This window comes from Gopherus flavomarginatus, chromosome 4, assembly GCF_025201925.1.
Source record: "Gopherus flavomarginatus isolate rGopFla2 chromosome 4, rGopFla2.mat.asm, whole genome shotgun sequence".
In the NCBI taxonomy this organism is placed as follows: Eukaryota; Metazoa; Chordata; order Testudines; family Testudinidae; genus Gopherus; species Gopherus flavomarginatus.
In genome coordinates, this window is record NC_066620.1 from 185736800 (window position 1) to 186313515 (window position 576716).

The 576716-nt window shown below is 42.6% G+C and overlaps 4 protein-coding genes and 1 long non-coding RNA gene across 11 annotated transcripts; 2 read left to right on the plus strand and 3 right to left on the minus strand.

Annotated features, from left to right (window-relative positions):
* The first annotated feature begins 14629 nt into the window (after positions 1 to 14629).
* ID2 (inhibitor of DNA binding 2) lies at positions 14630 to 17069 on the plus strand. Its single transcript, XM_050951076.1, has 3 exons — positions 14630 to 15139; positions 15641 to 15705; positions 16439 to 17069. Exons 1-2 carry the CDS (start codon positions 14792 to 14794, stop codon positions 15695 to 15697), a joined length of 405 nt encoding a protein of 134 aa, XP_050807033.1. The 5' UTR covers positions 14630 to 14791; the 3' UTR covers positions 15698 to 15705; positions 16439 to 17069.
* Positions 17070 to 50134: 33065 nt separating this feature from the next.
* KIDINS220 (kinase D interacting substrate 220) lies at positions 50135 to 226551 on the minus strand. Of its 4 annotated transcripts, XM_050950540.1 has the most exons (31): positions 226336 to 226551; positions 207240 to 207387; positions 203651 to 203749; positions 201959 to 202057; positions 199862 to 199960; positions 198602 to 198703; positions 195078 to 195176; positions 192691 to 192888; positions 189107 to 189205; positions 186113 to 186211; positions 185255 to 185353; positions 183813 to 183990; positions 182980 to 183144; positions 181479 to 181658; positions 179508 to 179673; positions 178073 to 178224; positions 169203 to 169492; positions 166615 to 166755; positions 165850 to 166093; positions 165575 to 165663; positions 157649 to 157793; positions 151618 to 151780; positions 94958 to 95136; positions 87483 to 87709; positions 81328 to 81438; positions 80286 to 80342; positions 74544 to 74576; positions 67187 to 67333; positions 56063 to 56161; positions 54947 to 55195; positions 50135 to 52682 (listed from the first exon to the last, which is right to left on the minus strand). In XM_050950540.1, the coding sequence occupies exons 2-31, from the start codon at positions 207345 to 207347 to the stop codon at positions 51411 to 51413; spliced, it is 5388 nt and encodes a 1795-aa protein (XP_050806497.1). In that variant the 5' UTR covers positions 207348 to 207387; positions 226336 to 226551; the 3' UTR covers positions 50135 to 51410. The 4 variants fall into 4 exon arrangements, with proteins under 4 accessions (XP_050806497.1, XP_050806498.1, XP_050806499.1 ...); XM_050950541.1 differs by lacking the exon at positions 80286 to 80342; XM_050950542.1 differs by lacking the exons at positions 74544 to 74576; positions 80286 to 80342 and having other exon boundaries at positions 226336 to 226549.
* LOC127049744 (uncharacterized) lies at positions 171596 to 178047 on the minus strand. 2 transcript variants are annotated; one of them, XM_050950996.1, is made up of 3 exons: positions 173181 to 178047; positions 172941 to 173049; positions 171596 to 172152 (listed from the first exon to the last, which is right to left on the minus strand). In XM_050950996.1, exons 1-3 carry the CDS (start codon positions 173362 to 173364, stop codon positions 171708 to 171710), a joined length of 738 nt encoding a protein of 245 aa, XP_050806953.1. In that variant the 5' UTR covers positions 173365 to 178047; the 3' UTR covers positions 171596 to 171707. The 2 variants fall into 2 exon arrangements, 1 of the variants encoding a protein (XP_050806953.1); XR_007774040.1 differs by lacking the exon at positions 172941 to 173049.
* Positions 226552 to 226691: 140 nt separating the features above from the next.
* On the plus strand, positions 226692 to 300929 carry LOC127049812 (uncharacterized). Its single transcript, XR_007774069.1, has 3 exons — positions 226692 to 226841; positions 298102 to 298189; positions 299285 to 300929. It is a non-coding gene; the product is annotated as an uncharacterized LOC127049812 (long non-coding RNA).
* MBOAT2 (membrane bound O-acyltransferase domain containing 2) lies at positions 248634 to 468630 on the minus strand. 3 transcript variants are annotated; one of them, XM_050950800.1, is made up of 13 exons: positions 468432 to 468630; positions 430598 to 430743; positions 422367 to 422444; positions 324361 to 324456; positions 319837 to 319892; positions 304261 to 304315; positions 295643 to 295826; positions 279543 to 279735; positions 272689 to 272792; positions 272217 to 272281; positions 269948 to 270080; positions 252496 to 252647; positions 248634 to 250257 (listed from the first exon to the last, which is right to left on the minus strand). In XM_050950800.1, exons 1-13 carry the CDS (start codon positions 468501 to 468503, stop codon positions 250038 to 250040), a joined length of 1554 nt encoding a protein of 517 aa, XP_050806757.1. In that variant the 5' UTR covers positions 468504 to 468630; the 3' UTR covers positions 248634 to 250037. The 3 variants fall into 3 exon arrangements, with proteins under 3 accessions (XP_050806757.1, XP_050806758.1, XP_050806759.1); XM_050950801.1 differs by lacking the exons at positions 319837 to 319892; positions 430598 to 430743; positions 468432 to 468630 and having other exon boundaries at positions 422367 to 422443; XM_050950802.1 differs by lacking the exons at positions 319837 to 319892; positions 324361 to 324456; positions 430598 to 430743; positions 468432 to 468630 and having other exon boundaries at positions 422367 to 422400.
* Positions 468631 to 576716: the final 108086 nt, after the last annotated feature.

Sequence of the window (576716 nt, forward strand, 5' to 3'; positions counted from 1 at the left end):
CTCTCCCCCACACCGCTGAATGTCCTGCCTGGACTGTCATAGCACCGGGAGGCTGCCTCCCCCTCATTTTATCTCACTAACAAGTCACTGTTTGTTATTCCTGCATTCTTTATAACTTCATGACACAAATGGGGGGGACACTGCCACGGTAGCCCAGGAAGGTTGAGGGAGAAGGGAAGCAATGGGTAGGGTTGTTGCAGGGGCACCCCCCGTGAATGGCATGTAGCTCATCATTTCTGCGGGATCTGACACGGAGCGGCTGTGCTCTCTAATACACTGGTTCTCTAGTACACTTGCCCCATATTCTAGGCAGGACTGACTCTATTTTTAGAAACCATAAAGGAGGGATTGACTCGGGGAGTCATTCCCAGTTTTGTTTTTGCGACCCTGGCCGATCTCAGCTAGGGGCACCCATGATCGCAGCAGACAGCACAGAAGGACAGATAACTGTCATCTCATTGCCAGATTACACTGGCAGCAGACAGTACAGAACAACTGGTAACCCTCTCTGCTATCATGCAAAAGCAAATGAATGCTGCTGTGTAGCGCTGGAGTATTGCCTCTGTCCGCGGCATCCAGTACACATACGGTGACTGTAAAAAAAAAGGCTGAACGGGCTCCATGGTTGCCATGCTATGGCGTCTGCCAGGGCAATCCAGGGAAAAAGGGCGTGAAATGATTGTCTGCCGTTGCTTTCCCGGAGGAAGGAATGACTGATGACATTTACCCAGAACCACCCGCGACAATGATTTTTGCCCCATCAGCCATTGGGCTCTCAACCCAGAATTCTAAGGGGCGGGGGAGACTGCGGGAACTATGGGATAGCTACGGAATAGCTACCCACAGTGCAACGCTCCGGAAATCGACGCTAGCCTCGGACCATGGACGCACACCACCGAATTAATGTGCTTAGTGTGGCCGCATGCACTTGACTTTACACAATCTGTTTTATAAAACCGGTTTATGTAAAATCGGAATAATCCCGTAGTGTAGACGTACCCTAAGGCAGTAAAGGCTGGCATTGCGGGCAGGGGGAGGGGAGCAAAGGGAGTGCTCAACAATGTGACTAAGTAATAGTGCTATTAGGGACGGCTCAATCATGAATGGTCTTAAAAGTAAGGACAAGAAGCTTCTATTTGGATAGAGCAGAGAAGAGAAAGCTAGTGCAGGGATTTAAAGCAAGGGTGGTAATATTGCTTGCCAAGTTGCTTCAAAGCATCCCTATGAATAAAATTCTTATGAATCTGTTAATTTTAGACTCAAAGTAAATTAGCAATGAGTCAAAAAATAAAAATGCTTATTCTGCTCTATTTACAGTCTAAAGGTAGAATGCACATATAGCATAAGTATTTCATCTCTGTTCCAGGGGAGTCTGGAGGGGTTTGAGTGGTGTAACCTACCCGCCAACCTGGGAGCATTGAGAAGAGCTTCTGCATAATTCCTCCCATCCACAGCTATTATTTTATTAATAATAATAATTTGTATTATCATCAAACCCAGGGGCCAGCAGCTACAACCCCTCCACACCTATGGCCTGATCCAAAACCCTTTGAAATTAATGGAAAAAATCTCTAACTTAACTGGCTTTCGATCAGGCCCCAGATGTGCCAGATGCTGGGGCCAATGGAGCTCTGTAAATGCAGTTCCCATGCCTCATCCCCTGATCTATCCACAGCCCCTCCCATAATGGCCCTTCCATAGAGAGGTGGATGAAGGGCCATTGTGCAAGCTGTGCAATAGGGTTTATTAAACCCAAAGATTTAGCACATCACTCTAAGAATTATGGTGGGTAACTAGGATACTGTAGACTCCCTTTTCCAGACTAAAATTTAAGACAGGGAGTTGCAGGAAACGGAAAGATGCTAGAGGCACTAAGCATTACATCACGCTTACATGGTTTAAAATAGGAAACCCGGCATTACTGCAAAACCAGACCTGTCAGAGGAATTTGGTTTTGCTGCCCAGCACTTGTAGTGATCATTTGATAACTTGCTTTATGCAAATAAAATAAATAAATAAATACATAAAGGTTTTCCCAAACAGATCCTGTCCTTAACAGAATTCCATTGTCTGTATCAAGACCCCTGAAATAGAGCCTAACCTGTGGAGAAACATATGAAACTACAATAAAATCAAAGTAGACCAAGACCAATCTACATACTGTGTAATTTGAACAAAAGACAATCTCTGCAAATACTTATTAGATTAAACTTTATAGAGAAGCTACATGGTACTAAAAATTCTACAAATATACCTGTCATGAAGTACACTCCCTGCTAGGGCATCTCCTCCTGGCTGCTCTGGGGAATAGCTGATGCCTCAATCCCTTGTCCTCTCTCTTGCTCTGCAGCCCTTCTCTGGCTCCGGGAGTTGCAGTTTCCTCTTTGTAACTCAGCCCTCCAGCCAGGTTACCATGTGGTTTCCCTCCCGGCATATAAAGTCTCACTGTCTGGGCAATGCCACACCATCACTGGCTGACAGGGAACCCAGGCCTGCCCACTACTAATGCCCACTACCCAGCCCAGGGATCCTACAATATGCAGCTAACGTCTGCTCAGTCCCCACCTTTGCTGCTCTCTCCCTGAGCTGCATCCTATTCCACCTCCCACAGGCTTTCTTCTCCACCCTTCTCTCTTCTGGGTACACTCTTCCCTGAGGGCCAGGTTCCCAGGGTCCTGGTCCTACTCCTTTCTTGTTCCCTCCTTCCCACTCTAAGGGGTTGTCTACATTACCCGCTGAATTGACGGGCAGCGATCGATCCAGTGAGGGTCGATTTATTGTCTAGATCTGATAAATCGACCGCCAAGTGCTCTCCTGTCGACTCCGGTACTCTACTAGGGAGAGAGGCGTGGGCGGAGTTGATGGGAGAGCATCAGCTGTCGACTTACCACAATCAAAACACCGCGGTAAGTAGATTTAAGTACGTTAAGTTATTCACGTAGCTGAAGTTGTGTAACATAGATCAATCCTCCCCCGCACCAGTGTAGACCAGGCCTAATTCATAAAGAGTTGTTGCAGACTTCATCACTACAGCCATTTCTGTTGCCAGCTTCCTGGCTTTATACTAGCCCAGCCCCCACCTGCTCAGCAGAGCTTCACCAATCTGGGGTTGTTTCTCCAGACTAATCCCCTCATGTGGGGTCTATCACACTAATTGGCCATTTCTCAGCTTCCTTAACCCTTTCAGGGCTGGCATGGGGTGAACACGCCATCATATACACACATTATACTTAGGGCTTATTTACATGTATGCATTATGATACAGTTTTTAATTACATTATCACATGCTATTTTTTCACAGGATCCCTGCTTTATTCAGTACACAGAATAGATAGCTATTAAATATTTTATTTTATCTTCAACATTCAGTTGGTGACTTATCTAAAAAATTGTAGCCTGAACTGTTGAAGTTTAGCAGTTGAATACAGAATTATTATTTTTCATGTCAGCTTTCCAATGGCTTTCATCATTGTAGCATCTGACGGCTTCACAACACTAGTGAATTTAACTTCCCAACACACCTTACTGGAAGGTAAGGTGATATACATTATGCCCATTTTACAGATGGGGTAGAGAGGCACTGAAAAATTAAGGAAAAAATTACCAAAAGTATCCACTACTTTTGGGTACCCAACTTCAGACACCTGAGGCCTGATTTTTCAGAGACCTTAGCATTTTATAGCACTTAAGATGTTCAAGCATGGCTCTCAATGCGCAATTAGTGGTCATCTGTAAATAGTTTGGTTTGAAGTGACTTACCCAGCATCACCGAGGAACTCTGTGACAGAGGCAGGGTTAAAATTCAATTTTTCACAGTATCATTCAATTGCCTAAGCCACAATATCATCCTTTCTTTTCCTTTCCTTTCTTTTCTTGCAGTCCCCCCCAATCCCTGCTCCTTACCTCTCTGCTGTCACCTCGAGCTGCATTCTCTTCCTCACACTGCCTCAGGGCCAACCGGGGAGCACCGAGAGCACAACAGAGAGAGTCCCCTCTCTCAATTCCATTGCCCAGTACCACTGAACATCCAGCAGCTGGGATGAGCAATTGCAGAGAAAGTCCCCCTCGTTCCCTGTAGCCTGGGGCTACAGCAGGCGCAGTGCAGGTAGAATCTTCAGAGACTTTAGTTGCTGACTTCTAACAAGTCTCTACTGAGCATGTGCAAACAGCCATTTCCAGATGCTTAAAACTCAGCTAGGTTTGGGAAGATTTTCATGGAGAAGGCAAAAGGCACCTCTCTTCCTGGAAAAAAACTCTCTCTAAAACACAGCTTCACCACTGTAAACAGCAAAACATACCAAACACAAATAGCCCCAGCAGTGCTGTCAAAAAACTAAAAACATATACATGACAGGGCAAAAGTCTAAAAATATGGGGGGGGGCAGCATCAGTGTCCCCTCCAAAAGGCACAAGTATAAACACTGACAATCAGCCCTTCTTTCCTCACTCTAAGCCCTGAAGGCTCTTTCCCTAGGTCTCCCCACGAACCCTGAAGGGCCGTCTTCCTCTGTCCCTCCTCAGAGCCCTGATTCTCGCTCTTTTTCATCCGCTTTCCAAGCCCTGGGGCCATTCCTCCTCCTCCTGTGCCTCCATTTAGCATGTTACTCTGTTTGCTGCTGTGGATTGGTGGTGCTCCTCTCTGTCATGTCCCCAGATGGATAGCTGAGAGCAGCAAGCACAGACACGAATTCCTGCACATGTTCAGATTAACATGCCCGTTTCAGTCATATGCAGGCTGGGCTGCATATGACTCAGATCCTCCTCCCTCAGTTCAGAACAAAGGGATGACTCTTAAGTGTGACTCAGAGCAGGGCATGAACTATGACTTGAGGCCGAATCGTCTTCTTTCATGACTAGCTGATACAAGAGACTAAGGGCTTGGCTACACTGGCGCTTTACAGCACCGCAACTTTCGCGCTCAGGGGTGTGAAAAAACACCCCCCTGAGCGCTGCAAGATACAGCGCTGTAAAGCCTCAGTGTAATCAGTGCCGCAGCGCTGGAAGCGCGGCTCCCAGCGCTGCAAGCTACACCCGTAGAGGATGTGGTTTACGTGCAGCGCTGGGAGAGCTCTCTCCCAGCGCTGGCGCTGTGACCACACTCACACTTCAAAGCGCTGCCGTGCTTTGAAGTTTCAAGTGTAGCCATACCATGAGCAACTCCACTGGGCTGGCAGGCAGTGGGAGTCCGTCCTGCTCTTCTCTCTTGTATGGACAGATTACAGAGCTTAACAACATATCTACAACCCAACTGCTAAGAGTGGCCAAGGCCAGAGTCAGCAAATGGAAGAAGTTATAAAGTCCAAGAAAAACCCATGTAGTTGTCATTTCCTTGCAATGCTTCTCCCTGCTCTCTCTGGCAGTGGGCCCCCGCCATATATCCAAACTTTGTGGATCCTTGCTTTTCCATTCTGGGGCCTAGATTTATCGATCCTTGGATCCTGCCTTAATTTACTCAGCAAATCATGGGAATTTATTACCAGAAAAACAGTTTGTTTTCTTCACACAACTTGCCTGATATGGTTTACGTATGAAAGCCATAAACATTAGATCATGTTTAACAGGTGCAGTCTCTTCTGTTTAGTCCCTCATTACATTTTCACCTTTTGGTGGAAACAGGTGGAATTTTAATTTTCTCACAGTTACTCTGCACCAAGAACAATTCTGCTATCAGCACTGAAGAGGTGGAAGAACAACCACAGAAATACAAATGAGATGGACATGGAAAGTAGTTTTGCCAACTCCAACCACTCAGCCTGAGTTGGGGTCCAAAAACTCATGAGACTGGTTTGAAAATCACAAGAGTCTAAAATAAAATAAATGTTGGGCTCTTTTTCTTTGCCTTATGATATTTGTGCCTTTAGGTTACCCTTGGGTCACATTTTCCAGCTTTTCTCCACAACTGCAAGGGCTAGAAACTTACCTATTTTTTAAATTAATTAAAACTTAGATTCTCATGACTCCAGGAGCTGGGGCTTTACAAAAAAAAACCTAAACATCACAAGACCTGCAATAAAATCTTGAGAGTTACCAACACTGTGCTAGGTAGAATGGGCCCATGATCTGGGCATGCATAGAGGTTACAGAGGGAAAAGGAAGAAGGTGAAAGGAAAGCAGAGGACTATAAAAGGCAGGAGGCAGACAATAAACAGTTGCAAAAGGGTTTAGTTTCTGATCATCATGAGTCACAGCCTCAGCTGCTATAAATCAGCTCTTATGACTTTTGGCCCAGAATATTCTAAAGAAGTTCTTGGATCTCTTTAAATTTCTCTCACTGCCATCTCTGCTTGAAACAGTTCAAGCCTGAAATAATTCAATTTTGAGTTCAATTTCACTAGCTGTAGTGGCATGACATGCTACACAGGTGTCACCAAATTTCACACATTGAGTATGTGTGTTTACTTTCACAGTTTCATTAATAGGGGTAGATGGGGTTCTACAAGGTATGTGCGCAGCATTCCACCCTTTGGAGCTATTGACATCAGTCTCTTTAGCAGACTCACTCGCCAACAATATAGTTAGCTGAAACGGGTGACCTCAGATTACTTTAATTTCTCCCAGTTGGAAGTCTACTGCCTACCTACAAAGAGTGTAACAATTTTTGAAAATTACTAGATTGATCACTGTCTGGTGATCAGTGACAGAAATAGTAAATTATAAAAATACATATAAAATGTGGTCAGTTTGATTTTTCTATAACCCATGGCTCATAATAAACAAACTTAAAACTAGCTCTAAAAGGAACTTGAATAGTTGAGCTCTGGTAAGAAGGACCAATGACCTTTTGTTGGTCTCTAATGGAAAGGTCAGAGTACGTATCTGGAATTTCTCCTGTACAGCACACAGCACCTTAGAATGAACATGTTACCAACGTTCAATACTGTAGCTTGCTGAAACATGAGAATTACCTAGTCATCTCTTAGAGGCTGGGACCATGATCACAATTTGTAGAGACCTAAATCCCATTTTCAAAAGTGGAGACAGGTTTTACAGGTATTTAGGCACCTACAGAAAGATGCCTAGAGGGATTTTTAAAAGTGCCTAATCAGCTAATGTGCATTGATTTCAATGAGCATTAGAATTCTTTAGGCTCCTAACTACCTTGAAAATCTATCTTCATTTTTGAAAATGGAACTTAGACTCCTAAATCACTTGGGCAATTTTGAAAATGTTACACTCTGCTTTAGTACACATTTGGAAAACACCCAGAATGCTGTGGGTGATGCTCTAATAATCATTTCAGTGTCACACTTGTGGAAGTGTCTGGTTTATATTAGATTGCTCTCCATTACTGAGTTGATAGATTCCAGTCAAAAAGGAGAGCTACAATTCCAGCAAAGTGAGTTACCCAACAATTATGTCACAGATCCACTCTGAGACCATTATGTCACAGATCCACTGTTCTCCTTAACCTCTGAAGATAGGACAAGAAACAATGTGTTTAAACTGCAGCAAGGGAGGTTTAGGCTGGACATTAGGAAAAACTTCCTAACTGTCAGGGTGTTCAAGCAATGGAATAAATTGCCTAGGGAGAGTGGGAATTTTCATCACTGGACATCGTTAAGAGCAAGTTACACCTATCAGGGATGATCTAGATAATACTTAGTCCTGCACGAGTGCAGGGGACTGGACTAGACAACCTCTCAGGGTCCCTTCCAGTCCTTCGCTTCTATGATGGCACAGATCTTGCTCCTCCGCTATGTGGTTGAAATCTTCATGGCGCTTTATGCAAATACACCTTACCCCTAAAATGAATGAAGGTTGACATTTTTGCAAAGAAGCATCTGGAGCAGATTTTCAAGGGCTTCTTGCAATAATCCAATTTCCCAACCCTTCAAGAGAAATTAAAATTGGAATTTTGTGGCCCTTCTTCACTAGGGATCTAACCCGGAAAATACCTACACAAACAGTCAGATGGGATTGCACTCAAGCAGCTCCCACGAGCCACTCCTCCTGAGTCACTGTGGCCATACTGCTATTTTTAGGGCTAGTTTGAGCAGAGCTAGCATGTGGAAATTACATCTCCCAGCTGCTGTATACATACACCCTCAGAAAGAGCCTGTAGCTTTCTTTTCTCCTTGGCATATCTCTGTTTCATACCATGGATTGTAAGTAATTTTATGCTACACTCCCTTGATTTATTTTCTTGAGAGCTGCTATGGGTGCAAAATTAGGGAGATTTTAAGAATCTAAATGAATAGCTAAGTATGACATATGTGATATTCAGCTGTAAATATGTTCTGATCCATAAGATAATATTATTCCTGCGACAGTAGGGGATCTGACTGGTCCCAGATTTCAGCACAATCATAATAGTTATGGGGTCATTTAATTGGGTCAGTATAATCACATGCAACTAAACTTTTACTTGGCAAAGATGTGACTTAATCTAATAAAAATGTCAAATTACCTCAGCAGGACTGAACACACAGAGAGACCAGGATTCAAAAAGAAAGAGATGTGTTTACTTTCAAGTCACTAGATAAGCAAGAGCCTATACAGGACACCTTGAACAATTAACGTTTACTATTTCAAGCAGAACTAGCACGTAAAAGGATTTTGCAGCATCACCCTTCAAGTACCATCAACATAACAACAGCCCTTTGCAGATGGCACAGTTCTATGTCAAAGAAGCCCATCCCCAGGCACATAGGTCTGGGGTTTGGATTCAAATGTCCCTGGAGTGAGTGAGGATGGAGCAGGTTGCAACTGAGGTTCCAGGTTGCACAGGGAAGAGGGTTGGACGTGGCGTTCAGGCACAAACATCTCTGGAGGCGATGGCAACCAGGGCTCAAGCCTGAACATCCTTAGGGGTACACAGGGATGGTAGGAACCACGGATCAGGCACAAATGTCCCTTAGAGTGCTGGGACCCAGGGTTTAAGCATGAAAATTCCTGAGGGTTTACAGGGGTGTTGGGAACCAGGATTTGAGCACAAACATTCCTGGGGGTGTACAGGGGCACTGGGAACTGGGATTCAGGCACCGACATCTCCCCTGAATGTCCCCAGGAGGCAGATAGGAGCATTGGAAATGGGGTGTTTGATCACGAACATCCCTGGGAGTGCGTGAGGACACCAGGGCTGGGGATTTTAGTCCCAAATGTGCCCGGGATGCGCAGGATGTTTGGGGCCAGGCCAGAGTTTAGGCGCAAAAGTCCTCGGGGCACTGGGGTGATTGATGGGCCCAAACCCTGGATCCCTTGTCAAGACAGCGGCTGGAGAAATGGATGAAGGGGATCTTTGCAGTCTGTTGCTGGCCCTCCCCATGCAGCAGCCTCCTCTTCCTGCTGATTCAACCCACAACTGCAGCTATTCCACCATGCTCTGTAGCCAGCTCCCCACACCCACCTCCCTGCTGTTATTCTCCGCCCCTGCTCCCTCCCCTCCTGGGGCCCTTGCTGGAAGTGGAGTCATGTGAGCCACCAGTGAGGTTTACACATAGCAGCACATGACAGGCGTGTGGCAAAGAGCTTGCAGGAGCAGCAGTTGGTGTCCCGGCAATCTGGGACTGAGGCGATGGATAGGAAGGAGACGGGGGCGGGGGACTGTTTGCTGTTCAGTGATTGCATGGCCTAGATCTGATCATCGAGCAGTGGAAAGTATGTGGGGGTGGGTGGGGGCCAATCCCAACACCCACAGCAGTTGCAGTTTGCGTTGAACGGCCCCCTCTAGACAGAATCAGCCCTGAACATCTCGGGCAGGCCCGGGATAAGGTGGGTGCAACGTGCAAGGGGAGGAAATGTGTCAGCAGCAGCATCTCAGAGTAGCAGAGCAAACTCAGACGGGAAATGAGCTTGTATGTGCACCCAGCAAAATGATTGAGGGGATAAGTTGCTTCTATGGAAACTGCAGGCTGATTAACCAAAAAACAATCACTTTGATGGCAAAGTTTTAGCAGGAGTCGGCTTATGCTTGGTTTCAGCTACATTCCCCACTCTGTAAGCACAATGTGTTTCTTGTTATAGCCAACAACACAAAATGGGACACAGGTTTTTTTCCTGTATGGGCTACATCATAATATTAAGCTGTAAGTTTGGTTCTGGACAAACAATCTCTTGTTGCATCTCTGAGATGGAGGTTAATGAATTCCCACAAATGATGTTGGCTAAACAGTGGTCAGCTTGTGACTTGATTTCCAACATCATGATGTGAGGGGATCAGTATAGAAAAGCACTTTGAAGGGAAGAGGCTGCCTACAGCAGGATTGTTTCTACAAGCTAATTGTACTAAGTGCAGCTGCACAAAGCTGGATCAACAGTAATAGAAGGCGGCGCAGACTTCCTGACGCCAGCCCTGCAGAGCTCCCACCAACAGACTGGCAATTCCAGATTGTTTTCCAGACCTTATCTCTCCCAAGTTAAGTTTTTTGTTTTTTTTTTTTAAATTTTGCGACCGGAACAAAGTAACAGGAAAATCCTCTGTAAAAGCAGAAAATGCTGTTAAAGATCAGTGCGCTTCACAGAATATGTAAGTGAATATTTGCATGCAGGCTGTCGGACCCCCCTCCCCCGGCCCCCAAAGTCCAAAACTACATTCTTTGAATGGATCTAAAAGGTGAGACGAACAGGATCAGGCAGTTGAAAGCAATTGGGTTTGGGAGGTATTTCACCAGGTACACTGAAATCCTCTATGTCAAAACATATTGAGCCAACATACTCTTTTTGGTATTTTGGATTGTGGCAATAAGGTGGAGAAGGAACAGGATTAACGACAGATTTTAGCAGAGTCTGATGGCGTAAATATGCAGCAGTTAAAGGCATTTATACTATTTCTAGTTGCTTTTTAGATACATTTTGTTACAGGGTCTTGGGTGTGAAAACTTTCAAGCTCCTTAATCATAAGGACAATAAGTGACTGATAGCCAAGAGCCGATAGGCGGGCTCTGCTTCCGACACCGCACTCCATTTTCCCAAGACTTGTGAGCGTCAAACCCACGAGGCAACAACCTGAATTCTTATGTAACCCAGAGGCTGTTTCCTAGAAAACCACAACAATCTGCATGGTGAGAGAACAGGGTCGGGAACCTTGCAAACATCGCTGCACAGAGAAGGAGCAGCGGTTTCTTGCCTTTCTCATTATGAGCTCATGACAGTTTCACACGCAGGACCAACGGGGCAGGGGCTGCGGTTCTCCGCTGATAAGGACCAGCCCGGCTAATGCTAATGACCGTGGGCGCTTTGGAGGGCAGCAGCACGCCGGATGCAATGCGGCGGTGGCCTCTGGTTTCCAGCAGGACCCTGCCTCGGCCAGCTGGAGCCGCGGCGGCAGGGCGCGGGGGGGACGCGCGGCACGGAACGAGCCCCCCCGCGGGAATGTCCTGCGGGGCCGGGGGCTGGCGCCCCGCCTAGGGCCCCCGTTCAGAGTCAGCTCCCTGGGGCTGCAGGGCCCCACGCAGCGGCCGGGGGGAGCGAGGGGGGCTCAGCTGGGGGTGTCCGCGGTGCCCCCGCTGCAGGTGCGCCCGGGCGGGAGCCTCCCACAGCCCAGGGTTCAGCCCCGGTCTCCATGGCAGCCGCCTGAGCGGCGCCGCCGGGCCCGGCCGGGGAGGAGGGGGGAGGCAGCGAGGGGTGATGTCACGGGGCTGGCGCCGCACAGTCCGGCCCGGCCCCCGGCGCTGGAGCTGCGGGGGCGGGGCGGGGCTGCGCCGCCTGGTCCCCGCTGCCTGGGGAGCCCGCTCGGGAGAGCCTGGCGAGCTGGGGCTCTCAAGGCGGGGAATTCCCTTACGGGCCCTAGTGCGGCTCGCTATGGGGACCAAGGCGCCGGGGCAGGGAGCTCCAGCCTCCTCCGCGCCCCCGAGGCTGGGGGTCCGGAGCCCCGCTCGCTACAGGGCGGACCCTCTCTCGGGGCACTGGAAAGAGGGGCGCCCCCGGTGTTAGTGACGGGGGGGCTCATGCGCTAGGGAAGATTCTTTCCCTCGGTGCAGGGTTGTGGGCGGTTGGGGAGAGAAGTAGAGCACCGCTTTGGGTGACAGGCGCTCGCTTACTTTTCTTCCAGATGTTAACAGCAGCAGTTTGAGGTTGGAAATAGAGACACAGATACACGCTTGGGTCTGACATCTATTCCTAAGGGAGTCTCACGTGGAGTGTCATGCAATCCTGTTTGCAACGTTCTTTGAGATCCTTAGGGGAAATGCTGCAGCAGTTCCAAGGGGTCCAGTTTTCTGAGAATTCCTGCACAAAATCCATTCACCTTTGCACAATATGAAAATAAACAAAATCCAGGGCTATGTGTAAAACTGCTGGGACAATTTGGACTACAACGATTAGCCAGGAGGGGTAGGGAGAGTTTCAATGTTTTAGTGATCTATCTATTGTAAAATCTTTCAAGAGTGAAGGACTTTCAAAACAGGGCTTAATATCAGTCCAAAAAATGACAGAGTGTAAACACAAATCAAGAGTCCCCAGGCAGAAGTGGAGTTGGTGTACTCTGAACACCACTTTTCATGCAGAAAGTACACATGGCATAGCAATGATTTGATCACAGAATCAATCTGGTTAGTCCCTCTTCATATAACTCTGCTCCATAAAACAAAATTTTTAAAAATGTGAAGTGTTAAGTATTCAATATGAAAGAATGAAACCAGCTATGAATGAACCAGTCCTTTGCAAAAGCCTAGGAGGACGTTTCTGTAACATTGTTTAATTATCCAGGGATGATAAATAATGAGAGAAACATGAAGATATTTGTTGATATTGGCTATTATTGGACCAATAATAGTGTCAAAACAAAACCTGTTCCACTGGGGCACATGTGGAACAGAAATACAAGCAAGTCAGTATGGTAAAATCTGTGATAGTAAATCACCAGATTTAATATAAATGAGATTTTGTTAATTTAGTGTTTTAGAAGGATTGGAGTTGCAGTCAGTATTTGTTTATTTTAATTAAGCTGTTGATTATTTGCCACACAGGTTTTTATTGACTGTGCCTTCTAATTGTACGTAAACAATGTACTTGTCTTCCTGTAAGATTGAATGGAGAGATTCACTTTCACCCTTCACATTTCAAAATGATTGAATTGTGTTCCTGTCAGGCTCAGCACCGCCTACACCCCCTAGATAAAAGACCTGGGGCAAATAAGCTTGTGTTGCAGTCAGCAAAATGTCCTGTAAGAGACCTCCCCAAACACCAGCTAAGGAATGCAACATTAATTGGAGGAAAATATTGATTGATCCCTATAGAGCTCTGCCTCCAGTTCCCAATAACGATCCCTTTTTTCCCCCTCAAATGGAGTATGATGTAGCTATGCAACAAGGACCCAATAATACGGATAAATCAAATACTTGTGTGTCTTCTTAAATACAATTTTCGAATACCCACACTGACTTTACATCTATTTATGAATGTAGTGTAAGTGGTTTTTGTGCAACACAGAACAGTGTGTGTTGGAAAATTTAACAATTTACAATACAATAATTGTATATCGTATATAATTTCCATATCTATAAGTTTACAGTTTCATAGCTTTAGTCTTCTTTGAGTAGTCTGTGACACTGTGGGAATTAGTTCTGATAATCAGCAGTTGAGTGCAAGACAAAATGCGGAAATGCGATTGGGCAAAAGGAAAATTTCAAAGACTGTTTCTCTCATCAAAATAATCACTGTATGTTTGTAATGTTTCTGGAAGATGTGTTTCATTGGCTTCAGCAAAACCAAAGATGCAAAAGTACAGTACAGTATATATTCTCATTTGTCACCAGAATCAATCTATGCAGAATTAATTACAGTCACGTCACATGCACTTGTGGGTTACAGGTCAGCAGCCTTTCAGAGGTAATATGTGTAAATGAACTTTGAATATTTGCCTAATGATCACCAATTAATAGCAAGATTTAAAATAGTCCTTTCCTATTTATGAGCCAGCAAGCTAACAGTGCAGTGACTTCTCAGTCCTTTAAAGCCCTGATCTATTAGCTCTGTAGCTGAGTTTTCTGTCATTACAGGAAAAAGTTCCAGTTGATCTTGTTCTTTTATTTACTTAACTTTTTTATGCTTATACCTCCTGCAGTGCTTCAGTTTACAATGCTTATTAGTGAAGCTGACCGCTGATGTACGCAACCATATTAAAAAAAGAAAGACCTGTTTGTTACAGTATCAGGCTTCACTGACACCATGTAACAACTGCAGACTTTATCTGGTCATGGTGTATTCTGTACTTAGCATGCTTTATAGTGTGTCCACTCCTACCCCACCACACATAAAAATGCTCATAATGTGCTTATGCTCCCAAAGCCTAGTTCATTTTCAGATCCTAAATTTGCAACAGTTTTCATTCCAACTTTATCCAAGCTAGCTCTTTAAAATGAAGAAGAAAATATTAGGGGAGCATCTGTTGTACTGGAGAGGGCTGAGAGCTCTGTGATCAGACCTGGCTCTTTGCAACCACAATGCAAAATGCCCATTTCATTCCTTTCTCAGTGCCTTTGTAAAATGAGTCAGGAGGGCTCAGCAGTTACTGTATAGTATTTACTATCCTCAGCTGTGCCTAGAATAGCCACACCCCCTTCCCTATGATTGGCTCAGAACGCGGAAGGCCTGAACTGTCTTTTAGTTTTTTTCGTACCAGTGAGAATGTTTCCCCGCCTGATGGACACATTGGGTGCCTCCAATGGCAGCAAGCACTAGCTGGATTTGGCAGCTCCTGAGCCTGCAGTATAAAAGCAAGTAGAGGTAGCTTGCTGCTTCATTCCGAGCTCAGGCAGCTGCTTAGAGAAAGGAAAGGAAAGGAGACAGTCGAGCAGGCAGAGAGATCCTAGTGTGTGTTTTCGGCACCCTGGAAGTCGGGCTGTCTCCCAGCATGAAAGCTTTCAGTCCTGTGAGATCCGTCAGGAAAAACAGCTTCTCTGAACACACCCTGGGAATATCCCGGAGCAAAACCCCCATGGATGATCCTATGAGTTTGCTATACAACATGAACGACTGCTACTCCAAATTGAAAGAGCTAGTGCCCAGCATCCCTCAGAACAAGAAAGTGAGCAAAATGGAAATCCTGCAGCACGTTATTGACTACATCCTGGACCTGCAAATTGCTTTAGACTCACACCCCAGTATTGTCAGCCTCCATCACCAGAGATCAGGACCAAATCCTTCCTCCAGAACTCCCCTGACTACCTTAAACACAGACATCAGCATCTTGTCATTACAGGTAAATGTCTTAGCCCTGGCTGTACGCAGTGTTGTTGTAGCTGTGTTGGCCTGAAGAAGAGCTCTGTGTAAGCTTGAAAGCTTGTATCTCTCAGTAACAGAAGTTGGTCGAATAAAAGATATTACCTCACCTACTTTGTCTCGTTAGCCCTGGCTGGCTATCTTAATGGCCTATATGCAGTGTCTGAGGTTGGACCTTAATAATGATAATGGCCATTACTGTTAGGAAGCCAGTATTAGTGATGTATCTTTTATGATAGGGAGCGACTGGCATGAGAAACAGTTGCATGGATTTTTGTAACTAAAACTAATCATTTTAGATTGAAATAGATGAAAATGCCCCAATTGCTAGGCAGCCCTAGTAATGTTGGTTGCCATTGTGAATCTAAATCGTGACATGTCATATGGAATGAGCTTCATGCTTCAGAGTATTTTGTATTTTTTGTTGTGCTGTTAAGATATTTAACATTGTGCTGTTTTGTTTTATTTTTCTTCTTTACAGGCATCTGAATTCCCTTCAGAATTAATGTCAAATGACAGCAAAGCACTTTGTGGCTAAATTCAATGGTGAGTGTTTGTGGCTCTTGATTTTCAACGAATAAATATAATGCAAAATACAATTTATTTTGGGGAGGAAAATGTGTGTATGGGCTTGGATTTAAGACACATTTTAATTTCTAATAAAAGTAACAGGTTTATCAGAGGATGCCTTTATAACCAGTAATCAAGCCATAACAATTGCACTAATAATTCTTTTGGGGGTAGTCCAACTGAAAGTGTAGTTTCACCTTTGCAAATAAATAGTATAGACTGTTTGCTCTGATACTATCCCTTTGTACTTAAATATATTACCATATAATGTAAATTCTGTGATTATCTGTTCCTAAAACCCTAACCTTCAGATGAAATGACTGATTTAGTTGAGGATTTTAGCATAATCCATTAAATTTTGTGATGTGGGGTTGTCTGCACTATCAGTTAAATAAGTGTCTGCTTTTAATCAAATAATTGCTGTAAGAGGCAGACTGGCGCCTCTGAGCAGTGCAGTTACAGAGATCCAAATAGAGATTGGACTGAGAATCCTCTTTCGTCTTCTCCTGCTGAACGTGTGTTATTTTAATGTTTAATTTGTGCTTTTGAGGGGTGTGTGTGTGTGTTTTGCATCTGGACGCCAGGGTTTGCCCAATCTTTGAGTGTTTGGTTAAATGTTCAAACTGTGGCTTCCTCTCTGGCGCCAGTCTGTCCGGATCTCTGCCCTGTTAGCATTCTCCTAAATACTCCTCTTTTCAATCTTTTGCAGGTGTTTGCTGACTTTTTCCCCCCACAAGAAAATGTCTACAGGATTTTCTTTTCTTTTCTTTTCTTTTTTTTTGAGGTGCTGAACTTATTTTTCAGCTGTATCTGGAGGGGGAATCTACATCTAATTAAATGGACCTTTTAAAACTAAGAAGAAAGAAACCGAGATCTCTCTCCATCCCCTCAACTTGGACTGATCGTAGCTATTTATGAAGAGACTTCTAAATGCCCTTTCCCTAGTTGGAAGGTGTCCTTTATATACTATTCCCAGCATGGGGAGTGAAACAAACTCACAAGGAATTGCCCGTTTTCAAGCAGACTTTGCCTTTTTTTCCAAAGGTGGAGCGTGAGTACCAGAAGGATCCAGTGTTCAGTTTCTTAGGGAAGTCCATGGTCAGAAATGACCTTTTGACGCAAGCCTAGGATTGAATGCTGTGTATATATTTATATATAAATATATACATATGAGAGTGAAACCTTGTGAACTCTTTAATCAGAGTTTTCTTGTATAGTGGCAGAAATGTACATTTCTGCAAAAAGTGTAATGATGTACTTAATCATGCTAAACTTTTTATAAAAGTTTAGTTGTAAACTTAACCTTTTTTATACAAAATAAATCAAGTGTGTTTATTGAATTGATTTCCTGCTTTATTCTTGGGGACCAACAGTTTGTTGGGGACAGAGGTATTATAATATTACAAAGTAAGAGTTCAAATGCATGTAGAACATAAATAATAAAATTACTATGTTACTATTTTTAATTCTTGTAACTTGACTAAATCTTATTTAAATGTATGTTCCAAACTTCTAGCAAATCACCTTATAAACAGTGTATAAGGAATTGCCAGAGTTGTGGATTATTACAGAGCGGACGCCATTGAGGAACAGTTTGGAAATACACACAAAAGTAGTTAGTCCTAAGAAATTCCCTTGGTGGTTGATTTTTTTTCTTTTCCCCGCATCCCCCTTGTTGATGACTCACTTTCAGTTCTCCAATAGTGCTGCCCCAGATCTGGTAACCTGCTTTTAGAATAATTACACAGAATTAAGGGTTGCGGCTGGCTATTAGTCTCCCAACCACTTAATTTCTGCAAAAGGCTTTGAATGCAAAAGTTGGTGATGCGTTAACATGTGATTTGGAATAATGAAGTGACTGTTGCCTTTCCACCATGGAATTTACATGCTTCCATGCAATAGCTCAATGAAATGGATTTTCTAATCAGTTGCAGCAGCTTCTCCATATGACTATTGAGAATTGAACTAAATCACTGCTGTGTTACTGATTAAACTTTGGCTGGTCCTAGTATTAACACTTTCTTCATCAGAAAGAAATTAAGCCTGTAATGAGACTCAGCATTTTTAAAAGCAGAGTGTGATTTGGTATTTCTTATGTATACACTCTAGTACTACTCAAGGGCATTTGTTGTACTGTACTTGTCCACTGTAAATTACCTGTCTTCATTTGATTTATTTTGTTGCCATAACATCTGAGGGAGGGTGGAGATGCATTTACTTGAACCTCCTGGTATTGCATTCTAGTTTAAACTAGCTATAAAGTTTCCTAAACTAGGAACACTAAATAAGTAGACTACAAAGTCCTATAACTAAATGGAGTTATTTGCAGTGGAATGAGGGGAACTCTGATAATGGTCTGGGTAAGGACTGTTCTGCAGAGGAATTACCTTAGGCCTGGTGGGTGGGGATGAGATTTGTGCATGCTAAGAACTCTTCCAGGGAAAGGCACCGCACCTGAGGCCAGTAACACTTTCTGCAGAGTGAACAGATGCGTGGGTGGTGGCATCACACGGTCTGCATCAGCTGCCTTTCCTTGCCCTTGACACCAAATCCATCCTCGGAAGCTGGGGAGAAAGCCAGCTCTGATCTCTTAATACAGAAGCTGCTCTGACCAGTATTGCGACCCTTTGTGAGGGATCAATGCAGTAAGAACACAAGCATTGCATTGAAAGTCTGGATTCCGAATAGGGTGCGGTGGGGGAGGAGAGCTAATCTACTGCTTCTCAAACTACACCCACCTCTCTGTCAAACCAGTGATTAAAAGTCTCCAGAACTGTAGCAGTTCAATGCCTCCTATGGACAAACACTGTTACTGGCTCAGCAACAGTAGGGCTGCATGCAGTTTTGTCTAACTTTGCACAGTGAATGGTTAACCCCAGGGGAAAGTATTTAAACAAAAAAAACCCTTTAACTTCATTACACAAGTCAGTGAATCTTAATGCCCCTAAAATCATTCCTGCAGATGAATTTTCTCTAACCCAAATCAAGCCACAGGATTTTAATCTGTTTTGAGGTCTTCAGTCTCTTTCCCACAGTAACAAGCTAACACACTCAACCACTGGCAGGCTCCCCCCTCCTTCTCAAAGCTGATTTTCCACCTAAAGCTTGAGTCAGGCTGAGGCTGTAAACAGGCAGCAATGTGTGTTGCTGTATGGCCACTTTTCCTCTTTTTTTGGGGGGTGGGGAGGCTTATGAAGTTAAGAAAAAAAACTGGCAGGAGCATTAAGGATTACAGCATAACCCCTTAGAAAGCAGGGCACTGTGTTTCTTGGACACTTTTCAATTATGGGGTGACAAATACATTAGTAGACCCAAACTAATGTTTCTCACTCATGTACTGTCAAAACAGGAGCTTTTCCATTGCCAAGGATGTGGGGGTGTTTCTTGTAGCGTGGCAGGGGAAAGGGAGAAGAAGAATAGAAAACCACACCTGCTTTTAAAAAATGCAAATTAAATTGTTTCCTTCTTCAAGGATTAACTACCTGTGATTTAATTTGGCATTTCCACCACACATTTCCTCTGACCAGTGCTTGGGGCTTATTAGTCACCTAGTTCTAAGTTTTACTAGAGATTCATGCTCATTGGGTTCATACTGAATTTTGTATAGTTCAAAAAGATCAACTGCAAAGCTAAAGCTTGGTCCCTGGAACTTTCGCATCGATGCTCATATGAAGAATTGGACCACCCTTTTTTATATAATATTGGCCTCATAAGCCAAGCGTACATTAAAAGTTTCTGCATGAATAGGGAATCCTAGATCAATTACTTTTCACCCTCTTTCTGGGGCCTGCTGTAGGCTATAAGATTATACTGTATCCAAATACAGCAGCTGCCAACAGCCATGTTACATGACTTGATGCTGAATATGGTAGATCAGGACAAATCATGGTCAACAAAAAGTTAGTTAAGATGTGTTAGCAAACATGTTTATTAGCTGTAAAATGATGTGGCATAGTCCAGGCCTAAAAGTTGCAAATGCAGCCAGAGATTTAAGTGTAAAGGCCCCACTGGCAAATAAGACAACCCAACAAGGGATTTAAGAAGATTCTCACTCCAGAAGATTTGAGGTGGTAAAGAGTTCTTCAAACCCTTTCACCAGGTTACAGACAACACAAAAAGCCCCTTTGTTTTTGCTGACTATTGCCAAAGTAGATGAAAAGGTTTCAAATGCATTGAAATATTTATCACAAGTCATTTAAAGAATCAGTGCAAATATTTTGACAAAACTGCTACAAAGAGTCTTGACTCCAGATTAAAATTAGCACCTCTGAGTCACATTCCATTCATGTTGGTCTCTTTATAATTCTTTACTCATGTAACATGCACTAGCCATGGAGAGTGAGCACCACCTTCTGGTCTAGGTAAAGAAGGCAGATTCCCCCTTGTTTTAAAATGCCTGCTTTCTCTTTTTAACTTATGCCTATACTGTGCACAAATCATCTTTAAGAAAGAAATCAGTTGATGCTTGAAATTTTAGTGAATAAGGGAAAAGTGCAATCTTTTATGGATTATTTTAAATTTTATAATTTCATCCTGACAGTTCAGATGAAAATGTATAAATTGGGTGAAAATCCGGTACATTACTTCTGTCGCCTGTGCTGATGCAACTTTGAAGCCTGAAGTTCTTAAAAATTTGGTACCTGAAGTCTGAAAGAAAGGTTTAAATGAAAATTAATCTTTTTTAAATGTATTTTGTTCTTGTGAAGAGTAGAGCCATGTTCATACGCCATACCGATTGTTTTTATTTGTTTTGGGGAAAATAAAACAGGTTTTTCCACATAATTTTGTGTGTGTAGAAACTGGGGAAAAGTTATTTGTCCCATCAAAGGAAATAATTTGCGGAAGAACACACCCTCGCATAATCCATGCCATGTAGGAAACATGTCAAGTATTAATTAAGAAGAACGACGACACTTATGTGTAAATCTCTCTCCCTTAGCAAGCACATCAGTACACTTAAAACCGGGAGAGCAGCTGGAGAGAATAACATTTTCCCTTTCCATTGCTATAATTTCATCTCTTGCTGCATCATATTACATTTTATACAGCCTAGATCAGGCCTGCACAACTCGTAAAGGGCAAGGGCCACATTACTCCAAAGCAAACAGCTGAGGGCCGAAACCTCCCGGCCCCGCAGAAACACCCCGTCCCAGGGCCGCCCAGCCCTGCGGAAACAAACCCTCCTTCCCCAGCACTGTCCCACCAAAACATCTGTGGGCCAAAAAGGAAGGTTGGGGGTGGGGAGGTGATACTTTATTTTAAATCAACTGGGGGCTCCCAGCTGAAGAGGTGGCTGGGAGCCTTCAGGATCATATTAAAGGGCCCAGGGCTTCAGCAGCTGGGGGAACCCGGCAGGCTCTAGGTTTTTTGCTGCCCCAAGCAAAAAAAATTTTGACTGCCCCTCCGTCCCAGTCCTGGGCTGCCCCATGTACCCCCCTGCTGCCCCAGTTCTGGGCTCTCCCCTCACCGACCCACACCCCTGCCGCCCCAGCGCTGGGCTTCCCCCTTTCCTCCCTCCACCCCACTGCTGCCCCAGCCCTGGGCTCCCCCCTACTAGTGCCCCCCACACACACACCTCCTGCCGCCCCAGCTCTGGGTCACTGGTAACGCTCCCAGGCCGGGTCATTCAGCAGGATGTGCACAAAACACAGGCAGGATTGGTTCCCATATGGTTACAGAGCTGCAGGGAAGTGGAACAATTTTCAGCTTGTGTGATTGGAGAATATCTGGATGCATATTATAATACTGTCCTCCATAAATGAGGAAAACTTGAGGTGCCTTTATTATTCTTTTGTTCCACTCTTTCTTTCTGTGGGGAATTTGCCAATGCAATATCAGTGTCTTCCTTTTAAACAAACAAAAAGGCAATGGCTGTTGAAAATAGCAATTCCAGTCCTAATAAGCATTTCTTGCTCAATTTTATCCTACTTTTTCTACAGCAAGTTATAGTGGATCTGTAATGGATTTGGGAGAAATGAAGTAAGAGCTGCCCAAACTGAGCATGAGCACTCCTGAATTTTGAGGTGTTCAAATCTGAAAGGCAGGTGCTGGGGGGGCTGTGGGCTCCACGGGGGAGCATGGCAGCAACGTGTCTGGAGCTGCATGGAGCCAGACACGCTGGTCTGAGTGGCACGGTAAGGGGGTTGGAGAAGGGGTAGGGGGTTCCGGGGGGCAGTCAAGGGACAGGAAGCAGGTGGGGTTGGATGGGGTGGAGGTTCAGGGGGACAAGGAGAAGTGAAGCTTAGATAGGGGCTGGGATCCCAAGGGGCAGTGGTCTCGGGAGGGGGCAATTGGGGGACAAGGAGCAGAGGCATTTAGATAGGGGGTAGGGTCCTGGGGGGCAGTTAGGGGCAGGGGTCCCAGGAGAGGGGTATCAGGAGACAAGGACCAACGGTGTTAAATAGGTGGTGGGGGTCCTGGGGGGCAGTTGGGGCAGGGGTCCGGGAGGGGGCAACCAGCGGCCATGGGCCGGGATTCAAAGGGCTCTGGGCTGCCCGCAGCCGCGAGGAGCCCTGAGCTCCTTAAATCCCAGCTGCGACTGGGAATGTCTGCAGGCAGCCCAGAGCCCTTTGATTCCCTGCCACGGCTGGGATTCAAAGGGCTCTGGGCTGCTCACAGAGCATCGTTTGCGGGGGATTTAGAATCCCCCTGCAGCTCACACAGTGAGGCTTTGCGTATGTTGTGCAGGCCTGGCCTAGACTGTAAATTGTATGGGCTGGGGGATTGTATTATATACCTGTAAAATGACACTAACAGCTAAGAGGAAACTAGCAGTACTGAAGGCCTTATTCATGACATCAATGGAACGACTCTTAGTATAGAAGAAGAATAAAGGAAAACATGGGCAGAACATTTTCAGGCTATTTGAAATAGACCAAACACAAGCAAACTACTAGAAATACACGACGAAGACTTATCACCAGAGCATGATACTGATTTAGAAGGTATTACAATAAAAGAAGTTAGCAAGCACATCAGTAAACTTAAAACTGGGAGAGCAGCTGGAGAGAACAACATTCCTGGAGAGATACTTAAAGCAAGTGACAAAATAACCCTTCAGACTTCCCTTGTGATTTTGGTTCCAGCCTGGGGAGAAGAGGCCGTACCAGCAAAATTGCCAAAGAAGGCTGACCTTACCAACTGCAAAAACTGAAGAGAACTGCATTACTCTCAGTGCCTGGGAAAATCACTTGCAACATCATCCTGGAATGCATTAAGAAACTAATAGATCTTGTACTTAGAGAGACAGAAGAAAGTTTTAGACAGGAGCGTTTCAGAGAGACCCACACCAGAATATTCTGTATTCTAGTGGCTAGAGCACTCACCTGAGAGCTGAGAGACTGAATTAATTTCAACGCACTATATAACCCTTGTTCTTGTTCCCTTTAGCTGGAGAGAATTTTACTTGACTGTCTTTTAGAGGTAACTGTTCTTTTTAGGGAAAAGGGAAGGGCTGGAGCTGGAGCTGTTAAAACCAAATCCTATTTCTTAGAAGACAAAACAAGACAAATGCACACAAGAAGGGAGAGAAAGGACCAGTGAAGAGAGAAAATGCAGTGTCTGTTTCTGGTGTTGACTCTTGCTTGCAACCCCACTGCTGGAGAAACAAGCATGGCACGGTATCTTATTAGCAAGGCTACATTTTAGTCATGGGTATTTTTAGTAAAAGTCATGGACAGGTCATTGGCAGTAAACAAAAATTCATGGCCCGTGACCTGTCCATGACTTGTACTATATACCCCTGACTAAATCTTGGGGGGAGGGAGAAGTGGCCCAGTGGCACCATGGGTGCTGGGGGTGGGGATGAGGAGGGGAAGCAATGGCACACAGCCCAGGAACCCCACTGGTGCTGGGAGTGAGGGGGGAGGTTGGTGGGGCTGGCAGGTTTCCTACCTGGCTCTGCATCTTCCTGGAAGCAGCAACCTCCCCCTCCTTCAGCTCCTAGGTGGAGGCATGGCCAGGCAGCTCTGCGTGCTGCCTCCACCAAGAGCACCAGCTGAGCAGCTCCCATTGGCCAGTGATAGGCCTTTTTATTTGTACTAATTTAGCTTTTCTGTTTTCCTTTTTCACCTTTTGCCAGCAACATTTGTTGTTTTGAGATATTGTGACCACTTATGGACTTTCACTTACTTTTCACAGTTGAATTTACAAATTAGGATAAATTTGTAGGCCCAAATATTATAAACAAGACCCACTTTCATATCCCTTCTCCGCATCAGGCAGAGGCGGGACGTGAACCAGAAGCTCCCTCATTCCCGGTAAGTGCCTTAACAACTGAGCTAAAGGTTATAAGGGACTCATCCCCCCTCCTTCTCCCTGCCCCCAAGTCATCTTATGGGGAGTTAGCATCCTCTGAGCACATTTACTGGATTGGGCTCTGCAGGCAAGATATGCCTAATTTGAGGGTCCCACAAGGGCCTGGGTATAATTAAGCCCCTTCGTTTTCAGTTTAAACTGATTTCACAGAAAATTCCTGTGTTTTACAAAAAGTATTTTTCAGGTTTTTTCTGCTTTTTGCTCTACTTTTGTATCATTCAAATATATAAAAATAACTTGTTTTATTAAGAAAATACAATATATTGCATGAGCTATAAGTATTATGATAATACATTAGTCTGTGTGTATATGCAAAGCTGCCTGTTGAAGTAAGGCTATGTATTAGTCTAGAAAATACACACAAACAAACAGGCACAAGTGCATGCGCATCTGAACGTACTGATGAATCTCACGCCTACCACATACACATTTCAAGCTCTTAGCAGATAACAGTTTAAAGATTTGAGACACTAAAATGAGAAGAAAATGAAAATCTGTATCAGAATACATTTCAGAACACAAGTATTTAAAAGTTTAAAAAAAAAAGGAGAAAAGGATGAAGTTGAGTGTATGAGCTGCAAATGGCGTGGCCCAGTTATTAAATGTAAATATTTTTAGGCTAATAGTTCTAAGTCTACAACAGTAAACTGTTTATTCAAATGAAAAGTTTTATTTGGGGATTAGATATGTATTGTTTTCTTAAACTCAGAGGTGGCATTGTGTTTTGAGTTCTGTTTTAGTTTTACAGCAAATCACATTGATGAATGGAATTCAAAGCATTAATCTACTTCCGGGATTCTCAAACTTCATAGCAACGCAACCTCCTTCTGACAACAAAAATTACTACATAACCCCAGGAAGGGGGACTGGAGCCCGCCAGAGCCCTGCTGCCCTAGGAGGGGGGGTGTGTGTGTCAAAGTCCAAGCCCAAGGGCTTCAGCCTCAGGTGGGGGCCTGTAACTTAAGTCCTGCCAACCAGGGCTGAAGCCCAAACCCAAGCCCCACTCCCCAGGGCTGAAGTCTTTGGGTTTTGGCCCTGGGGGATGCGGCTCGGCCTTTGGCCCCAGGTGGCAGGGCTCAGGCTTTGGACCCAGGCCCCAGCAAGTCTAAACACTAGCCCTGGCAACCCCATTAAAATGGAGTCACAACCCACTTTGGGGTCCTGACCCCCAGTTTGAGAACCACTGATCTACTGAATACTTTTCCCCATCTTTCCATCCACCAAAACAAACCCCAATGTTGACCTAGAAAATATATTAATAGTTTTTTGCACTGATTCTCATCTGTTTTTGTTGTTGTGGCAATAAACACTGATAAATTCCTGGGAAAAATTAAAATAAAATAAAAACTGAAAACGAAGGGCCCCAGATATAATACAGGCACAAGCTGCTGGGTGGGGTCAGGACTGAGTTGACTGTATTCATGCCCATCTGCCAAAACATAGGTATCTAGAGAACTTTAACGGCAGAACGTTAGGCATCTGCAGGGTTAGGCAGCACATGAGTAGAGTTTTTGTGAATGCCAACATTGACTAAATATTGGAGTGAGGTGCCTGTCACTTTAAGGACATAAATCTCTTTGTGAATCCAGCTCTCCCTGTCTTTTGCTTTAACCACAAGAGCATCCTTCCTCTCTAGATAATCAGTTGAATTGCAAGACAGACTATACTGCAGCACCCAGCATTTACAAAGGCCATATGCTAGCAACACTGTTAGTTAAGAAAGACACAAAAGAAGAAATTGAAGCAAATACAAATAGCTTAGTCAAGTCAACCACAGCTGCGACAATGAGAAGCCCATATGCCACCTTGATCCATTCCTTAAAAAAACCCATAGACAGCATGCGCTGTTCCCCTAGGGCGGACAGGGGGGCTCCAGCTGTGAACCCTGCATGGCTGTCAGTGCCCCATAATGCTCTGCTTTGGTCAGTGCAAGCGCTCCTAGTGAGGACATGCACCACCAGCAGAAGGAGGGCAATGTGGATACCAACAGTCAACTGAATTACTGTAGTGGCGGTAGGTCGACCTAAACTAAGTCGACCCAATTTTGTAGAGTAGACAAGCCCTGAGAGAGCGTGTATTTTTGTGTCCCATCTACCTAACCTGACACAGTTCTCTGTCTTACATTGTTGCAATTGTTGGAAGCTACCCTAGAGAACAATCCCTATCTCCTGTGCAGTCTCACAAAGATATTGATGCATAAATAACATAGCATTGTATGAGATTAGAAAAATTATTCAGATTTTAGGTAACTAAGCTAATTATATTAATTGCCAAAATGTCATTATAAGGTGTGTTTTTTTCAATTAATATTTCCATACAAGCATACCATGATCTTGGCACCCAGTCCTTAGACCAGATCAATAGAAATTTCTGCTCAAAGGTTGATAGTATGATCTAGCTCTAGGTTTTTACTAGTGATGGTGAAACCTCAAAAGGTTACTCAACATTATCATATGAACCTCCTGGGTCTACATAGATGGGCTACAAATCAATTAAGTCTCCCTTTTACTTGCAGGATAGCAAGCTTTTTTGTGGGAGGTCTGCCTTTGGTTGGGACAGAAATCTCATAAAAACAGTTTTTGGATATTTTGACACACTTAGGCAGGTTCTCATATTGCTCATATGCATAGTATCTGAGTGCCTTCAAGAAGTGAATTAAGCGACATCTGTCACATGTAGTTTGTTTTCTCTTTCATCTTCTCTCATGGGGAAACTTGTACCTGAAGTGGAGCTAACAAAACACAGGTGTGAGATGTCTGCATCAAACGTTGTTGCTTATACGCCTGCTGCTACAAGCTGCAACAACTTCAGGCTCTTTGCCGCTCTTGGATTCAAACCCAGGAGACAGTCCAAGCTGGAGGGGATGCAACTGTGAATTGATGTAGCTAGGTCTTCATCTGTGAGAAAATGGTGCATCTTCCTGGCTAGGCAAAGGTGTTGAAAACTGAACACTCCACCCCCTTCAGCTAACATGAGACACAATACTACTAGTTCCTGTAGCAACTTGCACATCCAAGAGTAATGAGGAATTTAGCATGGCCACCAGGCATTGTACCAAAGAAGAACAGCAGTGTGTGTGGTGGTGTCTGATTTTGGGATGTGGCAAACTCCGTTTTCTTGGGCAAGCAGGTTTGATTTCCATTTCCTCTCTCAAACACTACTACAATATCTCTGAATCCACATGTAAATCACCTGCTTGGCCCTCACAGAGCAACTCTCCTCTTCTGTTGCATCTGATTTATACATAGATAGCTGTGTCCCAGCCAAAATTAGCATCCTTTCTCTCAGAGTATCTATGTTACTTTGCATAATTCTCTTAACAATTATGTAATCATAGCCTTAATGTTCCCATATTTTAAATAATTTAGTATTTCTCACCAATAAGCTCATCCATATCAAATATGATTTACTGACAGATAAGTATCTCATCCGTCCCATGGAAGCATGTGGCTCATATTTAAAATCGTGTGGTGATTTCATCAACTTTCTTAACAGGAAGGGTCTGTTCACATAGATGAGGACCTGCAAAGAGTTTTGCACCTATAGTAGCCTTTTAAATAACATACGGTATCTTTTACTTAGCAGGCATTTATAGAAATTCAATACATTTCTCTCTCAAAATTCGATCAAAACTTTATAAGTAAAGCAATTTGGGGTATACTTTGCCAAAAAATGGCTCTGAAGAATAACTTGAACTGTTTTTAGTGCCTTTGAGAGTCTCTGACCAGTGAATCAGATACATTGAGGCTTCTTGATCTGTTCACCCTGGTGATGACTGCTACATATTTCTTAAGCGCTTATTTGCAAGTAAAAAAATGATAAAAGTTCATTCCATTAAAGGTACCTATGAACAAGCTTGAAGTTGTCCATGAAAATGTTTGAGAGTTGCAAGCAAAGGCCTCCCTTTCCCTTCAAGTTTTGTATTTAAGTACCTGAAAGGAGAGGTTACTTCATAGAATATCAGGGTTGGAAGGGACCTCAGGAGATCATCTAGTCCAACCCCCTGCTCAAAGCAGGGCCAATCCCCAACTAAATCATCCCAGCCAGGGCTTTGTCATGCCTGACTTTAAAAACCATTAAGGAAGGAGATTCCACCACCTCCCTAGGTAACCCATTCCAGTGCTTCACCACCCTCCTAGTGAAAAAGTTTTTCCTAATATCCAACCTAAACCTCCCCCACTGCAACTTGAGACCATTACTCCTTGTTCTATCATCTGCCATCACTGAGAACAGATGAGCTCCATCCTCTTTGGAACCCCCTTTCAGGTAGTTGAAAGCAGCTTTCACCCCCCACCCCCCCATTCTTCTCTTCTTCAGACTAAACAATCCCAGTTCCCTCAGCCTCTCCTCAGTCATGTGCTTCAGCCCCCTAATCATTTTTGTTGCCCTCCGCTAGACTCTTCCCAATTTTCCACATCCTTCTTGTAGTGCGGGGCCCAAAACTGGACACAGGACTCCAGATGAGGCCTCACCACCTATCAAATAGAGGGGAATGATCACGCCCCTACTTATACAGCCCAAAATGCCGTTAGCCTTCTTGGCAACAAGGGCACACTGTTGACTCATATCCAGCTTCTCATCCACTGTAACCCCTAGGTCCTTTTCTGCAGAACTGCTGCCTAGCCATTCAGTCCCTAGTCTGTAGCAGTGCATGGGATTCTTCTGTCCTAAGTGCAGGACTTTGCACTTGTCCTTGTTGAACCTCATCATATTTCTTTTGGCCCAATCCTCTAATTTGTCTAGGCCCCTCTGTATGCTATCCCTACCCTCCAACATATCTATCACTTCTCCCAGTTTAGTGTCATCTGCAAACTTACTGAGGGTGCAATCCACGCCATCCTCCAGATCACTAATAATCTTGTTACTTACCTTTCAGTAACAAGTTCTTTGAGATGTTTTGTCCCTCTTGCACACCCACGTGCTCGCAGTTAGAAACTGCAAAATAGAGCCGGTGGGCCCACGCCTGCACAGAGCAATGCTTTATGCTTCTAATGAGAGAATATAGGGGAGGTGCGAGCCACTCCATTCCTTCTCATCTGTGAAGCCAGAGACTCCACAGGAAAGAAGAGGGCAGGAGGTAGCACACCCATACGGACAAAACATCTTGAAGAACTCAAGTTAATATAAGGTAAGTAACCTCTTCTCCTTCTTTAAGTATATGTTTGTAGGGATGTGCCAACTTAAGAGACTCTCAAGCAGTAACTCAATGAGGAGGTGGGTGCTGAGGAGATAGGTCCAGAACAGTTCAGAGGACTGAATCACCAAAGGTGGTGTCATGTTTGGAAGCAGTTATGGGGTAATGCTTGACAAAAGTACAGAGAGAAGACCAGGTTGCAGTCCTGCAGATTTCTGTTATGGGAACATTCTTCAGTAGAGCTATAGATGTGGATGACAGAGACTCAAAGTCTTGGTCCTGTCGAGATAGAAGGCAAGGGCCCTTTTAATATCCAATAAATGAAGACTTGATTCTTCTCTGGAGGCATGAGGTTTTGATAGAACACTGGCAGGCAAATCTTCTGGTTAATGTGATATTCTGAGGAGACCTTTGGGACAAAATGAGGATGGGGACATAATATAACTTTGTCTGGTAAAAGGTGGTATATGGTGGATCAGCCACGAGTGCTCCCAGCTCTCCCATTCATCTTGCTGAAGTAATGGTGATTAGGAAGTTGAGGGAGAGGTGGAGGAGAGACCTTGTAGCCATCAGTTGGAAAGGGAGTTTTCTCAAGGCATTAAAAATTAGGTTGAGAGGTCCCACTGTGTGGGCTGGGTTCTGAATAAGAGAAAATAAGTTGCATAGGCCCTTGAGGAATCTGGCTGTGAAAGAGTGGGCGAAGACTGAAAAGCCATGAATGGGAGAATGGGAAGTAGTGACGATGGCCCAAATGTACTCTGATAAGAGTTCATTGATCAATTCTGTGTCTTTAATTGCAGTAGGTAATCCAGTGTCTTGGGATGTGGGACTTCCAAGGTTTGGGAGGAAGAGAGCACCAGGAGTGAGAACATTTCCACTTTTGGAATAGATCTTGCAGATACTGAGCTTTCCCTTGGATAAATGGACCAACTGACCCGCTTCTGAACAGGCTGACTCTATGCTGAAGAGCTATGCTCTGAGATTGAGGGGGGAGAGGTTAGGATGGATGAGAGTCATTGAGTTCTGTGTCAAGAGATCCTTTGGGATAGGAAGTCATAGGTCACAGCTTCAGGAGGGTCTTGAGTATCAGCATTAGAGTTGAATAAGCATAAATCAGGGTGTGGGGCACAGGGGGTGACTTTCCAAAGTGCGAGGGGGTGCTCGACCTCCAGCTCTGCCCCAAACCCTGCCCCTACTCCACTCCTTCCCTCAAGGCCTCACCCTGCTCTGCCTTTTCCTGGCCCTGTCTCACCTATGCCTCACCTTTTCCCTCTCCTGCTCCACTCACTGCCCTGCCTCTTCCTGCCCAGTTCCGCCCCCCTCCCCCAAGCGCCAGGTTCTCACTCCTCCCAGCCTCCTGCACGCCGTGAAACAGCTGCTTGTGGCAGGCGGGAGGCGCAGGGAGGGAGGATGAGGTGCTGATTTGCAGGGCCTGCCGGTAGGCAGGCAGCGCTGTGGGGTGCAGGGGAGTGGATAGAGGGGCTGCTGGTGGTTGCTCAGCACCCACCGTTTTTTCCCCATGGGTGCTCCAGCCCTGGAGAAACCACAGAGTCAGCGCCTATAGTGCGGGGATATGATGTTATCAGAGCATCCCCAACAGAACTGGGTCCATAACCGTCCCTGGAACAGAACACACAACATTTTGCATTAAGAACATAAGAATGGCCATACTGGGTCAGACCAAATGTCCAGCCAGCCCAGTATCCTGTCTACCAACAGTCGTCAATTCCAGGTGCCCAAGAGGGAGTGAACCTAACAGGTAATGATCTCTCTCCTGCCATCCATCTCTACCCTCTGACAAACAGAGGCTAGGGACACCATTCCTACTCATCCTGGCTAATAGCCATTAATGAATTTATCTAGTTCTCTTTTAAACCTTGTTATAGTCCTAGCCTTCACAACCTCCTCAGGCAAGGAGTTTCACAGGTTGACTGTGCACTGTGTGAAGAACTTTTTATTTGTTTTAAACCTGCTGCCCATTAATTTCATTTGGTGACCCCTAGTTCTTATATTACGAATTGTTCTAGGTGGCAAATAGGTCTACCTGTGGTAGATCCCAGGTCTGGCAGATACATTGGAAGACAGTGTCTTTGAGCTCCCATCTGTGATCTTGCCAGAAGTGTCTACTCAGGTACTCTGCAACTGTATTCTGGAGGCCTGGAAGACAGATAGCTGATACCTTTATTTTATGGGAAATACACGAGTTCCAGGGCCTTAGTGGCTCTGTGCAAAAGGATTGTGATCTTGCTCTCCTCTGGAGGTTGATGTAATACATTGCTGCCTTGCTAACTCAAGATATTAAGTCCAAAGCAGATTGAAGAATTACAAAGGGATCTCTCAAAACTGGGTGACTGGGCAGGAGAAATTCAGTGTAGATAAATGTAAAGTAATGCACATTGGAAAACATAATTCCAGCTATACACACAAAATGAAGGGGTCTAAATTAGCTGTTACCACTCAAGAAAGAGATCTTTGAGTCATTGTGGATAGTTCTCTGAAAACATCCACTTAATATACAGCAGTTAAAAAAAGCTAACAGAATGTTAGGAACCATTAGTAAAGAGAGATATAACAAAATAATGCCTCTATATAAATCCATGATACACCCACATCTTGAATACTGCATGCAGATCTGGTCACCCCATCTCAACAAAGATATATTAGGATTGGAAAAGGTACAAAAATGATTTAGGGGTATGGAAAAGCTTCTGTATGAGGAGAGATTAAAAGGACTAGGACTTTTCAGCTTAGAAAAAAAACCAAGAGGGGGATATGATAGAAGTCTATAAAATTTTGACTGGTGTGGAGAAAGTGAATAAGGAAATGTTATTTACTCCTTCATGTAACACAAGAACTAGTGATCACCCAATGAAATTAATAGGCAGCAGGTTTAAAACAAACAAAAGGAAGTACTTCTTCACACAATGCACAGTCAATCTGTAGAACTCATTGCCAAGGGATGTTGTGAATGCCAAAACTATAACAGGGTTCAAAAACAAACTAGATACGTTCATGGAGGATAGGTCCATCAATGGCTATTAGCCAGAATGGTCAGGGATGCAACACCATGCTCTGAGTGTCCCTAGATTCTGTTTGCCAGGAGATGGAGCACTCGATAATTGCCTGTTTTGTTCATTTCTTCTGAAGCATCTGGCACTCGCCACTGTTAGAAGGAAGGATACTGGGCTAGGTGAACCTTTGGTCTGACCCAGTATGTCTGTTCTTATGTTGTACAGCATTACCTTGAGTGACCCTGTATATCTTGGAGGATATATCTGTCACGCATATTATACCACTCTTAGCTCCAGAATGTTGATATAGAGTGCTGATTCCTGTGGAGACCATTTGCCTTGGACCCTGTATGTGACTGTCCCATCCTAACAGAGAGCCATCTGTTCTGTGGATCTTTGATGATGTGGGATGAGAAAATATATTTCCTATGCAGGACCTCTTTGTGTCCTTTCACCACATAAGAGTCCAACATTTTTTGAGTTAGTGACATGTTTGGATAGATTGTGCGTCTTTCGAGCATACAGTTCTTAGCCACATTTGGAGACATATGAGGTGCAGTCTTGTGAGAAGAGTCACAAATGTGGAGGTGGGCATATGACCCAAGAGCTACAGGCAGACTTTTACAGTTATTTGTGGGCTGAACTGTAGTGTTGAGATTAGACTGAACAAGGTGGAAAATCTCTCCTTGGGTAGATAGGCTTTTGCTGATGCAGGGCCTATAAAGTCTAAAGTGGCTCCTATAAAGTCTATCTTCTGATCTGAAGTCAGTGTGGATTTTCTGTGGTTGATGTGAAGGCCCAGATATTGGAATAACGTTAACACCCTCTGTGTATTGCCAGCTGGACCTCTTGAGGTGACCAGCTTCTGAGCAGCCAGTCAGCAAAGTATGGGAATACTGAGATTCCCCACTGATAGAGGCAAGCCATTACCACTGAGAGGACCTTTGTAAACACCTTCGGAGTTGTGGAGAACTCAAAGGAGAGAACTCAATATTGAGAGTGATCTGTTCTTAATACAAAGCAGAGATAATGTTTGTGGGAAGGGTGATGGCCACATGAAAGTAGGCATCCTGTAAATTGAGGGCTACAAACCACTTTCCCAGATCTAGAGATGGAATGATGGTAGCTAGTGTAACCATTCCTGAATTGTTGTGCTAGGGCATAACTGTTCAAGTTCCTGAGGTTGGAGATTAGTCTACACCCTCTGTCTCTTGTCAAAAGTAGTTGAAATAGAACCCTCTTCCGATGAACTCTGATGGAACCAGCTCTAATGCCTCCAGGAGGAGGAGGGATTGAACCTTTTGCCTAAGATTCTTCATAAGAGGGTAGGGTGACCAGACAGCAAATGTGAAAAATTGGGAGAGGGATGGGAGGTAATAGGATCCTATATAAGAAAAAGGCTGAAAAATCAGGACTGACCCTATAAAATCGGGACATCTTGTCACCCTATAAGAGGGGTCCCTGAAGAGGGACACGGAGGGATGGATGGCAAGGAGGGATAAAGTGGAAGTGGATAGAGTAACCCACTTTGACAATCTCCAGTATCCATTTGTCTGAGGTACATTGCTCCCAGGCAACTAAGTAGTGGGACAGTCGGTCTTCAAAAGTCGAGTAATTGCACAACCAAGGATCTGATGGAATGGACTGCTTGATGGTCTCTACAACTTGGTGTCAAAACTGCCTCTCAGAAGGAAGGCAGATTGAGTAGAAGTAGGGGAAAGTAGTTCCTTTTTTTGTTGTTTGGATCTCCTTCTGAAGGGTTTCTGAGGCCTAGAGAAGGTGTGCTGATGGTACTGGAATGGCCTGGACCTTTGGGGTCTAAATGCCTTTTTGTTGCATAAATCGCCAGTGATCACAACATTGCCTTGGAATCATTAAGTGTGTGGAGAAAGGAGTCCATATTCTCACTAAAGAGCTGGGTAATTCCACAGTGTTTTGCACCTCCCTTGGAAGACCCGAGGACTGGAACCAGGCTGTCCTCATGACCGCAGCTGTGGCCATGAGCCTAGAAGGTGCATCAGTGGAGTCTTGGACAGATTGAAGGGAAGCTTTTTTGACTGGTCTTCCGAGATGATGGACTGAAATCAATCTCTCTGGTTTTGTAGCAGGTGTTCAATAAAATGTATAAATTGTGATAAAAGTTGTATTTTGCTATGAAGACCTTATATTGACAATATGAAATTGATGAGCAGCTGATGAGTAGTTCTGCCTATCCAGTAAATCCAGGTGCTCGAATTCTTTGTCCGTTGGAGAAAGTCCGAATCTAGCTTGACGTCTCCTTCTGTTGGCTGCATCCAGCACTAGGAATTTAGCACAGGGTTCGGAAAAGAAATATTCTATTCCCTTTGGTGGAATATAGTTCTTATCTGCCCTTTTACAGATGAGTGGAATTGTAGCAGGTGTTTGCCACAGGGTATGTATGGGATATAGCAATGCCTCATTAAAAGGCAGGCCAATCTTTCCTTGTGGATTAATATTCAAAATATCCGCCTAGGAATGTTGTGACTCTTGGACTTCCACTTGAGGAATCTGGAGCGAGCCTGCCAGCCTCTTCATGAGGTCTGGGAAGTTCTTGAAATCACCCACATGAGAAGGCAGTGATGGCATTACTGCCTCATCCAGAGATGAAGAGGACTTGAATGAAGGAGGCAAGATCTCCTCATTCTGCAGTTCATACTCCTCCTGAGTATCATCCAGTAATGAAGAAAACCAAGGGATGGTCGATTGGTAACTGAGTGCTGGTACACTTTTGTTGGTATCCTATAGAACTGGTTGCCGAAATGGTCCCATGGGTCCCTGTAATCCCACTGGGGAGGAAGATGGGGAAGCGTCCCCAATGATAGTTGTACTATCGGAGATTACGGTGTCTGGTAGGTTCCCCAGGATCCTCTTCCCCAGGAGTTTGGTGGTATGGTGCCAGGATGGATTCCTGGACTGAGATCTCTGAGTCTGATTAATCTTCTCCTGAGCTAAGAGAGGGAACATCAGGTATCAGGGCCAGTAGCAAAGGCTGCAGACTTAGGTGGGTCTCACTGGTACTGGCGAAGGGGCTCTGATAGATCTCGGTAACAGTGGAGATTCAGGCTGATCAGAAATTACAAGAATCTCCGAAGCCAGACCTCCTTCATGAGGCAGAGGGCTCTGGGAGCCTATAGTCAAGGCTTGGGTCAGTACCTGAGGTGGGAAGATCAGCCTGTAGAATGGAGACTGCTGCATTACTGAGGAGGTTGCAAGGTCCTCCCCTTCCTCAGAACTGTGGTAAGAGACCAGTACTGGGGCACTTATGACAGTCCTCTGGAATATCGCAGTGCTGCAAGGGACCTGCCCCATTTTTTGTTTTCCCTGTTTGAGAAGATGTACTTCTTTTTCTTCAAAGTCTTTGCCTCCAGGGCCACAAACGGAGCTGTGACTATAACCAGAGTCCTACGATACTGAAGCTGATGAACAGGGGGAGCAGACCCCTGTCAAGGTATAGCACATTCCAGTAGTAGGAGCTTTAGTCTAGTCTCTGTCTTCTTGGACCTGCCTTTGAATCCCCGACAGATTTTACCCTTTGAGGAGATATGGGAGTCCCCCAAACACTGCATGAAACTCAAGGGTCCATCAGTGAAGGGAAAGGACCTGTAGCAGGTCTGGCAGAGTTTAAACCCTGTGGTTTTAGGCATAACAGATTGTGCTCCAGCACAAATGAAAGGTCCAAAAATTGGATGGTCGGGGGGGGGGGGGGGAGGGAGGCTCCCACAGGAGCTCCTCTCAGGAGCACAAAAGAGCTAAACAAAAGTAGAAGTAAATAACTCAAACAAATAGGGTAAAAGGATTTTCACACGGTGGGAAACTGAATACAGCACACAGCTGAGCCACAGATGCTTGAAAGGAACTCACTGGTGGACGACTTGCACCTCCCTATACCCCCTTGTTCAAAGCACAAGGCATTGCTCTGTGCAGGGACGGACCTATGGGCATTACTTTGCATTTGCTGATTGAAAGAGCATGGGCATGCACGTATCCTATGATGGGGCACTCATAGGGATATATACGTGAAGAAGAAATAAAGGTTACGTACCTTGTACGGTGACTGGAGTTCTTTGAGCTGTGTAGTCCCTATCTGTATTCCACCGTGGGGCGCACGTGTCCATGTGCCCAAGAGTGAATGATTCTTGCTAGCAGTGTCTGTTGCACCCTCTCCTTGTTCTCCAAACTGAGGGTACAGGGATGGTGAGGCACAATCGCCTCTCCAATTACCTTAGTACCACAAATAACCTTAGGAAAAGGCTCCAGAGCAGAGGGTAAGAAGGTGAGTAGTGGAATATAGATACAGGCCACACATCTCAAAGAACTGCAGTTACTGAACAAGGACCTCTCTTTCTTCTTCAGCTGGCGCATCCTATGTGTTTTGCACTGTGTGTGACTCACAAATGGTATTCATTGAGGAGAAAGGTGCGAAGGCCTCTGCTGTACCAACAACTGGAGGACTGTTCTGCTGAAGAATGCATCAGCTGAAGAAGCTTGCATCAGGGCATAGTATCTCATAAAAGCACAGAGAGTCCCACACTGCCGCCATTAGAGATTTTCATGAGAGGGACATCTCAAAGTGAGATTACCGCTGCAGCCTGAGCTCTAGTCAAGTGACGGAGGAGGAGTCAATGTTAACATGTAACAAAGCAGATATAAGGGACATAAATAGTCCAAGTGATTTCCAAATGGCCTTTATCCTCAGAGATCACTTGGGGGTGAATTTTGGGTGTAATCTCAGGGAGACTCAACCATGAGGGCCCCCAGTTCACCTACTCTTCTGGCTGATGTGATGATAACCAGAAAGACAGATTTCACTAACAGGGCTCAGGAACATGAAGCTAAGCCCTGGGCTACACTACGACTTTAGGTCGCATTTAACAGTGTTAGGTTAATTTAACCCTGCACCCGTCCATACGGCCAAGCCTGTTTTGTCAACTTAAAGGGCTCTTAAAATTGATTTCTGTACTCCTCCTCAGCGAGGGGTTTAGCGCTAAAATCGACCTTGCTGGGTCGAATTTGGGGTAGTGTGGATGCAATTTGACGGTATTGGCCTCCGGGAGCTATCCCAGTGTGTTCCATTGTGACCGCTCTAGACAGCGCTCTCAACTCAGATGCACTAACCAGATAGACAGGAAAAGCCCTGGGAACTTTTGAATTTCATTTCCTGTTTGGCCAGCGTGGCAAGCTGATCAGCACAGGTGACCATGCAGGTGTCCTGCCACCAGCTATAGTGACGGCTCCTTCTATGAGGGTGCAAGCTTCCTCAGCAGTGTTCCTGGCCCAATCCAGGACATCTGCAAAGTGGCGACTTGGTCATTGGTACATACATTTTCATCCCATGGTACCATCCCCCAGCAAGCTAAAGAGGACGCTGGGTTTGGTTGAGCTGTGTTGCAGTCAGCATGTCCATGATCTCTGATATCACCTCCTATGGTACTGCTTGGGAGTCACTTAATGTGGAATGACATGTTCAAGTATTCGAAGAAGAAAAAATTATTACTAGTCGTTCCGTAATACTGGTTCTTCGAGATATGTTGTCCATGTCCATTCCACTAGCCACCCTCTTACCCCTCCGTCGGAGTTGGCTGGAAAGAAGGAACTAAGAGGGTGCAGGGTCGGTTGGATCCCTTATACTGATCGCATACCACCAGAGGGTGCTAGAGACAACCTGATGGATACTATTGAGGGGAAAAATTTCCAGTGATTGCATGCGGCACACGCGCACCTAACATGGAATGGATATGTGTAACACATCCCAAAGAACACCAGTTACAGAAAGGTTAATCATCATTTTTTCTGCAACAAGAATATGCAGGCAAAGACAGGAAAGTTAAAAGATCAGCCAGAAAAGAGACAAGACAATGGATACAAAAATAAAGCAAGAGAAGGAAATCAGAATTCTCGAACCATTGTGGCAAAGTAAAGGCTCAAGATCGTACAGTTTTAACCAGAGGGACAGAGACAGAGACAGAGACAGAGACCCCATTGGATAGAACATTTCCAGGCTGTACTTAACCACCCTGAACCACTAATACACATTGAAGATGCAAAGAAATAGCAGATTTACCAATATCATTAAAAGTAATTGTCTTTGAGGAAGTAAATGAGGCCATAGCCAGCTGAAGAGTGTGTTGTGTGCTTAAATTTAATAACAATACGAGATATCACATGACAGGCTCAAGTGGAATTAGTCAAAGATTATTAGTCACAGATTAATACAGCACAATACAGAATACCGAAAGGCTATACATACCAATCTGGAGACTGGAGAAGTGACATTGCAGCTTGATCCACTCCTGACTAACTCCCAAAACTCTTCCCTTTATATACTGTTCAGACCAAATAAATTGCTCGCCCATGTTTGTTCTAACTATGAGTTCTATCCAGATATCTCAGCTTACCAAATCAACAAGCTGAAGACATCTGTGACCAATTATTACCAAAACCATCTGTGACTATAAGTGGTTCTAATTGGCCCAAACATCAATCAATGGACCATTATTTCATCAATCACAGAACACATCTGATAACAAATGTCCCTTGTCAATCACCAGTGTCTCATCAATCACAGAACATGTGTAATAACAAACATCTTGTCAATTACCAGTGGTCTTCCCTGGACATCTGGACACAATTCTCAACAGGTCAATGGGGTTAGAATAAAATATTATATACTTTCCACTATTGATGATATACATTCCTTTATTTGATCACCCACTAAGGTTCACCAAAATACAAAGAACTTTTCAGTCTGTTAGCTTCAAGTCACTAGATCTGTAGATACAAAACACTTTGGTTTATACACAAAAAGGATTTTGGCTAATACATAACAGAACTGTAGGGCTTTCAATATCTACTAATCAGTGATAAAACACCGGTGATAAGACAGACACTGAAATGTTAATAGCTTGAGGGAAAGTGATGGTGAATTGTATGTGCTGGTTATACAGAATGGCTTAAGAAAAGGAGATAGTTTTTAAAGATTGGAGAAGAGGTGTCATACGTAAAATTCCTAAAAGAAGGAAACATCTTATTTGTAATAACTGGAGAGGGGTCACTCTCATATCTGTATCTGGAAAAGTGCTTTTTTGTGTTATCATTTTGAAATGGAGAAAAAATGCTGTTGAAAAAAGTACTCAGAGAAGCTGGATTTTGATCTGGTAGGTTGATTTCGGATCAGGTTTTCACCTTGAAAAGACTTATTGAAAAACGTTTAGAATATCAACAGAGAAGAACTTTTTGTAAAACTTCCTTGATTTTATTGAAGTGTTTGATAGTGTCCATAGAGAAGCTCCCTGGAAGATCCTGACACACTATAGAATTCCTGCAAAGATTGTTACTTTGATTAGAAGTTGTATGATGAATCTGTGTGCTGAGTCAAGACAGAGAGCAGAGACATGAAATGGTTTAAGATTGGTGCTGGTGTATGGCAAAGTTGCATACTATCTCCACTTCTCTTCTGCACTGTCACAGAAGTTGTGATGAGAAGAGCAACAGCTGCTGCCAAGGACAGAGGTATTGTTTGGGAAAGACATAAGCTCCGAGACTTAGATTTTGCAGATGACACAGTCATACTGGATGCCAACTTGGATGAAATTAAAAGACGCTTTATAAGCATAAAACTGGAAGCTGCTAAAGTGGGACTTCATATCAGTACGTTAAAGACCAAGACCATGGAGAGAGGAGAGAATGCTGTCAATATGAGTGGATGTGTGATTGATTGAGTACAACAGATTTGACTTTGTTTATCTTGGACGTACATCTGCTAACGGCCGGATCACTACAGAAGTGAAGGCAAGAATTCATAAAGACAGTGGATAATTTTCTGGTTTGTCAAACATCTGGAAAAGTAAGATACATCTACACTCTAACATGAGATTGCATAACACTATTGCCCTTCTAACACTATCATAGCCTCAATGACATGCTAGGTGGTGGAAGTACACATTAGGAACTGAATGCATTCCACCAGTGTTGTTTAAGAAGAATCTTGAGAATTCATTGGAGAAATGATGTAACCAGTGTGGAAGTGCTGCATTGCATGGATCAGCAGATTAAGGACTCAATAATTAGACAGAGACGGCTACAGTGGTTTGGCCATATCATTAGTCTATCCCATGGCAGAAGTGCAAGGTATTTCTTAGTTTGGATTCCAATCTGGAAGGAAAAGAAGGCATGAAGGACAAAGCATGCCTTATCATAGGACAATCAAAAAGGATGCTGCCATAGACTCAGATTTACAGACTTTAGGGCCAGAAGGCACCATCGTGATCATCTAGTCCAGGGGTAGGCAACTTATGGCACACGTGCCAAAGGCGGCATGCAAGCTGATTTTCAGTGGCACTCACACTGCCCGGGTCCGGGGCACTGTTCCAGGGGGTTCTGCATTTTAATTTAATTGTAAATGAAGCTTCTTAAACATTTAAAAAACCTTATTTACTTTACATACAACAATAGTTTAGTTATATATTATAGACTTATACAAAGAGACCTTCTAAAAATGTATTACTGGCACGCGAAACCTTAAATTAGAGTGAATAAATTAAGACTCGTCACACCACTTCTGAAAGGTTGCCGACTCCTGATCTAGTCTGACCTCCTGCACACCACAGGCCTTAGAACCTCCCCCACCACCCACACCTGTAATAGACTCCATTTTCTCTGGCTGAGTTACTGATGTCCTCAAATCATGATTTAAAAGACATCAAGTTACAGAGAATCCATCATTTACTCTAGTTCAAACCAGCAAGTGACCCAGGCCCCATGCTGAAGAGGAAGGCAACCCCTCTCCAGTCTGACTTACAGAAAATTCCTTCACAACCCCAAATATGGCAATCAGTTAGACCCTGAGCATGTTAGTGAGACCCACCAAGCAGGCACTAAGAAAGAATTCATTGTGGTAACTCAGAGCCCTCCCCATCTGGTGTCCTATCTCCAGCCTTTGGACTGGTTTGCTACTAGCAGTTGTGGATGGACCACACGGCATTATGGGCAATCTCAGCATACCGTCCCTTTCATATCAAGCTCAGTCTTGAAACCAGTTAGGGTTCTTTGCCCCCACTGCTCCCCTTGGAAGGCTACTCCAGAACTTCACTCCTCTGATGGTTAGAAACCTTCATTTAATTTCAAGCCTAAACTTGTTGATGGCCAGTTTATATCCATTTTTCTTGTGCCAACACTGGTCCTTAACTTTAATAACTTCTCTCTATAAAGCCATCAGAGGAATAAACAACAGGGAGGGAGAAATATCTCCCCTCTGGCTTTGTTTGGTTAGGCCAAACAAGCCAATCTTCTTGTATGTTATTCCGGTCCTCCTCCATATTGCCAATATCTCCCAACTTTGTGTCATGCACAAATTTTATTAGTACACTCCCACTTTTTGTGCCTAGGTCATTAATGAGAATGTTAAATAAAATTGGTCCTAAGCCAATCCCTGAGGAACTCAACTAGTAACCTCCCTCCACCCTGACAGTTCACCTTTCAGTATGATACACTGTAGTCTTCCCTTTAACCAGTTCCTTACCCACCTTTAATTCTTGTATTAATCCTCATCTCCAATTTAATTTATAACTTCCCATATGGAACTATTAAATACCTTACTGAGATCAAGATAGATTTGATCGATTGCATTTCCTTTGTCTAGAAAATCAGTTATCTTCTCAAAGAAAGAAATCAGGTTGGTCTGGCATGATCTACCTTTTATAAAACCATGTTGTATTTTATCCCAATTACTGTTTACCTCTATGGCCTTAGTTGAAGCATAGCAGATGAATAGGCTTTTTGTCCAAATAAGTCCTATCATTTCCAGTCTCTGTCATGAGGGGTGGATTGAGGTTGGTATTGGCATCCCTTTTTGTGCATGGCATTGACAACTAAGGAATTTTGGGGTGGGGTGAGAAAACAAAAATTCCATGTCCTTTGCAGGAATATAATGTTTATCTGCGCGCTTGCAGGTCAGTAAGATGGATGCTGGGGTCTGCCAGAGGGGATTGAGAAGGGCCTTATTGACAGGGAAAACTATTTTAGAGAATGAGGATATGTGCAGGATGTCATGCAGTTTATGTTGTTGTTCATCCTTCACTTCCTCCAAAGGGATCTGGAGGGAATCTGCAATCCTGTGAAACAAGTCCTGGAAGTGTTTGAAGTAGCAGGTGGAGGTATGGTATCCATATTAGGGGAAGAGGAGGAGAAATGGAGTGGTGGTGGAACTTCTTCCCACTGTTCTTCCTCATCATCTACTAATACATCTTCCTCTGGTGGTTGAGAGACCAATGGAAATGGTGAGCCTGAGGGCCTCCAGATTTATTGTATGGGAGGCTTCCCAAATTGTGCTCTGTACTTGTCCCAAGGATCCCAGTATGGCCAATGTGGAGGGAATGGCACATGGGGTTGCAGCCGGGGGGGTCATACCAGGACCCTGGTCTGGTTGGAGTTTGAGGATAGTGAGGATGCATAGAGAACATCATTTGTGCCTGTCCTGAGTATGAGGGAAGGATGAAGTACTCTTCCTCCTCTGCCTTGCTAGGGAAAGGGGTGCCATCCTTGGAGGAGAAAGAGAAGGCTGGTGTGATTCCAGAGAGGAGAATGGAAGTGGAGGGAGGTCATATCTGGGTAGTGGTGACTCAGGCATATCAAATACAAAGAGATCTTTAATGTATCTGAACTCTTCGGGAGGAGGGAGGATCATTATCAGCACTAGCGCATATATCAGTGCCAAGGGAAAGGTATAGTCTCTTGAGTGCCAGTAGATGGAGTTGAAGACTTGCTCAGTGTGGAGGATTTAGTCAGTGCCGAGAGCTTTGACAGTGCTAAAATGAATGTCGGTGGTGGTTTTGTCAGTGCCGTAGTGCCCGAAGTTGGTCTGGTCTGGACAGTGGGCACTGGTCAAGGTCTCGTGTCTTGGTTTCCAGTGTTGAGAGATGGAGCCAATGGCTGTAGGTCTGCCCGGTTATGGTCTTTAGATGTTTGCTTAGCTCTGGTACCAGATGTACTAGGATAGTCCCTGGAGCTATATCCCATCTCTGAGAACGTTGAGGCAACTGACCTTGCAGGGGATGGTGTCCTGGCTGGTGATGTCTCAGAGGGAAAGAAGTTTTTCTTTTAGAAGGACGTGGCAAATAAGGGTTCGTGGACAACTTAGTAGAGCGTGAGAGCTGCTCAGGGAAAGTATTCAGCCAGGGTCCAATGCTGGATGCAGTGATTTCTCCATCAGAAGTCTTACTTAAATGTCCCGGTCTTTTCTGGCCCTGGCAGTCAGATTGTGACAATGAGTACACTTTTGCAGGACATGTCCCTCTCCCAAGCAGCGAATGCACTGCGTGTGGCTGTCAGTTACCGGGAAGGCATCCTGGCAGGAAACATCTCTCTTAAACCCTTAAGATCCAAGCATAAAGGTGAGGGGAAAAGCTTCCTGGTCAGGAAGAGTGGGAAATGGGAAAATGGAAACCTTTGCTACAAACTAATGGAGAACAAGGAGACGAAAAGGTAATTTTTTTAAGGGCGATGACAAAAAGAATGAAGTAACTATTAACTACACTAAAACTAACAGGTAAGGCACTATCTAACTAGTCAAAAAAGGAGGAGCAGGTTTTGCTGCAGATTCCATCCTAGATCAAAGGTGGTAAAGAAGGACTGGGGGGCAGTCAGACTGCACTGTGCGCTATATATATGTCCTGCTCATGGCACGAGATGGAGAAAGTGTGCATGTGCGGTCCGACAGGCGCTGCTGCTGAAGATCTCCAATCCCAGGCACAGGAGGCGCTGCCGCATCTACAAGGGAGCACCCACAGGGAGATTAGTTGAAGAAGAACTGTGAGCTGCCTGTAACATCTATTAGTGTGAAAAACTGTTTGATTCAAATTTTGCTTAGTCTGTAGAATCTTGATTGCGATTTTTTTCCTTATGTAACCAAGTTTGATCTCTATGCCTGCCACTTATAATTACTTAAAATCTGTCTTTCCATAGTTAATAAATCTGTTTCATATTTTACCCAAAACAGTGTGGTTTTGGTTGAAGTGCTTGGGGAATCTCAGCTCAGCTTAACAAGGGCTGTTGCACGTCCACTACCGTTTGCTGGAGTGGCAAACTAATTAATAAGCTTGTACTGTCCAAGGGAGGCTTGAGCAGTGTAAGACAGTGTAGTTCTGGGGTGCAGGGCTGGGTTCATTGAATGGTGCCTCTCTCTCTGTATGATTCGTGAGTGTCTTGGACAGCCTTCATGCAATTTAGCTGGGTATGGGTCTTCACATGCTTATGGCAGAGTGATCACAGCACCTTGAGGGGTCTGCTGTTTGTCACTGGCATAGCTTTGTGAGAGACAGACCAGGCTGGACTGTTAAGGAGGCACAGTGGGGCCACAATTTCTGGTTTACCCCAGGGGGTCCCATCACAACCCAAATGGCTGACAAAACTGCTTTCAGCTCCTGGAAACTTTCTCCAGCTATCTTGTGGTGTTCCCAAGAAATGCCAAGTCAAAACCAAGGGGCTAATATGCTGCAAAGGAGTCTGGAAATACTCTTTGGGCCAGTTCCATCTATTAATGTGTATAGCGAGTGCAGGGTAGCTTTTGCATGAGTTTTTGATTAACAACAATGTAGAACATGAACCTGAGACCTTAAATTAGTATACAATACCACCTAAACTAGCATAATTTGAAGCATTTTTATAGATTGCATGCAATTTTAAAGACTGTAGGGGCTTTACATTTTTAGCTATAGGCAAGACGGATCCCAAGTCTTCTGAGCTGTACAGCCAAATCATTATATTTCACTGAAACAGAAATAAAACCTCTGACCAGCAAATATATACAAAACAGAGATGATGACATTTCTAAATGAGGGTGCTAGATTCTTTTTTATATGTTTTACTGTCATCAGGATATGGGCACCATAATTGACATTATCCAACCAATCACACGTCACCATGTTCCCATTCAAGTTAGCGTTGTGTAAGAAAATAAAGAGAAGATTAGTACTCCCTTAGTTGCTAAAGGGACAATACTCATTTAGAAGGCCATTCAGCAGTGCTGTTAAGAAACACAGCAACATCATTTCAATCGACTATCTGATAAAACACATTACACCTCCAGCATCCATCAGAACCCATTCCACTAGATCTGTATCTACCTCTGTAGCCTTCTTACGTAAAGTCCCATTGACTGACATTTGTAAAGCAGCCACTTGGTCCTCCAAACACACTTGTTTAACACTATGCCCTTACTCAGGGCCCTCTCTCTGACACATGATTAGGCAGAGCAGTATTATCTACTGCATTCCTACCAGATCCAAAGTCCCTATCTCCTTGAGATATACTGCTTTTAAGTCACCTGGAGTGGAGCACCCACAGGGACATCTCTCTTGAAGAAGAGGAGGTTACTCACCTTGTGCAGTAACTGATGTTCTTCGAGATGAGCGTTCCTGTGGGTGCTCCACTACCCACCCTCCTCCCTTCTACTTCAGAGTTGAGGTAGCCTCCGTTGTAGAGAAGGAACTGAGGGAACCAGCCGCGCATACTCACTAAGAGATATACTCAGAGCAGGGGGCAGGCTCTGTGCATCCATGGCCGGTACGAGTACTGCTGCAGAAATCTCCGATCAAAGGTGCAGGAGCACACCGACACCTGGAGTGGAGCACCCACAGGGACATCTCTCTCGAAGAACTTCCGCTCTCCTTCTTCCTGCTTTTGCGCCCACACACACAGCCTGCTGGCTGTTTCTTTTTATTCAGTTTCTGGCCTTCTGATTGGTTGCTGTCTCAAGTTCAGTAATTAGCACCCTTGCGTGGGTGGCAACAATTCAACCAATCAGCTCTGCCTATCATTTGATCTGATCCTCCTCCTAACCTCTCCCTTCAGGTATTTTGGAGTGAGCTGAGTCATCCCCGTTTGAACTTTATTTCACCCGTTTCTTATCTGCTATGGGTCAATTTAGTCTGTGTCCTCCATTTTTGATGTTTTAATACAAAAACAGTGTGGCTGCCATTTTGAATTTTTAGCTATAAACTATCATTATATTATACCTTATTTACCATAAAATGTCAAATCTAAAACAAACTACTATTTTATGCAAAGTTAAGCATTATGCTATTGTCACTACCTTTGTTATGTTAATCGGGAGGGCTGAATTGTTCACGATCTCTCTCATCCTCCGTCTTTCTCCTTGTCAGTATCTCTATACCTGTCTCTGACCTGCGTGCTGCAATCTTTATACAGGATCAAGGCAGGTAAAAATTTCCTTTATCACACTTACTATTCAGTATATTTGTACAACAACTATTGACCTCAGACACCTAGGAACATTTAAATGTGTATTGAAGGTGTGATTTTATGCAAGCAACTCAAAATAGCCATATATTATTTTTCTCAGAAATACCACAGTAACATCTAGAACCCTTAATAAGAACCTCTGCTACAGAGCTTAATCCCCAAACTGACTGATGATAAAAATGGACAAGCATAAGAGTATTTTAAAAAAAAGCCTCTTCAGGTCTTCAATAACTGAGCTGACAAAACAAAACAAAAAATCACACTTTGCCTGTATTGGATAAATATGCAAACTAAGAATATGGGTATGTCTACACTGCAATTTCAAACCCATGGTTGGCCCATGTTAGTTGATTTAGGGACCTGAGGCTTGTGTTAAAGGGCTGTTTAATTGTGGTATAGACATTCAGGCTTGAGCTGGAGCCTAAGCTACAGGACCCTGTGAGCGGGGAGCATCTCAGAGCTTGGATCCTGCCAGAGCATTTACACCAGAGTTAAATAATCCCTTAACACAAGTTAAGGGTGCTTGAGTCAGCTGACATGGGTCAACCATGGGTTTTTAATTGCATTGCAGACACACTCATAGGGGCTTGGATGCCTTCTGAAGATGCCAGTCTAAGGGGCCACATATGGTATAGAAATTACCCACATAATAATGATGTTATAGAAAGACCTGTATACAGCAATAATCTTGCTCTCATAGTTTTCATTTACTTTTTTTTTTTTTAATTCATTTTGAGCATTCATTGCCCTATTCTTCATGGAACTCTTGGATTTCCACCAATGCTGATTTCCAAAGTCACAGAGCTCACATTTTAACACTGGAGAATACTTATGGCCTCCTGTATCCATGATTGTTCAATCAACTGAGCTAGCTAGTAGCCCTAGAAATGAAGTCATACAAAAATAAAAAGTTTCAGGAATAGGCAATTGTTTTATTTTTAGATTTTTGCAGCGTTTTCATACATGTGACAGATTATGTATAACAGCAACTATATACACCCATTATGTCCTAGGCGGACTTTGCTTTTACTACTCTCCTGTATCTTTGAAATCTCACTCTCTCCTCCTTCCTTCCCTTTCCTTCTCTTTTTTCCTTTTCCTCCTATGGAGGCAGTTCTCCCCTCTCTGTTTTAAATTCAACCTGTAAAAATCAATAAGATACTTTGATTTAAAAAATTGCATTCTTTTGAGCTACAGGCATTTTGCACACAGCATCATCTTATAGGTGAATCAGGAATCCAAGGAGAATCAGGAATATTTGTTGTTTTATTAAACACACAACATTTATAAGCAAGTTCTTCTTGCAGATGACATGTTCATATTCTGCTAGTTCCAGGAGCTACATTGGGAACCCATATATAACCAGCTCAGGATTACAATAATTATCTAAGCTTACATTAATAGTTATATTGCTTAGGAATGAAGGTGTGCTTCCAAATCAATTTATTTGATATAACCTATTATCTATTCATTCACCATAAACTTTATCATATTTTATATCTTGCCTTCCTTGCATTCGTTATACATATAAAGAACCCTCAACTGAACCATTATGGTGTATACATGTCTGAAGGTAGCAACTGTATTATCGTATTGCTGTAACCCACATCCTCTTTCACTCCATTCCCTCCTTTCTTCTGACCAGCCCAACTTGCTGACTCCCCAATTAATATTTACGTTATGAACTCTTTAGAGCATGGGAATCATGCCTTTGTTTTTTGTTAAGCATCTATTATGTTTTTGGACACTATAAAATAAATACAATGGTCCGTCTTGGCTGCTGAGTGGCATTTTGAAGTACATAAGAATGCACCTGTGATGTCAATATGCAGTAAATCAGATTTTTTTTAAAAAAGATACATAAAATATTACATAATTTTAGTTAAACAAATCTGTGTGGGAGATTATAATTGCATTTTGGAAAATGTATGCGATTCTCATTTGCATTAGTGAAGCCTCATTTAGAAGGATGAAGAAATGGAACAGACCTACAAATAGTGAAGGGCCTGATGTTCACAACACCTCCAGCTCCTTAGGACTTCAACTGGAGTTGCAGATATTCAATAAATCTGAAAACTGGGACCAGAGATTTTATGTAGGGCTCAGATAATCCAGTTCTGAGTAAAGATTTATGCTGTTTTACATTCTGCAGGAATACTGGATAAAGTTTCATATACATAGGTACAGCTGTCACCATTAAAAAACCAATACAGTCAACAGATTTCACACTTTTGTTTCCTACATTAAGATCTTGGGCTATTTTATATTTATTCCACTTCCTCTCCTCCCCCCACCCCAAAGGAAGTGATCTCTTTCCTCACTTAAACAGCTTCAACAATGTAAGATGGCTTAACATTTCTGAACTTTAAGCATTTCTGAATTGATCCAGTTACTAAACTGGTTCTGCTAGTTTTTAGCATAGTGCAAGATTAAGAACTAAGGACTGCACATGGCTATCTATTGAAACTCACCTTGCTAGCCACTTAGCTCCTACTGTTTCAATTGTCAGTTATCAAACAATTGCCTTTAGTAGTGTTGGCCAATGAAAGCTAGAAAATATTGTGCAAAAGTCTTTTTTTTTTTTAAACATGGCATCTCATATTTCATTCAAAATAGAAAGACCCAGCTTTCCATGAGGACCGGCAGATGAGACTTTCTTATAGAGTATTAAAGGTTTAAAATTATGTGAAGACCATCTGGCATTTGCTCCAATTAGATTATCTGACGAGTTACAGAGATAACAAGGCTTGTGAGATAGACAGTAGCTTTCTGTAATACTGCCAAGTTGTCTTCAAGGAGGAGGATGTACCTCTCTTCCTTCTCTCTCAAACATTTTTTGTAGCTGTCTTTCCAAAAAAAGCTTTTACATTCAGAGACTCTACGTTGTTGCACAAGACAATCAGTGATGTACAGTCACAGATATGTAAAATATAGGGAAGGGTCCTGAAGCAGAAAATATTTCAAAAAGTTTAGCAAAGATTATGAAACTGTGTTTTCTGTAAAGTAGTTGAAAATAGAGCATTTCTCAAAATCTTTACAATAGACATCATAAAAATAGCGTGTACAAAGAATTTCAACAATATGGTAATATTTTGGGAAATATACAATTCAAATGATACAGTCTTATGTACAAGTTTAACAGAATTCTATGGTGTTAACATACCAAGTGTTTAGTATTGTTAGTGTTGGGGACATGTGGGGAATGGAAAACTAAAGAAACAGATACAGCCAACCTCCTCTTTCTATTGACTCTGGCACAGAAATGCATACTCTCAATATGGATAAAAGAGACCATTACCACATGGTCCAGCTGGATGACTCTGACTGCAACACATTACAAAAAACTTCTAGCTAAAGCAAAGTGACTTATGAAAAACATGACTACGACTTTGGAATATTTTCAAGCAGAGGGAGGTTAACCTCCCTCATGCATGTACCAATTACTAAAAAATGATCCAAGTTTGCCTATTCCATGGATCAAATATTTTTCTTTGTACCTTGATGTTTATTTAGGGGATCTATTAATGAAAAATATTACTTTGTTTGTAAAGCATTAATCATTATTAAATTCATAAATTGCTTTAATCACATCATGCTCTCAAGTGCATTTGATTTTTCTGTCAAATGAGGAAACAATCACTGTAATAAACAAACTCAGACAAAAAAGCAATATGCCAATTTATTTATTATTCCCTCTATACTACTGGAGTACATTTGATTGAACAAGTTTCCAAAACCATGCAAATTTCACGTACAGTACAAAGTATTTGCTACAATGACAGATACATTATTTAGCTGACAAACACAAACGATTAAATACTCTCTCTCTAACATAAGAAAGCTGATACACTATATTATCACTGAACTGATTTTTTAATGTTACTTTTAAAATGGCAATCAATTACTTTTTCCTTTCTATAACCAAGTGAAAAACAATATATTAGTGGAAGGGCATACAGAACAATACTTCATAAATTCAGACAATACTTGCAAACACTGTCCTGATATAACAGGAGTTACAACTATTTCGTGCAATGATTGTGAAATTACATACCAACAATAAATAGAGCACTCACTAAATCAATGAGAGAACATTACATACTAAATATCTGTTAATTCTAACACTATATCCAGACAAAGCAGCAAAGAATCCTGTGGCACCTTATAGACTAACAGACGTTTTGGAGCATGAGCTTTTGTGGGTGAATACCCACTTCGTGAGATGCATGTACATCCAGACAATGTCCTCTACAAATCAGCACAATGCACAAATAAAATTGCCAGAAACAAAAGTAATTACAGAACAGGTGATAAAGATGTACAGTTAGCCAATCATGTACCTTAATACTTAAGCAACATATTCTATTTCATATGTCGCACATACTTTTGGAGATCAACTAATTAATGAAAAGTACGAAATTTCATGTTACCAAGGGCCTGATGGATTTTAATATTGTGTCTTCTGGCTTCTGTAAATTCAGATGGCAACACATGGTACAATGTTTTTCTAAAAGTAATCTGTTTAATTGGAATTTTTAGAAGGGATAACAAAAGGTGAGTTTGTGCATTGCAGCAGACATTTAATGTCTATGTTTTACTTTTATATGAAATACTCCTGACCTACTTAATCCTAAAACATCTTTTCCCCAAAAATTCTCTGGCACGAAATTTGATTCCCATGCAGAAAGACACGAACTGCTTTCATTTGTGGAAAGGAGCATTATATTTACTAACAGTATAAATTAGGGGGAGGGGTAATGAAATATTTTATAGAGTAGGTTATTTTTTCTTTTAAAAAAATGCCTGGAAAAAAATCCAGGTTTGTTAGTGGAGGCTACTGAAAGAGATAAAAAGTGTCTAGCATGATCATGAACTGACAAACTAGGGATTTTAAGAAAATTCTGACATACAAACATGCTCTGTTTTAATTTTGTTTGTTCCTTTCACAGAATACTCTCTCTCTCTTCTCCAAAACCTGCAGCGTCTGAGGCTGTAACACCATGGAGCTCTGAAGAATCTTTTGAAAGCCTGGTATAACTTGAACACTGGCTTCGCTTGAGAGCCACGCTTTTTAGGTTCTCATTCTGAACTGCAGTTGAGTTGGAGCTGGAGCCAGGGCGCAGGATGATTGGAGAAGAATCTCTGATATCTTCAATTTCTTCAAAATTTTGATTAGCTCGATTGGCTGGAGCACTGTTATTATTTAGGGTGACTGTACTAGGTGTTCTGTTTAGATTATAGACTTTCTGGCAAGCAAGCCAGTTCTCTTCAGGACTGCTTGCTATTAAGCTGCTCTCTGAAGGGCTCTTCTTGTCTTCTGAGCAAATTGACATGCGTGCCACAGCTGGATCTTGAAGGCCACTCAGACTGTGTGGAATTCCTCTCTTTCCACTGTGGCTGTCATCTTCAAGCTCAATGAGATTTGCTTTTTCAAGTTGTGAATCATCCGCTCCATCATTGTGGAGGGAGTGGTTTGGAGAACTTTCACTGGACCTCACACCAGAATCAGAGGAATCCTTTTTGTCTAAAAGGGCGTCTGTCAAGTACTCCTTTGCTTTGATGAAGGTTCTAATAGGCTCAGATCCGTGTTCTGGGGATTTTGGTTGCTTGTCCACTTTCCCATCCATTTTCTTATCCTTTCCTTCCTTGAGAAGTGGAGTGTTATCAGATTCTTCTGTTCCAGATTCATCTTCATCACTTGGCAGTTTCTGATAGCGCAAAGTAACTCCTTTTAGTTTTAAATCTGCTGCCTGGAAAATGCTTGTTCTTTCTGAAGCTTTCTTTCCTGGAAGAAGCTTGGAACCAGACTGATCAGATTTTTCATCTTCTTCAGTGATAGGGTCCAAAGGAGATGCATCATTAATGGAAACACCTGAAGTACTGTAATCTACAACATCACCCCTCTTCATCAGAAAGGACTTTCGTCCATCATCTTGTTTCTGTTCACCATCCTTTCCTTTGTCTTGTTCTATACTGGAATGGAGGGAGCCCCCTGATGTGCTCTGCCCCATATAGAAAGCTGATGTGCTATGTGGGGAAGATCTGCCACTTACAGTGGTAGAACTTGCACCTCCTTCTAGCTGTGACATTTGAGCAATATATTCTCTATATGCATCTCTGTATTCTGCCTGCACCTTATCAGTAAGCTTTGAGATTTCTACACTAGAATCTTGAGAATTGAGACTTGAAAGACTTGGAGTTCTGCGAGTTTGTGACTGGAAAAAAAGAAAAAAATAATGGAACAAAACTATTTATTATTATCCTTGTTATTTTAATATAACCAGAAGCAATAGCATATATGAATGAATGAAAAAACTTTTGTCTGTAATACATTATGGCAGTTAAATTCTTAAATAACCATTTAAAAGATCTGGATAAATGCTTAATAGTCATATTTGTATTCACATTCATTCATCAACTCCAGAAAACCCTGCCACTTCTGTTCCGTTGCAAAAAGAAATTACATACAAATCTGTATTTAATCAAAACATTTTAAGTTTATCCTTTTTGAAGAGACTTTATAATTATTAAATTTATTTGGTGTATTGAGTTTAGGCTTTTCTCTCATACACACACATCTATTTATATATGTATATATAATTTTCTAATTTAAATTTCAAGGACAATTCATTGCCAACAAATATTCGTGAGGGAGAATTTTGAAAATAATTAAAAGCATTAGCACTGAATATATACTACTGAAACTTTCGTTGTATTTAGCTGGTTTCAGAAAAATCAGACTCTCAGATTAGGAATATGAACTCTGTTCCTCACCTCTTCTCTCTTTCTCTTTCACTTATCCTTACTCTTCCGCCTTGCTCTTGGTCCTACATGCATTCTTTTTTCCTGATTCTTTCCTTTTTTCCTCAAAAACTGTTCTTTAGCAAGCAATTATGTGCAAGAAGCCATAGGAAGGATCCTACCTGTGGGCTGTAGTTTTTTTATCCCCTCTGTACTACTACTAAGGTCTTGTGATTTATTAAATATTACTAACAGCTCTCCACAAGATTCTTTTCTATGTACTAGGATTTTGTGAAGTTGCCAAACATGATTAATGCTGAATAAAACAATGTCTAAAAATAAGCATCTTATATATTCAATGAAAGACAACAAGTTGCTAGAGCAATTCAGTGCCCATAATGAAACACTGCAGTCTCAAAGATGGATATGGTCAGTTATGTATGCATATTCCCTATTAAATAGAGCTAAATTAATTCACAAAGGAGTATTTAATTTGGCAATCCATTTCCAAAAGGTGCCTTTTCCCCTTTAGATGAGCCAGTTTTTGTTTATTTATTGATGCAAACTTGCTATATATTCTCTGAATGGTGGATTCCAATGCTTCCCAAAAGTAGACAGTCAAACTGACTAACTTCTTACTTTTCTGAATTAATGTTTCTCTCTCTATTGTGGTCCTAAAGTTTTGATTTTTTTTTTTTAATGTTTGTCTTTCAAAATCGTTGTTTCCATTATTCCTGGGCTCTTGACATATAATGAAGAACTACAAATAAAAGACAGTGAGCCACACCATACTGGTATTGAAAAGGACATATTGAGACTGGATTTTACCTGAAGTGTTCATAAGAAACACTCATTTATGTTCTAAATCATTTTGTGTACATTTCAGTTATAACTATGATGATTAAAAAGATTGGCCAAGAGTTGTAATTAGTGATTTTGGGTGCCTCAGTTTCTGGGTGCTCAACTTGAAATACCTGATTTTTCAAGAAGTGCTGAGGATTGACCCTCTGAAAATCAGGCCTCAATTTTTTGGGTGCCCAGAATTTGAGGCACTGAAAATCACAAGCTACTTTTTTAAAATCTTCACCATTGCCTTAAAAACATTTATTCATTTATTAATTGTATAAACTCTGTAAAGGCCCCATATACCTAAAAATGCTCATACTTAGTGTGATTTTGGAAATTATAAGCCAAAAATTTTATGCACAAAACTTGTGGGAGAATGAGAGGAGGGTCCCAAATCCAGAGTTTAATGCTGGATCACTTGTCAACACAGGACCCAGGCTCTGACATCCAACAGTACTGTGCATGTTAGAATTAATAAAATAAAATTAAAAAGTCAAATCTATTTCTCAATCTTTGAGTGGTGCATGCTGGTAGCAAGTTATTAAAATAGTTACCATTTGTGAGGATTGAACAGTATGATTAATAGAATTTATCTAATGAAATATCTAGTATTTACCATGCTTATGCAAGGTGAACTAAGTACGTTAGTCATACTCTCCCCCGGAGGGGAATTACGAGGGAGGAGAAACAGTTATGGGGGAGTGAGAGAAAATGAGGATGAGGCAGTGGAAATCGTTTATTTGGAGTTGTTCCCTACTCTCTCTCCAAAGTATGGTCTTGGGGCAAGACAGGGATCTGGATAGACAGAGTGGACTTGCAGTCTGCCCTGTCATCTAACAGAGAATAATTTCCCACATATTAGGTAAAGAAAATACATCTCTTTAGTAAATACCTGCCAGCTCAAATTACTGTGATGTGGAGGAGCTTCATCGAGACCAATTGTGTTCAGTTCTTCAAAGCTGAAGTTGAGAGCGTAGGGAACCTGAGCAGAAATTCCTGTAAGCTCAGTGTGAGGTAATTCACTATTATGCACAGGACGATGAGCAAGCTCATTGTGAGGAATCACATTGGTAACATGTTCACTCACTGCACGAGAATCTTCATGAACAACCTGATTTTCTGTATTTCTCATTTCGAGTACCTTAATATATAAAAAAAAAACAGTACAAATGTCATTACATAGCAAAGCAAGATAAAATGGTTTGAGCAAGTAATCTCTTTCTTAAATTGTAACAATTATATTCCAAACAAAAGGAAACAGGAAAATGTAACTTGCTTTTTTTAAATTGTAAGATTACATGCATGTTTCTGAATGATTCATTAAAAAAGACTACTTGGGAGAGATCTCTTTATGGAACTGTCCTCATTATCTGCAATGAAAATCATTCTTAATATATAGTTACTGTACGTAGCCTTTTTAAAGCATTAACATGCCAAAGACTCTCAATTTTCAAGTATGCAAGTCCTGTAAAACAAAATACTAATTACATGTTTAAGAGTGAAAAAACAAATACCACATTTAATAGCTTTAATAAACGTCAGTATCACAATAAAACGCTGTCTAGTAACCATCAATATTTACAAGTCTGTGAATTTGCAGCACAAACATATTCTGCAGTATAGGAGTAGAGAATCAACAGTACTCAAACATCTTTGTGGAGAATTTAACAGTCTGATGCCTGTCCCCAGCTCCCATTAACTATGTTGTTATTTACCCTCAAGCTAAGGGAAGAACAGATCTTTTAGTATACACGTATGGCTTAACAGTATCAGAGATACAGCTGCCCCTCATTGTATGGATTGTGTAAGTCCAATACTACCAATACTTTAATAGTTTGAGTTTTAAGATGCAGCCAACGTAATGATACATGCTTGCACATTTACCATGAGAAATGACTTATAGTACCAAGGAAAAAGCAAAATAAATGAGGAGTTCTAGATCAAATTTAAAACAACATCAGCTATCTCGATAAGGTAAACTTATGAAAAGCTCAAAATGTTATCTTACTGTGCTTCTGAACAGGTGCCAGTCACCAAAATTCATGTTCATCTCTCGCTTCAGTTCATCGATGTTACATTGAGCCAAGACACGACCATTTATGTTTGCCTAAATAAAATATGTAAAACTGTGTAAAAAGTACTTGGTGCCTTAAAAAAAACCTCCTGTAAACATTTCATAATAAAATTCATTTTATCCAGAAATCATCTTGGACTCATACAAGGATTTTATATTTCTAATTTATCATTTACTTGAAGCAATATTTCTTTTTAGTAATCTTGCCTTTGCTTTTCAAACCTTAAGGTTCTTTTAAACAATAGAGGTTACCTTGGAAGCCTTGAAGTATATGCCATGGACTACCAAATGGCAATTTCAAGGTTAAATACCAATTCCTTGGCTGGGTAAAGGAGAACTGTGGTGATGACAAACTCTCTGCCCAAAGATGAAGAGTCATGTGTTACTCTAAAGAACAACTGATTGATCAGGAACAAATTTATTAGAACTCTAGTCACACCTGAACAGTTGTGAAGACATGAGAACAACATACAGAAATAAGAGGTAACAGAAAGGTCAAAAGCATGGGTCAGGAAAGATTCTACCCAAACCCTAACTGCCTCCAGCAGTCCAGAACTTCTAATCAGACCAGGATTTTCATGCTTTAAGAGGCACTTGTGTGTGGATGGATTGTACTACACTATGTAGCACCAGAGAGAAGTTGTATGGAATAAGGGATAATCTGGTATTGGTGAGTATGACAGAATACACTCCTGTATTCATACCCTACATATTATTGTAATAATCTTTGTACAAAGTATGACGTGTGAAGTATTTGAAAACTCGTAATTTGCTGGTCAGTATTGCCCTGATAAAATATGTGTGGCAACACTTTAGGTGATGTGATAAGATTCCACTGTACACTGTTGCTCACATATGTTCCAAACTCCACAGCCCTGCCCAAAGTGAGGTTGACAAACAGGTTTGTCCTAAACAAAGGAATGTGTGCTCTGCTTAATTTGCATTTAAGCAGTAAACAGAGTCATCAAGCAGGGAGGGAAACTAAGAAAGCTCAAACAGGAGAGAAAAAAGCAGCAGGGAACATCCTTCCACATTGACTCATTGTCTCATAGTGCCCAGCTAGAAATGTTTTTAAAGAGGAGAACTGAAACTATAAAAAGGAGGAACAAACACACCAAGGCTCTCCCTGCCCATCACATTAACTGTACCTGAAGCAACAAAGGCAGTGTTTGTTGGACTCCCAGAGAAGGGGTCCTGACCTACAGGGTTTGGTCAGTAAGACTGCTGAAAGCATGCAGAGAGAAATTTTGCTTGAATCTGATGTAGTTTGTTACGACATTTATTAATACCTAACTTATCTTTAATTTTCTTGTAAAAAAAATTTCTGACTTTTATGCCTCGTTACTTGTACTTACTTAAAATCTAGTTCTTTGAAGTTAATAAACTCATTTTATTATCTAATCCAGCATATTTAAATTGAAGTGTCTGGGTAATTCCATTTGGGATGACAAGCTGTGTGCATATTATTTTCTTAAAAGAATAACAGACATAATTTGTAGTGTTCTGGAGAGGGCTGGGCAGTACAGGACATACATTTCTGGACGGAAATGTGCGAAAGGGTGTGTGTTGGAGTCATCTTGCAGTATAACCACAACTGGTGAGAGCCACAGTGTAATCCATCCATGTGTGGCTGGCAGGTTGCAACTACACACAGACACCAAGGGTGTGGTTTGCATTCTGGCAGGCTGTTTTTTAGTGGTCCAGGTGGGGGCTACTTTAGCAAGCAATTGTAAAGCACCAAATGTTGCACAGCAGGGGTAACACAGCTGATCATTAATCTAGATTGTACTCTGGTAAAGAACAGCAAGGAAAGGGCAATACAGAGAGGATAGGAAGAATAAAGAGAAGGGACAAAAAAAATTAAGTTTATAAAGCATCCATCTAAGTATCAGTGACAACACAAAGTGAGAGATATAAGTGGAATGTGTTGCAGGATAAGAAGCTAATTTAGGCAGGACAGATTAAACAGATGAGGACTGTAGGATGAGATACCTTATTTACCAACATATGAAAAAGGACATTTTACTCTTTAAAAAAAAAGTTACAGATATTCAGGGATATATGGGAATTTATATGAAATATTTCCTGTTAATTTGAGATCTCTATTTCAGGACAAGGATTTGGGACTGAGGGTTTTTACAATTGTGCTTCACAACTGTGACAAGCAGCAGAGTCAGTTCATGAGCCACAATTATTTGCAGAATGAATTGGCTTCCCCCTTTTATTTTCTCCTAAACTGATCTACTCAATAGTGGAAACCTCTTTTCTTACAATCCAATCCCGAAAGAACTGGGTCCCAAAAAGAGAAGGGAGTGGGGCAGAAAAATCTCCAGTTTGTCACCAACCCTCATAAATTAGAACAAAAAATATAAATAAACACATAGTATGTTATTTTTGCATCTTTGGAGAGTGATTTGGAATCTTTGGTATTTAATCCAGACAGAATGAGTACTATGACAGTACATCCCAGGTGAGAGTTGAATAAATATGATTAAGGAGTAGCACAAAGAGCTTTTCATCTAAAGGCAGTGTCTGAAGCTTACATGCCAGCTCGAATGAGAGAAGAAATCATATAGGGATGACCAGAGAAGGTTCTTGAATAGAAGTGTTCCTTATATGATACAGCTAGAGTTGTAGATTAACACTAAGGAACAAATTAGTCCTTATAAGAGGACTGACAGACATCCCTAAAATACCTTGCATCAGAGAAATGCTCTGGGTTACAGGTTATCTTTAGCAATACATTATGAAGTTTTCCCAAGCTGTTAGGGAGGAGTGAAGCAGCATTGCAGCGTAGGAGTGCTGCTAATACACTTCAGACTTCCCTTATGAAAGGGGGACGCCGCTCTTATGAAACTGACAAGATTAAAGGGCTGGGGTAGAGGACTGATTCCACTTCTGGGTCACTAATAGACTCAATACGAACTAGGCAATGGCTATAAAAGCATTTTTGAGTATGCAGAGAGGCTAGTGTGAGATCATTATGAGTATAATTTCCATAAACTACTTCATGGCTCTGAACCTAAAAAGCTGTAAGACTACTCAAAGAGAAGCCTGGATATGAACCAAGAACTAATGGCTGGAACCTGAAGCCAGGCAAACTCAGATTAGAAATAAGGCACACATTTGCAAAGGTTATTAATCATTACTACAAACTATGAAGGAAAGTGGTGGATCCTTTATCTCTTGCTGTCTTCAAAACAAGACTGAATGCCTTTCTGGAAGATATGCTCTAGTCAAAGACATGTTATCAGGCTGAATACAGTGGTAACCGCGTGAAATTCTCTTGCCTGTGTTATATAGGAGGCCATACTAAATAATCTAATGGTCTCTTCTGGAATCTTAAAATGTATGTGGAAAATCAGGGAAATGTATTTCAGCACATACCCAGGGGTTTTGGCTGATAATTATAAAAAGTGTCAATACAGATTCTGGGATACTAAAATTTTTTATTATTATTATTATTATTATTACTGAACATGTTGTGGATCTGGCTCTGTTTTATGTTTAATCAGTGGCACTAGTAAAAAAACATCATGACTACTATTTTACTGTCTGGTTTGTGGGTATGCCTGGAACATCTCTACCAGCACAAAATGCTCTCCTCCCAGTAAGAGTCCCCTCTGTACAGCCCTTACGGACAGGGTGACCATGTGTCTCTGATTTTTGCATCCTTCCGGACTAGCCAGTTGAGCCAAGAGAAGTGAAAGCAAGCCAGCTAACTGCACATACACTACAAGGATGACCTCCCACCAACCCTATTACTAGCTGAAATACTACCCTTCCCTCTAACAAGCACCCATGAAACTTCAAATGAGCACCTATTACATGAGCCCTTGAACCACCATTCCCCTGTATTTACTCTGACATACACATGGGAAAAGACAGTGACCTTTTCCGTAACTGGTGTTATTCGAAATGTGTTGCTCATGTGCATTCCATATTAGGGGGTACGTGCTCATCACATTCACCGATGCCACAAGTTTTTCTCTCAGCAGTATCCATAGGGTACCGGCTCTGGTGCTTGCTGGAGTGGCGCCCACGTGGCATGGTAATAAGGGGCACGGCCAACTCCCCCCATCCTCAGTTCCTTCTTGCCAGAAACTCTGACAGTGGGGAAGGACGGCAGGTTGCAGAATGGACATGAGAAACACATATCAAAGAACACCAGTTACGGAAAAGGTAACTGTCTTTTCTTCTTCGAGTGCTTGCTCATGTCCATTCCATATTGGGTGACTCCCAAGCAGAACCCCTAGAGGTGGGTAGGAATTCACGGATATGTAGGTTACACAGCTCTGCCGAACCCGTGTTGTCTCTGGCCTGCTAAGTGATGGCATAATGAGTGGTAAACATGTGAACAGGGGACCACGCTGCGGCATTACAGGTGTCCTGAATAGGGATGCGTGCCAGGAAATCCACCGAAGACGCTTGCACTCTCGTTGAGTGGGCTCTGACAATCTGCAGCGGCGGAACCGTCATAACAGGTCCTTATGCACAATTAATCCTATCTGCTTGGTACATTCTAAGTAGAAAGCCAAGGCCCTCCAGATGCCCAGGGCATGAAGACGCATCTCCTCACTGGTCTCGTGCGATTTGGGACAGAACAGTGGGAGGAAGATGTCATGGTTCATATGGAAGTTGGAGACCAACTTTGGCAAGAAGGCCGGGTGGTGCTGCAGCTGAACCTTATCTTTGTAGAAGACCATGTACGGAGGTTCTGAGGTCAGGGCTTTAATTTCAGAGACCTGTGTTGCCGACGTCACAGCCACCAGGAATGCAACCTTCCATAAAAGGTGGGAAAGAGATCAGGAACCCAGCGTCTCAAAGGGTAGCCCACGAGCCTGATGAGGACCAAATGAAGATCCCACTGTGGGATAGGGGTCGGTACCTGGGGGGAAGAATCTCTCAAGCCCTATCAAGAATCTGACTGCATGTCGAGATGGCCACTAGATGCACTCTAATGGATGAGTGTGCCAGGTCCTGGATCCTCAAATGGAGCAGGTAGTCCAGAACAGCCTGTATGGAAGAATGCGAGGGAGAGATGCCACGCTTGGACACCCAGTAGGAAAACCACATCCACTTGGCCAAGTCAGTCAGTCTAGTTGAGGGCTTCCTGCTATCCAAGAGGACCTGTTGGACTCCTTCCGAACAGGTCGGGCAGGGGCCAGGGAGGGGCTGCGGACAAGCTCATAAGTGTACCGAACCAATGTTGGCGAGGCCACGCCAGGGTGATCACAACCATCTATGCTTTGCCTCTTGATCTTTGCTAGGACCCTGCTGATGAGTGGAATTGGAGGGAATGCGTACATTAAGCTTCCTGACCACAACAGGAGGAAGGCTTCAGAGAGGGAGCACTTGCTCAGAGCTTGCAGAGCGCAAAACCAGTGGCATTTCCTGTTCTGTCTGGCAGCGAACAGGTCCACTTGGGGAGCTCCCCACCTTTGGAAAATTATGCAGGCAATCTCTGGATGGAGCGACCACTCGCGGTGAGAGAAGTCCTTGCTGAGCTGGTCCGCCAGTGTATTCTCAACACTGGGAAGGTGAAAAGCTTCCAAGTGGATTTCGTGGCTGATCCAGAAGTCCCATAGATGGAGTGCTTCTTGACAGAGTCAACGAGCGCGCTCCCCCTTGCCGGTTGATGTAGAATATTGAGACTGTGTTGCCTGTCAGGACTCTACCACCTTGCCCGACAGGTGGGGCAAGAAGACTTTGCACGTCAGCCGGGCTGCTTGGAACTCTGACCTTTATGTGCAATTTCTCCTCCTCTGGGGACCACATCCAGTGTCTGGAGGTTGCCGAGATGTGCACCCTCGCTGAGGTCCGAGGCATCCAACACCAACCCAATGGAGTGACAGGGGGGTTTTTGAGCAGAACTCCCTCCAGAACTGTTCTGCGGTTGGTCCATCGTTGCAGTGAGGTAAGTATTGCCTGGGGAATGACAACAATCTTTTCCAAGAGGTCTCTGGACTGGGAATAGACCATCTTCAGCCATTGTTGCAGGGGCCACATTTGGAGTCTGGCATGGCAGACAATGTATGTGCATGCTGCCATGGGACCCAGGAGGTGCAGACAGACCCTGGCTGTAGTTAGAGGGAATGCGGAGGCTTCTGTGATGAGGTTCGTCAACGCGTAGAACTTTTCCAGTGGCAGGAATGCCCTGACGCAGATCGAGTTGAGGACTGCTCCGGGGAACTCTATCCTCTGCACCAGCACTAATTTCTATTTTTTATCATTTACCAGTAGGTCCAGAGAGTGGCACGTGGCCTGAAGCACCGCAACATCCCTTTGGACTTAAGACATGGAGCTGCCCTTGACGACCAGTCATCAAGGTGCGGGTAGATCTGGATACCCCGAAATCTGAGGTAAGCTGCTACCACTGACATGCACTTGGTAAAAAACCTCTCGGTGCTGTCACTAGGCCGAACGAGAGGACGGCAAACTGGTAGTGGGGGGGCCCCACCGTAAACTGGAGGAAGCGTCTCTGTCCTTGAAAGATCACTATGTGGAAGTATGCATCCTTCTAGTCGAAGGTGGCACACCAGTCTCCCGGATCCAGGGAGGGGATAATAGAAGCCAGGGAAACCATGAGGAATTTTATCTTCTTTAGGTACTTGTTGAGGTCTCACAGGTCCAGGATGGGCCGTAGACGGCCCTTGGCCTTTGGGATTAAGAAGTACTGAGAATAGAACCTCCTGTTCCTGTACTCAAGAGGAACCTCTTCCACTGCAACCAGCTGTAGTAACCCTTTACCTCCTGTGCAAGGAGAGTCTTGGGATAGGGGTCCCTGAAGAGGGATGGGGAAGGTGGGTGGGAATGGGGGGGGTTTAAAAAGGAACCGGAGGGTACAATCCTGTTCTACTGTGCTGAGAACCCATCAGTCCGAAGTTACAGCTGTCCAGCTAGGGAGTAAGTGGGAGAGATGGTTGGAAAATACAGGGAAGGATGGATCCTTCTGGAATAGTCTGGGCGCACCCTCAAAACGACCATTTGGCCCCCTGCTTATTACAGGTCAAGCCTGACTGGGCAGAGGATGGAGGCGGGTGGCTCAGACAGCGCTTGTAGCCCTTGGCTTGTTTATAGGGCTACTCCTGCCAAGGCTGACTCCTCTGGCCCTGCAGCTGCTGCGGTCTGAACTGCTTACGCGCTAGAATTGGAATGTAAAGACCCTGGGCTTTTAGCGTGATGAGGTAGTCCTTGAGGCCATGCAATTTGCTGTCTGTTTGGTCTGCCAATAGAGCCCTGATGTTGAAGGGTAGGTCCTGTATTGACTGCTGAGTTTCGGTGGACAACCCAGAGAGGAGCAGCCAGAAGACTCGCTGCATCGAGATAGCAGAAGCCATGGTGCGGGCAGTAGCGTCTGCAGTGTCTGATGCCACCTGGAGGGCCGCCCTAGCTGCGGTCCTGCCCCCATCAAGGATCGCTCGGAACTCCTTCTTGGAAGCCTCGGGAAGCGACTCTTCGAACTTGGCCATGGCTTGCCACATATTGAAGTCATATCGGTGAAGGAGGGATGGTGGTTGGCCGTTCTCAGCTGAAGGTGAGATGAATAAACCTAACATCAGAAAAGATCCAGCCTCTTTGAGTCTTTATTTTTGGGGGTGGCCTCGGGTTGTCCCTGCTTCTACTTGTGATAACCACTTCAACTACAAGGAAATTGGGGGCTGGGTGGGAGTATAAGTATTCTTGCCCTTTGGCTGGCATGAAGTACTTATGTTTGGCCCTTTTAGAGATGGGGTCAGGGAAGAGGGGTTCTGCCACAGGGCATTAGTGATCTTAGAAATCCCTTTATAAAAGGGTAGAGCCACCCTGGCAAGCGCCAAGGAACAGAGGATGTGAAACAGAGAGACTGAGGGCTCTTCCAGTTGCTCTGCCTGAAGCCTGAGGTTAGAAGTGACCCTCTTCAAAAGTTCCTAGTTTGCCTTGGCATCATCCTGAGGAACTGGATGAGTGGGCCCCGTGACAGCCTCATCTGGTGATGAGGAGGACAATGTTGGTGCCACAGGAACCTCCATGTCCATTTGTGGTCCAGCATCTTGCTCTCCTGGTCCTCTTGGACCTGTGGGGTCTTACCCCCTGAAGTCTTCTGAGGGAGGTGGGATATCAAGGCTGCTGGCCTCTCTGAGTCTCCCAACACTAATCAGAAGGCCTGGGAAGGCTGGGTGAACCCCAAGGGTTCCACGGTATCCATGGCAACGGCCACTGGTCTTGGGGCCATGGGACAGGTTTTGGTACTGATAATGTCGTTGGCACTGTCAGTACCAGGGCTTGTCCCGCAGACAAGGAACCTCGCTCCGAGCCCCCAGCAGAGCGATCGGTCCCGGGAGACCGGGATCAGACTGAGCAGTGGCTCTTGCTGAGTGGGGCGACCTTCCTTTTGGGTGACAGCCGAACGATTGGTGGTCTCTGGTGCCCAATTGGTCCCGAGATTGGTCCTAGGCCCTTGAATATGGTTGGGGTTGGTCCCGGAGTTCTTGCTAGGTGGTGCATGCCTCAGAGGGTCTGCCCCAATCTACTGGCGAGGTACACCTCAAGTCCCTCAATCGGTGCCCCAGGTGAGGGGACTGAAGTGGGCCTGCCTCTCCTACCCTGAGACATGACGGCTGCAGGCAAGCGAATGCTGGCAGGACGTCCCTCTCGATGGGGAACAGTACCACTGAGGCGGGAACACACGCATAGGTCCCAACACGGGTTTTCCCTGAGACCAGGGTTCTGCAGAAGCCAGTGAGGGTGCCACCAGGAGTGTCAGGATCTCCTGAGCTGCTTGAAGAGCTTCGGGCATCGACGGTACCTGAAGCTCGCCGGGGCCTGCACCACTACCTGGAGTCACAGGCAAGACATGAGATGGTCTGCACCACTCGACTTGAGCTGGGAACCGACTTCCCGAAGGGAATGTTGAGCTGCCTGACATGGGCCTTGGCTCACCCCCTGCCCTCTCCTTTCCCTTGCAGGAGGGTAGGAGATTTCCCTCCCCAGTCTTTTTCGGCTTCTTGACCGGAGCTGTGAAGGGAGACTGGTGCCGGCTTGTGGATGGTGCTGGGGGAAACACTGCACACGGAGGCCACAGTGCTCGGTGCAGAGTCGGACACCTGCTCCGGCACCAAAGTGAGCGAAGACTCCATTAGGAATGCTCTTTGATGGATGTTGCATTCCTTCTTCGTCCTAGGTTTGAAGGACTTGCAGATACAGCACTTGTCACTCATGTGCCCTTCGCCTAAGCACGTTAAGCAGCTGGTATGGGGACCGCTGAGGGGCATAGGCCATCTGCAGCGATCACAGGGCTTAAAGCCTGGGGACCAGGGCATACCTTGACCAGGTCCCGTTTGGGACTAATGGAGAGTGTGAGAACTACTACTTAGGGTAACTAATAAAACTACTAACTATGTATAGCTATTTTACAGGATTTCAAAGTTCGCAAGAACAGAGAAGGAATCAATGCTAGCCAAAGCATCAGATGTTCCAGCACTGTCACTGGCAGCAAGAAGGAACTGAGGGAGAGGGGAGGCGAAGGCGCTCCTTATACCGTGCCATGTGGGTGCCACTCCAGAGGGCACCAGAGCTGGTCTGCTACGGATACTGCTGAGGGGAAAACTTCCAGCACCTGTGCATGTGGCGAGGACACACACATAATATGGAACGGACATGAACAAGCACTCAAAGAAGAATCAAAACTTACAGAAAGCTCAGCACAACACCCTAATACAAAAATGGCTACTGACCCAGCCTCAATGTTGCTCTCCACTTTCCTGGCATCAGTGAGGAGCACTGGATTGTGAAAAAGCAGGGGAGACACAAGGGAGTTATATTAGCATATAGGAGGAAAGACAATAAATGAGAGAGTGAGTAAGTGTGGCAGAGAAAGTGAGGGAGATATGGAAGGGTGAGAGGTAAAGAGGGAGGAAGAAAGGGTGAATTGACTAAATGAAGGTGAGAGAGGATGAAGTGAGGAAAAACAAAAGGTATAGAAAAAAAAACAGAAAACAGGAGGGGAGAAGTATATAAAAATTAAATGAGAAGACTAAGTGATAGGGGATTCTTGGGGCATGGTGGAATTCCATAAAATAGTTGCAGGGCCTGCAGATACACGAGTAGAAAATAGAGTCACAGGGCTGGGACTTGTAGAAAACAATGAAGGGTAAACAGATGCCCGTACTTCATTATAATATGTTCCAACTTTTATACTGAAAAGCTATAGGAGGGAGGAAAGGGGATCTTTTCTCCCCTTTTGACTCCCTGCAGATACTATATCTGCCAAAATCCTCCTTTACACACTTTCTTGACAAAATACTTGTCTGTAACACCCATCTGGGACAGGGATCCTATTTTTAGTCTTTGAAAAAAATGTAGTTACTCTACCAGGGGCAAAAGAATACCTTTTGAGATCAGACTTTTGTAATACATTGCATGATTCATGTAGAGATGACAGTTTTAGAAGTAGTTGTCCGGTGTTAACTCTCACACAGAGCACCCAATTTGACAGTACTAGGCCTTTCAGTAGGCTATGTAGAATTTTAGTATTCCAGAACACTCCATATATAACATTTATATATCTGTCAGGATAAGGGAATAAACTGGGAAAGAACTATCTCCTAATTTATCAGAAAACATAACAGGACTTTGGAAAGGAAAGAGGAAGAGTCTTCAGACAAATTTTTACCTTGATCTAAAATAAGGTAAAAGACTATACATTCTCATCTGAGAGTAAAAAAATAAATTAAATGCAGGCTTTAAGAAAATTACCATGGCAAATTGAACATGGTAAATTAATTACAATAATGTAAAATATTCTTTTTGCAAGAAAAAACATAATTTTGACATTTCACTTTAGTGACTATGGCCCTTACTTCAGTTTTAAATACAAGATGATAAAGTACTCAGGATATTTTCCTTGCATTAAAGAAGCTGCATTACTTTGAACATACATAGATAAAAAATATTATTTTGACATTCAGTATGATTCAGTAGATTTTTCATGTAATAAGTCAGTCAAATAATTTTTTCTACACATGCATTCCTGTGTTTCAACGCTATGTAAATGACTGAAGTGTAATAATGGATCACCTTTCTTATAGTTGCAGAATACTGAGGTAGCATACTCTGATCCAGCCCTTCTGTCTGCTTCAGCTTCTCACATACGGCTTCCACATTCATTGAGCTCAAAGGCACATGTGATCCTCCAGTGGCTGATCCTGTGACTGTTCCTGTTCCCTATGCAAGCGGAAAAATGTACACAAACAACATATTCAAATGCTCAGCATGTCTGATGCAAATCAAATGGTCTTCAATTATATGCATTTTTGGATATGGACCTAAAAGGTAAGATTATGATGATTAGTGCCAAATTATCTAAATATAATACTGGAAAATACTAACATATGATGGTAGTAATAACAATAATAATTAGAAGAAAATGGCTGAGACACTGTCCATCCTAGAAAAAAGTGTTCTAGTTTAACCAAATTAAAAAATCAATATAAGATATAACAAATTAATATATCAATATAAGCAAGGGTTAAAACTACAGTGTCACTATTAGGGGTTTGCATAGATTTAATTAGGTCAAATTTTAAAAGCAAGACAAGACCTTATTAAACAATCTGGATTCCAGTGTATTACCCAAACTCTTCATGCTAACTTCAGACTAAGATGATGTAGGGTGACACTCTCAGCTTCTGGGAGCAACACCAAAGAGGGTGTGGGGAGTGAAAATGAAAGCATCTGCAGGTGCCCAGTACAACAAGGCTCTAAATTCTCAGAAAAGTTGTGGGGTCTCTGTGCCACGACACAGAGGTGGCTAAAGCAAGGTGAAGGGGAAGAAATGTATGTCTACGTTTATGCAATTTCACAATCCTGTTAAAATATATCCAGAAACTGTCCATCTAGATTCTTATACCACACCCATCAGCAATATATTCGAGCATCTATATTAGTGATATGTTTCAAACGGTAAATTGGGTCTAATTATTAATTGATGTAAGGCAATCTATAGAATATGGCTTTCTTTGAAAGTTTTACACAGTGTCCATGAAAAACACTCATTACTCAATAACGATATCTACATTGGAAAAAAAATATTTTTCAAAGTAAACACCTGTTGTTTATGCTAGAGGGTCAGATACTTCGTTGCTTCTGTAGGTCAAGCTCATTGCACACACCAGAGGCTCCTACCACTCTTCATTTACCCCTCCTCAATCACAAGCTCCCTGTCTGCCATCTTCCAATCCTTCTTTATTTCAGAGACTCCCTCCAACCTCCCTCCCACCATCATCTCCCTGTATGCCAAGGTCTCACATTGTCCCCTCAAGTCACGAACTGTGTGCCACCTCATTCCTCCCTTCCCTCTTTTCCACCATGACAGGGGCTCTGTGTGCCCTCCATTCACCCTTCCAGCACATGGCTGGGGCTCAAGTGTCCTCCATACCATTGTGCCTCATTCTTCCCGGAATACCAGGGGTCCTGTGTACTTCTCAGTTCCTCTCTGCAAGAGTCTGAGTGGCCCACCATCCCCCTCCGACCATCACCCAACCCACCCATGACAGGGGCCGTATGTGCTTCCTTTTTCCCTCAACTGTTCTTATTTCTTTTCTGTCTATCTGGGCGATACATCATTCAGGATGTCAAAATTTTAAACTCTACTGGGACATGGGCAGAGAGATGAGGGGTATTGTTATGCTGGAAAGTGTTAACAGCTGTAATTGTCTATAAATCAAAGCAAAGACGACTGATGCTGCTGGATCTGTGAACCAGATGCAACGGTCTCTGTCTCCCTCCCACCATTTCTCTCTTCTGATTTCACAAAAAGCAAAGGGGTTCTGCCCACTGACACCGAAAACATTCCCTGAAATTTTGGAACTCGTTAGATGTGGTGATCAAAAGTTATCACGTTACATAGAGACAAACAGAAACTACATCAAGACCTCTTTTGCCTGTACTATTCTGTGTATCAATTATATATCAATTTCCCACTCAGAGCTAACAGATTACTACAACTGTGTCATCTTTTAAAACCACTAACTACCTCATTTGTGTATATAAGTTTGCTTGCTTTAATCTTGTAATAACTCTTTCATTTCTTTTCTTAGTCAATAAAATCTTTAGTTTATTACAGGATTGGCTACAAGCATTGTCTTTGGAGAGAGATCTAAAGTACAAAATGACCCAAGGTAAGTGACTGCTCTCTTGGGACTCGGAGCAACCTGAATATTTTGTGATCTTTGGTGTATAGCAACCACCTATCACTAAGTCCAGCTTGACTGGCCAGCAAGATATACTGGAATATCAAGGGGACTGCCTCTGACTCTGTTTTAAGGCTATTATAGTGCTTTAGAGTTCATATTCCTTACTGGGTTGGTGAAATCTAATTATAGAAATACAACACAGTTTGGAGTTTCTGCCCTGCTTCTTGACAGTCTGCCCTGAAATTGGCATTAATGCTCATGAATCACTCCAGAAACTGTGACACAATGGTTTACAGAAAAACACAAGAGACAAAGAGCACACACTGAAGCAAATAAGTATAGTTCTCTATAACAGAATCATAAAAGTCTAAGGCTGGAAAGCACCTTCAGAGGTCATCAAGTCCAGTACCCTATGCTGAGGCACGACCAAGTAAACCTAAACCATCCCTGAGAGGCATTTGTCTAAACTGTTCTTAAAAATCTCCAGTGATGGGGATTCCATAATAGCTACTCTCCTAATAGCTAAACTAAATCTCCCTCGCTTCATATTCAGACGATTATTTCTTGCCCTACCTTTGGTGGACATGGAGAACAACTGATCACAGTCCTCCTTTTAAACAGCCCTTAATATATTTGAAGTCTTAACAAATACCCCTTCAATCTTAGTTTCTCGAGACTAAACATGGAAAGTTTTTTTAACTTTTCCTCACAGGCCAGGTTTTCTAAACCTTAGATCCTTCTTGTTGCTCTTTTCTGGACTCGCCAATTTGTCCACATCTTAAAGCGTGATGCCAAGAACAGGACACATTACTCCAACTGGGGCCTCAACAGTGCTGAGTAAAGAGGGACAATTAAGTCCCATGTCTTACATGCAACACTCCCGTTAATACACTCCAGAATATTAGCCTTTTTCACAACCGCATCACATTGTTGACTCATATTCAATTTATGATCCACTATAACCCACACATTCTTTTCAGCAGTACTGCTGTTTAGCCAGTTATTTCCCATTTTGTAGCTGTGCATTTGATTTTTCCTTTTTAAGTGTAGTACTTTGCACTTGTCTTTACTGAATTTCATCTTCTTGATTTCAGACCAATTCTTCAATTTGTCAAGGTAATCTGAAATTCTAATCCTGTCTTCCAAAGTGTTAGTAACCCTTCTCAGCCTGGTATTATCTGCAAATACTATATGTACACTTTCTACTCAATTATCCAAGTAATGAATGAAAATATTGGATACTACTGGACCTAAGACAGACCCCTGCTGAAATAGATTTAAACATTAAATGTATTTCTAGATATTTAAAAGGAATAAGAGAGGTTTCAAAATATTGTAACATTTATTTAGTGGTAATAAAAATGTAAAAATATCAGTATAACTGGGAAAGTACAGAAAGAGTTAATTCTATTCACAAAAGAACATAGTTATTGAAAAGTGCCGTCTAAGAGTGAATGCTATACAGTACAACTTTAATTATCAAATGTAATGGAACTCAAATACTTTTGAATAGTTGGCGTTTTGGATAATGAACACAGTTAACAGTTCTTAGTACTGTGACCTTGTTTTAGCTAACAGGGAGTTTCGGATAACTGAAGTTTAACTGTATATCTAGGTTTTATCTTCTTGTCCATGTGCAAATATTTGGATCAAGCATGATTAACAACTTTGGTTGCATCAGTTCCATATGAGACTGTGGTAAAATATTTCCTTTCCAAAGACACCCTTAAACATTCCATATATAGTAAACTATAAACATCTAAATAGTTAAAGGTACCACTACATCAAGTAATCTCCAACCTTTTTAAACACAAGATCACTTTTTGAATTTAAGTGCAAGCCAGGATCTACCCTGCTCCTTCCCCAAGGCCCTGCCCCTTTCCTGAAGCCCCACCCTGCTCATTCCATTCCCCCCTCCTTCCGTCTCTCACTCTCCCCCACCCTCACTCACTTTCACAGGGCTGGGGCAGGAGGTTGGGGTTCGGGAGGGGGTGCAAGCTCTGGGAGGGACTTTGGGTGCCGGAGAGGGCTCTGGACTGAGGCAGAGTGTTGGGATGCAGGAGGGGGTATGAGGTGCTGGCTCTGGGAGGGGGCTCAAGGCTGGGTTGTGGGCTCCCACTGGGTGGCACTTACCTCAGGCAGCGACACAGTGGGGCTAAGGCAGGCTCCCTGCATGCCGTGGCCCCAAGCCACTCCCGGAAGCACCCAACATGCCCCTGTGGCGGGGCACATGGCTCCACACGCTGCTCCTGCCTGCAAGCACTACACACACAGCTCCCATTGGCCACAGTTCCCCGTTCCCAGCCAATGGGAGCTGCGAGGGCGGTGCTTGTGGGCAGGAGCCGTGCACAGAGACTCCTCCCTTCCCCTCCCCTCCCAGGGGCCGTGGAGGCATGCTGGCCGCTTCCAAGAGTGGCATGGGGCTGAGGCAGGCAAGGTGCCTGCCTTAGTCCCACTGCACCACCAGACTTTTAGCAGCCGGAGATTGCAATTGACTGGCAGAGGCTCCAGGATGAACCAAACGATTGTGATCTACAAGTTGGTGACCACTGCACTATATCATCTGGAATTTCAGAGCTGGCCATAGAATGCTACCCTACTTTTATCATTACACATTCTGCTGTGACACTTCAGGTTTTCAATCCCTCCTCTTCGTTTTCTAGAAAACTAGTGTCTGCCTTTGGCATCATAACCCAACACACATAAACCCATTATTATTCAGAGGTCTCAGAGGACATCCAAAACCTCTGTATAATCATAGGATTACTTAACCAAAGGGCTCAGCCCTGTGGAACTCTTGAAATTCTGCAGAAACCATGTCAAGTATCAGAGGGGTAGCTGTGTTAGTCTGGCTCTGTAAAAGCAGCAAAGAATCCTGTGGCACCTTATAGACTAACAGATGTTTTGGAGCATGAGCTTTTGTGGGTGAATACCCACTTTGTCATGCATCTGACTAAGTGGGTATTCACCCACAAAAGCTCATGCAGAAATGATGTTAATCGCCAAAAGCCCCTAAATTTTGCAGGAACAGAGCGCAGTCTTGCAAAGCTTAGCTCTGAGCACAGAAATCTAAGATCTGTGTGCAAGACAGAACAGAGTGCTGGGGACGGAGAGTGCAGAGCAGGCAGAGACATTTCTGAAAGATGGTACAAGCAGAGCCCTCAATCTGTAATCTGGTTACTCCAGATGTCCCCAGAGTCATCAGAAATGCTAGTTCTATTAGCAGTGCACCCACCTAGCCTTCACAGTTCCTGCTTATGGAATTTTGGTTTCAGCACTGTGGAACATCTAGGCCCCACAGAACTGAAGCTAAACTCCTGTGGAGGTCCATCACTTCTTCAAAGCTTAGAAGCTCAACATCACACAGGTAAACTCTGAGATGCAAAACTGTGCTTTGGTTAACTACAGTTCAGTTAATCAGCGTTTACCTGTAATTCTTTGTAAACAATGATGAATGTATTTATGTTCTGTATAACGTTTCTCTCTTTTCTCTTTATTTAAGTACTTCACTTTCAAAGGTGAGCTGAAGAGACCTTTAAGAGAGCTTAAGACATTCAAGGAAAGAATCACATTTACTCATGATAATGAGAACACCTACAGCTACACTAGACAATATTCAATTCACTTTTGTTTAAAAGGATATAAATCCTCATATACTTCAAGGTATAAGCCAATCACTAACTGATTAATGTTGGGAAGCAGCTTTCCCTCTGAACTATGTAACTGCCCACACTATAGGCTTTCTTCCACCTTCTTCTGAAGCATCTGGCACTGCACACTGCTGGAAATAAACTACTGGATTAGATGGACTAGTGGTCAGATCTGGTACGGCTATTCTTATGATTTCAAACAATAGAGAGGCTATTAGGTATACAAGAAGAGAGACTGTTTAAGGCACATTGGGCAATACTTGAGCATTATTTGTATTTCCTTCTTATGTAATCTTTATGTTTTCCAGTACTTAACTTTTATAATCACTTTTACATTCTTAGCCCTCTTAGTCTCCTATTTACCAAATAGTTTTGGCTAATATTTCTCCACCCACACACTCACTTTTGATATTTACAATTATCTAATAATTATTTCAAGGGCTGTAAATAGTAAAAGATATTCCAGTTTCTTTTATGAATAAAACTAAATAGTTTTAAATAGAGCATTTAAATACTAACAAAACTACAGATTATGGGTTTTTTTAAACTAATACATTTCTGTTCTAAAGGGTAACTGCAATCTAACATGAAGGCAAACAACAAAAATAATTTTTTGATTCTCTTAGTTAAAACTTATACTTACACAAGTTTGTTTGACTTGATTGCTTGAGAAACTTGTCCAAAAAGGCAACAAAAAATCATAACATTTTTAAACATTCTGATATTTAAATTTTTATCCAAGTAGTCAGCACAATTCAGAAATTTTTAGAGATATTTGGATGTATCATTCCAATCTTCTTCCTATTCCAATGTGATTTCTCAACAATATTCTTACAAAGAATGTAGTGAATAAGAAATGCTGAAAAGCATGAACTAGGTTAATCCACCCATAATCACAATTTACTGGTTAGTTCAAATTATACTTTAGTGGAAAAATCTATTATAATTTGAAAAATGGCAGCCATAAACTATGACCAAAACTATTTTATAATGGTGTTGCTAACATAAATACTCTAAGAACAATGTGAAGAGTTTCAACAGTTTGTGAACTGTGAATCTATCAAATATAGTATCTGTAGATTACCACAAAGAAATAGAGAAGGAAATTTCACACAGTGTTAAGATGGAATAGGCATTCTTGCATTAAATCAAAATATTTTAGCAGTGAAGAGCAAGTCATTATTTCTGCATGCATTAAGAGTTAGTTTAGAAAAAAGCATTTTTCTCTATCAAAAATTATATGGGAAAATGCTGAAATATTTAGATTTTTGTTAAAGTATAAACTATTTGAAATAAATACACATTAATCCAAATCACTCTTTATAAAAACACTGCCTGAAGAATAAATAATGTAATTGCTTTAGGGATAATGTCATCATGTAAGTGAATTAAAACTGTACTTAAACTGACATTTTTCATCTTAGAGAACATTACACTGAAAAATATTTGCCATGCAAAAGCTAAAAGCAGCTTGTCAAAGCAAACCTAACGGCTAGTAATGAGCATTAATTTATAGACAGTCTAGCATGAAGAGCTTTTGCAATGATTCCATCAAATAAGTGAATGACAATTCATAGAAAGTTGCTGTACCTGTTTCTGTTTGTTTAACCCAGATTTACACAGCTTCAAGAAAGGGACAAAAACAGAATGAAAAAAGACAGAAGCTTAAAGTGAACATCAAAAATGTCTAAAGATGTAATTGACATTCATATTAATCTAAAAACAGTGAATGTAAAACTAGCTTTATGATACAAAGTTAGTATACTGAGATTTTTTTATACTGCAATAAAACATTTAAGATAGATATTTCTGATAAGTGACTTGCTCCTTTTGTACTCATAAAAAAGCAGATGAATACTTGTTGAAGTTTAATATCCTAGGACAGAGGGAAGATCTGCATCATTTTTACTGTGAATAACATTGGTTTGCAGCCTAAAATTCCTTTGTCATTTCAAAATTAGGTTACACCATTATTTGTTGAATAATTTTAAAGTCCTCATAGCTAAGCAAGGAAAACAGAGATGAAAAGGTAGATTTTGAGAATAAATAGTAATAGGGTTTATAGTTCGCATTCTAAGGGGATTAATTCCACATTAACAACATTTGCAAGAATAAGTGACACACTTCCCAGGCTACATCCTTTGACCATACCAAGAACTATCCATTAAAAAAAAACACTTCATTATTTTTAAAGGATAGGCAGGGTTTATGCATAATTATATGATTTGCACAGGTCCATTTTAGGGCCACTTCAATGAAAGTACATTATATGCCTCAAGGCATTGATTTCATGCAACAGGGAAAACATCTTTAAAACAATACAATTATGTTGAGGCATGCTCCATCCTAACAAGTGCAATTAGTAATGCTAACTTGATTCATGATATATGTGGGTAGATATGTAGTAGTAGGATTTTATGTTTGTATTTTGGATAATTTAGAATGAAGGATATAATAATGCAGCATGTATTGATGTATGATTTAACCATAGCCTACCAGTACCCTTTTTGAACAGCAGAAAGGAATGGCCTAAGGGGTCACTGGTAGAAACACATCAGACAGGCTGCCTGTGTCTGAACTGATGTTAAGGCAGGAACAGACCAGAACAGTTCTTATGGCCGATTATGGTCACCTTTTGTTTTAGGGTAAGTTTTCATTTCCTTCCCTGACGGACCGAGGGACGCACCCCACCCATGTACTTATCCGCTCCACTGATATTGACTTGGACTCCTTATTCATTCCATGGGTGGCGTTCCCGAGCCCACTTATCCACTGACACTTTAAAAACTCTTACAACCCAATCTGGGTCTATGCCGGTTATGCGATATGTATGTATCTTTTCATCCTTGCAAATGATATCTGTAACCCTCCATAACCCAAGCCTGACCCCAGATGTACAGTACCTTCCCTCTCAACCTGTGTATATTTCATTTCAAACATTTACTTTAATAAAATTTGCTATAACGTCTTGTTTCTTATTTGCATTGTAAACAAAGTTGTGTAAGGTTCCTTTGTAATCCCTTTAGTAACCATATAACCCTTTCTAAAATGTAACCCAGTCTGAAATTCTCTGTAAAACTGTTTAGTGTGAGTAAAGGATGTGTGCATGGTTAAGGATGAGTGTGAAAGCCATCACAAAGGTCCAGATGGTCAAGAAGAAGTGAGAGAGTTGGAGAGACAGCAGGAAACAATCAGAAAACATCCATTTTATCTGATGCTAAATAAGTTAGCAGCATTAACAACCTCAGAGGTGAGGCAAACACCCCCGCTCCACAAGGCGAGACAACAAATAAGAGCTAACTGCTGAAAACCCCAAGATTAACACCACTTAAGGACTAATGATTACAAAATGACATTGCAAAATCCATAGATTAAAGTGGGAATTTACAAGTATAAAGCTGGGGGTTTTGCCATAGAACTCTGGGTTCCATCCTGCAAAGCCTCGGAGCATCAGATCGTGACCAACAGAGCCCAGCTCCTCACTTGTGCTCTATCTAACTGGCCATTAGATTTGACTTGTGCTATGACAGACTGGTAACTTTAAGACCAGTGTGTGTGTGTGTGTGATTGAATGCATACGCTGTTATATTTTCAAAAAACACAGCATATTGCCTTTTCCCCTGAAAAGATCCCATGTGATTCTTATAAGCATAACAGATAACACAGATCTTGTTCATATTACAATCCGGTGACAAACTGTTTAGACTAGGCAGAGATTATGCCTTCTTTGCTGTCAGAAGAGTGCCTAGAAAATCATGAGTGCTACTGGAAAACAAAAGTTAAGACTGTTTCATTAAAAATACCACAATATACTCTACTGGCACAACAAACTGCTTACCTGTCTACTTGGATTTTGGAAGACTAAAGAATACTAAATTTGTTGTGAAAAAGATATTTTGGAGACTCCAAGACAAAAGTACAGCTAGTGTCAGTATTATAATACCCTGTAAGTTAGTGGCAAAGCTTCCATTCTGTTTCAATGGCACATGATCAGGCCCCAAATCAGTTAATTTACTAAAGAGAACCAGCATTAAACCTGCAGGGAATTTTAACAGTATTCTTTACCCACTACTCCAGAAAACCATGAAAATTATGGACTAGATAGGGCTGGAACACAAAATACAAGTTTGAAATATATATATACACAAGTGCCTACAACGTACTCTGCACAACATAATGCACAAAAAAGACTAAACACATGAGTTTTACACTACCATCAGTCCACTAATTTCCATGATGTTGCTTCAGATTTACACAGGTGTAGGAAAGACCAGAATCAGGCTCTAAGATTTTAAGATTTTGGGTTAAAAAACTGATTAACTTTATTGACATACTGACATCAATGGCAGGAGCCACAAAACATGAAGAGGTATTGTGCAACTGTAGAATCACAGAAATGTAGGGCTGGAAGGGACCTTGAAAAGTCATTAACTCCAGCCCCCTGCACTGAGACAAGACTTTCTCCACACAGCTCTGCCAATTCACAGAATTTTTGACCCATATGAAAAAACAGGTCTTCCAGAGATACCAGCTCCTTGCATTGGCCAAAAAAGCTTACTAAAAAGCAAGTCAAGGGAGCGTCTCTTCTCTACTCAGGGCTAGATAAATCAACGCTTCTAGGCCATGTCAAAATCAGGAATCAAGACTGAGCTTTAATCCTCCATGCGGTATTCCTATTAGATCACCAAACCATTCACAGTAGTTGGTATTCATTAAAAAATTCATAAGGATTGTTAGTACACCGAATTATTTTGCATGCATGGATCCGTGCATTAAAGAATAAGTAAAAGCTATCATCATATATAGTGGCAAAGATGCATGGATTAAGGACTCCCTAAATACTCGGACAGAATTATTATAGTCTATTGTATCCATCATTTGTGGATAATTGAAGTGCCTCAAACACCTCTATTGAGCCTGTAACAACTCTGAAGAATTCATCTTGTACTCAAAGGAAGCATGAAAACAGTTCAATTTTTCCATCATGGTTAAATCAATGGAAAACGAAGACATTGAGTAATATTGTTTCTGTTTTCCACAGAAATTCAACCAGAAAGCCAGGAAGGTCAGTATTACCTTGACTGACAGAGCCTACTTGTGGAAGGGCTTTCAGAGGATTAGGGAAGGTAGGGAAGCATAACAGGGCCCTTCCAGCCTCCTTCACACAGAACAGAGGAGAAGACAATCAAGTATTAAAACAAAATAATACACAAGCACTACAAAATTCAGAATCAGGGTTTTAACTACTCCATTAATGTTACACTTTGATCAAAATATTACAGGGTTTCAGAACAATATATGATCTTGAATGCTGCTATATGTAGGTTCAATAGCATTAGTTAAAGAATGAGAAACATTCCATGCTTATAAAATCCTTAATTCATGTTATTTTAATCCAGGCTTGGTGTTTGTTGCCATAATTATGCTGGAATTCTTGTTTTTCCTATTGTTGCATAATTAAAAAAAAAGACATTTATGCAAACCTTTTCTTGCATCAGTGAAAAACAAAAAATACCTTAAGTAACACATTTAGGCTGTTGCAGATAACAGGATAAAGCAATTAAGATAATGGTTAAAACTATGTTAACCCTTTTGTGTTGGCAGTCACCAGAGCTTGATGGCCAGGAATGGTTTTCTATTGTCTTCCATAATTAAGGGTTAAAAACAGGCACATATAAAGGAAGATATCTTTGTATGAATATTTATAATGAAATAAAGACTAAAGTTGTGGAACATAAAATTCTAAGATTAACTTATTCATGAGTAAACGGTAGACCTTAACATGCTAGCTCATGAATATGATTATGATACAGTAACTCCTCACTTAACGTTGTAGTTATGTTCCTGAAAAATGCAACTTTAAGAGAAATGATGTTAAGCAAATCCAATTTCCCTATAAGAATGAATGTAAATGGGGGAAGTGGGGGTTTAGGTTCCAGGGAAATTTTTTTTTGGCCACACAGTATAGTACAGTACTATAATTGAGAGGTGCCTTGCCTTACCCCACACAGGCACCACCCACTGGCACTGGAGACAATGAGGCAGGCAAGGAGGCTGAAGGTGCTGTAGGCTAGGAGAAGCACATTGCGCAGCAACAGCTTCCCCTACTCTGCAAGCACCAGAGGCGGGGGGCTCAACCCTTGGCTCACCCACACCACCCCTTCCCCCAAGCCCCCACCCTTAACCTGCCTCTTCTTTCCCCTCCCCCCATTTACTCCGCATGCCATGTCCTCGCTCCTCCCCGCTCCCTCTTGCCCACTGCAGTCAGCTGGCTTGCAGCATTCAGGAGGGAGAGGGGAGGAGCAAGGACACAGCTTGCAGACTCCCCCTCCCTCCTGAACACCACAAGCCAGCTGGTCGCTGGGGGGAGATAGGAGGGGGGGAGGACTTGTTCCTCCCCCTCCCTCCCCTGCCTCCTGGCCACGGCAATCAGCTGGCTTGTGACGTTCAGGGGGCAGGAGGGATGGAGGAGGAGTGAGGACTCGGTGTGCAGGCTCCCCCCCTCTCCCCTGTCTTCTGCCTGCAGCATTCGGAAGGCAGGGGAGAGAGGGGGAGCCTGCGCACCATGCCCTTGCTCCTGCCCCCTCCCTCCTGAACACTGCAAGCCATCTGACTGCCGTGGCCGGGGCGGGGAGGGGCGTGGAGGGGGAAGGCACTGATCCACATCGTCTGCCGGCGGACAGGAGGCGTTGGGGGGGGGGCGTAGGGGAGCTGATAAGGGGGCTGCCAACTGTGGACAAAGCAGGCAGCCAAACAATGTTATAGTGAAGGATTGCACAACTTTAAATGGAGCATGTTCTGTAACTGAGCAGGGACGTAAGATCGAAACAACATTAAGCGAGAGGACATTAAGTGGGGAGTTACTGTATACAGCAGATTTTTGTTATTTTCATATAAAGTTGCTTCATGCTGTAACAACTGCAGCAGCTTTATGCTGGGATAATGGAACAAAAGAGAAGAGGATAGGATTCAGCCATTCAGTTCTAAAAACTAAGTAATGAATGGCCAACTGCCATTCCCCACTCCTTTTAACCATCCTGGAACTGCTTTTGAAGACTGAAGACAGTGTACTCGTAGCTGAAGACTCTCTACTTCATAGCTACTGAGAAGGTCAGGGGAGACTAAGGGGAAAATAATACAGTAGGTCTTATAAGTAAAATATTAGCTCTTGAATTCATTCACAAACTACATTTATTAGTGTTCAACTACTCTATTTGCCCACCAAGCCACTGATGCAGTGTTAGTGAACTGCAGTTAGAATCAATGCAGACTCATTACTGCTAACAAAGCAATGAGATGCTACATTTCCACACCACATGACTACTCATTTACCATTGAGGGGTCTGTGGGTGAAGAAAGCCCCTCATCAGCATCCTCCTTGATAATATCCTAACAACAACAAAATATTATGGTTTGGGTAAAATGATTAAGGGCTCAAAAATATGAAGTAAACAATGAATGGAAATGAGTCTAACAATAATACATTATTTCACAGAAACATTTGTTTTACTGAAATGATTAAAAAAGATTTAAAAATATTTTAAAGCTATGCTCAAAGGCATCAATATTCTAGTATTAAAGTGATTGTCAAACGAGGCTTTTATTTTCTTAGGCTTTCTCAGTTCTAAATTCTCTTTTGAACACCAATCTATTTCAGTAAAATATGAAAATCTTTAAAAAGGGATTTTATTTTTACTTCTATATGCACCTAGAAAAAAGCTTAGAACTTATTTTTGCTTTTGAAATGTAAATGTAAGATATAAACCATATGTACTTTAAACATAAAACTATAACTGATGTATATTGAACATAAAATGTATTTTGTTTTAGTTTGAATTAAAACAATTTAAAATAAGCGGTCCTTTTAATTAATAATTATTTTATTTTGACCTTTTGATATCCCACATTCTATGAAAAGCAATAGAATGCAACTATATTTTCTCCTAGTCTTTCGTTATATATTATACAGATATATTATCTATATAGAAGTGTTTTACAATATTTTGCAAAGTGAGATATAAAGTTACAAGTACAGATGTTTGTGTCATACTACTAAGTCACATCATGTTATTTACGGTAGCAGGAAATAAGTGTTTTCACTAAAAAGTTATCCCTGCCAATCTCATGTGTCAGTAAAAACTACTCTAATCTTGGTTTGTGGATGTTAGAATTAATTTCCACTCTCTATATGGTATTTACTAAAAGTAAAAACAAAATACATTTTACATTTCATGTTAGCAATACCTTAATTTCTTAAATCTATTTATAAAAATATAACGTGTATTACTATATTGCAGTTAACAACCTTATTGCTGTATTACTCAGTATTCTTATTTTTTAGGTTAGTATTTTAATTGTCCTTCAAAATACTTACTAGGCCATTGTTCTGATCTCTGGACAAACCCGTTTTTAGTGATGGACGTGAGATGTGATGAGAACTGCCAGGGTAGTACCCTGGCATGTAAATATATGGGGCAAAGAATGGCTATGGAAAGAAACATGTAACAAAAAAAGGACAAAATTACACAAAATCAAAATGTAATAAAAATCAAAAGAAAAGTTATTTCAACAAAATACAACTTCTGCTTAAGAATGCTACATTTAATAAAATTATAAATTACAAATACTAAAAGCTTTATTTATCTTTTACTTAATCAAAAGCTCTAGAGTTAGCTTTTCAAAGTTGCTCAGTATTGACCTCTCTGCACCCACTAATGCCAATAAGAGTTTTAGCATTGACTTCAAAGGGGAACAGCTTAAGGTGAATGCTGAACGCTTTTGAAAGTCCCATTGCAATGTCTGGGGGAGGGGGAAGAGGGCAGGAGGAGTGGACAGAGCAATAAAAAAAAACCGCTTCGTCCTTCTATTAATTTCACCATCACAAAGCTCTTCAACTTACAATTACAGGGAACAAGAGATCACTACAGTTTGCAAAACTTCAGACTATTCATCACACTTGGATATCTATAGAACTATACAGAAAATGGAGTGCATGGCACATAACAGTGGAAGTTATGTTGCTTGTTGCATCCAATTTTTTTTTGTTTTAATAAATAAGAGACCAGACATTAAAGCTACCAGTTTTTTAATTTGTTTTATTTTTAAAGTATTTTAATACAATCACGTTCAATTTTTAGTTTAGATTTTTGCATTTTTAAAGCACATTATGATGCTATAAAGCTACAAGTATGCAAAATGTAAGTTCTTAATACAAAAATATTTTAAATCAATGTAAATTTTGACAACAATAAAACAAAGTTTTATTAAAATTATTTTTAAATGTTTCTTGCTTTGAAAAATATAAGGTGGAGAACAATCTTGTGGATCAGGCAAGTATCTCTCTCTTTTTCCTTAAAAAAACAAACAGATAGGATTTAAGGAGACAAATGTTAAGTAACTTGCAAAACATATAAAGCACGCCAGTGGCTGAGTCAGAATTAGAACTCAGGAGCGCCTGGCTTCCAGATCTGTGCTTAGTCTTCCAGATGACTGCCTCATACATTGGTAATCAAAAGTAGATAAAGACCTCAAAATTACGAATACATTTCCCGTTTTAAAACAAAGTATTCAAAAACAGTTTCCCCTTTATTTACATACCATGACCAAATTTAGGATTCTGTATTTGATCTGTGACTGTCAGACAATACCACCAACTACACCAGCACCCCAATTATGTTTGGATTGTTATCCATCAGTGTGTTATGCAAATACAGCAACTGTAGACGTACAAAATATGGAATCCTGCAATTGACGATGCAGATAGGATAGGTAGAAACTGCTTTTCAAACATTGCAACATACTTGGTTTTGACCTGTAAATACATTTGTAATTTTAAAGTTTACACATTTAATGTGCTGTCTGATCCCAATTTTTAATATTTTTATAAAAGTGCTGCAGTGTGCCTTTAAAATTATTTTTTCACTACTTTCCTTCTCAGTTTTCTTATAGAGCCATGCAATTTAAGACTGACGTGTTTAAATAAAATAAAAAGATAAAAAATAATCTATCTTAGTTTCCAGGAACCAACACTCTTTTGAAACCATTCCATAATTTTTCAGAATATGTTTATACTTTGTACATATGCTCATTTTGAAAATTCCTATTTTATATTATTAAGAGAAACATGGTAGGTGAGGAAATATCTTTTATTGGACCAACTTCTATTGGCATGAGACACAAGCTTTTGAGCCACAGAGCTCTTGAGCCAGAAGCTTTATGTGGCTCAAAAGCTTCTCCTCTCTCCCTAACAGAAGTTGGTCCAATGAAAAGATACGAGCTCACCCAGCTTGTCTCTCTAATATCCTGGGAACAACATGACTATAGCTACACTGCATACATATTTTATATTTAAACATTTTAAAAAAATTATTTACCATCTTACAGCTGTTCTCTGACAGTGCTGTAGCATCTATATAGATCCACACTATTGGGCCTGTATTCCTGCACATGACAAAATTCAAAGAACAGTACACCACTTTATCACTAGGTGGCAGGCACTCATCTACTGCTAGCAATTGTTATGCCTCTGCATTTTACACTTGGATCTAATCACTAAGGATTTAAAAGGATCATAGACTAGAACTGGTTGAAACTCCAAATTTTCTATACCATGGGAAATGCCAACATGTCAAAGGAATTACTGTTCAAATTCAAAACAAGAAGTTTAGAAATTTCTCATAGGAAGGAAATTCTGGAATGTTCTCATTCTGGAAAAATCAAAACTGTTTTGGTTCAATTTTTCCTAAATGAAGTGGAGCAGCTGGTTTCCCTGACTCCCAAAGACTCCTCATGCCCCCAGGACCCTGGGGACAGTCCAGGGAGTCCCACTGGAGAGTCAGGGAAGTCCTCCACAATAGATCAGGGATCCCTGAGAGTCTTGGCTCCAGTGGAGGCTTGCAGGCCTCCCAGAGCTGCCACAGTCCCTGCTGCGGAGCCAGAAGCCTAACTCCTGAGAGCCTCTGCTAAAGTCATAGCACCGAACTTGCCTTCCAGGCTCCAAGCACAGCATCCGGGGACTCGACTCTACTCCTGCCCAGAGCCATGGACCCTGGAAGCCATGGGGTCCTTGCCCAGACAGTCTGCATGGTTGAGCTGCCCCGGAGCCATGGAGTGTGGAAGAGTGGGCTCCCCAGCAGCCAACCAGGTTAACTGGCAGAAAACCAGGCAAGTTACGATGGAATCAGGCCTATGGTTCTACAGAAGCTCACCAAAACCAAAATGCTGGAAAATTCCCCAAAACCTCACCTAAGAACTAAGAAACTGGTGCGCTTTATACAGGTTCCAAGGAAGCTGTAAATGAAGTGAAACAAAAACTAAAGAACTGATAACTCCAATGTATTTCAGCTATTTAGCTGGGACAAGCTATGGGGTAGTTTATGAAAAACTCAAATGGCTCCACTGTCCTAGTGGCAAGATGAACTGATTTTTGGACTCTCTCTCATGTTTACCAGCTAGAGAGTCTCACACACTTCCAATGTGTGACAGTACCTATCCTTTGGTATTGATGCTAGACAGAAGACAGCAATTCAAACTGAAAATGCTTGTTTCCTCTCACTGCGAGTTACTCTCTTTGACTTGAATATTTTGCAATATGCCTGAGGTCCCGAGAACAATAATCTTCCTGTTACAATTGTGGAAAATGCTCCCAGAAACAACATTTAAATTTTTTCCCTTCTTAAAATGGTTTAAGACTAAGTATCAATCTAGGCCTTAAACCTCCTAACTATTACCAAATTATATCATAAAGTACCTTGAATAAAGTCTATTTACCACGTGCTACGGATTCTACAGCAATCTATTCCTGGAAGAGAAGGAATTTTATTTCAGAGTTTATATGTTACTTCTTGAATTATATGAATTTACTTCTTGAACTATGTGAAGTTTTGAATTTAAAATGATTATTCCCTCTCAAAAAATCTTCTAGCTACCTCAAACTATGGGAAGAACTTGCTTGTGTGAGATGGCGAATGATCATCTTGGGCAGAAGGGCCCGATTCTCCTCCCTCTACAGAAGGTCATCTCAAATAGCAGAGGCTGATTCAATCACTATTTTTTATTCTTTTTGGTCCACAACCTAGAAATTGGTCAAAAATTATTCCATGGCCCACTATTTCCTATCGCCCTCGGGGGAGTTTACTGCTTGCAATTATGCTTTTTACTGCCTGGGAATAGCCTGGGCTCAAGTATTCCATGATTCCACAACTGTGGAATTAGCTCTCCATTGTAGACTCTCGCTCCACAGTTTCAGCTTCCATTTAAAAAATAGGATGCTTCTAGCCCTTATGGTCGCAGGAATAACATTGAAAACATGAGATGACCATAAATATATACTGAGTGGAACCAGAGGAACTTTGGCTTCCCAAGTTTGCAGACAGCCTGTAAACCATACATCAGAGATGTGATGAGGGTCTTCTCCCAACCATCTTAATACAGGCCCAGTAGGCTGCATGATTCCACAGCCATGAAATTTTTCTTTCTGGCCCTGTAATGCCATCCTGCTGCAGCTTGAGTTCCGACATTATATTTTCTGTTTTCCTGACCTGCTGAGACCAGTCCAGAGGTACCTCTTGCTCTCCAGCTTTCCCGATAAGAGGAAGTTAATTGGATCACGGTGCATGCTCTGTCCACTGTTCAACGAAGATGAACCAAGAACCAGACCTGGAGTCCAGCTTGTAGGTAGGGAACTGGGGGACTAGATGTGTACATTGGTAAGCTGCAAAGCCTGGAGCACAGCACAGCCCTAGTAGATAGCTTTCTACTACCTACCAGAGAGCTACTACCAGGACTCCCTCTCCTGTGGATTCAGCCATGCTCTGAGGTGTAGGCCTGCAAGTTTGAATAGAGGCACCTCCCTTGATCCTGTGAGATTAAGTCCAGTCAGAGGGAGAATCCATTGGGCTGTGACTGCTAGGTCTAGGGGCATGACAAACCAATGCTGGTGAGGCCGTGCCGGAGCGATCAGGAGCACCTTGTGAACCAGAGAGATTGCTGGAAAAGCACATAGCAGGCTGCTTGACCATAGATGGAGGAAGGCATCGATTACAGTGCCCCTGTTCCAGCCGAGCAAAAAAGAGGTGACACTTCTTGTTCTGCGCTGTGGTGAACAAATCCACCTGGGGAGTCCTCCACCTCTGGAAAATGGAACTGATTACCTCTGTGTGGAGAGACACTCGTGGTGAGAGGAGAAGAACCTGCTGAGGCGATCTGCTAGCATGTTCCTTTCCATTGGGAGGTGCATGGCCTCTGTGTGGATGGACTGTCATGCAGAAGTTCCATAGCGAAGGGCTTCCTGACAAAGGATCTTGGAATGGGGCCTTCCTTGCTTACTGACATAGAACATCACTGCTATATTTTCCGCCAACACTTGCACCGTCTTGCTCACAAGCTGTGGGAGTAACACCTCGCTTGCCAAGCACATTGCCCTGAGTTCCTTCACACTTATGTGAGGGGGTAGCTCGTCTGTGGCTTTATGCAGCTATGCAGAAATCAATATGTTCAACTTTACTTTCTGTTTCCATGTGCCTGTTTATTACAGAATCATGGAAGGGACCTCCAAAGGTCATCTAGTCCAGCCCCTGCACGGAGGCAGGACCAAGTAAACCTAAAGCATAATTGATCAGTGTTTGTCTAACCTGTTCTTAAAAATCTCCAGTGATTAGGAAGCTGACTTCTTCTCATTCTACACCTTCAGTGGACATGGAGAACAACTGATCACCATCCTCTTTATAACAGCACTTATTATATTTGAAGACCATTATCAAGTCCTTCCCCACCCCAGTCTTCTTTTCTGAAAACTATACAAGCCCGCGTTGTTAACCTTTCCTCACAGGTCAGGTTTCCTAAACCTTTTATCATTTTTGCTGCTCTCCTCTGGACTCTTTCCACCTTGGCCACATCTTTCTCAAAGGGCGGTATCCAGAACTGGACACAATACTTCAGCTGGGGCCTCAACAGTGCATACAGCACTCCTGTTAATATTCCCCAGAATATGTTGACTCTCATTCAATTTGTGACCCTTTTCAGCAGAACTAATGCCTAGCCAGTTATTCCCCATTTTGTAGTTTTGCATTTGATTTTTTCTTCCTAATTGAGAAATAATTTGCACTTGTCTCTATTGAACTTCATTTTCTGATTTCAGACCAATTTGTCAGTGCCATACTGAGACAGCACCCAAGTAAATTAACTGTATTAGTAATTGTGTATTGAAAAATAAAAAGCCAACCCTGATACACCCACTATTAAAAAATTTCTGCTGTGTCCCACTATTTAATAGTGTCTCAAACTAAAAGGACATTTTCCCTAAAGTTTGCCCTTTTGTTTCAATTTTCCATACGCTTTTCCATTAGATTGCAGTAGATGGGTGACCATCCCTGCAAGTTTTACCATTTTTTCCTGCAATTATCTCTTTTTATTGGGTATTTTTTTTAGGTGGTGGGGGGGGGTTTCCTTTAAGCATTTACAGGACTAGCTATGCAATATTACAAGATTAAATCATGCTAAGTGTGATTTAATAGTTAATTGGTTACTTACTCGATTATAGAATGGATGCTGAGGTCCTGTCATGCCACTGTAGTAGCTGCTATGAGGTTGTGGCGATACAACTCCACCATTGAAAGGCCCATTGAAGGAAGTGGATGAAGAGCAGACTGATGAAGGCTGACTGAACACGGATGATGCTCTGGCTGGTGCCTCAGGTAAGGGCATTGTGGAATATGGTAATCCTCCAATATTCATTTGATCTCTTGCAGCACGAACATCTGAAACATTAAATATGTATACAAGATGAGGAAAGGAGAGGGACTCAATGAAGTGCTTAGTTTTAAGTTCCTTTTATTATTTGTCAATTCACTGGACTTAAGTATGCTAAACAAACAAACAAACAAACAGTGGACTTAGGGTAGTCCCAAAGGCTTTTGATTGTCATGTATGAGAAACCAGCTGAAGAAATGGGCAAGCCAATCAAGAAAACATCAGAACAACAAGATAGTAAACAAGTATCATCATGATAATACCAGGATACAAAATATCTAGGAATGACAGAATAGGTTGTGCTGGTGGGGGAGTGGCACTATATGTGAAGCATAGAGCCAAATAGAGTAAAAAATCTTAAAATGAATCAAACTATACTATAGAATCTCTATGAAGGGAAATTCCATGCTTGAACAACAGGAGTATAGCAGTAGGAATATACTACCAACTACCTGATCAGGATGATTACTGTGACTGTGAAATGCTGAGATATTAGAGAGGCTACAAAAACTGAAAACCCAACAACAGGGGATTTCAACCATCCCCATATTGACTGGGTATATATAACCTCTGGACAGAATGCAAAGATAAAATTTCTAGACACCATTAATGAATGCTCCTTGGAACAGCTAGTCCTGGAATCCAAAGGGGAGGGACAATTCCTAATTTAGTTCCAAATGATGCACAGGATCTGGTTCAAGATGTGAATACAACTGAACCAGTGACAGCAACCTTAACATAATTAAACTTAATATCCTAATGGGGCGGGAAATACCAAAAAATCCCACCACAGTAGCATTTGACCTCAAAAAGGGAAAGTATGCTAAAATAAGGAGGCTAGTTAGGTGGAAATTGTAAGGAGCTGTCAAAAGAGTGAAATGCCTACAAGCTGCATGGAAACTTAAAAAAAAACACAATAGAGGCTCAAACTATATGTATACCCTAAATAAAAACAGCAAAAGAGTCAAACAGAGTAAAATGTGATTGGATACCCTTTAAAAATTGGAAGTCAAATCCAAATGAGGAAAACAGAAAGGATCATTAACTCTGACAAGTCAAGTGTAAAAGTATAGTTAGAGAGGCCAAAAAAGAATCTGAAGAGCAACTAGCAAAACACGCAAAAACTAATAGCATTTTTTTTTTTAAGGATATCAAAAGCAGGAAGCCTGACAAACAATCATTGAGGCCACTGGATGATCGAGATGCTAAAGGAGCACTCAGCAAAGACAAAGACACCGTGGAGAAACTAAATGAGTTCTTTGCATCAGTCTCCACTGCAGAGGATGAGAGAAAGATTCCCACACCTGAGCCATTCTTTTTAAGTGACAAATCTGAGGAACTGTCTCAGACTGAGGTGTTAATAGAGGTGGTTTTGGAACAAACTGATAAACTAAACAGTAATAAGTCACTAGGACCAAATGATATTCACTCAAGAGTTCTGAAAGAACTCAGATATGGAATTTCAGAACTACTAAATCAGCCTCTGTACCAGATGATGGCGGGTAGCTAACATCTATTTTTAAAAAATGCTTCAGAGGCGATCCTGGTAATTACAGGCCAGTACTAACTTCAGTACCAGGCAAATTGGTTGAAACCATAGTAAAGAACAGAATTATCAAAGACTCATAGATGAACACAATATGTCAGGGAAGAATCAACATGGTTTTTGTAAAGAGAAATCATGCCTCACCAATCTATTAGAATTCTTTGTGAGTGTCTACAATATGTGGAAAGGGTGATCCAGTGGATATAGCAGAACTTATTTTCCAGAAAGCCTTTCACAAGGTCCCTCACAAAAGGCTCTTAAGCAAGCTAAGCAATTATGGGATAAGAGGAAAGGTCCTCTCACGGATCAGTAATTGGTTAAAAGATAGGAAACAAAAGGTAGGAATGGTCAGTTTTCACAGAGAGAGGTAAATAGCTGAGTCATAAACTGATCTGGGAAAACAGGTAAACATTGAGGTGGCAAAGTTTGCAGATGACACAAAATTAATCAAGATAGTTAAGGTCAAAGCTGACTGCGAAGAGTTACAAAGGCATCTCACAAAACTGGGAGATTGGGCAACAAAACGACAAGTGAAATTCAGTATTAATAAATGCAAAGTAATAAGCATTGGAAAACAATGCCAACTATCCACACAGAATGATGGGGTCTAAACTAGCTGTTATCACTCAAGGAAGAGATCTTGGAATCACTGTGAATACTTCTCTGAAAACATCTACTCAAAGTACAGTGGCAGTCAAAAAAGCTATCAGAGTGTTAGGAAAGGGATAGATAATAAGACAGAATATCATAATGCCATTATATAAAGGCATGGTACGCCCACACATTGAGTATTGTTTGCAATTTTGCTTGCCCCATCTCAAAAAAGATATTAGAATTGGAAAAAGTACAGAAAAGGGCAATATTATTATTAGCAGTATGGAACAGTTTCCATACAAGTAAAGATTAAAAAGACTGAGACTGTTCAATTTAGAAAAGAGACAACTGGGGGGGGAGGGGAGGGCAGCTATGACAGAAGTCTATAAAATCACAAATGGTATGAAGAAAGTGAGTAAGGAAGTGTTATTTACCCCTTCACAAAACACAATAACCAGGGTGATCCAATGAAATTAATAGGCAACAGGTTTAAAACAAACAAAAGGAAGTACTTCTTCATAGAGTGCACAGTCAAATTCTGGAACTCGTTGCTAGGGAATGCTGTAAAGGCCAAAAGTGTAACCGTGCTCAAAAAAGAATTAGATAAGTTTATGGTGGGTAGGTGAATCAATGGATATTAGACAAGATGCTCATGGACACTGCCCCGTGCTCTGGGTGTCCCTAAACCTCCGAATGCCAGAAAATGGGACTGGACAACAAGGAATGGATCACTTGTTAAATTGCCCTGTTCCATTCATTTTCTCTGAAGCATCTGGAACCAGCCACTGTTGGAAGACAAGATACTGGGCTAGACGGACCATTGATCTGACCCAGTATGACCATTCGTACTTATTTGGTAGGAGCCTTGCCTAATCTTCTATCCCCAATATATTTTGAATACTCGGATACATCATTTGTTCTGGTCTCTGAGAAGGAAAGAAAGAAGTCAACCTATTTCCTGAAAAACACTGTATTCTACATTCAAAGGCAAGAAAGCTCAATACTTCTGATAATCAAACACTAGAAAAAGTGGATTATTAATTTCCGTTGTTTCTCTCATCGGAAATGATAATGAAAAACCATAAAGGATTTCATTACCATTTTTGTAGGATTCTGAACAAGGGAGGGTTGCTACCCCACTGCCATGGGGTAGGAGGCCTACTCTTCTGTCCACAGCCATAGATTCTTCTTAATCAGTGTCTGGCATGGATTCTTTATGTCAGCTATAACAGGCCAGGATAACTTAACATCAAAGCTCACTAATACATTTTCCTTCAGATATATTAACAGCATCTACCAGTACGTTTTAAAAACATGACTTTCCATTTTTTTCAGTCACAAGCAAAATGTGGCAGTTATATACTGTTGATCAGTGAACACATTCTTTTCCTGAGTAAATGAAGCTTAGTAGACTCTGGAAAAGGAGTAGAGCAGTGCTCCCCATCACCCCCTCTCCCTTACCCCGTCTGCTCCCGCCAGTCAAGGCTGAGAGTGGGGCCCCGGCTCGGGATGGGGGACGCACAGCTTGGGGTAAGGGGACTAAGGCTGGGGGTGGGTCTGGGTCCAGGTCCAGGAACAGAGCCATGGCCAGGGGCTGAGGATGGAGCTGGAAGTGGAGGCAGGACTAGGACTAGGGTCTGGAGCCGAGGCGAGGAGGTGGAGGGGAGCTGTGGTCGAGGGCCAAAGTTGTGGCTGTGAATGAACCCGCAGCCGGGAGCCAGAGCCATCGCAGAGCTCAGAGTGGGGGGGGGCACTCCCTCCCTGCCCCCAAGCCTTGGCCCAGGCCCCCCGTACCTGCTCCAAACATTCCTTTGCATCCCCATAAAGGGGGCTCACCCCACAGTTTGGGGTCCTCTGGAGTAGAGCAACTTTTCTAACACAAACGGTATTGTACCAAACACAAAATAACTATTTTGGACCTCATTATGATGGATAAATATGAATTAATCACTGGCCTGCAAGTTGATGGCCTTCTAAGAACCAGTAATCATGACCTGATTTCGTCCAATATGGAGAAACAGAGGACAGTCCCAACCAGTAACATACATACTTGATGCTTCAAAACGGCTAGTTTCCCAAAGCCAAGGAATATTATGAGAAATTGATTAAGAGTAAATATTTAGACAGAAAAATGTGAAAGAAAGTTGGGAGTTCTTCAAGAAGGGTTCATCAGATGGCCAAAATACCACAATCACAAAAAAGGATAGCTGCCAATAGTGATTCAGGGGTGAAGTGAAGACAGCAATTAGAAATAAAACAAAAACTAATACACGTCTACCTCAATATAACACGACCCGATATAATACTAATTTGGATATAACGCGGTAAAGCAGTGCTCCGGGGCAGGAGGTGTGTGTGCACACTCCGGTAGATCAAAGCAAGTTCGATATAACGTGGTTTCACCTATGATCCGGTAAGATTTTTTGGCTCCAAGGACAGCGTTATATCGAGGTAGAGCTGTATATGACAAACGGAAAAAGGGGAAAATAGATAGCAAACAATATAAATTAGAAATTAGGAAGTGTAGAAAATTGATACGGGAAACTGAAGACATCTGGAAAAATCTACGCCCTAGGTTCCCTCAAGTCTCCTAATTGCACCTGGATTTCTTCTCCTGGGAGCTGTGTTGCAGAGAGGTCCTTTGGTCCCCTTACCTCTGCTAAGGAGTTTGGGCTGTCTGTCTCCCTCCTTCCTTACATCCCTGGGGACATTTCTTGTCCTCCTGACTCAGGCTTTGTTGTCTAGGGGTCTTTTGTGTTTCCTTTTTTGGGGTTCCTTTCCTGTCTCCCCCCTGGTTTTCTTCTTCTTAACATGAGATTGCTCCCACCACCTCGCTTCCCAGTGGGGAAGGGACTCCAGTCTGTGCCCAAGACAACTAGATAAGGCAGCCACTCCATTACCCCACCCTGTTTCCACCAAAATCTCCCCGGGACCTCCAGGGGCACCTGAGCTATAAGGCAATGCTGTTCATCCACATGGACACACACTATGTCCACAGTTGCTCCTCAAGTTATCCAGTGAGGCTTCACCAGCTCCCTCCGGACCAGAGAGCAAACTGAGGCTGTATCCACAAGGCCTCTCTGGGGTTTCCTCCCCACCATCACTGAAATGGTAGACAGTTTTTGTCCCTTTTTCTTCCCTCCAGCCCTGGCCTAGCCATAATCCATGAATTGGCAGTTCCATTTTTGTGCCCAGATCGCTCACAATGGTAGCAAATAAGGGGCCGAGCCACAGCTGGAACTCTTCAGGGTTCTTCCTTCTTCCTATCTATGCCCCTTCCTGCTGTGGATTCTCTAGCCATCCTCCCCTGCTCTGGACCCTTATATATTCGTCCATCTTTCCTGGGAAAGTCTCTCTCTGCATACTCCTCTGTTAGTTTCACAGCAGCATTCACTGTGCCTGGCGGAGGTCACCTGACCCACACTCACATGGTCTCAGGGAGGCGCTGAAAGAACTGCTCTAATACCAGAGCATCCATTATTTCTGCTAGCGTTTGGGTATCAGGCCTCAACCAGTGGGTGGCCCAGTCCATCAACATTTGAGCAAAGGCCCAGGGCCATGAACCTCCTGTCTCCCTTGCTGATCTGAACTTTTGGTGGTACTTGTTAGTAGACAGCCCCATCTGATCCAGGATTGCTGCTATCACCATCTCATATTTTCTGACCTGTTCTTCATTCAGGGCTATAGAGGCTACTTGGGCTTCTCCCGACCAACAGGAAGCCAACCGCAGGGCTTAGGTTGCTCTATCCCATCCAGCACCCATGACTACCCTCTGAAAAGTGCCAAGGAATGCATGTGGGTCATCTGCAGGGCCCATTTTACATAGCACCTTCTGTAGGAGCAGCTGCTGGATGTTGGCTTGTTCCCTTACAAAATCTTGCAAGTTTATCTGCTGCTTTGCCTGCCAGGCAAGCAAAGCCTCTCTCTCCAGGTGGTAGAATTGTTGAAAACCTTGTAGGGCCTTCTGCATCTCCTCGTGTTGTTTTACCAACCATTGAAGGGTCTCCTCCATTGCCCAGGCTGCCAAATCTTTGCGTTGGCTCAGGCCCCAGACAAGCCCCCATGTGTTACAGCGTCACCTTGGTCCTGCCTCTGTCTCAGTCCACAAATGATGCGGACATACTTTTGCTGGTTCAACACCCTGTGCAGTTTATTTACATTTGCATCCCAATACTTTCACAGCATACCTAAGACCTTTCCCAAGCAGAGAGAGAGTAAACTCTCTCTCCCTCTTACTGCTTGTTTCCCACCTGTGCTCTTCCTTCCTGTGCCTATTTGTGAGCTCTTGGCTAATGGTTTAATTGGCCTTTTTGTCCAGCACCGCTCACAAATTAGAGGCATCGACTTGCATAGTCAGTTCCAATCTGCTTTGCCTGCTTGGGGCTGCTCTGAAGAGTGTTGACTCAAGCCTTTTAACCTAGCACTCTATCACAATTAGAAACAAGAGACCCTACAAAATAGCATAAGGCCTATTACAAGATGGAGCCAGTAAAACTTTTAATACTGATATAGAAAAGGTAGATATGTTCAATACATATATTTCTGTTCTGTATTTGGACAGAAGCAGGATGACATGCTTGTTTCACATGAGACTAATGAAGTGCCTTCCAGACCATTAGTAACTAACAAGGATGTTAAACATCTGCTAGGGATAAACATTTAGCAGGCCTAGATAACTTTCATCCAAAAGTCTTAAAAGAGTTGGCTGAGGAGATCTCTGGCCCAATTAATACTAATTTTCAATAAATCTTGGAATACCAGGGAAATTCCAGAAGACTTAAAGAGAGCTATTGTTGTGCCAATATTCAAAAAAGAACAACCAAGAGAGCCCGTAACTACAGGTTGGTTAGTCTAACATCAATCCTATGCAATATAATGGAAAAACTGATAGGGAATATATGCTTTAGTCAAACACAACTCACTGGTCTCAATGCTGAGATCACTGGGTGAAACCTAATGGCGTATGACCGTCAGACAAGATGAGCTAATAATCCCTCTGGGCACAAATGGTACAAACCTACTAACTCAGAGGTACTGATTGTTCCAAGCAGTAACATCTATAATGAAGAAAATTATAATACAATTTTCCACTTTCATTTTATCTGAAAACATTCACCTGAAATGATTTCTCGTAGCTTTGGATCTAAGTTTACAGTACACGGCAAAAAAGTTTTTACATCACGTGCTATAAGAACTGGTGTCCGTGAAGATAAAAATACTTCAAAATTCCGTATGTCCCCATCAATTTCAAGCAGAGGTTCAACATCTTTAGTTGTTGGAATATTCTTTGAAATTCTAAAGAAAATAAATACCAGACAGTTAGGTAAACTTCAAATAAGTCAAATTTATCAGAAAGTAGTATTTCCATTTCAAATGCTACCCCAATACATACTATCACATCCACGGGCAGCTCCAGGCCTCAGCACGCCAAGTGCGTGCTTGGGGCAGCAAGCCGTGGGGGGCGCTCTGCCGGCACCATGAGGGCGGCAGGCAGGCTGCCTTCAGCAGCTTGCCTGCAGAGGGTCTGCTGGTCCCGTGGCTTCAGTGGACCCTCCGAAGGCAGCCTGCCTGCCATGCTTGGGGCGGCAAAATACCTAGAGCCACTCCTGATCACATCCATGACACCAAACCTTTGGGGCACAGAACTGACATACAGCAGTTAGGGTATGTCTGCATTTTCTGCACACACTTTGACTTGGTATTACTTTTTAAGAAAAATCCAGTGTTTCACCAGAAAAGAGATTCATCTGACCTATATAAGCTAGTTCCATACTTCAGATAGTTCTCCACTGTGATAGGACAAGCACTACATGTAGAATGCAATAACCTTCATATGGATAATGTCATACTACATACATTGGATGAGGAAATTATCTGGAAGCATTAAACTTAAACATCCATTCTAATCTTGGTAACCAACTGTGAAGTTTTACGATTAAGGGTTCTCTCTCCATCCTTAATTCACACAGTCTCCAAAAAAACAGCACAGTCTCACTCAGTCTATACCCATTATGCATGACACAGCTAGCTAACTGGTGGCTCCGCCCAAAAATATACTAATAGTCTCTTGTGTTTCACATACACTGCTATATGTCTGAAGGAAAAATATTTAATATCTAAATTCAAGTCATTTTAACTATATCCAATGAGTTTCGGGTTATATCATTAGCTTAAAGATATCTTTTATTTTTATGATTCACTTTAGAATCTTGTACCAAAGTTTTATTCCACAGGCGACTTTTACAGCTAATTATACTTGAAAAGGCTTTATTACAGAAATGCTGTCAGAATCTTAACCATAATAACATCACTATTATTGGAATATATACATGCATAACAAGAAAGGCAAAAATTTAATACACATTTCAATACAACATACTTTTTTTTTTTTCCCCAGAGAACTGCAATGGACATAATACATTTTTAAAAATACTTTAAAAGGAGCATAATAAAGCTTCTAAAATGTTCGTATTTATGTTAAGGCCTCAATCCTGTAAAGCCTTACTCAGGTGCTTAACTTTACACTAAGCACTTTAGTTTTGCTGCTTAACTATGAGAACTCTATTGACTCCAGCAGGACCACTCACTGTGCATAAAGTTCAGCGTGTATTTCACTCCATTTAATAACATATCTAGAAATGACATATTATCGCTGTTGTAATAATGCTCACTATGTAACATGGTAATATCCTGTTAAACAGAAAGATCTGATCATATTCCTGTATGATGTCTCTACACATAAAAGTTAACTCTTGTAACAGTTGTTTTGTATCTGATATTTACAGGCAAGGATTTGTTAACTTGTTAAAACTTCCTGAATAAATAAGCAAAAAGTTCAGCATGTGTATACGTCTTTCCAAGATCATGACCTCAGTAGATAAATCACAGTGTTAAGTTTTTAGGAGTGATGCAGACTCAATTAACTGAGCTGCAATATTGGAGATTGGAAATTTCACTGGACAAGCCAGGTACAACCACTCGCTTCTCACTCAGGTTCAAGAAATAATAAATAATAATAATAATAATAATAAAAATCATGGTTGAGGTGACTGTTAGCTACAGAGACTGTGTGCTAGAAAAAGGAGGAAAAAATTAGAAAGTCAGAGGCAGCATCAAAATAAAGCTAGGGTTTATGCTCATGCTTCAATCTCCACAGAGGCATCTGACAACAAATATAAAGTATAAACTCTCTAATATAATAAAAATTATTTAGTTCCTCAATGCACAGAGCTTCTATTTACTCTTACACACAATTGCCACTCAAACTAAAATTAAAAGACTGGTTAGATGCATCTAATCAAATATATTCAGAAACATAAAACAAAAGTGACCTCTTTTAAAGAAGCACAAAAATATAAAACTAATGGGACATTTTAACATATTGTGACAACTGACAAAACATAAAATGGTCAGATTGATCAGGTAAGATATAGCCTAATCATTTCAATGCTTTTTAAAATTACAAAACAAAAATGCCAAAAGAAAAGGCGATTTAAATAAAACATACAGCTGACAAGTCACATGAAACAAATTAGATGAATTTTAATGCCAGCTCTGCTTAAGCCTGAATGTGAACAGTGTTCTGAATACGATGAACAATGCTACTGTTCAGAAGCCAATAACCCACTGCTGGGCTACAGACTGAAGTCTATCTTCTAACCTTCTGAGCTCAATACATTAAACTATTCTGTATTGTATCTGAAAGGGATATTTATGTAAATGATAATCTTTTGGCAAAGGGCCACAAAAATCATATGTGCCTGTATTTCTCAGATAAAAAATGTAAAAGGTTAGCATACAAAGCACTTTAAAAGTGATTTATACTTAAAATATAAGTGAATAGATTTAAAATCCAAGTACTATGACCAAGCCTACATTATTCTTGTTTAGCAGATGGATTTTCTCAGAAAAAGTAATTAATTTTTTTAAAATCAAAGGCATCAAAGAGTTAATGAAAACTTTCAACCCTCTGAATATTAACTGTTTCAATGGCTTACAACTTGTTTCTAAGAGATGCTGAGCACCCAGATACTCTCACTGAAAATCAGTGGGAATTGTGGATACTGAGCTCCTCTCAGGAACAGACCCCAATACAGCAAGCACTCTGTAGTGCCAGTATAATACAATAATAGAAATGTAATAATTTATTTGGTTTTTCTCATTACATGCCTTTTTTATGACGTTAAATTATTTTTTTTTTAAATTAACAAATTACTGATTTTAAAGCTAGCTAAAGAAATATATCAGGTGTGTTGGATTATTTTTGGCTCTTTCCTCATTTAAAAGTGATCTATAGCTAAAACCCAACAGTTCCAGCCCTTAAATCAGTGGACCCCAAACTGTGTGTGTGTGGGGAAGGGCATGGAGGAATGTTCCAGGGGGCTCATGAGAGGTAGGGAGGGACTGCCCCCATCCCAGCTACAGCCCCGCTCCGCCCCCATTCCATCTTCTCCCCCAGGCCAGTTCCGCCTCTAGCCCCAGCTTCCTCCCCTATTCCCAGTTCAGCCTCCAGCTCTCCTTCAGCCCAAGCTGCTCTGCTGAGCCAACTGTGCAGTAATGGAGGGCGGGCGCGTACAGATTCCGTTCCTGGTAAGGGGTGGCGCAACAGCAAAAGTTTGGGCACCACAGCCTTAAACTCACAGTCGGCTGGGCAATTCTAATATTTTTCAAATGTTATCTTAAAAACAGTTGCTGTGTGTACAAAGTAGCTATTTTTCATATTTAGAAATTATATAGCATGTCCTCTATATCTATTATAAACATGTAATGTACAGTAATTATTACTGTGAATGTCACTCTGTCTATCAGCAGACTCTGTTAGACTTGCTCCAGTGTTTTTTAGTTTGTAATCGTCTTACTCTTTAGTGGCCGGCCTTAAAAAAAGGGCCTAAAATTTATGACAGCCAAAGGAAAGTCTCACAAGAATCCTACAAACACTTATTTTGATTATGGGTTCTAAACACATTGACTAAATGGTTCTGAATAGCTCAGAAGATAGTGATCTGAATTACATGACAGGTGAATATTAAATATTCTGATCATTTAAAAAAAAAAAAATCTAGTAGTAGTCATATTTATTACAGTGCCACAGGGGTACATGATGCTTTTCAGAATAAAGGATACCGAATGAGGTAATCACAGTAATAGAGGGAGGCCAAGAAAAAAATGCAAAAACACAGTGCATGGTGAGGCCAAGATGAACACTATTTAGAGAAGCAAGCAGATGCTATAGAAAATACAGCCCCCTAACACTCCCCCTTCCCCTCAAAAAAACATGTAGGAACAACTGGAGTTCCTAGGATTTCCAGTAGCTTTCTTCAAAAGATGAATACTCATTAGAAAAACTGTGTGATGCTCAATACAATGCATATAACATTCACTCCAATGCCTCAAGTGAGGGAGCATCCCTGATCTACAGTTGCTTGTTCTCACAATTATGGGTCCTAGCAAGTAGTTCTAGAAGAAAAGCCAGGAAGCACTTTATAATCAAAATGAAGCAATGTCTCTTCAGGGATTTTCTACCAAATTGCAAAACAAGAGAGCAGAGCTGAACAGCACAAGCCAATTCCCAACGGATAGTGGGGTATGATACAGGATGACCTTACTACGTTTAAAACTGTTTTGGGAAAATTCAGTTACAGTGCGTGCTATTAAACCCCAGGATTTTCGGCTCAGAATATCTGCAGTAACTGAAGTATTTTCCTATACATAGAATAGGAAATATCACAGTCCATAATCACTAGTGAGTAGCAAATCCCAGGGTGAAATCCTGGTTCTATTAAAGTCAATGGCAAAATTCCCACCAACTTTAATTGTGATAGGATTTCTCCCTCTGACCTTAATAGTGCTTGCTGTAAATTCTACACAGTCGAAAAACCTCAAGTTTGGCAGTAAGCTACAGTGCAACTAGTGCACAACTTGGGAAGTCAATCAGATGACCAAAAAACAAAAACAAAAATCCATGTATTTACATACACTACATTTGGGAACAGAAAAACACATGATCTGAAGAACATCTAAGATAATGGAGTTCTGAATATAAGTGAGCTGTTTCAGGAGATAATTTGTGAAAGGTACAGGATTTACAGGAGTGACCTTTTAAATACAGCAATATGTTTAACAGATGTGGTAAGGATGGGCAAGTTTGACTCAGCATTAGTTTATCTATATCAGAAAAAAAATGAACCTTTTAAGTTTTCTGTGATTGTTTGTTTTGGTTGCTTAGGGTTTAATACTCTACATGAGGTATCTAAAATGGAAACAAAGCACAACAGAACAAAACAGCACAACAGATTGTGCAAATAAAGGAAAAACACCTAGACACAAAAGTCAATTTCAACTGAATTCTCTAGCTAAAAATGGAAATCAGTAATATGGAACAAGAGATGAGGGTGTGTGCAATCCTATTAACAATTACATATCTGAAAAACAATGACGAACGAGAGAAAAATAGTATTTAAACTAGTCGTCAAATTAAGCAGTAAGCTGAATTAGCTAATTAGATTTTTTTTTAATGATTTGAGAGAGCAAAAGAATTTACGAACAAGAAAAATGTACATTTAAACAATATCAGAGTTGCAATAGTGGATTTAAAAAAAAAAAAAAAAAAGGACAGTTACTCACCTTTGTAACTGTTGTTCTTCGAGATGTGTTGCTCATATCCATTCCAGGTAGGTGTGCGTTCACCACATGCTCGTTCGTCGGAAGATTTTTACCCTAGCAACACTCGGTGGATAGGCTGGGTCGCTCCCTGGAGTGGTGCTGCCATGGTGCCAGATATATACCCCTGCCAACCCAACGGCCCCTCAGTTCCTTCTTGCCGGCTACTCCAACAGAGGGGAAGGAGGGCGGGTCTGGAATGGATATGAGCAACACATCTCGAAGAACAACAGTTACAAAGGTGAGTAACAGTCTTTTCTTCAAGTGCTTACTCATATCGATTACAGTTAGATGACTCCCAAGCCTTATCTAGGCGGTGGGTTCGTAGTGAGATGTTGCAGAATGTAAAACTGCTGAGCCAAATGTTGCATCATCTCTGGACTGTTGTATCAATGCGTAATGTGACGCAAAGGTGTGAATCGATGACCAAGTAGCTGCCCGACATATCTCCTGGATGGGAACATGGGCCAGGAAGGCGGCAGATGAAGCTTGAGCCCGAGTAGAATTGGCAGTGAGGTGGCTAGCCGGAACGTGAGCCAAATCATAGCAGGCGCGGATGCAAGACGTCACCCAAGATGAAATTCGCTGGGAGGAGACCAGCAGACCCTTCATCCAGTCTGCCACCGCTACAAAAAGCTGAGGGGACTTTCGAAAGGGTTTTGTTCTTTCGATATAAAAGGCGAGAGCCCTGCGGATGTCAAGGGAGTGTAGCTGCTGTTCCCAACGTGATGAGTGTGGCTTCGGGAACAAGACCGGAAGGAAGATGTCTTGATTGACATGAAAGGCAGACCGCACCTTAGGGAGGAAGGCGGGGTGTGGTCGCAGCTGTACCTTGTCCTTATGAACACCGTATACAGGGGGTCCGCTGTCAGGGCCTGAAGCTCGGATACTCGCCTTGCCGAAGTAATAGCGACGAGGAAGGCTGTCTTCCAGGAGAGGTACAGCAGCGAGCAGGTGGCTAGCAGTTCGAAAGGAGCACCCATAAGCTTGGCTAGAACCAGACTGAGGTCCTAGGTAGGGGTAGGGTGTCTAACTTGTGGGTACAAACGTTCCAAGCCTTTGAGGAACCTTGAAACATGGGGTGAGAGAAGATTGATCGGCCATTCTCCCCTGGGTAGAAGGCAGAGATGGCTGCCAGATGCACTTTTATCGAAGAGACCGCTAGGCCGTGTTCTTTCAGGGACCAGAGGTAGTCCAGGACAGTAGGAACTGGTACCCGCGTGGGGACAGTGTTACGTTGAGCGCACCAGCAGGAGAAACGCTTCCTCTTGGCCAGATATATCAACCTAGTGGAAGGCTTCCTACTGCCCAAGAGTACCTGTTGGACCGAGGCAGAGCAGCGTAACTCGGACCGGCTTAACCACACAGCAACCATGCTGTGAGGTGAAGAGACTGTAGGTCTGGATGGTGAAGTCTGCCCAAGTCCTGAGTTATGAGATCCAGCCAGAGTGGTAGGGGAATTGGGTCTGCCACTGAGAGGTCAAACAACATGGTGTATCAGTGCTGCCTGGGCCACGCTGGGGCGATCATGATCAGGTGGGCACTGTCCCTGCGGAGCTTGAGGAGGACCCTGTGGAACAGCGGGAACGGTGGAAAGGCATAAAGTAAACGGTTCATCCACGATATCAGAAATGCAGCTGAGAGGGAGCCCGGGGAGCGTCCCTGGAAGGAGCAGAACACTTGGCATTTCCTGTTCTCGCGGGAGGCGAAGAGGTCTATGTGGGGAAAACCCCACTTCCAGAAAACAGAATGGATAATATCCAGATGAATCGACCACTCGTGAGATAGGAAGGATCTGCTGAGGTGATCCACCAGTGTTCTGAACTCCTGGGAGAAATGGAGCTACCAGATCGATCGAGTGGGCTATGCAAAAGTCCCAGACCTGGACGGCTTCCTGACAAAGGAGGGAGGAGAGTGCTCCTCCCTGCTTGTTTATGTAAAACATGGCCGCTGTGTTGTCTGTGAACACTGAAACACAACGGCCTCAGAGATGCTCTTGAAACACCTGGCACGCTAGACGAATTGCCCTCAGCTCCCACATATTTATGTGTAAGGTTAGTTCTTCAGCTGACCAGAGGCCTTGAGTGCGGAGGCCCTCGAGGTAGGCACGCCAAACCAGAGATGACATGTCTGTGGTTAGGGCCATCAAAGGTTGCGGTGGGTGAAATGGCATCCCTGCACAGACTAGAGTGGGAGTTAGCCACCAGGTTAGGGAGCCTAGAACATTCGGGGGAACAGTGAGTATCGAATCTAGGCTGTCCCGGCCCAGTCGATATACTGAGGCAAGCCAGGTTTGAAATGGATGGAGACGTAGCCTGGCGTGTTTGGTCACGAAGGTGCAGGCGGCCATGTGACCTACTAGGCTGAGACAAGTGCAAGCTGACGTTGTCGAGAAGGTTTGGAGGCCTTGAATAATTGTAGCCATCACTTGAAAACGAGGCTGCAGCAGGCAGGCTCTGACCAGATTGGAGTCCAGAATCACCCCCAATTAAATCTATTCTCTGCGTGGATATCAGAGTAGACTCTCTACGTTGATCATCAGGCCTAGGCTCCTGAAGAGGTCTTTGACGATGTACAGGTGATGTCTCACTTGTGACTTGGAAGTCCCTCGAATGAGCCAATCGTTGAGATACGGGTAGACGTGCACCCAACGACACCGGAGGGAGACGGCGACTATGGTCATGCATTTTGTGAATACTTGCGGAGCCGCAGAAAGGCCAAATGGAAGGACCGTGAACTGAAAATGTTGGTGGTTGACCACAAAACGGAGGTACCGTCTGTGTGGTGGGTAAACTGCAATGTGGAAATACGTATCCTTCATATCGAGGGCGGCATACCAGTCTCCAGGATCCAAACACGGGATAACGGTCCCCAGGGATACCATGCGGGAACATCACCTTTATCATGAATTTGTTGAGTCTTCGCAGGTCTAGGATTGGTCGCAGATCTCCCTTTGCCTTGAGGATTAGGAAGTAGCCGGAATAAAACCCCCTGCCCCTCAGGTCTTTTGGCATCTCCTCTATGGCTCCAATGGTTAGGAGCGACTGGACCTCTTGTAAGAGGAATTGCTCGTGAGAGGGGTCCCTGAAGAGGGACGAGGAAGGACGGTGGGAAGGTGGGGTTGAAACAAACTGAAGGTGGTATCCCCAACTCCACCATGCGCAGGACCCAACGATCTGAAGTTAGCTGGGACCACGCAGGGAGGAAATGGGAGAGGCAGTTGTAAAAGGGAGGGAAAGGATGCGGGAAAACATCTGGTGGGCCGTCCTCAGGCGTTCCATCAGAAGTTCTGTTTGGGCCCCACCAGTGGTTTAGGGGGGACCTGATTTTGACTCCCCTGGGGGCCAGACTGCCTCTGTCAATTCCCTCCGACACACCTTCTGCTGAAGTCCTGTCATGGCCTAGGCAGGGGGTAAGTACGGTGAGGTTGGGGTCGCATTGGGTCACTGGTGTGTGCATCCCCAGCGAGCACATTAGTACGTGATTGTCCTTCAGATTTTGTAATCTGGGATCAGTCTTGTTTGAGAAGAGCCCCTGGCCTTCAAAAGGCAAGTACTGAATGGTTTGTTGTAATTCAGGAGGAAGGCCTGATACCTGGAGCCAGGAGATACGCGTAATCATCACTCCTGACGCCAGAGTCCTGGCAGCAGAGTCCGCTGCATTCAGAGAGGCTTGGAGGAAGGTTCTCACCACCTTCTTATCCTCCTCAAGCAGGGCTGCAAATTCTTGTCGGGACTCCTGGGGAAGAAGCTCCGTAAACTTCCCCAAGGACGTCCACGTGTTATAGTTATACCTACTTAGGAGGGCTTGCTGGTTTGCCACTCTAGGTTGAAGGCCCCCAGCCAAATATATTTTGCGGCCTAGAAGGTCCATGCGCCTAGCCTCCTTAGGCTTGGGAACAGGAGCTTGCTGGCCATGACGCTCCCTCTCGTTCACCGATTGAACTACTAGGGACCAAGGAGATGGGTTTATGTAGAGATACTCGTACCCCTTGGAGGGTACCATGTATTTTCTCTCTACTCCCCTGGCTGTGGGGGGGACTGAGGCTGGGGATTGCCAAATGGTGTCTGCATTTGCCTGTATAGCGCGGATAAACGGCAGAGCCACTCTAGTAAGTGCGTCTGCAGATAGGATGTCCACTACAGGGTCCTCTATTTCAGGGACCTCCTCCGCCTGCAGATTCATATTCTGCGCCAGTTGTCTCAAGAGATCTTGATGGGCCCTTAGATCAATTGGGGGAGGGCCAGAGGAGGATGTTCCTGCCACAGCCTCGTCTGGCGAGGAGGAAGAGGAGAGGCCAGGGACAAAAGGGTCCTGTGGGGGCTCCTGTTCTTGAGGAGTGGCGTCAGACTCAGGTGGGACCTGGGTGTCTGCAGGGGTACCGAAGCCTCATCCGTAGTCCGGGGGGGGGGGGCGCGGCTTACGGCTGCCTCTGGTGCCCAGTGTTGAGAAGGGGCAGACCGTGGTGCAACTGAGGGAGCACTTTGGGCTTGGTGGTACGCCCACGCTGTCCAGAAAGACCACTGATGGGGTCCTTGTCGTGGCCCTGGCTCTCAGGCAATATATGGCTGGGGACATCCAAGTCACGATCCTGTGGATAGGAAACTCTACCAGCCTGTGATGAACCGAGGTGTCTCTCAACGGCCAAGGCAGTGCTGATAGACCCTGAGAGGGAGCCAAGTCTCGGGTTGGTCTTTCCCGGGACGGCACCGGGGAGCGGTACCGGGAACTGTAACGGTACTGCAAGCGAGACCGGGACCTGCGTCTGTAGCGGTGCCAGGAGGTCGACCGAGATCTCGGGTCCCTTCGCCTGGACTGGCTGCGAGATGCGTGGTGCCGTGGATGGTGCCAGAAGTCGGATCAGTACCGGGAGTATCTGGCAGGTGAACGGGAGGCTGAGCGGTGCCGCGAGTGCGACTGGTACTGCAATGGAGAGCGGTGCCGGGACTGCAAGTGGTGCCGGGAGCAGGATTGGCATGATCGAGAGCGTCAGAGAGACAGTGATCTTGAACGACATCTCTCCGGGGTCCGACGGAGGGCGGCCTCATCAAGGCAGGTTTCCCAATGGATTGGATGACCTGCACCAGCGGTGCCAGGGGTTGAGGCCGTGCAGTCTCCGTCATGGCTATCAGCTCTCTTGCCATAGAGAAGGTCTTCAGCGTAGATGGGAGAGCAAGCTCAACCACAGCGTGAGCCGGGGAGCTTTCAGGCACAGGACTCAACGGCCCTTGTGGGACCGGAATTAATTTAGAGAGTCTTTGGGCATCCTCTTGGCGATGGAGACAAATAATCAGAGACTTTCAAAAGGGCTTTGTGCTGCGCAAAGAGAAGGCAAGAACTCTGTGCACATCTAGGGAGTACAGCTTCCTGTCCTTCCTGTTATCATGAGGCTCTGGGTAAAAGATGGAACAGGGGAACTGTTTGGTTCAAGTGAAATTCAGAAGGTGCTTTTGTGATGAACTTGGGATGCAATCTCAAGCATACTTATCCCTGTGAAACACCATGTAGGGAGGGCCACCTTCAAGGCCCTGAGCTCACCCACTCTCCTAAAAGCAGTAGGAAGGCCTTGTCCTCTCTGATATCGTGTAGAACCCTGTGAATCAGTGGAATTGATGGAAAAGCGTACATAAAGGAGATGTTCCAAGGAACGAGGAATGCGTCCCCTAGAGATGTGTGTCTGAGCCCCGCTCTGGAGTAAAATAGATGGTATTTGTGGTTTTGAGGAGTGGCAAACAGGTCTATCGACGGAGTGCCCCAGTGGGAGAAGAGCTGTCGGAGTATCGTGGGATGTAATTCCCATTCTTGTTCCTTGGAGAAGTGTCTGCTGAGTGTGTTGGCAGTAGGGTTGTGACACCCAGGCAGGTAGGAAGCGGTGATTTCTATGTGATGTTGTATGCACCAATTCCATAGTCAGATGGCAGACTGTGCTCCTCCCTGCCTGTTGATGTAAAACATGCATGCTATATTGGCCGTCAGAGCTTGGATGGACTTGTTCTTTATGGTGGGAAAAAAGTGAAGGCAAGCATACCTGACAGCTCTGAGTTTTAGAAGATTGACGTGCAGACGCATCTCTGAGAGGGACCAACGGCCCTGTACCTTGTGGTTGCCTAGGTGCGCTCCCCAACCTATCTGGGAAGCGTCCACGGTGAGCATGAGTACTGGGGTGTGTGGATAGAAGGAAACACCCGTGCATAGGTTCTCTGATTTTGTCCACCAATGTAGGGAGGCCAATACGTTCAGTGGCGGAGTCAGTGTTATGCAGAAACTGTGTCTGCTGGGTTTGTAGTTGGAACTGAGCCAGCCCTGAAGGCATCTCATGTGCAGCCTGGCGTATTTGACCACGAAGGTGGTGGCTGCCATGTGACCAAGAAGCTGTAGGCTGGTCCGTGCCTGTATGCTGAGGTGAACAGAGATTGTGCTCATGAGATGCATAATAGTGAGGAATCTGTTGTGTGGAAGATAGGCTCTGCTTCAAACAGAGTGCAGGTGAGCTCGTATGAACTCTATCTGCTGTGTAGGTATCAGGGTGGATTTTTGGAAATTTATTTGCAAGCCGGAAAAGAGATGGTAAAGTTTGTTACTTTTAACATCTTCTCGTAGGAGCTGGCTTTGATAAGGCAGTCGTCTAAGCAGGGTAAGAGTATAATCCTGTGTTTGCAGATGTGGACTATAACTACAGCTAGGGTCTCGGAGAACACTCGTGGTGCTGTAAAGAGATCGAATGGAAGCACTCTGTATTGAAAGTGGTCATGTCTGCGTGTGAATCGCAGGAAGCATCTTTGTGCCGGATGAATGGATATATGGAAATAGGTGTCTTGTAGGTCGAGGGCTGTGAACCAGTCCCCTTGTTCCAGCACAGGTATTATTGTGCCCAATGTGACCATCTTGAATTTTTGTACATGTACAAACTTGTTCAGTCAGTGTAGGTCTAATATAGGTCTCCACCCCGCACCTTTCTTTTGGATCAGAAAGTAGCGGGAGTAGAATCCTTTTCCTCGATGTTACGTCGATACATGTTCCACTGCACCTAGGTGGAGAAGATGCTCGTGAGAAGGGTCCCTGAAGAGGGACGGGGAAGGGGAAAGGGTGGGCGGGGAACATAAGAAAGGGATGGAGTAACCTGACTGAACTATCGCCAGGACCCAGTGGTCCTGCGTGATCTGTTGCCAGACATGGTGGAAAGCCTGGAGGCAGCAGCCAAATGGGACACTAGGTGGAGGAGTCAAGGGGTGGTTGCACAGACCCTCAACCAGCACTTCAAAATTGTTGTTTCTTACCTGATGGCTGGGAAGTAGTTGGTTGCACACGGTTTTGCCGGTATTTAGGAGGTCCATTGCCATTTCTCTCAGTGTCATATGGTTTGGACTGGGGTTGGTGATATTGTTGGGTACAGGGTCTCTGATAATTGTGATATCGTTGTCATCTAGAGATGGATGGGTATATGCCCAATGTGCGCAAAGTGGCTCTACAGTCTTTCATAGTGTGAAGGACTTCATCAGTTTTTTTGGAAAAGAAATAGTTTCTCTTTGTCAAAGGGAAGGTCCTCCACTTTGGTCTGCAAATCCTTGTGGATACCGGATGCAGACAGCCAGGAAGACCAGCACATCACCACTGCAGTGAAATCAGTGGTGTCATGGAGATAGCTGAGAGTGCTAGTGGCATAGGGTTTGAGTACAGAATGCCACCAGCACTCCCAGCTATCTCCGTGACACCATTGATTTCCTGAGGAAACTACAATGCATTGGTGACCTTCCAGAAAACACCATCCTAGCCACCATGGATGTAGAGGCTCTCTACACAAACATCCCACACACAGATGGAATACAAGTTGTCAGGAACAGTATCCCTGATGATGCCACAGCAAACTGGTTGCTGAGCTCCGTGCCTTTATCCTCACATACAACTACTTCAAATTTGATGACAATATATATCTGCAGATCAGTGATACCGCTACGAGCACCTGCATGGCCCCACAATATGCCAACATTTTTATGGCTGACCTGGAAGAACACTTCCTCAGCTCTCGTCCACTCACGCCCCTTCTCTACCTACGTTACATTGGTGACATCTTCATCATGTGGACCCATGGGAAGGAGACTCTGGAAAAATTCCACCACGATTTCAACAGCTTCCACCTCACCATCAACCTCAGCCTGGACCAATCTACATGGGAGATCCACTTCCTAGACACCACGGTGCAAATAAGTGACAGTCACATTATTATAACCTTAGTCCCAGATTTGGACCTTAGCGTCCAAAATATGGGGGTTAGCATGAAAACCTCCAAGCTTAGCTACCAGCTTGGACCTGGTACCTGCTGCCACCACCCAAAAAATTAGAGTGTTTTGGGGCACTTTGGTCCCCCTGAAAAAGCCTTCCCTGGGGACCCCAAGACCCAAATCCCTTGAGTCTTACAACAAAGGGAAATAATTTTTTTTCCTTCCCCCCTCCAGGTGCTTTTGGAGAGATACACAGACACAAGCTCTATGAATCCAAACAGAGTGACTCCCCCTCTCCGTTCCCAGTCCTGGAAACAAAAAGCACTTTCCTCTTCACCCAGAGGGAATGCAAAATTAGGCTAACAAATTTAACACACACAGATTTTCCCCTAATTTTTTTCTTCCACCAATTTCCTGGTGAGTACAGACTTAATTTCCCTGAAGTAAATAAAAACTTCAACAGGTCTTTAAAGAAAGCTTTATATAAAAAGAAAGAAAAATACATACAAATGGTCTTTCTGTATTAAGGTGACAAAATAAAGGGTTAATTGCTTAAAAGAATATTGAATAAACAGCCTTATTTAAAAAGAATACAAATTAAAGCACTCCAGCACTTATATTTATGCAAATACCAAAGAAAAGAAAACATATAACTTACTATCTGATCTTTTTGTCCTTACACTTAGAAACAGAAGATTAGAAAGCAGAACTACTTCTCCAAAGCTCAGAGAAAGCAGGCAGGCAGACAAAGACTTAGACACAACTTCCCTCCACCCAGAGTTGAAAAAATCCGGTTTCCTGATTGGTCCTCTGGTCAGGTGCTTCAGGTGAAAGAGACATTAACCCTTAGCTATCTGTTTATGACACGCCCCCCAAATTGAACACCATCCAAGAACTGCTCCATTTGTATGAGGAGGTGCAGTTCTTCCAAGGTTTTAACATTGTGTCCTGATATCCAGGCCTCATAATTTTTTGCAACGTAGTAGGCGTGTTTGGGAAATGGCACATCTGGTTTCCACTTTTGCGTTCTGAAGCGCCGACGGGCATGATCTGGGGTTATCCCCATTCTGTATCTGGCCTTGGTTTGAAAAAGTTTATAGTCATTCATTTGCTGCTTAGGCATTTTAGCTGCCACCTCTGCTAAAGGTCCACTCAGCTGTGACCTTAATTCTACCATGTACTGGTCTTCGGGGATGCTGTACCCAAGACAGGCTCTTTCAAAATTTTCCAAGAAGGCCTCAGTGTCATCACCTGCCTTGTAGGTGGGAAATTTCCTGTGCTGTGGAGCAATAATTGGCGCCGGGTTGTTAGGGTTGGCTGGCACATGCAGCCCAGCTTTTGCCAAGTCCAGTTCATGTTTTCTCTGTTTTTCCCTCTCTTCATTCTTTTTTTGTTGTTTTTCCATTTCTTTTTGGTGTTTTTCCATGTCTCGGCGGTGGGCCGCCTCTTCTTCTGCTTGTTTCCTTCGGTAGGCCACCTCTTCTTCTTCTAGTTTTCTTTTGTGTGCTGCCTCTTTGATTTGTTCTTCTCTTTCTTTCATCTCCATTTGTCGCCTGTGTTCAGCTTCTTTGAATTACTCTTCGGCCTCAATTTTTGCCTTAGAAGTCATGATTCCTGTTTTCTTGTGTTGGGGTGCCCTCCGGTGTTTATCTTCTGAACTGCAGGTTCTCTGTTGCCTCCTGAAGTCTGCCTAGCAACAGTGCCTTTAGCTAATCTTCAATGTTAAGTAAACCTGAAAAACCACTTTATTTGCATATATATAGTGCTGGTAATGACTCTCAATGGGAGTGCTATTGTCACAAAAGATTCTTTGTCACAGCTTAATGGTCTCTTGCTTATTATGCAAGCCACAAACTGCCAGAGAGAGCAGAAAAAAAAATCCTCTTTTAAACCCAAACTGTTTCTCTCTGCTAAAAAGCCCTTAGCAGAGAAGAGAAAAAAATAATATTCCTACTGGCTTCTGGATTCTGTCTATCTCCCAACCGCTGCTACTCATATCATAACCTTAGTCCCAGATTTGGACCTTAGCGTCCAAAATATGGGGGTTAGCATGAAAACCTCCAAGCTTAGCTACCAGCTTGGACCTGGTACCTGCTGCCACCACCCAAAAAATTAGAGTGTTTTGGGGCACTCTGGTCCCCCTGAAAAAGCCTTCCCTGGGGACCCCAAGACCCAAATCCCTTGAGTCTCACAACAAAGGGAAATAATCCTTTTTCCCTTCCCCCCTCCAGGTGCTCCTGGAGAGATACACAGACACAAGCTCTGTGAATCCAAACAGAGTGACTCCCCCTCTCCGTTCCCAGTCCTGGAAACAAAAAGCACTTTCCTCTTCACCCAGAGGGAATGCAAAATCAGGCTAACAAATCCAACACACACAGATCTCCCCCTAATTTTTTCCTCCCACCAATTCCCTGGTGAGTACAGACTCAATTTCCCTGAAGTAAAGAAAAACTCCAACAGGTCTTAAAAGAAAGCTTTATATAAAAAGAAAGAAAAATACATACAAATGGTCTCTCTGTATTAAGGTGACAAAATACAGGGTTAATTGCTTAAAAGAATATTGAATAAACAGCCTTATTCAAAAAGAATACAAATCAAAGCACTCCAGCACTTATATTCATGCAAATACCAAAGAAAAGAAAACATATAACTTACTATCTGATCTCTTTGTCCTTACACTTAGAAACAGAAGATTAGAAAGCAGAACTACTTCTCCAAAGCTCAGAGAAAGCAGGCAGACAGACAAAGACTCAGACACAACTTCCCTCCACCCAGAGTTGAAAAAATCCGGTTTCCTGATTGGTCCTCTGGTCAGGTGCTTCAGGTGAAAGAGACATTAACCCTTAGCTATCTGTTTATGACACACATTAACACCACCCTATACCGAAAACCTACCGACCGCTATGCCTACCTTCATGCCTCCAGCTTCCATTCCGGGCACACCACACGATCCATTGTCTACAACCAAGCACTGAGGTACAACCGCATCTGCTCTAACCCCTCAGACAGAGACCAACACCTACAAAATCTCCACCAAGCATTCTCAAAACTACAATACCTGCAGGAGGAAATAAGGAAACAGATCAACAGAGCCAGACGTGTACCCAGAAGCCTCCTACTGCAAGACAAACCCAAGAAAGAAACCAACAGGACTCCACTGGCCATCACATACAGTCCCCAGCTAAAACTCCTCCAACGCATCATCAGGGATCTACAACCCATCCTGGACAATGATCCCACACTTTCACAGGCCTTGGGTGGCAGGCCAGTCCTTGTCCACAGACAACCTGCCAACTTGAAGCATATTCTCACCAGTAACTGCACACTGCACATAGTAACTAACTTACGAACCAATCCATGCGACAAACCTTGATGCCAACTCTGCCCACATATCTACACCAGCGACACCATCACAGGACCTAACCAGATCAGCCACATCGGTTCATTCACCTGCACGTCCACCAATGTAATACATGCCATCATATGCCAGCAATGCCCCTCTGCTATGTACATCGGCCAAACTGGACAGTCTCTACGGAAAAGGATAAATGGACATAAATCAGATATAAGGAATGGCAATATACAAAAACCTGTAGGAGAACACTTCAATCTCCCTGGACACACAATAGCAGATCTTAAGGTGGCCATCCTGCAGCAAAAAAACTTCAGGACCAGACTTCAAAGAGAAACTGCTGAGCTTCAGTTCATCTGCAAATTTGACACCATCAGCTCAGGATTAAACAAAGACTGTGAATGGCTTGCCAACTACAAAACCAGTTTCTCCTCCCTTGCAAAGCTCATGCTCCAAAACATCTGTTAATCTATAAGGTGCCACAGGACTCTTTGCTGCAGTAACCAGAAAGAACTGGGGACAGGCCAGGCAGGGCTTGAAACCTAGAATCTTGAGCATACTAGGTGTCCCAAAGAGTGGGGGAACCCTCGCAACCCCAAACTATCTAATTAAGACTAATTAGAGCTATCTAAGGTAAATGATTTACAAAGGCAAAGTTTGAGTAGGAGTACTGAAAAGGCTATAGACGCAGAAGCGTTCAGTTCCAGACCACGAGCAATAGAAAGAAACAGGAAAAGCAATCAGTCTGTGCAGCACTTCATACCCTTGATTTAGAACACAAGGAGATTTAGGGTGGCGGTACGGACCAACAGACGCTGCTATAGACGAATCTGCTGGTCTCAGGCACATGAAGCACATGTGAACCTACAGTGAATATCCAGAAGGATCAGCGCTCGTAGAAGAACCTGGCCAATTGTTTGGTCTGCCTTTGGCTCAAATTCCAAATCCAAGTTCTACCAACTGGAGTGTAAGACAACAACATTTATACCCTGATATTAAGAATTGGTCTCTAACACAATTAAATTTTCCTCTGCATTCTGAGCAGAATAAGTACAAATAGTCTGTTTTAATACATAAAGATTCTATTTTATCCTGATTAAAAACTCCTGTACAATATTGCAGAGAAATTACAATACTATCACTATTTCAAAAGTTCTTCTGAGAATATATAATTGAGTTTTTCAAACATGTTTGCAACAAGCAGCTTCAGAGCACTATTTGTTCAGGGAAAATTTGCATGAAAACAGGAAAATAAGATGCCATTATACACTCCATATTAAAAAAGATAAGGAATCAATGTTTTATTTAAATAAGACAAAAAAAGAAGCTATATTTTCATAATGCTATATGGACAAAAATTATAGCCATTTGATGTGCATTAAGTGGTACAAAGATTTCACTGAACAGATACACCAGCTGTTTAAATACTCCTATTACACTATGTATTCTGGAAAGCTTTCTATGCAAGACCTGCTACAGCTACCAGATCCAACTAGCAGTAAATAAGGTGCCTACTTTCAGTACTGCATACTGTTTTGCTTGTTTTGGAAAGAGATAGTAATTTATCCCACTGAAAGTTAATTTCACTGAAGTGGTTTCTAACGTCCACTGGATAAATACGTACCCCATCCTAATGGTAGTCTCAGGAAAGAGTGGGAGATACACACAATATTAAAGTGAAAAGTACTTTATAAAAGGTGTTTTGATTCCATTTGAATAATTTAATACATTCCGATTTTATTATCTATAATTACTTAGCATTATCGTTTAACTTTTTATATTGCAGCAGTGCAGAGATCCCAGTCAGGATCAGAGCCTTACTATATTGGTACTGTACAAAAACAGTAAGACAGTCTCTGCCCCAAGGAGCTTACAATCTAAGATGAAAACTGCCATACAAAATTATAAGGAAAAGAGAAACAGTGAAACACATGCACATATACTCATACATACATACATATAATTTGTGGTACTAAAATTATATAGGGTTGCTGCGTTAATGTGCAAACAATACCTATATGTAACCACAGAAGCGGCATCACTACAAACAGGGAGTAATGGAATTCCTATTTTATCTGTAGTTTGTACAGTATTTACAAAGATCTTTTGGGGTCCATTTGAATGAGGTGTGCTATATAAAAAAGCTTCATTATCAAATATTGGTATTTTTAGTTATTGTATACTGTAGATTCTATCCACCATTTTCAAAGCATTTTACAAACATTAATAATTAATCCTTGCAATGCTGCTGTGTGGTATTATCTCCTAATATATAAAGAAACTAAAGAACAGAATTATGTAGAACAGTGATTCTCAACCTTTCCAGACCACTATAGCCCTTTCAGGAGTCTGATTCTTCTGGCGTACCCCGAAGTTTCACCTCATTCAAAAACTACTTGCTTACAAAATCAGACAAAAATGTCACAGCATACTATTACTGAAAAATTGCTTATTTTCTCATTTTTATATCATTATAAAGTAAATCAATTAGAATATAAATATTGTTCTTAAATTTCAGTGTATAGTATACAGAGCAGTATAAACAAGTCATTGTCTTTATGAAATTTGACTGGTAAAACTGGGATACTTTCCCTGAAAAGGATGATGGGAAGCTTTATTTATTAACTTTTTTTTATATTTTGAGATTCTAAACAAACAAAAATGTGTTACATTATTTAGCTGTATTCCAGTAGTGCCTAGAAGCCCCAACTGAGACAGTAAACATACATTCACACACTAAAACGGTTCCCATCCTGAAGAGCTCACAATCTGAACAGACAAGATAAAGGAAAAGAGATGAGACAGAGATGAAGAGCAGTAAAGTGACTTGCCAAGGTCAGTAGCAAAGCCTAGAACAGAGCCCTGATTCCCCGTCTCCTGATTCCCCGTCTGGTGCTCTGTCCACAGGACCATGCTGCCTCATATTAAGCACAGAAAATAGCAGTAAAAGACATATGCACATCCCCTGTTCCAATATTCTTTATTATAGGGAAGTTAAATCTTAGTAGCTCCTTTAATACTATACCGCAAAGAATTATGTTCACTGACCAGTACTACAAGGTTATTTGAATTTGAGAAGGCAAATTATTGTGAATTAGCAGGCCTAGTAAGCATTATACAGTGGGAAAAAGTAAAATCCAGGAGTGTGGAAGAATCCTGACACTGCTGTAAGATGGACTATAAACAAAGCGTAATTATGCGCTGCATAGAGGATACCCAAGCAAGGATACTGAAACAGGTAGATTAAGGCTGAAGATAGTAAAACTATGGCTAACAAATTTACTAATATCTGACTGAATTCTTTCTGTGTTGTCAAACCATTACTTAGGGCATGAACATGCCTCAATCATCCTTGTCTATTCTGGGCTATTCTTTTCAAGTCCTCTATATTGCTAAATCCCTCTTTAAATACTGTTTGACGGTGGGATTTTTTCGGTCACCACTTTTTAGGTGTTCCTCCTGCTGGAGGCAGCAAATCCTTACAAAGTCCTGTACTATTAGCTAGAGATTGCTGGAGTCCTGTTTTGATTCCCAGGATGAGATTCCTCTCAGGCTTACAACTCTCATGAATATAAATACATCAGTAGACCAAATCTTATGGTGAAAAATATAGCTCTCCTATAGGCAACAACCCTCTGCCACCATCAGTTCACAGCACCAGGTTTGTTTTTTAACCCTACAAAAGTATGTGAATACCCATATCCCACGGTGACAGAGGCTATAGAATCATGGAATATTCAAAGACTACTAACTTTATGAATATATATCTTTACGGCTTGTTAGTGATTGAATTCCTGGCTAAATGTACAAGAAAGCATGCTTCCCGCAGGAATTAACTACAATGGAGGGAGTAACTAATGCAAATCCCGAATAATGAAACAATGCAGGTAACACCTTTTTTGAAGTTTCAACCTCCTGGAGGAAAAAAAACCACACAGATGGGCTTGATTTGGTTCAAAGGCTTTAGCAGACAAGATCTTGAAACTGTTTAAAAATAATAAGTCCTGACCTGGGGAGAGTAACACTATCCAAGAACTGAAAGACATAAGACTGTGATGAACAGAAAGAGATCCAGTGAGAGGAGCTGAAGTCTTTTCAACCTACCAGGATTGCCATGTGAAGAAGGTTGACCACCTGGTAAGCTAGGGATGGATATAAACCTCTTATAGTTTTAAATTATGTTTTCTCTAAATGCTTTTGTTCTGAATTAGTAGTACTTTCCTTTAAGAAAGCTGGCTGGCCACTAGATAACTTTCTGATTGCCTGAGAGAACAGAACTGAAGTCAGACCTGCAGAGATGACAAAAGCAGGGGTGAAAGTAACTGATGACACTTACCAGTACAGGGGGTGGCCCTGGCCCTTGTAAGGGGCAGGGCCTCAGGCAGAAGGGGCAGGGCTGGGGGTTAGCATCCCCCAGCCAGTTCTTGGACCGCGCTGCCCGCGGCTCCCGCCTTGATTTAAAGGGCCCGGAGCTCCCGACGCTGCTGCTGCAGTAGGGACAGCAGCATCTTTGTGCCCCTCCCCGCCCCCCCAGCCACTGACCCGGGGGGGGGGAGAGGGCAGGGATGTTAAAGCACTGCAGGGACCTTTGCTGCAGCAGCGCTTTAACGATGCTGCCCCTCTTCCCGTCGGTGGCCCTGCCAATGAGGATCCTTAAAGCGTTGCCGCAGCAAAGGATCGTCCTTAAAGAGCTGCTCAAGCAGTGCTTTACCATTGCTGCCTCTTCCCTCTGTCAGTGGCCCTGCTGGAAGGGTCCTTACAGGCAAAGCTGCCGAAAGGGGAGGCAAAAGGGGCAGGGACAGGGACATTAAATCGCTGATGCAGCAGTGCTTTAATGTGGGCTGGGTATGGGCCGGTGTGGATTCTTACCAGTACAGAGTACTGGCCCGTACCAGCTCACTTTCATCCCTGGATAAGAGTGAACTGCCTGGATCTGTAGTCTAGGAACCTGGCTAGAAGGGAGACAATCATGGGATTCCACTCCAAGAAAGCTGGAGGCCTGAGACCTAAGTGGGATACCCTCGAGGAGACCATGAGGCGGTCAGAGATGCAGTAAACTCAGAAACTGTGACATCCATATGGATCCAGAATGAGAAATAAGCTTTCCACCTCTAATCTGTTATTTAAACATAGGCCAATTTGCCAACCCTCTTGCAAAGACTATTCTGAAAAAGAAAGCCAAAGAAGTGTGATGCTTACCCTAACCATTTTTGGTTGGTCCTTACGCACTAACATAGTAAACACAATTAATAACATTGTTTAGGATGGTCCAACAGTATGACTTGAGGTAATAGAATGAAATGGAACACAGAAAATTTAGGTTAAATATTCAGAAACAATAGCCCATCTGTGAGATCTATTAATTTCTGTAACCACCACCAACTAATGCATTTTAAAAATACTACACTTCTTAAATCAATACATCAGAATAAAGTCAATGTTGCCCACAAATCTCTCAAAAAATGTGTTTAACTTATTTTTTTTTGATTAAGGATTGTTTAAACAGTGTCAAAACAGGAATTAGGAACATAATAATTTTACAGAAAAGTAACATTTTAAAATGATCTTGTTTAATTTTTATCATTGTTAAAAGGTTTGCCGAAAACGTGAAATACAGTTTTTAAAAGGAGTAATTTAATAGATACTTGTCTAAAATATTGTAACGAAAAGGAAACAGATAATGCTTATCTTCAGTTTTTATTTTACTCCCTTTCTTCTCACTTATGTCTGTTAACAAAAACTCCTCAAATGATTTAGACAAAAGCTTTTAGCTCAACACATAATTGCAACAAAATTACAATAATTGTACCAATTAAAATAATCCTGAATGAACAGTTTGTCATCTTAATGTTCCAATGGTTTATAGAAGGATCTACTTAATTAGCTGAAATTGCTTTCCAGTGTTAGTATCAAATGTCATTTGTTAAAAGTTGAACGATTTAGAAAATAATTTAACAAAGCAATTTTACAAAACACCAAGAACCAACATTTTCTTTTTCAGCTGAATAAAGCAAGCAGATGTGTCATCAAATTGCTATAAAAATAAATGAGGCTTTTTATGGAAAAAATAAATTTTACTACTAGTGCTAAAGAATACTATTTTCTGATCGTTTCAAGAAATCAGATTTCCTTAATAAAATAACACATACCTTTTATACTCTGATACTATTAATATGCTTTAAATACAACATTTTCATATTTAGATGGGAAACAATGAGATAGAAGAAATCACCTTGGAGGGCTTTTTTTTTTTTGTTTTTGTTTTTTTTAAATATGTGTATAGTATTTCCTTGTCTTGATTCAGGTTAATCCACTATGTGCTGGGCTTTCATATATATGACACAAACAGACCATAGTACCAGTGAAGCTGCTCAACTTTCTAACACAAATCTACGTCCCACCCCAAACCAATAGCTTATGCCACTGCATTTATAAGCAAATTAGTCTTAAATAATTTAACCAAAAATAAGAGAGAGAGAGAGAAGAGAGAAGAAAGGCAGCATATAGGGTGCAATGGCAGCAGGATCAGCCATGTAAGATTAACTGTATTTGGTAACAGAGAAAAGACTTCAACTCTAAAAAAGAAAAAGTAATTGGGTTTGGTAATAAGATTGAAAAATAATACATATCCTTAAAGCAATCAGAAAGCAATATGCTAACTCAAAGAGCTGGAAAGGTAACATATTAAACTTCAGAAATCAAGAAATATATCAGCACTTTCACATGAGGATGAATCATGCCAACTGACCTGACAAAAGAAAAATATGTTCCTTACATATACATTTCTTTACTCTGAAGCAATACAGTATGTCTACTATTCTGTACATATGGGTGGGCCCTCTTCCTTGCAAGGTTGGAGGTATATTAGAGCTGAGACACAACAGGACTTACCCACAAATTACTCCTCAAAATGACTTACCCAAATAGCAGTAAAAATAGCACTACAAGAAGTAGTTAGTAGTCTATGGCCAAATCGTGACCTTAGGATCTGCACACAGAAGGGAATCAGAATAGAATGAAACAAATAACTTCGAGTTTTCTAAGCTGATCTGTTCCGCTTAGGTATATTTTAATTGGTCTTCTGACATCCAGAAGATAATCTGCTTTTTGTTTCAGTTTTGAATTCAGGCAAAATAAAGGAAAAACAATTCCTATAAGATATGGAATGTTCATTACTCATGACTTTGGGGATAAAACTACTATTTTGCAATACTTAAGTGCCAAAGATTTCTGAGATTTCTTGGTCCCATTACTGTGACCAGAAAGCAGATATTTACAGAAAGATAGTACAGTGATATGCTACTGATTTGAATGGATTGATCATGGCAGCTTTTAGCAGTATGGACAGAGCCCATGTGGGAAAAATAGTTCTAATTATTTTGGACAGATGTGATGCCATACAGAACCTCGATACAATAGCATCATTAATGTATTTAGATTTAGATAAACATGCATTTATGACACTGTTTAACATTGATGAATGAGATGCAATGGTAGATGGTCTTAAGCTTAAGTCTAGGCCATCTTGTAAGAAATCCAGAAAAGTCAGGCTGCCTGGTTTGCTGTGGTTGATATTTCTACTTGGAGGATTTTATTCAAATTCTGGCAAATGCACATGGCCTGCATAAGAGGTAGGCCAGTCTCTACTATTTTAAAAGAAAAGCCTCTCTCTTATTTGGAGCTTGCAACTCAATAACCAAACTGTCAGGCTCAGATATTTTTACCACAATGCAGGAACAGGTCTCTTATAGAAGATATGGGGAATTATGGACTTATCCCGAGGAGAGTCTTTGGACAGTCTAATTTGCTAGAGTCCCAAGAGCTGAAGACAAATGACCCAGCCTTCCAGAGGCATCTCTGGATGTGTCTCAGCTTGGCGAATGCAGAGCAAAGGTCCTGCAGCTAGGAGACATTAAGTGAAAGATCCAAATCTATGGATTCTAGGAGGGTTCCTGCACAGTTGGAGCACATCTAGACCTTGCTCAGTGCCCTGACCTGCAATGATAGAGAATAGGGAGCAGAGAGAGAGATGGAGCTCTCCAGATTATCTTTTACTGAACAAAATCGGTGAAATTCTAAATGATCCAGTGGCTCCTGCTGGCCTTAAACTGTCATTAGAAGCATGTGATTTGAGAAAGACGGTAGGTAAATGTCTGGGTTGCTTGAGGTGGAACTGGGAAACCACTTCTGGTAGAAATTTGGGATACAGTCGCAGTGAAACCTTGTTTTTATGGAATGTGGTGAAAGGGGGGTTTGCCATCATGGCCCCCAGAAGTTCGCCAACCCTTCTCGCTGAGATAATGGCAATGAGGAAAGCAACCTTCATGGAGAGGAGAGAAAGGGGGTAGGAGGCCAGAGGTTCAAAAGGAGAGTTTGTCAATGAGATAAGACCTAGGTTGAGCTCCCACTGAGATGTAATAGGCCAAATGGGTAGATATTTACATACAAGGCCTTTCCAGAATCAGGCAATAACGGGATGGGTAAAATTCAAATGCCCCTCCACTGTAGGGTGGAAGGTGCTAATGGCCACTGCATACACCTTGATGGAACTGAGTCTTCAGATAGAGGAAATAGTTTAAGAGCATTGGGATGCCCACAGCTTCGGGGACAAGGCCTTGTTGTTGTGCCCAGGAAGTGAAACATGCCCAATTAGCGTGATAGGAACATCCTGTAAAGTCCTTCCAACTACTGGAGAGGACATCTTGTACTAGCAATAAGGATTCTCATACTAACCGAGATGTCCATCCCCAAACCAAGCAGTAAGGTGCCTGAGTCTGATGTTGTGTTGCGTTAGCAGTTCCAGAAACATCTGGAATGGGATTGGAGGATGTTTCGACATACAAAGAAGGGGAAACCAGAATTAGCAAGGCCAGAATGGAGCAAGCTGAATGACTGTCACTCTCCCCTATCAGAGTCTGTGGAGGGCAAGTGGCAGAAGGGTGCATGTGCGGGGGGAGGCATAATTTGGCTGGTCTGATCAATTGACGATCAGAGCATCATCCTGTGAGCGGTCTCCATCCACCCTCTTCTTCTTCTTGGGTACCAGGAAACAATTGCAATAGAACCCTGTGCCCTGAAAGGCTGCAGGGACTGGCTCCACTGTTCCACTCTGCAGAACGAAGTCCACCTCTAGGGTCAGAATATTGTCATGAGAGAGATCCCTGAAAAGGGACTGGAATGGGGAATGTGCAAGAAGCATCATCATAAACTCAATGGTATAGTCATGTTGAACAATGTCCAAGATCCACTTGTCTGTTATTATTGCTCCCCATGCTGGCAGAAAGAGTGTGAGAGACCCCCAAAAGGAGTGGTTAGTAGGCGCATTGGTGCATGGAGTGGTTGACGGCTCTTTAGTTGCACTCAGAAATATCGTTTTCTCGATGACTGAGTGTGTTGTACAGAGGTTGCACTGCCAAACAGATGGACGGGCTCTGTAGACCTTAGGGCATTTCTGAAGAGGCTTGTAGGCTCATTGGCAGAAGAAGTGTGGAGGTCTGTTGAGGGCAATAAAATTTTCGCATTGGCACCAGTGTAACAATACCCAAGGGTGGCTCTAGAGTCTTTCAGCGAGTATACGGAATCATCTGTCTTCTGGCTGAAGAGGTGTGAGTCATCAAACGGTCTTCAATTGCGTTCTGTCTCTCCAGGGAAACATGAGGAGTGCAACCAGGATTCTCTCCTCAGGACAATTCTGATGCCGTGAGGACGTGTCCGCTGAATCAACTGCGGTCTGATGTATGGACCCTGTCAACTTGCCTTCCTGTAAAATGTCTTGGAATTGGGAATGATCTAGCTGAGGCAATTTAACTGCCAACTCTGCCATCTGTCCATAGTTCATAAAATCATACTTGGCCATCAGTGACAAGTAGTTAGAGATCCAGAACTGAAGTCCAGCTGAGGAGAAGACCTTTCGACCCATAAAGTTCAGTCTCTTGCCCTCCCTGCTTGTCAGGTGGAGCATGTGTGTTGCTACTTGGTCTGCTCCAACACAGCCTGGATCACCAGGGAGTTAGGCAGAGTGTGTGAAAATAAAACCTTGGATCCTTTCAGGGTGACATAGTACCTTTTCTCAGCCCACATGGAGGCACATGTGGCCGGGGTATGCCACACAGTGTGTGCCAGCTGAAGAATAGCATCACTGAAGATGTACCAAGTGAAGAATAGCATCGGCCAACTTTGCCGGTACCGATGAGTGCAGAATATCTAGTAACTGGTGCTGACTGTCCTGCATCTCTTATAGTGGGATCTCAAGAGCACTGTCTATCCTCTGTGTGATGCCGCATCCCATAATGCTTTATGGGAATATGCTTATGAATGTATATATGACATAACTGGGATATTTTTATGCTACATATGCCATGTTACATATCTCTGTAAATGTTATGATCTACTGAACATATTAATCCTATTTGTATGCATGTATCATTTTTGTATTCAAAGTTATGAATATTGGCTGTGTACTTGTTTGAGTTTAAGTAGCCTTAGTAAAACATTTGGTCAGCTTCTTGAGAAAGGAATGTGCAAATTAAGTGCCCAGTCAAGAAACATTTAACTGACAATGGATCTTGGAAGACTAATCCACATAAGAAGTCTTCCTGGAGACATTTAAGATAGCATGTGGGCAATGGCTACTGCCTGTAAAAAAGAGTCATGCATGGACATGTGACTTGCCCATGTGACTCCAAAACTCCATCCTGGAGCTGGATTTTGCATAGGAGAGGGGAGGGGTCTCCACCCACAAGAGAAAGTCTATTTAAGTCCCTGGGAGACCCCTCTATTTTATCTTCAGCTGGCTCAAGAGATATCCCTCGGAGGTGGAGAGGCTACCTGAAAGAAACTGAAACAAAGGACAGTAACCATCAGGGCCAGCTCCAGGCACCAGCTGACCAAGCACGTGCTTGGGGAGGCACCTTGGGGTGCGGCGGCGCTCAGTTTTTTTTTATTTTTGGTTCGGCGGGGCAGCGCTGGAAGATTTTTTGTTTGTTTTTGTTTTCGCCAAGTAACACTCGGGGGGGGGGCATGTTTCGGTGGCGCGGCGCTCAGGGGGGAGCGGGGGCTTCAGGTGCCGCAGCGCTCGGGGGAGGGGTTCAGCAACACGGCGCTCATGGAGGGGGGTTATGGCGGGACTGCGCTCTTTTTTTTTTGCTTGGGGCGGCAAAAAAGTTAGAGCCAGCCCTGGTAACCACAGGGATGCACGAAATTCCTGGACTCACACTAGAAGGAGGCTAGTCTGTAAAAGCAGATTATTGGAACATCTCTGGGGGTGAGATTTAATCCGTAATCATTTTCTTATTGTATTAGGTTTACACTTGCATGTTTTATTTTATTTTATTTTGTTTGGTAATTTACATTGTTCTGTTTGTTATTACTTGGAACCACTTAAATCCTACTTTTTGCAGTTAATAAAATCACTTTTTACTTATTAATTAACCCAGAGTATGTATACCAATGATGAATGGCTTGTACACTGTAGTCTGCTCCAGGGAGCAGGGGCTAGATGGTGACTGGCAGTAGCCATAGACTGAGGCATGGTGGGGATAGAGGGTTGGGGGTTCCCCAGGGAGGGGAGACCCAGATCTGTGAGGGTACTGACAGGGGCAGCACCCAAGGTAAACGGGCACTGGGGTCTGGGAGGGACACGGGGCTAGCGACAAGCGTGACATAGGCCGGCAGAGGGCACTCCAAGGCTGGAAAAGCTAATTTCCTGGACAGCCAGCAGGAGGTGCCGCGCCAATGAGTCGCTGCATTGCTACACCACCTTATAATCCATTCATCCAATCCATACTTTAACTTGCTCGCAAGAATCCTAATCCCAAGATCCTCTGCCTAGAGAGCTTTTGCACTCTCTTTCCCTTGCCTGCTCAGGGTCCCTCCTGCATTAGCAGGTTACTCCCAACTCTTCCTGGCTGTAGTGTTAGTCCCAGATCCCAGGACCCTGCTGGAGCCTACTCACTCCTAGCAGTTTCCCTCTCCTTGAGCAATACACTCACCTGCAGCTTCCAGCTGCTCTTTATAGGAGAATCACCTGATCCCTCTCAAGTGGGGCTCATCTGGTACTCTGAGCTGGATTACTCTTCAGCCCAAGGACCCTGTTACAAAAGGATATTACCCCCTCTCTCTATGGAGCTATTCTGAAATCCAGCAGGAGGACCAGTCTACAATGCAGATATTCAAGAAAGCTTACACTCTCAGTATACTGCACTGTCTCTCTCAGCCCATCCCCTGTTCTAGTCTCTGTTCACACCTCCCCTGGCCAGCAGCCAGCACTTCGTATCTTTAGACTACAGGGACCCTCAAAATTCTGACCTAAATCCCCTCAGCGTACCAGGACTGTGTGTGTGTGTTGGGATGGGGGAAATTGCTTGGACCCCATAGGGAGCTGGCATCTGAGTGTTAGAGACAGGAACACTTCTTAAGCTGTTTTCAGTTAAGCCTGCAGCTCATGGGGGACGTGGTTCAGACCTGAGTCTGGGTTTGTAACAGGTTAGCATGTCTGGCTCAAACTGGCAAGGTTCTGGAGTCCCAAGCTGGCAGGGAAAATGGGTTAGAAGTAGTCTCAGCACATCAGCTGGCAGTTCCCAAGGGGTTTTCTGTGATCCACCCTGTCACTCTCTGTAGTAGCTCTTTAAACAGATGATAGTCTTCAGGTGGGGAGGAGGGCTATAGGGGATTCGACCCCCGGAGGGGTGGTGGGGCACCACACCACCTCGCTACGCCCTCTTTGCTGGGTTGGGGAATACCCAGTCTATGGCCCAGACCTTCAGACAGGGACTGGCAAGCAATACAAGATAAGCCTAGGTCCTGGATCAGGGCAAGGCAGACAGACAGACAGTGAGGAGCTCAGGTCCTCAAGCAGGGACTGAGCAAATAGTTCAGTATAAGCCTAGGCCCTGGCTCAGAGTGACCCGGAGAAGGGGGAGATAGCCACTCGCGAGTTGGTTGGCAGGGGGGACGCAGGACCACTCACTCCAATGCATCCCAGCTCGGGGCCCTAGCAGCAGCAGAAGACCCGCTGCTGCGTCAGTGGGGATCCTGGCCGCAACACATTGACATTGGCTCTGGCAGTGCTGCAGCCAGACTAGGGTCAGCTGCCCCCAGGCTACTTCCAGACTCCCCCTCATATGGTACCTGGGTCTGGGTGGTGTCCTCAGACGGTTCCAGCACCATGGGTTCCTCCGGGTAGCTAGCGAGTGGTAGGCTTGGCAGCTCCTCTGGGTAGCTGGCAATGGATAAGCTTGGCGGCTCCTCCAGGCACCAGCTGGCACTAGGCACTGGCCGGTCCGGCCAGTCCTCAGGTCGGCAGCGGATTGCTGGGGTCTCCCAAGTCGGAGCCAGGCCATAGGCATCTGGCCTCTCTGGTGGCTGCTGCCTAACTGGGCTCTGCGTTTGGGCTTTTATACTTCCTGTTCTGCACCTTGACCTCTGGGGGGCGGGCATGGGATCCACTGGCTCCGCCCACTTTGGTGTCTGGTGAGGTTCTTTCCTTGGTAGGGTGGGTGGGGCACCACACCGCCTTACTGCAGAGGTGTTGATGACACACCACGTCTGGGGACGACAAAGGGAATCTCTCCAGAACCACTGGAACCGGGCTGATCGGTGCATTGTCTAACCCCAGTTTCAAGTGTCTACTCGACGAAGGGCAGAGTGGAGAAACAGGGCAGCCCTCCCATGCTGAATGAGATGGTTCCAAAAGCGGATATTGAATCCACGACCTATAATATGGCCAACCTGGTTGATCCTGCTGTTATTGTGTCAGTGCCCAAAGAGCTGGATACCAGTCGCTCCTTGGCTGCAATAAAGGAGGGAATTGCCACAGTGCCGCCGGAACCCTGTGGTAGTCATGTCTCTGGAACAGAAGCAGTGGACCATGTCAACTATCCAAATCCTCAGACTCAGAGGAACCAGAGTCCTGCACAAATAGCAGTGCCAATGGAACCGTTGGAATGGGATGTGTTAAAAGGAATACAGGCTGTAGGGGTAGATCTAAAGTGGGAGACGAGGCTCTCCAAGCAGATGAGTGCACTGGAAGACACGGAGACTTCACTCTTTCCAGGGCGAACAGTTCATTAGGTGCAGGAGCACTTCCAAGTCTCCCCGGAGTCAATGGACAGAACCCAAACTGGTGCAGAGACCTGTCTTGAGACCAATGAGTCACGGAATGCTGGAGGAGCCAGAGCAGGATGGGTGCGCAGTTCCAGAACTGGGACCAGTGGATCCAGCAAGCAGTGTGGCCTTTCGTCTTGTGAGCCTTGGAATGTACCACTCCTCTGTGGCCAGAACTCACAGATGATGCAGAATCCTTCTTGGATTTGGAAGACGACTTACTGCCCGGCCTATGTGCATACTTCCGTGGCTCACGGCTAGTCACTGGCACGAGGTCCATAGCACTGGTACCAATGGAGCCAGATGGAGGCTCCACAGTAGAGGGAGCACTCTTAGATTGTTCAGACTGATGTACGGGGATGGGGAGGTTCCCCAGACAGAATCGAAGTGCGGCCCCATGGCAACCTCCATGAGGTGCTTTTTGAAGCTGAGAGCTCGGCCTTCTCGTATGCGGGCAGGGAAGAAAAGGCAGATACTGCACCTGGATGTGGTGTGGGGAAGAATGGGGGTAGTGGGACCGGCTGAAAAAATAGTCTGGGAGCCAGTGGGGAACGGTGCAGGAAGACATGACTGACACTGGATGAAGAGCTGAGATAAGAAGACCAGGACTGGAAGCTGGGGAATTATGGAGGGGGGATACTCAGACAAGGAACTCCTGATCAGAGGAGAGTCATATTGAATGAGGAGATGGGGTAGGAGATAGGGACATGATGGGCAAGAAAACTGGGATGAGGATTCCCACTGGGTAGAGACTAGGACTTAGAAGGCAAAAAGACAAGAGTGCAATGAGAAGTTGGAGCAGGGATGGGAGAGACAGGCTGAAGGGAACAGGCTTGAAGGAGTCCTGCTTGGGGGAGGTGGAGAACAGGAGTAGAAGAGTCTGTGACCACTACAGAAAACTCCCCTCCAGAACCTGGAATTGAAGCCAATATTCCCTAGTCTCAACATTCTTCCACTGTCAGCAAATATTTGTGAACCATCTGGCAAAGTGTGCACCTCGTTCTTCTCAAGTGTTGATCCACAAAAGGATGACTGATATGTCTGCCATCAGTTACTCACTTAGCTCAAGTGGCAGACATTTGGCTCCAACACCGTGGATGACCTATGTGGATGTCAATGTGATGCATGATGAAATTTCAGTTTTTTCGGTTAGCTTTTTTAAAAACCTAAGAAATCACACACAAAATACTACATTAAAAGAACTTTACGTTTACAAAGTCAAGCACTCAAAAGTTAGGAAATGCTGGCATTAAGACTGACCACGTAATCTTAATTCAGATCCCTTATGCCTAGGCATTATGATACAGTATTTAATTACATGATCACACACCATTTTTTCCACAGGATCATTCCTGTGCACATGATTTATAGTGTCCAATTAATGAGCAGCTATTCAATATTTTATTTTATGCTCATTGGTCAGTTTGGTCCAATGCCTTGTCACTATACTCTATTCAGTCCCTGCTCCGATCACAGAATTATTAACTTCCTCATGGACTTTATGTAACTCAACACTTCAGTATCTGACTGCTTCAAAAACACTAAAATTTATTTTCACTTCACCCTATGAGATTAGGTGGTATTATCCCTATTTTACAGAATACTTGAGGCACAGATAGATTCAGATCAGACGTCTCCACTACTTTTGGGTGCCTAGTTTAAGAAACCTAGGACCTGAATTTTCAGAGTTCTTAGGTTTCATAAAACACTTAAAATGCACAAAGCACAGTTCTATTGACTTCAGCTGTAGCTGTGAATGCTCAGCACTTCTGCAAATCAGATCCTATGGTATCAAATTGGGCACCCAGAAAATGATGCACACACACTAGCCATCTGTGAAAAGTTTAGTTAAAAGTGACTTGGCCAGCATCACACAGGAACCCTGTGGCAGGGACCAGGATAAAATTAATTCTTCAAGCTGGGCAGTATTCAACTGTTTTAGGCATAGGAGCATCCTTTCTCTTCCTGCAATCCCCTGCTTTATTCACTGCACACCTTCCAACTTCTGCAACAATTCAGACAGGCATCTCACAGACAACTACCTCCTTCGCTACACAACTCTGATTTATCCTCTGAGCATAAGCTATTTGGTAACAGGAATGACTCTGTGTGCATGTCTTTGCAATCTTTATACTCTTAACATAGCTTTTTGTTTGCAGTTAACTACACAAGTTGTGAAAGTGAGATTTATCTTTTGTAATAAAACTTAAAATCAAAATACGTTCTGAGGAAAATAAATCAAAGAGATTATATTTTGCAGAAAGGAGTGCATCCTAAACCATGCATAACAGAGCAATTTCATTGTGTATTAGCGCCATATAAAGTACTTTCCTAAGATAATTAATGTATTAGTGCCATCTGCTGGTATACCAAAGTACAGTGCATAATGCAAAGTTGGCATTAGAAGAAGAGTGGTTCAGTTTGATGCAGTTAAATAGTGCTCTTAGTTCATTTTTACAGTTAAACTATTGATCCTCATATACTAGATACAGCCTATCCCTAAGAAAGAAATTACAACAGTTTTTCAGGTCTAATACAGGTTTTACCACAATTATAACAGAATCATGTACAATAAACTGTTTACCTGTAATTCTTGAAATGAAGCACTATAGTCATAGCAGATCTAGCCAAACTCTTGACTCTGTGCCTCATGCATGTGACTAGCAGGTATAAATATAATGCCACGAACTAATAGGAGAGCAGTGCACACCTGTCCTTTTATGGTGGCTCATACATTCCCTAACAGACTGTACTTTTCCAAAGGTAAAAGATAAGTATATGATTTAGGGTACATCCAGACTACCCGCTGTATCGGCGGGTAGCGATCGATTTTTCGGGGATCAATATATCACATTTCATCTAGACACGATATATCGATCCCTGAATGCACTCCCGTCGACTCTGGAACTCCACTGGAGCGAGCGGTGGTAGCGGAGTTGACACAGGGAGCTGCAGACGTCGATCCCGCGCAGTGAGGATGGGAGGTAAGTCGGAATAAGATACTTATACGCATCTTCAGCTACGGGAATACCGTAGCTGAAGTTGTGTCTTACATCGATACCCCGACACCCCCGCTCAGTGTAGACCAGGCCTTAGTCACAGGGGTCACTGATTCTGTGACTTTAATGAACCTCCATGACTTCAGTCAGTCAGTCTCCCTCCCCCTCCCCTTCCCCCTCTCCTTCTCCCACTCTCTCTCTCACACACACACACACACACACACACACACACACACACACACGGTTATTTTGTCACAGACAGGCTGCAAGCTTACGTGAATGTTTGTTTATTGCCCGCGACCTGTCCATGACTTTTTCTAAAAACAGACAAAATCTTAATGTTAGTCATACATGAAAAATGACTGAAATAACAAACATTCTATGTTGGGAATATATCTGCAATCCCTGTACCTAAACACATTTAGAATAATAATTAAGCAACTTAAATTAAAGCTACTTTTTCTTTGATAATAATCAAAATTTACATATAGACAAAGGGAGAAAAGAATTTTTTGATAATATATTAGGGTTTGATTTAAGAATTTTTACTTTGCATACAGTGACGTGATGCTGACAATTTGTTTTTCAAATGGTTATAAAACAGGGGTCGGCAACTTGCGGCACGCGTGCCAAACATGGCATGCATGCCGATTTTGAGTGGCATGCAGCCGCCTGCCGCAGTCCTGGCCCCCAGCCCCACTCAGCCTCCCCCGCCCACTGTTCTCCCCTGCGGGGGCAGGAGGCAGAAGCTTGGTTCTGCGGCAACCAAGCTTCCCTCTCCCCCACTTCTTCCCCCAGAATGGTGCTTGCCTGCCCCGCCCCCTCTCCTTCCCTGCGCCAATCAGCTGATGGTCCTAGCAAGGGAGAGGGGGGGAAGAGCAACAGTGTGCCGGCAGTTCCCTGGAGGAGACAGAGAGGGGTAGGGACGGAGTCCTGGGGAAAGGGGTGGAACAGGGCATATCCCTTCCAGCCCGCTGCCCTGAGCCCTACGAGCCGAGCACTCTAGCCCTCTGCCCTAATCCCCTCCCACTCAGTCTTCTGTCCTACACCCCCCACATCCCCAGCCTTCTGCCCTGACCCCCCACACACTCAGCTTTCTGCCCTGCAGTCCCCTAGCCCTCTGCCCTGACCCTTGAACCCCCCTACACCCCGAGCCTTCTGCCCTGCAGCCCCCATGCCCCCAGCCTTCTGCCCTGTAGCCCCCCACCCCAACACACACCTAGCCTTCTGCCCTGCATCCTCACAGCCCCATCCCTCTTCCCTGAACCCCCCCTACACACCCAGCTCTCTGCCCTGCACCCCCACAGCCCCATCCCTCTGCCCTGACCCCCCCGACACTCAGCCTTCTGACGTGCACCCCCACACACTGAGCCCTTTGCCCTGACCCTTGAACCACCCCCTCAGCCCTCATCCCTGAACCCCTCTCCACCCTAGCCTTCTGCCTGAACCCCCTTCCCCAGCCCTCTGCCCTGACCCCTGAAACCTCCCCACTGAGGTCTGGGGTACCGGCCACAGGCCCTGCTCAGCCCGCTGCCAGCCTAGGTGAACAGAACCCCAGGCTGGCAGCAAGCTGAGCAGGCTAGCAGTGTAAGATCAGTATTTTAATTTAATTTTAAATGATGCTTCTTAAACATTTTGAAAACCTTGTTTACTTTACATACAAATAGTTTAGTTATATAATATAGACTTATAGAAAGAGACCTTATAAAAACGTTAAAATGTATTACCGGCACGCAAAACCTTAAATTAGAGTGAATAAATGAAGACTCGGCACACCACTTCTGAAAAGTTGCCGACCCCTGTTACAAAATTAACTTCTTGAATCTCAGTGTCTACTGTCATTAAATTGTGGCCTGACCAGCCCTACCTTTTTTGACTCCCAAAAATTTTCCATAAACGAACATTTTAAAAGATAAAAATCAAAAGCAGTGTTTAAAACCCATAATTTTGCACAACTGTGAAAATTTAAATTGATAAAAATTAAAAATGTTTAAACAATATTAACTATCAAAATTATAAAAAAAAATAATAATAATTCTGCCAAGCTGAAACATGAGGAAATAAAATATTCTTGCTTTTTTTTTTTTTTTTTTTTTTTTTTTTAGGTATCAAAACAAAGACATCTTTACAAAAGTAAAATAATAAGGGAAAGAGTGCTGAGTGCACTCAGCTAAGGAACAGATTCTATAATATTGATGAACCAAACCTGAAATTCATACATTCATAGATTCCAAGCTCACTGTGATCAGTCTCATCTCCTGCATAACACCAGCCACAAAACTTCCCCAAAATAATTCCTACTGCATATCTTTTAGAAAAACATCTAATCTTGATTTAAAAATTGCCAGCAATGGAGAATCCACAAGAACCCTTAGTAAGCTGTTCCAATGGTTAATTACCCTCACTGTCAAAAATTTACACTATTTGCAGTTTGACTTTGTCCATCTTCAACTTCCAGCCACTGGACTGTGTTCTACCTTTCTCTGCTAGATTAGAAGAGCTCATTATTAAATATTTGTTCACCATGTAGATTCTTAGAGACTCTGACTAGGACATCTTTAACCATCTCTGTGTTAAACTAAATAGACCGAGCTCTGGGCCTATCACTGTACAGCATTTTTTCTAATCCTTTAATTATTCTCATGGCTCTTCTGTGAACCTTCTCCAATCTATCAACATCTTTCTTGAACTGTAGATAATAGAACTGCACATAGTATTCCAGCAGCGGTCACCACAGTGCCAAACAAAGAGGTAACATAATCTCTTTATTACTACTTGAGAGTCCCCTATTTATGCATCCCAGCATTACATTAGCTTTTTTTGGCCACAGCATCACACTGCGAGCTTATGTTCAGCTGATTTTCCACCATGACCCCAAATTTTTTTTTTCAGAGTCACTTCTTTCCACAACAGAGTCCCCATCCTTTAAGCATGGCCTACATTTTTTGTTTCTAGATATATACATTTAACCAAATTAGAAGGCATATTGTTTGCTTGTAACCTGAGACTCAGTCCAGGCAATGATATTCTGTAAACTAGAACTACCTGTGACAACCTTACCAATCTCCCAAACAGAAACTGATCTAAAACTTAGATACAGATTAAAATCTTGACTTAAGACAACTGCAGGGCCGCCCAGAGGATTCAGGGGGCCTGGGGTCTTCAGCGGCGGAGGTCCTTCTGCTCCAGGACCTGCTGCCGAAGTGCCCCAAAGACCTGCGGCGGGGGCCTGCCGCTGTCGAATTGCCGCCAAAGACCTGGCCCTTCAGCGACAGGTCCCGGAGCGGAAGGACTCTCCCACTGCCGAAGACCCGGAGTGCAAGAAGCTCCGGGGGCCCGAGCCTCGCAAGAGTTTTCCGGGGCCCCCGGAGCAAGTGAAGAACCCTGCTCCAGGGCCCCTGAAAAAACTCTCGTGGGGGCCCCTACCGGGCCTGGGGCAAATTGCCTCACTTGCCCCCCCACCCCCGGGCAGCCCTGGACAACTGTGAAAGGAGAGGCTACTTTCCTGTACAGCACTTTGAGTTCTTGGAGATGTTTTGCCCCTGTGGGTGCTCCACATTAGGTGGAACGCTTTACTGCGCACTTTCAAATCAGAGATTTCTAGCAGCAGTGTCTGAGAGTGCATTCCTGCACCCTGTATAACCTTGTGCTCCAATCTAGGGAGGGGAGGACTTCCATTGCTTCAGTTCCTTCTCAGCTATGAAATCTGGCAAGGCAAGAACTCTGAAGCAGAGAGAAATGAGAATGAGTACTGGAGCACACACAGAGACCAAACATCTTAAAGAACTCCAGTTACTGTACAAGTAAATAATTTTTCCTCCTTCAAGTAGTCACCCCTATGGGTGCTCCCTTTAGATGACTCCCGAGCAGTGGTCCAGTAACAGAAGTGGGTGCTGAGGAGACTGATCTAGTTCAGGTCTGAGAACAACCACATCAAAGGCTTCATTTACCCTGGATGAGTGAAGAATAGCACAGTGCCAGGAAAAACTGCACAGATGATCAGGTGGCAACTCTGCAAGTGTCCTTAAGCAGGGCAGAGATTAATTGTGTCCTACTGGAATGGGCAGTTACCCTAGGTGTGCGTGGGGGGGTGCACTCCAGAACTTTCATAACATGCTAAAATGCATCATGAGACCCATTTTGATAGTCTTCGGGTGGAAAGAGGAGCTCCTTTCATCCTGGCTGTGAAAGGGACAGAGTGTCTAGGAAAGGCTTTAAAGGTTGCCACTCCCACTGTCATCTGGTACCCCAAGCCTTCATCATCCTGATCCTGAGAGGGGTCCTGACCAGACCAGGCGAGAAAGAAGGACTCAAATGACATTGCCAGCTCTACTGGCTTCAGCTGAATCACAACCACCACCTAGGATTAAACAGGTTTGGACTTAAACATCAACAATAACAGCTCTAGCCCATTCAGCTAACCCCTTTTCTTTTCCCCAAAAGGACAACCACCACCATCTTTGATACCATTTGAGAGACTGCCAAACAGTTAAAGGCAAAGGAAACAAGGGATGTTGTTCAAATAAAGTCTTATTTAATATTTTACATTTCACATGCTTTAACTATTTTTCCTGTTTTTATCTTTAATAAAAAAGTCTGAAAGAATTTTTACTGGTGTGTTTGCCAGGGTACTAAGCAGGCTGAAGTCTCTGTATACCAACCCAAAACCTCGTTTAAAAGTGTTAAATGTTAGACAGTAACTAAGTTAACATCTTTACATGCCTATATAAGCAAGTAAACTTTTATGTAGCTAACGGACACTGCAATGCTCCCTTCTCTAGCCACAGATGGTTAAGAAGGAACTAGCGCAGTGGTGGATCCACTCTTCCATATACAGTAACTCCTCACTTAAAGTCGTCCATTTTTGTTGTTACGCTGCTGATCAATTAGAGAACATGCTCGTTTAAAGTTGTGCAATGCTCCCTTATAAGGTTGTTTGGCAGCCCCCTGCTTTGTCCACTGCTTGCAGAAAGAGCAGCCCGTTCTAGTGGTGGCTTGGAACAAGGGTGCACTGGCAGTCCTCCTATCAGCTCCCCGCTCCCTTAAGTTCCCTGTGCGGCAGCCGCCCAGCAGGCCACCAATTGCCTGGCAGTTCAGCTGCCCCTCTCTCCACTGCCGTGTGCTGCTCCTGCCTTCTGCCTTGGAGCTACTCCCTGGAGCCTCCTGCTTGCTGTGCAAAGGGTGGGGAGTGGAAGAGAGTGCTAATGTCAGGGTGTGTCCTCTCCCCACTCCTTTACCTTATTTCCATAGAGCGGGGCAGGTGGGGGGAGAGAGACATGGTAAGGCTCTGGATGGAGGGAGCTTGCTGGCAGCAGCTGCTGTCTCAACTTGCTGATTTAGCAATGTATTCAGAGTGGGGTCAGCATACTTAAAGGGGCAATGCGCATCTCTCTCTCACACACACACACACACACACACACACACACACACACACAGTGTGTGTGTCTCTGTCTCTCTCTGCCATGCTGTCTCCCCTCCCTCCATTCATGCTGCACAAAATTAGAAATTTAAGATGTAAATTGGCAAATACTTTTTTTAAAAAAACCAGTAACAAATTTGCTCAATAAATATTAATTTAAATTATTATAGAATCATAGAAACAGATCATTTAGTCCTGTCCCCTGCAATGAGGCAGGAGTAAGTACTATCTAGACCATCTCTGACAAGTATTTGTCAAACCTGTTGTAAAACCTCCAATGACACAGATTTCACATCACTAGATAATTTGTTCCAGTGCTTAATCATCCTTACGGTTAGGAAGTTTTTCTTAATGTCTAACCTAAATCTCCGTTCCTCTAATTAAACCCCATTACTTCTTGTCCTTTCCTCACTGGATAAGGAGAACAATTTATCACCTTGCTCTTTATAGCAACCCTTTACATACTTGAAGACTGTTAACATGTTCCCAGTCTTCTTTTCTCCACACTAACAAACCAATTTTTCAATCTTTCCTTATAGTCATGTTTTCTAGAACTTTAATCATTTTTGCTGCTCTCCTCCGGACTTTCTCCAATTTGTCCACATCTTTCCTGAAGTGTAGTGCCCAAAACGGGACATAGTACTCCAACTGAGGCTTTATCAGTACTGAAAAGAGTGGGAGATTTACTTCTGGTGTCTTGCTTACAACACCCCTGCTAATATAGCCCAGAATGAAATTTGCTTTTTTGTTTTGCAACAGTATTATACTGTTGACACTCATTTAGTTTGTAATGCACTAGAACCCCCAGATCCTTTTCTGCCCATTCCCTAGGCAGTTATTTCTCATTTTGTAGTTGTGGAAATGATTATTCCTTCCTAAGCAGAGTACTTCACATTTGTCCTTATTGAATTTCATCCTATTCATTTCAGACAATTTCTCCAGTTTATCAAGGTCATTTTGAATTCTAATCTAGACTTCCAAGAGCTTGCAACCCTTCCCAGCTTGGTATTGTACTTGGTCTCCTACTTATTTTCAGTGAATTACTGTTAAAAATCACACTGCAACTTACTTTAACAAGAATATTAACCAAGAAAATTTAAGCTTAAATTAGCAAAGTATACCACACAGTCTTATTTCTGAGCAGATGATGACAAGGTCTACTAATAGAATCTAGCAACAGAGAATGGTTAGCTCACGTTGATATGAAGTATTAGAGTATACAAAACGGTGCTGGGGGAAAAAAAAAGGTTACTCACGTTCTCATAACTGTTGTTCTTCAAGATCTGTTTCACATATCCATTACACTATAGGTGTGTGCGTGTCTCATGCACCAGCATTGGAGATTTTCCCTAGTGATACTCACTGGATTGCCTTCACTCACCTGGTCTTCTCGTGCTCTGTATCAAGGGCGTAAAGGGTGGAGTTGCCCTGTATCTCCTTCAGTTCGTTTACATCAAAAAGGGATGGTAGATACTGATACATGAGGAAAGAAAGGTGGGTCATGTAATGGACATATGTAACACAGCTTGAAGAACAATAGTTATGAGGTAAGTTACTGTTTTTCTTCTTGGAGTGCCTGCATAAGTCCATTATACTGTCAGTGACTCCCGAGCTATTATCAAGGGCATTGGGGCTCTGAGGATCATCAGAAAAGGGAGTGCAAGACTGCTTTTCCCACCTTCACGTCATCTCTTCATAAGAGCATAATGACTAGTAAACATGTGGATCAAGACCATGTTGCTGCTCCACAAATGTCCAGAATACGGATGTGCCTCACAAATGCAGCTGAGGTTCCACATGCTCTGGTACAGTGTGCTGTTAACTCCTCTTTCCTGCATTCTGCACAGGAAACAAATAACTGGGCAGAGATCCTGAAAGTTTTTTTTCTGCCCAGGTAAAAAGAGAAAGCTCAATGCACATGCAGCTTTTGCTCACCTTTGTGAGGATGTGGCTTTGTGGGGAAAAAATGGCAAATATATAGGTTGATTAAGGTGGAAATTGGAAACCAGCCTTTGACAGAAACTTAGGATGAGGTTAGTTGAATTTTGTCCTTAAAACAAATGTGTGTTGCAGATCCATGACAAGCCCTGTAATTCTCTCTCTCTCTCAGGCTAAGGTGATAGCCACTACAAAGGCTACCTTCACTGAGAGATGCAGAAATGAACAAGATGCCAACGGCTCGAGTAGAAGACTCATAAGAACAGACAATACTAAATTTAAGTCATGAACAGAAGGAAATAATCTATTTACACCTTTAAGGAATTGGGTTAGTGAACACAGTTTTATCATTGATTTTAGAATGAAATGCTGAAACTGCGTCCAAATGAATTGTATGAGGGTTTAGGGGTAGACCATATTACTTAATATGAGAGAGAGAGAGAGAGATAGAGAGAGAGACTAAAATTTCTTGAATCGACGTGTGTGAAGGTTACAGGTTGTGGAAAGTTGCTCAGAAAAAGAAACATTTCCACTTAGTCACGTAACTAGTCCTTGTAGACAGTCTTCCTACTACTAAGGAGGACATGCCACTGAGCAACATGCCTCTTCTACATTTAGCTACTTATGAACCATTTGTCAGGTGCAGCTTCTGAAGATTCAGATGCAGCACATGCCCTTGATACTGTGTGATCATAAGATTACTTATTCAATGGCAGAAGCAGAGGCTCCCTGGCAGATAGCTGATGGAGCTCAGAATATCAAATTTATCCCAATGATCCTGGAGCTATCAGGATCATTATTTGTCAATCTTGCTTCAGTTTGAGGATGACCCTGGGAATCAGGGTCACTAACAAGTAAGCATATCATCAGACCTTGCTCCAGGAAAGGCATCCTAGACTGACCTGAGGCTGTGACCTGCCTTAGAGCAAAATTCGGGACATTACCTGTCCTGTCAGGTTGCAAACAAGTCCCCACTTTTGGAAACTCCCCTATATGAAACACCACAGCCAGGATATTAAAGTGGCCACTCATACTTTGAGGTGAATGACATGCTCAAATGTTCTGGCAGAGTATTCTGAATTCCTGGAAAGTGATGTCCTGAGAGTATGGAGTTCTGTATGCAGAAATTCCTCAAACTGATTGCCTGCTTTCAGTCTGTTTGACTTTATGGCCCCTTGCTTGTTGATGCAAAACAACACTGTGGTGCTGTCGATGTGTACTTTGAGAATTTTGCCTCATTTATGAGGTGGAAAGCTTTGGCATGCACAGAAAATTGCCCTTAGCTTGAAGACATGTATGTGTAATTTTGCTTCTTGAGGAGACCAAAGCCCATAAGCTTGGAAGATGCCCAAATGCACTCCTCACCCATGACTGAAGGGTTCGTTACTAAAATCATATAAGATTTCAGAGTCATCTTACAAATCATGAGAGTAGGCAGAGCAAATGGGACTCCACAACATACATTGTCCTGGTTCATCCACCAATCCAGTGAGGACAGTACCTTCAGCAGAATGCTTATGAGTAGGTCCAAATAGTGAATCTGGGGGTGAGAGACTGAGTTGAGCCAAGCCTGGATTACTCTGAGGTGCAGTCTAGCACGAGGGGTCACATATGGAGACCTCCAAGGCTGAGGCAGCTATCCAGTTAGAGAAGACTGCTGTCACACCACAGGGGAGGAAGCTATGGCTCTGTCACAGGGAGGACATTGGCTTCTGGTTACTTGGGGTGGCAGGCAATGCTCAACCCCTGCTCCCACCTCACTGACCACAGAGAAGAAGAATCATTATGCTGCCCTGACAACAAGGGATGAGTAATCATCCTCAAAGGTGGAGGAGGAGAAGCTCTGTAGTCCCAAGCCTTGAATGCAGCCACCACTCCCAAGAGGAAATGCAGGGTAGTGGTGTTCGGTGATTCTCTTCTAAGAGGGACAGAGGCATCCATCTGTTTGTCTGACATGGCACTTGAGAAGTGTGCTGCCTCCCAAGGGACTCTATAGAGAATTACTGAGGGACTGTCAAGGATCATCCAGCCCTAACTACTAGCTCATGCTACCTGCCCATATGGACAATAATGTTGTGAGACATGACCCTGAGCAGATCAGAAATGACTACTGGGTTCTGGGAGCAAGAGTGAAGGAATTGGTGACACAAGTGGTGTTCTCTTCAATCCTTCTGGTCAAGGGTAAGGGCACAGGCAGATGAATTCTGGAGGTAAATGCCTGGCTGAACTGATGCTGTCACCAGGAGGGCTTTGGCTTCCTTGACCATAGGATGCTGTTCCAGGAAGAAAGACAGCTGAGCGGAGATGGGGTCCAGCAATCTTTGGATACAGTCTGGCTAACCTAGTGAGGAGGGCTTTGAACTAGATTCAATGGGGGAAGGAAACAAAAGCCCACAGGTAAGTCAAAAAGATGGAGACTTGGGAGAAGGGTAAGAATGTGTGTGGAGAATGGGCAATTACAGTAGGGACAAAAGAGTGATAAGAGGGAACACAGAAAGAAAATCAAATCAATATTTTAGATGTCTGTATACTAGTGCAAGAAATATGGAGAATAAACAGGAAGAACTAGAAATACTAGTGAATAATCACATCTATGACAGGTGGCATCACAGAGACTTGGTGGGATAATACACATGACTAGAATATTGGTTTAGAAGGATATACCTTGTTTAGGAAAGACAGGCAGGGGAAAAAAAGGAGGAGGTGTTGCCTTGTATATCAAAGTTGTATACACCTGCACTGAGGTTGAGATGGAATAGGAGACATTTGTTAACAGTCTCTGGTTAAGGATAAAAGGGGTAAAAAACAAGGGTGATATCATGGAAGGGGTGTACTATAGACCACTTAACCAGAAAGAAGAGGTGAAGGAGGCTATTTTAAAACAACCAACAAAATTGGAAATTGGTGGTGATGGGACACTTCAACTACCCAGATATCTGCTGGGAATAATACAGCAGAGCACAGATTATCTAACAAGTTCTTAGAATGCACTGGAGACAACTTTTTATTTCAGAAGGTGAAGAAAGCAACTAGGGGAGACGCTGTTCTAGATTTAATTTTGGCAAATAGGAAGGAACTGATTGAGAATTTGAATGCAGCTTGGGTGAAAATGATCAGGAAATGATCGAATTCATGATTCTAAAGAAAGGTAGAAGGGAAAGCAGAACTATAAAGAATGTATTTCATGAAGGCAAACTTTAGCAAACTATAGACCACAACACAGTAAGAAGGAACAGAAGGAGGGGCAGGTTAACTCCACCCTTTACACCATTGGTACGGAACACAAGGAAACAAGAAGGGAAGAGCCTCCACTTTGGGTACTGCTAGAGTAAGCTCTCTGACACTAACGCACAAGATCTACAGTATAATGGCTATATGGAAGCACCCAAAGAAGAATGTATATTTAAGGACTGGTTTCAGAGTAGCAACTGTGTTAGTCTGTATTCACAAAAAGAACAGGAGTACTTGTGGCACCTTAGAGACTAACAAATTTATTTGATCATAAACTTTCGTGGGTTACAGCCCACTTCATCAAATGCATAGAATGGAACATATAGTAAGAAGATACATATCTATATACATATACAGATATATATATAGATATATATACAGATATATCACATACTGCAAACTTTGAATGATGATAACATTAAAGACAAAATAAAGATTTGTTAGCAACTGATGACTTCTGACTGTATACAAAACTTGTTGTGACTATATATTATTACAGAAAAAGGTCTGTAAAAAGAAGATTATTAAGGTTACGGCAAAGCTGGTAAATACCAGAATTAAGGTTCTCTGTGAAACTTAAATCAGGCCCCTCTGTGTGTATGCACGATGATACAGTATGTAATTATGTGACCTCTTACTATTTTTCCACAGCACCTCTGCCTCATTCAGTGCACAGTATAGCTGGTGCTCACTTAAGGAGCAGCTTATTCAAGTATAGTATCTGACTGCTTCATAAACATTTAAAAAAAAATTCACACAACGCCTGTGAGATTAGGGTATATTATCCCTGTTTTACACATGGGAAACACTTGGGCACAGAGATATTAAAGTCAAAAATGTCCATTAAGTTTAGGTGCTCAATCTTAGATACCTAGGATCTGACTTTTCGGAGTACTTAGCATCTAGCACTTCACATGCTCCCACTGATTTCAGTTGCAGCTGTGAGTGCTCAGCACTTCTGTATGTCAGACCCTAGGACAGAGGTGAGCAAACTATGGCCCGCAGGCCACATCTAGCCCACGGGACTGTCCTGCCCAGGCCTCTCCCCTGCTGCTCCCCCTCCCCCACACCTTGCACTCGTGCACCTCCTAGGCTTTCCAATAAGCCAGTCCTGCCTCTCTGAACGGTATGGTAAGGGGTAGGGGGTAGATAAGGCGCAGAGAGTCCCAGGAAGCAGTCAGGGGATGGGGAGCAACGAGCAGTTGGATGGTGTGGAGGTTTGGGGGCTGTCATAACCTTAGTCCCAGATTTGGACCTTAGCGTCCAAAATATGGGGTTTAGCATGAAAACCTCCAAGCTTAGTTACCAACTTGGACCTGGTACCTGCTGCCACCACCCAAAAAATTAGAGTGTTTTGGGGCACTCTGGTCCCCCTGAAAAACCTTCCCTGGGGACCCCAAGACCCAAATCCCTTGAGTCTCACAACCAAGGGAAATAATCCTTTTTCCCTTCCCCCCCTCCAGGTGCTCCTGGAGAGATACACAGACACAAGCTCTGTGAATCCAAACAGAGTGACTCCCCCTCTCCGTTCCCAGTCCTGGAAACCAAAAGCACTTTCCTATTCCCCAGAGGGAATGCAAAATCAGGCTAGCAAATCCAACACACAGATCTCCCCGATTTCTTCCTCCACCAATTCCCTGGTGAGTACAGACTTAATTTCCCTGAAATTTCCCAGTAAAGAAAACTTCAACAGGTCTTAAAAGAAAGCTTTATATAAAAAAGAAAGGAAAAATACATACAAATGGTCTCTCTGTATTAAGGTGATAAAATACAGGGTCGATTGCTTAAAAGAATATTGAATAAACAGCCTTATTCAAAAAGAATACAATTAAAGCACTCCAGCACTTATATTCATGCAAATACCAAAGAAAAGAAACCATATAACTTTCTATCTGATCTCTTTTCCTTACACTTAGAAACAGAAGATTAGAAAACAGAACTACTTCTCCAAAGCTCAGAGAAAGCAGGCAGACAGAAAACAAAGACTTAGACACAAACTTCCCTCCACCCAGAGTTGAAAAAAATCCGGTTTTCTGATTGGTCCTCTGGTCAGGTGCTTCAGGTGAAAGAGACATTAACCCTTAGCTATCTGTTTATGACACGCCCCCCAAATTGCAGACAGTGGGGAAGCTCACTGGCGGCAATTTCCTTCTAGAACTTTAAAATAAACAGATTACTACAACACATGCACCTTTACATATACTACTAAGTATATAACTAACAGACTCCTACATTTTAAGAACACTTTTTAACTACTGAATTCTGGGAAACTCTCACGGGAGAGTGCATCAGCAACTTTATTAGAAGCTCCTGTGATGTGTTGAATTTCAAAATCAAAATCTTGGAGAGCTAAACTCCAACGAAGAAGTTTCTTGTTGTTCCCCTTGGCAGTATGAAGCCACATTAGTGCAGCATGGTCAGTTTGTAGTTGGAACCGCCGTCCCCAAACATAGGGGCGTAGCTTTTCCAGGGCGTACACAATGGCATAGCATTCCTTTTCACTGACTGACCAGTGACTTTCCCTCTCAGACAGTTTCTTGCTGAGAAACACGACAGGATGGAAGTTGTGATCTGTTGCTTCCTGCATGAGCACTGCTCCTATACCACGCTCAGATGCATCCGTGGTTACTAGGAATGGCTTATCAAAGTCAGGGGCCCTGAGCACAGGGTCAGACATGAGCATCGCCTTAAGCTGGGTAAAGGCCTTTTGACACTCATCAGTCCACTTAACGGCATTTGGCTGGGTCTTTTTGGTCAGGTCGGTCAATGGGGCAGCGATTTGGCTGTAGTGTGGTACAAATCGCCTGTAGTATCCGGCCAAGCCTAAGAAGGATTGGACCTGCTTCTTGGACCGTGGCACAGGCCACTTTTGGATAGCATCCACCTTGGCCTGTAGGGGGTTTATGGTTCCTCGACCCACCTGGTGCCCCAGGTAAGTCACTCTGTTTTGGCCTATTTGACACTTTTTGGCCTTAACAGTTAGTCCTGCCTGCCTGATGCGCTCAAAGACCTTTTCCAGGTGTAGTAGGTGTTCGGGCCAGGAGTCCGAAAAAATGGCCACATCATCGAGGTAGGCAACTGCAAACTCTCCCAGTCCAGCTACTAGACCATCTACCAGCCTCTGGAAGGTGGCGGGTGCATTTCGAAGGCCGAAAGGAAGGACATTGAATTCATACACCCCCGCATGGGTGACGAATGCTGACCTCTCCTTGGCAGGTTCATCTAGCGGTACTTGCCAGTACCCCTTGGTTAAGTCTATTTTAGAGATGAACTGGGCACGTCCCAACTTCTCCAATAGCTCATCGGTGCGTGGCATTGGATAGTTCTCCGGACGAGTTACAGCATTTAGCTTACGGTAGTCCACGCAAAAGCGTATTTCCCCATCTGGTTTGGGTACCAGAACCACTGGAGATGCCCATGCACTGGTAGATGGGCGGATTATACCCATCTGTAGCATGTTCTGGATCTCCCGTTCTATAGCAGCTTGGGCATGAGGAGACACCCGGTAGGGTGGGGTTCTGATTGGGTGAGCATTACCTGTATCAATGGAGTGGTATGCCCGTTCAGTCCGTCCTGGGGTGGCTGAGAACAATGGGGCGAAGCTAGTGCACAGCTCCTTGATTTGTCGCCGCTGCAGACGTTCCAGGGTGGTTGAGAGGTTCACCTCTTCCACGCCACCATCTTTTTTCCCGTCGTAGTAGACACCGTCAGGCCACTCAGCATCATCTCCCTGGACTGTAAACTGACAAACCTGTAAGTCTCTGGAATAGAAAGGCTTGAGAGAATTAACATGGTACACTTTAGGCTTTAGTGAGGAATTGGGAAATGCTATGAGGTAGTTTACAGCTCCCAGGCGCTCTTGGATCGTGAATGGCCCTTCCCATGATGCTTCCATCTTATGGGCCTGTTGCGCCTTCAAGACCATAACCTGGTCTCCTACCGTGAAGGAACGTTCTCTGGCATGTCTGTCATACCAGGCCTTTTGCTCTTCTTGAGCATCCTTTAGGTTCTCTCTAGCAAGGGCTAAAGAGTGTCGGAGGGTGCTTTGTAGGTTGCTTACAAAGTCCAGAATGTTAGTTCCTGGAGAAGGTGTAAACCCCTCCCATTGCTGCTTCACCAACTGTAATGGCCCCTTAACCTCGTGACCATACACAAGTTCAAATGGTGAAAACCCTAAACTGGGATGTGGTACAGCCCTGTAGGCAAACAGCAACTGCTGCAACACTAGGTCCCAATTATTGGAGAATTCGTTGATGATTTTCGTATCATGGCCCCCAAAGTTCCATTGAACCTTTCCACCAGGCCATTGGTTTGATGGTGGTACGGGGTGGCAACCAAGTGATTCACCCCATGAGTTTCCCACAGTTTTTCCATGGTTCCTGCCAGGAAATTAGACCCTGAATCTGTAAGGATGTCAGAGGGCCAACCTACCCTGGCAAAGATGTCTGTTAGGGCCAGGCACACCGTGTTAGCCCTGGTGTTGCCTAGAGCTACTGCTTCTGGCCATCGGGTAGCAAAGTCCACTAAAGTCAGTACGTACTGCTTTCCTCTGGGCGTCTTTTTTGGGAAAGGGCCCAGAATATCCACAGCTACTCGCTGAAATGGGACCTCAATTATGGGGAGTGGCTGGAGAGGGGCCTTGACCTGGTCTTGAGGCTTTCCCACTCTTTGGCATACCTCACAAGACCGGACATACTTGGCAACATCCTTGCCCATCCCCTCCCAGTAGAAGGACTTCCCCAACCGGTCCTTGGTTCTGTTCACCCCAGCATGGCCACTGGGATGATCATGGGCTAAGCTTAAGAGCTTCCCCCGGTACTTAGTTGGAACCACCAACTGTTTTTGCGGCTGCCATTCTTCCCGGTGTCCACCAGAAAGAATTTCCTTGTATAAAAGTCCTTGGTCTATAACAAACCGGGATCGATTAGAAGAGCTGAGAGGCGGTGGGGTGCTCCATGCCGCCACCCACGCTTTCTGAAGGCTGTCATCTGCTTCCTGCTCAGTCTGGAACTGTTCCCTTGAGGCTGGGGTCACCAGTTCTTCCTCAGACTGTGGACTTGGGCTTGGTCCCTCTGGAAGCGATGTAGGTGATGGGGTTGTTTCCGTTGCTGGTGAACCGCTCTCCGCTGGTGCACCTGAGGGTATTTCAGGCTCTGGCTGAGCCTTTTGGGTATGGCTGTCTGTTGCTTCTGCCAATTGTGGCTCGCTGGCGCCCACTGGCGTTGAGTTTGAAGATGGGGTTGCAATCGCTGGTGCTGGTTGCTGTTCCCGTTCCGGGCCTGGGACTGGAGGTGCTGTGGCTGTTTCAGTGGTTGGCATGGAATCTGGATCCACTACCTCTGTCTGGGTCTCTGGTAACACAGACGGGGCCTCTGTGGACGGCTCAGGAACAGGAATGGGTCTGGAAGCTTGCCTGGTTTGGCTACGTGTAACCATTCCCACTCTCTTGGCCCGCCTCACCTGGTTGGCCAAGTCTTCCCCCAGTAGCATGGGGATAGGATAATTGTCATAGACTGCAAAAAGTCCACATTCCTGACCAGCCTTTGTACTGGACAGGCAGTTGAGCTGTAGGCAAGTCTACAGCTTGTGACATGAAGGGGTAAATTGTAACTTTGGCCTTTGGGTTGATGAATTTGGGGTCAACGAAGGATTGGTGGATAGCTGACACTTGTGCCCCCGTGTCTCTCCACGCAGTAACCTTCTTTCCGCCCACTCTCAAATTTTCCCCTTCGCTCCAAGGGTATTTGAGAGCATCCGGGCCTGGGGATCTTTGGTGTGATGGTGGTGTAATGAATTGCACTCGCATGGTGTTCTTGGGACAGTTGGCCTTGATATGTCCCAGTTCATTACACTTAAAGCATCTTCCATCTGATGGGTCACTGGGCCGAGGTGAGTTACTGGAGACTGGTGAGGTGGAAGGGTAGGGTGTCTGTGGCTTTACATGGGTGGTATGTGGGGTCTTTGGCTGTCCTCGGTTGTAGGGTTTATGGTCTGTGTGCCCCCTGGGGTAATCGTTCCCCTTGACAGTAGCTTTCTTGCTTTCTGCCAGTTCAATCCATTTGGCTCCAATCTCCCCCGCCTTAGCGAGATCTTTGGGTTTTCCATCTTGTATGTACCGTGTGATGTCTTCAGGAACACCATCCAAGAACTGCTCCATTTGTATGAGGAGGTGCAGTTCTTCCAAGGTTTGAACGTTGTTTCCTGTTATCCAGGCCTCATAGTTTTTTGCAATGTAGTAGGCGTGTTTGGGAAATGACACCTCTGGTTTCCACTTTTGGGTTCTGAAGCGCCGACGGGCATGATCTGGGGTTATCCCCATTCGGTATCTGGCCTTGGTTTGAAAAAGTTTATAGTCATTCATTTGCTGCTTAGGCATTTCAGCTGCCACCTCTGCTAAAGGTCCACTGAGCTGTGACCTCAATTCTACCATGTACTGGTCTTCAGGGATGTTGTACCCAAGACAGGCTCTTTCAAAATTTTCCAAGAAGGCCTCGGTGTCATCACCTGCCTTGTAGGAGGGAAATTTCCTGTGCTGTGGAGCAATAATTGGCGCCGGGTTGTTAGGGTTGGCTGGCACATGCAGCCCAGCTTTTGCCAAGTCCAGTTCATGTTTTCTCTGTTTTTCCTTCTCTTCATTTTCTTTTTGTTGTTTTTTCCATGTCTCGGCGGTGGGCCGCCTCTTCTTCTTCGTGCTTCCTTCTGTGGGCCAACTCTTCTTCTGCTTGTTTCCTTCGGTGGGCCACCTCTTCTTCTTCTAGTTTTCTTTTGTGTGCTGCCTCTTTGGCTGCCTGTTCTCTTTGGTAGGCTGCCAGTTTGATGCTTTCTTCCTTTTCTTTCAGCTCCATCTCTTTTTGTTTTATTTCTAGTTCCTGTTTGTGTTTTTCCATCTCTCACCTGTGTTCAGCTTCTTTGATTTGTTCTTCGGCCTCAATTTTTGCCTTAGAAGTCATGGTTCCTGTTTTCTTGTGTTGGGGTGCCCTCCGGTGTTTATCTTCTGAACTGCAGGCTCTGTTGCCTCCTGGAGTCTGCCTAGCAACAGTGCCTTTTTTCCCTTTCTCTCTCTAGCTAATGTTCAACGAAAGGAAACCAGAAAAACCACTTTATTTGCATGCATATAGTGCTGGTACTTGCCTCCTAATGGGAGGGCTATTGTGTGACAAAAGACCCTTAACAGTCTCTTAATGGCTTCTTGCTTATTATGCAAGCCACAAACTGCCAGAGAGAGCAGAAAAAAAAATTCTCTCTGGTTCCCTTTTAAAATCAAACTGTTTCTCTCTGCTAAAAAGCCCTTAGCAGAGAAAAGAAAAAAAATAATATTCCTACTGGCTTCTGGATTCTGTCTATATCCCAACCGCTGCTACACCATGTCATAACCTTAGTCCCAGATTTGGACCTTAGCGTCCAAAATATGGGGTTAGCATGAAAACCTCCAAGCTTAGTTACCAACTTGGACCTGGTACCTGCTGCCACCACCCAAAAAATTAGAGTGTTTTGGGGCACTCTGGTCCCCCTGAAAAACCTTCCCTGGGGACCCCAAGACCCAAATCCCTTGAGTCTCACAACCAAGGGAAATAATCCTTTTTCCCTTCCCCCCTCCAGGTGCTCCTGGAGAGATACACAGACACAAGCTCTGTGAATCCAAACAGAGTGACTCCCCCTCTCCGTTCCCAGTCCTGGAAACCAAAAGCACTTTCCTATTCCCACAGAGGGAATGCAAAATCAGGCTAGCAAATCCAACACACAGATCTCCCCGATTTCTTCCTCCCACCAATTCCCTGGTGAGTACAGACTCAATTTCCCTGAAATTTCCCAGTAAAGAAAACTTCAACAGGTCTTAAAAGAAAGCTTTATATAAAAAGAAAGGAAAAATACATACAAATGGTCTCTCTGTATTAAGGTGATAAAATACAGGGTCGATTGCTTAAAAGAATATTGAATAAACAGCCTTATTCAAAAAGAATACAAATCAAAGCACTCCAGCACTTATATTCATGCAAATACCAAAGAAAAGAAACCATATAACTTACTATCTGATCTCTTTGTCCTTACACTTAGAAACAGAAGATTAGAAAACAGAACTACTTCGCCAAAGCTCAGAGAAAGCAGGCAGACAGAAAACAAAGACTTAGACACAAACTTCCCTCCATCCAGAGTTGAAAAAATCCAGTTTTCTGATTGGTCCTCTGGTCAGGTGCTTCAGGTGAAAGAGACATTAACCCTTAGCTATCTGTTTATGACAGGGGCAGTCAAGGGACAGGGAGCAGGGTGGGAGGGTGGATAGGTGTGAGAGTCCCAGGGGGTCTGTCGGGGGAAGGGGAATGGATGGGGGGGCAGTCAGGGAACGGGGGGGGGGGACGGCTTTGGATAGGGGATGCGGTACTGGGGGGGCGGTGAGGGGCAGGGGTCCCGGGAGGGGGCGGTGAGGGGACAAGGAGCAGAATTAGATGGTTCGGGAGTTCTGAGGGGGGCAGTCAGGGGTGTGTAGTGGGAGGGGGCAGATTGGGGGCGGGGGTCAAGCTGTTTTGGGAGGCATAGCCTTCCCTACCTGGCCCTCCGTATAGTATTGCAAACCTGATGTGGCCCTCGGGCCAAAAAGTTTGCCCACCCCGCCTTAGGGTATCAACTTGGACACCTAGAAAATGGGCAACCCACAATTAGTGACCACCTGTGAAAAATGGGGTTTAAGTAAATTGCTTAGTGTCCTATAGGAACTCTGTGGTAGGGATTGAATCCCATTCCCCAGGGCAGCATTCAAATGCTCATTTATTACACATCTTCCAATTTCTGCAGCCAATGAGGCAGGGTTCCTACAGATTACAGCCTCCCTTATTTATCCACAAAGCAGGTTCATCCTGTACATTGAACGAGACAGAAGTTCCTGTAGAAAAAAAACACTACGTGATCATTTAATTAAAGGTTGTATCATAACTAAGGCTACAATTATGTCACAGAGGTCATGGAAGTCACAGGATCAGTGACTTCCAGAGACCCCCGTGACATTCTCTGCTTCAGCCCCAGGGACTGCGGGACTCGAGCTGGCAGCCAGCAGGGCTCTGGCAGGGTTCCAGCAACAAGCAACAGCAGTGACAGGCAATAGAGGGCCCCCTGCAAGGTTTCAGCAACAGGTGACAGATTCTTGAGGGGGTCCCTTCTCTGGGTTCCAGGGATGGGAAACAGCCTCACATGGGGAGAAATAGGGACACCTCAGGCAAGTGGTCACTCTGCAGCTCCCAGCCGCAACAGGTGGAGGGCCATCCCTTCCCTGCAGCTTCCAGCTGCCCTGGGCAGAGGGGGAACACCACAGGTCCCAGCCACCATGGTGGCAGGGGAAATCATGGAGCCACAGCAGCAAAAGTCAGACAGATCATGGCTTCCGTGAATTTTTGTTTGTTTATTGCCTGTGACCTGTCCGTGACTTTTACTAAAAATAACCATGACAAAATCTTAGCCTTAATCATAATGCAAATGCTCTAGTCGGCCAAATTAAAGTTGCACAGGCAATTCTAATTATGGTATTTTCTAAATATTGAATCCTTGACTTTGCAACCTTGATCATGTACTTTTAATGTAGTTTGTGTGTTATTTTCTAGATTTAAAAAAAAATTGGAAAAAACAAAAACAAAACTTCCATCACGTTGCATTATATTGACACCCACAGGGATCATCAGTGGTGTTGGAACCTTTAGATCCATTACACACACCTCTGCCACTTGAGCTAACAGAGTAACTGACAGAAGTAGAATTTTGTCATTCTCTGCTGCCCATCACTGGAGGGAGATGAGACACACTGTCAACTGATTTCACAGCTATTTTCTGGCAGCAGAGGAATTGAGAGACTAAGGATCCAGGGGTTCCATTCCAGGTTCTGGACTGGAGTGTGCACTAGTGAGTACAGACTCTTCTGCCCATCCCTCCCAAGACTGATCCCTTTTTTCATCCTCGCCAACCTGTTTCTGACTCAGTCCTCTTTTTCACCTTGTCCCAGTCCCATTTTCCTGGTGTACTCAGTCCCTATCTCCAGCCCTGTGGCTTCTCATCCTAGTTCCAGTCTTCTTACCCTTCCAGTCTTAGTCTCCCCCTCCTGGTTTACTGTCCAAATCCCAGTCTCCCACAATTCCCAGTTTATCTCCATAATGCCCAGTCTCCTTCTCCAGTCAGTCCCATCTTCCCTGCTCCCAGCTCCTCATCCAAGCGCTTTCTCCCCTCCTTCCCCACTCATTGGCTGCTAGTCTCCTTTTCTGGGCTCCTCATACCATCTCAGTGTTTCCCATCCTTTGCTTCTTATCCCAGTCTCTTTGCTGGCCAATTCCAGTTCTATTCCATCCCCCTAGTCCCTCGTCAGATCTGTTTCCCCTTCCCACCACTCATTTTCCACCCGCACCAGTTTCTACTCTCAAATCTTCCCCCTTCCCCTAGCTCCTCATATGATGTCAGTGTTTCCCCACTCCCAGTTCCTCTTTCCCCTCATCAGTTTCAATGTGTTCCCCGAAAACCTTCTATCAGTTTTCCATACCCAGACAGTCCAGGTTTCTCTTCCCTTCCCCCACTCCAGTCCCAGTTTCAGAAAACTTCTTATTCCAATCTACTCCTTTCCCTCCCTCCTTGTCTGGCGGTTGTCCTCTCTGCTTTTGAATCAGATGGCTTCCTCCTCCATGCTGCCTGGGTACCAGCAATGGATTTATTGAGAGCACAGGAACAACAGGCTCTCTGCCCTCAGTTCCAGTACATGGGCCCCACTCTGGCCAGAAGTAGTAACTACCAGGTAAGTCTGGTTAGGGCCCTGGGTTGTACGGAACATGCCCATGCTTTGAAAGCTGAGCTGTAATTGCTCTTGACAATGACACACGAGGTCAGGTCGCATATAAAAGTTGAAAGGTTGCTTTATGGGAATGGCGCATGTGCAGTCTGGTCAACCCTAGGAATTGAGAGAGGCTTGAAAATGCTCAGTGAGGACTGGATCTTTGGAGATTTTTAGCTCTTAAAGTGAAGTAAGGGTGAAGAAGTTAGTGGCACTAGTATGTGTCAACTGCGATTTTTCAGTCTTACACCTTGGCCAAACATGGGCAGATCTTCAAGAGTTCAGGAAGGCAAATCCCTGACACAAAGGCCACCCGCTTGCCAATTTTCACATCTCCATTTCAAAGCTTGGGAAACTGAGAACTTTTTTTAATAAAGGGCACCAGACTTTTTTTTTTTTTTTTTTTTTTTTAAACAGGCAAAACATGTTTTTCCCTACTCTCATTTTTGTAAATGGCTGAACCATTTTGGCTAAATTTTCCATGTGAGCTCACCCTGAGACAGACATCTGGCATGTAAAATTCCAGTATACATTATTAAAATTTAGCAAAGTTCTGAGCAAATAAAAACAGAATCTTATAATGAAAAGGGCTGGACAACCTTAACAGGTGATACTTTCAGTCCTCCTTATAATCAACCACTGAAAGCTTCACTGAGAGTCTAAATAGAATTTCAAGAACCTTTGTTAAGTATATTACCAAATAACATAACACCATTTCATATCATATTATGGCTCTTTTAATATTTTAAAAGTTATACTTTATTACCTGTAGATTGGCAAAGAAAATGATGTCTTGGGATGAAAATTAGATTAATGAAAACCCAAAATAGCTGTGCTAACCAACTAAGTACAAACACCCAGTACAGATCTTAATAAAATAAACACACGTATATAAACAGTAGACCTGCTTTAATTAACAGTGAAAGACATTTTAAAAAAGTCTGCCAATACTTCAAGATTTTAAATATAGGGGAAAGACTGATTGGTAAATATTGGCAACAGCTGACTTTTTAATAGCAGTTATTGGCAATTTATGTCATCACTAGAACCATACCTACCTCTCGTAGATGGTTTTTAAAGTAAGCTGATCTGGAACACCTTCAGTCTCTTCCAGATGCAATATGAGCCAGGATGTCCTGTATGGCCACTGCTCTGTAAGGTTGATCCAACTAGCCAGTCTATCCCAATTGAAAGTGATCTGATTAGCTCTCAATAAACGTCCTAAAAATACAAGAAGGGGGTGAGAAAGGAAGCAATTCTTTTAATTGCATGATCTTTTGTCACACTGTAACAGATGAAAATCATGTATTCTCCTAACAATAGAAGGTGGAAAAAGTTAGTAGATTAGTTCTATGGAGTTCAAATTTGTTTCATGTCACATGTAAAGGATACAATTTGGTAATCTAATAAAAAAATCCTACCAGATATCTGTCTATGTCTCAAAACCCACCACGACTATCAGCCTCTGATCGGCCAGGCACTGGATTACAATTACCAGCCTGTTACGAGTAAGAATTAATGAGCATTAGCAGAGTTGTGGGACAAAGTTTGTACAGTGCCTGACCAAAATTCTGCCCGATTCTAGCAACATTCTACAGCAATACGTTTATACTATACATTTCAGAACATTTTTAAAAATTTCATGATTTCATTCCAAGAGATTTTCTGTCTGTTTCCACCAGGAAGATATCACACATAGTTATAACAAATAGGTAGATAGTTGGTATCCTGAATAGTAAATCAAGAAAATCTCAACACTGGAAACAAAAGGCAGTACTTCATTAACAAGAAAGGCAAGGTTTGGGTTTACAAATATAGCATATTATTAAAGGCAGAAAAAGATCTAAAATCAGTTCATGTAGTCGACATTCTGATGAGAATAAATGTGACAACAGGTTTCTTTACTAAGATGAATCCTGATTTGCATGTGCTGATGAAAGAGTATTCAGTTAACACTTTCAGAATACTGTCAAACTTCTAAATCACAGGTAACAAGGTTTTGCATGAATTTTTGATGCAAGTTCACATTTAAGACTCTGCCTTCTGCAAAACACACATTGTGAATCCATTCTACTTATGAATCTCACACTTTAATAATGTATTCCTATTGTGTCCACTTTCTTTGCATTTGTGTTGTGGTTGTATTTTTGTTGAAGTAGCATTACTAAGATTGTTAAGGTGGTTCATAATTTATCACTCAAAGATCTGATTATGATGTTTGTAGTTAAATTATATTAGTGTACACAAAGATCTCATGGTTATAAATTTTATAGTTTTAGTTTTTACTCTTGGGGGGAATTCTGTGCATCTGCAGAAGCACAGAATTCCTCTGTCTCACATAATTTTGTATTTTCCTGAATAAAACACATTTTGCCTAAGAAATGCAGTTCCACCTTTTGCCCATCAAAGACCACTGTGGCACCAAAACAGCTGGCTGCATTCATGCCAGCTGTTCCGGAGCCACAGTGGCCTATGGTGGACAAAATGAGGAACTGCAGCACTTCTTAGACAAAATGTATTTTATACATGAAAATACAAAATTCTATGGCCAGTGCTGCAGAATTCCCCCAGAAGTAGAAGTTCATCACAGCACCCTGCCCACAGAGCCAGGTTAGGACACAGTGGCGCACACAGGGCTGCTGGGGAGTCACAGACTGGAGTTCAGAATGTCTTGGGGGGAGGGGGGTACAGACTGGCACATGGGCTCAGGAGCTGAGGAGTGACAGCATTGAGCCTAGGGGTGGGGAAGAGGGGTTGCAGAGATCCATGGGGGTGGGGGTTTCAGGGGCAGGGGCAGACATGTCTAACTGAATGGGAGAGCCTTGGGGTCAGCTAGGGTCTGCATGAGGGAGGCTTTACAAAGCTCTAACAATCCCCTCCTCCCCCCCAAAAAAACCTCCTCCCACCCACACCCAACACCCTCTAGATTCACTCCTAAGCTCCTTCCCTCTCCCTCAGCTCCTCCATTACCCCCGACTCCTCCAAGCCTTTGCACTGCTTCTGACCAGTGCAGAAAATACAGTTCTGTATTGTAATTTAAATGAATCACACACACAAAGTTCTGTATTAATAAGTCTAGTAAGGAATCTATTCATCAAAAAAATTACCAGAAGCTTTTTTTTTTTAAGTCTGTATTGTTACAGACATACTTGCTGACAGATATTTTGAAATAAATTACCAAAATAATTGAAACTGGCATGATTATATTGCGTTATTTTGACAAATAAAATATGCAGAATTTAAATTTTTTTGGTACAGAGTTTTTAATTTTTGGTGCAGAATTCCCCCAGGAGTAAGTTTCATACCTGGTGTCATATATCCACTGTATGTGCGCTATGGCCCAGCTTTTAAACAATCCCTTGGAGGAACCCCTTCAAAGTGCCAGACTCCAAAGGGCTCCCACTTTTCTTTAAGGGTAGGCCAATCAGCCATCACGTCCTAGGCTGAGACCCTAAGCTCTAGTACACTTGTTTCACACCACGAGCTCTGAACAGCAGGACCAACTGAGACAGACACCTGTTTACTTTCTGCCCTCTTTACAGATCCATTTACTTCAGCAATTTTTGGCTCTGAATAACTGATTTTAATGAGATTATAAAATATTGCTTTTTTAGAAAATTGCCTTTGTAGACAGGTTGCTAATGTCAGTATTCCATTGCATAGAAATGAAATGCAATATAGCCTTAACCTTTTTTGAAAACTATTGGGAAATGGTGAATATTAAGTATTTACAAATGTTGACTTTCATATGGTTTTTACTGCTTAAATAGATTTTTGATAGTATTTAGCATAAATATTTAATATACAAATATGAGTTCATTAGGTAGTGTTGGCAGGATAAAAATAGGAAAATTAAAAATTGCGGATGCGTCAAACTACCAGGACAGTTTTTGGGCGCTGGCAGACAGGCACAGCTCCTGGTGTGCAGATTACTGGAGTAGTTTCCTATTCATAACAGAATCCTTCTATAAAAAAAACTGCTCCTAATTTTAAATTTGTCAGATCAAGTTAGTTGGGAACATGTTGAATTTCCAAATAAAATTAAATTACACAAATTTTCTTTGCTCTCATCAGACAAGCTTTTCAGGTTTTTGCTTGTAGATTCTCTTGTTTACAATCTAATTGGTTCAACAGAAATGTTACATTAATTATTGTGTGTTAAGATACATAGAATCATGAAATCATAGAAAAGTAGGGCTGGAAGAGACCACCAGAGGCTATCAAGTTCAGCCCACTGCACTAAGGCCAGGCCAAGTAATACATAGGCCATCCCTGACAGGTGTTTGTCCAATCTGTTCTTTAAAACCTCCAATGGTAGGGACTCTACAACCTCCCTTGGAAGCATATTCAAGAACTTAAGTACCCATGTAGTTTGAAAGATTTTCCTAATATCTAACCTAAATCTTCTTTGCAGCAGATTAAGTTGATTACTTCTTGTCCTATCTTTAGTGGACACAGAATCATAGGACTGGAAGGGACCTCGAGAAGCTTTCTAGTCCAATGGTTCTCAACCAGGGGTATGCAGAGGTCTTTCAGGGAGTACATCAACTCATCTAAATATTTGCCTAGTTTTTCCATAGGCTACAGAAGAAGTACTAGCAAAGTCAGCACAAAATAAAATTGCATACAATTATGCTTCATATACTATATACTAAATTTAAGTACAATATTTATATTTCAATTGTTGTATTTTATAATTATTTGGTAAAAAGGAAAAAGGAAGCAATTTTTCAGTAATAGTGTGTTGTGACACTTTTGTACTATAAGTCTGATTTTGTAAGCAAGTAGTTTTTAAGTGAGATGAAATTTGGGGTACGTACTCCTGACTCTAGAGATTAAATAGGCTACAGCATCTGCTGCTTGAAGGGATGTCCTGGCCAGTAACGGTCCCTCCGCAATGATGGCCTGAAATTACTTTCTTTGCTGTGGCAGAAGGTGCTCAATAAAAGCAGTAAATTTCTCGAAGTTTGTGTAATTGTATTTTGCCATGACTGCCTTGTAATTTGCAATCCAAAATTGTAGGGTTGCAGATGAGTAAACTTCCATCAAAAAAGGTCCAGAAGCTTCTCTGGTCTTTGTCATTTGGGATTGGCTTGGTATGGTGTTCCTTCCCCTGTTCATTCAGCACATCCATCACCAAACATGTAAGTGGGGGGCGAGAGAATAAAGGGAGCGCTTCGTCATCAGTAGCCTCAGTTTAATTTCCCAGTTTCACCTTGCCTGGGATTTAAGGGCCAGACAGAAGTTACACTTTTGAGGAATGCGTAACCGCTGCTAACTAGGATGTCCTCCCAGCAAGTCAGGCAGCATTTGAACCCCAGGGAGCCGGATATGCCCTTCCAAAGACGGCAAGCTTCCCTAGAGGGGAGAGGAATAAATCTAATTTTCTCAACCACCAAACTAATCTAACTAGCAAGCAAACTATCTAAAACTAAATTAGCAACTAAAAGAACAAATCTTTTAGTGTGGCATGCTCAAGCTCCATCTCAGGCTGAAGCAGCTGAGAAGAAACTGAGGGAGGCTCACTCACACACAGTCCTATATAATCTCAGTGTGGGGCAGAAGGCTGCGCAAGGCACATGCACGAGCCAAAAGGACACTGCCAGTGCAAATTTCCATTTGAAGGCATGTGGGGCACACGTAGACCTGGAATGCAGCATTCTTAGGGGCACTACTCAAAGAACATCTATTCCCTTCTCAACTAAAGGCTGCAGCTTCAGGTTCTAGTCTTCAATGATGTTGTATTCCACTTGTCCCCTCAAACATATGGACATAAAAGCCAAGAATTAAGAATAACACAAAAACTTTGAGGCCTTCTTTATATATCACAAAAAACCTTTTTTGTTTGTTATTTTTGCCTTGCAGTTCACCTTAAGGTAATAGCTATGTAATCATTTTTCATTACACCATATTGTAGAATCTGGAAATATATTTAATGTAGGGCTGGAAGTGACCTTGAGAAGTCATCCAGTCCAGCCCCCTACACTGTGGCAGGGCAAGTAAATGTAGACCATCCCTGACAGGGGTTTGTCCAACTTGTTTTTAAAAGCTTCCAATGATGGGAACCCAGGACCTCCCTTGGAAACCTATTCCAGAGCTTAACTACCCTGATACTTAGAAAGTTTTTCCTAAAATCTAATCCAAAACTCCCTTGCTGAAGATTAAGCTCATTACTACTTGTCCTACCCTCAATGGACATTCAGAACAACTGATCACTGTCCTTTTTATAACAGCCTTTAACATATTGGAAGACCATTATCAGGTCCCACTCCCTCAGTCTTCTTTCCTCAAGACTAAATAGGCACATTTTTTTTAAACCTTTCCTAGTATGTTAGGTTTCCTAAATCTTTTATAATTTTTATTGCTCTCCTCTGGATTCTTTCCATTTTATCCACATCTTTCCTAAACTGAGGTGCCCAGAATTAGAGACAGAACTCCAGCAGGGGACTCATCAATACCAAGTACAGCAGGACAATTACCTCCTGTGTCTTACAACAATCCTGTTAATACTCTCCCGGAATCATATTAGCCTTTTTTGCAGCTGCATCACATTGATGACTCATATTCAGTTTGTGGTCCCTACAACCCCCATATCCTTTTCAGTAGTATTACCATCTGGACAGTTATTCCCCATTTTGTAGTTGTGCATTTCATTTTCCCTTTCTAAGTGAAGTACTTCACACTTGTCTTTATTGAATTTCATCTTCCTGAATTCACACCAATTTTCCAATTCTTCAAGGTCATTTTAAATTTTCAACTTGTCCTCCAAAGTGCTTGCAACCCCTCTCATTTGGTGCCATCTACACATTTTATAAGCACTCTCTATTCCATTAACCAAGTCATTAATGAAAATACTGAATAGTACCCAGGACTGACCCCTGCGGGATCCCAGTAGATACGCTCTCCCATTTTGGAGTATCCATAGCTTATTTTAAATTTTTACACAGTCCTTTTCTGTGATTTTTTTTGTACTAATACTACTGAAAGTATGCACCTCAGTGTGTTGCACCATTTCGGAGAGCATACTACAATTCTGACCAATCACCATACCATACTCCTTAGAGTGAACAATGAACACGTCATATTCACCTGTCACAGAAACAATATTGAGTAATCTTCTCATGGTCTGAGGACTGATATCACTGAACCAGTCCTCTGTAACCAGAAGCTTGGTCAGATCAAAAGACATCTGGCGTGTAATAGTCCGCTGCATCTGTCGCCTTCGGTAAGTATCCTGACAAATTAAAAAAACAAAATCATGGTTAGTTTCTCCAAATTGTATTTATTATATTGAAAAAAAACCTTCCTGGCCAGGGGTATCCTTTTATGATTTTGTGGCCCAAAAAACTCTGCCAAAGATTGATAATTTGCAAGCAATTTGGAACAGTGATTTAGATATGGAACTATCTCCAAATCAATGAAATATAATTGTATCTAATGTTTAAAAAGCAACCATAGACCTGAGACGATGGCTTATTCACCAAAATACACTTTCAAATATATTGGTCCCCAAATAGCTTAATAGTAATGGCCCTCATAAATACTGGCCATTGTTGGAAATGTAAGTTCTTTGTTGCTACATTAGCTCATGGGTTTTCAGAGTGTCCTTGAACAAGAATTTTCTCATATGAGATGGATCAAAGGAACAGTTTGATACTGATTCTAAGTTGGAGACCATCCCCTTAGGTTTCATTTTTCGATATATTACTGCTACCTGGCAGTTACCTGGTAACAAGGTGGCATGGTTCCATCATGCAGCTTTGGTCACTAAAAAAATTAAACCTGAAAAAATGGAAAAGTTGATCCCCAATTAATACTGATGCCTGCCCTGGTGACATTGCTGACCTCACGGCTAACAAATGACTGGAATTCCGCAGGAAGAGAATGCCTGAAAAATTCCAAGCAATTTCAGCTGATTTTTTAGCAGCCTATGATAACATAGAGACTCTAAAAACAATTTTGTCGTTTCACCTCCCCTCCCTTTTTCCTAATTCTCTTTATTTATTTTCTGTATTGTGATGAATCTGGCATTTTGGTATATTTGTTGTATTTGGAAAAATTAATAAAAAGTTATAAATATGAAAAAACTGATATAGGAGGCAGAAGACTGACAGCAACACAGTACCGTGCTAGTAGTTTATTTTTGCTTTTGTGGTTAAGGAAATAAAAAGTCCCTTTCTTTCTTTGCAAATGGGATAGAAGGACTCTGCTCATGTGTGGAGAGCAGCAAAGGGAAGAAGTTACTCACTTCGTGCAGTAACGATTGTTCTTCAAGAGGAGTGTCCCTATGGGTGTTCCACTGTAGATATGCTTGTGTCCCTGCACTGCTGATCGGAGAACTTTGGCAGCAGTGTCCATTAGACCCACACATGTGCGGTCTCTCCTTGTGCCCCGCCACGAGGCTAGCTAGCACACATGGGCTAACTCTTACTTACTTCTCTACCACTGAGTCAGAGAGAAAAATTCAGAAGTAGAGGGGAGGACGGTGGGTTGTGTGGCACCCACAGGCACACACATCTCAAAGAGCCATCGTTACTGCAAAAGATAACAACTACTTATTCTTCGAGTAGTCTCCCTATGGGTGCTCCACTGCAGGTGACTCCCGAACAATATCCCTACTGGAGGGTTGGGAATTCAGAGTCAGGTCAGTTGCAGATGACAATACTGTCACCATCCTACGGATTTCTGAGATAGCGACATTCCTGAAGAAGGCACCAGATGAGGAGATCGACCTTGTGGAGTGTGTGCAAATACTCTCTGGAGGGGTCATGTTGTGAACCTGAAAATAGTGTCTAATGCAGTTTGAGACCTATTTGGAGAGTATCTGGGCTCATATTGCCAAGCTCTTGGATCTTTCTGCAATAGAAAGGAAAAGCTTAGGAGATTTCCTAAAAGCCTTGTCCTGCCCAGGTAGAAGGCTAGGGCTCTTCTGATATCTAGTGTGTGTAATATAGCCTCCCCGTTGTTGTAGTGAGGCTCAGGTAGAAAATTGGAAGGTGAATCAATTGGTCCATGTGGAATGGGGAAGTTACCTTAGGGATGAATTTTGGATGTGGCCTAAGCATAACCTTGTCCTGAAAGAATATTGTGTAGGGAGAGTGTGCCATCAGAACCATTATGTCTCCTGTTCTCCTAGCTGAGGTGATTGCTATTAGGAAGGCTGTTTTCACTGATAGGTATGTAAGCTAACATGGGTTCGAAGGGAAGTCTAGTCAGGCCTTTCAACACCAGGTTTAGATCCCATGTGGGGGTAGGATATTGGGGCTGTGAAAAAAGCCAACTCAAGCAATCATTTAGTGGTTGGCTATGATAGCACTGAGTATTCTTTTACTTGTCGATGAAAGGCTGCTACATCCGCTAGGTGGATCCAGAGAGAACTGAGATAATACTTATCTTTTTAGACTCAGTACATAATCTAGGACCTTTGGAAGAGTTGCGGATGTCATGGAGATTTGTTGGAAAGTACACCAAATCTGGAACCTGGACCATTTTTGCAGGTAAGTATGATGTGTCGAGGACCTTCGACTGTGTAGCAATACCTCTTGTACCTCCTGCAAGCAGGAGCTCTCTATGCACTTGAACCATGAAGGATCCATGCCTTGAGGTGAACAATCCCCAGGTTTGGATGTAGAGTGCGTCCTTCGTTCTGCAACAGGAGGTATGGAGTGGATTGGAAAGGAAAGAGATCTGTGGGCACACCACAGGTTGTGACAGGTAAGGGTACCAAGTCTGTGTTGGCCAAGTGGGAGCAATCAGTATGATGTGTGCTTCTTCTCTTTTTGGTTTTTAACAGGACTTTCAACTGTAAGGGAAATGGAGGAAAGGTGCAGAGAAGGTCTCTGTCCAGGGAAGGAGAGTATTGACCAGGGAGTCTTGCCCCATCCCTGATCTGGACCAGTAACGTGGACATTTCTTGTTCAAGTAAGTGGCAAACAGGTCTGTGGTCAGTGTCCCCCACCGCCTGAATAGGTCATGGAGTACAGCTGGGTTTATCTCCCATTCGTGGTCGTGTGGGAACTTGCGACTGACGCTATCCACTACCAAGTTTTGCGTGCTCAGAAGGTAAGCTGCGACTAGCATAACATCGTGGGAGAAGCACCAGTTCCATAGTTTTATTGCTTCTGCATAGAGGGATCTGGCTCCCCTTTTTTGGTTTATGGAATACATATATGCTATATTGTCAGTTAAGACTCATGTGTGATCCTTTGATCGGCGGGAGGAAATGGACAAAGGCATTCCTGACCACCCTGAGCTTGAGGAGGATGTGAAGGGATATCTCCATGGATGACAACTTGCCTTGTGTTGTGAGGTCATTTAGATGTGTGCCTCATCCTATGAAGTATGTGTCAGTACTGAGAAACAACGTCCAGGGGTGGACTAAGAATATTCTGGTCTGCAACAAGTCAAGGTCGGAGTCTATGAATTCCAGGTGTTGTACTGAAGTGAGGGCTGATTTCTGGGCCCAGCTCTGAACAAGTCTATTGTGGATTTGGTAACTCAGCAAGCTTCTTGAAAGGACAGGGCTGTGAGGAGACAATTGTTCAGGTAGAGGTAAATCATGATTCCTTGGAAGTATAGGTACACAGCCACTACTGAGAGGTCCTTGGAGAATACTCTCAGAGCTGATAGCCCACAGCGGAGTACGCTGTACTGACAGTGGTCTTGTCTCAGGGTAAATCTAAGCAACCGTCTGTGGGATGGTAGGATTACAATATGGAAGTAGGCATCCTGAAGGTCAAAGGCCAAAAATCAGTATTCTGGTTCCAAATGCTGGAATAATCATAGAGTGATTTTTTGAATTTTTGAGCTTTGCTAAACTTGTTGAGTGCTCCGAGATCTAGCATGGGTCTCCAACCTCCCTTCCTCTTGAGTATTATGAAATAAGAAGAGTAAAAACTTTTGCCTCATAGATGTTGAGGTACTAGTTCTATGGCTCCTAACTGGAGAAGACAATCTCTCTCTGCTGTAGTAAACTCTCATAAGGGGGTCGCTGAAAAGGGATAGAGAAGGGTTTTACAGAGGGGTGAGGAAGGTAAAGTGGATGGAATATGCATTATGAAAGATTTCCAGGATCCATCAATCCAATGTTATCCATTCCCAAGTGCTGCGGAACATTCCAAGATGGTAGCCAAATGAGTAGGAAGAGTTGGTCAGCTGTAGCAGTTGGGAGGAGTGGCCTGCTGATGCCTCGACCAATACACCAAAATCAGTGTCTGGAGGTGGATGGTTGTGACGTGAAAGACAATGGGCCAGATGGTTTACGCCTGGGTAACAGATTTCTTTCTCTGAGGTTCATAACAGCACTGAGTCATGTATTGGGAGATGCGTGGTTTGTGCTGGGACTGCAGACTGAATTCTCTCTTTTCTCTGGGCGTGTAGATCCCTAACGAGCAGGCAGTAGCCCTTGAATATTTAATGGTATGAAGAGAGGTGTCAGTCTTCTCCGCGAAGAGTGTGGAGCCTTGAAAGAGAAGGTCTTTGACAGTCAACTACAGCTATTTAGGGAAACCTGAAAGATGCAACTATGGCACAGTCGCATAACCACTACCGTGGAGATGAACTGGGTCAGGGTTGGCTGCACTGAAGGCAGACTTTAGTGCTGTTTTGCCTACTAGATCTCCCTCCTGGATGACAGCTTTGAACTGGTCAAGCTGTGACTCAGGAAGCTAATCAATAAAGTTGCTAAGTTTCCAATAGTTGACAGCCATATTTTGCCATTAAGGCTTGATAATTATTGATTCGAAACTGTACTGTGGCCAAGGAACAGGCTTTCATCTCAAAGAGGTCCAAGCATTTCCAATTCAATTCATAGGGATGCACCTCATTTGGTGTTGACAACCCTAAGAGTTTAATGCACAGATGACAACAAAGTTGTGGGGAAGCTGGGAGAAGAGGAATTCTGTCTCCCCACCAGGCATAATTTTTTTTTTTAAATCAGCCCACTTACAAATAGATGTCACTGATCCTGCCATCTGCCATATGGTTTTTGAGGGGTCCAGGAGAGCCTCATTAATGGGAAGGGCTATTTTAGAGGATGAGGAGGAGTGTAATACATCAAGTTTATGATGGGTGTCCTTAACTTTCTCCAAGGGAATCTGCAGTGTATCTGCAACTCTCTTTGCCAAGGCCTAGAAAAGTTATAAGATTTCAGCTAAGGACACTGGTGGAGGCGTGATGGCCTCATCTGGGGAGGAGGAAGATATGTTGGCCCTCTGAGTCACCTCTTCCTCAGTACGGGCAAGATTTCTGACTCCTCCTGTTCCTCCACAATCTTCTCTAGAGGTTCCCAGGTTCTAGATGCCATGGCCAAGGAGGCATGTGTCAGGGGTTCACGGGCAAAACTGGAAGCCCGAGAAACGTGGGTGATATGTAGGCCAAGGATCCCAGTATAGCCAATGGGCCAGTGGAATAAAACCGGGTGGTGGTACCCATGATTGGCGTACCAATGTGGTGGTAGGGTTGTCTGAGGGTATGCTCAGGAGGCCTCTTGGTAGAGGGCAACATAGGGAGCATGAAAGGAATAGTGGGAAACAGCCTCCTCTGGCTCGCTGTCTGCGTCTGCACTGTAGAGGGGAGGTGTGTGGAGAAGACTTGGTGCTGAGGTCCCAGTATCAAGAAGAGAAGATTCCAGTACGTCAGATACCTGGAGCTCTTGAGTGCTGGAATTCTGGAGTTGCTGATCGTCCCTGGTACCAATGGAGTCAGAAATCTTGCCCGCACTGAACGCCCCGGTGCTGGATGGAGCATTGATGACAGCGCTAATGGTACAGCATGTTGTTATTTGAGTGCTGGCTCCTATCCTTCTCCGTTGACTCGGTGCCTATGCCCATCGGGTCTTCAGGAGTGTCAATGGTACCTGCTATTACATATCTTCCTGAGCCGACGGTACCAAGCATGCTGGAGATTTTTTAAGGTTGACTTGGGGCTCAATCTGCGAACTTCCCACTCTCTTTTTTGATGATTTACAAAAGGGGTCTGATGCTGATTTCTTCGACTCACAGTCCTTGGATGTTGAGGGCTGTGGAGAAGACTCATGTCTGCCAGGTGAATCTCAGCACAGGTCTGAGGTGAGACTGGAGGCTGCTTCCATGAAGATGATCTTTTGTCTCAACATCCTGTCCTTTCGAGACCTGGGTCTGAGTAGCTGGCAGAGACCACACTTCTGTGGATGCGGCCTTCCCCAAAGTAGTGTATGCATCAGGATTGCTTGTCTGCTACAGGGATGGCCCCTTTGCAGAAGAGGCACTTCTTGAACCCTGGTGAACCAGGCATACCCTGTTGTGGCAAGGATCCCCAACAAAAAAAAAAGGGGGGGGGAAGTCTTGTTTCTTTTGTTTTGTTCGGGAAGAAAAAAGAGGAAAAAAACTAGAACTAAGACTGGGGAGACTAACTACAGAAATGTTTAAGCAACAAATGGTCGCAAACAGACTGCTAATCTCTAGCCAAGGGCAGCTGAAAAGGAACTGAAGATGGGTAGCCTCATGGCGGGGCACAAGGAGAAACAGCACATGTGCGGTCCTAATGGACACTGATACCGAAGTTCTCTAATAAGCAATGCACGGACACAAGCACTCCTACAGTCGTGCATCCATAGGGACACTATTCGAAGAAGAACCAGTTTTACACGAGCTGTTTATCTCTACCGGATGTAGAGATTATAACCTTATTTCTCCTTGTCCAGAAGTGCAGAGACTACAGAGAAGCTCTGGACAGAACAAGTAGAGAAGTCAAAGCTGTGCATCCACATTGTTCCAGGCTACTCTACTTGCTGGAGTCCTGCCCCTGAAGCACCAACCAGTGACCATGAAAGGTCAGGCTACAAAAAGGGATCTACAAAGTCAAATATGGATCTAGGTCTGAGTTATTTAAAAATTTTTACCATTTTTCTTGTGGCTCATCCCATTGAGATTACCTTGAGGCACTCCAGCTAACAGCCCCTAGATTTAAGTTAACTGCGATTAATTGGCAGCCGTAACTCAAATGATTAACTCAAAAAGATTAATCACAGTTAATTGCAGTTTTAATCACACTGTTAAACAATAGAATACCAGTTGAAATTTATTAAATATTTTGGATGCTTTTCTACATTTTCATATATATTGTATTCTGCATTGTCACTGAAATCAAAGTGTATATTATTTTTTATTACAAATATTTGAACTGTAAAAATGATAAACAAAAGAAATAGTATTTGTCAATTCACCTCATACAAGTACTGTAGTCCAATCTTCGTGAAAGTGCAACTTAAAAATTTCGAATTTTTTTTTGTTCAAGCATCTGGCACGTAAATATCATGCGATGCCGACTACAACAGTGCCATGCGAACGCCTGTTCTCACTTTCAGGTGACATTGTAAACAAAAAGCGGGCAGCATTATCTCCTACAAATGTAAACAAACTTGTTTGTCTTAGCGATTCGCTGAACAAGGACGACTGACTTTCAGGCTCTGAAGTTTTAGATTGTTTTATTTTTTAATGCTTTTTTTTTTTTAACATAATTCTACATTTGTAGGGTCTACTTTCATGATAGAGATAGCAGTACAGTATTTCTATTAGGTGAATTGAAAAATACTATTTCTTTTGTTTTTTTACAGTGCAAATACTTGTAATAAAAAATAAAGGGAGCACTGGCACACTTTGTATTCTGTGTTGTAACTGAAATCAATATATTTGAAAATGTAGAAAACATCGGAAAATATTTAAATAAATGATATTCTATTATTAACAGAGCAATTAATTTTTTTAATTGGTTGACAGCCCTAATTTAAATGTTTGTGGAACAGCTGTCCCCATGATTGGATAGACTCTGAAATGTGCTTCTCAGTTGCTCTGCCCAAGACTGAGTTTGCGGACATTCAAGTCGGGCTTTTTATTAATGGATGATTTTTGTTGATTTCAAGGAGAAGGTTTGATGTGCCTTTGAAGGTGATATTGTGTAAAACTGTTCTCGAATTACCATCATTAAATAAAAAATAGATACAAATATCTCTTTTTTTTATGCTACTGTCTTTCTCACCCGTCTATTAAGAGCAGTTTTGCTGCCAAGTTTGGTCATCTCTCCAAGGCTATTCTGAGAAACTCTTCTGTCAACTTCTTCATGTATTCCTAAAGAATGACATTTTCTCCATTAAAAAACATTTCACTCTTCCATTTCATCTGCTTATTCCATTGTAAAATGTATAAAAATTACCAACTATTCGCAAAAGATGTTATTAAAAAAGCTAAAGATTAATGGTTTCAAGATTACTTATTTTATAACCTTGCTATAGTCTCCTTGCAATATAAACGTACCTGAAGTATCTGTATGTGGAATATCTCCATTGGTAGTTGAAGCTACCATCAGCTTTTTTGCACTACTGAGCCCACGACTATTAAGAAAAACAGGCAAATGAACTATATTTCTCATGTAATCATGTCCATTTATGTTTGAATCACGTAACACACTATTGAGGTTCTGGTTAATTGCCTTTATAATAATATGTGGGTCACTTGCAAAAATGGCAATAAATGGCCCTTTTGAAAACAGGACTCGTACCTGTAGAAAGAAAAAAAGGTAGATTGTAAATTTTTTTTTACTGTGTGCCATTAAACATTCTTGTAGTCAAAATTTTATATTTATTTTGTTCTGATGAGTTGAATAGAAAAACTATATGGAACACAACATATTTTTTCTACTACATATACTGTCAGAAGTCATCATATTAAATAGTACAATGAAAATAATATGCTTGATATACCACAAAAATTAATACCAAATTTTTAACTCCTGAAAACTTTTCAGATAAAATAGCCTTTTAATTTATATAAATTTTAGTTGAGAAGTTTGAAAAAACTTTTCAACCAAAAAAACTAAGCTCAAGATGACACTAATTCATAGCACCTTAGATCTCAAAGCACTTCACTATCATTAAGAGGTTATTCTCAACACTTCCGGGAGCAGAACTTTGGCTAGTGTAAACAGCTGCAGGTTCTACTGAAGCTAGGACAATTTACATAAGCTGAGGATCTGTTCCCTGGGACGTAGGCAAAAATCATCTCTGCAAAACAACAACTCACTGTGTCAAGCATCTGTAGAACTTTGTCTTGTTCACAAGCATCCAATCCATCAATAATTACGACAAGTCTTGTCTGATTCTGAGTGAAGCTATCAATAGTTTTTGCCATTTTAGCCATCAGTTCCACTTCACACTTCAGAACCTACAAAAGTTTAAAAAAAGCCAAAAAAAACAAAAAAAACCCATCTTTCATTATTAAAAGAAAGAATAGAAGCTATATAGTGGAAATATGAAGAAAACTTTTTAGAAATTGGGGCAAAGGCTTTCTAAGTGCAATATTAGTTTTAATGAAGTTTTATATACTTTCTTTAATGTCATTCTTTTTTAAAATGATCTATCCCAACAAAATTTTATTATTATTAACTAATACTTTTAATTACTGAAAAGGGAAAAGAAAAATACAATGCAATTAAAAAAGAAATCAGTTAAATATCTGTTTTTTCATAGTTATTTATTTTAATCAGGATTTTTTTCTTCCTTAAACTGAGTTTAAGAGGGCTGTTCTGAAAGGATGCATATTTTTAATTTTTGTAGTTTTGGTCTAGTCACAGACAGTCATAAGTTAATATCACCTTAGGTTCATTTAACAGTGATAAATTAATACACATTTACAGTAACTCAGCATTTCAAGAGTGAGTCAAAAGAGTTCAAAACAGCTATAGCTTCTTCTAATGTCTCCAGTGAAATAGAAGAATTATTTAGCGTAAATTTTATGCAGAGATTTTCCTTATCTGCGTTCCTGTTTGAATGTCTTTTGTAGCTTTGTGTAGAAACCTTAAACGCTTCACAATAAATATTCTAAGTAATTTTTGTAGTGTTTTCTTAAAGTTTAAGTGGGAATGGACTGCGGGACCAAAGGATGCAAGTGCAGTTCCTGATGGAAATGATTTTCTTCATAAATAGCTGTGCATGCAACGTTCTCCACTGTAAGATAAATATGATGGAACAGTGTAGCTCCTAATGGAGATTTAATCTGACAGACAAGATCTCATGAGAACCCAGCTCCAAGCAAACAACTTTCGGTACAGAGCACATAAGTTTTGAGCAAGGAAAAGTAAGACAGTCATGAACAAATTTTAGACAGAGCCTAATTTCAAAGACTTCTTAAATATTTACGAGACACTAAACAAAAACTATACAAAAATTCAAAGGGTATAAAAATATAAACCCCTGAGAAATTTCACATTGATTTTCCTCTTTGAAAAAAGTGGCCAAACAGGAATTCAAGCCCCATTTTAATCCCATTTTAGAAAGTAACCGTAACTATGGAGTCCGCATCAGGCTTCTCTATAAACAGTAGCAGCACCAGTAAATGCTATCACTTTTGCTACCAAGTTTTTAACTGGCTCTTGAAGTCTTAAGTCACTCTCTCATTGGTTAAGAAAAGAATGAAGCCAAAGACGCTATGGATGGCAAAGGACTGACAATGCTCAAAGTTATGCATGTGTAATTTATTCTTTATTAACTTTGTGGTAAAGTTTCTATGATTATATTGAATCTTAACAGTATTTGAAGCAATTGCTTTTATCACATTACTGCAGGTCTTATGATGGGGTGCCTGACTCACACACACCCTGAGAAGGAGCCAGGAGGGGCCAAATAATATCACATGTTGCACCTGAAAGGGAATCATGGATTGACAGGCCCTAGTTGCAGAAGAAGCCCAGTTGGGGGAGGAGGCAGGATAGGAGTATAACGCCAGGAAGTGGCTTCTAGGAGGAGGTCTGCAGTCACTCTCCAGAGAGAAAGAAAGTTGGCTAGAAACAAAAAGAAGACCCAGGAGGAGAGTGTGCCTTGGGGTCTTGCCCTGAAAGAGGGAGTCTGGCAAGAGATTGAGATGGGTGAAGCAGCCACAGGGAGCAGAGGAATGTCTAGTGGTAAACCCAGAGAAAGCCAAGGAGATGGAGAGGTGGCATAGTAAGGAGCCCGGGAAACAGAAACAGGGTGCAAATCTGAGCAGACCTAGATTGCTAATCATAGGGTTCCTGAATTGGAACCAGGAGTAGTGGATAGACCCATGTCCCCCTATCAGTCACTGGGAAAGTGGTGCAGGACCTGGAGACATGAAATGGAAGAGGCTGTGAGGCAGCATCCAGACAGCTTGTCTGGCAGGACTTCGTTACCCTGGAGGGGGGGACACTATACAGTGACATGACTGGAGTGCTAACTCAAAAACAGAGCACCCTGAGGCCCAAGAGAAAGAGGGGCCACGGTGCAAACAACCAATGAAGGGTGTGCCAGAAGACGCGAGATCTAATCCCCAGACCCAACCACAATCAGGAGCACCCTCTGGTGAGTGGGACCCCTTTACAAGGTCACTTAGATAATTTATTGTCTAAAGTGTTGTTTTTCTAAACAAAGTAAAATTGTAAACTGTAAATATGTTTAGCCAATCAAGTAATTCTTGATTGAATAGACAGATCATATGCACTGAATATAATTTTCAGTAGGAGAGCAATGTTCATTTATTTGAAAACTTGTTCTAATGTTTGTGAGGTTTGGTTTGAGCAGATGGATGACATCCTATTGTAAGAGGATCATTGTACTCCTTTGTATTAATGAATGATGATTCATAATATCAATGCTTACCTTCATGAACCCTTCACTTTTCAGTCTGTGCAGCTTGGAAGCAGCATTATGAAGACGTTTTCTCTGGGAATTTAAGACTGAGTCCAACACTTGCCACCATGTACGACAGTTCAAGATAAACGCCAAACCAATAACACATGCAACTGATATCAGAATAGCATTCACCGTCATGTTCTTTGGATCTACATTAAAAATGACCAGCAGTGTGATCCCAGCAATAATGCAACCAAGTATGAAGAGGAAGATAACAAAAGATGGAAGACAGCAGGTTTTCTTCCATTTCTTTTTACCTATAAAACATAAAATAGTCATTGAATGTTGCATGGATCTCTAAATTTTCTATCTAATTTAATATGAAAATGCTCAAGTTTGTAAACTCTGTATCTGATTATAACTGTCTAAAAATGGTGGGCTAAGTTTGGCCAAATTCTTGCAAAGAGGATGTTGGGGTACCAATCCAGTCTTTAGTTTCTCTTGTTGAAGAGACCCATCCTGGATGTGGGTGGTCTTTGCTGTGAAAGGGTAAGTCTACACTACAGGATTATTCCGATTTAACAAACCGGTTTTGTAAAACAGATTGTATAAAATCGAGTGCACGCGGCCACACTAAGCACATTAATTTGGCGGTGTGCGTCCATGTATTGAGGCTAGCGTCGATTTCCGGAGCGTTGCACTGTGGGTAGCTATTCCATAGCTATCCCATAGTTCCCGCAGTCTCCTCCGCCCCTTGGAATTCTGGGTTGAGATCCCAGTGCCTGATGGGGCAAAAAACATTGTCGTGGGTGGTTCTGGGTACAGCTTCACCCCTCCCTCCGTGGAAGCAGCAGACAACCGTTTCGCGCCTTTTTTCCCGGCTGAACTGTGCAAACGCCGTAGCACAGCAAGCATGGAGCCTGCTCAGATCAAGACCGCAATTGTGGACGTTGTAAACACCTCGCGCATTCTCGTGCAGTCTATGATGAACCAGGACCTGCAAAGCCAGGCGAGGAGGCGGCGGCTACGGCAGAGCGGTGACGAGAGCAATCAGGACATGGACACAGAATTCTCTCAAACTGTGGGCCCCTGCGCTTTGGAGATTCTGCTGGTAATGGGGCAGGTTCCAGCCATTGAACACCGATTTTGGGCCCGGGAAACAAGCACAGACTGGTGGGACCGCATAGTTTTGCGGGTGTGGGACGATTCGCAGTGGCTGCGAAACTTTCGCATGCGTAAGGGCACTTTCGTGGAACTTTGTGACGTGCTTTCCCCTGCCCTGAAACGCCATAATACCAAGATGAGAGCAGCCCTCACAGTTGAGAAGCGAGTGGCAATAGCCCTCTGGAAGCTTGCAAAGCCAGACAGCTACCGGTCAGCCGGGAATCAATTTGGAGTGGGAAAATCTACTCCAAATTGATTGGAGGGCTGCTGTGATGCAAGCAGCCAAAGCAATCATTAAACTGCTGGTACGAAAGGTTGTGACTCTGGGAAACGTGCAGGTCATAGTGGATGGCTTTGCTGCAATGGGATTCCCTAACTGTGGGTGGGAGGCGATAGATGGAACCCATATCCCTATCTTGGCACCGGAGCACCAGGGCACCCAGTACGTAAACCGCAAGGGGTACTTTTCAATGGTGCTGCAAGCACTGGTGGATCACAAGGGATGTTTCACCAACATCCACGTGGGATGGCCAGGAAGGGTTCATGATGCTCGCGTCTTCAGGAACACTACTCTGTTTAAATGGCTGCAGCAAGGGAATTACTTCCCAGACCAGAAAACAACAGTTGGGGATGTTGAAATGCCTGTAGTTATCCTGGGTGACCCAGCCTACCCCTTGATGCCATGGCTCATGAAGCCATACACAGGCAGCCTGGACAGTAGTCAGGAGCTGTTCAACTACAGGCTGAGCAAGTGCAGAATGGTGGTAGAATGTGCATTTGGCCGTTTAAGGGCACGCTGGCGCACATGACTGACTCGCTCAGACCTCAGCCAAACCAATGTCCCCTTTGTTATTGCTGCTTGCTGTGTGCTCCACAATCTCTGAGAGAGTAAGGGGGAGACCTTTATGGCGCGGTGGGAGGCTGAGGCAAATCACCTGGCCACTGATTACATGCGGCCAGACACAAGGGCAATTAAAAGAGCACAACACGAAGCGGTGCACATCAGAGAAGCTTTGAAAACGAGTTTCATCATGGGCCAGGGTACGGTGTGACTGTTGTGTTTATTTCCTCTTGATGAATACCCCCCCCTTGATTGACTCATTCCCTGTAAGCAACCCACCCTCCCCATTCGATTACAGCTTGCTTAAGGAAATAAAGTCACTATCGTTTAAAAATCATGTATTCATTATTAAAAAGTCATTATAAAAAGAGGGAGAGAACTGACAAGGTATCCCCGGTGGGGTTTGGGAGGAGGATAGGAGGGAAGGAAAAGGCTATTAAAAATATTTTAAAGTAATGACAGGCTTTTGGTTGGGCTGTCCACGGGGGTGGAGTGAGCGGGTGCACGAAGTCTTCCCCCACGCGTTCTTACACGTCTGGGTGAGGAAGATATGGAACGTGGTGAGGGTGGTTACACAGGGGCTGCAGCAGCACTCTGTGATCCTGCTGCTGCTCCTGAAGCTCCAGACGTACGAAGATGTCAGTTTGATTACGCAGCAGCCCCAGCATTGCATCCTGCCACTGCTGATCTTCCTGCCTACACCTCTGATCTTCCTGCCGCCACCTCTCATCTCGAGCATCTCTCCTCTCCTCACGTTCATCCCTCCTATCCTCACGTTGGTCCCTCCTATCCTCACGTTCACTGGCATCTTTCCTGTAATTTGATACCATGTCCTTCCACTCATTCAGATGAGCTCTTTCATTACGGGTTAATTCCATATTTCCAAGAACATTTTGTCTCACATCTTTTTTTTCCTCTGCCTTATCTGAGATAGCCTTTGGGATGGAGTAAGGAGGCTTGAAAAATCTGCAGCTGCATGAGGGAGGTAAAAAAGGGAGAGAAGTATTCAAAAAGATACATTTTACAGAACAATGGTTATACTCTTTCACAGTAAACAACACTATTCATCTTACATAGCACATGTGATTTCACTACAAGGTTGCATTTTGCATCTTAATATTGAGTGCCTGCGGCTCTGGTGTTAGAGATCTCACAGACGCAGGTCCGGGCAGCAGAATTCAGCTTGCATGCAGCCATGGTAAGCCATTGTCTTTCGGCTTCTGCAGCCTTCATATACACAGTGCCCTCCTTTCCCAAATACCAAGCAAAGCCCGTTCAGTGCTGCTTCTTTCCTGTTAACATGCAGCAGTAGAAACCACCCCCGCATCCAATTCTCTGGGATGATTGCTTTACCCCTCCTCCCACTGCGTGGCTAGTATCATGGAAAATCATTGTTGATCACCCCCTTTCCTCCCCCACTGCATGGCTGGTAGCAGGGAAGATCCCTGCTAGCCAAACGCGAAAAGGCTCAGCACCATTACCCCCCTCCCGTCCGCTCACTTGGCTATCTGCAAGGAAGGATTTCTTTTAAGCAACAGGCAAACAGCCCAGTAGGAATGGCCATCTCTGTCTCCTTAATTAAATTCCTGAATTTCAACCAGGTCACCATGAACGATATCACTCTCCTGAAGATAACACAGCAAGATAAAGAACGGACGTTGCTTGAATGCCAGCAATCATCGGGACCATACGCAGCTAGGCTTTGTCATGCAATGATACTAGATTACTTGCTACGTGCATGGTGTGGTCAAGTGTCCTACCATGGTGGACGGAATAAGGCTGCCTTGCCCAGAAACCTTCTGCAAAGGCTTTTGGAGTACCTCCAGGAGAGCTTCATGGAGATGTCCCTGGAGGATTTCCGCTCCATCCCTAGACATGTTAACAAACTTATCCAATAACTGTACTGGCCGCGAATGCATCCCAAGTCCTCAGGTCAAATCAATCATTAAAAAAATGCTTGCTTTTAAACCATGTTTTATATTTACAAAAGGTACACTCACCAGAGGTCGCTTCCATGGCTTCATTGTCTGGGCTACTGGCTTGGGAGAGCTGGGAGGGTAATTCCGTCTGGGTGAGAAAAAGCTCCTGGCTGTTGGGGAGAACGGAGTGCTGTGTGCTCTCTGCAAGCTCATCCTCCTCTTCCTCCTCCTCCTCATCTTCCCCGTCCGCAGAATCCTCAGGCATGGCTGAGATTACCACCCCCACATCGGAATCCACGGACGGGGTGGGGTAGTGGTGGTGGACCCCCCTAGAATTGCATGCAGCTCAGCGTAGAAGCGGCATGTTTTCGGCCCTGACCCAGACCTTCCGTTTGCTTCTTTGGTTTTCTGGTAGGCTTGTCTGAGCTCCTTAACTTTCACTCTGCACTGCACTGAGTTCCTGGTGTGGCCTTTCTCCATTGTAGCATTGGAAATTTTTTCAAATGTTTTTTCATTTCGTCTTTTGGAACGTAGTTCTGTTAGCACAGAATCCTCTCCTCATATAGCGATCAGATCCAGTACCTCCCATGCGGTCCATGCTGGAGCTCTTTTTCGATTCTCAGGAGACTGCATTGTTACCTGTGCTGATGAGCTCTGCATGGTCACCTGTGCTGGTGAGCTCTCCACGCTGGGCAAACAGGAAATGAAATTCAAAAGTTTGTGCGGCTTTTCCTGTTTACCTGGCCAGTGCATCCGAGTTGAGATTGCTGTCCAGAGCGGTCACAGTGGTGCACTGTGGGATACCACCCGGAGGCCAATACCGTCGATTTGCGGCCACACTAACCCTAATCTGATATGGTAATACTGATTTCAGCGCTACTCCTCTCGTCGGGAAGGAGTACAGAAACCAATTTAAGGAGCCCTTTATATCGACATAAAGGGCCTCGTTGTGTGGATGGATGCAGCGTTAAATCGGTTTAACTCTGCTAAAATCGGTATAAACACGTAGTGTAGATCAGGCCAAAGAGGCTGATAGTTTCTCACAGTGAAGTCCTGGGCTCTTGTGTGAAGTGGAGGCAGTTTGTGTTCATGAGTTCTGCAAAGTCTGACAACACTGTCTCTATGGCAGAGGAAAAATAGGATTGCTGCAGGAGAGGTGTATAAAAATTTCTTGTTCTGAAGTCTGTTTCTGTCACCTGACTTACACTATCCATACACAAAAACTCTCTCTTTCTTTCACTTTTTATTTTCATAAGAGTAGGGCTGAAAAAACTGTTCTGGTTTTCATTAAGATTTAATCTCAACAGTCTATTATGATTATTTATTAAGCACTGGCAATTGTTTGCTCAAAGCCTGCAGAGTGAGTGAATGTGAATATATACATAAATATTATTGGATTAAATTTTCCAAACCCTTTTGTGGGATCAGTTTGCAAAATTTTCATGTGCACCAACAAATTTGATTACTAACTACCTGGTTTTAAGCTCAAAACTGTCAGATATTCAACTACTAATACAAAAAGAAGTCTCTGAAGCCACAATCTTGATTTTTTAATCCATGCCCTTCTGCCTAGTGAAAAAGAAACAAAAATATCTAGGACTTTCTACTAACAGATGATTCCTCCTGTGAAGAAGGAAACTTTCCACTTGGAGTAAAATGATCAAGAAGCCAGCAAAAATGTTGCCAACTTCATTTGACAAGTGCTAGTATCCTAGATCCCTGTCAGTAAGAGGAGGGGCATGGAACAGAAAAAATAATTGTTTTTATGGTTGGATTATTCTTTTGTCCATGGACAAGTGACGTAATATCTGCATTCCTGCTGATTCTCCTAATTGCATTTAACACCAATTACATACTCCTGTCTGATGTCTGAGAGCTTGAAGGGATGAAATGAAATTCCTTCTCCTTTCTCTCCAACCAAACCCAGTGAGTAATAATGAGCAATTATTCCTTCAATCTACAGATCCCTCACCTGTGGTGTTCCTCAAGGCTCAATCCTCTCCCCATCATATTCAGTACCTATACGAAGCCACTGTGTAAAGTGGAACAAACAACAGGCTAGAGTGATGGCAGAACAGAGGTTACAGCCACCACATCATCTCTATCATCAATGAAACAGCATCACCTACCAGCTTCCTCAATGCCTGGCCAAATGCAGCAGGTGCAGCTAGGTGAAGATCAGTTGGCTGAAGCTGAACTCAGGCAAGATGGAAGAAATGCTTGTGTGAATTGAGAAGTGCTTTGAAGAACACATCTTCCTCACATAATCCCATTCTTTTAAGAACATCTTCCCTTTGACTAAGTCAGTCAGCAGCCATGGAGTGCTCTTTAACTCCTCACTGCTACTGGAAGTGCAAAAATCTACAGATGAAAAGAGCTCACCCTTTTCCATTTGTGGCTAGCCAGAGAATTCTGCCCCACTCCTGTCACAATCAGAGTTGGTAACAGTGAGAGAGTTGGAAGAGCATAATGAGAGGGGTCATGCAAGGATCAGTTCTGGGTCCGGTTCCATTCAATATCTTCATCGATGATTTAGATAATGGCATAGAGAGCACACTTATAAAGTTTGCGGACGATACCAAGCTGAGAGGGGTTGCAAGTACTTTGGAGGATAGGATAAACATTCAAACAATGATCTGAACAACTGGAAAAATGGTCTGAAATAAATAAGATTAAATTCAAGAAGGACAAATGCAAAGTACTCCATTTACGAAGGAACAATCCGTCACAAACATACAAAATGGGAAATGACTGCCTAGGAAGGAGTATTGCGGAAAGGGATCTGGAGGTCATAGTGGTTCACAAGCTAAATACGAGTGAACACTGTAACAGTGTTGTAAAAAAAAATCACTCTGGGATGTTGTGATGTTATCTGATTAAAATAGGACGATATAGATAATTATTGCAACCACTGCTATATATTTGCAGAAAATCTTGTACAAAGGTTGTCAAGTGAGGTGTCTATGAAAAGGTTATGATTTGTTTGTTATGATTCTGCTATCTGTATGCATGTATCATTTTTGTATTTGAAGTTATAAGTATTGGCTCTACACTTAGATTTCAAATGTTTGCTCCTGGGGTAATGCCCAGCACATCTTGAAGGGACTATTCGAATTAAGTGGTTCATCAAGAAACACTTGGCTGACAACAGACCATGGTAGGCAACCATCTACACTGAGTGGACTGTCATGTAAACGTGCTGTCTGGAATGTATGTAATGGCTCCCTGCAATGACGGAGGGAAAACAGGCATGAACATGTGGCTTGCCCACGTCACTCCAAACGCCATCTTGTTGCTGTAAATTTCCACAGTAAGAACAATGGGATGCCCTCCACATGGCAAAACCTGTAGAAGGCCCTGGCGAAACACCTCCACTTTGTCTTCAATCCTGCTTCTTTACCTCTGGAGGAACTTTGCTACAAACGGAAGCTCTGAACAAAGGACTGAATGACCCATCCAAACCATGGATGTACTCCAGAGACTTGATTTAAGCCAGCAGTTTATTCCATCACTGCTACAAGCCTGAATCAAGAAATTTCCCATTACTGTATGTGACTGATTCCTTTAACTAATTTTAACTCTCACTTTTCTTTCTTTTTATGAACAAACCTTTAGATTTTAGATACTACAGGATTTGCATCAGCGTGATTTTTGGGTAAGATCTAAGTTATATATTGACCTGTGTGGCTGGTCCTTTGGGATCAGAAGAACCTATTATTTGATGAGACTGATTGTAAAGAACCACTCATCTCTGAATCCAGTGTTTCTGGTGGTGATATAAGAACTGGAATGCCTGAGAAAACTGCCTTTATGTTTTCTTGTTAGCCAGTGTGGTGAAACAGTTTACTTTTGTGGTTGGTTTGGTATATCTTATAAAAGAATAACCACTAGTTTTGGGTTGCGTTTGCCTTATTTCTCAGCAGTTCATCCTGAATTTGGCATCCTCAGTTGTGATCCACTAAGGCATGGTTACAAATGTATTAGCAGGAGTGTTGTAAGCAAGATAAGCAGTAATTCTTCCGCTCCAGTCCGTGCTCATTAGGCCTCAAATGGAGTATTGTGTCCAGTTCTGGGTGCCACGTTTCAGGAAAGACGTGGACTAACTGGAGAAAATCCAGAGAAGAGTAATAATGATTAAAGGTCTAAAATCATGACCTATGAGGGAAGATTGAAAAAATTGGCTTTGTTTAGTCTGGAAAAGAGAAGACTGAACCCTGGTCTACACTGTTAGGTCGAATTTAGCCACTTTAGGTCAATTTTATAATGAACGCGTCTACACAAGTAACCCCATTCTATTGATCTAAAGGGCTCTAAAAATCGACTTCTGTACTCCTCCCCAGTGAGGGGAGTAGCCCTAAAATTGACCTTGCTGGGTTGAATCTGGGGTAGTGTGGATGCAAATCGACATTATTGGCCTCCAGGAGCTATCCCAGTGTGCTCCAATGTGACCACTCTGGATGTCAGTTTCAACTCTGATGCACTAGCCAGGTACACAGGAAAAGCCTCAGGAAATTTTGAATTTCATTTCCGGTTTGGTCAGTGTGGCAAGCTCACTGGCCTGGAGCAGTGAACCGTGGCCACTGGGAGCCGCAATCGGCCGAACCTGCGGACACGGCAGGTACACAAACTGGCCCGGCCCACCAGGGCCTTTCCCTGCAGAAGCGGAGGAACAAGTTTGGGAACCATTGTTCTACATACACATATATATATTTTTATGAAAAATTCTCAACTATGCTCAAGAATACCTTTTGCTTTCAGCTAATTGTTTTTCTATAATCTTTCCACATAAAAAATTATGGTTTCACAGCTGATTTTTCCAAGGTGAATGGAAAGGGAACAATTAAAGCAGTAGTCTAATCTACATATCAAAAACTTAGTTTAGACATAAACAATGTACTGATGTGAAAAAAACAGAACACTTTACAACTGCAGTGAAATGGAAAAATCAGAAAAGTCATTTGAGTAATAAATACCTTGTGTATCTTCTGTCTTGAACACTCGAAAAAGTCTTGTTGCTAAGAAACCAAACTCCCTTTCACATGCATCAGAAAGGGTAGCAATCATCTCAGCCATTGACGTTTCACCACCTACACTGGACAGTCTATTGTAATCAGTAAATAGAAATCTGAAGAGAGAAAAAAAACACACATCTTGTATGTAGAAGTCCTTTTTGGCTAGTGGAAATAAAACCTTGCTATTCCCCTACAGCTGAAGGGTACCCTTTCAAATGTGGCAGAACAAATATTTAAATAAGAGTTTTTTTAATTAAGAGTCTCTATACCACTGCTCTTGCAGCAATTTAGCCTCTTTCCCCTGCCGCCTCCTCCCCTATTTTCAACCTTTCCTTTGCCTCCATCCCGGTCTTATTTTAGCATTTGATTTACTGAAATATATGTCTCACAGAATCTCAGAGTGCAAATATAAAAGACAAAACTTTAATGATCACAATCCACAAAAACCAAAGACTAATCCAACAATAACATTGTGCAGGATTCTCTCATATGTATCCAGGATGAAAAATAAAAAAAACAAGACAATACAATACCAGTATTTCAGCACTTTCATGGTCAATCAAAAGGCATGGGAGTAAATAAATTTCTAATTGATATATATATACACACACACGATTAGACTGCAGTAGTAACCAAAGATAGAAAAATGCATAACCAATGAACAACAAAGCATCCATATCAGACTTTCTGATGTAAATATATTGAAAAGTACATAAATAATTTTAAGAATTACATGGTCATGCTGTGATTACTTGAAACTTGACTAGACTTAATGCATACACGCACTTGTGATAGGGCAGCTACTTTATGTTGAGATTTACTAACTTACGTGAGGAAAAGGAAGAATAAAACTAAATCATAACTTAAAACTATAACACTACAATTTTAATCTAAATTTTATTTCTATTAGTTAAATTGGTGTGTACAAATAGAGATGTAGCATAAAGTAATTTTATTAGCTTCTTGGTAAAGCATAAGGGAGTCTACCACGAATCATAAAAGTTAGGGTTAATATTTGGTATCATTCTAGAAATACAAACACATACTATTCATTTGAATGTGATGATCATTACAAAAATACATACAATCCTTAAAATATTGTAAGAATAAGCTTAATTATCCTGTTGCATATTTCAAGTGATTTTAATATGAATAAATCTTGCATGGTTATCTTGGAACCAATATTATTGTCTGCAAACTATCTTGATCAACTATCTTGAGCAATAGTTACTCTTTTTTTACCTTACTAGAACACAGAGTTATTTGAAGGAGAATAAACTATACATACTTAAACCTGCTGCATTCCTATTTCCCTGTACTGTTTATAGATTGATAATAATGTGAAACTGAATTAAGTAGGAAAGAGAAAGAAAAGCACATATGAAATAACTCTAACCTGACAGGTAAAGCTTTAGTGGTTTGCTCTGGTAATTCTGGTGGGTTCACAAACATCAGTTTGAGAAGCAGCTCCAAGTACCCCATATGTCTTGCCAACCTTGTACTTAATACCCAGGCCCAGTTCCAGCTTTCTCCTTCTCTTCGGCCACCAAAGTAAATCACAGCTGTAATAAAATACTTTCTTAACATCTCAATATAAAAAAAGTCATGGAAGTCTGAACAGATAAGACCTTAATACTTATCAAAACTTGCAGAACTAATGAAGCGAAATAGTTTCATTGTAGTACTTGGAATTGTCATGAAGAAGAAAGAATTAGCCTCTATTCCCAGCTAGTTACACATTAGTGGCCTGAACTAAGTGTTGTGGAAGGAGTTAGCTCAAGCCACAGAAGTATAATGGCCTTGTTACACCCAACAGTGGTCCCTTCACCAAATGAAAAAAAGCATTTTTGGGTTCTAAAGTTGGCCCTATCCAGCCTTTTTTTTAATCACAAGAATAGCAGCTGCAATATAACTCTCATGACTGAGATGGGATTTTAAAGCAAGAAAAAGGTGGCTCTGAGAACACTGTCAGATATGCAAAGGGATCTGTACATACACAGAGTATGAAACTCAGAGCTTGGAAAGAAAGCTAACGAGAAACTGCTTCTCATATTTTATTATGGAAATGCTAGTCATGACTCCATAGTTAAGTAAATACTCTAAGTTAAAACAAACCAAAAATGGGTCCCTCAAGACATTTAGCACTCAAACCGTTCTTTGCCTTAATAATGGACAGTTACTAAAACAGACACTTTACACTAGTTAAAAATCATTGAAATCTTGTGCATTGTCTATGTTTGAAGAAATCAGATTGCAATAACACGATGCTACTAGCAGTTGTATCTCTTATGGCTATAGATTAAAACAGGTCCAGGCCAGTAGCTCAGGTAAATTATATGGGGAAATTTTGACATCTGCAGCAACTCAACCAATCACCATCATTCCTCTCCAGTTAATGTGCATGCTGCAATTCAATTAATTGATACGAGTTAGTAGAGTGAAAATGAATGTTTGTCATGACTTCTCATTCATAGATTACTTAGCTGCCAAATATCACTGGACTGGCCCCAACTATTACTGCTCTTAGAAGTTCTGCGGCTTCATGCTAGCAAATTAAGAGTCAGATTCATTGGTATACTCTAGCTGCTTTGTGCTGTTCCACAGATGCAACATTAACTCAGTCCTATAGTGATAGCAAGCAATAAGCATACAATTATGGTTAAGGCATATTAATGTCTGGTATCAAATTAATTTAAAACAATTTTTTAAAAAAATAATTATTTTTAATCCTCCCTGCCCCTATCATGGCATCAAGATAAAACAGAGTTACGGGTATTCTGGGGACTTAAAATGAGTGTTTCTGCACTTTAACACACATGGGCATCTTTTCAGTTTAATTTATATCTGAATTTTCTGGATTTGCAATGCCGGTTTTGGTAACAATTACATTTTATATGATAGTTTATCGTTGATATATATATTTTAACTCCATCTTAATATTTTTTCCAACAGTTTTTAAATATTTCTGCATTTTTAATCACACCTTCTCAATCATTTGAAGTATTACATGTTCATTTTTAAAAACTGAGCTCTACTCTTTTAAAACCTTGCTATTGCCTGAATATTAAGCGCTTCTGTTAAAAATATTCAGTTCCAGAACTGAAGTGACATAAAATTAAGATATGGGAGTTGAGTCAATGAATTTTTACTTAACAGCTATTGTTCTAATCCATATTAATGAAGTCAAATGCATTATTTTGCTGTTCTTACTAAGTTTATTCTCCAGTGTTTATTTTCATTGTTTTTAATAATAATGAATCTGGTTTTTGTATTTTTTTCAGAAGTACAGCGTTTGCTTATGAATAAATACTGAACTCTAAAAATAGACAGAACCAGTATGTTGTATATGAAGTGAAAACAGACTTACTAAAGCATATGTATAGAACAGCTAATAAGCTCAGTGCCACGGCTATTCCGAGCATTGTGTCCACTGTGAAAGCAAGCAATAAACCCAGCCCTCCACACAGCAAGAGCATAAGGAATACAATAAGCCACGAGAACTGGAACAGAGGTTCAATCTGCTGTCCTGCAAAAGTTTTCATTTCATCTAGAATAGAAAAAGCATACAGAAAAGTCAACCTTAGTTGTATATTTTTATGACACAAAAAAATAAATTCCTGCAAACCAACCAATCAAGGAAATTGTGTTAGAACCCTGATAATAACCATCACAGTATGAAAGTCATTATGTTATGTATTTATTTCTGGTTTTCAGTTTAAGTTCATACAAATGAGAATTCCAACAACACATATTTAGTATCCATGGAGTGAGAGGTAAAAAATATGGTGGCATCAATTAAAAATGACTGAGGAACAGCTAACAAAGACTGAGAACAAATGAAAGTTCTCCAAATAGAAAAGTTAACTTAGGGTAGATATTAGCGCCAATAACGTATATTACTTTTATTTATGATGGGAAGGATAAGGTGGAATGAATAGATATATTCACTCAAGTAATAATTATTTAAGTTATTCAAACCGTAAAAAATAGTAAGCAGAAATGAGTATGTTTGAGTGACTGGGAATTAGGATGACAAATTAAATTGACGAGATAATTGTAATACATCTTAGAAGAAAGATAATACTTCAACTTTTATGAATTAGATGGAACATCTCAAATATTTACAGGGTCAACCTGGAAATCGCATTGAGCAGCAGTAAATAAGAGTTTACATGCATTACAAAGAGAATAGAGAATATATGGAAAATGTTTAAATGGTATTCAATGAGTTAATGGTGATTTTCTCTTCCAATACTGCAGTCAGCCTGATTATGTGGTCTCAAGAAGTTAACCTCTGAAATAAAAAGGTCCAGAAAATGACAAGGCAAATTACTATAATCAGAGAACACTTACATAAGGGGATTAAAATATATCAGAATTTAGTTTTGCAAGATAACTAGAAGAGGGTGATACACATAAAAAAAAGCAAATAACATCACAAAGAAACAGTCATCAGTATTCACCCTTTCCTATAATACAAAGATCAACTTAAAATTGAAAGTAAAATTCCAAACTAAGAAAATGAAATACTTTCAAAGCAACAGAATTACCATGTGGGGGGATTTACTGCTGCAGGAAGCCTTGCAGACTAATAGGTTAGCAAGATTCAAAAACTGGTTAGATATTGTATAAAATGTACATATTTATGGCAGCACTAGCAAAATTAAAGGTTATCAATCCTCATGTTTTATATTTTCCTTGATTGATGGGTGCAATATGGAGGGGGAGAGTTTCGGAGAAGAGTTATATATTATCGAACCAGAGATAGGATACCGGACTAGATGGTCTATCTCAGTGCAGAAATGCCTATGTGATATTTTATAGACTATGTATCTAAACATACAGAAAAGCTAAAAATCAAATGTTACCTTCCAGTTTTTTGAGCAAAAAAGATTTCCCACTTCCCCATTGGGCATAGAGCCCTACACAGATAGGCGGCTGCATGGTTGGCTCACTGAGAATATCAGCCAAGGCACTGCTATAAAGATCATAACCCAGCATGTCTCCATCAGTTTCAGTAGGAGACAAATGCCCTGTAATGTAAATATAATACATTTTTTTTCATTTGCTATATTTCACACAATTACTTGAAATCATGACAAATTTACTTGTATAACAAATAATTCAATGGAAAAACAAAATCATCATTTCTGTATATATATATATTCCTACTCAACTGGATTTCAGCCATAAGTTTATAAACAGTATAGTTAGAATATAGGATGCAGCTCATAGGAACTGTATAGTTGTCAAAAGTATTAAGATTTAATATGCAAGGACTCAAACAATATCCCACAGTTGCAGCAAGTTAAAGCAAATGAATTCCTCTCAAAAACAAGAACTAAATATAGACAAAACCAAATGCAAGGGAGTAATTGTCAACACATCTCACATTAGTTTCCTGTTCAGAAACAAATGACAAAAGCTTAATTCTAACTCTATTAGGGCTCTGGAATAATGGATTTTCCTACTATATTCCTGTCAAGCTCTAATTTTCTTTTCATATCACCACCTTTCCCCATGTTACAACTGCACATTTCTAAACTACACTCAATTTTCATTATACAATGGGATAAACAGAAACATGGTCTTAGAAGATTCTTCTAATGCACCTAGTTATTTAACCCTTTAAATCCTAATAGGAGCCCTTCAAAAGCAGATACTAATACTTAAGGAAAAGAAAAATAATGCTCACACTTACTGGCACCAAATATCTGAGTTAAAATACTTTTCTGGTGGTTACAGTCAATGTTATAAGGTGTCTCTCCTGCTTTGTTGGGTCTATAAAGCAGTCTGCCATCTTTTGGATTTCTTAAAAGCAGTTCTGCAAGTTTACGGCTTCGTCCACGAATGGCAATATGAAGTGGAGTATCTCCTTTCTGTAATTAAATCAAGTGAAAAACTCTAGTAATAGCAATGGGTTAATTTTGAAAAAAAGTGAGATTCTGAATGCAATGAATGTTTCAGGATATTAGTGTGGTGTAGTTCACCAAAACAAATTTTTAAATAAATTTTAATGACAAACTCCTCTCTGGTACACATTCTCTAACGTAACATTGAAGAAATTCACCAAAAAGTTAACATGTAGGCAAAGGAGAAGGATAATAGTAAAAATACATTATAAAAAATTCAGCTCTCTTAAGTAGTCTTTCTCCATATTTTAAGGCCCGTGAAACCAAAGGTTGCTATTAAGATCTTCTAGTAACTTCAGACACTTAAAAACCAGTTATGCTATTTTCTGCTGTATAAAACTGTGACACACTGACAGCTTTAACTAGAAAAGCATTTTCAAGGTCTTAAAGTTTCCTATAACAAATCAATACCATATTAATTTTGTTATTCATTATTATTTACCTCCCAAATATGTGTTCAGTGCTTTACAGATGTAAAATAAAACAAGCTTCTCTCTCCAAAAAGCTTGCAATGTAAATGGACAACATACAGAGTAAGATGAAGACAGGAGTGGAAGGAAGAAGAAAATAGCAAGAAGAAATACACAGAACAGGTTGACTCACTTTTTAATTATTTTTAGAGTATCAATCAAAACCAAATATGAGTGCCAAACAACAACACTGATCTAAACAGAGAGAAAGGAGACAGATTTTGCCACATTATTTTGTCCACCTCATCACTGTTGGTCCTCAGGTTAATTAAGTTGTGTTATGATTCTTTGGGCTTATTTTGAAATTGCTAGCCCAGACTTGCACTCCTGGCAGAATTAATCAATTAGCACTTGACTGTTTTAGATTGTTTTATTGCATTTGTGAAATTCCTTTTTATGCATGAATGTAAAATTTAACTTCTTCTGGTACCGTATATCACTGAACACAATACAAATTAACACTTTAAAAGTATGAATCTTAATGGACAGAACCTATATATGTTTTATTTTCTAGTGTTCTTTTCAAGCATAATCAGCTCAATTTACACAATATGACAGCTTAAGGAAATGTGTATATCGTCTTATGAATTGCATTTTGTCTTGTGAATTCCATTTATGACTAGAGTTGCCAGGTGTCTGGTTTTCCCAAAAGACACGGCTCTTTCTGGCTGCAAAAAACACTCATGATTCACTACCAAATTCGTATTCAAAACTAACTTGACTAGACATTCTATAAATAAAAGTTACCAAATATTCTCTACCTTGTCAATAGCAGAAACCTTAGCTCCTTTATCCAGCAGAAGCTCTACTATATCAATATTTCTCATCTTGGTTGCTTTTATCAGAGGCGTTTCTCCATCCTAAAAGTAAAAAATTAGAAGTAAACATATAAAAACCTCCATACAACATCATTCCTTTTGACCAACCAAAATTAGGAATATATTTTAACAAACAAAGAGAGGACACTTTTATAATTCTAGAAGTATCACTACATAAAAAATAGTGCTTCCCAACTTTTCCCTCAAAAATGCACTTACTTTTCAAGAACATAGTAAACATAGATCAAAGGCATTCATCATAAGCAATGTAAATGCCTTTCTACAGACACTTCATTACACAGTCCAAAGGTAGTTGCTTTCATAAACAGTCTAAAAGAGGGGGAGAATTCCAATAATATGGCTACCAAAGCATTTGGAAAAAAAGTTAAATCATTGATATGTGTAGTATTCTCTCTTTTCAATTCCTGTACATGCAATCACTGACTGTAAGAGCTCAAGTTTATTAGCATAGTCTCTCCTTCTCCCTCACCACATACGCTGCCATTCACTTTACCTCAGCAACACCAGCATCACCAGCTAGAGTCTCTCAGTTTCCCTACTGGATGGCTCTTACTGAGCAGTGATTGGTTCCTACCAGCAAAAGGCATGGCTACAGAGGGTACAGAGCACTGATTACATAGCACACAGATATAAAGCTGAAATTAACCAGTATTGTAAGAGTGAACTGTCCACATTGCAATTTGGTGTTATGGTTTCAAATTCATGCAGGAGGAAAACAAAAAAGAAGAGTCTTAGAATAATAAACACACCGTATCTGTGGTTACAATCCCAGTCACTTACCTTTGTACACATTTCAGTATCAGGATTGCATTGCAAGATATCCCTCACCATTGTAGCATTTCCTTTTTCAACAGCCCAATACAAAGCAGTTTTGCTATCCTACAAAAAAACAAACAACATTTTGGATTTACGCAGCACTTTTCATCCAGCAGCATCCATTTTGAAGACCTTACGGGATAATCACTATTTAAAGTCACAAAGCAAAATTATATATCAGTTCAATAAAGGCAGCAGACACGATCACATCCAACTAAAACTTCAAGTGGATTTTGGGTAAGCAGACTATAATTCTTTATACCAGAATTTGGCTGGAAAATAGGGGATAAGTGCTGGGGCATTGCTTCAGTAATAACTCAGAGGGAAATGCACTACCTATAGAAAAAAATCAGCATCACTTCTTGCAGATTGCTAGGTTTTCTCAGATAGGTTTTACAATACAAGTATAGAAATGGCCCAAATCTTCTTCACTTGCAAGATCAGAGGTCTTTGTACTAAGTTTTTAGATAACTATGAAAAATAAATTGTGAACATGTAGTCAGCCAAGAACTAATGAACAATTGAGTCCAACCCTTCGCCCAGGACTGGCTTGCTGGAAGCAGTAGGGTAGGGACAAATGGGGAATTCTCACACACTATGTAACATTAACGGAGGAAGAAAGCAAGCCTTCAGAGAGTGAGCATACAAGGCAATCTGACTGGATGATTCATCTCTATGAGTGAGGACCACCCAAGATGTATTGCATAGGGCAATGATAGGAAAAATGTTTGCCAAGGCAACAAAGCCTTCAGGCCATCCTAGTTTGGTGGCCAGACACCTTGGTGATTGTATAAGCAAGTCCAGGACATGGGTTTGACTTCTTGTCCCACCTTATGTATTTTTTTTCCCCCACCCACTCTTAAGTTCAAGGAAAGGCACTGGTGTGGAACTATCTGTTGGGCTTGCAACTAGTTCATGAATTGGGAGCCAGGGAAGAGACATGAAGGCTTGCAGTACAGAGTTCCGTTATGTCATTTGCCACTGTATACATGTGGTATATTTCTAGTTGTAGATATTTTTGGATTGGCAAGGTGTCCAGCCGACTGGTCCTGTTTCTCCTGGAATTCCTCTCCTATTGATGGTTCATAGATCCAATCACAAAAGCAGCTCCATTCCTGAGGAGCAGCTCGTTTTTCTTCTCCCTCTCACAAGAGCCTCTAGTAGCAGAAGCTACTCTTTGTTTTACAGGGCTCCAAGCTCTTTCTTTGCATGTACAGAAGACAGAAGTTATAGCCAGCATGAAGGACCAGAAGAAAATGCTTCAGTCTACAGTACTGGAAACATTAGTGTAAGATACTGGCTCTGGTGATCAGTTTAGTGCCTGACTATGTTGTGCTTAGGCAGGACCAAAGGGTCCAAGATTTATGGTCAAGGAAGAATAGAAGGTCTCATCACTAGAGAGTTAGCTTATAAGTACTCAGTCATTTTTTTCAGTGTGCTGGCAGACCCACTAAGAAGTTTGGCCTATTTGGATGGGGTTTAAATATTTAGCCAAAAAATACAGTAGTTTTTAATATTTAGATTTACAACTTGGTCTACAAGCCATATAATTTCTCCAAGCAGAGCTTGGGGAAAAAATCCACTTGTTTATTCACCAATGGCAAGCAGGACACTTTTGTAGGCAATGGTCATCAACGTTTGCAGAATCAAAAGATTAATTTTCTAGCTCTTTTGCCTGAGAAGATAACCTGATAATCCTTCAAAAACTAACCATATATGAATCGGTGTAGTGTTGTCTAAGTCTGCCAACAGACTACTGAAGTGTATCTGCTGTCCATTTCAATTTTAGCAAGCTACAAATACAATGAAAAATGATCTGGTTTTAGTCTGTTTTCACCAGTAGTAGTTTATGACCAGAGAATCAGGTCAGCTTTGTCCCACTGTTGCTTGGAAAAGCTATGACCTACACCAGAAACTATTCAGTGAGGAAGCCCTAAAAACAGAGACTTAGGGAAGGAGGTCAAGCAGTGGTGACCCAGCCTTCCCTCTTCAATGTAGCAGCCAAGCAACTACAAGAAAGTTTTCCTTTTCCATTCCAGAAGCCTGAGGGACATTGAATTTATCAGACATGCAGTAGACAAAAGCTGATATGACAAAGATGGCACTCACAAGCAGGGTTCAATGACAGCATGCTGGAAGGAGGCCTAAAAAAAACCTCCCACTTTCATAGCTCCTGCGAGAGAGAGCTTGACTTCTCTCTTGGTCATTGTACAGACACTGGGGCACCAAATCTATTTTGTTTCTGGCTAGTAAGTTTAGTGTTCTAGCAAGTATGGCATGGGTGCTTTAGCATACAACAACATACAGGTGGTGGGGAAAGGTTAAAGGAGTAGAAGGAATGATTGGATGTGATAAGTCTGAAAAGAGAAATACAGTATTGGGAGAGAGGCTTCAGGGAGAGAACAAAGAAGAGACAAAACAAGGAAAAAAGAAAAGAGTGAGTAGAAGCAGAGTGTGGAAGAAAAAAATAAAGTAATTGATGATAATGCAAAGTATTAAAAGAAAAAGAAAAAAAAAAAAGAGGTGGAGTTAAGCCAGGAAGTTCTAACAAAAACAAGAAAGATGTTGTGAGTAGGCCTGGTCAAATAGTACTAACAACAAATATATTGGTGAAATTCACTGAGAAATATTTAATATAATTTATTCAGCAAATATATTACAGAATACTGGTAAAATGCATCAAATATATTCAATAAATATTTTTTCTGCTAAGTAATTACAAGTAAAAAGTTGGTTGACAATATATTTTATTAAATACAGCATATAAGATTTATTCCTTCAAACTCCAAGAGCAGTGTCAGAAGAGATATTTCTTTCTTCGTACTAGTTAGTAGACTTTGTCCTCTGGCTGGCAGATTATGGACAAATTTTTCAAGTCATATTTTTCAGGAAACTGTACAATTCTCAACTTCACATTCCACCTAAGGGACATAAATAAATCAACACCATTGTACTTACCTGACCTCTAATGTCTATATCAGCATATTTATGTAGCAGGGCCCTCACAATTTCAACATGACCTCCTCTAACAGCCCCTATCAACACAGTGTCTCCACTCTGAAAATAAATTAAATGATAGAAAACAGGAACAATAGGTTAATCTTCCCTCATTTGATTATAATGATTTACCAAAAAGAAAACATATTTTGCCTGAAAATCACATTAGATGACAAATTATAGCCTATGAACATATAAATCATGTCAATTTTTACTAAAACTTTATATAATGAAGTTCAGATTACCTATTAGTAGTTTACACTGGTAAAGAATACTCAGATAGTAGAAAAGGCTTCCGTTTTTCAACAAGTATTTTAATTGCAAAGAGGTCAGACATTAAGCTTTTGAAGTAAAACATAATCATGTGCAAGATTACAATTTGAGGGACCAAATCTTAAAATAAAGCAAGCATAGAAAGAACAAGAAACAATAAATATGGGAAAAGATAAATTTTTCTTGCTTAAGTCTGTGTTAATTCATAGGTAGTCTACAGAAAAGTCATTTTGAAGTCCTTCAGGAATTTGTGATTTTTCTTCATAGAGCAATGTTGTTTTTTTTTATACTGAGGTGTTCTCGTTTGATAAATAAAATGCTGTATGCAAGGCACTGATTCTGGTCTCAGTTACTCCAACATAAAAAAAGAAGTAACTTCACAGAAGTCACTGGAATTATATGGGTATACTATCTGAAGAATAAGGCCTAAAATCCAATTTAAAATTTTATTTAATACCTCTCAATTCACATAACTAGTAATTGTTATAGCATACAAAAAATGAAGCCATGAACTGATATGATTTAATTTTTTTCCATAGTGAAAGAGAAAATAAATGTCATCAGCAAATGAACAAGTAAAACTCAACTTAATCACCATTTTGTATAAGCAGTCTAAGGACCTGAATTTCAGTAACATCCTCTCCCTGGTAGCAAAATTCTAAACTTAAATGCTGCAAGTCAAAATGGGTGCTATTGCTACTGCTATTCATTATTTCAAATCCCTCTATGTAACACTGTTTTCATTTGCAGTGACAACCATAATCAAAATAGTATTATTCTATCTCAAAATTTTCTTTTTTCTTTTCTTTTTTGTCACAATGAGTAGTGGTCCTAAATTTGTAACAAAAAGGAAAAAGGGTGGGGGGGGAAGATGGGAGAGCATATAAGATTAAGTATCCTTTGGAACTGTGAAATAATTATTCAACCAACGCTATACCTCATACATTGGGACCCAAATCAGAAAATTTAAAAATGAGGAATTCCAATCCACTCCAATAGTCACTATCTATCCAGCGCGTAACAGAAGGTGAGAGTATTAAGTATTTTAACCTTTGTTTCTGTAAGACCAATAATTTTTCATGCCGCATATGCCAGACACTGCAGTTTAGTACAAAACTGTTTAGGAGTTTATGAAGTGGATATATAAAAGTATGGAAACCATTAGTGGCAAAAATATATACTTTTTGAACTCTGGCAACAACCACTGGGAGTTCTTGTCACTGAGCCAAATATATTATGCATTAGTATTTAGCAGAACAAAATCTTAGCTGTTTAATGGTATACATCAATCCCTACTAATTCTGTCAAGCTCAAAGATATCAGACCTTACATTAACCGCATTCTGATTACTATCTTCCCCCGCCTCCCACAGCCTCTGCCAATGACTTTCAATATGATTTAAGCCTCTGCTATCAAAAAAAACACTAGCGCAGTGGAGTCACAAGAGGTAGTAGCATAGACATAATTCATTATGATTACTTGCTGCCGTAAAATGATTCCTAGCATTTTTATGCATCAGTTTTACCTACCATATATACTCGATCATAAGCCAGTTTGTTTACAAGCTAACCCCCTGCCCCCCTAAGATGGATAAGTAAAAATGGAAATTTTTTTATAACTCATTCATAAGCCAACCCTATAATTCGAGGGTCAGCAAACTTTGGCTCCCGGGCCATCAGGATAAGCCGCTGGCAGGCTGAGATGGTTTGTTTACCTCAAGCGTCTGCAGGCACAGAGGTAAACCTAAGTAAACAAAGTGTGCCAGCGTGCTAGCTGCTTACCCTGATCAGCCGGGACAGAAACTGGTGGGGAAAATATTTTTTTTTGGGGGGGGGGGGAGAAGATGGGAGTCGGGGGAGTAACCCCTGTGACCATCCTCCATATGACCCCACCCCTAGCCTGGGACCCCCATACTCTCCCCATCCCATCCCTTCCCACCTTATCTGGGGAGGGCCAGGGGAGGATGTCTCTGATCTGGTGGCAGGCTGGGCCGGGCAGCACGGCCGCAGCGTGCTCCAGCGGGCCGGGCAGCATGGCCACAGCCTGCTCTGGGGGGTGGGGCCAAGCGGCACAGCTGCAGTCTGCCAGACCTGGAGCTGCAGCTGCTTTGCAGGCTGGGGGACAGCAGCATGGCTAGAAGCAGAGACATTCTGGCCCTGCCTTTTCCCTTCTGTCTCTGGTGGCTGTGCTGCCTCTCCTTGCCCCTTCTGTTGGGGAGAGGGGATGAGTCCCACCTTTCCCTCTCTATACCCGTTCATAAGCTGACCCTCTTCTGTGGTGCTTCCCTTTTTTACTAAAAAAATTAGGCTTATGAACTCAAATGGAGCCAATGTCCTTTGTTTTAGACCTAGAAAAGTATGCTTAGCATTTTGATTCCAATGACAGCTTGTGAAGTATTGGCTGCTAAATTTCTATCACTACTGAAGAGAGAAAAAGCAAGATGCCAATCTAGAATGACATGACCAAGTTCCACTACCTCGTAACTTGACAGTGCTACAAACACTTTAGAAACTATTAAAAAGTGCCTCCAGACCCACTATATTTTTCTAAGCACCTGCTGTGTCGAGAAAAAAAAAATTTGATCTCTATTAAAAGTGAAAAAGGCATTGAAAATGCAAAGAAACTGACTTTCTGGGCAACAATATTTATTTATTTAATACTAATGCTAGAAGGGACAACCCTGATTACTTATTCTGATTTCCTGAATAACAAAGACCATAGAATATCAATCAGTAATTCGAGCAAGGGAGGGTATTATTCTTCACCACCCAATAAACGAATCCTGAGTTCAATATATTATGGTTGACGTACAGCATATCTTTTGGAAGGACACCAAAAAACAAAAAAGAACATCTGTTAAGAAGCTCAAGTGGATGTTCCCACAGTGTATTGCAATACTGTGTTAACTCAGGTCCTGAATGGATTTCATGACTTATAAACCAAAGAGCTGGAAAAAGGCCTGCTGAAGAGGTGACATTAGTCCACCTATACGTTAGTGGAGACTTGTAGTGCCAGAAGAATGTTAGACTTTCTTTAGCTCTATATAAAAAGTATCTTTTTTTTCCTATCATGCATGTGGCCCCTGGCTGACCTAAAATGACCTAAAATGGTAATACAAAAGTCTGCCGCTTAGTGGCAGAAACTTAAAAAATACACATGAAAATATTTAGTATATATGAATTAATCACACCACTATACACTGGAATAAAGTTACACAGGCTAATATCAAGAATATGTTTGACATCAAGTTTATCATCAGAAAACTTACTAACCCTATCAGGAATGTTCACATAAGTTCCTGCATCAAGTAGATCCTGCACAATTTCAGTATGCCCTTCTTTTGATGCAATCATCAAAGCTGTATTTCCATCTTTATCTGTTAAATTTACATTTGGGTTCCTTTTCAGAATTTCCTTTACTGAGTCGGTGTAACCACCTTTTACTGCCACAATAAGTGCAGTCATAGAGTTCTAAAAAAAAAAATAAAAAAAAAATTATTACACCCAAAATAAGGAATACAAATAATTACAATACCTGAATACTGCAATCTAAAGAAGAATAAAAGATTTCTCATGAAAGTATCAAATACTTTCTCAAGCATTCAAATGTTAGCATAGATTTTTATTAAATGTACCGTATATGGTAGTATGTACTTTATAAATTTTAAAAATAAACAAACAGGTACTATCTCGAAGAGCTTTCTAAATGCAAGCATTAAAACCTAAAGCAATTTATCATAACTTCTGAAAACAATATGAACTGTACAATCTTTCTGCAGTATTATGAAAATAATATCAGTTCACCAGTGCACTAAAAATGAAAATTCCATTTCAGAAAAATAAATTAGAACCACGGTTTTAATTTGTTTACATATTACACAAACACCCAGAACACAAACTATATTTTATTGCTCACTTTGAAGTGAGAATATTACCCTCCACTGTCCCTCCTCCAACCATCTGAAGAGTTAACTAGAATGAAATGTTAATATGATAGCAAAGTTCTCACTAGTGACTATGCTGTAATGTCCTTACATTACAGTAGTATGTTTCTTCTTGAGCAGTCTCATTAATTTCAATGGGATTATTTAAGGAGTATTTCCACTACTTCTCAGAGTGAGAATATCACAAACTAAACGTAAGTGATATGAAACATTTAAATGGAAAGGACATGGGTAGGCAACCTGTGGCACGTGAGCTTATTTTCAGTGGCACTCACACTGCCCGGGTCCTGGCCACCAGTCCGGGGGGCTCTACATTTTAATTTAATTTTAAAGGAAGCTTCTTAAACATTTTTAAAACCTTATTTACTCTACATACAACAATAGTTTAGTTATATGTTATAGACTTATAAGAAGAGACCTTAAAAATATTAAAATGTATTACTGGCACATGAAACCTTAAAATTAGAGTGAATAAATGAAGACTTGACACGCCACTTCTGAAAGGTTGCTGACCCCTAGGTAAGAAGAATGCGGAAAGGATTTTTTTTTTTGGGGAGTGGGGGGTAATTTTTTTTGTTAGGTTTTTTTTTTTGGTAGGGTTATTTGCAGCACCCACTCTAACCTGTATAATTAGAGCAATTTAAATATTCATTTTCATCAAAGATCCATGTGTTGGGAAGCCAAATAGAATTCCTGTTTTTACTAGTTTAGGGCTTGACTATTATTTCAGTACCCATGCATCAACATATAGCACATATTGAGAGAGTACCCTACTACACTCAGATTCAACATTTCTCTTTATCAAAGCCTAACAGTGTATCTGAATTCAGGATGCAATTCATTTACATGAATTCTTGGGGACTGTCAACTTATTCTATCACATTAGGCACCAATCCTGTAAAGAGAGCTGCTCAGGTGTAGGGGTTTGCCTGCATGTTTCCTTTGCAGGACTAAAGACTGAGAAAGGCTGCTGCCATATGTATTTAATGTAAGTACTACATGTTCTTATGGAATTTTTACTGAACATTTTATGCAGAGATGTCATCTTTCTAAATGAACTAACTACATTATTTTCAATTCAAATATTGAATAGTCTTCAATAAAAATTTAGAAATAGAAACAGCCTTTCAGTTATAAGGCAAAATAGGCAACTAAAGCAATACGTTTTAAATATTATCTGGAAAACACGAAGAGCCACACCAACTTTTATATATGATTTATTATTCAAATAGCACTATGTGATAGGTGCTTGGCACACCAACATTCTGCTTATCAGGGAGTTCTGACACAGTAGTTAAATCTCTAAAAATAGCAACAGACAATCTATTAAGTTGTGACTCATAAAACATAGCACAGATGTTCCTTTTCATTGTTGTATAAATCCAAAGAAATAAAACGTGTGCTATTGTTTTCCCACTACTTCTGTAATGTATCTGTTAAACTTAAAATTCATAGTTTAAAAAATTATATAGCAATGTCACACCTAAAAGTACCAAATCCATAGTCATAAAAAGCTGACAGTTTGTTTTCTTATATGCCTTTTTGATTAGATCTTAAAAAATAACCGCACACTGATCAAGACCAATAAATTTCATTTTCTTCATTGTCAAGATTTAGTTGTGTTTTATTTTTGCACATCGGAAATGTAAATCTGTTTATACTGGAAACAAGAGATGTGGACACATCTTACCATGGAAAACAAAATTAGTTACTTACAGCCCCTTCTTGATCAACATCAGCGCCCATCTGCAGCAAATATTTCACACATTCCAAATGACCCTTCCTAGCAGCCCAAATCAATGGTGTGGTTCCATACTATAAACAAAATCAACCACAGAACTTATTACTATGTTCTTTCAAATTGAGTTACTGTATTTAATGTCAAGAATGGACTATTGTCCTACATCAGAGGTGGGCAAACTACAGCCTGTGGGCCACATTCGGCCCACGAGACCGTCCTACCCGGCCCCTGAGCACCTGGCCAGGGAGGCTAGGCCCGGCCCCTCCCCCACAGCCACACAGCTGGGTGGGCAGCAGAGTTGCATACTCCTGCCGAGCAGCACAGCGGCGTCTCTGGCTCAGTGGCACAGCTGCCAGACATGCTGCTCCAAGCAGCATGGTAAGGGGGTCAGGGCCAGGAGTATTGGATAAGGGGTGGAAGATCCGGGGGGCAGTCAGGGGAGCAGGGGCAGTTGGATGGAGCGGAGGTTGGATAACCTTGGGAGTCCCAGGGAGTGGGGAAGAGATAGTCAGGGGGCAGGGGGGTGGATAGCGGTCAGGGAACAGGAATGGTTTGATAGGCGTGGGGTCCTGGGGGGCCTGTCAAGGGGTGAGGGTGTGGATAGGGGTCAGAACAGTCAAGTGACTGGGAGCAGGGGGGTTGGATGGGAGTAAGGTCTCGAGGTGGTTAGGGGCAGGGGTCCCGGGAGGCGGTGGTTAGGGGACAAGGAGTAGCAGGGGGTTGGATGGGTATGGGGAACTGAGGGGCGCAGTCAGGGGGTGGGAAGCGGGAGGGGTCAGAGGCCAGGCTGTTTCGGGAGGCACACAGCCTTCCCTACCCGGCCCTCCATACAATTTTGCAACTCCAATGTGGCACTCGGGCCAAAAAGTTTGCCCATCCCTGTCCTATATTGTCTGGCACAGTGTGCTCGGCACTATAAAATACACAAAAATGAAGACAGGCCTTGCTTTCCCCAATTATTTTACAGTATAAAAATAGATACACTTCTCATAATCATAACAGATGCATATCATAGGAGTGGAGTTTTATGGAAAAGTTTTGAGAAGACACTGGTATCTTAGCATACACTGGGTTATTCCCTGGATAGGAGGCAATATGTAAAAATTCATGGAGGTGAGAGCTGGAGAAGGAAATTAACAGCACAGTGATGCTAAAAATCACTGGTAGAAAGATAGAACAGGGGAAGACAAGACCCACAATGTAAGCAAATGGGGCTATAACGTCAAGAAATTTAAACGTACAGCTCACAAGGGGTTTACCGGGGCAGGAGGGAAACAGGGAAGGGCACAAAGTGGTGATCAGTGCATTTTGGATGGATCAGGGGAAGATGCAGTGCAAGCGCCAAGATAGTACGTAAAAGTTAGGAGACTATGGAGGACTGGACAAGCATTCTGGATTGGTCAAAAGTTTCAATAAGGTTTCGACAGTCTGCAATAGCTGTGTATTAATTTCCGAAGGACTTTGAGGTGCAGCATTTGATTTATAAAGTCACAAGGCCTCAATCCAGCAAAGTAACTAAGCATATGCTTTACTTTAAATCATATGAATAGTAGACCCACTGACTTCAATGGGAATATTCTCATGCTAAAAGTTAAGCATGTGTTTAAGGCATTTGTTGGATCAGGGCCTAAATGATTTCAGTCTCTCTCATTTGAGAGACCACCTCTCTCCCCATGTAATATTGCTGCTAGTGTAGTAAGCTTAGGCAATGATCTTTTAGTCCCCTGCGTTTGAAATGAGAGAGACAGCTTGTGGTAAGACTTTGGGAGGGGGGGGTGAGGGGGGATCCCTGACTAATTCAATTCCTCCTCCCTACTCCCCACCCCCAAAATTTCAGAATATGCTTCAACATGCATCTAAATTTCTTAGGCATTTTATGAAGCGATTGGTTGAAAACAACAGTTCAGGTAATAATTTAAACTGTGACTGAGAACTGTGTTTGGGTAATTTTTGTATTAATCAGTGTGTATAAGCACCAAGATTTTATGAAAGGCAGCCTTTAAATATCAGAAATAAAGATATATTTTGTAGGAATTCCTGTATAGCTGTTTTTTGAAAGTTTCTTACTTAATACAAGGAACAAAATCCTATAATTAATAACTACCAGTTTCAGCTAGGAAAAGATTGTTTGAAAGATCAACCTGAGAGGTATTTTCAGACACGCAATTTTCAGACATGCCTTTTTTTTTTTTTTTAAATTATTTTGCTCTATGAAGAGCCGTATGATCTGTTTATAGACAGAGACATCCAGAGCACCACAGAGGGAGTCACTTTATAGCAGCTGTTTATAAAAGGAAACTGACTAGCAATCTAGTAAATTTTTACAGAGGGAAGTGTAATGAGCTTATATGAGGAAAGGACTTAAACTTAACAACCCAAATTTCAAAAGTAAGCTTCCCTAATAAATAATATGTCCCTTAAGATAAGAAAAAGAAAGGGATTAAAAGAATAAGCAATGCTTGATGCTGTATTGTTATTCAAGGCAATGATAAAAACAATATAGAATGTTAAAATATTACATTGTTGGTGGTTTTTTCAATGACCTGCTAGTTTGCAAAATGGAAAATGAAGTAAAATGTGTGTTTCAAAACTCAGTACTTAGTAATTTACTTCCATTTTCATCCTTTGGTAAAGTGTCATCAGTCTGCATTTTCTTCATCGCACCTGACTCATGCCTTGGAACTGGAATTTATAAAATAATCCAAAGAATATTTAACTGTCCAGGAAGTAACTTTGAATTAAAAAAAATTAATTTTGTCATCCATTTCTCCTTCTGAATATTTCAACTAAACCTTCCAATGAAGTAATATTAATTTTTAATCTTTTTTTGATCTCATCTTTATTAGGTGATCAAACTTCTTTGTGAAAGCAATAAGATGGAGGTGGTATTCTCTCGCCTGGCCTATTAAGCTTATTTATTTAGTCTGAAGCTGTGTTTTAAGAAGTTATTAGCTTTGGAACAGTGATCAACTAACTGGTCAGAAAGCTAGACTTCACAAACTGAAGTTACCACATTTTAAATGCTTGCAGTTTTAACTCCTTTCTCACAAGCTTCTAGATGTCAGAATTATATATGTAGCCAAGTGACGTTAGCACCATTTCCAAAAGCTATAGAAATAAAAGGACAAAAAACAGGATTTAAGGTAATCAATGTTCAGTGCAATATTTTGATATTATATTTAGTATATTACTCACTGTAAACTGTTATATACTATGAAGCAAGAAGATTTGCAAAAGATTTTTGGTCTATACCACAAAGATTTTAACCATGTGAGGAAAAAATGTAATTTAGGCTAATTTTTCAGAATTAGTGACAGATGTTTTAGTCAGGAAGTGGTGTACAAATTTTGAAATTCTTGCATAAATGAAATGCTTAATGAAGAGGAGAAATTCTGGATATTATATGCTAGATATATTCCTGGATGTTTGACATACTTTCCTAGGCCGTACAAACAATTCTGTAATAATATAAAAATGCTAAACAAACATCAAAGCTTACTTTATCAGAGCAGTTGACTTTAGCTCCATGTTGCAGCAAGAGATGTACGATATCTGAATGGCCACGTCCTGCTGCCCAAATGATTGGATAAATGCTATATTGCTTGGATCAGACAACAACAATATAAAAACTAAGCCACATGAAACAAAAACATATTTCTAACTCTCCTTGTTTTTTTATTTATACATTAATATCTATCAGAATGCCTCAGACTTCATAAAACATGAAAAGAAATACATACAAAGTTATCTACTGATCATACTTCAGTAACTTTTGACAATTAAATGGGTCAGTAGTAGACAAGTCATGTATTGTTTGGACACAGTTACTCTTAACAAGGATTTTAAAAGATCATATCCTAATACCTCACTATTTACACAGTTGTAACGACAAACATCCTAAAAAAAACATGACATACATATAACAAATTTATATAAGCTTCAAGCTTCAGTATCATGACTAGTCTTCTCAGGAGTATCTGTATATATGACACAATTACAACCCAGACTATTTGTTAGCTACCAAGAAATAATTAAAACAAGAGATGTTATTACTCTTAATTATATGAATGTTTATTAAATTATTGATTTCTAAAAATAAAGTACCACATATACTCATTCATTAGCCCGTTCGTTTAAAAGCCAACCTCCCAAGATGGTTAGGTAAAAATAGCAAAAACTGTGAGACCCTTTCATAACCTGACCTTATATTTCAGGGGTTGGCAAACTTTGGCTCCTGGCCCATTAGGGTAAGTGGCCTGCAGGCCTGGACGTTTTGTTTACCTGGAGTGGTCACAGGCATGGAGCCCCCTCAGCTCCCACTGGCTGGGAACAGCAAACCGCAGCCACAGGGAGCTGAGGGGCTCTGTGCCTATGAACGCTCCAGGTAAACAAGAGGACATTTATAAGCCGATCCCTGCTCTTCGATGCATCAATTTTTTACCAAAAATATTCAGCTTATGAATGAGTATATACAGTAATTAAAACTGAACAGAATTCTCCTTCTACTGTATATGGCTTACTATACATAGAAATTACTGTCACTATCTTAATATATTACCGATGTCAACCTTACTGAAATCTATAAAATCATCTGCTCTAATAAACAATAATTGCTGTGATACTAAATCACAACATTAGCACTTTATTGCCATGATATGCAGTATAAAATGTTATATAAGTCATAGTTCTTCGCAAGATAATACTACTACACAATTCAGGTTTTTGATGGCTCTTTCTCCTCTCAAAGATCAAACCTTACCTGCCCAGTGACGTTTGGGTTTGCTCCTTTCTGAAGAAGCAGCTCAGCTACTTTAGTGCAACCTTTATATGATGCCCACATTAGGGCTGTCCATCCTCCCTGTAAAATACAATAGAGAAAAATATTAGAGAGATTTATTTAAAACCTATATTTATGCATTTTCTTCTATTGCACACTTGTTCTTAGACTCCTATTTATGAGCCTATCACAAGCAATAGTGACAAATGTTGCCATCTTACTAGTCTAAAAATTCAAATGTAAAATGTTAAGTTAAACTTTTTTTGCTGCAACATATAGAACTTAGGGCGGGAGATGGGGAAGAGGAAGGAAAATGCACTCCTAAATGATTTTATCAAACTTGCTGCAGACAAAATCACAGACAAAAAAAAAAAAAAAAAAAAGCACTGCAGAATTTAGTTTGAATAAGGTGCTTCCATAATGACTCAAATGAAGGTGGACAAACCTGCCAATGTTACACTTGAATAACAGTTATTGGGAAACCCATGGACAAATTTGAATTCACTGTTCAATAAAACTAAACAGACAGAGTTCAAGAGCAAGGCTTGCCACTTGAATCTGCATAGTTTCATAAAGGAAAAGCATACAGTAGCTCCTGACTTAACTTTGTACCGGTTAACGTTGTTTCGTTATTAGGTCGCTGACCTATTAGAGAACATAGTCCTTTGAAGTCTTGCAATGTTCCCTTATAAAACTTTGTTTGGCTCCCACGCTCCACCCGCCCGGTGCTCCTGCCGGGGACCAGAGGTTGGGGCATGGGAGTTTGCCCCACTCCACCCACCAGGCATTCCAGCCAGGGAGTGAGTTCAGGGCATGAGGGTTTGACCTGCTCCAACCGCCCGGCACTCTTGCCAGAGAGCAGGGTTGGGGCATGTGGTCTTATATTATATATTATACCAGGGGTTGGCAACCTTTCAGAAGTGGTGTGCCAAGTCTTCATTTATTCACTCTAATTTAAGGTTTTGCGTGCCAGTAATACATTGTAATGATTTTTAGAAGGTGTCTTTCTATAAGTCTATAATATATAACTAAACTATTGTTGTATGTAAAGTAAATAAGGTTTAAAAAATGTTTAAGAAGCTTCATTTAAAATTAAATTAAAACGCAGAGCCCCCGGAATGGTGGGTAGGACCTGGGCAGTGTGAGTGCCACTAAAAACCAGCTCGCGTGCCGCCTTTGGCACCCGTGCCATAGGCTGCCTACTCCTGTATTATACTGTGTATGTATATAGTGTCTTTTGTCTGGCAAAAAAAAAATTCCTGGAACCTACCACCCCCATTTACATTAATTCTTATGGGGAAATTGGATTTGTTTAACATTTCGCTTAAAGTTGCATTTTTCAAGAACATAACTAGGAGGTTAAGTGAGGAGTTACTGTAAATAGTTTTATCTCTAACCAGAGCAACTGTATTAACTGTATTAACATTTATTTTACCGAAGAAGAAGTATTTTTCTCTTTAGCTACCTCCCCCAGCAAAATCAATCCCCAGAATCCTAAGAATTTCAAGAGTTGGACTTTGCAATTTACTGAGATTAATTATCCCTAACATATGCCACATAAGGAGACTACCCTATCAGTTATACATACAACCGCCCAGATAATCGAGCCTCTAAACTAAACTGAACTTGGTGGAGGAATTTAAATTGATCCTTCATGATTCATTCTCACCCAGCTGACAAAAATCAACCAGCAGAGTGTTTGTTACTTTGTCCCTCCCTAGTTTATATTTGCAAAGATTAAATATAATTAACTTTTTTAAATAAAATTGTTAAAACTTTCAAGATCTGAGATTCCTGCAGCATGAAAGTCTCGAGCATAATACAGTTTACATTTCACAGACAGTTACAGTATTTTAGTTTAAATTCTAGAAGAAATTCTAATGTACAGAAAAAGAAAAATCACCTTAGAAAAGGTATGTTCTTTTCCATCATTAGACAAATATTTCAACGCAGAACTTTTACATTTTAAAGCACTCAAACAACAGATCTTCAATTTTTTTGTATAGTTGGAAAATCAACTCCATATATGTCCCTATTAGCATAACTATTCCAGTTTAAAACTAGAAAAAAAGATCATACCATATCCCGGTGCTCCAAATTTACATTACAGTTAAGCAGCTCTGCTACAATGTCTACATAACCTTCTTTAGCTGCCGAAATAAGAGCTGTCCAGTTATCCTACAGTAAGAAAAAAGTTGAAAGATGCAGGGTTTTTTTTAAATTCAATTAGTGATATTTACAGAGGACACAATATGAAGGTTTTACATAACAAGTTACTAGTCTCAGCATACAGTGGATACCTTAGAGCTATCAAGTATAGCTTTTTAGTATAAAGTACAAATTCATGTTTATAATGTCTTGATTTATTCAACTAATGACAGTATACACCCACTGTGAAATCGTGAGTATGTGTTAGGAAATCAATATAATGTGAGATTTAATGTAACTGTGAAGTGTTTTTTTCAAATGAGAGCCTTCATCATACTGACTAATAAGCCAAGAAGATAAAGATGGCTTAAACTCAAATCTGTATCAATACTTACTTTAACAAAATTAACAACCAGCATGCTCAGATTCCCCCATCACAAGTTTATACATCTGAGGTTTTCCATGACCAAAGCACGGGAATAACTCTCTTCTGTGTAACTAAAAATCTATGGTTTTTTTCCATCTTCATTCTCTTACCCCAATGCAGCCTTCAACGCTAAAACATTTCAGCTTCCTAGAATCTGCATACATAGGTCTAAGGAGTTTTCATTCTCATCAGCAGCGGGGAAAGAGAATCCACACAATTCTTCCATTCACCTCTCCTTTGTCTAGAACTTGAAAACATCTTTGACCCTGAACTCTCTCCTTTCATATTTATATTTGTAAAATCTTCCTGTCACCAACCCCACAACACTATGTATACAACTGCCTCTGCGCCACACCTCTGATGCAATTATTATTTCCATTCATCTTTCACCTTAACTATTGCTACTCATCTCTACTGCAACCCAAACTTTAACTAGCAGCAGTATTCTGCATAGCTTCTAACAGGTTTAAAGCAGCTTAATGACATCATTCCTATCATCAATAAACCTAACTGGCTCCCCATTCATTTCAGGATTCCGTTCAAAATTTCTCACCTTGTCTTGAAATCCTCCTTTAGCCTGCCTGCTTCTTTTGCTACTCCTCTCATGCAAACTTGCTACTGCTGATGTAAGAGCTCTCGCCACTGTTGCTCCTCCCATATTGAATAAGCTGCCTTTTCTCTCTTTACTTATCCATTCTGCATCTTTTTTCAAAACTCAGCTAAGCACATCTTCCTCATCTGTGCCTTGTGATTTCTTTCCCCTCTGCTATTATGCAACTCTGTAATTGATGCTTTACTGTAGCTTTGTAAAAAAAAGATGGGATGCAGCATGAAAGATGCTTCATTAAACAAACTGTACTATATTCCCAAATACACAAACTTTAATGGAGCCATCAGTTTAAATATGGAAATGCCAGGACGCAGACTGCTTTGTAATGCTTCATGACCAATAGCTATACACTGCTGTTCTGCGCTGCTACAAAGAAGGGACCAGCACCTAATTAGTCAAGAGTGCTTCCTTGTGGATCAGTTACAGTGGCAAAATGTTAACTATTTTACCATTATAATTGATCCAAAATCAGCCACAGAGGTGCTTCATTTAACAGACCTGAAGCAGAACTACATGATATTTCAGAGCCAGACACATTAGTGCTAGTTAAGGAACCATCTTGGAAAAAGAAAATGACAATACTTACTGCATCTTCCAGGTTGCAGTTAGCTCCTTTCTTGAGCAATTCTTGGACAATTTCTAAATTGCCTTGCTCAGCAGCCAACATCAATGGAGTCTGACCATTCTGTAATCAAATGATAGTTACAATAGAACTACTTAGACAAGTTGATATATCTCTAAAATCTCATAGTTATATACACCACGAGTGAAGTACCATCATCTATAAAGGAATTTCAAGTACTGTTCTTATAATTTATGCTTTGATTTAGTATAAGAAACACTGATAAAATGTAACATTCAAACAACATGAAAAAAAAGGCAGTGAAAAAAGAAATGGCAAGACAGTATTAAATCTTTCCATATAGTAGTCCACATAGTAACAGTGGTTTCAAAGAGTGGCTTTTAGAAAATAATTGCAATACACTAAAAGCATACCAGTCCACAACTCATTTATCCACCTAACACATCTGGAGATCCAGAGTTTTTTTCCTCCTTACTGAAGAAGCTTGGCTATGCATTTAGAAAGACCATAGTCCAACCAACGAATTGGTATCTGCAGAGCAACAAAAGTCCATACTGAAATTTCTTTTGGAAGTCCAGAGAACATAGTTCAGTTATACATTTATTATTTTCTGAACACAGAAAATACGTTTGTCATTGTACCAGACAACTGAGCAACACAGAGTCTATTAATCTTATCCTGCAAGGTACTAGGCAGTCTCCTCTCACTGAAACAAACAGTACTGGAGAGTGTTTAGCATCTTGCAGAATCAAGCCTTCAGGGATGATAATAAAAATCTGATACAAAGCTGACTCCCTTCTATGGAGACACTTTTCTCCAAGAGGCATCTCTCCCAGCCAGAGGAGCAAAAGAACAATCCCAGATGACGTTGCTTGCTGCTAGACACCACCTTTGGCAGCCTCTCTCAATCCATAAGTCACGTTATATATGAGAGAGTCCATACAAGGGCTGTCCTGTATGATGTTTTCTCCACCATCCATTATGGCATCATAGAAGATAACTTCTGATTGTGAGGAAGAACAGACTTTGGGAGAAGGAGAGAGAGAATTTGATACACTCAGGGTTACGGTGAGTTTACAAATAAGAGAATTTGTCTGAAAGTGCCTACAGCTGGCCAGTTTGAGACAATGGATTTCTCCCTACCCTCCTCCCATCCTGCTCCATCTTCAAGCTAGAAGTTACCCTACATCTGAATGGATTATTGCTTCCCTTAAAGATGCAAAGAACAGCGTCCAAATTCCCTCAGCTTTAGTAATATGCACTGAATGCCTGCCTATAACAGCCATGTCATTCTAACTAGTACATCAGTAACTTTCCTGAAAATGTAAACTACTAACGAGCTGAATCAGCGTATCTGATTACACTGGCGTTAGTTAAGGTTACTAATTGCTTGCTGCTGACTGCTTAATTATGGAATATATTTTATCAGTCCTTTATTCTGCTTTTGGTATAATGAACGATGGAAATGGATTGACTCATCCAGGAGAGATTTCTGCTGTCGCAGGCATTTTCCTTAAATTAGTTTTAATTACATTTTTCCAGATACTTTCATTATAAATAATTATCACGGAAATACATTTTGCACTATGGGGCCTATCTTACAGAGTAATAATTGTAGTTATTCTGAGACGAAAACATGACTGTATATCTGTAAAGTGCCAAGTAAGTGTATGGTGCTATCTTAATGTCTTTTAGTAATAAAACTTATTTTTAGGGCTCTCAATTAATCGCAGTTAACTCACGCAATTAACTCCAAAAAAATTGATCATGATTAAAAAGTAAATCGCGATTAATCACAGTTTAGTAACACTGTTAAACAATAGAATACCAACTGAAATATATTAAATATTTTGGATTTTTTTCTACATTTAAAATATATTTATTTCAATTACAACACAGTATACAAAGTTGACAGTGCTCACTTTATATTACTAGATATTTGCACTGTAAAAATGACAAAAAGACATAGTATTTTTTATACAAGACAGTAGTGCATTTTGAAACTACAACTTACAAATGTAGATTTTTTTTTTTTTGTTATATGACTGAACTCAAAAACAAAACAATGTAAAACTTTAGAGCCTACAAATCCACCTAGTCCTATTTGTTGTTCAGCCTCTTGTGGAGATGGGTTTTTTTAGACTGCTGGGACAGCTTTCTCCCAGTGCTCTGCCATGACTACACAAGCCACATTAAAGAGCTTCAGCATTGCCAGTGTAGAATAGCCTTAAGACACACATTTCTGGGTGCAAGGCAGTAGCATAGCGAGGGGGAAAGCGGGGCAGGGGCCGCTCCCCTACCAAGCATAAGTGGCGCCTTTTTAATTTTACTCACCTGGGAGTGGTAAAAAAAAAAAGGCGCCACCCGCTGAGGCACTTTTACTGACAAGGCAGCGCTCTAGGTCTTCAGCAGCACTTGAGCAGCGGGCCCTTCACTAGTTCCAGGTGTCTTCGGCAGCACTGAAGCTTCACCGCCCCGTTAGTAAAAGCGCTGCAGCGGTTTTCCCTCTACCTGGCTACGCCACTGGTGCAAGGCTGGAAATATGCAGGTGTCACCCTATGTATTATTCATGGATGGCTGGGAGAGCATTCATGTATTCAGCTGGGTGTGACTTTTCACACTGGTGGCTGTGAGTGGGCAGAGCCTGGAGTGGTTTGCTGTTTACCAGCAAAGCAATGTAAAAGGCATTACAGGCTGGAGAGCTAAGGGGACACAGCAGTCCGGGCTGTACTCTGGGGAACGTCACACAACCATTAGTTTCTTTGTGCATCAATTCCCCATATGTAAAATGAGGATAAAGTTATTTTCCTACCTCACAGAGGTGTTGTAAGAAGAAATATACTGAAAGATTGTGAGGCAGTCAGATACTACATCAATGGAAGCCATTTAAATACACCACTACCCCGCAATAACGCGACACGATATAACACAGATTCGCACATAGTGCTGTACCAGTGGGGCTCCAGCGGTGCTTTAAAGGGTCCAGGGCTCCGGATGTTGCTGGGAGCCCAGAGCCCTTTAAGTCACCGCCAGAGCCCTGCTGCCGCTACCCCGGGACTGCAGCAGTGGGGCTTGGGCAGTGCTTTAAAGGGTCCGAGGCTCCAGCTGCTACGGAGAGCCCTGGGACCTTTAGATCACCTCTGGATCCCTGCTGCTGCCACCCCAAGGCTGCAGCACCAGGGCTCTGCCAGCGATTTAAAGGGCCTGGGATTCCCCGCGGCTGGAGCCCCAGGTTCTTTAAATCACCACTGCAGCCCTGCCATTCCTACCCCGATATAACGGCGTTTCACTTATAATGCGGTAGGGATTTTTGGCTCCTCAAGACCATGTTATATCGGGGTAGTGGTGTACCTAAGATAGATAGGCCACAATATGGCTTATGTTTCTTACCTCAGTGAGCACAACAAAATGGAAATAAGAACTGAGAGTACAAGGACAAGGAAAGGACCACAAGAAATTTATGGATAGGAATTTATCATCATATTAAATATGTAGCGTGATGTCGCATCAGTTATTCATCCTGCAATTAACATGTAACAATATTCAAGAAATCTTTGGAAAAAACAAAAACAAAACAAAAAACTCATTTTACCTCATTTCTTTCATCCACATCTCTGCACTTCTCAAGAAGTGCTTTTAGAGCAGGAACGTTCTCCTCTTCTACATAGGTCACAAGACTCTGAGTCATGAGACTTGCCATTTTTAGATAGTACTTCAAGTACTTCTATAACAGTATATACCTGTATTTAAGAAAAAAAAAGTATTAAAGAAGCATTCAGATTTAATTTGATTACAGAAACCAAACTACTGGTTGCACATAAGTATCTGCCACTCTCAGCAATAAAACATTTCCGTGACTAACAACGCTAACTCAACATTTCAGTGAAGACCGAGTTGCTAAATCTTTTGCAATTCTTTGAAATTTCGAGGATTTACCCTATTCTTAGCATTGTGCAGGAAAAACAGGTTCTGAAGGAAACAGACAATATTCTTTCACACTTTATATATGTGCAACAGGGGTCGGCAACCTATGGTCGATTTCTGATGGCATGCGGCGGCGGGCTGAGTGGCTCAGCCCACCGCTGCTCTGGGGTCCCGGCCGCTGGCCCCACTCAGCGCCCGCTGCTAGCCAGCAGACCCCCAGGGAACCTCAGGTTGGCAGTGGGCTGAGCAGGCCAGTGGCCAAGACCCTAGCTGGCAGTAGCCGGCGGCTGGACCCCAGAGCAGCGGTGGGCTGAGCCACTCAGCCCGCTACCGGCCTGGGGTTCCATTCACTCAGCCGGCAGCGGGCTGAGTGGCTCAGTCTGCTGCCAGTCTAGTGTGCCGGCAGCACTCAGCCTGCTGCTGGTTTGGGGTTCTGGCTGCCAGCCCCTTGCCAGTCAGGGTCCCAGCCACTGGCCCCACTCAGCCTTCTTCCGGCCTGGGTGAGCAGAACCCCAGGCTGGCAGCAGGCTGAGCGGTGCCAGCAGCCGGGACCTCAGACTGGCAGCAGACTGAGCCGCTCAGTCAACATCAAAATGATCAAAATGTAACAGTTGTCTGTTACACTTGCAACAAATAAAGGTAGTAAGGGTAAAATTTTCAAAAGAACCTAAATCAAAATTTAACAAAGGAAATAGGTTTGTAAGTGTATAAGCCCCATTGACTGTCAATGAGCCTTAGGTGCTTCTGAGAATTTTAGATTTAGTCATATTACATTTAGTGTGCTAACATTTTACAGTCACAATTTCATGTTTCAAAGTTCTGAGGAAACGCCTTCCTGAAATATCACAAATCCTGATGCTTAATTTAACTAAATATGAAACTTGATACTTATCACAAACAGAGCTGTGGGAAGAGAACTGGTGGTTTAAATCCAGTCATAAATTGACATATTGTAAATTTAAAAACCCACTATTACAACTGACATCTTTGTTGGCAGTCTTCATACAGAAGATGAGGATTAAATAAGCATAGAAGATCATTCACTTCCAGAGGTCATACCAGCAGAGACTGAGCTGCTCAGCCCGCCACCAGCCCCGCTCAGCCCAGACCGGCAGTGGGCTGAGCAGGGCCTGGGATCCTTGTCTGTGGTTCCAGCCACCAGCTCCGCTCAGCCTGCTGCCGGTCTGAGGTTCCGTCCGACAGCTCCTGCCAGCCAGGATCCCGGCCGCTGGCCCCCCTCAGCCCGCTACCAGCCTGGGGTTCTGCTCACCCAGGCCGGCATGAGGGTAAGCGGGGCCGGCAGCTTGGACCCCAACTAGCAAGGGGCTGGCAGCCGGAACCCCAGACCGGCCGCAGGCTGAATGCTGCCGGCACCGCAGATTGGCAGCAGACTGAGCCACTCAGCCCGCCACCGGGCTGGGCAAGGCTGGTGGCTGGAACCCCAGACAAGGATCACACTAAATTGATAAGATCTGCATTGTAATTTTATTTTAAATGAAGCTTCTTAAATACTTTTAAAACATTATTTACTTGAAATACAACAACAATAGTTTATTTATATAATATAGACAGAGAGAGACCTTCTACAAATGTTAAAATGTATTACTGGCACGCAAAACCTTACATTATAGTGAATTTGGCACACCACTTCTGAAAGGTTGCTGACCTCTGATGTACAGTATATGACTGTACTATGGATCACCCAAATGTCCTCGTTCCTCTAAAAGGTATTACCTGTATTGCATATTTCTTAATATATAGGAACTCAATTGCAGCACTGTTGGCCACAAACTATATACCAAACTCCAATTATTTCAGTTATTTTTAAGAGTTCTGCCCCAATAAATGCACAGATTCCAAGATCAGAAGGGACCACTGTCATCATCCAGTCTCACCTCCTCTATAACACAGGAGATAGACCTTCCCCAAAATAATTCGTAGCGCATATCTTTTAGAAAAATATCCAACACTGATTTTAAAATGGTCAGTGATGGAAAATCCACCATGACCCTTTGTAAATTATTCCAATGGTCAATTATTCTCACCATCAAAAATTTATGACTTATATCCATCCTGAATTTGTCTAGCTTCAGCTTCCAGCAACTGGATTGTGTTATAACTAATCTCTAATAGATTGAAGAGCCCATTAATAAATACTTGTTCCTTTGCAGGTACAAGTCATCCCTTAATCTTCTCTATGTTCATAGAATCATAGGACTAGAAGAGACCTCAAGAGATCACCTCCATATTGGTGCATATAACAGAATTCACTCCACACATGGGTGGGAAAAATTATAGGGAATACAGACTATGACCCTGAGATCCCTTTCCGCAGCACTCCTTCCTAGGCACTCATTTCCCATTTTATACGTGTGCAACTGACTGTTCCTTCCTAAGTGGAGTACTTTGCATTTGTCCTTGTTGAATTTAATCCTATTTACTTCAGTAAATATCTCCAGTTGTCCAGATCATTTTGAATTTTAATCCTATTCTCCAAAGCACTAGCAATCCCTTCCAGCTTGGTATAAAGTTTGTAGACAATAAGTGTACTCTCTATGCCTTTATCTAAATTATTGATGAAGACATTGAACAGAACCGGACCCAGAACCGATTCCTGCGGGACCCCACTTGTTATGCCCTTCCAGCATGACTGTGAGCCACTGATAACTACTCTCTGGGAATGATTTTCCAATCAGTTATGCACCTACCTTATAGTAGCTCCATAGGTTATATTTCCCTAGTTTGTATATGAGAAGATCATGCGAAACAGTATCAAAAGCCTTACTAAAGTCAAGATGTACCATATCTACTGCTTCCCCATGGGCAAGACTTGTTACCCTGTCAAAGAAAGCTATCAAGTCGGTTTGACACAATTTGTTCTTGACAAATCCATGCTGACTGTTACTTATCACCTTATTATCTTCTAGATGTTTGCAAATTGATTGTTTTATTATTTGCTCCGATTATCTTTCCAGGTACAGAAGTTAAGATGACTGGTCTGTAATTCCCTGGGTTGTCTTTATTTCCCTTCTTATAGATTGGCACTATATTTGCCCTTTTCCAGTCTTCCGAATCTCTCCCATCTTCCACAACTTTTCAAAGATAATTGCTAATGGCTCACATATCTCCTCAGTCAGCTTCTTGATTCTAGGTATTCTAGGATGCATTTCATCAGGCCTGGTGACTTGAAGACATCTAACTTGCTTAAGTAATTTTTAACTGTTTTTTCCTTATTTTTACCCTCTGATCCTCCTTTTCACTAGCTTCCACTATGTTAGATGTCCACTCATCACCATCCTTCTTGGTGAAAACTGAAACAAAGTCATTAAGCACCTCTGCCATTTCCACATTTTCTGTTATTGTTTTTTCCCGTCTCATTGAGTAACAGGCCTACCCTGTCCTTGGTCTTCCTCTTGCTTCTAATATATTTGTAGAATGTTAAACTAAACAGATTGAGCTCTTTGAGTTCATTGCCGTAAGGACTGTTTTCTAATCCTTTAATGATTATTCTTGTGGCTCTTCTCTCAACCAACCTCTCCAATTTATCAACATCTTTTTGAATTGTAGATCGCAGTGGCAGTTGCACCAATGCTAAATATTGAGATCAACTAACCTCTCTAGTCCTACTTGAGATCCTCCCGTTTATGCATCCAAGGATCACATTAACTCTTTTAGCCATCGTGTCACACTAGAAGTTCATGTTCGGCTTATTATCGACCACAACCCCCAAATCTTTTTCAGAGTCACTGCTTCCCAGGGTAGTCCCCCCTCCTGGAAGTATGACCTACATTCTTTATTCTTAGATGTACTAATTTACATTTGTAAAAGCAGCAAAGAGTCCTGTGGCACCTTATAGACTAACAGACGTTTTGGAGCATGAGCTTTCGTGGGTGAGTACCCACTTCGTCAGATGCATGTACATGCCAATATGAGAATGTCTAATTTTAGTTGCTTCTGTTTAACATTCTCCAGAGATACTAGTGGAATGGAAAGAAAGTCTCATTATATGAGGAAGATAACAATCTCATCTGTTTGTCCCCAAAAATAGAACAGAAATATTAAAATGCTTCTGCCTTACTGTTTATAACTATACCATTTCCACCTACTAATGGATCAATACCATACATCTCCTCACAGCTAGAATGTAACCCTTCATGTCCTTAATGAGACAGGTAGATTTATCATCCCAATCCTGCTTGGCTGCTGTGCTGATAACATCCAGTAATTATGGCAATGCAAATCAATGCTACCTGCCCTACGCTGATTCTGTCTTACCTCATTACTTAGGTTAGTGCCAACTCTTTTGGCATCGTCACCCATACATGCTGCAATACAATGTACATAACAGATAAACAGCGATTTCTCAGTGACAGAAAGTCATGCGATATCCAGAAGGGTATAATTTCCTGTAGTCAGCACGGAGACCAAAAACTTTGCCCAGGCAGCCCAGCATCTAATGAAGCATGGCAAATTTTCTATTCAAACATCTCTATACAATCACAGAAAAGGGGATGATCTCAAAACTTGTGGATGAGGACAGCAGTATAAAATGAATCCATCAACAATGAGGATGATCTTGTGATTCAGGTAGTGGACTAGGAAAAGATCTGGGTTCAATTTACAGCTCTTCCACAGGCTGCATGACTTTAGGCTAGTCACTTAATCTCTCTATACTTCAATTCTCCATCTGAAAGTCATGATTTAATGACAATATGAAAGGTCATTTAGGATAAATACAAAATTAAAGAATTAGAATTAGCTTGAGTTTGGTTAAGGAAATTTGTGTGCTGTAAAGAAAGACCTTGACTAGCAAGTACAAGGAAAGTCTTGAAAATAATGAGTTATAAAGGCAGAAAGAATGAAGTAGGGAAGATGTCTGGTTAAAAGAATAACTAATGAGATATGGGGAATTTCTAAAAAGGCGGCCTCATTTTGACCAATAGGGGTGACTACAGATGTTTTCTTATTTAAAACTAAGAATGTCTTAAAAGGAGCCAACATGGACCTTCCTACACCACATACTAGTGTTATCTTAAAAATAAATCCTAACTGAAACCAGGTCTGAAAAAAAATAAAAAATAAATAAATAAAAAGGTGTTGGTCAGCAGAAGAGATGAGAAAAGACCTTAGGGCAAAAGGAGGTTGTAAATGTTACCTAAATTAAAACTGGAAATAAAGATGGGGGAACTGTCTCAAATTGGTTTGTTAGCTAAAGTGGTAATTGGCTATGCCAATTGTTTGTTAAAGGACATAACTCTTGTTATGAAGGTTTGAGTTCTTTGTCAGACCCTACCTCATCATGCTGCAGCACACCAGGATGAGACAGCTTTCCTAGGTCTGGCTAATTCATGAGTATACTGATCACATGCTTATGAATACTTTGAGAGTGGTCTTTCTTTACTGCTTATTTTTAGGCTGTCTGGAGCAATTATATAAAGCACTATTTTGTCTTTAGACTTAATAAAGGAATTTAGGCTTAAACTGGTGTCTGGTAGTCTCCCATATTAATATTAAAAATTTATAATTAATAATTCCAACAAATTATTTTAAAATTACAATCAGTTCCAGAGAAACAGGGCAATTCGTATATAAGCATCCATTATTGTAATAATGGGCTAGGCTCTGTATAAGCATGAAAGTAGATTTTACATACACCTCTACCCCAATACAACACTGTCCTCGGGAGCCAAAAAGTCTTACCGCATTACAGGTGAAACCGTGTTACATCAAACTTGTTTTGATCCACCGGAGTGCGCAGCCCTGCCCCCCTGGAGCGCTGCTTTACCAGTTTATATCCGAATTTGTGTTATATTGGGTCGTGTTATATCGGGGTAGAGGTGTACTTTGGGGCAGGGACTATCTAAATAGACATATCAGACAGAGAATATGTGAAAGGAGTATAATATACAAGCACAGTGAACAATGTGATGATGGTAAATATCCTGTTAGTTTCACTTGTGGAGGCAGTGTGCTGGGGCAGTGGTTCTCAACCAGGTGTCTGGGGCCCCCTATGGGGCCACCAAGCAGGGCCAGCATTAGACTCACTGGAGCCTAGGGTAGAAAGTGAAAGCCCCACTGCATGGAACTGAAGCCCAGAGCCCTGAGCCCCGCCACCCTGGGCTGAAGCCAAAGCTTGAACAATGTAACTTCATAGGGACCCATGTGGCATGGAGCCCGAGGCAATTGCCTGCTTGCTACCCCCAATGCTTGCCTTGGTATTTATATGCAGAAAACCAGTTACTGTGGTACAGGTAGGCTGTGGAGTTGTTATAGCATGTTGCGGGGAGAGCAAAGGGGGGCAGAAAGAAAAAGGTTGAGAACCTCCATGTTAGGGATAGTTAGGAAAGAGTAAGCTAAAATGAAAGTGAAGGTGATGAGCAAGACAGGGCAAGGGAGAAGAGAAGGGCAAGAGGGGTAGGTGTGGAGTAAGGCTGATATTAAGAAACTTTTAGAAGGGGCAGGTGGGAGTTGGAGCAAACAGTTAATCAGCACAGAACAGAGTAAGTCTGGTCAAAGCTTCAGAAATTTCTCTTGAGATCAGTTTATGGGAGTCCCCGCTTTAGCTGCTCCTATCAGCTAGTTTTTGGCTGGCTTGGGCCTGCAGTTTCTTTCCTCAAGGCCAGCCAGCAGGTTGGTTCCTAGTGCCTGGGAAAGGACTATCTCCTCTGCACAGTTCTGGGTATGGACTGTGTTGGGGTAGCCCTGGTTGGGGCCCATTTTCCCCTCCTCCCTTTTCCCAGTGCAACAGTCCTTGCTTCAGCCATTTCTGCAGTGATTCCTACCAGCTTTTGTCACTTTGTTGCCATGACAGTCACAGAAGAAAAGCAGAAATATGAGTTTTTTCCATCCCATAAGAGACTATGGATGAGTAGTCATCTGCCACAATGCATCACAAAGAGGAACAAAACGGACATTCTAAAGTTCACATCCTGAGCATGCTATTATGTGGCCAAGATATAAAGGGGTCTGATAACCCCTCCAAACAAAAACAAACAAAAGGTATGAACAGAATTAGGGCTTGTCTATACTGGCACTTTACAGTGTTGCAACTTTCTCACTCAGGAGTGGGGGGGGGGGGGAGAACACACTCAAGCCATAGGCATCAACTCCATGGGTGCTCCGGTGCTAGAGCACCCACCGGCAGCCAAGCTCCCCCCACCCCCTCCTCACAGCCTCCTCCTCCGTGAGCACCACATTTCTGCTCTTCCCCCTCGCTCCCAATGCTTCCCGCCCACCATGGAGGACTCTCTCCCAGCGCTCTGCCATGACTACACAAGCCACATTAAAGCACTGCCACAGTGTAGACTAGACCTAAATAAAACATTACTTCTATCCACCGTTTTTAGCACCAGAGCGCCAATTCACAAGGTACTTAATTCCATGCCAAATGGAATATTCACATGCTTAAAGTTAAACAAGGGTTAAGAATCTTGCTGTATCTGGGCTTAACATTGCTACATTAACATTTATTCAACCATTGCGACAATAGGCACTGCAAACACAAAACTTCTCAGTTTCAGTTAATATTAAAAACTTAAAATTGTATTTTGTAATTCCAATAAACCTACTTTTTTTTTTTTTTTAAGTCTGCAGATTAGTCTTCTATTCCTTCATTTTCTACATATTTTTATTCTGGCATTTTCTTGAAAACATTCCACAAGAGGAACAAATATTTCTACACCAAAAAAAGTGCAATAAATAAAATTTATTAGCAGAAAATGATGAATGTTTCCAGAATAAATTACACTACGTATTTGTGGTCAACATTTTATCAGCAAATTCTCAGATAGCAATTCTACAGGGAGTCTGAGAGAAAACAGTATTCAGCATGCCTCCCTACTGAGAGATTCTTCCCTTAATGTCACTAACTTCCATATTTCGAAAGTTCAAAGACAGACCTGTTGCACTGTAGATAAGTGCACAGCCTTGTAAACTATTCAGCTGGTTGACATTCTGATTTAATGTAGATTTTTATCCCTCAGATATCAATTAACCCAAGAAATAGCAAAATAACTGACTTTGCACTCCTCAGGGGAAAAAATATCAACAGTGGCTTAACAAATCTGTTATGTTAAATGCACTTTGAAGTTTTACTTTTTGAAATGCTAAGCACCATGAAATAAACCATTTCTTAACAGCACGGTAAAACTGTTGTTTAGGGCTCCCACATGTCACTGACATAAAATAATTACCTCCTTAAAATTAAGACTCTCTCCTTTTAGGAATAAAACCCTGAAAGTATAATAAAGCCTAATTTCTAAATTGTTCTTCCTCCTTGTTTAGCCATTTTTTCGTGCAAGTTCTTTGAGACAGGTAATCCATCAACATCTGTACAGTAAACTATTGAAATGGCGCAGTGATCCTCCTGATTGGGGACTCTATGAAGAAAATATGGAGGCACCCAGTTGCAACTCCATAAATTAGGATTGCGTTCTAAATTGGACTCAAAATGCAACAAATTCCTGTTAGCGCTAAAAGTAGGAGATCAAGTTTTGTTAATACAAAAATTTAATTAAATCAAAAATGTTTATTTTTCTTTTTTAAAATAAACCTACTTAATGTTAAATTTGAAATTATGACAATCCTATGTTAAGGCCTAATCTTACTATTCAAGCAGTTAATTTGTGATATCAAAGTTTTATAGAAAGTCAAACCATTGAACCTGTGGAGAGTTTGTTGAAGTACCAAATTAATTTTGACTTCAGTAGCTTCTTCCACAGGTACAGAGAAAATATTTTGATATGATTTCAGTTGATTCAATTAGTTCATTCAGAGTTGAGAAACCAAATGTCAGCTGAAAAAGCAGGAAAGCTTGTTTTCCTCTTCCAGTCTATGAACAATAATTAGGTGAGCGGATGAGCTTGACTAGTTCTAAAATCTTGAAGAACATGACGACCAGAAACAGTTATCCATTCAATTAGACACAATAAGTACAGATAATATTTCCTTTGTGTAATAAAACTTTTAAATGTAAAATATGTTTTGATAAACTTTTTCTTATGCATCCAGCATATTTAATGTAGTTTTATTTAATACAAAAATTAAAATGCTCTTTGTGCATTTTTTATTTAAATTTTAATATCCATTCAAATGCAGCTTGACACAAACCACAAGTAAAAAACAGATCATTCTCTAAGTAAACAGGATGTGTTGTCCATCATTTTCTAACATAATAAAAATTGTGAAAATTGAATTAAGAGTCTAAAAGAAGTATGTTAAGCTGTATAACTGCTTATATAAATGTATATAGAGATATAGTACATCCTCCTGATTAGCAAAACATACCACCAACATTTACCAGTGAGAATGATCCTTTCTTAAGAAAAATAATTTAAAAGTACAAATGCAAAACAAGATTAAAATCAATGATTTAAATGAAGACTTCCTGCTTGCTGATTCAAATCGATCCACTGGTATTTGAAACTGGGCTCTGGCAGAAATTTGTCCATAGCAGTACTACTTTTCATTGTTGACTGACATTTTCAAGAAACATATAGTCTGTCTATACAAAAATTGTTAGAAAGGTGGCTCCTGATAGAGTATAAAGGGTAATTTGTTTTTAATTTAGATTTAGAGTAATTTTTAGCAATTATACATTGTAACTGAAAATTTATGCGCTATGAACACAAATCTGACTGACTGAGCCAGGATGCCTACAAAGTTTCCACCACAAACTACACTTCTTTATCAGAATGTATCCTACAACAGAGAAAGCATAGTCCAGCTGCCTGTCAGTAAAATCTGTTATATTAGCAGTTGTACTTGTACCCTTACACAGGTTCATCCTCACTCGCCCAGTTCCGAATCCCTCACTTATACATTAAAAACCTAGAAAAATAATACATATGTAAAACGTCCCAAACGTCCTTGTCTACACTGCCAGTTATAGCACTGAAACTTTCTTCGCTTAGGGGTATGAAAAAACATACCCCTAAGTGAAGAAAGTCTCAGCGCTGTAAAGTGGCAGTGTAGATAGCACTACAGCACTGGGAATTATTCCCTTCAGAGGTGATTTTATAAAGCAGCACGCTTTAATGTCCGCTGTGTAGACACACCCTTAGCTGTGAAACAGTAAGGGTTGCAACACACATAACATACCTGACACAAACCCACAAAAGCAGGTTCACTGTCAAGCAAATATTTGACCAAGATGTTGTATTTAGTTACATATTTAACGAAGAAAAAATAGAAATTGGTCATCAATTCAACATGTCCAAGACAATTGCAATAGAAACAGAAACCTTAACTTTTACTTTTTACTGTTTATCTAGGACATCTCAATATTTCATTAACTTTTTTTGCATTTAATTTCCTACAGTTTTTAAAGGGGAAAAACACACACTTGACAATCACTCCAACAGTCACTTCAGGGAGGAACACGTCCACTTATTTTTAAGTCCCTCTTGGGTGCCTCTATTATGTACACACTCCTTTAACTGCACAATTAATTACAATATGTGCATTATTTCTTGAGGCGCACATTAAAGAGGCACTGGTGTAGGGTTTTCAAGGTCCATATAAGTGCTTCTATGAAGTAAACCAGGAACATATTGGGAAGGCAATCCCCACTTGGACAAGTGAACCAGGAATTAGCCCTAGGACCTCCTTCCTAACCAGAAGAGCAAAAGGACCTAAGTAGCTGAGGAGTCAATTCAAAATAAGGGAATCTGCTCCTTGCCATAATTTCAAACTTCTCCATTTATGGAAGCCTCTGAACATCCTGGGACTATAAAAGCCTGAGACATCAGATCACACCTTAACACACCCCAGTGAGGGTGAGGAGACTAAGAACACTGAGGGGTTAGATAAGGAATGGAAAGGTCTTGATATATGGGCAAAGATTAACCTGTTTTTATAAAGTTCACATTTCCTGAGCTTCAGAAGAGATTATCACTCTCAGTAAAAATTGCAATGATTTGCTGATTTACCAAAAATTTAGTCAGTCTAAACTGCAAGAGCTCCTAAAGCTAGCTGACCAGGTCCTGACAAACAAAACCTGTAAGCTTCTATTTACTCTCACAATCCTACTTACACTAGTTTCAAATTCCGTACAGGGAAAAAAATGCTATTTCATGTTAACCTTTGCAGTCACTCAATATACTGTCTCATAGATCTCTCATGTTTTTAAATCACAGGTGAGTTTTGCCTATCTCAGTAGGTGAACGTTTAAAATTAGACTAGGTAACTCAGACAGTAAACTGTTGCATTACTTGGTAAACTTTTTTTTTTTAAATGAATAGGTCATAAAGTTAAACACCAATTTAGTTTCTTAAAAATTTAAATTTAAGAGAGATCACATACTGTGAAATGTTTTCATTTTGTTCTCCCTAATATATTTTTTTCTTCTGTCTCTATTACAGAAACCACCTCCCCTCTCCTCCACTGCTGACAGAGGCAGATGCCTTTTTCAGTTACCTGCAAAAAGATGTGAAATGGCAGCACAGAGGAAGACAGTGCTTGCTGCAAAATAAAGAAAATCTGCTACAAAGTAGGCGTACATAAATATCTAAATGCAGTATCTGAACGAATGTTGAAAAAACAAAAGTTGCATTCTCACAAATCTGAATTTAAAACTGAAAATTAGATATTGGGACACAACATAATCACATTTATGTGTGGTATTTTATTACAGGAGAATGTTAATAAGAATCAGTAGTCAGTAAACCTTACATCCTAACAAACTTCAACCTCCTAGATACTATTCTATTGTATTTTGTTAATAAGCTGCTATCATCAATTATGAAAAATCTGCACTGAAGATTCTTTCAGTTCTAGTCTTAATTGTGAAAGTTAGATTGTGCCACCTTTACTTACATAGAGGAGTACTTCGCTGCGCAAATACTTTCAATTATTTCCATATAACTATCTGCAAAGTAACATACTAGTGAACATAAATAAGGGTGGTAGAATTGAGCCAAAAGTGATTACAATTCCCTATCATTCCATATTTTACAATAATAGCATCAGAGAAATATGGAGGGCTAGAAGGAACTTCAGAAGTGATCAAATCCTGCTGTCTGCACTGAGGCTATACTGAGTAAACCTAGACCATCCCTGACCGGGGTTTTTCCAATCTGTTCCTAAAAACCTACAACAACGGGAATTTCACAACCTCCTGTGTAAACCTATTTCAGAGCTCAACTACTCTTATATTAAGTAAATTTTTCCTTATATCTAACCGACATATCCATGTTATGGAGTGTATACGCCCACATAGGGGAACCAAGGATTAAAGAGGAACTCTGGGCCCAGAAGGCCCTACCCAGCTGCACGTGCTGGGCATGTTCACAAGGGAAGCCACAAAGCCAGGCAGAATAAGAGAGCAGTCCTGAACTGTATGCTCCTGCAGAGAGGCCGGAGGAGCTCCACACCACCCAGACCAGACCCTGTTGCTGAGCCACCCCATGGAGACCAGGAACAGTGGGCCCCCAGATCACTGTCAGGGGAACCCCCCGGAAACAGGTAGGAAGTGACTCAGGGAGCAGGCTTGTGGCATCTGCCCCCAGGTCACATATCCAATGTGCCAATCACAGGGCCCTGGGGTGGAACCTGATGAGGCAGGACAGGTCTGGGTTTCCCTACCCATAGACTCTCACTGCAGGCCGATACCACTGGACGCTGACGTAATCCCTTCCTCTCCCCACCCCACCCCTGGTGGAGAATGCAGGCACCAGCCCAGTCCTGTTAGACGGGCAGCAGATGTACCAGCATATCGGTCCAAGGAGAGAGCCAACAGAAGGCAGTCCAGCAACAGCAGGGTCAGCCACTGCCCAGCAGCAACAGCAAGCAACCCAACAGCAGCAGCAGCTACTCCAAGAGCTGGTGGCAAAGCAGCAGGAACTACAGCCATACCTAATTCAGCAGGCAGCAACGCTCTGCAGCCCCAGGGTGCATCCAATGCCATGGCGTCAGGACCCTCAGGTAATGTCCTTCACCCACCAGGCAGCCCAACAGGCTTTCAAAAATGGGCCCCCGGGGACAACCAAGAAGTGTTCTCGGTCATCTTTGAGCAGACAGTCATAGTGGCATGCTAGCTGCAGGAACACTGGTCCACCCTCATAACCCCATCCATCCAAGCTGTCTACAGGGGCCTACATGCATAAAGGCACTGGATTACATTACAGTAAATGCAGCCATTTTAGTTTACATGGATATCAACCCCAAGACATCCTGCCAACAATTCAGTGACTGAAGGAGAAGAGTCTCTGGATCACCATCAGGGAGAAACCCCTCAGAAACAGGTAGGAAGTGACCCAGGGAGTAGGCATGTGGCATCCACCCCAAGGCCACATATGTGACCTGTCGGCCACAGGGTCCTGGGTTGGAACCTGGTGGAGCAGGCAGGGCCCGGGTTCCCCTACTGCCAGTCCCATACTCTCACTGCTGGGCAACACCACTTGACTTGGATTCAAATCTTCTCCCGCAACCCCTCACTCAACACTCTCTTGCTGCAGATTAAGCCCAGTACTTCTTGTCTAACCTTCAGTGGACAAAGAGGACAATTAATCACTCTTCTCTTTATAAAAGATCTTAGTATATCTGAAAATTTTTACTAGGTCTCCCTTCAATTTTTGCTTCTCAAAACTGAACATGCCCAGTGTTTGCATGTCTGTTTGAAGATTTAAACAACTTTACCTATGAGAAAAGGTTATGATTTTTGTCACTCTCCTCTGGACTCTCGATTTTGTCCACAACTTTCCTAAAGTGTGACGTCCATAACTGGACACAGTACTCCAGCTGAGGCCACACCAAGGACAAGGATCATGGAACAATTGCCTCTCATGTCTTACATACAACAGTCCTGTTAATACACCCCAGAATCATATTAGCTTTTTTTTTTTTTTTTTTTTTTTTTAACAACTGCATCACACTGATGTATTCAAGTTGTGATCCATTATAACCCCCAGGTCCTTTTCAGCAGCACTGCCACCTCGTCAGTTCTTCCCCACTTTGTAGTTGTGCATTTGATTTTTTTTTTCTTCTTCCCGAAGTGTGGTAATTTGTACTTGTCCTTATTGAATTTCATCATGTTGATTTCAAATCAATTCTCCAATTTGTCAAGATCATTTTGAATTCTAATCTTGTCCTCCATAGTGCTTGCAACCTCTCCCAGATTGGTGTCATCCACAAATACTCTCCATTATCCAAGTCATTAATGAAAATATTGACTAGTACTGGACCAAAGACTGCCCCCTGTGTTACTCCACCAGATATGCCCTTCCAGTTTGACAGCAAACCATTGATAACTACTCTTTGGGTACAGTCTTTCCCCCACCTTAACAGTAATTTCACCTAGACCACATATTCCTAGTTTCTTAGTTATGGGAATGTCATATGTGACTGTGTGAAAAGCCTTAAAAAAATTAAGATGCAACATGTTTACTGTTTCCCTCCTACCCATTAGGCCAGGAACCCAGTCAAAGAAGGATATTAGATTGGTTTGGCATAATTTGTTCTTGACAAATCCATGCTGACTATTCCTTATAAACCCGTTAACCTCTAGGTGCTTACACACTGATTAATAATTTGTTCTAGTAACTTTCCAGGCATTGAAGTTAGGCTGACAAGTTTATAATTCCTCAGATCCTCTTTGTTCTTTTTAAATATAGGTACTGTATTTGCCCTTCTTCAGTCTTCTGGGACGTCACTCATCCTCCGCCAGGAGTTTTCAAAGATAATTGCTTATAGTTCCAAGATCGCCTCAGTACCTTAAGTACTCAGAATGAATTTTATAAGGACCTTCCAATTTGAACACATCCAACTCATCTAAATAGTCTTAAACCTGTTCTTTCACTATTCCGGCTTGTGTTCTTTCCCCTAGGCTGTTAATGGTAATTGTGTTACATATCTGGTCACCATTAAACTTTTTGGTTGGTTAAGGAATAAGGAGAAATAAGACAGCCTTTATAAAAACTATATATCAGAGCCAAAAAATTTCTGAAGAGTCACTGAGAATTGGGAAGATATCAAAAGGCTGGAACAAAGCAAATGCAGTACATATTTTAAGCAAAGGCTAAAAAGCGGTGATTACTATCTTGTAAGTCTAACTTCCCTGCTTAATAAAAAGAGCAAACATTAAAAGAAAATAAAACATCTAGCAGACAATAGACCCATGAATAGTATGTGACAAGAGTTTATAAAGCATAAATCTTGCCAGAAAAATCTTGCACTCTTAAGATAGAATTTAAATATTGGTGAATGAACGACAAGTGATTGATCCAATACACTGGTATTTTAGTAAAATATTGCACTACCTATTTCCTATAATACACTGAAAACTTTTACATAATAAAAGAATGGTAATTACTACTATAATATGTAATTTTCTGTTTCAAACAATTCTTTTAAAGAAAAATAAAAAGTTTCAAAGCAAACAAAAGTACCAATGTGAACTATCTCAAATGACCGTAGTAAGAAAGAATAATCCGTTCTGTGTCATCTTAGGACCAAGTGGAACCAAACTGTGGGCCAGAAAATAAGCCTGCTTAATAATGTTCTTATCACATTATTTCTTGCTGACAACATGCTTTTCTATATCACGTTCAAGATATAGTGTACTTAGATTTTCAGAAAGCCTTTGACAACATCCCTCACCAAAGGCTCTTAAGCAAAGTAAGCTGTCATGGGATAAGAGGGAAGGTCCTCCTGTAGATTGGTAACTGGTTAGACAGGAAACAAAGGGTAGGAATAAATGGTCTGTTTTCAGAACGGAGAGAGATAAGTAGCAGCATCCCAGAGAGGGCTGTACTTGAACCAGTCCCATTCAACATATTCATTAATGATCTGGAAAAAGGGGTAAACAGTGAGGTGGCAAAATTTAAAGATGATACAAAACTACTCAAGATAGTTAAGCCCCAAGCAGATTCCAAAGAGCTACAAAAGGATCTCACAAAATTCGATGACTGTGCAACAAAATGGCAGATGAAATTCTATGTTGATAAATGCACATGGGAAAACAATCCCAACTCTACATATAAAATGACGGGGTCTAAATTAGCTGTTACCACTCAAGATAGAGATCTTGGAGTCATTGTGAATAGTTCATTGGAAACATCCACTTAATGTGCAGCGGCAGTCAAAAAAGCTAACAGAATGTTGGGAATCATTAAGAAAGGCATAGATAATAAGACAGAAAATATTGTATTATCTCTATATAAATCCGTAGCATGCTCACATCTTGAATACTTGTGCAGATGTGGTCGCCCCATCTCAAAAAAGATATGTTGGGCTTGGAAAAGGTTCAGAAAAGGGCACCAAAAATGATTAGGGGTATGGAATGGCTGCCGTATGAGGAGAGATTTATAAGACTGGGACTTTTCAGCTTTGGAAAGAGACGACATGGGGGGGTATGATAGAGGTCTATAAAATTATGATTGGCATGGAAAAAGTAAATAAGGAAGTGTTATTTACTCCTTCTCGTAACACAAGAACTAGGGTTCACCAAATGAAACGAATAGGCAGCACGTATAAAACAAACAAAAGGAAGTATTTTTCACACAATGCACAGTCAACATGTGGAACTCCTTGCCAGAGGATGCTGTGAAGACCAAGACTACCGCAGGGTTCAAAAAAGAACTAGATACATTCATGGAGTATAAGTCCATCAATGGCTACTAGCCAAGATGGGCAGGGATGGTGTCCTTAGCCTCTATTTGCCAAAAGCTGGGAATGGGCGACAGAGGATGGATAACTTGATGATTATCTTTTCTGTTAATTCCCTCTGGGGCACCTGGCATTGGCCACTGTCAGAAGACAGGATACTGGGCTAGACTGACCTTTGGTCTGACCCAATTTGGCAGTTCTTATGTAAAAATCATGACTTTCCTATTTAGCTGTTTTGTTTTGGATCTTGTGCTATCTATGATTTAGACTAACTCCTTGAAGCAGAGACTGTCAGTTTCCCATCTTTACATGTTTACTCTTAGCTCATTTCCTTTTATCATTTAATGAGATTTCAAATCCAGAGACTTCTTAATTTCTCATATTTATATTACTAACAAGTTGAAAAACAGAAAATGTGTTAGATTATAGAATTTCATATATGCTATAACAGGGATGGGCAAACTTTTTGGCCCGAGGACCACATCTGGTTGGCTCAGGGCAAGGGGTTGGGGCGGAGGAGGGTACGGGTGTATGAAGAGGCTCCGGGCAAGGAGTTGAGGTGCAGGAGCGGTGCTGGGTGCTGGAGGGGGCTCAGGGCAGGGGGTTGGGATGCAAGGGGGGTTCAAGGTGTGGAATCCAGCTCGATGCCACTTACCTGGAGCAGCTCCAGGGTGGCAGCAGCTCCCTGCCTGCCCTGGCCCTGTGCCGCTCTGGCACCACATCCCTATAGCCCTTGGGGGAGGCAGGGGCAGAGGGATTTGCAGGCTGCCCTCGCCTGCAGGTACCTCCCCCAAAGCTCCCATTGGCCACGGCTCCCCGTTCCCATGGGGCAGTGCCTGCAGGCAAGGGCAACGCACGGAACCCTTGGCCCCCCATCCCCCAGGGGCCGCAAGGACATGGTGCCAGCCGCTTCTGGGAGTGGCACGGGGCCCGCAGCGCCACAGGGGTGGCAATCCCATGGGCCAGATCCAAAGCCCTGAGGGGCCGTAGTTTGCTCACCCCTGTGCTATAATCTATGAATTCACTTCAATGGGTCCTTCAAATGACAGTCTCTATAATGTAAACACGCTATTAACCTAATAGATGTTAACGGTCTTGAAGTTGGTCCAATAAAAGATACTACCTCACCTACCTTGACTCTCAAATATATTTTAGACATTTAAAAAGCATCTACCTAGTAAATCAATAATTACTTTTATTTTTATATACCTTTTGGATTTGAAGAGCAATTCCCTTTCCCCTTGCTATACTGTCTTTCCACCTGCTGTTTGTTTTATTGTTCTAATTTCTGCAACATGGCACAAGGGAGTTTTATTTGGGAGGTGGTTACTAGCATGGGTAAGCAGGTTTGACAAGAGAGTTATAATCTGCATCAAGACCATGTTTGTCTTTCCACATTATCAATAATAAAGAAAAAAAACTCATTAGAAGACAGATGCTCTAGTGTGGCTGACAGCCGAGCTTGTTCACGTTTGTAGTATCCCATGGGCTGTTCATTAAATTTGTGCTTGTGCATGGATGAGTGTGTGTGGTGGAGGGGTGTAAATGAAAATGCCCAGCAGGGAGAGGGAAGGCAAAGGTCTATATGACAATTCTCTGCATGGGGTGGTGGAGGGGTGTAAATGAAAATGCCCAGCGGCGGGAGGGAAAGGTATAGATGATAATTATCTGCATGGCGGGGTGGAGGGGTGTAAATGAAACTGCCCAGTGGAGGGAGAGAGGGGAGGGAAAGGTCTATATGACAATTCTCTGCATGGGGGGGGGTGGAGGGGTGTAAATGACCACTCACTGCACAGGGGGAGGGGTGTAAACGGCCCACGGACAGGCCCTTTCATGGGCCCAGGAAGCGCCCTGCTCTGCCCTACACACACGATCCCCCAGCGCCGAGCGCGGCTGCGGGAGCTGGAGGGACAGAGCAGGCGGGCGGCGCCTCTCCCCGCACAGCCTCACCGCCGCCCAGCCCAGCAGCCCAGCCCAGCCCGGGCAGCCGAGAGCTGCGCGCCCCCGGGCAGAGGATGGCGCACGGGCCCGGACCTTACCCCCGCCCGCGGTCTCGGCAGTGTCCAGCCCCAGCCAGGGCAGAGCGGGCAGCCGCCGCCGAGGGGTCAAGGCGGCTCCATCGCGCCCTTTGTATGACAGCTCCGCGCTCCCTCGCTACTTACCCCTGAGCCGGCGGGACCCGGCCCCCGCGAGCGGCCTCTCCGGTCCCGGGAGATTCTGCCGAGGCGGCGGCGGCGGTTGGCTCCGGTCCGCGGGCGGTGGCAGCTCCAAGGGCTCTTCACCTACACACAGCGGCAGAGGCAGCGGCCATCTTGCCTCCTCCTTGCCCCCCACTTCGGGGCCGGTCACGTGCGCCCGCCCGTCGCCTTAGCCCCGGGCACAGAAGGGGCGGGGACTAGCCCGGCTCGGAGCCAGAGGGGCGGGGTTCGAACGCCAGCGGGATCCCAGCAGCCTCCCCTTCTCCTCCGAGTAATTCCCCCTTCCACTGACTCCGCCTCGGCGGAGCAACCTGCCCGGCGGAGCCCCGGCGCTAATGCTGGCCTCAGGCTGCACCCTGCGGGCTCCGGCCGCTGGTCCCTGAGCAGAGCGGCGGGGCTGGCCCGGCTGCGAAATATTCCCGGCCCCAGCGGTCCCGACACCAGGAACCGCCTCGTTTGGCTGCTGAGAGGTTAGTAAGATACGCGAGGGGGGGGGTGTGCTGGCGGGCTGAGACGCTGCCTGCCCCAGGAGACCGAGCCCTCGCCACTCTGCTGTCGGGTGATGATTGTCAGAAGTTATTTTAACGAACGGGTTCGTCACCCTACGCCTCTCCCCGTGGTGGTTGGGGCTAGAGGAGTCCCTGCAGCAGAGACTGCAACTGCAATCTCATCTCAAGCCTCGCTGATGCTACAGGACTGAAAACAGCCAGTCAGTTTGTGCAGCCCCCGCATCTGAGCAGGGATAAATGCAGACCTGAATACTATTTTTTTTTTAATAACTAGAAAAGAAAGCTGCAGTCGTCGTGCTCAGCTCAGCAATTGAAGTTCACAAGGGAGATGCTCCTCATTCTGAATACATTTAAATGAGCTCGAATTCAGTTTAAGAGCAAAAGCAATTGTTATTTCTGAGCTTTCAGCTACCAGCGGCCATCTGAGAAGTGAGGTGCACCTAAGAGTTCACAAACAAAGGCGAGATAACTAGCTCCGAGTGCTGAAGAGCATCAATGCCAGGTCATGATTCTTGAAATACCCACAAGATTTTATCAACATAAGCAGTTCCATTAGTGTACCCTCTCTCTTGTGTAACATTTCCCAGACATAGTTAGCTCTTTTCACAATTCAAAGTGTTCCATTGTTTGTCTGTATCTAAGTAGCTGGAGGACTTGGTGATGCGATGCAGAAAGTTACGGTTTTTTGTCTTCTGCGTGTTTTACTTCTCTCTTCTGTAGTTTGTCAAAAATGTTGCTTCTAAAATCATCTCCAACTTCACTACCCACCCCTTCAAGTCCCTCTACAACCTGATTCAGGCAACCTGACATGGAACTCCACCTCTTCAGAGGTTCTACCATCTGACCACAAGCTAGTTACTTTTATAGTTTGTGTGTTCACAAGTATGCATGTGTGGGAGAAAAGAAGGGAATGAAGGACTGAGTCTCAAATCCAGGACCTTGTGAAAGATGTATAGCTCACTTGCAATAACACTATCTTAACCATCCTTTAAAAAACCAGCCCAGCAGAAAAAAAAAAGATGAAAAATAAAAAAAACCTTTTCAGAGCTTGAACATTAAACATTAGTTTAAATGTTTGGCATCTATCTAGTCGCTTCAAACAAGAGGCCAAGATGTTAAATACTTATGAAAACAGTATTAAAGAAACCAAACATCTCTCTCCAATCCCAGATGGAGCTGGTAAATGGTTGGATCCAATAAATAACCCTTACAACACAAGCAAACTATGCAGTGGCTGGCAGGAAAATCCCAGAGCACAAACAGTGGCAACAAAAATCAATTAATTTCATGAATCTCACAAACAAAAATGGGTGGTTTCATTTCCTACCCCTGTCCTTGAGATGCATTTAGTTTGTCTCAGTTTGGAACTGTTCTCTTGCTCACACAGCATCCTGCAGATGAATGCATGGCTGCACAGATGGTGTCAGCAGGAGGGCTCTGGCTTCCTTGACCAGAGATGCTGTTCTGTCAATGAGGATTGCTGGCAGGAAATGAGGTCCACCTAACTAAGAACGGGAAGAGCATCTTCTCACACTCAAGGCTGATTCCTCACTCTGGCACTTTGAGCACAGAAGGTGGGGGGCCTGCAAGGACTCTAAAAATTAATACTTGCCACTCCAGGCTTGTATTAAACTCCCCAGGCTGCAGCTTTTCTCTGACTTTGGATTGGTAGATTCTGCCACCACCCAGTGCAGAAACCCTTTGAGAGACCAGGAACGCTTACTTGAGAATTCCTTCCTATGGGGTACCCTCAAGCCCTTTCAGCTCCCCTCTGGGAAAGAGCTGACAAAGGGCGGAAGGGGAGGAAATCAGTTGTTGCCATCAGCTAATTAAACAACAGGTGCACATACCTCTTAAGACACAAAATGCCAGTTCTGTTCTTAAAAAAAGTAAATATTATTAATTAAAAAAAGAAGAAAATACAGCTGGGAACTTAAGCTTTTTGCTAGATTTAAAAAAAAAAACAATTACAAGGACTAAGCATCAAAAATAGCTCTCCTGAGGACCAGCTTAAAGGTTACAAGTGAAACAAAAGCACCTGGGGTTAGCACAGAGGACTCCAGAAGCCATAAAGAAAAAAGGGATAAACCTAATCGCATCTTTCTAGACACTTCCTGGTCTACTTACATGTCTGGGGTTTTACATGAGTAGTTTCTAGGTATGATACTGATGATTTTTCATACCTGGCCCAAGCTTCTCACAGCATAACTGCTCCCTGTCTGCCTCTCCCTGAGAACAACAGACAGGCAAAAGGGGAGTCTTCTTTCAATTTTAAAAAGTTCTAGCCTTCCTATTGGCTTGTTTGGCCAGGTGCCCACTCGCATCCTTTTACTTATGCATAGCAGTGAGACGTTTTAACCCTTTACAGGTAGAACAATTAGAAAGAAGCTACTAAGAGGGATTTTATAGCTACTGGCTGGGTGTCTATAAAAGGGAGCCCCCCCCCTTCATTTATCACACACACTAACTCACCAACCTAGTGAAGAGGGCTTTAAACTAGGTTCAGAGGGGGCACGTGTCAAAAGCCCACAGGTATGTATAAAAAGGTAATCTTAACAGAGGGTTAAATCAGTGCCTGATGTACACTTATCAAAACAATTGCTGGATGTCCAACTCAAAGGGAGAAAGGAAGCGGAGGCCAAAAGAAACACTTTAAAGACACCTTCAAGAAAAAAAATCAAGACATGCGGCTTCAACACCACACACTGGGAGACAGTAACCCAGGATAGGGATAACTGGTGAAGACTTGTCAGAGAAGGAACTCCCACTTTTGAGAAAAATCGCCTTGCTCTGGTCACAGAAAAATGCTAGGGGGAAAGAAAAAGCACAGAAGACTGTCACAGCAATCGTGATCCAACCCTGACTTACAACATCATCTGTAATGTCTGCCAGTGAACCTGCGGCTCAAGGATTGGACTCCTCAGTCAGCAAAGGACCCAAAAAAATAAAACCTATGAAAGAGATCATCCTCGACTTCTCTCTATATATTCTCTCTATCCTTTATTTCAATGCAACAAGTTTTTGTCCCTTTTGCTGGCCAGCCCAGAACCCACACCCAAACTCCCTCCCAGAGCCCACACCCCAAACCCCCTCCTGCACCAAACTCTCTCCTTTATTCCGCACCCCAACTCTCTCCCTGAACCTGCACCCCCCTCCTACAACCCAACCCCCTACTCCAGCCTGGTGAAAGTGAGTGAGGGTGGAGGAGAATGAGCCACAGAGGAGGGAGGATAGAGTGAGCATGGACGGTGCCTCAGAGGAGGAGAAAGGTCTCAGAGAAAGGGCGGAGCAAGGGCTGGGTGGGTGGAGGATTGGGGATCTCCAAAAATTTTTAAATCAAAATGGGGGTCCTAGGGTTGCTAAATTTTGAGAACTGCTGATGTAGTAGATTGTTTGTAAGTATTATGTTTTGCAATAATAATAGTAACAAATATGGAATGAGTTTAATGATGGCAGTAAACATAGAAAAAGATTATGTAGACAATAAGATAAATGATAGTAGTGGGAAAAAATATTCAGAATCTGTAAAAATAGCCACAGTTTCATCCATTGGCGTATTTTCCAATGTCACTGCTACAATTTCAGCAGCTTGTACCGAATGAGGTGAGCATAGTCCCTTAACTTTTTCATCAGATATTCCTACTGCTGCATATCCAGTATATGGTTCACCATTCTTGTAAAAGCTAGAACCATCCACAAACCAAATTACATCTACTGTATCTACGACCTTGTTTAAGATTGCTCCACCTTGGAACAATATAGGTTCTTTGGAAGGAATTTCTGTTAAGGGACACTCTCATGTTGTTCCCCTTCAATTATAAGACCATAAGGAACTGGTAATAAACTTGGGACCTTTATTCAGTAAAGCTAACATCCATTTTGCTACTCTAAGGCTAGAAACATGTCCATTGTTAATTGTTCCTGTTAATACATATCTCACAGGAGAATGGGATGTTTTAAGAAGCACTAGGGATAGTCCTACTAAATATTCCCAAGTTGTAAAGCCCAAACTAAGGCTAATACCTCTTTTTCACAGGGAGTGAATCCTTGTTCTATTCCGTTCAGGATCTTAGAGGCATATGCTATTGGTCAAAGACCTGTACCATAACCTTGGCTTAATACAGCGCTCATTCCAGTGCTAGTGGTAGCCAATTAGAGCACAAAAGGTTGTCCTACCTTTGTGTATGCAGTATGCTAACACTGGGGCTTGTGCTAATCCATTTTTAAGATGAATAAAAGCTTCTTGATGTTCTAATCCCCGTTCCCAGTTGTTACCTTTCTTTAATAATTTACACAATGGACTGGCTTTTTCTGCATAATTTTCTATAAAATCTCTTGAGAAATTTGCCATCCCTAAAAATGATCTTAAGGTAGATACAGTGGAGTTTACTCATACGCAAGGGTTAGGTTCTAAAGTCAGTGCATAAGGTGAAAATTGCATATAGTCAAAATTACCCTTGAAAATCCCTTAAATCACCCATAAAGTACAGTATACATGGTTTTGTGTACAGTATACAATGCTGTACAGTAATATGTATAATGTATACAGTAATGTACAGTATATAATAGAGTACATATGCAAAATATAATTTTACAGTACTGTATTTTTAATTACATAAAGAGAGAGAGAGAGTCAGAAGAATGAAAGAATAAAAAAGGAAAACAGTAAACCTAACCACTCACCATTCATCCTGGATATTCTTGCTAGTCTACAATGATGATGACACTACTGGGGGGTTGTCAGGGCTTGATGTTGATCCAGGAGACAATGAGCCAGGCTTATCTGCTGCTGGTTGTTTTTTTCTTGAAAAACATGGTGATTGGCTATTGAGCTGCTCAAACATTTCTTGATATGGTCTCAAATCGTCCGTAATACTGCATGTGATTTTGAGGCTTCATTCCATAGAGGGATCGTATTCAGAAATTAAATCATTCAAGTGTTTTGCTGCTTGGAACACTTCAGCAAATTTATGAAGATTCCAACTTGCTGGCTCTTCCTGTTCATCATTGTCATCTTTGTCTTCGGTAGACAATTTTATCAGTTCCTCTAACTTTTCGTTAGTCAATGTTTCTCTATGTTGACATCCTTGAGGAAAAAATTGAAGAATTAATTGAGAGCCAATCACCATCCACTTGCCTGGCCACCTGAACGATGCATTTCACTTCTTTGTCAATGGTCGGGAAACCTTTAAAATCATTCACACATTCTTTCCATAGATTTCACCAACATGCATTGACTGTTTCAGGCTTGATTGCATCCATTGCCTGTTTAATATAAGTGATGCAATCGGCAACGTTGAAGAACTTCCCACACTCCATCACATTACGATTGGGATCAGCATCCATAGTGCTCCGTATCCGTGAGAACGTAAGCCTCGTCTATGTGGCCTTGAAACAGCGAATCACACCTTGGTTGAGAGGTTGGAGGATGAAGGTGGTATTGTGTGGGAGAAAGATGACTTCAGTGTCGTTATGCGCAAACCGGAGTGCCTCAGGGTGGCCAGGAGCATTGTCTATGATCAGCAGCACTTAAAGTCAAGTCTTTTCTCTTTGAAGTGCTGCTTGACCTCCAGAATGAAACACTAGTGGAACCAATCCAGAAATAATACTGCCGTTACCCAAGCCTTTTTATTTGATTGCCAGAACACAGGCAGGAGATTTTTTTGTTCTTGCCTTTTAGGGCACAGGGATTTAAAGCCCTGTAGAGCAAGCCCGGCTTTATTAAATGCCCAGCCACATTGCCACAAAACAACAGTCACACGGACTTGAGCTGCTTTGAAGCCAGGGGCTTGTCTTTCTGATTTCGAAATGTAAGTGCAGTTGGGCATTTTTTTCCAGAAGAGCCCAGTCCTGTCAGCATTAAAAACTTGTTCCAGAAGAAAGCCCTTTTCTTTATGATTTTGTTTAATTGTTCGGGGTACGCTTTTTCTGCCTCTTCATCAGCAGATGCAGCTTCACGAGTAGTCTGCACGTTTCTGAGGTTGAAGCGGTGCCTAAAACTGTTAAGCCAACCTTGGCTGGCTTTGAATTCCTTCTCATCAGTTGCTGGCCCTCTTCGACAGGAGGTTTGAACAGTGCATAGATGCTGAGAGATTTTTCTCGCAACGTGTTGCCATCCATCAATAGGCACACGTTTATGGTTCATGTCTTCCAGCCATAAGTTTAATGCCTTTTCAGTCTTCACTAAAGTCTTATCACGCACCTGACTCATCACCTTAGCAGTTATTGGAGCACTTGATGCCACGGCTTGACGAATTTCTCTCTCTTGAATCTTGATGGCACAGATGCTAGATTTGTTGTGGCCATATTTACGCACCACGTTGGAGACCGACATACCATCTCTCAATAAGTCCAACACAGCCAGTTTTTCCTCGTGTTGGAACAGATCACTGTTTCTTCAGTTGAGCACCAGATGAAGTAGTTGGCTTGCGTTTAGGGGCCACGTTGTACGAAAAATCCATATCTTTAAACACTAGAATCACACTCAGAATGGCGAGATTTTCACACTGAGAGGCACGCAGGAAATGAGACCGACTGAGGGAACAGCAGATTCACGTCTCCCATCTCACGCTCACTCCGGGGCATACGCTCATTGCAGATGTATAGCTGAATTTGCACAAGTTAAATGCACATATGACGTGACTCCGCTGTATATCTTTTGGTAACTTTTGCTATAATTCCACCCTTTGCTTATCTGGCAATCGTCCTTCTTGTCTCAACATTATTCCTAAATAATTTACTTGCTGCTGGCATATTTGAACCTTCTCTGGACTAACCTTAAACCCTGTTTCCTTTATCTTTTGTGAAACCTGATCTAATATTTCTAAGTTTTCTTCCCTAGTTTTTGTACTAATAAAGATATCATTTATATACGATATGATACTATCCTTATTAGGCATTTTATCCCACATCTTTTTTACATGTATATGACAAATAGCTGGTGAATTATGAAAACCCTGGGAGTCCAAGTGAAATAGAACTGTCATCCTTGGAATGTAAAAGCAAATTTATACAAGCTGCATGGTTTCTTCCTTTCTTTTCATCAGCATCCGAGAGTATTACTCTAATTGCAGCTTGCCTATCCATTGCTTTTTGCTTCCATTCCTCAAGTTTTTCATGAACTTTTCCTATTCTCCTCTTAGCTCATTTTGGGACTCTAGCTTTATGGCAACTCACTGGTGCAATGCCTCCAGCTGTTCATCCTGGGAATTAGCTCTCTAGCTCCAGAGTGCCCTCTGCTGGCCAATGTTCTGCTTGCCTCAGGCATTTGTGTCCCTCCCGGACCCCTGTGCCCCTTTCGTCAGGGTTCTGCCCACCATAGTACCCACACAGTCTCTGGGTCTCCTCTCCCAGGGAAACTTCCAATCCTCTACCCCACCTTGCCTCAGTGGCTATTGCCAGTCGTCCTCTAGCCCCTGCTCACTGGGGCAAACTGCAGTCTGTCATGCCCACTCATCATCGGCAAGGGGGTTGGACCAGCTGCCTTTGCCTAACCCCAGGCTGCACCTCTGCAGCCCCAGTACCTTCTTTAGGCCTTGCACAAGGCCTGCAGCTTGGGGAGTTGCCAGGCTGGAGCTCCTCTTGCCTTTCCCCAGCACTGCTCTACCTCTGGTACCTGGCTCCCAGGCAGCCAGGTCCTTCTCTCTCTAGTGCTGGAGAGAGACTCTGAAGCTGGAGGGAGAGTGTGTCTAGCTCCTGGCTCATAGCCCTTTTATCAGGGCCAGCTAAGGTCTGACTGGGGCATGGCCCAGCTGCAGCTGCTTCCACAGTCAGCCTAGCTTTTAGCTCACAGCCCCAGCCTTCTCCCAGGACTGGCTGTAACCCTTTCCAGACCAGGAAGTGGGCGACCACCCCACTACAGGGACTCAACAATTTGCACAGAGTCAGCATAGTTGCTTTCAATGTATCAGCTTCTGCTTTGAAATTAGATAACTTTTCATCCTTAAGTTTTTTTTCTCTTTTCTTAATTGTATTTCTTTTAATAATGTATCCATTTCTGAATCTAAAGTTCCAGCTACAAGCTGCAGCCCCTGCAAGGCAACTTGTTTTTTCTCCTTATTAGGTTTTCCTGAGAAAAAAGCCTTTTTTCTTAGGTTGAACCCATTGATGCCATTGCCTTCAAAGTTGCTGATAAGCACCAGGCCCAATGAATGCATTTCCCTTCCAAGGACCACATCCTAACTTTCTAGCAAAATCGTCCAAACTGTTTCCTAACATTATTTCTGAAATGCGATTGTGCCTCAGTTTCCCCTTTGCTGTCACTTTTGCATTCAAAAATTCAAAACCAGACTCCAGCAAGAAACTGCAGGATTGGAATTAATTTGCAAACCATTAAATTTGACTTGAATAAAGACTGGGAGTGAATGGGTCATTACACAAATAAAAACTATTTCCCCATGCTAATTTTTCCTCTACTGTTACTCATACCTTCTTGTCAACTGTTGGAAATGGGCCATCCTGATTATCACTACAAAAGTTTTTTTTTCTCCTGCTGATAATAGCCCACCTTAATTGCTTAGTCTTGTTATAGTTGGTATGGCAACACCCATTTTTTCATGTTCTCTGTGTATATATATCTTCCTACTGTATTTTCCACTGCATGCATCCGATGAAGTGAGTTTTAGCCCACGAAAGCTTATGTCCAAATAAATTTGTTAGTCTCTAAGGTACCACAAGTACTCCTTATTCTTTTTGCTCATAAGAGACTAACACAGCTACCACTCTGAAATATTTTTTTCTAATGGTCAGGCCAAATTCTGGGATCTGTTGTGGAGTCACTCTTTCTTACATTTCACATATCAGAAATATACCAGTTATCAATCTAGTCCAACAACTTGCTTGGCCAGGTAGAGGTCTCCAGGTATGATTACAACCTCCTCGAAACCAACTGCTGCTAGCCCTTCAAAATCTCACTTCTGTATGATCACCCTATCCCCTTTTTTATTTTAAAACGTTACTATTAATCCTTAATCTCTAATACTCTACTCATTTCACTTTTTCAACTCTTGGGATAAAGCCTGCCTTCCTCCAGCCTCTTGCTGTGGGCGCCCGACCCTGTTCTCTGAGTTTGCGGAATAAAGTCTGCCTCCCTAGCCTCTGTTTGCCAGAAGCTGGGAATAGGAGACAAGGAATGGATCACTTGATGATTACCTGTTTTGTTCATTCCCTCTGGGGCATCCTGGCATTGGCCACTGTTGGAAGACAGGATACAGGGCTAGATGGACCTTTGGTTTGGTTCAACATGGCCGTTCTTTTGTTCTTCTGAGGCCTTCCTATCCTCGGTGTCTGACCCCAGAATCTGACTTCCTAAGGCCTTATGTGCCCAATTCTGTTTCCCGTGGGTCTGAATTCCCTTCTTCTGGCATGAAAACATTTACACAGACTTTTTCACTTTGACTCAGGTGTAGGTGAAAATCTGGGCTGCGATCCTTGCTTTGCAACTACAATTGTATCTTCTAAATCTAACCTACAACACTATACCTGCTGTGAACTTGACTGCAGCTGTTTACTGAGATATGACAACCTCTGCATTCTGAGTATGATGGCTCAAACTAATAAATAGTTCAGCCTTAGCCACTCACTGGAGCATGACAAACCCTGCACTAAGGTATGATGGCTCGAACTAATGAATAGCCTGATCACAACTATACTGACCCTTCCATCAGCCCTTAAGCATTTAGCTGGGCTTCCTAATTCTTTTAGGATTATGGCACCAGCATGATATAAATAACAATTCCTAACAAGGTAACTGAGATAACTGAACAAGGTAACAATTCCTAACAAGGAAACTGAAAGCTTTCACTTACCTTTAGTTACTTACCCTTAGCATGCTTCTTGAAAAGCTGGATTTAAGATAAACAGCAGGAAAAGGTAAAAAAAAGAATGAGAAAGAAGGGAGAAAAGAAAATGTACTGCTTGGTGTCAATCATCCTCCTATCCAACAGGAGACATTTTTTTCTTAAACTAACACCTCATGCTCACCCAGGGGCACCAGCTTGCTACCCCAAAATTTGGACTTAAGGAATCCCAGCACTGGACTGCCTATAATCATAAATTGATTGTAAACTTATTCTACTCAGATGGGGTAATAAGAAGGTGACCCACCTTAGAGGAATTGCCAGGGTGTTACCAAGGGGTTTGTCTCTGACATGCAGAGGACTCTGCAGAGCACACTAGTTCTGCTAACCCTTGGGAGGACATGGATATAGTCCTCTGCTCAAAGGATTGACATACAAGCAGCAATTCTTCAAAAGGTCTCATTTAAAAAAGATTTGGTCATTACAGTATATTCAATAAAGCAAGAAAGCAAGCATTACAGTATATAATAGGTAGTAAGACAGCTACATTGCACTTAAAGATTATATATTCAAATGGCACAGAAGACTACATAGACTGTAAGACAAATACAATGTTGCATTATTGGTACATACTGACCCTTCCGTACATATGCATAAGGCCTGTAATACAATAACATTAGACTCATTACAATGTAGCATACAAATATCCTATACATATGTATAAAATAACATTACAATATAACAAAGAAACATTGAGTAGTTAAGATTACCATTGTGTGAGCCCTTTTTAAAACGGTCACAGAATGGGGTGGGGTGGATCACACTCAGAAACAGGCATACCCAGTCATTCCTTAAGAATCATCATAAATATCAGACTTACACTTCTTCTATAATCCCGCTGTATCATCTCAGTCCTTCTGTTCTGTTTGTTGCTACTGCTGCCTGCGATCTTCTCCCTCTGCTGCTGCTTTTCTCTGCTCTCTGTTCTCCTTTTGCTGTCTTCTGCTGCTACTTTTTTCTCACTCTCACACACACACACACGCCTGTCAGCTGTCCTTATATTCAGTTTCTGGCCTTCTCTGGTTATTATTTCAGGCTTGGTAATTTGCATGCATCCTCCTCTTGATCCTCCCTGTGTGGGTGGCAACTGTTCAACCAATCAGCTCTACCTGTCACTTTAGCTGCTCCTGCTCCTAACCTCTTCCTTCAGGTATTTTTGAGTGAGTTGAGACATCCCTGTTTGAACTTTATTTCATCCCTGTTTCTGATCTACTATTGGTCAATTTAGTCTGTATCCTCCATTTTTGATGATTTCTAATATAAAATCAGTGTGGCCACCATTTTGGATATTTAGTTATAAACTACCATTAATTATAACTCATTTAAAGCCTCAAATCTAAACCTAACTACTGTTCTCCACAAACTAAAGCATTATGATGCTGCCACTACCTTTGTTTATGCTAACTGGAAGAAGTGAATTGTTCAGGATGTCTCTCACTCCCACGTCTGACTGTCAATATCTTTATGCCTGTCTCTGTCCTGGGTGCTGCAATCTTTATACAGGATCAAAATAGGTAAAAATCTCTTGTAACAGTGGAATCTCCACCACTGGAGATTTTTAAGAGCAGGTTGGACAAACACCTGCCAAGGATGGTCTAGATAATACTTAGTCCTGCCGTAAGTGCAGGGGACTGGACTAGAAGACTTCTTCATGTCCCTTCCAGTCCTACAGTTCTATAAATGATGGGGATGGAGAGAGAGTGGAAATTTACAACGGAGTCATAGGAGCAACAATGGGGATAACAGTAGGGAATCTGCTCAGCATCATAAATATCTATACATAAATGCAAGAGATGTGGGGTCTAAACAGAAACAACTGGAAGTATTAGTCCAAGCTAAATTATTACTTAATCAGCATCACAGATGCCATTCTTGGTGGGATAAATCTCATGAATGGAGTATTGGTATAGAGTGGTATAGCTTATTCAGGAAGGACATGCAGGGGGAGAAGGAGCTGTTCCATTTTACGAATGTACGCAATTGTTCTGAGGGACAGAAGGAGGTGAAACAAACCAGTAGAAAGTCTCCAGGTGAAGATAAAGGGCGGCGGGGTGGGGGGGAATAAACATGATGTCATGGTAAGGAAATACTGCAGATCACCAAATCAGGTAGAGGTGGATGAGGCATTTCTGGAACAAATAAAAGCTATAGCTCAGATGTTTTTAAAACCTTTTATAATTGTTGTTCTCTTCTGGACTCTCCAGTTTTTTTCCCCACAGTTCTGCACCTGAGGCCTTATCAGTGCCAAGTAGTGTGAAACAATAACCTCCCATGTCTTACATATGACATTCCTGTTAATACATCACAGAATGATATAAGCCTTTTTTGCAACTGCATCACATTGTTGGCACATTTTTAACTTATGCTCCATTATAACCCCATATCTTTTTCAGCAGTACTACTGCCTAGCCAGTTATTTCCCATTTTGTAGTTGTGCATTTGATTTTTCCTTCCTAATGAAACATACTTTGCACTTGTCTTTATTGAATTTCATCTTGTCAATTTCAGATCAATTCTCCAATTTGTCAAGGTCACTTCAAATTCTAATCCTATCCTCCAAAGTGCTTGCAACCCCTCCAACCTTGGTGGCACGTGTAAAAACTGTCCACTCCATTGCCAAGTTATTAATGAATATACTGAATAGTATTGGACACAGGACTGGAGGACCTGACAAGATGTGTGCCCCCAGTTTGACAGCAAATGGTTGACAACTACTCTTTTGAGTAGTCTTTTGACCAGTTTTGCACCTACTTTATAATAATTTCATTTAGGCCACACTTCCCTAGTTTGTTTACAAGAATGTCATGTGACTGTGTCAAAAGCCTACTAAAAAAAATCAAGATACTTTTTCATGTCTACTGTTTCCCTCCTATCCACTCGTCCAGGAACCCTGTGGAAGGACATTAGATTAGTTTAGCACAACTGGTTTTTGACACATCCATGCTGGCCATTCCTTATAATCCTATTACCTTCTAGGTGTTTACAAATTAAACAAATATGGTCTGCCTACAAATATATAAGCTAAGTCCTGGGTTCCTATGCCTGTAGTTGGACTTCATTATGTCTAAGTTGGAAACAGTAAGCCTTCGGGGAGTATCAATGGTACTGCTCATTTTGTACAACAACATATATTGGCAAAGACCAACATTTGTCCAAGTCTGCTTTAAATATTGTTAGCCAGCAAGGACAAGGTAAGTCCTTACGTTGGAGTCCTAATACCAGAGCAAATACTGCTGAAGTTTGATCCATGGGAGATTCATTTTAACAATCCTATTTCTTGGGGTGGCTCAGAAACAAACAAGAAACATATTGTTTAACATATAAGCAGTTCATTAAACAATATGAATGTTGAGCCATTAGAGTGAGGCTAATTCCAAATACCAAGCTGAAGATATTTGGATTGTTGGATATTCAGGAATGTATCCACCTACATGGGTTGAGAAGGAGAGTGTCTTGTGAGAGTGTCATCCAACCAGCCAGTGGCTGGATTTGGAGCAGCCTTACAAAATTCTGCTCACCCACCCATTGTTTGGCAGTAATTACTGTACACACACACACACACATACATTTACATGTCTAAAATCATTTTTTAGAGAGACAAGGTGAGTGAGGTAATATCTTTTATTGGACCAACTTCTGCTGGTGAGAGACAAGCTTTCAAGCTTGCACAGAGCTCTTCCTCACGTCTGGGAAACTTACTTGGTGTCACAGCTAATTTACGGAACAAATTATTTAGCACAAGTAGTTAACACATATTGGAAGATGCAGTGTTGTTGTAGCTGTGTTGACCCCAGGATATTAAAGGACAAGGTGGGTGAAGTAATATCTTTTATTGGACTAATTTCTGTTCATGAGAAAGAGAAGCTTTTTTCCATGTTTACACAGAGCTCTTCTCAGGTAAGTTTCCCACATCTGAAGAAGAGCTCTGTGTAAGCTCGAAAACTTCTCTCGCCTACCATCAGAAGTTGGTCCAATAAAATATATTACCTCACCCACCTTGTCTCTCACATACTGTAAGAGACCATTGTAGGTGAAATGATCAGTTAATACCTCTGCAGTCACAGGACAAAAAAAAAGGGGGAGGGGACTAGTGTGTTACAAACAGGAGCGCCACCATCTTTTTTGCTGCCCTAGGCGGCGGAAGGTCCCGCCCCCGAAATGCCACCCCCGACAGAGGCGGCAGAAGTCCGGTCGCCACCACCCGAATGTTAGCGCCCTAGGCGACCACCTAGGTCGCCTAATAGGTGGCGCCAGCCCTGGTTACAAATTGTTTTAACGAGCCATAAATCCAGTGAGTTAATTCAAGAGCACAGTGATTGTTTGTTTTATTTCACCCACTTGTGAAGGATATTTCACTCTACTATCCAGGGTCCAACATAGCTGCAACACTACTGAAAACTGTTTTTTGTGGGGTCATTTTCACTAATCCCCACACAGCAAATGACAGGTCAGTTGATTTTGTGCCGGGTCTGGGAAATTTTCATGATAGCTTTGCAAAGTCGATTTAGGCTCAGTCATGTAGCTCAATTATTTTGAAGTCATTCCTAACTTCTGGCATGTGTTTCTGATCCCTGTAGTCTCACTATTGTGAAATTTACACACATGCCATAAAAACTAAATTTTGAAATATGAATATTATATATACTGTGACAGACCCAGACCAGTGGGGTACAGGAGTCTGGTAAAGGGCAAATATACTGGTCACTGGATGAGTCATTTTCTGTTCCCTGAGTGACCAGAGCAGGGGCTGCACTAGAGTAATCAGGAACCTGCTAGAACCAATTAAGGCTGACAGGCTGATTAGATCACCTGCAGCCAATCAAGGCAGGCTACTCAGGGGAACTTGAGGAGAGGAAGTGTGTGTGTGAGAGAGGGGGAGAGAGAGAGGCACAAGGAGCTGAGAGTTGAGAGGGTGTGCTGCTGGAAGACTAAGGAGTACAAGCGTTATCAGACACCAGGAGGAAGGTCCTGTGGTGAGGATAAAGAAGGTGTTTGGAGGAGGCCATGGGGAAGTAGCCCAGGGAGTTGTTACTGTCATGCACCTGTTACAAGAGACACTATAGACAGCTGCAATCCACAGGGCCCTGGGCTGGAATCCGGAGTAGAGGATGGGCCCAGGTTCCCCCCAAACCTCCCAACTCCTGATCAGACACAGAAGGAATTGATCCAGACTGTGAGGAAGATCACTGAGGTGAGCAAATCTGCCAATAAGTGCAGGACCCACCAAGGTAGAGGAGGAACTTTGTCACAGTACACACAGAGCATTCCTTTCTTCTCTGCCTGTTGTTGTGATCCTGCTACCAGGATCTAGTCATGTGCCATGTCCACTTAGTGCTGCCTGAATCCCTCTGCCGTTACCTCCTCCTGAAGGACACAGACACTTGGTGAAAAAACTCAGTTCTTTCTCGCTATTTCTGTGAGGCCGATGTTGATGCCGTCCTAACTACACTGCCCATCATAGCTCACATTTTACCCCCTATTAGTTCCATTACACTTTTTTTTCCATATCCAGTATTCCTAAAATCAATAGCCTCTAATATTCAGTTTGAATTAAATTATTTGGAGGCTCTTCACCCATCCCTACTATTCCTTAATTATTTTTAACATTGTTAGATAGTCTAACTGTAAAGTTGAATAGTTCAGGTATCAGAGGTGTGGTTCTCTGGTGAAGAAAAGCATTTCTTTTTTAGCAAAGGGTCTACTTAGCTTGTTAGATCTCATGGTTTACTGCAATGCATTGAATAATCTTACTACTTAGCAGTTATTTTAGACACCAATGAAATTAGCAGAACAAATTCAAGGTTTTCTTTAAACTACTGTTTAATCAGATTTTAAAGACACAAATTAGAAAACATTTATAGGCAAGTTAAAAACACCTTTAAAACATAACAGCTTGCTATCTGTGCAGCAATGCAGAGACAAATTAGAAATGAGTATTTATTAAAATATCATCACATCACAGTGTAACTAACACAGTGGTATTTTAATTTACCATACATCGAGATCTAGGTTTATGGATCTGTTGAAAAATAACACTTTTTTAAAAATATATATTTTGGAATAGTAAAAATGAAATTCACAGACAATGTATTATTTTCTGAACCAGAAAAGGCAAGTTGAGGAATACTCGTAACTATCCACTTTTAGGCGTATTTTCTCAACTCTGTGTGTGGGTATTTGGGTGCATAACTACTTCTGCACTGAGGTAAATAATATACCCTTGAATGTGTAACCAAGACAGGAAAGAACTAAATTTCATATTTTAGATTCTTAAATTGAATAATTTATTACAACATCTTATATTGTTTGAATAATGCTATGTTCACCCACCTTGACTTAAACTAGTTTCCATTCAATACATTTAGAATTTTCATTTCTAACTGATCTAGAATACTCTTGAGGTCTGGAATTTAAAAATAACTACCTAGTCACTACGAAATCATATGATACCTTTTGTCACTCTAAGACATGTCAGAAGACTCTTCATAGAAATAGTCAATATCACTGGACAAGAAAACGTGTATGACAGGAGAAAGTTGTTAATAAAAAAAAGTTAAGAGAACTGAACACATAAAAAGGCAAAAAAGAAACATGTAGGCAAATATCCTTTTCTATAACCCATTGTGACAAAATGTTGCTGCACCATTGATATGCAATGCCTTACTGTTTTGAGATCTCCAGTGCTCATTAAGTTGTGATTGTAATATGTTGGACATACAAACCCTTTTCAGGGTTTGGAAGAAAGAGAGGTAAAATCATAGCCCTGGATGAACCAATGATGTCTGCTCACATTGTAAATTTTGGTAAGAACTCTACAATGAATCCAAGTTAGATGATTCTTCCTGACTCGGTCTAGTTCCTGTGCCAGGTCAGCATCGCAGTGAATGAAACCTTTCTCCAAAACCTTTCCTTATTCACTTCCCTCCTCTGATGGAGCAATCAGAAAAGGGTACATCTAAAAGCAGCCCTACATTGTTTTCCATTCAAATAATCTGGCTATGTGAAGTCAAATTTTGTGTTCAAAGACTGGCTACAGGCAATCTTTAAGTGGAGATTGTTATGAAACTTCAGCAGAGACCTTTACTTTGCATTTGGATTCTGGCTTAACAGTTATATTTTCACTTTAGGATACTGGCCAGGAGATAATTTTTGCCACGGCCGTGGAATCCTTTCATACATTTTATTCAGACCTTAATGTGACTGATAGTCTGAGGTTTAATTTATCTTTTATTTGAAGTAGCAATATGAAAACAGAACTTAATTTTGTGGTGTATGATATATGATCTGAGGGGACAAACTAATCTTGTGTAAATAGTTATACAGACACTTAGATATAGTTAATGCACACCACAGACCATAACAGTTTCTCAGTCCAGAGAGTTACATTTTCACAATTTTATAAGGATATACATATTAAAAAAAGACGTAATTTTTAAATGTTTAAAATACTAAACCAGGCCTAATCCATTGGAGACTAATAGCATGGAGAAAGATACAAGAGGATGAACTGGCCAATTTATATTTATTTGCTTATTTTTGCACATTTCTGTAACCAAAATGCTTCCAAAAGATTTTTTAAAATACTGTTAGAGGGAATACAAATAGGCTTGAAATACAGGTTTTGGTAACCAAATAAATACAAAACTCTCATCTGAAATCTATGAAATTAAAAGATTAAAAAGTAATTTTAGTTTACTTTATTAATCATCCCTTGCAGTTTTTCTGTTTGAAACACTGCATCATTGGGGAAGGCCCCAATTTAGAAGTGTACTTAAGTACCTGCCTAAGTTCACCCTTATTCAGCACAGAACTTAGGCATGTTCTTCACCTCAAGCAAACAGTTATTAAGTCCCCTTGACTTCAGTTGGATTTAAGTATATACCTAAGTGCTGTGCTGAATAAGGATGGGTTAAGGACATATCTGAGGCTAAACATGTACTTAAATGCTGTATTCAACTGGAATCTTAATGCATGAGAACTATGGATGTAAAATATTTTCAATTAAATTTGAAAACTTCACATTTCATTGTGATTTTGTAAAACTGATTAATTCATTTTTCATTTGAAAACACATCTATTTTTAGGCAAAAACCTTGACGTTTTCAAGGCTGGTTTCACAAAACTCCAATGAGAATTAGAAAAATTAAACAGACCAGAGTAGTTACAAAGATCAACAATTGCAATGTTTGTTTAAGAGGAAATTACATGGTACTTTTAAACTTCTTTATGTTTTAATCTAAGGCCAGGTTTTTAAAGTTAGGTGTAGGCCCATATTCAGATATTTGTATGTACACGTGGAGAAGAGGTAGCCACATGTGTATGCTGATATACAGTTTGCACACATGGGTTGACATTTTGGACCCAATGAAGTCAATGGGAGTTTTGCCATTGACTTCAAAGAGGCCAGGATTTCACCCATGATATTTTAGTACCTAGGTTTGTCTTTACTTAGCAGTTGTACCACTGTAACTACATTAGTATTATTAATATGGTATAATTCCTTCCCCAATGTGGATGCAGTTAAACTGGTATACAGGTTTTTATACTGGTATGGTTTATTCGCCTAGGGTCAGAGGAATAAACTACTGTGGAATAAGCACTTTTATATAAACTAGCAGTATAATGGATAGCATATGTATTTTGGTAAAATAGCCACACCATTAACCAAAATGCTTATACAAAATGTGTGCATAGACAAGGGCACCGCAATTATTTATATGCATCTCTCTTTGAACATCTTCTCCTTAAGGTGATATTCGAAACATACACAAGACTATTTTTTAAGAAAATATCTTTTCATGTGTCCCTTTAAAAAAACTTTACCTGTGCTGAAATCTTGTATAAGTGTCAGTTGAAGGAATGTCTATGGCTGAATAAAACAGGATTTATATACATTTTTAAAATTAACAGATCTTTCACTATAGTGACAAAGAGTCCCGTGGCACCTTATAGACTAACAGACCTATTGGAGCATAAGCTTTCATGGGTGACACATGCATCTGACAAAGTGGGTATTCACCCACAAAAGCTTATGCTCCAATACGTCTGCTAGTCTATAAGGTGCCGCAGAATTCTTTGTCGCTTTTTACAGATCCAGACTAACGCGGCTACCCATCTGATCCTTTCACTATAGTGACAGTGAGGCACCACTCAAACTATTCTTCTTTATATTTATTTTCTTCAATGAATGCATGAGTGTTAAATGTTAAAAATAATTAGCGAACAGTTACTATGAGGAATACATTTAAAAATGAGCATTAGCTCATTAAGTGTCCAGAAGAACTGTCCTCAATATGCAACTGTCTACAAAGCACCATAACATTACAAACAAGGATGAGTTATATTTAGCCCTCATAAAAATGTTTAATTGGAATCCAATATCTAATGTGTATATGAAATAGTAAATAAAATGAGACCAATATTTAAAAGCAGGTTACTTTTGTATCTGATAAACCACAAATTTCTTCTTAAAGATTAAAATATCACTAAAATAGTAATTAGTAATTATATAAGCCTTTAAAGTGAAATACTCTACCTAAATATTTCTTATCTGAATAATCTTTAAATAATTAAATTTACTGAGGGCTGCTCTTGAACTTAATTCACAAACAGAATTTGGTGCAGTATTTTTAATTTGTTATAGCAAAGCAAGTAACAAAAAGCAGAAAACGCAACAGTATAATGCATGAAGGCTGAATGCTGCCTGGAGATACACACACAATTCCCATTGCAACGAATAGGAGGTACTCTCATCTAAGAGCAGAATTTGGCCCTATGTATTTTCATGTTCACAAATGAGCATATTACAAAGAGATAAAAATGGAAGGGCACTAATTCTACCCAAGACTGAGATTCATTGTCTTTTGTTTCTTATGCAGCAATGGCAACATTTGTAGAATTTCAAAATTCCAAATTGAAATCAAGAGTGATAAATATGACACTGAATGTAGAAGTAGACAGCTATATCCAATTTAAAGCTAGGAATCTTGCAGGTAGTGTTCAATTGGTGCTTGTACATAGCCCTCGTCCAGACTAACCCGCGGCATCGGCGGGTTAAAATCGATTGCTCGGGGATCGATATATCGCGTCTAGTCTGGACGCGGTGTATCGATCCCCGAGCGCGCTTACATCGATTCCGGAACTCCATCAATCCGAACGGAGTTCCGGAATCGACACGGAGAGCCGCGGACATCGATGCCGCGCCGTCCAGACTGGTGAGTACCATAGTTGCTTAACTATGTATACTCCCTCATATCCAAGTGTTAAATGAGACTGTAGCTATGCCAATTCCCTAGGAAGTTAAGGGCCAGCACAAATTGTATTTGCATCAGAAGCCTGTGAGTGCTTTCTTCCACAGGATATTTACTCTTGTTACTGCAAATGCACAACTAATGACAAATGCCTCTTTAAAATGTGATGATATCTGCTGGCATGCATACCAAAAGAAAATACCAAATTACTAAGGGGAGGAGGAGACATTTTGGTTTTAGGCTACCAAATACAGATTATATTGCATTGGCATCCTGGCAAATCTGTTTGCATATGTAATGCTTATATGTGTAGATGTGTAAATGAAATGCCAAATTAGGCTCTATGCCATTTGGGAGAGGGCAGAGGTTCTGAAGGAGAGGACCCAGTTCAATAACAACAGAAGGGGACAAACCAAAAGAAGCTGAGAAGTGTGTACAAATGTAGACTAGTCTCCTGTTTAGTCTGATATCCTTTCAGAAAGAGAGAATGCAAGTGATGTTACAGATTTATGGATAAAATCCTTAGCTGCTTTTGTGCGGAATAAGATATATCTGCCTGCCCTTAGCCATATACAATGTGAAAAGATAGTTGTGTTTGGGGAAAGCATGTTATGATAACCATAGCCCGGGGGATGGAGTGGTCTGTTTGCATAACCATGGTAGGAGTTTACAAATCTGTTCATTTTCTTTTAAGGGTGATCATTTTCAATTACACGGACTGCCAATATCCACGCCATTTTTGAAGTGCAGTTAACTGCTCTCTCAGGATGTACCTACTGCAATACGACCCCTGGGATAGCTCTGGATGGCCCAGATCAGCTCTCTCAGGCTGCAGGACTATAAAATTACAGTGTACGTGTTCACACTTTGGCATCCTCACCCCTGGAGGGGTCTCAGAGCCCAGGCTCCAGCCTGATCCCGAACATCTATACTGCAATTTTATAGCCCGCAGCCTGAGCCCCCTGAGTTGGAGTCACCTGACCCATGCCAACCATGGGTCTTTTATTGCAGTGTCAATATACCCTGAGACCCTGAGCAAGGGGGGAAGGTCTCAGAGCCCCCGCTCCAGTCCAAGCCCGAACACCCACACTGCTATTTTTCGCCCTGCAGCCTGAGCCCCGGGAGTCTGAGTCAGCTGACCTGGGCTCAGACTTGATGCCGTGGGTTTTTTAACATAGTGTAGTCATATCCAGGATATACTCAGTTCTGCCTAGCTGTGTGGATTGATGGACGTGTGCTAATATCCACATATAGGAGAAGGTTGTCTTCATCTTCCTTGGAATTTTGGGAAGAGTGCCAAAACCTAGATGCTGAACTTTCCAGGCAAGAAAAACATAATTCTGATCCAACTCAAGTGTAAGTTTGTGGAAACTGAGCTGAAGAAGCCTTCTGACATTTAGATGACGAGAAGACTATAATTTTTCTTGTTAGTGTCCCTAAAAGCTGAAAGCTGCCTTTTTTTGTACTCATTCACAATATTCAGTCAACTAATGTTGTAAGATGCACAACCAAGAAGTTTTTAGGATCCAAAATATTAATCAAGAAATTTATTACTCACCTCATTTGGCTATTATTATTTGATAATAAGTTTCATTACTGTTGCTCTGGCATTTTTTGTATAAGTTTTAAAGTTAAAACAACATGTGGATAAACACAGTTTGCATTTACTAAAAATCATATGAAAATAATACAGAATATAAGCAAATAAAAACATAGCCCTTTAAACACATTTTTTCTCTAGCAGAGGCCATTACCACAATAAATGGTCTGTTACAGATATAATCACATTACTTCCTTGATATAATTTCAAAATGAAATATCAGTCTCCCATTCCCAAACTTTGCTTTCTCCCATAATCTTACTTAAAAGTGTAGTGTGAATTCTGCATCTGAAATCTTAATTTTAGAAAAAAGAAAAAGCTTTCCTTAAAGCCCATGGCATTTTGGGGTGAAGGGCCATGAATTATCAAGAGGAAGCATACAGTGACTGGTTGACATACGATTTCATCTTTTGTTTTCTAGTAACTTGAGTTACAACCTCAAGGTAATCTGGCTATATTTATTTGATACTGTAAGCACCTTCAACTAACCATTTTATGTCTGAGAAACTTCAGAGTGACTTCTTAAAGATTAAAAAGTCACTTTGTAAAATGTTTAAGTGCTAGAATAAGAAACTCCGGTAGCTAAGGGTAAGAAGCACTTTCACTGAAAGCCTGGTGGCTTGCACAGTGTCCTCATCTGTATTCTATTATGGCTGCCATTTTGTCTCTAGCTTCAAAGTCCACTTAGTGTTTTTAAAAACAACAAAATAAAATAAACCTAGAACAGAGCTATTAGCCCTAGAAAAAAAGGTGAATCTTTAGTTTTAAAAAAATCCTTTCAGAAGGGCTCTTTGTAATTAGACTCTCTTTATCAAACTAAGCTATAATTTGGCATTGGTAATGTTTACAGTTCCTCAACGTACTGTAATAGTTTGAGATCTAAGAAAACCCTCCAAATACTGAGATGTTTATTGCAATACCTTTTCAAAGATTCACAACCTTTCAACAGTTTCCCATTTCATAGTCCTGTCTTTTTTTAAAAACAGCACCCAACGTTATACAGTTCCCACGTAATATTAAACATGAAATTATCACTTAGAAACAATATTTCAGTAGATAGAGGGTTTAAGGCAAGTCATTCATTTGGAACAGTTAATTTCCATGTGTTAATTTAGACTGACACAGCTGTTTTCCACTCCATCAGTGCCTTGGGATACACAACGTACATTCAGCAAAGGGGCACATATCTGACCCTATGGACATACGTTGTAAGTCCTGAGTGTCCATTGAAATAATGGTAATATTTTCATATAAGGCATGACCCACAGGGACATGGCATAGGAGGGGTTAATTTGCTTTGTTTCCAGTCTTGCTATTGTATGTGATATTCCCTAGGTAACAGCATTCTTTTCTTACTAAACACCTTTGCAAACAAATACAAACCCCTTCAAAAGGTGCTAAAAATGAGTTTTGAAAACATACAAAATATATTCATCATAGTATTTCCCAATCATTGTTTCAGTGATGGATATCTGCAGGTTATTTCTCGTTTCTGATTGAAACTATTATTTGTTGTGGAATAACTGTTCTGTTCCAAAACGTTTTCTTCTAGTTTTTTGGGCCATGAGGGCTTGATGCTTTCGTGCTCTATACTTCCTTTTTGAGTTCTTTTCAATGGCAATATTAACAACACTAAGATGCAGGCAATGTGAAGACAGAAATACCAGTAGCTAAACGAAGAAGAAGAAGAAAAAAAAATCATTAATCAGAACTTTGGCCCCTATTATAGCTACTTTAAATAACTGACTCCTCTTACATAGGTAGTTTGCTGTAAATATGATCTTTAGCAGCAAGGCATCAACATTTCCACTGGCATTCTTTCAAATATATTTTATTGTATTGGAGGTGAGAGTGGGAATCAACAAAAAGTGAAACCTCTCCCAGTATATTTACTGCTAGAATGTAAAGTAGATAATTCTGAACTATTACCAGCTCCAAGGTAAAATACTACATTTACCATAGCAAAATTTCATTTTTGTGGCCCCCCCGCCACTCTGCTATAATCTGTAATAGACATTGTGATAAAGTGGGGGATTTTCTTGTTTTTTCCATGATTTGCACGCAGAGGAGGTGGGACTCAGTTTCCCTCTGTGCTACTGGTTTAATGAGGTGATGGGAGAGGGAGTTTGTTGTTACAGAGGACCAGTGACAGAACTTGGGATTCCAGCCAATGGCCTGGAGAATGGATACCCCAGCGACCGGTGACCCGGAGGCCCAGCTCAGAAGTCACAGCCGGTTCTGGCCAGTGGGAGGACAATGGGCTGTGAAGAGGGGACCCCGGTGACCTAACCAGTTGGTTCCAACCAGAGGGGGCCAGAGGACAGAGGAGAGGAGAGGAGAGGAGGCCCAAGGGACCCTCTTAACGCAGCTTTGCAGTCACACATGCCATTAGGTATTTGGGAAGTATGATATATTTTGATGTATTCCATACTCTGGCAAATGTACTATATTTAATTAATAAAAGAGAAACAGTAGAAACAAAAAATAAAGCAAAAGTGAAAAAATAACCTTGAGCAATGAGAAGTGGACGAGAAGAATAATGATAGCAAAGAAACTTCACTTCTAATTGGGTTATTGGACTTTCCAGTTGACTAACCCCATAAACAGGTGTTAGAGCCCTGGTGCAGTTCTACTTATTCGTTATAGAACAGTAGAACCTGAGAGTTATGAGTTACAAACTGACCAGTCAACCACACGCAATCAGGCGGCAGCAGGGACCCGCCCTCCCCAATACGGTACTGCATTAAATGTAATCTACTGAAAATATACAGGGAAAGTTGAATTTTTTTTTTTGACAAGGTAAGGAAACTTCTGTGATTGTTTCATTTAAATGAAAATGGTTAAAAGCAGCATTTTTCTTCCGCATAGTGAAGGTTCAAAGCTATATTAAGTCAATGTTCAGTTGTAAACTTTTAAAAGAACAACCATATCGTTTTGTTCAGTATTACAAACATTTCAGAGTTACAAACAACCTCCATTCTTGAATTGTTCATAACTCTGAGGTTCCACTGTAAGTGTGGCCTGATAACTCACCCATGGGAGGAAGGTTCAAAAGGCTTTCTTGGGAGGGGGACCTACAAGTGGCATTTAGAGCATCCCCAGGGCAGCCAACTGCATAGAAGATGCTTAGATTGAAGTTTATATTGTGTTATTTTGGGGTTGCAAATAAAGCCACACCCAAGCATTGGAGTGAGTTTGGACACTAACTCGGGTTTGTGTGCTGCACCAAGGACACGGTCGAGACTAAACCTGTTCATATCAAACCATGTTTACTAGCTTTAACTATAGAAAATCCAACACTTGAATTAGATATCTATCCAAATGAAATTCTCGGCTCTATGAGCTAAGATGTGAAAAAATTATCTAAGTATACCTTACTGCCAGACTGTGTCCTGAGTATTTACACATACTGTCACTATGTATATGCACACACACTATATAGTATGTTAAACATCTGTGTCACTTTAAAACTGCAAACAAAAAATGAAAAAACAAAAAAGGATTTTCCTGCTACATTTAAGAGTCTTCTGTGAAGCACTCTCTCTTTTGAGAAATATATACCTATTTATCCTTTTATGGCTGGTTATTCATGAAAGTTACGTTAGGCAGTGGTCACTTACTCCTGTTGCTCTGTGCCCCTTGACCCATTTTCTAATCTCAGATGTGTGCTCTGAATGGCTCCTATGCCAGGAAATTCAATAGTGCACTTGTGTTCTGTGTGCTTAAGGAACTATGAAAATTGTTATTTATTTTGTTTTTTCAAACTGGATGACAACTCACTTAGCTGGCAAGATAGGGGTCCAAATACTACATTTTTATTCACCACTCAAAGGAGAACCCCGCCACAAGAATAATTTAACTTGCCTCTGAGTTCAGTGATTTTTAAAAAACCCATAAAGTATACTTACCTGTAAAACAGAAAAGAGGGTTTTACAGAGAGCAGCACAAATGGCACAACTGTGTAACTTATTGCTACTTGAGTTGCTATCCATGTGATGACATCGTAACATAATTTAACAGTAGGAGAATCAACAAAGTAGTGTCTAATGTTGTTTCTCATCTAAAAAAAGCAGATAACAGTAAACAGTATTAGTAACTAAAACATTGTTATTGAGAGCTAGTTTTATTGTATTTTATTTGTTCCATTGCCATGAAAGCCTTCAGGCACTAAAGACTTCATCTTATCTCCAGTCTCTTTCCTCTTCTCACTTTGTCCTCGAGGACATCTGGTGGGGAAAGGGTTTCACATACTTTTATGCTGAGACAAGGAACCTATTAGAAAGAAGATTTCAATGCCACTTTATACATAAGTCAAAGGATTCATCTAAGAACACTGCAGTTGGTACATGTGTGTTCAAACCATACCCAGCATCCATTGACCTAAGGTACAGATAGCTTGCACACCCTGACCTTCAGCTTACCATGCATTCTCTGGCCTAAGAATTTAGTATTAGAATTTAGTATTTTCAATATATCCAATCTAATTTGAGACTTCTTGTCTGATTGAAACAGCCTTGTTTTACAGTAAGTGACATCTAATCTTCTGTAAATGTACATTTGTGAATAATATGAAAATAGAATACTTCAACAAAAGTCTCCTTAAGTTAAGCCATTCCCATACACTCACTGACAGGATTACAGTCCAAAGCATTAAAAAGCATCTTGTTTTATCTAAATGTAAGAAATTTTAACTGTGTATTTCAGAAGTCTCAATAATGTAGTAGTTAATGTAACAAAATATGTACATAACACATTAACACACAGCTCCTGTATGTTTCTTTGAGAACCTTGTGTAACCCAGGGACCTCTAGGTGCTAGGGTTGCCAACTTTCTACTCACACAAAACCGAGCCCTGCCCCTTCTCCAAGGTCCTGACCCTGCTTACTCCATATATCTCCCCTGCCCCCCATCACTCACTGTCCCAACCCTCACTCACTTGCTCATTTTCACTGGGCTGGGGCAGGGGGTTGAGGTGCGGAAGGGGCTCTAGCTGGGGATGTGGGCTCCAGGGTGGGGCCAGAAATGAGGAGTTTAGGGTGCGAGAGGGGGCTCTGGGGTGGAGCCGAGGGATTCAGAATATGGGACGAGGCTCCGGGCGCAAGTGCCAGGATGAGGCCAGAAATTAGGGGTTCAGGTGCAGGAGGGGGCTCTGGGCTGGGGTACAGGGGTGTGTGAGGTTTCCAGTTTGGGATGCAGGCTCTTGGGCTGAGGATGAGGGGCTTGGGGTGCAGGAGGGTGCTCCGGGCTGGGATTGAGGGATTCGGAGTGTGGGGCGGGGATCAGGGCTGGGGCAGGGGGTTGGGGAGCGGGAGGAAGTCACGGGTGCAGGCTCTCACTGGCGCTTACCTTAGGCAGCTCCTGGAAGCAGCGGCATGTCCCCACTCTGGCTTCTAGGCAGAGGCATGGCCAGGTGGTTCTGCGTGCTGCCCCGTCTGCAGGCACCGCCCCCACAGCTCCCATTGGCCATAGTTCCCGGCCAATGGGAGCAGCAGAGCTGGTGCTTGGGGTCCCCTGGCTGCCCCTATGCATAGGAGCCAAAAGCGGGACATGCCACTGCTTCCAAGAGCCACACGGAGCCTTGGCAGCCAGGGAGCCTGCCTTAGCCCCACTGTGCTGCTGACTGGACATTCAATGGCCTGGTCAGTCATGCTGACCAGAGCCACCAGTGTCGCTTTTCAACCAAGTGTTCCTGTCGAAAACCAGACACCTGGCAATCCTATTTGGTGCCAACTGACAGAGCTCACGGGTGCATAAGGGCTGCAGGGTTTTGGGAGCAAAAGTACATTTAGGCTTGAGAGAAACCTGCTGTGAATTTTAACAGCATAAGTGTAAGTAGAACTGTGCATGTGAAAATTATAGAGTAATCATGTTTAGTGTTGTGCATGTGTAACAAATTTCAGAGAAATCATGTTTGTGAGAGTGGCAGGATGGACTAGGTCTGGAGGCCCCTGCTGGAGACCTCATGGTCCTATATTACCCTGTCTCAGAATAGAGCAGTGAAAAGTCCTCCAGGCAGTCTAGAGTGGCTGCAGAAGAGTGGCCAATCAGAGGGGCTGCTGGAGCAACCAGTAAGGGTCAGAAAGGCCAGATAAAAGGCAAACAGCAGAGCAGAGCCTTCAGTGACTGTGTGGCACTTGACAAGGGAGGACCAAGTGCCTGGCTGGTCAGATGAACAGTAGGACTGTAGATAACTCACCAGACACACTGAGTCCAGCAGAGGCTGCCAAAGACCAGGTGCCTGGCTGGCTGGATAGCAGCAGAGCTGTCAAAAGGTTAATGCAGGCAGGCTGAGCCCAGAGGACTGAGCATAAAACCTGGCCAGACCAGATGAGGGTACCGAGATAGGTCCTGCTGGTCTGGTAGCAGACTGAGTCCAGGGAGGGCTGCTGAAGAGGACACCAGTTGAGGTGTGACCTGGTGTGCCTAGGGCAGCCTCACTGGAAATGCCAAGGTCAGGGCAGGCTGCAAAAGGGAGAGCAGATACTCCCAATGCTGGTGGGTAACACAGAATTTAAAGTCACAAACTGTGCTTCTGATTCTCCCACACTGGTTATCAAGAAACAAAAAAAGAAATCACACAGCCCCCTTATTGCATTCCAGTTATCTAGCTCCCAATCAGCACCTAGGTGCAGTACAGTGAGAAGTTATTTAAAAAATTCTGCTCACATATACAAAATGTTCTTCTGACTCCAAAGGGTCAGCCACGTTACCAGGTCAGTATAGGTTTGGATCTTACCCAAAACACCATGCTGCCAGCCAATCCTTCAGTGTCTAAAACTAAAGGTTTGTTATAAAGACAGAACAAGAAGAGAGTTGGTAAAGCAGTCACATACATACAAAGACTTCAAAGTCCATATTCAGGTTCCTAGCAGCATTGGTGAGTTTGCTGGCTTGAAAGTCCCTCTGGAACATATCCACAGCTTGGATGGGTCATTCAGTTCTTTGTTCAGAGTAGGGTGACCAGATGTCCCGATTTTATAGGAACAGTCCTGATTTTTGGGTCTTCTTCTCATATAGGCTCCTATTACCCCTCACCCCTGTCCCAATTTTTCACATTTGCTATCTGGTCACCCTAGTTCAGAGCTTTGTTTGTAGAAAGCTTACTCCAGAGGTAAGAAGCAGGACTGAAGACAAAATGGAGAAGATGCAGCTGCCTTTTATAGCCTTTGGCCATGCAGCTTGTATTTTCTTTGTTTCAAATAAAGCTGCCTAGCCATGTACTGGGCAGCTTAGAGTTCTGTCCATAGGCATGCCCCTGCATGCCTTGCTGAGTCATAAAGTGTATCCCTTTCCTTCTCTCAGTGGGTCAGTTGATGTCCCTTGATGGGTCATCAAAAAGGCTAGGCAGTGCTAATGCCAATCTGTCTGGGGGGGTGTCAGCCAGATGCACAGCACAAGTTTGGAACTACAGACATACCATACATGTAACTTACAATAGAAAGGTGATACAAAAACAAAAAAGAATAATTTGCCAGGTATGATAAAACATTTTTGCAGATACCTTACCACGGTATACCTGGCATAACTCATTGTAATTTTACAATATGGGTATTCATAATATCCTAAAGTATCCCACAAATTCAATACAGCTTCACAGAAGGTACCAAGATAGGCCCCGGCTAGGTGTCTGAAGAAGGCAGTGCCTCTGGGAAGAAACCTAAGAGCTACGGCCCCATACCAGGGTTGTGATAAAAACTCAGGATATACCCTGAAAGATGGGGGAACGCTTGTGTGGCTTGGACAGAGGGCTGAGCTGCCAAAGACCAGATGAGAGAACCAGCTGCCAGGGCGTCCTCGCAAGAGGCAGATGCCATCCTGAGGTAAGACGAAAAAAGAAACGCAAGCTCACACCTAACCAAGAGAAAGGGGGCTATTCATGAGAGGTGGGTGCCCCTCCCCATGAAAAAAAAAACTGTGTTTGCAGGCACTGTCGTCCAGAGAAAAGGGCATGCATGAGAGATGGATGCTGACTCCATTACAGTAACAAAAAGAAAAGATGACTAATACACAAAAAAGATAACAAGTTAGTGTAACGAAGGGAGGTTGAAGTTGTCTTGTCTGGTGCTAAAGGCGACTGTGATGAGATCATCCTAATGAGTTTCCTATTCTTAAGTAACCACTAACTGCTGACTGTTTTTCCTTAATAAAGAGTTGTTAGACATATCTTGAGTAAGGGAATCACAAACCAACACTCAGGTCCCCTGGGTCTGGAAGCTACATACAGGGCCAGCTCTAGCAATTTCGCTGCCCCAAGCATGGCAGCATGACGGCACGCCGCAGGGACCACCGGAGCCGCGGGACCAGCGGACCCTCCGCAGGCACGTCTGCGGGAGGTCCACCGGAGCCATCTGCCACCCTCCCGGCAATCGGCAGAGCGCCCCCCATGGCGTGCCGCCCCAAGCACACGCTTGGTGTGCTGTGGCCTGGAGCGGGCCCTGGCTACATACTAATTTGCCAAAGACTATCAAAACTCTACTGAAAGGCTGTTTCACACTGATAACCATAATCATTGTGAAATGTACGTTGTGATAAACTCAAGACAGACAGCTGCAAGGGAGGGGTAGGAATCAGTCCCAGAGGGGTAAAAGGCCCTCCTCCTTATCAACTGAGAGGCAACCACAGGTCAGTCAGGTTCAGCTGTGAAAGGGTTACCAAGGTAGCAAATTAGAATCAGCTGAGGGGGAGCTACCTGAGGTTAATTAGGAGCAGCTGATTCCAACTTGGGGCTGCCTGAGACCTTTTTAAACCCTTCCCTGGGAAGGGGGGAGAGTGAAGGAGCCCTGCTCCCAGAGCAGCAAAACAGTGAGACTCACCAGGAGGGGAGGCAGTACTCTCTCCCACAAGGGTGTAAGAATACACTAAACAGGACTGGTGGAGATACGGGGAGCAGACTTCCCCTGTGTCCCAAGAGGGATCGCATTGCCCAAGCCTGTCTCACCAGGGCTAAAAGCAGCAGAGGTTGGGGAGACTGAGAAGGTGCCTTGCCACAATGTACAGATGATATGTAAGGAGTTGTGTGTGTATGTATACTGAAAATTGTGGTTTAAAGGTATATAAACATGTTCTGTTCGGTTAAGACAGACTGAGATTTGTGTCCAGGACACAAACTGATATAAACTAAGCAGTGGATCCTAAAACCTCATTTCCCTTTTTCCCCAGTCTCATCCCCTCTCATATTCCTCCTCAACCTCTTCCTTTCTTCAGGTTCAGTCCCCTTACACAGCATGCATTGTCTTTTTTCAGTGAAGGGAGGGATAGCTCAGTGGTTTGCACATTGGCCTGCTAAACCCAGGGTTGTGAGTTCAGCCTTTGAGGGGGCCACCCAGGGATCTGGGGCAAAATCAGTATTTGGTCCTGCTAGTGAAGGCAGGGGGCTGGACTCAATGACCTTTCACGGTCCCTTCCAGCTCTATGAGAATAATGTATAGAGATATATTATTCATCTCTCACATCATTAAAAATACCCATCCTGGACTCTACTTTCCTTTCCAACTATTGCCTGATCGTCCTTCTCTCCTTCATCTGACATGCTGGGTAAAGTTTTCAAAACACTGAAGTGTCTAAGTCACTTCTGAAAATAAGATATAGGTGCTTAAGCGATATAGATGCCATTGAAAATTTTACTTGCTGTCTGTAATTGCCATTTGCAGTTGCTTTCCTTCAGTTCCCTTCTTCAATCTCGCTTCTACCCTTTACATTTCATCAAAACTGCACTCCCTCAGATCTCTAATGACCTCCTCTTGACTAAATCTTGGGTTCTTTTTCCTTGTCCACCTTGACCTCTTGGAGATTTCTGACACCATCAACCAGTCCTGACTTCTTGAAATTTTGTCCTCCATTGACTTTCGTAGTCATAATTGACTTTCGTAGTCCTCCATTGACTTTCAAATTCTCATAATTCTTCCACCTCTCTAATCGGTCCTTCAGGGTCTCACCTGTTGGGTCCTCCTCCTTCTCCCCTGTCCTATTCTGAGGAGGCATCCCACAACTCTGTCACTAATGCACAAGTATGGCTCTATCAGTTTTATGCCACTAACTCACAAATCAACCTTTCTACAGATGAGCAATCCTCCTCCTCCTAAGACAGCATATCTGTCTGCCTTTCTAATATTTCCCTTTGGATGTCCAGTTGTCATCTTAATTTGAACATGGCCCAAACTGAGCTTTACTCTTTCCTCTCAAGCCTTCCCCTTCTCCATCATTTTTCACAACATCACCCACCTCCTAGTCATACAGGCACTTAAACTAAGGGTCATTTTGTCTTCTCTCTACACCCATCCATCCAAACTCTGTGTAAACTTTTCAGATTTTTCTACAGAAATATCTAAGATCCAACCTTTCTTCTTTCCACACACCGTAACTCTCACCCAGGCCCTCATCTCACACCTTGACTATGGGAACCTCCTCCTTAAGAGCACCCCAGTACCCAGGGGGCAAGGGGCTCACTGATATCAGACACTGAGTTTCAGCTGGCCTGACCAGTTTAGTGTATCCCAGTTCACTTATGTCATAATCAGTATCTAGTAGGTGTTGTGTAAGGTATAACTGGAAAACCAATAAATCAATGATCATTACTATTGCATTGTGTGTATATGGTAAATCCCCAAAGGACTGAACAAACGTGAAGGAAATATGGGACTAAATGTGTCTGATCCATATAAGTCTGGGGAGTGGGTAAATAGGCTTTTCCAGACAAAGAAAAGACCAATGCCTCCATCCAGGTGCAATCACAGACAATTGGCAATCACAGTCATTCACTGGCACATCAGAGGCTGCAAGGACAAGTCAATTTGCATTGTAGAAAGCACTAGCAGTGAAAAAGAAACTGGAACCTTTTCCATCAGACTCCCCACCACCTTTCCCAACAGGAGGGGCACTTGAACTTTGAGAAGCATACATTTAAAAAATTCACTGGACTATAAAAGTGAGAGGCAAAGAACTGCTAGTGACTGTTCACCTCAGAAGACAAAGGAACTGAGCACTTAGGACTTTGTGGGAGATCCTGAACAAAGGGGTGGTCAGCCATCTTGCTGGAAGGAAGCGTGGTAAGACTCAAGAAAACGATGGTCTTGGTTCAAGGTAAGTCTTAATCATTAGAGTGTGTTTTTCACTTTTATTTGTTGGTAGCCACTTCTGACCTTAACGGTCACATTTTAATTAACTTAAAACCACGTTCATTAAATAAAATGATTAATTGTCTTACTATTATTCTAAATCAGCCCAGTGCTGTGTTTGACTTGATTATTAACTTCAGTTAAAGCAACAAGCTGCTGTGTATTTGTCTCTTTACAGGAGCAATGGACTTTATTACTCCTCTGAGTGTTCCAGGTGAGGGCTAGACATTTCAGGGCAGATAATTTTGTGGAAATTCAGGACTGGGTGTGTGCTGGACTAGTAATAACCAAGGGTACTGGAGACCATAGTGTGGCTGTGGTGTAACACACAGTCTGCTGGAGTCAGAGTTGCTGAACAGGGCTGCTCAACACACAGACTCTTAGAGCGCTTGCTTGTATGCTGACTGGGAGCACCCAGACAGGGAGCTACAGCAGCAGAGCATTTTAAGGCACTGAGGGTTACAAGACAAGCTGTGACACAACCTCTCACTAGTCTGGGTTGAACCTCAAATCGTGGCATTCCCCCCTCTTACTTTGACAAATGCCATCTTGCCCTTGTCAAGCCCATTCAAAACTCTGTTGCCAAGATCACATTCCTGGATTCTTGTTGTGACTAAACCATCCTCTCTCACCTCCACTGACTCCCTGTTCTCCACAACAAACCACACCAACTACTCAAAAAAACCCACATCAACATTTAAAGCCCTTCATTATTTAACCCTGCAATTCTAATTAAGAATGGAGCCACTGATTTGTATCTCAGCTGTGCCAATGATCCCAGCCCCATCACTTAGTCCAGTTTTCTCTCAAGTACTTTTCTGTTTCTTCCAATGTGGCTCCTTCAGCATGAGAGGAGGAGCTCCTTTTAAAATACTGTAAGGTAACTACACAATCATCTTTCACATCCTTCCTCAAGACTCATCACCTTGCCATGATGTCAGCTAAACACTTGACAACTACAGTTGGTGTCCTGAAACTGCTACTTACTACCAAACAATGTCACTGTTGCTGTGTCCTCCCCATGCTCCCATTTCTCTGTTGTATGCACTTGCTGTGTTTGTTATTGCTTAGATTGTAAACTCTCTGCAGTAGGAATGTTGTTTTTTTCTCCTTCCCCCTCTTTCATTATGTATGGATAGTGAGTGCTTAGCCAGCACACAGTGGAGGCTTGATCTCTGGGGCCCCTATGGATCACTAGAAAACAAAGAAGTACTGTGGATGACATTTAAAACACAATCTGGAAATAAGTGTGTGATTTTTAGTAGAACAAAATTCTAGTATCATAAGTTAAATATAAAGTATCCATTATATCATATAGTCCAGAACCTGCCCAAGCACAGTTGTCCTGTATTTACATCTTGTGCTTTGAACAGAACATTTTTCTATGGCTTAAGCTTCTACCAATTCCTTTGGAAGATGATTATTCGAGTTTCTCCCCCAACATTTGTAGGTGATTACTTCCTTCTTTAGCAGTTTAACCAAATTAAAGAAATTTAGTTCTTTCAATCTTTCCTCATAAATTCATCCGGCCAGCCTGGTACAGTTTATATAAATCATTCACTGATTGCAGTGGAAGCATCCGAATAATGATAGACAGACCAATAAGCTACTACAATCTTTTATGTGTGTACACAAGTATTTTGGACAATTTTTTAAGTGGATGCTATTTGTTGATGACCTACTTAAGTACTCTGCAAACAAATTTATAAACATACTAGATTTGTTGTCTGACCCTTTTTGAGTTTAATGATGTTTAGACTGATGGACAATTGATCTGACAATGACAAGGTTCTTAGCCCAGAATCAGGCTACAGAGATGTAACACTACAGAGTTCAATATCTTACGGAGAGTCTTGAGGTAGATGATAAGGATACTCACACTGAGGGAAAAGTAAAACCTTAGATATCTATTGAAATAATGAACAAAGACAGAAAGGACCCAAGTCATATAAAAAGGTAGAGAATACAATATTGGGGTTATCTGTGGTAGCATTCTTTGCATAAGCTCTTAGAAATGCATACTCAAACCCTTCCTTGAGGACCTGGTGGTAAGAGACAAAGGGGTCAGCCCTGTCTCTGGTATACCATAGTGTCTGATGGTCCAAGTTCCTCAATTAATTGAAGGATCAAGTAGTGGAAAGCAGACAGGGATTGAAGAAGCCCAGAAAAGAACAAGCCCCAGACCACATGGTTGCTGCCCTGTTATAAGGCTTGAACATCATCTGCTCATGCTCAGTCTTCCATACCTAAATGTAGCCTTTTCACCAACATAATACTGAGGTGTATTTATTCTGTAGGTTTATCATAACCTTAGTCCCACATTTGGACCTTAGCGTCCAAAATATGGGGGTTAGCATGAAAACCTCCAAGCTTAGTTACCAGCTTGGACCTGGTACCTGCTGCCACCACCCAAAAAATTAGAGTGTTTTGGGGCACTCTGGTCCCCCTGAAAAACCTTCCCTGGGACCCCCAAGACCCAAATCCCTTGAGTCTCACAACAAAGGGAAATAATCCTTTTTCCCTTCCCCCTCCAGGTGCTCCTGGAGAGATACACAGACACAAGCTCTGTGAAACTACACAGAGAGACTCCCCCTCTCTGTTCCCAATCCTGGAAACAAAAAGTACTTTCCTATTCCCCCAGAGGGAATGCAAAATCAGGCTAGCAATCCAACACACAGATCTCCCCTTGATTTTCTTCCTCCCACCAATTCCCTGGTGAGTACAGGACTCAATTTCCCTGAAGTAAAGAAAACTTCAACAGGTCTTAAAAGAAAGCTTTATATAAAAGAAAGAAAAATACATACAAATGGGCTCTCTGTATTAAGATGATACAACACAGGGTCAATTGCTTAAAAGAATATTGAATAAACAGCCTTATTCAAAAAGAATACAAATTAAAGCACTCCAGCACTTATATTCATGCAAATACCAAAGAAAAGAAACCATAGAACTTACTATCTGATCTCTTTGTCCTTACACTTAGAAACAGAAGACTAGAAAGTAGAACCTACTTCTCCAAAGCTCAGAGAAAGCAGGCAGACAGACAAAAGACTCAGACACACAATTCCCTCCACCCAAAGTTGAAAAAATCCGGTTTCCTGATTGGTCCTCTGGTCAGGTGCTTAGGTGAAAGAGACATTAACCCTTAGCTATCTGTTTATGACAAGGTTAACATATTGATATGTGTAACTGCCATCTTAGCTCATTATCATACACATCACTTAAGCAGATTTGTGGTTATTATTTCCATTGTCTTTATGGTAGCATTTACTGGTACATTTTGACTCTTACCATTGATCAAGCTCTCCTAACTTCCCTACAGGTAAGCTGTGATGGGGCGTCTACCCCATGCTGGTGGAGAAAGGGTTAAAAGCAGCCCTGAGGAGGCTGTGCAGCAGACAGCCAATAAGAGAGGGGCTGCAACGAGCAGTCAATGAGGGCAGAGCAGGCCCATATATAAAGAGGGCTGTAGGGCAGAGTGGGCAGTTAATTTTAATAATAATTGGAGATATACCTATCTTCTAGAACTGGAAGGGACCTTGAAAGGTCATTGAGTCTAGCCCCCTGCCTTCACTAGCAGGACCAAGTACTGATTTTTGCCCCAGATCCCTAAGTGGCCTCCTCAAGGACTGAACTCACAACCCTGGCTTTAAGCAGGCCAATGCTCAAACCACTGAGCTATCCCTCCCCCTCTTCGGAGCCCAGTGAGAAAGGACTGGGTTCCTGAAGGGCTGACAGAACTGCCAGCACTCTGGACAGAGCAGTGCTTGGCTGGGTGAGGGGAGCGAGAGGGCGCTCCAGCGTGACTGGCTGAAAGACTGAAGTCCAGATACAGGAGCAGAGAAGGTGCTAGGGGCATGGTGAAAGGGACAGTGGGGGCTGAAGGAGATGCAGCACACGGATGCTGCCTAGAGGGTCTCTGGGTCAGAACCCAGGGTAGTGGGAGGGCCCAAGTCTCCTTCCCAGTACCACCACTAAGGAGAGTGGCCAGTGAAAGGTTGCAGTTTGCCACTGAAGCAAGTGGCTAGAACCTTGGGCTGCAGTCGGCCACGGAGGCAAGTGGCTGGACAGAGGACAATTGTTCCCCCAGAATGGGGGGGGAGGGGAATGGAATGGGGCATGGGGGGAGGGCTGTGTCCTAAAGAGGATGCCGCAATCCTTGAGGCAACGCAGGTCCGGAGCAGAAGTGACAGTGGCGAGACACCACTGGAGGAGGGCGCCCTGTGAAAAGACTGAGCTAATTCGCAGAACGATCAGCAGGAGGCACCATGGTGGTGAGTCGGCACAATTACATAACCGTGAAGCCATTTATCTAAGACAAGGGTTATGGCATACTTAACCACACCTATGCTAATTTATGCTTAAGCTAATGTTTTACAGGATACAGACCTGTAGGTTTCTTGTGTTTCAGCTGATGAAAGCCACTAAATATAATGAAGGCAAGTCAGGGAATAATAGGCATGCTTGCCCTACAGGCTACAGATTGTAACAGCCAGTGTTAAATATTTGACATGAAGCCTTTTAAACACAGTATTAATTCATAGTATAAATTTATCACATTTAAAGAAATATGCAGTAAGTACCATGAAAAAAATTACAGTCTATTAAAAGCTTTGTGATTCCCTGTCGGCACTGGATGGCTCTCATAAGTTTACTCAGGGCCACAAGGTTAAGCTGACAGCAATGGAGACTGATTCAGGAGATTTCTAGTTCAACACATAGGTGGAAGGATACACTTGGGTTCTCATTTTGGGGGCTGAAAGTAGAAGTCTGTAGGGCCAGAAATTGCATAGCATGTTGAGAGAGTGGAAGATAAAGCATTTTTTAAGTCTTGGGCCATAGCTATGAGATAGGGCAGGAAAATTCTTTCGTCCTGTAATGTCCACAAAGTCCCAGTTAACAAAACTAATCAGGCTGCTCACCACTTAGAACAGGGGCAGGCAACCTATGGCACGGGTGCTGAAGGTGGCACGCGAGCTGATTTTCAGTGGCACTCACACTGCCCGGTCCTGGCCACTGGTCTGGGGGGGGGCTTGCATTTTAATTTAATGTTAAATGAAGCTTCTTAAACATTTAAAAAACCTTATGTACTTTACATACAACAATAGTTTAATTATATACTATAGACTTATAGAAAGAGATCTTCTAAAAACGTTAAAATGTATTACTGGCATGCAAAACCTTAAATTAGAGTGAATAAATGAAGGCTTGGCACACCACTTCTGAAAGGTTGCCAACCCCTGACTTAGAACAATCTGGCTGCCTCATATTAGCCAAGGCTTGTAGAAGAGCTCTGTGTAAGTTGGAAAGCTGAAGCTGGTCCCATAAAAAATATTACCTCACCCACCTTATCTGTCTAATTGGGAAAGGCTTTTACTTATTTTCGGAGATTTTTCTACCAATTTGGGAATAAGCTCTATCTAATGAACAATTGTTTGTCCTTTGTCTTCACTTTGATCGTTTTGCCAATTACCAACCTGTACCTTCAGATTTTGTATGTTTGGTTTTTTTTGGAGGGGTAGTGGTGGTAAAGCAGTTCTATTATCTGCAGCCTTCTTACTGACCCCTTTCAATCTGGCTTTGAGTCTGGGTGCAGTCAGTATTTGTGCTGATTTCATTAAGAGACTGTCTGTCCAGTGAAGGACAAGATCAAGTGTCCATGCAGATTCTGGTATCATTATGAAAGGCTGTGATGGAGAAGCATAATTATGTGTTCCTGACTCAGTGAATCTTAGCAGTAACTGACAGAATCATGCCTGAGAAGCTCTACGATCCAGGACTGTATCATTGGTGGAACAAAGGTGGGACTGAAAAAAGAGTTTCAAATCTGATTTCTTATTAAGGCATAGCTAGATGGTGGAGTGTTTTAAAGAAGATAAGTTTGTGCTTTGTGCAAGGGTTACACTAAAATCAAACACTCCTTTTGGATTTTTGGCTAATCTTGAATTCTCAGATAGCAGCAGTTGAGTCTGTCTGGGACATTGTGGTCTTTCCTTACTGCTGTCCTTGCCAGAATTATCCATGCTTTTTTGTTTTGGTTTGGTTTTTTTTGTATTCAACGCGGGAGCTACCCTTAAAAACTATTCAGAAATTTTTGCTAGTGCTGGCTTGCTTAGTGGTGCTTCTTGAGTACGACAAATTACACCTAAACTCACTACCAACTTGTTTCTGGCTGAGACTCAAGGCATTATGTATAAATTCCTACGCTGCTTAGGGATCTGGTTTTCCGTAAGACCACCTCTGTCTTTATGTTCCATCTTAAGAGCTGAGATCAGTGAGGATGCTTCTGTTATACATAAGAGATTTGATCTCTGAGGCTGAGCTCTCTCACTGGAGTATCCTCCACTGGTCCAACGTAGTCCTTACTTCAAACCTTGAAAGTACAAAATAAGCAAGCTATCTGCTTACTTTGGTCATTCCTCAAGCAAAAGCCTGATTAAGTGGAGTTTTTTGTGGTTAGGAACAAGTTCTTTTGAGGTCAAAATTATTTCTTTTTTTTGTGGGTTTTATTTATTTTTTAATTTATTTTATTGTTCAGTGTGGGCCTGATCCAATGCCCATAAAAGTAAACAGAGCAAAGTTTTACAAATGAAAAAATTAGATTCAATTGTCAAATGTTAATCATTCTTCCATTTTAAGGTTTAAAAAAAATAATTTTGAAAGCGCTAGGTAGAAGCAAAGCTTACGTTTTTTGAAAAGGCCTTATGCATATGAAGTGGCCTTATTTGCTTCCCTGTGATATCTCACAACATGTTCTTGTGAATGTGTAAATTGCTTTACAGCCTGAGATAGTGCCATTTTAAGCCAAAGTTAAATATTCATGTTTCAGTTACAATTCCCATGAAAAAGTGAATGGTGATAAATTGTACCTGCAACATACTATTATGGCAATTATAACACATACTAAGGTCTAAAAGCACAAACAGAGAGAAAACGCACACAAAATACATTTTAAATGATCATTCTTTCATTGGACAAAGAGCTGCTTCGTAATGACAGAGACATCCCTCGAGGGAGGCGGGCAAGGCACAGGGACCAGCTTTTTCCTTTGCCCGGGGGTGCTCAACTCCTGCTCAGCCCCAGGCCTCACACTTCACCCCTTCTCCCAAACCCCCATCTCTGCTCTGCCTCTTCCCACCCAGTTCTGCCCCCTCCCCAGCCTCATTCCATCCTGCCTTTTCCCACTCACTTCCGCCCCGTCCCTCTCAGTGCCTCTTGCACGCCTCAGAACAGCTGATGGCAGCTGCTGGGACACACTGGGAGGGAGGGGTAGGAGTTGATTGGTGGCGCCGCCGGCAGGTGAGAGGTGCCGGGGGGTGGGGGGAGGAGGGAAGCTAGCTGCCTATTTTTTTCTGTGGGTGCTCCAGCCCTGGACCACCCACAGAGTTGGTACCTATGTGGAGAGCATGAGAGAGCTCATTACAGCTGAGTTGGCCCAGCTGCAGGGTCGGTTACAGTAACATCCCTTAAGGACCTCACAAGAGTGGAAGATCAGTGCAATTTCATTCCATCCTACCCCACTCCCCTGTCACACCTCTTACCCTCAGTTGGAGGCTGAGACAGGAGACTGCCTCCAAGTGAGTTTCCACCAAAAGAGTTTCCCTTCACAAGGGATATTACTTATCACCAGAATCCTGCCCCTTTGTGCCACCTGTGCAGTGCAACGGTGTCACATCATAATGGACAATCTGGCCGTAGACATAGTGCCCTGAGCACATGACTCAAAAGAACTCCTAAACCTAAATCTTGGGATTATATACCAATTTCTTCCATGGTCTTAGAAAAGTCATGCACCTAAATTTCAGTCAATACTGAAATGAGATTAAGGTTTTCCTATCTCACAAGATTATGAAGACTGTTGAAGATGAAAAAATCCTATACAATTACTACATATGATTATCATGATTGTCGTATCCTGTTCAACGAAATGCCTCAGCATGTTTCCTCCCAACATCACACCCATCACTGAATTGTCCTGGAGTGTGGAGCCTGTGTAGAATAGGAAGATATGGTCTACTTCCTCTCCCACCCTCCAAAGATGCCATGTTTTAATGATGCAATACAAAATAAGGGCTTTTAAATATATTATACATAAGCCGATGTACCTTTAATTTGTATGCACAACTACAACTGCATGTGAAAAATTGAAGTAACTATCTAAGGCAGTGGTCCCCAACCTTTTTTGTCTGGTGGGCGCTAGACAACAAGTCACCGAGGACCATGGCCAGCAGACAAGCATCCACCGAAATGCCGCCAAGAAGCAGCGTCATCAAGAGGCGTCGCCACCAAAATGCCGCTGAAAATCAGCGGCATTTCAGCACCTCTGCCTCTTGATGTTGCCACTTTTCAGAGGCATTTTGGCGGATGCTTGTCTGCCGGCCAGTATGCGGGTGCAGATAGATGCCCCAGCGGGCACCATGGCGCCCGCAGGCACTGCGTTGGGGACCGCTGCTCTAAGGTATTTATATGGCTCCCATCAACATAGTACCTGAGTGCCTCACAATCTTAAGTTCTTATCCTCGCAAACCCACTGTGAGGTAGGAAGTGCTATTTTCCCCTTTTTACAGAAGGGAATGAGGCACACAGAGGCTAAGTGACTTGATCGAGGTCACACAGGAAGTTTGTGGTAGAGCAGGGAATTAAACTCAGGTATCTTCAAATCCTAAATTAGCATCCTATCCACTGGGCCAACCTTCTGCTTTAATTGTTCAAGCAAATGGTCAGCTATGCATCTACATGGCCATTTGTGCCAATCTGTAGAAAACTGAAGTGTAAATTAGAAACAATTGTATATGCAGTTTAAAAAAAATCAACCCAGTTAAGATTTATCATCCAACTTCTACAGAATTAGCTATAAAGAAATCTAGGTTATTTACGCTTGAAAGGATTAGATTTTAATCAGTAAATGTCATTAATAAGGAATTGAGAGGAAGGTGGTGATCACAGAGAATCTGATCTTCACAGACCTAACAAGGGACAGTAAATAACTGACATGATACAACACTTCAACCTGTTTTTGATAGTCAGTCAGTACTACTAATACACACAAACCCAAGCTCTGTAAACGTGAGAGCTAACCATACCTGTGAGAGAGATGAAATATGACAGTGAGGGGTGCTCCACTGGAGAGTGGAGTGTTGCGATTCGTGCCAGGGAACTGTTTATGGGCCTTGCCTGGGGCTCTAGTTTTGTATCAGCCTGGCTGAAAAGTGTGAAGATCCACCCCTCCAGTGGCAGTAAAGGGGAAGGGAATTTATGTCTATATACTGCTCCTCCAGAGACTCCTGACTGTTGTTAGGAAAGGGGCCACAGCTTTAAAATGGGACAATAATGCTAACTCGTGTTTGTAAAATGCTTTGAGATCTATGGAGAAAAGTATTATGTTTTATTAGTAGTAGGAGAGGTCTGATAAACTGAAGCTCCAGCTCCCACTAGCAGTTGGAAGGTGCAAGGAATCTTGTGCTCCATCTCTCTCTCTCGCCTTCAAAGCCTCCCGCCTGCTCTGACAGCAAAGAGGTCTTTGATACTGTATCCCTCCCTGCTCAGCCTCCATTTTTGGGGTCCTCTTCCTCCTTGATTAATTCTAGTACCTCCTTTCCCAAGCAGCACTGTGACATTGACACATTTCTTGACAGGTTTACTTTAGTTTCTGGGTTTATTTTTCTGGATCCACAGGGTTCTGAATAGCAGCAGTAAAATTGACCAGAATCTTATTAATGTCACTCTGCTATTGCTTGGCAGAACTCTGAGCAGCAAATGTACTAGAGAGGTTTGTCTGCTGGCTGAGGAGAACACTGCTTTACTTTAATATCTTTGCAAAAGTACCAAATGCACCTTTATTTTAAAATTATTATTAAATTCTACAGAAATTGTTAGCTTAGGCCTCCAAACCCTAATAAAAGATTCCTCCTCCTCACTAGCAAGTATGTGTCTTTTTAATATCACTTTTAACTATATCTGTTCACATCACAGTAATATTGTACAAGATAGTCAGTGAAGCTTGAGAACGTCACGTGAAAGATGCGCTACAGATGCACTAACAGCAGTGTAGTCCTTCCTCTTTGTCTTTCCTCCCATCCTTCCCTTCTATTCACTACTGCTGTTACATCTAAAATATATATTATACTTTTTGGGCCCAAGATTGTGTTTGAGTTTCCCTTGTCATGTACACATCTTTGGGCACTGTAGCATAGTAACTTTGCTTTTACAAACTACTTACTCGTTAAAATACATGGTTGGTACTTACGGCTCGTGCTGCTAATGTCATTAGTACTCCTGTTAAAAATGTTAAATAATATCCTGGGTACACACCATGCCAAATGGCTGAAAGGACGAAGGTCTGGATCGTAGGACTGAAGGAAGCTCGCTCATAGCATACTCTAACAAGTAAAGTAAATATATTAAAGGCAAAAGGTATAAGGGAGAGAAGATGATCAACAATAGTGCCAATAACCATTTAAAACCTAGCAAGCCATAGATTAAATAGCAGTTGCTATTTGATTACATAGTTCTATTGAATCTTGGACTTAAACATTAACATATTACGATTTACAGAAAACGCTGTAACTTTACACTGCTTTGATACCAGATCTCAATGCTACTATGTATGCTCCTTCACAATGGTGTGACACCACTTCCGAGAGGCAGAACTCTACTGGTTAGCTATTATAGCTGGATGGGAAATGCATTACCTGTCCAATGACATTTTTTGAGATTTCCAAAAAAAGTTCCCATCCCAAACTGGGATGAAGATGTTCATGAACCAAAAAATCGGAACAAATTCAGACTGGGTCAATTGAAATGTTTTATTGCAATAATTTCAAAACATTTAGTTTCAGTATTGACTTTTAGTTACTTTAAGCCTTTTTTCTATACTATAAATTAATTTAATTTTGAAATGAAGTCATTATGATCCTCAAACTGGAGCTTTTCCAGAAATAGGAAAACACATAAATGGGACATCTCAACAAAGTACTTTTTTTTTTTTCAAAATGGGAAACTTATTAAAACCAACTTTGTGCAGCAAACAGTTTTGTTTTTGACAAATTGGAATTTTCTGATTTAAAAAAATGGTTTTGTTGAAAAATTCCCAACCAGCCCTAGTAGGCAGTATGTCTCTAGACCTTCGGCTATATGTGCAACTGCACCTTCCTGCTGACTTCTCTGGCAATAAATTCTATGACATCATGAGTTTGGCTTGCAAATAGGTGTTTACATTATCAGACATAGTTTGATCTTCCCTGCAATAAAATTTAAATTATTAAAACCTTTTCTGCTTTTCAGGGATGGAACAAATGTTTGGGGAGGAGCGTGTACCCCCCTCCACACACCCTCTTGTAAGGAGAGCAAGTTTGAGGGATACACCTTACTCTCTGGAGGAGGCAGTTGATGATGGTGTGTTCCACTATTTGAAGAGCGGGTTTACATTTGCTGGGAGCACTTTTCCTGTTATAAGCCATGTTGGACTTGGAGGGAGGAGTTTGATTAGACAGAGCAACTACAAAGCCATAGAGCTCCTAGTATGCATCAGTGCCCTAGATCTGGTATCACAGCAGGACTGTAAAACTTGCTCTGAGAATGAGTATCAATCTACTCTACAGGCTTTATTCCACATCTCCATCTTAACATTGGAAATGCACTGCTAATTCAAGAGGCCAATCCAGCAGAATACATATGAATCAACCACAGGTTGCAGAAGACTGCAGTTACTGTCTTTACATGGGTTGTCTATTCAGAGATGCTAGTCATCTTTTGCATAGTGCCAAAACTTAGGAAAGAGGTCTTCACAACTAGAAGTTACTTCATAGAACAGGAATCTTATATAAATTAGCTTCTCCTGCTTACCAACATCCAATTTCCTGGATGTGTGGCTATGAAGCTTCTGCAGTCCGAAGTGTTTAGTAAAGGCATATGTAAGGCTCCAAGATGGGGGTCTACCCAGACTGCCAGCTATTAATAAAGTTCATCTCCTGAGGGGAAAATGGACCTGCCTCAATATAATTGCCCAGAAGGATGGGCATTTTCTGCGTTCTATTCACCCAGCTGAAGTGGGATGTTTCATTTGGCTCTATTAATCCATCCTCACAACAATTCCAAGGGGGAACAGCAGGGAAGCATTAGCCCATTGGGAACCATCTCTTATTTCTGGCCAAGCCAGGGAACAGTGAATCTGCCAATTACATAAGGGTATTGAAGAAGACAATGTGTAGACAGCATACTCTCCCAACTGCATTCCCATGTGGTTTAAAGCTTGCAGTGTAGTTTCTAGGAAGAAGAGGGTGCACACAGTTTCCATTCATAATACAGGGAAGATTCTGTGACTGAGTAGCTAAAAAAGCTCACAGGGTCCTCCACAGGCCAGCAGCCAGAGGCAGATAATGCTATAATTAAAGCGTAGCATCGATTATGCAGCTGCATTGGTTTAGGATCTCTAATAAGAAGTATTCATAGATTATTTTTAAAGATAAGTAATAAAGAAACTTCAAAGTAGAAAAGTTTTCTTTTAAATACAGTACCTTTTAAGCCAAAGAGCTGTTTGAATATTCCAGTTATCAAGAAACATCTTGAAACTTGTTGAAAACTATAAAATCAAAATATTAATTATTTCTGCAAAACGTAAAGAGGCCATATTAAAGACTCATGCTGTATTTCAGAATAGTGTGATACACAAACCAAGTATTCTTTGGGGATGAGCTGAATAAAGACAGCAGGAATTTACTCAACCGCTCTATTATGAGCCTGCTTTTATTCCTTAATTTGTAACTCTACATTTAGAGTATTCATAATCACAAAAAATCCCACAAGCTAGTTGGCTTGCAGAAGATATCCAAAATGTATGTGATTTGTCACCCCTTCCCCCAGAGACTGATTGTCACCTCTGATTTGTGACACCTTTGCAATCCTGAGAATAGAAAAGTGTAAGACAATTTAATGCCTTTAAAGTTTTCTACATGAGCACAATTTTATTTGAAAGAGCCATGAACAAACCTCTATATGCTGGATTCTCAGATTTGATATTAAATCCCAGCGTGATGCTCCATTTTTGTCATATCCTCTAAAACCAAACCCTGCTGCATTATTAATTGCATCTGCTGCAATGAAACAAGAGAAAACAATTGACGTAAGTAGTTATGAATTGCCTACATTACAAATATTGTGCATCATATGACAAGTACTTTGTACACGTGATTTGTTGTATTAATGCACTTTTTGGCTGTATATTTAAATGTTTAGAAGCACCTAGAGTCACTGGATTAGGCACTTAACTATCAAGAGAAAAGAATAAGACAGATAAGGATATATGTTTGCAAACCAAGTCATTTTCAATCTTAAAATAATTTTTATAAAAAAAGAAAAGCAAACAGGCATATAATACACCATCGGTTTCACAATGTAAGCACCTTCTCCTGTCACAGGACATTTATTTCTATTTGGTCTTTTCTTTGTACTTGGGAGAGGGTATCTTTGCCTTCCAATATGCCTGTTGGATCAAACTGACAGAGGAACCCATTCAAGCTCACTGCGATGCATGGTATTAACTACCACTCAAAGAGAACAGAAAAATTGGAATATGATCAGTTTTATTTTGAATATAAACTGAACTCAGTTTAAGGTTACAAAGCATGGGCGTATCCACTGGTTGCAGTGGTTTGAGAAAGTGTCCCAATGTTCAGATACCTTCCTTCACTTATGAGGGATACCTGAGCTGAATATATAAATACAAAAAGGAAATTGTCTCACTGCATGATGTTTCAGATAGCATACCAAAGTCTGATGCTCTAAATATGTGCCTGTTAAAAATCAATGGGGGGAAAATCAACTACTGAGAAGGACTTGATTTCTAATGTGTACTCAAAATTTCTTCTAATAGTACAAGTCCTGATATCAGGACAGCCCACAGTTCCTTTCTGATACCAGTGAAGTTTGGGAGGAAATATCAGAACATATTATAGAAAATGTGCAAATGTGTGGCCAAATGAAAAGAGGGAACGATGTGCCAGAGGCAGCGAAGAAGGAAAGGTTTAAGTAATGGCAGAAAAAAACAGTGGAAAGTTATGAGAAATGCAAGCTTTTAAAGATAACACCACAAAGAGCAGTTGCAGAAACTAAGGGTCAGATATTTAAAGACTTGTAAGCAGTCCTACTGATGAAGGAAGGGGGAAAAGGAATATATCAATTGGCCAAGAATAGGCATAGAAGCACAGAGAACTTGGGAACTGTAAAGTTTGTCCAAAATGAAAACGGAAGAGTACTGGTGGAAGATGGTGATATTACTAGGAGGTGGCAGCTGTTTTATGAGAAGCTGCTCAGTGAAGACAATGTGAAGAAACCACCTAAGGAAGTATGTGCAAGAAACAGTCTCACAAGACTTCTCTTCATGGTGGAGACTCAGAGTTCAAGGTTACAAAACTAGTAAGGCAGTGGGACCAGCCAACATACCAATTGAGCCATTAAAACATTAGACCATGAGGGCATGGGGACAATGATGGCATGGGGACAACTTAATTTTCTGCACTGGAAAAAGGCCAGTGAATGGAGGAAGATCACACTGGTTCCTATCTTTAAGTGCAAAGGAGATGTGCAAGAAAGTAGTACTTACCAACCCACCAAATTAATGAGTCACACTTTGAAATGGCTGGTAAGAATAATCGAGAAAAGACTTCGGGAGGAGCTGGAACATCAAATAAGCAACAACCAATTCAGGTTTATGCAAGGAAGGTCAACATAGGATACAGTGTTTTCAGCCCAAATATTACAGAAGTACAGAGAGAAATGCAAAGGATTGCACTTAGTGTTTGTGGATTCAGAGAAGGCTTATGAGACAGTTCCTAGAGAACTGTAATGGAGATGCCTGTGGTCATGCAAGAGACATAAGTTAAAACTATCATGGACATGTATGAGAGCAGCACAACAACAGTGAGAAGCAGCAGTGGCTACAATGAATCATTCACTGTGGGGACAGGTCTACATAAAGGATCAGCCATAAGCCCATTCCTAGTTCCGATTATAATAAACACATTGATGCAGGAGATATGGGGAGAGGCTCCCTGGAGCATGGTTTTTGCTGACATGTCATGCCATGAAAATAAATACAAACTGGAAAGAGATCTAGAACAATGGAGAGCTACACTAGAAGAAAATGGCTTACAAAAGACAGAATACATGTAAAGTTTAATGGAGAGGGACAATGAGAAATCAATAAAGTTAGATGGTATAGAGTTAAACTCTGAACCTCAGTTCAGTGTTGAGCCATGATGAGAATGTGGATGCAGATGTTAGGAATTGCATGAAGAGCAGGTGCTGTAAATGCAGGGAGTTGATGGGGATTATACGTGACAGGTATACTAAAGAGCAAAGTGCAGAAGATCATGATGAGGCCAGCCATGACATATGGGTCGGAACACTGGTCAATGAGGAAGAGAGAAGAACACTACTTCACGCTGCCAAAACAAGAATGCTCAGGTGAACACCGAGTAAGACAATAGCTGCTAAGCTATGCAATTAAATGGCATGAGCTATGATGCAGGCAGCCTCCGTTATGGAAAAGTTGAGGGAGCACAGGTTGAGATAGCCGGGTCACATAACATGGCAAGATGTGAGATACGTTGGCTAGAGAGTACAAGAACTAAGTCATGAGCTGAAGAACTAGATGCTGAAGGAAGACATGAAGGAGGTTGGCGTCATCTTGCATGGCACATTTGACAAGAATGCTTAGAAATGAAGAACAAGAACCGCTGACCCGATTGACAGGACAAGATAAAGGAAAAGAACACTAGTTACAGCAGAATAAGCACCTGCAGAAAAGGACCTTAGGGGTTACAGTGGACGAGAAGCTGGATATGAGTCAACAGTGTGCCCTTGTTGCCAAGAAGGCTAACGGCATTTTGGGCTGTATAAATAGGAACACTGCCAGCAGATCGAGGGATGTGATCATTCCCCTCTATTTGGCATTGGTGAGGCCTCATCTGGAGTAGTGTGTCCAGTTTTTGGCCCCACACTACAAAAAAGATGTGGAAAAATTGAAAGGAGTCCAGCGGAGGGCAACAAAAATGATTAGGGGGCTCGAGCACATGACTTATGAGGAGAGGCTCAGGGAATTGGGCTTATTTAGTCTGCAGAAGAGAAGAATGAGGGGGGATTTGATAGCTGCTTTCGACTACCTGAAAGGGGGTTCTAAAGAGGATTAATCTAGACTGTTCTCAGTGGTTGCAGATGACAGAACAAGGAGCAATGGTCTCAAGTAGCAGTGGGGGAGGTTTAGGTTGGATATTAGGAAAAGCTTTTTCACTAGGAGGGTGGTGAAGCACTGGAATGGGTTACCTAGGGAGCTGGTGGAATCTCCCTCCTTAGAGGTTTTTAAGGTCAGGCTTGACAAAGCCCTGGCTGGGATGATTTAGTTGGAGATTGGTCCTACTTTGAACAGGGGGTTGGACTAGATGACTCCTGAAGTCCCTTCCAACCCTGATATTCTATTATAATAACCTTCCCTTCTTCTTTGAAAAATTGCCTCTAACCTGTGTTAGTTCAGTATGAGTCTAGAATAAAACCAATATTATACAAATAAAAACAATATATTTAAGTTGCAACAGGAAATAGAAATTTAGAAGACAGAACACTGGAAGTATACTACTGTGCTAAAATAAGTGTACTTTACATGATAGTGGAATATGCCTAAAATCCTTAACCTTTTTATTCCCTTTTTCTTAACAGCAGCCCTAAGGCAACCTAACTTCCTTTTCTCACTAATCCGTACTCATGATGTCAGGCAAGTCAGTGGGATAATTTTTTTCCCCTTTTTCTCAGAGGTCACATATGAAAACTTTCCCCTTTTCTATCTATTGCTACCATTTGCACAACACATTTCCTCCGTCAGGGAGAGGCTACACCAGGGATTGGCAACCTTTGGCACGCAGCTCGGCAGGGTATGCACCCTAGTGGGCCGGGACAGTTTGTTTATCTGCCGCGTCTGCAGGTTCGGCCGATCGCGGCGCCCACTGGTCGCGGTTCACTGCTCCGGGCCAATGGGGGGTGTGGGAAGCGGCACGGGCCGATGGATGTGCTGGCTGCTGCTTCCCGCCATCCCCATTGGCCTGGAGCTGTGATCCGCAGCCAGTGGGAGCTGCGATTGGCCGAACTTGAGGACACGGCAGGTAAACAAACCGGCCTGGCCCCCCAGGGTGCTTACCCTGCTCAGCCGTGTGCCTAAGGTTGCTGATTCCTGGGCTATACATTTCACTCAGTTATTCAGCTGTCAAGGAAGTCAGACACCACTTATCTAAGAGATTCTTCTGACCTCTACTGGCCCACAAGACAAAATTTGTGATATTTTTAAAAAAAAAGTACCCTAACCTAATAAATTATCATATTCTATAGCACCACCAATGAACATTTATTAAATTAAATTTTGTAAATAAGGAGAGAACCTGCTGCTCTATTTGAGGCCAGGCATAAGAAATATCAGCTTGCCACACTTTTTTAGGATCAAGTTAGAAATACAGTACCAGAAAGTAACACCAATTCCATAACAACTTCCTAACTAAAAGAGGAAACAGTGCTGATAGCATACACATCAGTATGCCTTTTAACATATTTGTAAAAGAGCTTTAGCATTTGCAAGGGATAAAAATAAATAAAAACCCCAAAGCATTGCATTCAGCAAAACACCAGTGTCATCATGCATTCTGCTCAGGCCCTTAGAGCAGTTACAATGAAGTAGTAGCAGCAAAAGAGGGCAAGAACTAAATGAAGCACTGATCCAATAAAGTTTATGTCTTTTCATATTTTATCAAAGCCAGGCTGGTTCAATTCTGCTAGCAAACATTGTATAGACAGAAGCCGCTCTGAGGAGATACTCCAACAGTGCAAGTTTAGGCACTTTTCAGCTGGCTTCCATCCTTGACAGATGATAATACTGGTGTTTTCAGGCACAATATTCCAAAGTATGTCATTCTTCAACAAACCCTAGACTTATTCTGTACCCAGACAGGCTGAAAATACTTCATTCACTGAGCAGGAATTAAAGTAGCATCTGAAAGTGAGTCCTTCTATTCTACTAAATTCCTTACTGCATTGGTTTCCCCTCAGTTTTCATGCAGAGTTATGCAAAAAATATATAATAACCAAAATATATAATCAAATATATATAATAAATATTTCCATGGCACAAACTTCTGGAAGTTGAATATTTTTTCCCTAAATGACTTGAAAAGGAAAAATATTGTTTAAAATACAACATCCATTTAGTGCCTTAAACAAGGGCAATGTATAAATATTCTGCTTTTAGCTGGTCATTAAAGTTTTTAATAAGAACAAGGTGAAATGTTTCCATCAATACAGGAAACAACTGCACTTTACGTTGCAGTTATTGCTGACCATATTACTATACACTACAATATCCATATTGAGTTTTATGCAATTTGTTCTTGCAATTGGGCTATTCTAAATAGGATTTTTTTTTGGTCACTGACTGCAAGGAAGAGGTTTAGAATAGATATAAATGGGTGTGAAAAGTAAAGTACATAAGTCTTAAATTAAAATGCACTATGCAATTAAACTATTTTTCAGAAAAATTTAAAGGGGTAAAAATACCATTTCTCATTCAAATATATCAAATACTGTCATGATCTAATTCCCCACTCTGAACCTTAGCGTCCAAAAGATGGGGTACCAGCATGAATTCGTCTAAGCTCAATTACCAGTTTAGTACTTGTAGCGCTGCCACCAACCAGGAATTCCAGTGCCTGGTACACTCTGGTCCCCCAAAACCTTGCCCGGGGACCCCCCAAGACCCAGTCCCTCTGGATCTTAACACAAGGAAAGTAAACCCTTTCCCTCACCGTTGCCTCTCCCAGACTTCCCCTCCCTGGGTTACCCTGGTAGATCACTGTGATTCAAACTCCTTGAATCTTAAAACAGAGAGGAAAATCCACCTTCCCCCCCTCCTTCTCTCTCCCCCTCCCAGACTCTCCCTGAGAGAGAAAGTAATCCTAACACAGAGAGAAATTTAACCTCTCTCTCCCCCTTCCCTCCTTTCTCCCCACCAATTCCCTGGTGAATCCAGACCCCGTCCCCTGGGGTCTCACACCAGAATAAAAAAACAATCAGGTTCTTAAACAATAAACTTTTAATTAAAGAGAGAAAAACAGTAAAAATTATCTTTGTAAATTTAAAATGGAATAGGTACAGGGTCTTTCAACTATAGACACTGGGAATACCCTCCCAGCCTAAGTATACAAGTACAAAGTAAAATCCTTTCAGTCAAATACACATTTGCAAATAAAGAAAACAACCATAAGCCTAACTCGCTTTATCTACCTAGTACTCACTATTCTGAACTTATAAGAGCCTGTATTGGAGAGACTGGAGAGAAACCTGGTTGCACGTCTGGTCCCTCTGAGCCCCCAGAGTGAACAACAACCAAAAACTAACTGCACACACAAAAACCTCCCTCCCTCAAGATGTGAAAGTATCCTGTCCTATGATTGATCCTCTGGTCAGGTGACAGCCAGGCTCCTGATTTTGTTAACCCTTTACAGGCAAAAGAGATACAAAGTACTTCTGTTCTATTAACTCCTACTATCTGTTTATGACAAATACATGTTTTATTGAGGTATCTATTCATCGGGTCCTGAAATCTAGTTTGCAAAATACACTTCTATGCTTAAATTTATGTTAATGGGCAACTATAAAATAAACCCATTCATTGTCCCTTGCCTAAAGTCTCAGTTCTAAAATTAGTTCTTTCTAAGTCCCCAAGAGGGCACACTCACTTTTAAATTCATACCCAACATACAGTACTCTTAACTGTAAAGAAAAGTACAAACACATTTTTTGTTGCTTACCTAAAGTCCATGCAAAATAGTATTTGGGCCTGGCAGCCATTAGAGAGACATACAGGTAGATAATCCTCATAGGCAAAGAAACTGTAGCTCTGAAGTTATCATCAATGTTGTATTCCACAGGTAAAGTTTTTGTGACAGTCATATGAAATAATAAGGAGAGCCCACAGATTAAGAGTTTCTGTGTCACAGCTATCTGAAAAGTGCAATATAGGAGAGTTTGTGAACGTCATCTTTTTTATTAAGCTTTCTGAAACAAAAATAATTGATAATCTTCTCTAAATAGGTGTAGAAAAGTATGTCACTTCCTGATAAACACATGCTATGAACTTTAAATTTTTAATGACATTTACAAGCTAAAAGAATTAAAGGAAAAGGAAATATTCCTGCCTGGATTATGCTATGACCCTCCCTTCTTAAAGTAAGAATTGTTAAATCAAAGTCTGACAGCAATTAAAACCTTGAAAAATCCCTTGAATAAATGGGAACACCATTCAGACTTCCAGCTTTTCATAATGGTATCAAGAATTATCTAAACAGATAAAAATTAAGATGTCATTATCAAGATTATCAATTGGTCATTTGAGGTTAGCGCATCTTTTTCACAAAACCCACCGACAGACAGTGGCAAAGAGTCCCCTTTTCCACGTTTAATGACATACCACTCAAACATCAATTAGAGTTTATTCAAGCCTGTAAGTACTAGTATCTCCTTGTTTTCAGTTCCTTTTCAGTAACTTTTAGAAAGACAAGATGTAAAATGTTGTCCAAATCAATATATTAAGCACCACTGTGGAGGATGTTTCATAGTATTATATACAAGATTTGAAATTATAACAATTTCTGAATGTATTTAACTGGGATTCACAATGGAATCCTTCCCTCTGGTTTTATGAGGCCTTGTTTTCCAGCTAGAGTGACCAAGGCAGAAGAAGGTCAAGTAACTCACCCAAGGACACACAGATTCTGACCCAGTAACCCTCAAAGCCCAGTCCTTTCGCTCTTGCCATTTTTTTTTTTTAAATGTAGATCGGGTTCCATTATAAAATGAGCACAAGAATAGGTGCTGGAACTGGGTTGCTGAGGGTGCAGCAGCACCCCCTGGCTTGAAGTGGTCTTCATCATATACAGGGTTTACAGTTGGGTTCAGTGGCTCTCCGCATCCCCACTATACAAATTGTTCCAGCACTCCTGCACATAATGAGTAACACATAACATTTGCTGTTTTAAATACATAGTCTGCTCTATATACCAAGGACAAAAGGTCCCATATGATGTGTAAGTTGCTGAAGTATCTTTCATATACTAAAGAAGCACCTAAAGTGTCCATGCACAAGTTAATCATTGAAGAGCTACAGTCATTTAGGCTCTACTTGTATTCAAAATTCTCCATTTCTCTCAATAGTTTAATTGAGACTAAAATATGGATATACATTTACCATTATAATTCTATTATTATTGAATTTGCCAGGAAAATAATTAATGTGGCCTGATTTTGGCTATAAAAGTGTTAGAACAGATAAGTAGTAGCTAGTTCCTTGTTCTCTCCACCATACTTTCAATATTTTCCCATACTTTCAGAGACAATGTCCTATTTCAAATATTGTGTAACTATTAACATAAAGATGTAAGATAACAAGGTAACTTCACCACTGCCATGAATGAAAATACTTAAAAATAAAACAGTAATTAAGTGATCAATTTTGTTTTCCCAGGTTAGATATTACTGTCTCTCCTTCTTCCCACTCAACCACTCTGTTCTCTACTGTGCCTTCTGTTCAAGTTGTTTACCTTCTTGTGTGATGTGCAGAGTGACAGCAAAAGATTGCTATAATCCTGATATTTCACATGTCAACAGGCAGCACTTCAGAGATCAAGATTTTAGCAAGCTTTATTTTGCTGGCCTAACGGAAGTGTATTAATAAGAGGCCTGATGAATTCATCGCATCCAATAATCCACAAGTAATGCTGCTTCCAGGAGATGGAAAGAACTACTGAAATAACACCCAACAATTTTCAAAAGACAATTTGTAGACCATTACTGCATAAGGAAGTCAATACTGATGATTTTGATGTAGGAAATTCATTAGGCAAGAGATAAACCAAACAGATAACAGGATTTGAGAGCCATTCTTTAGCATAACAGGAAAGCACTATTAGGAGAATCCTTGTAATTTAGATTTTATTTTCTCTTAGCTACTACACACAGATTTAATTTTCCTTTCTTTCAAACTTAACTCAAAAGTGGAGGTTAAAAGTGAGAATGTTCCGTCGGTAACAAGATCATATGTGGTAAATAAGGGGTTAAGTAAAACTATGAGGAATATTATGTACGTCTGATACTTGCATACTTCACAGAGATTCTATCTTGGGAGAAGATTTGGAGGGGGGGAACCAAGTCGGATAATCAGCTGAACATGAGCTTACAGTGTGGTGTAATGGCCAAAAGAGCTAATGTAATCATTGGATGCATAAACGTTCGAACAGAAGTAAAAAGGTTATTTTACTTTTTAATTTAGTTCTGGTGCAACCATTGCTGTAAATACTGTGTCCAGTTTTAGTATCCACAATTTGAAAAATACGTTGATAAATTGAGGAGAGTTGAGAGAAGAGCCATGAAAATGATTAAAGGATTAGAAAACATGCCGAACAGTGAAAGACTAAAGGAATTCTTCTTGTTAAGCTAAATAGAACGAAGGTTAAGGGATAACTTGATCACACAGTCTATAAGTACCTACATGGGGAACAAATATTTGATAACAGGCTCTTCAGTCTAGCAGAAAAGGTACAATACAATCCAATGGCTGGAAGTAGAAGCTAGCCAAATTCAGTTTGGAAATAAGGTATAGATTTTCTTGAAAGAGCACTGCCTTGTAAGATGGGTTCCTGGAAAGGAATGGGGTAGGTGGTGGAAGAAGTGGATGGAGAGGAATTGAATAGAATATCGCAATCTCATAGTGCTCAGGACACATTTGGCCATCATTATGGCTTCCTAAACACTGAGGAAGTGGGACAATCTGTCCCAAAATGGGGAAGAAATAGCAGAATGATCACTCATGACTATCACTGTCCTTGAGGGAGACGCTAAATGTGCTGCTTCCGCTCCGCTGAGTGAGAATAGGTACAGGCTGGCTGGTTTTAGCTGGAGTTGGAGAAATCCTTCTGTGACTTCTGCTTCCTCCTCAAAAAGTCATGCTGCCTTTGTGGATATCCACGTTGTCTGTAATATTGCTAGGAGCACTGTTGTTGCAGTGCCCTATGCTGACACCTCCTGGGGGCTGATAAATATGCTCCCAACAAATGGAGTCTTTAAATGAATGCAAAGTCTCATCAGTTTTGTAGGAAAAGAAAAACTGACCATCAAAAGGGAGATCATCTAAGATTTGCTGGCTGTCAGAGGTTATACCACAGTTTTGTAACCAGGAAGCTCTCCTCATTGTTATTGCAGAGGCTATCACTCAAGAAGTATCTGCCACATCAAGTGCACCCTGGAGTGGCCACCAAGCGTTCTTCTACCAGGAAAGTCCTAAATTCTTCCCATGCATCTTCCAGCAGCTTGTCAGTAAATTCAGCAATACAAATTCACATTTAGTTAACAGTGCCTGTTGATAAGCTATACACCAGGAGAAAGGACGTGTAACAGATTTTTCTCCCTAGCAAATCAAGTCTCTTGGACTCTTTCTTTGGGAGTTGATTTGAATCTCCCCTCCCCAAATTATTAAATAATCAGTTTGTAAGCAACTAGAGGATAATAGGGTCATAAGTAATAGCCAAAGGATTTGTCAAAAACAAATCATGCCAAAACAACCTAATTTCCTTTTTTGACAGGGTTACTACTGGATAGGAGGTAGCAGCAGACATCATATTTCTTGATTTTTAACAAGGTTTTTTTATACAATTCTATATGACATTCTCATAAGGAAAATAGGAAAATATGGTCTAAATGAAATTACTACTAAATGGATGTACAACTGGTTGAAACACTGTACTAAAAAAGTAGTTATCAATAGTTCACTGTCAAACTGGGAGCGTACATTTAGTGGGATTCCTCAGGGGGTCAGTCCTGGATCCATTGCTAGTCAATATTTTCATTAATGACTTGGATAATGGAGCAGAGGGTATTTTTATAAAATTTGCAGAAGACACCAAGCTGGAGGTTAGAGGCAGGATTAGAATTTAAAATGACCTTGACAAATTGGAGAATTGCTATGAAATCAACAAGATGAAAAATAAAGATAAGTATAAAGTACTTAGGAAGGAAAAATCAAATGCTCATCTACAAAATGGGGACTAACTGGGGAGGTGGTAGAAATGCTGAAAAAGATCTGGGGATTATAGTAGATCACAAATTGAATATGAGTTAACAATGTGATGTGATTGCAAAAAAAGCTAATATTCTGACGTGTATTAACAGAAGTATCGTATGTAAGACACAGGAGGCAATTGTCCCACTCTACTTGACACTATGAGAACTGAGCTGGAATATTGTGTCCAGTTCTGGGCTCCAAACTTTAGGAAAAATGTGGACAAACTGGAGAGAGATCAGAGGAGGACAACAAAAATTATAAAACCTTTAGAAAACCAGACCTATGAGGGAAGGTTAAAACCATGTTTAGTCCTGAGAAAAGAAAACTAAGGGAGGACCTGATGAGAATCTTCAAATATGTTAAGGTCTGCTATAAATAGGGTTACCAGACAGCAAGTGGGAAAAATCGGGACAGAGGGTGGGGGGTAATCGGAGCCTATATAAGAGAGACCCAAAAATCAGGACTGTCCCTATAAAATCAGGACATCTGGTCACCCTAGCTATAAAGAGGACAGGGATCAATTGTTCTCCATGCCCATTGAAAGTAGGACAAACTGCAGCAAGGGACATTTAGATTAGTATTGGGAAAGCTTTTTAACTATAAGGGTAATTAAGCCCTGGATCAGGCTTCCAAGGGAGGCTGTGGAATCCCCATCACTGGAGGTTTCTAAGAAAGGGTTGAACAAAACACCTGGAAGAGATGGTGCAGGTTTACTTAGTCCTGTCCCAGCACGGGGGGGCTGCACTTGATAACCTCTCCAAGTCCCTTCTGGCACTACATTTCTATGATTCTATCATGTGACCTCTCATTGGCAGCAGTGACCACATGGGAATTTGGGGCAGGATGGGAATAAAAACACTTGAAGCCTTGCACTGGGACATGGTATAATTTGTCCATGCACTTAGCTGCAAGAGCTAAGGAGGCTGGTGTGTGACATAGGTCTTTGTAGGTTCTAAAAGAGCCTCATTAATAGGATGATCTACCTTCCAGGGGCCACCACCTGGAGAATGTCCAAACCTTATCAGTGTTCTCTTGCACAAGCTCAACTTGCATACCCAAAGCCACAGCCATTCTCCTCAGCAGAGCCAATAAGATTTTAAATCCTCCAGACCTGGAAAGGAGTCATCTAGGGTCACTGAGTCATGAGGATAAAAGATCACTTATGCCAGAACCAGCTCCTCTGATTCATCCTGAATCAGTTCTGGTTGATTGGGGGGACCTTTGCAGGTCTCTGACATAGATGGCTTTGGAAGGTGCATAGCCAAATAGTCTGGAAACTTCCCTTTTGAGTGGGCCAGTGATCAAGACATTGGGGACCAGCTATACGAATGGTCCTGCTCCCTGTACCAATGCTCTCCTTCTGGGAGTGGTGTAGAAGACTTGCTAGACCAACTGTGCCTAGGTAGGGATGTCAGTGGTGGATACTCTGAAACCGACTATGAGGAGCCACCTGAATAATAATCAGTAGGTATTGGGTATGCCAATCCTGATGAGGCCTTAGGTGATCTGATTTATCTGTAGTCCATTGTAAAGAGGTCAGTATCAGAACCAATCCTGGCATGATAGTCATACCACAAACGTGCTCCAAGATGTGGAGGATATTGCATTGAGACTCGATACGAGGAAAGATTTTGTAGTCCGCGCCAAAGGATAAGCTATGGTCAATGGCCATTCTGACTATCAACCCAATATCATGGTACTGAGGCCACAGGTGCAGAGACGGAAGATCATACCAGTTCTGACCAGTGTGCATAGGTGCCAGGATCAAAACTTTATTGTATTGCTTAGCAGGTACTGACTCTGGTACAACTAACAGTCTCTGTATCAGAGCCAAAGATTTGGACAGAACGGGAAAAGCAGGAGGCGCAATAAATGCAATGGAATTTCTGCACTACAGGAGAGTCCAGAATGAAGACGCAAAGCAAATCCTTTGCAGCCTCATAAGCTTGTGAGGTCATCAGTACTTGTAATGTTAGTGCTGAAACAGTGTCTGTTGGTACTGGACTCAATGGCTGTCCCACAGATGGTACCGGAGTCAATAGCATGGAACCAATATCTTCCTTCTGCAGTACTGGGAGACGCAGGTCAGTGGCCCAACTCTGCCATGTGTACTCAAGGAGTGCAGGTGAGGTTTTGAATCCTTTGAAAAAGAAGAATGCTTCTTTGGTCTGTTTAATGGGTCCTCCTTTGAGGAATCCTGGCAAAGGAATCCCAACCCCTTTTTTTTCTCTGAGGAGAAGAGTGTGAAACCAGGGGTCTGTCATGACACCACTGCAGTCTCTCTGGCATAGTGTGTGCAGAAGGTAAAACATTCAGTCAAATGCCCTGGAGCCAAGTTGGGTCTCATAGCCTTTTCCAGGCGGTATTGCTTGAGGTGCAGATCCATTTAAAGCTGCATTCTTTTCTTGAAAGAACAGCAGATACTGCACCTCTCTGTAATGTGTCCCTTGTTGAGTCACAAAAGGCAGCAGGTGGGTGGGTGTTACTACTGGAATAAACACTTCATATGATGGGCAGTGCTTGAAGCACAGTGACTGCTGCTTACCAACAGTGCCTCACACCAAAAACTAATTATGAACTAACTTAAAAGAATTAAAACAATAAATGAAGCCTATCTACTGGGTACTAACTGCTAACTAGTTATTCAAAGGAAAAGAAGAGCTGAACATGCTGACTGCACATTTTAAAAAAAAGACTAAATTAAACTACTAGGGAGCTCTGATTCAGGCCAGAGGTGGTGAGAGAAGGAACTGAAGTGGAACAAAGTGGCAGTGCCTTTATATAATGTTCAGGAGGGGCCACAAGGAGGAGCAGGGCATGTGCACGGCCCCAAAACATACAGCTTCAGAAAACTCTCTGGCTCTGGCACAGTGGGCATCGACATCTCTGAATGGAATACATGTGTGCAGCCACTTAAAGACAAATAGGTGCTTCACCCTCTTCCTCCTCAAGTTGTCGTCTGTCTTTGATGCAGCTGACCAGGCTCTGTGAAATTGTGTCTTCTCTTGGCTTTCAGGATCCTGTCCCTCTTCTGCTCATCATCCTACTCACTCCTCTTAACTCTCCTTTTGCTTGGAGGATCCTTTTCAACCCCCATCCAACTTTCTAAGAGGTTCCACATTTCTCCTTGCTTGCCCCCCCTGCCTTCTTGTCCATCTGCACTTCATCTCTGGGCAGTCTCATTTGCAAACATTTCAACTATCAACTCTATGCTGATATGTCTCTCAGTTCTCTCTTTCTCTACTCTCCTTCTGCCCAGACTAAGGCTGTTTCTACACTGCCACGGTCAGTGCTAAAACTTTTGTTGTTCAGGGGTGTGAAAAAAATCCACCTCTAAGCGACACAAGTTTTAGCACTGAAAACGCCAGTATAGACAGCGCTTTATCACCGGAAGCCACACTCCTGGTGATAAAGCTACCACCGCTCGTTCAGGGTGGTTATTTTTTTTTTTATGGCCGGGAGAGCTCTCCTCCATGCGATAAAGCGTGTCTAAACTGCCCACATCACAGCGCAGCCGCAGCAGCACTGCCACAGCGGCCCTGTAACGTGGACAGTGTAGACATACCCTAAAATCTCTTACAGATTTCCTTGTGCATGTCACTGTTATGTTCAATGTGAGCAGAACAGAGATCTTAATCTTTTCTCCCACTCCAAAATAGTCACCACTCCCTCCATTCTCAGACCCCATGGACATCACCACAACCCTGCCTGTCACTCAGGCATGTAATCTGGGCATTCTATTCATTTTGGTCTCTTCTAAAGCCTCATATCCGGGTCATGTATGAATTCTGTATATCTTACATAATATCTCTCATATCCAGCTTTTCCTTTCTGACCACATAGCTAGATCTCTTCTCCCAAGCACTCATCGTAACTACTGCATCCTACTCTCTGGCTTTGACACATCCCATTTTGTTCCACATATATCCATTCAAAATGCTACTGCAAATATTCTCCTGGCTTGTTGTGTGACCACATCACCCCCTCTGTGTTGTCCACCCTTTAGCATATTACATACACTACTAATCTTTGCTTTTCAGGTCCTTCATGGCCTATCCCTACGTATTCATATCTTATACACTACTGAGATGCTGACTGCTACTTCTGTTCTTGCCAGCTGGCCTTCACTCATTTACATTTTCAAAACAAGTACTTTCATGCTCCTTCCTATGCTGCTCCTAATACATGGGATGAGCTCCCTGTAAACATCTGCAAAGCCACTTGATTGTCCACCTTCATATCCCTCTTTAAAGTCTCCACCACCATCAGGTCAGTGCATCATTCAGAGAAGGAATCTTCCCTTCTTCTTTCAAACAAGCAGAAATCTAAATAACACTGAAGAAACCCATCATGGATACTTCAGTCCTAGCCAATTCCCAACCAATGTCAAGCCTTCTGATTATTTACAAGCTCATAGCTAGCAAAAGGCTAACTACAAGCACATATAACTGAAGCTAACATTCTAGACACAATTCATTCTGGATTCAGGGCAGGACATGGAAATGAAATTGCTTTAGTGGCACTAATGGATATCTCCTCCTGTCAACAGACAGAAGCAGTGCTTCACATTTTTAACCAAGAGATATGGCTGTATCATCTCAGAGGTTGCAGGGATCCAAGATGATGCATTAAAATTATTTGACAGGCATATCCAACAAGTAGTGACAGGAAACTGCACCTCCATTACTAGACCCTCCTCATCTGTAGAGTTCTACAAGGACCAGTTTTCTCTCTGGTCCTTTCCAGCATCTACATGCAACCACTAGGTGAACTGGTCAGACAACATGGACTCAAGTGTCACCAATATGCAGATGACACACCACTCTACCTTCCCTTCACCACATGTGATTGCACCACTACAACCAAGATGGCCAGGGCTTGGATGAGACCAGCTCATGAATGAAGAACAGCTGGCTGAAGCAAAGACGAGGTGATGGTGGGCAGAAAGGAAAGTATTTTGAATAATTTTCAGCCATGACACAGTTTCCTTTGGCAGAATATTCACATCCACCATTGGTCAATTCAGTCTGTAGTCTAGGAGTACTCTTGGACTCCTCACTGACTCTAAGCTCTGGTTGGCTAGGAGTCTCCTTCCCATCCTGGTGAAGAATGACTTAGCCTCAGTTATTCATGCCTTCTTCACTTTTTGACTGGCCTACAGCAGTGCTACGTACTTGGGCCTGAAACTGCCAGCACTCAGAAAACTCCAACAACTACAAAATGTTGCAGTGCAAAACAGGCCACTCAAATATTTGTGAACAAATTATATCAGTCTTCCACCCTCTACACTGGCTTCCCATAGACTTTAGAAACAATTTCAAGGCCTCTGTCCTTATCTTCAAAATGCTCCATGGCTTGGGTCCAGGATACCTAAAAGGCCACATAACCACCAGGTCAAAGACCATTGTTGACAACTTTGCTCCTGTAGAGCGATGGAACTCTCAACAATAAAAGTAAAGCTTGTCTACGTGGGAGATAAAACCCTCTCCAGGATTGTCCAAGACTGTTATGAACTCCCCCAGGAACTAAGGAACTTCACAAACCTCACTACCTTCCATTCCAACTGCAAGCCACCTTGCTTTCTTTAACAAAAACACATAGCAATAGGTATGTTTATAAAATAATAATAAACCCTACCAAAATAATACATTCCACTGCGCATCCTCTTCTCGGGAGAGGATGAAAGAACAAACGTGACAGATAATAGTCACGTTGCTTAACGCGCTACTGGAAGGCAAGCTCAGATACCATGGTGATGAAGGTGGTATAAAAACCTATGTACAACAGAGGCCAAGAATACTGGTTAAATACTTCAGACTTTCAATATTTCAAATTTATAATCCTTAAAAAAATGTTAAGTACCCAAACCTACAAAACTGCTATGTGACCCCTTTCCTCCACGTGACTCTTAAATCCTTCATGTTGTCAAAGATTTAAGATTAGATTACCGAAGATATTGGCATATCTGCATAAACATTAATAGTGGTTCACATGAGCTCTTGCACTTTCTGGTGATGAGGAAGATGGTAAGCAGAGAGAGCATTGAGGGGGTGTGGTTAGTGACTTTTACATATCACAGAACTCTGAGAGAGAATTGTCTCAAAGGTTTTAAAATCAGATAATGGAATGATTCAACAGAATTCAATAAACTGCTTGGATAATTCAGCAGAAAAGCTTGGATAATTCAGCAGTTGGAGTCAGCAAGGTTTCTTCCTCAAGGGTTGGTGTTTATCAAGAAAGTAAAATAAATTATCAGAATGTAGGCAGAAAAAAAACCTTTTTAATGTTTAGCTCCATCCTGAGACTTCTCAGTGAGGAGCCTTAATTTCCCAAAAGTATTCTTCCGTTTGTCTCCTATTCAGCCACTCTTCTAGTCCTTCCCCTGAGTTCCTGTTCAAGGGAAGGGAAAAGCTGAAGGGCATTAATCTCTTGTTCTCTGGGGATGTAAACAAAAGGCTGAATTTCCACAAGTCACTCACAATTATTCACATGTTAGTACATGTGTAATTTACATAAACAAATACTTAATCTATACACACAAATCATTTATTTGCATATGCACACACTCAGTGCAAATACATGGGTGCAAATCCCAGGCATTTGTACTCACACAAATTGAGTACAAATGAGCACAAGTGACTGCTAGGTGGTGGATGCTGTCTAATGTGAAATGTAGAACATTGGGAGTTTTGCTGAAATTTAGTTCTTAAAATTCAAACCATAAAACTATGAAGCTGGTGGTTTTGGTCTACAATTGTGAGAAAATAACGTGTACAAAGATTATTCTGTTTAAATATTTTATTATTATATTTACACTGTATGTTTTAGGATAAATGTCTAGGTAAGAAGATGACAACTTGTAATAATTTTATTATGGTTTTGCTCATTATGTTGATTTTTAAGTTCATAATACTATTTCATTAGTGTTCTTATGTATTATTTGTATGACAGTAAACCCCAGAGATCCCCAGTCAGGTTCAGTGACCCATTATTCTAGCACTTTACATACAAACACAGGAGAAGACAGTCCCTGCCTCTAACAGAATCTGAGGTTAACACATAGCATATAAATTTTGAATTAGTTTGTGTGAGAAGAATATTGACCCTCACCCAAGATCACAAAAGCTGAAACTCAATTTCCTATATAAGTGTGGTTTTGAAAAATGTGAATTCACTTAAGAGTATCAGAATTACCAGTTCATGTTTTCAAGGTAGTGTATCAAAGCATACAACAAGTAAAATCCTTTCTAAAAGTAGTAATTCTGATTTAGAGGACAGCTGATGAGATGTTGCTATTAGCTTCTGCCATTTACAAATGTTTGTCAACCCTTCTACTTTAAAAAGTCTCTATATAACAGGAAAGCTGCTTTTTTCAGCATAAACCAGAAATACCCTTCTCTAAAAACATGTATCTGATCTATTCGTTACCTAAACACAAAGCAGCTTAAGAAACCATATTTCACTGGTCAGACACTGCCATAGTTTCATGGTGACAAAACATTACCTAAGTATCAATATCATACTTGAAAGATGTTCAGTCATTCAAGTCAATTAATACAATTTTGTAGGCCTTGGCCCTGATCTCCACAAAGTTTCAGTTTGCTATGATTTTTACTGCTCCAGTAACTGACTGCGGGATCTCACAATTCTATTTCATTATGAACTTGGAAAAATTAGATCACCAAGCCTGACAAAAAAATTCTGTTGGGTAATCTTGTTATCCTTTCAGCACCTAGGGCTTGATCCAAAGCCCACTGATGTCTATAGGAAGATTCTTGCTGACTTCATAAGAGTTTTGGATCAGGCCTTAAGCAATTAAATCTTCCAGGCAAACTTTTACACTTCTACTGAAATGGATTCATTTTTAAATTTTCTTGGGTGATACACAAACAAAAATTAGTTCAGTAAACTAATGAACTACATTTGAGATTATTATACAATCAATTAGTTAAAAACTGCAGGCAACTAACAAAAGCATCAACATCTAAAAATAGTCTAAGAAGCCAAAAGCAGGGAGACTTTTTCCACAGGAATCCTGTATTTTAAGGATAGCTAACAGCTATAATAAAAGTAAACTTACGAAGATAGATATTAATTTCTGACTGTTGACACCACTTTGAGCACCAACAAATGATAGCTTGTAAAAAGGCATAATAGGAGGGAGATATGAAATAAACCATTTTAAAATGTTGACTAGATTCAGTTAGCATGCAATTAACACAGTAAAATGCTAGACTAGATTCATGTCATGCACTTAACACAAGTGTACAGGAGGAGGCTGGCATGAATATTTGATGTTACAGAAATAAAATTTGACAGGAAAGGAAGCACATAGTAAATTTAGCTGAAAGAGTCTTTCATCTAAGATATTAACATTTGCTGATCCTCATTAAGTTTCTTATTTTGATGAGTTACTTAGTGATTTGTTTTTCTTTAAAAAGTAAAATTAATATGAGAATCTAGGAAAATATTTCAATAAGCATTTTATTAAGATAACAAGATTGGAACATGAGTCATAACAAAACAATCAACGTTGTAATTGATACAGCAAATGCAGTAAACAAATAGATAATCCAAATTTTTTTGAAAAGCACGCAGTACTCACTGGTGTTATAAAATGCAGCCAAAATTTCTCTAACACCAGTTGGGAAACGAAGTATCAGGAGCACAGACAGTTTATCTTAATCTTAACATCAAAAAGCGAATGCAGCATAAATTACCAAAAAAAAAAAAAAGTCAAGCACTGTATGAGCAACACAATTTAAGGGAAATTGCTTACCTGCAGCTAGAGTATTTTGAAGGTAGAATCCTTTATACATTCACACATATATTGGTCTTCTGACCTTCAGATAGCAAGCTTACTAGCAAGATTATGTGGTAAAGTTTAGTACCACTTTGAGGCATATGCACAAGCATATCTACATCAGGCAAGCACAATAGTAAAGAATAAAATTGTCAGACACAGAGAAGAACATAAATTGTTGGGCAAAAGTCAACATGGTTTCTGCAAAGGGAAATCGTGTCTTACTAATCTGTTAGAGTTCTTTGAAGGGGTGAGCAAATGTGTGGACAAGGGGGATCCAGTGGATACAGTGTACTTAGATTTCCAGAAAGCCTTTGAAAAGGTCCCTCACCAAAGGTTCTTACATAAATTAAGTTGTGATGGGATAAAAGGGAAGGTCCTTTCATGGACTGAGAACTGGTTAAAAGACAGGAAACAAAGGGTAGGAATTAATGGTAAATTCTCAGAATGGAGAGGGGTAACTAGTGGTGTTCCCCAAGGGTCAGTCCTAGGACCAATCCGATTCAACTTATTCATAAATGATCTGGAGAAAGGGATAAAAAGTGAAGTGGCAAAGTTTGCAGATGATACTAAACTGCTCAAGATAGTTAAGACCAAAGCAGACTGTGAAGAACGTCAAAAAGATCTCACAAAACTAAGTGATTGGGCAAGAAAATGGCAAATGAAATTTAATGTGGATAAATGTAAAGTAATGCACATTGGAAAAAATAACCCCAACTATACATACAATATGATGGGGGCTAATTTAGCTACAACAAATCAGGAAAAAGATCTTGGAGTCATCGTGGATAGTTCCCTGAAGATGTCCACACAGTGTGCAGAGGCGGTCAAAAAAGCAAAAAGGATGTTAGGAATCATTAAAAAGGGTCTAGAGAATAAGAAGACGACTATCTTATTGTCATTATATAAATCGATGCTATGCCCACATCTTGAATACTGTGTACAGATGTGGTCTTCTCATCTCAAAAAAGATATACTGGCACTAGAAAAAGTTCAGAGAAGGGCAACTAAAATGATTATGAGTTTGGAACAGGTCCCATAAGAAGAGAGATTAAAGAGGCTAGGACTTTTCAGCTTGGAAAAGAGGAGACTAAGAGGGGATATGATAGAGGTATATAAAATCATGAGTGATGTGGACAAAGTAGATAAGGAAAAGTTATTTACTTAATCCCATAATACAAGAACTAGGGGTAACCAAATGAAATTAATGGACAGCAGATTTAAAACAAAAGGAAGTTCTTCTTCACACAGAAAGAATAGGAGTACTTGTGGCATCTTAGAGACTAACTTCTTCACACAGCGCACAGTCAACTTATGGAACTCTTTGCCTGAGGAGGTTGTGAAGGCTAAGACTATAACAGCGTTTAAAAGAGAACTGGATAAATTCATGGAAATTAAGTCCATTAATGGCTATTAGCCAGGATGGGGTAAGAAATGGTGTCCATAGACTCTGTTTGTCAGAGGGTGGAGATGGATGGCAGGAGAGAGATCATTTGATCATTACCTGTTAGGTTCACTCCGTCTGGGGCACCTGACATTGACCACTGTCAGTAGACAGGATACTGGGCTAGATGGACCTTTGGTCTAACCCAGTATGGTCATTCTTATGTTCATAGGCCTCACCCTCAGGCCTGGTCTACACTGGGGGGTGGGGTGAGGGAAATCGACCTAAGATACACAATTTCAGCTACAAGAATAGCGTAGCTGAAGTTGATGTATCTTAGTTCGACTTACTTTGCGTCCTCACGACATGGGGTCGATTGCCGCGGCCCTGCCGTCGACTTTGCTTCTGCCTCTCGCCGAGCTGGAGTTCAGCAGTAGATGGGAGAGCAATCGGGGATCGATTTATCACATCTATATTACACATGATAAATCGATCCCCGATATATCAATCGCTATCCGCCGATCCGGCGGGTAGTGTAGACGTACCCAAAGTTAAGCAGGGAAAAGGTAAGTTGGAGGTGGATTTGGAGAGGCAATATATTTGGAGATCTCCAGTTCTTTCACAATAACTCTGTGTTCTCTGTTTGAGGTGATCACTGTATCTTGGACTAAAATTCAAATGTGTACATATATACAGTCAGACAAATTAATGTGCAGGATGATGGAAAAGTATGTTCCACATCCTTAATGTTAAACTGATCAGTTTTTAAAAAGGGTAATGTACAAAATTTCAGTAGTCATTGGTCTTAATTCAAATCATATGTGTATTGTTTGCAACAGATGATCAACAGGCCTTTCATCCATATGTGCCTGGACCCTCACTCTGATAAAGGAGCAAATAAAAAAACCCTAATGTGCATGGATTCTGGGTGCAGTGTGGTACAATAATGATGCACATATGTCATTGGTACATTGCATCTGTACAACAAACAAACAATCTGTTTACTTGTCCTTCATATGAATAAAGAAATGAAAAAAATTAAGACTGAAAAAGTTCCTATAGGCATGTTAAAGCTCTCTCTCCTATAAGAAAGACCCGATTAGAGGGGCTTGTTACATGTAAATGTGCAGTTTTAGCCTGAAATTCAGAAGGAAGCGAACAAAAAAGTTTAAGAGACTTTGAAATAGCTTATAAATCTCCCATTCAAATTCCATAGACAAAATGCATGCGGTTTTTCCCATTATTTCCGGCTTATTTTCAGAAGCAGTTCATGCAGACAAATATGCTTGTAAGAAAGTGCACATGAACTGCTTCATCTGAAGGTGGTATTTTACCATGTAAGCTTATTAGGCAGCTCCAAGATTATTTACTTTTTGTTCAGAAGACCCAACAGTGGGAATCTATGCAGAACACCTACCTTTCAGGAAAAATACTTTTTTTTTTTTTAAACAAAAAACTGTACCACTGAATAAACTCCAGATATATCTGAGAAGTTATGCCTGTAAATGAATAATGCAAACCAAGCTTTTCATGCAATGACTCTCTCTCTCTCTATATATATATATGGATAGATAGATATAGCAGCACTGCAAAAAATCATAGTTCTTACATTTGGTGAAGGATCTCTTTGTTCATATTTTACATCTTCTTTCCCATTTGCTTCAGACTGTGTCAGTTGGTATGATCTGCCTTCAATGAAAGTAATATAGTCTTTATAAGAGCATAACGGGCCTGCCAGGATACCCATGAAATTACAGTTGTAACTTAAATACTCCAGTAGACTTGGCATGCGTCTGTAATTTAAAGACAAGCAACTTGTGAGAGGTACTCTATGCTTTTAAAACAGTCCACTGTAGGAATAATCATTTATTTTATTACTTACTCTAATTTCAATTAAAATACATACAGTAAAGCAGTCTAGCTACATTTTTATAACTACAATTTAAAATATAAATGAATGTTTCTTCATCAGTCTGTACTGAGTGTTTCCAGACTGATTTAACTACCCACAGGGACTTTCTCAAAGCCCAAAATCATACCATCAGTTTTTAAGTAGATCTCGCTGCTGTGATCAGTGAGAAACTCTGCTTAAAAATCAATAATATAATATAACTATGCAATTAGGTAAAGGGCTCTTGTCAGTCTAAATTCAGTTTGTCTGGAGTGAGAGACTGAATGATTTTTCATGGTAGCACAGGTTTTATATACATAGTATACATGTACATATGCGTATACACACATGTGAACACGTACACACACACCCTCTTCTGAAACACCCTAAGCACACTAATACAGGCAAAAAAGCATACTTTAAAAAAAAATAGAACAGCTTTGGTCCTCTGTCAAAATTGTGGTAAAAATTCCTGAAATTAGTTCCAAATGGTTTCTCTTGTGGAAGTGACATGAAGAATAAAAAAATATTGAATAAACGAGGACATTTTCTACTTGTATGACTAATAGATGGTATAAAAAGATATTTAAATAAATGAGAACTGTCTGTAAAACCCCCACTTGGGATTTCTTTTTGAAAGGACATAGTTACAAGCATAAATGTCAACACCTCACATAAATTATAGGTCCTCCCATTCTGTAAGTTGATATTTATTTCTCCCCTGATTTTTTTTTTTTAAACAGAAGGAAGGCACTCAATTCTTCAGTAGCTGTCACTGAACCATTATTTCAGTGATAATAAAATGAGTAACAAAAAGAATTGTGGTGTTCCCTGTTCAAATTCCCTTAATGCATAACTCAAGAGTTGGAGTGGTCAACTGATCAAAACAGAGAATTCTGAAGAGTTTAAACATAACATAGCATACTCTTCATTTACAGAAGATGCAGCTGAGGATGTGCCCCTGATCTCAATCTCAGAAAAGGTACCAGAAAGAGAGGAAAAAAAGTTACTAACCTTTCCATAACTGTTGTTTTTTGAGATGTATTGCACATGTCTACTCCACTGTAGGCGTGCGCGTGACCCAAGCACAATCAATGGAAATCTTCCCCTCGATGATGCCCATCGGGGCAGCGTGGGCGCCCTCTCGTGCTGCGTGCTCATAGTGCCCATATAAAGGGCCCAGTGACCCCGTTACCCCAATTTCTTCTTTCCAGACAGCTCTGACATAGAGGGGGGTGGGTCTTGGAATGGACATGTGCAACACATCTCAAAGAACAACAGCTACAGAAAGGTTAGTAACCGTTTTTCCTTCTTTGAGTGCTTGCACATGTCCATTCCATTGTAGGCGACTCCCAAGTAGTTGCATAGAAGGTGGGATTGGAACTCATGGACATGCTGACTGCAAAACAGCTCAACCAAATCTGGCATCGTCCCCAGACTGTTGGCATACTGAGCAGAGAACATATGCACTGATGACTAGGTCACTGCTCTGCAAATATCATTAATAGGAATGTAAACTAAGAATGCCATTGATGATGCTTGTGCTCTTGTGGAGTGGGCAGTCAGGATAGCTGGTGGCAGAACACCATCTGCTTGTAACACATGAAAATGCACGATGTGATCCAAGACTAAATTTTCTGACCAGAGATGGGAAGACCTCATCCTGTCAGCTATTGCGATGAACAATTGGGCGGATTTACGGAATGGTTTGGTACTTTCTATGTAGAATGCTAGAGCATGTCTAGCATCCAATGAGTGAAGCTGCTGATATTCTCTATTTGCATATGGTTTCAGACAGGAAACGGGTAGGAAGTTGCCTGATTGCCATGAAACTGGGAAACCAGCTTTGGGAGGAAGCTAGGGTAAAGATGTAGCTGCACCTTGTCCTTAAAGAAGACTGTGTATGGAGGTTCCGATGTGAGGGCACGGATCTCTGAGACCATTCTAGCAGAAGTAATGGCCACTAAGAAAGCCACCTTCCATGAAAGGTATAAGAAGGGTCATGTTGCCAACGGTTCAAATAGGGGACCCATAAGTCCCTGATAAGATCAGGTTTAGGTCCCATGGAGGGACAGGTTCTCCCACTTGGGGATATAGTCTTTCTAGAACCTTGAGAAAACAGATATTACTGCAAGGTGAACCTTGATTGAGGAGATCGCTAAACCTTCCTGTTTCAGGTGTAACAAGAATATCATGAACTGATGACCGCGTGGGCGAGACTCTGTGTTGGGAAGACCAGATGGAGAACTGCTTCCACTTTGAGAGGTAAGTAGCACTGATAGATGGCTTCCTGCTACCTACTAGTGTATGGGGAGATTTTAGGAGACCAGCAAAATGCCTGGACCTCTATCAGTAACTGGAATATAGATTGTCATGCTTATTGCCAAAAGCAGCTAAATCAGTAGGTCTTAGCAGGCTTCTGCAATGGCTTTAACAAATTTAGCAAGAAGTCAGGAAGGGAAGGGGGCCCTGTGTCCTTTCTGATAAGATCTCTGTTGAAACTGCTGAGGTATAGGTTTTAGAAAAGCAGGAAACTTATCTATATCTTCCCTTTGGTATGTGTTTGTCAGGGCCCTCAAGATGTGTGGATTCTGCAAGTACACATCTGTCTAATTAATGGTTTGACGAAACCTCTTGCTTAAACTTTGAAATTGTTTGCTTAACAAGATTTTTTTATTGACATGTTATTGTTACACTAACCCAAATAAATAAGGAGAGGAAGTATGGGGTAGATGGACTCTTCAGGGACACTTCATGGACAAAGCTTCGGATCCCCAACAGCTACTGCAAAACTGACCAATTGGACAGCTGTCATTGTATCACTCAAAGAGCCATCCAGACTTCAGTAATTATTGATTTTTGGGGCATCTAAGTGCTTCAGACTAAAATAAAGTGCAGCTGTAAGTGAAAGAACTCTTGTATTATACTGTTTGTGCCAGCCACCTGTCGTTCGGACGGCTGTCTCTTCAGTGATTTATTTCCTGCCAGTGTTCCATCAAGAGTAATAGTTACCAAGAGCTTTTGGTTTTTAGAATCACAGTATTAATAGGACCTAACAAACCTGCTCCGAGCAAGCCAGCTCTCTGGGATTTAGCCATGGCATTTATTCCAGGCTGTCGGGTGGAGGGAGCTGAGGTTCAGGTGGAGCAGACGACCATGATGCAGAGAGATCAGGTCCAGATGTAGAGAGAGCAAGATCATAGCCATCATGGAGAGTTCTAGCAGCATGGCGAACCAATGCTGACATGGTCAACCTGGAGTTATTAGAATGACCCATGCCTGGTCCCAGTTGATATTGAGCAGAACCTTGTGCATGAGTGGGATAGTAGGGAAAGCGTAATACAGGTGACTTGTCCACAGGAGTAGGAAGGCATCCGTGAGCAATCCCAGGCTGAGACCTCCCAGGGAGCAGAACTGGTGACACTTCCTGTTGTGCCTGGTTGCAAACAGGTCTACCCAGGGAGTCCCCAACTGCTGGAAAATGTCTCTTGCGATGTTCAGGCGAAGGAACCACTTATATGACTGGAGAAAGATCTGCTGAGGTGATCTGCCCACTCGTTCTGCACTCGTGAAAGGTGAGAAGCCTCGAGGTGGACTGAGTGAGCTATGCAGCACTCACATAGCTGAACTGCTTCTCGACGGGGGAGACAGCAAGATCCTCCCTGCCTGTTGAGATAGAACATGGCTCCAGTGTTGCCCGTAAGAACCAACAAGCTCTTGCCCATAATGCGAGGCAGGAATGTCTGACCAGCCAGGTGAACTGCCCTGAGCTCTCTGACTTTTTAGTGAGAGCTCTTTCAGGTATCAAAGGCCTTCAGTTCTGAGGAGACCCAGGTGAGCTCCCCTAGCACTGATGTGTCTGAGATCGAGGATATCGATGATTGGGGCACTGAAAAGGGAATGCCCACACAAACCGCCAGCAGGTCCAGCCACCAGTTGAGGGAGGTAAGGACTGGGGAAGGTACCGTGAGATCAAGAGTCCAGTTGGTGGCGGTCTGGCGAGTACACTGAGGCAGTCGTGTCTGAAGCGGTCTGTGGTGCAGTCTTCTGTGCTGCACTACATATGTACATAAATCCATGTGGCCCAAAAGCATCAGACAGTCCCGGGCTGTTGTAATTGGGTGGACCTTGAGGTATACTATCAGGGACATGACTGTCTGAAACCGACTTTCTGGGAGGAAAGTCTGGCCTGGGTACAATCGAGCACCACTCCAATAAACTCTATCCTCTGTACTGGAGTGGGGGTAGACTTCTGTACATTTATTAGCAAGCTCAGGGCTTGGAATGTTGACTGGATGAGGAGGATGCTGGACTTTACCTGAGCTCTATACCGGCTTCTGACTAGTCAGTCATCCAGGTATGGGTAGACTTGCACCCGTCACCTCCTCAAGAAGGGCACCATTACCCCTATGCATTTGTAAACACCTGTGGAGCTACTGACAGGCTGAATGGGAGAACCGCAAATTGGTAGTGTGTGTGGTTCATGACGAATGCTAAGAAACTTCTGTGGCCTTGGAAGATTAATATGTGGAAGTAAGTGTCTCTTAAATCGAGGGCAGCATACCAATCCTCGGGATCCAGGGAGGGAATAATAGAAGCCAGGGAGACTATGAGGTGCTTTAATTTCTTGAGATAGCTGTTAAACTGGCGCAGGTCTAGAATAGGTCTGGAACTGCCCATAGTTTTTGGGTTTAGGAAATAATAGGAGTAAAACCTCTTCTCCATTAGATTTTGTGGACCCTCTTTCATAGCTCCCACCTGAAGAAGAGATTGAACCTCCTCAGCCAGAAGTTGCTCTTGAGATGGGTCCCTGAAGAGGGATAGGGAGGGAGGGTGTGAAGGAGGAGTAGAAATAAATTGGAGAATATATCCCACTTCCACCACATTAAGTACCCAGTGGTCTGTTGTGATACGAGAGAGTAAGTACAAATGAAGTGGGATAGGCAGTCTGCAAATAAAGGGAAAACAGGATCCAGAAACATGGAACCTGGTACAACATCCTGGAGCATCCCATCAAAAGACCTTTTTGGAGTCTTTGGGTGTTTGGATGGGACAGACATTGATTCTGAGGGAGAAGGGAGGGGGTGGTCTATTCCTAAAGCCCCTGCTCCTTTTCCTCTATGGGTCTTGATGGCCTGGTGGCGTGGAGTACCAGGAGGACTGCTGAGGTCTGTAGTGCTTCCTTGAAGTTGCTAGGATATACAATCCCAGGGACATAAGGGTCACCCTGGAGTCCTTCAGTCCATGAAGCTTCATGTCGGTCTGCTCCGAAAAAAGCTAAACTCTCTCGAAGGGAAGGTCCTGCAGGGTTTGCTGGACCCTTCTTCAGGAGGCTGGAGGACTGTAGCCACAAACTCCTATGCTTGGCTATCGTGGAAGCCTGGACCTGACCACTGAAACTGCTGCATCCAAGGCAGCTTGCGGGGAAGCCCTTGTTATCCATTTCCCCTCATCTACCAGCAAGAAGTACTCCAGCCTGGCCTCCTGCAGCAGCAAGTCTCTGAACTTCAACATGGAGTCCCACATGTTTACGTCATATCTGTGCAGGAACACCTGCTGGTTAGCAATCCTGAGCTACAGATCCCCAGTAGAGTAGACTTTTCTACTGAATAAGTCCAACTTTTTGGAGTCCTTTGCTTTAGGTGTTGCACCATGCAGACACTGCCTTTCCCTTTAATTGGCAGCAGATACCACCAGAGATCCTAGAGACTGGGTGAGAAAGAGTGTACAGGAGTTCACAACCCTGGGCAAGAACAAAGTATTTCCTCTTGGCTTTCTTTGACGTAGGGGGAAGAGATGCAGGGGTTTGCAAAGAGGCTTTCACAGGGTCCATGATGGTCTCACTGAGAGACAGGGCTACTTTTGACAGGCCTGCCATGGCTAGAATGTCAACCAGACTAAGAGAGGACTCCTTTACTACCTCCACCTGTAAGCCCAAATTTAAGGCCACCCTCATCAGCAAATCCTGGTGGCCCTTATAGTTATAGTGAAAAGGCGACATGCCTGCCCCGACACAGCCTCGTCTGGAGAGGAGTCCAGCACTGGCTGAGGGCACTCCTCTTCTCCCTCTGTGCTGACAGGATCCCGCAAAGCAGGTTCCAGAAAGTTGGCGCTGGGTTTGGTATCTGAATCCTGGTCAGGTGATGCCCAATGGGACGGAGGTGCCCTTCTCTTGGAGGCCACTGAATAAGAATGTCCTAAATGGGGGCCAGAGATTGGAGGAAACCCCCACTGGTTCCATATGGGTCATGACCCACTATGCCAAGCACTCAATGGCATTACTGTGCCTGGGTCCACTGCAGGGTAGGGATGACTGAAAGAATAGTGGGGGTGGCTCCTCAGACGAGAGGAGTGCAATTTAACTTCTTGATTCAATGACAATGAGCCTTCCTCAGTGACCAGGGAAGTGCAGTTCCCACCAGTGTTGGAGACCAGTGCCAAGATGGGGAAGCTTGCATTCGAGCCAGCATGATCAGTTTCCTATTAGATGGTACCGTGGGCTCTGGAACCAAACCATAATTAGGGGCCATGTGCTCCCTCCTGCCTTCCAGCACCGATACAACTGACTCCTATATTGCCAGTGACACTAGTACCGACAGCAATAGCGGGTCTCTGGCAGCAGCAAGTGCCTCTTGCGTGGAAGGCACTGCAATAGCATGGGTATCACACTGTCCTCAGGTGCTGATGGTTCATCTGGTACTAGACTCTATGGTGCTGACTGCGGCAATGCCAAGGCAGAGGAGTGGCCTGACTTAGGTCTCACTCTGCTCTGCTCCCCATGCCTGGCCTTTGGCATCAGGGAACATCCCCTCAGTTTCTTATGCCTCTTCCTCGGCACTGGGGATGGTGAACAGTGCTGGGAATCTTGTTTGGTGGAATGAGCGCTCCTCACCAACACCAAGGTGCTTGGTTCCAAGTCCAACCAGCTCGAAGGAAGGGCTCGGCACAGCCTTTATAAGCAGGAACTTCAACCTGGCCTCCCGATCCTCCATCATACAAGGCTTAAAGTCTCTGCAAATCTGACAATGATCCCTGACGTGAGCCTCATCCAAGCACTTTAGGCAACTACAGAGCGGGTTGCTTGGGACATAGCTTTGTTACAGAATGCACAAGGCTTGAATCCTGGTGACCGAGGCATACCTTGGCACCAGGTACAGATGAAATTCTGCTAACAAATGGAGAAACACAAACTATACTAGCGAAAACTAATTAACTGTTTACAAGTACTAACTATAAAAATTATCTGAAAAATGAAGCCCACTGAGAGAGCTTGCCGTAGCAACAAGAACAGTTCCAGAAACTGTCATGGATGGTAAAAAAGAACAGAGGAAGTGTGGGGTCAGCTGGGCCCTTTAAACTGGCACTATGAGTGCATAGTACGAGAAGGCCCCCATGCCACCCCAACAGCTGCCACCAAGGGAAAATTTTTCAGCAACTGTGCTCAGGGTGTGTACACACCTACAATGGAATGAACATGTGCAAGTTTTGTACTCCATTCTTATGACAAATGTGGTCAGCATGAATATGCTGCAATAGAATGCCCTCCTTTCTTTTAGGGTTTCAAGACTCATCATCCCACAATGCTATAACAAGAGGATTTCTCTTCTCTCATAAATAGTAAGAAATTTGAAATTAAAATATTAAGCTGCTGGGTTCTTTTTAGTCCAATTATCTTCATGCCATTAAGATTTCTGAAATAATAGGTACTAAAAAGAAAATTATTTCTGAAGAGCAGAAATTCTCCAATTATCTGATCTGTCCACCACAAAAATGGTCTAGATTTCAGATGTTGGATACTTTAAGCCTTCAAAAGCTATATAACTACAATGTCAAATAGAGAAGTCCCAAAGCACTTACGTACTCTTTGATTGGACAGACACTGTGGCATAAACTAGGGTACTGATATCTATTAACAAGTCTTCCAAATAAAGAAAGGAGGGAAAGAATCAAACTAAAAGTTGTAAAAGAGAAATCAGAGAAAAGTATTTTGTTTCTTTGATGGCTGTAACTCACGTGTACTATGCAGTTACTAATCACCTGCTAAATACAGTACATACTTTTATTCTTCATTGTCAAGAAAAAAATTTTAATAAGAAATTGTCTGTTTTAGTAAAAGCCTTGCAAGTAAAATGTAACGTCTATTTCAGTAGTTATCTTTCAAGGGGAAAAAACCCACATGAAATTAAATTACAAATATACTGTACATGCAGTGTAAACCAGATCCAGCTAGATAAATAGACATCTTATATATCAACTGCATTAGAGCTACAAAGTCTTCATAATCCATGCAAAGCATTCAAAACAGAAACTATACTCATAAGCATAGGAAAGCCTACCTTACAGCCAAGCATCTCTGTGATGGGGTCAATTCTTCTTCTTTTCTAAACATTCCTGTAGAAGAGGGAAGAAATAAGCACTAGTTAACCATTTATTTGCCAGAGATAATCGGATTTCCTTGTGTCACAGTTCAGGGCAACTGTACCTTTATTCCCCACCCTGTGGTCCCTCGAGGGCACCCACTCCATGCTCTCAGCTGCTCAGCCATCCCCTCTTTTGAAGTGGTGCTGAAACTAGGGTGCTGCTTGAAGTAGTAATAACAAACACCACATACATGGTTTCCATTGTTTCCATCATCTCTACTCCCACTATAAAACCTGTTCCAGCACCCCTGCTCTCTTAGGTAGAGACTCACGTTCCTCAGCCTCCTGGCTGGGAGTTTACCAGGCTGCATAGTTTCCTGCCCACATTGTGATATCCCAGCAAGCAAGACTTCCTAAACAGGCCAACAACTGCACTTTGCTTTCTCTCTAATTACAGCTATCAACAGCTGTAATTGCCTGCAGTTACAAGTTACCATGCAGCTCTTTCTAAGCAAGCACCTTTATTCTTAAGGTGAAAACATTACAGAGTAAAGATATTAAAAACAATAAAAAATGTATACACATGCTAATAAGTTTACCAGAGATCACCACTCCTCCCAACTACAAAAAGGACTCTGGTATGAGTCAGTCCTTCAACCCTCACAATGGAGTTTTTCTGTGGTTACAAGTTCATAACAGCCTTAGCTCAGAATTAGTCAACCTATGTATAGGTTAGTCTTTCCCTTATTACAGCTTGAGCTTTTGATCTTGAGACTCTGGGAACAAGTAATCAGTAGACAATGGTCCCCTCTTTAGGGTGTACCTTCTAAAGCAAGAGTCTCAAAGTCCCGGCCTGTGGGCCATCTGCAGCCCAAGAACTCCCCACTGCAGTCCATGGAGGAGAGATGCATGCAGACACGCTGCCCGATGTCTGCTGCAGGCTCTGCCCCCCACAACTCCCTTTGGCTGGGGGAGAGGGACAGAGATACCATCACTAGTCGCTGGGCAAAGTCAGCCATGGAGGCAGCATCATTAGTCGCTGGGCAGAGTCAGAAATGGAGGCAGCATCACTTTTTCCCACAACGAATATAAACAAGTCAAAATACCGAACACAACTATCTGATGCACAGCTTGCTGCAATTCCCTCTAAGGTGCGCACCTGGGCAGCTGCACACAAGAGAATGAACAGCCACCCACCTAATTAGTGGATTAGCCACTGGGCTGACGGGTCCTGTGTCCAGAGGCCCCAGCCAACTGGGGGGCCCGGAAAAAATCTGACACCAGGCAGTGGAAGCTCGAAGCACTGGCTGCCTGGCAGGCAGGCAGGGCAGGAGAAGCCCCGATGCCCCAACCTGCTCCCCAGCAGAAGCACTGGGTGGACAGGATGAGGCAGGGGAAATCCCTGGCAGCAGTGCCAGGTAGGCAGGACAGGGGGAAGCCCCCACTCCCTGGCAGCAGTGCCAGATGAGGTAGGGGAAGCCCTCGCACTCCAACCCCGCTCCCCAGCAGCAGCGCTGAATAGGCAGGGTCGGGGAAGTGCCCAGCACCCCCTGACCCAGGCAGTGTGGCAAGGAGAAGCCGCCAGCACCCCCAACCCTATCAGAAGCTGCGGGGTAGCGGAGAAAGCCCCCAGCACCCCCAACCCCATCAGAAGCCATGTGGCTCATCCCCAGCAGAAGCCATGGGGTGTGGGAGAAACCTCAGCACCCCAACCCTGGTCCCCTACAGAAGCGCAGGAGGTGCCAGGGGGAAATCCCAGTACCCAGACCCCCTCTGCAATACCAGGACTGAAGGAGCTCTCACTCCCTGCTGCGGCCGAAGGGCCGTGGTGCGGGGACAGAGCTTCTCCAGTCTTGGGGCCGCAGACAGAAAGGAGCAAATAGGTTGCATGGGCCACAATAAGGGCATAATAGGGGGACCCTGGCTGGAACGAGGTGGGCCCCAGGGAAGGAGCAAAAAGGGGTGGGACCGCAGGCAGAAGGAGTAAGGAGGAGCCCTCCTCACTTGCTCTGGTCCAGGGCCCCAGGAAACCTTAATCCACCACTGCCCTTGCTCTGCAGATAATCAGGAGTTTACTGTAAACTCAAATCCTTACTGTTTGTAAAATATTATATATTATAGTCCAAAAGAAGAGACAAGAGATAACAGTTTTTGTTGTCACTATAGCATTGGCAGCAACAAAAGCAAACAGAACACAGATGTCAGTTGAACAAAATAGCACAGGCATGTATTGTAATCATGAAGTCACTCTTTTGAAAGTGATACCAAGACATTAACCAAAATGTTGTCACTGATACAGCAAAAGTTGCATGAGAGTTACAAAATAAATTATAGATCAAGAAGCATTAAAAGAAAGCAAATAATCACTTCGTTCCAGGAGGAGGAAGTGTTAAATTACTAAAAAATAATCTAGGTTCACTGACTTATTTACAGCCAAACAAACTGAAAGAGAGCAGATGCACTTGAGAAACACTGTCATGGGAAAACAGCTGCTACTTTTTGTTGTGAATGAGCTAACATTTATTAAATGGGAACTCATCTTGTCATGATGCTCCATGAACAAAAGAGATGTAATATGTAGTAGACTTGTACAACAAAACGTAATTTCTTAAATTTTCACTATGGTCTTGAATTTTTTTTTAAAAACCTGTATTTTAGAAAGCAAGTGAATGGACAGAGGGCTACATATAGGATTCCTGGGTTTTAAGACACGCTGAACTAGTGCTAAAGGTATTTTAAGCTTTTGAATGATGTGCTGGAGTTCTTTTACTAAACACAAAGAGTGTTTGCAGTTGGGAAAAGGAAAGGGTGAAGAAAGGCTCAAGATAAATGAAAATAGGGAATTATTTATACCAATTATGAAAAGAAACATTCTTCAGAACTTAAGTTTATGAGAATTAATAATGACTGCCAGAACTATTGCTATAAATATGTCTGCTATGGTACTATGTACCACAATTTGAGTGGGCAGCCAGTCAAATTTCCAGTAGCTACCAACCAATGTGAACTGTACTACGTTTATGATTTGTTTTATTTTTCCTTGCGCTGTCTCCATAGTTTTTATTGTGCAACTCATCTTTAGAAGATGCCATGATTAGATATCCAGAATTGGTAAATATGGCTGTTACCTATATAAATGTCTAATCCATTCTCAAATTTCTATAAACTCTGTGCCTCAATGATGTCATATAGCAATGAGTTCCACAATTTAACAGGCGTTGCATTGTACTGAAAAATATTTGTCTATCAGCTTTTGATCCACTGCTTTTCACTTTCAATACACATTCCTTTGTATGTTGGAGGTTCCTGTATTATGATAGAGGGTAGACAGAAAGGCCTGGTTACCATATGTACACACACCACTGGAGTATCTCTGTATCTCTGCACTGGTATTTATCCAACCACGACTCCACAATTAGGGCAACTAAAATGATTAGGGGTTTGGAATGGATCCCATATGAGGAGAGATTAAAGAGGCTAGGACTTTTCAGCTTGGAAAAGAGGAGACTAAGGGGGGATATGATAGAGGTATATAAAATCATGAGTGGTGTGAAGGAAGTAAATAAGGAAAAGTTATTTACTTGTTCCCATAATATAATATAGAGGCCACTAAATTAAATTAATGGGCATCAGGTTTAAAACAAATAAAAGGAAGTTCTTCTTCACACAGCGCACAGTCAACCTGTGGAACTCCTTGCCTGAGGAGCTTGTGAAGGCTAGGACTATAACAGGGTTTAAAAGACAACTAGATAAATTCATGGAGGTTAAGTCCATTAGTGGCTATTAGCCAGGATGGGTAAGGAATCGTGTCCCTAGCCTCTGTTTGTCAGAGGGTGGAGATGGATGGCAGGAGAGAGATCACTTGATCATTACCTGTTAGGTTCACTCCCTCTGGGGCAGCTGGCATTGGCCACTGTTGATAGACAGGATACTGGGCTGGACAGACCTTTGGTCTGATCCAGTCTGGCTATTCTTATGTTCTTTCCCATGTGCATTACTTTTTATTTGTCAATAATACATTTCTCTGCCGCTGTGCTTCTGTACACTCAGTTTTGTTAGGCCATGTCTACACTATAGACTTCTGCCAGTATAGCTACGTCAGTCAGTGGTATGAAGAGGTGTGATTCTTGACCAACTTAGTCAATGTCAGCTTTCTGTGACAGAGAGCTGCTGAAGTAAAAGAAGTGCTCAACATTTTCCAGGGTCTCTTTATTGATCTGAATTACAGGAGCAGGATCCTGGTGATCTGAAGCCTGTTGGTGGAGTACTTTAATTTTCTTGTTGTTGAATATGAGGCCGAGTTGGTTGTAGGCCTCAGAGAAAATGTCACTATTTTTTGAATATCTTCTTCTGAGTGGACACACAGCAGAGTCATCCACAAGTTGGAGTTAAATGACTGATTTAGTGATAGTCTTCATCATGGATAGGAGACAAATGAGGCTGAAGAGCTTGCTGTCCATTCTGTATTGAATGTCAAGTACGGAGGGGAGCTCGTCAGCCATGAGAAGGAGGGTGATAGCAAGGAAGATGGAGAAAAGGGTTGGAGCGATGATACAGCCTTGCTTAACTCCTGTCTATAGTAGGAAGGGGTCCATTTCGGATCCATTGCTGGCGACCATCACAGACATGTTGTCGTGGAGGAGTCAGAGGATGGCGGCAAATTTTGGCAGGCATCCAAATTTAAGAATTCTCCACAGAGCCTCACTGCGGATGAAGTCGAATACTTTCATGAAATCGATGAAGGCCACGTACAGAGGTCGACGTTGCTTGCCGCACTTTTCTTGAAGTTGGGAATCAGTGAAGTTATAGACCATGACCCCATTCTGCTAGACACTGTGCAAACAGCTTATTTCACTTGGGGAGGTGATTTTATGACATTGGTACAAAGCACAGCTTCACTAGTATGGCTGCATCCACACTAAGGAGTGCTCTGCCAATATCCAGGGTTCCCAACTCGACCTCTTTTTAAGGCTGACCTGATTATATTTCCTGAACTTTAACCTTGGAGTGGCAGGGTCAGCCTCCTCCTTACCCTAGTTTAGGGAGATTCGGATAGAAGAGCAAACCAGTCCTGATATGGTTAAATCAGGTAATAGTTTTATTAAACACTGACAATTACACATAAACACTTACAAGCATGCTATAATTTTAAGGCACGGTAATTCTATCGCTAGAAAAGTCCCCCTTTATTTCTTGAGCTTAGTTTCAAGCAGCACAGCAGCCCACTCCCTGAATACGCCCCCGACTTTTACCTGGTAAGTTTGGGGAGTTCCGGCCAGTCACTCCTTCACCTGTTCAAGCCCGACTTCTCCAAGGCCCCACTTGAAAGCTCTAAAACCTGATCAGGCCCTTTTTTTGGCAAGTCCTCTTAATCCCTCTGATTCCTGCTGCCCTACGGCGAGTCGTTCAGAGGGTTCAGATTTCCCACCCCCTTTTCTCCCGTCGGCCCGAGATCACAGCCCTGTTGATCCACCTATTCCTGATCTCCCATGGTGGGGATGTGTCAGGTAAGGATTTTCAAGCAGAGTACTGCAACTCAAAATCTCATCCCCCCTCAGGGACAGTCCAATTGCTCAGACTGGGCAAACAGTGGCTCCAGCTAGTCTTAAATTCCAGTGCCAGCAGATCTCCCATTGTGGGTATGTGTCCACTAGTACCTTCGCCCCTTGACAGCCAGTTCACCGACTGAGTGCCCCGATGGATCTGTCCAGCCATCCTTTATACCCTTTTTGACTGACTTCCAACATGCATGAATCAGGCAGTTTAGACCATTTCCAAATTTGGGCTTGCCACAGGGTCAGTTTCTCGGAACGTCCCCACCCCCTTCCAGATGGTCAGCAAGACGTGACCCCAGGAGTGTCAGCAACCTGTTTCTTGGTAAAACCCCCTCCCCTATTAGCCAAGCTATTTCTTAACCTATTGCAAAATTCACCTCCCCCCTTAAGCCATTAGATGCTTTAAAACTTGTGCATAACAAACTTCCCCTTTTACTATGCCTTCTATTAACCCTTGAATATATTCCCTTTAGGCCTTCTATACAATAGGCCTTGTCCACCAACTTATAAAAACCTTAACGTCAATGGCATGATATATGTTTGTTTTCATTTTAGGAGCAGAGAGAGAGAGAGAGAGAGAGAACAATGTTTTTTATATATATTTGATGTATCATATAAAATTACACAGCAAAATGAGAAACATTTTGGCGTGAAGAAGAATCAACTTTAACCCATGCTAACATTCATCCACCTATGCAGGTAGCCACTCACATATCCACTCAGTCTCTGGCCACGTCTACACTACAGCATAAAATCGAAATTATTAAAACCGGTTTTATAAAATCGATTTTACGCGTCCACACTAGGGCACATTAATTCAGTGGTGTGCGTCCATGGTCCTAGGCTACCATCGATTTCCGGAGCAGTGCACTCTGGGTAGCTCAGTAAAAGAATGAGACCAATAACTTCGATTTCCGTCCACATTAACCCTAAATCGATATAGTGATATCGATTTTAGGGTTACTCCTCTCGTTGGGGAGGAGTACAGAAATCGATTTTAAGAGCCCTTAAAATCGATTTAAAGTGCCTTGTAGTGTGGACGGGTACAGCGTTAAATCGATTTAACGCTGTTTAAATCGATTTAACGCTGTAGTGTGGACCAGGCCTCTCACTCAGCCCAGTCTGTTTCTTATTCATTTCCAGATTTTGTTACCTATTATTCTCTTAGATCTAACACTCGCCCCTAAAGAGCTTTAATCCTCCATTCTGCCATTTACTTTACATAGGACATGCTTTTTAAAAAAATCAGATGTCTGCCATTTTTTGTAGCCACCTTATTAAACCGAAAACATTCTTCTGTCTCCCTCATAATGGGCCTTTTGGTACAGAAAAAGGCAATTGAAATTCATTTATTCAATGTATTGATTGTTTTGTATATTACCAAAATAAGTCATTTCATATAACTCAGGTCTGTGCCAGTGTACAGGCCAGATTTCCTATTTTTGTGTTTGTGATGTCAGTCCATTTCTATAGTCACCTGTGTTCCCACACACAAACTCTGCCCTCAAAGCTGCTCTGCCCTTTTCTTCCCAAGCGCACAAAAACCCACTACAGGGTTCATCTAAGTCTTCCTCAAGCAGCAAAGAATAAGTATGAATGGGAACACAGTTTCCTAAGGTACTCAAACTTTTAAATAAGGAAGTAATAAATAAATAATAATTGGAGATATACCAATCTCCTAGAACTGGAAGGGATCTTGAAAAGTCATTGAGTCCAGCCCCCTGCCTTTACTAGCAGGACCAAGTACTGATTTTTGCCACAGATCCCTAAGTGGCCCCCTCAAGGATTGAACTCACAACCCTGGGTTTAGCAAGCCAATGCTCAAACCACTGAGCTATTTCCAGTGGAGACACAAGAGACAGAAAGTCTATGTGAAATGATATTCCCTGCTGTTTTTCCCACCTGTTTGAATTTCCTTTGCCCTCCCACCTCAGCCCCACCACTTTATGACTCTGTTTACTGCTTAAATGCAAAGTAAGGCAAGCACAAATTCCTTCCTCTGTTTAAGACACACCTGACTTCTGCCTGGGCAGGGCTGTGGATTTGGAATTTGCATTAATATTATCATACAGGGGAAGTGCTGCCACACATATTTAATCAGAACAATACTAGCTAGCAAAGTATGAGTTTTCAAATTATACCTTACAAGGCATACCTTATTATACATTATACATACATAATCACAAAAGTGTGTAGGGTGTGAACACCAGGGTGTATTCTGCCACAATAAGCAGTTGATAAATAGTACTCAATAGTGTACTCAAGTCCCAATATAAAAGCAGAAGAATCACAACATTTCACCTGAGCCCAGAAAGGGGACAAAGGTGCAGCTAGCCCCATAATTGTGACATGTATTCACCAGATATTTCTACATTACTTATTTAACTGCAAATAACTGTATACCTTAATGAACAGTCAGTGAGAAGTTTTCATGCTCGCCATCACACTTAATCAGCACCCCTTGTTCATTGTATAACATACCCCACCATTTGTGCATTATGCAAACAAATTCAAAACAGCTCATTTATCTAAAAAGATAAAGTTAGTAAATAAGACTTTCACTTGCTACTAACCTTAATACTAAAATGATGAGTGTGAGGCTTCCTGGAGTATCCAGGGTTGTGAGACACCTCACTACCACCTGTCCTTAGCATGAGGAAGCCTCGTCTGTATATGCCTGGGGTCAGCTCCCCAACTCCACCAGCTACAGGCAACACATGCACTTCCCTGTAGGCCTCACAGGACCCACTGTCATTCTACAAAGTAACGAGTGGCACGCTCCAAACCTCAAGCCCTCTGAGCATGTCCCTGAAGCGTCCAGCCCCTGGTCCATGAGACACTTGCAGTATTCACAGATTTGCTGCTTCCAAGAAATAGCACATTCCAGCTTACCAGTTCCACCTCAGATCACAGCTTCACTTAACACACAACACTTAGATATGTTTATAGTGAAATCACGTATATTTTTTTTTTAGCAAAGCATACAGATTCTAACTATAGGAAGTGAACATATTGGAAACAAATGGTTACATATAAAATAAAATCATAACGGCCATTCTAGAGCCTAGACTTAATTAACAAGATGCTCTCATCTCTAACCAAGTATTGCTCACCGGAAGTCCTTGCAGAGCTTTGCAGCTAGGCAGGCTATGACCCTTATTTTCTGAGACAAGCACAATATTAGCTTGCATCCTAGGTGAAGGATTCCATGTGTTCCTCTGCATGCCAAGATATACCGGAACAATCCCTTATCTTTATTCATAAACAGAACACCCTTCTGCTGTTTGTTTATTCCCATAGATTTCCTCTCTTGTACATTTGCAATCTCTTATTTATCCCCTGGCTACAATCTCTTATTTATCCCACAAACAGGCATACATTGTCAGGCATACAATGCCCGTTACCTCCTTTGGAACATTTCCAAAGTATGTCACCTCCGGTGGCTTGCCTTAATTCCAAAACATTAATAACATAATTTTCAGTATGGATACATAACTTCCTAAATATTATCAATACATACATTTTGCAATGGTTACAAAAACCAGTGGGCTACTGGCTCTCAATAGAGACTTCACATGTCACCGTTCAGTGAACTATTATGCAAATATCCAATCCAAGAGATCCCTGTAAAACCCTATGCATCCACTGTGCCCTCAGCAAGTTGGCAACAAGGGGTCCCTGGATCACAACAAGTTCTTTAGAGTAATAAGTGACTCCCAAACCCTGGGTGTTTAGTAATCATGATTATAGTTTGTGAAATCTATAATTTTGAATGTATTTTCCTCTGAAAGAGTCCAACTAACCACCACCCTCTCCAATCTATTGTACATACTTTGAATAGAGTTCAACTTCTCTTTTCCATGATAAAAACATGGTACTGAAAAAAAGTTTAGTGAGTGGAGATATTGTGTCAGATCTCAGCCTGGAGCAAATGTTTGACTATTTTATAAACTTTAAAATTTAGAGGCAAGGTGAAGAGGAAAGCGTGACAAGCTAATCTCTACACACCAGTGCAAACACGATACTGCTACAGTGGAGACCATTTAAAATTTTTTCTTTACTGTTTTTGAGCAAAGAGAGGCCAAAGACAGGGTGAGAGTAAGTCACTGACAGGGTGACACAGCAGGGTTTAAGATGCAGAGGAATTCCAGTGAATATCTTAACTTGAATTTTCTAAAACAAATTTGTGGAATTTTGGAATTCAAACTGTAATCTTTAAAACAGATATTTTAAAAAGGTACTGACTCGTTGTTAGGGCTGTAATAGATGTAAGACTAGTTTACACAATCATCTCTTTGAATTAGTCTCTGAAATCTGAGGGCTTGGCTACACTGGAGAGTTGCAGCACTGGTGGTGGCTTTACAGTACTGCAACTCACTCACCGTCCACACTTGCAAGGCACATACAGCGCTGTATCTCCCTGGGTACAGTGCTGCATGTACTCCACCTCTGCCTGGGGAATAACGATTGCAGTGCTGGTGATGCAGCACTGCTCCGCCAGCGAGGCCACCAAAAGCGCTGTTATTGGCCTCCAGAGGTATTCAGAGGTATCCCAGAATGCCTGCTCAGCCACTCTCCTCATCAGTTCGCACTCTACTGCCCTGGCTTCAGGTGACCTGCCCTTTAAATGCCCCGGGAATTTTAAAAATCCCCTTCCTGTTTGCTCAGCCAGGTGTGGAGTGCAGTCAATCAGTGAATCTTTCCAGGTGACCATGCCTCCACGCGCCAAATGAGCCCCAGCATGGAGCAATGGCGAGTTGCTGGACCTCATCGGTGTTTGGGGGGAGGAAGCTGCGCAGTCACAGCTGTGCTCCAGTCATAGGAATTACGATACCTATGGGCAGATATCAAAGGCCATGCTGGAAAGGGGCCATGACCAGGACGCAGTGCAGTGCAGGGCTAAAGTGAAGGAGCTGCAGAGTGCCTATTGCAAAGCCCGCAAGGGAAACGGCCACTCCGGCGCTGCCCCCACGACCTGCCGTTTTTACAAGGAGCTGGACACGATACTTGGGGGTGACCCCACCGCCAATCCAAGGACCATGATGGACACTTCAGAGGGCGGGGGGGGAAGGCGGGAGGGGGGAAGAGGAAACCAAGAGTGAGGGTACTGGGGTAGGGGGAGACACCCCGGAGTCCCAGGAGGCATGCAGCCAGGAGCTCTTCTCAAGCCAGGAGGAAGCTAGCCAGTTGCAGCAGCTGGAACTTGGTGACGGAGAAGCAGAGGAACGGGTTCCCGGTAAGCGGCTTTTATTTTCAGATGGAAATGTTTCGGGAGAGGAGGGGGGTTATGGCTGCATGCATACATGCCTAGATGTGGAATAGGCCATTGATGTGGTCTATCACGTTGCGGTAATTGGCCTCGGTAATCTCTTCAAAAGTTTCAGCCAGAGCGTGGGCAATGCGCTTGCGCAAGTTTATAGGGAGAGCCACTGTGGTCCCTGTCCCAGTCAGGCTAACATGTCCGCACCACTGTGCCGCGAGGGGTGGGGGGGACCATTGCTGCACACAGGCAAGCTGCATAGGGGCCAGGGCGGAATCTGCATTGCTGTAGAAGACCCTCCCGCTCTTCCCAGGTGACCAGCAGCAGCGAGATATCTTCCAGGATTAACTCCTGTGGAAAACGTTGGGAGTGTGTTCAGTGTAGGTGCCCCCTGCAGCTGTTTGCTTTCCCCAATGCACAGAAACCCCAGCATAGCCCTGAAGCAATCATTCCTCCTTCCCAGGTGACCCGCAACAGTGAGATATCTTCCAGGATTAACTCCTGTGGAAAATGTTGGGAGAGTGTTCAGTGTAGGTGCCCCCTGCAGCTGTTTGTTTTCCGCAACGCACAGAAACCCCAGCACAGCCCTGAAGCAATCAGTCCCCCTTACTCACCATTTCGGGGCTCCTGTGGCTTATGTGCGCTCTATTTGGTATGGGAAAATTATGCTAAAGTGAAGACTGTAAATTCCTTTACTGTGTGGGAATAACTGTCTGAGATATAAACAATGCTGTCTCTCTTAACTGTTGCCTTTTTTGCCTTTCCACAAGCGACCTTGACTTCTCAGCTGCCCGTGTTGTCAACAGCTCAAATACTCCAAAACCTGCAGAAGAAGCCGCGAAAAAGCAAAGACGACCTGCTGCAAACAGTTATGGATCACTCTGCCAGAGAGAATAAAAAACTGCAGGACTGGAGGGAAAGGGAAAGCAGGATCCGCCAGAGAAATGCAGCGGCCAGGAAGAAAAGCACAAAGCAGCTGATAAGCATCCTGGCGCGCCAAGCGAACTCTATCTAGGCGCTCGTAGCCATGCAGGCAGAGCACTACCACGCCGCCCCACCCCCCGTCCCAAAGGTCTTTCCCTTGTGCCCCAATGTCAGCTCCAAACCCCCTTCCCCAGCATCCAGGTTCTCACCTCCACCAGCTGCCTCCAACACCTGTACGTTCACCAACCAGCCCTGAGAACTACGACCCTTACCCTCTGCACTCAACCCCCATCACCATGCAGTATAGGCATCCTGAAGTGCAGCAGTCATCGCACAGCACTCCAGACAGGACATATTCAAACCTGTGACTGTACAGTTCCCCACCACACCTGCCTGCCCTTTTAGGTTCCCAAAATGTTGTGTGTCTGTCAAGAAAGTTATTTTCTTTTCAATAAATGAATTATTGCCTTTGAAAACAGTCTTTATTATTGCAGAAAGTGAAAGATACCGTAGCCCAGGAAAGAAACAGGCACTGCAAATCAGCTTAGGAAAAACAGATTCCTACTAACATTGTAACCACTGCACTTCACTCCCGCGCAAGGCACCAAACATTACTGTTGGTTTTCAGCCTCTAATTCCGCCCTCAAGGCATCCCTAATCTTTGAAGCCCTGTGTTGGGCTTCTCTAGTAGCCCTGGTCTCTGGCTGTGCAAATTCAGCCTCCAGGCATTGAACCTCGGAGGCCCATTCCTGACTGAACGTTTCACCCTTCCCTTCACAAATATTATGGAGGGTACAGCAAGCGGATACAACCGCAGGGATGCTGCTTTCCCCCAAGTCTAGCTTCCCATACAGAGATCGCCAGTGCCCTTTTAAACGGCCAAAAGCACACTCCACAGTCATTCGGCACCGGCTCAGCCTGTAGTTGAACCAGTCCTTGCTCCTGTCAAGCTTCCCTATATATAGTTTCATGAGCCAAGGCATTAACGGGTAAGCAGAGTCTCCAAGGATCACAACAGACATTTCAACGTCCCCTACTGCGATCTTCCGGTCTGGGAAAAAAGTCCCTGAGTGCAGCTTCCTGAACAGGCCAGTGTTCCGAAAGATGCGTGCATCATGCACCTTTCCAGGCCAGCCTGTGTTAATGTCAATGAAATGCCCACGGTAATCCACAAGAGCCTGGAGAACCATAGAGAAATACCCCTTCCGATTAACGTACTCGGATGCTAGGTGGGGTGGTGCCAGAATAGGAATATGCATCCCATCTATCGCCCCTTCACAGTTAGGGAAACCCATTTGTGCAAAGCCATCCAGAATGTCCTGCACGTTCCCCAGAGTCATGGTTCTTCTTAGCAGGATGCGATTAATGGCCCTGCAAACCTGCATCAAAACGATCCCAACGTTCGACTTTCCCACTCCAAACTGGTTCCCGACCGATCGGTAGCTGTCTGGAGTTGCCAGCTTCCAGATTGCAATAGCCACCCGCTTCTCCACCAGCAGGGCAGCTCTCAATCTTGTGTCCTTGCGCCGCCGGATGGGGGCGAGCTCAGCACACAGTCCCATGAAAGTGGCTTTTCTCATCCGAAAGTTCTGCAGCCACTGCTCGTCATCCCAGACTTCCATGACGATATGATCCCACCACTCAGTGCTTGTTTCCTGAGCCCCAAAGCAGTGTTCCACAGTGCTGAGCATTTCCGTGAATGCCACAAGCAATGTCGTGTCGTACGCGTCAGGCGACTCGCTATCATCATCGGACTCCTCATCGCTTTGGAGCTTAAGGAATAGCTCAACTGCCAAACATGATGTGCTGGCGAGACTCGTCAGCATATTCCTCAGCAGTTCGGGCTCCACTTCCCACAGAAATCACGCTGCACATAAACCGTTGGGAGAGTCACAATGGCGCCAAATGTGGACGGAAAAACAAGGACTGCTGGGATGTGAAGCGATGCATCACGGGGCGTTGGGACAGGAAGCAGAATGACCCACACCCTTCCGTCCCCTTCCCACAACCCACGGCGCCAAAATGGGATGAGGTGCTCTGTGGGATAGCTGCCCATAATGCACCACTCCCTACAGTGCTGCAAATGTGGCTACACTGCAGCGCTGGTAGCTGTCAGTGTGGCCACACTCCAGCGCTTTCCCTACACAGCTGTATGAAGACAGCTGTAACTCCCAGCGCTACAAGTGTAGCCAAGCCCTGAGAGACTTTGAAGTGAAACAGTCATAGGTATGACAGCAGTTAGGACTAAGTGAATGGAAGAAGTCCTTGTGCTTTGCACTGATAAGGTATAAATACAGAACTCACTGGAGATAGGCCTAGTCAGTCATTGTCATTCTTTCCTCTCCCTCCTACATTGTCAACATAAGCTGTGTTCAATATAAACTGCAAGATACTTAGAGTAGAGGCCTATCCTTATGCATGTGAAGAGACATGCAAATCTAGGGGGTTGAAGCAATAACATTTAATTCAATAAAATAAAATAAAATTAAAATGGAGCCAGAAAACAGAGACTGGAGGACACCATTATAGACAGTTGAAAAATTTGACATAATTTGAAAAACAAACCCCAATTATTTTACAACAAATGCATTTATTTAAAAATTCTCTCACTGGACTAGTTTCATGAGATATACATCACATTTTCATTAACGTCCCCAAGGGGAAACAATCACAGAGCTTATTCAAGCATACTTCAGTGCTACACAAACAATATAATGCACAACAGCTGAAATAACAGAGGATTGTCTAGCCACAATTTCAGTTCATTTTAAAGGTTTTTAAAAACAGTGGATCGGAAGTTTCTTAAACTGTTTCAATGGAACAGGTAAGTTTCTTAAACCTGTTTCAGTGGAAAAGATAGTTTACCCCAGCCACTTGTGGTTATAATCCCAGAAGTCATCCTTTCAATATTTAATCTGGTCTCTAAGCATTTTAAAATTGATTAAAGTAGTTTGAGTGGAAGGCACATTGTCAGTGTTTTTCATGGTGCACACTATCATTCTTACTTCTCAAAGTGACCAAGAAATCAAACTAGCTCACAAAATAACCTGATACCAATCATTTCTTTCCGTCCCACCCTTAAGAATCACTTCTATATATTGTCACACACTGGGACAATTCACTTCCTGTCAACTTTTCTCTAGCCATTTAAGACATATATATACACAACTATGAAGCCTCTTTGTTCATGCCTAAACTTGTTTGTAATATACAATTGACATATTATAGTTCTGTTCATATTATATCCAATAAAAATTAAAATTCACAGAGTCTTATACAAGATTATTAAACATAGCACGGAACAAAATTAGGAAAAGAAGAAGAAAGTATTGACTTTCTTCTCTACTTACTCCCTTTTTAGTAAAAGTGGTATTTATGTCATGTAAAGTCACAGCAACTAGTGCCTGTTCTACCAATTTGTGAATCCAGTGCTGATCTCTGAATTTGGAGATTCTGTTTTGCTAACTCATTAGATATCCATGTCCCAGCCCAAAAGAGGGCAGAGGATGCCAGGCCAATCTTTTGGTGATGTGGTATCTTCTGAACAATAAGACTTGTTTTCAGAGCTTGCATTCTGTGCAAGCTACCATGGTTTTTGCTGAATTGGTCCCTTATCAAATATTTACAGAACCAACAATTGAGATACCAAAACAAATTTCTCCCATCAGGCCCTCCCACCCGCAGATGTGTAGTGGGATAATAAAATTCACAGCACAAATACGTGGTTTAATTTTCTGAATTAAACTGAAGGGAAATTATAAAAAATACATTGTGAAGAATTAAAGTCAAAGAATGCAGTTCAAAAAGTCTTACCATCGTGAATCTCATAAGCCAGACTAGTGATTTTCTGTGTAATTATCATCATTGGGCTGTTACAAGGGAAAAAATAAAGATATTTTAAATAAGAATATCCATGTTTTAATTTCACATTTAAAATTGGGAATAGGTTAAACTAGCAATCCCCACTGGAAGAGGACAAAATGTCTAACCACTGGAGCTTAGATCTTGGCCTTATGTTTACACAGTGAGCAGAAAATATTCCTTACATACAGCAGGTCAGTCCACTGAAGAGCCAAGATCTAGAACTGTCCAGGATTTAAGCAGTTTGGTAAAGCAATGCATATATTTTGCTGAATTGGGTCCTAAATGTTTAAATAAATTAGGGAAAATTTCCAGAAATTTAACTGAAGAAAATATAAATTCACGGGGGGTGGGTGGGTTTATTTATTTTAAGGGGAAGGAGTAAGTGGCAAAGGGCACAGAAGATTATTTCTTTGTTATAAATTAGCAACAGCAGCAGTATGCATAGGACAATAGCAATCCCTGCAGTGAATATATGGCTATAACTCACTTAAGAAGCTCAGCTGAAATCAAAACCCAGGACAGCAAATCTCAAGAATTAATTTGGCCACAATTCACAACAAAAACATCTTTTTTAATAATACGTAACTAACTTTGAAAAATTGAAGTAATTTATTTGGATGTAATAAAAAAGTAACAAGATATGAAGCAGAGAACTATTTATGGATATCTTGGTACATTTAATTTTTCCATATAAAGATTTTACTGTAATTACATAATATTAACTAGTTGTAAAGCTTTTTCTCTCATATTCGAAAGAAAATACAAGCAGCTGGAACTTTTAACGTAATAAACCACCTTTCATTTGTATGGGTATCTAACGTTTAGAAAATTATTACCAAAAGGCAGAAGTATGTATTAATATACATACTTCTCAGTTTACAAGAGCTAGTTCTACACTTTCACAGATGACCACATTGCTAAAGAAGTTTGCTATAGTTAATGCTGATGTGATTTCTGAAGTCATATTGCAGGCATGTGACTTAAACTATGCTGTTCTTGACCTTATCCTTACTATTTTTGTTTTGTTTTTACTTTGGTTATTTATCCTTTTATTTATTCCAAGACAAAAAAAATTACATTGACATAGAGTTAAGGTTGAAAGTACATATTGATAACTTAGGGTATGTCCACGCTGCAATTCCAGGTGTAACTGCAGCATTAGTACACATGCCCAAACTAGCTTTACTCACATTAGCACAGCCAAAAACAGCAGTGTAGCAGGACAAGCTTCCGCAAACACACCTTGGACTGCAGTGTAGACATACCGTTACAGGTTTAAAAGAGCAAGTTACAGAGATGTTGCAGCTGTCACTAAACCAAACATTACAAACCCAGGAAATTCAGAGTTAAAGCACTACTGGTGATTATTCCTTCTATTTATATACTTGAATTATTTGACTTTTTAGCTGTTATATGCCCAGGAATGCCCTTCCAAAGAGTAGCAGGAATGTGAAGTTAGCTGCTGCTTAGGTCATGGTGACTTAAGATTTAGTATACGGTCGCAATCTTAGTAATACAGTAACCTACTCAGCTTCTACATTATGCACAGTTTGTGGTATTTTTTTACTCTGTGTTGTGTGTTCTGAACTGTAGTATTTTTCTTAGTGTATTCTGTTGGTATTGAATATCTACTGAGCATTTCTACTATGCCCATCACATGGTAGCTAGATGCCTACATGATTATGCCACCAATCCCCAAACAACTAAGAGTCTGGAAGGTAAACCACGTGTCAAATTAATGTTGCAATATACATGAGTATTTTCCTGCAACTGCCTGTTCCACTTTTTACAGAATTGTGCCCCTGTTTGAGGCAGCTTAGTCTGCAGTTTATTGGCCCTATCCATCACTGTGTAGCCCTCCCAGTATTTTTGTGTTTTAGTAGGTCAAACTGTTCACTGTGTATGAATTTTTTATTACTTTTTTAGAAAGTCTGTGCAGCTAGAACAGGGTTGGAAATTCACACACAGAGAGACACACACACAAAAGGTAACAGTTTACAGAACAGGAATATGAGCAATTGGTTAAAGCCCCTGGCCTCCAAGTGACAAAATACAATAATTGAATAGGGACAGGAAAGCACCACCTGAGTTAAGTAAGAGCTGGAAGAAATAATTGGACTGGGCAATTCCCTTCTATTAATTATGTATTTTTAAAAGACACAGACTACAATACATCTGGGCCTATGTCCAACTATAAGTGGACTTTCTACTTGTTTCAACCAAATCTACTGGGTCTAAATTAATTTCTGATATAAATTCACTGATTTATTCCAAATGTGGAATAAATATGGCCTATTCTGTTCTATCACACTTCACACTCTATTTGAGACTCTTACTAGTTGTACCAAGTAACATCAACATCTGCTTTGGAGACTAAATAATTGATGACAAGAAAAAATTATGGGACTGCATCTAACCAATGGCTTAGGTATGTGTTTTGCCCGTACGTGAATCTCAGTATTGCCAACCCCGAGCATTCATAACACAGGTCAGATCCTCCAAAGTTATATGCCTGGCTTTAAAATAGTAAGATCTGAAATATAATAAATTTTACATTTGCCTTCAAGTTTGTGAGCCTTTAGAATTCACATTTTAAAGCTTTTCTCCACAGTCATGAGAGCTAGAAGCTTTCAGTCATAAAAAAAGTAAACTAAGATTATCATATAATCACTTCTCACCAGGTGCTGGGACTTTAAGGGGAAAAAACGCCTAATATTGTGAGACTCTGCTTCTTTGGAAACTAACTCAAAAGTTTCTATATGATATACTGGTCCCTTCTCTGCCTTAAATTGGATGACTCAAGCAGTAGCTCCCTGCAAAAGCTCCACAGATATATTACTAGATACCATTCTTCATCATCTTTCTATTTCTACTTCCCCTCATAATGATTAACATTTAAATCAGTCTTCTACTATGAATTCTTTCAGCCATGTCTTGCAAAATACAAGTCCCTCTCATTCTTATCTTCTGTGATACCCACAACCATTGATCTGGCAGAAGATTCTATGCAAAACAGACACCAACAGGATATCACAGATCTGATAAGGAGGAAGAACGCTGTAACAATCTCAATCTTTCCTCCCAAGAAACAGTCTTTGTCTTTGCCACTCTCAACACTGAGACCGATCCTCTGCTTTAGCACCCCAAAAATCTTATTTCTTAGTCTGTAAAATTCACATGACAGAGCACCAAGGCACTCGCTGGTGAACAAGAGGTCTCAATTCAGCTTCCACAAATGCTCATGGACATTCTATAAATTGGTTGCTTAAGAACAGGAGGATGCCTTTGAGAAGATCAGGCTCCACATCCTGAATCATTGGACTAAGGTGGAGCCCAAGCTACAAAGTTTTGTTTCCTGTCCTGCTTATGATAATTTCTTTTCATTTTTTGTTTTAGTACTATTTCTTGAAATAAAAGACGTGCTATCTACCTCTATGTATTTCTGATGGAACATTCCACCGACTTACAAGTTCCCAGAAAACATATGTTGAACTATATAAGTTTGTGACTCTGGTAAAACTCAGTAAACTGTTGAGTTTGAAATCAATGTGCTTAAAATGCCAACAGTTATCACAGTAGATACAACATTTCAGATACTACTGGAAGCTCTTGATAAGTTTTCACATTTTAATCAGAAGCTACTGGAAATAATTCAAATTATTCCAAAAAATGCTTGTCACTTTTCAGATTCCACTAGTATTCCCAAACCAGTACTGTATGGACTTGATCCAAAACCCATTGACTTCTATGGGAGGCTTTCATTAAGTTCAATGAGCTTTGGATGAGCACTTACATACTTGAAGGAAGTTATTTATATATGGTGGGCAAATGGCACTATTTGAACTGTTTAGTATAAATTCTATATTTCCTGACAGAATTTTTTAATATTAATACACTGTGTGCTCCCTTTTGCTTTCTGACTTCAAGTCCAGGAGTCTGGGAAGAAAAATAGCATCATAAATAATATCAACTAGCTCTTATATAGTGCTTTTCAGCAGTAGATCTCAAAGCAATTAAAGGAGGCCAGCATCATAATCCCAATTCTCAAATGGGGAAACTGAGGCACACAGCAGGAAAGTGGCTTGCTCAAGGTCACCCAAGAGGCTACCAACAGAACCAGGAGCAGAACCAACATCTCCTGAGTCCCAATCCAGGGCTCCACTAGGGAATATGGTCTTCAATGCTATTGACTTTTAAACTTTCACTTTTAAGTTAAATTAGCATGTAAATACTATTGAATTAGTGCTTTTTAACTCTGTGCCTTGCAAAAATAGATTTGCTGTAAAACCACTTATTGGATTTTTTTGCTGCCCAAAATATTGCAGGTAGTGACAGAAACTTAGAATAACTCAAATTTCAGTTACTATCATCCAACAATTTACCATCAGAGTAAATACAGTATCACATCAGACAAGCTGTACTATATGTTGTTGTTGGGTTGTGGGGGAAATGGAGTATATAATTTTTTCTTACCCAGAAAAATCAGCAGAATATTGTCCATAATCAAAGATATAGACTCTAGTAATTTGGCACATAGTGAGGTATCCCAAAGCAAAAACAAAGCAATATCTGCAAAGGAAAAACAATTATATTTTATTTAGTTACTCCAAAAAGGCTATCAATCAAATGCAAACATATTGCTCCAATGTTCCAAGTCACTTGCAGTTTGTGTTTGGAGTAAAAACATTCACATTTTATCTATTAAGGCAGAGCAGTTAGTTAAGTAGATTAATTTTTTCATACTTTTTGGCAAGTATTACACAATTTCAAGTTTTAATGCACCCAAATTCTATATATAGTCCCACAATACCACTAAAAAATTGCTAACCTAGGACAAACAATGGTTCATTTTCCACAGGGTGTGCAAAACATACCACAGAAAGCATCTATTGTGGCAATTTATTCATAGTGTGTGTACATTCATATGCATACATGCAACCATAATTCAAACTGCTGTTATAAAATCTGCAAGTGCTATAACAATGGAAAGAATCCAGTCAACAACATTAATCCTTTTCCTCTCCCTTAAAGTTTAACAACAAAAATTGATACACAAATATTCTGTTAACTTACATATTAAACTCCTCAGTGAGATTCCTTGATTCTACTACACTCAAAACCTGAGCACTGTACATCCACTGCAGCTGTTCTAGTAGGGATTAGAACTGACAATTAACTTCTGTTTTAAACAAGCACATTAGTGCATGTATTAAAAAACAGTGCATTTACGTCTCAAATTAGAATTGAGATATAAGAAACCATAGATGTATAACAAATACATTTTACACAAATGTTGACACACAGTATGCAATAGCAGTGGCAACTTTTATAGTAGGGTTGGCGGGAGAGCTGCACAGTGATCTCCCACCTCTCTGCAGCATGGCCTGTGCTCCCCAATGCCATGCTGGAGTCTCTACGTTTATCTGACAAATAAAATCTGCAGAAATTTAAAATATTGTGCTCAGAATTTTTATTTTTTTGGTGCAGAATTTTAAATTCAGGAGTACCACCAACATCTTACAATCTTAAACCTTAATCCTTCAAACACTTAAGAATATATTTCACTACCATTAGTCCCATCGTTACAATGGAACTAATCACAGTAGTAAAGTTAAGCATGCACATAACTGTTTGCAAGATCAGGGCTGTAGGCCGTGACACAGGTTCTGGATAGACATAGGGGTCTGGGGATGAGGGGTCTGATGTGCAGGAAGGGTGCTCCGGGCTGAGACCGAGGGATTCGGAGGGCAGGAGGGGGATCAGGACTGGGGCAGGGGGTTGGGGCATGGGAGGAGGTCAGGGATGCAGGCTCTGGACGGTGTTTACCTCAAGCAGCTCCCGGAAGCAATGGCATATCCCCCCTCTCTGGCTCCAACGCGGAGGCGCAGCCAGGTGGCTCTGCGCACTGCCCCGTCCCCTCTTCAGCTCTTCCATGGGGGCACGGCATGGGCCAGGCAGCTCTGCACACTGACCCATCCGCAAGCGCTGCCCCTGCAGCTCCCATTGGCCGTGGTTCCACGGGGGCAGTGCTTGGGGCTAGGGCAGCATGCAAAGCCCCCTGGCTGTCCCTACGTGTAGGAGCTGGAGGGCGGACATGCTGCTGCTTCCAGGAGCTGCGCAGAGCCACGGCACGCACGGAGCCAGGCAAGCCCCTGACACTGCTCCCCAGCAGATGCTAGAAGGCCAGATTAAAACATCTTATGGGCTGGATGCAGCCCGCAGGCCATAGTTTGCTCACCCCTAAACTAAGATAATAAATGGTATGAAGAGACCAATTAATTGACTTAAAACAAATAGTTAACAACATGACAGAAGTATTTAAACCATATAGAGATTTTTATAAAATTAAGCACTATCTAGTATTTAAGGTTGGCTGCATATACCAAAATTTAAACATATGTCATGTAGTTAAGAGGAACATATTGTAGCCAGTGATTTTAGTTTATCCATTTATTGTGTGATGTTATAATTAATCCATACGTTATGCCATATATATTCATTGGTTGTTAATTAGAGTTGATTTATAGGATTATAAAAGAATGACTGATCTATATTTAGAGGTATTATGTAGTAGATATGAGTAAGACAAGCTGAAATACAAGAAACTGTGGGCTGAGGCCTGCAAGACTTTAGCTTAGCTATTTTAGACCTTGGAGACAAGAAATGAGGATGTAAGTTAATGACCGAGAAATAACCTGAAAAATTATAGGAAAAGAAGTACCAACTGGTAATATCATGAAAATGTAGCTGGAAAAGTTAAATTTAAATTACAAAATGCTGCAACAACAAATCTTGTCTCTAACATGTGCCTTAACTGCAAGTTAAAGGTGGTATGTCAACGGGAACCTACACAGCCTATAGAATTCGGTGTCACTTGTGTTTCTAAGAGACACAGACCACTAAGAAAGAGAGGGTTGAAAATTCCATGTACATGAGCAGAATGTAGGTATAGACAGACTGACAGCATAAAAAAGGTGCCCAGAGCAAGAAAATTGAGCTTCCTATGGGAAACTCGAGCAGGAACCACTCCCGTATTGATGATCAATTCATGAGAGAGCCAACAGACTCTAACACCATCTAGGACAGGGGTCTCAAACTCAAATGACCATGAGGACCACATGAGGACTAGTGCATTGAACCGAGGGCTGTTTCACTGACACTCCCCCTCGCTGCCTCTGGCCCCACCCCCACTCCACCCCTTCCATTAGGCCCCGCTCCTGCCTCACCTCTTTCCACCCCTTCCCTGCCCCAATCCAACCCCTTCCCCGAAGTCCCCACCCCAACGCTGCCCCCAGGGGGTGCAGATGGTATGCTGGGTGCGCAGGGGGCTCAAGGCAAGGCATTGGTGGGTGGGGTGCAAGAGGGTGAGGGATGCTGCAGGTGGCTCAGGGCAGGGAGTGCAGGAGGGGTGCAGGATGCGGCACGGGACTCAGGGCAGGGAGTTGGGGTGCAGAAGGGGCGTGGGATGTGGCAAGGGGCTCAGGGCACTGGGTTGGGGTGTAGGATGTGGCAGGGGGCTCAAGGCAGGGGGCTGGGGTGTGGGATGTGGCGGGGGGTTCAGGGCAGGGGTTGGGGTGTAGGAGGGGTGTGGGATGTGGCAGAGGGCTCAGGGCAGGGGGTTGGGGTACAGGGGGGGGGGATGTGGCAGGGGGCTCAGGGCAGGGAGTTAGTGTGCAGGTTCCAGCCTGGCACCGCTTACCTAGTGCGGCTCCGGGGTGGCAGTGGCGCACACCGGGGCCAGGCAGGTTCCCTGCCTGCCTGCCCTGGCTCCGGCCCCACACTGCTCCGTTCCAGGAAGCAGCTGGAACAGTGTCCCTGCAGCCCCTGGGAGAGGGGGAGAGGCTCAGGGTTCTGTGCATGCGCTGCTCTTGCCGCTCCTCCAGGTACCTCCCATGAAGCTTCCATTGGCCACGGTTCCCTGTTCCCGGCCAATGGGACTGCGGGGGGGCAGTGCCTGGAAGGAGGTAGTGCAGGAGCCCTCTGCCTCCTTCCCCCTCCCCAGCCTGAAGGGGCGTGCTGCCAGCTGCTTCAGACAGCGGCGTGAGGCTCACAACACCACAGGGGGCAATCCCACGGGTAGGCAGAGGGGTGGGGGGGGGGCCGCACAGGGAGCTTGGCAGGCCGTGTGTTTGAGACCCCTGATCTAGGAGGACATGAATATGTCTGAAGGTACATCGTACTTATCTTTATTAATTGTATATGCTGTGACATTTATAACTTTGTTGATAACTTTAATAAAACTACTAAAAGATCAGTGCTGTTGTAATCATATGTGTTATTTGCCTATGGTTTCATGTGTTCCTATAGGCTTTAGATCTAGAACAGATGTAACTTTACTGAACTTGAGACTGTGGCTACCAGAGCAGAATCCACTGGAGTATAATTAACATTAAATAGAATAAAAGGCTACAATATGTAAAAATAAAATTATTTGGCACAGAGTAACACTTAATAGCATCAATAAGGGAAGACTTTTGCCTCTACTCTTTCCTGGATGCTTTAAGAGAAATCACCAAAAAAATTGAGAATTCTTCTGTAATTCATTACCACCTGTCCCTTCACTTCTCTCTCTCTAAGATCAGTCCTGAAAACATAATTAATGAAGAAAAATTGTTAATTTCAAGGAGCTAAATTAGCTAACTTTGTCTCCCACTTTCTAAATCAGTGATAGAACATCTTAGTTACTGTACAACCCTTAAATATGTAAAGGTTTGGAAATTCTGATTTTAAGTTTGTCAGGAATTATGATGATCTTACGGTTAGCTTGTAAGTTTTGCAGTAAGCCAATTGTTATAAGTGGGAAAGGGTAGAGTAACATTTTCCCCCAGCAAAGAGGTAAAGGTTCTACCATCACATGCCCCCCTGCAGAATGTGCATGAAGACAAGCTTCCAAGTGTTCTTCAAAGGAAGCCTTGTCTGTATGTAACAAAGTCACCACAACCCTCCAAGATTATTCAACCTCCTGGTCAAAGACAGATGGAAATAAGAACTGCTACTCATCACATTACCTGAGCATTCATGAGCTGTCATGAATCTCACTAACAAAGCTGGGTGTAACCCTTCCTTCAGTAATTGATATAACCATAATATTACACACTCTAGATGCTACCCACCCAAATGAAATCACTCAAGTCTCAAACATGCCAACCCAACCCTGTTAAGGCAAATAAATGACACCATCCAAACAGAAGGAAGGAGACAAAAGAAATGGAATTTTAAATACTGATGTCACTTCAGCCCTGAGAGTATGTAAGCAACTGTCCAACACCACCTTTTCAGATCACACAGAAAGGAAAGATCTGAGAAACTGGTTTGAAATGTCATTTCAGCCTGTCAGGGTCCACAAACGGCTCAACAAAACCTCACAGTCAATGGTAGAGAAGTCATCTCAGAGATTTGGGGAGCATGAGCATACACACTTGATCTCTTGGCAACACCAAGTCACTGATCAACCACCTGTGAAATTATTGCAGTCTCCATGCCTAGAACAAGAGCCTGATTAAAAGGGTCAAGTAAACTACAAGAGACTAGATGGCACTGCTTTGCTACAAATTAGCTTCTAAAGAGAAGGTTAGAATGTTAATTACTAGACTGTCAGTGTCTACAAATAGATTCTGAAACAGATGCCTTCCTGGCACAATGGCCTCAAGGAAGATATTAATCTCTATCGAAGCTGGTTTCAACATTCCTCACTCCTATCCCTCTTGCTTTCACCAGCCACAAGGGCCAGGGTTTCATCTCACAGCTCTCTTGTATTAGAGACAAGATGGATGAGATAATATCTTTTATTGGACCAACTTCTGTTGGTGAGAGAGACAAGCGATCACTTTATATCTGAATCATAGGAGATTAGGGTTGGAAGAGACCCCAGGAGGTCATCTAGTCCAACCCCATACTCAGCAGGACCAACCCCAACTAAATCATCCCAGCTAGGGCTTTGTCGATCAGTCCTCATCCTCAGAGGAAACCTGCAGAACACTTTAAAAAGACGAGCCTGGGAACTTAAATTCATAATGCTGGTAGACACTAAAAATCATGGACTGAACAGAGACGTTGGATTTATCACTTACTAACCCCTTTTTTTGGTCCTGTAACTGCAGAGGTATTAACGGGCCACTCTATCTTTAATATGTGCTAAGTACTTATGTTAAACAATCTGTTCCACCCTGGAGTTAGCTGTGATGCTTGGAGTACCTTTCCTAGACCTGAAGCAGAGCTGTGTGTAAGCACAAAAGCTTGTCTCTCTCACCAACAGAAGTTGGTCCAATAAAAAAAATATTATCTCACCTCCCCTACCTTGTCTCACCAATATCCTGAGGCTGAAATGACTACAACTACACTGCATACAGGTCTCTTGTGTGAAATTCTTATTTTAAAACAGATAACTACACATTCTACCATTTCCCAGTTTCATGCTAACAAAGGTCAGTATTCTTAGTTTTGATGTACCAGAACAATCTGCTCAGGCAAGAAAAGTATTTTCAGATAATCAACTGGACACATGCTAACCATCATAACCTGCGTGGTAACATTTCTTGTGCAAATATCTGTATGCATTTTAAAATTGAAAAAAAATTAAATGACACCTATTGGTAATTTGACTGTAGGAGTATAGCAAAATAATGTCTAAATTTTGTAAAAAAATCATCTAAACCAAAACTTACCCTCATAAGTTAGTACTGATCTTGCCTCAATATTGCTTATGTTACCTGAAAATTCAGTACAGTAACTCCTTGCTTAACGTTGTAGTTATGTTCCTGAAAAATGCTACTATAAGCGAAACGATGTTAAGCGAATCCAATTTCCCCATAAGAATTAATGTAAATGGTTAGGTTCCAGGGAAATTTATATTTACACACACACACACACCATAAGTTTTTAACAAACAACTTAATACTGTACACAGCACTGATGATTGTGAAGCTTGGTTGAGGTGGTGGAGCCAGAGGGTGGGATATTTCCCAGGGAACGCCTTGGGATATGATGAACTAGTATTCGTCTGAGCCCTCAAGGGTTAACACATTGTTGTTAATGTATCCTCACACTCTACAAGGCAGAACAAATGGAGGGAGGAGACAATAGACACATAGCAATGGCTGTAAACGTTCCCTGTGGAAACTGAAAGTGATGATGAACCCACGCTATTCCACTGGAGCACACCACTCCCTCCACACACACACACATTGCCCCTTTACGCATGCTGACCTCACTCTAAATACACTGTTTTTTCAAGCAGATCAGCAAGTTGAGATAGCAACTGCTGCCAGCAAGCTCCTTCCATCCTGAGGCCTGTCATATGCTCCGCCCCACCCCCCCCCGGCTCTGTGGAGATGGGGTACAGGCATGGGGGGCAATAACGGGGAGTGGGGGGACACCCTGACATCAGCAGCCCTCTTCCCTCAAACCTCCTGCAAGCAAGTCCCGAGAGCAGCTCCAAGGCAGAGGGCAGGAGCAACACATGGCAGTGTGGGGGAGGGACACCTGAACTACCTGGCAATTGATACACTGCTGGGTGGCTGCCACACAGGGAACTTCAGGGAGCTGACAGAGGGGCTGCTGGCCTACCCTGGTTTCAAGCCCCCCACCAGCTAGCTCCAACAGACTGCCCTTCCTGCAAGCAGTGGACAAAGCAGGCAGCTGCCAAACAACGTTATAAGGGAGCATTGCGCACCTTTAAACGAGCATGTTCTCTAATTGATCAGCGACATAACGAAACAACGTTAACCGTGAGGCCGTTAAGTGAGGAGTTACTGTATGAACCTATTTTCCCCACTAAATCAGTCAGTAATTCTAAACTGTACATTAATAGGAAAATAGTTCAAAACACAGGCAACGGCTTCTAATTTTCCCTGGGTGTGCTCAAGCCCTGCTCCACCCCAGGCCCCACCCCTTTCTCCTGAGCCTCCACCCTGCTCACCTCTTCCTGCCTCCGCTCCACCCCTGGTCCAACACCCACTCCAACCCTTCCCCCAAGGCCCCACCTCACCCCACCTCCTCTCGCCCCTGCTCCACCTCAACTCTTCCTTGCCTCTTTCCACCCCTTCCCCCGAGCATGTCTCATCCCTGCTCCTCCCTCTCCCTCCCAACACCTCCTCCATGCCATTGAATAGCTGCTGTTAGTCCCTGCTTTCAAATTCACATGGCTGGAGGGAAAATGCCCTTTGGCTGACATTTTTTCTTTGCAGTTCATGGTTGAATTTTGTCATTGTTTCATTAAACTTCATGCAGTTCAGCTACGAAAAACTCTACTCTCCTATCAAAATTACTCCTTGCCTTAGGTGAGGAAAATATTGTAATCAGTTACGACAAAGGGTGGACAAGGGGACTTTGGGCTGAGGATGGTAAATTTCTGGACAGATCTAAAGAGCTAATTTAGTTGTTGGAGTGTGTGAAAAACATTTCTGATACTGGCTTTTAAATTGTTGAAATAAAGCTGCTTTAAAATGGACTTGCATAAGAATTCAAACAATCAGAAAGTTGCATCATAGTATCTGATCACTGTACATGAGGAAGTGTACCAAACTCTAGTGAGCTAGTTAAAACTGCACTGAGGGAAACATGGTGATAGTCTTGAACTTTCTGGTTAGGCTGACCAGATAGCAAGTGTGAAAAATCAGGACAGGAGGTGGGGGGTAATAGGTGACTATATAAGAAAAAGCCCCCAAAATCGGGACTGTCCCTATAAAATCGGGACATCTGGTCACCCTATTTCTGGTTAAATGAAAATTGGCTCATTAATGAAGTCACTTAATTGAGGCTTAATAGATCACTTTGAAGATGAAAAGTGCTGTATAAATACCAAGCAGCATTATCTTTCTTAGTAAGTGCCGACTCCATGGGTGCTCCTAGCTGGTGCTTAGCACCCACCAACAGCCAAGCTCCCTTCTCTCCCTCTCCCCCCTGCTCCCATGCACCTACGGCCCATGCCGATCAACTCTTTCCCCTCCCTCCCAGCACCTCCCCCAGCACCGGAACACCCAGTTGAAAAGGAACCCTCCCCAGCCCGGTGAAAATGAGCAAGTGAGTGAGGGTGGGGGACAGTGAGTGATGGAGAGAGGGGGGATGGAGTGAATAGGGCAGGGCCTCGAAGAAGGGGCAGGGCAAGGGTGTTCGGTTTTGTGTGCTTAGAAAGTTGGCAACCCTATCTGGAATTAGAAATTATTTTCTCATCTATAACCACTAGGAATTGAATTATGTTTTCCATTTTAGAATTATAGCAGTAATTCACTCTAAATGTGGGCTACCAGAAGGTAAAAAGTCAATATTTATTTTACAGATAAACTTCAAGAAAAAACTGGCATGTGACTCTTTATTCAACAATTCTACAAATTAAGTCTTTTATAATAAACAGTTAAGAGGCATATTCATTTAGAACACATCTGGGCAAACATATCTAGGATTATTTCACAATACTTTTTTGTCAAGATAACCTGGTTTTATCTGTCAACTGAGTGCATCCACAAATATTAGTCAATCCAGTCCGGATGCAGTTCCAGTCATAAAGCACAGTAAAGCAAAGATAGGATTGACATGTGCAACAGTATATTTAAATAGAAGGCATATCAGCAGGGACATAAATGATTTAAGAAGTGTGATATATATTTTATTAATTCTTTTATAAAAGTTTGCTGATATTTTTGTACTAATCTCTTATATTAGGTTTTAGTGCTTTCCAAAGTTTATATTTCCGAAAGCACTGAACAAGTTATCAAGTAAATACACCATCCAAAGTTTTAAAATTGCTTTATTACAAAATGTTTAAAAGCATACATTTTGGACAATCTGTAATCCTCAGCAATACTCTACTACACATTAGTTGATGATCAAGGCAACTAATTTTACAGGGACTAGAAAAGAAACTAAGACTTCCTTTCTCACTGCTCCACATATATATTGCACTATGATATCATTGCTTGTTAATAATTCATTTGCCAAGTAGTTACATTGGTTGAAAAAATATCTTTTGAGTTTTTGATCTTCAGACCTTTCCACAAAAAAGCTCCAATCCTTTCAAATGACATGATTTTTTCTCTTTCATTGTTTCTGGCCACCTGATCTATGCATATTTTTCCATTCAACTTTTCCTTTGTATTGCTAAAAAGGCATAGGCCACACCTCATCAGACAGAATTATATTAACACTGGTAGTAATCATCACTGGAGGAGTCCAATGATTGATTCAGGAATCCAAACATTTAAAGGGGAGGGGCAAGAGCAGATTTGGTGGAAGGGACAATAAATCTCTTTAGTCCACCCTTATAATAGGGAGAAAAATAAATACAAATCACATCCTTCCTAATAGAGGCAACCTGGCCTTTTGCTCCCCCATCCCAAGAGAGATGCTGCAAGGCACTTCGATTCCAGAAAAGCCTTTCCCATAAAGCCATTTGAATACAGTTCCTTTTTACTGACAAACAAGTGGGTTGTGTCTAGGAATCCCCTCCACCTCTTAGGCCATGTCTACACTACAAACGTATGTCAACATAGCGGGGCACTTCCACCAATGGGAACCAAATTTAAAATGAAGACACATGCACAACTAGGTCGACGTAAACTGCCTTGTGTCAACCTAACTTTAGCCTAGACTAAGGCCTTTCTCTGCTTCTTTCCCCTCTCTCACTTCCTTTCCCTGTCTCTCTCAGTCCCCTGCACCTTCCTATGCATAGTAGTGATACAATAAGTAGTAATAAAGACATGGTCCCTGCCCAGAAGACCTTACATTGAGAAAAGCCTAGTGACATAAAAATGGTAGGGAAGAATGATACAATCAAAACACACACAAGTTTCATACATATGTTCTTTTGCTTTATAAATACACATATGTAAATTATGAACAACTTGTGTGATTCCTGTTCTTCCACCACTCTTCATGTATTGCTCACCTTCTTTGATTGTACATTCTTCAGGGCAAGGACCACATCTATATCTATGGACAGCACCTAGCTCGAAACCCAATCAGGGCACCAGGGCTCTACCAACGTATAAACATTGCAACTAAGAAACTTACTTTTCTTGTACGGGTTAGGGTGGCTACATATTTTGTGTAATGGCAGGACAACTGTATAATATTCTGCCTGAAGAATGGTGGGCATAGTTCTACAGAATTTGTATTTAAAAGATATCAGAGGGGTAGCCGTGTTAGTCTGGATCTGTGAAAGCAGCAAAGAATCCTGTGGCACCTTATAGACTAACAGACGTTTTGGAGCATGAGCTTTCGTGGGTGAATACCCACTTCCTCAGATGCATGTAATGGAAATTTCCAGGGGCAGGTATATATATGCTAGCAAGCAAGCTAGAGATAACGAGGTCAGTTCAATCAGGGAGGATGAGGCCCTGTTCTAGCAGCTGAGGTGTGAAAACCAAGAGAGGAGAAACTGGTTCTGTAATTGGCAAGCCATTCACAGTCTTTGTTCAATCCTGAGCTGATGGTGTCAAATTTGCAGATCACTTATTTGGACCGTGGTGTCAAGAAAGTGGACCTCCCGTGTAGATTGGTCCAGGCTGAGGTTGATGTTGGGGTGGAAGCTGTTGAAATCTTGGTGGAATTTTTCCAGAGTCTCCTTCCCATGGGTCCAGATGATGAAGATGTCATCAATGTAGTGTAGGTAGAGAAGGGGCGTGAGTGGACGAGAGCTGAGGAAGCGTTGTTCCAGGTCGGCCATAAAGATATTGGCATATTGTGGGGCCATGCGGGTGCCCATAGCAGTGCCACTGATCTGGAGATATATATTGTCATCAAATTTGAAATAGTTGTGTGTAAGTATAAAGGCACAGAGCTCAGCAGCCAATTGTGCTGTGGCATCATCAGGGATAGTGTTCCTGACAGCTTGTATTCCATCTGTGTGTGGGATGTTTGTGTAGAGAGCCTCTACATCCATGGTGGCTAGGATGGTGTTTTCTGGGAGGTCACCAATGCATTGTAGTTTCCTCAGGAAATCAGTGGTGTCACGGAGATAGCTGGGAGTGCTGGTGGCATAGGGTCTGAGTAGAGAGTCCATATATCCAGACAGTCCTTCAGTGAGAGTGCCAATGCCCGAGATGATGGGGCGTCCAGGATTCCACCCCACCCCACCATCAACCTCAGCCTGGACCAATCTACACGGGAGGTCCACTTTCTTGACACCACGGTGCAAATATGTGATGGTCACATTAACACCACCCTATATCGAAAACCTACCGACCGCTATGCCTACCTTCATGCCTCCAGCTTCCATCCCGGGCACATCACACGATCCATTGTCTACAGCCAAGCACTGAGGTACAACCGCATCTGCTCTAACCCCTCAGACAGAGACCAACACCTACAAAATCTCCACCAAGCATTCTCAAAACTACAATACCCGCACGAGGAAATAAGGAAACAGATCAACAGAGCCAGACGTGTACCCAGAAGCCTCCTACTGCAAGACAAACCCAAGAAAGAAACCAACAGGACTCCACTGGCCATCACATACAGCCCCCAGCTAAAACCCCTCCAACGCATCATCAAGGATCTACAACCCATCCTGGACAATGATCCCACACTTTCACAGGCCTTGGGTGGCAGGCCAGTCCTTGCCCACAGACAACCTGCCAACCTGAAACATATTCTCACCAGTAACTGCACACCGCACCATAATAACTCTAGCTCAGGAACCAATCCATGCAACAAACCTCGATGCCAACTCTGCCCACATATCTACACCAGCGATACCATCACAGGACCTAACCAGATCAGCCACACCATCACTGGTTCATTCACCTGCACATCCACCAATGTAATATACGCCATCATATGCCAGCAATGCCCCTCTGCTATGTACATTGGACAAACTGGACAGTCTCTACGGAAAAGGATAAATGGACACAAATCAGACATTAGGAATGGCAATATACAAAAACCTGTAGGAGAGCACTTCAACCTCCCTGGCCACACTATAGCAGACCTTAAGATGGCCATCCTGCAGCAAAAAAAACTTCAGGACCAGACTTCAAAGAGAAACTGCTGAGCTTCAGTTCATCTGCAAATTTGACACCATCAGCTCAGGATTGAATAAAGACTGTGAATGGCTTGCCAATTACAGAACCAGTTTCTCCTCTCTTGGTTTTAACACCTCAACTGCTAGAACAGGGCCTCATCCTCCCTGATTGAACTGACCTCGTTATCTCTAGCTTGCTTGCTAGCATATATATACCTGCCCCTGGAAATTTCCATTATATGCATCTGAGGAAGTGGGTATTCACCCACGAAAGCTCATGCTCCAAAACGTCTGTTAGTCTATAAGGTGCCACAGGATTCTTTGCTGTATTTAAAAGAGGATTTCACATCTCTGTGTTAAGATCCCCTTCTTCTGTTATATAAAGGCAACAGCATGAATATTAATTTCTCTTTATGTATATTAAGTTATTCTACTTCAAAAGGCAGCCTCCACCACAGTGTAATGTGAAATTGCTTTGATTTTTTTAGAAAATGTGGCTGAATAGCCTCAGCATAATTTGCTTATGCCAGTACCCCTGATGCTTTACTTCAGTGCCCAAAATGCTCCTGCCTCTTCTACTGTGTGTGCCAATGCACATTTACTAGAAAACAAATTCTTGTCTCCAAGAGTAGAACTGAATATGTAGTAATTACACATGAACTGTGTTAATTCTATTTATCATGACTAAATATCATGGTTCAGATAATTAATAAAAGATATTTGAAAAATGTTTTGAGTACTTTATGTCACATATTTGTCTTCACCGTACCTAAAGGAAAAAACACCCTACATGCTCAAGACAATCAATGAGGCCAATAATTTGTCATTACTCACCCTAAACTGTAATGACAGTTTTCAAGCATGAATCAATATATATTCCAATAAATATTTATAATTTTGACTAATTTTTGTTTTCATGCGATGAGTCAACTAGCACCAACCAATGCTGGCTGCACTTCTGGGAGACACCTTTAAAAATGCCAAGAATCCTACCACGGATACAATATTGAGATGCAGTAACTGTAGCCACTGAAGCAGGGAACAAGAAATCTGGAGAGCAAAGTGAATCAGCAGCAGAGTCAAGAAAAGAACTTATGATCTCAGGCAAATCACAACCCTCTTTGTGCTTCAATTGATCAGTCTCTGAATTGAAGAAAATATTAATCTTCATAGGCAGCGGGTGAAGCTTCCCCTTGGGGAGGCTAGCACCTGGCCCACCTCTTAGGAATGAGGCCCCGCCTCTTCTGGTAGAGGCCCCATCCCACCCCTCTGCTCTCAACCCCTCATCGTGGCCCCAGCCAGGGTGGAGGAGGGTGGCTGAGAGCTCGGCCCCCCCCCCCCCAACATGGCCCTGGCTGGGGTGAGGGTGTGGGGGCGGAGGGCTGAGAGATCAGTCTTGGTCAGGGTCGAGCTCTCAGCCTTGGCCGGGACTGCGACGAAGCACTTGGCCCTGGCTGGAGCTCCCTGGCTGGAGCCCCTCCCCCCATTCTGCCTCTTCTGCCTGCAGCCCTGACCATGGCCCCACCACCCCATTCTGTCCCTTCCCCTGCAGCACTGGCCCCATTCCATGCACGGCCCTGCCACGCCCCTTCCCCATGGCCCCGCCGTATTCCACCCCCATTCCTCCTCTCCCCCCATCACTCCTTCCCTCCTGCCCCCCACTGCGGCCCTGAGACTGGAAAAGTTCTGTGCCCCGAGCTCCTTTAGCCCTGAGGCCATAGTGGGGGAAGATTTGGGGGCCTCAAATCCACCCCTGCCCGTACCCCCAGAAGCAAGAGGTTTGGGGAGGCTTAGCCTCCCCCAGCCTCCATTACACACGACCTGTGTTCATCTTTGTAAGTCATGTGGAAATCAGAGGTGTACTGTCATGTGCACAGTATTTTATGCTCATTATAATTCCTACTGATTAACTTCCTAACATTCTAGGATCTCTTTGGTTTTCTCAGAAAAGTTGTTTGAACTGACAAATTATAAAAGAGCCAACTTTTTATAGCAAAATATGCCCAAACCAACATCTGATGTCCCAAACACAAGAAATGAGCTGTATAAGGCTTTTTCCAAGGTTCAGAACAGCAACAGAAAGAGTTTATTAATTAAAATGTTACTATGTGTAAATATAACTCTTATCTCTCAGATCACTTGAAGTATAGATAAGAAACAGCCATGCCTATATTAGCATAAAATTTGATCTTACAATTTTTAAAAAATAATAATTACAGTATTTTAGTATTTCAGCAGTACTTAAATCACCCTACACACACACACACACACACACACACACACACACACAATCCCTTATTCATTTTACAATGTGTAGCATTTCTGAGGCATTAGTTTCTGTTGACTTCAGAGATTGCCTTTGAATGGCAGATGTTTTCAACTGTTCTAACGGGAGATGAAGTGTCATAATGGAGAACCTGAACCTGCCATTTTGTAATTCACAAAAACTTGCTCCTATACTGGTGTGTGAAATAATCCTAGAATTTCACTCACAGATATTTCTACCTACAGTATCTGCCTACCTACTTACGCGGCATCACCAGCACCATAACAGCCAAGTGCTTTACTCTCCCTTTTCTTTAGTTACATGACATTTGATTGGCACACACAGAAAACTGTAGTAGTCAAATAGTTACCCAGGAACATTCTCCACTGCAAACTAGCAGAAAGTTGAGGAACACTGCACAGCAGGAGCGCAAGTCAGATAAATTAGCCCTCTCCTTTTGGGACCTCAGTATATTGGTCAATGAAAAACAAAAACAGAAAATATTTATTCTGCAGGAATCAAAAAACTTAATACAAAGTACATTATGTACACCTACCTTACCTACAAAGATGACACCATGCTTGCATAAAGATAGCATTTAAAAAAAAAAAGTATCAAAGCTCTATCACCGCTACTGACTTGGCAAATCTGATCTAAAACTGGTATGGGGCACAATATCAAAAAGGGGTACGAATAAAGAGTAAGAAAGTTAATTTTTGTACATAATTTTGGCCCAACTTGCCATAATAACTTATACAAATATAGTGGGATAAATTATTTAATAGCAAAACTCCACCAAAATCAAGCATTAACATTAAAAAGCCAAAATCTTTTTAGCAAGTACCATCCTGTAGCACTAAAATCAAAGCAAGCTGATACTTTTCCTTCACCTGCTCCTCACTGTGCTCTGGACACACACCCACATTCACACCCAGACACATTCTACTCATCACAGCTGTTGCCTTTTTCTGACTCAGTCTGGGAGTCTCTCTCCTGCTGCTTGGATAGGAATCCCAGCTGACTCCACTCCTGAATTCTAGTACTACCCACACCCTTCCCTCTACATAGATACACAGCAGCCCTTTTGGGACAGAGGGAGAGTGCTGCTGCAATGTTACGAGTGAGGGGGAAGGTTTACCAAAAGCCCAGGATGAAGTCAGCTGGAATTCAACTTCAGGCAACAGGAGAGACATTTTTTGCATGTGTGGAGGAGGGCAGCAGCTGTGAAATGTGTGGAATTTGACAGTGGGTTTGTGGCCAGAAAAGTGCATTGAGGGAAGTGAAAAGATTCAAAGACATCCCACATATTGTGAAATGAAGTTGCAAGATGGAAGGTCAGAGCTACTCACAGTAACAGAAAGTCTGAAACATCCACATGCGCCTTAGCTCCTCTGTTATTTATGAATGTTAACAGATGTATTCTTTCAATACATACCTATTTGTACAACTTGTGTTAACACAGTTGCATTTTCCTTTAAACTGCGTATTTGCAGAGACAAAATATTCTCTATTCTAGGGAGATGTCTGCATCAGTGCCGTAAGGAGGGCAAGGTGAGTGAGGCACTTGCCTCGGGCGCAGAAGGTGAGGGACACAGAAAGTCTCTCCTTCGGCGGCAATTTGTCAGCAAGTCCTTCCCTCCGAGAGGGACTGAGGGATCCACAGCTGAATTGCCACTGGTTGTTGGCAAGGGAGAGGGGCGGCACGTCCGGCTTTTCGGGGGAAATTTGGCGATGGGTCCCTCAGTCCCTCTCGGAGGGAAGGACCTGCCACCGAATTGCTGCCGAAGAGCCGGACGTGTCGCCCCAGTCCCTTGCCTCGGGTGCAAAAATCCCTAGTTACGGCTCTGGTCTGCATCATAGGAATATCAGTCTATGCTGGGCAAGTATGGAGCCACACTTAGTCATAGGAAGTGAGCTACCTCAGCCTCTTAGCCAAGGGATTCCAATGAGACAGAAGAAAACTGTCAGTGACTCCATCCTGCAAGCTGGTCTTAAATAACACTACCAGTTCCTGACAGAACAAGTTTCATTTTGAGGACCCCCCTTTCTATATTGTAACTTGTTTTTTTCTGAGACAGAAGAAAAAGCATCAATTGGCTAAGAGTCCAGGTTTGAAAGATTCCACACAGGGTCTGGTGAGGATCAGAGTACAATAACTCGATGGTGAGCCTCTGACAAAACAGCAAAGAATCCTGTGGCACCTTATAGACTAACAGATGTTTTGGAGCATGAGCTTTCGTGGGTGAATACCCACTTCATCGGATGCATGCAGTGGAAATTTCCAGGGGCAGGTATATATATGCAAGCAAGAACCAGGCTAGAGATAACAAGGTTAGTTCAATCAGGGAGGATGAGGCCCTGTTCTAGCAGTTGAGGTGTGAAAACCAAGGGAGGAGAAACTGGTTTTGTAGCCATTCACAGTCTTTGTTTAATCCTGAGCTGATGGTGTCAAATTTGCAGATGAACTGAAACTCAGCAGTTTTGTGGTCAGTAGAAGCCCTATTAATTTTCAGAGGAAGACTAAGAAAAGTCCGTGGAGGCACAAGTAGGCAGGGCCAACCGTTCCTCCTCCCCCATATATAGGTGACAAACAAAATAAGGAAAGAACACAAACATTTTTCATTCCTATATTTAATGTAACAAGCCCTTATCAATTTGCCCATCAAGACTAATATGACAATCAGAATAATGTGGCTTACAGGGTTCCTTTATACTGCAAAAAACCCACCACCACCACCGAGACTCAGAGCCCACGTCTACAACCTCAGAGTCACACAATGGCACTAAAAATAGCCATGTAGCTATACCCGCTTAGTCCAGAGCTTGGGCTTTGTAACACCCTTTCCCCATCCCAAGCTTCAAAGACCAAGCTCCAGCCTGAGAGGGAACATCTATCTGCATGGCTATTTTTAGTGCTGTAGTGCTATACTGCAAGCCCTGTGAGCTCCCACGGCAGCGCTTTGAAGTGCAAGTTGCTCCTGGTAATCCACCTCCATGAGAGGATTAGCTCCCAGCGCTGGGAGCACAGCTCCCAGCGCTCGAAGCCTGTTTACACTAGCTCTTTAGAGAGCTCAGACTCGCTGCGCTCAGGGGGGTGATTTTTCACCCCCCTGAGCCAGCAAGTTAGAGTGCTGTGAAATGTAAGTGTAGACAAGCCCATCTGTATACATGAGCTCTGCAGCTTATTTTGTGGGGTGGAGTTGTTTGCAGTGTAGACACACCCATAATCACACAAGCATCATACCGAAGTTTGCACTTAATGATCCAAAGCAACATTTAACTTCTTTAGAAATTCATCAGTAAGCATATATAGTCACTGCAGAGTTAACTCGGGTTTTTACTCAGGTGTTGCCCCTAATCCCTCTCCCCTTAACTAGCTGGCTCATCTGGGGCTGTAGGGTAAAACCCAGTGCTTCCTTCACATAGGCTGGTAAACAGCCCACTTTGCAGTGAGAATGTAGACTAAATCACTGAGTGCTGAGGGTCCTCCAATACTTTTCTCATAGTTTCCCTGTGTATCCACAAGGACATACAAGCTCTTCAATGGGTGGCAAGTTTGTAGAAATTTTGATGGTGCTCAGAACTCACCCCCCAAACTCCGACCCGCCAACTCTGCCCCCACCAGCCTAAGGCTCTGGGCAGGGTTTTGGGGGGAGGTATGGGGTGCAGCTCCTGGGCTGGGGATTAGGGTGCAGGAGGGGTGCAGGCTTTGGGATGGAGTTTGGGTGCAGGCTCTGGGCTGGGGGTGGGGGTGTAGGAAGGGGTGAGGGGTGCAGGCTCTGAAAGGGAGTTTGGGTGCTGGGTGCAGGCTCCGGGCTGGGACAGAGGGTGGGTGTGCAGGAGAGGGTGAGGGGTGCAGGCTTTGGAACGGAGTTTGGGTGCAGGCTCTGGGCTCGGGGTGGGGGTGTAGAAAGGGGGAGGTGGTGCATGCTCTGGGAGGGAGTGCACGCTCTGGGAGGGAATTTGGGGATAGGGAGTGCAGGGGTGAGGGCTGTGGATGAGGGATTCATGATGCAGGAGGGGGCTAAGGGCTTGGGCAGAGGGTTGGGGTGAGGGCTGTGGGGCTGAGGATGAGGGGTTCATGATGCGGGGGGGGGCTCAGGGCTGGGGCAGAGGATCAGGGTGCAGGGAGATGAGGGTTGGGGCTGAGGATGAGGGATTCATGATGTGGGAGGCTCAGGGCTAGGGCAGAGGGCTGGGATGTGGGGTGAGGGCTATGGGGCTGTGGGGTTCATGATGCGGGGAGGCTCAGGGCTGGGGCAGAGGATCAAGGTGCAGGAGGATGAGGGTTGGGGCTGAGGATGAGGGGTTCATGCTGCAGGGGGGCTCAGGGCTGTGGCAGAGGATCAGGGTGCGGGAGGATGAGGGTTGGGGCTGAGGATGAGGGGTTCATGCTGTGGGGGGGCTCAGGGCTGGGGGCAGAGGATTAGGGTGCGGGGGGATGAGAGCTCTGGCTGGGGCTGGAGGATGAGAGGTTCATGATGCAGGAGGGGGCTCATGGCTATGGCAGAGGTTTGGGGTGTGGGGTGAGGGCTGTGGGGCTCATGATGTGGGGGGCTTAGGGCTGAGGCAGAGGATTAGGGTGTGGGGGGATGAGAGCTCTGGCTGGGGATGAGGAGTTCGGGGGGACTCAGAGCTGGGGCAGAGGATCAGGGTGTGGGGGGATGAAGGTTGGGGCTGTGGGATGAGGGGTTCATGATGCAGAAGGGGGCTCAGGACTGGGGTAGAGGATCAAGGTGCGGGGGGATGAGGGCTCTGGCTGGGGCTGAGGGGTTTGGGGCACTGGGGAGGCTCAGGGCGAGGGCAGAAACATAGGGTAAGGGCAGCCTGCCTTGCCAATAGCGGATGGTGGGCACTAGGACCCTGGGGCAGCAGACAGCAGTTCTGCTGGGAGCCCAAGCAGGCAGAGGAGAGACCCACGCTGCTCTCTATCAGGCGGGGACGCGGCGGAGGGTGGGGGACGCGGCGGGGGGGGGCAGGTGGCAGGCAGGGGCTGGGACCTGCTCCAGGCAGGGACGCGGCAGGGCAGGGGTAGGGAGATCCGCGGGGGCCGGGGCCGATCCAGGCAGGGGCGGGGGAGCGATCCAGTTCCAAATATTGCTGGAGCAGAGCACCCGGCCCTGAATATTCCTGGAGCCCGGGCACCGCAAACATATATAACCCGCTGCCTATGAGTTCTTCCACAATTCACTGGGAAAGAATTGCAGGACAAACAATGGGATATGCTCCCAGGAGTCATAACAAAAAACATGGGTGTGTGCAGCACCAGTGAGCAGCATTTAAAGTGTCTGTATGTGGCGCAGGGAGCAACAGAGATGAGGTGGGGTGGAAAGAGAAGCAGCACCACAGCGATGGGCCCCAGGAACTCACTGCACCACCAGAGAGACTCTCCCAAACTCACTGACTCTCACTTCACTCCCCAAATCCCAAGAGAGTCTCCCAACCCCACTGTTACTTCACTTTGGCTCCAAAAGTACCCCAACACCACTGTCACTTCATCTACAGTCTGAGGGACCCCCAGTCCCACCAAGTATCACAATCCCCTCGGTCCCATATCCTCAGAGAAACACCCCTAATCCTAGAAATCCTGAACTCCAGAGAGACTCTCATTCAACTCCACTCAATCTCAGTACACCTCAACCTCCTATTCCTAGAGTAACCCCACCCATACTGAACTTCACCAAACTCCCAAACACTCCCACCCCCCAAACTCACAGGATGTATTTTCTTTTAATAATGTGAATGAGGCCTGTTGCTTCATTTAAAAATAATAAATAAGTACAAATAGCTTAATGAGATAAAAACTGAATGTGATTATGTAATATATGTATAAAACATTATGAATTATCTGTATTAAGTGCATAAAGTTTTACTTTGTTTGGGGATATAATCCCCCACCCTGCTTTTTTTTCACACCACTAAACATTGCCGGTGAGGTCACAGGAACTTGCGTAAGATTTTGCAGACTGGCTTCCCACAACCACATGCTACATCCAAGTCAACTCTGTAGTGAAGCCACACCCCATAACCACAACACTTTCCCTTTACACTGAAGCAGCAATTGAAACAATTCACCAAACATAATGCCTACTATCAGAAAATCTTAAGTGGATGTTGTGATGGGTTTCCCCCCTGGAGTGCCACCTGATACACTGGGGTACCACTGACCCCTCCTATTCCATCAGCCTGGGTTCCCTTACACTTTCCTGCTGAGCCAGGCCCTTATGGAAGAGGCTACATTTCCGTATCTGAAGAAAATAAGTTTCTACAAACTGAAGCTCCTCTGTCACTCTTTCCACACTTCTACTTTTCCCTCTCTCCTACTATCATTCACTCCTGTTATCCACACTCATTATTGTCCCACATGGATTCTCTTTTCACACCTCATCCTGTCAATATGCATACAACAACCCCGCCACTCTGTCATTTAATTTCCAACTTGTTTGTGACTCTCCAAGTCTCTTTTCTTTCTTCTCCCCTACCCATTTCCTATAACTGTACTATCACAAACTCCTCCTCCCACCTCCATTTCATTCACCCCTAAATCAAATCAATTAAATTCCCCCACATCAAGAAACCGAGTTGACTCCCATCCCATCAAGTTCCCATTCCCATTCATTAAATTAATTCACATGTTTACTTAGTGTGTGGAATGCTCTCTTTGCAATCATAATTATTTTAAAATTAATGTTTAGATTCTACTTATTAACCTCATCAATCACATGATCAACCTAGTGGTGAGCCAAACAGTCTATAATGATTTAGGACCAACTATGCTACTAATTATGGATGCCTGGTGTCCAGGGGAAATTTATCTTTACTCCTGTGATCAAATCAACCCTTAAGCTTCTCTGTTAAAAAGATGTGCGCTCCTGAGTCTTTCTATAAGGCATGTTTTCCAATCCTTTCCAATCAATTATATATTTCAGACATAAGAGAAATATTTAGCACGTGGAATCAATATTCACTACCTCATGGCTATGCACAACTTCCTGTATGACTTAACACACCTATACTGTTCTCTGCTTCTGAAAACAAAGATACAACAAATAGGGTAAAAAGAGTGGTGAGTGGATGGAGAAGAGAGAATGAACAAGATCCAACTTGCGGAAGACAAACAGGAGAGGAGAGAACAAGTTAAACACCCAAGATACCACTTTCAAGGTTACAAGAGAGAGTTTAGAAGACAGCACCACCCGAAGCCAAGACTGAAGATAACAGGGCACTAACTTTGCCACTCTCCCTTATAGGAATTTAGCTGTAACAATCCTAAACTTTTCAACTCTGTTTACTGTAGTATTTGTAGAAGCACTGCACACAACCTACAAGGAAGCTACGCTATATTAGTCATATAATCAGAATCTGCATTATAATAATAGAAGCAGCAGCAATGCCAGCTTTAGCTACTAATAAATTAAAAACTGTGCCACTGCCAAAAAATAGCAACATTCTCTTCAGTTATTTTTACTTATGCCAGAAAAGCAAGAGACACCATTAGGGAATTATGACATGTTACACAGAGGCGGCTCCAGGCACCAGCGCAGCAAGCACGTGCCTGGGGCAGCAAGGCACGGGGGGCAGCCTGCCGGTCGCTGTGAGGGCAGCAGTCGGGCCGCCTTCGGCAGTGTTTCTGCGGGAGGTCTGCTGGTCCCACAGTTTCGGCGATAATTTGACGGCGGGTACGCTGAAGGTGCGGGACCGGCGGACCTCTCACAGATTCACTGCCGGAGGCTGCCTGACTGCCGTGCTTGGGGTGGTCAAAAACATAAAGCCGCCCCGATGTAGTCACTGTTGTGATTAGATATGGTTGAGCTCCACCTCTACCACTAACTTCCTTTTCTGGAATGACTTCAACAATGGGGCAACAAAGCCTTTGAAAGCAAAAAATCTCCATTGACATAGGCAGCACAAGCAAAGAATAAGCTGTTTGTGCTTCTGCTGAAAGCAATGATTGCAAGGTAGAGGACAGAGTGCAGGTTATACCTACAAAAAAAAATTACACATCACTGTCCAAATCGTTAGGAAACGAATGCAAAAAGCACTGTCAAGCTAGAGCTGTGGCTGGGGAAGGGATTTTGACTATCAGAATTACCACAGCAAAACCCACAGCTTTGTGGTTTCCTTTGCTGACCTGCTGAACTAAAGTTGTATTTCATACAATGGAAATAAAATAAATAAACTGAAATACATTTTTATTGAATGCTGACAAACTAAAGGATTGTTTGTGTTTTCTATTTCAAGGCACAAAGCCACATATAATTAAATAGAAAGGGCCAAGATTTTCCTCTCTGTCAATTCTCTCAGTGGGTTACTTGTAGGCTATTGCATAGCAGTGGACATCCATTTATCAGTATTAGCGCAAATGTAGCAAGAAAAGCTAATTATTAAAAACAGTATCTGACTGAGATGTAAGGCAGTAACTTCCAACCCAAAAAGCATTAAGAGATACTTAGGTGACATTCTTATATATTCACATTCATTGGCAAACCTAAAGCCTTAAAGGCAGTGCTCTTTTTCTTATGTGGTAAATGTGTGTGTTCCCTTCTCTGGAAGAACCAGACTAAAAGACTCCAACCGAAGATTGCTCCCAAATGGACATGAGACTGTCTGGCTGAGGAGTAAGCAAGTGTTACATTTAGAACAGGGTTAAGGCAGAGAGACAGCAATAAGGAAGAGCATTAGAAGCATGACATGAAAAAGTTGTTTAGTAAATTTAATTAAAACATACTAAGGGTCATGGTGGCGTCTCCATCACTGATACGTTTTCAATCAAGATTGGATTTTTTTTAGAAGATGTTCTTTAAGGACTTATTTTGGGAAACTGCTATGGCCCTGTGTTACACAGGAGGTTAGACTAGATGATCACAATGGTCCCTTCTGGCCTGGGAATCTATGAACTGAGAGTTGTGTTTTTCTGGAGGTATGAAGTTCGAGGAACTACAGAATAAGCTTTGGGTTGCATCTTGTCAAGGTGAACAAGAACTGAGGTTATATTAAAAAAATATAGAGACTCAATGTCTTGAGTCTATGTCTACACATTTCTTTTAAAAAAGGAATTAACCCTTCTCAGGAGCCTAATCTTTCTGTCCTCGCTTCCAAATAGTCAATAGTTCAATAAGTATAAACTGAAAACTCTCTATCTGGAGGAAAATAGGTTCCAAGGTGAACTGGGGTATTGGTAGGAGTTATGGTGTAGTATCAGGAGGGGTGTTGCCTTATCTATAAATAAGAACAGCGAGGCCTGAACATTTAATTTTATCCAACAGTAGACATTTTCCCCAGGTAATTGTGTGTTAATGTGATAAAGCACACCATGTTTATAGAACAGTACACACATGCCCATTGTGAACTTTTAAATCCAAACCAATTTTAACTACAAACGTAAGTCGGCAGTAAAGGCTGCATGGATTACTTATAATTTCTCAAGCAAATTTGTTTCTGGAAAGGATAACGATGCAAAAGAGATTGAGAGACATACTCTACAACCGTGGTCACCAACCCATAGATTGCGATCAACTGGTTGATCCTGGAGCCTCTGCAAGTCAGTCGTGATCTCTGGACACTAAAAGTCCAGCAGTGCAGTGGCGCTAAGGCAAGCTCCCTGCCTGCAGCAGTCCCACGCTGCTCCAGGAAGCAGCCAGCACCTGCAGCCCCTGGAGGGGGGCAGAGGTCTCCACACGCTGTTCCTGCCTGCAAGTGTTGCCCCCGCAGATCTCATTGGCTGGGAACAGGGAACTGCAGCCAATGGGAGCTGCAGGGGCGGTACATGCAGGCAGGAGCAGCACGCGGAGCCATGTGCCCCCCCCAAGGGTTGCAGGGACATGCTGGGTGCTTCCAGGAGCAGTGTGGGGCCGGGGCAGGCAGGCAGCCTGCCTTAGCCCCACTGCACCGCCACCCGGGAGCCGCCCGAGGTAAGTGCTGCCCAGTGGGAGCCCACACGCCAACCCCCAGCCCTGAGCCCCCTATCAGAGCCAGAACCCCATACCCCCCTCGTACACTCCAACACTATGCCCCATCCCTGAGCTCCCTCCTGCACCCAAACTACCTCCCAGAGCTTGCACCCCTCACCTTCTCCTGCACCCCAACCTCCTTTCCCAGGCTCAGCCCAGAGCCCCCTCTCACACTCCGAACCCCTTAGCCCCAACCCAGAGCCTACACCCCCTCTCGAACCCCAACGCTCTGCCCTAGCCTTGTGAAAGTGAGTGACGATGGGAGAAAGCGAGCGATGGAGGGAGAGGGGGATGGAGTGAGCAGGAGGCGGGTCTTTGGGGAAGGGGCGGGGCCTCAGGAGAGGGGCAGGGTAGATCCTATGTTGCACTTAATTTCAAAAAGTGATCTTGTGCATAAAAACATTGGAGACCACTGCTCTATAAGCACAGTTTTAAGTCTTAGGCTTGTTTTCTTGCTTCTCAGAACACAATCTTGAGGTATTTCAGCCCTAAAGGAACTTTTGAAAAATAGAGGTGAGAATGAGAGTGTCATCTCATCCTTAACTACAGCATTGCAGTGAAGACAGATTAGAGGAAGTGCAAAAACACTTACATAAAATGTGATTAAAAATGTCACAGATTCATAAAAAGATGATACTGGAAATTCTAATTAGAGAAGTGATAGATATCAGAAGGGTAGCCGTGTTAGTCTGGATCTGTAAAAGCAGCAAAGAGTCCTGTGGCACCTTATAGACTAACAGATGTTTTGGAGCATGAGCTTTCATGGGTGAATACCCACTTCGTCAGATGCATGTAGTGGAAATTTCCAGGGGCAGGTATATATATGCAGGCAAGCTAGAGATAATGAGGTAGTTCAATCAGGGAGGATGAGGCCCTGATTGAACTACCTCATTATCTCTAGCTTGCCTGCATATATATACCTGCCCCTGGAAATTTCCACTACATGCATCTGACGAAGTGGGTATTCACCCATGAAAGCTCATGCTCCAAAACGTCTGTTAGTCTATAAGGTGCCACAGGACTCTTTGCTGCTTTTACAGAAGTGATAGAGGAGCCCTTGAGAGAAATGAATATAGATAAAAAATGGTTTGCACTGGTTCTCAGAAAGACGAGTTATGCTCGAAATAGTTACTAAGATTCTGTTGAGGAAAATATTTAAAAAACCTTAGATACCTAATCAAGGTAAATTTATGTCTAAAACCTTTAAATCCCAAAAGATATTCTGAAACTATTTACCCTGACAACTGCCAGCATGGAATGACACAGAGGTAAGTGAAAGAACCCCACAATAGGCAGATCTGGGATAATCAAGATCAAAAGGTGACTTGATCACAGTGTATAAATAATTTATGGAGAGAAAATATCAGGTACGAAGGGCTATTTAATTTATCAGGCGAAGGTGTAAAAAGAACCAATGGGCTAGAATTTAAAATGAGACAAAATGTAAGTTGGAAATAAGGCACTTTTTTTAAACAAAAAATTAACAACTGGAACAAAGTAACTGATCCATCACTTCCCTTGATATGTCTTAATCTTTTCAAATCAAGACTGAATGCTTTTTTGGAAGATATGCTTAGGCAAACATAAGTTACTGGGATCAGTATAAGAGCTCTGTGGTCTGTGTTATACAGTCACTCCCCGACTTACGCAAGTGTTCCATTCTGGAACGCCTTGTGTAACTCAAATTTTGCATAAGTCGGAAACATATACCCAACAATTACTCAAAAAACAAACAAACAAACCCTCCTATATCTAGCTTACAGAACTTTTTCTGTAAGCGAGGATTTGCGTAAATCAGGTTTGCGTAACCTAGGGGGCATCTGTACAAGAAGTCAGACTAGACGATCTAATGGTCCCTCTTGTGTTAAAATCCATTAATCCAATCTGCCTCCACGAAGGTTTCATCCTAATCCTAAATAGTTAGAGAGGGGTTTAAACCATCAAACATGATGTTTATGTAACTTCTAAAATTCTTTGTTTGCATTACCTCTTGTAACACTACATGGATAAAGAGAATATCTATTACTTACTAATCTATTAGAGTTCTTTGAAGGGGTCAAACAAACGTGGACAAGGGGGATCCAGTGGACATAGGGTACTTAGATTTCCAGAAAGCCTTTGACAAGGTCCCTCATCAAAGGCTCTTACATAAATTAAGTTATCATGGGATAAGGGGGAAGATCCTTTCATGGATTGAGAACTGGTTAAAAGACAGGGAACAAAGGGTAGGAATAAATGGTAAATTTTCAGAATGGAGAGGGGTAACTACTGGTGTTCCCCAAGGGTCAACCCTAGGACCAATCCTATTCAACTTATTCATAAATGATCTGGAGAAAGAGGTAAACAGCGAGGTGGCAAAGTTAGCAGACAATACTAAACTGCTCAAGATAGTTAAGACCAAGGCAGACTGTGAAGAACTTCAAAAAGATCTCACAAAACTAAATGATTGGGCAACAAAATGGCAAATGAAATTTAATGTGGATAAATGTAAAGTAATGCACAGTGGAAAAAATAACCCCAACTATACATACAATATGATGGGGGCTAATTTAGCTACAACTAATCAAGAAAGAGATCTTGGAGTCATCATGGATAGTTCTCTGAAGATGTCCACGCTGTCTGCGGTGGCAGTCAAAAAAGGATGTTAGGAATGATTTTTAAAAGGATAGAGAATAAGACGGAGAATATCTTATTGCCCTATGCATCCTAGCATCCTGTTTGCTTTTACAAGTCTTCCCTGTGCTGTCCACAGTGATGCTCAGGGCACTCTTTCCTCAGTTAATCCAGTTAATTTAGAAGCCTGTAGTTTGTAAGGCTAGTTAAAATTTTCTCTCCCATGCACATTCTTTAGCATTTATCAAAGAGGAACTTCATCTGGTATCATTTTGCTCATTTACCTAGCTTGATTAAGTCCCTCTAAAGTTGTTCACTAACCCAACAACTTTGTTGCATCTACAATTTTCTTTGCCTCGCCACTGAGCCCCCTTTCTAGATCATTAATATATTTAATAACACTGGATTTAATATGAACCATGAGGGCATCCCACTGCTAATCTTTTGCCATGAAGAAAATTAGGCTATTTATATCTGTTTCCCAACTCAAATATGCTTTTGAGTCCATGACAACACTTTGCCTTACTCCATGACTGCTGATATTTTTGGGTAGCCACTTGTGAGGGACCCTGTCAAAGGCTCTTCAAAAGTCTATATAAATTATGGTTGACCACTTCACCTTTTATTAACTACTATAATGACATATTAAAAGATTTCTAGTATATTAAAGAGACTATTTCCCTTGGCAGAAACCATGCTAGTTAGGGTAAGAACCAAGATAGTATCTGTAAAGTCAACACACACAGCACAGAGGTATGAAGAACTACCCAAACACCAAAGAACATTAAACTAAGTTGCTGCACTCCACTTGATACCTCTGGATGGCTACTAGTATTAGTGATAGTTCTAATTTTGTTTGCTGCATACACTAACAAACCAGAAGGATTCATGCAGTAAGAAGTGACTCTAAACAGTGAAAGACAACCAGAAAGAAGGTTAGTTAATATTAAATAGAGCAACTAAATGAAGAATGATATGGAGAAGTTAGAACAACAAGTGTGCAGGTAACTCGGGACACCCCATCCCCCAAAAAAAACCCATGACCAAGAAGAGAATATATTATCAAAAGCCATTCTACAAATGCCAGAAGTCAGGAGAATTGTTCTAGTTCATTGCAGAGGACAAAAAGTTTAAACACAATTCTTAGAATGAGTAAACCAAGCACACAAAAAGAAAAATATTTTAGACAGCAACAGTTCTATCATAAGGCCATCCAGGGCAGTTCCTCCTGAAAAAAGTGAGAAAATTAAACTGAAATGTAATAAATTTATCTTCATTACAGTTGTGCACTTATTCAAAACTGTTTACTATTTCAACTTCTCAGAGGAATAATACTTAAGGGGGCATCTTCTCCAGTGACTCAAATTATATGCTAATGTTTCAGCTGAAGACTCCAAAGCAGTAACAGAACCACCTCAATTTTATACCACATCCATCACGATGGTATCTGAGCACTTCTTAAAGGTGACACTGTAACTTAGAGCAAATGGCCACAGCAGAAAATGAGAGTAATGTTTAACAAGTTTAGTTAACAAGTACACATTCGGCTAAGTAGGGCCCCACTTGAAGTTGAGCCAGCAATGATATTTCAATACAGTATGTAGGTGAGGCAACATCTGGAATATTTTTTTTAAAATTTAGCCTATTATTGAGATGGAGAAGCTACAGTGAAGGGCAATTAAGATGACCAAGACTGCAGGAACTGTCAGAACAAAGCTGAAGAAAATTGATGGGAAAAAAAGACACAGGCCCTGCAATAAAGAACAGTTGGATCTTACAACACACAGAAAGAACCAGATCTTCAGACAACTCAGATTTGCTTTTAATCATCATTTCAGTCTGAGGACCAAAGTTCTAAAAACTGCAAAGTTTTTGCATATTGCACTAAGTATTCATTTATATTTAGCCAACTATTTTAGCTACTAAGAGTACAAGTTATTAGCGTTTGCTACAGGTAAGAGCAGCAAGGGTCAGTCACATTGAGAAGGCAGGTAGTCAGTGGCTGAATTTTCTATTTTTAAAGATTACATCAGTTTAGAAGCAAGTGAGAATGAGACTTTGGCACTAGTGATTTGGAAAAATGTCTGTCCATTTATCTATGACCCCTTTATGTTACAGATTAATATAGAAACCAGTATTGGATAAAATCCTTTGCAATAAGTCCCAGAAACTGGAGACAATAAAAGGAATACAGAATTTAAAAGAACAAACAGGGGGACCATTTTCATGCATATTAATGTGTATTTTAATTAATGTTATGCAATTTTAAACAAAGAAATAGCAGTCATTAATAATCTGTTATTACAAGACAATCTGCCTAATGCTGAGTCTGAATATGTGTTTGTGTATAAAAATGTATGGTCTCAGCACTGACATCTGCTTGGCAGTAACAGTTATTAATAAGTGGTATTAATTAAAATTCTTGTTTACAGCAAATTATTTCCGCAATAAAAAATAAAATGTGTATGATTCTTCGGAAGTAACCATACAACCTAAAGCCCCTCATGAGGCCCAATGCTCAGCTGAACGTTAAACAGCAATATGGTAGACTGGGGAACATAACACTGGATAAAACCCCAACTTTAACTGTATCCGTATGTATATTTCCCTAATCTCCCTTCTCAAATCATACCAGAAAGCACAGAAGTTATCTTCTTCCTGCCTGATCCTTCTTTTAATGCAAATAGTTGGTTCTCTATTTCAAAGTCACTGTTTAAATATTCTATTTCTTCCTTCAGAGTGAAAATAGCTTTGGTTTCATAACATTCTGTGAGTCTATTACACTGAAGGACACAATTGTTTATCTTGAAGCTACTTGCCAAAGCACTATTTTGCTAATTTAGAAAGTCAGGTCATATCAACGAGAGTGATCTGACAATCACTGGGAAGATAGATACTGGTGTGTATTATAACTTCTGATTTGGAAAAAAGCAAGGAAGGAGAGATTTGGTGCACAGGTAAAAAATGTCTAATCCAATGCCCACTGCTACAGAGTCCTTAACATAGAAAAATCTGATATTCACCTGAAAAAAGAAAAAAAAAAAAAAAGAAGTACTTCAGGTGCCTTTCTCCTTTTTGTGGTAACTATTGTCTCTTCTATATCTGTGGCTATTACAAAGTTAAAGTCTATGCCAAGAAAAAGCCAGTTTCTTATCTGTAAAATGTATTTCTCCAACAAACATGGTCATTCTGTAACTTAATGAGTTTTTCTATAAGTGAAATTTAGGCTCGTGTGATTCAAAAACAGTTACCCATCATCTTCTCATAACTATGGTTCTTCGAGATGTGCTGCATATTGCCATTATACCCATGTCCTATGCACTGGTGCCAGAGAGTTTTCCCTAACAGAACCGGCTGGAGCTCCTCATGCTCCGAACGGAGGTTATAAAGGGCAGAGCCACCCTCTTCCCCGCACACACACACACTTCAGTTCCTTCACACCGAAAGCTGATAGTATACCAGGGAAGAAAGGTGGGTTGTGTATGGACATAGGCAATGTATCTTGAAGAACACCACTTATAAGAAGGTGAGTAAGCGTATTTTCTTCTTTGAGGATTTTGTATTCCGGGGTAGCCTTAGTCTGACCCTTAGGGCCTCTCTCATTCACCACCACCACAACTAATAAGCTAAACATGGGAAACAAATAAAATTGCTCAAACACCTGGAACAGAACTAGGGTAGATATTTTCATTCTGTTCGTTTTGACACAGGTGGAACAGAGGAACAGTTCTGCCAGAGTGTTTTGGCCAGCTGCATAAAGGTCTCATTTATACGCAACACCACCTTTTCTGTCACAGTGGAATGGAGAATGTCAATGAGCTTGAGGATATTCTCTTCCACTAGTTCCATGTGAATGTTCCAAGAAGGTGCCATTCTCCTGAGGAGTTCTTGATACCGGGGATGATGCCTCCAATATCACAGTCTTATCAGGAAATGAGGGGGAAGCAAAAGGAGACAGCTCCCAAGGCTGTTCTTGCAATACCAGGACCAGCTGCAGCTCCGGAGCAGGCTGAGGTGAGTCCAGTATCAACTGTCGCAGGTTTCTCAGTACTGGCAAGAGAAAGCTTCCCTGTGGGGGGATCGACCCATACAATGTGTCAGTGAGCAATATCTGACTGTTGGGTGCATCCCCCAGTGCATCCAATAGAGCCACAGAAGCGGCTGGTATTGTACCAGGCCCCAGGCATGTCTGGCCCAAGCACCCCTATCCCATATACACGGTAGTAAAAGAAAAGAAACAAACAAAAACACCCACTCACCCAATCTTTTGGTCTCCACCAAAGCCTTTGGAAACTTTAAAGCTGTCAAATATGAACTTATGCAAAATAGTTGTGTGTTACAGTTTTTGTACTTATCTATAACGTTTTTACTATATTACATGAAGAAAGTCAATATTTTCAAGAGAAAAAGCCCCATACTATAATGGATACTGTAAGATAGACTCCTCCTTCCTTCTATCAACAACTAATTTGAGGAGAGAAAAGAATTCCCCATAATAAAGCAGTGTTCGACTAATTCTTTAGACATAAGAGGATTTTGAGAGCTTCCCCCCATTCAGACAATCTGAAAAAGAGAGGGACAACAATCCTACATATATTCCCACTCAGAAGGGTGAGAGTCATTATATTGAGTCTCCAGTGAAAAAAATATTTTGATAATACTGGGGTTAAGCTTAGGTTGCATTCTCATGATGCCTGCTGGAGGAGGAGTTTGGGATGAAACCTTCTTCAACCCAGCAGCTGCCATGCCATCCTCTTAGATTCTGCAACTTGTGGTAAACCCAGGACAAATAGCTACCAAGGGAGGGGTAGTAATTAGTCCCAGAGGGGTAAAAAGGCCTCCCCCTATCCATTGAGGGGAGATAGCCATGGACAAATAAGGTTCAGCTGGAACAGGGGTTACCAGGGAACTAATTAGGTTCAGCTGGCCTCAATTGCTGGAGACCTTTTTAAACCCTCCCTGGCAGGGAAGCGGGGCGGGGGAGTGAGAGAAGCAGAGAAGCTGCCAGCAAATAGGTACAGCAAGATTCTGAACTCTTCCAGCAAGGAGGACTGCACTCTGTCCCCAGAAGGGGAGAAAACAGAGCAAGGGACTGACTGAGAAAAAGGATCAGCCAGACCCTGCACGACCGGGAAGGTCTTTGCTTTGCCCAAGCCCGTGTCTCCAAGGTAAAAAGGGACTGAGCCAGCTGAGGAGAAGCAGGGACTTTGCCACACATGGTGTGAGAAGTGGGATGTCATAGTGAGTGAGGCTCTGTGGCAAGCCATCTCAGGGCAAGGTAAAATCACAAAAAAAAAATAAAAAAAACCCCATAGGACGTAGTGAAGGCATTGATACAGGCCACTGCGGCTCAACAAGAGGCCACCAGAGTACAGGTGACGGCACAGCAAGAGTCAGTACGTGTCCAACAGGAGACAAACCAGCTGCTGATGAGCCAAGTGGTCCAAGATCGAGCCACCCTGAATGAAAGCCCTGACCACGCTGACGCACAGGGCCAAGGTGACCCAGCTGCTACGGGCGAGCAACTATTTACAGAAAATGACAACAGATGATGATATAGAGGCATATCTCCTTGCATTCGAGAGGACGGCACTGCGGGAGGCCTGGCCCCAAGACCAGTGGGCAGGCCTTCTGGCTCCATTCCTGAGTGGGGAGGCCCAGAAAGCCCACTTTGACATGACCACAGAAGCAGCTATGGATTACCTCCAGCTGAAGGCAGAAATCCTAGCAAGGACAGGCGTGACGCCGGCCATAAGGGCCCAGCACTTCCACTCGTGGAAGTACCAGGATGACAAAGCACCAAGGTCCCAGCTTTTTGACCTGATACACCTCGCTCGGAAGTGGCTCCTCCCCGAGACCCATGGGCCAGAGAAGGTAGTGGAAATCCTGGTATTGGACAGGTAAATGAGGGGTTGCTGCCGGACATACGAGGGTGGGTCTGCCAAAATGATCCCTCCTCTTATGATGAACTAGTTGCTCTCGTGGAGAGACACTTAGCAGCCCAAGAACTTTCTCAGACCACCAGGGAAGGAAGGCACCAGAATCGGAGACCAGTCTCTGTGCCGAGGCCCTGGTTTGCCCTAGCGGCAGGCCAGACAATGGAGAGGAGGAAGGAGGTGGAAGAGCAGCCAGCAGTCCCAGAGAGACTGGAGGACTGGGGGAGAAAGACTCGGAGGATAAATCCCAGCAGCCAGAAAAACAGCGGGCTGCCCCGAGCGGGATACCGATGTTATTCCTGTGGTGAACTAGGGCATATTGCTGCCCAATGCCCAAATCTAGGAGAGCCTATGCAATGTGAACTGGGAGATATAGGGGGACCACACGAGCTAATAAGTCTAGTCGGGGTTGCGATGGTCCCTCATAGATACACTAGGTCCGTTAAGATGAACGGTATAGAGATCACAGCATTAATAGACTCGGGAAGTGCAATTAAATTAGTCTCAGGGAAGCTGGTCAGGCCGGGCCAACTATCCCAGGCCAAACGCTCGGGAATATCCTGTGTGCACAGAAGTTCTCGGAAGCCCCACTAAGTTGACGGTGGGAGTAGTTCCAAAACTCCCCTACCCTGTCCTTATCGGACGAGACTTCCCGGGGTTTGATGGCCTACTCCCGGGGACGAGGTAGAAGAAAATAATGACCCTGTGTCGTGGTATAATTCCCCACTCTGAACCTTAGCGTCCAAAAGATGGGGTACCAGCATGAATTCCTCTAAGCTCAATTACCAGCTTAGTACTTGTAGCGCTGCCACCAACCAGGAATTCCAGTGCCTGGTACACTCTGGTCCTCCCAAAACCTTGCCCGGGGACCCCCAAGACCCAGACCCTCTGGATCTTAACACAAGGAAAGTAAACCCTTTCCCTCACTGTTGCCTCTCCCAGACTTCCCCTCCCTGGGTTACCCTGGAAGATCACTGTGATTCAAACTCCTTGAATCTTAAAACAGAGAGGAAAATTTACCTTCCCCCCTCCTTCTCTCTCCCCCTCCCAGACTCTCCCTGAGAGAGAAAGTAATCCTAACACAGAGAGAAAATGAACCTCTCTCTCCCCCTTCCCTCCCTTCTCCCCACCAATTCCCTGGTGGATCCAGACCCAGTCCCCTGGGGTCGCACCAGAATAAAAAACAATCAGGTTCTTAAACAAGAAACGCTTTTAATTAAAGAAAGAAAAAACAGTAAAAAATTATCTTTGTAAATTTAAGATGGAATATGTTACAGGGTCTTTCAGCTATAGACACTGGGAATACCCTCCCAGCCTAAGTATACAAGTACAAATTAAAATCCTTTTAGCAAAATACAAATTTGAACTCCTCCCAGCCAAATACACATTTGAACTCCTTCCAGCCAAATACACATTTGCAAATAAAGAAAACAAACATAAGCCTAACTCGCTTTATCTACCTAGTACTTACTCTTCTGGACATATAAGAGACTGTATCAGAGAGATTGGAGAGAAACCTGGTTGCACGTCTGGTCGCTCTCAGAACCCAGAGAGAACAACCACCAAAAACTAACAGCACACACAAAAACTTCCCTCCCTCAAGATTTGAAAGTGTCCTGTCCACTGATTGGTCCTCTGGTCAGGTGACAGCCAGACTCACTGATTTTGTTAACCCTTTACAGGCAAAAGAGATATAAAGTACTTCTGTTCTATTAACTCCTCCTATCTGTTTATGACACCCTGGAACCCAAGATGTGGCCCAGATAGGTGACCCTCCTCTCACCTTCTATGAGTTTAGCCAGAATTTGTTCTCCCCGCCGGGGAAGTCCAGGAAGACTCGGAGGGAACAGAGGGCGGATAAAAGCGGAGGAGATGAGGATCCTGACCCAGCACCTGAAGTCTACGCTGGCAGGGGAAAGAAGGGGCTCAGCTGACAGCGGGACTGGGTCGGCCATGAACAATCCTATCGTTGGACCTGGTTCCCCAGGGGCTTTCCCCGAGGGGGACACAGAGGTAGACCCCCCCCGAATTTGGACAAATAGGGACCGCACGCGGGAATTTTGGTCAGGATCAGGCCAATGATCCCATATACCACAATATTCATAAGGAAGTAGTCAAAGTAAATGGGGTCCCAGTGGAGGGGAGAGTTAAGGGCTTAGGGCCATATTATATGATTAAGAAGGATCTGCTATATAGAGTAGTCCGTGTCCAAGAGCGAGTCATAGAACAACTCTTGGTCCCCCGGAAGCATCAGAGAACGGTAATGGATCTGGCCCACAGTCATCTGTTCGGGGCCCATCTAGGGTTAGATAAGACCCTTGATTGGATTCTACAGAGGTTTTTTTGGCCTGGCATTTATGCGGCCGCCCGGTGATATTGTACCTCCTGTCCGGAATGCCAAATACATGGGCCCCGACCATACTTAAGGGCCCCTCTGGTACCTCTGCCGATTATTGAGGTTCCATTTGAGCGAATAGCTATGGACATAGTGGGGCCATTGGAGAAGTCAGCCCAGGGCCATCAGTACATCCTGGTAGTACTAGATTATGCCACCTGATATCCCGAGGCCATTCCCCTATGGAATACCATGTCCAAGACCATAGCCAAAGAATTAGTCCACATTTTTCCAGAGTAGGAATACCTAAGGAGATCCTGACAGACCAATGGACCCCCTTTGTGTCTAAACTGATGAAGGACTTATGTACCATGCTCCACATACGGACCCTTAGAACATCGGTCTACCATCCCCAGACCGATGGCCTCAAACATTTTAATAGGACATTGAAAAACATGTTACGGAAGGTGATTAGTCGTGACAGAAAAGACTGGGACGCCCTGCTGCCTTATGTACTGTTTGCCGTATGGGAAGTTCCTCAGGCTTCCACTGGATTCTCCCCCTTTGAGCTATTATATGGTCAACACCCCAGGGGCATACTGGACCTGGCTAAAGAAGACTGGGAAGAACAGCCGAACCCAGGGAGAAACGTCGTGGAACATGTGCTGCAGATGAAAGACTGAATAGCCCGAGTCACCTCCCCTGTGCGCGAACACATGGAGAAGGCCCAAAGGGCACAACGGACGTACTACAATCGTCAAGCAATGACCTGGAAGTTCCAGGTAGTGGACCAGTTGATGGTGCTCATACCCACAGCGGACAGCAAGCTCCTGGCCAGGTGGCAGGGGCCATATGAGGTAATAGAAGCTATAGGAGAAGTCGACTATAAGGTCCGGCAGCCAGGTCGCCAGAAGCCAGAGCAGATCTACCATATAAATCTGCTGAAACCCTGGCAGGATAGAGAAGATCCGGTGGTTGCACTGGGGGCACCATCCCCTAAAGGCAATCAGCCCAACCCGGTGGGAATATCCCCGGAGCTGACTCCAGAACAACCATCAGAAGTGATCAGCCTGATCAAACGCAACCAGGATGTGTTCTCGGAAAAGCCAGGCAGGACTACCGAGGTTCACCATCACATCTTCACAGAGCCTGGAGTGAAGGTGAACGTCAAGCCATACCGGATCCTGGAGGCCAAGAAGGAGGAGATTAGGAAAGAGGTCAGGAAGATGCTGGCCTTAGGAGTCATCGAAGAATCTCATAGTCAATGGTCCAGTCCCGTGGTTTTAGTGCCTAAGTCAGATGGCAGTATGAGGTTCTGCAATGACTTCCGCAAGCTGAATGAGGTGTCCCAATTTGATGCATACCCTATATCCAGGATAGAGGAACTGACTGACAGACTGGGAAAGGCACGGTTTATGTCTACCCTTGACCTTACTAAGGGCTATTGGCAGATCCCCCTGGCTAAGGCCAACAAGGAGAAGACGGCCTTTGCAACTCCAGGACTATATCAGTAAACTTCTCCCTTTTGGGTTGAATGGGGCCCTCGCTACTTTCCAACGGCTAATGGACAAACTGTTACGATCCCATGGAAAGTACGCGGCTGCCTATCTCAGTGACGCCATCATATATAGCCCCGACTGGGAGACGCACCTGGAGAAGGTAGAAGCAGTCCTAGACACCTTGAGGAAGGCAGGACTGACTGCAAATCCCTTCAAATGTTCGATCGGGTTAGCTGAGGCCAAGTACCTTGGGTATATAGCGGGGAGGGGCGTGGTGAAGCCCCAGCTCAACAAGTTAGAAGCTATATAGAAGTGGCCCCAACCACTCCGGAAAAAACATGTCAGAGCATTCCTGGGACTAGTGGGGTACTATAGACAGTTCATTCCTCACTTCGCCACCAGGGCATGCCCATTTACGGACCTAACCAAAGCTCAGGGCCTAGACACAGTAAAATGATCTGCCACAGCCGAAGCAGCTTTTGCAGATCTGAGGACAGCCCTCTGCACAGACCCCGTACTAGTAGCCCCAGACTGGAGGAAGGAGTTTATTCTACAAACAGATGCCTCGGAAGTAGGGCTGGGAGCGGTGCTTTCACAAATGGTGGGCAATGATGAACACCCCATCCTCTTCCTCAGTAGGGAACAGAAATATGCCATCGTAGAGAAGGAATGCCTGGCAGTAAAATGAGCCATAGAAAGCCTCCGCTACTATCTACTTGGACGGAGGTTTACCCTGGTCACAGAACATGCCCCTTTGCAGTGGATGCACCAAAACAAGGACAAAAATGCGAGAGTAAGAAGATGGTTTCTGTCACTTCAACCCTTCCACTTAATAGTACGACATAGGTCTGGAACCCAACATGGCAATGCGGATGGCCTGTCAAGGGTGCACTGCTTTCCGACCCAAGTCGCCCAACCCCGTAGTGTTGAACGGGGGCGGGGGCGATATGTGGCAAATCCAGGACAAATAGCTACCAAGGGAGTGGTAGTAATTAGTCCCAGAGGGGTAAAAAGGCCTCTCCCTATCCATTGAGGAGAGATAGCCATGGGGAAATAAGGTTCAGCTGGAACAAGAGTTACCAGGGAACTAATTAGGTTCAGCTGGCCCAACTGCTGGAGACCTTTTTAAACCCTCCCTGGCAGGGAAGGGGAGGGGGGGGGGAGGGGAGTGAGAGAAGCAGAGAAGCTGCCAGCAAATAGGTGCAGCAAGATTCTGAACTCTTCCAGCAAGGAAGACTGCAGTCTGTCCTCAGAAGAGGAGAAAACAGAGCAAGGGACTGACTGAGAAAAGGATCAGCCAGACCCTGCGTGACCGGGAAGGACTTTGCTTTGCCCAAGCCTGTGTCTCCAAGGCAAAAAGGGACTGAGTCAGCTGAGGAGAAGCAGGTACTTTGCCACAAACTATATTGTCCTCTTTGGAGAGGTGAAATCTCTAGTGGTAAGCTGGAAGCTGAACTTTGCTTTGTGGGAGGTAAGCTTTTGCAAGCAGGTAGATCTCCGCTACATTGGAAATCTCTTTGTCTGTCAGTGTCATGGCACTCTCAAAAGATATTTTATCTGCCAAAAGCCTACTCTGAAACACAGCAGCCGAAACAGAAAACAGGAAGTGAGAACAAGGGAAGTTCCAGATGGCACAAAGGCAACACAATGGGTGAGATTTTCACCCTGACACTGGTCCCTTTATGCTGCATAAGAGCAGCACATAAAGGAGCTCTAAAAGCCGATTTCTAGCAGGAGGAGGATTCCCCTGGTGCAGCTGCTGAAGAAGACAAACTTAAGGCTACCCTCTGAGAACTCCATCAAGTCCTGGCAAAGATAGCACGCTCAGGCTGGGAAAAGAGTGCCAGAGGCAGGGCCATAGCATGTGGAGGTTCAGATAGCATGCCTGATACATGAGGAATGAGGACATTCCACGCAGTACTGTGGTCCACTGGGCAACCCAGGGAGGCTGCTGAAACTTAGAGGGACAATGTCTGCAACTAGGGGCCTGCATAACAAAAACCTTTTCTTTCAATACGTTTTACAAAATATTGCTACATGCCAAGCAGATTTTCTACTGTCAGTCTCTTAGCTGCAAATTTCAGAGCATGATTAATTTGCTTTGAATATTCCCAATATGTTTCCCTTTTTGAAATCTTAGATTTTTTTTAAAAAGAAAATGAATTAAGACAAGATGATCTCATTCCAAGTGGACCCCTGTGCAGAGCCTCACTGAAGTCAATGGAGGTCTGCCCACATGAAGCTCATAGCAGAAAGGGGACTTAAATTTGCTCTTTCAATTTTCTCCCTATGACACATGGCATGAAGTGTAATTTAATCTGAGCCGCTTGTGTAAAATTGCTTTCTTTACTAAAAGCAGCAAAGAATCCTGTGGCACCTTATAGACTAACATACGTTTTGGAGCATGAGCTTTCATGGGTGAATACTATAAGGTGCTACAGGATTCTTTGCTGCTTTTACAGATCCAGACTAACACGGCTACCCCTCTGATACTTTCTTTACTAAAAAGAAAATCACTATAATGTTTATAGGCACAAAGTTGCTGGTTTACAATGTTGAACAGAATCCATAAATGACTACGTTAAAGGTGCGGGTTTTTTTAAACTGGAAAACTGGGGGGCATGAACTGTTCCAGAGGTATTCGTGAAAGCTGTGACAAGACTAGCATTGACGAAGGGTTCACAGAAGAATAAATATAAACAAAATCCATATAACTACAGACACAGCCAGAAGCTTTGACTAACTCTGTATTTGAAAGGCTAATATTTAAAGAAATTAGGGGAAGTTAGCTCAATAAAAACAGCGGGAGAAAGTTAGTGGTTTCTGTCCATAGTGTCTTTTATTTATTTATTTTGGAAAGGTATCCTTCTTACTATAGTTACTTCATTCAATTAAATGTTAGTTAAATGACAAGCTTTGAAATAACTATTAAACAGCCCTTTTAAAATGTATTTTTAAAAATTATTTTGTGATAAAGTGGCATTCCAATGTAGGCATTATGGACGGAGATTAGCATCTCATAGGACATTGAAGGCACTAAGCTTCAGTTGCTTGTAAATCAAAATGATGCACATAAATCTCAGTGCTAATGAGAATTATACATTTATGTGGTTGGAAACATTCAGATCTCTAGCAGAAAAAAGAGATCCCATGTCAAAAGTAAGACTAGAGCTTGATTTTATATATCCATTAAACTGGACTAAATCTCCTTGATTTCACTGCTGAAGGATGGTAGGTAAGATTAGATGCGGAGATTCAAATTTTTTTTTTTAAAGTATAAACTTCCCACTATTGCTCTCTCAGACCCCCTATTCATCTCTGAATAGAGATTAGCCTTTAGAGGAAACATTTGTATCTAACCACTTACTTGTTTTTAAGAGAAGCACATAATAGTTCATGTATATATTTGAACTCTTCCTGTCCTTTTCTTTCCCTAAGGCATATCACAAAGAAAGGAGTCCATTCATTATACCAACATTCTAGGTCAGGATTACCTGCAGCATGCTAGTTTCACAAGGCAAGATACTCATTTATCATAACATAGAGGGTGCACAATATGCAAAAATTTTATTTTAAAGTGTCTGTGATTATAGAAAGGGTTTATTTTGAAATGTGGGTCAAATACAGCAGAACAGCTCTAATCTGTATTTTGCTAATCTGTACAATTCATCATCTTCACAAAAATGAGGCACTGTCCCCATTTTGCTGCAAACGTTTAAGAGGAGTCCCAATTTAGTGGTGTTTCTAACACTAATTTTATAATACATGCTTAATATTTATTAGCATATTATGAAATAGCAAATTAAGACTAAAAGCTACAATTACAACAGTAAGTGAACAACATAATTTGTTATTCCTTGGTTTGATTTTTCAAGCTGTACAACACTCTGAACTCCAGCTCATGTCAGAATTGCAGGACACTTAGTACCTTGCACAACTGGAGTCCTTTTAAACATTAATTGGCAAAATTCAGTCACTCACATTCATAATGTGTCTCCCAGTCACCAGCAATATTCTAGCATATGTTAATTTTTAAAATGTATATATTACTTTTCTCTTCATTGTGAAGATAATCCTAGAAAATTTTATTCCTCTATCCTTCAAAATCTAAGAAATTCAAGTACTGGTAGCTAAATGGAAAGAAATTTTAAAAAATGCAAAAGATTATTTGAGTCCAGCCTTCAGAGAAAATCATTCCTTATATTTCTTAAATTACATTTAGTCTTTGAGAGAATTGTTAACACAAAAGTAGTATGATTAGAAATGAACACTTTTCCAGCCACAGCTATGGCCCATCAACAAGATGTAGCCAATAATTTCTTGCCAGACATTCACTGGAACCCTGCAACTACAATCCTAAAGTGGTTAACTGCGTCAAACACTGAAAGTAAAGCTGTTTAATGCAATGTATTTTTGGCCCGCTGATCCTCATTCTGAAGAAGAGAACATCAGAATGAATGTTCACATGATCTTGGTTTATTTACATCAGATATTTTAATGGCATCCTCAGTACCACTCCTACTATCCACTCTCCCCTGTTGAGATCATAAGAAGTAATCCCAACAGGGCAAAAGAAGAACTTGTTGCTGAAAACAAGCTGCTGTAGTTTCAAAGAGCTACAATTCAAGAAAATCCTCGATGTGAGTGCGATGAGAGAGGGGGCAGTCAGGAGAACCCAGAAATGTCTCCCAGCCTAAAATGGGAAGAGCAAACAGAACCACCTTCATCCTCCTTCTTCCCCCAAAATAAATATGCCTACTAATGTGGTCAGTATATCAATGATACAGGCAACATAAATAAGCAGTTTAGAATATCCTAGGGCTTGTCTGAACAAACATCAACTAGCTGAGAAATTTCAGAATTATGAATTCTTCCAGAACATTATCTTTGATTGCATCATGAAATGAAGTCTTTCTGGTATAACTGCTAGAACTGAATGTATATGAAGAATAAGTTTGTTCCACCTCACTGCCCTCTAGACTTAGAACTGCAGGAATCTATTTAAAATAAAGCCTTTTATCTGAAGCAATCTCCACTTAGATCTGATACATCTTCCCACTAAGAACTACTAGCCTAAAAAAGGTAATGGATTATCTCTCATTGCAGTTCATTTTATTCTTCTAGAAACTAAAATCTAATATTTATCGAAAAGAAACTCTTATTAAATTAGTTTAACATTTAGGGAGAATCCAAAATATTTCTTTTTTAAAGTTCATGAAAACATGAGATTTCTAAGGAAATCAAGTCCTCTCAAGTTAAATCTTAATTGCGAAAAAACTAAGGTTTTGCATCCATTCACTGTAGTCAGTTATTTACAACATGACCTACTCTGCTGAACACAGATGAAGAAGTCAGAAGTTCAGTAGCAAGGTTAACACAAAGATTAAGGTGCAGATGTGCTTCTGCGTACTCATTCAGACTATGCAGAAGTAAAGGGAAATCATGCCTCACCAATCTATTAGGATTCTTTGAGGGGGGTCAACAAACCTGGACAAGGGTGATCCAGTGGGTACAGTGTATTTGGACTTTCAGAAAGCCTTTGATAAAGTCCTTCACCAAAGGATCTTAAGCAAAGTAAGCATTCATGGGATAAGAAGTCCTCTGATGGATCAGTAACTGGTTAAAAGATAGGAAACAAAGGGCAGGAATACATGGTCAGTTTTCAGAATGGAGAGAGGTAAACAGCGGTGTCCCCCATTAATCTGTACTGAGACCAGTGCTATTCAACGTATTCATAAATGATCTGGAAAAAGGGGTAAACATTGAGATGGTAAAATTTGCAGATGATACAAAATTACTCAAGATAGTTAAGTCCAAAGCAGACTGCGAAGAGTTACAAAGGGATTGCACAAAATTGAGTGACTAGGCAACAAAATGGCACATGAAATTCAGTGTTGGTAAATACAAAGTAATACACATCAGAAAACATAATGCCAACTATACATAAAAAATGATGGGATGAGTTGTTACCACTCAAGAAAGATCTTGAAGTCACTGTGAATAGTTCTCTAAGCACATCTGCTCAATGTGCAGCAGCAGTCAAAAAGTCTAACAGAATGTTAAGAATCATTAGGAAAGGGATAGAGAATAAGACAGAAAATATCATAAGGCCACTATATACATCCATAGTACTCTCACACCTTGAATATTGTGTGCAGTTCTGCTTGCCTCATCTCAAAAAAGATGCATTAGAATTGGAAAAAGTATAGAGAAGAGAAACAAAAACAATTAACAGCTTCCATATGAGGAGAGATTAAAAAGACTGGGATTTTTCAGCTTGGAAAAGAGAGGATTATGGGGGCATACGATAGAGGTCTATAAAATCATGAATGGTGTGGAGAAAGTGAATAAGGAAGCGTTATTTACTCCAACTCATAACACAAGAACCAGGGATCATCCAATTAAATTAACAGGCAGTAGGTTTAAAACAAACATAAGGAAGTACTTCATCACACAATGCACAGTCAACCTGTGGAACTCATTGCCAGGGATGTTGTGAAGGTCAAAACTATAAACAAGGTTCAAAAAAGAATTAGTTAAATTCATAGGAGATAAGTCCATAAATGGCTATTAGCCAAGATGGTCAGAGATGCAACCCCATGTTCTGGGTGTCCCTAGCCTCTGACTGCCAGATGATGGGATTAGACAACAGCAGATGGATCACTTGACAACTGCATGTTCTGTTCATTCCCTTTGAAGCACCTGGCACTGGCCACTGTTGGAAGACAGGATACTGGGGGCTAGACAAACCACTGGTCTGACTCAGTATGGCGATTCTTATGAAATAACAACTTTGGTACAAAATCTGTAGAAAGTTACCCAGTAAGCAGCTGTTCTCAATAAATATCTTTTTTTATAGCACTACTATAATTGTGGTTAAAGAGGCTTTTCTATTTCAGCACTGTTTTTCAGGCAGTTTTAACTTTCAGAAAATGTTTCCTTTAGAATGATGTTCTTTGTAACTGTTTTCTGCACAGATGATAAATTTCAGTAACTACTTTTAACAGCTGCTGCAGGAAGTAAATAGGGTGACCAGATATCTCATTTTTAAAGGACAGTCCCGTTTTTGGGGACTTTTTCTTATATAGGCACCTATTAACCCCCTACCCCCGGTCCCGTTTTTTCACAGTTGCTATCTGGTCACCCTGGAAGTAAAGCTCTTTACACCTGGCCTCTTCTGACTGTGACCACAGAGCATCAAAAGCACATGGAAGCCTTGTCCTTATCTGGTTACACTGTAGCTGCCTCTCTTCCTTCTTTTAATGCAGTCATATCATTTGTTTTATTTTCATTGGTCTTATCCTATGAGAATCTGGAAGAGATTTCAAGAAAGTGAAAGGGGGCAAAACTTTGATACACGTCCTGCACCAGTTTTCTTTGACTGTAAGTCACTAGCCATGTATTCATAATATTCCCTTTTTCCTTGTTTATGTTTGAGGGCAGATATTCCGGTGGACCCCACCATAAGATTTTCCTAGTGTCTATGTGAAATTTTTCTCCTTTATATACATTTTTGTGCTTCAGAAGACTTTGCTCTCTCACCCCACTAAGTTTCTTTCAAGAAATCAAAAAGTCAAGGAGGGAGAAGCAATAGAAAAATTCATGTTAGCTGACAATCAGAACACCGAAAGGAACTAATGATGAAAGACATTTTTTGTGCTTTCCCATTTCTCTCCATGGCCTGTGCTAGACATTTCTGCTTTTGAAACAGTCCAATCTGTTGATCAGAGACCTACACCCTAAAACTGAAAGAACTGTTACCTTCACTAGAAACAATTCGGCAGCTATTCCAACCACACATTCTATAGCTGATTTGATTAAAATTGATCTAATTTTGATTCAATCAAAAAGTGTACGTCTACACTGCAGCTGTTAAACACCGCAGCTTGCCCATGCTAGCTGACTCAGGCTTGCAGGGCTCAGGCTAAGGAGTTGTTTAATTGTTGTGTAGACGTTTGGGCTCAGGTTGCAGTCTGAGCTTTGGGTCTCTCCCACCTCACAGGCTCCTAGACCCCAGCCCAAACATCTACACCGCAATTAAGCAACCCCTTAGCCTGAACCCCACAGCCAGCACAGGCCTACTGCAGGTTTTTAAATGCAGTGTAGGCATACCTTAAAAAAACATTAATAATGTACAGAAACAAAATGGGAGTACTAAATCTCTACCAGAAGTTTTATTTACAGATAATGCGTTTGTACATTGGAAACTCAAGTTTATGAAAAGCTTTACCTACAATTCTTATCAATAGATTCTGTCATCTGATAACTCTGGAAGCAGAAGAAATGTTATAGTGGCTGTGGGAACAATAGCTTTGAATTTCATGAGTTTGTTATATTTAAATTTGAAAAAAAAATGTTACATAGCATATTTTTAAAATTAAATTAAATACTTTTGTGCTAAATATGATCAGGACCACATTTATCAGGCACAACTTGGGCCCCTCCTGCCAAGAAGTATTTCCATGTTTAAACTGTCTGCACTGTGATAAGTCTTATTGAAGACAATGGAACTATTCACAGTATGAGTCATCAAGCATATAGAATTGAGCATTAGTAAGCAGTTATTAAAAGTAAGCTTTTTTGTACAGCACTGAACTACTGTTAACCTCTGACTGATTACTCCAAACACTCGATAAGCTACCATGCAACCAAAAACACTATGTGACTCACATGCACATGCATATCCATGCATCTGGGTCTGGTTTGCTTCTAATACTGATGAGAATCAGGCCATAAGCAACTGCCCTGAGAAGTTCTGCAGGCTCTAGAAAATGTTTGACTTTAAAGACTGGCAAATATGCAATTATTATATACTTTTTACAACTACAAAAATCACAGTCTTACTTGTTTCTTCAATCATTGTACCGGTACTCTGAAGATCATCAAGAACAATAGTTCAGGAAACTCAGAACAAGATTAGAAAAATGTTACATAGAAAATTTGTTTTTCCAAGCTTATCTGAACCACTCTTACCTACATTTTAAAATCTCAAAAAAATTACTTAACCTAGATTTTTATCATTCCCTCCCCTCTTGGTGACTAACAAGCCATTGTCTGTTTGCTTGGAGGCAGGTATTATGTGTCCTACTTAAAACAATTACTACAGAACAGCCCTACCAAAACGGGCATACAATTGGGAAGACTTGACCAAAGAGCAGTGTCTTGTATATGTGTCGACTGGGCGCCACATATTTGCCTTACAAACATTAGAAATAGGGACATTCTTCAAACAAGCAGCAGAGGTTGCCTGAGCTTTAGGAAAATGAGCTCTAAAAAGACTAGATTGATCTAACATGGCTAACCCCTATCATGTCCTTTTACAGTTGGAGACCCACTTAAATTACTTCTGAGAGGATATTGCCTGACCCTTAACCCTATCAGTAAAGGCCACAAATAATCTAGATGTGTCCCTGAATGATTCTGTCTTGTTGAAGTAGTATGACAATGCTCCGACTCCATCAAATTTGTCAGGTTTAGCTTCCCCTAGGGTTAAGTGAGTCTTGGAGGAAGAAAACTAGGAGATGAATAACTTGTTTCATACTGAATTCTGACAAAACTTTGGGCAGGAACTTGGTCTGGGAGTGATCTGTCCTTACAAAACACTGTGTAAGGGGGACCCACTGTAAGGGTCTGAAATCTCCCTTACCCTTCAAACTGATGTAATGACTACTAAGTAGGTAGTCTTCACTGATAAGTGATAAAAGCAACAAGTTGCTAAGGGTTCAAAGGAGATCCCAAGAGCGAGGAGGCTCCCAAACTGGGAGTAAAACATGAAAGAGGCACATATGCAATCTACACACAGCACAGCGAGAAAACACTGTATGGTCTGGATAGGAAGTTGATGTGTAGATATTGCTGCTAGAGGAACCCTTATGGAACCAACAAGAAGTCCAGACTGTTTCAGGGCTTCAGACTAGCCTGGTATTATTGAAATGGGTATTGTTGAGAGAGACAGCTGGTGCAGAGATGCCTAAATAGAAAACCTCTTCATACAGCTTTATATGTCACCCTGCTCGAGGCTTTCCTGCTTTTGGAGAAGAACATGCTGAACTTTAGCTCAACACTTTTCTTACTTCTTAAACCTTAGGTCAAGTGCTGTAGCTGTGTTTAGAAATCTCACTTTGATACCTGCTTTGCCTTTTGTCAAACCTGCAGCAAAAATGTTCTTAAATGAAAAACGTGCTGAGTCATCATCCGAGATTACTATAACATGAACTATATGGCAGAATGCAGATAAAATAGAGCCGGAGACATACAGTTCTCCCCACAGGAGTTCAGCCACAAATTTAATTAATGCATTACTTTAACGAGTGTCATCAGCATGGAAGCATATCATTTGGAATGGTGGCCGAAGCATGAAAGGGGCATACGAATGTTTAACATATCTGGCACATAAATCCCTTGCAATGCTAGCTACAAAAGCCACACAGAAATGCCTGTTCTCACTTTCTGATGACGTTGTAAACAAGTGGTCAGCATTATCTCCTGTAAAAATGTAAACAAACGTGTTTGTCTTAACAATTGGCTGAACAAGAAGTAGGACTGAGTGGCGCTAAAGTGTGGTGTGTTTTTTTTGTTTGTTTTTTTTGGGGGGGGTTGGAGTGCAGTTATGTAATAAAAAAAAAATCTATATTTGTAAGTTCCACTTTAACGATAAAGAGAGTACTCCATAGAACTTGTGTGAGGTGAACTGAAAAATACTGTCTCTTTTGTTTATCTTTTTACAGGGCAAATATTTGTAATAAAAAATATAAAGTGAGCAGTGTAAACTTTGTATTCTGTGTTATACTTGAAATCAATATATTTGAAAATGTAGAAAAACATCCAAAAATATTTAATAAATTTCAATTGGTATTCGTTTAACAGTGCAATTAATCATGATTAATTTTTTTAATCGTGATAAAAAAATTTTAGTTAATTGCATGAGTTAACTGTGATTAATCAACAGCCCTAGTAAAAACTTAGTAAAAAAATATTGTAAGCCAACAGGCAAACTAAAAGTTAACTACCTAATCACTAACACTAATCACAACAGAGTCACAGAGAAGCAGACAGACACGGCAAGACTTTCGTCTTGCGGTCACTGGTGATAAGAGGGAACTGAGGGACATTTGGGCCCACTCTGCCCTTTATGCCCTCAAGTGTAATCATGAGGACATCTAGGAACAACTCCAATGGATACTTATGGCCAAAATAATCTGATCTTGCGAGCATAGCACGCATGTTCACCAAGAGTGGAATCCATGAGGAAAATCTTTCGAAGAAAGAAAGAAGAAGAACCACCAAGGGATTCCAGGGGCCAACCCTATATTGCTGAAGTGAAATTATGAATAACCATTGATCTTCATGAAAATATCAATGGCAGACTTCTGACACTGCTAGAGACAGTCTGCAGAAGGTGACTTCTTGGTTAGACAAAGATGCTAATTTTAAGCCACATGGGTCAGGCAGGTATCTGCCTGGGTGTCCTGTGCCTGGGTGTCCTGATGAAACTCAGTTATAGACAGTTACATGCTACCTCCTTGAATTCCCCTGCTGCTTGAGAAACCCTGTGAAACAATACCAATATTTATGCAGTTATTCCACCTCACTCTTCTCTATTATGTGTGCTTATAGAAATGTCTGCTCAATGGTTGTGATGGAGGAAGTACAGCTGTTAAAAGATATGAAACGGTTTGTTGATTGTTCATATGTCTTCATTTCACCGCTGGCAGTAGGAGAATCTATCACCTGAAGAAACAGAATCAAGTATTTGATTAGGATGTTCGTGAAGAGGTATCATTAACCAGATAACTATTTCCTTCCTTGTCTTCCTGTATACTTGCATTTTACAACAAACTTCATGACACAGCATCACAGCTCTAATAAGCTATTCCAAACAATAGATGCTGAGTGCATAGTTCAGGAACAACTGTCTGGGAAACACTCCAAGGACACACAAGATGCTCTTGTTCCTGTGGAGATGAACTGGACTAAAATGAGGAATTGGAATGAACAGAACAAGCAGAAGAGTTCTATTTAAAGTAGAGTCCATGTGGGATTTTTTGTTTTGCTTCTTTTAAAAAACACTGGTTTGTGGTGCTAGTCTTCTCTTTGTAATAGGGATGAAATTAACATCCCAACACCTACAATTACTTCTACAAGTGCCCATTCTGTGTATCTTTAGCCATTAATATTCATAAAAAGACATCTGCTTCATGATATAGAACATCAATATTTATTACTTTCATAGGATTTTGGAGACTGATTGTTCCCTGTTAAACACACTACACTTTGATTGCAAGTCCTGTATCCGGCTTCCTGTAAGTTTTGGGCAAGTCTGTTAGACACTATCTCAGCTTCCATTTTTCAGGATGGGGACAATGAGAGTATAAATACCTAGAACAGACCTTGTCAGGATCTATAAAAGTATGCACTGAGTAATAACACATGGTACCAACTATGGATTTAAAACTGTATTTTATGCTCTTTTTTTTTGGTGATCAATTTGTTCCTAGTGGCAGTTTTACTCCAGGGTGCCTTAGCTTAGATAATGTTTGTATTAATTAATTAGCACTTATAAAGTGCTTTACATCGAGTACTGTACAAACATTAACTAAATTAATCTTTCCAATTGCACAGGTGGGGAAAAGTGCCAGAGAAGTTAATTGTGTTGCCCAAGGCCATGAAGTCAATGCAAAGCCAGAATCAGAGCTCAAGTTTCATTCAAAGTGTTTGCTCCAACTTGCTTATCAGAAGGTCGTTCTGATTTAAGCCTAGTGGGAGGGGTTGCCCTCCTGAAAGAAAGGTAATATCATCTCACATATTAAGTTAGGAGTCATCATACTTGGAGGATATGACATGATGTGGGTGGTGCTGATTCAGATAATGGTTCTGCAATATTATCTACAAAATGTGTGCTAATATCATCCTTACCTCTCAGCAGCTAGAAGTAAGCGGGGGACGAGGAGGGGTACCAGACTGGTAAGCTTGGAGCTGGAGGGATTTGGGATGCAGGAGGGTGTTTTAGGGAGAGAAGACTCCCCCCAGCAGCATCTGGGCTGTAGGAGAGGAGGAGAAAGAGGTGCTTTTCCAAGCCACCGTGGCAGATCGGGGGCTAGGTCAGGAGGATAGGTGCCCCTCCCCTGGCAGGTCTGGGCCAGGGCTGGGTTTGTGCTGCGGGAGGGGTGTCACAGCAGGTCTGGGCCGGGGCCTGGTTCGGGTCACCCTAGCTGCAGCTGGGTCAGGGCCTGGCCAGACCACCCCGACCAGGTTCAAGCCAATGTAAGGGGGCCCCAGCAGCAGCTGGGTTCAGGCCAGGGTAGGCGCTCCCTGGCCGTGGCAGAGTTGTGGCCGTGGGAGGGGTGCCCAGGCCACGGCTGGTCCCTAGGTTGGTAGGTTGCTAGGTTGGGGGCCAGACTAGGTTGGGTCCGGGCCAGGCCAGGCTGCCCCGGCCAGGTTCAGGCCAACATAAGGGCACCCTGGATACAGCTAGGTTCAGGCCGGGGTAGGCGCACCCTGGCAGTGGCAGAGTTGTGGCCAAGGGAGGGTTGCCCCAGCCATGGCAGGTCCAGGCCTGCCCAACCACTAGGTTGTAAGGTTGGGGCTCAGGCTAGGTTGGGGCCAGGGGAGATGTGACCTTCCCCTGGCCGCAGCAGGTCCCCAAGTAGGTTCCCTGAGCGCCTGTGTGGCACAAAGAAGGCTGCTGCATGGCCATGCAGCTTACAGGGAACTTAGGTGTAAACTAGTCCTAACACAATAGGAAGCATTTACTAGCTTCCTAAAATACTTGTTTTATTTGAAGTTGACACATTTCACTTATGTCAGACTAAAGCACTACAAGTATGTTAGGGATTGCTATTTTATTAAGTTTGTATTGTGGTAATGTTATTAGTAAAAAATGCCCTCAAAATTAACATCCTTGTATTTTCTTATATGGCATAATGTCCTGAAGTAATCTCTGTGGCTCACTATTCTGTCCAGCTTGAGTCTATTAAATATCATTCCACAAAATAATTCACTGCATTAGCTATATTTTCAGAGTTTGGCAGTCTTGTTTCCTACTACCATTAATGCACACTTATACCAGCATTCAAGTGACACCAGGAAAAATAAACTGATCCAAGAGAAACAAACTTGATCAGGCATTGAGCCTGGAGACTCCCTGAGGAAGCAGACTGTGCCAGATGTGGCTCAAAGAGAACAACCCAGCCAATCCCAAAATGGGCAACACAACAGGGAGAGAGAGTGATTCATGAGTTTGTTGTTCAAGTTATATTTGATATATTTTCATAGTGAATCTGCATGTGATGTACCTATTAATAAAGCATTATGATATTTACCCATTTAGTTATCATGCATTAGAATACCCACAGCCTCCTTAGTAATGCTACTGTGTAGCCAACGCTCTATTCTTTAGTTGTGTATCTGATTAGCACTTACAATGCAAACGACTTTATAACTATTTATTGACTCTCTTTTATTGATTTTAACCCATTTCTGCAATTCAAGATCACAGTATATTTTAAACCTATCCTCCAAAGTATTTGTATATATCTCCCAGATTGAGAAAATGTGCGAATTGACTGGTCACCACACACACTATCCTCCAAATCATTAGAGAAAACTTCAGCATTATTGAGTACAGAAGAATTCCAGGGACCACACAAATATCAATAATGTCTGATTTGTTTTTAATCAGTTGAGTATTTATGAGTAGTGTCATGCACAGTATCCATGTTTTTCTTGTTTTCATAGAAAAAGTACAGAGTGGAACTATATCAAACTCCTTGCTGAAGTCCAGGCAGAATACCAAATTCACTACCATAAAATTAATAGTAGGCAACAAAAGTTTGTTGAAAACAAAAAAAGACAAACTAATATATCTACTATTTGTGCACTAGATTTCTTGTTTCCTTTTAAGCTGCTTTATTAATTTTCCAGCAATTTACTCAATACTGCAATAAATCCCCCATATGCACTTCCCACTCCTGTTTATAGAAAAGGCATAGTGATTTCTCATTTCCATGCTCCTGAACCATACTTGCTTTCAATTGCTACTTAAAAATAGTTTTCAGGGGTTCTAACGTTTCAGTTTGTTCCTTTAGTACTCAGGTTCAATTCCATCTGATCTTACTGATTTCAAGATACTGATGTTACATAGTTTCTTTAAACAGTTCCTGTCTCATTTTGCCTTATGTCTTTTTTTAAGTATTTAATATTATCTTCTCTAAGCAAAAATTGACACAAACCACAGGAAAATATTTCAGTTCCTCCTCCTAATCGTCAGGCCTCAACTGCAGTACATTTTGGCTTTTTCATTTTTGAAAAGATTGCTCCTAAGATTTCAGAAGGAGACAGCTGGAGAAATGGTCTGAAGTAAACAGGATGAAATTCAATAAGGACAAATGCAAAGTACTCCATTTAGGAAGGAACAATCAGTTGCACATATACATAATGGGAAATGACCACCTAGAAAGGAGTATTGCGAAAAGGGATCTGGGGGTCATAGTGGACCACAAGCTAAATATAAGTCAATGGAGTAACGCTGTTGCAAAAAAATCAAACATCACTCTGGGATATATTAGCAGGAGTATTGCAAGCAAAACACGAGAAGTAATTCTTCCGCTCTGCTCTGCGCTGATTAGGCCTCAAATGGAGTATTGTGTCCAGTTCTGGGTGCTACATTTCAGGAAGGATGTGGACAAATTGGAGAGAGTCCAGAGAAGAGCAACAAAAATGATTAAAGGTCTAGAAAACATGGCCTATGAGGGAAGACCAGAAAAACTGGGATTGTTTAGTCTGGAAAAGAGAAGACTGGGGGTGGGGGTGGGGGAGGGATGACATGATAACAGTTTTCAGGTACGTAAAAGGTTGTTATAAGGAGGAGGGAGAAAAATTGTTGTTCTTAAGCTCTGAGGATAGGACAAGAAGCAATGGGCTTAAATTGCAGCAAGGCAGGTTTAAGTTGGACATCAGGAAAGATTTCCTGTCAGGGTGGGTAAGCACTGGAATAAATTGCCTAGGGAGGTTGTGGAATCTCCATCGTTGGAGATTTTCAAGAGCAGGTTAGACAAAGACCTGTCAGAGATGGTCTAGATAATACTTAGTCCTGCCATGAGTGCAGGCGACTGGACTAGATGACCTCTCAAGGTCCCTTCCAGTCCAATGATTCTATGATTTCCAATTCAGGAAAGCATCTCTGTTCAGGACAGCACTAAAGCACAAGTATGTGCTTAATTTACATCATAAGTGCTTTTCTGAATTGACAACATAGTGTTTTAATCATTTTCAAAAACATTTGCCCATCACTACTCCATATAACATCCTCCCACCAAAGTGGGTGGCAGCATTCCAAGCCATTAGACACTTCCTCTGTTATCCACTGTCTATTGTGCAGTAACTGTACTGCACGGGAATTATGTTTTCAAGATAACAACAGTAAAGGAGGAGGAAGTCTAAGTTTCAGCTTTGTCCTTCCACAAAGCTATTTTATCTGCATAATATTTCAACTGACCATCTGTAAGGGTTTGTTACCATTTTCAATAAAAACACTATTTGAGACTTTTATTACTGATCCATTTTAGTGTTGCTTAACTGTGACCTGATACATATTTATGTTCCCTTGGACTAAGAACAACATTTTGAAAAGAATAAGTATCAAGCTTTTTATTTCTTTTAAAAACACTGAAGAGCATCAAAACATGTTTTTTGTTTGTTTGCTCCCACTTAAATTGCATTTTAAAAAGCTAAGCTTTGCCTTATTTATTTTGTTCCCTTTCTTAATTAGAGCCTTGCCACAACTGCAGTCAGTGGAAGTGTTCAAACTGAATCGCTTTTAGTATGAAAGAAAGGAATCTACCAGGACAGCCCTTGTATTTTCTGGAACTTGCTCCCTCCCACTTGGCCAGATTCAATAGGCTTTGATTTAGTAACTTTCTGGGCATAATGCAAAAGCCATTCGTTTGACAGGGTTTTGAGAGGAGGATAAGAGGACTTCCTGGGTGTCATTTGAGTAAAGAAAGTTTTTTCTGGAGTTTTTCATTTTTATCATCTGCTGGCTAAGGCAAATTACCATCGTCATTTAAATACCCAAGGCTGATGGAATTAATTTATTTGTATGTATGTATGCTGGTGGGTGGTTACTGTAAGTTTAATTGTAAGGATTGCAGAACTTTGTCTCTTTTTCTTGATTTGACTATGGAAAAAAGGTCATGTAAAGGGATCCTTTGATATTTTCTAGATTTTATAAAATGACAACAACTTGTTCCATACTCTAAGGATTGTGTGCTGAATCCAAAGCTTTTCTATCAAAAGGTGAAATGCTGGGCCTATTGAAGTCCAAGGCAAAACTCTTATTGACTTCAATGGAGTCAGGATTTCATCCAAAAAATTTTAGGGGTATATTTTTGTTTATTATAATATTGGGGGGAAGGAAGGGATATTGTAACAATATTCCTCAAAAACAAAACCTGTTGATAAAAGCGTTTTAGTATTCATTATCCAATCTATGTCACACTAAAAAGGTTCAGTTAACCTAGAGAAATATAAACATTTTCAATATTTTGTCCATTGCAACTTTTTTTGTGCAGAGTGCTTTATTATAATATATGAATTTATTATTAGTGTCTAGATTTTAATGTCTGTGAGGCTGGTGATACTACTGTAATCACAGTTCAAAGAGAATTACAAAGTCATCCAATTTTCTTCTGGGGGTAATAAAGTTTCTTCTCCTAGAACAGGAGCTCTTATACTCACAGGTATTGGAACTAGAAGTGCTGGGGGTGCTGCCACATCCCCTGGCTTGAAGTAGTAACAACAATCCAAATACATGGATCCGGCCTTCAGCACCGCTGCTATAATAAATTGTTCAGTACTATTGCTTATACGTACTGTAATGTATATCCCATCTCAACAGAATGGCTCATAAACCACCTCGGCTTCAATCCCAGATTGTGAATGGGAATAGCAATAGTCTGCACAATAACAACATCCATCTGGTAACCACAACAATATCAGGAAATATTCCATCCATATTTAGCTGCCTTTTAATTAGTTTAGTTTCTGGGAAAGTACAAATTAATTTTCCACCTAACTGAAGAACATTGCTCCTGTGAGAAAATCTGGAGTCTGCAGAATTATTGGTGCACTAGGGTTTGGTTTGTACATATATTTTTGTGTAGTGCAACTTAGAACTAGAGTTATTATGTTCTTATGTTTGGGCTTTGAAAGTTTAGCCTTAAAATAATTATTAAATATAGTTTTCAAAACACAGCTTGATTAATTTAAAGTCACAGCCCCAAGGAAATTCTAAATGAAAGGCACACCACTATTCTTAGTATAGAATATCAAGGCAAGGTACTCGCCACATACAATATAAAGCAACATATACATTTGAGAATCCTGCCATTCCTAAGGACAACACATAGAAGATGAAGATGGACAGCAACAGGATGAGTTGATTTTTTTTGTTTTAGTAGTTTAATCTCAGACATTAACACACATTTATAATTAAATATATTCTACATCTAAATATATTATTGTCTGCAAACCAGCAGCTTAGACAGAAAATGAGATTTACGCACATAGTCCCCTACTCCCCAGCCAGATACTTCGTGTGCAACACACACAACACTGTCTTACCCCCACCATTCCCAACAGTAGTACTGAGTTAGTTCATTTACAATGGTGTGGCACCAGAATTTTTAATCAAATTTTATTAGCAGTACTACTATGGTGTAAAGATACTGAAGAGGAATGCAAGTTTTATTGAATTCTCCCAGGTGCAACTTATGCTGCCACTTCATTTTCTAGGGCATCTGATTTATTTTACAGCAATAGTTTGTTGAGGTAATACAGCATGCAACAGTGATACCATGAGTCAGAGCTCCTTTGCTTGTAGTCAAATTGTTTGGCAGCATGACAGGAGAAGTAATGTGCCTCGCAGAAGTATCAGTAAAAGTTCTCGCTTTCAAGGATTACTGAATAAACAGTGTCCAGAAAACATGACTTTTCTCTTTTAAAGTTGCTTGCAGTTTTCTCTTGCTTGATTGATCCAGACACTTACCTTTCCACTTACCTTTCCAAGAAAGCGATTCTGTTCATGGATGAACACAGTCCAGATACACACACAATTTGAGCACTATTTTAAATTTCTTAAAAGGTAGGAAGAAAACTACTAGCTTAGAATTTAGAATTTAGTGAATTAGGAAAACTCATTTTAAGTTAACATTTTAAATACTTTTAATTTACACCCATATCATAAAAAGAAATCTAGTAACTGTCACTTGCATTCAATCAAGTATGACTACAGGATATTATACCGCATTTCTGGATATTTGCCTGCAGTATTATGAAGAAAACTGTCCTTCTGGGGATTTCTGGGCTCGAATGATATCAATTTAAGGTTAAGAAAGACAGGAAACACTTGACAGATTTAGAATCTTTTCTCCTCTGCAAGAAGATACAACAACGAAAATTCATTCCAGCCACATGACCAAAAAAGAAAGGTGTCAATGTGGCAAAAACAAATATAAATAGTGATATAGGACACTTAAAATATAAGCACTGGGAACAAAGATGACAAATTTAACAAGAATGCTTAGAAAAACAGATGAAATGATTGCCAAATTAAAGAAAGTTTCAACCAATAAGAATTTTTTTTAATTTTTTTTTAGTAAATGAAAGAAAATATCTATTTAACCATTCAAAATTGAGAGCAGAGTGATTATATACCAGTAGACAAGGAAATCAAGTTGTTCCACTACTTTATTCCTGTCATTATGGAGAAATGGGGTAGATATCCAAGTCAGTTATCATTCTTGTGAAATTGAGCTAAGTGCCACAGATAATAAATGGTTATAAAAAGGCTACATGCATTTAATTTAAACAGCATGATGCTGTGACCAAAAGAGCTAATGTGATCCTGGGATGAATAAACACAGGAATCTTACGACGTTATTTCATCTCTATTTGACATTGGTGCGACTACTTCTGGAATACTATGTCCAATTTTGGAGTCCACAATTCAAGGAAGATGGTGATAAACTGAAGAGGGTTCAGAGAAGAGCCATGAGACTGATTAAAGGATTAGAAAACATCCCTTACAGCGATGGATTCAAAGAACTTCATCTATTTAGCTTAACAAAAAGAATAAGGATACAAGGTGTCCTGGTCACAGTCTGCAAGCATCTACATGGGGAACAAATTTTTAATGGGCTCTTGCAGCTAGCAGAGAGAGATATTACATGACCCAATGGCTAGAAATTGAAACAAGACAAATTCAGACTGAAAAGAGGGCATAAATTTAATGGTGAGAGTAATTAACAATTGGAACAATTTACCAAGGGTCACAATGGACTCTCCATCACTGACAATGTTTAAATCAAGATAGGATGTTCTTCTAGAAGATCTGCTCTAGGAATTATTTTAGGGAAGTTCTATGGCCTGTGGTTATACAGGAGGTCAGACTAGATGATCACTTCTGGCCTTGGAATCTGTGAATCTAGGCAAAAGACCAAGTCCAATTGTGGTAAAATGAGGCCCTGAGGCCTGATATGAGGCCTGAGCTAAAGTAATGGTCAAGACTTTGCTAACATAAAGTTAAGCGCTCACAGAAGTTCACAAAAAGAAGGCTGCTAATTGGACACATACACATATCTAAAGGGTATCAAGCACTAACAGGATAAATATGGGCCAAGATGGCACCAGAACAGTGCGGTACGAACACGTTCCACAGAGATAATAAGGAACAGGCTGACCCATCCTAAAAGACAGGGTCAAAAGGATAATATGATGGATAGACTTGTTTGTTCAAACCAACATGTACTAAGAGAGAGGCAGCACTCCAACATGCAGACGGGTTGTGCTTCAATACATCAGGAGTGATATGCAGCTTGTTTGTACCTGTTTATAAGAATGCACCCCTGAGTGGATGTCTTTGTCTGGCCTAGAGGGCAGTGGAGGGTCCCGCGACTGACTGAGTTGGTCCATTGTCAGGGGGTACAAATTCATAGTATGTCTTGTAGAGTCTGCTGCAAACTATTATTGTGCTTTGTTTGACAATAAACCTGGCCGTGTGCCTTCGTACCTTATCGGAGTCTGTGGTCATTGGGAGTTCTCTCGGGGTCTGCTGTGTCAGCTATCTGTGCAGACCCAGGGCAGAACACAGAGGGAACACGCACACGCAGCTGACTGTTATCAACACTGAACAGAGCAGAGCACCACACAGGCGGCATCTAACACCACCAATCACCACAATACATTCAGAAGAGTTAAAGGAAGTGAAAAAAGTGTCTGAGACCTGTAACAGATAGTTTTGATACATCACCTGTTTCAAGAGAAATTACTGAACATTATCAGGAAACTACTGCACAGCTACTTATTGGATCATGTGTTTTATTTCATATCAAGACCACCTCTGTATTCACATGATTATTCACATGCAGGGTACAGGGGAACTCTGCCTGTTGCTAGGCAGCACTTCCATTCACAAAACTAGGAATAAACAGGGGAGTCTGGTAGAACTACATGATGCAAAAGGTAATAAACATATAGAACAAATCATCAGAGAAGTCAAAACAGTAAGGCATATAAATAAACACCAGAGACAGATTTATTTCTGGAGACTAGCAGATTGAAAACAATGAACAAAGTAGTAACAGGATCAAAATGAATTTTAGAGGTATGCCTATGGAACAGAAAGATCCTAAAATTTCTTATGCTTTTGAAAGAGAGATTATTTATATAACATCGGAATATGCAGGAAGCTAACGTTTCTACAAGGATTGTATTTACACAGCGCCATAGATATGCATCGCACTTTGCAATAAAACATGACATGTCTCTATCCTGTTCATCATACAGATCAAGATAGAAATGGCTCAGAGAGATAACAGTCACAGGGGAGAACAAGGATAGATTAAGGTCACAAAATAATTAGCTGTATGCATAATATATGAAACATGCTACTTATTTTAAAATTGGTGAAGGAGTTAACTTGTAAGTAGGTTTTAAGGAGTGATTTGACTGAAACAAGGTGCAAAGGTTTAAAAGAAGAGTAGACACACTCAGTTCTCCTGTCTTGTAACAACCTACACCCAAATATCCCGAGAGAACCTGATTCAATATAGAAATAAACACACCTCTGACCACACACCCTTATTGTCACCTACCACCCCACACTGGAATCCATACCAGGTATAATCAAACAGCTACAACCCAGACTTGATTGGGATCCCATCTTGAAATAAGTCTTTCCTGAAACCTCCTTTTCTGGCCTTCAAACAACCCCCAACCTCACCAAGCTCAGCTCTGACGCACGGCTAAAAAGGGTTAAAAATCCTGCAAAATAAATAACCCTCAAAAGACACTTGGGGAGATAATGTTTGTGTTTTTGTGTATTTACATATGTATGAGTAGGGTCAGATAATGTAATCAACAGTCCCTATCCATGCTGTATTCTGATAATTCAGAGGTCAAAAAAAGATCCTAGCATTTAAATGAATTGTAAACATGGGATATCTTAGTATTCATCTCTCTTTGAAATGTACTGTGAATGGTGGAGGAAAAAGCAAATGGCCTTATGTTAATTCATTAAGTACTGGTGATGGACCTCCTTCAAAGTCATCCTAATTTCTTTTTCTATTTCCCTATGTTAAGTTCTCACACCTTCTATGGGTCATCTCAATTATCACTTCAAAGGTTTTTTTTCTCCTGCTGACGATAGCTCATCTCAATTGATTGGACTCTTCCAGTTGGTATGCATACTTCCACCTTTTCATGTTCTCTGTATGTATAAATATCTCCTGTCTGAGTGTTCCATTCTGTACATCCGAAGAAGTGAGCTGTAGCCCACAAAAGCTTATGCTGAAATAAAGTTGTTAGTCTCTAAGGTGCCACAAGTACTCCTGTTCTTTTTGCAGATACAGACTAACACTGCTGCTACTCTGAAACCTAATTTCTTTTGTTCCCCAAGGAAATCTCAATTTGTCAAAAGACATGAAATTGTATAAAAGATCCTTGGGTCCTTCTGTCATCTCAGATCTGCTAAGACTTCATCAGGGGATGTTTGAGTTTCAGGACTGAGATCCCAGTTATGCTGAATATGAGATTTGGACATTGGACTATGATCTATGGACTGAATTCTAAAGGAACTCTTTGCAACTACAAAGCTCACCATCTCTGCTGTGAATCTGAACCTCAATGAACTGAACTCGTCTGTATATATATTGATCTTTTAACCATACTCTCACTCTTTTGTTTTTTAATAACTTTTAGTTTAGTTAATAAGAATTGGCTGTAGCGTGTATTTGGGTAAGATCTGAAACCTTGGTTAACCTGGGAGGTAATGTGTCCAATCCTTTGGACTGGTAGAACCTTTTCTTTTATATGAGGAAATAAGATTTACAAAAATTTTCAGCATACTTGACGTGGGTACCTAGAAGGAGGCCTGAGGTTGGATCACTTTAAGGGAACTGTGTTGTTTGGACTTCTGAGTAACCAGTAAGGTAATAAAGAAGCTGTTTTATGCTGGCTTGGAGAATTTAAGAATTGGAATATCCACCTGCTTTTGCGGGTTGGGCTGCCCCATTCTTTGCAGTTCGCCATAATTAAGTGACCAGAGCTGGCCCCCACTAGGACCCTGGTCACATCAGCATCGGAGGCAAGCTCCCCGCAGACCAGGACACACCTACTCAAAGCGGCACCAATCTTGCCAGAACAACAGATGCAAAACCTACAGATATATCTCCACTGTTACAATGCCCCACACCCTCACACCACACTTTTCAAGAACCCTCATCCTACACATGCCTATCACAACATGGGGTGTACCTCATAAAGTGCACTACATGCCCCAATAGCAACTATTTGGGTGAAGCCAGACAAGCACTAGGCTCTCAAATGAACTCCCAAAAGATAACGATAAACAAAAACGCCACATCACCTGTGGGTGAACGTTTCATGAGTGACCTATCAGTCCTCATCCTCAAAGGAAACCTGTACAACACTTGCAAAACACACCTGGGAGCTTAAATTCAAAAAACTTTACTAGACACTAAAATCATGGACTGAATAGAGACACAATTTATGGCTTAATACAACAATCTATGGGCTTGGCTACACTTGCAGGTGTGCAGCGCTGGGAGTTACAGCTGTCTTCGTACAGCTGTGTAGGGAAAGCGCTGCAGTGTGGCCACACTGACAGCTACCAGCGCTGCAGTGTGGTCACATTTGCAGCACGGTCACATTTGCAGCACTGTTGGGAGTGGTGCATTGTGGGCAGCTATCCCACAGAGCACCTCTTCCCATTTTGGTGCCGTGGGCTGTGGGAAGGGAACGGAAGGATGCGGGTCATTCTGCTTCCTGTCCCAACGCACCGTGATGCATCGCTTCACATCCCAGCAGTCACTGTTTTTCCGTCCACGTTTGGCGTCATTGTGAGTCTCCCAACAGTTTCTGTGCAGCGCGATTTCTGTGGGAAATGCAGCCCGAGCTGCTGAAGACTTTGCTGATGAGTATCGCCAGCACATCATGTTTGGCAGTTGAGCTATTCCTTCAGCTCCAAAGTGACAGTGAGAAGTCTGATGATGATATCAAGTCGCCTGACGCGTCTGACACTAAATTGCTTGTGGCATTCACGGAAATGCTCAGCACCGTGGAATGCCACTTTAGGGCTTGGGAAATAAGCACTGAGTGGTGGGAATCACATCATCATGGAAGTCTGGGATGACAAACAGTGGCTGCAGAACTTTTGGATGAGAAAAGCCACTTTCATGGGACTGTGTGAGGAGCTCACCCCCACCCTGCGGCGCAAGGACATGAGATTGAGAGCTGCCCTGCCGGTGGAGAAGCGGGTGGCTATTGCAATCTGGAAGCTGGCAACCCCAGACAACTACCGATCGGTTGCAAACCAGTTTGGAGTGGGAAAGTCGACCATTGGAATCGTGCTGATGCAAGTTTGCACGGCCATTAATCGCATCCTGCTAAGAAGAACCGTGACTCTGGGGAATGTGCAGGACATTCTGGATGGCTTTGCACAAATGGGTTTCCCTAACTGTGGAGGGGCGATAGATGGGACACATATTCCTATTCTGGCACCACCCCACCTAGCATCCGAGTACATTAATCGGAAGGGGTATTTCTCTATGGTTCTCCCGGCGCTTGTGGATCACCGTGGGCGTTTCATTGACATTAACACAGGCTGGCCTGGAAACGTGCATGATGCACGCATCTTTCGGAACAGTGACCTGTTCAGGAAGATGCAGTCAGGGACTTTTTACCCAGACCGGAAGATCACAATAGGGGACGTTGAAATGCCCATTGTGATCCTTGGAGACCCCGCTTACCCGTTAATGCCTTGGCTCATGAAACCGTATACAGGGAAGCTTGACAGGAGCAAGGACCAGTTCAACTACAGGCTGAGCCAGTGCAGAATGACTGTGGAGTGTGCTTTTGGCCGTTTAAAAGAACGCTAGAGATCTCTTTATGGGAAGCTAGACTTGGGGGAAAGCAGCATCCCTGTGGTTATATCCTCGTGCTGTACCTTCCATAATATTTGTGAAGGGAAGAGTGAAACATTCAGTCAGGAATGGACCCCCCGAGGTTCAACGCCTGGAGGCTGAATTTGCACAGCCAGAGAGCAGGGCTACTAGAGAGGCCCAGCACAGGGATACAAGGATTAGGGATGCCTTGAGGGAGGAATTTGAGGCTGAAAGCCAACAGTAAGGTTTGGTGCCTTGCACAGGAGTGAAGTGCAGTGGTTACAATGATTTGCAGTGCCTGTTTTTTTCCTGGGCTATGGTATCTTTCACTTTCTGCAATTAAAAAAAACTGTTCTAAAAGCCAAGAATTCATTTATTGAAAAGAAAATAACTAAAAGGGCAGGGGGGTGGGGTAGTGAACTGTACAGTGAGAGGTTTGAATATGTCCTGTCTGGAGTGCTGTGCAATGACTGCTGCACTTCAGGATGAAAATGCTGCATGGTGATGGGGGTTGAGTGCAGAGGGTAAGGGTCGTAGTTCTCAGGGCTGGTAGGTGAACGTACAGGTGTTGGAGGCAGCTCGTGGTGGTAAGAACCTGGATGTTGGGGAAGGGGGTTATGAGCTGACATTGGGGCACAAGGGAAAAAGCTCTGGGACTGGGGACGGGGGGTGGCACGGTAGTGCTCTGCCTGCATGGCTATGAGTGACTGGACACAGTCCGTTTGGCGAGCCAGGATGCTTATCAGCTGCTTCGTGCTTCTCTTCTTAGCCACTGCCTTTCGCCTGCTTTTTCTTTCCGTCCAGTTCTGCATTTTTTCCCTCCAGTCCTGCAGTTTTTTACTTTATCTGGCAGATTGATTCATAACTGCTTTCACCATATCTTCTTTGCTTTTTCGTGGCTTCTTCCTCAGGTTTTGTAGCCTCTCAGCAGTCTCTGATATGGCCAGTCGAGTATTCAAGGACACTGTTATTAGAAAGACAAAAATTGAAACATTTAACAGAGAGGCAGCATTGTGTATAATCACAGTGAAGGATTTTACAGTCTCACTTTAGCATACTTTCCACATACCAAACAGAGCACACAGAACCCACAGCAGTGAAGAAATGGTGAGTAACGGGGAATGAGTGCAGGAATTAATTAATCCTGGAAGATATCTCGCTGCTGCGAATCACCTGGGAAGGGGGAATGATTGGTTTAGGGCTGTACTGGGGTTTCTGTGAGTTGGGGAGAGCAAACAGCTGCAGGGGGACCTACACTGAACACTCTCCCAACATTTTCCACAGGAGTTTATCCTGGAAGATATCTCGCTGCTGCGGGTCACCTGGGAAGCAAGGGAGGGTCTTCTACAGCAATGCGGATTCCACCCTGGCCCCTGTGCAGCTTGCCTGTGTGCAGCAATGGTCCCCACACACCTCGCAGCACAGTGGCGCGGCTGCGTTAGCCTGACTGGGACGAGGACCACAGTGGCTCTCCCTATAAACTTGCGCAAGCGCATTGCCCACGCTCTGGCTGAAACTTTTGAAGAGATTACCGAGGCCGATTACTGCAACGTGATAGACCACATCAATGGGCTATTCCACATCTAGGCATGCATGCATGCAGCCATAGCCCCCCCTCCTCTCCTGAAACATTTCCATCCTGAAAATAAAAGCTGCTTACCGGGAACCCGCTCCTCCGCTTCTCCTTCACCAAGTTCCAGCTGCTGCGACTGGCTACCTTCCTCCTGGCTTGAGAAGAGCTCCTGGCTGCATGTCTTCTGGGACTCTGGGGTGTCTCCCCCCACCCCAGTACCCTCACTCTCGGTTTCCTCCCCTCCTCCTCCTCTCCCCAATCTGAACTGTCCATCGTGGTCCTCGGATTGGCAGTGGGGTCACCCCCGAGTATCGCGTCCAGCTCCTTGTAAAAACAGCAGGTCGTGAGGGCAGCACCTGAGCGGCGGTTTCTCTCGCGAGCTTTGCAATAGGCACTCCGCAGCTCCTTTACTTTAACCCTGCACTGCACCGCGTTCCGGTCATGGCCCCTTTCCAGCATGGCCCTTGAGAACTGCCCATAGGTATCGTAATTTCTACGGCTGGAGCGCAACTGTGACTGCACAGCTTCCTCCCCCCAAACACTGATGAGGTCCAGCAACTCGCCATTGCTCCATAGTGGGGCTCGTTTGGCGCGTGGAGGCATGGTCACCTGGAAAGATTCACTGATTGATTGCACTCCACACCTGGCTGAGCAAACAGGAAGGGGATTTTTAAAATTCCCGGGGCATTTTAAGGGCGGGTCACCTGAGGCCAGGGCAGTAGAGTGCGAACTGATGAGCAGAGTGGCTGAGCAGGCATTCTGGGATACCTCTGAATACCTCGGAGGCCAATTACAGCACTTTTGGTGGCCACACTTGAGGAGCTGCACTGCATCACCAGCGCTGCAATCCTTATACCTGAGGCAGAGCAGGAGTACAACCAGCGCTGCAGCCAGGGAGATGCAGCGCTGTATGTGCCTTCCAAGTGTGGACGGTGAGTAAGTTGCAGTGCTGGTGGTGGGTTTACAGCGCTGCAACTCTCCAGTGTAGCCAAGCCCTATAACCCACTAACAACTCCCAAGAGATGCTTCTGCCCCCTTTATTCCTTTCCTCCCTATGACTGGAGCCGCTTCAAGCCACTTATCTTGAATGGTCCTCTGAAATGTGTGTTAACTACTTATGCTAAACAATCTGTTCCCCCTTGTATTTAGCTGTGATACTCTAAGGGCTTGGATACACTTGCAGCTGTAGAGCACTTTGAGTTAAACCAGTCTCCAGAGAGTACACTACGGAAAGCGCTCCAGTCTGTCCATACTGACAGCTGCAAGCGCACTGGTGTGGCCACATTTCCGGCATTTGCAGCGGCATTGGGAGCGGTGCATTATGGGCAGCTATCCCAGCATTCAAGTGGCTTCAATGTGCTTTTCAAATGAGGGGGGTGGGGTGGAGTGTGTTTGTATGTGGGGGGAAGAGAGTGGGGTTTTGGAGTGCTGAGAGTGTGTCAGCACACTATCTTGTAAGTTCAGATCCCCTTAGCCCTCCTGCCTCTCACTCACTCAGTAAACGTTTGCTTTTCCCCGTTGCAGATAAGCAGCCGCTGTCTGAAACGGAGCTCTGAAAAGGCACTTCCGCATTCCTCAGAGGATTTCACAACAAAGAGACGAGAGGCCACTTAACTTAAGGGGATTATGGGACATTTCCGGAGGTCAATCAAAACACTGTAACTTAACTCCCTGTTTACACTGGCCCTGGAGCGTCTCAGCCAATACACAACAGCCATTATCCCTCTCACCGAGGTGGAGTACCAGGAGCGCTCTAGCCAGAGAGTCAGAGCGCTCTACGTGCCTTGCCAGTGTGGATGGGGAGTAAAGTAGAGCGCTCTGGGAGGCTTTATTGCGGTATAAAGTACCAATGTTGCCAAGCCCTAAAACATTGCCTACACTACAATTTATTTCAGTATAATTTATATTGCTCAGGGGTGTAAATAATTCACACTCTGAGTGACCTAAGTTATACCAACCTATGTGTCAGTGTAGAAAGTGCTATGTCAGCGGGAGAAATTCTCTTGCCAACACAGCTACAGCCCATCATAGGAGGTGGAGTAATTAAGCCAAATTAACCAACTTCCCTGTCACCTTAGTGCGTCTTCACCACAAGTGCTACATTGGTGCAGCTGCACCACTGTAAGTAGTGTAGTGCCAGTGCTACTCAAACTGGTGGTCCGTGGACCAGTGCCGGTCCGCGAGCCACTGGCTGCTGGTCTGCGGCACGTTTCCAGAAAGAAAGAGAGAAATAATAGTATTATTTAAAAATCGAACCGGAATTCCACCAAGAATAATTATCAGTCAATAAAAGCTGACAATATTAAATATGTTTTCAGAAGCACATATTATAATATTGATAATTATGCCATAGCGCTATAGCATGTTTTGCATAAGACGTGCGAGCGCGCGCTTAAAGCACACTCCTTCGCATATAAAGACCCCGCCCCACCGGTGGTTACCATTGAGAAGTTGAACAGAGAGCGTCATACAGGTCTCTGCACATTTGTTATTTGGGATCCCGCCCAAACCCACTGATCTGAGAATTTAAGTACTAATAATAAAAATTTTATTAGTTTCTATCCTATCCTGCCGTATCCCTTACAAAGTAGATTAGAGAACTGAGCACCATACACTAATAGCCAAATAGTCCTTGGAGGAGCAGAATTTTATAATTGTACTATAAGAACTGATGTTAACTTAGATTTCATTCTGCAAGCCACCTTTTTTGAACAACAGAAAGGAATGACCATCTGAGACTGGGATCCTGTTTCCAATATGCATTACAATTAGGACCGGTTATAAAGCTTAGTTAGTAAGAGACAAGATTTTGTACTGTGTCTATGATAAACAGATTAGAGAAATGTTGAGGGCTTGAAGCCCCAATGTGAATTGTTTTAGTTATAAGATTTAGCAAGGCTTGATTTACAGTGTATTCTGGCGAATATAAAATACTGCTGTATGTATACTGTAACGTTGTGCGGCCGGGGCTTGACCCTCCCTGAGGGTGGAGGGGAGCCACACTGGCCTGCTACATGTAGTCGGGTCCTGCCCTATTCTTCAGGGCTGAGCGACCCTGCACAGTCACCTCGGGGCTCTGGCCTTCTGCTGCAAGGCTGAGCACCGACACACCGAGTTAGTGAGGGCTCAGACCCTCCACTGCAGGGCTGAGCAAAAATACAAGGCAGTTAGGAGCTCAGGCCCTCTGATGCAGGGCTGAGCAATAATACAAGGCATTTAGGAGCTCAGGCCCTTTGTCTCAGGGCTGAGCAAACACAAAGTTCAGGGGAGCTCAGGCCCTCTGATGCAGGGCTGAGCAACAACACAAGTCAGTTAGGAGCTCAGCCCTCGGTCCAGGCGGGGCACCAAACACAGACTAATCTGGGCGGCCTCCTCAGGCCAGGGGGAGGGGGAGTCTGCCACCCTTGAGAGGGTGGCAGGGGGAATGCAGGCCCTCCCACTCCACTGCGTTCCAGCCCAGGGTCCTAGTAGCGGCTATCACCGCTAACGTTCAGTGGGGTTCCTGACCGCCACACACTGACATCGGTTCAGGTATGTCTGCAGCCTAACTGGGGTCAGCTGCCCCCGGGCTACTTCCAATTTCCCCCTCCGGGCCTACCTGGTCCATGGTGCCAGCTCCCGGGAAGTCCAGTAGCATGGGCTCCTCCCGGCCGGGGCTGGGCGGTAAGTCCGGCAGCTCCTCTGGGAAGTCTGGCCAGGCTTGCTCCGGGGGTTCCTCGGGGTAACAGTAGGGATGGGGCGGCTCCGGCAACTCCTCCTCGTAGTGGGCGTGGGGAAGCTCCGGGGGTTCCTCCCACTAACGGGGTAGGGGAAGCTCCAGCGGCTCCTCCCAGTAACAGGTGCGGGGAAGCTCCGGCCAGTCAGGGCAACTGCCCTGGGCCCCAGTGGCTTCCCAGTTGTGAGCTCCCTCTAGCAGGTCTGCTCCCGACGGCAGCTGGGCTCCAACTAAGCTCTGATGGCTGGCTTTTATACTTCCGGGTCGCCGCCTGACCCTTTGAGGGGCGGGCTCACTGCTCTGTAGCCCTGCCCCGTTAGGTGTCCAGTGGGGCTCGACCCTCCCTGAGGGTGACGGGAGCCACGCTGCCTCGCTGCAATACCTTTGAAGGTTTATGTGAGAGACTGTTTGTGTGAATGAGGAATGAATGCATCAGGAAAAGAGAAGATGTGAAAGCAATCACAAATGTCCAGATGGTCAAGAAAAAGTGAGAGACTTGGGAAGACCAGGAGACAATCAGAAAACATCCATTGTATCCAATGCTAAACATGTTAGCAGCATTGACGACCTCAGAAGCGAGGCAGGCACCCCCGAAGGCAAGACAAAAAATAGGAGATAACGATGGGAAGCCCGACAATAACCATCAAATGATAACAGCAGAAACCCCCAAGATTAATACCTCTTAAGGACTAATGATTACAGGATGCCATTGCAAAATGCATGGACTCAAATGGGAATTTACAACTATAAAGCTGGGGTGTTTTGCCATGGAACTCTGGGTTCAGTCCTGCAAAGTCTCAGCACATCAGACCGCGACCAACAGAGCCCAGCTCCTCACTCGTGCTCAATCTAACTGGCCATCAGATTGACTTGAGCTACAACAGACTGGTAACTATAAACATCAACTGGCAGGAGTGTGTGTGTGTGTGTGTGTGTGTGTGTGTGTGTGTGTGTGTGTGTGTGTGTGTGTGTGTGTGTGTGTGTGTGTGAGACAGACTGTTCCCTCTGAAAAGATCCCGTGTGCTTTGTATGAGCATAACATCCTCACTTCCTCCATATACATATATCATTTCACACACACTCTCATTGATCTTACTTCTTCTAGAATCAAACCTACGTGTTTCTGCCAGGAAGTTCTCGAAATTCCTCACTTTCTCATTCCATATCTTTCAGACAGGTAAATCTTATTTTTGACGTTCATTATTCTTTCCATATGTTCAAACCATCTTAACTTTCCAATTATTATCCTGTCTGCAATTTGATTTTAAAATTTATATTATCTTCTTATCCTAACATTACTTACCCTATTAATCAATGTTCTCCCGCACATATTTCTCAATAAAAGCATTCCCACTGCACTTATTCGTCTTTCATCCTAATATCATAAATTTAAGTATATACCCAGGGTAATGGAATTTATATTAACTATTTTTATGCCTAATTTACAGACGGTGAAGAGAGGCGCAATTGACATATTTATCAAGCAAAGACATCCCGCTGCTGAACACACAAGTAATTCTGAATCAGATGACGGCAATGTAAATGAAACCAAAGTATCGTTAACAAAAAGAATTCGTAATAGCTTTACTCGGAAATATGACTCCTCATATATTCAGTTCGGTTTTGTAGCCACAAATGATAGTGGAGTGCCAAAACCGCAGTGCGTTATTTGTGGCGATATGTTGGCTAATGACGCAATGAAGTTGTCAAAGCTCAAGAGCCATTTAAATTCAAAACATAATGAAATGAGTTCAAAGCTGGAAGAGTTATTTGAAAGAAAGCAAGTTGATTTAAAAGGCCGTCAGAAAGATCTTTGAAGTGTCACACATAAATACTTGTGCTTTGCAAGCTTCTTATAAAGTAGCGCTTCGCGTTGCTAAGGATAAAAAGCCATACGCAAATCGGTGAGAGACTAGTGATAGGCTGTATTAAAGATGACTGCATGGAAATGCTGGCTGAGACAGTGGCGAAGAAACTGGCTCAGGTTCCACTTTCAAATGACACTATAGCTCGATGAATTCACGATCTGGTTCACGATATGGAAGATCAGCTCATAGGACAGATTAAATTAGCAAAGTAAAGCACTTTTCTTTGCAGCTTGATGAATGTACAGACTTTGCTAATACGGCAATTCTGATGGTGTATGTGCGCTTTGAACATGAGGGTGATTTGAAGGAAGAGTTTTTGTTTTCTGCTTCACTACCAACAAAAACAACTAGTTCTGAAGTGTTCAAGACTGTAAGCGACTACATCTTTAACAAATGTGGGTTGGATTTCAAGTTCTATGTAGGTGTATGTTCTGATGGCGCTGCCACAATGACAGGACAGCATTCTGGAGTGGTTACCCAGATTAAGGTGCTTGCACTGGAATGCAAGTTGACACACTGCTTCCTTCATGGAGAAAGTCTTGCAACAAAATATGTCAATAGAATTAAACAGTGTGCTCAGCGAGGTCGTAAAAACTGTGAACCATGTAAAGGCAAATGCTTTAAATTCGAGACCATTCGCTGCATTATGTGATGATATGGGAGCTGATCATAAACAGCTCCTATTGCATGCCTACGTATGTTGGTTATCGAGGGGAAAAGTCCTGTCAAGGGTATTTGAGCTCTGAAACGAGCTTGCCGAGTTTCTTCAGGACAAAAAACCAGATTGGTCACAATTGTTCCGAGATGTGGCTTGGATAGCCAAACTGGCTTATTTGGCTGATATCTTTGCCATCTTTAATAATCTCAACAACTTCATGCACGGAAGCATGGCTTTGTGTCTTACAATGACAGACAAGATAGATGGACAGAAACAAAAGCTAAAAGCACGGAAGAGTCAAGTTTCAAGAGATTGTTATGACATGTTTCATAACTTAGCGACAATTATCGCCGATGTAGGCAAAGACCTTGATGTTACATCTCTACGAAACATCATCACTGAACACTTGACGAATTTGGCAGAACGTTTTGAGTTTTACTTTCCAGCAGAAGAAGATCTACGGAAAGGGACTGGATAGTAAATCCGTTTATTCCATTGAAAGATGACTTAACTGTCATTATGGAGGATAAACTGCTGGAGCTGGCTGCTGACGAAAGATTGAAAATGAGTTTCAAAACTACAACATCACTTGCTTCCTTTTGGGTAAAAGTGAAAGCAGAATATCCTGAGCTTACTGAAATTGCTCTGAAAACTCTTCTCTCATTTCCTTCAACATACCTCTGCAAGACTGGCTTCTCAACCATAAGTGTCATTAAGACAAAGTACAGGAACAGTATGAATAGTCATTCTCCATTGCACGTGGCACTGTCCTCAATTGAACCACAACTGCATAAGCTGACAAAGAAGCAGGCTCACCTTTCACATTAGTAAACGTAAGGTTTTAACATGCCTATTATTGTGGTGTTAATTTTTTTTTATAATATCTTTGTTAGGAGACTTTGCTGGTTTGATTTTTTAATATTTTTTATTTGTATTGTCATATTGTATTATTTGTTTACAAAATAAACATTAAAATAAAAGTTGGCAGACATTATTTATTTTATTCATTATATTGTTTCCGATATAAATTAATATTACTATGAATGTTCAAATAATATTTTCTTGGATCGTAAACGAATAGTCATTTTATTCTATCCACACAGATGCACAGCCTTTCAGTCAGTCTTTAATGTATTTAAATGGGAACATCTCCATATGTATGCCACACTCCCATTCCAATTAAGACAGTGAAGAATGTTAGTTTTTCTGATCTGATGTGCTACGTGCCTATGCGAAAACCATAATAATATGGCACAAATATGATACCGGCTCCTGGCAAATGTGGTACTGGTCTCTGGCACATTGAGGGGAAAAAATTGCCAGTCTGCCACATCAGATAGTTTAAGAAGCACTTCTGTAGCTGTAACCTGAAGAAGAGCTCTGTGTAAGCTCAAAAGCTTGTCTCTCTCACCAACAGAAGTTGGTCCAATAAAACATATTACCTCACCCACCTTGTCTCTCTTGTAACAAGGTAGTAAGGAAAGCAGTATTATTTTCAAGAGGTAAGTTTCAAGCCAGCAAATGTTCTGGTGACTACTGGTGAGATTTTAGGTGTATTTGCATCAATTTGGGTTGATTTCTTTCTGCCTTTTCCAGGTATCTTGTCAGAAAATAGCCTAAAAACACCAAACTACCAAAATAATTATCAATTTGTTGGGATCCTAGGAGCCATATCCACCCTCATTATTTTGTGAGCTATCCCTAGCAAAATTTTTCACAGGCTGCTAACTAACCATTTGTAGACTTGGGAGGGACAACGGGGGAATGGAGGACACACACAATGAAACAAAACTAGAGGAATCAACTGGTGGGGGAAAAAGCCAGTGAGAAGAGAGAAAGGATCTCAAAAAAAGGAGAAGGCAAGAAGCTGAGGAACTGACAAGAGGGGAAAGTGGATAGACAGAAGAGAGAGATAAAGGAGAGATAACTGAGTGCAGAGAAAGTAGAATAGAATTGTGGGGAAAGGTAACAGTAAGGGAAAACATTTAAAACAGAAATAAAAATTTACAACAGTTGAATTATGACTTGTTAGGTTTAGGAAGTTTAAAAATTTAGCTGAACTGAATCTGCAGCTCACCAGAATATTTCCTATAATTGAGTCAACCAATAAGCATTTCAATTTTGCCACACACTCACACTATTCTTACAACTACCAACTTATCACAAATACAAAGAACAGAGTTGCATAAGAACGTAAGAACAGCCGTACCGGGTCAGACCAAAGGTCCATCTAGCCCAGTATCTGTCTACCGACAGTGGCCAATGCCAGGTGCCCCAGAGGGAGTGAACCTAACAGGCAATGATCAAGTGATCTCTCTCCTGTCATCCATCTCCATCCTCTGATGAACAGAGGCTAGGGACACCATTCTTTACCCTTCCTGGCTAATAGCCATTTATGGACTTAGCCACATTGTTATAGTCCCAGCCTTCACAACTTCCTCAGGTAAGGAGTTCCACAAGTTGACTGTGCGCTGTGTGAAGAAGAACTTCCTTTTATTTGTTTTAAACCTGCTGCCTATTAATTTCATTTGGTGACCCCTAGTTCTTGTATTATGGGAATAAGTAAATAACTTTTCCTTATCTACTTTCTCCACATCACTCATGATTTTATATACCTCTATCATATCCCCCCTTAGTCTCCTCTTTTCTAAGCTGAAGAGACCTAGCCTCTTTAATCTTTCCTCATATGGGACCCTCTCCAAACCCCTAATCATTTTAGTTGCCCTTTTCTGAACCTTTTCTAGTGCTAGAATATCTTTTTTGAGGTGAGGAGACCACATCTGTACACAGTATTCAAGATGTGGGTGTACCATGGATTTATATAAGGGCAATAATATATTCTCCGTCTTATTCTCTATCCCCTTTTTAATGATTCCTAACATCCTGTTTGCTTTTTTGACCACCTCTGCATACTGCGTGGACATCTTCAGAGAACTATCCACAATGACGCCAAGAACTTTTTTCTGACTCGTTGCAGCTAAATTAGCCCTCATCTTATTGTATGTATAGTTGGGGTTATTTTTTCCAATGTGCATCACTTTACATTTATCCGCATTAAATTTCATTTGCCATTTTGTTGCCCAATCACTTAGTTTTGTGAGATCTTTTTGAAGTTCTTCACAATCTGCTTTGGTCTTAACTATCTTGAGCAGTTTAGTATCATCTGCAAACTTTGCCACCTCACTGTTTACCCCTTTCTCCAGATTATTTATAAATAAATTGAATAGGATTGGTCCTAGGACTGACCCTTGGGGAACACCACTAGTTACCCCTCTCCATTCTGAGAATTTACCATTCATTCCTACCCTTTGTTCCCTGTCTTCTAACCAGTTCTCAATCCATGAAAGGACCTTCCCTTTTATCCCAGGACAGCTTAATTTACGTTAAGAGCCTTTGGTGAGGAACCTTGTCAAAGGCTTTCTGGAAATCTAAGTACACTATGTCCATTGGATCCCCCTTGTCCACATGTTTGTTGACCTCTTCAAAGAACACTAACAGATTAGTAAGACATGATTTCCCTTTACAGAAACCATGTCGACTATTGCTCAATAGTTTATGTTTTTCTATGTGTCTGACAATTTTTTTCTTAACTATTGTTTTGACTAATTTCCCCGGTACCGACATTAGACTTACCGGTCTGTAATTGCCAGGATCACCTCTAGAGCCCTTTTTAAATATTGGCGTTACATTAGCTAACTTCCAGTCATTGGGTACCGAAGCCGATTTAAAGGACAGGTTACAAACCTTAGTTAATAGTTCCGCAACTTCACATTTGAGTTCTTTCAGAACTCTTGGGTGAATGCCATCTGGTCCCGGTGACTTGTTAATGTTGAGTTTATCAATTAATTCCAAAACCTCCTCTAGTGACACTTCAATCTGTGACAGTTCCTCAGATGTCACATACAAAAGCCGGCTCAGAGTTGGGAATCTCCCTAACATCCTCAGCCGTGAAGACTGAAGCAAAGAATCCATTTAGTTTCTCCACAATGACTTTATCATCCTTAAGTGCTCCTTTTGTATCTCGATCATCAAGGGGCCCCACTGGTTGTTTAGCAGGCTTCCTGCTTCTGATGTACCCTTATTTACTCAAGAACACTTACATGTATGACTAATGTATTTATTTAGGCAGCTATGTGGGGCCTAAAAGTTTAATACCAATACTCTCACACATACATTTTGAAAAGAAGAGTTACATAACTTTAAAACTGAGGTTGAGACTTGTCCTTAACTCATGCCATTGGGCAGGTATATGAGAGAGCACAATATTTTAAGATAAAGATGGAGACTCAGCCTTAGCTTTGGGAAATATTTTATTTTGAAAACAGACAGACAGGTCTGCTGAAGCGATGACAGCAAGATAAAAGAATCTATGTAACTAGGGTTCAATTCAAACACTAGGGCAGTGCAGTTTGATAAGGGAATGCTTTAAATGTTTTAAACAAACATCACTTATGTATAAAACGTGTGTATAAAACAAGTAACATTCAAGATTACTTTAACTGAAAGATCAAATAAGATATATTTTCCATATTTTTATTATGTGTAGTTGACAACAGTTGTGTGCAATTAGTTTATTCTGTTTGTGCAGATATTTCTCTATGTTGCTATGTAAACTATCAATTTAAAATAGGAAACTGATTGAAGATATACAAAAACTAACCAGGGGACTCAAGAATAGGTGTAGCAGCTGAAACTACTACTTACCCCATTTTTGAAACTGATTCAGCTTCAAAATTGATTGTGTCATTTTAATATATCACATACGTACAACTAGGAGTGTGGGGGGCATTAAAGAGACATCTTTGGCCATCCCACTAGAGCAAAAAAAGTCTCTTTCTTCAGCCAGGGTGTCTTGAGAGAGCAAAAGGATTACCTGTTTGTCCAAGATTTCTTTATCTAAAACAACTCACTGCTATTAGTGAGGGTATGGCTACACTCGAAACTTCAAAGCGCTGCTGCGGGAGCGCTTTGAAGTGTGAGTGTGGTCGCAGCGCTGCACGTACTCCACCTCCTCATGGGGATTAGCTTGCAGCGCTGGGAGCAGTGCTCCCAGCGCTGCGGCACTGTTTACACTGGCGCTTTACAGTGCTGTATCTTGCAGCGCTCAGGGGGTGTTTTTTTTCACACCCGAGTGAGAAAGTTGCTGCGCTGTAAAGCGCCAGTGTAGCCAAGGCCTTAGAAGCCTTCTCAAGGGAGAATAAGATTGTTGTCAGTCTTCCCCCACAGGAACTCCTGCTGAGCCACTAACTCTTGATAATTAACTGCGTGCAGACAGATTAAATGGCTCCATTCTGCTAGAATCCTGACAATTTTCTGGCAGAGGCAGAAAGCTTCTCACAGACATCCTATTTTGAGCTTTTCTTCTGAAACTCGTTAGTTGATGTCTCAGGTCCTTGGAGGCATGATTTCCTGCAATTCCATCTTCTTAGATAGCAGAACGTCCCTCCTACCACTGGGCACAAGCGCAATGGCATTTCCATAGCAAGTTCCAGCTGAACATCAGAGCATTTCTAATCAGTAATACATAAGGATAAAGCTTCTGTTTGTTGGATGAGTGGGGATGGGAAAAGTGAGTATAGCTTCTCATTCCTATGAAAACCCTCCTCCACCCTTCTTCCCTTTGTCCTTCTCTTGCCCTTCTTTCCCATCACAAGATCTGCCTTGCCAACCCTCAGCCCTGGCTCACTGCTAACATCAGCTTCCTCTCACGCTCCAGAGCTTCTTTGGCAGAAATTGATGACTAGACTGATTTCCTCCACTACAAATTTATCATCATCCTAGCTAACAACTCCATTTCTCTAAATTAATTGAATCTCACACCCACTATCCCAGGCACATTTGACTCACTTCTCAAACCCTCTTCCACCTTCTGTCTTCACTTTTCTCCCCACCCGGGACCACCCCAAATTCTTCCAAGAGAACATTGACAAAACATGGTGTGACCTTCCCTCTCCCTTCCCTTCTGACAACTCTCTAGGTCTCCTTCTCCCCTGTCACAGACATAGTTTCTCATCTTCTTTCCACCTGTAACCCTCCACTTGCCCCAGTGACCTCATCTCATCTCCTGATGTCTCTCATGTCCACTCCCATTCCCTACCTTATCCTTCCCCTTAATCTTTCTTCTTTCACAAGTATGCTCTAGTCTCTCTCATCTTAAAAAAACCTACCTTTGACCTCACTTGCCTTTCAGCTACCACCTCATCTCCCTTTCATCTCTACACTCCTTTAACATGCTGTTTACGATCCCTGTCTGGAGCTCCTCTCCTCCAATTCCATTCCAGACTCCCTCCAATCTGCGTTTTCCCCTCTCGCACCCCACTGAAACCCCTCTCACCAAGGTCTCTAGTGACCTCTGTGACACTGCACGCTATATTCTTCACACTGATATTATGATGATTATGACATAATTAAGATATATTTTAATAAAATAAGTCATGTGAGATATCATTGGAAAAGTTATGATTTGCTGAATATGATTATCCTATTTGATGCATGTATCATTTTTTTATCTAAAGTTATGAATATTGACTATGTATCTGTATTTCAAATGTAGTTACACCTGGGTAACATCCACTAGACAAAATGCTCTCAGTCTAGATAGTGGGTGAGGAAGGGCCTATTGTGGGCAATAGGCCGACAAAAACAATAGGCCTTAGGAAAAGCTTTCTCCCAGCTGATGTGCCTTCCTGAGAACATTCCAAACAGTCTGTGAGTAATGGATGCTATAACTCTACAAGGACATGTGGTCAGACCACATGATGTTGGACTTCATCTTGGGATGTCAGTATTTTTCCACAGACTGATCTGGGAACCAAGCTTTGAAATAAACCGTTCCTGCCATATGCAAAAGTTATATAAGACAGGGAGTGACCGTCTGGTGTTCATTCCCCACACATGAAGACTCTTGGAAACACCTGAGGAACAAAGACTGAACTGGGGGAAGCGCTGGACCCAGGCTAAAGGGATTTCTAGGCTGTGAATGAAACATTTGGGGATTCCAAGCAGTAAAGCAAGTGCAGCTTGCCCCATAAGAATCTGCAGCCTCTTAGCTTGAGTTTGTTTATTTGCTAGGTAATTTGCTATCTGTTTAATATCACTTATAATCATTTACAATCTATCTTTTGTAGTTAATAAACTTGTTTCTGCTTTATTTAAAGCAGTGAGTTGGAGTTAAGTGTGTGGGAATCATAACTCAAGGGTAAAGGCCTTTGCATTTTCCTCTCCACAGTGAGGGAGGGGGCAAATTTTATGAGCTTACACTGTACAGTTCCCTGTGCAGCGCAAGACAGTATAATTTTGGGTTTATACTCCAAAGGGGATCTGTACCTGGGGAACTGGGAGTAGCCTTAGCTGTAGCCTTCGATGCAGGGGCTGGCCAAAGAGTCTGCATGTAACTGCAGCTGGGAGCGTCCCTACCTGCATGTTTGCTGGTGAAAGTGCAGGCCGGAGGGCTCTGCAGCTTGTCACAGCATTACAGTGTGAGAGGGAGTCCAGCATGTCGGGTCAGGGAGCTCAGTGGTACCCCAGTTCCTGGTGGTACCCCAGTGGGAACACGTCACAACCTCTTTCTAGCCAAAGCTGAGAACCGGAACCGTACTGCATCCTCATCCTCTGTGACTTGTCAGCCACCTTGTACACCATCAGCCAAGCTCCTCTTGAAATCTTTTCCTCCCTTGGCTTCAATGCCTGTCCTCTGGTTTTCCTCCCATCTCTCTAATTGCTACTTCAGCACATCTTTTGGAAGATCTTCCTCCCTCTCAATTTTTTGGGAGAAGGGATTTCTCAGAGCTGTCCTGGATCCACTTTTCCTCTCCCTTTACATCGTATCTGTGGATAACCTCACGCACAAACACAAGTTCAACTACCATCTCTATGGTGACAATTTAGAGATTTACTTTCTTATTTCTCCTAATTAAAATCTAAGCCTGACTCTCAGAACACCTCTTTGTGAATGTCAAGCTCAATGTGTCTAAAAACAGAAAGTCTCATGTTCCTCTCTGCTCCCACTACCACCTTTCTCTGCTACGATCGACAAAACTGCACCATCCTTCTCATCACTCAGACATGTAACCTGGATGTTATCTTCAATTCAGACCTCTCTTTCTGCCCTCATATCCAAGCTATATTTAAATCTTACTTATTCTTTCTGTGTAATTTCTTATTCACCCACACAACTAAAAACATTTTCCAGACTCTTATCTCAATTATTGCAACATTTTTCTTTGAGACCTTGATAAATGCCATCTTATCCCACTCATATGCATTCAGCATACTGTTGCAAAGATCATTTTCCTAGCCCATCACGTTGACCACATCACCCGTTTCTTCGCATCTCTCCACTGGTTCCCTCTTCTCCATCACATCTAATAAATAACTTGTCTTCACTTTCTACGCCTTTCACAGTCTCTGAAATCACTTTTGAGATGTTGACCCCTGTCGCCAATCAGACAAAGACACCAGTCTCCACTTGTTAAATTTTCAAACAAGCACCTTTGTGCTTTCTCCTGTGCTCCCCCCACACTTGGGAGGAGTGCCTAGTAAACATCTGCAAAGCTACCTCATTATCCTCCTTCTAGCCTCTTCTTAACTCTCTCCTTTTCCATGAAAACTTGATAGCAGCTAGACTGCTGGTATGCTAAGACCAATTCTGATCAAGTTGACCAGCATTGTGTCACTGTTTCCCTGTCCTATTCCATCTGCCTGTATCCATCATCTGTTGCCTCTAGTATTATACTGTGAGCTCTTTGGGGCAAGGTCAAATGTTTTTTGTCCTTCATTTGTACAGTGCTTAGCACAATGGTCCTGGTATATGACTAGGGCTTCTAGATGCTACAACAATGCACATAAGGCCTTTTCCTAACAGGAAAATATATTTTTCATACTTTACAATCCTAAAGACTGCACTCTATTTAATAGAGTCAAGTTAAAAAAGTAAACAAAAAATTTATTCAGCAATAAACACAAACATTCCCAACTGCTATTCCTGCTTAGTACACTAACATATTGTTACTATATAGTGTGCGTAATGCCACAGTCATCAGGTACTTATACTAAATTAAAAACCATCAACTAGACAGAACTAACCCATGTGGAGCCTCACTTAGGAACCCCATTGCGAACTTCTACCACCAGCTATTCAAGTAGAAGCAATTATGTTGTCAAGAATAAGGGATAAAGAACTAACTGACTTAATCAATTAGTATGTTAATAAAGAGCTTTGAAGATGAAAACACTAAGTATTAATAAACACACACAACCACAATCCAATGATAATGCCTTGCATCGTGCCCCGAAGGCACCACACATACGATTTGGCCAGCTACAAGGGAAGTCGATTCTAAAGGCAAGAGATAGTCACTGAGATAGTCTTGCTATTGATCTTTTAAAGGTACAAGTGCATTTATACCTTTTTAGGGGAAAATGAGATTGGCATCTGGTCAATGGCATCAAAGGCTGCTGACAGATGTCAGAGAGTCACAATGACAAGAAAAACTGCTGAGCAGAGATCTAATTCACAGAATCAATACTTTTGTTTGTTTGTTTAAAAAGAAGAAACCATCATGTTGAAAGAGTCCAGAGGACAGAGAAATCTGAATCTTAAAAGAGGAAGAACAGAAGGAACACTGGCGTCTGTGCCAGTATGTTGCTCCGCGGATCACCAAAATCTTGACTTGCAAATTGATCCAAATATCTGAGTAACATAAGAGGAGGAGAATAACTGCAACTTGGGGGGAAGTAGCAAGGCTATTTCAGATCTTTTTTCCTGTAAAATACAGTTAACTGGTAAAAAGCACCTCCACATTTAACACAGATCAAATGCCTGATGTTCAGAGGGAAAATAATCTTGTTTTTTAGAAAGTATTTCCATCTTCTTCCTGGCAACCAGAGATTTATAGCCCTAGTCATCTTAGTCAGGTTCCTCAGTTATCTTTGTGAGATTCCTTGGGAGCTTTATAAGGCATGCAGTGAACTTTTCCCACCTATATATGATCACAATTTGACCCTAACTGCACAATATCTACTTTACACAAAAAGGTTTTGTTCCGTTTAACATGCTGCAAGAGGCTAAGATTTCTAATGCTTTTCTATTTCTGCAGTGGTTGTCCGGGTTGGGATTTTTGGGGGGGAGTTGGGGGCAGGAGCATCTTGTTATCTTTAATCAAAGCTGGGAATGTTTGCTTGGCCCATTCTATATTTAATTCTAAGTATGACTTAAGAAAAAAGAAATTTCACTCCCATCTTAGCTTTCACAGCAATTCAAACTATATTCTATCCTACAGTAAACTTGTCTGTCATTGAGCCCATGAAATTTAGTGAAATTTGTCAATAAAGCTGTCATAAACAGATAACTAAGGGTTAATGTTCTTTTACCTGTAAAGGGTTAACACAGGGAACCACACACCTGACCAGAGGACCAATCAGGAAACAAGACTTTCAAATCTGGGTGGAGGGAAGTTTTGGGAGTGAGTCCTTTGTTCTTGGTCTGTTCTCTTTCTGGGCTCTGAGAGTGACCACAGCAATCTCCAGGCTTTCTAATCTTCTGTTTCCAAGTTGTAAGTACAAAGATAGTAAGACAATAGGTTTATATTGTTTTTTTTGTATTTACATGTGTGTAGTTGCTGGAATGTGTTAAATTGTATTCTTTTTGTATAAGGCTGTTTATTCATTTTTTCCTTTAAGCAATTGACCCTGTATATTGTCACCTTGATACAGAGACCAATTTTATGTCCTTTTTCTTTCTTTTTATATAAAGCTTTCTTTTTAAGACCTGTTTGAGTGTTTTTCACTGGTTAAGGCTAAGAAACGAAGGGAGGGGGAAAATCTCTTTGTGTTAGATTTACTAAGCCTGACTTTGCATACCCTCTGGGTGAGGGGGGGAGAGAGATTTGATCTCTCGGTACTTGTGTTTCAAAGACTTGAAGCAGGGAGGGTGGAATCCCTTTGTTTAGATTCGCAGAGCTTGACTCTGTATCTCTCTCCAGGAACCCAGGGAGGGAACATCTGGAGGGGAAGAAGGAGAAGGGAAGTGGGTTATTTCCCTTTGTGGTGAGACTCAAGGAATCTGGGTCTTGGGATCCCCTGGGAAGGTTTGAGGGGACCAGAGGGTATCAGGCCCTAAAATTCCTGATTGGTGGCAGCGCTATCAGATCTAAGCTGGTAATTAAGCTTTGGAGGTCTCATGCTAGCTTCTCATGTTCTGAACTCTAAGGTTCAGATCTGAGTAGGAAAGTTATGACAAAAGCACCTCATTTAGCGTGCTAAGTGAGCTAGTTCAAATTGAGGAACAAGGCTTTTGCTTGTTCCAGCTTAACCTGACTTTATGCATTAAATAATGATTTTTTCTGTGTACTCCAAGACTTTAAAAAATCTTTCATTGACTGTAATTTTGCAATTTGAGCTGGGTAACAAAATTCTAATGCCAAATTTTTAAAAAGATTACAAGAAACAAACCTAGGAAAAATATTTTCATTCTGATCTACCTGCAGAAGTGTGTGCATCTAGACTGCTATCTCCAGCCTCCTTGTCCTTGTCTTTCTGTGCCTTTATCCACTTAAAAAATTTAACAGCCCACTTGCTCCCCACTCCCACCCCGACAATATCCACAATAAGAAAGTGATGTTACAGGACTCCAATTTCATTCAATACCCAGCCCATCTGTAGATTTCTCAGGTGCTAATTGTAGCTATACTTCTACCATAAAAGGTGAAAAATAGGGATTTGCCAGAGGTTTTATTTGTAATCTGTTTAAAACAACAACAGAGCTCAAAAACACCACTCAAGCACCACTGCAAAGTGCCCAGTGTTCTGTTCAACTAACACTTCAGAATCCATATCTGATAAATAACCTAGAACAGAGATTCTTGAATTGTGGTCCATGAACAGCGGGCACATTGTGTTGACATCTCTGCCTTACTTCTAGTTGCTAAATTGCATTAAGAGATAGCTAAAATATATTAACAACTTTTTAATAGTACTTTTCCACATAAGCAATTGCTGTAGGTTCCACAATGAGGATACATAAGTCCTGAATGAGAGGTGTTCCACATGATAGTGAGTGGGAAGAAAGACAATCCATAAGACTCTCTATGGAAACTCTCATTGAGTGGACCACTTTAACAATCCTCTGACCTAGAGACTGTGTGAAATGCTGGGGAAAATTTTATATTATATATATTGACAACAATCTAAGGTCTGCTAAAAACAAAAGCATATGAAATATGTACAGAAAAAATTGTGCATAACCACTAGTTCTCCTAATGACAGGCCTAAATAACATGCATCAGAATCAACCAACAGATTACCTTCTAACGAGACACCAGCTTTACCAATTTCTCATTTTAAAAAATAAATAAATAAATAAATAAGGTGCTCCCTGGACCTGTTCCTACTCCCACTCAAGAAAATGACACAACATCCACTGATTTCAGCAGAACAGTACTGCACCTTGAAGTCTGACTGCTATTGACACTAAATTCCATTTCCCCACAGGCACATGCAGCTTATTTACTGACCATAAAATGAGTAATTATGCAGAAAAGAAACAGTTGCCTAGAAACCTCTTCTTCTTTAACTGCTCTGATCAAGTCACCTGTTTCAGAACAGCTAATATAGCTCTTTTCGAGCAGTGAACAGACACTTCCTTTTAAAATCAAGCAAGGGAGGGGGAGGGAAGAATGTATATAACTCAGCATTAAAGGGCACTTCACAACCATAGAGCAAGACAGAGGAGTTCTGTAACATATGCAGAAAACTTAGAATTACACCTCTACCTCAATAGAACGCTGTACTCGGGAGCCAAAAAGAATCTTACCGTGTTACAAGTGAAACCGCGTTATATTGAACTTGCTTTGATCCGCTGGAGCACCCAGTCCTGCCCTCCCAGAGCGCTGCTTTACCATGTTGTATCCGAATTCGTGTTATATCGGGTCACGTTATATTGGAGTAGAGTGTACCTTACTGAGCCATTTGCCTTCTAAAACTTATTAATTCCAAAGGAATGTATTTTCTTTTCAAAATAACACCTCAGTTTCAAGATTCATTGCTTCATGTAAGGGCAATCAACAAACATTACTACAATTTGTCACCATTGGTCCAAAAATTTGAGCTTGTGAATACTACAACTTCTCAAAACATCAGTTTAACCCTTCAGCTTTTTTATTCTACCAATATAACATGATTTAAATGTAGCCAAGTAGGAATCCATAGATTAACATATGATATCCAATCCTCAGTGTCTGAGGTAATACTACAGATGGTTAACTAACGGAAGCTGCAAGTGTCTGGATAGCAGCATGGATAAAAATCAATGATTTTTTTTTTAAAATATCAAAAATAGGTTTGTTTGTTTTTTTGATAAAATGCTTTTTGAGGAAAAAACCTATCTAAAACTAGTTTTAATTAAGATACATTATAGATCAAAGATATCTCATCAGGGAATAGGGATTATAAATTCTGATTCTATAGCATGAGACAATATATTCATGTAATGTTTAAGAACAGTTTTCTAAATTAGTTCCAATGGTTCATGGATTAGGGACCCAATTTTATGAGGTTCCAGGGGATTCTGTATAGATTATTTAGGTTAATCTTTCTATCTACCCAATGGGGCTCAGTGCTCAATCTAGGAGATACCATCAAAGATGCTTCGTTTTGCAGTTCTCAAACTGTGGATTTGTGTCTCCAGATGTAACATGCTTTTCAACAGCAAAAATGTTTTTAAATAAAAAAATAATATGTAGAGGTGAGAAATAACAGACCTCAACTTTATTGTCCTTCTGCAAATTTGTGTACAGAGAGTCAATCCTTTACCTCTCTCTAAAAGTGCAAAGTTTCAAAAAGTTCAATGAATAGAAGATTGTTGGGGGGCAGAATAGATCTGGACAAGGAGAAGAAGTCTGGAGAGAAATGTGAGAAGCAAGGGACATATGCTTGTTTTGTTAAATATGTGTTTGCTGTTGAAGAAAAAAATCCAGAATACTTAACATTGTTGTTTTAGTTAAATAAAACAATTTAAATGTCTGTCTGGTGATGTTCTCCTCCTCATACAGCATGGCAAGAAAATCCTCCAAATATTAATGGTTAGCCTGTTGAATTGGAGATAGTTATGATGTCATTGGGAGGTGAACTATCTGCTTTAATTACCTTTGGTAAATGAAATAATCCAACAATCATTCATTTTCTGATAAAGCTGTAAAACTAATCAAACAAAAGAAATCACTGTTTAAAAATGTATAGTGTGTACCGTTGTAGAACTGATAAATGAAGTTGTTTTTAATTGTTCACTTTATTAATGTAACTTCTGTTCACCATTCACTACACTTGCCTACACTGTAACTTCTGTTTCATATTGTAATTCAAACCCCATTTTAAAACACTCACTCCATTTTGTAAAAGCTTCCTCCAACCTTCATTTTTGCAAACCCTGCTGTAATCTTATTAGTTTAGTTTAGATGTGTGAATGAGGTATGTATGAATGACGGAATCAATCTCCAGCCCCAGCCTGTCCTGATGAGATAAAGTTCAAATACCAATGGCTGAAGACCTAGACAACAGCCCTAAACAAAGTAAGAAGCATCCACCCTAAAAAGAAAAGGACAACAGAACAACAGAAGAAAGATCAAAGCCAGGTCCAAGGCTGAAAGTCACGCCTGCAATTGATGGGTGATCAATCTAAATCCAGAGGCAGCGTGACACAGCAAGACCTATAGACTTTGAATCTAAACTAAAAGCCCATAAAAAAGAAGGGTGAGATAAGAGACTCGGGGTAACATTGTGCTGCCAACATAGAAAGACATCAGTGCCTGCCCAACAGAGATCCAGCTTGGCCTTGTGCCCGGCTTTCCTGGCCAGTTAGCCGCCACAAGCTACGAACCCAAGCTGCAAAATCAAGCCATGAACTTAAGCTGTCTTCAGGACTAGTAACTATGCAGCAGCTGCAGAACACCTGGTGTGTGTGTGTGTGTGTGTGTAGGTATTAGGTATAATATGTGTGTGTATATAAGAATTAAGATATTAGTTATTAGTCATAAATCAAATTGTTATCATAATAAATGTGGCATCTTTGTCTTGTCCCCTTTAATAAGATCCTGCTGGTTTTAACTGGTCTAATATAATTGGTATAACATTTTGGTGGAGAATAGCGAAAGGGGGTGTAAGCCGGTCGTGTCGGGGCTCGTCCCTCTCAGGCGCGGCGGGGAGCCAGGGCACCTCCTAGCACGCCGCAGTCCAGGTAGGCTTAGCCCCTCTGCAGGTGCTGAGGGGGGTACAGGGTCTGCAAACAGGGTAGAGCCCCGGCCCTCTAGCCAGGGTCGGGGCTCTCAAAGTAAATAAGCCCCAGCCCTTGGGCAGGGCGGGGCAGTAAGACTTCTAGTTAGCCCTGGCCCTCTGGGTCAGGGCAGAGCAGTGGCAAAGTCAAAGGGGCCCAGCCCTTGGTTCGGGCGGGGCACCAAACACAAGTCTAGTTAGCTCTGGCCCTCTGGATCAGGGCGGAGCAGTGGCAAAGTCAAAGGGGGCCCAGCCCTTGGTTCGGGCGGGGCACCAAACACAAGTCGAGTTCGCTCTGGCCCTCTGGGTCAGGGCAGAGCAGTGGCAAAGTCAACGGGGGCCCAGCCCTTGGTTCAGGCAGGGCACCAAACACAAGTCTAGTTAGCTCTGGCCCTTTGGAACAGGGCAGAGCAGCGGCAATAGGCGGGAAGAGGGGGAGTCTGCCACCCGGTTACGGGTGGCAGGGGGAACGCAGGCCCTCCCACTCCACTGCGTTCCAGCCCGGGGCCCTAGCAGCGGTCAAGACCCGCTGCGGTCAGTGGGGATCCTGGCCGCAACACACTGACATGGGTTCGGGCTCTTCAGGAGCCAAACCAGGGTCGGCTATCCCCGGGCTACTTCCAACCTCCCGCTCTCTGGGTACCTGGTCCTTGCCAGTGTCGTCTGGGGGGTCCCAGACCATGGGCTCCTCCAGGAATAGGTCGTGGGGAAGCTCAGGCCACTCCTCGGGGTATCAGGCACACGGCAGGTCAGGCCGACGTTCCTCCGGGTATCGGGTCTGAGGCAAGTCCAACCAGCGCTCCTCTGGGTAGTGGGCACGGGGCAGGCTGGGCCCGGCTGGAGCCCAGGCACCAGCGTCTGTCCTCTCCGGCAGCCTGCTTCCAACTGAGCGCTGGGGCCGGGCTTTTATACTTCCTGTCCCGCCCCTTGACTTCCGGGGGGCGGGGACAGGCAGTGCTGTCTCCGCCCACTGAGGCACCCGCTCTGGCTCGTCCCTCTCAGGCGCGGCGCCAGGGCGCCTCCTTACAGGGGGATTATTGGTATTTTTGCCTCACTTATTGTAAACCAATCTGTGTGCACACAACCGGCTCTACAGAGCACGGTTCTATTCTTGGTTAACCAAAACCTGCTGGCCCCTGTGTGGGTAGCAGAAAAATAAAAAGCTCATAAAATTGTTAACAAAGCCTGCTGGCCTCCGAAGAGGTAGTAGAAAACATAAAATTGTTAACAAAACCTGCTGGCCTCCGGATAGGTAGCAGGAAAAGAAAGAAAAATCAGGGGCAGCAAGAGGGTCCCAGGGGCCAGCAGTGCTGCTTGCTAAACAAAATTAAAAATGTTTAGGAAAAGGCAAGGGAAAACAGTCTCAGAGGAAGGAATGAAGTCAAAAGTAGCTTCTACTTCACCTTTTATTAAAGAGATAATGCCTTCTAAACAAATTCTTCAAAGATATGGGCACAGTCCTTAGACTGAACAAGCCCTTCCAGATATCTGCACCATTTCGGACCTAGAAAATAGGTTGGCCCAATATATCCTCATATGTAAACCCCCAAATGCAACAAAAAGAGACGCTGCAGGGATCTGGCTGCTGTGGGAGGCTTGTAATGACAGCTACCTCCACCTAACAGCCTGTAAAAAGAAAAAGATCTCTCTAAAAGAGAAACTATTCCAACTGAAAAAAGGGGTAGAAAATTGAAAAGTAATGGCACACCGGGAAAAAGAGGCTTGGGACCCCTGGGAAACGTGGGAAGAAAATATGTGAAACAACCGTTGTAAGCTGCTTTTTTTTTTTTTTTTTTTTTTTTTTATTAAGAAAGTAGGGGTTATAGTGCTTAATATTAATATTTATCAATTTGGTTTTGTTGTGGTTGGTTGTTCACAACTGTTGGAAAAATGTTTAAGAAAACACTGTCTAAAAAGATCCTTAAAAACAAATGAACAAACCAATGGGCTAGGTACTTATTAATATATAAACCCTCAACTCCAATCAAAAAGGAAGCAGCTGCAGTTTAACTTCTATGAAAAACCTATAATAAGGTATTCCTTCAATTGGCTAAATGTAAAAATAAATAACTGCACCAAGATTTACAAGCCTCTTCTGCAAAAGCAGAGAAATAAAAATGTATGTAGTACTCAAACCTAGTTAAGTGCCCTTAAGGTTGGGCACAGAGAGTTAAAACAGCACTCTCACATCTTACAGCAGCAGTAATATCATTTGAGACCCCAGAAAGGGCAGACTTTTGGGACCCCTCTGGAGAGTGGGAAGGGGGATATTTGGGTAAATTCCTCCTCCCAGGGCCAAAATGCCATTGCAACAATAACAACAGTCCTGCTTCTGCCTCAGACCTCCAGGCCATGGCAAAGTGGCTGGAGATTTTACAATAAAAAAAAATCTAAAGTCACAAAGAAATGCACCACTTAATTAGCATTTGTGCAGCCCCAAGTACCGAACACACTGTGGCAGAGACTGAGCAGGCTCTGCCATGTGGGACGACTGCACTAATTTGTTTCTAATCTTCTGTCTTTCAGGCTCTGAACCAGAACATCAGGAAAGCTGGTACCAGCTGAAGAGTTATACAATACCATGGTTATAGTGTCGCGACAAAGTCTGTGTTCAGTGTTCTGTGTCGCATTTTCTGTGTTCTGTGTCGCATTTTCTGTGTCTGTCTCTAGTGGTGTCCTGTGCTACCACTGGTCCAGAAAAAAGAAATACTACACTAGATAGGGCAAATGTCTTTTCCTTTTTCTACTTCCCCATGCCCTAAAGGGTAGTTCTTGGGTCCCCATAACCTGTAAGACCTTGGCCCATAATTGTAGGGCCCCATCTTTCAGGTCCCCAGAAACCTCTTGAAAACAACTGTTAAAAATAGGGGATTCTGCAACATTTTAGCAACAAAATGTTAGTTTAAGTCCAAATCAGCTTAACCTTGCATAACTGTGGTCCTTCTACAAAATCTTATTTGTTGTGTATGCTTAAGAAGGTCCTGAACTCAGTAACTTTTATTGTTTAATGGCTATTGCAGCATCAAACTTGGTCCTCATTTTATTTGTCAATATACCCAAGAATTATAATGGTTATGGTTTTATTGTATTCCCAATTAATATAACTATAATTGTTTTCATTTGTGTGTAGATTATATCTGGTGTTTAGTCAATTGTAATGGGTTTAGTTATATTCACCTAGTTATAATTGTTTGGTTTGGTTGCAACAAATCACCTTGCCCTACAACGTCAACAACTACTGTAATGATCATAAATCAAGGGGCAAAGTGTTGTACAAGCAGCCCACCTGGTCAGCAGTTCTAAATATAATTTTTCATCCCCTCATTGTCCTATTAGTGATCCTAACTGTTATGTTGGTTCTGCCTTAAAACAAAAACATAAAGTGTGATCCATTCAATGCCCCTGGTTTGAAGGGTCAAAAGGGGGACAATGTAGAACTGATAAATGAAGTTGTTTTTAATTGTTCACTTTATTAATGTAACTTCTGTTCACCATTCACTACACTTGCCTACACTGTAACTTCTGTTTCATATTGTAATTCAAACCCCATTTTAAAACACTCACTCCATTTTGTAAAAGCTTCCTCCAACCTTCATTTTTGCAAACCCTGCTGTAATCTTATTAGTTTAGTAAAGATGTGTGAATGAGGTATGTATGAATGACAGAATCAACCTCAAGCCCCAGCCTGTCCTGATGAGATAAAGTTCAAATACCAATGGCTGAAGACCTAGACAACAGCCCTAAACAAAGTAAGAAGCATCCACCCTAAAAAGAAAAAGGACAACAGAACAACAGAAGAAAGATCAAAGCCAGGTTCAATGCTGAAAGTCACGCCTGCAATTGATGGGTGATCAATCTAAATCCAGAGGCAGCGTGACACAGCAAGACCTATAGACTTTGAATCCAAACTAAAAGCCTATAAAAAAGAAGGGTGAGATAAGAGACTCGGGGTAACATTCTGCTGCCAACATGGAAGGACATCAGTGCCTGCCTAACAGAGATCCAGCTTGGCCTTGTGCCCGGCTTTCCTGGCCAGTTAGCCGCCACAAGCTACAAACCCCAGCTGCAAAATCAAGCCATGAACTTAAGCTGTCTTCGGGACTGGTAATTATGCAGCAGCTGCAGAACACCTGATAAATGTGGGTGTGTGTGTGAATGTGTGTGTGTGTATAGGTATTAGGTATGTGTATAGATATTAGGTATAATGTGTGTGTGTGTGTATACGAATTAAGATATTAGTTATTAGTCATAAATCAAATTGTTATCATAATAAATGTGGCATCTTTGTCTTGTCCCCTTTAATAAGATCCTGCTGGTTTTTACTGGTCTAATATAAATGGTATAACACTGTACCTTCTAAAAATGAAACCTACATCTATCTCTGAGTTGTGAAGAATATGTATTAAGGTTATAACAACCAACAAGAACGCACTTTTATGCAGAAACCAAATCAAATCTTCCTTACTAGTGATTTAAATCAATTTGACTTAAATCAAATCCACCCTGCTAGATACCATGAAATGAAACTCAAATTTCCCCTTTCTTAACAAATGCACTGCCATTATCTAAAGACTTCAAGGGCTTGTCCACATCAGAAAGTTGCAGCGCTGGTGAGGGAGTTACAGCGCTGCAACTTAGGAGGTGTACACATCTGCAGGGCACCACCAGCGCTGCAACTCCCTGTTTGCAGCGCTGGCCGTACTCCCGTTTTGTCTCGGGTGTAGAGGATCCAGCGCTGGTGATCCAGCGCTGGTAATCAAGTATAGACACTTACCAGCGCTTTTCTTGACCTCCGTGGAATAAGCAGGTATCCCAGCATACCTGAGGAAGCCTCTGGTAATCAAGCTGGTCTCCTTCCCCGGTTTGCTCTCGCGTTCCCCGAACCCCGAGCAAGCAGGTCTCCTTCCCTGCGGTTTGCAGGGTGGTTCGGGGAACGCGAGAGCAACCGGGAAAGGAGACCAGCTTCGCCGCGGTTTGCTCTCTCGTTCCCCGAACCCCCGAACAAGCAGGTCTCCTTCCCTGCGGTTTGCAGGGTGGTTCGGGGAACGCGAGAGCAAACCGCGGCGAAGCTGGTCTCCTTTCCCGGTTTGCTCTCTCGTTCCCCGAACCCCCGAGCAAGCAGGTCTCCTTTCCCTGCGGTTTGCAGGGTGGTTCGGGGAACGCGAGAGCAAACCGCGGCGAAGCTGGTCTCCTTTCCCGGTTTGCTCTCTTGTTCCCCGAACCCCCGAACAAGCAGGTCTCCTTCCCTGCGGTTTGCAGGGTGGTTCGGGGAACGCGAGAGCAAACCGCGGCGAAGCTGGTCTCCTTTCCCGGTTTTGCTCTCGCGTTCCCCGAACCCCCCTTGAAGCCGCCCAACAGCGCTGCAGTGTGGCCACATCTAACACCACTTGCAGCGCTGGTTGCTGTAAGTGTGGCCACTCTGCAGCGCTGGCCCTATACAGCTGTACTAATACAGCTGTAACAACCAGCGCTGCAAAATTTTAGATGTAGACATGGCCTAAGATTCACCCAGAGTGCACATTACCAAAGAAAGACTAAAAGCATTAGAGGCATGGGATCACAGTCAGCCCAGAGAGTAAACTCTCAAAGGGTGAAAATATTCTGCATAAATCTACTCAAACTTTGGGTAGTTAGACTGGCTCTGCTGACCTTCCTATCATGGTACAAATAAAAAATATTCCAATAAGAACAGGTAACTGAGCTATAGTTATCTGTCTCCATCAGCAAGGCTAAACAAAAGCAGATACCTCTTGTAGATGCTGCTCCAGTTCACTAAAAGAATGATCATTAAAGCGCAGCATAGGAAGCAGCATGGTTTGACTGCAGTGGGGAAGACCACAAGGTGTGGCTTCAACATCAGTGTTTCACCATCCATATTGGTGTTACACTAGCATATACAACAGCACAGCAGGCACTTACCCTAAGAAGATAAACTTGGACCAGTACTGAAAACAGTTGTACACCACCCAGGAGCATTTTTTATACATTTTAAATACAAGGGCATCTTATGTGCATTAAAGGCTGAAAGCACTGGCGACAGACGCAACTCCTTTTCTCTCCTATATAGCATTACAGAATAAAAGACAACTTTCTCTTGCAGGAAACCCATAACTGAACTGCCACACTCTTGGGAATTTGAAATCTCAACAGTGGTGTTTCATTAATAGTTTTTTACCTTTATCAGAAGCATAACCATGAAATACGTCAATAATTCTCGACACCAAACAAGATGTGCAAGTATATTTCAGGTTTTAGCTTTAAATCTGTTACAGTACAGATATTTTAGTACACTTAAAGACTACCTACAGTAAAGTCCAAATACTGATTTCCACATGCAGATTGATGTAGTTTCTTGCCCTAAAGCAGTGAAGATATTCCATTGCACTGGGCCATATTTATCTCAGATTTAATTTACCACAACTCTACCGATTTCAAGGGAGTTGTGTCTCCTTACACTAGGGATGAGCTTGATTCACTAGGGTGCACACAATTAAATTAAAAATGGTAATTAAAGTAAGAGGGTGCTGAAACAAAAATACTGATTGAATATTTTTCCTTTAATGCTTCAGCATTTGTGATTACTAAAAGGAAGCTATGTTTCCATATGAAAATAATTTATGTTTCCATTTATTTATTTAAAATGTATTCTCTTTGGGATTTACTGCAACTGACAGAGCTTTTTATGGACGAAAAAGATTAAGATGAAACATTAACTGCATAATTCTTTTCTCCTTTGGCATCAGTTTTGAAAAAAAGAACATTTCATATGCAGAAATTAATATTTTTCATTAAAAGAGAAAAGCTGCATTGTCTTATCTAAATGGTAACCTAGTAAACACCTGCACCTGTCATGCAGGAAATCAAGATCACTAAATCAAATATGGGTTTCTCAGTGGTGACAGGAAATGGTACAGGGTACACGTATGCAGCCCACAGTGGAAGGGAGATTCTTGTGCTGCATGACATGGCAACTGTTTTGGACATGTCATTGAGGAGCTCTCAAGGGATCTCCATTCCGTCCTTTTGACATGAAAATTTCATAACCACAATGAGTTGGGGCAAGAAACCAGAGAGTTGAACTTTGAGGATCCTTGGGGCTCTGGCAGAGGAAACCCCTTCCTGTGTGGGGGTTGGGAGTAAGAAGGTGTAATAGGTTAATAGGGTGCCAGATTCTAAAATCTTGCAGAGAGTTTTTGCTGCTAAATCAAACTAGGTGGGTTCTGTTGACTCCAACACAGGAATATAAAGTGCGTGTGTGTGTGTTTGTTTCTCTCTCTCTCTCACACACACACATACACACACACGCGGAACTGAACACTTAGGCCTTGGCTACACTGGAGAGTTGCAGCACTGGTGGTGGCTTTACAGCGCAGCAACTTACTCACCGTCCACACTTGCAAGGCACATACAGCGCTGTATCTCTTTGGCTACAGTGCTGCATGTACTCCACCTCTGCCTGGGGAATAACGACTGCAGCGGTGGTGATGCAGCGCTGCTCTGCCAATGTGGCCACCAAAAGCGCTGTTATTGGCCTCAGAGGTATTCGGAGGTACCCCAGAATGCCTGCTCAGCTACTCTGCTCATCAGTTCAAACTCTACTGCCCTGGCCTCAGGTGACGCGCCCTTTAAATGCCCCGGGAATTTTAAAAAATCCCCTTCCTGTTTGCTCAGCCAGGTGTGGAGTGCAATCAATCAGTGAATCTTTCCAGGTGACCATGCCTTCACGCGCCAAACGAGCCCCAGCATGGAGCAATGGCGAGTTGCTGGACCTCACCAGTGTTTGGGGGGAGGAAGCTGTGCAGTCACAGCTGCGCTCCAGCGGTAGAAATTACGATACCTATGGGCAGATCTCAAGGGCCATGCTGGAAAGGGGCCATGACCGGGATGCGGTGCAGTGCAGGGTTAAAGTAAAGGAGCTGCGGAGTGCCTATTGCAAACCTCACGAGGGAAACCGGCGCTCAGGTGCAGCCCCCACGACCTGCCGTTTTACAAGGAGCTGGACGCAATACTTGGGGGTGACCCCACTGCCAATCCGAGGACCACGATGGACAGTTCAGATCGGGGAGAGGAAGGGGAGGTGGAGGAATGGAGGAAACCAAGAGTGAGGGTTTGGTGGGGGTAGACACCCCGGAGTCCAAGGAGACATGCAGCCAGGAGCTCTTCTCAAGCCAGGAGGAAGCTAGCCAGTCGCAGCAGCTGGAACTTGGTGAAGGAGAAGCAGAGGAGCGGGTTCCCGGTAAGCAGCTTTATTTTCAGGATGGAAATGTTTCGGGAGAGGAGGGGGGTTATGGCTGCCTCCATGCATGCCTAGATGTGGAATAGCCCGTTGATGTGGTCTATCACGTCGCGGAAATCGGCCTCGGTAATCTCTTCAAAAGTTTCAGAGCGTGGGCAATGCACCTGCGCAAGTTTATAGGGAGAGCCACTGTGGTCCTTGTCCCAGTAAGGCTAACGCGTCCGCACCACTGTGCCGCGAGGGGTGTGGGGACCATTGCTGCACACAGGCAAGCTGCATAGGGGCCAGGGTGGAATCCGCATTGCTGTAGAAGACCCTCCCTTGCTTCCCAGGTGACCCGCAGCAGCGAGATATCTTCCAGGATTAAATCCTGTGGAAAATGTGGGGAGAGTGTTCAGTGTAGGTGCCCCCTGCAGCATTTTGCTCTCCCCAATGCACAGAAACCCCAGCACAGCCCTAAAAAAATCAGTCCCCCTTACTCACCATTTCGGGGCTCCTGTGGCTTATGTGCACTCTATTTGGTATGGGAAAATTATGCTAAAGTGAAGACTGTAAACTCCTTCACTGTGTGGGAATAACTGTCTGAGATATAAACAATGCTGCCTCAGTTAACTGTTGCCTTTTTTGCCTTTCCACAAGCGACCTTGAGTTCTCAGCTGCCCGTGTTAACAGCAGTTCAAAGACTCCAAAACCTGCAGAAGAAGCCGCGAAAAAGCAAAGACGACCTGCTGCAAACAGTTATGGATCACTCTGCCAGAGAGAATTAAAAACTGCAGGACTGGAGGGAAAGGGAAAGCAGGATCCGCGAGAGAAACGCAGCGGCCAGGAAGAAAAGCACAAAGCAGCTGATAAGCATCCTGGCGCGCCAAGCAGACTCTATCCAGGCGCTCGTGGCCATGCAGGCAGAGCACTCCCACACCCGCCCACCCCCGTCCCAAAGCTCTTGCCCTTGTTCCCCAATATCAGCTCCAAACCCCCTTCCCCAGCATCCAGGTTCTTACCTCCACCAACTGCCTCCAACACCTGTACGTTCACCAACCAGCCCTAAGAACTATGACCCTTACCCTCTGCACTCAACCCCCATTACCATGCAGTATAGGCATCCTGAAGTGCGGCAGTCATCACACAGCACTCCAGACAGGACATATTCAAACCTGTGACTGTACAGTTCACCACCCCACGCCCCTGCCCTTTTAGGTTCCCAAAATGTTGTGCGTCTGTCAATAAAGTTATTTTCTTTTCAGTAAATGAATTCTTGGCTCTGAAAACAGTCTTTATTATTGCAGAAAGTCAAAGATACCTTAGCCCAGGAAAGAAATAGGCACTGCAAATCAGCTTAGAAAAACAGATTCCTACTAACATTGGAACCACTGCACTTCACTCCTGTGCAAGGCACCAAGCATTACTGTTGGTTTTCAGCCTCCAATTCCTCCCTCAAGGCATCCCTGATCCTTGAAGCCCTGTGCTGGGCCTCTCTCATAGCCCTGCTCTCTGGCTGTGCAAATTCGGCCTCCAGGCGTTGAACCTCGGAGGTCCATTCCTGACTGAATGTTTCACCCTTCCCTTCACAAATATTATGGAGGGTACAGCATGAGGATATAACAGGGATGCTGCTTTCCCCCAAGTCTAGCTTCCCATAAAGAGATCGCCAGTGCCCTTTTAAACAGCCAAAAGCACATTCCACAGTCATTCGGCACCGGCCCAGCCTGTAGTTGAACCGGTCCTTGCTCCTGTCAAGCTTCCCTGTATACGGTTTCATGAGCCAAGGCATTAACGGGTAAGCGGGGTCTCCAAGGATCACAATGGGCATTTCAACATCCCCTACTGTGATCTTCCGGTCTGGGAAAAAAGTCCCTGACTGCATCTTCCTGAACAGGCCACTGTTCCGAAAGATGCGTGCATCATGCACCTTTCCAGGCCAGCCTGTGTTAATGTCAATGAAACGCCCACGGTGATCCACAAGCACCCAGAGAACCATAGAGAAATACCCCTTCCGATTAAAGTACTTGGATGCTAGGTGAGGTGGTGCCAGAATAGGAATATGTGTCCCATCTATCGCCCCTCCACAGTTAGGGAAACCCACTTGTGCAAAGCCATCCAGAATGTCCTGCACGTTCCCCAGACTCACGGTTCTTCTTAGCAGGATGCGATTAATGACCCTGCAAACTTGCATCAAAACGATCCCAACGGTCGACGTTCCCATTCCAAACTGTTTCCCAACCGATCGGTAGCTGTCTGGGGTTGCCAGCTTCCAGATTGCAATAGCCACCCGCTTCTCCACCGGCAGGGCAGCTCTCAATCTCATGTCCTTGCGCCGCAGGGTAGGGGCGAGCTCAGCACACAGTCCCATGAAAATGGCTTTTCTCATCCAAAAGTTCTGCAGCCACTGATTGTCATTCCAGACTTCCATGATGATGTGATCCCACCACTCAGTGATTGTTTCCCGAGCCCAAAAGCGGCGTTCCACGGTGCTGAGCATTTCCGTGAAAACCACAAGCAATGTTGTGTCGTACGCGTCGGGCGACTTGCAATCATCGTCAGACTCCTCATCACTTTGGAGCTTAAAGAATAGCTCAACTGCCAAACATGATGTGCTGGCGAGACTCGTCAGCATACTCCTCAGCAGTTCAGGCTCCATTTCCCACAGAAATCGCACTGCACAGAAACTGTTGGGAGACTCACAATGGTGCCAAACGTGGACGAAAAAACAGGGACTGCTAGGATGTAAAGCAATGCATCATGGGGCATTGGGACAGGAAGCAGAATGACCCGCACCCTTCCGTCCCATTCCCACAACCCACGGCGCCAAAATGGGACAAGGTGCTCTGTGGGATAGCTGCCCATAATGCACCACTCCCAACAGAGCTGCAAATGCTGCAAATGTGGCCATACTATAGCGCTGGTAGCTGTCAGTGTGGCCACACTCCAGCACTTTCCCTACACAGCTGTACGAAGACAGCTGTAACTCCCAGCACTGCAGACCTCCAAGTGTAGCCAAGGCCATATACTCTCCCTTTCCCCTCAAAGATAATCTGGGGCAATTGAGACACATCAGCAGTACAATACCAAAATTACATCTCCTTTCTGTTTCCCCTCCCTTGCTTTGCCTATGTTGTTTTTTAAAGTAATCTCTTCAGGGAATTAAGTCTCTTACTATGCATTTGTATGATGCCTAGTACAATGGGGCCCTAAACTCAGTTGAGGCCTTTATCTAATGTATACATATAATTCATTTTTAAAACATCCCTTTTCATTTGTTCCCTTTAAAAAAAAAAAAACACGTGAATGCTATTACATAATTAGATCTCTGTTTTAGTTTTAAATTGCAGCAAAGGAGATTCAGGTTGGACTGTGGCAAAACCTCCGAACTGTAAGAGTAGTTAATCGCTGGAATAAATCACCTAAGAAGGCTGTGGAATCTCTGTCACTGGAACTTTTTAAGAACAGTGTAGACAAATATATTGGTCAGAGATGATGTAGATAATACTTAGTCCTGCCTCAGTGCAAGGGATTGGACTAGATGACCTTTCAAGGTCCCTTCCAATCCTACATTTCTATGATTCTATTATTATCAGACTAAAATAGTATCCTAATGTGAATACTTTTTCATGCGTTTCTTTTTCCTTTTTAAAACAACAAAATACAATGGCATTTTAATTGAATTAATATTCACTTTCATCACACAAACCCTCTTCTCATCCCAGGATCTTTTCCTTCTATTAGTATTAAGAGTTATAAAATTGTATTAATATGGATTAACCGTGTATTTGCAATCTAAGACTTTTTATGATTAAGCAATGAGAAATGTATTAACAGCTATACATTGATAATTACAATGCTGCCTCAGGGTTTCTTTCTGCAGACAGTAAGTGGAATAAGTGCTCACCATTTCAAACAGACAAAGCAGACAAAAAGGATGGTGTTTTTCCCTACAAACAAGCCATCTTTAGCGCAATTCATATACTGAAATGTTCTGATATTCTAATGCCAACAGCAATATGACATATATAAAGTGTGTCAGTAAGAGAAATATATGCAGATATAAACCTTATTTGTTCTTATAAACAGCTATACAGCAACTTTCTAAATAACTGTTTATATTCTCCATTTAAATAACTTTAAATTTAAATAAAGAAAGCCAATACTTACTTGTGCATATTTTCCACTCCTATTATGATCATGATATAGTAGGAAATTCCACTCTGTACAACAAAATGTAAGGCATACCTAGAAAAAATTATAATAGTCACTCCAGGCAATCATTTTTCATTACCAACAGTCTAGCACATATATATGTTTTCCTTACTTGAAATGAAAAGATAGTTAGATTTTTAATCCATCAGTAGTTGTTACACGCTTAATAAGAAGATCTCCTTTAAATCTATTTTAAGGTAGGTAACTGAAAAACAAAAAAACCCACCAACTTTTGCACTTCACTATTTTCTTATAAAAGTATCTGTTTGAGAGCTTTTTGCATTCAAAATATCAGGTCCCTTATCCACTCTGTTTTACAGAGGACCTTGACATCTTTAAATGATCTGAACAGTTGTCTCACACAAGCCTATAAAGGAGAGCTCCACTCAGGTTATCTGAGGAAGAGCATGCTGGGAGCTTGAGTTGTGAGAATGAGTCTTCGCACATCATACACGAACAGTAGAAGGTGAAAGTAAAGTTCACATTTTGCAGTTCGCTTTTCACATAATGGCAAAATATGATAATTGACAGTTGTGGGGACTAATGTTCTACTTATACAAAGCACAGGTACAGCATGGCAGCAACAATGTTTTCTTAGACCGGGGTCGGCAACTTTCCACACGCAGCCCATCACGGCAGCGGTTCCCAAACTTGATTTGCGACTGGTTCAGGGTAAGCCGCTGGCAGGCTGCAAGACAGTTTGGTTACCTGAGCGTCTGCAGGTATGGCCACTCGCAGCTCCCAGGTTCATCATTCCCGGCCAATGGGAGCTGCGGGAAGCAGTGTGGGCCGGGCCACTGCCATCAAGTTATTTTATACTGACAATCAAATCACCATCAGTTCGTGAAGATCCAGTGATTAAAACAGTTTTGACTATCCGTACATTTTCCTCATTGTTTTTACAAATAACATGGTGCTAGAAAGTCCTACTTCCCTGTTGAAAAATGACATTGGTAATAAATTTCCCTCAAGTTTATTTTCTTAATAGTATTTGTGACACTATGCCCCATATTCTTCATAGAAATATGTTTATGATATGAATATGGCATAACTAAGATGCATTTTATGCAAGATGGGTCATGTGAGAGATCATTGGAAAGGTTATGATTTACTATGCATGTATCATTTCTGTACCTGAAGTTGGGAATATTAACTATGTATCAATTATAAAGTGTTTACATCCGAGAAACACCCACCAGACAGAATGTAATCGGTCTGGATGGGCCATTAGGGAGAATGATAGGACTCTGAACACACTAATCCCCCACCTTCCTGAGAAGTTTCCTGGGATGCTGCTTTGACACTGCAGGGTCATGTGATCATGTCACCAGTTACTGGATTCCACTGGGGGAGGGGTGGGAGAATCCCACTGAGACACAGATTCCCACCACATGTAAATCTTTTTTAAGGCAGTGAAGTGAGGTAACCAGGGTTGGTTCTTTAATGAATCCCCACCCAAGATGACTGCTGGAAACACCTAAGACTGATCTCGGGAAGAGAAGAACTGGAACCAGGCTAGAAGGTGTCTGGCCCATGAAAGGAATATCTGGAATTCTAAGCTACAGACAAGAAAAGTTTGTCTTCAAGAATCTCCACAACCTACTTAAAGATGACATTTAGGGTGAGAAATTACTACTTGTAGCCAGTAGTGCATTAAGTTTAGTTTACATGCTTGCTTTATTTGCTCAGTAATCTACTTGGATCTGTTTGCTATCCCTTATAATCACTTAAAATCTGTTCTTTGTAGTTAATAAACTTGTTTTTGTTTTCTGTAAACCAGTTTGTGCAATTCATAACTCGGAGAGTGGGGGCAAAAAGCTGTGCATATCTTCCTCCACACTGAGGGAAGGCATGATTTTCATGAGCTTACAGGGCACAGATTTCTGTGCAGTGCAAGACAATACAATTTTGCACTCCAGAGAGGGATGCACTTGAATGCTGGGCAATCCCCAAGCTGAGTCTTCCCACACAAAGCTGATCTCAGTGTCTGGGTCCTTTTGCAACTGAGTTGGTCCTGTCTGTGTGTGTATTAGAGGAGGCCTGAGGGCCTGGCACAGCAAGACAGGGTGAGGGAGCCCAAGCTGGTGGAACGGGCAAGCTCAGTGGTATCCCATTACATCAGGTGGCTCCCTCCGTGTTTGATCTTCATTAGGCAGACTCTCTCTTGTTTTGGGACCATCTTATCAAAAGAGATCAAATGGTTAAAATACTACTAATTTATTTGGAAATTTTCTTTCCCATACAAATACAGCCTAAAAATCAGCTGCTGTTGCTAGTCACCTTCAGCTCAAGTATCACAGACATTTATAAGGCAAGTTTTCCTATAAATCTTGGGCATTCATTTCTTCCAAAAACTGCTTAGCCTTTTTGATATAAAAGCAGGTCCAATTCACATGGATCTCCATTATTACGAAAAGATCCTTGCATCAGCAGGAGTTAGCCTATTAGAGATATAAGAAGGTTAATATTCATATTGGCTTTGATGTAACACTGTTGCAACTTCTTTTTTAAGAAAGAAATGCTATACTAAATATTTTAAAAGTGTATTGTAAAGATGTTTTATCCACTTATCTGTCTCGTTTTATGGCAATTAATACTAAGAAAGAAAAGCATTTCTTTTTAAAACAATCCAAAATTATCACTACTATTTTCTATTTCAAGTCCTTATTGGTTACAATGAATTTCATAACTATATTTTCTTTTTTAATTCAAAAGCTAAACATCAGGAACAAGATTATGTATCTTCAAGAAACCCGACAAATACGTTATTGTAAAAAGCATGCCTTGTGGTGGAATTGCAATCCATATTAGCAAGTTAACACTCAGTCTCTAAGAGTATTAATTCTTTTATACAAGAACAGAAAGGTAATACTAGTAGTGTGATTGATCTTTGATTCATATGCAATTCAATTACAATAGCATTCAAATGAATAGAAAACTATAAACCTAAATATTTTAATTAACCCATTTTAGCTATGTGCTAGGTACACTCTAAGGGTGCTTCAATATTTACTTTCAAAGAGGACACTACGACCTTTCTTTGTACCCCAAATCACCATGCCAGTGTAATAAAGGTGATTTAAGACTCTGTGGAGTTTATTAATCAAGTACATTCTTGGAGGATGGCAGATTCCAAACTGTTCCCTGCAGTTGGAGGAGTTTCTGTGAGTGCAACTGGGGATTCAGGACAGAAAAAAGGAGTTACTCCCTCTGGAGCTGGATTGCTCATAAACTGCCATCTAATCAGACAACTGAATAGCTGGAGAGGAGGTTGGTAGATTTTATTGAAGTGAAATTTGAGTGTACTGGAATTGTATTCATTTTTCTTTCTGAGAGTCTTTGAATTTTTAACACTGTAGAAGATAATAGGTTACGCGTCTTTCTAATCTGTATGTAGGTGATGACATAACCAAAGAGATTTTCTGTACTGTCTCCATTTGCAGGCAGGAATGATACCAAACTATTTGGACTAACAGAAAGGATGAAAGACAGAATAAAAAGTTTTTTTTTTCTCCTAAATTAAGAGAGGACTGATGTTTTTGGCTGAGATGAGAGGCAGCAGAAATTTGTAAGCTAACATGCTTAGTATTTTCTGTGGAAATACATGAAGTTATTTTATTCATATTTAACTACTGGAAACTATCAGAATATGCATAAGGCAAACCTCATATCCAGCATTTCAGATTGAAAATTATTTAAATTATTTATTATTTTCTAAAGCAAGAGATAATTACTTAGGACCACATTCAGTGAAGCTAAGTCAAAACCAATGATACCCTAATTCATCAGTCTGGATAAATTTTGACTGATATTATTGCCTAATTTTTATATTATTTCATTTCTCATCTGATTGCCAATGAAGTTCTGTACTTATTGTGTAGTTTTCTGTCTAACAGTAAATTTTAGAAATCCAAATTTAGAAGGAACAATATTTTTCATTTATTTTGAAATACTCTTGTAACTTTTCCTCAAAGGAGAGGTGTGAATTATCTTTTTGTTATAAAAACACCGTATCACTGCACTATATGTTTACCATATTTGATAAAGGAAGAGTAAGTGTAGGGTTGCCAACTTTGGTTCAACAAACTCCTGGAGATTTCATAACAACATAATCTTTAATTCATGCAGACTCCGGGACAATCCTGGAGGGTTTGCAACCCTAAGTGTACAGCATAATCCACATTACTGGAATACTGGTATAGAAGGGTACACCTTGCTAAGGAAGGAAAAGCAGTGTAAAAAAGGAGGAGGGGTTGCCTTATATACTAAAAATGCATTCACTTGGAGTTTGGTTGAGATGGAAATAGGAGACAGACTTGTTGAAAGTCTCTGGGTAAAGATAAAAGGGGTAAAAAACAAGGGTGATGTCATGATATGCGTCTACTACAGACCACTTAACCAGGAAGAAGAGGTGGATAATGCTTTTTTTAAATAACTAATAAAATCTTCCAAAGCACAGGACTTGGTGGTGGTAGAGGACTTCAACTATCCAGACATCTGTTGGAAAAAGTAACAGAGCATGGCACAGATTATCCAACAAGTACTTGGAACGTATTGGAGACTTTTTTTTTTATTTCAAAAGCTGGAGAAAGCTACTGGGGGAGAGGCTGTTTTAGATTTGATTTTAGCAAATAGGAACTGGTTGAGAATTTGAAAACAGAAGGCCACCTAGGTGAAAGTGATCATGAAATGGTAGAGTTCACAACTCAAAGGAATGGTAGGAGGGAAAACAGCCCAATAAAGATAATAGATTATAAGAGGGCAGATTTTACCAAACTCAGGGAATTGTTAGGTAAGATTCCATAGGAAGCAATTCTTAGAGGAAAAACAGTTCAAGGGAGTTGGCAGTTTTTCAAAGAGACATTATTAAGGGCACAAGATCAAGCGATCCTACTGCATAGGAAAGATAGCAAGTACGGCAAGAGACCATGCAGGCTTAACCAGGAGATCTTTAATGAGCTGAAACTCTAAAAAGAGAGTCTTAAAAAGTGGAAACTAGGTCAAATTACAAAGGATAAATATAAACAAACACACACAAGTTATGTAGGGATAAAATTAGAAAGGCCAAGGCATAAAACAAGATTAAACTAGCTAGAGACATAAAGGGTAACAAAAAAAAAACACTCTACAAATACATTAGAAGCAAGAGGAAGACCAAGGACAGGCTGTCAGTTCCAAGGTCCACTACTCAATAGGGGCAGGGAGGAAACAACAACAGAAAATGTGAAAAGGGCAGAAGTGCTAAATGACTTTTTTGTTCTGGTTTTCAACAAAAAGGTTAGTAGCAATTGGATGTCTAACATAGTGAATGCCAGTGAAAATGAGGTAGGATCAGAGGCTAAAATAGAGAAAGAACAAGTTACAAATTACTTGGACAAGTTAGATGTCTTCAAGTCACCAGGGCCTGATGAAATGCATCCTAGAATACTCAAGGAGCTGACTAAGGAGATATTTGAACCATTAGCGATTATCTTCGAAAAGTCATGGAAGACGGGAGAGATTCCAGAGGACAAATTGGAGATAGTCCAGAGAAGAGCAACAAAAATGATTAAAAGGTCTAGAAAACATGACCTATGAGGAAAGATAGAAAAAAACTGGGTTTGTTTAGCCTGAAAAAGAGAAGACTGGGAGGGGACATGACAACAATTTTCAAGTACGTAAAAGGTTGTTACAAGGAGGAGGGAGAAAAATTGTTTTTGTTAACCTCTGAGGATAGAACAAAAAGCAATGGGCTTCTATTCAGCAAAGGCAGTTTAGATTGGACATTAGGAAAAACCTGTCAGAGCAGTGAAGCACTGGAATAGATTGCATAGGATACACAGGGAGATCTTGGCAGACCAGTAAAGTGCGCAGACCACTGCTGCTTACTGCTAATGTTAACCAAGCCAGCAGGCCATAAGTGAGCCTATGCAGCAGCCTTAGCATGACCAAGTCAGGAGGGGAGGGCTTTGGGACTACCACAAAAAGGACAGCTTGACCCAGAGTCCTTCCTGATAATATCTCTGTTGAAACTGCTGAGGTATATGTTTAAAGAAAAACAAGAAGCTTATCTATATGTGCCCTCAGGAATGTGTCTATTAGAGGCTCAAGGCATGCAAACTCTGCAAAACACAACTGGCTAATTGATAATCAGAGGTAATTCTCTTGCTTAACCTTTGAAATTGCTTGCTTAACAAGTTTTATTTGAGTGACATGTTATTATAACACTTATGAATGAATAAGGGAAGAAAGTTTTGGGTAGTTGGATTCTTCAGGGACTCTTCTTCTGGACACATCTTGGGGATCTCACCGGCAGACGCAAGATTGGCCATCGGAAGGCTGCTGCTGTGTCACTCAAGAGCCACTCCTAACTTCAGTAATTATTGGGGGTTGAGGGTGTTTTATTAACTTGTGGCGGACATGTGTAAGTGCTTGACACTAAGTTAAGTATAGCTTTAAGTGAGAGCACTCTTGTATTGTCCTGTTTGTGCCAGTCATCTATCGGTCAGACAGCCATGTCTCCATTGATTTATTTCCTGACACCACCTTGCACAGAGTAAAGCTACCAAGAGCTTTGGGTTGAAAGAACCACAGGTAACAAGGGCAGCTGTGGAATTTCCATCACTAGAGATTTTTAAGAGCAGGTTAGACAAATGCTTTTCAGGGGAGGTCCAGATAATACTTAGCCCTGCTTTAAGTGAAAGGGACCGGACTAGAACGCCTCTCAGGGTCCCTTCCAGACCTACACTTCCATGATTATGGGCATGTGTATAAATAAACTGCAAACTTATACACATAAAACTGAAAGATAACATTAACAATAAGCCTAACTTTCTGATTTCCTAAATCTATAAGCAATGTCTGCAGCAAGCATATGTTCGGGTACCTGTGTGATTAAACTGAATATAGGGGCCAAAACTGTAGTTCAGAATTCAAGAACTATGCAAAGAGAAGGGGGAGGGGCATTAGCTCATCCTATCTTAATGTTTTTAAAACGTTGCCAGAACATTTTAGTCAATTAAGAAAATGCCTTAGCCAATATATACCGGTGCCTCAAGAGAAAGTTGGACTAGCTGTTCTGCCACACATAAATTAAGCCAACTCCCTCTTATTCATCCTGAACTAGCCTGATAAGTACTGAGCCACACTGCATGGAAACAACTAGATTATACAGTCTGTAGTGTAATTTACATACATAAAAGTAAATGCATTTCTTGTATCGCCCCTACTGCTGTTCTGGCCAATTACATCTTGAGTATATACAACGATCAAGAGTGTGGCAGAAGAACCTATACAGAATATCGTATATTGAGATATTCTAACAGCAGTCACAACTTAATCTTAAAAAGATATGCACCAGAGTCCACCTTCCTTCCAGGTCCTTCCTGGTGCCAGAGAAACACTCTATAGCAACAATTCTGTTCATGTCCCTTCTCCCATGGTATTCAGATCTGTATTCAGTATTCAACAAAAAACAATGCAAGCTAATTGACATTTTGAGATTAAGGAGTGGTATCTAGGCATGTGATTAATCTAGTATTGCCTCATAGCTAGGCTTAGATGTACTAGTTTTATTGATAAATGTTGGTAAATATTGATTTCACTGAATACGTACGCACACACACACAAAAGTATGTCCATAAATGATAATCAAAATTTACAGGCAAGCAAAGTAAGAAAAATACAGCTTGAAAATGTATCAGAGTTTGATTTCAGGATACTTATTTTGCATACGTTGACCTGCAATATTGACAGTTTGCGTTTTAACAGTTATAGAACTTTAACTTTTTTTATCTCAATGTCTGTCATTAAATAATTTCCTGCAATTGTGAAAATTTAAATCAACAGAAAAAATAGACATGGAAATTATCCTTTGAAGCTATAAAAAAATTACTTTCTGCCATACCTACTCAGAGCAGTATGTTACACAAATTTGTCACAAGTTGTACAAATTTAGTTTTTATTTTAGCTCTTCCTCTCTCCTCCCAAAAACAGCTGCAAGATCCAATCCTTTGAAAAGATCTTCAGAGAATTAAATACTATGGCATTTAGAGTACTTTCCATCTCAGTTATATTGGATGGAGCATATATTACTACACAGAAAGTGTAGTAAATTTAACTGTAATAAACTTCAGCAGCACTAAATATCAAAACGTATGGAACAAAACACATGAAACGGTTGAAAAAGAAGATAAAATGCTACTTACCATCCAAAACAAAAAAGTGCAAGATAAAGGCCTAAAAGCGTGGCAACAACATGTCTTATAAATGAGCTAGTTTTGCTTGAATGAAGGTATGTTCGAAACCAAACAGCCGCAAGCAAGGCAAAGAGTTGGCACACTACGAAGTTAACCTGCAGAGAAGAGACAGTTGTTATTCTACACAAACGTCATATATCTTGCCTCCAAATCAAAAACCTTACCAACAACACCCGCCCACTAATGATAGGGCCAAAAGTTCTAAAAACTAAGTACTATATTCTATACCACTGAATTATTGAAGCATCTTACAATTTTAAAGAATTAATCTTCACACCACATTTCTAAGGTAGGAAAGTCTATTCCCATTTTACAGATGGAAAACTAAAAGGAACAGAGAGGCTGATTCATCAAGATTACAGAGGAAGTCTGTGACAGATCCAGAAACTGAACCAAAATAACATAAATCTCAGACCAGTGCCTTAAGCACAAAGCCATTCTTCCACTTCTGATAACTCGGCTTTGTTTTTGAATTGGGATGCCATTTTTAGAATGTTGCCTTCTTTCGTCTGAGACTAGAGCTGAACTTTGCTTCCATCAGGGCAGAGAACCTACTTTGATGGTCTGTCCTCAGATCTAAAAGAACCAGTTGAAGTTTTGGAGCTGAATAGAGGCAGAGTGTTGTGCAGCCAGACCGCTCCTTTTACTGTGCTGTCCTCACAGGCAAGTTGACGTATAATACAGGTGACCTGCCATTCTGCTATGGGTGAAATGATTAGGAAAGCGGCTTTACCACTGGAAACAGAAGTTATGTTCTGAGTCAGACTGATTGTGGCATGAAGAGTTTTCAAAGTCTTATGCCAAGGCTGTGATGAAGTGGTTCTCTTCCTCTAGCATAGCAATCACAGAGACTTGGGCTATGGACAGCCTGATAAACCTAGTTCTCTTTACTCAGAATAGAATGTTTCTCACGGTCACAAATTTTCCATCTATTTTGCAGACCAGCTTATTCATCTGATTATTCCAAATCTATTTTTATATCAGATGAACACTTTCATGGTGGGGAGCACTGTGGTCTCTTCTCCATTTACATTTCCACACAAGTTATTCACTAGTTCTGCAGGTGTTTTAGTAGCTTCAACCTGCAACTGAAATGTGAATATGTGTCCCTCCTTTTCATAAAAATTGTTGAAGTTTACATTGATACACAGTTCTTACTGGCAGAGACTATTGTGCTTTCCTTCAAGAAAACATGGTATAGACATCAGACATGAGAAACTGTTAAGCCATTTCACTTATTGTTGATACTCTGGGTAGACAGTTCCCAAAAAAGGAAGACTACAGAGTCCTCAAACTTCCTTAACGCCTTTCAATCTGCTCTAGTCTTGTTGCTAGACAATGTCCTGGTGACATTCACAGATAGGGCACAGCTGAATGCATGGAGACATTCAGTGGCAGAGTCCAGGAAAGCATTAAGTGAGCGCAATGAGAAGAGGCAGGATGCAATGCTGAGACTAAAGGGGGAGCTGCAGGAAAGCCAACAAGAGCACAGACTGCCCCTACATCCACTGTACAACTCCCTGCCCTCCTCCCCAAGTTCCATATCCTCCTCACCCAGATGCCCAAGAACACAGTAGGGTGGGAGGGAGGCTCCGGGAACCCGGCCACTGCACTCCAGAGACTGGTCCAAGCAACAGAAGACTGTCATTCAAACAGTTTTGATTTGTAGTGTGGCCACAATAAGCAATGTGGCCTTGTCCTTCACTCCTCCCCCACCCCACCCGGGACACCTTATCAGTTATCTCCCTTTTTTTTTTTTTAATTAATAAAGAAAGAATGCATGGTTTCAAAACAATAGTGACTTTATTTCCTTTGCCAGCTGTGAACAAAGGGGGGAAGTTGGTTGCCTTACAAGGAGTTAGAATCAACAAAGGGGCGGGTTTGCATCAAGGAGAAATACACACAATTGTCACACTGTAGGCTAGCCAGTCAAGAAACTGGTTTTCAAAGCCTCTCTGATGTGCAGCACGCCTACCTGTGCTCTTCTAATCGCCCTGGCGTCTGGTTGTTCAAAACTGGCAGCCAGGCGATTTGCCTCAACCTGCCACACCACCATAAACTTCTCCTTCTTACTCTCACAGATATTATGGAGCACACAGCAAGCAGTAATAACAATGGGAATATTGGTTGTGCTGAGATCTAACCTAGCCAACAAAGAGCGCCAGCGAGCTTTTAAATATCCAAAAGCACATTCTACCACCATTCTGCACTTGCTCAGCCTAGAGCTGAACTGCTCCTTACTACTGTCCAGGCCAGGCGTCGGCAATCTTTCAGAAGTGGTGTGCTGAGTCTTCATTTATTCATTCTAATTTAAGGTTTCGCGTGCCGGTAATACATTTTAACATTTTTAGAAGATCTCTTTCTATAAGTCTATAATATATAATTAAACTATTGTTGTATATAAAGTAAATCAGGTTTTTTAAATGTTTAAGAAGCTTCATTTAAAATTAAATTAAAATGCAGAGCCCCCTGGACCGGTGGCCAGGACCTAGGCAGTGTGAGTGCCACTGAAAATCAGCTCGCATGCCATCTTCGGCACGCATGCCATAGGTTGCCTACCCCTGGTCCAGGGTGTACAGTAGTACAGTATGGCTTCATGAGCCACGGGAGCAAAGGGTAAGCTGGGTCTCCAAGGATAACTATTGGCACTTCAACATCCCCAACAGTAATTTTCTGGTCTGGGAAGTAAGTCCCTTCTTGCAGCTGCTCAAACAGCCCAGAGTTCCTAAAGATGCAATGGTCATGCAGCTTTCCCGGTCATCCCACGCTGATGTCGGTGAAACATCCCTTGTGATCCACCAGTGCTTGCAGCACCATTGAGAAGTACCCCTTGTGGTTTATGTACTGGTTGGCAAGGTGGCCTGGTGCCAAGATAAGGATATGCGTTCCATCTATCACCCCACCACAGTTAGGGAAACCCATTGCAGCAAAGCCATCCACTATGACCTGCACATTACCCTTGACAGCAGAACGTCAGTGACTGCTTTGGCTACTTGAATCACAGCAGTCCCCACAGTAGATTTGCCCACTCCAAATTGATTCCCGACTGACCGGTAGCAGTCAAACATTGCAAGCTTCCACGGTGCTATCGCCACTCACTTCACAACTGTCAGGGCAGCTCTCATCTTGGTATTCCTGCGCTTCAGGGCAGGGGAAAGCAACTCACAGAGTTCCTGGAAAGTGGCCTTACGCAACCAAAAGTTTCTCAGCCACTGGGAATCATCCCATCACGGCAACACTATGCAGTCCCACCAGTCTGTGCTTGTTTGCTGGGCCCAGAATCGGTGTTTCACAGTATCAGCCAGACCCACTGCCACCATGACGTCCCAATTGCCACAGCCCATGCTTTCAGGAACATCTGTGTTCATGTTCTCATCACAATCGTCCTCATGCTGCCATCTCTTAGCCAGGTTCTGCACATACTGCTTCCCACAGTGCACTGATCCATGCGTCAATGATAGCCACAGCAGTGAGGACACACTCCGCTGACTTAATGCACTTAGTGGGGACTGTCACAGCCCTAAAAGCCTATGCTCAAACATGGCGTCTGAATGGCCAATTGTCAGTCAAAAGGTCACATTGGTACCATGTGCAACACCACAGTGCAGTGTGCAACATTATAGTGCCATGTGCATTTTCCCGCTCTTTTTCCCTGGTCAACTAAGGGTCAGACTAGTGCCGTGTGCAAAAATACCAGTGTGCCTGTTCTTGAACCTTCTGTCAGTCAAAAGGTCAAGTTGGTGCTGTGTGCAGAAGCATAGGGCTGTGTGCAAAAGTAGTGTGCCGGGTGCAGCTCCCATTGACGTAGAGGGCACCAGCTCAGAATCTGGTTGGTGAAGGAGCTAGGGACCAATCAGACACTGACACAAGTAAGAGCCTTTGAATAAAACCATGTCTCGCGCCAAGATCTGCAGGCGTATCCACATGTTAGCTGGAAGGCATGGATCCCCCTTCCAGCTAGAAGGGTCTCCTGCGTATTTTGCTGGCTCGTGTCATGTCGTTACGGATTATTTCCCACCAATTTGTCATGGCCTTGGTGTCTGTACTGCTGGTCAGCTGCGCCAGGAGTGTGGTATATGCATTCTAATTGCTGTAAATACTCTGTCTGCTTAGCTTCTTCCTTTTTCCCCTCTTTTACTTGGTACCAAGTAATGTATATAGTATATGAAAATTAAATTGTTGTATTAATTGCTATTGTGGTTAATTGTTGTATTTTACAGTGTTTGGTTAATGTGCGCACAGTTTATTTAGTTTTGTGTATCTGTTCTTGATTTTAGTAAGCAGTTAATTATAGATTGTTTGATTTCTTGTTGTTGGATATAAATAGATTGTTTCAAGTTGTGTAAATATTCTCGTTCTAATAGTATTGTTAGTTAGTAAAAGCGCTCCTCCCCAGCCCAAGTTGCAACTTATCCCCCATCAATAAACGGCCACGTGGTTTTGAACTTTCAATCTGTCTCGTTTTGATTTTCCTCACTCAATCAAAAAACTTACTTGAACCTGTATTGGCCTTGGACAGGGACATACATAATCGACTGTATAAAACAGATTTCTAAAAATCGACTTCTATAAAATCGACCTAGTTTCATAGTGTAAACATACCCTTAGATTACAAGCTCTCCTGGGCAGAGACTGTGTTTTCAAGATACTTGTAGTTAATTATAGCATGTCTATGTTAAAAAGAATCTTAAGTTTGCAAAATCCAGCACTTAAAAGTTAGGAAATGTAAGAATTAAGATTGCCTATGCAACCTTAATTCACCCTTCTTGGACATACACATTATGATATTGTCTTTACACAACTGAATACTCCCTCTCCCCCCTCCACAGAACCTCCGCCTCATTCAGTGAACAGTTACTTTATTCACTGTTTCTTCCTTCTCATTCTGTGTGTGATCTCAGGCCTTACTTAAACACACATCACTCTACCCTCATTTCCATGGAGTTCTCACCAGACTATTTGAGTGCTGAAAAAACAATGAATTCACCATCATAACACCTCTGTAAAATTAGGTGCTACTACCCCAATTTTACAGACTGGCATCTGAAGTACAGAGTAATTAAGACCAAAGTGTCTACTAATTTTGGGTGCCCAACTTGAGACACCTAGGGCCTGATTTTTTCAGAATACTTAGCATTTTTATTACCACTTTATATATCAAAGCACAGTTCCAAATGTTGCAGTTATGAGCATTCAGCACTTCTGAAAATCTGGCCGCAGGTGTCTCACGTCGGGCATCCAGAAAAAAAGGAACATCATTAGTGGCCAACTGTGAATGTTTTGGTTAAGTGGCAAGCCCAGATCACTTAAGTAATCTGGGAGAGGCAGTGACAAATCCACTTTGCTGCTCTAAAAAGTGAAGTGATCATGTAATTAAAGACTACATCATAATGCATGCACTCAAGATAGCCGAATAAAATTTGCACAGACAACCTTTATTCTAGCACCCTCTGATTTTTGAGTGCTTGACTTTAAAAAATATATATTCTTTTAATACATTTCTTTTTTATTAAAAACCCAGAACTTCTGTCATGTGGAACCATACTGAGATACAGACACACACAACTTAGATCATTAGAAGGGTTCTGACTGTTCGATCTACAGCACAAAAACTCTACCACTTGAACTAATGAATAACTAGTAGCATTGCAATTACCTTCAATGTGTACTAGGCACTAGAGCAATAGTTTTCAACTTTTTTTCATCTGCAGACCCCTAAAAATGTAAAATGGAGGTGTGGACCCCTTTGGAGATCTTAGTTTGCGGCTCCCCGGGGTCCATGGACCACAGGTTGAAAAACACTGTTCTATGGTACCAATCTTTCATGGACTTCTTAGACACAGTCTGTGGGCCATAGGTTTAAAACCACTGCACTAGAGGGACGTGAGAATTTGACAGTCAGTTCCTACATCCCTCTGCTTTCAGCAAGTGAGACTCAGCACTCCTGGATTCAATTCCAGATTCTGGAGGGAGTGGTTAGACACTTCTGCTCCTGTATACCCAACCTGTCTGCCTTTCCTTCTATCCTCCACCCCACTTCCCAGCTCCTGCCCTCCAGAACCTGTGCAGCTACTCCCTCCCTCCACCTCACACACCCAAGCTCCTGCCCCCCTCTCCCAGTTCCCCTTGCATCCCCCAGGCACCCCCTGGCTGTTGGCCCCCTCCCCTTCTTACTCCTATCCATACCACCATTTGGGTCCTGTAACACCCCAATTCCTCACCCATTTCATCTTCATTCCAGTCAGGCTACTCCTCCTCCATGCTCCATGGGTACCAGCATCAAGAGCACTGAGAGCACAGGAGATAGTTTCCCTGCTTTCCATTTCAGTGACCATTATCACAGAAACCCTTGACTGCCAGGAGAAGCAACTGTAGAATTGTTGCTCAGGCCCTATATTCCCACACTGGTGTATGCTCCATTACTCTGTGGGAATGACGCATATGCAGCCCAGCTGATACATAGGAGCTATGTGGGGATACAGTATGCTCAATAAAGACTATCTTTGGAGAATTTAGCTGTCAAACTACTAAGGCTCTATGAGAATGTGAGCATAGAAATTTTTTGAATGGGTGCCAGTAACGTGGCCAAATTTGGGTGGATTTAAAAAACAAAACAAAAATAAACTACACAGATATCAAAAGGCACAACCCAGACACCTTGAAGACCTCTTGCTTTTACTCCACCCTCACCAGCCCATGAAATTTTGAGTCCCCACTTCAAAACATGGACAAACTCTAGTGCCTCAATGAAACAGTTGCAGATTTACACACACACACACACACACACGCTAGCCATTTTAGCTGAAACATTCTGGAAATAAAAAAATCTGCCTGAAGTCAACATCCAGCATGGAATGATTCAAGTCTGGCAAGATTATAAGCAACTTGTATTGGGAAGCAACATGCAGCCATAACTATAGGCAGTACTAACATCTCCCTCTATAATTACAGTAGCACTTAGAGGTCCCAACAGATATTAAAGGTTCTATTGTGCAAGACAGTGTACACACTAGAATTAAATCGCAGTTAACTTATGCTATTAACTCAAATAAATTAATCACGATAAAACAATTAATCAACATTTATCACAGTTTTAATTGCACTGTTAAACAGAATAAAGCCTTTGAATAAAACCATGTCTTGTGCCAAGAATAAACAGAATACCAATTGAAATGTATTAAATATTTTGGATGTTTTTCCTACATTTTCATATATATTGTATTCTGTGTTGTAATTGAAATCAAAGCGTATATTATATTACAAATATTTGCACTGTAAAAATTATAAAAGAAATAGTATTTTTCAATTCATACAAGTACAGTAGTGCAATCTCTTTGTCATGAAAGTGCAATTTACAAACGTAGATTTTTTTTTTTTTGTTATATAACGGCACTCAAAAACAAAACAATGTAAAACTTCAGTGCCTACAAATCCACTCAGTTCTACTTCTTATTCAGCCAAACGCTAAGACAAACAAGTTTGTTTACAGGAGATAATGCAGGCTCTAAAATTTTACATTGTCTTATTTTGAATGCAGTTTTTTTTTTACCTAATTCTACATTTGTAAGTTCAACTTTCACAATAGAGAGATTGCACTACAGTACTTGTATTAGGTGAACTGAAAAATACTAATTGTTTTGTTTTTTTTACAGTGCAAATACTTGTAATCAAAAATAAATATAAAGTGAGCACTGGTACACTTTTTATCCTGTGTTGTAATTAAAATCAGTATATTTGAAAATGTAGAAACCATCCAAACTATTTAAATAATGGTATTCTATTATTGTTTAATGGTGCGATTAATCGTGTGACTAATTGCGATTAATTTTTTTAATCGCTTGGCAGCCCTAGTACAGACACATAATAAAAGACAGTCACTCCACTAAAAAAAAAAACTTACAATCACAAAGCTAAGTGTTTAGTACATTTATGGTTATTGTATAAGTGAGTGCACACTAAGAGGTACTTTAACTGTAACACACACTCTCTCACACTCTCTCACACGCACACGCACACGCAGAGTTTTCGGTGCAGAGTTGGAAGCATCCCCAATCTAATTGAGAATCAGATTTTTGTGGTAAATGGAACCCTAAAGAGCGAAATGCTGATTTACAGTTTGTTAGATCTACCAAATGTTTCTACGCCAGCAAACTTGTCTTGCTATAGGATACATTGAGGTTATATAAAAATCAATGTGCCATTTGCACAAATTGTAGGAAGTTTAGTATAAAAGTCTAATAGGCCATTTAGTTTCATTTATGTCATATCTAATTTTTGTTTATTCTTAATGAAGAATATAAATTCTTATCAATTAAATATTATGATTCTTGAGGAAGCATTCACTTTTAACATAAAGCCTAGAACAAGAAAAAAAGGGCAGATTTTCTTACCACCTAGTAAGAATTTCTGGAAAAAATTCGAGTTCAGTTCAAAATCTCCACACATCCTCCAACAAACTAGACCCTTATCAATCCAAGAAGGAATAACTACATTTCCATGTGTTAAAGAACCAATAAGGAAGAAAGCCTTATAATTATTATAACAAGATGGAGGAGCATTAAGTACTTTGTATTTAATTTTTTCATTTAACTAAAGCCTTGTCTACACTACAAAATTAAGTTGACCTAAGTTAAGTCGACGTATAGTCACTGGAGTAATTACTGCAGTGGTTCATGTCCACACTACGGCCCTTCAGTCGGTGGTTTGCGTCCTCATCAGGAGCACTTCCTCCAACTTAAGTATGGGGTACTGACAACTGGAGCCCCACCGCTTCCTGTCCCATGGCTGACAGCTGAGCAAGGTGGCCAGACTCCAGACAGGCAACGTACATAACGCAGTGCCTACACTGACACCGCATCAGCCTAACTACATCGACCTAAGCACTGCATCTCTTGCAGAGGTGAAATTATTAGGTTGGTGTAGTGGGCAACTTCCATCAATGGGAGCAACATTGTAGTGTAGACACTTATGTCAACCTAGCTCTGTAAGTTGCCTTACACCGTGTAGGCCAAGCCTAAGAGTTTACGCTCATTATCTTTTCAACAGCAGCTGTACAGTCTGCGTGTAGCCAGGAGTTACTAGAAACCCCTTCAATCTCCCACACTACTTCATAATGGAGGAATCACCATAGGGGCATCTGCCCAATTGAAATAAATAAAATAAAGTACATTTACTTGTACATATGGTTGTTAATTGGATGGTACAGATTAAGTGTCCCAGGCCACGTCCAGACTCCCCGCCGTATCGGCCGGTTAAAATCGATTGCTCGGGGATCAATATATCGCGTCTAAACTAGACGCGATATATCGATCCCCGAGCGTGCTTATATCGATTACGGAACTCCATCAACCCCAACGGAGTTCCGGAATTGACACGGAGAGCCGCGAACATCGATCCCGCGCGGTGTGGACAGGTGAGTAATCCGATCTTAGATATTAGACTTCAGCTACGTTATTCACATAGCTGAAGTTGCGTATCTAAGATCGATTTCCCCCCTCTAGTGTGGACCAGCCCCCAGACTGTAGAGGGTACATTTCACTAAGGACCTGCAATGTCACAGCAGCAAAACTGTAGTTAACAGCTTGGCAGCAACAGCAGAAAAAACTGTTACTAACCTTTCCTAACTGTTGTTCTTCGAGAGGTGTTGCTCATGTCCATTCCACATTAGGTGTGTGCACGTTGCGTGCTCTGTTGCCGGAGATTTCTCCTTTAGTGGTATCCATTGGACTAGCTCTAGTGCCGTCTGGTGCCGGGCATTTATGTGGGGTGCTGCTGGCCATGCACACGCCCTTGATTTCTCTTTTGTGGATCACAGAATTATAGAATATCAGGGTTGGAAGGGAACTCAAGAGGACATCTAGTCCAACCCCCTGCTCAAGGCAGGACCAATCCCCAACTAAATCATTTGGGGAGATGATAAATTAATTGCTCTCACACTTCCACCCCTTCCATTTATTTCTATCTTTATATATTTCTATTTCTGGGTTTTTAAAGAAAAGAAAAAGAGACTTTGCAACAACTTTGTGTACAGCCTTCTTGGCTTAAGGAAAGAAACCCAATCAATAGTATACCTTCTAAAAATGCTTTCCCACAAATTAAGCCATTGTTGCCAAACACTTTTTCTTAAAAATGAAATAAGTTTTAACAAACCCAAACCCCACAACCTGCAAAAGCTATTTAATATCCCAAATCATTAACAACAATATATCCCTGCTTGGATCCTGCCTTTCCTCTCTGGTAAGCTTGATCGAGACACGCCCCAGAATACTTATCAGCTGCCATGATATCAAAACAACTTTTCTGAAGCAGCTGGTGAAGAATTACATGGCACGCACATGGCCATTAAGAGGAAGGAGGCATTAAGCCATTTGTAGAGCAAGCAGTCTTTCTGAAGAAAGACACTGAATTCTTCAAGCAAAAGCTTCCGATGATATAAACTCTAAAACTATTTCATTAATGGCATCATACTTGGTGATACTGCAAATAACAAAAACTGCCAAGCCTCATTATAATTAGTGAAACATTGACCATATTTATCTCAAATATCAGTGTTAGATTGGGATCTATTGCTGTCAGTTAAGTCAATGCAATTTTCCTCTCCAATGAGGTAGTCAGTTGATGAATTCATGACATGGCTGCTGCTATTTATGAACAGCTGCTTAGAAATCAGGAGAACCACTATTTTCCACAGAACAGGATAAAACCACAAGTGTGTCTTATTCCACTCAACGTTTTACATTATTCCAGAATGAGTTTGAAGGAGCCATACATGAGGCCTGCTTGACAGAACATGCTATTGGAAAAAAGATATTTGAAGCTTTAAAACAATCGGCTCTTGAAGAAAGGTGTCTGCAATCACTGTATTGGTATTTAAACCCACTGTGTAAATCAGCAGTCCTTCTTCCAAAATAGAATTCACTGGATTTAATGTGGCAAATTTTTAAATCATGTGGTCAAGCTCAGAGATGAAGCAAGCATTTTCCTTGCTATACATGTCTCTGTCCTTGCAGAATACTTCACTGATCATCACAGGTTTGCTCTGAAAGCTTCTCGCCAAGAATGAAATATATGGTGGCTTAGGTTCTCAATCTGGAGGGTCACAAACAGATGCCAGTGGGTTGCAAATACCCTGCCTTTCCTAGATTGTGGGGGTGCAGGTGTGAAAGAGATTGAACCAATTATTTAGACTAAAGACCATCTTGCCAGGTGTCTCACACACACACACATACACACACACACAATTTCAGTTTTGGTTTGGAGGCCCTACTTTAATCATAAAATAAAAATAAATAAAATAAAATACTAGCTTCTTAAAGATCTGCAGTTACTACTAGTCTTGCTCAACTTTACCAAGACTGGCAGCAGCTTCTTTTGTCCAACTAATAATAAACCCTATCATTTTAAAATACATTTGTTGGCAGTCATCAGGACCACTAGCCAATCTCATTCACATTCTTAACGTTTCTTTTCCAGTATTTGCTGATTTTAGTCCAAAACAACATACAGAAAAGACAGAGACAGACAGACAATTTGTAAATTATATTTCTATTTCTGTTTAACTTTTTCAGTTTTTGGCAAATAATTCTTTAAGTATGCTGGGAACAAGTAATGAAGAATACGATCTAGGCACTAATAATCTGGTTTGTGCAATAAATTAGCATCAAATCCAATGAGTCTTTTAAATAGGGCTTACTAAGTCTTTATTCAAAATCACTGCAAGGAAAGAAAACAATGTGTCATTTTGAGCAAAAGTAGATTTATACATTTTCAGACTGAGAACAAGCCAATATTCAGACTCGTGGAGGGAGATGAAATTCAAGCAAAAGGTAATAACTCTGATCAGTAAGCCAATCTCTCAGTGACTCAGCATCATTGGTTCTCAGCAATTATATGCGGCTCCATACAGCTACCCTGTGCACAGGAACAGCCAAACTCTAGGAAACCAATTTGGTTTAAAAGTGGAATTGGAGTAAGAATGCTAATGCTTTTTAAAAAAACAATAAGACAGAAGAAAAACATGACCTATGGTAGTGCTTTTTCTGAAAGGAAACTGGTTTGGCTAGTTAAGGGCTGAGTAACTCCGACTGCAAATGAAAAGTATTTACATCTTCAATACACAAACAACTCCAGGTTTAAATGGTCAAGATGCATTTCCAAGCAAGGTAATTTAACTATTGAATTCACAGTGATAAATGCGTTGCGTCACCTACATAAACAAGTTATGGAATTTCACTGAGAAACAATATACTGAAAATTGTTATTTACATTGTGATCAGAGTAGTCAAATGGCCAGGGAAACAATTATGTATTTCTTAACATATCACTCACTATTAGGCCTTAGAGATGTTAACTTATAGTAATTGAAAGACATGGTTTTTTTAAGATTCCTTAATACTGTGATACAAATGAACCTTCTAGTACAAAAGCCTAACCTAAACTCAGTCTGATAGTCAAGAGTATGATACAAAGAAACAAAGAACAACTTTGAGGGTATGTCTACAAAGTAACTGGAACCATGCTTTCCAGCACAGAATAGATAGATTACTCCTGGGGGAATTCTGTGCTACTACGCAAGTGCAGAATTCATGTGCTGAGCAGATTTTTTTCCTCCCACAGAAAATAACTTCTACTGGAAAGTTGCTGCAGTTATGCATTTTGCCCACAAGGCACCACTGTGGCACTAGAACAGAGCACATATTCCCGAGCCAGCCCCAGCTGCTGATACGGAAAAGGCAGCAGCATCCTGCCAGTGAGGCCAGGTCAGGAAGCTGGGGTTATGGGAGACAGTGTGCGGCACATGGGGCTGCTGGGGGGGTTTATAAGGGCTATTGAGGAAGGACAGACAGTGGCAGGGGCTGAATGGGAGTGGAGGTGCAGGGCCACACAGGGATGGGCGAGCGGTGCAGGGCCAAATGGGGACAGGGGATGGGCAGGGGAGCGTGTTGGCTGAGTGGGGGTGCAGGGCCACATGGAGACAGGGGATGGCTGACTAGGTGCACAGTGACAGATGGGGTGTCTGAGTGGGGATGTCTGAGTGGGGATGCAGGGACACGTGGGGCAGATGAGCCTGATTGAATAGCAAACCCTAACAATCCCACCCCACTCCCCCAAAATACTTGTTCCATACTTCTCCCACCCACAGCCAACAACCCTCAAGTTCACACCCAGGCTCCCTCCCAGCAATTATTTCCCTCTCCCTCAGCTCCTCCATTACCCTTGACTCCTCCAAGCCTTTGCACTGTTTCTGAATAATGGGGAAGTACAGTTCTGTATTGTAAATTATTACTCAGAGTTCTGTATTAATATGCCTAGTAAAGAATCTATTTGTCAAAAAACATTTCCTGAATCTTTTTCATTGTCTGTATTATAACAGACATATTTGCTGACAGGTATTTTTAAATAAATTACCAAAATAATTGAAACTAGTGTGACTGTATTGTGTTATTTTGACAAATAAAATACAGAATTTTAAAATACTATGTGCTGAATTTTTTATTTTTTTGGCACAGTAATAGATGCAAATTAAAAATTGCAATGGGTGTCTAACCTGAGCCACTGTGGCCACAGACAAGTACGTGTACTCAGGAGGTCAGAAAGGCTCGTACTTGGGTGGCCAGCTTAAGCCAATGCCACCACAGCCATACTGCTATTTTTAGTGTGCTAGCTCAAGTAGAGCTAGCACATCTGTTTACTGGCTCTGGAAAGCAGCTTCCCAGCTGATATGCAGACATACCCAAAGCGACTGAAAGGAGAACAAAATTTTAAAACTTCTTTTTGCAAAGTAGTATGAATCTGTCTGGAAAGAAAAAACTGTACTTATATAATTTTTAATTAACATTCACTGCTTTTTTTCCATTTTATCCTTGCTTAGCAGCCTCTATATTAGGATTCTTTAAGCAACTGATTAATATCACTTAAACCATTTGCCAAACACTTTTCTACCTGATTTTTTGGCAGGCATGGCAATGAGGAGGGAGGTAAACTAAGGATAACAAGTAGTAATAATTGCTAAGTCAGCACCCAAATACCCCAAAAGAACATGAGATATATAGAAATAAAACTTCCGACCGCACACTCTTACTTGTCACCTACTACCTCACACTAGAACTGATATGGGGTATCAAACAACTACAACCTATATTTTATGGGGACCCTATCCTGAAAGAAATCTTTCCTGAACCCCCACTTCCAGCCTTCAAAACAACCCTCCAACCTCTCCACTCTCATTATCAGAAGCAAGCTCTCCACAAACCAGGACACATCAACTCAACTGGGAGTGAAGTGGACAGGGGGCTGCAGACAGGGGAGTTTGAGAGGGAGTTTGACAGAGAGAGGCCTATGATGGTTAGGAAGACCTGTAACACCTGTGCCAGAACTGCTTCTGTTTCCTCCACCTGAGCCTGTAGCCAGACAGAGAGCCTGAGTGTGGTTGCTTCTACCCAGGTGTGGTGTGGTTTTGCAGAGACTGTGATTTGCAATTCCCACTTACTGACATCCAGGCTAGGGGGACTATCCAATGTGAAAGACGCCTGCTGGTGAAATATCTCAGGCAGCAGGTGGGGGAGTTACAGGAGGAAGTGGCTAGGTTGAGGAGCATCCAAATCCACGAGCAATTCCTGGACAGTGTCCATGTGGAGACAGCTGAGGTAGCTCTCCCAGTACACAGACTGCTGACACACCACTGGTGGAGGAGGAGATGGCTCAGGGTGGACACTAGCAGCTGGTTACTTCTGGCAGCAGGCAGTGCACCACCCCTGCCCCAAACCCTCCCACCGTGGTAATAGGTAGCCTTCTTGATGCTCTTCTTGATACAGGAGAGAAGGAATCACCTCTTACAGTAGAGGAGGAGAAGCCTCGTACCCCTAACGCTGGGAGGTCTGCTGCAACCACTACAAATAGATAACGTAGGGTAGTGGTGGTTGGGTACTCTCTTCTGAGGGGGATGGAGGCGCCCATCTGTCGCCCTGACATTTCATCTGGGGAGGTATGCTGCCTGCCAGGGGCCCATATCCAAGACATTAAAGAGGCACCGTCGAGGATTATCCAGCCCTCTGACTACTACCCCATGCCACTCATCCATGTAGGCACAAATGATCCTGCAAGGTGTGACACTGAGCAGATCACGAGTGACTACAGGGCTCTGGGAGTATGGATGAAGGCGCTTGGAGCGCAGATGGTATTCTCTTCTATTCTTCCTGTCAAAGGCAGGGGCCTGGGCAGAGACATGTGCATCGTGGAGGTGAATGCCTGGCTGCGAAGATGGTGTCATCAGAAGGGCTTTGGCTTCCTCACCCACAGGATGCTATTCCAGGAAGGACTGCTAGGAAGAGATGGCATTCGTCTTTCGAGGCGGGGAAAGACTCTATTTGGACACAGACTGGCTAACCTAGTGAGGAGGGCTTTAAACTAGGTTCGACAGGGACAGGTGAGCAAAGCCCACAGCTAAGTGGGGAACATGGAGACCTGGGAGATGGGTCGGAAATAGGAGGGACCGTGGGCCATAATGGCAGAGAGGAAGGAGGGTCAAGGCAAAACTGGGAGGCAAGATCAAATCAGGATCTTAGATGCCTATATACAAATGCGAGAAGTATGGGTAATAAGCAGGAAGAACTAGAAGTGCTAATAAATAAATACAACTATGACATTGTTGGCATCACTGAAACTTGGTGGGATAATACACATGATTGGAATGTTGGTGTGGATGGGTACAGCTTGCTCAGGAAGGACAGACAAGGGGAAAAGGGAGGAGGTGTTGCCTTATATATTAAAAATGTACACACTTGGACTGAGGTGGAGATGGACATAGGAGATGGAAGTGTTGAGAGTATCTGGGTTAGGCTAAAAGGCATAAAAAGCAAGGGTGATGTCATGCTAGGAGTCTACTACAGGCCACCTAACCAGGTGGAAGAGATGGATGAGGCTTTCTTTAAACAACTAACAAAATCATCTAAAGCCCAAGATTTAGTGGTGATAAGGGACTTCAAACTATCCAGATATATGTTGGGAAAATAACACAGCGGGGCACAGACTATCCAATAAGTTCTTGGACTGCACTGCAGACAACTTTTTATTTCAGAAGGTTGAAAACGCTACTGGGGGAAAGCTGTTCTAGACTTGATTTTAACAAATAGGGAGGAACTCATTGAGAATTTGCAAGTAGAAGGCAGCTTGGGTGAAAGTGATCACAAAATCATAGAGTTCGCAATTCTAAGAAAGGGTAGAAGAGAGTACAGCAAAATAGAGACAATGGATTTCAGGAAGGCAGATTTTGGTAATCTCAGAGAGCTGATAGGTAAGGTCCAGGGCCATCCTTAAGATTTACGGTGCCCTAGGTGGGATTATTAAACTGGTGCCCCTGTGCCTGTCTTGCTCTTAGCAGCACAAACATAAACTTACACTAATGGAAAACTTGCCACATGCATATTATTAAAACCAGTTTAACTTAATTAAGCATACTATAATGCTGATGGACTAGCACTAAAGAGGTAGCACTATAGAAAAATTCTGATTTGACAGAATGATGCAAATAATATTTTTTTAATTTGTCAACATTTTATTGGAAATTTATATGAAGAGGTATTGAAACAAGGATTTGTTTTTAATTCAAAGCAATCTTTCTGGTTTTTTTGGCTGCAAAAATCAGTAATAATGTCATCGTATGACAAAGACAAAGTGATGTCTTATTCGATTGCAAGAATAGCAAGACCAGTCAAGTGTTCTTGACTCCTTGTAGAGCGGAGATAGTTTTTAATGAGCTTTAGTTCTGAAAAACTCCATTCTCCTGATGCTACTGTTACGAGTGGCAACGTACACATTAGGATATATGTCAACAAGTTTGCTGGTACGAATAAACTCTACAATGTCCATCATCGATTTTGCATGTGGCAACATTGATGACAGCGTACTCAATTCTTCATACAGTTCAAGTCCATTTAAATCAAAACGATCGTCGTGCTTCAGGAGGCTCTCTAGGTCAGGAGTCCCCAACACAGTGCCTGATGGTGCCATGGCGCCCACAGGGGCCTCTCAGTGCACGTGCGTACTGAATGACACCGCTTGCCGCTGATAAGCATCATCATCCAGAGGCGACGCCGCTGAAATGCCACCGAATTTCGGCGGCATTTCGGCGGATGCTCGTCCCCTGCCACAGCCCTTCGTCTGGTGACCACCAGACAAAAAAGGTTGGGGACCCCTGCTCTAGGTTCTTGCACTTTGTCATTAGTTGCTCTTGTTTTCCTATTTTGTTGAATTTAGTCCCACTCAGCCCACTGCCAGCTGAGTGAATGGAACCCCAGGCCAACAGTGGGTTGAGTGGCTCAGCCAGGGTATCAGCCGCCGGCCTGCTCAGCCCACTGCCAGCCTGGGGTTCTTTGGGGATCCCCAGGCCAGCAGTGGGTGCTGAGTGGGGCCGGTGGCCATTACCCCAGGTAGCAATGGGGCAGCAGCTGGAACCCCAGAGTAGCAACGGGCTGAGCCGCTCAGCCCATCGCTGCGTGCCGTCAAAAATCAGCTCACATGCCACCTTTGGCACATGTGCCGTAGGCTGCCAACCCCTACTCTACACACTAGTAAGGAGATGGAGTATATTACAGTTGTTGGAGGGCTCTATTTAGCAGTAACAGGGCTATAGGAAAGTCAGTCAACATTTTTGTTTCTCTGATGAAAACTGGCCCACTCCCTTCCCCATACCAAACTTGTCACTAATAATTGTCAACAACTTAATTTTCCATTTTTGGCTAAGATATTGATTTTTTTTAAAAAATTGAAATTGAATTCAGGATTGTTAGCAAGCATTTTTGTTGAACAAATTTGTTAAATGACAATCTAAATGGCAAGGCAGTATGGCTTTCATGCTTGGCTCACTCCCCAGCCTGCTGGCCCAACAGCTGCAATAGAGGAGGAGATAGGTGGAAAACTGCAGGACCCCAAACTCCACCTCTTGGGGTGCAGAGTGGCAATAGCAGCAGCAAACCCTCAGGTCCAATCACACGCCAATGGGCACCACCGCCAGCCCAACAGACTATGGTGAAGTTAGCACAGCATCTGATCTCAGGGACGGGGCACCCATGGAGCCACAGCAGCTCATCCTGCCCTGTGCAGCTCCCCCCAGGCGAGATGGATCGCTGCCAACCGGGGGAGAGACGTGCTCCCCAGCTAGGGTGACCAGATCCAGATGTCCTGATTTTATAGGGCCAGTCCCAATATTTGGGCTTTGTCCTATATAGGTACCAATTACCCCATCCAGGGTGACCAGACAGCAAATGTGAAAAATTGGGATGAGGTGGGGGGGGAAATAGGAGCCTATATAAGAAAAAGACCCAAAAATCGGGACTGTGCCTATAAAATCAGGACATCTAGTCACCCTACAGGTGATTTCCTTCCCCGACCCCTTCCCAGAGACCCCAGCAGCCAATCCCCTCCCTCAGACTGTGGTACATTCAGCTCTCTCTAGGACCCAGCAGCTCTGCTCTTACATTCTTCACTGCTTCCCGTCTGTCCGGGCTCCCAGCAGAGCAGTGCCCCCAGACCTAGTGGTGCCCTAGGCGGCTACCTGTTCTGCCCGTGGCTAAGGATGGCCCTGGTAAGGTCCCATGGGAAACAGGACTGAGGGGGAAAAACAACTGAGGAGAGTTGGCAGTTTTTCAAAGGGACACTATTAAGCGCCCAAAAGCAAGCTATTCCGCTGGGTAGGAAAGATAGAAAATGTGGCGAAAGACCACCTTGGCTTAACCACGAGATCTTGCATGATCAAAAAAATAAAAAGGAGTCATATAAAAAATGGAAACTAGGACAGATTACGAAGGATGAATATAGGGAAACAACACAGGAATGCAGGGGCAAGATTAGAAAGACAAAGGCACAAAATGAGTTTAAACTAGCTACAGGAATAAAGGGAAACAGGAAGACTTTTTATCAGTACATTAGGAAGAAGACCAAGGACAGGGTAGGTCCACTGCTCAGTGAGGAGGGAGAAACAGTAACAGGAAACTTGGAAATGGCAGAGATGCTTAATGACTTCTTTGTTTCGGTCTTCACCGAGAAGTCTGAAAGAATGCCTAACATAGCAAATGCTAATGGGAAGGGGGTAGGTTTAGAAGATAAAATAAAAAAAGAACAAGTTAAAAATCACTTAGAAAAGTTAGAGGCCTGCAAGTCACCAGGGCCTGATTAAACGCATCCTAGAATACTCAACGAGCTAATAGAGGAGGTATCTGAGCCTCTAGCTATTATCTTTGGGAAATCATGGGAGACAGGAGAGATTCCAGAAGATTGGAAAAGGGCAAATATAGTGCCCATCTATAAAAAGGGAAATAAAAACAACCCAGGAAACTACAGACCAGTTAGTTTAACTTCTGTGCCGGGGAAGATAATGGAGCAAGTAATTAAGGAAATCATCTGCAAACACTTGGAAGGTGATACGGTGATAGGGAATAGCCAGCATGGATTTGTAAAGAACAAATCATGTCAAACAAATCTGATAGCTTTCTTTGACAGGATAAGGAGTCTTGTGGATAAGGAAGAAACAGTGGATGTGGTATACCTAGACTTTAGTAAGACATTTGATACAGTCTTGCATGATATTCTTATCAATAAACTAGCCAAATACAACTTAGATGGGGCTACTATACGGTGGGTATGAAGTATCAGAGGGGTAGCCGTGTTAGTCTGGATCTGTAAAAGCAGCAAAGAATCCTGTGGCACCCTATAGACTAACAGACTTTTTGGAGCATGAGCTTTCATGGGTGAATACCCACTTCATCGGATGCATGTGACGTATTCACCCACGAAAGCTCATGCTCCAAAATATCTGTTAGTCTATAAGGTGCCACAGGATTCTATACGGTGGGTGCATAACTGGCTGGATAACCACACTCAGAGAGTAGTTATTAATAGTTCCCAATCCCGCTGGAAAGGTATAACAAGTGGGGTTCCGCAGGGGTCTGTTCTGGGACCGGCTCTGTTCAATATCTTCATCAACGACTTAGATATTGGCATAGAAAGTACGCTTATTAAGTTTGCAGATGATACCAAACTGGGAGGGCCTGCAACTGCTTTGGAGGATAGGGTCATAATTCAAAATGATCTGGACAAATCGGAGAAATGGTCTGAGGTAAACAGGATGAAGTTTAACAAAGACAAATGCAAAGTGCTCCACTTAGGAAGGAACAATCAGTTTCACACATACAGAATGGGAAGAGACTCTCTAGGAAGGAGTATGGCAGAAAGGGATCTAGGGGTTATAGCGGACCACAAGCTAAATATGAGTCAACCATATCATGCTGTTTCAAAAAAAGCAAACGTGATTCTGGGATGCATTAACAGGTGTGTTGTGAGCAAGACACGAGAAGTCATTCTTCCGCTCTACTCTGCACTGGTTAGGCCTCAACTGGAGTACTGTGTCCAGTTCTGGGCACCACATTTCAAGAAAGATGTGGAGAAATTGGAGAGGGTCCAGAGAAGAGCAACAAGAATGATTAAAAGGTCTTGAGAACATGACCTATGAAGGAAGGCTGAAAGAATTGGGTTTGTTTAGTCTGGAAAAGAGAAGACTGAGAGGGGACATAATAGCAGTTTTCAGGTATCTAAAAGGGTGTCATAGAGAGGAGGGAAAAAACTTGTTCACCTTAGCCTCTAAGGACAGAACAAGAAGCAATGGGCTTGAACTGCAGCAAGGGAGGTTTAGGTTGGACATTAGGAAAAACTTCCTAACTGTCAGAGTGTTTAAACACTGAAATAAATTGCCTAGGGAGGTTGTGGAATCTCCATCTCTAGAGATATTTAAGAGTAGGTTCGATAAATGTCTATCCGGGATGGTCTAGACAGTATTTGGTCCTGCCATGAAGGCAGGGGACTGGACTCGATGACCTCTCGAAGTCCCTTCCTATCCTAGAATCTACACAGTACATTAGGCCAGAAGGCCCCATCCTGCACAGGACAAAGCAGAGGGGACATGATAACTTAATAAGAACCATATCCCATAAGTCTCTGCAAATTATCCCTTTGAGGAGAAGGGATAGCAGCCTTTGGAGGGGAAACAGAGGAAATGAAGCTCTGACCATTTCGATTTCAGCACAGAAATCCAGTGAGACTGCAGGTAGCAGTGCTACAAAACATGACTGTTCCTCTGCTCCAAACCCTCCAAGGGCCTCAGCAAAGGGAATTCTACAATTAAGAATAAATGGGTGGGTGAGGTTCTGTGGCCTGCAATGTGCAGGAGGTCAGACTAGATGATCATGATGGTCCCTTCTGTCCTTAAAGTCCAGGAGCAACTGTGCCATGAAGGTAGCACTCATTCCCTCTCTATACCAGCAGGGGGAGATCCATGAACAAAGTAGCCCACCACACACAAATTCAAAAATGAACAGTCCAGGCGCTGCCAGATCCTGAAAGCACATTAACAAAAGCTCTGTCAGTACATGGATGGGAAACTTCCAAAACATGCCTTTCACAGATTCCTATCTTAAAAACGTATTGCAGCAATTATTTCCCTCTCTGACAGAACACTTCCCTGCAGCCTTGGCTACATTATTTCCCCATCTCATATTTGATAGGTTTAGGACAAGGACACAGGCAATTAGAGGGCGAGAGAGGAGGATGTTGGGCAGTTGTTACTTTTATTTAAACCCAAGGAAATTCCTTGTGAAAACCTCATTAACACAGTATTAAGGCAACTAAACGTACCAATTTAGTATAAAGAATGTTAAGAGCTTGTTTGAACTCTTACCCTTATGCATCAAGCATAACCCCTTCATTCCTTATCAGGCTTTGGTTTAGTTAATGGGGGTTACCTGACAGAGTTAGGAGAGAAGAAAGGAGCAGTGGGCACAGCAGAAGCCTAAGGCGGAGAAGAGCAATGGGGAGACCCAAAAGAGTTGCTGGCTACCATGTGGTCGGCACATACAGTACACTAACCAGCCTAAGACGGGAATGGGAGCTGCATATAGATGGCATGCATCATGTGCGTGTTGTGTACTACTTTGGGGAGGTGGGAGTAAAGACTAGAGTTACAAAGAAAAGAAGAAACTTCTGCTTCCTGTTACACAGTTCCCTTTTAGGAGTAACCTTTGAGAGACCCATTTGAATACACAGAGTCTGAAAAGCTCCAAATGGCATGCAATCCACAGTTTCAAGGGAGGCAAGAGGAGAACCGCACAACTGGAAATGTATCTTTTCTGGAATTATGCAAGCCCCATGTACCTTGTAAAACCACTGCCAAACAGGCCCAAGAGCATTCCAATTTCAAAATGTAGCAGGTCCAACCACATGCTGCTAAAAAAAGGTCAAAAACTTCCCCCAGACTCTGGCTGTTGGGAGTGGGGATGGAGTGAGGACTTTTTTTGTTTTGCCTCCAATAAAACTGTCCCTTTTTAAACTTTGTCCAAGAAAACTGTTTTTATTCCTAGCTCAAGTCTCCTTACTAACTGCTACTGTTCATAACCTAGAGTACAATTGGCCCATCTTTCCCAATCTTTATCTGCAATGGACAACTGAAGACCACAATCCATAGCTGACTGTTTTCTCTTCCTGCTACAGACCGCTAGAGTTTAGGCAAACTGATGAGGCAGCATAGGGAACCTGCTGTCAAAAAGAGGCCTTTCCACCAAGAAGATTCTTGCACACAGCAGGATGACAGACCTGGTTTACTCACTTAGAAAGATTGTTAATACAGTGCCAAGTGGGGGAAGGGGAAGCTCATACCAGCTGTGCTTATCTGAACGTGTGATCTCATCAAGAAAAGAAAGTTAACCTTTGACTCTTCTGAGGTCCCATCAACACATTGCATTATCACACAACAGCGGGTGTGTGACATACCATTTGATAAAATACTACTACATTATATACAAAGGAATGGCACCATTTTCTATAACCTTAGATGCAAATGTAGCATTTGGAAGGCTATTTGCATTAACCACAAGAAAGATTGTAAAGTCTAACAGGGTATAGATATTAACAAGTGCAGACTTCCCAAAGTGATTTAAAGTTTCAATTTGTCATCAGCTAGGTAATGTCTTTTAATTCTTGCATCCAATTGAGCCACATACCAACTCTGTTCTTCCTAAGTGATATTTAGCGTCGCCAAATAAGCGCTCAGGCCTGAGAATAGGTCAACATGACTCAATGACCAATTAAAAACCTTGTACCATAAAATACGCTGTTACAGTAAATAGATGTGTTGAGTGCTGATGTTTAGGAAAAAGGTACTGCAGTACCTTTCATAATAAAGCCAGCTGTATCATTTGGGGGATTTTTTGTAAAAATAGGGTGTTAGCAATATGCTAACTGCAAGTTGCTATGGTGATTAATTGATGTAAATGTTAACGAACATAAAGGAATTGATGACTTAGCCTATGTAAAAACAGGGCACCCAGGAATTAATGGGTACACTAAATTAGAAGTACAATCAAGGAAAAGAGGTGGAAACCTTCTTGCAGAGATATGAACTTCAGCAGGTATTAGCATAACTCATAAAAGGTGTCATTTGGCCTGTGCGTGGGCGGTGGGGGGGAGGGAAGACACATCAGAAGACACTCAGCTGACCATCACCTGATGATCATCCAGGCTGAGTTCCCAACAAGGAAACTTCTTAATGCTGGACGTTCATTATCTCACTTTCTTCCGTTATGATTCTCTGACTGTGGCATTTATTATCTACTTAATAAAATTATTAATAAATGGATGTGTCTTTCCTGAGGTGTTTCTAGAGTCTCTCAGGCTATGCCTACACTAGCATATTTGTTGCTAAAACTTTTGTCGGTCAAGGGTTGTGTGGATAGTTCCATGTCTGGTGGGAGATGCTCTTCCGCTGACAAAGCTACTGCTGCTCACAGGAGGAGGTGTGAGAGGGGTTAATTATGCCGGCCAGAGAGCTCTCTCATTGGCATAGAGAGGCTGCAAGGGAGGCCTTACCATGGTGCAGCTGCAGCAGTGCCACTGTGAAGTCTGTAGTGTAGACATAACCTCACTCTAATGATAGTCCTGGGGGTGATTCTGACTTTATGGCTCTTCATACTGTAGCCAATTGAGAGCACAACCCTGCATCAATCACCATTGCAGTGTAAAGTGTAAACCATGATTTGATTAAACTCCATAAATTAGATTATAAAAGGCTACATCAGCTTACATTAAGGGCCAAATGTTCAACAAGCCTCTATGTCAGGCAAATCTATTTCCACATGCAAAACCTGCAACTACTGGTGTAAGTCAAACAGTGACATTTGTGGACAGTTATTTGACTAGTGGGCAGAAGCACATACAAGTACAAGTTAATTATTGAAAGCTAGAGAAATAAGGTTATATTTTCAATACTCCTCAACATAATCAACTGTATATGTCCAGATTATGAAATGGCACATAGCCAGACGACAGTTACGCTTCTTATTCCCTGTAGTTCATAGATTACTTCTTCTATCTCCTCAGCCCACAACTTCATCTGTGACTACATTAAACAGCAAGTGTGAAACAGAGATAAAAATGTATCATGAAAAAATATCAATGATGATTATTTCATATTCTCCTTTCCTTCTTAGACTAGGCCTTGATGTAGTGGTTTGTCCAGATACTTTGTACTATATACGAACTCCATAAATACAGATTAACGCAACCTGGTTAACAGTGCATTTAAAAAATATGCTTAGTTATGTGTTTACATTGGGCCATATCCTACAAGTTAACTTTTAGAGCAAGCTGCCCCAACAGCTTCTATGGGACAATCTGCATGAACAAGTCTAGCAGACCCGAATAAGTCTACCGAAGGAGTACATAAGTACCTACTTGGACCCTGATCCTGCAAACACTTCAATATAGAAATGCCACTGATCTGAAAAGTCACTCAAGTATCTATTTTCAGGATCAGAACCTATTAATTTAATAAAAAAAATTTAAAAGTGCATAAAATTCTAACAAATCCAAAATTGTCAAGGTCAAATTTGGCCCAAAATTTAGGTTTTGTAAAATAAGTTTATACAAAACTTAGTATTTACAGAAATATTCTTTTTTTCCTTTTTAAATCCTATGGGAAATTAACATTCCTCCTTCAACATCTGCAATGTGAATATTGCCACACTCTGCTAATGCATGAGAACCTGAAAGTCAAACTCATCCAAGATACGTGTAGCAGCAAAAAGGTGTTAGACACAATCCTGATCCTAAAAGGCAGAACCTGACTTCTCCTTTTCCCAACTCCATTATAGAGAGGCATTTTAATTATTCCCCTCCCTTGACTGACTGCTATTCTTCCTCATTGCTGCCATCCCCTCGTTTCTGGTCACCTTCTGTTCTTCCCAGCCCACCAACTTTCCATCTCCCTCAGTTGTCTCCTGCTTTCTGCTGGAATCTTTGCTAGCTCTGGACATCCAGGAAGTAACAGTGGCAAGAAATGCCTTCTTCCACCTTCAGATTAAGTATAAACCTCCAACAGACTACGAGATTCAGTATGAAAGCTACATAAATAATGTTAAGCTTAAATAGTTAACCACCCAAGAGGCAAGCAATGTCAATAGTGAAGCTCTACATGTAAATTAACTGCACAAAAGGGAAAGTTATTGTTCCATATGCAGCCCTAACTTTGCAATTTCCTGACTTTCGGGTACTTCATCATTCGGCATCTACATTATCTTAATATAGTTATTTGTACTTATATTAAATGCTTTGTTACATGTTTAACTAGAATTATACTTTTACTGCAGTCAAGGAGCCCTTCCAATAACTAATTTAACACCTGGCAAATTTTATAGATGGCTTCACTTACTGAGTTATGTAGTGATATAGTTCTTATTTTATATTGAAAAGAAACCAAAATCCAGTTCTGTAATAATATGAAGATTTTCCTATAAAACTTTTATCCTTTTTTTTTTATTATTCATTTTGTCCTTGTAATTCTTAACAGGTTTGTTGTCTCAAGAAAAAATAGGGAAATTCTCTAACAGCTAAGTTAAAAGGACATGATGTTAAGTGGCCTAGGCAAAAGAAATTAAGCAGTTTTACCAAAAAAAAAAAATCTAATGGAAATGGGTTTTTACACTTTCCATGAAGAGCTTTTGTTGTTTCTATTATCGTTTCAACATTCCATATAAGTGTTTGCAACAACTGTGCTAATGAACAGAAGCCATAGAACGAAGTGTACTAAACAGACTAGCTTCAGAAATTCACTTAAGACTGTGCCTGACATGCCCACACACAGACAGCTCACTCAGCCTTGTCCATAAGAGCCTGCTCCATTGCTCTGCCCCCAACTCAGACCCCAACTATTCTATTGCCAAATGTCATCCTTCTATTTATCCTTTTAAAATCATCTTGCTGAAGTATTTGTTCCCTGGGGATGAGATCTGAGTGTTAATCAGTCACACACACTATTCCTGCAATAAATAGTTTATTTCCACCATCCTAGTGAAATGAAAAACACAAACCACAGAAACAGCAGAAAATTATTAGGGTTGTTTCCCCCTGCATCGCCTTCACAGACAATGAATTCAGTTTTCATAATCTAAGGTTTTAGTAACAGTATTTCTGAAATATGATTTTTAATCTATATCCATATAATACCTTTAAAGACACATACTTGTTCATGTAGTTTAAGACTAGACCCTTTACACAACTTGTTGCCACAACTGGCAAGGGGCCATACACATCACCTTTCCTGCACATAACCATAGATTCTGGCAAACCTACAAGTTGTATAAGGGGGACTGAAGATTTGACACAGGTGCAACTCCTGATCCTTACTGCTTCTTTTAACATAGAGAGAGACAGGAAGCCTTAAGATCAAGAGCTCAGCAAACAGATGGGTCAGAGAGACATGTCTATACAGGGAAATTTACCAGCATCTTATCACTAGAGTATTCTGCTATTGCTCCCTCTGTGGACACACTTATTCCAGAATAAGAGCGCCTTTTTCTGGTTTAGTTTATGTTGCTTAAACAAAACCAGAAAAAAAGCACTTAAAGGACTTGTCTACATGAGAAAACTGACTGGCAGAACTGCTATAGCTGTAGCATTGTAGCTCAATATTGTCAACCTTAAGTTTCAAAAAGCTCAAGTCAAACGTCCAAAAATCATGAGATTTAAAAAAACAATCATGATTTTGGGCTAAATAAAAATTATATCATGTTTTTGCTTTTCTTGATTTTTGAACCCCACCCACCCCTCCTATGCCACTGACAGTGACAATTTGTGTTGCCTACACTTCCAAGTTTATTAACATGACTTTGGCTCCTGCTGCAAAGCTCTCACACCTACATCAGCCCTTCCTCCTGCCCAGCAATTAATTCTTCCCTTAAGTCTCCATCACTTCTACCCTCATCAGTTCTGCCCAGAACCTCCATCAATTCTGCCCCCCCCACCCTCATTTCCACTCCTCCTGAATAGGGTAAGCAGACAGCTAATGTGAAAAATTGGGATGGGGGGGAGGGGGGTAATAGGAGCTTATATAAGAAAAAGACCCAAAAATTGGGACTGTCCCGATTTTGGTCACCCTACTCCCGAAGCTCTTCACTCCTCTTGTCCTGCTCTTTCCCAGTCACGGTGTTGCAAGGGGGGAGAGAGAGGAAGGGAAGAGAAGCCATCTCTTTGGTCACAGGCATCCTGCAGGGATCAGTTCTTGATCCCACACTATTTATCATTTTTATCAGTGACCTAGAAGAAAATATAAAATCATCACTGATAAAGTTTTCAGAAGATACAAAGATCAAAGGAACAGTAAATAGTAGTAAATAGGGAAGAGGCCAGGTCACAGATACAGAGTGATCTGGACAGTTTGGTAAGCTGGACTCAAGCAAATAATATGCATTGTAATATATATATATTTAAGAATACAAAACACAGGCCATACTTACAGGATGGGGGACTCTATCCTGGGAAGTAGTGCCTCAACCAGATTTGGAGGTTGTGGTGCATCATCAGCTGCACATGAACTCCCAGACTTCCCTTCCCAATGCTAGAGCCAAGAGGTCTAATGCAATCCTTGGACACATACATAGGGGAATCTCAAATAGGAGCAGAGAGATCATATTGCCTCTGTATTCTGCACTGTATTCTGCATTGATGCAACCGATGCTGGGATACTGTGTGCAGCCCTCTTCTTCATCATTTAAGAGGGATACTGATAAATTGGAGAGGGTTCAGAGAAGAGCCACAAGAATGATCAAAGAACAAGCCTTACAGTAAAAGACACAAGGAGCTCAATCTATTCAGTTTATCAAAGAATAGGTTTAAGGGCGATTTGATCAATTGATAAGTATCTGCTTGGGGAACCAATATTTGATAATGGCATCTAGCAGACAAAAGGTGTAACAAGATCCAGTGGCTGGAAGTTGAAGCTAGACAAATTCAGACTGGAAACAAGACAGAATTTTTTAGTAGTGAAGATAATTAGCCATTGAAACAACTTACCAAAGGCTGTGGTGGATTCTGCATCACTGGAAATTTTAAAATCAAGATTGGACATATTTCTAAAAGATTTGTTCTAGTTCACATAGGAATTAATTCAGGGAAATTCTCTGGCCTGTGTTATACAGGAGGTCAGACTGGATGATCATAGTGGCTCCTTCTGGTCTTAGAATCTATAAAATTTTGAATAAGAAGGAGAGGATGGAGCAGAGTTGCTGGGCTCTTTCTTCTCCTTCCCACCCCACCTTTCCTATTAGAATAGTGTGGGCTCCTGAGAGGAGAGGGGAGGGCAGAAAGTTCTTCAGGCTTTCTGCAGCAGTCCTGATGGGCTGCTTTTCTCCAGGAGGCAGGGCTGCAAGGGAGGTAGCCAATCAGAAGAGTTCTCCTCTCTCTGAGAGAGCTGAAATTCACAAGAGGGTTGGAGTTTCTCCAGTCATCTTAAGACCCACATACACAGTTCAATAGATAAGTGCAGGCATAGTTAGCTCCAAAATATCCCACCAAGAAAGGCTGTAGAATTCCCACCATTGGAGGTTTTTACAAACAGGCTGGACAAACACTTGTCAGGGATAGTTTAGGTTTACTTTATCTTGCCTCATGGCAGAAAGCTAGATTTGAGGACCTTTTGAGGTCCCTTCCAGCCCTACATTTCTCTGTTTCCATGATCCTCAGAGGAACTTTTGTCCACTCACACCCAGTTTGTGCTGAATTCATGAGTCCTTCTGGGTAGCTAAATCCCTATGAGGCCCAGGGGCTTCTCCTTCTGCCTTCACTGCTCCCAGTGACCTTCCCAACTACCACATAGCTCATTGCCATATTTCCTGCCATCTCCTCCACCACTGCTGCCTGCTTCTATGGCAACAAAAGCAAAAATGCCACAAGTCATCTTTATCTGCCACTGGGGGAGGCAGAGGGAGCAGGCACTATGCCCTCAATAGACAAAGTGTCATCCTACAGTGACCTAGAATTAATACAGGAGCCTCTTCCATGAGCAAAGACAAGGGGAAAGGGTATGGATGGGACGGTGGAGGCAGAAGGCCAATGAAAAAGGGAACATAGACTTGCAGGAGAAAGAAGGTAAATACAGTAACTCCTTGCTTAACGTTGTAGTTATGTTCTTGAAAAATGTGACTTTAAGCGAAATGATGTTAAGCTAATCCAAGTTCCCCAGAAGAATTAATGTAAATTGGGGGAAGGGGTGTTAGGTTCCAGGGAAATTATTTTTGCCAGACCAAAAAAAAAAAAAAGACATTATATACATAAACAATGTAATATTGTACTCAGCAATGATGATTGTGAAGCTTGGTTGAGGTGTTGGAGTCAGAGGGTAAATCATCCGGCTGTTCCTCTTGCTGTTCTTTTCAAAGTGCCGTGGTGTACTCAATCCCTGGCTCTGCCCCAGGCCCGCCCCCACTCCACCCCTTCCCTCAAGGCCCCAGCCCACCTCTTCCCACCTCTGCTCCACCCCCTCCCCTGAGCACGCCAAGTCCTTGCTCCTCCCCCTCCTCCAGCCTCCTGAACGCCTCCAAACATTGCTATGAGCAGGAAGCACGCAGCCTCCCCCCTCCCTCCCCGTGCAGCAATCAGCTGTTTCGCAGCATTCAGACAGCTTGAGGGGGGGCTGCGTGCCATGTCCTCGCTCCTTCCCCCTCCTCCACAGAGCCTCCTGAACACCACGAAACAGCTGATTGCTGTGGGGATGAAGGGGGAAGTTGCTGATCCGCTGGAGTGCTGGCGGGCAGAAGGTGCTGTGGGGAGTGGAGAGGAGACCGATAGGGGGGCTGCTGGCCCACCCTGGTTCCAGGCCCGATAAAGGGGCTGCTGGCCCACACTCGTTCCAAGCCCCCTATTACCAATAATGTTATAACCAAACATTGCACAACTTTGTAATAATTGGAGATATACCAATCTCCTAGAACTGGAAGGGACCTTGAAAGGTCATCGAGTTCAGCCCCGTCTTCACTAGCAGCACCAATTACTGATTTTTGCCCCAGATCCCTAAGTGGCGCCCTCAAGGATTGAACTCACAAGCCTGGGTTTAGCAGGCCAATGCTCAAACCACTGAGCATGTTCTCTAATAGATCAGTGACGTAACAACGTTAACCAGGATGATGTTAAGTGAGGAGTGTACTTAAAGTTGGATCCCCTTCAAATATTAATTCTCTCCCATCCCACACCTATCTGCAGGACTATCAGAGATGGCTGAAAAAACCCTCTGAACAAAAGTTAAAATAAAGCCCTGGTATCTTTATGTATTCAGATTAATTCTGTAATTTTCAAGGCTTGAAAGTCCACTCAACAGTGGCCAATGAGAAGTGCTCCCAGACGAGTTTGGGGCCTTCCACTATCAATTTCTGCAGAATTTAAGTTTTTATTTTTAATAGAGTTACATTTCTAGTCCCTAGATTGCAATTATAACTTTCCACATGCAGATCCTTATGCCTTATTTCATATATGACTGTGTGAAATTGTCTTCCCAAATCTGTAGAGAGAAAGCTCTAGTCAGAGGCGGCTCTAGGCACCAGCAAAGCAAGCAGCTGCTTGGGGCAGCCCATTTACAGGGGCAGCAGCTGGCAGGGATCCAGCCTGGGAGCGGAGAACCAACATGGGGCCCTGGAAGCTGTAGTTCCTTGGTTAGCTCCCTGCCTATGGAGCCAGCCCTGGAGCAGGGAAAGAACTAAATTTCCCAGCATTCCCTTGGCCGCTATCAATAGGAAAGGGAGGGGGAGGGAGTATGGCAGCGGAAACCTCATGCTGCAGCTTGCTGTGAATGGAGAGCTCACTGTTAGAGCGGGTTGGCACTGTGAATGGGGAACAAGTGTGCCCAAAGAGTAGAAGGCTTTGGCCCAGATATCCCCTTCAGAAGACATCCCCAGACTGGATTAGGGATACTGGTGTGACCTCACCTTGCAGCCCCCAAAGAAGGAATTGGGTGGACTAAATGGACAGTGCCACTTTCTATCTGAAGCCTAGCAAGGGAGGTATGTGGATCCCATTAGAATTTAAAATGAAAAGTAAGGGAGGGAAGGCTCTGGACCTGGGCAGCTTTAGATACAGTATCAGGCACGTAGAAGGATTTCCACTTCTGAGCCATGGAAGCAGAAATTGACTTTTCCTTCCCAGATTTAGCTAGATTCAGAATGGGAATCTAGCACCTGCCTTCCTGATTTGAACACCTCAAAATTCAGGAGTGCTCAAGCTCAATTTGGGCAGCTGTTATTTCATTTTTCCCAAATCAAATATACTGATTCACTGTAATTTGCTGTAGAAAAAGTAGGATAAAATTGAGCAAGAAATGCTTCCCAGTGGTTTTTAGGGCTGGAATTGCTATTTTCAGCAGCCATTGCCTTTTTTAAGTTTTATTTGTTTAAAAGGAAGTCAATGATATTGCACTGGCAAATTCCCCATAGAAAGAAAGAGTAGAACAAAAGCATAATAAAGGCACCTCAACTTTTCCTCATTTATGGAGGACAGTATTATAATATGCATCCAGATATCCTCCAATCACACAAGCTGAAAATTGTTCCACTTTACTGCAGTTCTGTAACCATATGGGAACCAATCCTGTCTGTGTTCTGTGCACATCCAAAATTCCTGCTGAATGACCCACCCTGGCAGCAAGTTACCAGTGACCCAGGGCTGGGGTGGAAGGAAGGGGCGGGGGAGCCCAGGGCTGGGGAGGCAGGTGGTGCGGGTGGAGTGGGCAGAGCCCAGAGCTGGGGAAGCACGGGGTGTGGGGGAGCCCAGGGCTATGGTGGCAGGGGGTGCAGGTGGGGGGAGGACCAGGGCTGGGGCGGCAGGGGGGTGCAGGTGGTGGTGGGGAGAGCCCAGGGCTGGGGTAGCAGGGAGGTGCGAGGGGGGGGGCAGGGCTGGGGTGGGGGTAGCCAAATTTTTTTTTGCTTGGGGTGGCAAAAAACCTAGAGCCAGTCCTGGCTCTGGTGATTTTGCCACTGCTCAGAACTTTGCCAAGCACCACCAGAGTGAAATTAGCAAAACTCTGCTCAGGTTCTGTGCTGATATCCAAAACCCTTTGAGGAGCAGTGCAACTATTAAGAAACACATTAGCATTCTGAAGTAGCAACTTCAGTTAACCAGAGCAGGAGGACTTAAAAACAGAGCCTTAGGGAGAGGTAGTGCAGTAGAAACTCCCATCCTGATATCAGGGGGCTATGTATGGGTTAGGGGGAAAGAAACAGAAAGCTTCTGACCCTTCCAACAACTGGAGAAGTTGGAACTTCAAATTTATAAAAATCCCAGCTGCCACAGTTCAGGGAAAATGCATCTGTATTTCACCCACCAACAAGAGCGACCAGTCTAGGCTCCTGGCCCCTCAGTCATCCATTTTGGGAGGAGACCTGCATCTCTCCCTCCTGATTAGGGTTTTTTTTCAGGCTGCCTGATTCTCTGCCTATACTGTAAGTTCCCCAGCAAGGCAGAATGCCTTAATAGGTCAGAGGCTGCTCTTTACTTTCTCTCTGAAGGCTATGAACAACTGTCACTGCCAACAGTCACAAACTTTACCACGCAGCTTTTTATAAGCAAGTACATTTATTCATAAGGTGAAAGTACTACAGAAAAAAATATTAAAGACAACAGAAGAAACTACATGCACATTAAAAAGCTTACTAGAGACAACTCCAACCTCGGGCTCTGGTAGATGTCAGTCCTTCAAAAGCCACAACATGGTTTTCATCATGGTTACAAGTTCATAACCATCTCAGATTCAGAACCAGAACACCCATGAATAGTTCAGGCTTTCCTTTATATTGGCTTGGGTCTTTGATGATGGCCTCAGGTAAGAGGATCAGCAAACATCAGTCCACTCCACAGCCTTATGAAGCTATGCCCTGTGTTTCTGCATAACCAGCAGTGGGAAATTTGCAATCAACTTCCCCTAGGTATTCTCCAGGAAAACAACACTTTTTGTTCCATGAGTCCATTCCTGTCTGGCACATTGTTCAATGGAGTTTTCTGAAACAACAGGTCTGACATTTGTCACATCTCCCACCCATGAGAGATGCCGTACAATCCCAGCCTACAGTAATACATAAATAGGGCCCTACCAAATTCACGGTCCATTTTGGTCAATTTCATAGTCATAGGATTTTAAAAATCATAAATTTCATGATTTCAGAAATTTAAACTTGAAATTTCATGGTGTTGTAATTGTAGGGGTCCTGACCCAAAAAGGAGTTGTGGGTAGGGTTGAAAGCTTTTGTAGGGGGGTTGCAGTACTGCTACCCTTACTTCTGTGCTGCTGCTGGCGGAGGTGCTGCCTTCATAGCTGGATGGGTGAAGAGTGGCAGCTGCTGGCTGGGAGTCCAGTTCTGAAGGCAATACCGCCACCAGCAGCAGCACAGAAGTAAGGATGGCATGGTATGGTACTGCCACCCTTACTTCTGTGCTGCTGCTGGGCACTGCCTTCAGAGCTGGGCGCCTGGCCAGCAGCCGACGCTCCTCAGTCACCCAGCTCTGAAGGCAGTGCAGAAATAAGGGTGGCAATACCACAACCCCCCTAAAATAACCTTGCAACTCTCTTTTGGGACAGGACCCCCAGGCTGAGAAATGCTGGTCTCCCCCCCATGAAATCTGTATGTAAAGGCACACAAGACCCGATTTCACGGGGGGAGACCAGATTTCATGGTCCGTGACACATTTTTCATGGCCCTGAATGTAGTAGGGTCCTATACGTAAACCATTCATTTAATAAAATGGACCCCAAATACACTTCATTCAATAAAGTCTCCCAAGGATTTTATAGGAAAATTGCCATATCTGTTACAACAGCTTTCTCCCTTTCGCCACAGCTGACGAAAATAGGGGGACTGGTCCTCTCACTATGTGGTTGCCTTTGAATCTCTCGGGTGGATCCATCCTCTCCTGTGTCTTTCAAATATACCTCTGACTAGTAGGTACTTGGTAAATTTTCCAAGCCTTGGCTGTACTGAGTGCTTTTCTAAGCAGTACCTCTAAATCCCCTTTAAAGTCTGGTCTACATGCATATTTTTGTATAACTATTTCTGTAAAAATCATACTCTTAATCCAAGTTTTAGGCTGTTTTCACAGACAAAAAATATTTTTCTTTAAATTTATTTTAACAGCAACACGTGTTAGCCACATTTCTGTATGATTTCAGTGGAGACAAGACACAAGAGGTTTTCACTAAAGTATAGTTAGACAAAGTCAACATTATACCCTCCACATGGGTTTAATCTCACCTAGCAACTTCACTGTAAAAACTAGAGCCTTGTCTCCACTATGTCTTTTACAGCAAATAGTTAACAAACATTACCTATCTCACTGTAAAAACCCACCTTTTTTGGCAGTGAAGACACAGCCAAACTGGTACAACTCCCACAAAAGGGATTTGTGTAGCTTTAACTATATATACCAGTATAAACAAAAAGCTTTTACTCCTTTTGTACTTCCTCATTCAGCCAGATCTGCTTTTTATAATCCCTAGTGTTTGTACAATATTGTTGAATGGCATACATAACCTTTGCACATACAGCAATTTATCCAAACACTTTCTGTTTCCTTTTAGTCTTTTCCCTCCACTGCTCCATCCCATTTGATTACATCCAACATTCGTGTTCTCTCCCTAATTAAACATATCTTTATGCATCTGTCTTGTGATGAGACTTGTTATACAAAAGTCTCAGCAGTAAAGATTTTTTTAAAATAAGTACTCCAATAAATACAACTTTGTAAGAAGTTGTATAATTTCACAAAGCCTTGAATCTATACTCTAATCAACATTATTATTGCTTAAATCATGGCTAATGAAAATACACAACAATTTTCCTTTGTACACATCTACATATCAACATTAATAGTCCATAGGGCAGGGCAATAGAAAAATGAGGGGGAGGAGGGAGTATTTTAACATTCTTGTTAAAAACCTTCTAAACTACACACAGTTTTCATTGAAATTGCCCTGGAAGCTTCCATGTAGCTTGCTAGATAAGTGCAAGGTATTTTTCATAAAGCACCTATCTTACAGAAGCATTTGTTGCAGAACACTAGAACAATACAGATTATAAACCATACACTGATTAAGATTCTAGGTCAGGGGTCGACAACCTTTCAGAAATGGTGTGCCGAGTCTTCATTTATTCACTCTGATTTAAGGTTTTGCCTGCCAGTAATACATTTTAACGTTTTTAGAAGGTCTCTTTCTATACGTCTATAATATATAACTAAACTATTGTTGTATGTAAAGTAAATAAGGTTTTAAAAATGTTTAAGAAGCTTCATTTAAAATTAAATTAAAATTCAGAGCTCCCCCGACTGGTGGCCAGGACCCAGGCGGTGTGAGTGCCACTGAAAATCAGCTTGTGTGCTGCCTTCGGCACATGTGTCATAGGTTGCCTACCTCTGTTTTAGATGGAGACCTTCCAGTCTTTTGGATAAATAATTTCAAGTGATATATCAGCAATACTTATCAAAACGAGTTTGAACAAGTGACCATATGCCACAAAGTGATGAAAGTTATAACGAATGCCAACATCCTGGAATCATGCCATAAATGAGGAGTTATCTATTATTTGTTTTACAACATCCAAGTGAGTTCTAGTTGCTTTACAAAAATAGAGAAGGCTTGGTTCGTGCTTTAAGAATTTAAAATTTAGAAAAAAGAGAGTTCAGACACTAGGCCACATACTGCCCTTACTACCAGTACGAGATGCATACCGAATCAACTGAAGTTCTATATAATATCTAGCTCCTGGTGTCAGAATTTACTAGAATTGCCTGCTTTTGGGAGCTTCTGTAACAGCCGTATCTTTTTATATGTATGTTTAGAAGCCACAGAATTACGTGATTTTTAAGACTCTTGTATTAGTGGAGTAGAAAAATTTAAAACTCTTTTTTTCTAGAGAGTTTCCCTTCCTCAATATTTAGTCCCCATTGATTTTTTCTTGTGAAGTTTGGTTTGGTGACGCCCCTTAAATGTAAAACTCCTTCTGTGTACATATAATAGGAGTTCTTCTATTTTCCTTACCTTGCTTCCTTTGTTTGCGTACTATCACCTTAGAAACTTAGACGCTCTGCCCCAGATCAGCCTTTACACATTTACACCATGGTTTTTCTTATTATTCTTCTTTCTAAAATTGTTTCTCTACCCATACATCACAGTATCACTACATTTTTTATGAACATTACATATATATTTGTAAAACTGTTTATCCTTAGAGTTAGAAGATCCAAGTTTTATTTCCATTTCTTTCACAAACATACTATATGACCTTGGATAAGTCACAAAACCTCTACATCTCAGTTTCCCCACCCATAAGATAGGGATAACAATTTCTACTTTACATGTGTTAAGAGACATAAGTCATCAGGTATTTATACATCCGGAGACAAACGCCACTAGGGAAGTGCAGTGCCCAGGGGTATATATTAATTATTATAAAATTGTGTACATAATATAGTTATATGTGTGTTTACAAATTGCTATGGTGGTGGCTGACTCCTGTATGTGTGGGTTAGTAGTTATACCAAGGGATTGGTAGAAACCATACGTTCTTTTCCTAGCTTTGTAATTACCTTTGTGGCCTCGGGGAAGACATTTAACCTCTTCTTTTTTGTTTATATAAACAGATACATATATGCACAAAATAAATAATACATAAATGCAGTGTAAGTGTGTTCCATGAACTGCAGAAATGAACTAACAGTCATGACACTTCTGGGAGGGCAAGTCAATATTATTCCCCCCCTCCCCTTTCCAGATGGGGGAGGAAAAAAAAAGAAGAGGTTAAATGTCTTCCCCGAGGCCACATAGGTAATTACAAAGCTAGGAAAAGAACATATGGTTTCTACCAATCCCTTGGTATAACTACTAACCCACACATACAGGAGTCAACCACCACTATAGCAATTTGTAAACACACATATAACTATATTATGTACACAATTTTATTACAGATCTGTAATGCAGTTTAGAACAAGTGTTGTACTAAAAATACCATCTGATGTATGCTTTTGTATTTATCAGAACACTGAGGTACACCATGTGCACCTGCACAAATAGCATTGTTGTTGCCTATTCTGATACCAGATGCATACCCATGTTCATCACATCTTACACACACACACACACTATTGTCAGAGATGGGTGGATGCAGGCACAAGCGTTCCTGCACACACACAAAGGGCTGGATTATGCACACAGGCACCCCGGTGCCTGGGCACGCACGGGAGAAGGTGCTGGGGGCTGTCCCCAGACACACACACAGACGTGCCATGGGCTGCGTGGGGTGCATGCGGGGAGAGATGCCATGGCTGGGATGAGGAGGGGAGGGATGGGGGATGGGATGGAGTGGAGGGGGCTAAACCCAGCCAGCCCCCTCGCCCCACAGGAAGCCGGGCAGGGTGGGCGCCTCCCCATCCTCACCTGGTCTATGGGCAGCCGCACGGCGTTGCTGAGCGGCTGCAGCAGCGTGGAGCCCGTGGTGCTGGTGGCCATGGCAAGGGCGCCGCCCCCGGCCCGGGAGAACGGGGACTGGTCGGGGGGGAGCAGAAGAAGCCGCTTTTCCCTCCCGGCTCTCCACGACAGCGGCAGCAGCGCGAAGAGCCCGAGCTACGTCGTGACAACGAGGGGCCGGAGGAGGCGGTGGGAGCGGCCCAGCCGCGGAGTGACAGTCCCGCTGCCCACTCCACACGCGGCCATATGGTTGAGTGACAGGTGGCGTCTCCCAATCCCCGCCCAGAAGGAGGGCGGGACAAAGTCACCAGTCATCAGCTCCCACCCAGCGCCGGGGTTTGGGGAGGTTGGGCTGGGGTGTGACTCCTTTCGCCTTCTGTCGGGGAGCGGCGGCGGGACCGACAGTGGAGAAGGGTCAACAGAAGTGGGGGCCACGGCAATGCTGGGAGAGGGATAATGAGACCCCAGCACAGTGGCAATGGGGGGTTAATAGGGCCCCACCCCAGCATTGGAGAGGGGGCACTGACAATGGTGGGGTAATGAGGAGACCCCAGCATTGGGGGTGTGTGGCAATGGGGGGGTTAATGGAGGCCCCTCCCCAGCATTGAAGAGGGGACACTGACAGTGGGGAGGTAATGAGGAGACCCTGGCCTTGGGGAAAGGGTGTTGGCTATGGCAGGAGGGATTAATAAGGATGCCTCAGCATTGGAGGGGGGTACTGGCAATTAGGGGAGGCAATGGAGAGGGCTGGTTATGGGGAAGCTTGTGCATTAGGAGTGGTACTGGCAATGGTGGGGTTAAAGGGCCTCTACCAGCAATAGCAAAGTTAGTGAGGGTCACCAGCACTGAGCAGAAGGGACAGTAGATTAAGGAGAATACTTGGTAGGGTTGAACTGTGGAGGATATCTGCATTTGAGGGGGACAAGTGTGGGAGTACTGGGGCAGCAGCACTAGATAGAGGGTAGTACCTACCCTAAAGATTACATTGGTATGAGCACTTGACAGAAGTTTGGTACCCTTGACATAATGGGATGGGAAAAGCTTGGGAGCCACAGCATTAGGAAGGTTGAGAGCACTGGTCCCCACTGAAAAGGAAATGGCAATTGCCTGAGGACCTAACTGCTACCCTGATAACTATTGCCCAGTTTGGGCTAGGAAGATCACAGTGGATGCTACTATGGTGGAGGTTTGCAAAACTATTTGTTGCAGGAGCATGTGGATGCGATAAAGGTGGACAAGATACCAGAGATTATTAAGAAATATAAACAACTGACTGTTTCTAACAGTGCAGGAGCAATGTGCCTATTCGTCTCCTAATTCCTTGCAAATGCCCAAGAGTTTATGTGCTCCACAGGAAAGAATATTACTCCAGGGATGGTCTAGACAATATTTGGTCCTGCCATGAGGGCAGGGGACTGGACTCGATGACCTCTCGAGGTCCCTTCCAGTCCTAGAGTCTATGAATCTATGCTTATGCAGACATTAGTGGATCGTTGTGGTAAGATTTTGGATGTTTACATGTTATATGCTGGCCAAGCAAAGTGCATGGTAACAGAATTTTCAAAGGGTAAAGAGGACTCTATTCCCACTGAACAACACTGATATTAAGAAAGTCTTCTTCCTAAAGGTGTTATGCTACATACCCACTTTTACCCACTGCTAAAGAAGCTATTTCCTGAGTACACAAACTTAGAGTGATGCCTCTTATTCACTTAGTAGTTGTAAGATGGTAGTGGAATTTCCTTTTGGGGTACTAAAAGCAATATAGATATGTCAACCTACGGTGACAGTTCAATGACTAATATAGTGGTTGCATAAGTCGAGTACATATATGTAAGTCCAAGAATGATGTCTTCAGCGACCAGTGGAGCTAGGAGGCAGTGGTTCTTGCAGCAACCTTTGTGCTATTGGACAGACACACTCTAGCACTTAGGATTGTTACATATATTAGAATAGTCTGTATTCATATGCCTACATATTTTACCTCTTTATACTCTGTTAGTTGCTATCAACGAGGAGTCCTTGTGGCACCTTAGAGACTAACAAATTTATAATTCCTCATTGTTTTTACTGATACAGACTAACACAGCTACCCCTCTGAAATCTGTTAGTGCTAGATTTCTCCTTACGTATTAAAGATTATCTTTACACAAATTAGGAGAATGAAATATTTAATAATGAAGGAGTTTATGGAGGAATGCGCTGTTTTTATCTAGATCCTCCAATTATTGCAATGAAGTAGTTTTCAGTGACTTTATTGGAACTCAGGGACTTATTCACAGTGAGTATCCAGTTGTCACTCAAAATTTGGTGATCAGTAAATCTAATAAGGTTCCTGTAAACTCATAATTGTTGGGGTATAGCTATAAAAACAGCAATGTTCATCTGCAGCTCAGGCAAAAGAGTGACTGTCTGGAACATCATATCAAGAGTACTTCTGATGATGACATTACAGATGGATAGCTGTGTATATTTATTGACACTCAATGGCCTGACTGATATTAAGCTATTGTTGTTTTCTTTCCCTCTAACCATGTGTTTTGGAGGACATAAAAGGTTAGATCATACCAGAAAATACAAATATTCTCTTCTTGCTTTTACACAAGTTAATTTATCATTTTGTTTAATATTCAGCAGCTATGTGTGATTCAAAAAATGTCAGCCAGGGACTACAGTGCACCATGACTAACTAGTTTATTTCCAGCAACTGTAATGAAATGGTGAAACAACTTCTAAGATAAGCATCAAAATAAGGATGAATTCAACAAACTACAAAAGTAAAACTTTTAGAAAGTGAGGCGGAGCTGCCATAGAGTTTTCAGTGCTCTGTGTAGTCGAGCAACAACAGTGAATGAACCTCTGAATTCTGTACAGTAGTGTCATAGGTGTTCATTAATTCTTTGATTTGTGAATGCTTGACTTAAGCTCCAAATCTGCCATTTAGTGGCCTATGTTAAATTGTCTACAATCTTAGGGTTTCAGAGTTTCAGTTCTCTATAAAAGACTTTTTGAGGGGAATCTATCATCACCCATCCTGATAAAATGATATGTTCAGCTGAGCTAAGTTTTGATGACCATTGCCTCCATGGTGGCTGTTTTTGCTCTTTCATGAATGTTCATGTTTGATACTTTATCTTCCCAGTGGGCCTTCACAATAGAGCAAAGACAGCACGTGAAATTTTTCAAGTTGCCTGGTATGCCTGCAGTAAACTGTCCCTGTTTCACACCTGTGTAAAAGGAATGCCATCACTTCTGTATCATATATCATAAATTTTGTTGACAGTTTGATGGTATGCTGGTCAAATATCCTATGGTGAAGTCTTCTAAAAAGCCTGCCTTTTGTATTCTGTTTTATATTTCTTGATCCAGAGAACGGTCATTTCAGATGATACTACCAAGGTTTGTACAGTGATTGACATTCTTTAATTTTGTACCCTTGATGGTGATATTTGACTCAATGGTAGTGGTTGATGGTGCCAGTTGGAATAGGAATGCATTTTTTTCCAGGCTTATAGTCCAAACTGTTTAGTTGCCTCTGAGAACCTGTCAGGGATAAGCTATAGGTCACTTTCACTGATTGAGTAGAGCACAATCATCTGCTGAAAGGGCTTTACACATGAGTTTCTCAAGGACTTTTGTCTTTGCAGTAAATCTTTGGAGACTGAAGAGAATTCCATCAGTTCTATATATTGCATGGCTGCCCTTTTGAAGGCTGCCAGTTACATAATTCAGAATGGCTGCAAAGAAGAGACTAAGCAGGATTGATGCCAGCACACAGACTTGTTTCACTCCATTAGATGGGGGAATGGCTTAGAATGGCCAGCATCTGAGAGTACTTGACCAGTCATATCTTCATGGAATTGAGGTATGATGTTAACAAATTTGGTTGAGCAGCCAAATTTTCTAGAATTTTTCAGAGTCCATTTCTGCTTACAGTGTTGAATGCTTGTTTTTTTTTTTTGGTCAATGAAGATAGCATGCAATTCCATGTTTTCATCAATACATTTTTTTGTGAATCCGTGTCTTAACAAAAATCATGTCTTTGTTGCTCCATCCTGATCTAAGTCTACATTGGGTCTTTGGTAGAAGTTTCCCTGATACTGTTTTTCCCATCTGCAGATAGCAGGGAGATACCTTGATAATTGCCGCAATCGGATTTGTTAGCTTTACTTTTGTTTGATGTTACTATTATTGCATCTCTGAAATCCTGAGGAATTTTCCATTTGCAAGCTATCTTTAGTAATTTCTTATAAATAGTTGACAGTTTGGGTGACATGCAGTCTTTGTTTGATGATTTACCTGACTTGATTTGTTTTATAGCTTTTTACATTTCCTTGGCAGTAGATAAATGGGCGATTTCTTCATGTTTTGGGTACTGAGTTAGCTCCTTTAGCACTGATTTACAGTAAAGGGATAGATGAGCAGCTTCGTAAAGTGCTGCACCCATCTCTCAAAGATGCCTCTTTTGTTCTTGATTAAGGAATATTCTTCTAAACTCTTTAGTGGAGCTGGTCTCAATTTTGATAGGCCATAAATGGCCTTCAGGGAATCATAGAACAACTTTAGTTTTAGTATTGGCATAATAATTTCTTTTCATCACATTTTCATCAAACCAATCCTGGTGCTGTCTCTGATTTTTGCTCAGAGTTTCTTCTAAGGCAAGGCTGGGGAACTTCCAGCCCACGGGACAGATCTGGCCCACTGCTTCATTTCGTCCGGCCCGCAGCAAGTCTTCACACTGTGGGCCGGAAGCCCCAAGCCTTGGCAACCCCCCACTGGGCAGGAGTCACAAGCTCCAGCTCGCCAGCATGTCCCTGCAGCCCTTAGGTGGAGGGTGATCAGGGAAGCTCCGTGTGCTGCCCCCACCCCAAGTACCAGCTCCACGCTCCCATTGGCCAAAAACCGTAGCCAATGGGAGCTGTGGGGGTGGCGCCTGGGGGCACGGGCAGCATGCCCCACGCAGAGCCACCTGGCCCTCCACCTAGGGGCTGTACGTGCTGTCCGTTTCCAGGAGCAGCGCAGAGCCAGGGCACGCAGGAAGCCTGCCTTAGCCCTGCTGCACTGTTGACTGGGAGCCACCTGAGGTAAGCACCGGTCATCCGGATTCCAAACCCCTTCCCACACCCCAGCCCCCTGCCCAGGTCAGAACCCCCTCCCGCACCCTAACTCCCTTGCGGAACTCACCCCTCCTCCCGCACTGCAATCCCCTGCCACAGCACTGAGTTTGCTCCCACACTTCAAACCTCTTGGCCCCAGCCCGGAGCCTCATGCTGCACCCCAAAGCCCTCATCCCCAGCCCCACCTCGGAGTCTAGAGGAAGCCTCGAGCCCCCGTGCTCCTCACCGCTGCAGGGCTGTGTGTGGCCCCTGCCTGATATTTTACTGTAGATCAATGGCCCCTGATAGAAAAAAGGTTCCTCACCTCTGTTTTAAGGCTTGACTGATGGCCCACTAAAATATATTCTACTTTTCAAGCGAGTAACTGGATAATGATACAGTACAATCAATTTTTTCCTCTTAAGTTTTTTTACCTCCCCTTTTTCTTGATTGAAACAAACCTTTCAATTTTGCTATGCTTAATTTTGATTTAATCTGTTCAGCATTATTTTGTTGGGGCCAGCAACATGTAGACTGAATATGGTTCTGATCATCCTATGGTTGGTCCAGCAATCTGACCTTCACGTTGCTTTGATACTGTTGATGTCCCTTGGCCATAGGATGATAGTCAATCATGTGCCATCCACATCATTTATATTTGTCAACTTGCCTGAAGATTGTGTTTGTAATAACAAGCTCGTGGTCAGCATACTTGCTGAGTGAAAGGAAACCATTGCGTTCAGATGCCTGATTCCGTTGTTCTTTATTACACTGCTCCAAGCTTCACTGTCTTTTCGAACACTGGCATTAAAGTCTGTTAGAAGCACGTCTTCACTGGGTATAGATTTGATTGTCATCCAAATCAGAATACAACTCTTCTTTTATTTCTTCTGTACTGTTCATTGTTGGAGCATAAGCACTGATAAGAATCACAAAGTGTAAATTTCCAGTGGGAAGTCAGAGTCATTAGGCATTCATTTTTAGCCATAGATAAGACTTTCAGTGATTTCAGGAGGCTGCATTTAATGGCAAAACCAGTGCTATATATTATGTCTTCCTTGCTGTTTTCCTTTTCCAAAAGAATGTATAGTCATCTCTTAGTTCTTTTATGGAGCCTTTGAAAGTCTGGTTTGCTGATGGCAGCTAGGTCAATGCTATATCTAGCAAGTTTCCTTGCAGTTAATGCAGTATACATCTTTCAGTCTTGATGTGTTATCTCAGTCCATTAGGATCTGTATGTTTAGTTATATATTATAGACTTATAGAAAGAGACGTTTTAAAAATGTTAACATGTATTACCGGGCTGCAAAACCTTAAATTAGAGTGAATAAATGAAGATTGGGCACACCACTTCTGAAAGGTTGCCGATCCCTGTACTAGCAACTACTTAAAGCCATGGGTAAAAGCTAGATAAGAAGTGAGGACCAATGAAAGAGCACCACTCAAAAAGTGTGATTGTCCTGATTTTCAGAAGTACTACCTCTCCCTCTGGGATGTATAATCAAGTAAGCCACTGATGATTGCATGTTGTTCAAAAAATACTATAATTCTGCTTACCTTATTCATAAAAGTAGTTAGTTTGAAGTCTTTGGGAGTACATGCATTTGTAGGATGAATATAATTTGATCCATAATAAGAGAATCCATTTATTTCTATACCACTCATCAATATAGTATCTGAGTATCTAATTTCAGAACCAAATTACACAATTTTTTTAGAGTAGCAACAAGACTTTTTAAAAGATGTATAATTAGTTTGCTCGTCTAGAATACTTTCAAGCATGTTCCTTTGTGTTTTGTGCTGCTGGTTGTATATCTGGTTGTATATCTGGAAACATGACTTCAGACCACACGCGCAGTTACTGCAAAAATATACTCTATTACATAATATCACACAGAGATTAGGTTTTCTAAAAAGTATTAACAAGTAATGAGACTGTTTAAGCATCATAATACTCACTGACACATACACCCTGTGGACAAAAGTGCCTACTGCTAACTTTTAACACTTAAGGAAGAATTTGTAAAACTTAATCCCCGATGTAACTCCATGAATTTTATTGGAGTTATACCAGAGATTAATTGACCCAACATACCTATCTGGTTTTTGCATTCGTATTTTCCTTAATTCCTCCTGCAGCCTAAGGCAGATTCTGTTGAGAAATTCATTTGGTGTTAAACTCATAGCTTTGAACTGTATCTGATAAAAGTACGATCAGTCATTGTAGACCCAAATGTACTTTTGTCACACAAACTTGGTCTGGTGTCACAGCTTATTATTGCTATAAATTAATGATAATACAAATTCTGAACTTTGAAAAAGAAATTACACAAAGTGTGAGGCAGATGCAATGTGATTTACAGAAATGCGTACAGGTTTGGAAGCCAAGAACACCTACATTCTAATCCCACCTAAACTTTATAGAGTGAATAATCCCATTAAAGTCAAAGGGAGCAAAGGTGTAAGTGTCTACAGGATTGAGACTATTATTATTTAACTTTCTGCCATGCCATAGGTGTTTATTGGCAGTTTCTATTTTTTACTGGCATCCAGCTATTTAAAGCACAACTCTTTAGAAATCTTTAGTTAGAGATTTTGGGGTAAAGTTTCAGAAGGACTGCTTTAGAGACAGCTTTCTCTAACTCTGCCACTAGACAATGACCCAATCAGTGTTGTTATAGTACACGGAAATTTACAGAGGTGTTAATAGTTATTATATGATGCATAAACTATTCATAGCAAATAATTTATCCAATGAATGTAGCCTTTATTTCTTATTCTCAAATTGTCTTTGAGAAAACTCACCATGTCACAACAAAAAGTGCCATTTTTAGAGGTATCTTAATAACCTGTAATTTTTAATATAAAAATAAATATATACTCTTCTGTCTGTATATTTGCTCTATCTGTACTCGGAAAGTATGAAAAGTATGTTTCAGCACCAAATTGAGCTGGCATCTTATGACAGGAGTTACAGGAATGTGTATTACAAGTCTCAAAACAATAGTGCCTTGCACCTAACCAGAGAAACTGGTTGTTCTGTTTATGTAAAGTAAAAAGATAATCCCTTCCCTAAATAACTTACATTCTAGGTTCATAATAAGATACACCAGGTGTGAGTGGCAGACAAGGTTTACAGCGAAAAAAGCAAATTTTGAATGAGAAAGAGAAGTAACAATTTTCTAGTTGTCTACCCATTGTCAGTGGACAGGGTTTTTGCAGATATCACAGCAGAAATGAGTCTTAGGTGGGATTTGAAAGAAGATAGTTTTAGGATGTTTTTGAGGTGTTTCCTGAGGGGAGAGGAAGACACCAAGGTATCTGAGGGAGAAGATGAGACTCTTGGTTGAGCAAAGGTGGCAGTTGACATCTCAAAATATTAATAGAGCAAGCAGGTAGGGCAAGGCTAAATCTTGAAGGGATTTAAAGACAAAAACAAATTGTGCATGTGAGTTAGGGAACAAGGGGGAATCAGTGTACTCATAAGAAGAGTGGACTGATGTGATCAGAGTGATAAGCCTGAGAAATTTGGCTTTTGCTTTCAATCGATTCCACAAGCATTCAATTCACTCTCAAATTGGGAAAAAGGGTATATTTTTTAAAATTGTTTAAAACAGTTAGATATCCAGTTAGGAAAAAGATCTGTGCACCAAAGGCCCTCTTTGAAGAAAAGGTGTGTCTGCATAGAGAGATTTATGCTGATTGATTGATTAATCCCAGGAAAATAACTCCATATAACACAAACTTCTGCCAAAGTGCTACTATTATTATTTAACTTTTTACCATGCCATAGGTTTTATTGGCATTTTACAGAAAAATATAAAGGCAAGTCCCAACCCTAAAGAGATTACAATCGCCTTGTGGGCCCAATCCAAGAAGGTTTTGAGTGCTTCCTGAAAATTGTATTTAGTTCAGTGACAGTTCAGGATGCTCATCACGGTGCGGGAACAATCTTTAAATTTGATAGGATGGGATGACAAGGAAAGCATATGGTGAAGACTAGGGTTACAGCAGTGGAAGATTATGACATGCTTCATCATATACACATCTTGTTCCTCTGTTTATATTACATGTACATATTTTAATTAGGTCAAGTGATTTAAAAAATTGAGATTAATTGCGATTAATCACACTGTTAAACAATAGAATACCATTTATTTAAATATTTTTGGATGTTTTCTACATTTTCAAATACATTTATTTCAATTACAACAGAGAATACAAAGTGTACAGTGTTCACTTTATTTTTTATTACAAATATTTGCACTGTAAAAAACAAAAGAAATAGTATTTTTCAGTTCACCTCATAGAAGTACTATAGTGCAATCTCTTTATCATGAAAGTTGAAATTAAAAATGTTGAATTATGTACAAAAAAACTGCATTTAAAAAATAAAACAATGTAAAACTTTAGAGCCTACATGTCCACTCAGTCCTACTTCAGCCAATCTCTCAGACAAACAAGTTTGGTTACAATTTGGAGCAGATAATGCTAACCGCTTCTTGTTTATAATGTCACCTGAAAGTGAGAACAGGCATTTGCATGGCACTGTTGTAGCCAGCGTCACAAGATATTTACATAAAGAGATTGTACTACCGTACTTGTATGAGGTGAATTGAAAAATAATATTTTTTATCATTTTTACAGTGCAAATATTTGTAATAAAAATGAATAATATAAAGTGAGCACTATAGACTGTATTTTGTGTTGTAATTGATATCAATATATTTGAAAATGTAGAAAAACATCCAAAATATTTAATAAATTTCAGTTGGTATTCTATTAAGTATGATTAATTGCAATTCATTTTTCAGTTAATCGCATGAGTTAACTGCGATTAATTGACAGCCCTAATTTTAATAATATAGTTTGAGTCGGCCGAGTGCGTAAAGAGGAGGGGAAAAATCCTCTCAAAAGTAGCTATATAGATTAATATAGAAAGGTGATTTGCTGTGAAGTAAAGAGAGAGGTTTTTGCAGAGTCTGAAGAAAATTAAACTGAGTTATAGAGCAGTAAAATAATACCCTGATTTGAAATGTTGACTTTTGTCTGTCTTTTTCACCATCTAGCTCAAAAGCTACTCGTTACTATCCCCCCTTGAAACATTCCATATAATAAAATCTCCTTCAAAATGTGAATGCCAGCTATTTCTGAGATTATGGAGGCTGTAATTAGAGTTGGTTGTTGTCATGGACAGTTTGGGGCCCAAACCTTCTCCCACAGATGCCAATGGAAATTGTTTGCCAGTCTTCTGTGGTAGCAGAATCAAATTGAGATGTGTGTGAAAGCGTAACCTTGCTCTCTATTGTCTGTTTGCCTTTTAGAAAGAACATAAGCATCCATCAGCAACTAACAGAGATCTTCCTTTAGCTCACATAATGGAAACCTGTGTTGTTGGGTTTTTTGGGTTTTTGTTTTTTTTTGTAGTTTAAATTATTGGGCTCCTTGTCCAGCCTTACTGGTTTCCATATTTTATTATGGACGGGTGGTTGTCTTTCCGTAGTTAAGGTTGCAACTGCCTTCTATTAGAGAGAGGATTTGGATGAATTTCCTTGCCTTTAAGTGCTTGAATTTTGTAAATGATCGGATAGAAAAGTACATTGCTGTCGCTGAGGAACCTGAACTATTTTTTAAAATGAAACTTTTTGGTTTTAGTGTATAGTACTTTGAAGATTGTAATACTAAGTATGTTAATAAAATCAAGATCTTCCATTGTTGTATGCAGTGTTGTTGTAGCCTTGTCAATCCCAGGATATTAGCTTGAAAGCTTGTCTCTCTCCACAAAAAGAATTTTGTCCAATAAAAGATATCACTCACCCACCTTGTCTCTCTAATAAAATCAAGACGCACTTACACAAAAGAATCATTCACAAAAGCTCACCTACCTTCCATCTAGGAAAACAGACCTTAGAGACAGACAATTCATAAACATTAGAGATGTTAGGTTCATCATCAGAATAAAACATTTCAAATGAGACTATATAGGAATTATTGCATGACAAGAAGCCGTTCAGAGAATCGAATTTGACACTAACAACATCAAACTATTACTTAAAAATCTTTTGTAGATTTTTTTTTACAGAATATATCCTAAAATGCTTTGACATAAAATATAAGATGGTGGATAGCATATGGAATCTGAAACTGTAATATTTACTAAGTATGTGCACTTATGGGATTGTAAAATAGTAATAAATAGTGCTTACTTAGTGTAATGTCTTTCACTAGAGGCAAATATGAATGTTCTTCATATTATTTAATTAATAAATGTGTCACTATCACCCCTGTCCTTGCTATCTTGGAGCAGAAGGGCTGGGAAGTAGCTGTTCCCTTCATCACTTCTGACCTTTTAGATGTGGCTGCTTCAAAGTCCTCCTGCCTCAAGGTGGCATGGGCTACCACTCTCATCCTCTTGCCAGCTGGAAGCAGGAGGACTTTGAATTAAGGCTGTCTCTGCCCCTAGGCAAACCTCCCGAGGGAGGCCCCTTTTAAGTCTTGCCCCTAGCACTGTGGCACCACTCCAGATTGGGGTGGTAGTGACAGAAGCCACCCACGTATGAGCTGTGTGGTGAGGTTCCAACACCACCACCACTCTTTGAGCAGGCTGAGACCTCCCTCCTTCCATGGACCATCACTCCATCTTCAGATGTAGCCTGTAGGACTAACTTGCTTGCTTGGTTTATTATAATAGGTTTATAGATTTATATTAAAGTAAGTTTGGCTGTAATGCAAGAGACCTATAGGCCATATCCTATATGTTAAGCTAAGGCAAAGTTAGCATATGTATATTGAGACCTTTAACTCAGAAAGCAAAGTTGACCTTCGTCTTGTTTATCCTATACCCAAATAGATGGAGTACCTACACCTATGTCTATGACCTTTTATTTAGAACAATGAAGAATGGATAGGGTGGTTTTCGATGTTGTGCCCACGGACTTAACAAGTACACCACAAGAGACTGATGTGCATATGTACCTGTCATCAATACGCACATAAGTATTGGCGTGTGGGGTGGGTGTGCCCTAGCATTTCTGTGGGTGAGGAATGAAATTTGGGCATAAGAGGAAGGATTTCCGGAATTTGCCCTATAAAAGAAGTGACCCACCTCAACAGAGTACTCCAGTTCTTACTTTACTCCATCTCCATTCTCATTCCTCCACTCTATCTACAATGACTGCTACTATTAGTAGGCTGTACTTGTTCTTCTTAAATTTTAGGTTTCAAGGGAACTAGGCTAAGCATGGTTTCCCTAAGTTTTGTTCTTGGTTTGTTTGTTAGGTTTTGATTTTAAGTTTAAGTTAGTCAAGTAAACTGTAAGTTCACTTTAATAGCTCGTAGCATTATTTTCTTCTAAGCACTGCATCCCTCACTCAAAATTAAGAAACCTGAACCAAAAGGCTGTTCCTGTGTCTCTTACCACCCAGTTATCAAGGAAGAGTGTGAATATGTTAACCAAAGCTTTGTTGCATATAATACATATGATAATATAGTATCTTTTGAATAGCAGTAATGCAATTGTATCTTTGTAACTCCGGGTATTTTACCATTTACTTAGTATTATTGATTTTAATAAGTCTTTAAGACTATACCTGTCTCAGTGTGAGCTTCCTGTCATAGCCGAGGGTCCTTTGCAAATTCTGTGGAGCCTGATTCGGGACAAGAACTTTTATCTTCTGATCTAACAGATTGGCGAGCCTAAGATCCATACTAATTAATTTAATTTATTATTACTAATATTAAATCAAATAAAATTAATGAATTAAATTCCCATATTATCCAAATTAATATTATCATTACACCCTAAATCAGGCTACACAGACAACCTTACGTCTGTCTCACACAAGGGAGGACTAGCCCCCACCCACCTGATTAGAGGACCTCATGCATAGGGTCCCTTGCCAACATCACACCAACGTAGGCATGTTGCTGTGGAAACAAGGCACTCACATAGATGGAGTCCTCTGCCGGGGTGGTGTCATAATCCCCTGCCCTCAAGAGTAGTGGGCGAGCAGCACATTTAAGCCTGGCCTACGCACAGTTTTTGTGCTAGGATCATTAGGGCAGTTAGGCATATGATTTTTACTGATACAGTTGTACCAGTACAACTCCTATTGTGGACACAGTAATACTGGTATAAATGTCCTGTAGCGAGGTAGTGTGGCTCCCCTCCTCCTCAGGGAGGGTCGAGCCCCATCAGACACCTAAAGGGGCGGGGCCACAGAGTAGTGAGCCCGCCCCTCAGAGGGTTAGGAGGCAACCTGGAAGTTTAAAAGCCGGCCATCAGCGCTCAGTTGGAGCCCAGCCGCTGTCAGGAGCAGACGTGCCAGAGGGTGCTCGTGACTGGGAAGCTGCTGAGGCCCAGGGCCGTTGCCCTGACTGTCTGGAGCTTCCCCGCGCCCGCTACGACGAGGAGCTGCCGGAGCTTCCCCGCGCCTGCTACGACGAGGAGCTGCCGGAGCTTCCCCGCGCCTGCTACAATGAGGAGCTGCCAGAGCCACCCCGTCCCTGCTGTTACCACGAGGAGCCCCCGGAGCAGGCCTGGCCAGACTTCCCAGAAGTACTGCCGGACCTCCCACCCAGCCCTGGCCGTGAGGAACCTATGTGGCTGGACCTCCCCGGAGCAGACACCACAGACCAGGTAGGCCCGGAGGGGGATATTGGAAGTAGCCCGGGGGCAGCCGACCCTAGTCAGGCTGCAGAGTTATCTGTATCCTGTCAGTGTGTTGCGGTCAGGAACCCCACTGACCCTTAGCGGCGACAGCTGCTATTAGGGCCCCGGGCTGGAACGCAGTGGAGTGGGTGGGCCTGCGTTCCCCCTGCCACCCGTACCCAGGTGGCAGAATCTCCCTCTCCCCGGCCTAAGGAGGCCATCCAGGCTATTGATTGACTGCTCGACCCTGAGCCATGAGGGTCAGAGCCTTTGTAACTGTGTGTTTAGTGCCCTGCCCGAACCAAGGGCCTGGGCCCCTTTCGCTGTGCTGCTGCTCAGTCCTGCCCCAAAGGGCTTGAGCGGCATGCACTATTGACTGCTCGACCCTGAGCCACAAGGGTCAGAACCTTTGTAACTGTGTATTTGGTGCCCCGACCAAACCAAGGGCCAGGGCCCCCTTAACTGTGCCGCTGCTCGGTCCTGCCCCAAAGGGCTCGAGCTGCTGAACTATTGTTGCTCAGTCCTGAGCCAGGAGGGTCTGGGCCTCTATAACTTTGTGTTTATTGCCCCGCCCTATAGCAGAAGGCCGGGCCCTGAGCGATTGTGCAGCGTCACTCAGCCCTGAAGAAAGGGGCTGATGTAGACGACGCATATCGAGGCCGGTGTGGCTCCTCCTCCTCAGGGAGGGTCGAGCCCCGGCCGTGCGCCTTTACATGTCCTTATAAGGGTATAGCTCAGGGTTCTCAAACTTTAGCAACCCAAGGACTCCCATATTGTTTTAAAATTTTTCAGGGACCCGCAAGTCCCCCCTGCTCATCCTTGCCTTGCCTCCTTCCCAAGGCCCCGCTCCTTCTCTGAAACCCTGCCTCCGCTCACTCCATCCCCCCTCCCTCCATTGCTCACTCTCTCCCACCCTCACTCACTTTCACCAGGCGGCGCAAAGCTGGGGCAAATAGAAAGCCTGCATTAGGTCCGCTGTGCCGCGAGACTTTTAATGTGCAGAAGGTGTTGGGAGGGAGTGGGATGAGTTGATCAGCGGGACCTGTGGACCCCCTGGGGCATCATCGGGGACCCCAAGGATCCACGGACCCCAGTTTGAGAAATGCGGGTATAACATATTCCTTCCCTTATGAGAATGTTATAAACAGTCTAAACACATTTAAACTTGTATAACTACATACATACCTAGGGAGGCATGTGGTTTATGCTTTAACTATATTGTATAGTTAAAGCACTACAACATTTGTGTGTAGACAAGGCCTAAGATGAATAGGAGAGTGCACACCTCTGAGAGTTTCAGGCTGTATATAGACTCAGGCAGACATTCCCTTGAAGTCAATGGGACTACTTGTGTTTAAAGCTAGACATGTGGTAAAGTAGCTTGTTATCCTGGCCCCAGTGATCCAATACATCTTTTCTGTGTCTAGATGTATAGTATACAAAAAAAATCAACTATTTAAGAAAGAAGAGGATGCAGTTTGAAAAGTTAGCAAATGTACTCATTCATACATAAAGGCAAGTTAAACTTGTTTGTTCTGGCAGTTCAATTAAATTATCATTATGAGACTTTTTTCTTCTGCAAGTACTGCATTAAATGTGAGTTTCTGCACATACACAGTATGTGAGAACAGAATTTGGCTCAGTCTATCTTCCACCATTTTCCTTATGAATGTTCATAATGCTCTCTTTATCTGGAATTCTTTATCTGCTTGTTTCTAAATAGTATAATAAGAGGAGAGCATTCTAAATGGAGCATTGAAAGGTTAAATAGCATGAGTCAGTTGGTATCATTCCATCTCTCACTCTAAATTGGCAGCAGCTTCATTTTTTCCTAAAAAACAAAATTAAATATATGTATCTGCCAACCACCAAAACAATTCATAATGATAATCAGCTCCATCCTCCACATTCAACTCCAGTGCATAACATTCCACGTGCATAGTTGAAGTGAGCAAACCACTCTGACACCTTACTCTTCATTATTATTTTATTTAACTGTGTGGGGGTGTAAGGGTCCGGTGCTGGGGCTTGTCCCTCTCAGGCGCAGCGGGGAGCCAGGGCGCCTCCCTACAGGCAGCAGTCCGTGTAGGCCGAACCCCTCTGCAGGGCCTGAGGGAATAAAGGGTCTGTAAACAAGGCAGAATCCCGGCCCTTCAGCAGGGTCGGGTACACACAAAGTTTATAAGCCCAGGCCCTTGGGCAGGGCGGGCAGGAGGCAGTCAGGCTCCGGCCTGTCAGCAGGCTGGGCAAACACAAAGTCTATAAGCCGGGCCCTGGGGCAGGGCGGAGCAGTAAGTAGTTCAGGCTCCGGCCTGTCAGCAGGCTGAGCAAACACAAAGTCCATAACCCTAGCTCTGGGGCAGGGCGGGGCAGTAAGCAGTTCAGGCTCAGGCCTGTCAGCAGGCTGAGCAAACACAAAGTCCATAAACCCAGCCCTGGGGCAGGGCGGGGCAGTAAGCAGTTCAGGCTCAGGCCTGTCAGCAGGCTGGGCAAACACAAAGTCTAAAGCCCGGCCCTGGGGCAGGGCGGGGCAGTAAGCAGTTCAGGCTCAGACTCTTAGGCAGGGGCTGAGCAGCAGTTTAAACCGTAAGTCCATACAGAAGGCCTCCTCAGGCCAGGGAGAGGGGGAAGTCTGCCACCCTTGGAAGGGTGGCAGGGGGGACGCAGGCCCTCCCACTCCATGCATCCCAGCCCAGGGCCCTAGCAGAGGCAAGGGTTCGCTGCAGTCAGTGGGGAATCCTGGCCACAACACACTGACATTGGTTCAGGGTCCCCTGGAGTCAGACTGGGGTCGGCAACCCCCGGGCCACTTCCAGTCTCCCCCTCTCTAGCTACCTGTCCTTCACTGGCGTTGTTCGGCAGGTCCCAGACCATGGGTTCCTCTGGATACTGGGCGGCAGGAAGCTCCGGCAGCTCCTCCGGATACTGGGCACGAGGCAGGTCAGGCCAGCGCTCCTCCAGGTAGTGAGCGTGGGGCAGGTCAGGCCAGCACTCCTCCGGATACCGGGCCCAAGGCAGGTCAGGCCAGCGCTCCTCCAGGTAGTGAGCACGGGGCAGGCTGGGCCCGGCAGGAGCTCGGGCACCAGCGTCTGTCCTCTTCGACAGCCTGCGGCCAACTGAGCGCTGAGGCCGGGCTTTTATACTTCCTGTCCCGTCCCTTGACTTCCGGGGGGCAGGGACAGGCGGCGGTGACTCCACCCACTGAGGCACCTGCTCTGGCTCGTCCCTCTCAGGTGCGGCGGGGAGCCAGGGCACCTCCCTACAGCCCTTCCCCCCCCCCCCCCAGGGCTGGCTCCCGGGCAACGGGGCCAGGCTCGTCCATACCTCCCAAGCAGGAAAGGAAGTCCGCGTTGGCGTGGTCCTTTCCAGCCCTGTGGCGGACGGTGAAGGCATAGGGCTGCATAGCCAAGTACCACAGTTGGAGTTGCATGTTGTGGTCCTTCATGCGGCACAACCATTGAAGGGTGGAGTGGTCAGTGACCAAGGTGAACGGGGCCCCAAGGAGGTAGTAATGCAGAGCATCGCAGGCCCACTTCGCCACGAGGGCTTCCTTTTCAACCACTGCATAGGTTTGCTCTCTGGGGAACAGCTTCCGGCTGATGTAGAGGACCAGATGCTCCTCCCCATCCACCTCCTGGGAGAGGACAGCCCCGAGTCCTACTTCTGATGCGTCCGTCTGCAGGATGAATGGTCGATGGACGTCAGGGCTAAACAGACTGGCTTACTACAGAGGCTTGCCTTAAGCGACTGGAAAGCCTCGTCACATTCGGAGGTCCAGCGTACTTGTCGTGGGCTGTCCTTGGTCCCTGTCGCAGCAAACTGGGGAATAAACCGTCGATAATATCCTGCCAGCCCCAAGAACTGGTGGACTGGGCGTTTCGTGGTCGGCGGAGGACAGGCTGCGATAGCCTGAACCTTATTCACGAGAGGTTTCACTTGCCCATTTCTGATGGTATACCCCAAGTAGGTGGTCTCACGCCAGCCGATGCGGCACTTCTTAGGGTTGGCTGTTAACTCGGCCGCCCGCAAGGACCTTAGGACAGCAGCGACCTTTTCTAGGTGGGTTTCCCACTGCCAACTGTAGACCACTACGTCATCTAGATAGGCTGCGGCGTAGTCCTGATGCGGTTGGAGGAGGCGGTCCATCAAATGCTGGAACGTGGAGGGTGCCCCAGGAAGGCCGAAGGGCATCCGCGTGAATTGATACAGGCCGGTCGGAGTGCCAAACGCAGTCTTCTCCTTGGAGGCCGGTTCCAGGGGGATCTGCCAATATCCCTTGCTTAAGTCCAGGGTAGTGATATAGCGGGCCTCTCCTAACCGGGCCAGCAGCTCATCTATTTGGGGCATGGGGTAGGCGTCAAACTTGGAGACGGCGTTAATGTGCCTAAAGTCAATACAAAATCGCTGGGAGCCATCGGGCTTTGGCACCAGGACGACTGGACTACGCCACTCACTTTGCGAAGGTTCGATTACTCCTAGGTCTAGCATAGCCCGCACTTCATCGTCAATGATCTGCTTTCTGTGATACGGCAGGGGTCTGGTTGCGTCCCGGATCACCACCCCCGGCTCTGTCTGAATTCGATGATATACCATGGAGGTGTATCCCGGCTGGGCCGTAAAAGTACGGGGGAACGCTTGAAGGAGGCAGCGGGTTTGCTCGAGCTGTTCTTCCGTCAGCGTCTCCCCAAGCTGGGGTCCCTCGGGGTCTTCATTGGGGTGTACCTGGGGCCCTCGCTCGGGTTCCGGTGGATAGGAATTACTCAACAAACCTTCTCGTTCCCGCCAGGCCTTGAGGAGGTTGACGTGGTACCGCTGGAGTTCTTTCCGCCGGTCAGGCTGACGAATCTCATAAGTAACGGGGCCCACCTTTCGAACCACCTCATAAGGGCCCTGTCATCGAGCCAGGATCTTGGACACACTGGAGGGGAGGAGGAGTAAGACCCGGTCTCCAGGTTGGAAGTCGCGGGTGCGCACGTCCCAGTTGTACGTCTGGGCCTGCATTTCTTGGGCGGCTTTCAAATTTGCTCGCGCCAGGGTCCCAGCCTGTTTGAGACGCTCCCGGAGCTGGATCACATATTTTAGGAGACCCTGGGTGGGTGATGGGGTTTGCTCCCAGGTTTCCCTTGTTAGGTCCAAGAGGCCCCGGGGTCAGTGGCCATACAATAGTTCAAAAGGCGAGAACTTGGTTGATGACTGGGGGACCTCTCGCACCACCAAGAGCAAGGGCGGGAGTTGCTGGTCCCACCGGTGGAGGTCCTCTGGGGGAAATTTCTGTAACATGTCCTTCAGGGTTCGACTGAACCTCTCTACCAACCCATCGGTTTGGGGATGATACACCGATGTCCGCAGTTGCTTGATCCCCAGGCGCCCGCACACCTGCTGCAACAACCGCGAGGTGAAGTTGGTCCCCTGATCCGTAAGGATCTCCCGGGGCAAGCCGATGCGGGCGAAGACCTTGACCAGTTCGCCTGCGATGGTGCGGGCGGTGATGTTACGGAGTGGGATCACTTCGGGGAACCGGGTGGCATAGTCCAACATCACTAGGATGTACTGGAACCCCGCAACACTCTTAGGGAGGAGTCCCACCAGATCCATGGCCACACACTCGAAAGTGGTCTCTATTAGTGGCATCAGGACCAGCAGCGCCTAGGGCATTCTTGCTGGGGCGGTCAACTGGCAATCCGGGCAGGAGGTACAATAGTCCTTCACCTCCCGGTGTATACCCAGCCAATAGAAGCATCCCAATATTCTGGCTAGGGTCTTCTCGGGACCCAGATGTCTGACAGCCGGGACATCATGGGCCAGTTTCATGACCGCCCGTCGATGGCATCGGGGGACGAGGAGTTGAGTTCGGGGCTCCCTGGTATGTGGGTCCGTCTCGACCTGATACAAGCGGTCCTGTCGCAATTCAAAGTGCGGCCACCGGGCTGCTCGACCTGGATCGAGGATGGTCCCATCCATTGCGACCAGCTGCTCATATGCCCCGCTGAGGGTGGGGTCGGCTCGTTGATCCCGGCAGAAGTCTGTGGGGGCCAATGGATCCCCTATCTCCCCCGGTGAAGCATCCTCCCCATCCTTTATCTCAGCGGGGGGCTTGGGTGGGTCCTGCTCATCCTCCTCTGTTTCTGGGACCTCCTGCTCATCTTCCTTCACTTCTGGGGTCTCCCCCTCCAAGGCCGGTACGGGACCTGGGCCGCCTCCGGTATGTTGGCATAGGACGGCCAGGAACTCAGGCCAGTCCCGGCCCAGGATCACCGGATATGCCAGCCTGGGTGCGAGACCTACTATCATCCATCGGGTCACCCCGTCGATTGTCAGTTGGGCCCGGGCGCTGGGGTAAGGCTGGATGTCGCCGTGGATGCACTGCAGGCAGCTTTCCCCCCAGGTGTGCATCAGCCTGGGGACCTAAGTGGTCGCGGATCAATGTCTTCCCGCAGCCTGAGTCGAGGAGGGCCACGGTCGGGTACCCCTCAACCACCACGGGCGCAGTAATCTTGGCTGGCTGTGGGCGACAGGCACGAGCATCCCTGGAGCAGACTTGGCCAAAGGTACACTCCCTTCGGGGGCAGTCTCTCTGGAGATGTCTTGTCTTGCTGCAAGAGAAACAAGGCCCCAGCTCGGTTCATTCCAATCGGGGCTGGATCCTGGGGAAGTCCCAAAAGGGCTCCAGCGCATCTTCCGAGGTGCAGGAGTCGGGGCTTGGGCCGGCCGCACAGGTGTTGCTGCAGCCCGAGTGGGCGTCGCCTTCTTCTCGAGGTTTGGGTGTTCCCGCCCTGGTGGGGTTGCTCGACCAGTTGGGCCCACCGGGGCTTCCGCCGCTAGGAAGTCCTCCATCAGGGTGACAGCGGCGGCCAGGGTTGTCAGTCGATGACGGAGGACCCAGGCCCTTCCTCATGATGGAAGGATGTGGGTGAACTGTTCCAGGATCACCTGCTCTGCTAGCTCTTCTGACATTCGATGTTCGGGCTGCAACCACCACCGGCAGGTATCCCGGAGTTCCTGGGCCACCATACGAGGCTGGGCCCCGGCGGGGTATGTCAGGTCCCTGAACCGCTGCCGGAAAGTCTCTGGACTCACATCGAGGGCATCCAGGATAGCGGATTTCACCTGACTATAGTCCTGGGCGGCCTCGGCGGACAGGCCTCGGTAGACCGCCTGAGCTGTTCCTGTCAGGTATGGGGCCAGGATGGAGGCCCATTGGTCCGGGCTCCACCCCGCGATGGCCGCCACCCGCTCGAAGGTGACAAGGAAGGCCTCGGGGTCGTCGCTGGGGCCCATCTTTGTCAGCCGGATTGGTGGCCTGGGGTGCGGGGCCCCATCGGTGCCTCCCGACTGGGCCCCGTCTCATGGGACACACTCCGCCGCGAGGTACTGGAGGCATTTCAGCTGAAACTCCTGCTGCTGCTTGACCAGGTCCTGGATCAGCTGGTGCTGTTGAGTCCCCAGCTGCTCAACGAGCTGCTGCTGCTGCTGAAGCTGGGCGACCTGCTGCTCCTCTTGCTGCCGCGACTGAGCCGCTTGCTGCCGCGCCTGGTTCTCGGTCAGAAAGGCGACGAGTTGTGACGTCCATCTCGGGGTGGGCTTTCTCTCCCGCAGCCCCCTGTTCACTGGAGTTAAGAGTCCGCGCCCATATCCTGGGCCGAACTCCCCACTTCTGGTATCACGTATAAGGGTCCAGTGCTGGGGCTTGTCCCTCTCAGGCGCGGCGGGGAGCCAGGGCGCCTTCCTACAGGCAGCAGTCCGTGTAGGCCAAACCCCTCAGCAGGGCCTGAGGGAATAAAGGGTCTGTAAACAAGGCAGAATCCCGGCCCTTCAGCATGGTCGGGTACACACAAGGTTTATAAGCCCAGGCCCTTGGGCAGGGTGGGCAGGAGGCAGTCAGGCTCCGGCCTGTCAGCAAGCTGGGCAAACACAAAGTCTATAAGCCCAGCCCTGGGGCAGGGCGGGGCAGTAAGCAGTTCAGGCTCAGACTCTTAGGCAGGGGCTGAGCAGCAGTTTAAACCATAAGACCATACAGAAGGCCTCCTCAGGCCAGGGAGAGGGGGAAGTCTGCCACCCTTGGAAGGGTGGGAGGGGGGACGCAGGCCCTCCCACTCTGCTGCGTCCCAGCCCGGGGCCCTAGCAGCGGCAAGGGTTCGCTGCAGTCAATGGGGAATCCTGGCCGCAACACACTGACATTGGTTCAGGGTCCCCTGGAGCCAGACTAGGGTCAGCTACCCCCAGGCCACTTCCAGTCTCCCCCTCTCTAGCTACCTGTCCTCCGCTGGCGTTGTCCAGTGGGTCCCAGACCATGGGTTCCTCTGGATACTGGGCGGCAGGAAGCTCCGGCACCTCCTCCCGATACTGGGCATGAGGCAGGTCAGGCCAGCGCTCCTCCAGATACCAGGCCCGAGGCAGGTCAGGCCAGCGTTCCTCTGGGTAGTGAGCACGGGGCAGGCTGGGCCCGGCGGGAGCTCAGGCACCAGCGTCTGTCCTCTCCGACAGCCTGTGGCCAACTGAGCGCTGAGGCCGGGCTTTTATACTTCCTGTCCCGCCCCTTGACTTCTGGGGGGCGGGGACAGGTGGTGGTGACTCCGCCCACTGAGGCACCTGCTCTGGCTCGTCCCTCTCAGGCGCGGCGGGGAGCCAAGGCGCCTCCCTACAGGGGGTTTTGCTTTATTTTGCACTGACATTTTTAAAATTATGGCAATACCATATTACAGTTACAAAGGGAGCTTTTCTAAAATAATGAAATGTAAAAATTAAAGCTCCTATAGCAACATTGCCTTGGACTATATTTCCTGTTTTGATTTTAACTGCGAGGGAGGCATATAATTATTGCTGTGGGAAAAGTTAGTGAAGAGTTACTGCATACCGTTTCTCTCAAAAATAGTTTAAGGGCACACCCAATGAAATTAAGTAAGGAAATGTAAAACAGTATTTTTTTTACACAATATGTAATTAATCTGTGGAGCCCACTGCCACACAAGTTAGAAGCTCAGAGTTTAAAAGATTGAAAGAAAAGTTAGACATGTATAAGAATAATAAGAATGTAATTACATTATACAGGATATACCATTATAAGGGATATAAATTCTTATTCTCCAGGGCTTAATAATTAGTCTTAATAAGACAAACACTAACAATGAGATTTGAGAGAAATTTCCCTCTTGGATTGGTTATTATGTGATTAACCATTATAAGGTTGCTTGCACCTTTCTTTGAAACATCTTACCAGCATTTGAGAGAGGATACTGAATTAGATGAATCGTTGATCTATTTTCCCATTAGGCGCAATTTCTCTTTTAATTATTTTATTCAACTATATTTCTATAGTGAGTATTTGGTTTTGTATCCATAATGCCAAAATACATTATGACCTGGATTCTGCAACTGGTAGCATGCTGGTGGACTCCTGTGCCTGTGTGAAGCTCTGTTCTGCAGCAGGCTTCCCATAAACTGTTTGAGTCTGACTGGCTGCAGTCAGCAGGATTCTAAACAGGAATCTGTTCTATCTTCATTTCATTGCAGTAAATCAGGACACTTCCTTAACACCACAGTAACAGGAATTTGAGTCCTGTATACAGAGATGGATTACAGTTTTGTGGGGCCCAGAGCTAGAGCAATTGGGAGCCCCTCCCCACCCCTTCTGCCTGCAGTCCCCCAGTGCTCCTGCTGGGAAGCAGGGGCTTTCCTCACTCCCCGGCAGGAACACTGGATGGGCGGAGTGGGGCAAGCTCCTGCACCCCAACCCTCCTCCCCAGTAGGAGTGCCGGGTGGAGCGGAGCAAGTCCCTGCGCCCCGACCCGCTGCCCTCCAGCAGGAGTGCCAGGCGGAACAGGTCAGGGCACAGGGGTACCACAATTGGCCAGGGCCCCTGGGCACAGCCCCATTGGCCCAATAGCTAATCTGCCACTGCCGACATAATATATCAATTTTATAACACCAGATCAGAAACTTTTCAGTTGGGGACAGTCTCAGTATGAAGAGGCTTCCTGATACCATGGCATACTCTCCAACATTTTGCTGCAAATGTTGTGTCTAATTTGTTTTGTAAAAGTCATGGGAAAATAATCAAATCCTAATTTTTCTTTGCTAATCTCTCCACAGTATTTGTAGCAACTAGTGCCGTATCCTTCCAATCTTCTGAGAGATTTGTCCGTTCATTTCCTTTTTCCAGACTAGTTTCATGTTGTCAATATCGCTCTGTAGTTCTGCAGAAAAATGTACATATCTATTTGTTACAACTGATTATCTTGTAATTTCCATATACAGTTGTCTGATGGAGATAAATCTAACTTAAACATTTTCTAGTCCTTATGGCAATGGTGGGCAACCTGCAGCCCACGGGCTGCACGTGGCCCATCAGAGTAATCTAGTGGGCCACGGGACAGTTTGTTTACATTGACCATCCGCAGGCACAGCTGTCCGCAGCTCCCAGTGGCTGCTGTTCACCGTCGGGCTGCAGAGACGTGCTGGCCACAACTTCCCACAGCTCCCATTGGCCGGGAACTGCAAACTGCGGCCACTGGGAGCTGCGGGCAGCTGTGCCTGCAGATGATGAATGTAAATGAATTGTCTTCTAGCCCGCCAGCGGATTACCCTGATGGGCGGCAGGTTGCCCACCACTGCCTTATGGTCTTGTGAATAATATATTTTCTGTAAGAAGACACAGAAGTCCTGAGAGATCCTCAGCTGGTGTAAATTGTCATAGCTCTGTTGACTTAAACTATGACAGTTTACACTAGCTGAGTATCTGTCTTCCTATCCTTCTATCTTACATTGCATGAAATATTTTAGCTCAGTAGTGTCAAATACATATTTTAATCCTGTTCATGCTTACTTTTCCCTTTTATCTTTTGTAGTACATATTAAAATATTCCTTGGAAGTACAAGTTATTTTCTCATTCACCAATATTTCTATTTTATTGACAATCCCTTAATTTGTGACTTTTTTCTGCTTTTAACTGATCCACGCTATCTCTTTAGTGGCATGAATTGTGTGTCACATTTTCCCTTCTGTAAGTATTTGATCTGATTATCTTTGGTCCAGTTCAACATTAACTTTAATTCATGTTGCACAATATATATGCCATAAATATGGGAAGGCTGGTCCACCCTTTTGTTTTAAGAGCTATAATGATTTATATTTCATTTTGGGTTTATTCCAAATCCATAGTCATTTTAAGATGTACTGCTTTTCAAGTTTCAAAGGTTTTACTTAAATAAGTAAAAGGCCATATGCACATACCCACAATGATCTTCAGCTAGGATATAACCTTCCTCACCAAAAGCATAAAGCCCCACATACTTAACCTAAGAACCCAATTGGTTCGACGTTAGTGACTAGACAGCCACAAGAGGAAGCCATGATTACATACAAATCCTTGAACCAAAGCCCTTTGATGGTAGTGGGAGTTACTATACAAGGGTTATTTAATACAGCATCACGCTTCTTATTTCTCCTTTTCATGAAATTACCACTATGGTTAAATGAACTGTTTACAAAATCCCAGCATTTATCAGGTGTCAAGGAGACAGTAGCTCAAAAATCAGATGTCTTTCAAAAGTAACAAATAGATACATAGTTTGGCTCCCCTTCACAAGTATGTGAAGGAGCATTTCTGCTACATTTTTACTTTATTTAACGAATGGCTAGATTTGAGAGTGGCTTCACTAATACCATGAGGTTAGTATTGTGCTGAGCTAGTTTGTGTGGATACCACTGCTCTCTATTGAATGGAATCGGAACTACTTAATTGTGTTTTAGTCCTTATACTGCTAGCAGCTATTAAAGATTCTTTTTTTTGTTGTAAAAACAGGAGGTTCATAGTTCTGTCCCCACTGTTACTATGAAGTTTCAAATGTCATGATATGGTGCAGTGACAACTGACATCCTAGATGGCCAACAGATTTTTTTACAATCTAAGAGGATTTGAATATAAGTATATATCTTTTCCTGGAAACATCAAGTTTGTCTGATAACAGCTTATGTAGCTAATATTCTGCCTTGAAAACTACTTTCACAAATTCAAAATTTTCAAAATTGATAAGTGAGTGCCTGAAAAATAACTATATAATATTAATAATTAGGAAAGTTAAGATTCTGGAGAATGCGATAATAGTTCTAATAGTCAGGATTCTTTGTATCTTATGACCTAAGAAGCAGTTTACATCTGTTTTTGGTCTCCCGTTTGGTATGTTCAAATCCTCTAGTTTTTTTAAAACAAATTTACACAGACAAGAAAAGTGTCAGCAATGTAAGTTGCATTAATTCTAAGGATGATGGAAGACCTCTTTGCCTAGCAGAGGGAATATGGCTAGATCTGAGGAAGAGACATCTTTTTCTCAGATTTATCTGAAGATAGTTTTTGAGGCTAGAAAAAAAGGTGGCTTGAATTATATTTGATATATTGGTACTCCCATTATGGAGTAAATTAGGAATTTTCCTACCTCACATTTGGCTTCACAGCCTCACTATATTGACCAAAATGCACTCAAGATCAAAATCTTTTGGCCAGCAGTGTTGGGACTGCATCTGCACCCTGGATGTGCCCATTCTCCCTACCCGAGGACATAAAGGGCAGAGCAGGGTCAGTCACCCCTTAATTTCTTAGACAATACAGAGTCCAGGTATTATAGGATGCTATAGAGGCAGGGAAAGATTTAAAAAAAAGTCATTCTTAATGCCAGGCAGAGGATAGATTTCATAAGGGCAGTTCTAGGCTCTTCAACAGCACGAGCAAACCTATATCAAGATAGATTCAACACCATGGTGGATCTCAATCAATTACAAAATGATCCTCAAACATCTGTAGGAATGTGTCTGAGACTTCTTGGTCACTTAGCCTCTTTCATTTTTATCACCCAGCATGCTAATCTTCACCTTCAGGGCATATAAGAGTGGTTGAAATTCATCTGCCTTCCAAACTTGCACCACACTGATATGAAAGTTCAGGCTCCTCAAGAAATTCGTCCCACTAATTGACCCTCCAAAATTAAAGACTTGAGCTCTTCTCAGGTATCTGAAGCTTAACTTCAAAATCAGACACCATATGTGAATTTAGATAGTAATATTGAGACAATAATGCCTAAAAATTGGGAATCCAAAGTTGGAGGCTTGCAGAGGAGTATCTCTTCTTCCAAAATAAGTCCAAACAGTTTGATTCTTTTTCCTTGAATATCATGTTAGATCCTTGCTGCCTAGATATCTCCTGGGCACCTGTCAGAACTTGAAAACGGGGGACCAGATATGTATAGAATCCAGATGAAGGCACCTGCTACCACCTGTCAGCTGTTTTAAGTGTAGGTGGAATAGAAGTGGGTGTCTGTCATAGGTGAAGCCTATGCAACAAAAGTCCTTTGTTGATTGGCACAGACAATCTCTCTGGCACTGAGGAGAATGTTGAGTAATTTTTAGGATTTCTTCTGCACCCCCTCGACCAGTATCTCTAGCATGTCTGCCATACAACAGAGTTGATACTGGAATGCTTTGTAGTCATCAGGATGGGATTTTGTAGCAGGGACTCCAGCCTCAACTGGGGAAGATAAGGAGGTAGCTGCTGCAATAAGCTTTGCTGCCCTTGTGTTCTTCGTGATGTACCTGTTCCTGATGCAACTCAGTGTGTTTCATCTGGAGTGGTGATTGTTGCACCCTAAGAGACTTTACAGGGGAAGAAGAACTAACCCTGGAGGAGGCATTTGAGGTTAGCTTCCTTGCAGATTGGAAACCCATAGGGCCAAGAGTGAGTGCCATATGGAAAGGTAGCAGAGAACCGTGGGAGTGGATATCAGACAGTGCCCTTCTCTAGATCCCTTACATCCATGAGAGTAGTAATAGGACTTGGACTCCTTGTCTGAAACGTAGGGATCATAACTTGAGTGGAACCTTGGAGAATAAGTGGGCAACACCACCCTGCACACTCTGCTCCAAGGCTGAGAGAAAGAAGGAATATTCCTCAGGGGGCAGAGCTGATTTAACAGAGGTCCTGGGATGCACCACAGGGAGTTCTCTAGTTGATGCCATAGAAGTACTCAGTACTATAGCTGAGGTAGTGCCCAAAAGTGGTGACTCATGCAGAGCTAATACCATGAGGTCAACCAGGGCTGAGAAGTTCAGCACTGTGTCAAGAGCACTCTGGGCCAAGGGTCAGAGCAGGGGCAAACCTGAAGCTAGGAGTAGCAGAGGAGTTCATAGTCAGGTCCAGGCCAGTGTTAATACCAAGGATCTAGGTCCGAGTCAGGAAGTGAAGTCCAAATAAAGCCACAGTCAAGCCAAGAATTCAAGAGCAAGGAGTAGGAATGATCATGGCAGCTACAGAAGATCCACACTGTTGCCTGGACACTTCTTGGAATGCCCCTTAAGTTTATATAGGGCAGGTCGCCAATCAGAAGCTGTGGGGCTGCTGTCTGTCAAACTCTTGAAGTTGAAGCAGAACTTCCCATGGTCTGTAAAAAGCTACAAAGAGTCCTGTGGCACCTTATGGACTAACAGAAGTATTGGAGCATAAGCTTTCATGGGTGTGTCTGATGAAGTGGGTATTCACCCACGAAAGCTCATGCTCCAAAATGTCTGTTAGTCTATAAGGTGCCACAGGACTCTTTGTCACTTTTGACAGATCCAGACTAACACAGCTAGTGATACATGGCAAGTGGAGTGCAAATTGGTTACAGCTGTCGCTGAGTGGCAGCCTGGAGATGTTAGCTGTCTGGTAGCTCTTTAGGCCTCAGTACTAGACCCATGGGCTTTACAATAAGTGGTGTATTGGAGACCCTCAGCACTGGTGTAGTGTAGAGGGTGCTGAGGATATCAGTACTGATACAGCTGATGCCTGTACCAACAGTCCCGGACATCGTCCTGCAGAGTCAGCAATGGAGGCAACCTGCTCCTTAGATGGTACCACAACTCGGGGTCTGAACTCCTTCACAGTCCTATTCCAGGCGTTGATCTACCCTTCAAGGAGGCAGAATGGAGAGATATCTGCATATTCTTACTAGCTACCTAAGGAGGCAACCTTTGTCTACGCTCTTTAGAAAAGGGGTGCTGTTTCCTACTTCTTGGCAGATAATGAAGAGGATTTGTCAGAAGTCACAACCAAGAAGGATGTTTTAGAAGCAGTGACCTGGGAGCTGGCAGTCAAAAGCACTTTTAGGTGTAGACTGCTCAGATGATCAGGTTTACCCAATCAGAAGCAGATCTCATCAATCTGTCCAGCAGAAAAACTTCAGGCAAGCCTCTCTCGCCATCTGAATTGTTTGAAAAATAAACCACAGAAGGAGCAGTTTTCCAGAACATACCTCTATCCAAGCAAAACAGGCATTTCGAGAAGCAATTGTTAAGAGGTATAGCTGCCTCACAAAAGGGGCAATACTTAAAATGCAGAGATTTAGGCTCACCATATGGGCTAGAATCCAGTAGTAGGTACTAACAGTCTTTTTAGACTAACAAACTAATCCTCACACGGCACCTGTACTATTGTGAGGGGGTATACCATCTGTGCATGGGCAAAGCAAGGGTTAAAGAACTGCTCTTGGCCCAAGAGGCCACACTCCCTAACCCCTGCTTGGCATGCTTCCAGTGGAGGGACCATTCAGAGGAAAGCAGCTCAGCTCAGTCTGGGCTGACTGAGGAGATGAGCAGTTGTGTGCCACAGCCTCTCACCAGGAAGCCACCAGGACTGTAAACCGCTGGGGGTCAAGCTTCTTAGCTGCACCCTAGGGAGCCAGATGAATGCAGGAGCTAGGTGGGATGGCTTGCTATTTTGAGCTGTGGAGCTGTTGGAGACAAAGCAGAACATGCTTGGGCCCAGGACAACCAGACAACCCCTGACAACTAAATACTAAAAGTATATACAGTTAGTTGAATTGAGTCACAAAAGGCACAAGAGAAAGTGAATACTGCTAGCAGTTCCATCTCACAGCTATGGATGGTAAGAAGGAACTGAAGGATGGTCACCCCCATTCTGCCTTTTATGGACTAGGGTGGGAGGCATGAGGATAAAAAGGTCACAGGTATGGTCCCAATATATACCAACGGCCAAAAGATTCTTGTTAGGAACCAGGATGTAGGTGATCTGGCCTAATGGTCAGAGTGAAAGTTAGAGTCAGCACTTGAGCCAAGGATCAGAATCAGGAGTCTGAGCCAATGGGTAGGAGCAAGCTGTAGTGGCAGGAACCAGAGACAAGGCAAGGATCAGGCACGGAGCAGGACCAAAGCAGAAACTAGGAACAGGAGCAGAGCAGGAATAGGGTTGCATGCAGATTGCAGGTAAAGAGTGGGGTCCAACGCAGCAGAAGCAGGGATTCTGCACTGTTGCTCAGACAAGCCACCTGGGTCACTTCCTGGCTTACATAGCAGGTATAAGCCAATCAGATGCCCCAGACTCTGGGTCATCCTAATAGAACTTCCTGACCTTCCAAGATGAAGACAGACAAAGTATGCCCTCATTCCTTGGTGGCATTGAGACAGCATCTTAAGCTTAGGGCCCTATTGCCCTGGGTTCTAGATTCAGAAAAAACTGAGGACCTGCGCCCTCAGATCCTTACAATCCTGATCTTGAGTATATAAGGTCCATGTGCACCAGAAGTGAAATACATATGAACAAACACTCAAAGAAGAGTAATTGAATTTCTACTACTGCCTTTTTGATTCCATCTGCTTTGAATTTCCAATATCAAAGAGGCCATTGACTGAGAGAGTCATATTGCTTTTTAATTTGTGTTGATCAGTGATGCAAGAAACCGCACTAACTCCTGATATTCCTGCTGGGAAACATATTGTGAACTAAATATGCATGGACTTGTGTCTTCAAAATATGTTTAAAGAACTTGATTAAACTATAAAATCCAAGAAGTAACTAATTATGGCACTTTTGTGTATAAACCACTATTACTAATGACAGAGAGAACCAGTAAAGAATCTTCTCCCATGCTCTTTTGAAGATGCATTTACTAGCTTATTCACAATTCAAGACCTTTGGGGCTATCTGGGCTAACGTCCAGTTCTTATTAGGTAATGGCCAGGGAAACCACCCATTAGGCTGACACTTGGGAAGCAAGATAATCCCTGTCCTGTATCTACTTCAGCTCATATTTTCCTCCTTTTCCTTATTGCTCTCATTTTTTCCTTTGTCCTCTTTAGGTGGCTGTGTGTTCTATTTAATTTAATTTCTTCTCCCCAGAAATTTATCCCATTCTTTGAGTTGTGATGAATCCCACCTTCCAGCACCACTTGTTTGTATATTAGCTTTAATTCTATTTTTGTTTTATTTTATTATTATTATTTATTTTATTATGCAATATTTAGATCACAGCAGTACACAGGGAACCCAGTGTCCTATGTATATGTATATAAAGAGACATGGTCATTGTCCTAAGGATTTTTCTTAAGTGAACAGTACTTAATCTACATTTAGAGTTTTACACATGTTGGGCCACATTCTGAGGTTTTGAATTTTGGGGCATTTAACTGGGTAAAAATTGAAAAAGAAGCACAGGATTTGATCCACAGAATATTGTATGCATTGTAATTGTAGCATTAATAAATTAGAATATATATAAGGGAGTAGTAATGTAAGTGTAAATATTTTTTGTGTAAAAACTGAATGAAATGGCAGAGCTATATTTTTCTTCTTGTTGTCCTGTTAAGATCTGGAACTGTGCTAAAGAGATCAAAGGAACACAGCTCTGGTGAACAGGGTGTAGTCATAAAAGTTTGTTCAGCGTTACAGAAGATTTTCCAGCAGTGGGCTTGTGCAAGCTATGTTTGGTGGTGTTGGATTATGGTAAAAGTTTAATAAAATGCTACAGTTCTAAACAGTTTCTACTTCTCTGATAGTCGAGTTACCATATTTTGTATTTTTTATATTTACCTTTATAATTTATTTAACTTTACCACTGGACCACTAGACGATGATTACTTTAGATTATTAATATTTCATATTAATCTCAATCTGTCTTTTAATTGTGCATAAGTAAATATGTTACTAAAACAAAGATATAGAGGTATTCAGCAATTATATTTATGGTCAGTTACAACCATTTTATAAAATAGTCTACTTATTACATATAATATATTCAGTCTTTTGTCTGTCCCTTTTCTGTCAGAGGGAAAATTGTAAATACTTGTATAAAAAACTGTGAAAATAAGAAAGATACATTCAGAAGTTATCAAATATAGGTCATGTATGTGAGAAGAGATGTCGGAGGGGAAAAAGCCACTCGTCTCACATCTAGTGAGATGGGAAATATTTGTTGGTTCTAATCTGAACTTTAAATATATAATAATTATTATTCATTGCATTTATATAGCTCCTTCTACCCCAGGATCTCAGAACACTTTACAAACATCAGTGAACACCAAACACCAAAAAAAGGTAAGTAAGCGAATGTATTGTTTTAGGCTGGTACTGTTTGCATGAAATAGCCCCATTGGCAGGTGTTGATCTCTAGTGAAATAGTTGAGTGATTTTTGCTTATTTGCCAAGGCAGTTGACTCATTACCCCACCTAGGATTAAAGAAAGTGGGAGCGATGCTCTGGGGCTGGGAGTGAGGTGTGTACTAAGAGTGACTAAACTGAGAGGTAGGAAATGTATGAGTACTGTGTAGAATGTCTGAGCTGACCTTTACCTTACCTCTACTGTTTTATTTAATTATAATTAATTTTATTGTTAATAAAGCAAAAGATAAAGAAAGAGTGAATTATAATGGTTGGACTATGTTGTAGAGCAGCGTGGGCCAAGCACCTGCTCAAAGTAATATTGTCTCCATTTTAAAGATTAGGAAACTGAAGCACAGAGAGTGTTATGTAGCAAGCGAGTGCTCGGGCTGGGAATAGGAACCTAAATAATATGTGAATCCCCAATCATGAGCCCACACTTCCTCTTTCTAGATTTCTACACTTTAACCTTTTAAATTATCCTTAAAGTATTGTGTTTTCCTCTTTCATTGCCAATGCCCTGAACTAGTCCCCTAACCTGAATAAAACATTATTCCATTACAAACATGATTCTTGGGATTTTAAAAAAATAATTCATTGCCACCTCACCTTCATCACCACCACCAGCAGCAGTGGCAGTAATTAATGCTACAATTTAACCACTCCAGTGTAAGAAATTGGAGAAGACCACTATGAAATTACAAAGCTTAGTCAGTGGATTAGTTCCATTAAGAGTTTCCTTTTAAAAAGCAGCCAGATATCTTTACTAGAGACTTTTCTAATACTGGATTCTAATATCTTCCCCTATGCAACACACACACATAAGCTCTTCCCAACTCTCAAAATAAACCATAAAAACATGTTTGCCAGTTTAAAAGAGAGAAGTGAAAAAGCCAATAAATAAAATAGATTTCAGAGATAAAGGAAGATGTAGCACCCTCACTGTGAATGCTACTTAAAGGACAATTGTAGCCAGTTGAGAAGAGTATCCCAAGAAGGCCAGCCAGTTTTGTTTGTTATTTTTGGAGAGATGGAAAAAGTCACATACTGGAACAGTGCTAGTGTATGTCTTTCTGAGCAGCTGCTTCTTTCTGGTTTATTTTGTAGCCCTAATGTTCAGTTACTCTTACTTCCATGGAAATATAGTCTTGTGGTTCAAGGAAGGCACTCAGTCAGGACTGCTGGGTTCTGTTCACAGCTCTGCTTCCTATTCATGGTGTGACCTTGAACAAGTCAGTCTCTAAAATGAATACAACTTCCTTACCTACTTTGTAGGTATTACAAAGCTTAGGGCTTGCTGTTGCTCTCATTGAAGTCAATTGGGGACTTCAATAGGAGCATGAATGGCCATTTAGATAGTTAACATTTATAAAGTGCTTGGAGATTCTTAGGTCACAGATATTATCATTTATTATTTACTTTAGCACCTAGGGGCACTAGTCATGGACCACTGGTTGGACCCCATTCTGCTGTACAAACACAAAGCAAAAAGATGGTCCCTGCCCAAAGGGGCATACAGTCTAAGTATAAGACAAGAGACAACAGATGGGGAAGTACAAGTAAACTATGAGACAGTATTGGTCAGCATGCCAGGCAGCATCTCTGCACATAAGCAGCCTAAGTGTTGTCAAGCTTTTTGTAGGCATCATGGCAAAGAAGAGCTTTGAGGAGATATTTGGAGGCGTATAATGAGGTAGCTTTGCGGATGTTTACAAAGAGCCCCTATTGAACATGTGGGCAGTATGGGAGAAAGCATGAAGGTGTCTGAAAATTTAACAAGTGGGCAGTAGAGTCTGGCATCATGAGCCTATCAGCTTGACAGTGAATGAGAGATGATTGGTAGAATGGGAATTGGGTATGAAGGGCCTTGAAAGTGAGACAAAATGGCATTTGTCAAGGCCAGAGGGAAGGATGTTGCAGTAATCGAACTAAGAGATGATGAAAGCTTGGATGGGTTTTAGCTGTATGGATGGATAGGAAAGGCCATGTCTTAGTGATGTTATGCAAATGTTGTATAAGTGCAATTAATATTATAATATGACCAGCAGGCACCTTAATTCACTTTTAAACATTTGTGTGTTTGTAGGATTAAGGCCTAGCTATAAACAGACAAGTAATCCCATTGATTTTAATGGGATTATTCAAACAAAATTAAGCATATCCTTAGTGTGTATACTCTTCTTGGGAGGTGAGGGGAGAGGGTTAATGCGAACTATAATATATGCTGTCACTGAGAGGAGAAAATACTACTTAGAAGGGTACAATCATTATAAAACACATTATTAGGAGTGAAGATGTTAAATGCTTGAATCATCAAAAATATCCAGAGGACATCAATGGAAGAATAGATAGAGACAAGCAGAGAGCATTAAATACTGATCATTCAAGCATTCTTAGACATCAGCTTTTTCAAATTAATTGTCTGTCTTCCGGTGGTATTAAACAAGTTAGCTAACATTGAAAAATAACTTAGGTGACATACTTCATAGTAATTTTTTACACTGTAATTTGTTTCTATTACCCAGTCATTTCTATTAATACCATTTCTAGTCATGTAGCTAATTTGTAGTTCTAGTTCTAGTTACTTAGAACTTTCTTTAATAATAATTAATATGATTTAAATCTTGATCCTGCTCCCGTCAAAATGAATAGGAGAATTACCATTGGCTTCAATAGGAGCAGGATTGGAACCTTCCAATGAGGTATTCATATTTTCTGGGGACTTGCTGAGTAGCATATAGATAAACAGGAACAGAACAAAAATACAAGGAGTGTCAAGCGATTAAAAACATTAATTGTGCGATTAATCACGCTGTTAAACAGTAATAGAATACCATTTATTTAAGTATTTTGGATGTTTTCTACATATTCAAATATATTGATTTCAATTACAACACAGAATACAAAGTGTACAGTGCTCACTTTATATTTATTTTTGATTACAAGTATTTGCATAGTAAAAAAACAAAAGAAATCATACGTCTAATACCAGTACTGTAGTACAATCTCTTCATCATGAAAGTTGAACTTACAAATGTAGAATTATGTACAAAAAAACTGCATTCAAAAATAAAACAATGTAAAATTTTAGAGCCTGCAAGTCCACTCAGTCCTACTTCTTGTGCAGCCAATTACTCAAACAAACAAGTTTAGTTACATTTGCAGGAGATAATGCTGCCCACTTCTTGTTTACATCACCAAAAAGTGTGAACAAGCATTTGCATTGCACTTTTGTAGCCGGCATTGCAAGGTATTTACATGCCAGATATGCTAAACATTCATATGCCCCTTCATTCTTTAACCACCGTTTCAGGGGACATGTATCCATTCTGATGATGGGTTCTGCTCGATAACAATCCAAAGTGGTGCAGACTGACACACATTCCTTTTCATTATCTGAGTCAGATGCCACAAGCAGAAGTTGATTTTTCTTTTTTGGTGGTTCGGGTTCTGTAGTTTCCGCATCAAAGTGTTGCTCTTTTAATACTTCTGAAAGCATGCTCCATACTTCAGATTTTGTAAGGGACTCCAGATTCTTAAACCTTGAGTCGAGTGCTTTAGCTATCTTTAGAAATATCACATTTGTACCTTCTTTGCCTTTTGTGAAATCTGCAGTGAAAATGTTCTTAAAATGAATAACATGTGCTGGGTCATCATCCAAGACTGCTATAGCATGAAATATATGGCAGAATGCAGGTAAAACAGAGCAGGGGACATACAATTCTCCCCCAAGGAGTTCAGTCACAAATTTAATTAACGTATTATTTTTTAAAGAGAGCCATCAGCATGGAAGCATGTCCTCTGGAATGGTGTCCGAAGTATGAAGGGGCATACGAATGTTCAGCATATCTGACATGTAAATACCTTGCAGTGCCAGCTACAAAAGTGCCATGCAAATGCCTATTCTCACTTTCTGGTGACATTGTAAATAAGAAGAGGGCAGCATTATCTCCTGTAAATGTAAGCATGCTTGTTTGTCCTAGCAATTGGTTGAACAAGAAATAGGACTGGGTGGACTTGTAGGCTCAAAAGTTTTACATTGTTTTGTTTTTGAGTGCAGTTATGTAACAAAAAAATCTAAATTTGTAAGTTGCACTTTCACGAAAAACAGATTGCACTACAGTACTTGTATGAGATGAATTAAAAAATACTATTTCTTGCATTTATTGTTACAATGCAAATATTTGTAATAAAAAATAATATATACTTTGATTTCAATTACAGCACAGAATACAATATATATGAAAATGTAGAAAAACATCCAAAATAGTTAATAAATTTCAATTGGTAGTCTATTGCTTAACAGTGCAATTAAAACTGCAATTAATTTTTTTAATCATGATTAATTTTTTGAGTTAACTGCGATTAATCGACAGCCCTAAAAAATACCAGTCATTCCTGTATCACCATAGCACCTACATTAAACATTAGTCTTTAAAAAAAATTTAAGACTGGAAAGACATGATGAAGGTGGATCTCTAGTGGTATTATATTACATCTCCTGTGGTGTTCTTGAGGCTGCTACTGGCAAAGCATGGTTGTTTTCTAGCTTAAGATGTCCTGATGTTACCATCAAGTTCTACTTTGAAGAAGCACTTGAATACCTACTTGGAAGGATAATCAAATGAATCCAGGTGCTTCAGATCATTGGCCCTCAGTCCTGTTAAAGCTCATATGTTAACAAATCAGTGCTCTTATTCTACAAAGATTTATACATGTGCTTAACTCTAGCATGTAAGCAGTCCAACTGAGCTTAAAGGAACTGTTTATGTGCTTGAAATTAAGGATATGTGTAAGTCTTTGCAAGATTGGGGGCCAAGTCTATATGAATTATTGGCAGCCATCGCAAATACTACGATTTGTAGGCAGTATGTTCACCAAAGGTCTCATGATCAGTGCTTATCAGAGACTTGGTGGGAGGAGGCAAATTTTCTAAGACCTATGAGGCCTTTTAGTACTAACGGTAGTTGTGTTGGGCACATTAAGATCCGATGGCTAGAAAGATGCACTGAAAAAACTTCCCTGTTTCATTTGCAAAGAGTGAAGCTGAATGCAGATTAAGATGAACAAGTTAAACTTTATTAAACGCTGTACGGTGTTCTGTCCAGGTGGATGAGATGCTTCGAGTCTATCTCCTCACGTTCCCTGTTTTCCTGGTGTCATATCAGTAACAGCTCCTTCAGGGAAATCTGCTTTCTGACCCCAGTTCCACTGATCATCATACATCTTCCTTAGTTCATAAACACACTTTTAAATATAAACATTAAAAACAAATAATTGATTCCCAGATCCCTACTCCATATTCCCTCAGCCAGAGTTTGGTAGCACATAGGGCACTTGCAATGTGGTAGACTGTTGAGGCTATCTGTCTCCACTCTAGCAAATGATATCTCTGTGGAGTCTCCTCCTTCTCTGTGGGGTTCGCATTCAGATAGTGCTATCTCTCCATTCTGTGATGATGTCTGTAGGCTCTCACTGGGTGTTGCATCTGCTGGTTTCTAAGTGTAGTGTCTACTGTTCTTTTTGATCATTAGTCCCTCTTGTGTAATCACCTCTTATTACCTGGTTGCCACTGTACCCCTCACTATTCCTTTAGGCCTGGTCTACATTACGCTTTTAAACCGAATTTAGCAGCGTTAAACCGATTTAACCCTGCACCCGTCCACACAACAAGGCCCTTTATATCGATATAAAAGGCTCTTTAAACCGGTTTCTGTACTCCTCCTCGACGAGAGGAGTAGTGCTGAAATCGGTATTACCATGTCAGATTAGGGTTAGTGTGGCCGCAAATCAATGGTATTGGCCTCTGGGCGGTATCCCACAGTGCACCAATGTGACCGCTCTGGAAAGCAATCTGAACTCAGATGCACTGGCCAGGTAGACAGGAAAAACCCCGTGAACTTTTGAATTTCATTTCCTGTTTGCCCAGCGTGGAGCTCTGATCAGCACAGGTGGTGATGCAGTCCCAAATCCAAAAAGAGCTCCAGCATGAACCATACGAGAGATACTGGATCTGATCGCTGTATGGGGAGACAAATCTGTTCTATCAGAGCTCCGTTACAGAAGACAAAATGACAAAGCATTTGAAAAAATCTTCAGGCTATGATACAGAGTCCACGGCACAGTGCTGTGTGACAAGCGTAACGGAAAGCCAAAGAATCAAATGGACGCTCATGGAGGGAGGGTGGGGGGACTGAAGACTCGAGCTATCCCACAGTTCCTGCAGTATCCGAAAAGTATTTGCATTCTTGGCTGAGCTCCCGATGGCTGAAGGGTCAAAAACGTTTTCGCCAGTAGTTCAGGGAATATGTCATCAATTTACCCCCCGCCCCCCCCGCAAAGAAAAGGGAAAAAAATAGTTTCCCGCCACTTTTCAATGTCACCATATGTCTACTGGATGCTGCTGGTAGATGGGGTGCTGCAGCCTAACAGCAGCATTCTCTCCCCTCCCTTCCCCAGTGGCAGACGGTACAGTACAAAATGACTGATAGCCATCCTCGTCATCATCCCGTGAGTGCTCCTGACTGGCCTCAGTGAGGTCGGCCGGGGGCACCTGTGTAAAAACGGGAATGACTCCCTGTCTTTCCTGGCAGACGGTACAAAATTCTGGGTAACCATGCTCATCATAGCAGCTGGAGCCTGAGCTACATCAGCCCCCCCACCTTTTGTGTCTAAAGAAAAGATTCTGTACTCCTATCATGGTATAATTCCCCCACTCTGAACCTTAGCATCCAAAAGATGGGGTACCAGCATGAATTCCTCTAAGCTCAATTACCAGCTTAGTACTTGTAGCGCTGCCACCAACCAGGAATTCCAGTGCCTGGTACACTCTGGTCCCCCCAAAACCTTGCCCGGGGACCCCCAAGACCCAGTCCCTCTGGATCTTAACACAAGGAAAGTAAACTCTTTCCCTCACTGTTGCCTCTCCCAGACTTCCCCTCCCTGGGTTACCCTGGTAGATCACTGTGATTCAAACTCCTTGAATCTTAAAACAGAGAGGAAAATCCATCTTCCCCCTTCCTTCTCTCTCCCCATCCCAGACTCTCCCTGAGAGAGAAGGTAATCCTAACACAGAGAGAAAATTAATCTTTCTCCCCACCAATTCCCTGGGGAATCCAGACCCAGTCCCCTGGGGTCTCACCAGAATAAAAAAACAATCAGGTTCTTAAACAAGAAAAGCTTTTAACTAAAGAAAGAAAAAACAGTAAAAATTATCTTTGTAAATTTAAGATGGAATATGTTACAGGGTCTTTCAGCTATAGACAATGAGAATACCCTCCCAGCCTAAGTATACAAGTACAAATTAAAATCCTTCCAGCCAAATACACATTTGAACTCCTTCCAGCCAAATACACATTTGAACTCCTTCAAGCCAAATACACATTTGCAAATAAAGAAAACAAACATAAACCTAACTCGCCTTATCTACCTAGTACTTACCATTCTGAGCACATAAAGAGCCTGTAGCAGAGAGATTGGAGAGAAACCTGGTTGCACGTCTGGTCACTCTCAGAACCCAGAGAGAACAACAACAAAAAACTAACAGCACACACAAAAACTTCCCTCCCTCAAGATTTGAAAGTATCCTGTCCCCTGATTGGTCCTCTGGTCAGGTGACAGCCAGGCTCACTGAACTTGTTAACCCTTTACAGGCAAAAGAGACATGAAGTACTCCTGTTCTATTAACCCTTAACTATCTGTTTATGACAACTCCCTGTACTATCATAGCAGCGGGAGGCTGCATTCCTCTCCCCCGCACTCTTTAATGTCCTGCCTGGACTATCATAGCAGCTGGAGGCTGCCTCCACCTCACTTTATCTCGCTAAAAAGTCAGTGTTTCTTATTCCTGCATTCTTTATTACTTCATCACACAAATGGGGGACACTGCCATGGTAGCCCAGGAGGGGTGTGGGAGGAGGGAAGCAACGGGTGGGGTTGTTGCAGGGGCACCCCCTAGAATGGCATGCATCTCATCATTTCTGCGAGATCTCTGGGGCTCTGACCCAGAGCGGCTGTGCTCTCTGGCTCTCTAGTACACTTGCCCCATATTCTAGGCAGGACTGACTCTATTTTTAGACAAAACATAAAGAAGGGAATGACCTGGGGAGTCATTCCCATTTTTGTCCATGCGCCCCCGGCCAACCTCAGCGAGGCCAGCCAGGAGCACCCATGACAGCAGCAGATGGTACAAAATGCTTAATAACCGTCATCACCAATTCCCAATTGCAAATGGTACAAAATGATTGAAAACCGTCATCTCATCACCAAATTACAATGACAGACAATGCAATAGGGATGATAACCATCTCCGCTACCTTGCAAAGGCAAATGAATGCTGCTGTGTAGCCTCTGTTAGCAGCATCCAGTACACATATGGTGACAGTGACAAAAGGCAAAACAGGCTCCATGGTTGCCATGCTATGGCGTCTGCCAGGGCAATCCAGGGAAAAAGAGCGTGAAATGATTGTCTGCCGTTGCTTTCACGGAGGAAGGATTGAGTGACGACATTTACCCAGAATCACCCGCGACACTGTTTGTGCACCATCATGCATTGGGATCTCAACCCAGAATTCCGATGGGCGGGGGAGACCGCGGGAACTATGGGATAGCTACGGGATAGCTACCCACAGTGCAACGCTCCAGAAATCGACGCTAGCCTCGGTACATGGACACACACAGCCAAATTATTGTGCTTTGTTTGGCCATATGCACTCGACTTTATACAATCTGTTTTACAAAACCGGTTTATGTAAAATCGGAATAATCCTGTAGTAATAAGTGTAGACATACCCTTAGTCCACTCCTTCTGGTCTCTCTCTAGCAGCTGGATCCTCACAGGAGTGTCTGTCTCCAGGGCCGCTGGGTCCTTGGTTGACCTGTTGTACTCTAGTGCCTACCTCTCTGATTGATTGATGGCAGTCTCCTCTCAGTAGTGTCACCATTCTTCTGGCCGCAACAGGCTTCTCCCTCATTGGTAGCAAGGTTTTAGTCCTTTGTCTCATCAGTGTCTGTGCTGGACTGTTTTGGCACCCATGTGATGGGGTGTGACAGTTTGCCAAAACTGCTTACAAGGAATCTGAACCAGAAGAAACAGCCTTGTGTAACAGTCTTAGTTGTTGTCACAGCTGATTCCACCTTACCGTTACTCTGTGGGTTTGATGGGGAGGAAATGTGTTCGTCAAATTCCCATTTGAAAGCAAATGTCTTGAATTCTTCCAAGGCAAATTGAGGTCTGTTGTTGGTAAATACAGTGTCCAGAATGCCATCTCTCACAAAGTGGGCTTTCTGTTTGCCAATCACTGATTTGTGGGGCTCTACCAAATTCATGGTTCATTTTGGTCAATTTCACGGTCATAGGATTTTAAAAATTGTACATTTCATGATTTCAGAAATTTGTCTGAAATTTCACAGTGTAGTAATTGTAGGAATCCCAAAAAGGAATTGGGGGGCCACAAGGTTATTGTAGGGAGGTTGCACTACTGCTGCTCTTACTTCTGTGCTGCTGCTGGCGATGGCGCTGCCTTCAGAGCTGGGTGTCTGGAGAGTGGTGGCTGCTGGCCGGGAGCCCACCTCTGAAGGCAGTGCCACCACCAGCAGCACTGCGGAAGTAAGGACAGCAAGGTATGGTATTACCACCCTTCTGTACTGCTCCCTTCAGAGCTGGGCCCTCGGCCAGCAACCTCCACTTTCCGGCTGCCCAGCTCTGAAGGCAGCAGCACAGAAGTAAGGGTGGTATGGTATGGTATTGCCACTCTTACTTCTATGCTGCTGCTGGTGGGGTGCTGCCTTCAGAGTTGGGTACCCAGCCAACAGCTGCCACTCTCCAGCCACCCAGCTCTGAAGGCAGCGCAGAAATAAGGGTGGCAATACCATGACCCCCCCTAAAATAACCTTTCAAACCCCCCAAAACCCTCTTTTGGGTAGACCCCCAGTCTGAGAAATGTTGGTCATACCCCCATGAAATCTGTATAGTATAGAGTAATAGCACACAAAAGACCAGACTTCATGGGGAAGACCAGGTTTCATGGTCTATGACGTGTTTTTCATGGCCGTGAATTTGGTAGGGCCCTACTGATTTGCTTGTTGTTTCAGGCAGAAATTTAAATAGTAGTCTGCTATAATCAAGTACTGCTTTTTCTTGAAGATAAATAAGTCCCCTCCTACCTTTTCCCATGATTGGGTGAGCAGTTCATGTGGCAACAGAGTCTCTTTCTGGTGGTAGTTAACACATGACCAGCAGGACTCACACCCCTATATCAAGGAGCAGAGTTATGTAGAGTTATGTATTCCTGGCCACTAAACATAATCTTGAGCACATCAAAGACATCTGTCAATGCCCAAGTGTGAGGCATATATTTTTTTGCATGACATCCTTACATAATGAGTCTAGGGCAACAGCTTTCTGTCCTTGAAATATGATTCCATCCTGAATGATCAGCTCATCTTTCATTTGAAAATATGGTTCAGCCACTACTGTAACTGGTTTTTGTCTTCTGACGATCCTAGTAATTTTGCTGTCTTTGCCTACATTTGGATGCACTTTCCTTTTATATTCATCAGCTTTACTGTTGAAACTGCAGTTAGGCAGTCCTTCCAGCACTTGAGTGAATCTTCTTTGGAACATCTCTGGTGCTGGGTTTATTCCCATCAGCATGTACAGCAGTGACCAAATGGTGTTGCTCAGGATGTCAGTGTGGTGGTCTTTGTCCAGACTTATGTGCCAAAAGCTCATTCCTCACATCACAGACCTTAAAGATTCTGATGACCTAATAAATTGTGGGCAGTGGATAGTAACATCTTTTCAATGCTCAGTTCAGTGGCTTTGGGTTTATTCAGATGTGTAATTTGCCTGATGCTAAAAGAACAGGTGTACTTATGGCACCTTAGAGACTAACAAATTTATTTCAGCATAAGCTTTCATGGGCTACAGCTCACTTCTTCGGATGCGTAGAATGGAACACACAAACAGAAGATATTTATACATACAGAGAACATGAAAAGGTGGAAGTATGCATACTAACTGGAAGAGTCCAATCAATTGAGATGAGCTATCATCAGCAGGAGAAAAAAAACCTTTGAAGTGATAATTGCCTGATGCTGCTTACCAAAGCTATACTGGCCTCTAGAGGTGCTATGATACCTCTGCAGACTTTCAAGCTTCTTGCATACTGGATTATGTAGTGCCACTGGAATTTTTCTTAATGATAAGCACATAGGTTCCACTGTGGGGGGTCGACTTTCATTTGCAGCTTTTCCTTCAAGGCATCTGTCACCTTTGAAAATATCCTCACATTCTTTTAAAGTTGTCTTTACTGTCAATGGGACTTCCCCCCCTTTTACTACTTGTACTGCAGCTATTAAATTCTGACACTGTGCACTGATCAGATCCCTGGCTTGTGTGGCTGTATTCCTCATAAGGGGGTTGTGCTTACCATCCACCACCACAAACTTCAGTTGGTGCCATCTGTTATTTTTTGTGTTAGTTACTATGAGGTCACATTTTCCTATGGGCTGCATTATGCTTTCATTGTACATTGCACCTGCTGTTTGTAATGGGCTTGTTAGAGTCCAGTTCACCCTGAGGAATCACTTTGCAGAAGGATCCACCTGAAGTCACACAGGGCATTTCCCCATTAACGTTGTTGCATACACGGAGGTTGATATTGTCCCTTACTGCTTTCCTGTCTGAACAGCCTGGACTTGTTATGCTCACAGACTCAAGGAGAGAGTTGTGATGTCATCACAGCTGTCTGATGAGCCATCTCACTTTTATACAAGCCTGACTGAATCATTTTAGCAGTATGTGCAAGAGCTAAAGAAGGTCCCAGAAAGGTTCAAAGTGCCACATTCCTTGCAATGCTGTCCTACTGCAGGACGCTCTTTACCCCCTCAAACTGTTTCCCACAGTAAAGGCTTCTCACTATGGATATGGAACCTTGGTCACTTTTTCTCCATTTGTTCTCCTTTGCTGTTGTGCACTTCTGGGTATGTTGTGCCTCCTGTAGCTTTCATTCTTTCTCTTAAGGTTTTTACTGCATACACATGTCTAAGCATCTATTTAATGTGAGATCACCTTCCTGGATCAGTTAGTTGTTCCCACAGGGCCATCTCCAGTGCTGTCCTGTCACAAATTAGGGGGTCTGTCAAGTCCTCAAAATTGCATGTAGCGGCCAACGTGTGTAAAGCTGTAACATAGCGGCCTATCCTCTCCCTTTCAGGCTGATCTCTAATGAAAAACCCATGTTCCACAGTTTTCTTCTGGTTTGGTGAGCAATAGGTTCCCAGGGCTCCTAGGACCGCAGTAAGGCTTGAGGCAGTGGTGCGCTTCAGAGTGGTGCAGATCTCTCTGCCTTGTCCCCAGTAAGGTAAAATAATATTTTTACTTTCCTGCTGTTATTGTTCTCCTGGATGGCCAGGTCTATGTACAGCTACAGCTCCTCCTTCCACCAGGTCTATCACTGCGCTAGGTTCAAAAATCCAGAGCTCCTTGGGGCTTCAAACCAAGTTCCATGGCTCATGCTGCCAGCTGCTGCACTTCAGAGAACTCACAGTGCACATGCTGCCACCATGGCTCACTTGCAAAGAGGGGAGCTAAATGCAGGTCAAGTTGAACAAGTGAAACTTTATTAAACCCTGTGCACTGCTCTGTCCATGTCACTGAGTTGCCTCCAGCCTGACTCCCCACATTCCTGTTCCCTTAGTATCCCCTAACAGAGCCTCCAATTCCAGTAATTATGATACACCAAAGTAGGTAGCTAAGGCCCAAGACTGTGAGTGTTCTATGTTATGATAATTGCTGTCCTCCACTCTACAGGGAGTAATTGGTGTTAACTGATTAATTTATATATATATATTAAATTAACTGATTAATCAAATTAATTGATTAATTAAATTTATTCTTTTCCAGAAATTCAGTCAACATTATGATTAAGTATGGAATGGCTGCCGTATGAGGAGAGATTAATAAAACTGAGACTTTTCAGCTTGGGAAAGAGACGACTAAGGGGGGATATGATAGAGATCTATAAAATCATGATTAGTGTGGAGAAAGTAAATAAGGAAGTGTTATTTACTCTTTCTCATAACACAAAAGCTAGGGGGCACTAAATGAAATTAATAGATAGCAGGTTTAAAACAAACAAAAGGAAGTATTTTTTCACACAACGCACAACTGTGGAAATCCTTACCAGAGGCTGTTATGAAGGCCAAGACTATAACAGAGTTTAAAAAAGAACTAGATAAGTTCATGGAGGATAGGTCCATCAATGGCTATTAGCCAATGTGGGCAGGGATGGTGTCCCTAGCCTGTGTTTGCCAGAAGCTGAGAATGGCGACAGGGGATGGATCACTTGATGATGACCTGTTCTGTTCATTTCCCTTTGGGGCATCTGGCATTGGCCATTTTCGGAAGACAGGATACTGGGATAGATGGACCTTTGGTCTGACCCAGTATGGCTATTCTTATGTTCTAACATGATAAAATCCAGTGGACAAAGATATAAAATTCCCTTTTTTGTATCTCAGTCATATCTTAGCAGTTTTCCAAGCACATTCTTTGATTTTGTGTTGCTCAGGACCTAAAACTAATATTGTATTGTAGATTTTTTGTGTACTCTAAGCATCTTGTTGTTATGTGATACAAAGATTGTCAGTGTAAATAAATTGTTGTAATTAACTGAAATAATGTAATCAAGACATTGATGTACAAAGTAAAATTGGAACAGATTTGCAACGGAGATAAGGACAGTCTGAAATTAGTGTTTCTTTGAGTCACCTATGGCTAAATCTATATAAACTATATGAAACTATGCAAAGATATAAAGTTTGGGATTAATCCTTCCATTGGTGCACAAAATATTTATAAAATTTACTAACTTCAAACAGCATTAGAAGTTATGCACATAAGCTTCCCTAGCATTAAGATGACACGTGGCAGTTCTGAATTGTCTGACTTGTCCAATTAAGAAGCTAACCTTTTTCACATGGCTTTTTTGTAGCTACCATCTTTTTGACTGAACTGTTATTTTTCTAACTTGGATTTTTTCTATTTACATATGAAACATTTTAGATCAGATTTTTGTTTTTTTATGCTTGAGAAGACTGGTAAGAATTTAATGACTCTAAAATAAGTTTATATAAATTTTACCAGAAATATAACTGCCACAAGATTTGAACTCATTCGTTCAAAGTAGTGCTGTCAAGCAATTAAAAAAATTAATCACAAGATTAAAAAAATTAATCATGATTAATCACAGTTTTAATTGCACTGTTAAAAATGATTGAATACCATTTATTGAAATATTTTTGGAGGTTTTCTGTATTTTCAAATATAGGCTGGGCCTTTGGGATTCAGCCCTGGTTGGAGTTTCAGAGCTCTGGGCTTCGGCCCCACTCAGGGCTTGGTCAGGGGTGAAAGTAACTTAAAGGTCTTACCTGTACGGTGGCCTGGCTCTGGGCCCCCAGAAGGGACAGGGACTCAGGCAGAAGGGGCAGGTGCTCGGGTGTAAGATTGCAATAGCAATGGCGGCCGGATGCCCTGGGCCCTTTTAAATTGCTCGTCCCCGGGGCAGCTGCCCCTTTTGCCCCCATGCCTTGGGCAAGGAGGATCCTTAAAGCGCTGCCGCAGCAGCGCTTTAACATCAACTGTGTACAGGCCTGTACCGGCAGCCACTTCTTACCGGCAGGGGTGGCTCTAGGTATTTTGCTGCCCCAAGCACGGCAGGCAGGCTGCCTTCAGTGGCTTGCCTGCAGGAGGTCCCCGGTCCTGCGGCTTTGGCGGCACACCTGCAGGAGGTCCAACAAAGCCGCGGGACCAGCGGACCCTCCGCAGGCATACCACCGAAGGCAGCCTGCCTGCCGCCCTCGCCGCGACCGGCAGAGCACCCCCCATGGTTTGCCGCCCCAGGCACGCACTTGGCTTGCTGGTGCCTGGAGCTGCCCCTGCTTACCGGTATGCTGTACCGGCCGACTTTCACCTCTGGGCTCTGGGCTTCAGCTCTGCTCGAAGCTTGAGACTCCAGCCCCCTTCTATCTTGAGGCAATTGTGGCTTTAAATTAGAGTTGATTGGCCCATTGGAGAAGAGGGTGAGTAGGTGGGTTGTAGCGCATGTGCTGCTGAAGCTCGCACTAGAAACACAATGGGGCCTCAACTACAGTCTCTTCACCTCAGCTTCACTCCACTCCTGCCTTTTCTCCCCTTTCCTCATTGTCCTGTCCACCTCCCTTCCTAAGTCACCCCAACCCCCTGCCCCAGCCCTGAGACCCCCAAATATGGAGCCCCCTGTTGCACTCCAAAACCCTAATCCCTGGATCCACCCTAGGGCCTGCACTCCCAGCCCAGAGCCTTGACTCCCTCCTGCACCCCAATCCCCTGCCCCAGCCCTGTGCCCCCTCCCACACCCTGAATTCCTCATCCCCAGCTCCATTGGGTCACGGGCATCAGCAATTTTCTTCAACTGGGTCACCAGAAAAAAAAAGTTTGAAAACCACTGATCTAGCTGATCTCCCATCAACACTTAATTTTTCCCTAGTACACATTTATTCACATTCTGCCTTGCTATTATAGCCTGTGCACTAAAATCCTCCCTTCTTCTCTTTCAAATCCTTCCTTGATTATTTTTTTCCGTGAAGCCTCTTGTGCTTTCCCAGGTTGTATATTCCAGGTCCTTGTGCTTGTGTATCATTGTTCCATGTAATATTTTCAAAGTTAATTAACAAATATGTGATCAATAATCCTATTTCATTAAAATTTAAATAACTTGTTAAAAACCCTTTCAATTATGGGGAGGGTTAGTATTGTGCAAATAAAATAGGAGTAAACTATAGACCATCAGAAAAAATAGTGCCCAAGAAAGATTTTGCGCAAATTTGAATGTTCTAAAACAGCTTTTATGCTGCTCCAGTACAGTCAGAAAAGGCATCGATTAATTCTAATAGACATTTTGTGCTGCCTACTCAAATGGATGCTCTAACAGTGGTGAAAAGGTTAATATGTTATGGTCCCTGGTAATAGGAGTGTATAGTACTTAAACAAAAATAAGATGCAGATAACACTATCATCTAGCTAACAGAGTAATGATGGCTAATTAATTAGAACTTCTGCCTTTTCATGCTGTTGTGTTATCCCTTATGCTGAATTTTAAATAGAAATCTTTTGGTTTTAAATAATATATATAAACTGCACTCAGACATTGAACATTTTCTCTCTTCCCTAGAGTCACTGTACTCACCAGCCAAGACCTCCAGCTTGTTAGCAGAGTCCTCTGCCCTTCAAATGATCTTGCAGTAGGTGTGATATAATCACCACTGCAGACTACATCTGGGTACTTCATAGCTTTAGACAGCAGCCCCAACAGATGAGCTAAAGGAGGGAAGCTTTGTGTCAAAGTTGTTAGGATCTGTGCTAAGATTTTCTCATCTAGGAGTCTCAACAGCTCTTGACACTGTTCATACTTATTTTAGTTATATGTATGTGGTCAATAATTCATACATGAACATTTTTTAAAGGTTTGGGGTTTTGTTGGTTTTTTTCCTTACACATGATCATTCCTCATTCTTGAGCAGTGAGTTTCCTAGTCCAAATTGCAGCTTTAGGGTTATCATGAAGTGTGGTGTTGGCAATATCAAATGCTGAAACCAGGTCTCATATTTCTGATTGGCCGAGAGACATACCAGTCACCAAGATGCTGTCAGACCATGATGGATCAGAAATCAGCAGTATGGTGTCATGGCTCTTTTATGCATATAAGTAAGGGCATAGATATTTTTTCAGATATAACACTGGTGGGCTCTGTGTAGTGACTATGGGCTGTGGAGTAGTACTAAGTTATATGTTCTGTAATATATTCTGTAATATGTTGTTGTTGACCTACAACCTTAAGAGTTAACATCTGAAAAGCAGAAAATTGGGATACTGAAATCAAAATAATTTACTAAAAGATTTATTGCTAAAGTTGAACAGGCCACGGGTAATGGATTTTAATTTTAGTGCTAATGAGCTCACCCTGTTCACTTAATTAAGCAATAAAACATGACAGGCAATGCATTGTGGGGGAATTATTGCATGCATTTGATAAACTGTAAAACAAAGCCAAAGGCTTTCAACTATACAAGAAGTGCAATAATCTCCAGAAATACATTGCCTGTTATGTCTTATTGATACTTAAGAAAGTAATGGAATTTGTTTTAAGAAGCAAGGAAGATGGGGTTGGGGAAAAACAGAGTCCTGGATTTAGTGGGGATTGTTAAAGCTTATGTGTTTGATTTTGTTGCCCCTCAAATCTACATTTCTGTCCAGAATTCTAAACCTGTTTCCTATTAACGATGGTTGTGTGATGCTTTTTCACCCCAGAATCACTACTTGGCAGACATGAATTAAACTTTACAGTACACCTTCAAAGCACAGTGACAGAAGAGACAGATTTTGGGTGGCCCCAGTAAGGACTCTGAAGCTTCTGGCCCTATGAAGAGGCTCTGTTGGGTCAGACAATAGCCTGGAATTTCAGGAGTTAATGTCCAGCCTGGTTGAAGAGGCCATGCAGAGTCTACTTCCAGCCAAAGGTAAATTAGGTAGACCTCAGCCTATTTAGGCCAGATCAATATTACAAACTTTGGTAGACTTAGCTGTCGGTCAAGGGCGTGATGAGGTGTAATTCATGATGGACATAGCTGTGCTGACAAAAGCTCCTAATGTACTAACTTATATCACTGTGTGAGAATAGAATAAGCTGTGCGAGCAAAAACGCAGTTTTGCCTGTATAAGCTGTGTCCACACTAGGAGTGCTTTGCCAGTATGGTATACCTGCATAGCTATACCAACAAAGCCTTCCAAGTGTAGGCCTGACTTTAGCCTCAGTCTCTTCAGAGAAGGGTGTGTTGCTTTCAGGAGAGAGACAAATACAAAGGTTGTGCTGGCCAAAACCAAGACAGAGAGCTCTGGGGAAAACCAGAAACTACTTTACTACTTTCTGTATTTTTGAGCTTTCTACTTTTGACACTGTATCGAAGAAATATAGCTAGAGATATTTGCCAGCTGGTGTCAGTTTGGGTTTAAACCAAAACCTTGGCAATAAAACCCCAGCCTACAGATGGCTCACCTGAGCCTCTAGTGCATTTCTCTCTTTAGCCCTACTACAGGCATTTAAGTCTCATTAGGCTAGACTCAATCTTCAGTATTTAAACTGCACTACTGTGCTTCAGATAGTCCCAATTAATCAGTGTCAAATATGGAAGATTTGGTGGCAGCTGCATAAGTCATAAGGGATAGTGCTGTGTTTACAGACCATGCCTACTCAGCACAGCCTCTTCCAGGGACTAGTTTCAAGTATATTAGCATAGGGGAAATGTAGGTAACCAAGGGTAGAACCTGTATGATGGCAAGTTGTAGTGAATTAATATATAATAAAGTCACAATAGACCTTATGTGTGGAGTCTCTACACGGTGTATAGACAACAGTAGGAAAGCCTACTGTTTGTGGCCTATAAAAATCTAAGGTCAAATTTACCCCCTTCCTAGAGTTTGGATTTGTTGGGCATTAACAAGAGATTATAAAACTCATCCCTAACTTTATCTCCAAGTATACCTATTCCTAGTAATCCTGATGAGAGACTCTCACCATTATATCCTGTTGGAGTTAAATTGCATCTGCCACAAGGAATGCTCAGAGTTACCGAGCAGCTTTACTCAAGATTCCCATGCCTGTTAACAGGGTGGATCAAAAGAAGAGCCCTGTATCTTAGCTGCCCTGTTATACTTGTGTTAGTATCACATGACCTGTGAAGCTAAACTTTATGTGATGCATGGCCAGAAAGGGTTAAGCAGCTTGCAGGCTGATTGACCCAGATTCAACGTTTAAGGACATATTGGTAGATAATGTTTGTGTTTTTGTGTGTTTACATGTATATGTGTGTGTGTGTGTGTGTGTATATATATATATATATATATATTTAAAAGCAATATTTTAATATGTTTAATCAAAAACAATGTAATTGAGCAGTCCGTCTATGCTGTATTCTGTTAATTCAGAGATGAAAAGGAATTATTAACTTTTAAATGAACTGTAAACATACAATATCGTTGTATTCATCTCTCTTTGAAATGTATAGCAAATCACCTGTGAATGGTAGAAAACAAGCAACTGCCTTATGTTAATCTGTGTAGCTAATTACTGGTGATGCTTAGGAAATAGGTCTACTTCAAAGTCTCGATGATTGCCTATTGTTCGCCTAAGGACTCTGAGCTGTCAAAGATATAAAGATGTCTTGGGTCCTGCCCTTTTTATCTCAGATCTGCTTGATGCTTCATGCAGGGAAAGCTTTTAAGTCCCAAGACGGAGATCTCCAGTCCTATCTGGATCATTGGACATTGGACTATAAGCTATTGAGTAATTCTGAAAGAACTCTTTGCAACTACAAAGTTTACCATCTCTACTATCAATCTGATCTCAGAACTGTACTCATGTCTATATGTATATTGATCTTTTAACCAATGCTTTCTCTTTTCTTTTTTAATATATTTTAGTTTAGTTAATAAGAATTGGCTATAAGCATGTATTTGGGTCAGATCTGGAATATTCATTAACCTGGGAGGTACTATTTCCGATCCTTTGGAATTAGTAGGACTTTTTTATATGACAAATAAGATTTTCAGTAATCCTCATCATATTTGACTTGGATGTCTGGGTGGAGGCAGAAGGCTGGGTTACTTTAAGGGACCTGTGTTGTTGGCTTCTGAGTAACCAGTAAGGTATTATAGAAGCTGTTTTGTGCTGGCTTGGTAAATCTAACCACCAGCTTTGGGGATTGTCTGCCCCCATTCTTTGCAGTTCACCCTAACTGAGTAATGTCACTGAGACTCCCTGGGACTCTGATCACACTTTATTATACAGTTCAGCCAATAGATGACACTATGGCCTTGGCTACACTGGAGAGTTGCAGCGCTGTAAACCCACCACCAGCACTGCAACTTACTCACTGTCCATACTTGCAAGACCCATACAGCTCTGCATCTCCCTGATTGCAGCGCTGGCTGTACTCCTGCCCTGCTTGGGGTATAAGGATTGCAGCGCTGGTGATGCAGCACTGCTCCGCAAGTGTGGCCACCAAAAGCGCTGTAATTGGCCTCCAGGGTATTAGGAGGTATCCCAGAATGCCTGTTCAGCCACTCTGCTCATCAGTTCAAACTCTACTGCCCTGGCCTGAGGTGACGCGCCCTTTAAATGCCCCGGGAATTTTAAAAATCCCCTTCCTGTTTGCTCAGCCAGGTATGGAGTGCAATCAATCAGTGAATCTTTCCAGGTGACCATGCCTCCACGCGCCAAATGAGCCCCAGCATGGAGCAATGGCGAGTTGCTAGACCTCATCCGTGTTTGGGGGGAGGAAGTTGTGCAGTCACAGCTGCACTCCAGCCGTAGGAATTACGATACCTATGGGCAGATCTCAAGGGCCATGCTGGAAAGGGGCCATGACCGGGATGCGGTGCAGTGCAGGGTTAAATTAAAGGAGCTGCGGAGTGCCTATTGCAAAGCCCACGAGGGAAACCGCCGCTCAGGTGCTGCCCCCATGACCTGCCGTTTTTACAAGGAGCTGGATGAGATACTTGGGGGTGACCCCACTGCCAATCCAACGACCACGATGGACACTTCAGAGTGGGGGGGAGAGGGAGGGTTAGAGGAGGGGGAAGGGGAGGAGGAGGGGGAAGGGGAGGGGAGGAGGAAACCGAGAGTGAGGATACTGGGGTGGGGGGAGACACCCCGGAGTCCCAGGAGGCATGCAGCCAGGAGCTCTTCTCAAGCCAGGAGGAAGCTAGCCAGTTGCAGCAGCTGGAATTAGTTGGAGAAGGACAAGCAGAGGAGCGGGTTCCCGGTAAGCAGCTTTTATTTTCAGGATGGAAATGTTTCAGGAGAGGAGGGGGGGTTATGGCTGCATGCATGCATGCCTAGATGTGGAATAGCCCATTGATGTGGTCTATCATGTCACGGTAATCGGCCTCGGTAATCTCTTCAAAGTTTCAGCCAGAGAGTGGGCAATGTGCTTGGGCAAGTTTATAGGGAGAGCCACCGTGGTCCTTGTCCCAGTCAGGCTAACGCGTCCATGCCACTGTGCCACAAGGGGTGGAGGGACCATTGCTGCACACAGGCAAGCTGCATAGGGCCAGAGCGGAATCCACATTGCTGTGGAAGACCCTCCCACTCTTCCCAGGTGACCCGCAGCAGCGAGATATCTTCCAGGATTAACTCCTGTGGAAAATGTTGGGAGAGTGTTCAGTATAGGTGCCCCCTGCAGCATTTTGCTCTCCCCAATGCACAGAAACCCCGGAACATCCCTGAAACAATCATTCCTCCTTACTCAACATTTCCTGCCTCCTGTGGGTTAGGAGCGCTCTGTTTGGTATGGGAAAAGTATGCTAAAGTGAAGACTGTAAACTCCTTCACTGTGTGGGAATAATTGTCTGGGTGAGATTATAAACAGTGCAGCCTGTGTCCTGTTTTAACTGTTGCCATTTTTCTCTTTCGAACAGTGTCCTTGACTACTGGACTGCCCGTATCATCCACTGGGCAGAGGCTACAAAACCTCAGGAAGAAGCTGCGAAAAAGCAAAGAAGACATGCTTAAAGCAGTTATGGATCACTCTGCCAGGGAGAGTGAAAAACTGCAGGACTGCAGACAAAGGGAAAGCAGGCTCCGCTAGAGAAACGCAGCGGCTAAGAAGAAAAGCACAAAGCAGCTGATAAGCATCCTGGCGCACCAAACGGACTGTATCCAGTCACTCGTAGCCATGCAGGCAGAGCACTACCATGCTGGCCCTGTCCTGTCCCAAAGCTCTTTCCCTTGTGCCCCAATGTCAGCTTCAAACCCCCTTCCCCAGCATCCAGGTTCTTACCACCACAAGCTGCCCCCAACACCTGTACGTTCACCAACCAGCCCTGAGAACTACGACCCTTACCCTCTGCACTCAACCCCCATCACCATGCAGTATTTTCATCTTGAAGTGCAGCAGTCATTGCACAGCACTCCAGACAGGACATATTCAAACCTGTGACTGTACAGTTCACCACCCCACCCCCCTGCCCTTTTAGGTTCCCAAAATGTTGTGTCTGTCAAGAAAGTTATTTTCTTCTCAATAAATGAATTTTTGGCTTTGAAAACAGTCTTTATTACTGCAGAAGGTCAAAGATACCATAGCCCAGGAAAGAAACAGGCACTGCAAATCATTTTAGGAAAAACAGATTCCTACTATTGTAACCACTGCACTTCACTCCTGTGCAAGGCACCAAACATTACTGTTGGTTTTCAGCCTCTAATTCCTCCCTCAAGGCATCCCTGATCCTTGTAGCCCTGTGCTGGGCCTCTCTAGTAGCCCTGCTCTCTGGGCAAATTCAGCCTCCAGGCGTTGAACCTTGGAGGTCCATTCCTGACTGAATGTTTCACCCTTCCCTTCACAAATATTATGGAGGGTACAGCATGCGGATATAACCGCAGGGATGCTGCTTTCCCCCAAGTCTAGCTTCCCATAAAGAGATCGCCAGCGCCCTTTTAAACGGCCAAAAGCACACTCCACAGTCATTCTGCACCGGCTCAGCCTGTAGTTGAACCTGTCTTGGCTCCTGTCAAGCTTCCCTGTATACGGTTTCATGAGCCAAGGCATTAATGGGTAAGCGGGGTCTCCAAGGATCACAATGGGCATTTTAATGTCCCCTACTGTGATCTTCCGGTCTGGGAAAAAAGTCCTTGCCTGCCTGCATCTTCCTGAACAGGCCACTGTTCTGAAAGATGAGTGCATCATGCACCTTTCCAGGCCAGCCTGTGTTAATGTCAATGAAATGCCCACGGTGATCCACAAGGGCCTGGAGAACCACAGAGAAATACCCCTTCCGATTAACGTACTCGGATGCCAGGTGGGGTGGTGCCAGAATAGGAATATGTGTCCCATCTATTGCGCCTCCACAGTTAGGGAAACCCATTTGTGTGAAGCCATCCAGAATGTCCTGCATGTTCCCCAGAGTCACGGTTCTTCTTAGCAGGATGCGATTAATGGCCCTGCAAACTTGCATCAACACGATTCCAACGATCGACTTTCCCACTCCAAACTGGTTTGCAACCGATAGGTAGCTGTCTGGAGTTGCCAGCTTCCAGATTACAATAGCCACCCACTTCTCCACCAGCAGGGCAGCTCTCAATCTCGTGTCCTTGTGCTGCAGGGTGAGGGCGAGCTCCTCACACAGTCCCATGAAAGTGGCTTTTCTCATCTGAAAGTTCTGCAGCCACTGTTTGTCATCCCAGACTTCCATGACGATGTGATCCCACCACTCAGTGCTTGTTTCCCGATCCCAAAGCGGCGTTCCACAGTGCTGAGCATTTCCATGAATACCACAAGCAATTTAGTGTCACACACGTCAGGCGACTCGATATCATCGTCGGACTCCTCACTGTCACTTTGGAGCTGAAGGAATAGCTCAACTGCCAAATGTGATGTGCTGGTGACAGTCATCAGCAAAGTCCTCAGCAGCTCAGGCTCCATTTCCCACAGAAATCGCGCTGCAGAGAGACTCACAATGGCGCCAAATGTGGACTGAAAAACTGTGAGTGCTCGGATGTGAAGCGATGCACCACGGGGCTTTGCGACAGGAGGCAGAATGACCCACACCCTTCCGTCCCCTTCCCACAACCCACGGCGCCACAATGGGATGAGGTGCTCTGTGGGATAGCTGCCCTCAATGCACCACTCCCAACAGCGCTGCAAATGCTGCAAATGTGGCCACACTGCAGCGCTGGTAGCTGTCAGTGTGGCCACACTGCAGCACTTTCCCTACACAGCTGTACGAAGACAGCTGTAACTCCCAGCGCTGTACAGCTGTAAGTGTAGCCATGGCCTATGTGTAAAATACCTTATTTAAATGAACTTCGGCTGTATCTGGCAAAGCATTAAAGAATCTTATGATGAACACATCCAATATGTATAATCAAGTTCTGTAGCCACTCCGTATCTGGTATAGAAGAACATAACATGGTATCACGAGTAAACTAACAACAGAAACAGAAGGAAAACAGCAAGAAAGGTTGCAGACAAAAGGAACAGCAACAAAGGTTACAAGATCTCATGAACATGCGACTCCTCAGTGCCCCAGACAACTTCAGCCTTGACTTCCCAATGGTCAAAATGGAAACAGTATTTTGCATGCTTTTGAATTGCAAACAAACTCCACAACAAAACTGGAAATATGTTGGTATTTTCTCTAATTTATGCTATGGGGAAACAGGCAGAGCATATCTTTAAATCCTTTCACTTTATTGAAGACAGTCACAAAGACGACTTAGAGCTTGTCTACACTGGCACTTTACAGCACTGCAACTTTCTCGATCAGGGGTTTGAAAAAACACCCCCGAGTGCTGCAAGTTTCAGCATTGTAAAGTGCCAGTGTAGACAGTGCACCAGCGCTGGGAGCTATTCCCCTCAGGAGGGTGGGTTTTTTAGAACACTGCGACTACACAAGCCAATGTAGACAAGTTCTTAGAAATGGTTCTGGGATTATATTTGCTACATACTTTATACCTCAGAGAAATATTGTTTATGAAAGAACATGTTTTCACCAGAGAATTCAGGAACCAGGGGAAAATGTTGAATGTTTTATAAGAGTTCTGCATACATTGACTGAAAACTGATTTTTGAGAAGGCAAAATATGAAAATATCAGAGACAGGCTGGTTATTGGGTTAACAGATAAAAATCCTTTACAACAGCTATAATTGTTAGAATTAGTCAAACAACAGAACAAAAGACAGGAGCAAACTGAAACCCCTGAAGCAAGGAGAGATAAATCCCAGGCTAATAGGGACAAATTCCAGTCTACATGCATAAGTTGTGGGAAAAAGTCGTATCCCAAGAGATGGTTCATGTCCATCCAGAGGCACATGGTATAATGCATGCATGAAATGTGGACATTTTGCAGTTGTTTGGCTCACCAAAGCAGTCCAGGAGTTGAATCATATTATTGACCATCAAGAGCCATTATTTCTGAGATCTATCACTTGTCATGATCTGGAACCTGCCTGGAGAGTAAAATTGAATATTAAGTGCAAGACTGTTGATTTTAAAATTGACTCAGGAGCTAACATTGTGGTGAGTTACATCGAGTCTGCCTGGTAGGTGCCAGCAGAATCACACACAGAAAACCCCAAAACCACAACCTTGCAGGTGTTCACTGACAGAGACAGCCAAATGCTCAATAACAACCCCTTATGTGGCAACAGTGGTCATGAGCGAGGGTAAACATAAACAGGGACTGGGAACTTGGCAGGGAAATTAGAGAGCAATTATTGGGCTGAGGCCGAGAACAGAAATGTCCACCTGGGCAGGGGGAGGGCTGATGATTACAGTAAAGGGGAAATGCAAAAGGATCTTAGTGCTCGTTCCTCAGGATGCGGGGGAGGTGAACAGGTGGTACAGCTATGCTTCTGCAGGGTGTAGTTGAGCTTCTGCTACAATAAACCGAGCCATAACCGAAGACTCCAGTCTCCATGTGTTCCTGTGTGTGTCCGTTGGTCGTGTCTGAAGACATAGGATATCCCAACAGACATCACAGTCATCTCAGAAGGGACTTTACGATCACTTTCAACCCCTCCCAGAGCTGAGGTCACTTGACACAGCTCTGATTATCCCTGGAGGTATTCTGAACTGCATGGGCCAGTTCACCACGGAAACAGCTTACATTCTGAATGCATAGCTTTTGTCTTTGTGATCAAAGGACCACAGACCAACAGCCTTCTCAGCCACTGTGTGGCAGTCATCATGGGCCTAGTGAGAAACTTGGAATGTTTGGTGATATTGGACTTCTGAAAGGAGATTCAGTACAAATGCTGATCTATATAGTGTATACACACCTCCCAGAATTCCTATGCCCTTATTCCATAAAATGGAAATTGAGTTGAAGAGAATAGAACAGATTGTCATAACTGAGAAAATCTGAGCCTACAGCATGGTGTGCCCCAAAGGTACAAATTACAAAGAAAAATGGGAAAATATTAATTTGTGTGTCTCTTAAGAGACTTAATGAAATAGTTGTGAGAGGAACATATATCCTCCCAAAACTGGATGACTTCCTGCCCAAAGTGAAAGGAGTTACAGTATTCTCCAAGCTAGATCCCTCAAGCAGATTCTGCCAAATTCCTGTAGCCAAACAAAGTGCTAAAATGACAACATTTATCACACCCTTTGGGAGACTTTACTTTCAAAGATGATCTTTTGGGATTGTCAGTGCACCTGAAATTTTCCAAAGAAAGATGACAGAATTGTTAAAGAACACAAATGTGTTCTTTCATGGATGATATTCTGATATATGGATCTTCGTTGGAAGAACACAACAAAACCTTCAACGAAGTCCTAAGCCTAATCAGTCTGGACTGAAGCTAACAAGGAAAAATGTATTTTCTGCCTACCCCAAATTGAGTTTTTGGGACAGACAATAAAGAGGGAATCAGTCCTAGCCCTGGGAATGTAGAAGCAATTTGAGAATTGAATGCACCAACTAATGACCCAGAACTGAGACATATACTGGGAATGGTAAATTACCTTGATTGATACCTACAAGACCTTTTTACAGTAACAAAACCACTGAATTAACTGTTTAACACATATTCATTATGGGGGCCAACTCAAGAAACTGCTTTCAAAAGCTAAAAGAAATGATCTCAACAGCTCCAGTTTTCAAGTACTATGATGTGAACAAACTCATAACTGTCAGTGTGAATGCAAGCAGCTGTAGCCTAGGTGGTGTATTGTTGCAACAATATGGCTCTGAGTGGAGGCCAGTTGCATTTTGTTCTCTCATGCTTACAGAAGCAGAAAAATAATATGCACAGATTGAAAAGGAGTGCCTGGCAAGTGTATGAGCATGTGAGAACTGTTACAGATATCTGTGTGGACTGGATTTGTTTACACTGATAGACCTTAAACCACTTTTAACCCTCATTAACAGAAAAGACCTGCATCCAGCACCACTCAGAGGCCAATATCTATTGATAATGTTAATGTGATTAAACCCAATTGCTAAATACATGTTCTTCGGAAAAATTGGGTAGTAGCAGACATTCTGTCACAGAGCCCAGCATTGCATTCAGCAACCTGTGTGGTCAAAGATGACACAAAGGCACTGTGGATGCCGTGGACATGTTCAGACCAGTGTCCAAAAAGAGACTACTCCAACTACAAAAAGCAACCTCAAGAGACATGCAACCTCAGGAAGTTCTAAGTTACAATGGAACGTCTGGCCCACGTATCTCAAGGTCACTAAGGAAGGGACAAGAGACTTTTTTGCAGTTCATGGACAATTTATTGAGCCAAATAGACTCATGATTAAAGGCAATTGCATCATAATTCCAGACAAAATTAAAGGAGAAATCATAAACCTCATCCATGAAGGACATCGCGGATTAACTAAATAGTGCGAATGAGCCAACCAGTCAGTGTGGTGGCCAGGCATCAGTAAAGACATAAAGAATAAAGTATCTGCATGTGGAAATTGCAGAACTAACAGACCTACATAACACAAAGAACCTTTAATAACAACACTTCTATCATACAAATCTTGGAAGAGACTAGTTACAGATTTATGTGAATTCAGAAGACGACATTACCTGATTGTTGTGAAGTGTTTTTCCAGGTACATAGAAATAATGTACTTGAAAGACATAATGTCTCAGTATAACTGAGAAACTGAAGTGCACTTTTGCTCACTTCAGTATTTCAGAACAACTAGTGATGAGCAATAAACCACAATTCACTGCAGCAGGATTTAAGTCATCCAAACAATAAGCCCACATTATCCACAAGCCAGCTGAGAGAGCTGTTTAGACAACCAAGAAAATTCTACAGCAGGAAGATCCAGTCCTTACTCTTCTGAGTTACAGATCAACACCAATAGCAGCTACTGGATATAGTCCAACACAACTCCTTATGGGAAGAATTCAGAACTGCTATTCCTGCTTTGGAAAAGAGTGTATTTCCAAAGTGGCCAGACACAAAGAGAGAGCCAAATTGGACAAAACAGCTAAAAGAGCTCAAGAACACTTTTACAACAAATATTACTCAGAGAACTTCCAGGTCTAGAACTTGGTGACTCTGTTCTTGTCAAATTGGATGGAGAAAAAGGATGGACAACTCCAGCTCCTGTAAAAAAGAATTCAGCACCCAGATCATTTGTGATTGAGACTAACAATGGAGAGTTCAGCAGAAACCATCAACATCTACAGTTTCTTCCTCAGAACAATCAATGTATCAAACTCTTTAGAGATGTCAGATGCAGAACAAGAAGATGACAATTTGGGGATTCCAAACCAACCACAGCCAGTTGTTGCAACTAGGGAGACCAGATAGCAAGTGTAAGAAATCGGGACGGTGGTGGAGGGTAATGGGTGCTATAAGAAAAAGCCCCAAATATCGTGACTTTCCCTATAAAATCGGGACATCTGGTCACCCTAATTGCAACTAATGGACAGCCAGATAACCAAGTTGTTGTGCATTCAAGTCATGTAATTAGAAAACCAGTACAATTCAGAGACACATAACAGACTGATCTGTACTTAGCTTCAAAGATAGTGTGATAGTGTAAATTTTGTTAATGGTAGGAATGTATAACTTTAAGGGGGAGATGTAATAAGCTGTATCATATTGTTCAGCCACTATATATCACTGTGTGTAAAATAACTTATTTAAATGAACCTCAGCCATGCCTGGCAGAGCATTAAAGGATCTTGTGATGACCACATCTGGTGCTCTATAGCCAGTCCATACCAGGTACAGAAGAACATGACAAACCTCACCCGAGTAAAGGGGTAGGTTTGTTGCACTTTGTGACTTTCCAAAGTTAAGTTACTGTTTTTAAGCTTTGCACAATAATGTGTGCTGATCATTGAAACCCAAGACAGCACATTAGTAAATCAGGTTTTCTGCCTCATACTGGAACAAACTAAGGGGCCAATTGAAGAAGTCCGTTCTGTTTCCTTACCTGATATTTGAGTGGCAGTTGTGCTGGACAAAGTGAGCCATCTGACGATAGTGAAGGTCTGAAACATTCCTGTCACAACATTCAAGGAATGTGGTAAGAGAAGAGAGACCACATGTTCCTATTTCCCCGCCTAGGACTGGAGACTTTCTGTAGCTTCCTTTCCTGTTACCCTTAGATACACCCCTGTGCTTGCGTTGAGAATAATGTGTAAGTCATATATTGTGCTTTCTATGTTTAGATTTCAAAACATTTTACAGAGGAGGGTAAGTATCATTATCCTCATTTAGAAAGTGAGCTACAGAAAGATGCAGTGATTTGCCCAAGCTCACAGGCCAGGTCATAAATGTCTAATTCTTTTTTAATCCTACTAATGTCTTGGACTCCGTGATATCGTGTGGCAGAGAGTCCACAGGTTAACTATGCACTCTATTAAGTATTTGTTTTCAGTTCTAAACTTCAGGCTTATAAAGGGCCACTGGGGTTGGGGGTTAATAGTTAAGGCAGGTTAACCAGTAAGACTAATGCTTACTGGTTAACAGGTTAACATTTTACATTGCTAGTGCTCAGCCTCAGCTATGGGCAGCACGGGGCTTGGGCACTCATCCCTAGCTCTGGGCAGCAGGTTGGGAGGCAGCTAGGGCCGTCACTAACTATTTTGGTCCCCTATGCAGCCCCCCCCCCAGGCCTCCGCAGTGGGGAGTGGGGGGAGGCTGGCCCCAGACCTCCCCAGGGGGATGTGTGGGGACTTGCCCCAGGCCTCCGTGGGATGGGGGACTGGAAGTGGAGTGTCCCAGACCCAGCCTGCTCTGCTCCCCTGGCTCCCAGGCTTGGCGAGAGGGAGGAACTGCCCCCCCAGCACTCGCTGGTGGTGCAGCTGGGAGCTAGAGGAGCAGGGCAGGCCCTCAAGGGAGTGGGGGCAGGGTGGGGGCAGGGAAAAGGTGGGGCGGGGCAGGGAAGAGCCGAGGGCCCTGGGGAAGAGCCAGAGCAGGGACTGGAGCAGCACGCAGCTGCAAAGGCACCAGGAAATTTGGTGCCATACACAGCTGCGTACTTTGCATATGGGTAAGGAGGGCCCTGGAGGCAGCTGTGGTGAGCACTGCGCATGGGGGGGAGGGAGTTGGTGTGTTGTTTGGACGAGCCCTGGCCCTCCCATTTTTACTTTAGGAAATATGGTCAACCGAATAGTGTCACTTGATGGAAACCCCTCTGGCTGACTGATATTGAGTCTAGCCTTAAAGCTTCTGAAAGGAGTCCAGCCTTTCTTAGCTGGAAGGATGATGGCTGTGAGGGCGAGAGGTGAAAAGTACAAAAGCAGGACTAAAATGGAAGGCTCCTTAGGCTATGACCCTCCAAACAAATCTGTAAGTGAAACTGCCATGGTATCCATGCATGTTTGCTGTGTTGTTATAGCCATGTTGGTAGGTGAAGAAGAGTTCTTTGTAGTTTAAGAGCTTCTCTTTCACCAACAGAAGTTGGTCCCATAAAAGATATTAGCTCACCCACTTTGTCTCTGTGATAGTTGTATCTCTGTATAAAACAGCTTCATTGAGGCATGGAGTGATCAAGTAGATAAAAAACAGTCTGTTTGTCAGACTCCTGTCTGTGTGTGTCCCCTGTGCAATTAGATGAGGTCTGCAGAATTGCTAGGCGATGGTAGCTTGCATCAGAAAGGAGCATGCATAATTCAGCATAATCAGCTTCTGTGTTAGCATGATGCCTTGCTTGAAAAAAGGGCACAGTACAGTGTTTCTTATGAGCAAAACATCAGCACCCTGCAGTGCGACATTAGTTTAATCCACAGAGGAATCATGTTTTTCCATCCTGCTAGGCAAGTGCATGAAGTTTGCCAAGACAAGCTCCAGGAGCTTGGTCATTGATACAACTAATTAAAGTTTGATCTACCAAAACTGCTGCTTTAAAACTGTTAGGTTCTCAGTCTCATGTCTTCCTATGCTCTGATTTTGCTTTCTGTACTTCACATACTCTGTCTGCTTCACTAGACACTAGGGCCTGATTCCTCTTTTTCAGTGGTGTAAATCCAGAGTAATTTCACTGATGTCAGTGCTTTCACAAGTGTGAGAAGAGAATCACACCCTGCTGTTTAATATCATTCCAGTACAATCCCATTGAAGTCAATGTGATTTCATGGTATTATAGAACAAGAGAGCTAGTCTTTTCTCACTTATTACTTTGTGGAAACCCACATCTATTTAGACTCAAGATGCAAAGTCCAAAGCATGTCCGGACCCAGCATGTTGGTTATGCTCAACATAGTAATAAATGGCTTCAAATTGCCAAATATTCCATCCTAAGGATACAGTACAGCACTTTATAACACTGATAATTTATATAAGCTTAAAATACAACAGACCATTAATCGGAAATATTGAACATTGCCACTTTGTGTTGACAGTGGTGATTCTGTACTAGAAGGAAAATTAATGACACCATTCAAACTTCTTTATATAGTCACCCATGTTAAAGTCTTAACTCATGACTGCCTAGAGGAGTTGACATTATCTAACTAATAATGTATTGCATATTAAAGTCCTCAGAGCAGAGGTCAGATGCAGCCTTTGGCCAAGTAAGAGGAGGATGGTGACATCTGTTGACAAGCAGTGCTAGAAACTATGGCATCAACAAGATGTGACCCCAAGGGGCTTACTATAGAGTATAGACCTTCATCATGAGAGATCACTGACTCCACAGAGACAGAGGTATTGACATTATGGTTTATTATACCACTAAAACATTTTGTAAAAAATTTCTATCAGTATATATGTTTTTATTCTTAGGTTAGGATAGATAGAATTTAATTTAATTACACATTTATTGTTTATAGGATTGATTAATCTAGTCCATGCCTACTCTGGTCTAGGATTTAAACAGATCCTGTGTGATTATTGTGTAGAACAAGATGATTCCCTAGTCTGGAAGCTGGAGAACTACTGTCTCTGCATTCCCAACAACTTTAGTAAAGATCCCCTCTATTTAGTGCACTCAAATCCTGTCTCTTCTTCATCCTGAGGGAAATTACAGGAGCTGATGGACCAGCAAGTAGCATAGAGGCAGTGTTCCTTGGCAGAAGTCTTAGCCTTTTTAAGGATACTCTGAGATTTGTAGGGAAATTCCACAGATATTGGGTCCTCTCAATTAAAACAGCCATATTCTCTATCTGTCTAAGCTAAATTCAAAGCTTTCTTGCCCTCTGTGGAGCGTCAATATCTACAGTGCACACATGTCAGCAATATCAGGCAGGCCACTGATGAGTAAGGCTAAGATTATGTCACGGGATAAGGTGACCAGATGTCCCATTTTTAAAGGGACAGTCCCGTTTTTGGAGACTTTTTCTAATATAGGCGCCTATTACCCCTCACCCCCTGTCCTGTTTTTTCACAGTTGCTATCTGGTAACCCTAGTCATGGAGGTCACGGAATCCATGACTTGAAGAGATCTCCATTACATTTTCCGCTTCAGCCACGAGCAACAGGGCTGGAGCTGTCAACCGGCAGGGACCCCACAGCTCTCAGCTGCTGTGGGCAGTGGAGGCTCTTGCAGCTCCCAGCCACTGGCCCCAGAACACTGAGCTGCAGTGGGACCCACAGCTCCCAGCCATCACAGGTGGCAGAGTGGACCCTGGAGCTTGCAACCACCACAGGCAGTGGGAGGGACCCAGGGACTTCGCGAGTGGCAGGACCCTGATGTGTGTGCTACCGCAGGCACTTGGGGGACCCCGGAGCCACAGCAGCAGTGAGTGCTGGACCCTCCACCTTCCCCATTTTGTCAGTTATTTTTAGTAAAAGTCAGGGACAGGTCACGGGCTTCAGTGAATTTTTGTTGCTTGCTTGCAACCTGTCTGTGACTTTTACTAAAAATAACTGTGACATAATCTTAACTTTACTGATGAGCAATAGTGCCAATGGAAACATAAAATAAAAGGGTCTTCCACATTGCTCTCTGGTTTAACCTTCATACCCAAGTTTCTGACTCCTGATCCTCCTGGCTTCCTCCCTGAGTCTTGTCCCCAGTCTGGGGGATCGTTATTCCAAGTCTACCACTAGGCCATCTGCCTAGGGTTTGGCCCTCTGTGGAGCCTGCCACAGGAGCCAAACCCTCACCTTGCGATCACCCTCTCCTCTCAGGGCCATTCACAGGAATAGCACTCCTCCCCAGCTGGTCTCTCCCAGCCCTTTATGGAAATCACCTGATTCCTTCCCAGCTGGGTCTAATAATTGACCCAAGACATCTGATCTCTAGCCCATCAGGGTCAGCTGTGGGGTGGTAGTTGATCCATCAAAGGGAAGGCTGAGCCCAACTCTCCTTAAAGGCCAGCAAGCAACCCACACTTGACATTGCCAACCAAATAAATGTGAGTTGTGTTGCTGTAGCTGTATTGGGCCCAGGATATTAGAAAGACAAGGTGGGTGATGTAATATCTTGTACTGGACTCTGATGGTGAAAGCCAAGAGACAAGCTTTCAAGATTACACAGAGCTCTTATTTAGGTCAGAGCTCAGTGTAGCTCAAAAGCTTGTACCTTTTGCCAACAGAAGTTGGTCCAATAAAGGATATTACTTCAGCCATCTTGTTTCTCTAATAAAATAAGTGTCATAGTGTGAGAATGCTATTTATTTTGCAAAGTTTTGTCAAGAGTGCTGCATTAAATATTTTTTAATCCAAAACAAAAACCCATCTTAAATCAATGTACTTTTTTTTTAAGTCTATGTAAGGCCAATAAGAGTCTACATAAATTCCTCAGTCCTACTCTTCTTCAAGGCTTTGCTCATTGGTAAGATTAAGATTTTGTCACAGTTATTTTTAATAAAAGTCATTGACCGTTTGCGGGAAATAAACAAAAATTCACGAAAGCCCGCAACCTGTTTGTGACTTTTACTAAAAATAATGGGAAAGGGTTGATGGGGGGGATCATTGAAGCCTGAGCCCCGCTGCAAGTAGGGGGATGAGAGCCTGAGGCACGGATGTCAAGCTGAAGTGAAAATGTCACGGAGGTCTCTGAAAGTCAGAAAATCCTTGACCTTCATGACAAAATCTTATCCCAACTCTTTGGATATTGTAGCTGTTCACTGAAACTATGACTGCACTTTTCGTAAAATAAAGAGAAGAATATGGTACCAAGATATGTAAGAGTGTAACATACAAATTCTAGTTACATTTTGCCAAACACTAAGAGGTGAAGGCAATTGTTCCTGCTAAAAAATGCTTTCACAGAAGGAGCCTTTGGGCAACATTTTCTCTGAGGCTTTTCATGCCTGTTTTATTGCTTTTTACTTCATATGCAAAAACTAGAATACTCAAACCAGATCCTCATCACTACACTGATTTTACCTATTAACATTCTCCATCAATATATCATAAATAAAGAATCAAGTTTACATTTTAGTTTTCACCCATCTACTAAGCCATGTCCTGATTGTGCTGATCTGTTTACTTATGATTATCAGGGCCCAGATTTCTGCCGTGGTTTTTAAGACCCTGCAAACAAGTACTCATGCAAGTAACTTAAGCATGTGAGTAGTCCCATTTAAGTTGTATGGGAATACACGTGTTTAAGTGTTTGAAGGATCAGAGCTTTAATTTTGGGAATGTGGTTTCTAGACCAGTTTGAGACACTTTGCTGATAGTTCCTTATTAGGACAAAAATCCTTCAAAAAATATTCTTGCAGCAATGTGACAAAAAAGTCTGAACTGTCAGTCTGAGTAATGGATTAGATGCTCAGAGTAAAAGAAATTTCAAAGTAAGAATATGGAATACTTGTAACGATCCTGCAATGTGTGAAGGAAGCTCTCAGCAGGCAAAATCTAGCTGCCAAGAGAATAAAAGACTAAAAATCTGTCAAGTTTGTGAATGCCAATAAAAACAAAGAGTAAAAAGGTTATACAGAGTTTAAAAATGAAGTAGAACTTAAGCACTTTAATATACAATGAGTTTTCCTTATGCCAGCTGAGGTCCTAGCAACATTAAGTAACTCGTGAAAGGCAGATACGTGATGTGGTCACCCCTTCTACCAAGATCGAGCATGCCTCTTCTTGATGTTTGCTGATTCTCTTAGGGGAATCTAGATAAATGACCAGCAATAATGAGATCTTGACTTTCCTGGGGTTCCTGTTGATAATGCTATCTTCATGGAAGTAGCCAGCAGAGGCTCAGATGTCCGAATCCCCGCTGTGTGTCCCTCATCACCTTGTACTAGATATACTGCATATATGAAGTGAGACAGCATGGCTATACAATAAGCTAAAAGGCCAAAACCATAACATTGCATTAGAAGAACTGCTAGGGGTTGTTATAAAACAATATCTACACGAACTTCAAGCACTCCTTGCATCAGAGAGAATATCAAGGAGAAGTCCTTTGGGTAGATCTACCCCAGCTCCTGGAAATCTAGTGTCTGACGACCACTGCCTGAGGAAGCTAAGAACATTTTTCTCAATCTGACGTGGGATGGTATGCTCCAGATCAGAAGACTGTTGCCAAACCAACCCCAAAGACAGTCCCATGGTGTGGTCTGAAGTAAGTTGGGAAGAAGACCAATTAGCTGAGATTGGGCCTGTGAGGACAGGGACCAATGAAGACTGTCCATCCCTATAAAAACAATGAGGAGTCCTTGTGGCACCTTAGAGACTAACAAATGTATTTCGGCATAAGCTTTCGTGGGCTAGATCCAACTTCATCAGATGCATGAAGTGAAAAATACAGGAGCAGGTATAAATACATGAAAGGATGGGGGTTGCTTTACCAAGTGAGAGGTCTAATGAAATAAATCAATTAACAGTAAGATACCAAGAGAGAAAAAATAACTTCTGAAGTGGTAAGAGAATGGCCCATTACAGACAGTTGACAAGAAGGTGTGAGTAAAAGTAGGGAGAAATTAGTAATGGGGAAATTAAATTTAGGTTTTGTAATGACCCAACCACTCCCAGTCTTTATTCAGGCCTAATCTGATAGTATCCTGTTTGCAAATTAATTCCATTTCTGCAGCTTCACGGTGAAGTCTCTTTCTGAAGTTTTTGTGTTGAAGAATTGCCACTTTGAGGTCTGTTATTGAGTGACCAGAGAGATTGAGGTGTTCTCCCACTGGTTTTTGAATGTTATGATTCCTGATGTCAGATTTGTGTCCATTTATTCTTTTGTGTAGAGACTATCTGGTTTGGCCAATGTACATGGCAAAGGGACATTGCTGGCACATGATGGCATATATCACATTGGTAGATGTGCAGATGAACGAGCCCCAGATGGTGTGGCTGATGTGGTTAGGTCATATGATGTTGTCCCTTGAATAGACGTGGACAGAGTTGGCACCGGGGTTTGTAGCAGGGTTTGGTTCCTGGGCTGGTGTTTTTGTTGTGTGGTGTGTAGTTGCTGGTGAGTATTTGTTTCAGGTTGGGGCGCTGTCTCTAGGCAAGGAGTGACCTGTCTCCCAAGATCTGTGAGAGTGAGGGATTGTCCTTCAGGATAGGTTGTAGATCCTTGATGATGTGCTAGAGAGGTTTTAGTTGGGGGCTGTAGGTGATGGCTAGTGACGTTCTGTTACTTTCTTTGTTGGGCCTGTCCTGTAGTAGGTGACTTCTCCGTACCTTTCTGGCTCTGTCAATCTGTTTCTTCACTTCAGCAGGTGGGTACTGCAGTTTTAAGAACGCTTGACAGAGATTCTGTAGGTGTTTGTGTCTGTCTGAGGGATTGGAGCAAATGCGGTTGTGTCTTAGAACTTGGCTGTAGACAATGGATCGTGTGATGTGGTGTGGATGAAAGCTGGAGGTATGTAGGTAAGTGTAGAGGTCAGTAGGTTTCCGGTATAGGGTGATGTTTATGTGATCATCACTTATTAGCACTGCAGTGTCTAGGAAGTGGACTTCTTGTGTGGACTGGTCCAGGCTGAGGTTGATGGTAGGGTGGAAATTGTTGAAATCTTGGTGGAATTCCTCAAGCGCCTCCTTCCCATGGGTCCAGATGATGAAGATGTCATCAGTGTAGTGCAAGTAGAGTAGGGGTGTAAGGAGATGAAAGCTGAGGAAGCATTGTTCTAAGTCAGCCATAAAAATGTTGGCATACTGTGGGGCCATGCGGGTACCCATAGCAGTCCCACTGACTTGAAGGTATAAATTGTCCCCAAATATGAAATAGTTGTGGGTGAGGACAAAGTCACAAAGTTCAGCCACCGGTTTGCTGTGATGGTATTGGGGATACTATTCCTGATGGCTTGTAGTCCATTTTTGTGTGGAATGTTGGTGTAGAGGGCTTGAAGATCACCAAAAGATTATAGGTTTCAGAGTAGCAGCTGTGTTAGTCTGTGTCCGCAAAAAGAACAGGAGTACTTGTGGCACCTTAGAGACTAACAGATTTCCTCAGGAAGTCAGTGGTGTCCTGAAAATAGCTAGGAGTTCTGGTAGTGTACAGCCTGAGGAGGGAGTATTCATAGCCAGACAATCCTGCTGTCAGGGTGCCAATGCCTGAGATGATGAGGTGTCCAGGATTTCCAGGTTTATGGATCTTAGGTAGCAGATAGAATACCCCTGCTCAGGGTTCTAGGGGTGTGTCTGTGCGGATTTGCTCTTGTGCTTTTTCAGGAAGTCTCTTGAGCAGATGCAGATGCTCAAGAAACTGCTTGCTTTGCTTATTTTGGTGAGGGACCTTGTCAAAGGCTTTCTGAAAATCTAAGTACAACTATATCTACTGAATCACCCTTGTCCACATACTATAACTGACCCCCTCAAAGAATTCTAGTAGATTGGTGAAGCATGACTTCCCTTCACAAAAAACATGTTGATTCTTCCTCAACAAATTGTGTTCATCTATGTGTCTGACAATTATGTTCTTTATTATAGTTTCAACAATATGACTAGTACTTAGGCTTATTAGCATGTAATTGCTGGGATCACCTCTGGAGTCTTAAAAAAAAAGCTTGCACTATCCAGTAAAGGGATATAATAATATGACTTTGTTGTATACTGTAGCTTAGTGGTGACCAGCCTTTCTACCCTGGCAGCCAAATACTATTTAAAAAAAGTCAAGGGACAACAGTCAGTACTTTGGGGTGGATTCTCTGCCCAGGTCCACTTTCTTTTCACCACTGAAGCAGGCAGCTTTTATAGAGATGAACAGCTGTTCTCAGCCAGGAGAGAATGTGAGCAGGTTTCAGGAGGTCCACCAAGCAGGGCCCACATTAGACTCAAGTCGAAGCCTGAGCAATTTAGATTCATTGGGCCTCCTGTGGTGTGGGGTCCTGGGCAATTGCCCTGCTTGCTACCCCCTAATGCAATGCTGGCCCTGGCTTTGATAGGCAGAAAAACAGTTGTTGTGGCACAGGTGGGCCATGGACTTCTTATAGCATGTTGGGTGGGAGGGGGCAGAAAGAGAAAGGTTGAGAACCTCTGGAGTAGAAGCCACAAGTCCTCAGCTGTGAGGAAGTCTCCAGTGTGTAGAGCCACTATATCCAACTCCTTATAACTCCCTCCAAACAGCATTCACCACGTGGGATATGTCAGGGTGGGGAGGGCAAGTGGCTGTAGTGCACTGTACTTAAGCTATCCCCATTTGTTGTATGTTATCTTAGGAACTGTTGCCAGTTGATGCAAGTTAGAGCGATCCCCTGCCCCACCCCGGCTGCTGCAATCTAGAGAATCAATGAGCTATAATTGGTGGTTGGATCTTAGTTTCTTCTCTTTTTCCACATCTCCTGGGTGGCTACATGAGAGTAGGGAGCAATCCTTTGCTAGGCATCCCCTTTGCCTCAGGGAGATAGATAGGGCAGGCCCTACCAAATTCGTGGCCATGAAAAATGCATCACAGACCATGAGATCTGGTCTTTTGTGGGCTTTTACCCTATACTATACAGATTTCATGGGGGAAACCAGCATTTCTCAAATTGGGAATTCTGATCCAAAAGGGAGTTGCAGGGGGGTCACAAGGTTATTTTTTCCGGGGGGAGGGTCACAATATTGCCACCCTTACTTCTGCGCTGCCTTCAGAGCTGGGCAGCTGGAGAGTGGCAGCTGTTGGCCGGGTACCTAGCTCTGAAGGCGGCGCCCTGCCAGCAGCAGCGTAGAAGTAGGGGTGTTAATACTATATCATGCCATCCTTCTGTGCTGCTGCTGGTGGCGGCTCTGCCTTCAGAACTGGGCTCCCAGCCAGCAGCCAAGGCAGTGCCACCACCAGTAGCAGTGCAGAAGTAATGATAGCAGTACCACAACCCCTCCTACAATAACCTGGCGATCCCCGCTTCCACAACTTCTTTTTGGGTCAGGACCCCTACAATTACAACACTGTGAAATTTCAGATTTAAATAGCTAAAATCATGAAATTTACTATTTTTAAAATCCTGTGACCATGAAATTGACCAAAATGAGCCGTGAATTTGGTAGGGCCCTAGAGATAGCCAAAGCTTAGACCTACAAATGTACTTAGATTCCCAACTCTCATATTTAGGCACCTAAGTTCTGGTTGTTGGGGTTTTTTTTGTTTTGCTTTGTGGGTTTTTTTTGTGCCACTGTGATCCACAAAACCCACACCTGACTGCCACCTAACCCTGTAGTCATCTAAAGCAACTCAGAGCCTATGTTTTTGTAGTAAAAGCTCCTAAGTGCTTATGTTTCTGCCTCTGGCCACGTGTGGTGCTGCTTCATTCTAGGCATCCAGACACCCATCTCCTGCCTAAGCTCCAGAAGAATCAACAAACTGAGGGAAAACGGGCAGTTCCTCTGCCTAACTCAGGTGCAGGGCCCAATGTGATAGGCATGCTCAGAGGCCATCTAACTTTACACAAAACAGCTATTCTTTTCTGGAAAGGATAGTATTCTGTAGCAAAAACCTGGAAACACCTTTGCTGCAGCTGAAATGACTTGATGAAAAAAGTTTCATTCAGCACCTTCCATTCTGTCTGGACTCCCATTTCTGGCTTTCACATAAAAATAACTAATTTCTCTCAAATTCGTTTGCATTTCTGCTTGGTATGTCATGCCAGTTCCTATGGTTTTTAACTGATCTCTATTACTTTTAAGAACACTATCAGGCTGAAATCTAGTCAGTTTAAAAAAATAATTAAAAGTATTTTCAGGTACTGCACAGGTCACTCAACCCCCCTGCTAATTGTTGTATGTTAGAATCACATTTTCTTAAAATATTTTTCTCTCCTTACTTGCTCTATGTGAAAGATCTACACAAACAAAAGTAGGAACTGATTAACAATACATAGGTAAGTGAAACTGACAACCCAAAAAGTTGTCAAAAGCACAAAGTAAAACAGAAACGAGATTTTTCTTTTTGCTCTAATTGTGTTTAATTATAGAAATCTTAGATATTAGACAACAGTTGATAAGATGTTTTCAGACAGAAGTGTAATTAAAACAACCTCACTTTATTTGTTGTTGTTGTTGTCAAGCATTCATTGTTAAATTGCTAAATTAACCTCAAGTGAATTAAGTGAAAAAATGCAAACTTGCTTTACTTCATTAAATATCTCCAGTATGATTCTTCTAATCACTGTTTTGAGTGTATGTTGCTGCAGCACACTCCTTGAAAAATCACAATAGCAGGTGATGCTAATACATGGCAGCACGTACCCACGCATATGAGACTATAATCAAGCCTATACATTTATTCATCTTTTTGGTAGTCCATCGATCCGATGATGACAAATATGAGCAAATCATCTATTGTTGGCAGGGCCGGCTCCAAGCACCAGCTGAGCAAGCTCGTGCTTGGGGCGGCAGATTCTACGGGGCAGCATTCCGTCCAATCCTAGGGCGGCACGGCTGCTTTTTTTTGTTTGTTTGTTTGCTGCTCTGGCCGCCCTGTAGGGGGTGGAGGAGGGGAGCGCCCTGCAGCAAACTCGGCAGGGCAGCCCACGTCCTTCCCTCCCTGCCGACCGAAGCAGCGCGGAGCCCTCTCACAAGGGGCGCGGCGGTCGGGGCCGTGGGATGAGCTCCCCGCTGAAGCACTGGCTGCCCCCTTTCTCTCTCTCCCCCCCTCGCTCACTCCCCTCCCCCCCCCACTAGACCAGGCGCGCACTCTGCAGCACAGGGAGTCCCCCTGCCCTGCACCCTGGCTTCAGCTGCCCTGCAGGGTTTTTTTGTTTTGTTTTTTTCCCTACTTTGCCAGCTGCGCCGTTGTCCCCCCCGCTTTGCCACTTTGGCCATGCCATGTTTTTGTTTTGTTTTGTTTCCCCCTCCCCTCCCCCGGCTTTGCTGTGCCACAGGGGTTTTTTTTCACCTGTTTTGCCGCTCCAGCCGCACCATTTTTTTGTTTTTGTTTTTCTTTTTGTTTCTTTCCCCCTCTGCTTTACCGCTCCGGCCGCACCGTGGTTTTTTGTTGTTGTTGTTTTTTCCCCCTGCTTTGCAGTTCCAGCTGCGCTGTTTTTTTGTTCCCCCCACCCCACTTTGCCGCGCTGGCCATGCTGTTTTTTTTTCCCCCTGCTTTGCCTCTCTGGCGCCCCCTCTTTTTTTTTCTTTTGCTTGGGGCAGCAAAAAAGCCAGAGCCAGCCCCTGATTGTTGGTCTCATGATGTGTCCTCTGATGGCTATACAAGCCAATTCTAGGGGTTCACATTTTGCTGCAGATGGTGCATGGGAAGTTCGCAGTCAGTGGGTTGTGCTCTGCTGGTGTTCTGTGACGTCGTTCGTGTGCCTCTTGTAGACACCGGCAGCAGTCTTCCTCAAAGGCGATGCAGGTACTTCTGACTGTTGAACGCCACTGTGTTCTGTCGCTGGCAGCGTCCTCAAGGTCCCTGGGTTAGATATTGCTATACTGCAGATTGGCTTTGATGGTGTCCTTGTAATGTTTTCGTGGATGACCTATATGCCGGATGCCCTGGGAGAGCTCACCATACAGAAGCTGGTGGGGGATTCTGTTGGCATCCATGCGGCTGACATGACCGGTCCAATATAGCTGTGACTTCATGATCATCATTTCAATGCTTGTCATCTGGGCACTCTCAAGGACCTCAAGATTGGGCACTTTGTCTTGCCAGCGGATCTTCATGATGTTGCGGAGGCAACGCATGTGGAATGCTTCGAGCTGCTTGATGTGATGCCTATATAGTGTCCATGTTTCACACCCGTACAAAAGAGATGGAAGAATAGCAGCTCTGTACACAAGCAGTTTTGTTGACATCTGGATGTTGTGGTGGTTTAAAACTTTGACACGCAGATAGCCAAGTGCCTGGCTTGCTTTGGATATTCGTGCATTGATCTCATTATCCAGTGATCCATCACTGGATATGACACTACCCAGGTATTTAAAGTTCTCCACTACTTTAAGCTGAGTGCCATCAATGGAGATACTCAGGACAGAAGCATTTGATTCAGGTACAGGTTGATGGAGAAATTCTGTCTTTCCGAGGCTGATAGTTAGTCAGAGTTGTGAGGCCTCTGCAAACTTGTTGACAATGTGCTGAAGATCATTTTCAGTGTGAGCCATGAGGGCTCAGTTGTCGGCAAAGAGTGCCTCAAGAAGGAGTTTCTGCACTGTTTTAGTCTTTGCATTCAGGCGACGGAGGTCAAAAAGTGAACCATCATGCCGGTATTTCAAATATATACCTCGATCCAGATCTTTCATTGCATGGTTAAGGACGCATGCAAAGAACAAGTTAAATAAGACAGAAGCGAGAACACATCCTTGTTTCATGCCGTGGATGATGTTGAAGGGGGCAGATGTGGCTCCATCAGACAATACTTCGCCTCTCATGCTGTCATGAAAAAGGCGTATAATCTGGACAAATTTTCTTGGGCAGCCAAGTCATGTTAGAATAGTCCAAAGGGCTTCCCTGTTGATGGTATCAAACGCCTTTGTCAGATCTACGAAGACAGCATACAGGTGCTTGTTCTGTTCAATGCACTTCTCTTGTATTTGTCTGACAGCAAACACCATGTCGACTGTGCTCCGGCCAGGTCGAAAACCACATTGACTTTCAGGTAGATTTGCCTCAGAGATACTGGCTATTAGGTGGTTCAAGGTGATGCTCGCGATGATTTGCCCTCCAACGGAGAGGAGGGATATGCCTCTATAATATCCACATTCTGCTTTGCTGCCTTTGTTCTTGAAAAGAGAGACAACAGTAGTGTTGCGGAGGTCCTGTGGTATGTTTTCATCCTCCCAGACACTGATGATCACGCTGTGGAATGCTGCTAGTGCTGCTGGACCTGCTGCTTTGTATATCTCTACTGGTATGCCAGTGCCAACAGACTTGAAATTCAACCACTGAAAGGCTTCTGGTTGAGTCTCAGCTAATCTTGCTGGCTTGAAGTTCTGGTGGTGTTGAGAAAACTTCAGCTTTCAAATTCTATAAATCATCTATCTGAGTTACGTGTAAGCAAAAGCATTTTTAATGTATTTAATGTGGGAAGAGTGTCTCATATTTCATAAGTCAAAAGTGGAGGAGCAGATTTTGATCAAATTTTAAAAAGTTCTCTCTAAGCTAAGAACAAGTAAGAAAAAATTTCAGGCCAGAATATAAAATTTTCAGAATGTCACTCAGGGACAGTAATTAAAGTCCTGGCATAATTTTAAATACATAAGGAGCTACCAGAGCGGTTGCTATGAGAAGAATAAACATGAAATATAAATTATAGATGTTAGCACCGTATATATGTTGTGGAGTTGATTTTAGAATCAGAGGCGAAAAATAAAAAAAAATTAACATGACCCTTAAATAGGCAACCAATAAAATATATTGTACGAGTAATAATTAAATAGCTGCAGAATTTATTTTTGCCACCAAGAGGCACTGCTGTATAACTTCATTGTGACATCACCATTCAGTTTAGTGAGATAGAATAGCAACCAAGCAGATGTATATAGCTTTTGTGCTGGTAAATGTATGGGTTATCATCTTTAGTGGATCTGATTGATTTAGAGCCAAACTATTTTAAAACAAATAAAATATCAATTTCAAATGAAACCTCAAAATATATTGTATAAAGTGGTGCTGCATTGTCTTTGTGAGATGTTCTACATATCCATCAGAGCAGTTATAGGTTACATAATAGATTAGTATTCTACGAAAATATTTTAAAAATATGTGACAGGGTTGCCACCCCAGAGCACAAACCCTCATGGCTTTTCAGGCACACCACCATCAGTCCCTCTTGCTTCTCAAAAGTAACTTGTTCACAGCCAAAAGTACTTAAAGTAATATTCCCCTTCCGAGGGTCCAATTTATTAAATCTGTATAAATAGAGTCCTTCGGGCGGTGGAAGAGAACTTTGCTTAGCAGTACTCACAGTCTCGCTGCCTCTGGCCCTTGTAGCCCCTCTCATAGCTATATAAGGGCAGCACTGCACCAACCCTTACCCTTCCTGCACTTCCTTCCCACCACTTGTGGCTTGAGTGGAGCGTTCAGTGCGGTCTTAACCTCATGTTCATTATCACCGCATTTCTGAGGCTTGTTTGGTTTAGTGTAGTGTAGTTATTAGAGTTTATCCTGGAGTAATGACTTTTCTGGATTTCAAACATTGTCCATCCGAGTTGCTATATCTACTAGTAACCCCCAAACTCAATGTTGTTTATGCCTTCAGGAAGGGAACATTAAGGTTAAGTGCTCTATTTGCAAGTCTTTAATAACAGAATGCAGGTGGCATAGGACTTGCATGTGAAGCAGCACTTTGTGGAGCAGGCCATGAGGCCCACTTCATCACTACCAGGGACTGTTGTTGGTCCCCACACCCCGCAAGGAGTGCCTGAGTAATGTGGACTGCTGTTCCACATCTGGACTCCAGTTGATCACCTAAGAGAAAGAGGGATTGTTCCCCTTCTTCTGGTCCCTTGGGGAAAAGAACCCATAAGACAGACCAGGGCTGCTCCAGAGTCAGAGCAGATTCCTCCTCCCCATATAGGGGGTGTTTGAACTGGTACCATGATTCTTTTGGTACACAGGATAGAGCCAAGCTGTCAACTATTGTGACATTGCTCTATGAAAATATGCTTATGAATGTAAATATGGTGTAACTGAAATATGCTTTATGCAAAGGTCACATTATATATAATTGCAGCTACACCTATCTCCTAGAACTGGAAGGGACCTTGAAAGGTCATTGAGTCCAGCCCCCTTCCTTCACTAGCAGGACCAGGTACTGGTTTTGTCCCAGATCCCTAAGTGGCCCCCCTCAAGGACTGAACTCATAATCGTGGGTTTAGCAGGCCAATGCTCAAACCACTGAGCTATCCCTCTCCCCTTGTAAGGTAGCATTACAAAGCTTATAATCTACTGAGTATGTTCATCCTATTTGTATGCATGTATCATTCTTGTATCTGAAGGTAGAAATATGAAGTGTAACTCTGAGGTCCTATTATAACTATGCAAAGTGTGGGCCATTAATAGTGGCTGAGAATCTTGACGGCCCCCTTTGACTAGGACAGTTGGTTGTGAATGGGTTTATTTACCTGCAAGCCTTCCTGTGTACAGGTGGGCTAGCCTGTGGGTAATGAAGAATGAGGTCTCACAGGGACATGTGACCACGTCACCTGATGCTGAAATCCGTCTTAAATCTGGTACTATTCCATTTAGAAGAAGGGGTGGGGACCCAGAGAGACAAAAGATTCCTGCCTTGTGCCAAAGCTATAAAAGGGAGTGGAGCAGAACAAAGGGGGCCAGTCACGAGAAAACCCCTAGTTAATACATAAGATGTCTGCTGGAACTAACAAGGACTGTACCGGGGAAAGGATTGGGCTCAGACTAGGAAGAAGTCTAGTCTGTGAAAGAAGCTTATTGGAACATCTGTGAGGGTGAGATATTACCTGTAATCAGTTTCTTAATGTATAAGACTTAGACTTGCGTGTTATTGCTTTATTTTGCTTGGTAACTTACTTTGTTCTGCCTGTGATTACTTGAAACCACTTAAATCCTCTTTTTATACTTAATAAAATCACTTTTGTTTATTAGTAAACCCAGAGTGATTAATACCTGAGGGAGCAAACAGCTGTGCATGTCCCTCTATTATAGAGGGTGGACAATTTATGAGTTTCCCCTGTATAAGCTTTATACAGAGTAAAAAAGATTTATTTAGGGTTTGGTTCCCATTGGGAACTGAGTGTCTGGGTGCTGGAGGCAGGTAACCTGCTAAGCTGTTTTCAGTTAAGTCTGCAGCTTTAGGGGCATGGACCAGATCTGGGTCTGTGTTGCAACAGACTAGTGTGTCTGGATCAACAAGCCAGGGTTCTGGAGTCCCAAGCTGGCAGGGAAAACGGGCTCAGAGGTAACTTCAGCACGTCAGGTGACAGTCCCAAGGGGATCTCTGTGACCGAACCCATCACAACCATATTGCTGGTGCTGAGGCCTGATCAATTAGATTCCATAGTATCAATACTGGTACCACCCCAGAGAGACAATTGAATCTGGTATCAACAACAGTGATGTCTGCACCAACAGTCTCTGCACTGCTGATGTATCAGGCAACAGTGGACTTGCTGTGCCAGTCTGTTCCTGACTTACCACTCATTCAAGAGCATTCATCCGTGGTGGCCTCATCTTCGGTGCCATTGGAGCCCACTGCACTGGTGACTGACTTTTCGATGTGGTCACTATCATCTGTGCTGCCTTATACCCGGGACCTTTGCACCCCTGGGTTCTAGTCCCTGGGTCCTTACTGACTAAGGCTGGTTTTGAACCAAGCAAAATTGAACTGAATCCCACTAAATCAACTTTATTGGGACCATATTAGACTTTATAATTTTGTTTTTTTTCCTCCTATATGAGTGATTCCAGACAGTTTGGTGCCTTTGTTTAGCTTTCTAGTTGCATCCTTCAATCACCGTCCATGTATACTTGAAGTTACTGGGCTTATATGGCTTCATGCACTTATGTGGTTCAGCATGCGAGGTTATAAATTCATCCTCTTCAGTCATGGCTGAAGTTGGTCTGTTGCCCAAGTTGCCAGTCATTGGACAAGCTTGCCCAAGTGCCATAAGAACATAAGAACGGCCATACTGGGTCAGACCAAAGGTCCATCTAGCCCAGTATCCTGTCTACCGACAGTGGCCAATGCTAGGTATCTCCAGAATTACTGGACTTGCTACCACTTGCTGTTATGGAGGGAATAGATCAATGTGTGCCAGGAAGTCCCCTATGTCTGTCCTCCACCAACTAGAATAGTAGTCACCAATTCCTCCACAATAGGTTGGGGAGTGTATATAGGGATGCTATAGATTCAGGGTTTGTGGTTGGAGTAGGAAGTATCCTGTCATATCAACATACTGGCACTTTGGGCCATTTGCAATGTGTGTCAGCCTTCTGGGATCAGTTCAGGGGAGCAGTGGTTCACATACTCACTGTCAGTACCACTACAGTGTATGATATGAACAAGCTGGAAGGAGCCCGCTCCAGCCAGCTTTGCTGGGAGACAAAGTTTTGGCACTTCTGCACTGAGGAAGACATGCCCACAGTGGCATACTTACTGGCTCTCAAAACCGATTGACTAACTGTCTCCATAGAACTTTCTCAAACAATTATGAAAGATCTGTAAAGAGCAGTTTGGTGAAGTCCATTTTCAGGGAATGGGGCATCTAGTGAGTTGACTTATTTGCAACAAAGGACAACAGGAAAGGTCATAAGTTTTGTTCCTGAGCAGGACTCAGCCGAGCATCCCTAACCAATGCCTTCCATCTCAACTGGGGATCGAACCTAATATATACCTTTCCTCCATTTTCTCATCTCTCAGGTTATCCTCAAACTGAAGTTAGACCCTGCCAAACTGATACATATTGCACCAGCCTGGCTGAGACAACACTGGCTCTCTGACCTTCTCAGTCTGTCTCCTCAGTTTTCCAAACCTCTTCCTCTCCTTCCCAATTTGCTGACTCAGCACCCTAGCCAGGTTGTTCATCCAGTGTTGAACAGCCTACATCTCATGGCATGCATGGTACATGGCTAGATGAGGAGGAAGGGCAATGGTTGGAAGCAGCTTAGAAGATTCTGCTTAATCATAGAAAGTCATCTATTAGGTCTACTAGAAAACCGTCTATGAGGTCCTAAGTGGAGATATTTTTTCTTTGGTCAACATTGAAGGGAATTCAACCCATTTTGGCTTTATTCAGGACATTTTGGATGACCTGCTACATTTGAGGTCTTCTGGTGTAACTATTGGGGGTTCACGTGGTGGTGGTCTCAGCACTCCATTCTCCCATCCAAGGAAAGTTGATTTTCTCAAACACCATGGTAGTGAGATTTCTAAAGGGCATTGTCCACTTGTTTTCTCCTGTAGTGGAAATGGTTCCATTGTGGGACCTTAACACTGTGCTAGCCACCCTCGTGGGTCCTCCGTTTGAGCCAATAGCAATCTGTCTCTCCACTCCCAGAAGACAGCCTTTCTTATGGCTATAATGTCTGCAAGAAGAGTCAGCAAGTTACAAGCCTTAATGGCAGAACCTCCATATACTCAGTTCCTCAAAGACAAACTGTGCTGAAAACCACATCCAAAGTTTTTGTTTAAGGTGGTTTTGTAGTTTTGATTTAAGCAAGTTATTTACTTGCTTTTTATATTTCCCTAAACCACATTAAAAATCCAGATGAGCAGCATCTCCATATGTTATATGTGAGGCAGTGCTTGCAGGCGATTTCCAGATGGATAACTTCCTGAATTATCATGGCTTATGGAGTTGCTCAAGCTATATTCCCACAGTCATTATGGACTCATCACATGAGAATCAAAGCAACATCCATCACATATCTCAGTGATGTTTCAATATTGGACATTTGTAGGGCTGCTACCTGGTCTTTCATACATACTTTTGCCAAACATTTTGTGATTATCGCAGCATCTAGATTGGATGCCAACTGTGGGAAGACACTTCTGGAGTCATTGTTTAAGTAGACTCCAGGCCTCACCTCCTATGAATACTGCTTGTGAGTCACCTGAGTGAAATACACTTCTGCACCACTCAGAGAAGGCTAGGCGGTTACCTATATTGTAACTGTTGTTCTTCAAGGTGTGGCTGCAGACATGTATTCTACAACCCACTCTCTGTCCCCTCTGCATCTGAGGCTCTAGACATGAATTCTGGTACAAAGAAATGAGGGGGGACCAGGATGGTGCCATCTCTATATAGCCATGGGAGGGACTACGAGGACCAGAGGGCAGAAGTGCCACCCCAAAAGGACTCTTAAGCAGAGTTCTCCGACTTTGGTGCACTGGGCACATGCCCATATGAGTGGAATATGCGTCTGTACCCACATCTCAAAGAACAACGGTTACAATACAGGTAAGTAACTGTCTTTTTCTTTTGGTCCCTCAGGCCCAAACCCTTCCCCCAGCTAAGGGATTCCACAACCTTTCTTTCTGGGGCCATGCAGTGGTTTATAATAGCCCTGCTTCATAGAGCCTTCTCTGTCCCTCAAAGTCAGCTAACAGCTGGGTTTTTAGACTTTTCCCTGATCACCACCTGGTCTTCATTCATCAATATGTCTGCTGCTCCTTTAACACATCTTCCTTAAACTGGCCATGTCCTTGGAAAAGGGTTGGCTGGCTCCAAGCCTCCTTATTCTTTAAACGCCAAGGCCACCCCATTAATATATACAAGATGATTAACAGTAAATTCTAGTAATTGAGTTTGTTTTTATTAATACACTTGTAGTACGTGTGAAAATAGAGCGCAGAGCTACACAACAATGATCTCATCACACCCCAGTGTCTGATCAGATTCTTCAATGCAACTGTCCTGATTGTACTAAGGGTTAGTTGAGGAATGGTAGAACTTGGTCATATTTTTTAAAAGTTCTTAACTCCAGATCCTCTTAACTCCTATATTTCTAAAAAGTTCTAGAAAGGCACACAATTTGGTCAGAAAGGTGTTCAGAAACTGTTTAGAAAGAAATAAATATTGGTATCACAAAGTTTAGGTAATTTCTATTCTATATCTGACAACCTCAGGCTCCCCATCAAATATTAGATTGTATTCAAGGTTTTGCTCTCAGTGAGCAGGGTCTGGAACATCTCAATAACTAAGGTAAAATTTGTAGGAGCAGGAGACAGATCTCTTTTGGTGGCTGAGCCACTGTTATGGAACTTGTTTTCATAACAGATTAGAACGACCGTAAATCTCATCTTCAGGTCAAAAACATAAAACTCATCTTTTCACCATAGCTTTACCATAATAATTGCTTCCCAGAAAGAGTAATTAAGTGAATAGAAGATGGTGAGAAAATAGAGGGAAAGAGTCCCAGCCATCAAAAGTGTTTAGCCTATCTGACCTTATGAAACTGTTTTTAAGTTCATAGGTACCATGGTGCTGAATGCAGGATAGATTGGTTAGGTTGGTGGTTTCCAATCTGTCATCGATGGAGCATTTGCTGCTGGTCTACAGAAAGCTGCTGGACACAGTGCTTTCCTACTTGTTTCCAGCAACAAATTACATTAAAAGAAGACAATGAAAATACATAACAGGTTCCTAATATTACTTTTTCATGTAAGCAATTACTCTTGTTGTCACAGGGATGTTATTTATCTTTGATGGAGCTGATCTCTGTGATCATGAATGGAAAGGAGATGTCCACACTGTAAAATCCCTCTTCAGGGGAGATTTGTGGGGGCTTGTTCATGCTATGTAAAATACCACTTAACAGGGGAGTAATGGGGCAGCCATGATGAGAGGAGATCTTAAGATGCATCAGTTCTACAGAGACTGACAGGCACTTGTAGGGACAGTTGGTAGAACAGACACAACAGGCATTTTGCCTCCTGTGGACCTCCCAAGATCCAGACTCATCTTGGAGAACGGGAATCTAGAGACTAAGAGGGACAAACCCTTAGCAAACCACTTCCCCTAGGCCCTGAAGAATTCAGGGTAAACTTTATGGGTTTAAACTTGGAGCTAAGCAGGGAATTGTAGAACTTTAGTGGTGCATCCTATGTACACATGAAACTCTCTGGATTAAATTAAGTTGGATTCAAGTGTGGGAGCTTGTTACAGTCACTCCCCATGCATTTTTCCTATTCAAAATCCAAATTAACCCTTTAAAAAAGGTCTTTGTGAAGGTAATTCTTTATTTCTAACATATTTATAAACCGTAAGCAAGCAAAGGTGGGTGAGATTTGTGTGTGCAACAGCTCCTGCAGCTACAGCTCTTCTTAGTCAGCTGCCTGAGGCAGGAACAAACCCTTCAAATATAAAATAACAAAGGAGGAAGTAATGGTCACACCCACTTCAGTTTTTGCCATTTCCACCTACTCTCTAGATTATTTAACAATTAAATTAGTGGGGAGGATGCTGCTACTTCTATGATCAATGTCACTGGAACTATAAAGCAAAACACCTCCTATAGAAGAGCATAATGTCTGATTGTATTCTGAATCAAAGAAAATCAGCGTTACTAATTAATGCCATAAGGGGCCCAATTTCCATTCATCCTGCAATAAACAATGTGATAAACACATTAGAGAGATACAAAGAGTCCTGTGGCACCTTATAGACTAACAGACATATTGGAGCATAAGCTTTCGTGGCTGAATACCCACTTCGTCGGATGGGTATTCACCCACGAAAGCTCATGCTCCAATACATCTGTTAGTCTATAAAGTGCCACAGGACTCTTTGTCGCTTTTCACAGATCCAGACTAACATGGCTACCCCTCTGATTGTAAAGATATTGTACCAACCTACCACCACCACCACCACCTCTGCACTAGACATAGGTATTGGTAGATATCTTAAGGTAATGAGTCTGCAGCTATTTTTCTTCAGATCTGACATAGACCCCATTTGCTTACATGGATCCAGAAGCCCCTGATGCAAAGACCCAATTGCACACACAGGAGTTCTGAGACCATCTATATAAAAGAATATTAGGCAAAGGAATGGTACCAGCCAACAGGCCGTAAGGGGATAGGGGTCTTAAGGGAATTAATGAACAATGAAACTATAGCACAATCCCTTCCCCCACCTCTGGAGGTGGCCCAAACCCTTCCTCACTACTGGAAGCCTCTAATCCTACCAGTAGTGCAAAGAGAATGGGGATGCCCTAACCTGATGAGGTAGCTGTTCAGTATAGACTTCTAGCCTAGTTGGGTACATTGCTTCTCAGCCTTCACCTTCCCTTGGGACACACATGAGTCTGAATCCAAAGTGTTCACCATCAGCCCCATTCTAGCAGTGTCCATCACAGTCCTGTTCCCCAGGCTCAGGTAGGCCCACATCCAAAGCAACATAGTTCTTTTTCCTTCCAATGAGGACCCCCCCACACACACCCATTTCTGCCAAGGTGGCATTCATGCCTTCCCTGGCTCCTCCCAACTGTCCTGAAATCCTCTGGCTTCTTGCCTTTTTTGGCCATTGATCCTCCAGGACTTGGCTGCTCACGCTTATGCACCATCTGATGGCTTATTACAATATTCATAAAGTTTAAGACCAGAAAGGACCATTCATCCAGTCTGTATATCACAGACCTTAGAATTTAACCCAGTTGTCCAGCTATTGAACCCAGTAATCTGTGTTTCATTAGAACATAAGTTCCAGTGCTAATTTTTTTTTAAACCAGAATGTTGTGTGATACTAAGTCAAATGACTAACAAAGGTCTATTACATTTACCTTTATCAACCTTGTAGTCTCAAAGCCTTGTTTACAGGCATTAATTATATTCCAGTCCTTTAATTCTTTATCAGTTGAATCCTGTATCAGCGTTTCCATTATTTTGCCTAGGATTGATGTCAAGTTAACTAACCTATAGTTACTGAGGTCATCCCACTTGCATTTTTTGAAGATCAGCATGGTCTTCTGTAATTTTTCTAATATTCCAAGATTTATTGTAAATTAACACCAGTGGGGCACATATCTCCTCAGCCAGCTCTTTTAGGACTCTTGGGTGCAAGTTATACTGGCTTGCTGATTTAAAAATGTTTCTCTTTAGTAGACATTGTTTAACGTCCTCTTTAGTTATTAATGGACTGGAAAGTGCTTCATAAGCCTCATGTGATACAGGCACATCAGCCTCCTTCTTTCCAAATACAGAAATATTTATTGAACGTGTCTGTCTTTTCTGCATCATTAACAGTTTTACCATCTCCATCTAATGAGCCTATACAATTATCAAGATGTCTTTTTTTCCTAATATAGTGTAAAAACTCCTAGAGATTGTCCTTAGCCCTACCAGCCATGGATCATGCCTGATGTCTTTAGCTTCCCTTAAGAATTTTCTACACGTCATCATTTCTAATTTATTTTGATTGCCATTTATTTCCCCTTTTCCATTTGTTACCCGTTGCTTTTTTATTTCTAATTGCTGCCTTCACATTGCCACTGAAACAGGATGGGTTTTTAGCCAAAGTTGTCATCTTTCTTAATTGTAGAATAATGTCTTTTTGGCTACCTAATAAACTCTTCTTAAAGAACTTCCCATTTACATTCATATTTTTCCATCTAAATTTTCCCTCCCAAACCAATCTCACTCTTAAATTTGTGCAGTTTTGGGAAATTAGCCCTTCTGAAGAACCAACAAATATATATATATATAATCAGGGGTCGGCAACCTTTCAAAAGTGGTGTGCTGAGTCTTCATTTATTCACTCTAATTTAAGGTTTCGTGTGCCAGTAATACTTTTTAACGGTTTTAGAAGGTCTCTTTCAATAAGTCTATAATATATAACTAAACTATTGTTGTATGTACATTAAATAAGGTTATTAAAATGTTTAAGAAGCTTCACTTAAAATTAAATTAAAATGCAGAGCGTTGGCCAGGACCTGGGCAGTGTGAGTGCCACTGAAAATCAGCTCATGTGCCGCTTTCGGCACGCGTGCCATAGGTTACCTACTCATGATATATATAGTAATTGAGCATTACGGTGCCTGGCTGTGACCATCTGATTGTCTCTTCCAACCTCTTTGATTGGCACAGTAGTGTCTCCTCCAGCTGAATTCTGTGGAAGGCATCTGCTGCTGAGATGTCAGTGAAATTGAGACTATAAATAATCCAAGGGGAAAAAAAAGTCCCACAGAAGGGCGTTGAGTATCTTTACAAACAACTTGTTCCAGGTCCTCTTACTGTATCAGCAGTTCACAAGAGGTTAAGAGAAGGAAGTGCCCGGATCTCCTGGCTATCCTATTCAACTACTCTCCAAATTTGTCTAGCAGATAACTAACATGTGCTGGCCAAGAAAGACTTCCTGACCTGTGACAAATGGTTTCTTTTCCATTAAAAGCTGTCAGAGGAGGCTAAGACCATCGAGACCAAAGGTCAACAAGGCACAAGACATGAAGTCTGCATACGTGTGATGCAGCAGCAGGATTTAAAGTAAAAAAGGAATGAAGAACAAATTCTTCCTCAATAACCGTCTGCTGTTAGTGCTTCAGCCTCTGCTGTGTGAGGTACAGAACTTTGAGAACCTTGAACTAAACATATATATGGACATTTTCTCTTCCTCCAGCCCCTTTGTGAGTTAGTCTGAGGGTTTACATCACTTTATAATTTTTATCTGATTTATCATGGCAGTAGAAGCTCTCCTTAGCCACATAAAAATCTAATCCTTTTTTGAATCCTACTAGGCACCTGGCCCCAATGATAACCTGTGGAATTCACTGCCACAAGTTAATTATGCATTGTGTACAAAATATGTCCTTTTATCAGTTTAATAATAATGATGCAATCGTAACTGTACCTATGTAGGGAATGGCTTATGTTCAAGGGCTCACTTCCAGGGCAGTTTGGAAAAGGACAGAATCAAAGGGTATGTCTACACAACACTAGTGGGGATCGATTTATCGCATGTAGTGTAGATGCGATAAATCGATCCCCGATCGCTCTCCCATCTACTGCTGAACTCCAGCAGTGTGAGAGGTGGAAGCAAAGTTGACGAGGGAGCTGCGGCCATTGATCCAGCGCTGCGAGGATGCAAAGTAAGTAATTTTAATTCGGTCTAAGATACATCGACTTCAGCTACAGTTGCGTATCTTAGACCGATCCCGCCTCCTCCCCCCCCAGTGTAGACCAGGCCAAAGTGACAGTCTGATGAAAAGTTGTTTGGAGAATAAGGCCTGGTCTACACTGTGGGTGCAGGGGGGAATCAATCTAAGATATGCAACTTCAGCTATGAGAATAGCATAGCTGAAGTCAACGTATCTTAGATTGAATTAAAATGACTTAATTTGCATCCTCGCGGCACTGGATCAATGGCAGCAGCTCTCCCATCAACTTTGCTTCCGTCTCTCACACTACTGGAGTTCAGCAGTCGACGGGAGAGCGATCGGGGATCGATTTATTGCGTCTACACTACATGCGATAAATCAATCCCCAATAGATTGATTGCAACCCGCCGATCTGGCAGGTAGTGTAGACGTACCCTTTGTGAAGAGTAATGGCTCAGCCTTCTTAGCCAGAGGATGTAAGAAAGATAGGGCATAAAACAAAACTTAGTTAAGCAAACTGATTACCTGTACCACCTTTCTTAGGGTTCTTTGAGTTTTGATTGATTAGCTAAAGCAAATAGACTCAAGAGTTGAATTTAATTTTATAGTTTTATTAACTATCCTTAACAGCAACCAATAGCATAGGTTACAAGAAAGAAAAAAAATAATATTACCTATGATTTTGCTAACAAACTAAAAATGATATGATAATCAACCAGGTTTTCAGAATCAAAAATCACAACCACAATAGAAAACTACATTTCTACTCAATCGCTATTCTTGGAAGGTAATGTTGTTTAGATTTTTTACTGGCTTCCTCAGAATAGGACCTCATTTATGCCAAATGGTTATCAACTCCAGTGTTGCTAACACAGAGGAAAAACAATCCAAAGCTAAAGCATAAGTAGAACTGTGTTTTTTGCAAATTCAAAATAACATGAAAAACAATGTATAAAATGAACAAAAATGAACAAAAATGAAAAAGTCACTTTGCAGCAGCAGCTCCTGTCCTGTGAGACTGAGCCTGGCTCCCTGCTCCAGGTATGGAGCACGGGGTTGCAGTACCACTCAGTTTTGGTCCAGCCATCCCTCCAACATCATGACTGTGGGGAGTGAGAGGCGCAGCTGGGTCAAATTGGAGTGAATGGCATCGCAACCCTGCACACAGGGTTACAGCACTGCTCACTCAGTTGTGGACTGGCTACCCCTCAGTCATCATGACTGGAGGGTGGCTGGGCCAAACCTAAGTGATGTTGTGATCCTGTTTGCCAGGTCGCAATGCCCAGAGTGGGGACCCAGGCACAGACTCACAGGAAAGGAGCTGCCATTGCTAGGTGAGTGCAGAGTAGACTTGCTCAGCAACACCTGCACTCCCACCCCTGCCCCCCAACCCCCAAGGGAGAATCTGAGCATATGGCAGGGGAGAGGAATGAATAAGACAAAATAACACAAAAAAATCCTGAAAAAAATTTAAATATTGTAAAAAATAAAAAGAATTTCACAAGGTTCTAAGCATATACACACCAATTCATCAGGGACTCCTTCCCAGTGGATCTATAGTAGTCAGCCCTCGTAACCTGCTTCCCAACAAAATTATATTAGCCTGAGGATCTGATTAACACTCCTATCTATCTAACATAAATTCCTACATTTATAACAAACTGTATAGACTGAGTGCTGTTCAAGAGGCTTGCATGCTTGGTCTTGTTTTATGTCTGTATACACCTAGAAATTGAAAGGTGGTAAGAAACCACTAGGTATGGTAGACACGTGTTCAGTGTTCAGCAATCTCAGTTAACAGCAGTAACTTATTCAGCTTCAAAGCTACTTTACAACAATCTTGATTGGAACCTGTTACAAAGCAGGGACTCACAATAAGTTACTGCTGTTAACTAAGATTGCTGAACACTGTTCCTGTGTCTACCATAGCTAGAATGAATGAATGAATACTTCCTTACTACTCAGGCACCACTTTCAATTATCCTATTTGGGTCATCACCCAAGAGAAAGTCAGTGAGTTACTTATCACCAGATCTTTGCTCGGCCATCAGCTTTCAGCACAATTATCATTCAGAGCAGGAGTTGACACTGCAAACACAGGTGGAGCAAAGGAACCCAAATTGCTGAAAAATAGAAAAAGACCTTTGAGGTGTCTATCCAAGATAGGTACTTGATGTCACCAGGAGGACTCCCAGATGGCCAGCCCAGGACCTCAGTCTTCTCCCTTCTAGGTGTCTTCAACTTCGAGAAGCAATGTGCTGAAGCAAACAAGTTGTGTCTGCTGGTTGGTCCAACTTGGTTCCTCTTCTTGGAGCTAATGGCATGGACCAATCAGATGGCAACCTATACTTCTGCTAAAGATTTGTAATGTCCAACCAAAATGAGAGGCATCCACTCTCATTATTCACTAAGGGAACAAGGCATCACCTTTGAGTTCTTGCCACTAGGACTGGAATTTTCCAGTCTCTGTACAAAATATGTTGTCATACCAGCTTACAGAAGACAATTTAGGCTTATCTGTTGGTACAGCCATCTTGGGATATACATTGAACTCTGGCTGGTTTGCTCCAGTCAGTAACTTACCTCCTCAAACAGTTTCCACAGAATATCAGAGTTGGAAGGGACCTCAGGAGATCATCTAGTCCAACCCTCTGCTCAAAGCAGAACCAATCCCCACACAGATTTTTGCCTCAGATCCCTAAATGGCCCCCTCAAGGACTGAACTCACAACCCTGCTCAAACCACTCAGCTATCCCTCCCCTAGTGTGGGGAATCCCTTGGTCAACTTTGCATGCTATGCTTGCTCAAGTATCAGAGGGGTAGCCATGTTAGTGTGTATTCACAAAAACTTATTTAATTAAACGGGCTGACAAAGGAGGTGCTGTAATCATCATGAACAGGTTGGATTATGAACAGGAGGCTGCCAGGCAGCTCTCCAGCACCACATTCTTCAGGCCACTATCCTTCTATCCCACTGAGGAGTACCACAGGAAACTACACTATCTGCTCAAGAAACTCCCTGTTATAGCACAGGAACAAATCTACACAGGCACATCCCCAGAGCCCCAACCAGGGGTATTCTATCTGCTACCCAAGATCCCTAAACCTGGAAATCCTGGACGCCTCATCATCTCAAGCATTGGCACTCTTACAGCAGGGTGATGTGGCTATTTGGACTCTCTACTCAGACCCTACGCTACCAGCACTCATAACTATCTTCAAGACACCACCGACTTCCTGAGGAAACTACAATGCATTGGTGATCTTCCTGAAAACAACATTCTGGCCACTATGGATGTAGAAGCTCTTTACACCAATATTCCACACGAGGATGGACTACAAGCTGTCAGGAGCAGTATCCCTGATGAGGCCACAGCACACCTGGTGGCTGAGCTCTGTGACTTTGTCCTCACTCACAACCATTTCGGATTTGGGGACGATTTACACCTTAAAGTCAGTGGCACTGCTATGGGTACCCGCATGGCCCCACAGTATGCCAACATTTTTATGGCTGACTTAGAACAACGCTTCCTCAGCTCTCATCCTCTAGTGCCCCTCCTCTGCTTGCACTACATTGATGACATCTTCATCATATGGACCCACGAGAAGGAGGCCCTTGAAGAATTCCACCTGGATTTCAACAATTTCCACTCCACCATCAACCTCAGCCTGGACCAGTCCACACAAGAGGTCCACTTCCTAGACACTATAGTGCTAATAAGTGATGGTCACATAAACACCACTCCATACCGGAAACCTACTGACTGCTATATTTACCTGTATGCCACCAGCTTCCATCCAGGACACATCACGTGATCCATTGTCTACACCCAGGCGCTAAGATACAACCAAATTTGCTCAAATCCTTCACATAGAGACAAACACCTACAGGATCTTTATCAAGCATTCTTAAAACTACAATACTCACCTGGGGAAGTGAGGAAACAGATTGACAGAGCGAGACAGGTATCCAGAAGTCACCTACTACAGGACTGGCCCAACAAGGAAAATAACAGAACACTACTGGCAATTACCTACAGCCCCCAGCTAAAACCTCTCCAGCACACCATCAGCAATCTACAGCTATCCTGGAAAATGATCCCTCACTCTCACAGACCTTGGGAGGCAGGCCAGTCCTCCCTTAAGACAGTCCCCCAACCTGAAGCAAATACTCACCAGCAACTACACACCACAGAAACACTAACCCAGGAACCAATCCCTGTAACAAACCCCATTGCCTTCTCTGTCCCCATACCTACTCTAGCGACACCATCAGAGAACCCAACCACATCAGCCACACCATCAGGAGCTCATTCACCTGTACATCTACTAATGTGATATATGCCATTAAGTGCCAGCAATGCCCCTCTGCCATGTACGTTTGCCAAACTGGACAGTCTCCACATAAAAGGATAAATGGACACAAATCAAACATCAGGAATGGTAACATACAAAAGCCAGTGGGAGAACACTTCAATCTCCCTGGACATTCAATAACCGATTTAAAAGTCCTTCAACAAAAAAACTTCAAAAACAGAAACTGCAGAGCTACAATTCATTTGCAAATTTAACACCATTAATTTGGGCTTGAAAAGGGACTGGGAGTGGCAGGCTCACTACAAAACCAACTTTACCTCTCCTGGAATTGACACCTCCTCATCAATTATTGGGTGTGGACCACATCCACCCTGACTGAATTGGCCTTGTTAACGCTGGTTCTCCACTTGTAAGGTAACTCCCTTCTCTTCATGTGTCAGTATAGTTATGCCTGCATCTGTAATTTTCACTCCATGCATCTGAAGAAGTGGGGTTGTTTACCCACAAAAGTTTATGCCCAAATAAATCTGTTAGTCTTTAAGGTGCCACTGGACTCCTCGTTGTTCTTGATTGCTCAAATTGCAGTTTCTCTTTCAACACACTAGTTTTTGCTGAAATGTCCTGTTTAAAGTTCACATAGTTTATACAAAGTCCCTCCATGTTCTTTGATGCTTTTTAAACTTGTTATAACAGTCCATTACACAATGCAAAGTCACTTCAAAAACGGTTGTTCTCCAGCAGGTTGGAATAGCAGTATAAATCTTCCATTACTGCCTCCTTATTTTAGCAACAATGGTGAGGCCTTTGTATGAGCTGAGTCTGTGCCTTTTTGATCAAATAGTTGCATTTCTGATTATTGCACTCTGGGATCAAGTGTCCTTATAACATACTATTTGGTTTCAATCCCTTTTATTTATTGCCTCTTTCAGCACAGATGTATTTCACTAAGTTGATAACATAAGCATACTTGATTGCAAACATTAGCCTCATTTCTTCACTTTATCACTAAACTAAAATAAATCAATATGAATGCAACCCCTTTCTTTCCTTAAGGATTGCCCATTAGGTAAAATCTGTTATTAAGGTTTACAATATTTTGCCCAGTGCTGTATAACTTATAACTGACTTCCCTTTTATACATATGATTGCTACAAAGTGGTTCCTATTTTTCCAACTACTCTATCTGGCAACATAATATGGTATCTTAATATTGGAAACCTACATTTCAGTTCATTCATTCACATGCAGGGAAAAAGGGAAGTGTATTCAGCTGCACTCTTGTGAAAGGCTTCAGAAACTATGAGTTTCCTCAGACTATTTGGAAAGTCTGACGAAAGCTTGCTGCTAGATTTTGAGTTTTTTATTCTCTCCACTCTCTGTCCTATATCTGTTCGAGAAGGTATTGATGCCGGGACAATTCTTAAATAGTAACAATTCATAATTTTGGGGTCTTAGTTGTTACAAGGACAATTAGAATTGCCAATTATTTTTCTGTGCAATGTGTATGTAGGAATCTCACCAAAAATAGTTATTTGTTTCCTGGGGCACTTTAGCTTTTGTTTTGTTTCAGGAACTCTTAATGAAATGAAATAAAATGAATAAAATCTCCAGATTTTCTTTGAAGTGTGTTTTCTCTACATTTGTATAAGTATTTTCCACCACAGAAAATTATGTTAACAAAGGGGCACCAAATTTAATGCTTTCAAGATTTCTATTTTAAGAAGTTAGGAGAAGCCTGCTCTCTCATACAGGAGTTGAATCTATGATAAGGGAGAAGCCTGCCAGTGCATCACCATCACTGCCAGCTTAAGAATTTTTATGCATTCATCAATATAAAGAGTTTGGTAAAAAGGGTTTCCAGTGATAATTAATTGATGACTTGAAGATTGTATTTGTGCAACCACTCTGCTTTCCCATGAGCTTTGGCTTTAAGTGCATCCCAGCAGTAACATTAACCACGTCCATCTTTTGGTTTATTGTCCAAGTTCAGTCACTCTTTCCATTTCTGTATCTACCATGGAATTCAGAATTAAACAGTTCTATTTTAAGGAACAATAAAGAAAGCTTTCTGCATTAGTTAATGGCACTACTTGTGCTGCACATATGAAAATAAATACATCAATAGCCTGCAATATTTCAAATGATTACAGATATTTTAGTCCTAAATTATGAAAACATCCCTTTAAATTCCAAGTGCTTCAAGCCAGCAGCTACATAATAATAAGTGATCTAAAGGAATGGTAAAAAGGGGAAAACAAGGACCTTATCTGATCTGAAGCCAATTTTAATACAGAATGTAGTGAGGAAAATTATAGTTCAGCCAGTGTTTGATGCAGCACTGAGACAATAACCATGGTTAGGCAAGGCAAAACTCTTCCGAGATGTAACTCGTCTGAAACCAATAGGGTTACTCTGCGGATGATGTTTTTTATACCTATGGATCCTAAAGTTTACTATCTGATAGAAAACCAATATCCTCTTATTTATCTGGAGCAATAATGGTCCTGTTGCCATAGGCCTTGCAGGTTCTGTACTCTCAGAGAAAGCCAATTTGAAGAGAGATGTCCGCTCACCCCCGTCCGATCACTATTTTGTGCTATATGGTGGTGTAATCCTGAAAAGTTTCAAGGAGTGTTTTGGCTTATGATGAGGGCTCTTAACTGCCACTGAGGTCAATAGCACTTCCAGAACTGGATCCCTGCTGAGGGACTTCGTCTCAAAAGATTATTTTAACAGAGCTGAATGTCAGCGCGAGTAAACCAGTGACATGAATGGACATCGCTACTCTGAAGTGCCTGTTATGCCCTCCTCCTCCACTTAAATCCAGAAGTCATGAAACTACCAAAAAGTATGGGTCTGATCCTATAGTCCTAATCACATAACTAACCTCTCAACAAGATAAAAACCTTTAATTTAAAACAATAGTGAGGGCTACAGGATTGTGCACCCCCATGCGTGTAGAATTTTTAAAGATATATTTAAGTCCATTGCATCTCTGCAATTAAAAGATGAATTGTGCCATACCTCCCAAAACACTACATCCAGTTTTATTCTTCCAGTGAGAAAACTATGATTAAAAAAAAAAAACTATTTAAGAATCAGCAAGAGCTTAAGGCCCAGCAGCTGGTAGTGGCACTTGTGGCAATCCAATTCCATCTCAAAGCAATGTCCTGTCCAGAATCCACCATTGTTCAGAATCCTACAGAGATTCACAATCAGAAATTGAAAATGCCCCTAATATGCATCTGCAGATTAAACCCTGCACAGGAAATGGATTTGTAATAAAATCCACCCAAAAAACCAAACAAACCCAAAACAAAAAATCAAACTCTCCCCCCCCCAAACATTCACTGCATGGTATTTATTGAAATTGATGAATATGTCCAAGACTATTTGGTGATTTTGAAGTCAAAGGATGATTTGGGGCACAACTAAAATAATTCAGTCAAAAAACTCAGTTGAGAAGCAGCAAGGCCGGCTTTAGTTCTCAATTTTTTCATAGTGTGGAGCACATCCTAATAGAGATGGTATTGTAAATAATTTCCCTTCCATTTACAATTGCACTATCTCCCCTCCCAGCACCAACTGCATAACATCAATGTGGCAATTATAAAAATTGTTTTAAATGGAAAAAGTAATATTAAGAAAACACTCGATGTATTCTAGCTGTTTTTAAGATGATTTAGCAGCAAGAAACAAGTAGGGTGGCCAGCACCACGTCAGCAGCCCCCTTTTCCACAGACTTGCAGTGGTCCATGGATCAGAGTTAGAGATCTACTGGTCTAGTCGATTGGGAGCTGAGTGGGGAGCTGACCTTTCATCCTCTTTATGCCACTGTTTTGTTTGGCCTTGAGCAAATCACTTATCATCTCTGCTTGGGATAACAACTTGTACAGGATGTTGTGAGGATTAAGGGCCTAATCCTTTATTCCTGGCTCATCCAGAACTCCTATTTAACTTCAATGGGAGCTTTAGGTTTTTGGGGAATGCAGGACAAACAAGCAATATTACCAACCCTAAGCATTCAAAAATCATGACTCAGGCCCCCGAAATCATGGTGTTAGAGGGCTTTCCCTTCACCCTCTCCCCTGGTTCTTGTCATGCAAACAGCAAGCAGCAAAAGACCAGAAGTTTGAAGTGCAAACAACGCAATGTTTCTTGGGGTTGGTTTTTAAGCGAGTGTATTCAGAAGCGCTTCACACCAGTCGAGCTTATCTCTATACGCCGACAGAGTCTGTTGCCCAGTGTTCCGTTCCCAGCTCTGATGACGCAGTGCATTTACCCCGTGTCTCCCTTCCCAGCTCTGATGCCACAGAGCCTTGCCTATGTCCTTGTTCCCCATTCCCTATTCCCATTCCCCCCCTTAACAAGCATGATTCCAATTTCCCTTCCACTTCCTGTTTGACCCCAGTTTATATAGTAATATACTTAGCTATACCATAACCAATTATTTTACTGAAATTTAACTAACCAGTCCTAACACATTGTAACGTAATTCTCTAACCAATTATATTTCACTACTCTAATTAACTTATATCTAGCAAAATTAATTATTCAGCAGACAGAAACAATTAGAGAGCCAGACAGATTAACAATAGAAAAGTGGGTGCCATAAAGATAAAACAACACAGAAATGAGAGTTTCACAAACTCAACCATTGATAAGTGATTTCTTGCCGGACAGGATGCTATCAAACTAAGTTTTCTTTCACCATCTTAAGATCTATTTCTTTTTCTGGTGGTGATGGGGGTTACTTTAATTTGCCTTGTGGATTTTGAAACTTTAGGGTACACTCCGGTCATGTTTTCAAGATTTCTTCATAACCAGGAAGGCTAGTGGCATTTTTTTAAATCTCAGCCATCATTTTTTTTCTTACATAATCACTTACCTCCAGGCTCTTGGGTCAAGAAGAACACCTGTCAGGAGTCTCAAGATAAAAATCACAAGAGTTGGCATCGGTGCATAAGGTTAACATATTACTAATAGTACTTTAGTGACCTTGGATGTGGACGGTTCTCTTTAAGCCATCATTCAACATGAGTCTGCCACAAAATCTGGCAATCTAATCAGTTCACATTTAAACAAATTTTGGCAACAGGCAGCTTTATGTGTTCATAGTGTTTCATCCCCAGAGCACGTCATGTCTGCTTCTCTCTGCAGTTGATAAAATAAAAGCTATCTTATTTACCTAATTGTTTTTTGGAATGGACAATCTGATCTTCTTCTAAGCTTCTTGAAAAAGTGAAATAGGCTCTTTAACATCTGCCTGGCCAGCCAAATAGCACCAGAAGTGACCTCACTCTCTAAATCTGGGGCACCAAAGCAAGTTAAAAAAAAGATCATAGAGCAGATTCACCTTGTTGACCTGATTAAAGTCTCAAGAGTAGGAAATGGGGACATATACTTGTTTTGAAATTTTGAAAATATGTGTCTGGGAGAGAGTTGAGGTAACTGATGGAAATAGCAGATGAGGTGGATTTATACTTAATGTTGTGATTATAACATAATATAAAGCTGCTGTTGCCAGGTTAATTAAAACTCACTGAGGTGAAGATATGCCTACGCTATGGGGACTATGCCGGCCTAGCTGCATTGCTGTAGTGTAGATGCAGCCTACAATGTAGGAAGTTGTAGTGAGGTGGTGGGGATCCCCACCGCCGCAGAGAGAAACGAGCCCCTCTGGACACCAGAGTGGGCAGAGCCAGGAAGCCCTGAGGCCACCCCTCAGAGGGTCAGGCATGGCACAGGAAGTATGAAGGCCCAACCCCAGAGCTCACTGGGAGGGCAGCCACTAGGGAGGCCAGACACCTCCAGCCTACCTCCGGTTGGGAACCCTAGCGACCTGCGGCAGATCCAAGGGCTGGCCGGGCTGCCAGAGGCCAGCTACCCGGAGGAGTTGCCGAGCCTGCCCCACGTCCAGCTATCCCGAAGAACCCATGGTGCTGGACCCACCCAGAACACCATCCTGAGCCAGGTACCTCAAAAGGGGGAGTTCGGAAGTAGCCCTGGAGCAGCTGAGCCTAGTCTGGCTGTGCCACTGCCAGAGTCTATGTCAGTGTGTTGTGGCCAGGATCTCCACTGATGCAGACGCAGGTCCTCTGCTGCTGCTAGGGCCCCGGGCTGGGATGCAATGGAGAGGGAGGGCCTGCGTCAGGGGCGGCTCCAGGCCCCAGCACGCCAAGCGTGTGCTTGGGGCGGCAAGCCGTGAGGGGCGCTCTGTCGGTGCCACGAGGGCGGCAGGCAGGCTGCCTCCGGTGGTTTGCCTGCGGAGGGTCCGCTGGTCCATGGACCTCCCGCAGGCATGCCTGCAGAGGGTCTGCTGGTCCCGCGGCTTCGGCAGACCTCCTGCAGGCATGTCTGCGGGAGGTCCACCAAAGCCGAGGGACCAGCGGGCCCTCCGCAGGCAAACACTGGAGGCAGCCTGCCTGCTGTGCTTGAGGCGCCAAAATCCTTAGAACCGCCCCTGGCCTGCATCTCCCCTGCCACCCAACTCGCAGGCCTTCAGACCTAGGGCTTGGGCTCACTGTGTATATACTGTTATTGCTCAGCCACTGCCTGAGGGCCTGAGCACCTGACTCACCATTGCCCCACCCTGACCTGGGCCTGGGCTTATGACTAACTATGTTTATTTTTGCCCTCACAAAGGCTGTGAAGGAAGACTCCTGCGGCTGGACTAATTCCCTGCTAGGACTCCTCATGAACTTAGTGAGGTGGGGGGGGGGGGGGGCGGTCACCACTGCCCCAGAGAGAGATGAGCCCCAGCTAACCTCTCTACAGAAGGGTTTTTCCATTAGTGTAGAAACAACACTTCCCGGTATGACAGTAGGTAGGACCATATCTGTACTACGGGAACTACAGAGGCATAACTATGGCACCATAGCTATGTCACTGTATCCCCATAGTGTAGATGCAGACTACAGTGGTAGAAGGGCTTTTTCCATCTCTGTAGGAACTCCAGCTCCCCAAGCAATAATAGCTAGGTTGATGGAAGCATTTTTCTGCCAACCTTGCTGCATCTACACTGGGGGTTAGGTTGGCATAGCTATGTTAGTCAGGAACATAGGTGCTGGAATTAAGGATGCAGGGGGTGTTTAGACAGTATTTTAAGTTTGGTTCAATGACTCTGAGCACCCCCGCTATAAAAATTATTCTAGCACCCCTGGTCAAGAGGGTGGATTTTTCACCCCTGATCAACATAGCTATATTGACCTAAGCTTTAAGGCTAGACCAGGTCTGAGTGTCTGCTTTCTCCCTTTGACTGCACAAGCAGTTTGCTGGATAGAACAAGTTTTTCCAGTATTTCTGCGGTAATCTGTGTCCCTCCCTATCCATAATAAACCTACTCTTTGCATGTGTATGGTGTTCAGTAGTACTACGTATATGAGAACAGAACTCTCACTAGTCATGGAAATAGTCTATAGATTTATAGAATCAAATATTCCAAAGCATTGTGCGTAATGTTCCAGGAAGAACAATGACATCACTAAGCCAGTAAGGGGTGAAGCTTAAAAAAAATGCTTTGTATTGTTAAGAAATCTGTATTTAATATATTTCAGGCATCCTGGACACTATTACATTTCGAGTTGCATGGAACTTATGCTGTGCACCAGAATTTTATTTTAAATGCACCATCAATTGCATTTTTGAGGGCATTAATTAGATATGCCAAAGCATTGTGCAAATCCTCTTGTGCTTCGCTAAATGTCAGAATCCTGATCCTGCCAAAGAGGGCAAAGAACAGATATGTCTAAGTAACTTCCTGCAGAAGTTATCAACTCTCCCCTCTAACAGTATTGCTAAGCAAGAAAGTATGAGTGTGGCATTGGCATTAGTTGACTTAAAAGCATGAGACAACTAAGCTATTATTCCATAAACCAAGCCTGCTTCCCTGCAACCATTCACATTTGCTAGATTCTGGGGAAAAATACAGTTTTGTTCTGGCTCTGGTGCGTGCAATGGAGGACTCTGAGAAGGGGAACATAGCTTGAGCGGTGTATTCTTTCTTATATTCACTGTGTAGCATAAACCCAGACTACAGTTAATAGTCTTGGTTACTGTAATTCAGAACAAAGTCTCTGGAATCTCTGTAACCAAATAATATTAAACAACTTCCCACAGGGGTCAGCCACAAACATGATTTATTACCCATGCACCCCCTTATGGCCAGGGTGCTTCTGCGGTACCCAGCTAACAATTCCTCCCCTTTTTAGGGTGCTCTCATTACATTCACACCAAATAAACAGTCTCACAGACCCTTCTGACCAGGCTTTTATTCTTTTTTCATTTCCCCAATATAGCAAACCAAATCTGAAAATGACAGCTCAGTGATTAACCCTGCTGCTCGTGAGCTCTCGCCTCAGGAGTCTCTCATCCATAGCTTACTGCCAGGCATACTACCTCTGACAGTCTCAACCACTCTCACAACCTGCTTCCTTCACTGCAGCTCCTAGTGAGGAGTATGGGGAACCACCCACCAGCACAGAAGGGGTTAAGGAGAACCTTTGGGCCCAGCTAGTCATGCCCCATTATACCAGTCAGTGTCAGGCCTGGAGAGGGATTTAGGGCTGACTGGTGAAGAGGCAGGAGCTAGCTGTGTCCCAGCCCGAAGAGACTGAACCCTGGCCTGCTAGCCAGGGCAGCTATTTAGAAGCAAGTGCTGGTTCCCTAGCCAAGAAGAGACTGTGAAAAACCCCCTGGCATCAGAGATCACTGACTGAGTGCTCCCCAGAGACATTGTGGGGCTTGCCCTCGCCAGCTTGTGGCTGCCCTGCCCGAAGGAACCTGGGACCCCTGCAAGGTGCTGCCCTGGACACAAGAGGGAACCCTACACAGGAAGCAAGTCACCTGATAGATTGAACTAGAGGGGCCAGGCCCCAAGACGAATGGACTGGTAGAAAATAGCCCAGGGCAATGGATTCTGAATCCCCTTTGGGAGAGACACCAACCCCCCTGCTCAGGGATTGACATACACAGGGTTGTGGGCTGGGACCTGATGGAAAGGGAGGGCCCTACCCCTCTTCAGTCTTAAAGGCAGAGGCCACTCAGCCAGCAGGGGGCTGAGAGCCAGGCAATATAACCACTGGGCTGCCTGGCCACCCAAGCCCTGTTTCAGAAAGTCTTGGCTAAACACAGTGAGTTAATATGGCTTCAAATGTGTTAGCATGCATCTTGACAGGGATTTTCTATCCTGTTAAGCTAATATAACTAAAAAACACAGCCTTTTTGCCCATCAAGACAGAACTATATAAAAGTTTGATAGGTTGAGCTATGACCATACAGTATTTGGCTAGAATGTAAATGACCATGTAGCACTGTATCACTCACATAGGGAGCTCCGTGAATGGAGACACATGCCAAACTTAGCAGTAGGACTATATAGAGTATATATGACATGTACAGATACATCAACTTTTTACATTTCCTTTTTTCTCCATATAGGGCAGAATCAAAGCACTACAGAGGTTCTCTCTTTCCAAACGCTCCTGGACATGTACTGCATCTGTCACAATGACAGGAGTCCAGGAAACCGCAAAGTAATAAGGATTTACCAGCAGGTGCAGAGGACTTCAAAAAGTTAGTTAAAAGTTGTTTCTGTGTTGAATGCCCCCTGCAACATAGTTTGAAGGGAAGTTAGACCAGAAATCAGGGCTTTCTCTCTGTTTATATTACTGCTTTGGCAGTTCACCTTTATGCATGAAATATTGAAAGATCATGGATTCCAGGATCTATCTGAATAAATATATATATGTGCATTCAAGTAAATATTAATTACTTTAGACAGCAGAAATGTTACCAGGTCATAATAAATGCAGGGCCTATTCAGTGCCTTTTCTCTCAGGCAGTTATTTCAGCAGTAGCGTCTGCTTCAAAATGTCTATAAATAACATATATTCCTCATTCATTAGGACAGCATTTTCTGGAGCTACTACTGCTAGAACACATTCAGCTTAGAATACATCCCCTGGGACGGTCTTGGGATCTAGAACACGCTGTACACTCCAGAGAGTCTCAGGAGAAATACTATCAGGGGTTCCTACTGATGACATCTTAAGGATAAGGGGGGGACTTACATCCTTCCTATCAGTCTTTAAATTCCCTGTTCCTTTAAGATAGCAACAGAAAGGGCCCAGCAGCTACTCTGTCAGTAGGTCCCATCTTCCTGAGCTGCTTGCAGTACTTGATTTGACTCTCTTCGGCAACGATAACAATCAAATAAAAGCACCATCTCCTTGTGCATCAACATCCCTCTCGGCATTCAAATCTCTCCTTTGAAACATACTTGTTATGCCAAGTTTCTCCCCTGCCCTCTGCCCCAAAGATATCTGGACTTGAGCTGGAGTATGATGTGTATAAACTGCATTGGTTGATTGAGACTGCTAGGGCTTGTTCAGGCAGTGCTATGAGAGCTGCAGCTGCAGGAGGGCCTGAGTCAGCCAGGGCTCACCCCAGAAGGGACAGATTGAAATACTGAAAGTGTGATACTTATTGCTCATGCTCCAGTGCCAGCCATATGGTGCAGAGCACAAGCAGCTTCATGCTGAGTCACAGCTCTATGGTGAAAAATAAGACTAACCCCTTCGGACATCTGACATCTTCCCTCTATTGATTCTGCTCTCATCCTGTTTTATAGGACACCTCTTCACTGCTCCCCTCACAGGCGCCGGCTTCCTCCTTGCCCCAGGAGTGTTCAACCCTCGCTCTGCCCCAGGCCCCACCTCCACTCCACCTCTTCCTGCCTCCACTCCACCCCAGGTCCTAAACCCACTCCACCCTTTCCCCCAAGCTCTTCCCTTGCTCCACCCCACCTCATCTCTTCCTGCCCAGTTCTGCCCTCTCCCCCAAGCATGCCCCGACACTGTGCCTCCCTCACTTCCCAGTGCCTCCTGCACAGTGCGAAACAACTACTTAATAAATAATAATTTCCTTTTCAATTGAATTTTCCGTTGCACAATGTGTCTATTTCAATGCTTGTTTACTATTGTTTTCCCTAAAACTCCTACCTCACCATCAGCGTGAAGAAATTCAATGCAAAAAACTATGGTAATGCAATGTGGTGATTGAGAATTTAAACTCCTAAGGCAGGGAACTCAAACCAGCTGTAATTATATTGTAGCTCAGCTGTATTGCACATAGTTGGCCCAATCTTGCATAAAGTAGAAGTCGGAGGATTTCCTGTGTTATTTATCTTCGTTATATATGTTTCATATAAAATCAAAACGCTCATTTTTATAACATGGTTTTTCTGACATTACACTACATTCAGGTGTGACAGATATGGCAATTTCCTGCAATATTTTTGGATTTGGGTGTAATTCCATGAGGGAGTAACCACAGCTGCTCCAAGAATTAAGAACGGTTGGGGTGACTAAGCAAATTCCCTAAGATTGTAACATCTCCAGCACCACCACCTACTCATATTTACCAGTTCAAACTAGATTTTTCAGCATCTAAGAGACCAAGAAAGGACTTTTGGATAAATAACCTGAGTTCAAACTGACTCAAAAGGGCGCTCTTTCTAATCCAGAAAAGTTAGGACCTTCCAACAGGGTGACCCCAATTCTCCCTTGGAAGGGTTGGAAGGACTTTGGCCAACTGAAGCCCCACAAAACTGATGGGTTACCTCTGATAAGCTTTGAGCATGTGTACAGGAACTTTTATTTTTATATATATATATTTTCTTTGTAATACTTTGATCTTAAGAATAAATGTGTTTGCTTATAAGGGCTGTGTGGTAACCTGTCACTGCTGGCAACTACAGCTGTTCATAGCCTTTGAAAGAAAGCAAAGTGCAGACACTGACCTGTTTATGCCACCTGGCTTTCTGGTGATATTACCGTGGAGGCAGGAACTATGCAGCCTCTAAAACCCCCAGTCAGGAGAGAGAGAAAGGCAGGTCTCTGCCCAAGAGAGGTGATAGCTGAGGAGCCAGGAGTCTAGAGTGGGTGCCCTGGGGAATCCCAGAGGGGAAATACAGGGCACTGTGATCTATGTCAGTGTGAATCACCATAGTGCCAGCAGTGTATAAGCAAGTGCTATTGAAGGGAAAAGCACAGAGAAGTCTCATCATAGTTTTTTTTGGGAAAGGAATAGTTAAAAGAGAGAGAGAGAAATGAATTATAAACAGCTGAAGAAAGGTCAGCTGCTTGAGCTATGCAAAAAAAAAAAAAAAAGGGCAGCTCAACACTGGAGAACAGAACAGAGTGCAACTAGTACAGTGGTTCTCAGTCCACAGCCTGCTTGCCGCCCAATCAGCACACTGCTGCAGCCCATATGACATCCTCAGGGCATTACAGTGGTATATATATTGTGTGGATGTGGCCCACGTAACACATAGAGAGCTGCATATGCAGCCCACAATGGTAAATAGATTGAGAACTACTGAGCTAGTACATCTGCTGTACAGAAAAGGAATGATGGTCCATATTCGCAGGGAGCATCCAGCCTACTGGCAGGGGGTCCATCAAGCAGGGGAAATCTTGGAACTGATTCCTTGGAGGGAGCCTGGAGAGAAGCTGATAGAGGCAGCAACCCCATTCCATTGGGATCAAAGGCACCACTTGTGTTTAGATGTGCTTGTAATTACTAGAACTGGGACCACTGGCTGTTGGGAGTCTGAAAGGACAGGAAACAAGAAGGATGGGGGAGGAGTTGAGGAGGCAGAGTGAGAGTTACACAGTTGTGCAGCAGCAGCTTGGTAAAGATGTTTCCACTGTAAAAATAAAGTCCTGTTGAAGCTTGTTAGTACCTTGTTAGTACCTTGCCTGCTTGTTACAACATTTTGGCAATGAGGTTCTGCCTCTGAACCCACCTGCACCCTTTCTGCAAAGCCCAGGTGAGCCTCCAATTGCTTTTACTGTCTGGATCCATATGTTTGAGACTTATCTGCTTGCAATCAGTGCTACAGAGATTTCTGAAGTAAGAAAGCGTGCTCTGCTAATCCACTGCCTTGGAGCAGAAGGGCAGCATATATTTTAGAGTTTTCCCCTTGGAGATGATAAATATGAGACTGCACTCACTGCATTAAAGAACTTTTTTGTGCCAAAAGTGAATGTAGTAGCTAATCGCTACAGATTTCACCAGCATGAGCAGAAACCAGGGGAGACTGTAATGCAGTATATTGCTTCCCTGAGGAGTCTGATTGCAACTTGTGACTTTGGGAATATGGCAGATGAGATGATTAGAGACCAGCTCATTGAGAAAACAACCATGCTCCGTGTAAGAGAACGCTTATTTATAGAACCACAACTTACACTAGAAAAAGCAATAACCATTGTTACTCAGATTGAGTCGGCTACAGCTGAAGCCAAAATAATGAGCAAAGATGTAGGAGGCACAGTCCAGGCTGTGACTTCTTTGCAGAAAAGTTCACTATCGCTAGACAAACAATTGCAAGAGAAAAACTAAAAAAAAAACCACTGAATCAGCAAATGCAAAATACAGTAAAAGCTGTGGATCCCCACAACTTCTTGCAAGCTACACAGGATGTCCAGCAAAAGTAGCTCAGTGCAATCATTGCAAAAAGATTAGGCATTTTGTTAAAGTATGTTGCAGTAGCCAGTTCAATCAACAGGTGCATGTAGTTACAATACCAGATGTTACTGTGGTGAATGTGGACAAAATCACTACTACACATATTCCAGAACAGATAAAGTGCACTGTAAATGTTTCTGCCATACCCTCAGGCAAATCACACTCTATTCAGCTAATGTTGGACACTGGCTCAGCAGTATCTATACTACCTGATTCCATTTATTTGCATTACTTTAAAGATGTGCCTCTTACTGAACCCAAACTTCAGTTGGTGTGCTATTTGAAAAACCATATTCCTGTACATGGCTGCCTGCCAGCAATAGTTACTTTTGGTGATTGCTGTGTAACTGCAGAGTTCTACATTGTCCACAAAGGGACTCCTATCCTTGGCAGAGATTTATTGGCTGCTTTAAATCTCAGGGTAGTTAATGGACGAATTGATCTTCCTCAGCAAAGCGCGCTTGCAGTACACACACCAGCTTCAGCTGGGACCCAACACCGGGTTGAGGAGAAGCTTGGCTGTGCTTATGGGTTTCTGCATAAAGTTAAAATGCAAAATAATGTGATGCCTGTACAACAGAAATTACAGCACTTACCATTTTCAGTCAGGGAAGCTGTTTCAGAGGAACTTAGAAAACTTGTTCAAAATGACATTATTGAAGAGATTAACTCCTCGGAATGGGTTTCACCTATAGTAGTGACACAGAAGAAGGGTGGAGGCATTCGCCTTTGTGTGGACTCAAGGGAGCCAAATAAAGTTATTGGGATTGACAGCCATCCCCTTCCTCATATAGAAGAAGTATTTGCAGAACTTCGTGGAGCAAAGATGTTTTCTACTCTTGATTTGCAGAGCGCATACCACCAGGTTATGTTGCATGAAGACAGCAGAGACCTCACAGCATGTATTACACATTAGGGACTATTTCGTTTTAAATGTGTTCCATATGTTCTCGCATCAGCCGCAAGTGCCTTCCAAAAAATGATGTCATTGATTCTGAAGAATCAACATGGAGTTCAGTGCTATTTGGATGATATTATCGTGTTTGGAAATACTACTGAGGAGCATGACAATAACCTGCAGTCTGTACTAAACTGCATCAGCAAAGCAGGCCTCAAGCTCAATAGGTCCAAATGCAAATTTAGACAAATTGAACTCTCCTTTCTGGGGCATACAATTCCACAGGCTGGACTAAATCCAGATCATATCCTGGCAATTTCAAAGGCTCCTCCTCCAACAGATTTGCAAACCTTACATTCCTTCTTGGGTTTTACCTCCTGGTATGCAAAATTCATTCCCAATTATGCTTCTGTCATTGAACTGTTACGAGAATTACTATGGAGAAATTCAACCTTAGTGTGGACAATGGATGCACAAGCTAGTTTTGAAATGGTGAAAGACTTGATTGTACATAGTCCAGTACTTGCACTATTCAGTCCCGCATTGTCCACAATTGTAACTACTGATGCTTCTGATTATGGACTTGGGGCTGTCCCCACACAATTTCATGAGGACAACACAGAGAGGACTGTTGCATTTGCTTCAAGGAAACTGAGTAATGCTGAGAGAAAATATTCTACAGTCAAAAAAGCACTTGCTTGTGTGTGGGCTACTGAAAAATGGAGAACTTACCTGTGGAGCCGAACGTTCAAGTTGCGCACAGACCACAGCCCTTAGATGACATTGCTCACCACAAAAGGACTGCGAAGAGCAGGATATCGTATTGCTAGATGGTCTGCAAGACTACTCTCTTTCAAGTATGACCTGGAATATAAGCCTGGAAACAAAAATGTGGTAGCTGATTGCCTTTCTCGCCTGTCTTTGCCTTCACCAGATGGTCCACCGGAGGATGAGGATGTAGTAGTTGCGCTTCTTACAAGCACTCTTACTGCAGTTACAAGAGAACAATTTCAAGCTGCTTGTTCAGCATGTCCAATTCAACAAAAACTACAGGAATTTCTGACAAAGAGATGGCCCAGTAACCCTAAAAACCTTGACCCAGTTTTGCTGCCTTATTTTAGAGTTCAGGATGAACGTTCTTTGCTTGATGGCTGTGTGCTACAAGGTACACACCAGCTACTTGTTCCAGAAGAATTACAGTCAAAATTCATACACCTGGCACACGATACTCATCAAGGAATTGTCAGAACCAAACAACGACTACGGGATCTGTAGTATTGGCCAGGGATGGACTCATACTGAAGCACTCATAAAATCCTGTATCACTTGCCAAATGCATGATAAGACAGCAGTGACATGTACCACTCCATTACAGCCTGTTCCTCTTCCTGAATCTGCATGGGAAAAAGTGGCGATTGACATTGTAGGACCCTTTGATACTGCTCCAATTGACTGTCGTTATGCCATCACTTTAATAGACTATTTCAGTAAATGGCATCACAAATCTCTTCTGCTACAGTGACTAAGTTCCTCTCTTCAGTTTTTAGCAGGGAAGGTAACCCCAAAGAACTGGTTTCTGATAATGGTAATCAATTTACTTCCCTGGAGTTTGAAACCTTTCTAGCAGAGAGGAACATTTTATGCAGAAGGTCACCCCTATTTTACCCTCAAGCCAAAGAGGAAATCAAATGGTTTAACAGAAGTTTGAAAGAGAGTTTGCAAACAGTTAAACTGGAAGGGCAATTGGGGATACTCTTCACTACTGATTTCTTGCAAGCATACTAGGCTACATGACATGCCACAATGCAAAGATCACCCACAGAGTTTTTTTTTTATATTAAATTAATGGAGATATCCTAGAACTGGAAGGGACCTTGAAAGGTTATTGAGTCCACCCCCCTGCCTTCACTAGCAGGACCAAGTACTGATTTTGCCCCATATCCCTTGGTGGCCCCCTCAAGGGTTGAGCTCACAACCCTAGGTTTAGCAGGCCAATGCTCAAACCACTGAGCTATCTCTCCCCCCTGCCACATGGGAAAAAGATGAATACTAAACTGAACATTGCTGGATTGTTAAAAGCACGACCTGATGCCCCAAACGAAGATGATGTGAGAAAATCAGTTGAACAGAACCAAGCAAAGTATAAGGTTTTCACAGACAAGCGGCGGGGTGCTAAGGAACCAAAGTTTGAGTGTGATTAGTTCGTTAGAATACGAAAACCTAGAATCTTACGCAAAGGGGACCATAAATTCACAGCTCCTCTTAAAATCATAGAAAAGAAGGGACCTTACACCTATTGACTTTCTGATGGGTGGGTATGGAATGCTTCTTATCTTGCACCTGCCTATGCACCAAGAGGAGATTATGCCAACACCCAGTCTGCATTGGATGACTTCACCATAGAACAAACACAACAAGACATTGCACTGGAACCAGGGCTTGAGAGACGGCCTGTCAGACCCAGATGACCACCTCTCTGGACTAGAGACTATGTTATGTAGTATCTACAGTGTT

What these genes read in the sequence shown, in the direction of transcription:
- ID2 (XM_050951076.1), top strand. Translation starts at nt 14,792, where the DNA reads ATGAAAGCTTTCAGTCCTGTGAGATCCGTCAGGAAAAACAGCTTCTCT. An exon ending in TCAGCATCTTGTCATTACAG is followed by an intron (nt 15,140 to 15,640) that starts GTAAATGTCTTA and finishes TCTTCTTTACAG; the next exon opens with GCATCTGAATTCCCTTCAGA.
- LOC127049744 (XM_050950996.1), bottom strand. Translation starts at nt 173,364, where the DNA reads ATGCCTGAGGATTCTGCGGACGGGGAAGATGAGGAGGAGGAGGAAGAG. An exon ending in AGCCATGGAAGCGACCTCTG is followed by an intron (nt 173,050 to 173,180) that starts GTGAGTGTACCT and finishes TAACATGTCTAG; the next exon opens with GGATGGAGCGGAAATCCTCC. An exon ending in GCCTTATTCCGTCCACCATG is followed by an intron (nt 172,153 to 172,940) that starts GTAGGACACTTG and finishes TCCCTCATGCAG; the next exon opens with CTGCAGATTTTTCAAGCCTC.
- KIDINS220 (XM_050950540.1), bottom strand. Translation starts at nt 207,347, where the DNA reads ATGGCAAGTCTCATGACTCAGAGTCTTGTGACCTATGTAGAAGAGGAG. An exon ending in CACCCACAGACCCCTCAATG is followed by an intron (nt 74,577 to 80,285) that starts GTAAATGAGTAG and finishes CCTTTCTTGAAG; the next exon opens with CTGTGTAAATCTGGGTTAAA. An exon ending in GGCACCTGTTCAGAAGCACA is followed by an intron (nt 55,196 to 56,062) that starts GTAAGATAACAT and finishes TTATATATTAAG; the next exon opens with GTACTCGAAATGAGAAATAC.
- MBOAT2 (XM_050950800.1), bottom strand. Translation starts at nt 468,503, where the DNA reads ATGGCCACCAGCACCACGGGCTCCACGCTGCTGCAGCCGCTCAGCAAC. An exon ending in GCACTTTTTTGTTTTGGATG is followed by an intron (nt 422,445 to 430,597) that starts GTAAGTAGCATT and finishes AATTTTTTCTAG; the next exon opens with GTATGCCTTACATTTTGTTG. An exon ending in GGCTTATGAGATTCACGATG is followed by an intron (nt 304,316 to 319,836) that starts GTAAGACTTTTT and finishes CCTCTTCTACAG; the next exon opens with GAATGTTTAGAAAAGAAGAA.